The 551,638-nt window shown below is 41.4% G+C and overlaps 5 protein-coding genes, 2 long non-coding RNA genes and 1 pseudogene across 17 annotated transcripts; 5 read left to right on the top strand and 3 right to left on the bottom strand.

Annotated features, from left to right (window-relative positions):
* Positions 1-4,773: 4,773 nt before the first annotated feature.
* On the bottom strand, positions 4,774-16,715 carry LOC138383947 (uncharacterized). Its single transcript, XR_011233668.1, has 3 exons — positions 16,640-16,715; positions 7,234-7,304; positions 4,774-5,309 (listed from the first exon to the last, which is right to left on the bottom strand). It is a non-coding gene; the product is annotated as an uncharacterized lncRNA (long non-coding RNA).
* A 165-nt stretch (positions 16,716-16,880) lies between these two features.
* Positions 16,881-50,856, top strand: HIKESHI (heat shock protein nuclear import factor hikeshi). Of its 2 annotated transcripts, none has more exons than XM_069469101.1 (5): positions 16,881-17,119; positions 20,731-20,968; positions 44,052-44,203; positions 49,134-49,192; positions 50,506-50,856. In XM_069469101.1, exons 1-5 carry the CDS (start codon positions 17,090-17,092, stop codon positions 50,558-50,560), a joined length of 534 nt encoding a protein of 177 aa, XP_069325202.1. In that variant the 5' UTR covers positions 16,881-17,089; the 3' UTR covers positions 50,561-50,856. The 2 variants fall into 2 exon arrangements, with proteins under 2 accessions (XP_069325202.1, XP_069325201.1); XM_069469100.1 differs by having other exon boundaries at positions 49,074-49,192.
* Positions 50,857-78,604: 27,748 nt separating this feature from the next.
* On the top strand, positions 78,605-122,537 carry CCDC81 (coiled-coil domain containing 81). 2 transcript variants are annotated; one of them, XM_069469098.1, is made up of 15 exons: positions 78,605-78,961; positions 86,339-86,400; positions 87,788-87,941; positions 92,007-92,263; positions 94,549-94,628; positions 96,515-96,636; positions 98,712-98,835; positions 105,943-106,036; positions 106,468-106,614; positions 107,269-107,373; positions 109,632-109,804; positions 111,038-111,116; positions 111,350-111,570; positions 119,415-119,540; positions 121,973-122,537. In XM_069469098.1, the coding sequence occupies exons 1-15, from the start codon at positions 78,883-78,885 to the stop codon at positions 122,112-122,114; spliced, it is 1,965 nt and encodes a 654-aa protein (XP_069325199.1). In that variant the 5' UTR covers positions 78,605-78,882; the 3' UTR covers positions 122,115-122,537. The 2 variants fall into 2 exon arrangements, with proteins under 2 accessions (XP_069325199.1, XP_069325200.1); XM_069469099.1 differs by lacking the exon at positions 92,007-92,263 and having other exon boundaries at positions 78,883-78,961; positions 87,788-87,928; positions 121,973-122,114.
* Positions 122,538-132,555: 10,018 nt separating this feature from the next.
* On the top strand, positions 132,556-133,003 carry LOC138383943 (protein tyrosine phosphatase type IVA 1 pseudogene; annotated as a pseudogene).
* Positions 133,004-134,397: 1,394 nt separating this feature from the next.
* On the bottom strand, positions 134,398-335,206 carry ME3 (malic enzyme 3). Of its 7 annotated transcripts, XR_011233692.1 has the most exons (16): positions 334,916-335,206; positions 334,337-334,534; positions 250,552-250,685; positions 247,464-247,613; positions 205,069-205,144; positions 195,213-195,374; positions 188,177-188,280; positions 167,617-167,726; positions 149,258-149,355; positions 148,847-148,960; positions 147,080-147,185; positions 146,337-146,479; positions 145,580-145,753; positions 141,800-141,898; positions 139,900-140,412; positions 134,398-135,165 (listed from the first exon to the last, which is right to left on the bottom strand). XR_011233692.1 is itself a non-coding variant. In XM_069470955.1 (15 exons), the coding sequence occupies exons 2-15, from the start codon at positions 334,517-334,519 to the stop codon at positions 140,251-140,253; spliced, it is 1,815 nt and encodes a 604-aa protein (XP_069327056.1). In that variant the 5' UTR covers positions 334,520-334,534; positions 334,866-335,016; the 3' UTR covers positions 137,747-140,250. The 7 variants fall into 7 exon arrangements, 5 of the variants coding, with proteins under 5 accessions (XP_069327059.1, XP_069327056.1, XP_069327057.1 ...); XR_011233693.1 differs by lacking the exon at positions 134,398-135,165 and having other exon boundaries at positions 137,746-140,412; positions 146,163-146,479; positions 334,916-335,016; XM_069470955.1 differs by lacking the exon at positions 134,398-135,165 and having other exon boundaries at positions 137,747-140,412; positions 334,866-335,016.
* A 33,482-nt stretch (positions 335,207-368,688) lies between these two features.
* PRSS23 (serine protease 23) lies at positions 368,689-448,259 on the top strand. Of its 2 annotated transcripts, none has more exons than XM_069470952.1 (2): positions 368,689-368,736; positions 446,752-448,259. In XM_069470952.1, exon 2 carries the CDS (start codon positions 446,765-446,767, stop codon positions 447,917-447,919), a length of 1,155 nt encoding a protein of 384 aa, XP_069327053.1. In that variant the 5' UTR covers positions 368,689-368,736; positions 446,752-446,764; the 3' UTR covers positions 447,920-448,259. The 2 variants fall into 2 exon arrangements, with proteins under 2 accessions (XP_069327053.1, XP_069327052.1); XM_069470951.1 differs by lacking the exon at positions 368,689-368,736 and adding an exon at positions 438,854-438,911 and having other exon boundaries at positions 446,752-448,237.
* On the top strand, positions 438,802-531,444 carry LOC138385154 (uncharacterized). The gene is made up of 4 exons (XR_011233691.1): positions 438,802-438,915; positions 452,724-452,741; positions 459,769-459,970; positions 529,935-531,444. It is a non-coding gene; the product is annotated as an uncharacterized lncRNA (long non-coding RNA).
* FZD4 (frizzled class receptor 4) lies at positions 524,813-533,695 on the bottom strand. Of its 2 annotated transcripts, XM_069470948.1 has the most exons (3): positions 533,106-533,695; positions 529,927-531,189; positions 524,813-524,993 (listed from the first exon to the last, which is right to left on the bottom strand). In XM_069470948.1, exons 1-3 carry the CDS (start codon positions 533,388-533,390, stop codon positions 524,874-524,876), a joined length of 1,668 nt encoding a protein of 555 aa, XP_069327049.1. In that variant the 5' UTR covers positions 533,391-533,695; the 3' UTR covers positions 524,813-524,873. The 2 variants fall into 2 exon arrangements, with proteins under 2 accessions (XP_069327049.1, XP_069327051.1); XM_069470950.1 differs by having other exon boundaries at positions 524,927-531,189.
* Between the last annotated feature and the right edge of the window lie 17,943 nt (positions 533,696-551,638).

The raw sequence follows: 551,638 nt of genomic DNA, 5'->3' as shown, positions 1-551,638 counted from the left end.
AAAGCTAAAGTAAAATGAGGTGAGCCAGGGTAAAATACAAGACTGAATTTTGTCAAGTTTTTAAAAAGATTCATAAATCTTGTTTCTATATTTTTAAAATTTGGTTTTGATATATAGTATTTTACACTGCTCCTTTTTTTGAGCTGTTTCTGAAACAAGGTTTACTTTCCTGAAAATGGTACAATACTGAACCCTCAGTAAACAGATAAACTATCACCATTAACCATCATCGTCCGGTGGGTGCTTCAATTTTTTTTAATTAGAAATTTTAATAGGAACTTAAGCAGCAAACCTTTCTGGAAAGTAAATTTTCACTCACAAACATCATAAAAGATAATACTGTCGCATCCTTTTAGCAAAATGAGGTGGTCCATGTTCTTGATGGAAAATTCTGTGTGATGAAATCCTTCATGTTGCATGACCAACTGGATGAAAATATCATCTTTCCTTTTGGTGCTCAGAAGTATTGATTCTTGAGTTTGAGAAAATTCTAGGATATGGTCATCTGAAGACTCAGGCTGAGATGATCACTCGCATTATACAACCAATTACCATCATTAGAGTCTAGAGTGGTGCTGTCTTTATCTTCTGATTTGTCTAAAAACTGGGAAACATCCTATCAATTTTCTTCTCTTTGTCATGAGCAGAAAGTGAAAATTTTTGAATTCTCCGCTGTTCAATGAAAGCTAAAAGCAGACTACAAAGATGGTTTCTTCTCTCTTTTATCTTGGAAAATGAAATATTTTGGGCAGTGCAGTAAGAATGAAGAATGACAATTTGTTTCAGTATCATATCTAGATAATTCATTTTTTCCTTTTGTTATTTTAGTCTTTTTGAAATGTGGTTGGGAATAATCGATGAGTAATGATGAATTCTTGGTTTGATGAAATAGCAAAATATGTCCAGGTGTAAGGAAAATAAGATAATGTCCCATGAAGTATTTGGACTTGAAGGCCCATATGTATTGGAAGATAGAATGAATTTTGTTTATAAAAACAAAAATTTCCCTTTCTTTGAAGAACCTCTAAGAAAAATCATGACATAGCTTTACAAACAGAACTGCCCAGAAAGGAAACTGAAACAACTTGCAGGGGGTCCTGATGGACTTTCAAGGGTTAAAGCTAGTACAGATAATGAAAGGTCCAGGAGGGAGAACTCAGGCCAGTTGCCACATTCTTTATGCTCTCCTTCTGTCCTCTCCTTACCCTGAAATACTGAAGGAATTACATTTCCTGGTGGAAGCTGTCTAGAGGCCCACAGCCACCGTTATCTCATTAGCATATAAAAAGATATTCTTTGCCTTCTGGTGATTACAAGGGTCACCAGAAGATCTTGTGTCAGGAACCAGAAGCCAAGAACAAATATATATTCCTTTAAATTTTATTTTTATTTTAAATTGACAAATAATTGTATATATTCATTGGGTATAATGTGATGTTTTGCTACATATATACATTGTAGGATGAGCAAATCAGGCTAATATATCACTTTGTTCTTGATCTTAAGGAAAACGCTTTTGACTTTTCACTATTTTTTTTTTTTTTTTTTTTTTGAGACAGAGTCTCGCTCTGTTGCCCGGGCTAGAGTGCTGTGGCGTCAGCCTAGCTCACAGCAACCTCAAACTCCTGGGCTCAAGCAATCCTTCTGCCTCAGCCTCCCGAGAAGCTGGGACTACAGGCATGTGCACCATGCCCAGCTAATTTTTTTTTATATATATATATTTTTAGCTGTCCAGATCATTTATTGCTATTTTTAGTAGAGATGGGGTCTTGCTCTTGGTCAGGCTGGTCTCCAACTCCTGACCTCAAGTGATCCTCCCGCTTCAGCCTCCCAGAGTGCTAGGATTACAGGCGTGAGCCACTGCGCCCAGCCAACTTTTCACTATTGAGTATCATGTTAGCTGTGGGCTTGTCATATATGTCCTTTATTGTGTTGAGGAACATTCCTTCTGTACCTATTTTTTTAGAGTTTTATCATGAAAGGGTGTTGAATTTTGCCAAATGTTTTTTTCTTCAATTATCGCAATGCTCATATGGTTTTTGAGCTTCATTCTGTTAACATGGTGAATCAGATTTATTGATTTGTGTATGTTCACACATCCTTGCATCCCAGGGATAAATTCCACTTGATCATGGTGAATGATTCTTTTAATGCACAGCTGAATACAGTTTGCTAGTATTTTGTTGAGGATCTTTGTCTCTATATTCATCAGGAACACTGGCCTGTAGTTTTCTTCTAGTGTCCCTGTGTGGTAAGTTTTTCCTCTTTTTCTCTTAGTAAGTCTAGCTAAGGGTTTGTCAATTTTGTTTAGCTTTTCAAAAAACCAACTCTTGGTTTTGTTGCTTTTTTTCTATTTTCCTAGTCTCTATTTCATGTATTTCTGCTCTGATCTTTATTTCCTTCCTTCTATTAACTTTGGGTTTAGTTTGTTCTTTGTCTAGTTCCATAAGGTATAACGTTAGATTGTTTATTGGAGATGTTTCTTCTTTTTTTTTTTTTTTTTTTGAGACAGAGTCTCACTTTGTTGCCCAGGCTAGAGTGAGTGCCGTGGCGTCAGCCTAGCTCACAGCAACCTCAAACTCCTGGGCTCAAGCGATCCTCCTGCCTCAGCCTCCCGAGTAGCTGGGACTACAGGCATGCGCCACCATGCCCGGCTATTTTTTTTTTCTATATATATATTTTACTTGGCCAGATAATTTCTTTCTATTTTTAGTAGAGACGGGGTCTCGCTCTTGCTCAGGCTGGTCTCGAACTCCTGACCTTGAGCGATCCACCCGCCTTGGCCTCCCAGAGTGCTAGGATTACAGGCGTGAGCCACCGCGCCCGGCCTTTCTTCTTTTTTAATGCAGACATTTAATGCTATAAACTTCCTTCTATTAGGAAGTCTTGTGTTTCCATTTTCGGTTGTCTCAAGATTTTGTGTGTGTGTGTGTGTGTGTGTGTGTGTGTGTGGAGAGAGAGAGAGAGGAGATGGGGTCTTGCTATGTTACCCAGGCTAGAGGGCAGTGGCTAGTTAGTTGCTAACATTATGTCCTCAAATTACTGGGCTCAAGTAATGCTCCAGCCTCAGCCTCCCCACTAGCTGGGACTACAAGTGTGCACCACCATGCCTGGCTTTCAAGATATCTTTAATTTTCCTCTTAATTTCTTCTTTTAGCCAGTAGTTGTTCAACATGTTTCTTATAAAGTGTCACAGATAGTCTTAGGAAGGATAAAACCAACTTTGATATATTGGCTATTTATTATATTTCTGAAAAGACAAGACAGGGTCTTTTAACTGCATACTTGAAAGTTTCAAGCGTATGGAAGCATGAAGAAAGTAATGAATTCCGTGTACCAATAGTCAAGCTTCAACAATTATCAATACATAGCCAGTCTTGTTTGAGCCGCACATCTACTGGATTATTTTGAAGCACATCCCAGACAAGTCATTTTATCTGTAAATTTAGTCTATATTTCTAAGAGAGACTTTTAAAAATCATTAATAATACTATTCTCACACTTTAGAAAGTTTAATAATTTTAGAGCACATACGTAGTTTATATAGAAGTATAAAGAAAAAAGTAAAAAACACTTTAAATTTTACTACCCAGAAATAATAGCTTTTGGTGATGGGATGTATTTTGTATGCACAATTTTAAAGAATTGTGATTGTGCTGAGTATACTGTTAATATACTGCATTTTCAGATTGCTAATCATCAAACATTAGATTATGTTGCTTGCATATCTTTCCATAAATTTCCATGAATATACCATTACCTAATGCCTTACTGTTGGACATGTTCATTGCTTCCAGTTTTTGCTATTAAAAATAATATTTTGATTAACAGCCTGGTACACCAGTCTTTACCTCTCTGGTTATTTTCTCAGGCTCATTTGTCAGAATTAGTTACTGACTGAAAGGTATTTCTCTCTATTAAAGTTGCACCAAATTATACTTGCCTCACCAGCATATGATAGCACCCATTTGAATTTCATTATTAGTTCCTATGTATATCTGTAGGTTGGCACCAAAAAACTTTTTCTGTAAAGAGCTAGATAGTAAATATTTCAGGCTTTGTGTGCCATCCAGTCTCTGTCATAACTATTCAGCTCTGCTGCTGCATCAGGAAAGCAGAAATAGACAACATGTAAATGACTGGGTATGGCTTTGTACCAATAAAACTTTATAAAAAAAGGAAGTAGGCTAGATTCAGCCTACAATCCATAGTTTGATAACCCCTTCAGTGGATACTACTTATTAAAACAAAACTCTTAGGTCTCTAAAATTGCTGAAGATTTAGGTCAACCAAATAGTTTATGATCAAAGATCACGAGATAGACAATGAAACAAACTATTCATATGACTGAGAGTTGAAACAATAAACAATATGCTTAAACCACCAATTCAGATATTGGAATTATCAGCTAGAGAATATAAAACAGCCACCTTAAAATTGCAGCTCTCCCTCCTCCCTGTACTCTCCCTTCTCTTGCTTTTTATTTTTCATTTCAATTATCATGTACTTTACAGCATAACTGTGATGTAGGCTTTATGAGAATGGGTTCTGTTACATTTCACTGGTATAACCCCAGGACCTAGAACAGTGCTTTGCGCATCATAGGGGCTCAATAACTATTGGCTGAATGAATGAAACCCTTAAAGAAACAAAAGATACAATCCCCAAAATGAGCAAACAGAGAGTATGTAGACTGACCAGGTAGATTTGGGAAAGAAACAAATAGAATTTTTAGAAATGAAAAATGTATTTGTTGAAGTAAAAAACTCGATGGGTTAGAATAGACACAGCTGAATAGTATTAGTGAATTGGATGAGATCTTAAGAAATTACCCAGAATGTGGCACAAAGAATCAAGAAAACGGAGAATATGACAGCTTAGAAATACAGAGACTAAAGTGAAAAGGTCTAACATATTTAGTTGGAGATCGAGGGGGAAAAAAGAATGAATGAAGCACAGGCAATATTTGAAGAAATAATAATTAGCTGACTTGCTGCTGCGATACTCGAGTGCTTTGTGGGCATGTGTGATAGAGCGAGGAGAGTGGGTGGTTCTGGCTTCTTCCTTGCCATCATGTCTCCTCCCACTTTCATTGCAATCATGGCCACTGACGTGCCAGTCTGCTTCAGTCTCCACCAAGCCCAGAACTTCACCTGATCTGTATTATGTCCTGAGGAAAAGCAGCCTCCATGGTTTATTTCAAGCTGGTTGAGGATCCAGTTGATGTCATATCCCTGTTGTGGCCTTTTGTGGTGAGGCAAGGTGATCACCAGGACAGTAGTTTCTTCCAAAGCCTTCTACACCACAATCTGAAAGACAATAAATAAGATGTAGAAGTTCCTGGGTTTTGTTTTGGGACAATGAGAACCAAGAATGGCATCCCTACATTGTGGGTCTACCGAGGGCCTGACACTTGATCTAAACTCCCTCTTCTAGTCACTCTCATCAAGAGTATTCCGTTATAGGCCGGGCGCGGTGGCTCACGCCTGTAATCCTAGCACTCTGGGAGGCCGAGGCGGGTGGATCGCTGGAGGTCAGGAGTTCGAGACCAGCCTGAGCAAGAGCGAGACCCCGTCTCTACTAAAAATAGAAAGAAATTATATGGACAACTAAAATATATATATACAAAAAAAAAAATTAGCCGGGCATGGTGGCGCATGCCTGTAGTCCCAGCTACTCGGGAGGCTGAGGCAGTAGGATCACTTAAGCCCAGGAGTTTGAGGTTGCTGTGAGCTAGACTGATGCCACGGCACTCACTCTAGCCCGGGCAACAGAGTGAGACTCTGTCTCAAAAAAAAAAAAAAAAAAAAAAAAAAAAAAAGAGTATTCCGTTATAAAACAGCAACTCAAAGGACTGTTAAAAAAAAAAAAAAGTATTCCTTTAGCTTTATTTGGGCCTTTGTTAAAGAAAAAAAAAAGTATTCCAGTGCTGTGACAACCCACCAAGTTTTCCATGTAGTTGCACACCATGGAGCTCATTTCCTTCCTGGATTATGACCATACATTGGATTGTGAGGGCACTTTTGAAAGTGCACACCTAGCTTACCTGACCTCAAACCTAAAAGTAGATGAGACCCTGTTCATCAGGGTAGTTAAGAAGCCCCATGCTGTCAATGTCCATTCTGGCCAACAGCATGCTCTTTTCCCCCCAGGGAGCCAAAGTCATAATGACACATGCCAGAGCTTGGGTAACAGACACTGGATTCCTGGATTTCAGAACGAAGTCTTCCTGGAGCCCCCTGTACTTCATGGACCCCAAGCTTGTTGTCAAAGAAATGTGGAATGATTCAAGAGGAACAGAGGATCCTATTGGTTCTGTTTCTAGTCCTGAAGACAAAGTCACCTATATAATTTGCAAGGCTCAGTGGGAAATGAAAATGCAAGTCCCTTGTTTAAATAGCAGGAAAAAGATGAAGTTAAAGGTATTAACTATAAAGCTTTTTCCTTTATTCCACAATTTCCTTCTCAACTTGTCCTGATATTTCTAAATTTGTAATTTAATGCCATTCTACATAAAGTTAAAAATTTAAGTCTGGGCAACAGTGAGACTCCATCTCTACAAAAAATGAGAAAAATTAGCTGGGAATGGTGGCACATGTCTGTAGTCCTAGTTACTTGGGAGGCTGAGGCAGAAGGATCACTTGAGCCCAGGAGTTTGAGGTTGAGGTGAGCTATGATGACACTACTGCACTTCAGCCCGGGCAACAGAGTGAGACCTTGCCTTCAAAAAACAAATAAATAAATAAATAATTAGCATGAATTTTACCATTCATTTTCATATTGTGTAGTGACAGTTTTAAATGCAAACGTAAGAACCTTTAACTCTTATGTGAAATCATAGAACTTACACAACTGCTATTTTGTGGCTCACATGCGTGTGTTTTGTTCTTATCAGGGAAATGGAAATGCTGCACAAAAGTAATATTACTGTTTTATTTTATTTTATACCACACATACCAGCACTGTATGTTTGACTTACATTTAAGGATGAACTAAAAGGAAAAGGAACTACCAGTTGCCCCATCTTTCCCTTTTTTCTATGTCATTGTGTTCAGTGTAAATAGTGGCTAATACAAGAAAGCAACGTAATAAGAAAAGTTTCTTTGGTTTGTGTTTCTTAAAATACCATGTCTTCTTTCTTTGTTCAAACCAAGTTCTGGTTCAAACTGAAAGCATGGCCTCTTGAGACTGTCAGCACCCCTGACTACCCAGTAGTAGACGTAACATGTTTACCTTGCACTTGTTTTGAGCTTCATTGAATGCCACATTCTGTGCGTCCACTGGAATTCTTTGCTCAAGGGGAACTGTGAATGCTATATATTAATGGAGTGGCAGGGAACACGTCTTATACTCACATACATGCTGCCTGTCCCATTGGACTTCACTTACAAAACACAAGTTTAAAGATAAAATTACTAAGAATTTCAAGATGGGGACAGCAGAATATTAAACCAAGTGTGAGGCCGGACACGGTGGCTCATGCCTATAATCCCAGCACTTTGGGAGGCTGAAGCAGGAGGATTGCTTGAGGCCAGGAGTTTGAGATCAGCCTGGGCAACATGGTGAGACCCTGTCTCTACAAAAGTATTAATGATTAGCTGGGTGTGGTGGTATGTGCCTATAATCCCAGCTACTTGGGAGGCTGAGGCTGGAGGATTGCTTTAGCCCAGGAGTTGGAGGCTGCAGTGAGCTATGATTGTGCCACTGTACTCCAGCCTGGGTGACAGAGAAAGACCCTGTCTCTAAAAAAATAAATAATAAATAAAAAAATAAACAAACCAAGCACGGGGCCTTTCTGAGCTCAGTGCCCTGTACTACTACCCAGGTCATACACCCCTGAAGCTGAGAAAAACGGAGAAAAGACTAAGATATAACCTTGGGGATATCATCTCCCACAGAATATTGGAGAAGGGCTTGGTAGACATTCAATGATATTAAAGTTGTTTGGTTTGGTTTTTTTTTTTTTTTTTTTTTGAGACAGCGTCTCACTCTGTTGCCCGGGCTAGAGTGCCATGGCATCAGCCTTGCTCACAGCAACCTCAAACTCCTGGGCTCAAGCGATCCTCCTGCCTCAGCCTCCTGAGTAGCTGGGACTACAGGCAAGTGCCACCATGCCCGGCTAATTTTTTCTGTATATATTTTTAGTTGTCCATATAATTTCTTTCTAATTTTAGTAGAGACGGGGTCTCGCTCTTGCTCAGGCTGGTCTTGAACTCCTGATCTCGAGTGATCCACCCGCCTCGGCCTCCCAGAGTGCTAGGATTACAGGCGTGAGCCACCGCGCCCGGCCTACAGTTGTTTTTAAGAAATGCCTGAGAAAGGCAAAGGTCTAAAGAACTGATGGTCACCTTGTCCAGAAGTGCTTTAAAGAATTAAAATGCTCACTTCAGGCAAAGGAAATGGTCATTCTGCTTAATTGCATCTTCAGGCTTGGATGAGGTATCATTTAGGACAGTAAATTTTTTTTTTTTTTTTTTGAGACAGAGTCTCACTCTGTTGCCCGGGCTAGAGTGCCATGGCATCAGCCTGGCTCACAGCAACCTCAAACTTCTGGGCTCAAGCAATCCTTCTACCTCAGCCTCCTGAGTAGCTGGGACTACAGGCATGTGCCACCATGCCCAGCTAATTTTTTCTATATATTTTTAGTTGCCCAGCTAATTTCTTTATATTTTTAGTAGAGACGGGGTCTCGCTCTTGCTCAGGCTGGTCTTGAACTCCTGACCCCGAGCGATCTGCCTGCCTCGGCCTCCCAGAGTGCTAGGATTACAGGTGTGAGCCACCATGCCCGGCCTAGGACAGTAATTTTTGAACCTTTTTTTAATGCAACCCACAGTAAGAAACAGAGCATATGTAATATCCCAATCATACATACACATACATACCTGAAAACAAAAAGTTCCATGAAATGATATACTTATGATGCATTCTGAAATTTTCTATTTCATTTTTTTTGTAATGCTGGTTGTGACTCCCTAAATTAATTTCACAACCCACTAATGGATCTCAACCTGCAGCTTGAAACACAGTGATTTAGGTGAAATAAGTCTAAATGGCTTTTTACCAAGGGCACTGGGAGTGGGATCCACATTGTCAGAAATACAGACCCAAGTAAAAACTGCTACATGGGCCGGGCGCGGTGGCTCACGCCTGTAATCCTAGCACTCTGGGAGGCCGAGGTGGGCGGATCGTTTGAGCTCAGGAGTTCGAGACCAGCCTGAGCAAGAGCGAGACCCCATCTCTACTAAAAATAGAAAGAAATTATATGGACAGCTAAAAATATATATATAGAAAAAATTAGCCGGGCATGGTGGTGCATGCCTGTAGTCCCAGCTACTCGGGAGGCTGAGACAGGAGGATCGCTTGAGCTCAGGAGTTTGAGGTTGCTGTGAGTTAGGCTAACGCCACGGCACTCACTCTAGCCTGGGCAAGAGTGAGACTCTGTCTCAAAAAAAAAAAAAAAAAACAAAAAAAAACAAACTGCTACATGGTCTTTCTCTAACCAGAGACCATAGCTCCAACTCTGTAAAGTTTGTAATTTCCCCTGCTTTCAGTTATCACCTCTGGATTTCCCCTGCTGTGATTTGTAGAAAATGATGATCATTTTGGAATTGAGCTGGTATATTTCTACAAAGATTCTTGGTATTTTATGGTTATTTTCTGATTCAGAGCAAGACTTCAGGTGTATGAAAGCAGACTCATTTCACCTTTCTTGCTTTAGTTACCCCAGACTGATGTGGAATAAAAAATGTTGGGTGATTTCTGTTACATTTCTGTATAATGAATGAAGGAATGTGTGTGTTTAATTCTGAAACCATTAAATTTTGGGTTCTTAGAAAATCATTGCAAGAGGTGTATAGTACTGAATTGAGACCCTGTATTATATTGGCCATTATTTAATTTTTTATCATTTTTAATCATTATTTAAACTGTTAAAAGATTTGGTTTATCTTTCTAAGTCTGGTTGCAAGTTAAGGCTTAATAATCCTAGTTCAAAATAGCAACTATGTAAGAGTTCTGCATTGAGCATTCCCCTTAATCCCTGAATAAATCTGGCTGTAATACAGAGTTCATGACTCTTGAAGGTCAAAACTCTCAGTGAAGAGTCCTCCAAAATAGTATTTTCTTAACTTTGCCCTAAAATTTGTCTCCTAGTAGACAGGAGAGGATCATGTGTTCTTACATTTAATTGGTCAGGTGTGCAAAGTGTTGCATTACTTAGGCTCCTGTATAAATTCACATCATGCAGTGGTTCCCAAATGTGGAAAGAGTGAATGTACCAGAATCATTTACGGAGCATACAACAGATCCAAGCCCCAACTTGAGAGACCAGAATTAAGTATTTTAAAAAATCTCCTCCAGATTATTTTGATACACTGATTTTGAAATCATTGCTCCATTTTGAAACTACTATACTACTTCATTACAAATAAATTATCCTAATTAGAAAATCTTTTTTTTTTTGGTGTATTTCAATAATACACTCTCAAGTTTTTTGCTAAACTGCAATTTCATATGGCTGGGTACAACATAAAACAATCCAAAGTAGATCTAATTATATAAAGTTTATCTCAGCTCAACCCAGCACAACTTTCCACAGCCAACTTCAAACTCTCACTATTGCTGATTAGTGTCTCCCAAACTCACGTCCACATCTACTGGTGGGAGTGGTGGAGAATTTGTTAATAGCTCTGCTGCCTGTTGGGTTGCTGTTTAGCAGTTTCCATCCAGATTGGGTCCTGACTCAGCTTTCTGCCAGGACTCCTCTCTTTCTTTCTATGGCTGTGCCTTCTAGTCTTCTGGGCCATAACCAAGAGCAGGACATCCAGGAAGCCAACTGTGAACAGACTGGGACTTGGTAGGGCCCCTCACTGGCTGATGCCTCTGTCTCTTTCCTGCTGGTGGCCTTGCCAGCCTTAGATTAGAACTAGCTCCTGCCAAGCTGCCTCCCTAGTAGTAGAGACTTTCCAGGTGTTCATGCTGCTTCCTGCATGCACATTGTTGGGGCTCAGTTAATATTTGTTAAACAAATAAATGGGCTTAAAAGGGCTCTTGCCTTTTTGAGTTACTGCCTGTCTTCTACTTCCCTTAATAATATCCTGGTTGAACCTAGTCATTTTAGCATCGCACTGAAGTGCATGCACTTTTGTGGTTTTCTATGTTCTAAAATCAGTGCCAGACTAAGAGCTCTTGAAACAGGAGACTTTCCTTATTTTTTGAATTCCTAATGCTTAACATACTGTTTGGCTCGTAGTATGTATTCAAGGAAATGTTGAATGAATGAAAAATGAGCTAAGAAATCTTTGCTTAAGTGGATTCCTGATGAGTTTCAGGCATACAGAGGAGAATATAGAGAGGTGACGGCATGCTTGAACAGCACCCGGCCTATACCCTTATGTAAAGCTCTCCTGGGAAAAGAAAGGTAAGATTTGTGTCTTACTGGCCGCCCCAATATTCTCAGCCCTTAAGCACATATAGAGCCTCTTTTATACCTTCTTTAGCAGTGTTTTTCAAATTTTAGCATGCATTGGAATCACCTGGAGGCCTTGTTAAATCAGTTTGCTGTGTACCATCCCAGGGTGTCTGATTCACTAGGTTTGGCATGGGGTCAGAGAATTGGTCTGTTGAGGGTGCTGGCCCAGTGACCGCATTTTGAGAACTGCTGTAGTTTCAGTAGTGGTGGTAGCTATTAGTTGAGTACTGACCAGTTTACTCCTTACCACAAACTGTGGTAAGTTCCTTATATATGTTATTTCCATTACCATTCCACCAACCCTATGACATAGAAATTGCTATCCTTATTTTACAGATGAAATCTGAGGAATAGAGTTATTAAATAACTTGTCCAGTGTCTTAAGTGCAGGGCTGAGATTTGAACTAATTCCTAACACATAGTTTTAGGTGTTTTAAGTAAATACCTGACAATGTGCAGCCAGTAACTCCTTAGATAAATATGTAATTATATCTTCCTACAAACAACAACTAAATGTCAGCTCTATGAGAGCAAGGGTCTGGTCTCCCTTATTCTTTGCTTTATTTCTAGAGCCTAGAAAAAAGTTTACATAAAGTGCAGAACAAATAAATAATTGTTGAAAATTAATACCTAAAATAAGCAAAGAACCTTTCTGTGACTGAAGTAGGTACACGTTCACATATATAGACTGAGTGTGTGGAATTCTTGAGTTGGACTGATGGGTATTTATTTACTCCAGCTCAAGATCTCTGAATTGGCAGGACCTCTTTAAATATAAGATTATATTGGCCAGTGTCTCTCAAATCGTGGTTTCTGAACCAGCAGCATCTGCCTCACCTGAGAACTTTGCAAATAAAATACAGGCACAGCAGATTAAATTTGAATTTCAGATAAATAATGAATAATGAGATATTGGGGATATACATATACTAATCACACCATCGGTGTGATTCTGATGCACCTTAAAGTTTGAAAACCACTGCCCTAGGCAATGCCTTGTTTACCTACAGCATGGGTTAGCCAATCTGGCCAGCTGTCTGTTTTTGTTAATCAAATTTTTTGGAACCTAGTCACATCCACACCCATTCTTTTACTTTTTCTTTATTTACTTATTAAATTCTCTGCCCTTTTGGAGATTACATTGTAGTGATGGGGGGTTGCGTTATATTTTCAGGTATAATAAAGCCAACTAAAATTGACTTAATTAATAAGGAACACATTATCTTGCATAGCCAGAAGTACAGAGGTAGGGTAGGCTCCAGGGCTGGTTGGTTCAGCAGTTCTTTGTGTTACAAGGGCATGACAGGACAGAAACTTTATGGCACTGAAAGCCTAAAATGTTTATTATCTGGTCGTTTACAGATAACGTTTGCTTAACGCTCACCCAAGAGAACTTCCTTTGATAACAGAAGCATATTCTCAGCTATCTCTAACAGATGCTGAAAGCTGGGACAGGACAGACACTGAGGTTCAGAAAATGGAAAAGTTCCTTCTGAGCTCTCCTTGTATTGCTGCGGTTCTTGACTTCAAATGGGGAAGACAGAGAGGAAGGCAGCAAAGGAGAGGCTGAAGAGCAGAAAAAGAATTAATTCCCAGAACCCAGAACACCAGTTATGGGCACCCTCTGCTGGAGAGTTGGGAAAATTCTGTGACACAGAACATTTAGTTAACAAGTGTAGAGAAGGTCTATTGTATGCTGGGTTCTCTTCTTGAAAGGCTCACAATCAAGAGTAATTAGGCTCCCTAATTAGATCTTTATACTGTCTAATCAAGTGTTAACTGCAGAGGTATTTAATAAATGATTATTGACATAATATATTCACTCAGTAAGTAACTATTAAATGCTTACTAGGGGGCAGATGCTGGACTATGCACTGGAGATATAATGATAAACAAAATAGACACATTCCCTGCCTTCTTGGAGCTTATATTCTAGCAGAGATTATGCTAATTATAACATAACCTGTAAGTAACAACAAAGCCAACTAAAACTGAACAATAAAGAAATATATTATCTCACTTAACCATAAGTACAGAGGTAGGATAAGCTCTGGGGCTAGTTGGTTCAACAGCACAAGACATTAATAAAGATCTAACTTATTTTCATCTCATTGCTCTGCCTTCCTGCTTGTGCTGTTTTTTTTCTCAAGTTGTTCCCTTTGAGGTTTCAAGATGGTTGGCTGGTACAGTTCCAGGTGTCACCTTCAGATATGTCAAGGTACAGAGTAAAAAAGTGATTATCTCTTTGTGTGCCTTTCTTTTTTTGAGACAGAGACTCACTTTCTTGCCCGGGCTAGAGTGCTGTGGCGTCAGCCTAGCGCACAGCAACCTCAGCTCAAGCGATCCTCCTGCCTCAGCCTCCCAGGTAGCTAGTACTACAGGCATGTGCCACCATGCCTGGCTAATTTTTTCTGTTTTTAGTTGTTTGGCTAATTTCTTTTTATTTTTAGTAGAGATGGGGGGGGGTGTCTCACTCTTGCTCAGGCTGGTCTTGAACTCCTGAGCTCAAGCAATCCTCCCGCCTTGGCCTCCCAGAGTGCTAGGATTATAGGCACGAGCCACCATGCCCAGGCTCGTGTGTGCCTTTCTTAAGACCAAGAAACTTTTTCCAGAAGTTCCCAGCAAACTTCCTCTCAGGTTATGGCACTAATCCTAAACCAATCACTGCAAAGGGAATTGACACCAGAACAAAACTGGGGTTCTGTTAATAAGGAAGAAGGCAGGAAATGGATGTTAAATAGATAACTACAAGTATTTGCTATAGGGAAGGGACATTAATAAATAAAAAGTAATTTCATACTGTGAAGGAACTACAGAGAAATTAGCTTTTGCTGCTTAACAAAACACCCCAAAACTTAATAGCCTAACACAACAACATAACTCGTTATTCTATAACATTTGGCCTGAGCTCAGTTGGGCAGTTATTCTGGTTTTGACTGGGCTCGCTCATGTGTTTGTGGTCAGGTGCAAGTCAGCTAGGTAGCTTTGCTCATGGGGTTTCACTGGCTGTTGGCTGAGGAAATAGGGGCAGGTGTCTTTCATTACCTAGCAGGCTCTATTTGGCTTATTCTTCTAATAAATTGGTAAAGTTCCAAGAACTAGAGCAGATGCTTGCAAGTATTTTTGAGGCCTAAGCTTGGAACTGGCATGTCATTACTTCTGCTGAATTCTTTTGGTCAAATCAGGTAAGAAGGTCAGGAGGATGAAGAAATAGACTCCATCTCTTGATGGGAGAAGCCATAAAGTATAAAGTCTTATTGCAAGGACACGCACACAGGGGGAAGAAGAATTTGTGACATTTTTGCAATTTACCACAGGTGATAAGAGTAACAGGGAAAGCCACGTGGATCTGCCTTCAAGAGAGACTATCATTTGCAAAGTTTTAAATCAGCAATATGTCTCCTCTGAGCTGAAATTCTTAGGATGGTTGTTATTAATAATTTCATGACAGTGTTTTTTCCAGGCAGCAAAAGTTCAGAGTCTGTGATGCTGTGATTTAAAACAATAATATTAAAGAGACATATAATCATGGAGTATTTACTGCAGAGAATTTCAGAAATTATGTAATCCAGTTCCTCCATTTTAAAACATTTATAAAATTAAATTTTATTAATATGGACACATACTTTAAAAAGTCAAACAGAACAAAGATCTTTTAAACAAGAAACAGTTTTCTGCTCATGTTCCATTCCTCAGAAGCAACTTTTAATATTTTTAGCTGTCCCTTTTTGTATTTACCTCATAATTCTAATATGCATTTTGATTCATTGGTTTTGACATATACTGACTATAATAGAAGAGGATTTTTAGCTATTTACACCTCCTCTTCCTCTGCTCCCATTTTCTTCATGTAGTTAAATAACAATGTTTACTTAACCCACATTTGGAGTTTTTATTAAGATTATTGTGGTAGGCTGAATAATGGCCCCCCCTAATAGTTATGTCCTAATCCCTAATATTACCTTACATGGCAAAAGAGACTTTGCAGATATGGTTAAGGATTTTGAGACAGGGAGATTATTCTGGATTATGCCGGTGGGCCCTAAATACAATCACAAATATCTTTATAAGAGGGAAGCAGAGGGATGTTTGACATAGAGAAGAAGTGTCTGACATAAGATAGGTCTCAGAGTTTATGGAGCTGCAGTGGAGGCTAGAGGACTGTTCCAAACTCTGATCCTCCAGATATAACCTGAGGTTGGGAAGACAGACCTGCTTACGGCTGGTGGCCTAAGCTCAAATATTTCAAATTAGGCAGACTCTTTACCATCCTTCCAAGAGGAAGAAGAATTGAAGCTGTGAAAGGGAGAATGAGTGTTGGAGGCAATCAGTACCTGATGCCAGTTTTTTTGACTATTGTTTTGTATTTCCTATGAACATTTCTGCAAATGCATCTAGAAAAGAAGTAGACATTTTACAATAAAACTCCCACTAACTAAACACAGCTAGGCACTATTCTAAGTGCTTTATATATATATTAACTCATTTAATATTCATAGCAACTAGGAGATAGGCACAATTATTCTTATTTTGCAAATGGGGACACTGAAGCACAAAGGTATTATATAACTCTCCCACAGTTGCACCCCAAATTAGCGGGAGAATTCAGTGAAGCTGGAAAGAACTATAATAAAATTGTAAACAAGTACAAAACAATTGGTTAGAAATTACTACTTCTGAGATACTGCGTACCAGAAAGAACAGACTTAGATCAGGACTTGAATTCGGGCTCCAACATTCACGTCTGTGTAAGGATTGGCAGCTGGTCACTCTGAGCCTCAATTTCCTCGCCTATAAAATTGAGATTATCGGGCCAGGCGTGGTGGCTCACGCCTGTAATCCTAGCACTCTGGGAGGCCGAGGTGGGTGGATCGCTGGAGGTCAGGAGTTTGAGACCAGCCTGAGCAAGAGCGAGACCCCGTCTCTACTAAAAAAATAGAAAGAAATTATCTGGCCAACTAAAATATAGAGAGGAAAAAATTAGCCGGGGATGGTGGCGCATGCCTGTAGTCCCAGCTACTCGGGGGGCTGAGGCAGTAGGCTTGCTTAAGCCCAGGAGTTTGAGGTTGCTGTGAGCTAGGCTGATGCCACGGCACTCACGCTAGCCAGGGCAACAAAGCGACACTCTGTCTCAAAAAAAAAAAAAAAAATTGAGATTATAATACTTACCTTGTGGGTTTTTATATGGATCTGGCGAAGTGATGATTGTAAAAGCACACTGTTACTCTCTAAAGCGTAACACAAACGTTAGAGGCGTCACCCAGTGGTGTTCTTGGCAACTTGGGATCCTGACTATCAATCCTTTTCCCGGAAACCGGCGCAGAGCCCTCTGGGACTTGTAGTCTTGTACTGGAGCAGGCCCGGCTTTCTCCCTTAGTTGGGGAACCGGGTGTAAGCCCCGGAAGTACTCGTCGCCCGGGAGCGCGCTGGTTAGGAAGGGAGGGTCAGAGGCCGTAGGGGCAGAAGGCGTTCCAGCTGCTGGCCCAGTCGCTATGTAGTGAAGGGGCAGACGTTCTCCCGCAAGTTCTGGAAGATTCTTAGGCTCAACTAGGGTAGTAGCTCCAGGACTCCTAGTTGCAGGCTTCAGATTCCTGCCGGCTGAACGGAGCCGCCGCCGTCATGTTTGGCTGCCTGGTGGCGGGGAGGCTGGTGAGGATGGGGCCGGGTTACTGAGGGCGAAACCCTGGAGAGGGGAGGGCGTGCCGGTGCTAGGGATGCGGGGAAACCCACTCACTGTCTATATTTTGGTTGAATGTGTGAGGATTGAGTGTGGGACGCTGAGTTGCTTTTACTTGCCCAACTCTGTTCAGATTCATTTGAATAGTAGTCAGGAGATTAGCTGCTATTTGAGTGTGCATTTTGTGCTTGATACTGGGCTAGGTGCTATGCATGCCTTTTGTCAATTACTCGTCATTTTAGCCCGTGTAATGCTTATTTGGCACCTCGAACAATCCTCATAACTCGTGAAATGGTTATTTTAATTTCCATTTCGCAGTTGAGGAATTTAAGCTCAATCGGCAATGTAGATACTCGCCTAACCTCATAACGTGAGTTAGATAGAGATAAACCTGGGATGTAAATCTAGTCTGTAGCAAACTATTTGTCAAAGATTAAGGTGCTCAGGCAGTGCATATCTACTGGGTCTCTCTATAAAGACCCATAAAAATATGCGTATCGTAACTGGAAGTGGGCTGAAAGAAACTCCTGAAACTTATTTGTGAGCCATATCTTAGATGACCAGAGAAAGATGCTAGCAATGTATTTCCTTATTGGTCGGAAGAGATACATCTACTTTGTCAGATTATCAGCGCCTGGAATTATTTAGGAATAATTTGCAGGGCGAATCTTGTTTGCTTCCTTAGAAACCACCCACACATCCATTTTCAGACCTGACATCTTTCACCTGGAGTTCTTTTTCTTCTGTATTAAATGATGCAGCCCCTTTGTTGAATTTATTTTTTGTCCGTCAACTTTTTTGAGACCGAGTCTCGCTCTCGCCCTGGGTAGGGTGCAGTGCCGTCAGCCTAGCTCACAGCAACTTCAAACTCCTGGGCTCAAGTGATCCTCTTGCCTCAGCCTCCTGAGTAGCTGGGACTACAAGCACACGCCACTACCACCGCCTGGTTCCCATTTTTGTTAGAGACGGGGTCTTCCTCTTGCTCAGGTTGATCCCAAACTCCTGAGCTCAAGCAGTCCTCCCGCCTCAGCCTCCACAGTGCTAGGATTATAAGTATGAGCCACTACGTGCCTGGCCAGTCCATCAACTTTTGATAATGTGTTGTATTCTGTACACAGTTCTAAGAAACCACAAGGATAAATTGCAGACGGCTAACCTCAGAGTTTATTGGCTGTCTCTTTAATGACTGGGAGGTTCCTGTAGTGATGGTGGCAATGGGTAGTCCTGGTGAGATAATTTTGGATTGCCCCTGATCTTGATAAAGAAAATGAAAGGACCAACCTGGGATAAGTGTGAGTGTGGGACTCAGATGAATGCATGTTATTAATGAGTGACGTTAAAAGAGTATGTGTTTTGTAAAGTATAAAAAGAATCCATGTATCTCTCATGTTGTCTACTAATTTGGAAGGAAATTTAGTTGTAGCAGTACCTGTGTCTATTTACCCAACACTCCTAACCTCTGTAATAGATGTCCAATAGAGGTTCCTTACAGACGAGATTTATTGGGGGGTGTTTGGCTGTTTAATTCTGGGGTGTTAGAACACATTAATCAAAATGAAGGGCAAATAGACCTAGTGACATCTCAAAATTTAACTATATTACTCTGTTACCAGAAAAATCCACTTATCTAAAGTTAAGAAACCAGTTTTCATTTCTTGAATTTTTTTCTTAAAGAGGTATGTTTTTCCTTAAAGTCAAGGATTAGAGTGTCATAATACTGATTTACAGAATGGTGCTTGTGCAGAGTTAACACTTAAGAAATATTTATTTTGCCTACTAGTTATTTAAAGACTCATAAGTACCATAGTTTTCCATGCTTTTAAAGGTTACATACATGCTAGAGGCTGGTGGAATTGAATATAATACTAATAAAGGCCATTTGGTTTATGTTTATGTTCTTCCTTTGTTTCATTCTTTATACTTAAACTGGAGAGTTTTTAATTGGGTCATAAGACTTCTGAAGAAAGAAATCAGGACTTGACTTTAAAAACTCAGTTTTTGTATTTTGGGGTTTAATTTAGGGTAGTTGATACTACTTTATCACTAATACATAGATGAAATTATATAGCAGTATATTTTTCTTAAGCTTGTATTAATAGATGCGATATTATAGAGGGAAAAGGTTAGCATTTTAGTAACAACCAGGAAATATTAGGAACAAAATAATTTGCATTCTAGGCAATAAAAATGGTTTAATCTTCAAAAATAATAATAGTAACTCGGATTTGGTGTTTTGGTGAAGAGAGTGGCAATAGCAATTAAAAAACAAAACCAAAAACCCTTATATAAGATAAATTCTTGACAGCCTATCTACCTGAGTGCTCTCAGAATTAATATTTCTTTTTGCTAATGGATTTGAAATAGTGATTTTCAATTTTCTAACTGTAAAAGAATTTTTTCCATGAAAACAGATTTCTCAAACTTCAAAATAAGATCTCATGTTATAAATTGATGTTTAATTTTAGAACAGAAAATTATATTATGAAATGAATCAAGAAGAAACTTTTACAAGTTCTCACGTACAAAACTTAAGGTAGAATTTTTACATTTTTATGTGCAATTGATCTTCATTCTTCCCGGTAGCTGTGTTCCATAAAATCTCTGAACACCAAAGTAGTGGATATGGAATAATTTCCCCTAGCAAAACTGCACGTTAGGTTTCTGTGAGCCTCCTCTAGTAATAGCATTTTTGATCAGCTTACCAGCTTGTTTTTTGTGGTTCTGTTTAAAGGTAATTCAATATGTGTTGTTGATTCATTAACATTCAAATCATGGCCAACAACACTAGAAGTCATGCCTGAAGAAAAACTTACCAAACACACGTATTTTTCTCTGTAAGGCGTGTCATGGCCTTCTTGCACTTAGGAACACTAGTCAGCACTTGAGCTTGGTGATTTTAAACAGCAAATTTGCCAACAAAAAGCACAAAAATGCAAATAAACGTGGCATTAAATAGACTGAAAAGGATATTTGTTCATGGTATGAGGGCTGAAACAGGAAGGCGCAGCATAGCCTTGTCCCACCGCTGCTGGCAGTGTGAGTCAACTTGGGTTTTTTGCTGTTCTGCCCATGAGCATGTTTATGAATGACTGCAGAAGTGCAGCAAGCATTGATTTGGGGTTACAAATAAGTTAGTGAGGTTAATTCACAAATATGGCATGTGCAAATAAGGAGGATTGACTGTAATTACTCCTGGATTGCTTACCCATTTTAATTACCTGGGGTTCTTTACCTTTAAACTGGAAGATGAGAGCTTTGTGGTGGTGTGTTGAACAACCTTTCATTTTTACAACATTCTGAAGCTGTCCTTATGTCAGTAAAATCATTTCAGGGTTTCTATGAAATAATTAAGTTATATTTTTAAAAATTGCATTCATTAAATTATCATTGCAGTTTTCTCTATTAGAATTAACATTTTCTGGTATATGTGATAATTTTATAATTAGAGTATCAAGTTAACCCGTCATTATACTTGGTATAACACCTGTAATGGACTATGCTGGTAAGATAGCTTATAGCAATACTGTAATAGTTATAGAAACTCATCAAACTATTGAACTAAGACGAGTTTCTTATTTTCTAGGTGCAAACAGCTGCACAGCAAGTGGCAGAGGATAAATTTGTTTTTGACTTGCCTGATTATGAAAATATCAACCATGTTGTGGTTTTTATGCTGGGAACAATCCCATTTCCTGAGGGAATGGGAGGATCTGTCTACTTTTCCTATCCTGATTCAAATGGAATGCCAGTATGGCAACTCCTAGGATTTGTCACCAATGGGAAACCAAGTGCCATCTTCAAAATTTCAGGTCTTAAGTCTGGTAAGAATAATATATTAAAATAGTTTCATAATTAGACTTTTTTCTTTAATAGCATACATGGAATATGGCTTTTATTTACTTCCTATTTTTCTAGTTGCTCAAGTAATACATAACATTATTTTTTAAAAAGGAGACAATGTAGAAACATTTGAAAAATAGGAAGTGAAAGACTTCCCTGGCTCCTCCCTATCACCCTCTGGCCCTGGAGAGAACCACTCACCGTTGTTCTCCTTGTATGGTTTATACCTTTGTAGAGGGATTTTTCTGAATTAGTAGGTGTTTTAGTAAACAATGAGAGGACTCTTCCCAGTAATTTATAATGTGCACATCTATGTTTTAAATGAGAAGATAACTCAGGTGGACTTGTATTGGAAATAAAATGAGAGTGCTTCTTTTCTTTCGTTAAGATTTTTAAACTCAGTTGGGCGGGGTGGCTCATGCTTGTAATCTCAACTGTTAATACTTGGGAGGAGGATTGCTTCAGCCAGGAGTTCAAGGCTGCAGTGAGCTGTGATTGTGCCACTGTACTCTAGCCTGGGTGACAGAGCTAGATCCCATCTCTTAAGATTCAACTCTTAGATTTGATTGCCCTTCTTCCAGTGTTCTTCTTTTGGTTCTGTTGACATTGTGGGGACATAATCCTTGCTTTGATACTTTGAAGTGTTTTGTGAAGAAATGTGAGAGTGAAACTGGATTAAGTGCCTTTACCTCCATTGAATCTCTGGTTCCCTTGAAAATCTATATGAAGACAGACTTGAAAATTCTTAAAATACACATTCTCCTAGAAACTGTCTATGGAGTCCAAGGAAAAATTATATTTAGGCAACATGTAGATAACATTTATATATTTAACAAACGTTTGGGTATCTACTATGGGATTTAAAGAATGATTTAAGTTCTTCCCTGAGATAACTCATATTCTTATAAAACCAGTTCCGTAGACCAGTAGTTAGAAGGGTGAAAAGTAACAACAGATGTCTATACAAAGTTCTGAGGGGGAATAGAAAAGGTAGCAATTAACTCTTAAGTTGGTTGGATCAGTTTTCCTGCAGGAGGTGATTTTGGAGCCCTGGAGAAGACAAGTAGAAGTTTGTCAGGCCTATGAGAGACCTACTGGGCATTCTTTTCTAGGTGAAGGTAACATGGGTATAAGGTGAAACTTTGAAAGTATGGCATGCTCAGAATGGCACAAGGCAGGGTGTGTATGGGAAAGATAGCCATAGATCATGAAAAGTTTTATATATCATACTGACTCATTTGGAATTTAATAGGTCGGCAGTTTTTTTTTGTTTGTTTTTGAGACAGAGTCTCACTCTCTTGCCCGGGCTAGAGTGCCGAGGCGTCAGCCTAGCTCACAGCAACCTCAAACTCCTGGGCTCAAGCGATCCTCCTGCCTCAGCCTCCCGAGTAGCTGGGACTACAGGCATATGCCACCATGCCTGGCTAATTTTTTCTCTCTCTATATTTTAGTTGGCCAGATAATTTCTTTCTATTTTTTTAGTAGAGATGGGGTCTCACTCTTGCTCAGGCTGGTCTTCAACTCCTGACCTCGAGCGATCCACCGGCCTCGGCCTCCCAGAGTGCTAGGATTACAGGTGTGAGCCACTACGCCTGGCCTGTCAGCAATTTTTAATGTGCTGAAGTTGCAGACTCGTTTGATAGTCTTACAAGAAATATGTGTACCATAATGTAAATACTCAAATATTTGCATCCACTCTGAGGCTCATTTATGTACTCCTTCCCAAAAAGAACTGCTCCCGAAGGTGTAGAGAAGCCAGTAAACAATTTTGGGTAAAGGAATGATATTTTTATTGAAGTATCATTTCAGAATGAAATTTTTATTAAAAAAAATTTTTTTTTTGGCCTGAGGACTGTGTGAAGAAGGACCTAGAGCAGGCTAGTTGGTGAACTATTAACTGCTCTTACTTTATATAGTTGGAATTCTACAGGAAGAAAAGGGAGAGAGCAATATTTAAAGCTAAAAATTGTTGAGAATTGATGGTCAATACCAGTCTCCAGATTTAAGAAGCAGAATATGTCCCTGTAGTCCTTCTCTGTGGTGGGTTTCATGAGATAATTATCCCTACTCTCTAAGGCAACTCTTAAACTATGGTCTCTGGATCTGCAGCTTATTAGAAATGCACATTCCTGGCAGGACCCCAGACCTGATGAATTAGAAACTGGGTGTGGAGTCTAGCAGTCTGTATTTTGATATGTTTCTTAGGTGTTGCATGCTAAAATTTGAGAACCTCTGCCCTAGGACATCCACAGTACATAATGAATCAATGCTGCTTATACATGGTATAACATGGGTAATTGTGAACAATCTTTGGGAAAACAATAGTCGCTCTCAAGTCATTTTTTTCTTCTTTGTGGCTGAGCCAAAAAATAGACGATCTATAACTAGAAAAATATAAGTAGATAATTCAGTATATTTTAGTGAAATTACTGAACATTAAATATAAAGAGAAAGTAATAAAGCAACCAGAGAGAGAAAAGTCATTTATAGTTAAGCAGCAGTACTTGCTTTAACAAACTTATCAAGAGCATTAACGGAGGCCAAAAACCAATAGAATAATATTTTTAAAGTACCAAGGAAAAATAACTTTCAAAACTGTCATACTAAAGTGAAGAAGAAATGAATATATTTTCAGATGGAGATGTAGAATTTACTACTTACAGATTATTACTTACTGACAGAACTACTGGAGGTGCGGATCCCAGCGGTTTGGGAGGCTGAAGCAGGAGGGTCACTTGAGGCCAGGAGTTTGAGACCAGGCTGGTCAATGTAACGAAGCCCTATCTCTACAAAAAAATAAGAAATGTTAGCTGGGCGGGTGGTGTGCACTTGTAGTCTCAGCTACTTGGGAGGCTGAGGCAGGAGGATCACTTGAGCCCAAGAGTTGGAGGCTACAGAGCAAGCTACGATCATGCCATTGCACTCCAGCCTGGATGACAGCAAGACCCTGTCTCCAAAAAGCAAAACAGAACTGCTGGAGGTAGTTGTACTTGATAAGAGGAAATTGAAGCTAGAATGAAGAAAAGGATGCAAGACACAAAGTTAGCAAAGAAATTGGTAAAGATAGGCCGGGCGCGGTGGCTCACGCCTGTAATCCTAGCACTCTGGGAGGCCGAGGCGGGTGGATCGCTCAAGGTCAGGAGTTCGAGACCAGCCTGAGCAAGAGCGAGACCCCGTCTCTACTAAAAATAGAAAGAAATTATATGGACAACTAAATTATATATAGAAAAAATTAGCCGGGCATGGTGGCGCATGCCTGTAGTCCCAGCTACTCGGGAGGCTGAGGCAGTAGGATCGCTTAAGCCCAGGAGTTTGAGGTTGCTGTGAGCTAGGCTGACGCCACGGCACTCACTCTAGCCAGGGCAACAAAGCAAGACTCTGTCTCAAAAAAAAAAAAAAAAAAGAAATTGGTAAAGATATCTGGACAGCTTGATTGTATAAAATAGCACAATAAATAAACCCAAGAATTACGTACTGTTGGAGAAAACAATGTATAAGACAGGAGGGGTAGTGATCTAAGTTAAAGTTTCTGATGTCCCATTCTTTAGAAGGAGATTGGTAATATCGATTCCACCCTCAAGTAATCTTGTTAAAAATTTAAGAAAATTAAAAAAACAAGTACATCCTCCAAACCATTGGAATAGGTGGAGTAAGGTAGTAGAGAAAACAGTGAGTCCATTAGAATGCAAGAAAAGAGGAAAAAGGGAAAAAAAAAGGGAAAAGCAAAGAAAAGATGTAGTATATTAAAAACAAAATAAGATGGTAGATATAATTTTGACTTTATCAGTTATCAAAATAAATGTAAACAGACTATAACCTTACCAGAGAAAACATGGGGATTCCAGGGTGAGACTTTTTTTTTTTAGGCAGCAAACAAAATAATTATATTGCTGTTTTTGAATAATAAGTCTGAAACATTCTGACACAAGGAACCAAAAGAAAGCTGGCACAAGTATGTTAATTTTAAGAAAAATTGGACTGAGGCAAAAGCATTACCAAGGGTAAAGAGATTAATTCAACAGGAATGAAATAATTCGGTAGGCAGACTTAAGTATTTCTAGGAAAAGGTAAGTGTCATGAATTTGTGTGTATTTATAACATACTTTCAAAATATATAAAGTAAAAGTATTGATGTTTATAGATAAATGGGCAGCCTTACAATTAATATTTTAACACACTTCTTAATACATCAGACAGATACTAGTGAAGATATGGGAGACTTGAGTGAAAGAGTTAACAAATTTGGGCTCATGGACATTTATAGAACCCTGCAACTAATAATTAGATCACACACAGGAAATTTATGAAATTTGACCACATGCCAGGTCACAAAACAAGTTGCAGCAAATGGTAGATAATTGATATGTAGTCCACAATGTAGTGTTATTACAAATCAAAGGATAAATCATTGTCATGTTTGGAAATTAAAAAATATTTTACAGTAATTCATGGGTCATAGAAGAAATTATTATGGAAATTAAACTTCTGCAGACACCAAAAAACATTACATATCAAGCCTTTTTTTTGGCAAAATCATTATATAGCTAATTGATTTTTTTTCTTTTATTAATACATAATACTTTACATATTTATGGGGTATATGTTGAGTGTTTTATATGTATCAGTTGTGTACTGATCATTTCAGGGTATCACCTTCAGTGTTTATCATTTCTATTTCTTGGTAACATCTCAAGGCCTCTCTTCTAGCTATTTTGAAATATATAATATAGTCTTGCTGACTGTACTCACCCTAGTCTGCTATTGAACATTAGAACTTATTTCTTCTAACTGTAAGTTCGTATTTATTCACCAACTTCATTTTCTCCTTGCACCCTTCCTAGTTTCTGATATTTATTATTCTATTCTTTATCTCCACGTGATCAAGTTTTTAAACTCTTACATATGAATGAGAACATGCAGAATTTGTCTTTCTCTGCCTTGATTATTTCTCTTAACGTAATGTTGCTGCAAATGACATGACTGCATTTTTTTTATGGCCAAATAGTATTTCATTGTGTATATTATTTATATCACAATTTCTTTATCCATTCATCCATTGATGGGTGAATTAAATTGATGGATTGATTCCATATCTTTACTATCAAACCTTATTAATTGCAGGTAAGATAGTACTCAGGAGAGTAATTCATAGGCTTAAATGCACATATATGGAAAGGTTGAAATGATCTAAGTATTTAACATAAGCATATCAAAGGAAGTAGAAGAAAGAAAATGATAATGCTAAAAATAGAAATTAGAGACAGAAAACAAAGAAACAGAGAGAGGCTCAGTGAAACCAAAATCAGGCTCTTTGAAAAGACTAATGAAAAGATGAACCACTCAAAAAATGTATCATGGAAAAAGAAGGCACAAATAGTGTTATTAAAAATGTGAAAATGGAGCAGTAACTACGAATAGTTTTATGCCAGTAGATTTGAAATGACGAAGGAGCAGATGAAATTGGCTGTTTTATAGAACATACTAAACAAAACTAACTTAAGAATAAATTGAAATCTTGAATAGATTTATCAATAAAGAAATTAATATTAGTAATTAAAATATACCTCTCCCACATACAGCTCTCAGGTCCACATGGTTTTACAAAGTTCTATACTTTTAAGAAACAAATTGTTCATATTTTATATAAACTTTCAGAGTGTAAGAAGCAAAGTTACCCAGCTTATATTTTGAAGCCAAAATAACCTTCATACCAAAAAAGGCGAAGGACAATATGAGAGAGGAAATTTAGCTTATGCCAATTTTATTTATTTAGAATTTTAATATTGGCCAGATGCAGTAGCTTACTCCTGTAATTCTAGCACTCTGGAAGGCTGAGGCCAGAGGATTGCCTGAACTCAGGAGTTTGAGACCAGCCTGAGCAAAAGCAAGACCCTGTCTCTACTAAAAATAGAAAAATTAGCTGCTGTTGTGGTACGCACCCATAATCCCAGCTACTTGGGAGGCTGAGGTAAGAGGATCACTTGAACCAAGGAATTTGAGGTTGCTGTGAACTACGATGACACCGCTGCATCCTACCCAGCACGACAGAGTGAGGCTCTCTCTTAAAAAAAATAATTTTTGAAGCTCTGGCTTGGAGGGGTCGGCGGGGGGCGGGCGGGGGGGGAAGGGCAATATATGTAACCTAAACTTTTGTACCCCCACAATATGCTGAAATAATAATAAAAAAAAAGATAGCTAAATAATAATAATAATTTTAATATCCAAATAAAATAGAGTAAATTGAACAGATATCTTATTTTTAAATATTTTTCATTATAGAAAATTTAGGCATATATAGAAGCAGACCAAATGGAATATTGACTTCCTTTCTGCTCATCACCCAGCTTCAAAAATGACCAACTCATGGATAAATGTTAGTTTCATTCCCACTGAATTCTTCCTTTTCATGTTATTTGGAAGCAAATTCCAGAATCACAACATGTAATCTATAAATATATTAATATGTGTCCCTTAAAAGACAAAGAGTCCTGCTGGGTGTGGTAGCATGTGCCTATAGTCTGAGGCAGGAGAATGGCTTGAGGCCAGGAGTTCAAGGTTGTAGTGTGCTATGATTGCACTTGTGAATAGCTACTGCACTCCAGCCTGGGCAACATAGTGAGACCTTGTCTCTTAAAAAAATTAAAAAAAAACCAAAACCCCCAAAACACACAAAAAGACAGTCTTTTGTGTTTTTAAATGTAACTGTAATACTGTTTTCACACCTAAAAACAAAGAATAAGTCTTTAATATCTAACAGAATATCTGTGATCAGTGTTCAGATTTCTACTGGTCTCAAAAGGTTTGTTTATATAAAGTTTTTATTTATTTATTTATTTTTTTTTGAGGTGGACTCTTGCTCTGTCACCTGGCATCAGCCTGGCTCACAGCAATCTCAAACTCCTGGGCTCAAGCAATTCTCCTGCCTCAGCCTCCCAAGTAGCTGGGATTTACAGGCACATGCCACCATGCCCAGCTAATTTTTCTATTTTTAGTAGAGATGGTGGTCTCGCTTAGGCTGGTCTTGAACTTGTGACCTCAAGCAATCTTCCTGCCTCAGCCTCCCAGAGTGCTAGGATTACAGGCGTGAGCCTCTGTGCCCAGCCTATATAAAGTTTTTAAATAACTTTCAATCAACATCCACATCAGGTCCTTTGATGGCAGTTGGTTGATAGATCTCTCAGTTTATCTTTTATAAAATTGAAAGATTGAATATTTCCTCTCTATTTCTAAGAAATTAATTGGGTTTAGAGGTTTAATCGGATTTTGTTTGAGTTTATTTTTAGATTTTTTTTTTTAGCAAGATTATTATAGGTAGGGGTGTGTTCTTCCATCAGGAAGCATATATATGATTCTCTCTTTTGTGAAATTAGCAATTCATTAATTAAATAGGGGTTCAAAATGATGGTATTTGTCATTTCCTTTATTATCTGTAAAGAGAAACTTCCATATTTACTATTTGGTTATCCAGGGGTGGAGTCATCATACAAATGGCAGGATAAATGTTTGATTCTTTCTTTTTGTGTATGAATGTTCAAAAATGAGTTAATTCCCTAGCATCCTTCAAAGGTAATTAACAAGTTTTTTAAAAAAATAATTATGAAATCATGGATATATATGTAAGTGTGCATAGATATATTTGATTTATGTCTGATGTATTTTAAACGTTGATACACCATCAGAGTCCATTGGAAGACCCAATTTTAATTTTTCAGTTCTCTGATATTTTGTGGCTTTTGTTCTTTCTTAAGACATCTTCCAAAGAAGAAAGAAAATTTATTTTTTTAAAACAGATTTGAATAGCTTTATTGAGGTGTAACTGGCATAAAGTAAATTGCACATATTTAAAGTGTACAGTTTGATAAGTTTTGATGTATCTATAAATCTGTGAAACTCTCACCACAGTCAAGATAATGAATATACCTATCTCTTCCGCCACTGTAGGCAACTACTGGTCTACTTTCTGTCACTATAAAATTGTTTGCATTTTCTATAGTTTTATATAAATGAAATCATACAGGATTTCATTTATACTCTTTTTTTGCCTGGCTTCTTTTACTCAGAATAATTGTTTTTGGAGTTGTCCATGTTGTGGCATTTGTCAGTTCATTCCTTTTTATTGCTGGGTAGTATTCCATTGTTTGGATATACTGTAATTTGTTTAGCCATTTACCTGTTGGTGGACATTTGGGATTTTTTTTTTTTGACTCCTAAAAACTGCTATGAACTTTTGTATACACATCTTTGTATGGACAGAGGTTTTCATTTCTCTTGGGTAAATACCTAGGAGTAGAATGGCTGGGTCACATAGTACTTGGATGTTTTACTTCTTAAGAAATTGTCAAACTGTTTTCCAACATGGTGGTTCTGTTTTATATTTCATCTAGCAGTGTATCTAGTTCCTTAATGTCCTCACCAACACTTGGTATGGTCAGTTTTAGCCATTCTAATAGGTAGGTAGTGGTTTCCCATTGTGGTTTTAATTTGCATTTCCCTAAAGACTAATGATATTGAGCAATTTTTCATGTGCTTATTTGCTGTCTATATATCTTCCTTGGTTAATGTCTGTTCAGATCTTTTGCCTATATTTTTTATTGGGTTTTCTTACTATTGAGTTTTGAGAGTTCTATATATATTCTCGATACAAATTCTTTATGAGGTGTGATTCGAAAATATTTTTTTCTTAGTCTTTGGCTGGTCTTTTTTCTTTTCTTTTCTTTTTTTTTTTTTTTGAGACAAAGTCTCACTCTGTTGCCCAGGCTAGAGTGAGTGCCGTGGCGTTAGCCTAGCTCACAGCAACCTCAAACTCCTGAGCTCAAGCGATCCTCCTGTCTCAGCCTCCCGAGTATCTGGGACTACAGGCATGTGCCACCATGCCCAGCTAATTTTTTCTATATATACTTTTAGCTGTCCATATAATTTCTTTCTATTTTTAGTAGAGATGGGGTCTCGCTCTTGCTCAGGCTGTTCTCGAACTCCTGAGCTCAAACGATCGGCCCACCTCGGCCTCCCAGAGTGCTAGGATTACAGGCGTGAGCCACCGCGCCCGGCCTGGTCTTTTTCCTTAACAGTGTCTTTTGTAGAGCAGAAGTTTTTAATTTTCATGAAATTCAGTTTTTCAATTTGTTCTTTTCTGGATTATGCTTTTGATGTTGTGACGAAGAATTCTTTGCCTAAGCCAAGGTCACAAAGATTTTCTCCTAGAAGTTTTATGGTTTTAAATTTTACATTTATATCTGTGTCCAGTTTGAATTAAATTTTATATTAGTGCAAGGTATCTATCGAAATTCTTTTTTTTCTTGGCAAATGAATGTTCAATGGTTCAGAAAGCACCCTTTGTTGAAAAGACAAAGTAAAGTCATAAACACATTTTTGTGCATCCATCATCAAGCATGTTCACTTGATATTCATTTGGGAATTCTCAACTGCTTTCTTTTAAAGTAAAATATTAATATATACATATGCAAGTATTTATTGATTTAAAAAGGAAAGAAATGGGAATAGATACTTTGGTAGTTTTTTAACAATAAAACACTAGTTGGAAAACATGATGGAGAGATGAAGTGGATGCTGGTAAATATTTATAGTAATAAGCAATACAAGAGGAGAAGCAACTAATTTGGGGGAAGGGAGAGATGATGTTACTGGTTTGGATTTGAGAAGCTTGTGGGACATGATAGCAGTCCCTTAAATATGAAGTGGTAGGTTTTATTTGTATAGCAGTTGTCTAGTAGCCAGTTGTTAGTCTCTTTTACATAGCTGGAAAGTGTAGAATTTAGCAGACTTACTTTGTACCCAGATTATATTGCATTGATCAAGGTGAATATTAGAATATTGGTCACCATCCAGTAGACAAGGGCACATTAGTTGTTTTTGGAAACATACCAGTTACATTGTGAGTTTAATTGTTCCCACCTTACCCTCACTTCCCCATAGCTTTGCCAACATTCTGAGTTTGGAATGGGTCATAACATTCCTTTTTCCTTTATGGTCAACGCTATGTTCCCTGTAGGAGATGCTTTGGGAACAATGAGATGTACTTTATCCTGTCCTTTTTGCGCATTGCATTTGGCTGTCTTCTCTTTCCTCTTGTGACACATAAGAGGTTGGGGAGGCACTCTAGGATCATAAGAACCCAGACATTTCTTACTGTGATATTTCATCCAGTCTAGAGAAAATTCAGCAATCAAAAATAAGTTAATCTAATTACTATAATCAAAACTGTAATAGTTTCTCAAGTGAGGTACATTTTCTGTTGTGGAGTTAGATAAAACAGTCTAATACCCAACCCCAGAGTAGTACTTGATCCAGTATGGGAAATGGATTTTAATTATGATAATAAGGCTGGTTCTTTTATTCTCCCATTTTTCAAAAAGTAGTTTCTCATCATTTTCATTTGCATGGCTATCTATAGTTTTATCTACGAAAACGAATTTTCAAGGTAATGTTTGTTATGGTAAAGCAGGATGTTTTATTAGGGAAAAGTAAAGCAGCTTAAAATATCTAGAGGCTTAGTGCATATCAACATTAAACAAATGTTAAAATGCTGTTAAATCTTTTGTTACTAGTTCTTCACTAGTAGTTGTTTGGAAAAGCACTTTTTGAATATTTAATGTATTAGAATTCTTAATTTTAAAGATTAGACCTAGTATTCCTGGTAGGAAATTTTGTATTATTGAAATATTAAAATATGTAGACTTGTAATGGATTTATATTTTCAACCTTTGAGATGCCCTTTCAAGCCTATGGGTTTAAGTCTGATTATATTGGCCAAACCTGGCTACCTAGCACATCAGGGTGGGGAAGAAAGTTGCTGAAGTAACTTCAGGCACTTGTGATTGAGAATTTATTAACAAATCTAGTAGAATTTTATAGGAGCCAGGAGGGAGAGAGTTATTCAAGTGAAACAAATTTCATATTAAGAAATTTGGGCGGTGTTCACAGTTCGGTGCTAGATGATGTGAAAGGATTTCTTAACATCAGACAAAACAATTTTGGTTTTGGACAGTCAAGAGAACTCTATTGGTAGAATTGCATTGGTAGGGGATCTTGAAACCAATTACTGTGAGGTGTTTTGTGTTTTTTTTTTTTTTTTTTTTTGCTTGAGAGCTGATTCTTTGTGATTCTTGCATTCTGAAAAGTTGTTTTGTGATAAATATAACATGTTTACCCTGGTGCTGGAACAATCTTCAGGTAATGGTTAAAAAGCATGATAGGACTAAATTTGAAAATATAAAATGAAAGTTTTGACATTAAGAAACAAGAAACTTCTATTTCTTTCTTTTTTTTTTTTTTTTTTTTTTTTTTTTTAACATGGGATATAGAAATCCTGAAACCACAACAAATGGCACATGCTTAGGAGATAAGGTTAGGTAGTTGGAAAATTTGGAAAGTCTTAAATAAGTCCCTTACAATTTTGTCTTTAGATTCTGTTTTTGGTTTTCATAATGTGGAAGAGACATTTAACGAAAAACTTCATAAAAATTAGGAAAAACTGGGAGTTCTCTATAAAGAGATTATTTGCTTCATAGGAGGTTTACATAAACTCAAGTTAGTACATATAAGGGAATATTAACAAAATTAATTTTTTTTATGGAATTTGTGTTAAAAAAATGGGAAGCTGCAGGTACTATAGTATACATGATACAGGTCTTTTGCTATATTGTGACTCTTACGTTGTTTATTTACATTGTGAAAGCTTGAGAAATTATTTTAGGCACTTTCATTAAATAAATTACAGAAGACAAAAGTATCTGCTTATGTAGTTGAAACTTTGTTGTGTATCTTATTCCTCAAGTAATTATTGTACATCTACTTGATGCCTACTCTCAGGATCTTTAAGTGTGTGTGTGAATATTAAAATATCATCCCAAGACTATTCAGAGGAGACAGAATAGTGAGCTGTGTGATAAATGAGAATGTCTCTATGGAAAATTAAACTGGAGAATGATTTTGGAAGTATGGGTGGGATTTGGATGAGAGGGAAGTAGAAGGATGGGAATTGCATTTGGAGATGATCAGAGTCATAAAAGTAATATGCAGTCACCTTCAAGTGACAGTGAGGGGGAGGCTTTTAAGGGTGGTGTGATTGGTTCCTATTTAGGAGGAGTAAGAGGTAAGGTTTTAGAGATAAAGTGGAACTGCTGTATGGATGGCTATGCTATGTGGGGTTTAAATTTTTAATGGTAAGTGAGTGTTTGAGCAAGAGAATGGTGTTAAAATGATGCTTTACAGCCAGATACAATGGCGCATGCCTGTAGTCCCAGCTACTTGGAAGGCTGAGGTGGGAGGATTGCTTGAGCCCAGGAGTTCAAGACCAGCCTGGCCAACATCGTCGGACCCTGTGTCTTAAAAAAATAGAAACAAAAAAGATGTTTTAGGAAAATAATAATTGTTTGGGATGGCTAAGAGGATCTTATTGAGATTAGAGCCAGAGAAATCAGTTAGGCAGATTTTATAATGATTGAAGGATGAATGAAAGGGTAGCAGATACTGAATATCTGCAATATGCAATGCACTGTACTAGGCTTTTACCTATATATTTAATCTTTAACAACAACCTTTAGAGGTTGGGGTTATTAACTCCTGGTTTTCAAGAGGCTGAATTTCAGAGAGGTTAATTATTTTGCTTCAAGTCTGCTAACGGTTAGGTGGTGTGTGTAAATCTACCCCTTTCAAACAGTTGTACGTTATATGGCAATACCATACTTTATTTAGCTAATCACCTATTGATGGAAATTTGGGTTGTTTCCATTTTTTTGTTGTTTTACTAACAATGCTGCAATAAATATTCTTACACATATCTTTGTACGTATTTTCTAGCACTGTATTTCTGTAGAAGAAACTCCTAGAAGTGGAACTGCATTCCTGGATTAAAATGACCTTTAAAACAAATGGTATAGGAGGCCTGGGAGAAAGGGTACTGAAAGTGGATAATGGATCATGAGTGTCATGGCAGTTTTTAGAGAGTCGTAATAAAGGTACAGTGTGCTTGGTACTACATAAAAAACTAATAGAGCATATCCTTGCCAAGTATAATAACAGAGTAAGCCATGAAATATTAGAATGGGAGATCCTAAAATAATTTAATCTAATTCCTTAATTTTATTTTTGAGGTTTATGAAATCTAGAAAGTTTGAGTGTTCCTGAAATAGATCAAGGATTAGTATCTAGACAGTCAGATTTTTAGTTCACTATTCTTAGTGTAGTAGGTCTTTTCCTCTTCTAAAGTAAATTGAAGGAAAAAAACAACATTCAAATTTTTTTCCATTGTTTTATGTGTATACATAGTTCAAATATTTGTAATTGCTGTTTTCTGCCATTTTTACTTAATATTATTTTATAATGGGTTGTGAAATTTTGATGTATTTGAAAAGTGTTAAGTGTTTAGGTCTCTTTTTTTCCCCTTCACTCCTTTCCTGTTAACCAAGTAAAGTGAGGAACAGATACATTCTGATCTTTAAAAGAGGTGGTGTGGGAATAGACGATGAGATTTTTATGTTTATTTAAAAGTAAAAGGTGATATGAATTAAAAAGTTTTCAGAACACTGATCTAGAGGATATGATCCACCTACTTTTTTTCCTTCTCATTTTAAATTGATAATGTAGTAACACATTTTGTTTATGATCTATGGTTTGCCCATTTCTTGTTGGGCATTTTGGGTGTTTTTTCTAAATCTCTGAATGTATTTTGAATCCACTTGTTGATTGTTAGTATTATAGAAGTACATTTGATTTTTATATATTGACTTTGTATCCTGAAGGGTGAAGGAAAGGGTAATATATATTGAATATCTTGCTAAACTCCCTAATTAGTTCTAATAGCTTGCTAGGATTTTGTATGTAGATTATCATAATGTCTATGAAAAAGACTTTTTACTTCTTTCCAATTTTTATGCCATATATATATATACGTGTATATATATATATATATGTATGTATATATATATACACATGTGTATATATATTGCCTTATTATATTGTCCAGGCCTTCAAGCACCATGTTAAATAGAAGTAGTAAGGGTGCAGTGAGGTAAGAAAAATAAATAAATAAATAAAAGGCATAAAATGGTTTTCTCTTCCTCTGACTTTGTGTAAGATTGGTGAATTTATCTTTTTATCAATATGAAATGTCTATTATATCTGGTAATACTATTGTCTTGAAGTCTACTTTGTTTAAAATTTATGTAGTTTCTTCAGTTTTTTTATAGTGTTTGCATGCTATATTTTTTCTTTTAACATAAATATACTTTTAACATACTTTTACCTTTTATTTTTAACATAAATCTCTGTCTCTTGTAAATGGCATGTAGTTTGGTGCTGCTTTTTTTTTTTGACCTATTATCTCTGCCTTTTAAATGGAGTGTTTATTAATATTTAATGTTATTTATATGGTTAGGTTTAAATTTTTATCTTGCTGTTAATCTTCCTTTTTTCCCCTCTCTTTTTGGCATTCTTTTGGATTGAGTGCTTTTTAATCCATATGTGTTCTGCTTTTTAGCTGTATACCTTTGGCTTAGTTTTTTAGTGTTTTTCAGTAGGAATTACAGTATGCCTTGTTAACTTTTCATAGTGTTCCATGAATTCCTATTACAGAAATGAGCATTTGTATTTAACAGCTGTGAAACTGGATATGGTAGTTTTTATAGAATCTCATCTTCAGTTTTCCTTGCTTGTTAGTCTACTTAGTGAAGTTCTGAATATAGCGACAAAAATTTCAGGGCAGAACTCACATTTTGGTGATTTATTTTGAAGGTACTTATATTATCTTCATTGTCATCATCTTTGTACCAAATTTAACATTGCAGCTCTTGATAGCATGTGAGGGAGTCAGATAATGGGAAACCAAAAGCTCTGTTATAGATACTCTGAATATTTTCCCCAAAGTTTAGAATTTCCGCATCCTTCACAGTTGAAAAGAAAATTATTTGCTCACTTTTGTTTTGACATAATCTGGTCCAGAGGAGCATTTCATGATCAGATCCAGGTTGCCATGAGAATTTTCTCAATAGACTGCATCTTTAATTTTCTCCATGAAGTCTTTTGACTAGCTCTTACTTAGCCTGCATTTCTGATGTGTGTCCATCTCATTAACACAAAAAATACATGTAATACCTGTAATAGAATTAGAAATCACATATACCTAAGTATTTCTTTCTAGTTTTTTATTAGTACTGTCAAAGTGTTTTTTGAAATTTTTTTTTTTTAAAAAGGTTTTAGCAGAGTTCTGAAAGTGGTATCTAGCCTAACTAGTATCATTAAATTGTAAGGTAGATAAGAAAACTTGACAGTCCATTTAGCATTCAGGTAGAGGGTCAGCTGAATACTGGTTTCCAGTTATAACAACTTAAACAACTATTAAAACGTGTAACAATTATGAATAATGAGATGCCATCTACTGTTAACTTGAAGAAGTTTTGGTTCACAATATATCGGGAACATGAGTATGGTATCTTTTAAATTAAGGTTTAAAAACTTGATTCTGAATGGAAAGGGAAAGCAGTTTCTCATACCAAAACTAGTAACTGAAAAAATTGATACTGTGTATATTTATGTGTGTTTATATGCATTTGTCTGTCAAAGGTAAATATTTGTGGAGTTCATATACTATTTGAAGAGTTTGTTTGAGCCACATCCACATACTCTTTCATACACACAAGGTTCAATTTAAACCCTTCCTTTTCTCTGTAGGTTAACTATTTGTAAAGTGTTTTCAAGAGACAATGAGGAAATGGCTCAATGCCTCAGTCAGGGAGAATTCCAGTGACATCTACAGTGGAGAATTATATGGAGAATGGGAAACAGAAGAGGCCGAGATTGCAAGAGCAGGTGGGGGAGTAGGACATTAGGTCAGATATAATAAAAACACTTATGTAGAGCTTTACAAATATTTTTTATTGTGTCTATAGCACTTTAATATGCAATTGTACTTAATAGAAGAAGAAGAAATTGTTGCTCAAATCACCTGTGGCATAAGAAAGAGGGGATATATGTTTATGTGAACGAATAATATTGGTAGAGCTTTGTAGAATACTTTTGTTTTGAGAAAAGGCCAATGTTTTATGTTTTAGGCCTTCGGAGTAAATGAGGCCTTATGGTGGGGCTTTATTTTATTTTGACCAAGGCCTTACTGTGAGGTACTGTTAGTTTGGAATGAAAATGCGTAAGGGATTTAAGATAACTTTATTTTGAAAAAATTTTTAATTAGAGGAGAATTATAAGAATAGTACAGAGAATTCCTTACACTCTTTTTCCACATTCATAAATTTTTGCCATACTTTATTTATCATTCTCTGGAGAGAGAGAGAGAGAGAGAGAGAGAGACACACACACACACAAACACACACACACACACACACACACGCACACACACACATGGCACAGTCACTTAGCTTTTCTTTGTCTTTAATAGCAGTGGCATTACAAATGCCCATGACAAAGGGCTTAACACTGAAGAATAATTTTTAACAAGTGTTAAAATTACAGTTTTTAGAAACCATCATTTGAATTTTTTCTTTATAATTCTGCTCTTTTCCCTTTATGGCTTGTTGCCATATTTTAATCTCATTGCCTTCAGCTTTCTCTACGTAGGGCATCATAGTCTCTCATTTCATCCAACTCAGTTACCAGGAAGAAACATTTAAACTAATTCTAGTTTTCATTTTAAAATAGGGTTGAGCTTGTCAGAGAGATTAGAAAGAACAACAAAATCAAGATGCTACTATTAGTCTGTTCATACGAAGTGGAGCTAATGAGCCAGAACCGGAATTGCTTATTCTGACATTTCTTGACTTACTTTCTTGAATGGCTTCCTTGTAAGTAAGTAATGAATAAAAATCAATTAAGAGTTCATACCATAGAATTTGATATAAACAGGTAGGATAATGAACTGGAGTGAGCATCAACTTTGGAGCTTGATATACCTGTTTGGAATCTCAGTGATTCTCATTACTGGGTATGTAATTTTGACCAAGATACTTAACCTTAGAGGAGAATTTAGGTAGAATGGAGATAATAATACCCACAATACAAGTGTTTTTGTGAGCATCAGAGATAATATATGTAAAATGCATAATAGTGTCTGGCACACAGTTGGTGCTTAACAATTGGTAATTATGTTTTTATAAAATCATAGAACGTTAGCACTAGAAGGGATACTAGAAATTACCCAAATAAGGAAAGCAGTTCAGAACAGTTAAGTGACTTTTACTGCCCATGTAATTTTAGGCTTGTCAAGCTATCAATAGAAATGAAACAAGGAGGTTTCAGAAATATATATTTGATTTCTAAATTTTTATATTTGATACTAAAAATGCTTTTAAGCAGGCATAATTAAGCTGTTTTTATGTAACTTTGTAGCATATGTCATCATATTCAAATACCACTGCGTAGTGAATTACCGTAACTGTTTTCTTCAGTCCTCACTTTGCTGCTCTGCACACGTACAGCTTAACCAGTTCTTAATTTTTTAGTTTCCCTTTTGAGCACTTTTAATGATTAGAAGGATTTATATTTCATGAGTTTTATTCTTTTGTGGAGGTCTTCCAAAGAGAACATTTACTTGCATATTTTTTAATAGGATAAAACTCATTTTATCTTGAAATTACCATATGGGTTCACTGGACCATTTTATAAATTTCAGTTGCATTTGGGGGATATTAGTGGTCTTATTTTTTCTCTATCTTGAAATGTTATGTTATTTCATCCAAGAAATTATTTTGTCATTACTTGTCAATTATTCTCAACTGTGCTTTTGCACTAAAATAATGAAAAAAATGGAAGAATGATAGAACTGCCTAGAACAGAGATTGGCAAAGTTTTTTGTAAAGGATCAGATAGTAAATATTTTAGGCATTGCAGGCCACATGTGGTCTCAATGGCATGTATATATTTTTAAGTAATCCTTTAAAAATTTTAAACTTAACTCCCAGATCATACAAACTAGGTTGTGGGCTAGATTTGGCCTGTGAACCTTGGTTTGTCCTTGCATTAACTGATGATTTTCATATTGAATTGCTCAAAGGATTATGCCATATTTCAAGAAATATAAAAGGAGCCTGGAGAAACCATCTTTACAAGGAGGAGGGATACTTTGAGAAACAGTCTTAAAAAATTAGCTGTTGTGTTTACTATTAGAATGTTGTTGAGAACTTAATCTATCTAATGTATACTTTTTTTAAAGACCATCCATGTCAGATGTTTTGCTTGCTCTGCTGTTTTTACAGATATTTTATTTTTTGATAATGGCACTGAGTGTAACTGATCATGTTTTCCTCTTTTACTTTGGCTGTTACAGATTCAGATGCAAAATTAAATAATAATTGTAAATTTGTTTATTGTGTTCCAGTATTTCTTTGCACTATTTTATGGTTTGTAAACAAGGACCTTTGAACTTGTAGATTATAAACTACTGAGTCAAGCGCATTTTGAGAATAAGATTGACTAAAGGAATGATTTAATTGCACAATAGGTATCTCTGAAAATGTAAATTAAAGATTGTTGAAGACCTTTGCATCTTTTTTTTTTTTTAAGTTGCCCTTGTGGTACAGAGCTTTAAAATGAAGAAAAAGTCAGAATATTTTCTTCTTTCTTACAATGGATCTTAGCCAGTTTAACTTAGGGCCTCTGTCACCAAGAGCTTGTGTGTGACAAAGGATGCAAGTCCAAGATGACAAGACTTTTCTTCCTGAGCAAATCACTTCCCAGGTAGTTCAAACTAAGGCAATAGAAGATTGTATTGAATCTCTTTTCTTAGTTGGTATCACTGGTACTTGTTAGGCAGACAAACAGCAGTGTATTTTCTGGACTTAGCATAATTCTAGGTTTAATATAAACCAAATGGTAAAGTAAGGAACTCCAAAAATCCATCTCTCCGTAAAAGCAACAACAGCAAAAAACTGGCAAAAACTGTCACAACCAACTTTTTTAGAACTCTGGCGACTAAATAAAAGTTTGTAGCACCAAGAAGAATACTTAATCAAGAAACACCACTGAACCTCAGAACAGTGAGCTTTGTGGCATTTAACTCTCCCCTGCTTCTCCACCTCAGTGGTAGCCTTGAAAATACTGTCTCCATTGTTGATACTAGTAGTGGGAGTGGAATAGACCTCATTCACAAAGAATTGTAATTAATTTGTTTTGATCTGTCTGGTGGCTTTCTGGAAGACTGGCTCAAAAGGTTTGCCTTTTTCTCACCTAACTGGGAACTCTCCCAATGCAAAAGTGACCACCTTGAGGGTGTTTGCCAAAAATATTTACAGACATATGTATTAGTCAATGTGCCTGAGGCAAAGGACAACAGCTGGGGCAAAAAATAGACTAACCAAAAAGCTTGTGAGGAAAGGCTGGGAAATGAGGTGCTTTGGGGAATGAGGGCTTTGAAATTCTCTGACATATTCCTGGGAATGTAGAAGGGATGTGCATGCCCAGATAGGCATGCTCAGGAAAGACCTGAGGCGGCCCTAAGTGCTCTCTTCTTGCTGACTTTTAGGCTCAGCACAGGCAGGAAATGAAGGCTAAGGCAATTATAAACTGCCTGGCTAAGTATTCAGGGCTTGTCCCAGCACATAGAGCCCATCTTCAAAGACTGGGAGAATTTTTTGATTGCAGATGTTTGATGAAATTTTTTTCTAATCACGAGCTGACCACTAAACTATTGGAACAGAGACTTCAGTGGCCACACAAAGAAACAGACTTTGTAGAATTAGTTCAGTTCAGAATAGTCATTAAATAAGAAAACAACTATAACAAACAGTAACAACAAACCCTGAGAAGGGGGAAATACCAGATTTCTAGAGTTGCTACAATGTAATATTAAAAATGTCCATTTTTCTATATAAAATTATGAGGTATACAAAGAAACAAGAAAGTAAGGTCCTTACACAGAAGAAATTATTATAATTATAGCTTTTATAATTTCTATAATTTATAATATAATTTATAATTTCTGTAATTATAGTAATTATAGTTATTATAATAACAGAAACTGTCCCCAAAAAGCAGAAAGACTTTAAGCAAACTGTCTTTATTTTGCTCAAAGAGCTAAAGGAAATGAGGATGATGTGTCATCAAATGGAGAATATCAGTATAGAAATTAAAGAACTAAACAGAGATTCTAGAGTTGAAAAGTGTTAAACTGAAATGAAAGATTTACTAGAGGATTTCAATAGCAGATTTGAATAGACAGAAGAAAGAATCAGTGAACTTGAAGATAAGTTAATTGAACTATCCAGTTTGAAGAGCAGTGCCTTATAGACCTATGAGACACCAGCGTACACAGTGTAATGGGTATAACAGAAGGAAAGGAGAGTGAGAAGAGGTGGAAAGAATATTTGCTATGGGCTTAATGTTTGTGTCCCTCCTCCCCCAATTTATATGTTGAAATCTTAACCTCCAAGGTATTAGGAGATGGGTGGTGACTAGGTCATGGAGGTGGAATGAAAGGGATCCCTTGCCCTTCTACCAGGTGAGGACATAGCAAGAAGGTGCTATGAACCAGAAAACAGGCTGTCATCAGACACCAAATCTGCTGGTGTTTTGATCTTGGGCTTCCAGCCTCTAGAACTGTGAGAAATAAATTTCTATTGTTTATAAACCACCCCATTTATGGTATTTTGTTAGAGCAGCCTGTACAGACTAAGATAATGTTTGAAGAAATAATGCCTGGAAACTTCTCAAGTTTGATGAAAAACAGTAATCTACACACTTTAGAAGCTCAATGAACTCAGTAGGATAAACTGCACACCAAGTCATATCATAAAACTGTCAAAGACAGAATCTTAAAAACATCAAGAGAAATAACTCATCACTTAGAAGGATCCTTGATAAGATTAATAGCCGATTTCTCATTAGAGACTGTGAAGTTTAGAAGATAGTGAAATAACATTCAAAATTCTGAGAGAAACAAAGCTGTCAACCAAGAATTCAGTATCCAGCAAAACTATCTTTCAGGAGTGAAGGAGAAATGAAGACGTTCCCACATAAACAAAAACGGAGTCATTGCTGGCAGACCTGTCCTATAAGAAATGCTATAAAGGGATTCCTTCAGGCTGAATTATAGGACACTGGGTAACTACATTGGTAAATATAAAACTCAGTGTTTTAGTGTACATTTTGGTTGTTTTGCTCTTTTTTCTCTTCTGATTTAAAAGACAACTGGATAAAACAAAAATTATAATCTGTGTTGATGGGCACACTATGTATAATGATACAATTTGTGACAGTAACAACATAAGGGGAGGGGAAACTATAGAGGAGCAAAGTTTTTTGTATACTATTGAAATTAGGTATTAATCCAAGCTAGGTTTTATAAATTAAGATATTAATTATAATCTCCAGTGCAAGCACTAAGAAAATAACAAAAAATATGTAGTAAAAGAAATGACAAGGAAATTAAAAGGGTACACTAGCAAGTATCTATTTAACACAATTAAACTCTCTACTTAAAGGCAGAGATTGGCAGAATGTATTAAAAACATGACTCAACTATATCTTGTCTTAAGAAATTCACTTTATTTATTTATTTTTTGAGACAGGGTCTGTACTCTGGGCTAGAGTGCAGTGGAGGGCCCTTAGCTCACAGCAACCTCAAACTCCTGGGCTCAAGTGATCCTCCTGCCTCAGCCTCCCTAGTTGCTGGGACTACAGGTGTGCACTGCCATGGCCAGCTATTTTTTTGTAGAGGCAGGGTCTCACTTTTGCTCAGGCTGATCTCAAACTTCTGGCCTCAAGTGATCCTCCTGCCTCAGCCTCCCAAAGTGCTAAGATTATAGGTGAGCCACTGTACCTGGCCATTTTTTTTTTTTAATTTTGAAATTTTGTGTTTTGTTTTTATAGAGACAAGTTCTCACTCTGCCACCCAGGCTGTAGTTCAGTGTCACGATCATAGCTCACTGCAGCCTCAAACTCCTGGGTTCAAATGATCCTCCTGTCTAGCCTTCCAAGTAGTTGGGACTACAAGCATGCACCAGCACACCCAGCTAATTTTTCTTTTCTTTTCTTTTTTTTTTTTTTTGGTAGAGACAGGATTTTGCTATATTGCCCAGGCTGGTCTTGAATACCTGGCCTCAAGCAATACTCCTGCCTCAGTCTCTCAAAGTGCTGGAATTACAGGCATGAGCCATCATGCCCTGACAAAATAATTTTAAAATATTGAAAAAAACTGAAACTAGCCATGTTTAGTGAGAGGGGTATGTATGTGTGTGTTTAAATAATAGAAAAACACATTTATAAGTTTTTATTCATATGCTTGAAAATTTAAGAAGAGTTGTGATACTTGCAGTGAGTATTCTAGTTATTAGAAGTATGTGTTGTCCCAGATTTTTTGTTCATCAGTATTTGATTAAACATTCTATAGTCATATGAAAACAGCAAATAATCTAAAAATTGATTGTATGATTTTTTTTTTCTTCATTGGACTAGCCTTTATGATTATGTCTTATATGGATTAATAAACTTGGTTTATATTTCCCCAATATAAGTTAACTGGCACTTACACGTGGTTGCTCAGGTGTATATTTAATGATTCCATTTTATATAAAGGGGAAAAGTTAATAAATATTTTTCATGACTAAGCTGCAGATTTCTTTATTGCCTATTTGATAACAGTCAAGTATAGAGAGGGATGATCTGTGGCATTTAGTAAAACATGCCATGTTTATTGGTAATAATAACAATGTAAGAAGATCTTTCTTTAATGGAATAGTGAGAGAATATTAAAACTAGTTCTAAAAATGTTTAACAGTATCCTTTTAGAGTTAGCATTGGGAGTCGTTTATCTAATTAATTCTTATTTATTTTTCTCTGATTCTGTTACTGTTTCTAGCTTTAGTAGTTTTAAGATTTAGAAAAGTAACAGCTGTTTTTCTGGTGGGAAACTTTTAGTTCTCTTATTCTTTGTTCATATCCTAAAAATTAAGTAGCCTTTTACGTATATCTGAAAAGAAACAAACTTGCACGTAAGAAAACTTTTTAGCGTGTCTAAATTAGAGGTTCTTCACATATTTACAAAGGAATTTTTATGACTGCAAGTTAAATTTGAAATATGTGGCACATGTTCATTTCTTTCAGGAGAAGGAAGCCAACATCCTTTTGGAGCCATGAATATTGTCCGAACTCCATCTGTTGCTCAGATTGGAATTTCAGTGGAATTATTAGACAGCCTGGCTCAGCAGACTCCTGTAGGCAGTGCTGCTGTATCCTCAGTTGACTCATTCACTCAGGTAATACAATGCATATTTCATTGTTTTCTTCCTCCCCCCCACTTTATTAAGGTATACTTGACAAAATTGTATATATTTATGGTATAAATGTGATGTTTTGATATGTTTACATTGTGAAATGATTAAATCAAGCCAGTTAACATATCCATCACCTCATGTACTTATTTTTTTGTGGTGACCAACACTTAAGATCTAATCTCTTAGCAAATTTTTTTTTTTTTTTTTTTTTTGAGACAGAGTCTCACTCTGTTGCCCAGGCTAGAGTGCTGTGGCGTCAGCCTAGCTCACAGCAAGCTCAAACTCCTGGGCTCAAGCAATCCTTCTGCCTCAGCCTCCCGAGTAGCTGGGACTACAGGCATGCACCACCATGCCTAGCTAACTTTTTCTATGTATTTTTAGTTGTCCGGCTAATTTCTTTTTATTTTTAGTAGAGATGGGGTCTCGCTCTTACTCAGGCTGAGCAAATTTTGATTATACATTATTATTAACTGTAGTCACCATGTTGTACAACAAATTTCCAGAACCTATTCATCCTGTGAAACTGAAACTTTGTACTTTGACCAGCATCTCCTCATTTTCCTCTCCTCCACTCTCCAACCCCTGGCAACCACTATTCTGTTCTCTGCTTCTATGAGTTCAACTTTTTTAAGATTCTACATATAAGAAAGATCATGTGGTATTTGTCTTTCTATACTTGGCTTATTTCACTTACCCTAATTTTGAGAGGAAAAAACTGGCATAAGAGAGCAGGGAGAATTGCTAAAGCAGAATCCTTGAGTAGAAACTGGCAGCATATGTGGAGGTGTTCCCTTCAGATAGGATAATGGATGTATGGGTATGGATATAGGAGGTTGGTAGATGAACTTGTGCAGGCTCTCTCCGGATTTCTGCTCTTTGCTCAGTGAAATAGAAGGATCATCTGCTAAAATTGAGGGAAAAGGAGATACTAGAAAAGGGAAAAGGAGATACTAGAAAATTTAAAAGGACTATTAAACAAGTCCTCTAGGAGAGGAGGACGAGAGTGAATGGTCTAGGGAAACCTTATGGATTTGTTGGGCAGCACCAAAGGCACACTTTTGAAGGTTGTGGTCATGAATTTAAGGGCAGATTTGTCATATGATCTCTTGAAAATGGACTGAAATAAAAATGACAGAGTCTGGATCTCAAAATTTTTTCTTCAGTAATTTAAAAAATAAACTGCTGTGCTGAAAACAAACTGTAAAACAATACTTAACAGTATCCCATGTAGACAGCATTAGAAGTTTCTGGAAAATACACATCAAAGTGTTAAGTTATCCCTGGAGAAGGGTAGGAAGACTTTTTACTGTAACTAAATTATTTGAGCTTTTTAAGAAAGCACTTATATTTTTTATTAAATATTTTATTATGAAATATTTTAAATACACAAGACAGTACAGAGAATAATTTATACATTCCATAAACAGTTATTGTTTATCTCTTCTGTGCCAGGCATTTTCTAAGCACAAATAGATAGGAATAGGTAGACAAAACTCTCTTTATAGAGCTCTTTTTTATAGTAGGGTTTTTATACTAAGACTTCCAAGTTTCTTTCACCTAGATTTAACTGTTACATTTTGTCATATTTGCTACTAATTTGTTTTGAAAAAGAAATAAAATGCTACAGGTCACTGCTGCCTGCTTCTCTCTCTCCCTTTTACTTTCCATGTACTTTCCATGTACTCTTCTAACTTCATGTATTTTTTTCTATCCATATTTTAGTGCTTTAAAAAAATTCCTGTGTATCCACAAAATATGTGTAGTACTATTTGTGTATGTGTTTAAACATGTTTCTAATTTAATTGCTCTCAGTTACTCCTATTTAAATTTTTATTAAAGTAGCACATATCCTTGGTTTAAAACTCAAATAGTTTTATATGCAAAACAGCTGTGCTGTTATGTTATATTCTACTCCTACTGCTCAGAAGCTATCACTTTCAACCCTTTTTTTAACCTATTTTTTTCTAACGTTTATTACTTCCATTTATCAGAGAAACCTTGCTTGGTCTGTTTTTTTCTGTTACAGATGTTTTCCATTGACCTACCAATAGGAAACATGATGATTGTAGTTCTCTTATTCTCCTGCTCCCCAACATACATACTTTTCTCCCCACTTTCCCAATATAAATTTTTGTTAAATTAATACTCAAGAGTTTTCAGTATTACGACTAGGCAAATATTTTTCAGAACTGAGCCACGTGTAGTACAATCATTTCTTGTATAACTGTTTATTTTTCCTAGTTTCATTTTCCTCATTTTTTTCCTTTGTATAGAGTTCTGTGTTTCCATTTCTGATTTATGCCCAAACTCTTCAAGTGTAAATTCCCATTCAATATATTTAAATGTATCAGTTTCAAATTTGTCTTAGAAACATCCCTCTTGGAACCCTCCTTTCATTGTTGTTCTACTGTGGTCTGACTATTCTTTCACCATTACCATAGAAATTCTTTTTATTTCTCTTCTGTGTTCAATCCCTTGTTTTCTCGTTCTGTTATTTTTCCTTCTTGTTTGTTTATTCTTTTGTATGTTTTAAAAACAAATATAAATGGTATCATTCTGTATAACTTACTGTTCACTCAACAGCTTTTTATTTCTATACTGATAGATGTTTATATATTCTCATTAACATTTATCAGAATCTTAAAATTTTGCTAAACTGGCTGGTGGGTGAAAATTAGAATATTATTTTCATTTGTATTTCTTGATTACTAGTGATCGTGAGCATCTTTTCACGTTTTGGGCTGCATTTGTATTTCCTTTTATAGAAATTGACTGTTTATATATTTTGTCCAATTTTCTTTTGTATTGCTTTTTGCACTTTTTAATTTAGTCTTTTGGGAAGAGACCTTTAGGTGTTTTGATAATGATCCTTTGTTAAATATATTGCAAATTTTTCCTCCTAGTATGTTGCTTGTCTTTTAAATATTGCTTATGACGTCTTTGCATACAGACATATTTTTAAGTAGATAAGCTTATTAGTTGCTTCCTTTATGATTTGTGGAGTTTTCTTTTTTTAATATTTGAGAAATCTTTCCCTACCCTGATATGTAAAGGTGTTCTTCTATAGTTGTTAAAGCCTTAAAGCTTTATATTTTATTTTATTTTATTTATTTATTTGGAGACAGAGTCTTGCTCTTGTTGCCCTGGGTAGAGTGCAGTGGCGCTATCGTAGCTCACTGCAACCTCAAACTTCTGGGCTCAAGCGATCCTCCTCCTTCAGCTTCCCAAATAGCTGGGACTACAGGCACATGCCATGACGCCCAGCTAATTTTTCTATTTTTAGTAGAGATGGAGTCTCACTCTTGTTCAGGCTGGTATGAGAAGAGATTTAAATTCATTTTTCCCCTTATGGAAAACTAGTTGTCCTAGCCTCATTAATTGAATAGTTAGCCCCATTTTTTTTTTTACTCCTGAATAATAGTGTCTTTCTTATATACCATGTTGTCACATGTGCTTGGTTTTTTTTTTCTGTGCTCTCTCTTTTATTCCAATTAGTGTATTTGCCTGTTCCTTTGCCAATAAGTCTTAGTATCTGGTAGGGCAAGTTCCTCTTCCTACTTATCAAAATAGGTTTAGGTATTCTTCATAATAATTTTATTAGCTTGTTGAGTTCCATGAAACAGTATCAGCTTGTCGAGTTTCATGAAAAACCTTGTTGGAATTTTGGAAATAGCATTGGATTTATAGGTTTATTTGGGGGAGAACCGGCCACCTCTACCACTGTCTTCCCATCTGCGACATAGTATATCTTTCCATTGAATATGTATAGGTCTTTTTGTTTTCTGTTTCTCAATATTTATCGTATTTTATCATATTTTCCACAAATGTCCTATCAGCTTATCTTAGTATTTTTTTCTAGGTATTGGAAAGACTTTGTATTCTCAATTGAATCTTTTTAAAGTTACATTTAAAAATTTTTTTCATTGGTGTGAAGGGCTACTGTTGATTTTTTTCTAATATTGAGCTTTTAGTTAATGATCATACTGAACTCTGATATTAATTCAAGTACCCTAAAGTAGAGTTTCTTGGATTATATTACCTTCATATTGTTAAACAAACAAATTAAAAAACCTAATTAAGGTGATTTCTCTTGTGTAGAGAAGAGACATCAGGAGCCTTCATGGCTGGTTTGTATTTTTGAGTGAGTAGAAGGTAGTATTATCTCTAGAAGTATATTTACTTTCAGGTTTAGTACTTAAACCCATCTGATTCTCAGGAAATATGAATCAGTTTACTTTTAGCTTCTACCAAGAAGACTTGGAGTATTTTTAGTGAATTGACCATTTTAGGATCAATAAGAAACAACAGGTTAGGAAATAGAAGAAATAGAGTACTACTACTTTTCTTTTTAAAGATGGGAAGTAACCAGTTGTTTCTTTATCAATTTAAACTCATGTTTCTGGCAAGAAAAAGACTTCTTAGAGATAGTTACTATTTTATATGAGAAAATAGGTTGATGTTAGGAGAGTGGCATTTGAGGAAGGGAAGTTACTGGATACAGATGTGGAGATGAAAGAAATATTTTGAGGGAAAAAAAAATCCCCCCCCCTTTTTTTTTGGAGTGAATAACATGTTCTACAATGTCATTGTATGAGTCAAAAATTTTATGACTAAATTTTTTTTCTTATGTTTAGAAAGCCTGGATCTGTAATAAACATGTATATTTAGGGTATCAGGGTATGTTGCACCCTGAACATTAAAATAACATTTTGATGCTTAACTTTCAGCACTAGATTGTCTTAGAACTTACAGTTCTTAAAACCAATTTAATACAGGAACATTTTTAATTAAAAATACTGAAGTCTAAATGGAGTATTTAGTATAATCCATTAATCTATTATTAACTTTATAGTTTACACAAAAGATGTTGGACAACTTCTACAATTTTGCTTCATCATTTGCTGTGTCTCAGGCCCAGATGACACCAAGTCCCTCTGAAATGTTCATTCCAGCCAATGTGGTTCTGAAATGGTATGAGGTATTTTCTGTCTCTAATATTAAGACTTTCAGTAACTGAATATTTGTATTGCTTGTGACTGTATTCTTTCTTTGACATTTAAACATATACTTTTATTGTGGACATCAGCATACATTAATATTTACATGCCATTAAAGTGTGTATTAAAGAGTTCAGATCAGGAACGGTTTTTACTGTAAATATTCTGTTTATATAGTAGCCATTATGAATTTATAAAGACAGGAAAATATAATTGCCTGTGTTTTAGGAACCACTATTAAGGTTGTAAATTTTTGTATATTTTGACTTAGAAGTACCATATATGAGACTTGAAATATCAATCAAAACTTTTTTTCCTTAAGTTTAGCAAGTCTTGATCTGGGTAATAAGGGTGTACATTTGGGGTATCAGGGTATACTGCACCCTGAACATGAATGACTAATAAATCTTTTTGCCCAGCTTTCCCATGTTTCTGTTTTGTAGGTATTTCTTTACACTTTGAATATCCCAGTGGTGGGGGGATGCTTAGGAGGAGTTTTTTGAGAAGTGATACTGTGGGCCGGGCGCGGTGGCTCACGCCTGTAATCCTAGCACTCTGGGAGGCCGAGGTGGGCGGATCGTTTGAGCTCAGGAGTTCAAGACCAGCCTGAGCAGGAGCGAGACCCCATCTCTACTAAAAATAGAAAGAAATTATATGGACAGCTAAAAATATATATAGAAAAAATTAGCCGAGCATGGTGGTGCATGCCTGTAGTCCCAGCTACTCGGGAGGCTGAGACAGGAGGATCGCTTGAGCTCAGGAGTTTGAGGTTGCTGTGAGCTAGGCTGACGCCACGGCACTCACTCTAGCCTGGGCAACAGAGTGAGACTCTGTCTCAAAAAAAAAAAAAAAAAAAAAAAAAGTGATACTGTGGTGTATGTAGGAGAGCACTGAGATGTACTAGGTTTGAGCTGTGTCACAGTGTAGCTAGCTATGTGACCTTTAGCAAATTACTCTCATCTGCTCATCTATGAAATGAGGGAATGTGATTTGATATTTTTCCTTAGGTTCCTTCTATTAATAGCCCTCAAATTTGCAGAAGAGAACAATTAGTAAAATTTATTATGATTTGTGCTCTGATAAAAGTTAATCAAAACTGCTCTCATACTTAAACCTCTATACTTGCTATCTTTTTATAAGAATAATGAAATTTCTAGATTATCTTTTTAGCTTTTTTATCTTAGCTTTTTAGAAATGGCATGTAAAATTGTTTTGGTAAGTCATTTGGCAGATTATGAAAGATCCTATTTCAGTTGTGTTGTAAATAATATGTATTTTCTTTTCTAGGTATGAAAACTTTCAAAGACGACTAGCACAGAACCCTCTCTTTTGGAAAACATAATTTAAATAAAATAATTTTTAATGGATTCTGAAAGTTGTCATATTTTGAAGATAAATGACTCCATTTAAAAGCATGAAGTCAAAAGGATCATGAAACCTAAGTAAAAATTTCTTAGTGACTATGAGGCTTAATTAATATCTTTATAAAAAATTAAAAACATTGAAAAATGAAAATACATTTGTCATTAATGACTTTTTATCCCCTTAAGCTTACAATACCATTCAGAGGCAAAACATTTTGTTTGGGCTTTCATTTTTTACTTAAAAATAAAGCTTGTTCACAACAGTAGTATGCCAGTGCCCTTGCATATGTAACGTTATTAGAAATAACGTTTCAGTTATTTTTACAGCAGTTTGCTAAATTAGTTAACTTTAAATCAGCTATCTCAAAATTTGGGAAACTTTTGAAAAACATATCAAATATACATTTTTAGATAAGGAAAAATTATTTTCAAGGAGTATTAAGGAGTATTAAGATTACAAATTTTTTTTTTTTTTTTTTTAGACAAGAGTCTCACTCTATTGCCCTGGCTAGAGTGCCGTGGCATCAGCCTAGCTCACAGCAACCTCAAACTCCTGGGCTCAAGCAATCCTCCTGCCTCAGCCTCCCGAGTAGCTGGGACTACAGGCATGCGCCACCATGCCCAGCTAATTTTTTCTATATATTTTTAGTTGTCCAGCTAATTTCTTTCTATTTTTTTTTAGTACAGACAGGGTGTCACTCTTGCTCAGGCTGGTCTCAAACTCCTGAGCTCAAAGGATCCACCCGCCTCGGCCTCCCAAGTGCTAGGATTACAGGCGTGAGCCACTGCACCTGGCCTACAAGTGTTTTTAATTAGCACAGGTTGGCTGTCAGTTTTTATATCTGCAGCTTTATACATTGTTATTTAATAGCTATGATTAATAGTGATGAACTCTTATTTAATACTGGTAATGTTACTAGGCATTTATGTATTTAATATAGGATTCACATGCATATGAAGATAGAACCTTTGTGTCTTATTTAAAAGGGAACCCTTTGACTCATTTATACTGGCATAGCCCATTGGCCAAAGACTACCAGGATCTCACTTGTAATGAAAGCTAGGTTTGTTAGCTTGCTGCAGTAACAGTATGCACCAGAAACCATGAGGAATCTCCAAAGGAAGGGTACATATAGAAATTTGGGTCCTGGAGTTAGTTCTGGATTGTCTTGGCAGATATTGGTGAAAATTTGGAAACTAGGGAATTGCTGGAATAGTCAATGTCTTTAGAACACATGAATCTGTGCAAAGTTATTTGTTGGGTCAGTTTGTGGTCTTGAAACATGCATTTGGTTGAGCAGACAATATGTTTAAGCTTCAGTAGTTTCTTACATTGCCACAACTTATGCATTTTGCAAGTTGTATGTTTTTGCAAGTTCTCAGTTCTTTTCTGGTCTTTCTTCGGCCTGAGTTGAAGTTCAGACTGTTATCTTTTAGAGTTGTGATTAATCTAGATCTGTATTGCTATTTACTGGGTTATGATTGTGTATCAAGTTTCAATGGTAGTGATTAGGCTCAGGTCTTCTTGTTAGTGAACATTGTTGTATTAGTCCATTTTCTGTTGCTTATAACAGACTACCTGAAACTAGGTAATTTATAAAGATAAGAAATACATTTCTTACAATTATGGAGGCTGAGAAGCCCAAGGTTAAGGGGCCACATCTGGTAAGAACCTTCATACTGGCAGGAACTCTAAAAAGTCTCAAGAGTGCCAAGACAGCTCAAGGTATCACATTGTAGGGGCTGAGAGTGCTAGCATGCCAGCTCAGGTCTTTCTCTTCTTATAAAACCACCAATTCCCTGCCCATGAGAGCCCATTAATCCATGAATGGATTAATCCATTCATGTGGGTGGGGCCCACATGCTCCAATCACCTTTAAAGGCCTTAGCTTCCAATACCGCCACATTGGAGATTAAATTTCAACACAAGTTTTGGAGGAGACAAGTATTCAAACCATAGCAATTGTTGAATCATGTGACTTGATGGTTATACAACAGCATTTAATACTGTGAACAGAAAGCATCAGCCAATTGCAATACAATTACCAGAAGCAAAGTGATTATTCTTATACTAGAATTTGTACCCAGGACCTAGATTACCAAACCCAAGCTACAAAAACATGTTCTAACAAGTCCAGCTGGGTCTATTCTACAGAGGCGACTAGCCTCTTCCTTTAGCCTAACTAAAACCTGTTCCACCTACCCAGTGATTTTTATGGAGGTCCAACAGAAAGTACTAACACAAACTGCCTCTTGTTTTGGTAAGAGGAAATCAAAGCCTATGTGATTGTCCATGACAATGTAGGGTAGTGAATTTAAACTGGTTTATTGGGCTTCCAGAGCAGATGATGATAGTCAAATTTTGGACCACATTTTCTGGTTCTATTTTAGTATTCTTGCTGTTGGAATAGTATCTTGAACAGTATGCATAAAGAGAGTCAATTATCCCTTCTAGGAGCTGTCCTGAGGAGCTTCTACCTGCCTAGTTTTGGAAGACTGTGGTTGTCCTTTTTAGGGAAACATGGTACACTGGAGAGAAAAGGGTTTTAAATATCTGAAAATCTCTTAACAGTTGTTCTGTATATGCAGGATAGGTTTGCATATGCGAGGCAGATGAAAGCCTGCTGTTGGCATAAATAATCCCTAAGTGGGTTACAGAAAATATTGGGAATATAAATATCACAACAGGAGTGAACCAATAATTGTTTCTTTGAGGTGGGCATATTCTCAATGGAGTTAAATAGTTCCTGTGGAGATATCTGCAAAATCTTTGGAGAAAACTGATTAATGCAGTGAGGATATCTCCAGCTGACCTCCCCTGGTCAGCTTGGTTCTGCTGATAGTGCTGTAATGATTATAGCAGAAGTATTTTGTTGAATTGGAGTAAAGATCCAGTTTTTACAAGAGTGAAGATTGGGGTTAATGATATGAAGAAAGTTCATATCATTACATACCTGTGAGAGGAAACTGACCTCCCCAAGAGTTTTAAGGAGCAGTTATTTTTTTGCAGTGGAATCTGAAAGATTCAGAGAGTAGCTGTGGTCTGAGAAAGCTGCTCAAACAGCTTGCATTTCTTAAGGCGGCCAAAAAAGACAATAAAGATGAAGAATAAAACGATGAAGATATGTGAGAGCATATTGACAAACATTTAGGCAATTTCTAGGGAGTGCCTAACCATAAGGAGCAAAAGAGGGAAATGGATCAGAGGTATCAGAAAATTGATCTTGCCTGGTGCCTGAGGAAGAAGCTGTCTACCTTCTGTTGTCATTTGCTTGATTCGAGGGTCTTGATTAGTAGTTTTCCTCCAAAGCTGTTGCCTTTGGGAGGATTCTTAAGAATTGTTGGTTTAAATTAGTCTCCTGATGGAGTGTGTTCCAGCTATCTGGAGAAGATAGTTGTCATTTAATTGGGAAACATAAATCCAGTGATCATGATCTTGGAGCTTGCTGCCATGCTAGTTGTTATAGTGTTTGCTAAGCTAATTTTTCATTTAGGGCAGTTTTTCTCTGATATCTCTTCCAGAACACTTAATTTGCTGACAGTTGAGGAGTTACAGTTACAGACAACGATGTTTTTGCAGAATGGAGGAGAGTGGAATCCACTATTGAGGTACAACACAATTAATTTATAAGAACTTAGATAATTATTATATGAGGTACAACATCATATTATGGACAGTATAGACAGTGACAATTCTCTAGGTCTATAATTAATCTCATAAAGTGCATCTTTTGATAGACAGTTATGTCATGAACATATTTCCTTTTACCTGAAGTATATGGTCATTGCGACACTTTTATTAATAAATTTTACTTATGCATAATTTAACCTGAGAAGGCTGAGCTCTTGTCAAGTTTTTTTTCTTTTAGTTTGATTTAAAAAAAAAACAAAAAACTCTTACACTACCTTTGGATTAATTAAAATTTGGAGAAAGCCAAACAAACTTAATTTTTCCTATTATCTTTTCTTCCATAAGTTGAAGGAAATCCAAAGAGTTCAGGCATAAAAGACATCTTACCAGTCTTACTATGCCTGAATTTGGGAAAGGCTTATGTTCTACAATGCATATATAGCTAGCTAGAAGGGCCCTTATACATGTTTTCCTGCTTTGTTTGGTATGCTCTTTTTCCATTCTCTTTGCTCTGATAATTCTTCCTTAGGTCTCAACTTAGATTTCACTTTCCTTGAGAAGCTTTTCTGACTCTTCAAGACAGCATAGTTTTTTTATTTTTTCTCCTATAGTGTTCTATATCACTTTATCATATTGCATTGCTGTTGCCTGTTTATTTGTCTTTCTTTCTTGATAGACTGTAGACCTCTTGAGGTCAGGAACTCTCTTTTTAATTAATGGCAAATAGTAGATGCTCAATAGATATTTTTGAAAGATTGAGCAAGATATGAGGGCACTATGCTTTACAGAGAAGTAAGTGCTTTTCTGATTAAAATGGCTTTATATCTAGTGGCTTCTAACTCAAGGATTTTAAAAGAATCTACAAAAGAAGTTGAAGTATGAGAAGTGTTTGTGGTTTTGTTTTTCATAGGGAGTGATACTTTCCAAGACATTATCCCCAATTTTTTGAATATCAGCATAGCTCCATAAAATGCATAATGTGATGTTTTTCAAACCACATTTTATAAAACACTAGTTCTGCCAGATACTCTGAAAAAAGGCTTCCATGACCAAATCGTTTAAGAAACACAGCATAATTTTCCCACCTCTTAAAATTCTGGCTCTGCAAAATCCTCAATAACCTATTTAAACTTGTTAAATTGTTTTTCCAGCTTATTTTTTAAAACAATTTTAATTATTATGGGTACATAATATTTGTCTATATTTATGGGCTACATGTGATGTTTGATATAGGCATACAATGTGTAATCAAATCAGAGTAATTGGGTATCCATCACCTCAAGCATTTATCATTTCTTTGTGTTAGGAATATTCCAATGCCTTTAGTTATTTTTAAAGTATACAGTAACTTATTGTTGACTATAGTCACCCTGTTGTGCTATCAAATATTAGATCTTGTTCATTCTGTCTAACTGTATTTTTGTACCCATTTTCTAGTTTATTTGACTATAGAACTCCGTTTTAACTTCCTTTGGAAAATGCAGTGAAGTAAGAGAAACCTAATTGCCACTTCCAGACACTTATTAGGCCTAAATGTAGAAAAAAAAAATTATATACATGTTCTGGCTTAAACATTCATTGAAACAGTTTCATGATTGGCTATTTCTTTTTTTACATTTAGAGCCTATTTTGGGCTGGGTGCAGTGGCTCACGCCTGTAATCTTAGCACTCTGGGAGGCCGAGGCAGTAGGATCTCTTGAGGTCAGGAGTTTGAGACCAGCCTGAGCAAGAGTGAAACCCTGTCTCTAGCAAAAATAGAAAAAATTAGCCAGGCATGGTGGTGTGCGTCTGTAGTCCCAGCTACTCGGGAAGCTGAGGCAGGAGGATCACTTGAGCCCAGGAATTTGAGTTTATAGTGAGCTATGATGATACCACTACACTACCTAGAGTGACAGAGTGAGACTGTCTCAAAAAACAATACAAAAATATGTGATTAGAGCCTATGGTGAACTAATATGTATCAGATATCTGAGACATCATTAACTTCAGCTTTTTTTGGTATTTAATTGATTAAAACCTAGTATTGGCCAGGCGTGGTGGCTTACGCCTGTAATCCTAGCACTCTGGGAGGCCGAGGCGGGCAGATTGATTGAGTTCAGGAGTTTGAGACCAGCCTGAGCAAGAGCGAGACCCGTATCTACTAAAAATAGAAAGAAATTATATGGACAGCTAAAAATATATATAGAAAAAATTAGCTGGGCATGGTGGCACATGCCTGTAGTCCCAGCTACTCGCGGGAGGCTGAGACAGGAGGATCGCTTGAGCCTAGGAGTTTGAGGTTGCTGTGAGCTAGGCTGATGCCATGGCACTCTAGTCCAGGCAACAGAGTGAGATGCTGCCAAAAAAAAAAAAAAAAAACCCTAGTATTTTCTAGCCAAGAACAAGAGTTTTCTTAGATTCTCAATAGCACTAGCAATTGGCTTTATTTTCACAAAGAAACAAAGGTTTTTTAAAAACTGAGTTTTCTTTTCTTTTTTTTTTTTTTTTTTGCAAGATGCAGAGAGAACAATAAAGTTTCTATTATAGCACAGTGGTTAAGGTTATGGCCTCTAGAGTCAGATGACTTGTGTTCAAAACCTGGCCCTACCATATACTTACTAGTGTGACCGTAACAAGTTATTTCACTTCTTTGTGTCTTAGTTTCCTTGTTTTTAAAATGAAGTGACCACAGTATCTACCTTAGAAGCTTTTTATAAGTTATAAATTTACATAACATAGATGCAAAATTCTTTAACAAAATGTTAGCAAATCAAATCAACAATGTATAAAAAGAATTACCACAGCCAAGTGAGATTTATCTAAGGTATGTAAGGCATTTATGATAGAAACTCTCAGCAGTCTTGGAATACAGGAAAACTTCCTTAGCTTGATAAAGAAAATTTGAAAAAACCCTACAGTTAACATCAAACTAATGGTGAGAAACTTGAAGCTTTCCCACTAAGATCAGGAACAAGGCAAGGATGTTCCCTAACCACTGCTTTTCAACATTGTACTGGAAGTCCTAGCATATGTAATACGAAAAGGAAATAAAAGATATGCAGATTGGGAAGGAAAAAATAAAATTGTCTTTGTATGCAGGTGACATGATGGCTTATTTAGAAAATCTGAAAGAACTGGCAAAAAAACAAAACAAAACACCCTCTTGGAACTAATAAATGATTATAGTAAGGTTGTAGGATACAAGATTAATATGCAAAGGCAATTGCTTTTCTATGTACTAGTGATAAATAAGTGGAATTTGAAATTAAAAACACAGTGCCATTTATATTAGCACCCCCCAAAGTGAAATATTTAGGTATAAGTCTAACAAAATATGTACAAAATCTATATAAGGAAAACCACAAAACTCTAATGAAAGAAATCAAAAGAATTAAATAAAAGGGGGATATTCCATGTTCATGGATAGAAGACTCACGTCATCAAGATGTGAGTTCTCACAATGAGTGCATTGCGCACCGTTTGGGGAGTGGTAACACTTGAAGGTGCTGACTCGGGAAAGGGGGGGTGGGGAAAAAAATATGAAACTATTGTTTTTAACTTCCACTGTTCACTTAATAATTTATCATGAATATTTCCCATATTATTTCATATCATTGTACAAGAAATAATGTATACATTATGAGGACATACTGTATCTAACAAGATATACTGTTAGACTCTTTGATTCTGTAAAATTAAATAAAAAAAAAAAAAAAGATGTGAGTTCTTCCCATTTTGATCTATGGATTTTATGCAATCAAAATGCAATCAAAATCCCAGCAAGTTATTTTGTGTATATTAACAAACTGATTCATAAGGTATGTATAGGAAAAAGACCTAGACTAGCCACCACACTATAGAAGGAAAAGAACAAAGGTAGAGGATTGATACTAGCCAACTTCAAAATTTATCAAGCTACAGTAATCGAGACAGTGTGGTACTGGCAAAATAACGGACAAATAGATCCATGGAATAGAATAGGGAGTCCAGAAACAGACCCATATAAATATAGTCAATGGGTCTTTGACAAAGGAAAAAGGCAATACAATGGAGCAAAGGTAATCTTTTCAATGGTGCTGGAACAACTGAACATCGACATGCAAAAAAATGAATCTGGGTACAGACCTTACACCCTTCACAAAATTAAAGTGGATCACAGACCTAAACGTAGAATGCAAAATTATAAAACTCCTAGAAGATAACATAGGACAAAACCTGTATGACCTTGGGTACGGCAATAACTTTTTAGATACAACACCAAAGGCATGACCCAGGAAAGAAAGAATTGATAAGATGGGAGTCAAAAAGTACAAACTTCTGCTCTGCAAAAGACAATCTCAGGAGAATGAGAAGACAAGCCACAGCCTGGGAGAAAATATCTGCAAAAGGCAGATCTAATAAAGGACTGTTATCCAAAATATACAAAGAACTCTTAAAACTCAACAATAAAAAACCAAGCAACCCAATTAAAAATGAGCCAAAGACCTTAATATACACCTCATCAAAAAAGATGTACAGATGACAAGCATATGAAAAGGTGCTCCACAACATATATAATCAGGGAAATGCAAATTAAAATAACAGTGAGATACCACTACACACACCTATTAGAATTGCCAAAATCTGGAACACTGACATCAAATCCTGGTGAGGATGTGGAGCAATGGGAACTCTCACTAGTTGCTACTGGGAATGCAAAAATGGTACAACCACTTTGGAAGATAGTTTGACAGTTTCTCAGAAAACTAAACGTACTCTTATAATGGAATATTATTCTGCAATAAAAAGAAATGAGTCACAAAGCTGTAAAAAGACATGGCGGAAACTTAAATCCATATTATTAAATGAAAGAAGCCAATCTGAAAGTGTATGATTTCAAATACCATACGTGACATTCTGGCAAAGGCAAAACTATGGAGACAAAAGAATAGTGGGTGTCAGGGGTTGAGAGGAGAGAAGGACAAATAGGCAGAGAACAGGTTTGTTAGGTCAGTGAAACCACTCTGTGTGATACTATAATGATGGATACATGTCATTATACATTTGTCCAAACCCATCTATGTGTATGACACCAAGAGTGACCCCTAATGTAAACTATAGATCTTGGGTCATAATGATATGTCCATATAGGTTCATCAATTGTAACAAATGTACCATTCTGGTATGGGGTGTTGATGGTTGGGGAAGTTGTCCATGTGGGAAGGGAAAGGAGGTAAATGAGAACTTTGTACTTTCTGCTCAGTTTTGCTGTGAACCTACAACTGCTCTAAAGAATAAAGTATGTTTAAAAACAAAACACAAAAGGAAGACCTTTGTGATGAAAAGATTGAAAACTATTGGGCTATGTTATCAGGTTTTCAGCCATGTAAAGATAGGTTTGCATCCATCAACAGATGAATGGATAAACAATATGTGGTATATATGTGCAATGAAATTATTCAGCCTTAAAAACGAATTTCTGACACATGCTACAACATGTAAGATACACAGATAAAATTAAAAGAATGACTTTACTAAGTCGTTATGCTATATTTATGTTTTTCCTAGAGAACGTGAAAGGGCTCTGATTTTTTTATTGGCTTTTGCATTTCACAAAAATTCAAAAACCTTTTAGCATTTGAATTATGAAGTACAATTATGTGTATATTTAAAAGTAAAATAGCATTGTATAATTTTAAAATGTTATTTGTTTTATGCCTATGCTTTTGTTACTTTCTCAGATGGTTTGCTTATCTAATGATGTTTATCCTCCTTAATAATGACAAACCCAAGCACAACTATTTTGTCACAACTGATCAATCAAAACCGATCATTTTGTTAGAGCCTGACCTAGAGAATACATTACCAGTTTTAGTTCTGTTTTTTAATATCCTGTTTCCATAAAATTCATCAAATACCTAATTGAGCATTGAATTTCGGTCCTAATAAAAATTTGATACCCTCAAGCCTCAAATAACAAGAGCAGTCTGATAAAGCATTGAGCCGAGAACCAGTGACAGTGTGGGCATACTTTTGGGTATGCTCTACTTAGTTTCTAGTGTCAACCCTTTCATGGACAGGGTCTCTGTCTTTCCAAGAAAGAGACAGCCCGGAGAATCAGCCTTACAGTCTCTCCAGCTTATTGATAATTCTCATCTGTAGTGAGCCACAGTGGGGTTGGGGGGCAGTCGGCAGCCATGGAGTGGGGTTCTGCCTCCCTGTTCCAAACAAGTTCTTTTCTCTGTGTTTAATCTAGAGCTTTGTAGAACTTTTAGCTGTTCTTTACTAAAGAGTCATGAGAATGTTTCCAAGTCACTTGGAATTTATGGGCGGAGATGAGGCATTCAGCCTTAGGTTTAGTCTCTCCCCTGGCCTACACAAGAGGACAGCAGGACCTCACTGTCTTAGCCATCAGATGACAGGATATCTCAGAACTGATTCTCCATGTTTCCTTCTATTTTAGACAAGCCACCCTTCAGCCCATTGAATAAAGTTTCAGCCAGTAATTTCTTTTGTGTCTCATAAATTTTCTTTCCTAATCTACCCACTGGATGTCTATGTTTGTCCCTCCTGCTTTTTGCCTCTATTTGTCTCTGCAGGGAGGGAGGGTCTGTAAAACAAGGAAGGAGGCACAGGGGGAGTCCAGTGAGGGCTACCCAGCTGCAGCTGTTTTCCCCCTAAAATACCACAAATCAATGTGCCATTACTGGGATTAATTTTCATTCCAGGACTATGTGACCTACTCTACATTAGAAATGTCTAATCTTCCTATTGACATTTGTCTTTCTCTGGTTTTCATTTCAAAATACCCTCACATTAACTGCACATGGCTCAGCTTGAGCCACCTGGTTAACTAAAGCTGGGATTTAAATGTTTCCCTTTAATCCTCAAATTTATTCCATGATAATGGGTTGGGAGGGTGGATAGCTCCCTTTCATGCCATCACAGTAGTCTGATGTTTAATCATTTTATAAACTTGTAAAGCAGACAAGGCTGCAGATATTGACATGGGCTAACTTAAGTAGAAGGAAGTTATTGGAAGACTATTGGGAATCTCACAGAGTGATGGTGGCCAGGACAATCAGGCTTGGAAATGGGCAGGAATCAAGGGGGCTCTGGAGGATTGAGTGTTAGGAACCTCGGCAGTTTTCTTAAAGCAGGATAGTGAAGAGTGCGTGTTATCCCTGCATGAATATCTTCCAGATTTTTCCTGCTGTCCTTATGTCACTGGCTCAATAGTCTGAACCCCAGAAAGAGCATCTGACAAGCGAGCTTGGGTCATATGCCTGGGTCCGATCTGCTGAGTCAAGGAGGACAAGGATCTTTTTCCCTCAGCTTTAGTAATGGAACATAGTCGCCAGGAATTTCTGCCCCACCAAGATTACACACAATGTAGATCTGTGAATTCCGAAAGAAAATCTGGATGCTCTTAGGCCAGCCAAAACAAATGCCAACGAGAACTGTGTTTTCAATGGGCCAGTTGAAATGTAGGAGAAAGGATAGAGAAGTAAGGATGGGAGGAAATAGGGAGGAGGGTGCAAGAAAATGGGAGTAGGTAAAACGGCAGGAAATATTCACTCAAGAAAAATTATTCTTTGGCAATAGGTACATCTACATGTAAGTCAGCATGACCTTTTTCTCCAACATGATCTTAAAAGCTCTCTGAAAGCTCAGAGTATGGAAATCACATCTTGGTGACCGGGACATATAGTCCCCTTTTCGCCACCAGATGGTGCTTTAAGTACAACTAGTGTGACACGGATCCTGGGTAACTGCCCAAACACCTGCACGTTCACAAAGCTCTTTTGCTTAACTGTCATTCAAGAAATATTGAGGAAATGCAAACCCAGATGAAGGACACCTAACCCAGCTGTACAGACAGGCAGGGAAGTTTTCCTGACAGCTGAGGCTTGGACACAAGGACAGAACAGAGATTGGGAGGAGAATTACAATTAAAGGAAGAACCACCAGAAGCAGAGAGGGTTAAGAAAGCACAGTGCTTTTTAGAACCACAGATGGTAGACTGGGAATGGAGAGAGGGAGAGTATTTCAGGTGGAGGAAACAGGATGAACAAAGGTGTAAAAAATGTACGCATAGATTTAGATTAAACTATGGCTATAATTAGCTATATGTATATAACATAGCTAGAATGGCTATACTTTAATTGTTTAGCTTGTTATTGGGATTGTATCAATTCTCTATCCCGTGACCTGACCTTGGAAAAGTGGGCCGTCTGTTTAGGATAACTACTCAGATTCTCCAGCCACCTTTTTTTAAGCCCCTTCCATTCTAGGAATAACTACTCTGGTTCTATCCCTCAAAATTCCCACTGTGTGCTTTAGCCAATCCTTGTTCTCTAGCTTCCCCATTTTCTTGTCCCTTTTTGTGCTAGAGGTATTGGAACAGACTCATTGCATTTGTGAGATTCATCCACGGTCTCTGTGGTAGCAACTTTTTCATTTTCACAGTTGCATATTACTCCTTTGTATGACTGGGGCACAATTTACTTATCCATTCCACTGTTGAGGGGTATTTGAATTGTTTCCTTTGAATCTATTAGAATAATGCTGCTGAAAACATTCTCATAGTAAACTGTTAATGGATATATGTACTCATTTCTGATGTGTATATAACTAGAAGTAGATTGCTGGGGTCATGGGAAATGCATATGATTAATTTTAATAGATAATGCCAAGCAGATTTTCAAAGCGGCTGTTGCCATGGTGGTGGGCGGGAGGAACTGCTGGTACATGGTGTGCACCAAGACCAAGGATAGACCACCTGCAATGTGCAAGACAGTCCTACACAATAAAGACTGTTCCACATTTTCACCACTTATGAATATCTCATTAGACTTCTATGTAAGGCAAAACAACAAAAATCTGCTTTAGAGCCTAGAAAAAAATTAACTTTACATATAAATACAGGTTTTTACTCAATTTCAGTATCACTTAATTTTTTAGGAATTCAAAATCCAAGTAAATTGGGAAAGGTTTTTTTTTCAGGATTTAAGAAGAATTCTTTGCCATTTAGGAAAATTGTATCATCACCATAAATGAGGCCAGTAGTTAAGTAGCCAACACATCTGAACCAGGTTGCATTTGTAGCTGTTGTATTCATAGTGATTATTCCTAGTGTATAAGCTTGTGGTTACTTCTTTATGCCTTTCTGTATAGTCATGCCTGGACACATACATGGTGAAATTTTTTTTTTTTTTTATTTTATTTTTTTTTTCAATTTAGTTTTACAGAATCAAAGAGTCTAACAGTATATCTTGTTAGATACAGTATGTCCTCATAATGTATACATTATTTCTTGTACAATGATATGAAATAATATGGGAAATATTCATGATAAATTATTAAGTGAACAGTGCAAGTTAAAAACAATAGTTTCATATTTTTTTCCCCACCCCCCCTTTCCCGAGTCAGCACCTTCAAGTGTTACCACTCCCCAAACGGTGTGCAATGCACTCATTGTGTAGGCATACCCCCATCCCCTCCCCCACCCCCCACCTCAGTCTGATGTCCAATTGGTGTCATTCCCAGATTTGTATTTAGGTGATGATCAGGGAAACCAATTTTCTGGTGAGTACATGTGATGCTTGTTTTTCCATTCTTGGGATACTTCACTTAATATAATGGGTTCCAACTCTCTCCAGGAGAACCATAGAGATGTCGTATCTTCATCATTCCTTATAGCTGAGTAATATTCCATGGTATACATATACCACAGTTTACTAATCCAATCATGTATTGATGGGCATTTGGGTTGTTTCCACATCTTTGCTATTGTGAATTGTGCTGCTATAAACATTTGGGTACACGTGCCTTTGTTACAGAATGATCTTTTTTCCTTTGGGTATATGCCCAGTAATGGGATTGCTGGGTCAAATGGCAGGTCTACTTGAATCTGTTTAAGATACCTCCATAATGCTTTCCACAGGGGTTGCACTAGTTTGCAGTCCCACCAGCAGTGTATTAGTGTTCCTGTCTCTCCACACCCACGCCAACATGTGTTGTTTTGGGTTTTTTTGATAAAGGCCATTCTCACTGGGGTTAAGTGATATCTCATTGTGGTTTTGATTTGCATTTCCCTGATGATTAGAGATGTTGAACACTTTTTCATATGTTTGTTAGCCATTTTTATATCTTCTTTTGAAAAATTTCTATTCATGTCCTTTGCCCACTTTTTGATAGGGTTGCTTGATTTTTTCTTGCTGATTTTCCTGAGTTCTAAATAGATTCTTGTTATCAGTCCTTTATCTGATGTGTAGTATGCAAAAATTTTTTCCCATTCTGTAGGTGATCTGTTTATTCTCTGGACTGTTTCTTTGGCTGTGCAGAAGCTTTTTAGTTTAATCATGTCCCATTCATTTATTTTTGTTGCTGCTGTGATTGCCTTGGGGGTCTTCTTCATAAATTCTCTGCCTAGGCCAATGTCTGTAAGAGTCTTTCCTACATTTTCTTCTAGAATTCTGATTGTATCACGCCTAAGGTTTAAGTCTGTTATCCACCGTGATTTGATTTTTGTGAGAGGTGAAAGCTGTGGGTCCTGTTTCAGTCTTCTGCAAGTGGCTAACCAATTCTCCCAGCACCATTTGTTGAATAGGGATTCTTGTCCCCGGAGTATATTCTTTCCCGCTTTGTCAAAAATTAGGTGACTATATGAGGATGGTTCTATATTTGGATTTTCTGTTGTGTTCCACTGGTCTGTGTCCCTGCACTTGTGCCAATACCAGGCTGTTTTAAGAACCACGGCCTTGTAGTATAGTTTGAGGTCTGGCAAATTAATACCTCCCATTTTGTTTTTATTGCTTAAAATTGCTTTTGCTATACGGGGTCTTCTTTGATTCCATACAAAGTGTATAATTATTTTCTCTATGTCTGTAAAGAATGATGTTGGTAATTTAATAGGGATTGCATTGAATTTGTAGATCACTTTGGGTAGTATAGACATTTTAACAATGTTGATTCTTCCGATCCACGAGCATGGTATATTTTTCCATCTATTTGCAAGTTCTGCTATTTCTTTTCTCAGTGTTTCATAGTTTTCCTTATAGAGGTCCTTTACCTCTTTAGTTAGATATATACCTAGATATTTTATTTTCTTTGTTGCTATTTTGAAGGGTATTGAGTCTTTAATTTGGTTTTCCGATTGACTGTTATTGGCATATATAAATGCCTCTGATTTGTGTATATTAATTTTGTAGCCTGAGACTTTGCTGTATTCGTTAATCAATTCCAGGAGTCTCTTGGTTGAATCCTGGGGGTTTTCCAGATATAACATCATATCATCAGCAAAAAGTGAGAGTTTGATCTCTTCCTTCCCTATTTGGACTCCCTTGATTCTGCTCTCTTGCCTGATAGCTCTCGCAAGGACTTCCAATACTATGTTGAAAAGTAATGGAGACAATGGGCAGCCCTGTCTGGTTCCAGTTCTAAGTGGGAGTGCTTTCAGTTTTTCCCCATTCAGTATGATGTTGGCTGTGGGTTTGTCATATATGGCTTGTATCATTTTTAGGTAGGTTCCATCAATGCCTATTTTGTTAAGCGTTTTTATCATAAAAGGGTGTTGAATTTTGTCAAATGCTTTTTCTGCATCTAATGAGAGTATCATATGATTTTTGTTTTTGCTTCTATTTATGTGGTGAATTACATTTATAGATTTACGTATGTTGAACCACCCCTGCATCTCGGGGATGAAGCCCACTTGGTCGTGGTGGATTACTTTTTTGATAAGTACTTGGATTCGATTTGCTAGTATTTTATTGAAAATTTTTGCATCTATATTCATGAGGGAAATTGGTCTGTAGTTCTCTATTTTTGTTGTGTCCTTTCCAGGCTTTGGTATTAATGTTATATTGGCTTGGTAGAACGTGTTGGGGAGAACTCCATCCTTCTCAATATTGGAGAATAGTTTATGTAGGATGGGCACCAGTTCTTCTTTGTATGTATGGTAAAATTCAGGTGTGAACCCATCTGGACCAGGGCTTTTCTTTTTGGGAAGGTTTTTTATTGCTGTTTCGATTTCAGTTCTTGATATTGGTCTGTTCAGGTACTCTATTTCTTCCTGGTTGAGCCTGGGAAGACTATGTGTCTCTAAAAATTTGTCCATTTCCTCCACGTTCTCCAGTTTGTGTGCATAAAGATTTTTGTAGAATTCATAGATGATATCTTGTATCTCTGTAGCATCGGTTGTGATTTCTCCTTTCATGTTCCTAATGGAGGTTATTAGAGATTTTACTTTTGTGCTCTTGGTTAGTCTAGCCAGAGGTGTGTCTATTTTGTTTATCTTTTCAAAGAACCAACTTTTTGTTTTATTAATTTCCTTTATAGTTTCTTTGTTGTCCTTTTCATTTAGTTCTGATTTGATCTTAGTAATTTCTCGCCTTCTGCTGGGTTTGGGATCGTTCTGTTCTTCTTTCTCCAGCTCTTTGAGTCTATTCGTTAGGTTGTCTATTTGCATGTTTTCTGTCTTTTTGATATAGGCATTTATGGATATGAATTTTCCTCTCAGGACTGCTTTAGCTGCATCCCATAGATTTTGATAAGTTGTATCTCCATTGTCATTTAATTCAAAGAAATTTTTGATTTCCATCTTGATTTCTTCTTTTATAGAATAATTATTCAGGAGAAGGTTATTTAGCTTCCATGACTTTGAGTAAGAGTGAGGGTTTCTGTTTGTGATCATTGTTACTTTTATTCCGCTGTGATCTGAGAAGATGCATGGTATAATTTCTATTTTTTTGAATTTTTGAAGACATGATTTATGTCCTAGGACATGGTCAATCTTAGAGAATGTCCCGTGAGCTGATGAGAAGAATGTATATTCTGTGGACTTTGGGTAGAATGTCCTATAGATGTCAGCCATGCCCATTTGTTCTAGCATTCTATTTAGGTCCATTATGTCTTTGTTTATTTTCTGTTTAGAGGATCTGTCCTGTACTGTCAGTGGGGTGTTAAAGTCTCCAGCTATTACAGTATTATTATCTATCATCTGGTTCAGATCTAGTAGGGTTTGCTTTATGAATCTAGGTGCACCTAGGTTGGGTGCATATATATTGAGTATAGTCATGGCTTCTTGTTGAATTGTGCCCTTGACCAGTATGTAGTAGCCATTTTTGTCTTTTATTATTTTTGTTGGTTTGAAAGCTAAGTTATTGGAAATTAAGATTGCCACACCAGCTTTCTTTTCGTTACCGTTTGCTTGAAATACCGATTTCCATCCTTTTACTTTCAGTCTAAATGCATCTTTGCTCGTTAGGTGGGTTTCTTGGAGACAGCAGATACTTGGCTTGTGCTTTTTTATCCATTGGGACAGTCTATGTCTCTTGAGCGGGGAATTCAAGCCATTCACATTTATTGAGAAAACTGATAAGTGAGACGGTTTTTTGTTCAGCTTGTTGGGTAGAACTTCATTGCAATGTTTTCTCTCCTGAGCCATTGTGGTATCTGGAATTTGATCTTTAGCTCTTGAGTAGTTTTACATTCGTGGATCTTTCTTGTGCTGGTCCGTGTGTAACTCTCTTTTGAGTACTTCTTGCAGGGCTGGTCTTGTCTTGGTGAATTCCCTCAACCTTTGTTTATCTGAGATTGTCTTGATTTCTCCTTCGTATAGAAAACTTAGCTTAGCTGGGTACAAGATTCTAGGCTGGGCATTATTCTGTTTCAGAAGCGTGAAAATGGGGCCCCAACCTCTTCTTGCTTGTAAGGTTTCAGCTGAGAAATCTGGCGTAATTCTGATGGGTTTTCCTTTGTAAGTTACCTGTTTCTTTCTCCTTACAGCTCGGAGAAGGGACTCTTTAGTGGATATTTTGGTCAGCCTGATGACTACGTGGCGTGGTGTTTTCCTATTTGCTATGAATCTCCCAGGGGTCCTTTGAGCTTCTTGAATCTGTATGTCTAGAGTATTGGCAAGGCCTGGAAAATTTTCCTCGATTATGTCTTCAAATAGCTTGTCCAACCCTTGCTTATTGTCTTCTTCACCCTCAGGGATGCCAATAACTCTCAAGTTAGGTTTCTTCACATAATCCCACATTTCTTGAAGACTCAGATCATTTCTCTTACTTTTTTGATCTATCTCTGTGACTGACTTATTTAGTTGAAAGGAGTTATCTTCAATTTCTGAAATTCTTTCCTCTGTTTGATCTACCCTGCTTTTGAGACTTTCCACAGTGTTTTGTAGCTCTCTGAGTGAATTCTTCATTTCTAGGAGTTCAGTTTGGTTTTTCTTCAATATTTCAATTTCTTTAGTGAATTTTTCCTCCAAATCCTGAATTTTTTTTGCATTTTCCTTGTGTTGTCTGTCCATTGATTCTTGTATATTATTTAGCTTGTTTATGATCCATAATTGGAATTCTTCCTGTGACATGTTGGTGTTTTGAGTCTGGTTTGTGTCAAATGGTTGAGAGCCGGTATTTCTCTTTGGGGGTGAGCTTTCTGTTTGATTCTTTGTGCTTCCTGTGTTTTTTCGCTGGGCCCTTCCCATCTAGATTAATCGTTGGATCTTTACTTATAGATTTAGTCTGGTTAACAGCACTCTCTGTGCTCTATTCTTAGGCTGTGGAGTAGTCTAGGTATATTGCTTCCTTTGGCAAGAGGGGAAGACTGTTGTGAATTGTTTAGAAATTTTTCTATTTCAGTTGGGGGACTGCTTCTGATGGGTCCAATCCTAGAGGATTGGAGTGATCCAAGACTGCTTTGGTGAGTTAGGACACTGTGTTGTAGTCTTTCAGAGGGCAGGCAGGGTCCACACTAGTAGTGGGCCAAAATTCTCTTTGTTTGTTTGTTTCCCTTTGGTTCTTCCTCTATAGGGGTGGTTTCTGTCTCTATCTGCAGGAAAAATACTAGTTGTGGGGAGTGGATGGTGCCCTCGCTCGCTCAGCGCCCCATTTGCCGCAACTCCCACAGGCAAAAGTCTGCCTTGGCCCAATGTCCCCAGGGACCAGGCTCCACACTCTCGCTTCTGGAGAAGTAGTCAATGTTTAGACGTGGGTGGGGACCCTATATAAGGTCTGTGGACCAGGGGAGGGGGCCGTCCAGGGAGCCTCTTGGCACCCTATTGCTCCGCAGTGACTTGGCTGTGGGCCCCAAGATGGCTATTGCGCGCCCGCAGATCGCCGGCGTTGGGAGTGACTACTCAGGTTCCGGTATGTACCAGAGCCAGGGGCCTGGCCCGTTCCCAAGCTCAGCGTGGGTTCCCAGTTAGAAGGCAAAAAGAGAGAAGAAATAAGGAAAAAGAAAAAAGAAAAGAAAAGAAAAAAAGAAAAAAAAAAGAAGTGAAAAGAAAGAACAGAAGGAGAAGAAAAAGAAAGAGAAAAGAAAAGGAGAAGAGAAGAGGAAAAAAAGAAAAAAAATAAAAAATAAAAAAATAAAAATAAAAAAAAAAACCAAAAAAAAAAAAAAAAAAACAAAGACAAAAACAAAAACCAAACTAACAAATAACACAAAGAGACCTAACCCAGAAACAGCGAAAACACAAACACAAAAGAACAAAAACAGAGCTACACAGCACCACAGCGCATCGCTAAACGAAGGGATACACAATTCTGAAGTATACAGTTCAGCGGCTCAATGATCGTGTTTTTGCGCCTTAGCGCAGCTCCGCCCCTTCACGCCGGCTCCGTTGGTTCCGGAGCGGCAACTCAGTGTTTATTTTAAGTCTTAGCGCAGCTCCGCCCCTTCACGCCCGCTCCGTTGGTTCCAGAGCGGCAACTCAGTGTTTATTTTAAGTCTTAGCGCAGCTCCGCCCCTTCACGCCGAGTGCCACCGGCGGAGATGGCGCGGGCCCAGAGACCAGCGGGGGGCGCCGGGGAGAGAGAGCCGCTGGGCACCTTATGGCTCCCGAGCGGTTCCGACTTTGCTTTCAAGATGGCGCCCGCAGCGCTCCGGGGTCGGAGGGGGACCGGCTCCCCGGCAGGCAGAGACCAGGGACCGCCGCTGCTGGGGGGTTTGGCGGGCAAAGCCGCCGGGGGCCACCGGCTGAAGAACCACCGACAAAAGTAGCGCAGAGGTACAGCGCAATTCGCTGATCGGGGATTGATCGTGCCCCTCCCCCCTGGCACAGGTCCGTCCCTTCTCGCCAAGGACTGTCTCAGCCGAGACTTCCCAGGTTCCAAGCTATTCTCCCGAAAAAGCCTCCTGTCTGCAATGCCCTACGTCTCGCTCGGAGATTCTGCTCTGGCTTGCGAGGGGGTCTCCAAGCAATTGGGGGTGGAGGTCAGTGAGGAGCGCAAGCCGCTTTTCCTAAAGACTGCCCCCGCCCCACCTGGGGGCGGGCGCAGCCGCCTGCGCTCCGCTGGCTACTGTCTGTTCCGCACCTTCCGCAGAGTTCCGCGATCTTAATTTCTGTTCACCTCAGACCTCACTTGCTCTGTTTGTCCCACGCTGATTCTCCGTGGATTCACACCGCTGTTCCTGTGTGGGAGCGGTCCTCTAGCGTTGTGGCAGGTCCGGATCCACGGTTCCTCGCCGGAGCGCAGATCCAAGCAGTCACCGCCACTCCGCCATCTTCCTCCTCCTTTTTTTTTTTTTTTTTTTTTTTTTTTTTGAGACAGAGTCTCACTCTGTTGCCCAGGCTAGAGTGAGTGCCGTGGCGTCAGCCTAGCTCACAGCAACCTCAAACTCCTGGGCTCAAGCGATCCTCTTGTCTCAGCCTCCCGAGTAGCTGGGACTACAGGCATGCACCACCATGCCCGGCTAATTTTTTCTCTATATATTTTATTTTTAGCTGTCCATATAATTTCTTTTAATTTTTAGTAGAGATGGGGTCTCGCTCTTGCTCAGGCTGGTCTCGAACTCCTGAGCTCAAACCATCCGCCCACCTCGGCCTCCCAGAGTGCTAGGATTACAGGCGTGAGCCACCACGCCCGGCCTACATGGTGAAATTATATAGTGTTTTACTATACATTATTTACCTTTAATGTCTATTATATTGGAGTTATAACTTTACCTTCATTTTTAAATGGTGTAGGTAGATGAACTATATTGTCCATAAACCTCATTTCAAGATTATAAGGCATTACAAAATATTTTTTATAAAAAAGAATCATTGGGTCTAAATTGGACTGAGAAACTCTGTGCTAGAAAATGCCAAGCTCTATAATTCAGCTTCCTTCCCTCTATCTTGGCTACTAAGCAGCTCAGGACTGTTTTGAGCCTCTCTTAAACTAGTTTTTTAGGAAAATAATTTCCTTCTACTCTTCCTTTTACCACCTGACTTTTGTCCTCTATCTAGTCTGTTCATGTTGTTTGGTCCTGGAAGCACTTGTACTTGCGGAGTAGGCTGGGGAAATAGGCAGAGAATTTTGCTGAATGGATCAACAGCAAGCAGCGGGAAAATTCTTTTGTTTCCTTTTTCTCAGTGTTTGCTAAGACTTTATTCTTTAGATATACTTGTACATATATACAAAGGTAGAGCCAGGTCTCCATGGCATTGTCTGCAATAGGTTCAGAAGTTATGAAGGCTGAGAAGTCCAAGGTCAAGGGGCCCACATCTGGTGAGCATCTTCTTGCTGGTGGGGATTCTGCAGGGTTCTGAGGTAGTACAGGGCATCACACAGTGAGGGGGCTGAGTGTGTTTGGGAAAACTCTTTTCTGACTGTTGTCTTGATAGAAATTGCTAAGCCAGCTAATTTTTACTAGCAATAACAGCATTATTGTTCTATCCTAATAATGGAATTATAAAAATATATTAGTTTCTTACAATAGATTAGATTTTGAATTAAATATGGTGATGACACTTTTAATCTCTAGAAAAGCTGTCTTCAGTTCCAGAAGATGGTTATAAATCCTAATTATTCATAAATTATATATGGCGAAAGGAGGCTCTAAAAATAATGAAGACAAAAGACTTTTCTTCCAAGATCTTGTTTTCCTTTTGTCAAAGGTCTCTTAACAAAAGAAGCTGTGTAGGTTCATGTGACTCCATGTTTACTAGCAAATTCTAATAAAGTATAAACATTATATATCCTGAAAAGATATACTTTTCAGTTGATAATAAAGCTCAGGCAAATCATGCAATTCCACTGCTAAGAATGTGTTCTTTGGACATATTGGCATGATATATATGTAAGGATATATGTATGTGCAACATTGTTTGCAAAGCTGAAACTTAGAATTAACCTAAGATGATCATGATAAGGAACTGGTTAAATTGTAAATCCCTACATTGGAATACATTTTCAAGAGTTTGCTTAGAAGAAAGCTGTACATTTATGTGCTGATGTTGAAAAAGTTTCAAGATAAATTAAGTGAAAACCAGTTATAGAATAGTATTTATACATAATATGATCCTATTTGTTTCAAACATGTTCATATATATTTTTGTAAATATACAGGATATTTTAGGAAAGATACACAAAAAATATTAACAGTGGTATTTCTGGATCATGTAAAATTGTGTATGGAGGGGAGAAGTCCCAGTAACTTTTATTTTCGCTTTTCTCCTTTGTTTACTGTTTATCAAGAACATTAACTACTTTAATAATATTTAAGACAATTTACCAAAGAGAGTGACAGAAGTACAGGTAGAGTGGAAGGATTTATGCGAACACTGAAGGAAAAAAAACCAGGGTGAAGTTTTCTGAAGTATTTCTATGTGCATATACTTTTCTACAAGCTCCAACTTGCTTTGCAAAACCTATATTGAATATAGGCAGTCACTTTTACCCAAGCCCCAAGGTACACACTGTATTAAGTGGCTTATATTAAGGGGAACTGGAAACCTATTGAAAAAGAAAACATTTGTGACACTCATTACACAACAAAGAATAGAAATCTTCAATAAATAATTTAACCCACATCTATTGAGTACCTAATTTGTTCCAAGCACTCTGCTAGTTACTAAGAGGAATACAGACACTTACTAGAAAATTCCTACAGATGAGAAGTACACAATTCATTTTCATCATTTAACAAATATTTATTGTATAGGGTTCTAAAACCATGGTTGGGTTCCAAAGTCAAAGTGTAAATTGAAAATTGGATAGGGGGAAAACTACTCTAGAAATCCCTTCTTAGGAAGGCACCATGTTGGAGACCCATATATACCATCTCCCAGTTCATAGACCCAATGCAACCAGTCTTTCTCTTCAGCATTGGAACAGATTACTTTCTTCAGGTGAGATGTAATGAAGCAGTTGGCTAGTGTTTAGTAAAGCAGTCTTGTTTGAAAAATTCAACCACATAGTAGAATTGCACACAGTTCTATGTGATGCTTACACTGTGAGAAGCACTCATGAACTGAGACAGATTGAAAATATAGCAGATGTATATCTCCAATCTCTTGCTTACTACAGGACTTACGCAGAAGCAGACTTGTAGTGCCTTCATACTGTGTCAACTTATCTAAGATAGAACTACGTTTTCCAGAATTCCCTTCCCTATGTGATTCTAGGTAAGGGTTAGTCAAAAGAGAAATATCTGTGAGATTTGGAAGGCAGTAGTAAATCAGCACCCATTTTAATGAGGATCTGAAGCTCTGAAGATCATTGTAGGGTCAGGCACTTATCTGCTGGCTCACTGAATAGGCATGGGCCGGAATCCTGGCCTGCAACTCTGCAGCTCCCATCAGATCTCCTCATTCTGCATCTCTGAATCCTGGACCAGGTATACGTGCAGCAGTGTTGCCAAAGGCACCACCTTATCCTGCAGGTCACTCTTATCACTGAGATTTGATCCCAGGAGAGACAGAGGCAGGTTAAAATTTGTCCTCACAGGATCTAGTTTGTCCTTTTGGGTTCCAGATTGTTCGTATCAGTTCCAATCTTTCCTTACTCTCTCTCATTTCATGACCATCTTTTCTTCCAGACTGTTGGCCCTTACAACTCTTGCCCCAACACCAGACATAGATGACTTAACCATCTCACAACTATGTAAGGGCTAATACTGCCCATAATAAATTTCATATTTTCTATCACTCAGAGAGATTCTGTTTCTCTGACTGAACCCTAACTGACACAGAACTAGTGGTTAAAACTGAAGTATTTAAATTTAAATTATTCTCTTTCAGCTTTACTTAAACTTGAATCCATATAAATTAAATGCATGTGCACTGCAACTCTATTGTAAAGCTATGTTGCTTTAGTCTGTATTGTGTTGCTATAACCTGAGACTGGGTAATTTATAAAGAAAAGAGATTTACTTGGCTCACAGTTCTGGATGGCTGGAAGGTTCAAGATTGGCATCTGCATCTGGTGAGGGCCTCAGGCTGCTTCCATTCATGGTGAAAGGGGAAGGGGTGCCAGTGTGTGCAGAGATCACATGGTGAGGGAGGAAACAAAAGAGAGCGGGAAGAGGTGCCAGGCTCTTTGTAACAACTGGCTCTTAGGAGCTAATAGAGTAAGAACTCACCTTTGAGGGAAGGCATTAATCTATTCATGAGAGATCCACCCTCATGACCTAGATACCTTCCCATAAGTCCTACTTTCAACTTTAGGAATCAAATTTCAATATGAGGTTTGGAGGGATATCTAAACCATAGCATGTGTTAAGTGTCATCATGTTCTAGGTATAAAGACAGTGAAATGGAAGTCCAAGGGGAGGAAGATCACTTCTAACTGGAATGATTGGTCTGAATGCTAAACAAAGATTAGACTTTATTTGGAAGGTGTGGATAGTTCCTGAAGGCCTTTAATAAGAGGATGACCTAATCACCATTATATTTTTCAGTATTATATTAAAAAGAAGTTTGAATTTCACTACATGTTACAAATAATCCACATGTCAGATGGCAAGTAATCAGAGAAATTTCTAAGCGAGATGGGAGAAAGCTATCAAATAGCTAAAAGGATAAGTGCTGAACACTCTGATGGCTGGCCACAGAATGATTAATGTGGTTGAGTGACAGCTGTTTAGAAACTTTTGATGGATGAAACTGCAAAGATTTGGTTTTTTTCTTGCAACACAAATAAAAAAGGTAAATTAGCTAATGTGACAAATAAGATTATCTTGACACTAAGCTATGGAATGATCTCCCAAAGAAGAACTATAGGAAAACTCATAAGTCAAACTATTTAAAAATAGACCATTTCAAGTAAGAAGTAACACACTGTCACCATTCTGCCTGGACTCTCTGCAGGATAAAAGTCATGCAGTAGGACTTTTCCATGTTTAATAGATGTGGTCTCAATGAATAATAAATATGATAATGATACCCATGTATACAACATTATCTATTTATAAATAGAAGGGAAAGTTAATATTTAAGCTGTACTCATCTGACCTGCCCCTCTTACAAACATTTTGTATCTTTTTTCTATTTCACATAAGCTAAAGAAAGGAATCTGGCATTTAAAGATCTGAGTTCAAGCCTGGTATTAACATAAATAGGTTTGTATGACTGAACAAAATATTAATATTCCTGAGTCTTAATTTTTCATCAATAAAATGGGAATAATGATGCTAAATGCTAATAGAAGAAATTCTAGTATATTTTTAAAAATAATGGGAAAAGTAAAAATAAGAAAAAAGGCTCTTTGGCCTCCAGAAATTTTAAAATTGTAGTTACTTGTCCCATTTCACCATTAGATGAGGCTACTCTACATAGGCAAAACAAAATGTGCTTTCTATACACAAAGGACTACCTCGAATATTTTTTTGAATGGAGACTACTGATAAATAAACACATTCTGAAAAGAATTATAATTTAGGTAATTTCAGGCAATGTGTGATAACTTGGTCAGCCAACTCACTTCACACAATATACAAAAATTAACTTAAAATTGATCACAGACCTAAATCTAAATCTAAATTTAAAAGTAAAACCTATAAAATTTCTAGAATAAAACATGAGAAAAATCTTATGATATCAAGGTTAAGCAAATATTTGAGAAACAAAAAGCATGAATCATAAAAGTTTAAAAGTTTGATAAGTTAGACTTTATGAAAATTTAAAACTGTACTGCTCAGCTATAAAAAGGAATGAAATAATGTTTTTTTGCAGCAACTTGGGTGAAACTGGAGACCGTTATCCTAAGTGAAGTATCTCAGGAAGGGAAAATAAACGCTACATGTAGTCTCTGCTAACTGGGCGCTATTTCTAGAGATTAAAAATGTCATCATCATATTTAATTCAAAATCTAATCTATTGTAAGAAACTAATATGTTTTTATAATTTTATTATTAGGATAGAACAATAATGCTGTTATTGCCACTAAAAATTAGCTGGCTTAGCAATTGCTGTCAAGACAACAGTCAGGAAAGAGTTTGCCCAAACACACTCAGCCCCCTCACTGTGTGATGCCCTGTTCTACCTCAGGACCCTGCAGAATCCCCACCAGCAAGAAGACGCTCACCAGATGTGGGCCCCTTGACCTTGGACTTCTCAGCCTTCATAACTTCTGAACCTATTGCAGACAATGCCATGGAGACCTTGCTCTACTTTTGTATATATGTACAAGTATATCTAAAGGATAAAGTCTTAGCAAACACTGAGAAAAAGGAAACAAAAGAATTTTCCCACTGCTTGCTGTTGATCCATTCAGCAAAATTCTCTGCCTATTTCCCCAGCCTACTCTGCAAGTACAAGTGCTTCAAGACCAAACAACATCAACAGACTAGAGGACAAAAGTCAGGTGGTAAAAGGGAGAGTAGAAGGACATTATTTTCCTAAAAAACTAGTTTAAGAGAGGCTCAAAACTTAGTCCTAAGCTGCTTAGTAGCCAAGGTAGAGGGAAGGAAGCTGAATTATAGAGCTTGGCATTTTCCAGCACAGAGTTTCTCAGTCCTATTAGACCCAATGATTCTTTTTTATAAAAAATATTTTGTAATGCCTTATAATCTTGAAATGAGGTTTATGGACAATATAGTTCATCTACCTACACCATTTAAAAATGAAGGTAAAGTTATAACTCCAATACAATAGACATTAAAGGCAAATAATGTGTAGTAAAACACTATGTAATTTCACCATGTATGTGTCCAGGCATGACTATACAGAAAGGCATAAAGAAGTAACCACAAGCTTATACACGTAGGAAGAATCACTATGAATGCAACAGCTACAAATGCAACCTGGTTCAGATGTGTTGGCTACTTAACTACTGGCCTCATTTATGGTGATGATACAATTTTCCTAAATGGCAAAGAATTCTTAAATCCTGAAAAAAAAAAACCTTCCCCAATTTACTTGGATTTTGAATTCCTAAAAAATTAAGTGATACTGAAATTGAGTAAAAACCTGTACTTATATGTAAAGTTAATTTTTTTATAGGTTCTAAAGCAGATTTTTGTTGTTTTGCCTTACATAGAAGTCTAATGAGATATTCATAAGTGGTGAAAATGTGGAACAATCTTTATTGTGTAGGACTGTCTTGCACATTGCAGGTGGTCTATCCCTGGTTTTGGTGCACACCATGTACCAGCAGTTCCTCCCGCCCACCTCCATGGCAACAGCCACTTTGGAAATCTGCCTGGCAGATTGATCATATGCATTTCCCATGACCCCACCAATCTAATTCTAGTTATATATACATCAGAAATGAGTACATATATCCATCAAAAGTTTTCTATGAGAATGTTTTCAGTAAAATTATTCTAATAGACTCAAAGGAAACAATTCAAATGCCCTTCAACAATGGAATGGATAAGTAAATTGTGCCCCAGTCATACAAAGGAGTAATATGCAACTGTGAAAATGAAAAAGTTGCTACCACAGAGATCATGGATGAATCTCACAAATGCAATGTCAGAGACAGAGCCAGACACAAAAGAATACATGTTATTAATTTTTGATTCCAATAGTTCAAACACAGGCAAAAGTAATCTATTGTATTTGTTGAAATAATGAGGAAATGGAGAGCATTTCTGCGGTATTGACATCATTCTATTTCTTGACTTGGATGGGGTTACATAGGAGGGGAAAGTATGAACACAATTCTTCAGGATGAGAGTTGTGACGTGTACTGTATAGGGAAGGGGGAAAACGACCATAATTTTTGAAAAGTCAACCCTCCTCCTACCCAATTCTCCAGCCCCCCATTTCCTAGGAGGGGAGCTGAGGGAAAATCAAAACAAGAAACAAATTTCAGCTCAAACTCAAACCCTCAGGCAGATCCGGAGACTCAAATGTCCTTTACTCTGGGCAAAAAGCATTCCCAGATTTGTCCAAGGTGTTTACAAAAGCTACCACCCTAACCACCAAGTCTCTCTGATACTTGAGGTAAGAGGGAAAGAAAAAAAAAAAAACCCCAGTGTTTTTAAAAAAGTTACTTCCCAACCTTGCTGGCCCGGGAGCTCCCAAATCACCCGGGCAACCAGGGGCCACCCATCTTAAGGGGCGGGGCCGAATCCCCGTTTGACGCCTTAGCAACCAAGGGTGCCTTTGTGGCGTCCTAGCTACGCGCCGTGCTCTCCCCAGGCGGAGCCTACTCTTCGCCCACACCGCACTGGGTCTCTCACCGGTCCGGAGGGCGCGGATTTGCTCACTCTGACTCAGTGCCAAGACAGCTCTTGGGGTTCCCGCTGCGGGAGGGCCCGAGAGCCAGAGCAAGAGAGAGGGACGGCGAGAAAACATATTTAAATTTATTTAAGAAAGAAAAAAAAAAATAAAAAAACTCAAGATTTTTGTAATTTTTATTTTTAAGGCATATCCAAAGCTCTGGGGAGGAGCTGTAGGGTGGGAAAAATAATTTTTGTGCAAACTCCTTATAAGAAAAGAAGAAAAGAAACCCTTCGAGGACCTCGCACGGAGTTGACCGGGACCGGGAGATGCTGGACACTATAGTCCCTGCTCTGCAGGACCTGGACAGGCAGGTTCTGCCCACGCTGCCTTCGCTGAGCCAGGGAGGTAAGCGGCATGAGGTGGGGACCCTGGGGACGGAACTTTCACCTGCTTCCGGGGTGAGGCAGGAGACCTGGTTTCCCTATTGCCTGGCTCGGCCTGGCCTAGAGTGGCTAGGTTGTCTTGGCAACTAGCTGATAATCACATCAGGCCCATCCGGGATGCTAGAGACAATTTCTTTACCCGCTGCCTTAATGAGGGCAAGGGGCAACCTGAGGGTTTTGATTAAATGAGATAATGCATATAAAACTCAGCTCTGGGACTAGCACAAAGTAAGTGCTCAATAAATGCTGGTTAAAACTAAGCACTCCCTCCACCCGCACTGGGGCAGATATCAGCCTTTTTTGCCTCCCTAGAGAAAAGCTGTTGTAAATGGACCCTAAATGGCTTCTTTTCAGAGTTCATGCAAAGACACAGTTGCTTTTGTTGCCTTTGACATACTAGGGTTATATTAACAAAAGATGATCATAAAAAGGGTAAGCGTTTCGAAGGGGACCCTGCAACTTCTCAGAGAAAACTTATTAGGCTTGGTTAGTAGCAAGACACAATCTGTTTTTAGCATAGTTTCTTGGAAGAATCACCCCAAAGTGACATTGAGATCTGTTTGCAAGCCATAGGAGCCCTTTGGAAGAAAGATGCTACAGAAATGTAAACTATTATTATTATCAAGCCATTATAACTTAGAGATGTAGCCTAGGCCTTAACCAAATGATTTTTGGAGATCAAATAAATAGCAATGATGCTTTTTCTTTCTCTTCCCCTGCATCACTCCTATTTTTTCCTGTCAAAATAATTCTAAAAGAAGTATTAAAAAATGGTTTTATGGATTTAAAAATATTTGCCATATTTGTAAGTTTATACATATATCCATTCAAGTAATTTCAAAACCCTGCTAGGTGCCGAGCACTAGAGAACTGATGGTGAGCAAAAATCTTGAAATTTATAATCTAGTGGGGAGGATACACATTGATCAAATAATCACACAAATGTAAATTTACAATTGAGGTAAGTGCTACCAAGGAGGAGGTAAATGATACAATAAGAACTTTTTTAAAAAAACCTATTTTTTAGGAGCAGTTTTAGGTTCACAGCAAATTGAGAGGAAGGAACAGAGGATTTTCCACATACCCTCTACCCACATACATGCATAGCCTCTCCCATCATGAACATCCTACACCAGAGTGGTACATTTGCTACAACTGATGAACCTGCATTGACACATCATAATCACCCAAAGTCCATAGTTTACATTAGGGCTTTCTCTTGGTCTTGTACATTCTGTGGGTTTGGACAAATGTATAATGACGTATGTCCGTCATTATAGTGTCATATGGTATTTTCACTGCCCTCAAAATCCTCTGTGTTATGCCTATTCATCCCTGGCATCCCTTACCCCAACCCCTGGCAACCACTGATTTTTTTTACTATCTCCACAGTTTTGCCCTTTCCAGAATGTCACATAGTTGGAATTATACAGTATGTAGCCTTTTTGGATTGGCTTCTTTCACTTAGTAATAGGAATTTAAGTTTCCTTTATGTTTTTTCATTGCTTAATAGCTCATTTCTTTTTAGTGCTGAATAATATTATGACATTATCTAGATGTATCACAGTTTTTTTCATTCCATTCACCTATGGAAGGACATTTTGGTTTCTTCTAAGTTTTGTCAATTTTGAATAAAGCTGCTATAAACATCTGTGTGCAGGCTTTTTAAAAAATATTTTTGGATATAAGTTTTCAATTCATTTGGGTAAATACCAAGGAGCATGATTGCTAGATTATATGGTAAGAAGATACTTAGTTTTGAGAGAAACTGCCAGACTGTTTTCCAAAGGGGCTGTATCATGTTGCATTCCAAACAGCAATGAATGAGGGTTCTTGTTTCTTCACATCATCACCAGCATTTGGTGTTGTCAGTATTCTAGATTTTGGCCATTCCAATAGGCATGTGTATCAGTATCTCATTTTAATTTGCATTTTCCTGATAATATATGATGTGGAGTGCCTTTTCATATGCTTGTCGTCTGTATATCTTTTTTGATGAGGTGTCTGTTGAAGTCTTTGGCTCATTTTAAAATTAAGTTGTTTGTTTTCTTAGTGGTTAGTTTTAAAAGTCCTTTGTACATTTTTAATAGCAGTCCTTTATCAGTTAAGCATTTTGCAAATATTTTCTCTCAGTCTGGGGCTTGTCTTCTCATTCTCTTGACATCTTTTGCAGAGCAGAGTTTTAAATTTTAATGAATTTCAGCTTATCAATTATTTCTTTCATGGATCATGCTTTTGATATTGTATCTAAAAAGTCATTACCATACCCAAGGTCATCTAGGTTTTTTTTTCTCTCTCTTTTTTTTTTTTTTCCACCCCTTTCTTCTTGTCTCCTAGGTCATCTAGGTCTTATCCTATGTTATGTTCTAGGAGTTTTGTAGTTTTGTGTTTTATATTTAGGTCTATGATCCATTTTGAGTTAATTTTTGTGAAGCATGTAAAATCTGTGTCTAGATTCATGTTTTTGTATGTCGATGTTCAGTTGTTCTAGCAACATTTGTTTAAAAGACTATCTTTGTTCCATTGTATTGCCTTTGTTCCTCTGTCAAAGATCGGTTGACTATATTTATGTGGGTCTATTTCTGGGCTTTTTATTCTGTTCCACTGATTTATTTTTCTCTTCCTTTGCCTGTACCACACTGTCTTGATCACTGCGGCTTGATGGTAAGTCTTGAAGTTGGGTAGTGTCAGTCCCCTGACTTTGTTATTTTTCTCAATATTTTGTTGGCTGCTCTATATCTTCTGCCTCTCAATATAAACTTTGGGGTTAGTTTGTTGATATCCACAAAATAACTTACTGGGATTTTGATTGGAATTACATTGAATCTATAGATCGAGTTGGAAAGAACTGACATCTTGACAATGTTGAGTCTTCCTATTTATGAACATGCAACATCTATTTATTTAGCAGTTCTCTGATTTCTTTCATGAGAGTTTTGTAGTTTCCCTCATATAGATTTTGTACATATTTTGATCAACTCATAGCATAATATTTTACTTTTTGGGGTGCTAATATAAATGGCATTATGTTTTTGGTTTTGTTTTTGTTTAGAGATAGGATCATGCTCTGTCACCCAGGCTGGAGTGCAGTGGCGCAATCACAGCTCATTGCAGGCTTGAACTCCTGGGCTCAAGTGGTCCTCTTATCTCAGCCTCTTGAATAGCTGAGTCTACAGGACAGCCTAATATTTCTTATTTCTTGTATAGCTGCGGTCTCACTCTGTCGCCCAGGCTGGTCTCAAACTCCCGGCTTCAAGCAATCCTCCTGCCTCGGCCTTCTAAAGTGCTGATATTTATAGGGGTGAACTGCTGTGCCTGGCTGGTATTGTGTTTTTAATTTCAAATTCCACTTGTTCATTACCCGTATACAGGAAAGCAATGACTTTTGTATATTAACCTTGTATCCTGCAACTTTGCTATAATTGCTTATTAGTTCCAGGAGTTCTTTTTGGTCAGTTCTTTCAGATTTTCTTCATGGATGATGTTTCTTTATGTTCTTTGCAAAAAAAGAATTTTATTTCCTTTTTCCCAGTCTGTATACCTTTATTTCCTTTTTTTCCTCTCTTATTGCATGAGCTGGGACTTCCAGTATGATGGTGAAAAGGAGTGGTGAGAGGGACATCTTTGCCTTGTTCCTGATCTTAGTAGGAAAGCTTTAAGTTTCTTACAATTAAGTATGATGTTAGCTGTAGTTTTTTTTTTGTTGTTGTTGTTGAGACAGAGTCTCACTTTGTTGCCCAGGCTAGAGTGAGTGCCATGGCGTCAGCTTAGCTCACAGCAACCTCAGACTCCTCAGCTTAAGCGATCCTACTGCCTCAGCCTCCCGAGTAGCTGGGACTACAGGCATGCACCACTATGCCCAGCTAATTTTTTCTATATAGATTTTTAGTTGTCCATATAATGTCTTTCTATTTTTAGTAGAGACGGAGTCTCGCTCTTGCTCAGGCTGGTCTCGAACTCCTGACCTTGAGCGATCCACCCGCCTCGGCCTCCCAGAGTGCTAGGATTACAGGCGTGAGCCACCGCGCCTGGCCTAGCTGTAGTTTTTTGTATATTCTTTACCAAGTTGAGGAAGTTCTCCTCTATTTCTACTTTACTGAGAGTTTTTACATGAATGAGTGTTGGGTTTTGTCAAATGCTTTTTCTGCATCTATTGATGTGATCATGTGATTTTCTTTTTTATCCTTGTTGATGTGATGGATTACATTAATTGATTTTTGAATGCTGAACCAACCAACCTTGCATATCTGAAATAAATCCCACTTAGTCATGGTGTGTAATTCTTTTTATACATTGCTTGTTTTGATTTGCTAATATTTTGTTGAGGATTTTGCACCTATGTTCATGAGAGGTCTGTAGTTTTCTCATAATGTCTTTGTCTGGTTTTGTTACTAGGGTAATGTTGGCATCATAGCATGAGTTAGGAAGTATCTTCTCTGCTTCTATCCTCTGAAAGAGACGGTAGCAAATTGGTATAATTTCTTCCTTAAATGTTTGTTAGAATTCACCAGTGAACTCATTTTGGCTTGGTACTTTCTGTTTTGGAAGTATCAAGGCATTTAATTATTGATTCAATTTCTTTAATACATATAGGCCTTTTAAGATTGTCTATTCTTGTGTGAGTTTTGGCAAAATATGTCTTTCAAGGAATTGGTTCATTTCCTCTAGGTTATCAGATTTGTGGATTTCTGATATTAGTAATTTGTGTCTCTCTTTTTTCTTATTTAGTCTTATAAGAGGTTTATCAATTTCATCATCTTTTCAAAGTGCCTTCTTTTGTTTTTGTTGATCTTCTCTATTGATTTCCTGTTTTCATTGTCATTGATTTCTACTCTAATTCTTACTATTTCTGTTCTTCTACCTACATTGGATTTAATTTTCTTCTTTTTCTAGTTTCCTAAGTTGAAAACTTAGATTATTGATTTTAGATATTTTTTCTTTTCTAATATATGCATCCAATGCTATACATTTCCCTCTAAGAATTAATTGCTTTTGCTGCATTCCATAAGTTTTAGTAAGCTGTGTTTTCATTTTAATTTAGTTTAAAGCATTTTAAAATTTCTGTTGATATTGCTTCTTTGTCCCATTTGTTATTTAGAAACATATTGTTTAATCTTCATGTATTTTGGAATTTTCCACTTGTCTTTCTGTTATTCATTTCTAGTTTAATTCTGTTGTGATCTGACAGCAGGCACTGCATGATTTCTGTCCTTTCCTATTTGTTAAAATGTGTTTTATGGCCCTAAATGTGGTGTATCTTGGTGAATGTTACATGTGTATTCTGCTGTTGTTGGATGAAGTAGTCTGTAGATGTCAATTATATCCAGTTGATTGAGAGTGCTGTTGAGTTCAGCTATGTCTTTCCTGATTTTCTGTCTACTGGATCTGTTAATTTCTGGTAAGCAGTGGGGGTGGGTGGGTGGGGGAGTGGGGGGGCATGGGGGCTGTTGAAGCCTCCAAGTATAGTAATGGATTCATCTATCTCTCCTTGTTGTTCTATTAGTTTTTCCCTCCTCATGTCATTTGACATTCTGTTGTTAGGTACATATATACAAAGAATTGCTGTGTCTTCTTAGAGAATGGACCCTTTTATCATTATGTAGTGTCCTTCTTTATCCCTGGTAACTTTCCTTGATTAGAAATCTGCTCTGTCTAAAGTTAATATAACTACCCCTGCTTTCTTTTTTGATTTGTGTTAGCATGGTATATTTTCTCCATCCATTTACTTTTAATCTACATGTTTTTATATTTAAAGTGAGTTTCTTTCAGACAACATGTAGTTGAGGTTTTTTTCTTTTTGGTCCACTCTGACAATCTCCGTCTTTAATTGGTACATTTAGATGGTGTTCAAAGTGATTATTGATATAGGTGGATTAATGTCTGCCATATTTGTTACTTTTTAAAATATTTTATACTTTTTTTCTTTTTTTATCTTCCATTTTTTTTTTTGCCTTTTGTGATTTTAACTGAGAATTTTATGATTCTGTTTTCTCCTTTCTTAGCATATCAGTTATACTTCTTTCTTTTTTTTAAACTTTTTTAGCAGTTGCTTTAGACTTTGCAATATATATTTACAGCTAATCCAAGTCCACTTTCAAATAACATTATGCCACTTCTTGGGATTATCTTTTTTTTTTTTCTTTTTTTGAGACAGAGTCTCACTCTGTTGCCTGGGCTAGAGTGCCGTGGCATCAGCCTAGCTCACAGCAACCTCAAACCCCTCGGCTCAAGCAATCCTTCTGCCCCCGAGTAGCTGGGACTATAGGCATGTGCCACCATGCCCAGCTAATTTTTCTATATATATTGTTAGCTGTCCATATAATTTCTTTCTATTTTTAGTAGAGATAGGGTCTCACTCTTGCTCAGGCTGGTCTCGAATTCCTGAGCTCAAACAATCCTCCCACCTTGGCCTCCCAGAGTGCTAGGATTCCAGCCATGAGCCACCGCGCCCATCCTATATTTCTAAATATTAGTCATATCTAGAGCATCTGTTCTTATCGCACATTAGCACTTTAGTTATTGGCAGCTACCTATTTTACTACCACAGTTTTTTGGAACATAGTTCAGAACAAGCAAATAAACGTAGAAGGCTTCCCTTTAATTAGTCAAAGTTGAATAGTGCAAAGTTTAAGCATTAATTCAAAGTAAAGCTTCTTGGGCCCCTACTCCAAGGTATGTTTTTAAAAATTATTATTTTAGACATAATATTAGAATATTTATTATTTCCAGAATACAGCAGATAAGAAGCTGTGAATTAGGACTGGAGAGGGAGCCCACAGAGCACTAGCAGCAGAGAGAAGTAAAAACTAATAGCCTAACAGTGAAAAATTGAGAATAAAAAGTAGATTCAAGAATTTAGCAAAAATAGAAGTGTACAGACAGCGTACAGACATCAGCCTTTCATGCCCTTAGTGGTCCTTGGTCTTATGCCTGGGTTATAGAATGGAATAGAAATGAATGTTCACATTAATCAGATGGTACAGAGTAGACACTTGATAAATGGCTGTTGAATGGGTCATTAAGAAAAGGCGAGGTTATCCTTGGTTAACTCTATTTAGAGAACAGAGGGAAATGTGTGACAGAGTTCCCTTTATTGTAGAAAGGTTTTCTTCAAAAATTTGTTTTATTATTGTTTTGAAAAATCACCCATCTTTGAAACTTAAAGGGGTAACAGGAAAATTAACTTTTGAGAATGACCTTATTTTTTGTTAATTATAAATTAATTAGGAATTATTGTCATTTGATTCTCCATTTCATATTTACATTTTTATTTATTAGCACTAAGATACTATCACATGGGTGCTCACATAAATTATTTCTGGTTTCTTTTGAATTTCAGAAGTTGCTACTATCTGGGAGAACGTGTCAGAATTTGTGGAACGGCAGCTAACCCTGCACAAGGTAGGACTTATACTTTAATTTTAATGTACGAGTCCAAAGAGTCTTTCCTCCATGTCTGGTATAATTCTTCTGGAGGCAGAGCAGTAGACTTTAGAGCCACCCAGTTTAGCTTTCAGTCCTCTGATTTTACGATGCTCACACTTAGGACTTGTGGATAGCAGATTTAACAAATGTGGATTTTATTCTTAGGTGATGAAGTTGTAAGTTCTGCTGTTCAGTGATACAGAGCGTAGTGCTGATTGGCCTGAGTTAGTGTAAAGAAACTCAGTTAGTTCTGTCTGCCTGTGATCTGATAGTTCCTGGCATAGCTGTACAAGGATATCCTGCTGCTTGTCTTGCCTCCTTGCGGGGAATGGATGTTAACTGAAATTTACCAAGACAGGAACCAAACTCAACCTGCCAAAAATGAGAAACTTTGTCCAGCGCTGGAGTACTTTCTCCTGTCAAGTCTTAGGTTTAGACATCGTAGAACTGGATGGAGATTTTGGGAGGAGCTTTAGGGGAGCTGTGAGATTGTGAAACTTTTATGTCCTACTCAGCACTATGAGAACCCTTTGGTGGAATTCATTCTTCAAACTTATTTTGTTTGGCTTGGGAATTTGAATTAGTTATCATCACTTAAAATTTGGAGAGTTTATAGAAAGTTTTGGAATTTTTTTCCCTTCTCTTGAAAAGTCAGCAGATCTAATAATGCCAGTCTTCTACCCCTGCATGGTGACACTTGGCTGGAGCTCACAACGGGCCCTCCCCTGTAGATGGAGCATGCACTCTCCAGCCACTGCGCTCTCTGCTTGGCTACCTTCGTTTCCTTGCATTCTTTCTTGGCCCCTGTAGGCGTTTGAGTTTGTAACCCTTGATGTATGATATCTCCAGGGACACAGAACCCAATCTGAGAGCCAATGACATTGCTTCGGCCAACATCACTACATTGTAGCATATGCCTTGGATGCTAGGTTGTCTGATTTTAAGTGGCAGACATAAAATCGAAAAGAGGGAAAGAGAAAGCAAAGTTTCTCATGCCCTCTTAAGTTCCACTAATGGCAAGTGATTAAAATTTAAAACACAATTTAGGACAAAGTAATCTTAGATTAAAAGAAGCTATGGCATTTGTGCACATTTTCTTAGCCTTTTAATGATATGGAGATGAAGGATCTGATGTCTATAAATCATCATGGATCAATATATTACATTTTATACTAAGCTTGTTTGAAAACTTAGAATTATAAAATGTTATAGCTATAAGGAGTTGTAAAGATCATTGCACTTTTAAGGCCTAAACTTAATTCTCTTCTTGAGTTTTGGATAACAATACTAAGGATTATTTTTTCTTTGCCCCTTCAATGAATTCTTTTTGTTACTTTTTTTCTCCCCTTCTTTTTTCTTCTAGGGGGTTCATATTCCAGGATTTGGAACTTTCACTTTCACGAGACAAAAGATTGATGTGGGAAACAAGTTTATTCTAATCCAGAGGCCCGTGTTTATCATGACGGAGAAGTTAGTGCAGACCCATGGACTCAAACAAAACAAAGTATATACTCCTGGTAAATAATTTTAATATTTAAGATTTTCCCAAAGTTACCAGCCTGGGGATAGAAATGAAAGGGCAAAGATTGGCCAGCGCTGCTTTATTAGTTTCTGATTGGAGGGGCTCACTTTTACGTGGTACCCTTGGCAGAGGCCAAGGTGGGAAAATACAGAATCTTCCTGAAGGCCATTTTATTTACTAATTTTTTTTTTTTTTTTGATACAGAGTCACCCCCTGTTGCCGTGGGTAGAGTGCCATGGCGTCAGCCTAGCTGACAGCAACCTCAAACTCCTGGACTCAGGCGATCCTCCTGCCTCAGCCTCCCGAGTAGCTACCACCACACCTGGCTAATTTTTCTATTTTTAGTAGAGACGGGGTCTCACTCTTGCTCAGGCTGGTCTCAAACCCCTGAGCTCAAGTGAACTTCCTTAGCCTTAGCCTCCCAGTGTGCTAGGATTACAGGTGTGAGCCACTGCGCCCAGCCTCCTGCAGGCCATTTTAAACCCCAGTAACCTAAGTGGCAGGCACAAGAAGACCTGATGTGACATTAAAGGCAAATTGATGTAAGATCCACACCACAGACTTGTACAGACCTTTATCCATATTTCATATCCTAAGAAATTAAAAGTGGTTATAAAGAAGAGAAAGTTAATTAGGGTCCATGGTTGGAAGAACGACAGTATCAGCTGTGAAAAAGATAACTAAATGTTTTTCTAGCATATATAATCTAAATTATTAAAATTTAAAGGTTAGAAGTTGAATAATTCCATAAAGACTTAAGGCATACCTTATTACCTTTCTCGCACCCTAAAGCCAACCTTCTTTCCTTCCTTCTGCCAATATTTACTGAGGGTCAACTATGTGTTAGACCTTGTTCCAGGTGCTTGAGATATAGTGGCAAACAAAGCAGACATAATCCCTGCCACAGGATGCTTCCATCAGCTTTAGTGTGTGGGCTCCATAACACCTGTCTTGCGTACTTAGAGGCCTTTGGGCACTTCCTTCCTGATCCTGGCTGTGTTCCTTTTGACCTTCCTTATTTTCCCCTCTTGCATCAGACTCATACCTGGATAAAGACAGACAGTCTACCTCAATGGCAGCAGGTGAAAAAGTTGTAACTTTAAGATAACTTTCCTGAAAGTTAATTTGCAGAGTAACTTTCCATCAAAAAAATTATGTATTAGAAAAAAAAATTTTTTTTAGAATTCTTTCTGCTTATATTCAGTATGGTGGGTTTGATGAACTTTTAGCCATTTTTACCTAGAGTCTTATGAAAGAAGAAATTTCATCAAAAACCTATCAAAGGAAATGAAAATAAAGCCAACATTTTTGTGAAAACAGTTGTGCCTTAGAATTAGAGCTTATTTTTGCCGAACATGGTGGCTTGTGCCTGTAATCCCAGCTGTTTGGGAAGCTGAGGAGGGAGGATTGCTTGAGGCCAGAAGTTTGAGACCAGCCTGGGCAACATAGTGAGAACCTGTCTCTAAAAAGAAAAAAAAAATAGCTAGGCATGGTGGTGTACACCTGTAGTCCAGATACTTGGGAGCCTGAGGCAGGAGGATCACTGGAACCCAGGAGGTCAAGGCTGCAGTGAGCTATGACTGCACCACTGTACTCCAGCCTGGGTGACAGAGGTCAATCCTCTTTCTGGGAAAAAAAAAAAAAAAAAGAAGAATTTGACCTTACTTTTCATCTTAGAACTTGTAATATAGTACAAAAAAGTAGTTTAGATCTACAATTAATTTTTTTACAGGGTGAAGAAATTTCAGAATTAAACATACATGACTGAATTAGTTCGAAAGAATAATTCTGTCTACAGTTTAGCTTTGGGGTTGTGATTCTTCATCATTAATTAACTAGGTAACTAATCAAACATTATATAGTGGTCTTTAAAGATTAGTAAGACATTGAAGAACTCAGAGTCTAGCATAGACAATAAATATATAAGCAAAGGATGCAACATGATTAAGTGCTATAAAAGCAGCATTGATCTTAACTGGCTCAAATGCTGCGGGAGCCCTGAGGAGAGCATGCCTAACTGCTTGGGGAGGTTTAGGAAGATGACATGAAAAGGTCTTAAAGGATGATAGAGGACTCTGCCAGCAGAGAAGCTGTGGGAAGATATTTTGGGAACAGTATGAACAAGTCCCGAATATGAGAAAGAGTGAAGCCTGTTAAAGAAGTAATGGGTACTTTTGCATGGCCAAGGCGTATGATTTTGGAGGCAGGTGGAGGTAAGACAAAAATCGTAGGTAGGGGCCAATTGGGAGGGGACTTATATGGTGTGATAAGGACATTAGAACTCATCCTGTAGGCACGGAGGAGCCATTGAAAGTTATTGAGCAGGGAACCATCTGTCCTGGTCCAGTTTTTAGTTTAGGAAGATAGCTCTTTCAGTTATGGAAGTTTGGTAAAGTATAGTCAAAGCCTGAATGAAGGCAGTGGCAATGAGGAGGGAAATGAGGGATCTATTCATTGAGACATTTGAGATGTAGAATTGATAGGACTGGTTAAGTTGGGAGTGGTGGGTAGCAAGAGGAAGGAAGGTATTTAGGAAGACTCGGATTTCTTGTTTGAAGAACAACAGATGGAAGCTTGTGCCATTAACTGCCATAAGGAATAAAGGGGAAAGGCAGGTTGTGGTGGTGGATAAAATAATGAATTTGCTTTTGGACTTGCTGAATTTGAGATTCCTGGAGGGATGCTGAGGTAGGTGATTGCAGAGCTTAGAAGAGGGGTGGAGACTAGAGATCAAGATTTGGATAAGTTTACCCAGGAAAGGATATAAAGTAAGAAGAAGAGACAGACAAGGCCAGAATCCCATTTAAAAAAAACCAAAAAAACAATAAAACAAAAAACCACCTTAGTATCTTATAAAACATAGAAGAGGAGAGAAGCCAGCAAAGGAGACCAAGGAGGAGGAAAATTGGAGAACCAAGAGTGGTGTCAAGGATACAAAAGAAAAGGGAGGGTGTGGCCAACAGAAGTTAGAGGGAGGTCATAAGAGATTTGCAAAGTACCCATTGACTTGCCCGTCATGAGATGGTAGCGTCCTTACTGAGATGAGTGGGCTGAAAGACAGATTGCAGAGAGGCAGTGGGTAAATGGGAGGGGAGAATCTAGAGTCAGGCAAGATGGCTTTCTCTTTTAAGAAATTTATATTAAAAAAAAACAAATGAAGAGTGGTGGTATAGAATTACTGTTCAATTGTGCAGGAGACGGTGGGCTGATACAGCGAAACTCACATTTTGTAGAGCTGTTAATTTTCATCATTCAGCAGTATTGGACATTTGAAAGGTTATGTAATAATTCATGTTTGCTGAGTGATGATTAGAATATTCTCCTCTCTGTTCTGTTCCTCTATCAGCGGGTCTTGTTATTGTCTCTTTTTGCCCATATCATCTTGATCCTTTCTTATTCTTCCCCTATTTAACTTGTGGACCTTGCAAAGCTCCTACGTCTATTCTACTTGAATAGATCCTGGGCTTCCTTCAAGCTGGATATAATCTTATTCCTTTGCAATGTCACGTATGGGCTTGCTAGAGAGGAAAAGCTTTCTGTAAGTCATTCAGTCTGATACCCTCGTATAAGAGCCAATTTCATTCAAATAACTTCTAGTGAAGATGACTATCTTTTCAAAGCATTTAACATTTTTAGGTATTTATAATCATTTAAAATTGGTATGATAACTGGTGGAAATAGGCAAATATTGCTGCAGTGTATTCTGAAAGGTCGGGGGCTGAAAACTTTAGAAAATCTTCTGATGAAGAGAAGCAGTTGATTATTACTATGTCTCCTCGAGAAAACTGAAAGCTTATCTACACTGTTGTTTAGAAAACTCTTTGTTTTTATTTTGAGCATAAAACATATTTTTAGACAAAATTGTATTGATTAATATGTGTTAATAACCAGTTAATTATCTGCAGTAATAGTATTACATTGGGTGCAACCAAAGGTTTCACATAGACAATTCTATTTTGGGGTATTAAGTGAGAATCAGATAAATATTTATGTGTGTGATATGTACTTATTGTAATCAACACTTTCTTTCCCCCACCCCAACTGTCTTTTTCTCCTCTAGGTGATATCCCAGTTGTTCCACTTAATTTTGTCATAATATCCCTGGAAAGTCCATTTAACAGGGATGTAGTGGAAGGTTGTGTGAAGGAGACGTTGCTTTTTTTATCACGATCCATTTCCACCAAACAGAATGTGGAGTTTACATTCAAAGGAATCGGGGTCCTCATGATCAAAGACGGCAAAGTGAAGATGAGATTCTATAAGGACTTCCTTTGTGCCATGGATGGAAGTGGGGCTTTGGCAAAAGCCCTAGCAAATGTAAATTAATGTTTTCCTAAGAAAGCCCTCACCCAATCATAGCTCTGATCATCTATAGGTGTGTTGTCACTAAGAAAAACTAAGGTTGACATATTTTAAGTGCCAGTTACCCCAACGGCACAGAAGTGCTTCTTTATAGATGATTAACTCTTTGACAAAAAACATCAGAAGGGCAAGGGAACTTTAAGTTTTGAGTCAATGCCATCTGAAAAATACAAATGGTAATATTAATAGAAACTCTTATAATTCTGAACGTTTTTATAGTATCTTATAGTTTAAAAAGTTCTTCTGCATGTATTATTTCATTTGAATCTCAAAACATTACAAAATCATTATTATTATAATATCATCTCAATTTTATAAGTGAAAAAAGTTGGGGCTTGGAGAGGTTATGTAGGAAGCCTTAGGTCAGGGTATTAATAAATGGTAGAATTGGGATTCAAGGCTAGAATTCGTAATAACTCAGTTTTTGCTTGTTCTACTCTTTCATTTTAATGAAAATATACAACAAAATCTAATTCAAGTCATGGAATTGGATCTTTAGCTTTTAATTCGTCTTGCCATAGAAGAAATGTCATAATTGGCACTATTATTTTGTTAACTTTTAAGTAGCTGGGATGGACTTACACCAATTTTAACCATTAAGTAGCTGGTGTGACCTTTATGCTAAGTTGGTCATAGCAGAGTTTATGGAGGCAGTGAAATAGTTGATCAACGGGATTTATTGAATACTTAATGTGCCTTAGGTACACCTCCAGGAACTAACAAAGTTGACCTGAATGAATCAAATTACCATGGAATGTTATATAATCCTATATCTCATAGAGCAAAAGCCTGACTTTTAAATGAAAAGGCTATGAGTATCGTCTAATTTTGCCCGTATCTCCTTTCAGGAAGCTCTGGGATGGGGATCTAGGAGATGGAGTTGGGTACAGTGAGGCTCTTGGTGTTTTCTACACAATCTGGTGTCATTCAGGATTGATAGGAGGGATGCCAGCTCTGTGTGTGGAAAATGGAAACACACAGAGGAAAAACTCTTTTTTTCCCATGAAAACACAGGCAAGATTTGCAAATCCACAGACAAGGCCCAAGTGGCTAGCTCATCTCTAACGCTAAGGGATTCTGCTGAACTTTGTAGCTTCAATGTGTGTTTAAAAAAGAAGATGGCATTTTCTTTGACCTGCTGAACTCTAAAGCATAAATTTTAAGGAATATTTTCCAAGAGATCTAGTCCTGAGAGATACGCTATGAAAAAAGGGTTTGAAGGCCAAAACAGACTGAGAACTGCTGATTGTCTCAATTCCCTCATGGACAGAGGCACAAAGCACAGCAACATGTTCAAGGACCTGGGAAGTCTGGCTGTACAACAGCCAGTTTAACTGCCTGAGTGTATTTGATCATGGAATTCTAAGTTAATTCAATACTCATTAATAGCTCATTAACTCTATAAAACATATTTTGGGAGATTGTTGTAAAATGGTGGGAGTGATCGTTTTATTCTCAAATGTGCCATAACTTAAACCTGAGTGCTGTCCTGTAACGTAGTCCTCTTGGAAGCTCTGTGCTTATTTCAGTGATGCTGCTTCGGTTAGAAATATTTTAAAACTTCTTTTTGGGAATTCCCTCCAAAGCCTTTTGTAAGCTGTAGCATCCATCCAAAAATAATATCTAATATATTATTTTATACTAATAAGGTAATGATGTATAATTTATATAATAATTATGATAGCTATTTGTTCAGTGCTCACTATGTGCTAGCCACTTACACAGAATACCTCGTAGAAGTCCTGTGATTGGATCCTATTATTAACCCCACCAACCTAGTGTCCAGGGCCACATAGCTGTTAACAGTGTAGGGATTTGAATGTAAGCCCACCTGACTCCACATCCCTTCTCTTAACTGGGTAATTTTAGAGTCATTTGGGCCAAGAGTGAAATTAGCCAGCTTGCTCATTTTCCAGACAATTTTAGGAAGTCCGCTCTCCTCTTAAAGATGTCTAAAATAAGTTGTCAACTCTGAAGGCAATTTCCAAAGAGGAAATGATTCAAGAAAAGGCAGCACCAATGGTATTGCTGTGCCACTACCCACCCCACAGTGACTAGTTTGATGAAATGAGGTCATTGTTCATTGGATTTTAAGCTCTGGACTTTAAGCACTAAACAAAAACAACAATAAAATGTATCATGGTAGCTTTGCCTTTGAGATAGCTGTAGTTTCTGATTTGTCTGTGTCCTGGATCAAAGCCCAGGTGTAACCCTGCTCTGTCTCTGTTACTGTCCTCCAGAGGCCTGGCACTGTGGACTCCGTGTTATCCTGCGGAGAGGCCTCTGGAAAGCGGCCCGGCAGTGTGCTTGCATTTCCAAGGTGAGTGCTTTGCTCCACGGGCTCCTCCAGGCACCGGCTCTCCTTGCTGATCTGTTGATCTGACTGGGCAGTGTTTCTCAACCCTTTGTAGCTCCTGCTCCTTTGAGAAGTGAATTCCGTCTCTCCTCCTCCCTCCCCCTCTCTAAATACACCAGCAGAGAAGAGTTTATTGCATACACTTTTTGTAGTTAAGTGAAATAAAAATAGGCATTTAGAATATTTTTTTGTAAAACAACTCTTGGCTCCCTGGAAATTCTAATACCACCTTCCAACAACCTTAGTCCCTGTAATATTAAACGCGTCTTACCTGCTGGACTTCTCTCTCCTTTCCACTACTTCCTCTGCCTAGCTTCTTCCTCTTCCTGTAGTCCAGCCCACTTCCTGTCTGAGCTGTGATTTTTTACCTCTAAACAGGTTAAAAATATAAAGTTAGAATAAGGGAACAGCTTTACCCCATGAGCACAGTGGGGTGTTACTGGTGGCTGCATATTACTATTTCAAGTTTCACTACAATCATGTGACATATGTATTATAATTTTTTCCATTTTACAGAGATACAAAAGTATTTAAATTTTAATTCCCTTTTTTAAATGAGTGAAGAGCAACATGGTGAACTATTAAGACATTGAAATAGGAGTCAGGAGACTTGAGTTTTATTTCCAGCATGGCCAGCACTCACTCATTGTGTGCCCTTAATCCTGTTCATGATTTTAATTGCTGTTTCATTAACCACTGTGCATTTCAGGTAGAGGAAGTTTTGGGAATAACAACCAGTTTCCTAAAGTATTATTTTCTCATATTTTTTGAGGCTGTGACATCCTCTTGTGTTTGTCAGTTTAGAACAACCCCCTCCTGGAAGAGCTGTTTGATGCACACCTCAGAAGAAGCAGCATGAAGGGCGGAATAAGCCTGAGAGATTAGTTAGTCTGACTCCCTCATCTTGTGATGAAATGGCCACACAACTAATGAGTGGACAAGCTAGAAATAAAACCGTGGCTCTTGATTGTTCCAGCATTCTTTCCATTGCATCATGTTGCCTTATTCACCAAAAATAAATTAACAGATTCAAAGTAATTTTATTTTCATTGTTTTAGAAGGCAAATTTGTCTGTCCCCTTTGACATATTTTGGTTTAAGTACTCCAGGGGGTCAAAAATTGCGATGAGTCAAAGAACAGAGATGGAGGCTCCTGTCAGTTTTGGGAGCCTAGAAGTGCACATAAGGACTTAAATACCCCCCAAAATTGTTGGTGTTTTAGTCATGTGAATTTGATTCCTGAATTTACTGAAGATACTCCCACCTCTGCTCTCAACTCCAACCTAGTACCCCACATATGAGACCAAAGAAAACCTCCAACTACGCACACCAACTGAACCCCTCCACTCCCAAATTGAACCTTTGCAAGTCCTTCACTTTTGCCTGGGGAGAGGATGAGGAAGTAGGGTAGAGAAGGAGGGAGGAGAGGAATGGTCATATAGGGGCATGCTCTGTCTACCAGGCTATGAATCCTTGCCTTCAAGCTATTCAACAACTACCTTTCACTGTATCATGGCATCTGGTATCTGGTTACAGAACTAGAAAGGATATAGAAAAATTCAAACTGACACCAAAACCAAAAACTTAAATCAAGGCCTTCAAAGCAATTTCTCTATATACAAGCTGATTTTGAGCCTATAGCGTAGAAGGGGGAGGTCTTGGTCAGCTCCCAGATTGAGACTCAAAGAGAGTGAGCCCATAGTATGTACTCAGCACATCAAAGCACTCACCCCTTGAAGGAAGTGGGCTTATTTCAGAATCAGTGAGCTAGCTGGGTTGCTTCCAAGAATTGAGACTTTATGCAGTCATCTATTCTGGTCCAGTGCAGTGAACATCTTGGCTCGTTCCTAGGATTGAGCTCAAGGAGACGGAGAACAAACCACCTATGGAGACCATTGTAGAAGAAGATGGAGAGAACAGACCAAGGAAGTTCAAGTTAAAAGACAAGCCAGACAAAGCAGGTGGTGTCAGAGGTAGGCCAGTGGTTTCTGGGTATAATCTATCACTCTCTGCTGCTTATGAGCCCAGCCATGTTGCTTAGCAACTCATATTCTCAAAGTAAAGTTAGATTCATCGGTAATCACTGAATTCTCCCTAACAAATTATCTTCTGTTCCTAGAATGCTATATCTCATGTTAACTACCTTATGAGTCTTAGATCCTATGACTCTCAGGCTTTTAGAGTATCATCTCTTTGCTGGCTCCCCACTGCTTGCAGGTGTCGAAACTCAGATTCCTACAGGGTCTAGGCAGGTAACATAAATGCAGGAAGTGGGCTGCATATAAGATGATAGGGAGATATGTTAGTTTAAATAACATTTTTTTATGAAAAATAAAGAAGTGGCAGTTTGACATTTTTCATGTCTATAGAAGGTAGCTGGATTCTCATACCTATGTCTACAGTTAATGTGTTGTGCTACGTTGTTTTGGTTGAAGCGTATGAAGAAAATCCTAGGACCTTGAAGACAATTTGAAGAGGTCCTAGGGACCCCCAGGGCTTGCCAGATGACAGTTTGAGGATTGTTCCTCTAGCAGATTGTTGCTTTGTGGAAATGTGGCTCAAGTGGTATCAAATCTTCTGATTTTTTCAAAAGAAGCAGAGATCCTGACTTCAATGTGAGATCTATTGATTGCTAAATGTTGTCAACTTTTGTTGATATTGAAACAAAAAATGCTGATTGAGCCAAACAAAGCATATCAATGGGTAAACATTGGCTTGTGGGTATCAGTTTTTGATATGTGGCCTATAGGATTACATGTAAACTTTTAGCTTAATAGTCAAAGATACTTTGGTTTCTTTAGCCTCATCTCCCACTGTGCCCTATGTACATAGACCCCTTCTTCGGGCAAAATTGTCTATTCATGTTCTTCTAACATGCCTGCCCTTCTCCAGCTTCATCCTTTTGTCAACTCTTTTTCTCCAGCCTGACATGCCCTTCCTTTTCTGTCAATATATCTCAATCCTACACGCCTTTTAGCGTCCTTTTCACATATCACTTCTTCCATGAAAATTTCTCTTATCACTGGATTCTGAAATGGCTTCTCTCTTTTCTGAACATGTCAGACCCTTAAAGATTGCACCTTTGTTTGGGATTTAGACATTTTGCATCATTGTCCTAAGTTGCTATTTACACAATGTATATAAAGCACTTAACACTGTTGGCATGTAAGAAGATTTCCACAAATAGGAGTTCTCATTTTTTTTTGTTTGTATCTTATTTTTCTCTCAAACTACATCTATTGAAGGATCTTAAGGGCAAAGACTTACCTCTTTATATCCTCTAAATGCTTAGCACAGTGCTTTCTTTGCATATATACAGTAAAAACATTTTTTATACCACAATAGGATAAGGGACAATCATTTAAAGATGAGAGAGTATATCTTACTGATATATGATAAAAATTTCCTTTTGTAAGAACAAAAGACATTCTATAATAAAGATATCTGCACCTGAATGTTTATAGCAGCACAATTCACAATTGCAAAGATGTGGAAACAACCCAAATGCCCATGAATACATGAGTGGATTAATAAAATGTGGTATATATATACCATGGAGTACTACTCAGCTATAAGAAACAATGGGGATATAGCACCTCTTGTATTTTCCTGGAAAGAGTTGGAACCCATTCTACTAAGTGAAGTAGCCCAAGAATGGAAAAAGAAGCACCACATGTACTCACCATTAAATTGGTTTCACTGATCATCACCTAAGAGCACATTTAGGAATAACATTGATCGGGTGTTGGGCAGATGTGAGTTGGGGAGGGGATGGGTGTATACATAACATAATGAGTGTGATGCGCACTGTCTAGGGGATGGACATGCTTGAAGCTCTGACTCGGGGGGGTGGGGGGAGGCAAGGGCAATATACGTAACCTAAACTTTTGTACTCCCACAATATGCTGAAATAAGAATTAAAAAAAAAAAGAAAAAAAAATTCCTTTTGTAAAAATGATGAGAATTTATTTGTGTTAAGTACAAACTACCCAGTTAGTGGTTTGAAAGTTGAAAGGAAACTTGTTTCCGTTCGTTCTTTATTCTACAGAGATCTCATCACCCAAGAGACTTCAAGATAGACAAATTATCTCCCCTGCCAAAGTGACAAACAGCAACTTGCTGGACAAGTTTGAGCGAAGTGGGAATGGTGGGAAGACCAGGACCCCTGAAGGGTAATGCATTGACATTTTTTTCTGTTGTACTTTATATATTTTTGGGTCATTTCTTGATGCAGGGCATTAAAGTTATTGTTTGTTCATTCATTTATTCAGTGTTCTTGAGAACATTCACTGTGCTAGGTGTTGGGAATAATAGAGATGACCAAGGCTCATGATCTAATGGGAAAATCAGACATATGTAGAGGGATAAATTATGATTCAGTGGTATATATGTTATGACAGAGGCAGAAACCAAATTAGCACAGAGGAGGGAACATCCAACTTTCCCTATAGATTTGGGATAATCCACAAAATTTCCTTGTTTTCTGAGTGCTTGGATATTATGATGTGATAGTTTCATGTTTACATCAAACTGGAAAGTAGTTTTGCCAAACATGGCTGGCACTCCATTAGTTCTCAATAAACATTCCTTGAATAAATGAATGTAGTATAATTTATCATGGCCAGGTCTTCTTCTTGTGATGTTATGTCAAAAGATTTCTTTTTTTTTTTTTTTGAAACAGGGTCTCCCTCTGTCCCCTGGGCTAGCGTCCAGTGGTACCACCATAGCTCACTGCAGCCTCAAACTCCTGGGCTCAGCCTCCCTAGTAGCCGGGACTACAAGCATGTGCCACTATACCCAGCTAAAAAAGATTTCTATTTTATCCTTCTTTCTTTGAGTAGGAGACATTTTAAGACCTCAAATGAGTCATGTGTTTATTGAGCATCTAACTATGTACCTTGCATTGTGCTGTCAGCTTTCAATTTATTAATGTGTCACAATTTGTCAGCTATCATATGTGTAGCTTATATACTTTTTGGATTACTAAAGTCATATTCAAAACCCTAGGCATGTTGGTTTTTGATAATCTCACTGCTGTAAAAGATAATTGAGAACAAGGTATCTAGTACTTTGGAATTTAGTTCAATCCAACAAACAATTAGCACCACTGTGTACCAGGTACTATTCTAGGCACTGAGGATACAGAGCTAAAGGCATACAAACCTACTTTCATAAAACTTACAGTCTTTTTCTAAAATTTCAAAATATTAAGGGGGTACACATGTTTCTATTACATGGATAAACTTACAATTTTTTTTTTGTTTATTTTTTGATAAACTTATAGTCTTGTAGGGAGACTTGACACTAAAGAAGTAATGCATATGATGAAGACAACAAAAAAAGTACAGAGGCTGCCAAGAGGAGGGCGGAATTCATTGTTAGGGGTTGTTAGTGAAGGTTTCCTGTAGAAGTTGACCAAAAAATGTTTTTCGTGCTGATTGCTAAAATAGTGCATATTTATCACAGAAATTTTAAAAACATGACAAAAGCACGAGTTACAAAAAAATCACTAGTAACCTTATTACATAGAGGAAACTTTCTGTTAATATTATGGTACAATCCTTTACTTCAATGCATATACAATATATGTGTATTTATACTTGAAACATACATACATTTTAAATAAAATTGAGATCATATTATATGAACCTTTGTTACATTTAATGATAAGTGGTGAAAATTTCCCCATGGCTTTAAATATTCTAAAACATTAACAAATGATTGCATATTATATAAATGAAAGATTAAACATTTTGTTTAACCAGCCTTCTGTTGGATATTTAGATGCTTTCTAGTTTTTTAATATTATAAATAATGTGACAAATATAATTACACATAATTCTTTGCACACATCTGAATAGTCCATAGGATAAAAATTTAAAATTAAATTTCAGAGATAAGGGGTGATTCCGGTTTTCATGCTGTTGCTACACATTGCCAATTATCTTCTGGAAGGTTGTACTAAATTATCCTCCCAGTAGCAGTACCATGAGAGACTGCTGTTTTTTCTATAGCTTTGTACTTTAAGAGATCTTTCTGTCATAATTGGTGAAATGAGCTATTTCATTATTGTTTTAATTTGTGTATGTTTAATTTCTAGTAATTTTATAATTACTTTAAAATGTTTTCTAGCTATTTGTTGTTGTTCTTTTGAAATTTTTTTTTGTTTCAATTCTGTGTCCTTTTTCTACTGGGAGGTTTACTTTTTCTTAGAAACAGGTTGTGTGTCTTATAAAGAGAACTTTATGTATCATAGTTATGAATAGTTTTCTGATATATATGTTTTAAATATTTTTCCAATTCTTTTTTTCTTTTACATTTTGTTTCTGCATCATTTAGTCCACAGAAGTTTAAAATATATCCTGTCCTATTTATCAACCTGTCCAAGTCCCCAAACACCATGTTTGGGGATGTCAGTACATGATTACATTTTCATTTTGAAGGAGTAAAGAATGATTTAGAGGCATAGAATTAGTGCTGCAGGGGAAGAGGCATAATAAAATGAAAAGATTCGACACAATTTAAGAGATTAAGGCAGTAGTCTATGCCATTTGTTTCTGACAAATGACCCTAAGGCTCCTCAGAGGGCCTTGAGAGCCATCTCAGAGGGTGAGAGTGAGACCCCGTGGGTGGGACTCTGCGCTCTATCCCTTCACTTCCACTGGAGTGTGTGCGATTTTTTTCTGTTTTATGTATTGGGGTTTGAGTAAGATTTGTTTAAACTAAGGGGCGTAGGACTTTCATTGCTTAACAATTGAGTACAACTGGTCTGGGGAAAGATAATGTATGAAACTAAGATCAGATGGAGAGGAAGCTTTAGATTTGGCTGTTTAAGAGGTAGACTAAGCAGAGCTTGGTGATTAGTTAATTAAGGTGGGGGGTTGAGAAGAGGGAGGAGTCTAAGATGACCCCAGACTTTGGCTTAGGTAACGGGGTGGGAAAGTGGCACCATTAATCAAAATAGGGACTGCTGTGAGAAGTGCAGATTTGGCTGGTGCTGAAGGCATGTAGTGGTTAGTGAATCTCTGAAATTTTCACTCAAATTTAGAGCTTTTTTTTTTTAATACAAATGAATCCTTTTGGAGTATAGTATTCAGAAATGTGACATATTTCTCATAGCCTCCTCATGCCAGTTGCATCTGACAGGTTATTTAAATGAAATTATGAGGATCAATCAGTGGTCCCTCCTATCCCAGATTTTGAGGCTTAAAAGAAGTTATGAAAAAATAAAGGGTTCTTCTTTCAGCAATATGGTGGTCTATATCTTCCAAAGAGGTTGTACTGAAAGCCAATCTAGTCCACCATGTGTTTTTGCTTGCAAAGTATCTATGTCTGCTAGTTGTGTTAGGGAGAGTGTGGCTCTCAAAGCCTAAACATATTCACTCTCTGGCCCTTTACAGAAAAGATTTGCCAACCCCTGCTCTAAAGGATCCCATTTTCAACCCAGGCTCCTATGACTTCTGATTAAGTTGGGCCAAACACAAGGTCTGAGTCCAAAATTACAAGGACCATGTAGAAACAAGCAACATAATGAGGGACATCAGAAACAAAACATGGAAGATTGAGCTCCCAAGGATTTTGGATCTTGAACATTAAAAAATACAAAATATAAAATAAGGTGACTAAAATGTTCAAAGATAGAATGGAAAAAAAAGCATGAAACAAGTCATTACAAAAAATGACCAAGTCTTCAGAGCATTTGTATTTTGGAATTGCAAAGGAATTATAGTTTATAAGGGATCGTAGACCCATACACTACTTAATCCATTGGTTATTGAGAAAGACTTGTATCTTATTTTTTTCAGTTTCCAAATGAATATTTTTTTTGGCTACTTATTTTATGCTATGGTTCATTTAACGTCAGTTACTTGGAACTTTGTAATTTGTTGAGCCTTCCTTTGCAGCTTGAGTATTTGTACAGTAATTGTCTATGTATACTTGAAGAGACTGTGTACTATTTCTTGGATGCAAATTTGTGGATAGTTAGATATTAGCTAAGTCTTGTTAAATAAGTTACTGTGAGCTTTTAAATACTTACTATTTTTTTCTTTGAGAGAGATGCTAAAAATTTTTTACTGTGGTAATATATTTTTCAGGTTTTTAGTAATTATGTCAATTTTATGCTTGTTAAGCAATATATTGAATTCTACATACATCCATGATATAGTTCTTGGTAGATAGTTCTTTTATCATTATAAAATCTTCTCCTTTGTCCTTACTAAAAGTTTTTGCTTGAAATTCTGCTCTGTCTGATTAACTATCCAACATTTGGTTAGTATTTACTTGGAATATCCTTTTTATGACATTCTTTTTCATCTTTGTGTGTGTGTGTTTTATTGTTTTACGTGTGTCTCCTATAAACAACTTATATTAGAATTTTTTCCAATTCAATCTAAACTTAAATCCGCCCTTCCAGACCTTCTGCATTTTTGTTGTCTAGAGCTTTTGTTCCAATTTGCTTTTAAGTATATAAAATTTTTTTTGTATGATTTTCTGGTCAATGATCACTTAGATTTATCAACACATTTAACCACTTTCTTTGCTCACTATATCCTTGCCCTTCCTCTGGGTTCATTTTGCTTCGTACTAAAGTGTATCCTGTAATGGTTCTCTGTCTTTTCAACATGCTTATTAGTCTTTATATTGCTTAAAAAGAGTCATATTGTGAATCTTGAATGCTGGTTCTTGGTTCATAGTTATCTTCCCTTGGCATGATACTGCTCCATTTCCTTCTGCCAGTTGTCCTGATAAGAAGTCTGAGTCCAGCTGGTTGCCATTCTTTCTTGTAGCTTTTAAGAGTCTGTCTTCCTTCTTGATGTTCTGCATTTTTACTATTCTTACAAGTCATGACCTTCTGAAAAATTCATATCCATTATCTTCTAGAATATTGTTCTTTGCCATTCCCTTTATTCTATAAATTCAGCACTTCTATTAAATGTATATTTGAGCTTCTGAATCTGTTCTCTATTACTCAACTTATTTTTTTATATTTTCATTTTTATCTCTGTGCTGCTTTTGATGTGATACTATCAGTTCTATCTTCTAATGAATTGATGCTAGTATTAGGTGGATCAGTCTACTATTTATTTCCTTTATTGAGTTTTAAAACATATATATAAATATTTTATCTTTTATATGTCATATATTTTATTACTAAATAATATGTATTTTTTCATTTGGTTCTCTGTTTTATTATTTGCCTACTCTTGCTGGTTCCACCTTTATTTCTGAGAATTTTGAATGTGCTTGTTTAAAATTTTTTTTACCCCCCAGTTACTTCATTGTTTTTATTTCCTTGGGTGTGATATGCCTCATTTGTTGGGTCTGCTGACATAGGGACTCTTGGCTCTGGAGTATTTTAAATGCTTAGCAATGTTGCTTTGACAATTCATCTTCTGGAAAATGTTTTCCTGTGTGTGCTTCTCTCTGTTATGTGGTTTTCATGATATTCAGGTTGTATGGTCACAAACCCTCCTTTATATTAAAGTTCTTGCCCTCGGCCACCTGACAATGCTGGAACCATATTCATGCCTGGTGTGGGCTCAGCTCCTGATCTCTGACATGGGGCTGGAATCTGTGTGGAGTCAAGAGACTGGGACTGTTTCCTACACTTGACCAGAGGATTGTGACTAGAAACATCCTCCAGGCCAGTGACAGGGAGAGGAATCAAAAGCACTTGTATCCAGTCAGAAAATTCTGTCAATCCTGCCTTCAATATATATCCAAATTGCAGCCACTTCTTTTTTTTTTTCCAGAATATTACGGGGGTACAAATGCTTTGGTTACATAAACTGCCTTTGCACCACCCAAGTCAGAGCTACAAGCGTGCTCATCCCCTAGGCAGTGCACGCCGCACCTGTTAGGTGTGAGTTTACCCATCCTCTTCTCCTCCCTCCCACCTGCCTGAAACCTGATGAATGTTACTTCCATATGTGCACATAAGTTTTGATCCATTTGTACCAGTTTAGTGGTGAGTACATGTGGTGTTTGTCCATTCTTGTGATACTTCATTTAGAAGAATGGGCTCCAGCTCCATCCAGGATAATACAAGAGGTAGTTCACCATTTTTTTTATGGCTGAGTAGTACTCCATAGTATACATATACCACATTTTATTGATCCACTTGTGTATTGATGGTTACTTGGGTTGTTTCCACACCTTTGCAATTGTGAATTGTGCTGCTATAAAAATTCGAGTGCAGATGTCTTTTTTATAGAATGTCTTTTTTGCCTTTGGGTAAATACCCAGTAAGTGGGATTGCTGGATCAAATGGTAGTTCTACTTTAGAATGCAGTCACTTATTATCATCCCTACTTCTATCACCCTGATCCAAGCCATTATCTCTTTCTCTTGAGTTATTGGAATTGGAATGATTCCTGTCATTGTTCTTATTCAGTTTATTCTCAGCACTGCAGCCAAAATAATCCTTTTAAAATGTGAGTTAGGTGACCTCCTCCACTGCCCAAACTCCCAGTGGCTTCCCATACCCACTCAGGGTAAAAGCCAAAGTCCTTACCATGGCCTGCAAGATCCTGCCTGGTCTCCACCCTCTCTCCTACTTCTCACCACTAACTCAGCTCCCTCTACCACTCTTGAGCACAGGCATCTCCCTCCTCAAGGTCTTTGCACTCTTTTGCTCACCTGGAATGTCTTTTCCATCGGATATCTACATGATAGAGCCCTTATTTTCTCCAGGTATTAACTCAAATGTCACCTTCTTGGTGAGAACTTCTCTGGCCATTCTATTTACAATTTAACACTCCATTTCTGCAACATTGCATGCATGTATCATCATGGAGTATACTACAGAGTTTACTTTTATCTTGTCATTGACTGTCTATCCCCATCAGAATGTTAATTACATGAGGACAGGGATTTTGTGTGTGTGTGTGTGTGTGTGTGTGTGTGCGCGCGCGCGCGCGCGTGTGTATTGTTTTTCACTGCATCTCCTGTGCCTAGGACAGAGCACATGGTAAACACCCAATACATTCTCATGGAATGAATAAATTTCATCCCCATTTCACAGAATTGGTAGTTGACATTTTGCAAGATTACACAGTTCATCTTATATCAGTTAGCTTGTAAAAAACAAAGCTGCGGTTCAAACCCCGCTTTATCTGACACAAAGTACAGGTTCTTAACCTCTCTCTATGTAATTGTTCTGAAGTAAACCACTGAGATATTTTTCTTTACTTTGTATTTATACTTGCCTCAAAGTTATCGTTGCTCTACAGGTCAGACTGTCTTAAACATTAATGAAAGTTGCATTGTTTTTACAGCGTATCGTCTCCAGGTTGTCTGAAAAATGACAATGAAATGAAGCCCAGAACATCTCCAGCCCAGGCTTGCCAGGATCATAGTAGGGCAGGACAGGTACAGTGTCGTCAAACAAAAAAGCCCGGTCAGAATCTCATTTGTCCTTGTTTCTCAAAGAGAGTTCTGGGAATCTCTCTTTCTTAATTATAAAATAATATATGGGCGTGGCTCAAGTATTCAGAACCAAAAACTGGACCAGGATAAATTTATCTACTAGTTAAGATCTACTAGTTAACAGAAATAGGGTGGGGAAATCCTTTTCTAATTTTCAGTTGTTATAAACATTTCTTATCCAGTGAGAATTCAGTAAATCCTTTAGATTATTTGTGGGGTCCACTCTGCAAATCTCATTTTGCTAATTGTCACTAATACATCCTTTTATAAAGTGTGTTTCTTGATACTCTAGTCTTTGGAGAGCTTGTGATGGGAAGGTGAAGGCAAGAAAGTAAAATGTAAAAATTTATTTGTCCTGAAATTTTGGATTGTAGGAATTGTGCTATGTATGTTTGCAACGAGCACAGCGAAATTTCCCGTTGTACTACAGTGAGGAGAGGAGGAGGAGAGAGATAGAAGATGAGCGACTCATAATGCAGTATCAGATGTTGAAAGACCAGGAGGCCCTCCTCAAACACCAGGTAGTCCAACACCTCGGTTAAAGGGTGTTTGATATAGGACAGTAGAACATGACTATAAAATGCCATTGAAAATATTCCATCAAATGTCTGTCCTGTAACATATCTGATCGTGTATTTACTGCTGGACTAAACTTTAGGTTGTGTCCAAGTTTTCACTTATAATTAATAACACTGGGATGAATATCCATGTGTTGAATGTTTGCACACATCAGTGATTTTTTTCCCGCATAAGGACTAAATTTTAAAGATGGAATTTCTGGATTTTTATTGCTTTATTTTTAATTTCTGATAAAATATAACTCTGGTCAAGGCTTTTAGCCTATCTCAATCAAATAAAGACAGAATGGTACCTTTACATTCCTCTATCCAGATTTCTATGATTTCTAATACTACTACCCTTTCCTGCATTTGAGATAAAATCTTCTATTCCTTTTTAATATCCCTGCAGTGGTGCTGTCTAAAGCCCAAGAACAGGATATAAAAAACTTTCCCCAATCCACTTTTATAAATCTATGAAGACATCAGAAAGCACCATTGCCTCCAAAAGGCAGGTTTCTACCTTGGTTGGATTATTTAAGTGTAATAGAATTAAAAATTTTCAAGGATCTGTTACAACCTGTAATATAAAATTAAAAAAATTTTTCTTTGCAACAGATGAAAAGTCTGGCTACTAGAGAGCAGAATCAGAAAAATGCTGCCTATAATCTTGGAGTTGCTGAAGCTATGAGAAGCCATAAAAATGAGAAACCTGAATTTTATGTAAGAGTCTTTTAAAATTTTCTATTGCTAACACCTGCCCCATCTGTGAGTATGTGAATCCACTCCCTGTATTGCAGGTTGTGCCATTTTTTAAGTGGCAGAGTTGAAAACTGGGTGGTGGTGTTTGAAGCTTTCTTCTAGGGCAGGGGTTGTCCAGTGTTGGCCTCCACACCGTTCACATTCACAATATAGTATGGGGTCCCATTAGTCATCGCAGCTCTTGCTAATTATAGTAATTCTCAACCAGGACCTGGGATGGGTGATGGGAGCCAGTATACTGAAGTCCAGCCCCAGGATCTAAAGAGAGAACCAGCAGCATTGGCATCACCTGGGAGCTTGCTGGAAGTGCAGACTCTAGGGCCCCACCCCAGACCCTCCCTAATGGGCAGCCACACTGGAATAGGATCCCCAGGTGATTTGTATGTGTATCAAAGGTGGAGAAGCCCAGCTTCAGATGGTGGTGAGCCAGCTGTTGCATTGATTGATTTAATGGTTTCAATCATTGTGTGCCTATGTTTATTTCTGCCTGAATCTTTCTCTTTTCACACCACCATCTAGGTAGTCTGATACTCAGGACATAAATCTAATAAAATATATTTTCATTATTCATCACCAAACATTTATTTACTTATTTTATTGAACTCCTCTGTGCCGGGCACTGTGCTAGCAGCCAGGAGTACAAGGTCCCTCTTCTGAAGAGGTCTAGTGGGAGAGATAAAGAGACAAGAGTGTAGTATAACAAATGCCATAATAAATCTTTGAAAAGGGCACTATGTGAGCAAAGAGGAGAGTCACTTAGTCCAGACTGGAGATCTGGGAAAACTTCCTGGCGTACAGGAGTTAGGTAAAGAAGCCAGTGGAGGAAGAGCATTCCAGACAGCAGGCAGGGAGGGAGAGGGCATGCGGCTTTTGAGATTTAGGTAAGATCTTTCTCCTCACACACAAGCTCCAGATTATATTTGCTTTGTATTTCCTCTTTGGTACATCTATACAAAGTTAAATGTAAAAAAACCAAAACAGAACTTTTGATTCCCTCCTCAACCTTAGTCTTAGTCTTCTGATGATGTTAACCAGTGGTGTTAGTAAGTGGCATCACCAGCCAGCCACTTGCATAAACCCCATATCTAGGCATGATCCCAGTTACTCTTCCTCTGTCCCCCACATCCAACCATCTGCAAGTCAAATGGCTTTTACCTCCAGAATGTATCCAAAATCTGTTCACCTCTCTTCATCTTCAGTGTTGCCACTCTGGCCCAAGCCACATCATAAGGCTCAACCTCTGCAATTCCTCCCTTAGTAGACTCACTGCTTGCATTCTTGCTCTCCTGCAAACTATACCCCACACAGTAGCCAAAGTGATTTTTCAAAGTTGTTAACCAAAATATACTTTCTCTCCTTTAAAGCCTCTAATGGCCTCCCACTAAATTAAAATGAAATCTAAACCCCTCACCTGGACCTATCACACCTTACATGCTCTGGTGCCTCCCCCCACTTCCTGTTGGAGCTCACCAACTTCTATTAATACTTCCCCTTGCTCACTATGCCTCAGCCAAACACCTCCTCCCTGCTCATTGAATATGCCTAGCTTGTTTCCGTCTAGTGTCTTTGCACTTGCTGTTCCTTCTATATGGGACACAGGTCCCTCTGATAATTACAGTGGAGGTGATTCATCATCTCCATGGAAAAACCTTCCCTAATAACCAACTAATTTAGCCCTGTTCCCACCTAGTCACTTGCTATGATAAGGGCTTCATAGCACTTAGTGCTACTGTATATGATCTGATAGACTATTTACTTGTTCATTGTCTCCTGACCCAGAATGTAGGCTTGATAAGAGCGAGGATTTGTTCTTGGTCACTGTTGGATCACCATGTCTAGGATGGCCAGGGCCCCACAGTAGGCGTTAAGTTCTCTCTCTTTGCACCTCCTCTCTGTCCTTGCTCATGCTGCTGCACCCACCACTCGAGAGTTCCTTCTTCCTTCCATCTGGATGTTGTAAGTGCTAGCTCAGGACCTATTCCATGGAGTACTTTTTCATCTCTGTCTCAGAAATGAGGCTGTGGTCAGTTCAGCTCAGCTTCATCATTGAACACACTCATATTACTCTGTAGGTGACCTCAACACTAGCTGGTCAACGTGTTGAGCGCTGGGCAGATATTAACAATTAAGAAATACTTTCTGATTGATTTTAGTCTTCTGAATTATTAACTTTGTGTTTGGTATTCAACCATAAATGAATTGTTTCTCTTTTATTCTAGAAATCCTTTCTATTTGATAAACGGCCACTCAGTCCTGAGCTTATTGCTCTTAAGCAAGAGGAATATTCCCAAAGTCTCCTGAAACAAATGGATAACAGACGAGAAAAGGAAATAAAGCAAAGACAGAACAGAGAGTTGATGGACCGCCTAGAACAAGTGCAACTCACAGAGGAGTGAGTCCAGCTAGACATGCTCTGAAAAACGGATTCAGAATTTTCATGTGAAGTTAATTTCCACATAGGATTGAATCAGCACTGGTAGTTTTTATTAGCACCACTGTGACCAACTGAACAAACTTACCCAGTTAGCAGCCAGTACTGCACCATAACTTTTTATCAGAAAAATGAAGCTGTCATCATTATAATTATCATTATAGTAATGATTGCTAATCTGTAATTACTATAATGATAGAGTATTGTTTTGTATTGTTTTGCAATCACACCAATATTAGTAGATGGAGGAAGGGATTTGTCTTGAGTAGACATCATTCCCAGCTATTAGATGTTTAGGTGACCTCATGGCAAAGCTGAGGCTTTCTTATAAGTATGTAGGGCTGCCCCACAGAACTTGAGGGCAGGAATATACAGGGAACCCCTGTATTCAAAGAGTCTGGGACCAGGGACTACGAAGCCATGTAGCGTGGCTTCCTTCTGCTTACATCCATAGCTCCTTAGTTGACACCGTCTTTATTCCAGCCCTAACTTAAAGAATGTTAGTCTCAATTCCAAAGTTTTAGGAGTGAATCTGCTTGGTCCTGATTGTGTTGCCTGAGGCCTGGGATAGGGTCAGGACCATGGAGTTCATACATGCCTAAGGGGGCCGACATTTCTGCTACTGAGGTCAGGAGAGCAATTGTGGAAGCTACCGTAGTGTGACCAGAGACTCCTAAAAACAAGTAAGAAACTAGTTTCTATGGCTAAAAAAAGTATATTTTTATAAAATATATATGTTCTATTATACTAATTTGACAGTTCGTATAGGTTCTCTGGAGGTTGCATATAATAAAATCACAATTTATAAGAGGATAGATCACTTAAAAAGAAATCCAACAAAGAATCAGTTTACGGAATGAATGGTCACTTCCTGCTTTCTTATCTGGATTTTTAAAAGAACTGGTGGTGGGATGAGGTGGGTGGTGATGGTGGCGTCTGCCGTTTTAGTAATAGCGCATTAGGACAATATGGTTGGTCACTTGCTTATACCTGTGCTGTCTGTCCTGTGTTCAACACGTTGTTCACTAGCCTATGGATTTGAATTACTCTTTTCTTTCTTACAATGAAAGCTCTCAGAATGAAACAGGCTCCCATTCCTATTAATACTTATTAAACATGTTTTGATGATGTTAATCTGTGTTACTGATGAATCTGTAAAACTATGCTCCCCCTTCTCCTATTCTTAACTGCCAGACTTGCTGCACAAAGAGCCAAATATTTAAAAGATAAGATGGAAGAAACACAGTGTTACAAGAGAGCTTTGGATGCACAGGTAAAGAGATAATTGTTATTTTAAAAATTATACAGTGCTTTGATAGCATTCTAAGAATATAGATAAACAAGTTATGACAAGTTATGAATACGCTTATGTGTTTTGCACTTGGTGGTTTTTGAGCCCCTTGTTCCTTCCTGTAAGGTATCGGTATTTTACTACATTACAGAGTTGTACATAAAGTTTATTCCCTGGGAGAATTATAATCTGCATTATGTATGTCCCTATTTCAGATAAGAAACAGACCCCCCCAGCTGCCCATGTTTGAGCCAGACTCCTCCGAGCCCATCTTTGGTAAGAGTGCGGGTGAGCTGACGGTGGACAAGCGAAAGCGAGAACAGAATTATATGAAACACCAGCTGGAGACAGCTGCTGGCCACAAGAGGAAAGCCATCCTGCACCAGCTGGTGGAGCAGAGGCGGGATCTGCAGATGCTTAAGAGGACACAAAGAGAGTAAGGAGACCACCGATCTCCCTCCCTCCTCCTCTTCTCCTTCTCTGCTCACCTATCCCACCCTTTCTCTATCTCTCTCTGTCTTTCTCATACAATGGCAGAGAAGTGAGAGTGAGCTAACAATTGAGGAGTTACTTGTACAAGACATTGTTCTAAGCTCATTACGTGCTTCCTCTCATTTTATTCTCACAATTTATCCTATGAAAAAAGGTTATTAAATAAATTTTTAAAAACCTGCCTTCATCCCATTTCCTCCTCTATTATCACCCCATATTTTTCTTTCCCTTCACAGTACAACTTCTTAAAAGAGTTGCCCATACCTGCACTCTCCACTGGAGATATAATATGAACCACATACGTGGTGTCATACTCAAGTAGACCCAGACCTGAAACTTGGGCCCTTTCTCAACTGTCACTACTCCCATCCTTCAAAGAATCTGCATATAATAAGTTTTACTCATGATTTCTGGTGAGGGACTTGGTAAAGATGGTGGGGTAGGCAGAGGAGGGAGGACTTTATACCATACTGATGCAAACACCTTTAAATCCGAACATCAGGTGTTCAGTTTCTTAAAATGTATAGTTGATCACCCCACCAGTGGAGAATTTCTAAAGGTCCTGACTAACTCTCAGCCTTTCAGCATCTCCGTGGTTCCTGTCTAGTATTTCCATCTTCCATATCTTCTATTTTCACCTCCACCCCACATTGGCACAGAGAACTCCAGTTTCTTCTTTGTAGATGATCGGTAATTCTCAGATCTTTGATTAGCCCAAATCACCAAAGTGCTCAGGAGTTCCAATAAGGCTTCTGTTCAAAGGAATCCACTCTTTCTAGAAGGTGGTTGTATTTATAAAAAGAAAAAAGTTATTTTATTAAAATTTTATAAATGGTCAGTGGGATAGTGTATAGATCTGTCATGTTCTATACCAGGTAGGCCCAGACGTGAAAGTATCGGTAGAATAGTAGGTTGAAGACGGAGGATATTGGGATAAGGGTGGGGTTTTATTGTTGGCAGAGAGAGGTGAGAGTGGTTAAAAACATGATTTCTGGAGTCAAGTCAGAAGTGGGATAGTCTTGCATATTCTCAGGGCAATGTATACTTGTATGTCTATACTATTTGCTAAAATAGTGAAACATCTCCATACTTCTCGATAATAAATACTGTTACCCCAAGGCCTACAGGTATACCTCTGCTGCCCAGGCTGCCCCAGATCCTCCCTGGGACCCCTTATCCCACCTCTCCATTATCTTTCACCTAAAGGATGAATTCCTGGGGCTTCCAAGGCCACGGTCAGTGTCCTTTCTGATTGATTGGTATGGTTCTGCCATTTTACTAGTTGTGTGATATTGGGCAGCTTACATAGCTCTGAGGGCATTCGTTTCCTTAACAGTTATTAGGGATAATACTAGATCTACTTCCAGGTGGTTGAGGATTAAATGAATTAATCCTTGTAAATAGCTTAGCATAGTGCCTGGCTCAGAGTAAGTGCTCAGTTAAGGGTAGCTATTGCTATTGTAATAACGTTTTTCTAGTTGATAAGTTAGTATAATTATTCTCTGTTATATCAGTTTAAATAGCTGGGAGTGTTCTTATTTGTGGCCCTCCCTAGGTCTGACTTCTCTACAGATAATTATTTGCCCACTCTACTCATCTCAGGATATAAGTCCAAGTGACTGTAAACATTTTACCTAGTGTAGAAGGTGGTAAAAGATTTTTCAAGAGAAAAAAAAAAGTTTGCCAAAAGGGAACAGTAGACTCTTAATCTATGCAGGGTAATGAAGTGGTGGTGTGGCTGGTATGGGTCAACACCCAGGCAAGTACAGTGGGGTGAAGAGGCAGAGCTCCACCTTCAGTCATGTACATAGGTAACTAGAAATGGCTGTGGCATGAGATTATGCCCATGACTTTGAATCTACCTCCTGTGTCATGATTCTGAGACTCTGAAAATTTACTATAGTCTTCCCCTTAAGCATGCTATTTTATTTTCAACAGATTCTATGGTTTTGAAATCACAAGATATACTGCTTAAAGATTAAAAGATTATAATCTAATAATCCTGAAAGGTTCTGTAGGCATTTTGATAGTAAGGAAGAGAGGCAGTTGCAGCCTATGAAGATTTCTGAAAGCATAAACATGCCTGAGGGAAGGCATACCTTTTCTACTTTATTCTTTAAAAAATTATCCCTTTATTGAGGTATAATTGACATATAATAAACTGCAGTTGTTCAAGTTGATAAATTTTGACATATATAGGCACTCACCCATGAAACTATTATCACAATCAGGATAATGAACTTGAAAATGAACTCTTTGTAATTCTGCTCTCCACCCCTCCCCTGTTCCCTGTCCTCAAGAAACCACTGATCCAGTTCCATCCAAATTGCTACAAAAGACATTATTTTATTCCTTTTTATGGATGAGTAGTACTCCATGGTATACATATACCATATTTTATTAATCCACTCATATATTGATGGGCACTTGGGTTGATTCCACATCTTTGAGACTGTGAATTGTGCAGACTAAACATTCTAGTGCAAGTGTCTTTTTTATAAAATGACTTTTTTTACTTTGGGTAAATGCCCAATAGTGGGCTTGCTGGATCAAATGATAGGTCTACTTTTAGTTCTTTGAGGTATCTCCATACTGCTTTCCATAGAGATTGTATTAGTTTTCAGTCCCACCCACAGTGTATAAGTGTTCCCTATTGTAATGAGTCGGGGGAGGGGCTGAAGCTCCCATTCAGCCAGCTTGCACAAGGTAATTGGTTGCCATGGAACCAGGAGCTAGGCTGTCTCTCTCCGACTGCCACACTCCTGTCCAATATGGCGGTTCTCCAGTGTTGTGGGGCGGACGTGCTCACAGATTTCCGTTCCTCAGCATCCCACCACATTCTCCTATGGGGTACGTTCAGTAGGGCTTCCTCGCCACCTAAGTCCAGGTCCGAGACCTCTCCCCTGTGCCTCCCTGCACTGTTCTAGTGTACGGGGAGCGTTGGGACTGGCCTGCCTATCTAAGTCAGTGGCAGGTTGATCCCAAATTGTGGCGGGCTCTGCTCTTTGTGGCGAGCTCAGCCTGGGGTGTGCACCCACTGTAAAGAAGCAGCTGTTCATGAGCTTCTCAATTCAAGCTACTCTCATGGTTGCAATGGGTGGGGGAGGGGCTGCAGCTGCCATTTGGCCTCTTGTGGCACTCTCCCGTGGGGTGCCTCTTATGGATGCCCGAACTCCTGGGGCTTGCTGGTTCACCCACAATTCCTAATTAGCTGCCTTGGCTGGGCTCGTGGAGGGTAGAAAAGGCTTAAATATACTTTTTGTCCCACTGTTCACCAAAGGCACATAGGTTGGGGAGGGGAAACCCCCCTTACCCTTTTCCTGGGCTCCGAGTGTCTCTGGTTTCCTCCCTTCTGCTATCTTCTCCTTTCTATCCTCCTCTTTCTCAGCTTTGCAGTTTTTCTCTGTTGGGTTCCCAGTCATCTCTCTCATCTCTCTCTGTGATCCACACCTGAGCTGCGACTCTTCTGCGCTCTATGCAGTCCAATATCCTACATTCCAGCTAGGATGGTATGACAAGCGATGTCTCTAGTCAGCCATCTTGGCTGTACCTCTGAGTTGTTTTCTTATTGTTGAGTTTTGAAAGCTCTTTACATATTCGGTGTACAAGTCCTTTATCTGATATATTTGTAAAGTCTAAACATGCCTGAGGAGAAGATGTCTTTCCTATCAATTTTTTTTTAAATTATTCCCTTGGGAAAGCATTTGGCTTTTCTGTTTTATAGCAGTCGAACAGCTGTCACTTGTCCCATGGTGGCTCTGCCTTTCCTTGTATGCTGCCATAGATGGGTCTGGGACCCTAGCATTTGTTGCTGAGATTTTTCCAGCTTCCTCCTCTGCTTTTAGCCATTAGATTCTCTAGTTGATCTCCTAACCTTGAAATCAGGAAGGTTAAACTCTGTTACTTCCAAGTTGTATGACGTGGGCCAGATTACACATCAGATTACACTGAGCCTTCATTTCCTCATCTGATAAATGTGGATAATTACACCAGTCTTACTTATCCTTACTGTAAGAATTAAATGTGGTTATGTATGTGAGAGCATTTTTGGAAACTGCAAAATTCTGAACAGATATGAACTGTGATCTTTACTTAGTTATCTCCTTTGTTGGAGCTCTGGTTGTGCATCTTCATTTCTGTATTGGGCAGATCTGTGTTTCCTGTTTTTATTTATTTTTTTATTTATTTATTTTTTGAGACAGAGTCTCACTCTGTTTCTGGGCTAGAGTGTCGTTGGTGTCAGCCTAGCTCACAGCAACCTCAAACTCCTGGGCTCAAGCAATCCTCCTGCCTCAGCCTCTCGAGTAGCTGGGACTACAGGCATGTGCCACCATGCCCGGCTAATTTTTTCTATATGTTTTTAGTTGTCCAGCTAATTTCTTTCTATTTTTTAGTAGAGATGGGGTCTCGCTCTTCCTCAGGCTGCTCTCGAACTCCTGAGCTCAAGCAATCCTACTGCCTCGGCCTCCCAGAGTGCTACGGTTACAGGCGTGAGCCACTGCACCTGGCCAGTTTTTATATCCTTTATTGGTTATTCCATCCTCTCACTTCCCTTGTCCTTTTCAACTCCCTGGCCCTTCTCTGGTCCATCTCAAAATGGATCTGGATCTTAGGTCCTGCTGTGGGAAATAGAAGGCCACTTTCTTTTAGAGGGGATCATTTAGTCAATGTGATCTGAACAGACCTGCTGAGCTATTATACTTGTTTTACTCTTTTTTTTCTTTGAACTTTTATGCTTCTCTTTTTAAAAAACAATTCATGCTCATTGAATTAAGGTAATTGGTGGGGAGAGTTAAAAACAAAATAAATAATCTCTCCCATCAAGTAGCCAATCTTAAGGTTAATATATAGCCTTCTATGTTTTTTCTTATTCTTTCTAAAACATTTTTTACATTTTTGTCCCATTTAAACAATATACACGTATATATTTTTCCTTCCTCTTTTGTAAATGAAAATGAAGTCCATGAGATCTCACATATTACTCTGCAAACTAACTTTTCCTTAACCTAATAATGTCTCATTTTTTATATCCAAGTCAGTACATAAATGCCAGATTTATTCTTCAATAGCAGCATCATAGCTATAATACGGAGGTACTAAATTGAACTTTTGCACTGTTCATGAACATTCACTTTGTTTCCAGATATTTTGCTATTATAACAATTCTGTATTAAATAGTCTTAATATATATCTTTATACTTGTTCTTTTTTTTCCATCAGATTAATTCCTAAACTTAGGATTGCTAGGTCAAGCATATGGCACACTTCAAATATTACCAGGTACTGACAGTTAAATTTCTAAAAAGGTATAGATAGCACTTTGCTTCCCAGCAGTGCTGTGAGAATGCTAGCTTCCAACCTGCCCTATTCCCACCTCATTTTCTTATTTTTTGGGCATTTAAATTAAAATGACTTTTAAGCTGTCCTTTAAAAAATAATATAATAATGGCCAACAAGAATATGAAAAAATGCCTTAACATCATCACTAATCATTATGAAAATGCAAACAAAAATCATAGTGAGATACTATGTCACATCCATTAGGATGGCTACTATTAAAAAAATAACAGGTGTTGGTGAGAATGCAGAGAAGTAGAAATACTTGTGCACTGTTGGTGGGAGTGTAAAATGGTGCAACTGCCATGGAAAACTATGGTCATTATTCAAAACATTTAAAATAGAACTACCATATTGTGTTAGTCCATTTTGCACTGCTATAAAGGAATACCTGAGACTGGGTGATTTATAAAGAAAAGAGGTTTATTTGGCTCACAGTTCTGCAGGATGTACAAGAAGCATTGTGCCAGCGTCTGGTTCCGGTAAGAGATTCAGGGAGCTGCCAATCAAGGCAGAAGGCAAAGGGGAAGCAGATGTGTCACACGGTGAGAGAGTGAGCAAGAGAGGAAGTAGGTGGTGCCAGGATCATGTAAACAACTAGCTCCTGTGTGAACTAACTAAGTGAGAAGTCACTATCGTGAGAAGGGCACCAAGCCATTCACAATGGATTTGCCCCCATGATCCGGGCCCCATATCCAAAACTGGGGAGCAAAGTTCAACATGAGATTTGGAGGGGCCAAATAGCCAAACCGTATCAGATATGATCCAGTAATTGCTCTTCTGAATATGAATCCAAAAATCCAAAAGAATTGAAAGTAGGATATCAAAGAGATATCTGCACACTCATGTTCATAGCATCACTATTTACAATAGCCAAGAAGTAGAACCAACCCGAGTGTCCATCGACAGATGAATGGATCTCAGTGTGGGGGTGTGGACATGCTCACAGATCTCCATTCCTCAGCACCCTACCACACCCTCCCATGGTACATACGTACATATATATATATATATATATATATACACACACTGTACATGGAATTATTATTCAGTCTTAAAAAGGAAGAAAATTCTGACACATGCTATACATGGATGAATCTTGAGGACATTATGTTAAATGAAATATTGCAGTCACAAAAAGATAAATACTGTATGATTCCACTCATATGAAGTGTCTAGAGAAGTCAAATACATAGAAGCAAAAAGTAGAATGGTAGTTGCCAGAGGCTGGAGGCGGGAGAAATGGGAAGTTGTTTAATGTGTATAAGTTTACAAGGTAAAAGAGCTCTGGACGTTGGCTGGACAACAATGTGAATATACTTAACACCAAGTAACTGTACATTTAGACATGGTTAAGATTGGTAAATTTTGTTACATGTTTTTCTTTTATCACAATTAAAAAAAACTCTGAAAAGAAAAAAAGCTTATGAAAAAAATTAGATTTCATTCAATCATTGAGCTCCCATTATGTGATAGGTGTTGTCACTTTCTGTATATCATTTAATCTTTATAATAGCTATATAACAGCTGTTGAATCAATGCTTATTAGATGAAAAAGTGGCTATGCTGTTTTAGGAAAAAGTGAACCAGTACAGAGGACATTACTGATTTTTACTGGAGGATTCTGATACCCAGTGGCTATTGCTACCTGTAACAACACAAAGCCCTTCAGAGCAGGCTAACAATCACATTTTTGATGCTGCTTCTAGACTTTAATGAGAACTGATGGTAAAAGTTTCAGTTGGGCAAGAAATAAATAATTTGAACCAGGCTTAAGGTGATTCATAACAGTAGTGACAGTGTGTTTGGAGATCAGTGATCAATGAAACACAACACGGAATACTGAGACATTGTACTTAAAGAGAAATAATATATTGCAGTCACTTCTCTGATGACATGGTCTTCACCAAACAGTCCTACTTTTTTCCCTTGCCTCCTTCACAATGTTAGATAATCTTGTTCCCTATTTTCTTTTTTCTTGATTAGTCACTTTTTTTCCCTTTTCTGGACTTAATTTGTATGCCTATCTATTTTGTCTTGTAAAATGCTTGTAGCAACTTGTAGGTTGATTACTGACAGTTGAGAGGCTGGAATAAAAGGAAAAAAACATTCAGAATAGGAAATGCATTTGGGATTATTCTTCAGATGAGTTAAATTAGTCTCAAAGGAAATTAATGGCTTTGAATGCTGAAGTTGTTAATTGGAAAAAGGTTATAATCCTGCTAAATTAAACCAGGATTGAAGATGAAAGGTCCTAGAGCCATAACTGATTTGAGAGCTGCGAGTTTTACCATGCTTTTACAGTGATCATGCCTTTTAGTGTATTTCAAAGAGTAGTGAACAAAACCATAAGTTTTCTGTTTAATGTAACATAAAGGAACGGGGCTCCCAAGGTTGCTGCATGCCCTTCCAAGTATGATGAATGGAGTCAGACTGTCTTTTTCTCTTCAGGCACTTGGCAGACAGAGCTGCTGAGCTGGAGCGAGTGAACAGAATCAACCAAGGCTTACAGGAGGACTGGGAAAGGAGTGCTGCAATGAAGAAGCAGCGGGACATGGAGGAGAAGGCTTTTGAGCGGTAACGGCCAAAGTTCTTTGTTTGCAAAGAAAATCCCCTGTGTTTCTTGTATACTTTCCTCAAATCCTGGGATGCAGATAGGTTTCAAATGCCAACTGCAGTTGATTAGTAGTGGCTGCCTAGAGAACTTTGTGCAGAAAGCAATTCTGTGTTCAGTGGGAAATACTGCTGTGATTGATTAGAAATGCTTGTTATATGCTACGTATTTACCAACCTGCCCTAATCTTTGCCTCTGTTTAGGGTAGCTTTCTTTTCTTTATGTAGAGGATGGGGATTCTCTTTGGAAATAGTTATTTGGAAGTAGAGAGAGTGAATTTCTGATCTGAACACTTCCAAGCCTTAAAGAACGGTCATTTGAGAGCAGGGTCAATTGGTTGTGGGTAAGATGGGCAACTGGAAAAGTGAGATGCCCATTAGGGAACCAATCAAGAACATGTTTCTGAAACTTATTGTTATATCCCTGCCCCTTCTCCTCAGCTATGTGTTTATAATCTGGAGTCAGGGAATTTAGGTTTTAGTCCTGGCTTTGATAATTCATACTAACTTTGGAGAGGAAGCTAATCTTTTTGTCTTATTTTCTTATTTGTAAAATGGGAAAATAAACACTTGCATGACCAAGCTAACATGGGAGTTTCAGTGATTAAATAAAGAGATGGGAAAGTGTTACACTTTGCAAAAATTAAAATACTTTACAAATGTAAGGTGCGATTTCAAAGAATGTTAAAAGTTTGATTAATGAGGCAGGGTGAATGGGTCACGTCTGTAATCCTAGCACTTTAGAAGGCCAAGGCGGGAGGATCACTTGAGGCCAGGAGTTTGAGACAACTGAGCAAGAGTGAGACCCCATCTCTACAAAAATTTAGAAAAATTAGCTGGGAGTGGTGGGATGTTCCTTGTCGTAGCCATGGGGAAGGCTGAGGCAGGAGGATTGCTTGAGCCCAGGAGCTTGAGGTTGCAGTGAGCTATGATGACACCACTAAACTCTAGCCCAGATGACAGAGCAAGACCCTGTCTAAAAAAAAAAAAAAAAAATTTTTTTTTCATGAACGAGACCAAGTCTATACAATCAAATTATTAAAATCTGAATATACCAAAATAATAGGTTAAATTGCCAATTATCAACTAATTTTTATCATGGATAAAATTTGTTATAATGGATCTTGATTTGTAACTCTCCTTTTCCTTTTAGGTTTTCTTGTAAGGCAGCTCACCTGTCTTTCTAATGGGTAGAACCCATATTTTGTCACAATGAAAGTATGAGAGATGACATGGCAAATAGGTTCCAAAGGAGAAGTGGGATTATTTGGCCTAAAAAAGAGGAAAAGAAAGAGGAATTGGGGATTTCAAGCCATTTTCTCAGTATTGTGGGAAAGCAGGTAAAAGGTAGTGAGATTAATGCTGGGGAGATTTTAGTTGGATTTAGGAAGTGTGTTTGGCCAATATGGTGACAAAGGATAGAGGAGACCCAAGAAATAATCTTGAGTGGCAGGCTAACCAATCTGCTTCAGGGACGTGGTGGCCAGACCTATTGCCTGAGGACCTAGGGTAAGACTGGGCAGGGACTCAAACAGGTAACAGGTAGGAAGAAGGAATTATTTGGCAAAAAGCAAAAGCAAAAGCAAGGTCCACATGTATGCAGTTAGCACATGATACTCTGTCCCATTTCCAAGGCAAGCCAGGTAGGTCTTTCCCTGCTCACTTCCAAGGTTGTTTATTCTTTCTTTTTTAAAGACTGCTCTGGATACTTCTTTCTTCTTCTTCCTCCTTCTCCTCCTCCTTCAAAATTCCACCCATGTAAAAATTTTGATGGGGTAAGAGAGCACACCAGGGACTGTCTTGCATAACCAAGAAAAATTATCGAAGGGGAAAATCAGTCACTGCTGCTCCTTCATCTCTGCTTAAAGTCGCTTTTGCCTTCCTCTTAGTCTCCACTCCCTGTCCTGCCCTGAACTCTCCCGAGGCTTCTGGCCTCCTGGGACTTTTCATTGCGCATCTACTCTTAACTCCCTGCTGGTGTTAACTGTTCACCAGTAGCTTAATGGCCTGATTCCCCCTCAAACGCTGTCTCCCGGGAGCCAAACGAATAGACGTCGCCCACGCAGCAAAGCAGCCAACGCAGAGGCTTCAGAGCCACCGCTTGGGGCTGGGTGACCCTGGGCAAGTTCTGCGCTCTCTCTGGGCCCGGGTGGGTGTGGCTGGGGAGGCGCGCAGGGTCGGACTGCTGTGAAGGCACAAGGCCAGGCCTTTTACTTGGTGGAGAACGAAGAGACAGCGGAGGTTTGGAGGCAGGAGATGCCAGGATGGGGTGAGCTGCGGTCGCTGCGGGGTGAGCGCCTTGAGAGCAGGGACCTGGTGTTACTTTTCTTTTCCGAGTGGGGCCACCAGGGACGCCGGCACGCCTGCCATGACTGCTCTCACTCTCCTCTCCGCAGGGCCTCAGACAAGCTGTTCCTCCTGGACCAGTGCGAGCAGTACCGGCGCTGCAAGCAGTGCCAGAGACGCGCCTCCAACGTGGGCCAGAGCAACCTGTGGCCCCAGAACAAGTTCCTGCGTGGCTCCCGGCTGCTTGTGTAAAACTCAAAGTTTGCATCTGCGTTGCCTGGGGAATTTTTTTTTTTTTTTTAATCTTTTACATGTTTTGGGTGATTATGAAACTGCTTATTTGTACCTCAGAGGAAAAAAAATCATTGTTCGGGTTTCGTGCTTTCAGTAGATAGCTTTTTAACCCTTATTGAATTCAAGTCGGCAGGCCCCCCCCTCTTGCCTTTCTCCCTCCCTCATTTTCTCCCCCAGCTTGTCTCTGATGGCAATGAAGGTGTCTGAACGGTCCTGAGGACTAGAACCCCCTCCACAGGGGCTGGACACTGGACCCAGCTTCATTCTGGCTGCTGGGGTGCTGCTGACCCCGCCCTGCTACACCCTCTGATTTTGTGTACAAAACTCCATCTTTTTTTCATCTATAATGAATAGTGTCATAATAAATGTTTTCTAAGCACCTTACTGTGCATAACAGTACATTTTACCCCCCTTCCCCAACCCTAGACTTGTCCAGAGGCCTGTACGTGTGGACATCACAAAGGCAGATTAGGCTATTTACCACAGGAGGGTCAGAGCAATGCTTCCTGCATTTTCTAATTGACACACCTGGAACTTTATTGGGGCCCCAGGGGATACCGTTCCCTTGGTGACCTCCCGATCAACCATTCCATTGTCCAGCCATTTCTAACCCGCATCACATGTGTACTTTGGGAATAAGTGTGCATTGTGAGGGGAGTCTCCTTGGCTCCGTAGGTGCCATCTCCTCCCACTGCTTCACTTGCATCCATTCTTGAGCTGTTGAAGAGGACTTCCCTGCCACTTACGGGTGTTCTCAACCAAAAACTTTCTTCATTTATCTTCACCCTTTACCTCCTCTCCCTGCCCTATCTGACCACTTCAGATAAAACAAAGTAGAGTGAAGCCTAGATTTCTGAAATTCAAAAACTAGAAAGTCTTTTAGACTATTTGCTTTCTGCCTATCACACCTCTCCTTTAGAAAATGAACAAGGGTACACGTGGGGAGATGTTTGTGAATATGTAAGCATTTGTTTGCCCGACTAAAAATACAAAATAGGAATGTGTTGAGCCCTGAATAGTTATGGGGAAAACAGTCACTTAAGTGGGTATTGGACAAATTTTGTTGCTAATGTTGTGTTTTTCTATGGAAACGAGCATACCTGCTGATGATTGCAATTCTTTGGAACCTCTTCTCCAACCTTTCTACATTTCTGCCTCCTTCCATTTCCTCAGAAAATTACTCCATGGAGGGCCAATCTTCATCAAAAGCAATAGCCTTTCCCCAGGACTGTCTGACCTGCCTGAATCCACACCTGCTGCACCCTTGGACTATTTCTCTTTCTTTAATGTATAATACATTACTATAACAGTGTTGTATTAATATTTAAAAAATATAGACTTCCATGCTAAAGTAAAAAAGTTAGGTAATTTTGATATGTTCGAGTGAACAGATTTAACTTTGTCAGCTTTTTTTTTTAACTGGAGGACCTGAACTTAAAATTTACTATCATGGGTAGCAGTACTGACTCTAAAAATATTTTTAAAATTATATATTGATAAATTATAGTTATATATATTTTTGGTGTACAAAGTGATATGATTTTTGAATATAATGTGGAATGATTAAATCAAGCTAATTAACATATCCAGCTCCTCCAGTTTTGCTTTTTGGTTACGATGAGGCTTACGTAGAACATCTTACACTTAGTCTATTTCAAGCTGACAATAGCTTAACTTTGATTGCATACAGCTACTTTACACTTTTACTCCCCTCCCTCCACATTTTATGTTTTTGATATCTGAATTTACATCATTTTATAATATATGTCCCTTGATAATTTTAGCTATAGTTGTTATTAATAATTTTGTCATTTAGGCTTTATACTAAGGATAAAATTACTTCACACGCTGCCATGACAGTCCTAGAGTATTCTCAATATTGCTTTGTATTACTTATACCATTGGGTTTTGTGCTTTTATAAGTTTTATGTTATTAATTAGAGGACTTTTGTTTCAGTTTACATAACTTCCTTTAGCAATTTCTGTAAGGTAGGCCTAGTGGTGGTGAACTTCATTAGCTTTTGTTTTTCTGGGAAAGTTTTTATTTCTCTCTGATTCTTGGAAGTAGTTCATTACCTGAAAAAAATATATATTTCTCTCTGATTTCTGAAAGACAGATTTTCTGGGTATACTGTTCTTAGTTAGCATTGTTTTTCTTTAGCACTTTGAGTATATCATCCCATTCTTTTGTAGTCTGCAGGGCTTCTGCTGAGATGTTAGCTGATAGTCATATTGGGACTCTTTTGTATGTGATGTATTTCTAATCTTTTGCTGCCTTCAGAATATTTTCTTTGTCTTTAATTTTTGATAGTTTTATTATTCTGTGTCATGGTAAACTCTTTTTTGGGTTGAACTTGACTGGACACCTCTGTGCTTTCTATACCTGGATGTTGACTTCTTTCCTCAGATTAGGGAAGTCTTCATCCATTATTTCTTTAAATATGCTTCTGGCCCTTTTTCTGTTTCTTCTCCTTTTTGAATTCCTATTATGCATTGGTTAGGTCTCTTGATGGTGTCCCATAAGTCCCATAGGATTTCTTCTTTTTTCTTTTTGCCCCCCGATCAGGTAATTTCATATGTTCTGTTTCTGAGCTCACTGATTATTTCTTTAGCTTCATTGAGCCAGCTACTGAAGCTTTCTGTGCATTTTTCAGTTCAGTAATTGTCTTCTTCATCTCTAGGATTTCTATTTTTTTTATTATTTGTATTTCTTTGTCAAACTTCTCATTTTGTTTGTGTATTGTTTTCCAAATTTCATTTCATTTTTTATTCGTATATTCTTGAAGTTCACTGAACTTTCTAAAGAGGATTATTCTGAATTTCTTTTCTGTTATTTCATAAATCTCCCTTTCTTTAGAGTCCATTGTTGGAGCTTTGTTAGTTTCTTTTGGGGGTTTCACGATTTCCTGAGTCTTTGTGATCCCTGCATCCTTGCCTTGGCGTTTGTGCATTTGTGAAAAAAGCCACCTTTTAGGAATTTTACAGGTGTTCTTTGGTAGGAATAGACCTTCCCTGTTTAGTCAAGCCTATGATTCTGGGTGGGTCAGTTAGTAATGACTCTGGGTAGGCAGAGCTTGCTTTTAGTTTGTCTAGATGGTTGGGCTGCCTCCTTTGCTTTGAATTTGGAAGGCGCAGCTGGCTAGGCCCTTCTATCTGGCAAGACCACTAGCTGAGCTCTGCAATCAGGCTGAGATGCTGGATGGGCACTTCAATTGCCTTTGATCCATCTGGGCCACAGGGTGTATTTGATAGCCAGATGTCACCACTGTTTGAGTTTAGAAGTTGGACAGGGTTGCAGGAGGGCCCTGAGGTTAAGTGGATTGGGATGAATGGACCAACTCTATACTCAGTAGAACGGTACTGTTAAGATTTGTTTCTCCCTGGGTGGGATCTGGGGTGGGCTTTGAGACTGTAGAGAGTGCTGATTAAACTTCTGAGTGTGGCAAAACTAGTGCCTGTTTTTTTGTGGAAATTTGCTGCTTTGTGGAAATTTACTGTTGTAGCCCTTTCCCTTCCTGATTGAGGCCCCGGCATAGGGTCTGAGGGTGGGCCTGGAGGATGGCCATCTAGGAATTTGAGCTAGTTAGCACTTTCCACTTCTTCTGGACTGACCAGCTCAGTTTTGCAGGTGGGCTATGCGGTTAGCTGGTACCTCTGATTGAGTGCCACTGACGGCAGTTACACTAAGTTAACACCAAAATCTGTGCACTGTTCTCTGTGGGCTTCACCTCTTTGCTTTGTTTCTACCTGACCCCAGGTGGTCTAAACGTGTAGTTTCTCCTCATATTCCTCATTCCCTGTGAGGTGAGAATGGAGTGGGATTTCTTGGAATGCTAGGGAAGCTGGATCTCTGCTTCCTTGGTTCTCTTTTCCCACTGTAGGAACCGTGGGCCCTGGGGAATCCTGTCTGTGTGGTGCTGTGCCGATTTGAGGGAAGAGGAGGGGTGGCATGGTCAAAGCAAGACCATTTTCCTACCCTTTAATGTGGATTTTTATTCAATTCTATGGAACATTCAGGTGATTCAGGCTTATTCCCACACTTTGGAGTTTTCAACAGAGCATTTTTGTCTGTGCATAGTTGCTAGCTCATCTTTCTGTGCAGGGGTGGGAATGAAGCCTGGGACCTCCCATTCCACCAGCTTGTTGATGTCACTTTTCTCTGTACTGACTCTCTGTGTCAAGCACCAAGCTAATTTTTGGTGATCTGGAGATGAAGACCTCATCAGACTCTGCCTGCCTTCAGAGTGCTTACTGTCTAGTGCAGAGGTGAGATGTGACTAGAAAAATCTCTGTATAACAAGGTAAAGACCTAATAGCACTGTGCGTTTGTGGTAAGTTTAGCCTACCATGGAGAGGGAAAAGCTTTTGGAGGAGATGAGGCCTGAGCTGAATTTTAAGGTTAAGTAGAAAATAGCCAGGTGAAGAGTAGCAGGGTCGTGGCAACTGATGTCTGGACCACGTGCTCCAGTCTATCAAAATTAAGATGGAGTCATGGCTATGTAAGTTAGCTGGATAAGGCCTAATATGGCTTTTATCATTTATTTTAAGAATCAAACTTTATGATAGTCCTTCACCAAATAGCTGATTTCATACGATAAAGAATAGACTGTCATTTTCAGAGCAAGTCTTCATAATTTGGATCTTCTTCACTTATGCTACTATTATTAATCTTTCATTAGTCTATTATTAGTAGGCCCAGCTTACTTAGAATGTCTTTTTCTAAATCAATTTGAAATACTATCATGAAGTCTGTCATTCGCAGAGCTATGCCACTGTCAAACCAGTTCAATGTATCAAAGAATTCCCTAGTTCAGTGATTTTTAATGTTTTCAACAGTCATGGACTCTTGAGAATCTAATGAAAAATATGTACCTTTTTCCTAAAAATAGGTACATATTCCCATGCAACATTTTGCATGCAATTACAGGTTTCCTAGATCCTCTGGACCATAGGTTAAGCATACCTGCTGTAGATGGCTTTCCTTTACCGTTTTTATATGCTTAGGCTATCAAAAATGATAGAAGTGAATGATTTAATATGCTTGTGAAAATTCCCTTTCATTAGCACTCTGGGAAGCCGAGGCAGGAGGATCACTTGAGGCCAGGAGTTCAAGACCAGCCTGAGCAAGAATGAGACCCTGTCTCTACTAAAAATAGAAAGAAATTAGCTAGACAACTAAAAATAGAAAAAATTAGCTGGGCATGGTGGCGCATGCCTGTAGTCCCAGCTACTCAGAAAGCTGAGGCAGAAGGATCACTTGAGCCCAGGAGTTTGAGGTTGCTGTGAGCTAGGCTGACACCCTGGCACTCTAGCCCGGGCAACAGAGCGAGACTCTGTCCCCCCCCAAAAAAGAAAGAAATTCTCTTTCAGTTCTAGAGAACTATGTCTATTTTTGTCTTCCTCTGTTTGATTCTTCTTAAGACGGGTAAGACGAGAGTTAGAATGGCTACTAGAAAGCACAATATCCAGTGCTTTTCAAACTTTTTGATAAGACTCAGTAAAAGAAATAGATTTTATACTGCAATGCAGAACCCATGCCTATATATATGAGATAAAAGTTTTACACAGTTATATTTATCCTATCATCTGCAATGCATTCTAATATTTTCTATTTTATTTTATTTTATTAAAAAATTCTGGTTAGACTGAATAAAATTGATTTCACAATCCACTAACATAAATAGATAATTTCCAGTTTGAAAAACATAATTTTAATCTAATTCTTCCTTCCAGTGTTTTCTCATAGTACTGCTAGCCAGGTGCATCCTGTCTTAATTTATTATTTTTGTGGGTAGCAGAGGAAGAAGTGGGGCCTGTGCACAGGGCACCTTGAGGCTCCCAGCCCCCAGTTTCTATCACTGTTGTAACAAATTACCACAAACCCAGTTGCTTAAAGCAACAGAAATTTATTCTTTTACAGTTCTATAGGTCAGAAGTCTGGAGTCAGTTTTAGTGGGCTAAAGTCAAGGTGTCAGCAGGGCTGGTTTCTTCTGAAAGCTCTGAAGGGAGAATCCTTGTCTTTGCCTTTTCCAGCTTTTAGAGCCATTCTTTGTACTTGGCTCATGGCCCCTTCGTCCGTCTTCAAATTCAGCAGCATAGCATCGCCAGAACTCTCTCTGCCTCTGTCGACACGTTGCCTTCTCCTCTACTCCAAATTTCCTTCTGCCTCCCTTTTATGAGAGCACCTGTGATGACATTTAGGGCCCACCCAGATAATCCAAAATAATCTCCCCATCCGTAACTTAATCTCATCTGCAAAGTCCCTTTTGCCATAAATGCTAACAGGTTCCAGGGATTAGGATCTGGATATCTTTAGGACCATTATTCAGCCTACCACAGGATGAGTGGTATCTAATATTTAGCCCCCAATCTACTCATTAAACCCTGCATCAGAGATATGCAATAGACCTGAAGCTGGTGGCAATTTTTTCTTTGGGCCTTAGCTACATAGATGTACCTGTGTACTTTTTTTGCTTGTCTGGTTAGGTTTGGTTTTGCAGGATTAGGGAAGGATATGAAATGGAGAAGGAAGGACACTTAACAATTCAAACTTATTATACTTTCTTTATTGTTAGGTTTTGATACCAGGGTAATACTGACCTCATAAAATGAGTTGAGAAGTATTCTCAATTCTACTTTCTGGAAGAAATTGTGTAGAAATGGTGTTGTGTAGAATTTCTTCCTTAAATGTTTGGTAGAATTCACTAATGAAACCATTCATGCCTGGGTTTCCTTTGCTGGGAGGTTTTAAACTATAAATTCAATTTTTTGTGGTTCTTCTTTGTATGTTGCATAATTTTATATTTATATTCTGCACACTTTGAATATTATGTTGTGAAACTCTAAGTCCTGTTAATATCCTTGAGAAAATGTTGAATTTTTATTTGTTTTTGTTTTAGCAGGCAAAATCTTGAAGTTCAGACCTTTTATACTTTTCTGACCTTTTCCTGGTTCTGCTGGCCACTAGATTTTCCCTAATGTTCTTTTTCTGTTCCAAGATCCCATCCAGGATACTACATTGCATTTAGTTGTCATGTCTTTTTAGCCTCCTCTGGTCTGTATTCTAGGCCATATTCCTATCATTATTTGAATAATTCCTTCCTTTCTGTCATAATAGGATGTTCCAGGCTACTCGTGTACATTTCCTGCCCTACCTCTGGAATCAGCCAGTACTCCAAGGAGCCTTGGTTCCTTTTAACGGAGAATGGTATTTAAAAAACCATGATCTGGTCACTCGTTGAGCTGATTACTATTGGGTTCTCTCTGCTCTCTATAGATGAAGCTAGGGAACACACACGCACATCTGTTTCCATTACTATCTTTCTATATTGAAAATGATGAGTTCACACCAATACCACAATTCCAATCCCAAACACTAGAATTCATTTTACTTTTCACCTTTCCATATTTGTAATTCCTGTCTCTGACAAAGCTGATTCTCATTATCCTCAATGTATTACCGGATGAATCCTTATGCAACTTCTGTCCCCCATGTGTATACTCTCTCCATTCTGCTTGGGCTCTGACTGCCTGTACCAGGCTGTTACTACCACTCCCACTGTTGCTTAAATGCTCTTCGCACCTTCTTCCGTCTCTGATATTCTGTGCTGCTGCTTCTGCATCCCCAGGCAACTATCCTGCTGAGCTCCATCTAGTGGACTGAATTATTAAAGAAGAAATAAAAGGAAGGAAGGAAGAAGAATGGGAAGCCTGAAGAGATTAAGAAAGAGGAAGGAAGGAAGGAAGAGGAAACAAGGAACAAATAGGACTTTATTGCTGTGGACCATGCATAGGCCAGGAAACAAAGTCTAGATATTTTAAAAAATTCTAATAGCTATTCTAGAAGAAACTTGAGAACAAGGAATAATATCTTCAAAGGACTGAGAGAAATAAATGCCAATGTAGAATTGTGTACCCAGCAAAACTATTAGGAATGAAGGCAAAATAAAAAGATTTTAGGAATAAAGACAGAAAAAAAAAACCCAAAGAAAAAGCAAAATATAGTTTACCAACAATAAGGGAAATGCATTCAACAGTGAGAGAATGCATATTTTTAAGCACATATAAAACATTTATAAAAGTTGATCATATACTCAATATTAAAGGATTCTCCAAAAGATGCTTCTAGATAAGGGAAAATAACCTCAGAAAGAAGCATGGAGATGCAAGAAGGAATAATGACCAAAGAAATTGATAATCTGTTGGATAAATTTAAATATTGATTTTTATAAGCAATGTATAACTTGTGGCATTAAAAATTAAAACGCTTGACAACATTAATGGTTAAAGCATACTGAGTTCCTTCAAGAGGTAGGAAAAGATTCTAAGCCATATTTGACTTTTTCTAAAATACTTAAGCAGTAAACTGAAGTAGGCTGTATAATAGACCATAGGTAGAGTTGCTAGACCCAAAGCTAGAATTGCAGGATTAAAACCTCAGCCCAGACATTTACTAGCTGTGTTACCTTGGGCAAATTACTTAACCTTTCTGTGCCTAGGTTTTTAAAATGAAGACAGTGGAAATGATACTAGTATATAATTCACAGGGTTGTTGTATTACATTTACGTAAAGACAAAGAAGTATTAGCCACAATCCAACTTCCAAAACAGTAGAGGGAAAATATGAAGTAGGAATAAGGTAAAGCCTTAATCCAAAAGAAATCAAGAAAGGAGTAAAGAAAATTAGAGATATGGGCCAAATAGCACAAAATAAGAGGGCAAAATGCTTAAGTTTTTCAGCTAAAAAACAAAGTTTGTCAGGCTGGATTTGTAGCCACCCAGTCTTTTCTGGCTGTACTTTGTTGCTAACAGAATGTCCAGTTATTTTGCAGGTACAGAGCTAAAAAATTACAAGTTATACAGCCAGAGCATGTACAAAAATAAAACTTAGACCTCAAATAACACCCAGAATTAAAGTCTTTCCCCCTACCCTAAACTAAAAGATCAAGACATGGCTAGAACTTCAGTGCCAGAACACTTCCAGAAGCCAGGGGTCCAGTTGCCCAGGAATGTCCAGTAAGACCCCTCCCACGCCTCACCATACATGGTCCCATTTAAAGTCTTTCCTATCAAAACTTGCCCTGCCAGCTCTTCCGCCTACCAACCTGTCCTCCCTAACGTGTAACACTTGTCTCAAACCCCAGATCCGGGAGACAAATTTGACCTAGTCTCCTCCTGTCTCCGTGCTGGTTGACTCGCAATAAAGCTTTTCTTTTTTCAAAGCTTGGTGCTATGTTATTGGCTTCCCTGCGCACTGGTAAGCGAGCCCATTATTCGGTAACAGACATGGACCGGGGGTGGCCGGGGGGGGGGGGGGGGGCGGGGGGGGGGGAGGGAAGCCAGACAATGTGTTGTTCCCAAGAGACACAGTTAACACACACCATACTGGTATTAAAAGATATACCAGTCAGAGTCAATAGCTGGGAAATCTTCTTTCGCTACCTTCCTTTACTAGTCCTAGTCTACCCCCATGTTTCTCTCCAGCCTCTTTTCAGTCTTCATCCCGCTCCACCGCCGTGTCCGCCCTCAGCCCCTGCGCTTCCTGGGTGGAGGCAAAGTTGCTCGGGCAGCAAAGGTTCACGCCGTCTGCGGCGGGCATCGTGACGCCGGCGGGAGGCGGGGCCGACGGCCCTCACGCCCTCTCTCATTGGCTGTTGGTGTGCCCAGCCACGATTGGTGGGGAGTTCGCACATGGCGCCCGCTACAATATGAAGGGCTTGTGACGCAAGGGGGCCTGGCGCACGCGTATTGGCTCCCGTGAGGCGCTGTCGTGCGAGCCTCTGGTCCTCAGTAGAGCTTGGTATTCCGCCGTCGCCGCCGCTTCCCCACGACTACCACTGCCGCTCTGGCTCTGCAGCCGTCGCCGCCTCTGGCGCCGCGGGTCCGGCTGTATGATTACGCCACAGTCTTTCATGAGCAAATATACTCCTTTCTGTGGTGTTCTTGGTCACACATTTATGGAGTTTCTGAAGGGCCCTGTAGATTACTGCCAGACACAACACGACCTTCATGAGGACAAGTGAACTGTGGAAAGCCATAACTACTTCGCTCAGAAGCCCGCATAAGAGCGGGTAACCTGGACACAGAAGTGTTGAATTGAAATCATCAGAGCATTTCACAAGAGTTCTGACCTGGATGGGATAAACCTACTTGCACTTCCTTTCCATTGACTTAGTCTAGTCAATTGAAGAACTGCTGCTGCTTAGGAGGTTCATTTCATTTACTGTCACTCCCAACTTATTCAAAGCTCTGAGAATTTCAAGTGGAGTATATTGGAGTAGACTTCAGTTTCTTGACATCATTTCTGTATTCAAAAGTTTCTAATTTTTCCGTAACTATATATATATATATATATATATATATATATTATTTTTTTTTAAACTAAATTAACACGGCTCCAATGAACCGTCCAGCTCCTGTGGAAGTCACATACAGGAACATGAGATTTCTTATTACACACAGCCCAAGAACTTAAGAAATACGGAGTTACCACAATAGTGAGAGTATGTGAAGCAACCTATAATCCTGCTCTTTTGGAGAAAGAAGACATTCAGGTTCTGGAGTTTGTTGATGACTGGTTAAGTCTTGTAAACATTAAGTTTCGTGAAGAACCTGGCTGTTATATTGTTGTTCACTGTGTTGCAGGTCTTGGGAGAACTCCAGTGCTTGTTGCCCTAGCATTAATTGAAAGTGGAATGAAAAATGAAGATGCAGTACAGTTCATAAGACAAAAGCGATGTGGAGCTTTTAACAGCAAGCAACTTTTGTATTTGCAGAAATATCATTCAAAAATGCGGCTGTGCTTGAAAGACTCTAGTGGTCACAGAAACAACTGTTGCATTCAATAAAACTTGGCTGCCTGATGCTATTGCATCAGGAAGTGGAACTTGAGACAGGACTTAATTTATTACACATATTAGTCAACATATAGGTTCAGTTTATAAGTCTAATGAAGCTTCCATAAGAATATTGAAAAGCCACATGTTTGACAGAATTGCATCCTCTATGTTTGACTTACTGTTTAATTATTCCGATGCCAGAAACAATATATAAGAAATTTAGAAAGATTAGGTGCCAAGATACCCAGCACAACACTTGTATATTTTTAGTATCAGACAGAATTAAAATTCCAGGAAATATGACCTTATGTGGTCTATTTCTTAAGTCATTTCAGACATTGCAAGTAGGGCCTATATGGTTATTTGCCTTGCTTCTTTGTTTACCATCCCACATGTGTACCAGTATACATCAGGTTTGTGCAGCAGTTGATTTTGTTGGATTCCTACAAAGTCCTACAAAGTCTTACGATTATTTAATGTCTTTCTATAAATCTCATTTGTTAAGTACACTTCCATTTTGAAAAATCAGAAAAATCACAAAGTCTCCATTTTAAAAAATCAACCTCTGGTTGAAAATTCATGCAAAATCCACTTGCCCAGAAGCACATGTTGAACGTCTAAAGACAAAAAAGCCTTATAGTTAATGTTTACAGTTAGGATGCAACTTAAAGGGTAGAGCCCTGAAGACAGAATGGGAGGAGGCTGGGAAATGTTCCCAGTAAATTGTTGCTTTTGTCTTATGCAAGACACGTAGAATAGGCCCTTTAATTTAGTAACATTTTTAAAAAGGTTTAGATGCTTTGTCTTTGTAGCTAAAACAATTATTAATTATAAAATTTCCAAAATCTCATAATTGTTTCCTATACCTATTGAAAGTTTCTTATTCACTGTTATTTTTCTTCGAAGTGTGATACTTTTTTCTTGCCTTCCCAACCAAAGAAGGAGTGGGTTTCTACTAATGAATTGATCAGACATTTAATATTTTATGTGCTTCTTTGTGTAATATTTGGATACCTGGTAATTAGTTTTATTATGATAATTGATAAAAATGGTGATGTACATTAATGTTAGGACAACCATAAATTTATACCGTCTGGGAATATATGGTTATGGTTCTATGGGAGAAATGATTTGTCAATGTTCATCATTCACCAGTTACTACATGAGCTTAAACATCCGAATAAGTAATGAATTGCAAGAAAGAGATTTCTAAGATGGTATAGCTGTCTTACTATTAGTAAAAGTAGAAGCAAATGCATTAGTAGAGATAAAATCACTACTTAAAATTTGAAAAGTTTGAAATAACCAGAAAGTTAAAACAATTCTAAACTTTATGCATCTGATAACATTGGTCCATGGTATATGTAGCAAATATGGACAGAAGTACAAGGAAAATTGACAAGTTTACCATAGCAGTGGGAAATTTTACTGTCCTCCTTCAGAAACAGATCAAGTAGACCAAAAAATCAAGATTTTGGATACAGATTTGAACAAAACATTCAACAAACTTGATCCCATGAACAGGTAAGGGGCATTGCATCCACCCAACAGTGTGAGACTACATATTCTTTTTAAGAGTACATGAAATATTAAATTTCACCATAAACAACAACTTTTAGCAAAATTTAAACTATTAGCATAATACAAAACAACTTCTCTGACCACAATTCAATTAAGTTAGGAACAAAGTTAATATCCACACATTTGTAATTTTGAAAATCTGTCTAGAGACTTCCGCGTCTAGATAGGATATAGCACGTCATGGCAGCCTAACACTCTTCCTGCAACAACCAGAAAAATATGGAAAAATTACAAAGGTGATGTTTAAAATAAGTGAGAGCTGCGAAAGCAATAAGGTCTAAGTGAATAGGAATTCCAGAGAGGGAGAGCCCTCCTGAGGTAAGTGGCCATTTTCTTTTCTGGGGGCATTTACTGATTCTGGACATGGACTAAAAAAGATTAAGCTTGGTCCACGTAGAGGGTCTTTTCTAAAGGAAAGAAAAACCCAGCAAAGCTTTTGGTTGTCATGTGAGGCTGGTGCAACAGATCGGAAAATTAAGAAGCTTGGCCAGTTTCCTCAACCTGTTGCAACTTGGGTTCTCCAGAAAACAGACACTGAACCTGAGATTTGCTTTCAGAGAGTTACTGGGGAGTCTTCTCAGGAACAATACCTGTGAGGGAGTTCGGGAAGCATGATAGTGCATGAGAAATTGGTGACACATACAGTTGCGACAGTAGACTCGGTCTGTCTCATGGGGAGCTCTCAAGGTGAGATGACTATTTGAGCTGTCTCCAATTGAGGCAAAGGAGCGGGGCCTTTGGGCTTTTGAATTAACCAGTTATTGGATACAGGCTGCCCCAGGGGAAGATGGCATCACCTTGGGCGGGAGCATCCTCCTTCCATCAAGGGCAATTCCTAGAGAGGGATGCAGCTGTAAACCCTCTGCTGATCATGACAGCTGGGGGAATGAGTGTTTCAGACCTGAGGAGGGATCTGGGTGGTGCAACCATAGCATCCACTCTATTAAATTCCACTCACTGAATTTTGGGGCTATGTATGGGAGGTTGGGGAGGTAGAATGAAGACTTACTAGGCTATCTGAAATTTCCTTTAATCTCATAGTGCTTAGGAGACAAAGTTCTGCTAGTGAAAGAGGTTCACATATCTCCGTCTCCTCACCAACACTTATCTTTTTTATTACTGCCATTCTGGTGAGTTCAAAGTGGTATCCCACTGTGTTTTCAATTTTCATATTGACTGATAATGTGAAGCATCTTTTCATGTGCTTGTTAGTCATTCACATATCTTGAGTAAAATGTTGCTTTAAATATTTCGCTCATTTCTAAAATTGGGTTGTCATCTTCTTAAATTGTAAGAGTTCTTTCTATATTCTGGATCCAATGTCTTTGTCAGATATTTTATTTGCAAATATTTTCTCCCAGTCTGCTTGTCTTCCCCCACCCCCCTTGGTGTGTTTCACAGTGCCAAAGTTTTAAATTTTGATGAAGTATGGTTTATAATTTTTTCTTTATGAATCATGCTTTTAAAATTGAATCTTACAACTCTCCATCACAAAAATTTTCTACTGTATTTTCTTCTAGAAATTTTTATAGATTTATCATTTACATTTAAGTCTGTGATCCATTTTGAGTTTGGTGTGAGGTTTGGTGTGAGGTGTCTAAGTTCATTCTTTTTTGTATGAGGATATTCAATTGTCTCAGCACCATTTGCTCAAAAGACCATCTTTTACCCTATTGAATTACCATGGTAGCTTTGTTCAAAACATCAAGTTATCATAAATGTAAGGATTTATTTGTGAATTCTCAATTCTGCTTCATTTATTTATAAGACAACACAGTCTTGATCATTGTATCTTTACAGTAAGTATCTGAAATTGAATAGTATACTTTGTTCTTTAAAAAATTTTTGTTTTGGCTATTCAAAATCCTTTACATTTCCATATAAATTCAAGGATAAACCTGTTGATTTCTACCAAAAAAAAAAAAAAAAAGCCTACAAGGGTTTTGATAGGTATAGTGTTGACTGTATAGATCAATTTGAAGAGAATGGCAATCTTGACAATATCGGGTCTTTAAGTCTATGAGCATGGGATAGCTCTCCATTTATTTAGATCTTCTTTAATTTCTATCAGCAATGTTTTATAGTTTTCAACGTACAAGACTTATACTTCTAAAATTTATTTCTAAGTATTTTTTATTTGTAATGCTATTGTGAATAGAATTGTTTTCTTAATGTTATTTTTGGATTGCTGATAATATATAGAAATACTATTGATTTTATGTCTAGTGACTTTTTTAAACTCATTTATTAGTTGATAGGGAATGTATGTGTTCTTTAGCATTTTCTATCTTCAGGATTATGTCATCTATGAATAAAGGCAGTTTTACTCTTCCTTTCCAATCCTGACAATTATAATTTCTTTTTCTTGCTTTATTGTATTGGCTAGACCCTCCATGTTGACTATAAGTGGTGAAAATGCCCTCTTTGCCTTGATCCAGATCTTAGGGAGAAAGTATTTATTCTTTTACTGTTACGTATGATGTTAGCAGTTGGTTCTTTATAGATGTCGTTTATCAGATTGAGAATGTTCTTTTCCATTTCTATTTTGCATGGCATTTTATCATAAATAGGTGTTGGATTTTTTTCAAATGCTTTTTTTACACATCTATTGGCATGATCTTATGGTTTTTGTCCTTCATTCTATTAATATTTTATACTATATTGAATGTTAAAACAACTTTGCTTTCTTGGGGATAAATCCCACTTGTTAATTGTGTGTAATTCTCGTATTTATGTTGCTGGATTTGGTTTGCTTAATATGTTGTTTAGGATTTTTGCATCCATATTCATGAAGGATATTAGTCTTTACTTCTTTTATGATGTCATTATCTGGCTTTGATATAGTAATACCAGTATCACAGAATGATTTGGGAAGTGCTCTTTCCTCTGCTTTCTGAAAGAGTTTGTGAAGGATTATTATTATTTTTCTTTAAGTAGTTGATAGAATACACCCAACGAAACCATCTGGACATAGGCTTTTCTTGGGGGAAAGATTTTTAATTACTAATTCAATTTCTTTGCTTATTATAGATATATTGATTTCTGTGTTAATTTTTGCTTTGGATTTTGTTTGCTTTTTTTTTTTTCTAGTTTCTTAAAGAGGAAGTTAAGTTTATTGATCTGAGATCAATAAACTTTCTCTCTTGCTTTCTCTCTCTCTTTTCTTTCTTTTTTTCTTTCTTTCTTCCTGATGTAGGTATTTGCATTAGTCGGGGTACTGCAGAGAAACAGAGCCAATAAGGTCTCTCTGTCTCTGTCTCTGTCTCTTGCTATTTATTATAAGGAATTGGCTTGGCTTACATGACTATGTAAGGCTGGCAAGTCCTAAGATCTGCAGGGTGGGTTGGCAAGCTGGAGACTTAGGAGAGCTGATGGTGTAGTTCCAGTCAAAAGGCAGAAAAGTGCCAATATCCCAGTTATAAGGTTGTCAAATAAGGGAGAGTCAGCCTGTTTTTTCTGTTCAGGCCTTCAATTAATTGGATGAGGCCCACCTGCATTATGAAGGGCACTATGCTTCACTCAGTTTACTGATCTCAGTGTTAATCTCATCTAAAAACACACTCACAGAAACACCTAGAATCATGTTTGACCAAATATCTGGGCACTCTGTGGCCCAGGAAAGTTGACACCTAAAATTAACCATGACAGCATGGAAAGCTATAAAATTTTCCTCTAAGCACTGCTTTAGCTACATCTCATTAATTTTGATACGGTTTTAAAAATTCAATAGATAATCTTGTGATTCCTTCTTTTAATCTATGGATTATTTAGAAATGTACTGTTTAACTTCCAAGTATTTTGGAATTTCCCATTTTTTTCTATTTTTGATTTTTAATTTAATTATTAACTCTGGGGGAGGAAAGACTTCATAAAGGCAATTGCATTTCAATTCTAAGGATAAATGATGTCTCCAGGCAGAAAGCTGTTGGCAAACCAAAATTTAACTGGTAAAGGGCAGGGAAGAGAAGGGAAGGACTTTCCAGGTGGGGAGACCAAGCACAGGCTTGAAAGTGCACGTGCTTAGTGCCAGCAAGATGTTCAGTGTGGCTGGAGCAAAGGAAGTGTAATTTGTGTCTTCTTTCTTTTTGTCTTGGTCAGCAGAGCTAAATTTTGTTAATTTAGTTGATCTTTTCCAAGAACCTATTTTGCTTCACTGATTTTTCTCTACTATTGTTTGTCTTTTCTATTACATTGGTTATGGAGGAGGTGTAGTGGGGGTAAAGAAGAAGTTGTGGGACATGATGTAGAAAAGATAGTGTAAAAGGTTCCCCGGTGTTCACATTCCAGCTTCACTCTTCAAACCCTCTTCTGAATAGTTTCTCATTTTCTCTGAGCCCAAGGATCAGAGAGGAGGGATGTTTTCTCAGGATATTCTTGGCTGAGCACCAGTACCAAGGACACAGATGTTGGAAAAATAAGACTTGAGCAAGAGGTGACTGGTGGCTCTGTTAATTACTTTTCTAGGATCCTAAAAAGACTGTCACTGTGAGATGGTCATATAGAACCTATTCATTGTGGGCAGTGGGGACCCTGAGGTTGAGGTGGCAGCAGGAGTAGGGCCCTAAGCTTGATGTATTGTCTCCTGTATCACACAATTAAATTAGAGGCCAGAAGCTGTCATCCCAACAGGTCTTAGCATCTTAGCAGAGTCTCCGATTGCCGGGGGCTGCAAGCTCTTTCCCCACTCTCATTGGCTATGGTGTGGGCTCTGCTGGACTTGAGGGCAGTGAAGGCGAGCGCTGAACTTGGTCTACGAAACACTCAGGACAGACTGACGTCACCTCTATAAGAAAGCGGCTCTGGGTTGCTCAGTTACTTCAGAGAGTGAAGGATGGAAGGCAGAGTGTGTTCCAGAGCCAGGAAAATGAAATCACATCTCCCTTAGAACTCCCCACGGTGCTCTTCCCCTCACTGCCTCTCTTCCTCCTCACTCCTTGGCAGGCTGACGCTCCCCACCCACACTTCTCTGGTTTTCCTTTTAATAAAAACCAAAAAAGCATGTCCAATATTCAACAACCCATAGGGCAGTGACCATTCCTGACTAATTAGTAAGCTGCCTCCAGCCACTCAGCCTTCACACCCTGCTGAGTCTTGAAGGGTGTGTATTCTTCTGACAGGACTGAACTCCCCGATGGGTGGGCCACACTTTCTGGCTAGTGGCGACGCTCACATTCCTCCTCTCCCCATGACTCCCACCCATCCTTCACTCTCGGGACTCAGTGAAAACACTGCTCCCTTCAAGTCTTATGTTCTCATAGGAAGTGTCCTCTCCCTTCTCTGAGTGCCCTCGATTTTTATCTGCCCCTCCTTAATGGACTTACCACTTTCTCCCTTATTGCAACATGAATTGTGTCCAATTATCTCCACTAGACCCTAAGCTCTGTGAAGGTCGGATTCTAGAAAGGATTCTGTATTTCACACAAGACTGAGCCAATAGTTTCAATTAATGGATGAAGAAATGCTTGGGAAGGAACTCAGAGGAGGGTTATAGAAAAGTGAACTCCCAGGGCCTTCAGGGACAAGGCTGTCATTCACTGTATACCTTGGCATCTCCTCTCACATCAGAAAGTTCAAAGGAAAAAACACAGCAACAAGGATGGCCATTTTGGAACCCATTTATATTGTGGGTGTAACTTTGGGCTTCATCCAGCCCCATACCAGCCCCTGAGTCTGCATCAGACCGTCTGAACATTCATGGCTTCCTTGGGCCAAGTGTAGCTGTCCAGCGTAAAGGAGTCATAGTCTGGAGTGTAGACCAGGGATCTTACAAAAGCCTCCTTGTCCTTGGGCTCCGGGTAGTAGGAAGCCAGATTGTGTTTGTACGCGTAGTCAAGGACCTACGGAAAAACGTTCGGCTGAGGAACTGGATCTAAGGGGAAACCTGCCGAAAGGCCCTTGCTTGGGAGCCTGGGGAAGTGGCACACACCTTGAGGAGCAGGACTTGCTCCTCTCACAAGCGTGGCCCATGAAACCACTGGGTAGGAAGGATTTTAAGCCTTCTGCCTAGACAGGCTGCTGTAGCAAAGTGGAATAAATACCAGGCCAGGGTCAAGAGGCGTCAGCCTAAATTCTTCCTGCACCCAACTGCCTGTGGATCCTCAGAGGTGACATTGTCCTTGCTGAGCCTCAGTTTCCTCATCTGTAAAGTGGGGATAATGAGACCTTTCTCTAGGGTGGTGCGAAGATAAAATTAGATAACAGGCAAAAGAGTCTAGTACCTGATATTTTTTGCTCCCTTGAATATGATGTGAATTGGACAAACAGCCTGGACACTGTTCTCTGGGTATTAGATTCAGCTTCAGACGAGTGTGAATCTAAATATTCCAGAAAGGAAGGAACTGGACGGAGTGAAGTTGGGCCAAAAGCTGGGCTGTTAGTCTTGAAGCCTGATTCTGGATCCTGCACTGGACAACTCATAGGGAGTGCATGTTGATGTACAATGCATCTTCTGAAATTCTTTTGAAAACTTACTATAGGAAATGTAAAACATATACACTAATAGAAATAATACTATGATAAGCCCTCATGTACCCATTATCCAGCTTCAACAATTATCAATGTTGAGCCAGTCTTTATTGCACCATATTCTGATTCCTTGAAAACCTATCTTCTCTGTAGAATCTCATAGTCTGGAATATTACATGAACCTGATCATCCTATGGCCCAGCTATTCTGAGAGAAAGTGGAAAAATGAGATCTACTCTAGCCAGGCAGGCACTGCGTGTGGAGAGTTCTCTTTTAATCTTCTTCAAAATGCTGGTAGAGAGGAATTACCAGCCCTTTGGAAGAGGAGGAAACTGAGGCTCAGGGAAATGAAGTGATTAGGCCAAGGTTACACTGCTGCTGATCGGCAGAGCTGGGACCCCAAAGCCTGAGAATTTTCATGATGCTATGCAAGCTGACCTTTCTTATAAATTGGTGCTTATGATTCATTTTTAAAAAATTCCACCCACATTCTGGTCCACAAAACCATGGACTTTGATGACCTTTCTGCTTGGCCTTTGAGGGGAAATCCAGGAGCTTTCCCAGAACTGGCCTGGGTGGGATTTGCGGGTGGGGCTCAAGCTTTAGGTGGGCAGGAGTTTGTCACAAAGCCCCTGGGTTGCATGCAGTGCAGCCCAAGGATTTCTCCACTGCTGCCATCTCCTTAGCCCTCCTAAAGCCACAGACAGAGAAAGTGGTTGAGCCTCACTACCCATACTACAAGGGTAGGATGCCCCTTACTTTGACGGCAATTCTCAGAGACACGTCTCGGATGGTGCTGAGTGGTGGGTACAGTCTCCCCTGGGACAGATGCTGCTCGGAGACCTCCTGGGCAATTTGCTGGGAAGAAGGAGAGAACCAAGAGAAATAAGCTGAGTTTCTGCCTTCCCAGAACAAGCGCAACCCCAGAGACTCACCCTGCCCCCGCATAGCTGATCAAACGCTGCAGTTCCCGCTGTTGACTCTGCCACCCCATAGGCCCAGGAGAGCTTAATGCTTGGGGTTAAGCAAGGACACATCCTTTCTATACTAGACTAGGTGAGGCTTAAAACAACATGAGGGGCTCGAATTCTAAAGGAAAATCACTAAAACCAAGATGAATAAACTCATGGCCTGCAAAACGAAGGCTATGTAATCTCTTCTTGGCAGGTCCAGCTTGTTGCACAGGGATCCCTGGGTCCCTCACTTCCTGGGTCCCAATCTCCTCCCACATGCTTGGTACCTACCATCCACGGTGCCCATCTAGGCAATGTTATGTTTTGTGTTCAGGGCTCCTTGAGCTCTCCCTTCCAGCCCTGGTCCCAATCTGAGGAAGGCCTCTCCTCCAGTGAGTGAATGTGTCTCATGCCTTATCTGGATAAATGCCCTAAGCACATCATCCTGGGAGCAGAACCTCCCACAGCTTCCCTCCCAAGTTTAGAGTCTGCCCCTGAGGGTCAAGCCTTATCCTTTGCAAGCCTCGTCCTCCAGCCTCAGGTGCTGGTGCTCAGCCAGCCTTGCAGATCAGCCTCTTTAATGTGGTGGCTTTCAATCTACTCCTACCCAATCTTCTGGTGTCAAATTTAAATTTGGGAAACGTTACTGGTGCTCTCCGAGAACTGTGTGTCCCGGAAGTGACAAGGCAAAGGAGTTGGTCTCATCTCAGAGTTTGCAGACATCAGGGAAGTGGTCCTCCCTCTCTGCTGCCCTCTCTCCTTTCCATTCATTTGGTCAAACATTCACTGAGCTCTACGATATGCTTGGTTCTGCACTAGGGTGTTGAGGATCCATATGGTGAAGGGTTCTATGGAGAACCAGCCATCGTCTTTTCCCTTACAGAGACTGGTGTCACTGCACAACTAACAAATGATTATAACAATTATAACACAGCAGGTGAGTGTAATGAGAACGGACATATAGGCATAGAGGAAGGCAGGGCCCTGTCTGCCACGAACAGGAGAGGCTTCCCGAAGTGCCATAGGCTGATACCCAAAGGCAAAATATGAATTACTGGAAAAGGGGAGAGAGAGTAACACATGCAAATGCTTGGAGATGAGAGAGAGAAAGAGGGAGGGTGGACTTGAGATTGAAAATAGCACATTGGCAAGGTTGATGGTAGGGAGGGACTAAAAGTGAGGCTGGAGAGGGAAGGAGGGCCCGTGATAAAGTGCCTTGTCTGGAAACCATGGGAAGGAGTTTGGATGTCATCCTGTAAGCACCAAGGAGCCATACAAAGCTCTGAATTGAGGAGAGAAACCTGGCCTGCTGTGTGTTCTGCAGGATTGCTTTTCTTTGTGGAGGTACAGCAGATGGATTGATTAGAGAGAAGTAGGAGTTCCATGGCTAGATCTGCATCTAGGAAGCTTATCTTGTGAAGAGATACTTTATGACACGTGTGGTCACTTCTAAGATGTTGGGCACTGGTCATGCTCTACTGCAGCATGTAGTCAAGTTGCCTGGGGCCATCCTGACGCTGTCACACACAAGCCAAGTTACCTTAGGTCAGTGACCTAAACTCTCTGTGCCTCACTTTCCTTGTCTGTAACATAGGAATAAACACTACACCTATTTTACGGAGTTGTTAAGATAAAATGAGGTAGTGCATGTAAATCTTCTTAAAGGCTATATTAACATTCCATAGGAAAATCAAATTCAACTTAAATTATCTTGATTAAAAGCACTTTTTTCAGAAATATAACTTGTCAGGCCTTTGAAGACCAGACTATCAGCTCCTCTAGGAGAGGGGGCTTATCTTGTTCACAGCAGGTGCTTAATAAGTAGATCCAGGAGAAGTTGCTGTGTAATTGATGGATACTGTCTATGAAATGATGGAGTTGAACCGTCTCACAGCACTGGGGGGCGGTGGGTGTGAAGCTGTCTCATGGGATTACATAGGAAGGGGCTCTAGCAACTATGTTTCTGCACAACAGGGGAATTTGCTTCCAGGCTGACTTCAAGCAGGAAATGACTCTTCCCATCCAATGGGGGTTTCAAACAGCTCTTCCCATAGCCACAGGACAAGAACACCCATTATAGCAGCGAAAAGAAATCCAAACACAGAATACTCAGACAAGAGGAACAGAAAGCTGTGGCACAAAGTCAGAACTAGTGTGCGCAGGGCTGAGGGCCAGCTGAAAAGCCTTCAGGAGGTATTATTTGCACTGCCTTGCAGAGCCTGGGCTTAAAGACCAGACATAGTGAGAAGGGGCCTGGTGCATGAGGTAGTCGTTCCCTATGGGCCTCATAGAAGTGGATCCAGACAGGGCTGTGTGGAAGCCGTACCCGTGGCCCGTAGGTTTCAGGCTCTCACCAGTGCTGCGGTGAGGAGGAAATGCGGAAGGATGTTAGAAGTCACAGGAGAGCCTTTAGAGCTCATTGGGTATAAATACATTTAACATTTGTATATAGCTTTGATTAACTTCTCTCAACAGAGACATTTGTATGCCTTGGTTTCCTCAGAGTGACAATAAATGTCAAGAGCCTGGCACTTAGAAACCACTTGATGATGTCAGCCACTGTCACTGTTATAAATAACCATTATTATGAACATGGGCTGCCATTCTTAATGAATTCTTTCATGATTTTCATTGTGTCCAGTAAAGAACCCTTCTAGGAGCTTTACTAGTCAGATACTGGAACAGGTACATCTCTTTTTTTTTTTTTTTTTTTTTGAGACAGAGTCTCACTCTGTTGCCCAGGCTAGAGTGAGTGCCGTGGCGTCAGCCTAGCTCACAGCAACCTCAAACTCCTGGGCTCAAAGGATCCTCCTGTCTCAGCCTCCCGAGTAGCTGGGACTACAGGCATGCGCCACCATGCCTGGCTAATTTTTTTTTTTTGTATATATATTTTTTTTAGCTGTCCATATAATTTCTTTCTATTTTTAGTAGAGATGGGGTCTCGCTCTTGCTCAGGCTGGTCTCGAACTCCTGAGCTCAAACGATCCGCCCACCTTGGCCTCCCAGAGTGCTAGGATTACAGGCGTAAGCCACCGCGCCCGGCCTGGAACAGGTACATCTCTAACACCCCCATGTGGGTGCCCAAGATCTGGGTACTCAGAGTAGGTAAAACCAGGCATGCAACCCCACCCGCTACAGAAAGCTGTCCTGGTGGGGCTTACTACTGCCGGTTACCCCAGTGATTTGACCAAGGCCTGTGGCTTAAAAAAAATCTGTCACCTGTCATGATCCACAAGCCCCAGTTTCAGGCCTTGTTGGTATCTCCTTTGTCTTGGCATCTAGATGGCACTGCTGGGAGGCAGGGAGCAGCAGGAGGTATGTCCCCTCACTGCCAGAGCCTCCTGCCAACACCCCCTCCCACTGACTAGTCCCCATCCCCCTCCAAAGCCCAGCCCTGTGTATGATCGAAGAGGTCAAGCCTCAGGGTGATCTTGAGAGATGCCTGAGATTCAAGCACACTGCCAGGGTTGGGGGGCAGGTGGGTAGAAAAGACAAGAGAGGAAGAATCTTTAGAGATTGGGCAGGGGACCCAGTGTCAACCCACAGGTTCTATGGGAAGCATTTGAGGGAGCAGGGACAGTGATACCTCTGCCGTCAGGAGGAAGATCTCATCTGGGATGTGCCGGATCCCGCCGGCGATGACTCCCAGTGCCACCCCAGGAAACACATAAGCATTGTTTCCCTGTCCGGGAATGAACGTCTTGCCATCTTCCAGAGTTACGCTCTTAAAAGGACTTCCGCTTGCAAAAATCCCTCGGCCCTGGAGGCAGGAAGAAAACCACAGATGGAGCTTGGAGATTGGTTTGGGGAAGTAATGGTGGCCTGTTCTTATCTCCCAAATGTTGAACCTTTCTTCATCCTCTCCCAAATGCCCAGCATTGTGCTGAGAACATGGCAGGTACTTAAAGCACATTTATTCATTTGAACAGAAAGCTCAGCCTCCACCTGAGTTACCTGGTGGCCAAGAAACAGCTGAAAGGTGATGGGGTTCACAGTACCTTTTTACCTGTCACCTCCTGGGAAGGCCAGCCCAGGACATGACAGGTGTGGAAGTGGCCCAGAGTCTACAAGTGCCTCAGGGTCTGGGTTCTGGTCAGAGCTCTGTGTTATTTAGGAGGAACCCTAAACAGTATAGCATAATGGTAAGAGTTTGGGCTTTGGAGTCAGACCTGGGTTTGAGGGCCAGCTCTGCTCCTTATTAGCTCTGTGACCTTGGGCAAGTTACTTCATCTTTCTGAACCTCAGTTTGCTCATCAGTGATGTGGGGATTTTTTTCACCCTCATAGGGTTACTCGTTGTTACTATGTCCTCTCAGCCGGGGGAAGGAAGGACTCCCCGCTGACCTCGGTGACCCGGTAGCACTTCTCAGCCGTGCACTCGGCCTTGCTGGTGGGGTTGCTCAGGGCAAAGATGATAGGGCGCTCGTGGAAGGAGGCCATGTCCCTCAGAATCTGCTCCGTGAAGGCTCCTGCGATGGCGGCAACACCTACAGGGAAAAGGGGGGGTAGTGGGGATGCCTACTCTTTATAAACAACCGATTCCTCTCCTGGTGGTGGAGGGAGCCAGGCACACCATGAAAGACTCAATAGTCTTGGGAATGGCAGCTCCACAGGGATGGAGGGAGCCGAAGGGAAAAGGGTCTTCCTGCTTGAGCTGCCTGAGATTTTCTGTCCATCTCTAAAAGACCATTGATCCACTTCTGGTCCCTGCCAGTTAGGTGTACCTGTGAAGGCATTCCTAGGCATTGCCATTGAGAGTGGGCTGCACCCCCAGTACAGGGAGAGATGCCAGGGTCCCCACCTTGGGGGAGGAGTGCTCATCTCATCCTGGTTAGAGAGACCAACACTGTGCTTTTCCACTGCTCTGTATGATTCTGCATCACTAAGCCCTAACTCTGGGGCCTTAGTTCCATGGTTTTTATACATAGTCACTCAGTAAAAGTTTGTGGCATTGAATTGGACATGGGATGGGGGAAAGAGCTGTGTCTCCTTGGGTTACTTATGCCTCCTGGCTGAGCCTCAGTCTCTCCATCTGCAAATGAAGAGGGTTAGCAGGGCTGGACAGGGGGTCACCTCCCTCCTCCTACCTATGATGGCTGTGGGCTTCACCAGCCTCACCACCTCCTCCAGGGAGTTCACTTCAGGATGGTCTTGGGCAAACATCTCCTTCTCATGGTTCAGGTGGCTCCTCCCCTGTAGGAAAAGAAGGAACACAAAGCAGCTGTGGTGGTGAGGGCCCACTGGGCAGCGGGTATGGATGCATTTGAAAACTGAGAGCATTCCCCACTGAGCCCCATGCTTTGGTCTGAGCTGTCAGAAGCCTTGGGGCCTGTTCTCTTGATCAGATTTCCTGATAGAACCTAAAGTGGAACCTACGTGTTTTTAGGGGTATGTGTGTGTTTGTATATGTGTTTCTTTAACCTAAACCACATATGGAGAATCCACAAAGAATTTATTTGAACTGCTGGGGTCATGGCTTCCTGGGCCAGGACAGAAAGGCTCTCAGGAAATGCCCAGGACCCTTGACCCCAAGGTGTTCAGCACCCAGGCCCAGTTGAGGGATGAGGGCCAGAGCTGCCCTGGGTCAGGGAGTTAATCTGAACGTACATAAAAGAGCCATTAACTCCCTGTGAATAACATTAAGCTAAGCTCCAGGAAAGGCTTAGTATGGCTGGCTATGCCCAGCCAGCTCCAGATTCCTTCCATTTCTTTAAATAGAAGTTGGTGGGTGACAGGCTGGCATGAGTGTTGGTAAATAGGTACAGATGCTCCTAATCACTCCTTTGGGTTAGCTGACCTCATGAGAACCAGAGTGAAGATGTCAGCTCTGAGAGCCCTTGGGTAGGGGTGAGCTTGATGGGACGAGCAAAATGATATTGAAAGATGGGCGAGAGGGAAGAGTGGCAGCCTCTGGTAGCCTATACCTGGGACCAGATTATGCTCTGGAATGACGTGGGGTGGAAGGAGGAATCTCTAGGCCTACATTCCTTCTAGCAGTATGGAACAATATGAAGGTCAGTTTCTGTTGAGGGTCTCTGCTATTCTAGGTTGATGGCCCCAGGTATTTTCCCTGTTCCCATCTCTGCCATTGTTTTTTATCTCTCACTGACATTCTATGTTAATGGGATTCTTGGAGTTAAAGCATGGAGCTCTCAGTGAAGCCCTAAGGAAGAGGTCATCCAACTGTGTCCCTCACCACATGCTAGTCAGAAGCTGGACTGTTTCTCTCTCATTCATCCTTTCACTCATACCTCACACATTAATTATACACTTGTCATGGGCCAGGCATTGACATCAAGACTCTGTAGTCCAGTGGGGAGACAGACAAGTAGGGAGCAACTGACCTACAATGTGGTAAGTGCAATGTATGGGGTGTGGGGAGCCTATGTGAGCACAGATGCAGGATATGAGCTTCTTGGAGGAGGTAACACTTGAGCTTAATCAGGATATGAGGAGGAAACTGGGAAGCGATTGAGGATTAAGAGTTGGCATGGGGCAAAAGAGAGAAGGGTATTTAAAGCAGAAGAACAAAATGTGCACAGATGTGGAAGAGAGAGAGCATGTTACTTTTGGAGAACTATGATTTAATGTGGCTGGAGGTTAGTGCAAGGCAGGAAGGGGTGGGGGATAAGGCTGGAAGGGGCACACACACACTCTCACACACATATGCAAAACTTTTGCACAAGAGCAACTGAGGATACTTTGGGATGAGTCTTTTGCCTTGGAGTTTAGGCCATTGCCCTCCTTTTATTCTCTCTACTGTCTGAGCAGTTTGTCCCCTGGAGACCTCTTCCAGTCCAGTTCCTAGAAGGTGTAGGTGTCAAGAAACCTCCATGTCTCCAGCCTGACAGTACCTTGACAATGAGCCCCTTGGAGTCCACCATCCAGATCTTCCTCGTGGCCTCTGCCTTTGGTACACCTTCTTTCTCTAGGGCCATAACAAGGAGGTGGGCGATGCCCATGGCTGCCTGGGAGGTACCATAAGGCAGATGTTCAGACACAGGCAAACAGCGGCTCAGCACTTATCAGATGTCTCACCAAAATGATTCCCTCTTCTTCCCCCCACCCCTACAACACCCAGGAGGCCTAGTTAAATCCTTGCCTTGAGACACCCCAATGTGGGGGCTTAGGTAGCTGCAATGATGAAAACACTCCTGTGCTGCTCCCTTCTCTCAGAACCCCAAGACACCTCCCGTCTTTGACACACTTCTACTCATTCTTACTCTACCACTGGAACAACAGTAGAGACCCCTGATAGCACCTACCTCACCTGCACCTTGGAAAACAAACACATGATTAGAGAGCTTGTTCTTGGTGATTCGCAGAGCAGCCAGGATCCCTGCCACAGCCACAGAGGCTGTGCCTGCAACAGAGTGGACAGAAATCAACCTCTGGCCACTGGCCCCCAGCCCCCAAGAGAAAAGCCTTGGCAGACTTCTCCATGCCCAGGACCTATGGAGGAATAAGCAACGTTCCTTAGCCCTTATGCCCTATAGGCATGCAAGTTTTGGTGCAAATCCATGCTCTCTCACACAGATAACTATTTTTCTTTTGAGAAACAGCTCCTGGTCTGTCAGTTGGCCCTGTGAGAGAGGATCAGATAGTCAGGTGCTGCTACCACCATCATTCATAAATAAAAGGACAAGGATAAATGTAATATAATGGAAGCAAAAAAGAAGTGTTGATTTGTTTAAGGGATAAATGTATAAAAAGTTTTAAAAACACAACCTGACCAGGAGACATTAAATGATCATGTGGTCTGAGCTGCCCATCTGATCCACCAAGTCAGAAGGTTGTGCCTGGAAGCAGACCATCATCAGATGGCTTGAGTATGTCTGGAGGGACAAGTAAGTTGCATGGTGACTAGTCTGAGATGACTCAGACTAGTTTGAACACTGCTGCATGACTTCTTTTCCATTAATTCACATCTAAGTTCTCACTGGAAATTCCTTAAAGCCAGCTGACCAAGGAGAAAGAAACTTGGGCTTGGTTTAGAAATTGTTCTGAATGATATGCTGGCACCAACTAGAATTGCACAGTTGCAGCTTCACAGCTCCAGTAAAAGATAGCCCTAAAAAGTAATGGTGAAGGACAGTGGACGTGACTTCAAGTGGTAAATTTCATTGTTCACTTGGGTCCAGGTGATGGCTAGATCTACACTGATTCATGGACAGTTACTAATGGTTTAGCTAGATGGTCAGAGACTTGGAAAAAACAAAATAGTAAAATTGGTGTTGAGTAGATCTGGGAAAGGGGTACAGAGTGTGGAAGGGGTCTGGAATAGGTACAGAGTGTGATGATGTTTGTGCCCTATATAAAGATCACCAAGGGACATAATGAGAACAGGCTGTCAATAATCAGATAAAATGGCATGACCTGTGTATGTCAGATAGCATTTGTCTCCAGCCAGCCAAGGTTTGCTTAGTGTGCTTACATACAAAAATAGTTATGGTGGCAAGGATGGAAGCTATGCATGGACTTTCTCTCATCCAGGTTGACCTGTTACTGCTACTGCTAAATAACTAACCTGGCAATGGGGTACCATTCCCTGGGGAGACCATCCACCTGGTGGCAGGATGATTACATTGGACTCCTTCCATCATGGACAGGAAAGAGATCTGTCCTCACGGGAGTATATACATATTCTGGACATGGATTTCTATCCTTGACTATAAAGCTTCAGCCAACACCATCATCTGTGGATGCTTGGAATGCCTATTCATCATCCCGATACATTCCAGACAGCAAGGCTTCTAATGAAGGAATTCATTTCACAGTAAAAGAAGTGAAGCAATAGGCCCAGGCCCATGAAATTCACTGGTCTTAACATGTACTCAACCAATCAGGAGCAGCTGGCCTAACAGATCAGTACAGTGGCCTGTGGAAGACTTACTTAAGATTTGAGTTGAAGCAACCTCATACAGAGGTGATGAGCTTCTATCTAACAGGATGCAATATATGACTTGACTTAGCAAATAGTACATTGTGTCCTTTCTCCCACAGTCAGAATAATGGGTCTGGAAATCAACGGGTAGAAGTGTGAGTAGCTCCTCTCACCATTTCACCTAGTAACCCAGTTGCAGAATTTCTGCTTCCTGTCTCTTCCACTTTATACTCTTCTCGATTGGAGGTCTTAGTTCCCAAGAGAAAAATACTTTCATTGGGGTTCACAACATGATTCTATTGAATTGGGAGTTGAGACTGCTACCTGGCCAGCTGGGGCTCTTTTGCTACTGAATCAGTGGGCAAAGAAGAGGGTTACTTTTCTGGCTATGGCAATTCATTTAGATATCCAAGGGGACACCAGGGACAGGGAAGACTATTTCTGAAACCTAAGGGATCTTCTGGGGTGTGTCTTACTACTTCATGCTCAAGAGTAAATATTAATGAATACTATTGCAACTAAGGAGAGTCAGGACCATTGAGGATTCAGAGCCTTCAGAATGAAGGTTTGGGCCACCATACTGGGTAAAGAATCCTGGCTACGTGAGGTTCTGTCTGAGGACAAGAAAACATGGAATGAGAGGTTAAGGAAGAAAGCTATTAATATAAATATCAACTGTGGTCTCACAACTGGTTACAGAAACGAGGAATGTAGCAGCCATCCATATTTTCTTCCTTTATTATTTGACAATATATAATGGCATACATTAGCTAGTTTCTTCTCCCTTCTCCTTCTCATTGTGTCATATAAGTTTATTGGAGGTTAATTCTGCATTTTAGTCTTTAGGTAACATAATTTTCAAATGTGAACTGTGATTGATTTTTATGAGTAGTTAATCCTGTCCAGAGATGGAGAGTGTGACTATCTTCCAGCGGTGAATAAAAGGACTGTTGAGACTTTGCCTTTCCCCATTTTGGGGAGAAGGTGAGAATATCTTCATTTGTTGGAAAGATAGTTGCATTTTGCTAGGCATTTTGTTAGAGTTGTTTTTGTTATGTGGAAGTACACATGTGGAACAGTGTGTCTGAATGCTGAACAGCTAAAAGGGTGGACTGTGCTAATTATTGGGTAATTTTTTCTCAGCTTCAAATCCACCCTTCTTTACACTGCCTTTCAGCATCACCCTTGTCTTATAGGATTACTGGGTAAAATATAGAACACTTAGTAAAATCTGAATTTTAGATATGCAACATTTTTTTTAGGATAAGTATGTCCTATGCGATATTAGCATAAATATTCTAAAAAATTATTTGTTATTTATTCAACATTGAAATTTAACGGAGTGTCCTGCATTTTGGTTTTGCTAAATTTGGCAACCCCACAGCCTTGCTTCTTCAACTCCACAGTAGCAGTTTGTTCCTGAAGCAGCAGTTGAATGCAGTTTGCAGTTCGTCTATTACCTGGAGAACTAGCTTCATCGCATGCCCCTCAGTGACACCAACACCAGCCAGCTGCCACCTCCTCTTTCCTTTGTTCCCTCAGCCTCAGGTGTGGTAGCAGATCCTTAGTGTTTCTTTTGGCTTTTTAATTCCTTAATACATAATTAACAATTCTTTTTATTAAGTCTTCTCTGTTAAAGCAACTGGTATTCATTCTGGAATTCATAATAAAGTCACCACAATTACCAATGTTAAGCCTCCACAATGGCAAAAGAAAAAAAAGGAAATTAAAGTGGGACAATTTATGGCTTGTTAAATTTGCACAAACTAAAATATTGATGTTATCTAGGGTTGGTTAAGGAACAGTGAAAAATAAACAGATCCAGCATACTTTGCATTTTAAAAAGTGCTACAGTCTTTTTTGGAAAACTATTTCCCAGTATAGACCAAAGGCATAAAATGTTTTTGCCCTTTGACCTCATACTTCTACTTCTGGGAATCTAAGTACGGAAAAATCCAAAATGTGTATACTGGATATTTATGACAGTTTATTTACAATACAGAAAGACTGGAAAGAATCTAAACATCTACCAAGAGAGTAATGGTTAAGTAAATTATCTAGCGTAGATACTCAGTAGAATATTTTGCAGCCATTAAAAATGATCATTATGAAGATTATGTAGCAAAATGGAAAATGCTATGAAGTTAGTAACATCAGATATTGTTACAAGTGCTTTAAATGTCTTAATGTAAAGACATTTATTTATCTAATCGTCACTATTATCATTCTCATTTTCACAAGCTGTGAAAATGAGGTACAGAGCAATTTGCTGAATTGCCCAAGATCATATAACAGAGCTGGGATTCAAATCCAGGGAATCAGCCTCTAGGGGCTTGTATGCTTAACCACTAAACTACACTCCATTGAGTTGGTTGGAAGGAAGAGAACCATAAACAGTATACATATTGTGATTCTAATTGTAATGTAACACACACACAGAATCCAGAAGGAACTTCAAAATACTAATGGTTGCAGGGTAGGTGTGTGAGTTTCCCAGGTGGCTTGCTTTTTGCTACTCTGGGGTAGGCTTTCTTCTAGAAAATGGGTTGGATTTGTGCTTGGCTTAGGGGCTGAGATACGGGGCGCAGTAAACAGTTGGAGGCTAAGAAGTGCACATTCATCACTGCAGACATCAGAAGGCAGGACTCAAAGCAGGAACACACTTGCTAGAAGATTGGGTGCAGGCTCTCGCGTCTTCACATAGCTGTGCCTTGGAGAGACGGCTGAACTGTCAGCAGAGTCACAGAGGCAGGGCTGAGACTACGAGGACTTTCTGATATCCTTCTGCGGGTCCCCTAAGTGCTCAGTGTGCATTTACTGAGGGCCTATCAGGTGACCATACCAGGCATTTGGGAAGACTGATGAATCACACATGGTCTCTGCCATCAGGAAACTCCCAGTTTAACCAAGGCTGGGGCATAAAAACCATAACACAATCAGTAGTCAGAAGTCACTGGAAATTATTGCATTCATTTATTCACTGAGCATCAATTAAGAACCAGACTCTGGGGTACTGAGGACACCACTGGTAACAAAATAGACTAGGTTCATGCCTCTTCATAAGGAAAGAAGTTATTACATGATTACAAAGTATAACAACTGTTATAAAGAAGTTCATGACATGCCTTTTGTTAATTTATGTGCAGAAAAGTGTATTATCAGTATCAACGCACCCTTGCAGCTTCGTGCTTTCCTGTGTACTCTTATGTACTAGTAGTAGTATTCATTCTTCCCTAAACATGCCATGCATTTTTACACTTACATGCTTTTGTCCATGCTGTTCCCACTATCTTTTGATTTCCACTTTAGCTTGATCATTGACCCAAGGATCATTCAGCAGCAGGTTGTTTAATTTCTATGACTTTGTGTAGATTTGAGTGTTTCTGTTGGAATTGATTTCTGATTTTATTCCACTGTGGTTTGAGAAGATACATGGTATGATTTTGATATTTTTGAATTTGTTGAGACTCGTTTTATGACCTAAGATGTGATCAGTCTTGGAAAATGTCCCATATGCTAATGAGACGAATGTATATTCAGTAGTTTTGGGGGTAGAATGTTCCGTAAATATCTGTGGGGTCCATTTGTTCTAGAGTCTCATTTAAGTCCAGTCCTTCCTTATTCATTCTTTGCTTTGATGATCTGTCCAGTTTGGTCAGTGGGGTGTTTTTTTTTTTGAGACAGAGTCTCACTCTGTTGCCCAGGCTAGAGTGAGTGCTGTGGCGTCAGCCTAGCTCACAGCAACCTCAAACTCCTGAGCTCAAGGGATCCTCCTGTCTCAGCCTCCCGAGTAGCTGGGACTACAGGCATGTGCCACCATGCCCGGCTAATTTTTTCTATATATATTTTTTTTAGCTGTCCATATAATTTCTTTCTATTTTTAGTAGAGATGGGGTCTCGCTCTTGCTCAGGCTGGTCTCGAACTCCTGAGCTCCAACGATCCGCCCACCTCGGCCTCCCAGAGTGCTAGGATTACAGGCGTGAGCCACCGCGCCCGGCCGGTCAGTGGGGTGTTGAAGTCTCTGGGAATTAAGATGCTACCATTTATTTCTTTGCTTAGATTTAGTAGAATTTGCTTTATGAATTTGGGAACCTCTCTGTTTGGTGCATATATATTTAGGATTGTTATGTCTTCTTGTTGAATCACTTCCTTTGCTATTATATAATGACCATCTTTATCTTTTTTTTTTTTTTTTACCATTGTTAAAGTCTATTTTATGTGATATGAGAATGGCTACCTTTGCTTACTTTTGGTTTCCATTTGCATGGAATATTTTTTTTCCATCTCTTTATCGTGAGTATGTGTGAGCCCTTATGGTTTAGATGTGTTTCTTGGAGACAGTAAATAGTTGGGTTGTGTTATTTTCATCTATTCAGCTAGTCTATGTTTTTTAAGTGGATTATTCAGACTATTCATGTTCAGTGTTAGTATTAGTATGTGGGATGCTGTTCTGTTCATTATGTTGGATGATACCTTGTTTTGTTTTGCCTCTTGTGCTATTGTTTTACAAGAGCTGTGAGCTTTAACTTTTGAATGTTTTTACATTGGTGGGTATCTATTGTGCTGTTCCATGTATAATGTACTTTTGAGTATTTCCTGCAGGGCTGGTCTAGTAGTGACAAATCCCTTTAATGTTTGCTTATCTGGAAAAGTCTTTATTTCTCCATCATTTATGAAACTTAGTATTGCTACATACAAAATTCTTGGCTGGCTTTAGTTCTTTTAAGAAGACTGAAGATGAGGCCTCAGTCCCTTCTGGCTTATGAGGTCTCCATTGAGAAGTCTGCTGTTAGCCTGATGGGTTTTCCTTTGTAGGTCCGTTGTTGCTTTCATCTTCCAGCTTCTATAACTTTCTCCTTCATTTTGACTTTGGCCAGGGTGATGACTGCGTGTCTTGGAAATGTCCTATTTCCTAAGAATCTCCCTGGGGTTTGATGACCATCTTGTATCTCGGTATCTGAGTCTCTGGTGATAACAGGGAAGTTCTCCCCAATAATTCCCTCAAATAGGTTTTTCCATGCTTTTTGCTTTTTCTTCTTCTCCCTCTGGGATACCTATAAGTTGTATATTGGCTCATTTCACATAGCCCCATATTTCTCTGAGTGATTGTTCATTCTTCTTTGTTCCTTTTGCAGCATCATTTTTCTGACTGAATGGGTTAGTTCAAAAGCCTTATCTTCACACTCTGAGACTCTTTCTTCTGCTGGTCTGGCCTGTTGTTGAAGCTTTCTGCTGTATTTTGTAATTTCTTAAATGACTCTTTCATTTCTTTAAGCTCTGTTATATCCTTTCTTGTGTTGTCTATTTCTTTTGTGAGTTTTTCGTATTTTTCATTCATGTCCTGAAATATTTTTTTGGCTTCGTTGTGTTGGTTTTCAACTTTCTCTTCAATCCCATTTATCTTATTTGCCATCCATATTCTGAATTCCATTTCTGGCATTTTTTCCCCCTAGTCCATCTCTTTCTCCACATTTCTGACAATTTCCTTTTGGTTGGGGTCTACTGATGTGGATCTATTGTGATCCTTTGAGGGTGTGGACCTAGCTTGTTTTTGCATGTTGCCTGAATTCTTTTGCTGGTTTCTTCTCATCTGAAACCTCTTCTCTCAGCTCAGGGCTGACAGCTTTGAGGCACACCTGTTCTCCTTTCCTGGGAACTCTCCTACTTAGTGAGTAAAAGGAGAGGTCCGTAGATAGGGCTTTCATGTTCCTCTTTGGAGGACTGACCCAGTAGGAGAGGAGCAGACTCGCTGAGAGCCTATAAGGCAGCTGCTCACGTGCACTGTCCCATTCCCCTGTGGTTGTCACAGTCCGAGCTGGTGCTGGGAGGAATTTGTACAGAGTGGTGGGGTGGTCCCCCGGCTGCTGTTGGAAGCTCAGGCAGGAGGTTGGGCAAGTCCCTCTCCATGAAGGCAGGTGGTGTGACCTTAGCCAGAGCCTCGGTGTGGTCCTTGGCAGGCACCTGGGAGGGTTGCGGGACATTTGCAGGTACCTGGATGCATCTTGGGACTGCAGCCAGTGGTGGGGTGGGTTGTGGGACCTCAGCAGGTATCTGGACATGTCAGGACTGCAGCTAATGGCAGGTGAGGTTGCAGGACCTCGGCAGGCACCTGGGCGGGTCACGGGACCTTGGTGGGCACCTGGGTGCCTTGTGAGACCTTGGCAGGCACCAGGTTGCACTGTGAGACTGAAGCCAGCAGCGGGATGGATCGCAGAACCTTGGCGGGCACCTGTGCAGGGTGCCGGACCTTGGCAGGTGCCTACACAGGTTGAAGGGATTTTGCTGGTGCCTGGGCAGATCATGGGCTGCAGTGGCTGGGCCACCTGTGGCTGGCTGGGCGGGGAGTCACGTGGCTGGGGCTCTACCTCTGCCCAGGTCCGACTGTGGCTGCTGCTGTGGTGTTACTCCGGTGGTAGCAGCGGTGCTATTGAGATGGTGAGATGGTGTTGGCAGATGCTGAAGGCTGGTGGGTGCCTGCTCTGCTCGGATTCCTGGGAGGTGGCTGGTGAGGGAGATTGGGGGGGGGGCATGGCATCCAGTCACAGTGCACATGAGAGGCCTGCCCTTCCCTGCTCCCTCCCTGGCCTGGCAGGGGGAATGGGAAGGTGGCTGCAATGGAGCTGAGTCCTCTGCAGACCGGGTGCCCTGAGGGTGAGAGCACAGATCGGTGTCTGTCGCAGCGACCCGACCCGGGACCACAAGCTGCCAGAACCCCACTGTGCCCACTGTCCCGTGCAATGCTGCTGCACAGTCTCCAAGCAGTTCCCTGATCAGCTCAGAGGCCTGCTGTGGTGGAGAAGTCCCCTCACAGCTCGGGTTGCAGTGTCTGTGCAGGAGTGTGGAGCCGGGGTGATCTCTCCCCTGCCCCTTCCCCATGTGTGGACACTTCCCTCAGGTACCTCTGAACTTGCTAAGCGGATCACCCTGCCTCTCTCTGCCCCACTTTGGGTGTCTCCAGTTGCTTCTCTGATGATTCACAATGCTGTCTCTGAGATGGTCCATCCCCAGGTGCGTCTCTACCTGAGACCTTTAATCCTCTCCTTGTGAGCAGCGAGTACAGGCTGCTTCTAGTCCACCATCTTTGTCCCTCCCTCCACTGTCTATAAGACCTGTTTCATTTCGTGATTTATTCCCTAAGACTCAGCCCAAATAATCAGCAGGGCATTCCTTTTCCCCCCAGGCACCATTAACCACCCCTTTTCCCAAATCTACTTTTTATCTAACCTGAATGAAGCTGGATTGTAGCATGGTCAGGCCCAGCACTGTACTACATTCAAAAGAAACACTAAGGTGACATCCAAGAAAGCATCAAAAAGCAATTTAAATAATTATTTAAGTCACTTAAAGAAGTGGCGAGAACTGCATTGCACAACCCTCCCCCCAAACCCCCAAATCCTCTTTGTCCATATTTTCTCCAAAGTCCACTTCTTATGGCAGCAGCTCCCCATTTCTGCCTCCTCACATTTCAATGAAAGGATACAAGGGCAGCTGCCATTTATTGGCCTTGGCTGAGTGCTCTGTGTTTACCAGTATTTGCTCATTTATTCTCTGCCCTTAAAACCCACTTTCATTTTAGTTCTACTGAATCAGAATCCGTATTTCAGAAGTTCTCCAGATGACGTGTATGCCCATGTGAGTTTGAGACACACTGAACTAGATGGCTTCTCTGGGCGAGATGCTAGTTACCACTAGGTAGAGGGAGTTTTCTGCTTATCAGAGTCTATCTCAGGGCAGCCTTCTGCCTCCTGAAAGGAGGTGATGTGCACAGCACATGCCACCAGATGGCGCCGAAGGCATTCCATCACAGACATTCCCAAAGACACCACACTGGATGGGTCTTTTCCTTTCTGAGTGTCAAATGTTTTGGGGGGTTATTTCCAGGTTAGTTAACTGGGCTGACTCTCAGAAATTCAGCACTGGATGAGGATGGGAGCTATGACATTCAGCAATTGCACAGATGAGGAAACAGGCAGAGGGTGGCTTGGCCTGCTCAGTCGCCCAGTTGGAAGCAAAGCAAGGAAGCCTGAGGTGCTGCTTCTACCCTTCTAGGTCTGTGCAGCTCAGGCTGACTTTCCCGACTGCAGCTGAAGGCAGCAGGGGAGGCATTACGGGGTTTCCCTGGGGGACATCCGAGCGGGGTGGCAGTGGAGACAGAGGGACATGAAGTTAGGCAATGGATGCCAACATTCAGCCGTGGCTCTGGAAGGGATGAGGAACACACAACAGTGGGAAATCTGATGGGAAAGAGTCACACATTTCAATAAAAGGATACAAGGGCAGCTGCCATTCATTGATCACTCTTATTGTGGCCTAGGCTCAGTGCTATGTGCTTACTAGTAATTGCTCATTTAATCTTCCCAAAAACTCTATGAAGTAGGTACTAGTGTGCTCCCATTTTTTCCCCACAGAAGTGGAAAGTGAGGCTCAAAGAAAATAGAAACAATCAGGACAGAACTGAATCCTGCCATCAAATGTATAAGCCCTCTGCCTTCATGTCCACGTCCTTTGCCTCTCCTGTTACCACTGATGTGCTGTTCCCACTCCTGGTTACAACACCACTTGTGCATTGGATCCCATCCTTTTTGTCCGCTGAAGGAATGTTTCCTGTTAGTCCCTCCCCTGTTTCTTGCATATTCAATTTCTCTCTCTCTATTGATCATAGCTATCAGCACATAAATACATTATAAAGCTTTCATATTTACAAAGCTCTCCCTTGACCCTATATGGTTCCCACCCTATTTCATACTCCCCTTCATAGCAAACCATTCTAAAGAGCTGAATATAGTCACTGCCTCTGTTTCCTTTCTTCTCAGTCTCCATGAAACCCAGTCCAATCAAGTGACTGACCCACCTCTTGTCAAGGTCACCCAGCACCTCCACCTTGCCAAATTCGGTGGTCAATTCTAAGCCTTCCTCTTCCTTGACCTCTCTGTAGCATTTGATACTGTTGCCCATTCTTTTTTTTTTTTTTTGAGACAGAGTCTTGCTCTGTTGCCCAGGCTAGAGTGCTGTGGTGTCAGCCTAGCTCACAGCAACCTCAAACTCCTGGGCTCAAGCAATCCTTCTGCCTCAGCCTCCTGAGTAGCTGGGACTACAGGCATGCGCCACCATGCCTGGTTAATTTTTTCTATATATATTTCTAGTTGTCTATATAATTTCTTTCTATTTTTAGTAGAGACAGGGTCTCGCTCTTAGTCAGGCTGGTCTCGAACTTCTGAGCTCAAAAAATCCACCTGCCTCGGCCTCTCAGAGTGCTAGGATTACAGGTGTGAGCCACCGTCACCCATTCTTTCTTTTGGGAAACTCTTTCTGCACTTGGCTTCTGGAACCCCACACTCACTGAGTACTTCCCTGGCTACTTCTTCATGGCCTCTTTTCTGGGATCTTCCTTGGAGGCCATACTTAGAAGTGACATGACATGCTAACTAAAGACCAGAGCTCAAAAAGAAAAAGAACAGTTCTTAAGCCCAAAATTATAAAGTCTGGCAGTAAATTTATAATCTCCATCATTAACTTGCATTTTTCGGGGGCTCTTGGGCTATGTGCCAGGGATTTAAAATTGGAGAGGAAGGAAGCTACCAAGATTTTTGAAGGTAACTACCCTGAAAGCCCGTGGGTCCAGGGATGTGCTGGAACATGGCTTGTGCCCATAAATGCCACAGGCAGCTGAAAGTGTGACTCGTTGTTCCCATTCATGACAAAAGAAAACCAAATTTTCTTTTTTAGAGGGAGCTTTCCATAATTACATTTCCTGCAAACTTAGTGCTTGAGGTTATAAGTTCAGGAAATAGCACAAAGGACAAGCTGAAAATGTAGTTTCTGCTCTTAACAGTCACATTTGACAAAGTTAAAGGAGTTCTCTGCTGAACAATGGATTATTGGAGGAAAGAGAAAGAATTCATTGCTTTATCAGGTGAAGGAGGACTGCTGACCCAGGCGGCAAGAAGGACAGGGAGAGTTAGGCTCAGTCAGGGTCTGGCCAAGGTGGCCTTGGAGGCCTGGCAGGACTGGACAGCCTCTATGATAGGACCAGCCCTACCTCCATGATCCACGAGAATTACCTTCCCACAGCAGCTACTACCATTCATGTATTCCCATAGCAGTTACTGCCATTCATTTATTCATCAGCGTGTACTGAACTCCTGTTCTGGGCCTTCACTGGGCTAGGCCTTGAATATACAAAGATGAATAAAAAAGTCTTATTCTCAGGAGTTGCCAGTATAAATGTTTAGAAAATTCAGTTCCTTATTAGACACCAAGCAAAGGTCTTCTACACTACTTAGACACTATTTCTATGTCATAGGGAGTTTTCTAGAGCCCCTGGACTCTCTAGAGGGCAGTTCCTGGCCCATGGAGAAGGCAGGGTTAGGCCTATTCTGCCACAATGTGGAAGGAGCCAGGGGGAATAATTACCATGTTCTTGGCTTCTCTGGGGTGTTAGCTGTTGCGGCAGGCTGAAAGGGACATAGGTCTCAGAGGAGCCAGGATCAGATACAGGAGACTGATATGAATCTCAGGGCTGGGGACAGCACTGGAAGAGAAGAAAAGCCTCAGAACCCAGGACTTAGTGAAAAGGAAGGCTTTGGGAACTGGGCAGAGATGAGGTTAAAGAGACCAAGGGAGTTTCACTGTGGAGGAGAGACCAAGGAGAGACCTGGAACTGCTGCTCAGTGTGTGTGGTGGTGGGCAAGGGTGCCAGAGAGGACAGTAGACCCCTGACAGCCAAAAGTAACCATGGTGTCTTGTTAATAGGACAAACCAGCTGGACAAAGCCTTCAGAGCTGGGCTGTCCCCTCCTGCCTGTCCCCTATGTGGCATCTAGGCCAATGCAAAGTCCTCTGTCCCATGCCAATGAGGTTGTCATCTTCCATTGGCTGAGAGCCCCATCCATGGCCCTGGGGAACTTTGAAGCATTCTGCAAAGTGGGCAATCACTGTCCAATGTCACTCCTGGGTTCTCGGGAAGGGTGGGGTCATCTAGGCGCCTGTGGCTTGGCCCTGGATGCAGTGTCCTGGGTGAGGTGACACTTGAGCCTTTAAGGACAAACAGACACTAGCCAAGAGCAGGAAGGGAGTTCTAGGCAAAGGGACCAGCATATTCAAAGTCACAGGCATGGCAGAAAACTCACAGAACGGTGACTTATGCAATGGGCTGGAAGAACAGGGCATATGAGGGAAATGGAGATGGGGCCCTGCCTCTCTTCGCCTCAGGCTTCCCTGTTCCTGTGCTCACACTTGCCCCCCTCCTCACCCTCATCAAAACCTCTCTGTCTTGGATCTCGCCCCTTCTGTCCTTCCTTCTATACCTGTTTGTCGAGAGCCTGCTATGCACCAGAGATGTTAGTAACAGGTACCAGAAACTGACTATATTCCTGTTCCTGCCTATACATTACTACAATCCTACAACCACCTAGTGCCATGAACGAGCTGGAAATGCCTAACTATGAATTGACGTAGGCTCCAACCAACCAGAATAGACGCTGCCTAATAAAGGCACCCTGGCCACTCTGGCGATACTGGCTGATGAGCAGCTGTGGCTGTTAAAACTGCTATGTCCATTTCACAGAGGAGGAAAAGCAGGCTTTGAGAATTTAAGCCGCTTGGCCCAAGCCCCAAGCCCCAAGCCCCAAGCCCCAAGCAGGAAAGTGGGGTTCAGACCTAGACTTGTCTCAGTCCAACGTCTGACTGTTAAGCACTCTGGCTCACAATTAAAAGTGTGAAGGGTGACGATGGCCTGACATAGTGCACAGGTACCCTGACAGGCTGCCTGGCCCAGGAATGTGGCAGAACTGGGGTGAGGCAGGGCCAGGGAAGGCTGGTGGGGTGGAGGATGCCTTGGGCCGGTGAGCCAGCGGGGCTTTCCGTCTCCAGCCACCCTGTGTGGTCAGCTTGCACGTGGAGGCCAGGAACCTGCGGTCACTAGGCCGGCAGCATCCTGGCCCTGGCTCCTCGTGCGTGGCTCTCCTTCCTTCCCTAGGACAAAACTGGCCTGTGCCCCAGCTTGGCCATCCCCACTGCCTTTCCCCTTTCAGACCTCTCTTTCCTCCCGTAAGAGCAAAGATGCTTCTCTGCACCCAGCTGAAACAACAGAAGTCACCTGAGCCTCTGCCTCTTCCAAATTCCTGAAGAGGCTGCCAGCGATGAGTCAGTGCGTCGGCAGCTCCGCTTGCCAAGGACCAGCCCAGGCCTGGGCTGAAGCCGCATGTGAGTCTGAGCTGGGGCGGGAGGGAGCGGATCAGAAGCCCTGGGGAGCTCTTTTCCCATCAACTGCGGGGGCTCCAGAGGCCCAGCCCCGTGGCCAGCCCCGTGGGGTCAGTGGTTCTGAGGTGCGTGGCACAGGGGGACCAGCTGGGAGACAGTTCAGATAACCTGTCCCAGGCTCCTGCTCAGCACCAGACCATGGCCCTGCTCTCACAGAGCTTAGACTTCAGTTATATCTTTCCTTGTTCCACTGCGGACGTGAGGCTGGGCTGGGGCTCAGAGCAGGTAGCATAGCCCTAGTCTCATTTTCATGTGGGTTGCTTGGTTCCAGCCTCCGCCACATGTGGCTCCCAGGCAGATTCTGAGAATCTGTCCCCAGGCCCTGCTGGGTGGACTGTGCCAGTCCCCAGCTGGTTTTGGTTTCCGTTTACTATGATTCCTCACTGCTCGCTCCTCCCTCCCTCCCTCTCCCAGCCCTCTTCAATCCTGTGCATGGAGGTACTCCTCTCCTACTTTTGAGCACAGCTAGGTAGTTTTCTATTTCATTTCTCCTTACTTTGCATTTGGCAATACAAGGGCACAGTTCCAGCATGGGCTGAATCTTCCATGTTGGACCCTTAGACCTGGAATTCCTCGCCAGTCTTCCCATTGCCCTTGCAGCAATGAGAACACACATCACAGGCTTCTGCTCCCATCACTAACCAGCCGTGACCACAGGCGGGTCCCTTCCATTGCTCGGCCTCATTTTCAGGTCTGTGTGCTACAGGAGTCAGAAGAGGGGATGGGGACAAGGAGGACGAGAGGACGAGAGCAGCTGGATGCCAGGAAGCAGCGACACTCACACTCATGCAGCTCTGGAATTTAGTCCTTAATGAGAAGACCGTCTCCACCATCACACACACACACACACACACGTGCGCGCGCACGAGGGAGCAATAGGCAGTTTGATATCACTGAGACTGGGGAGAATTCCAAGTCAGAAATAACTAGCTTCTAGTCCCAACTTTGTGTCTGTCTGGTAGTGTGGCTGTGAGCAAGCTTTAACCCCTTAGACTTCAGTTTTCTTATTAGTGACATGCGACAGCTATGTCTGTCTTCCCACGAGGGGAGGAGGTTGCCAGGAACTTGTGAGATAGTGTGGATGAAAAGCACTTTTTCAACCTAAATTTCTGTGTGCATGCAAAATATTATTTGGCACAGTTTAGGTCCCCTGGGAAGCAGATTCTGAGACATGGAGTGTCAGGGATGTTTTTAGGAAGTACCGTTGTGGGAAGGAGGGGAAGGAAGCAGGATGGGTCCAGGGGAAAGCTGAGCTGCGACATAGGCCCCGAAGCCTCAGCCTCATGGGGAGCTCGGGCTGTCCTGCATTGGACTGAAATAGCTGGGCCTTTGTGTTCCCTCATCCCTGGGTGAGGATGGCCGCAGCAGGGCAGGACCGTGGGGGAGGTGGCTTTCTGTAGCTGAGGCTCTGCCTGACGCAGGCTCTGCCTGATGTGCGGACAGCCTTGCTGTCGGCTGGGGCAACAAGCCCTTCCTTGCAGGAGGATCTGGGCAGTGCATGTCCATGCCCACCTCTTCATTGTTGTTAATGACATGGTCACACCTAAATGCCAGGCTGCACGGATCAAAGTGCCACTGCCGTTCCAGCACTACCTGCCAGCTCTCCTCATGACTTCCAGATTGATGGCTTTAGACTTTAATTTCTGAGAAAAGAATGGGAAATTCCTCTTTTGTTTACTGTGGGACCCAGAAAACTATTCCACCTGGCTTTGCCTGGGAGCGAAATAGACTCTAGAAGCAGGACATAAAAACCAATGAATTTAAACAAATGAATTGATTTAATTGAAAACAAAAAGCTCCATGTGTATCCATGCAGTATACACATGTGAATATATGTATACATCTGACTATGAGCACACGGGGGTGTTCAGAGTAGACACAGCACATGAATGGGTGGCTGTGCTTGCAGAATGTGAGCCTGTGTGCGTAGATATCATTCATTCATTCTTTAAACATCTATTAAGCATCTACGATGTGCCAGGCACTGTGCCGGGAGCTGGGGAACGGGAATAGACAAGACGTGGCTCCTGCCTCTGGAAGGAAGCTTATCATCTCGTGGGGAGGCAGACGACACAGTACGGGCATTCGAGGTACAGGGTGGTAAGAGGACTAACAGCGGGGACACCTGGGTGGGTACCAAATCAGACCGGGGGAGCAGGGGCTGATGTGCGGCCTCCCCTGGGCAGGAGACCTGGAGCCGAGTCTTGAAGGGTGAGTAGGAATTGCTCCGGCAAAGACAATGGGAAAGGGTGAGCAGGACTTTCACATGCAGAGAGGAATGACCGGTAAGGAGGTCACAGGAGTAGAAGTGAAGGCAGGGTCAGAGGAGAAAAGAGATCGTGAAGTCTTACGTTTTCAGTGAAAGAGTGTGAACTTTCTCATGAGAGGGGGCGGCGTGGTGAGTCATATTTTCATCCAGCGGCACATTCTAGCAGCAGTATGGGCGGATGGGGGCTGGGGGACGGCAGGGCCCGGCTGTGTTCCTGTGAGTGTGTTTATGAGGATGTACACACACGTGGCTGTCTGTGTGTCTGTACAGCTGGAGACTGTGCACCAGGTGCGCCGGCTGCATGGACTTGATTTCCACTCCCACCCTCTGGCCTTGGGAACCCAGTGGGCTCAGGGGCCGGCTGTCCTGCTGCTGACTCATGTGTGAGTGGCATGCCAGGGGAGCTGGGCAGGGGCTGGCGCCAGGTGCTTCCTCCAGGGCCACACACACACCCCTGCCTGCCTGGGCTGACAGTGGGGGACTGGCAGCAGGGACAGAATGCTTTCCTCTCCTAGCCAGTCTTCCTGGATGGCACTGTCCTGCCCTGCCTGAGTCCTGGCTGGTGCGGTGACACTGGGCTAGCCCTGCCAATGCCTGTCCCAGGCCCGGGCATCAGGGCAAGGTGGAGACGGAGGGAAGACAGCTGATGGGGAGGAGCTGCCATGACCCAGCTTTCCCCTTCTGGGTGTCCTCTCTCTGGGCACCCACTCTTCAGACACTGAAGTCATATATTTTGAACTTAATTATCTAGCAATGTGCTGTAACTGTGATATCTTGCCTTTTAAAAATTTATGACACCCAATACAAAAAATCATCTACCACATTTCTTATACCCTGTAATGACCATGAGAGAAAAAAAGGCACTTGGTTTGCAATATGAGTATAAGACCTGGGAATGGTATGGTAAGTGGTCATGAACTTGGAATTTAGAGTTCAAACGCCTGGCTCAAATCCCAACTCTACACTTACTGGCTATGAAAGTTACTTACTCTCTGTGCCTCAGTTTCTTCATTTATAAAACAGAGATGCTAATATCTCATAAGATTAAATGTGTAAAGTGCTTGGAACAGTGCCTGATTTATCATAAGTATTGGGCTATAAACTTTAGCTATATTACCTGGGTTTGAGTACTCTTAAGTCTATCCCTAACTCACTTGATGAAAGATTATAATCTCTTTGTACTTCTAGAGAAAACATCTGGCAAGACAAGAAGTTGGCCAATCTTTATCTCCAAGGACAAACACCTGCCCCCCATCAACTTGTTCGTTCTATCTGACATAGATCTTTTGTTTTAAATGATTTTGCTTGGCAAACTTCATTTATTAAATAATAACCTACGTGGAGTCACCGAGGTTTCTTTTGGGCTTTACAAAATGCTAGGAATAGCTCACAATGTTCCTGCCTGTGAACTCCTGGATCAGCTGAGGTAATTTTTGAGAGGCCAGTCTTTCTACTCCACCTTCATAAACTAGCACCTCCACAGCTAGAAGCAAGTGCCTTCAGATATTTCTGGGCCATAGAATAGGTAACCACGTGGACCCTGAACAAGAAGATGCTTCATGTTGGCTTTTGAAGTGCTCTGTGTCCCTGGTGCCAGTGTCTGTCGGGGCAATCCTTCTGCATAGCACACATTCCAGCCAAATTCAGAGAAGGAATTGTCCTGACTCCCCAACAGGGACACACCAGGAAAATCCAAAAGCAAGTTCTTATGGCTGGGGAAGGCCATTTTTATGGTGATTGATGTTTTGGTCCAATGAGTTCTATGTGCTAGTACTTTCTATACATTAGCGCTTTAAATTTTCACAATACTCTTGCAAGGCAGTTATTACCTTCTTCATTGAATAGATAATAAAACTGTGGTCAGAGTAGTGATTTGTCCAAGTTCAACTAGCTAGTAAGTTACAACAATGTTCAGAATTTCTTACATATATTAAATCACATAATTCTTACCTACCTCTGCAGCAGTAATGGTCTCCATTTTATAGACCAGGATACTGAGGCTTAGCAAAGTTAAGGGACTTGTTCGAGGTCCCAGAACTAAGAATTAGCCAAGTGGGAGTTGACTACGAGTTTAATGTTCTTTCTTCAATAACTGCTGGCAGCAAACCAGCCATGAGGTGAGGCTCCTCCCCCACCCCTTAGACATCCTGGTGAGGTTTGAAAAAAGGTGTTAGTCTCCAGTGGCTTTGTCAGCTGGGGTGGAAACCTACCTTGGATGTCATCATTGAACATGCAGTACTTGTTGCGGTATTTGTTGAGCAGGCGGAAGGCGTTGGCATTGGCAAAGTCTTCAAACTGGATGAGGCAATTTATTCCAAACCTGTGTGGAGGGAGAGGAAAAAATGCACCTCCCCTTGAGGCAGACTCCTGGCAGATCCCAGCCTACACTGGGGAGGGGAGAAGTGCAGGCCAGGGGGTGGGAGGTGGCCTAGTTCCTTCACCTAGGTTTTTGCCACCTGGCTGGCTCCTGGACTCCTAGGCTTGGAGCCCTGCCTGCCCCATCGTGGACAAGGATGGGGAAGGGAGAGAGTAGGGCACTGGGCTTGTGGTTAGCCAAGCCAACATTATTGTAGCTAATGTGGGCTGGTGGCTCCCATGGGCTGCCATGGCAGACCCCAGGAGGGCCAGGATGGCTGAGATGGGACCTGCCTTCTCTGTAGCCTGTGGCCACCTGAGATCCCCAAAGAAGGCTCACGCCAAACCCAAGGACATGCAAAGAGCCCAGCTTCCCCACCACAAGTAACTGGGGACCCTCTGCAGCCTCCAAACATCTCCCCTGCTGGACCCTGAGGCCTGGAGTTCCTCCACTAGAGAACTCTCTGGGTCAGGCATTAGTCCTTGGTAAGATGTAAGAAAGGTTGGGAAGAGCCATTACATTAAGTCACTGTCATCTACTAACATCTTGGCGAAGGTGTTCTCCAACTTGCAGGTACAGAAGAATCAGTTAAAGAGCTTGTTTAAAAAGCAGGTCACCAGGCCCATCTCACAGGGAGTCTCAGTGAGGGTGGCACCGGGGTCAGGAATCCACATTTTAAACAAGCATCCCAGATGGTTCTGATTCTGACAGTCTAGAGACCTTCAAGAGGCACTGCCTTGGTGGGGGAAGACAATGCCCGTGAAGCTGCTTGCTGTGCCTTATTTAAAATCTATGCTAGCATTGTCTCCTAGATTTCAGGGTCTTCCTAAAAAGTGACTGGGTTTGCTAGAGTTTTATAACCCATTTTCCTTTTAACGATTGTCTGTAAGGAAGCTGAGAGTGAAGTTTTCTGCTCATTTGCAATAGGCCCCCCAGCCTAGGTCTTCTGCACGCAGATTTCCTCCTTATTCAATCCTTGCTATTTGATCCTGGTGTTTGATAGTTTTGTTGATGTCTCTTAGCCTTTTTGGAAGCAAGTGTGGTATGAATTATTAAAAATTACTTAACACATGGACAAAAAATCGGTTTCATCTGGGGACAATTCATGACTAACAGAATCTGAGGTCATGTTCATTGAGAAAAAATGTCCCGATTGATCTGTAAGGAGTGTCAGGGCACGTGATCGGGAGAAGTGGCCTGCCATTCCACGCTGGTACAAACTACAGGCTTGGGACCAGCTTGGGACCAGCTGTAGAAAGATTTATTACATTGTTAGACAAGGTGGCTGGGGCACCCACTTGGTGGGCTTCCTACGCTCTTGGGGCATCTTTCAACTTATTTATTTTTAATTTGTATGGATATCTAATAGTTGTACATATTTATGGGGTACATGTGATATTTTGATACAAGCAAACAATGTGTAATGATCAAATCTGGGTAATTGGGATGTCCGTACCCTCAAACGTTTATCATTTCTTCATGTTGAGGTTACTCCAAATCTCCTCTTCTAGGTATTTTGAAATATACAATAAATTATGATTAACTAAAGTTAACTATTGTGTGACTAAACACTAGATCTTGTTCCTTCTATCTAACTATATTTTTGTACCCATTAATTGGGGCATCTTTCTTTTCATTTTATTATTTTTTTAAAATTTCAAAATATTAAGGGGGTATAAATGTTTTTGTTACATAGATACTTTGTATAATGTTGAAGTCAGGGCTTTCAGGGGCATCTTTCTGATGAGGCCGGTGGCTATGAGGGAATGAGGAGCATTGAAATGGCCCAGAAAACATTTTTTCTAACCTCATAATTTTGTGTATGGCTTACCCCATCCAGCAGAAATGCTAACGGGTGGGCAAATATTTTCTCCTGCCATGGTCCTTCCAGAGCCTTAGCTGGTCAGAGCTGCTGGTGGGGGTCCTTGGAGATGGGATCGTGTCACAGGAGCAGAAATGCAGAGGCAGGGACTTGCCATAGTTGGGGCTAAGAGTGCTGGGTGTGGGTCGGGAGGCCTGTAGGCCTGACCTGGCTTCCCACACACAACCGAGTGACCTGTGCGTGTCACTTCACTGCTCAATTCTGTCTTGGTTTCTCAAGTGTCAATGGGCACAATAATATCTGCCTGGCCAACTCCTGTGGGCTGTTATGAGGGTTAAAAGCTGAGGGTGACTTTTTTTCCCCTCCAGAATAATTGACAAATAAAAATCGTATATATTTAAGCTGCACAATGTGGTGATTCGATATAGGTATACATTGTGAAATGATTACCGCAACCAAGCTAATTAACATATCCATCACCTCACATAGTTTCCACTTTGTTGTGTGTGTGGTAAGAAAACTTCAGATCTATTCTCAGCAAACTTCAAGTATATAACACAGTTTTATGAACTAAAGTCTGGGGGTGCTTTTTAGACTGTAAAGTGCTCAATGCAAGTGTCATTCTGGCCCAAATCTTATTCACAGTCATAGAGCAAGTGCTGATGGGGTTGCGGTCGGGGCTCACTGTGTCTGCTGACCACCATCCAGCTCTCTTTCCGTTGTACTGGGAATAGAAATGACAAATAAAACCTCCCATCACAAATATAATGCCATGCTCGCCAGGCCAAAATTGACTGTGAATTTTTGTTCAGGGTATGAATTTCAAGTATTTGGATTGGGAGTGGGGAACAGAATGTCTTTGGTTGCTGGTGACATTTTGCTATATATAATTCCTACAAGACTCCCAGTGTTGCTCCACAACTGGCCTGGAGCTAAAATACTGAAAAGGTCAGATAACAAAACAATGTAATGAACGTTCTCTGTCTCTGTTTCTGTCTCTGTCTCCCTCATACACACACAGACACACACAACCTTTAAGCAACACCACCACTCATCTGCTGAGGTAAAAATAAAGCAAGAATTATAAATAAGTACTTTTGTTCAGTGCCTGATACTATTTCATATTTAATTCAGTTTTATATAAGAAATCGTGCTCCCTTCCATGGAGCAATTTGACGGCATATAGAGTAAAACCTCGTTAATTCAGGTTACTTTAGTACTAACTTGGAATTGCATAAAAGGCTACGTGGATCACCCATCCAATAACTTGGACTCAGAATTCCTAAGACTCCTTGGATTTAAGGACCTCTGGAACCCCTATCCACCTTGGACACCCATCCCCATGGCTGCTCCCTGGACCTTTTATTACCAGAAACCACTCCTATTCTAGGGTTTCACACTGTCCCCTCAGTCTCTGACTGTAGTCTCTCCTTCCATGTCCCCTGACTTCCACTACACCTGCTCTCTGTCAGCATCGAGACCCCTGGGCCCTTCACCATGTCATCCAAGTCCCTCAGCCTCTCCATTATGGCTTTTCATGAAACTGGATCACTATCCAGTCTGAACCAAAGGTGGTTACTTCAGTGACTGTCTTAGTACCATCCATCATCCATCATCCAGCCAGCCAGCCAGCCAGCCATCCAGCCATCCATCTATCCATCACCCATCTATACACCATGCATCCCTCTGTCATCCATTCATCTATCCATCATCCATCCATCCATCTGAAAACATCTAGTGGGCACTTATGGTGAGCCAATACTGTAGCTCAATGTTTTAAGAAGAGGTGGATACATGAAGAAGTTGGTGGAAATTTAGTGTTTTAAGCTTGCAAAACCAAAATTTCAAAGTGGAAATTTAAATGGCTTAGTGAAAAACATGTTCTCATCCATGTACGTCCAAATATAGGTAATAGGCTTTCACCATAACACTTATTTAAATGTTAGTTATCAATTGCTTTTCATATTCCCTAAAATACTAACAACAATGGTAACCAAAATAGCTAGCCTTTATTGAGTGTTTATTACCTGCTGGGTAATAAATCATGCTGAACTCTTTATATATATTAACTCAATTAATCTTCACATGACCTTATTATACAGGTACTATTTCCAGAGAAGAAACCCTGAGCTACAGAAGTCAAGTTATTTATTCTATTGCTCTTGGTGAGTGGTGGAGCTGGAATTTGAATCTGGCTCTATCTGACTCTAGAATCTGCCTTACTTTAGTTTTAATAGCCATACAGATTTGCAGAAGATAAAGCTAAATATGTAATCAAGCTGGATTTCTTCCCCCATTGGGAAAGACAGTGCCATATGGTGAAGAAAACACTGAACAGAGAGATAGGAAAACTGTATTCTTTCTCTGTTTCTGACAAACACTAGGAGTCTTGGCTGAGTCCCCTTTGTCTCTCTGGGTCTCTGTTTCCTGGTCTGAGAGCGTTGGAGGAATAGCATAAGCTACTTAATGTATGGGGTTGAAGTTAATACACACCAGGAGCCTCACTCAGATAGTTCTACAAGTGCAAAGCCGGGAGGTCAGACCATGTGATAAGAAAATCTGGAGAGTCGGTGTCTTAGAGCCCTTTCTGTGTTTACACAAACCATATCAGCTGGGTGGGCAGGGCTGAAGAGCCACCCTCCAGGAGCACCCCCAGGGGCCCCGCTTAGGGCCCCCTACTCAGGGCTCTGGGCAGTTTCCTGATTTTAGTTCTGGCAGTGGCCTTGCTGTCCTCCTGTCCTGCCAGAAACCACCCTTACCCAGGAGGCTCCTGCTTATCTGTCCCTTTCTGCACTTTTGAATTCTTTACCCTGTAACCCTGGCAGCAGCTGAGGAACATCTGACGCTTCTCCAGTGGGGAATTTCTGCAATAGAGAGAAAGGCACCTCCCCAAGCCACACACAGAGCTGCACAGACTTCTCAACCCTGGGGACTCATCTAGGAAATGGCCTTGGAGCTGCCAGGGAAGGCCTTCCGAGGCTAGGGATCACTTAAAGACACAAGGCTGATGGGTGGATGTTTGATATTTTTCCCCCAGTGCTTAGGCAAGGGGAAGCCTGCAAATGGTGACCTGTGCCTAGGGGTCCCGATGAACTGTGTGCAATAGTATGACAAGACCTGGGCCATAATCAACAGAACCTGGCACCTGCCACCTGTGATACAGCCTCCCAAGGGCATGGAGGGTCCGAGGTGGCTGGCTGTTCTGCCATTCCCTCCATCAAGCTGACCAAATGCAGAGTGAAAGATGCTGGTAGAGCAGAACATTCCAGGGCTGCAGACCTGGTTTCTCTCTTCCATAGGTCAGGACCTGCCATTTTTTCAAACACCGGGGCCTGACCTCCTTCAGGCCTGAACAAACATGAGGGACCAGGGAGGAGCAGGTGAACTTGCTCAGCCTGTCTCTAAATAGAATGACTAAAAGCTACCACTCATATTTCCATGGGAGTCTACTGTGTTCCCTCAACAAAAAACACACACACAAGATTCCTACAGCAGAGTGTTCAGTGGGAATATCAGTTGTAACCCAAGGGAAAACTATTTTTTTTCCTTCCATGAACTAGAAATTATAGAATCATAAAAACTCTAGGTCTTTTTTTTCTATTTTACATATTCCATTAAACTCTAATCCCTTGAGATGCTCTTAGAAAGAGGTTCTGTGATTAAATAAGTTTGGAAAACTATATATTCTCTATAGCAAACATGATAAAGGCTCTGAAAAGTTCGGCATTAATTTAACCCAGTATTTTCTAAACTTACTTGACCAGAGACTTTACCTCGCTGCATCCTACCCTCCCTACCTATGGTGAGGCATATTTTGAGATACATGACTCTCTGCAGAAAGAACTTTGTACAGGCAGGGCTGAGTAGATTCAGGGCAAAGCCATCTCTTCTTGGGATTACTGCAATTGGTATAATCCTGCAATGACTGATCTCATCTCCTTTGAGTTTATTCATGATTCCCCAATCCATCCTCTATGTCTCTCAAAGCACAAGCAGGCCACTTATTTTCTGAAAATCCTAAAAGGGCATCTGCTGCTTTTGGGGTTATGTCCAATTCCTTAGGTGGTGTTCACTTTGACCACAACACACACCCATGTCAACACCTGCCACTCTAGACACATTTTGCTGCTTCCCAACCACTCTGGGCCCTTGCATAGTTCCATGTCTTTGCTCAAGCTACTGGTTCTCTCTGCCCAGAAGGCCCCTTTTTGCTCAGATCAACTTCTTCTTAAACTGTAAGGCCCAGCTCAAATGTCACCTCTTCTAAGAAGCTTTCCCTGACCCATCTCTTTCCCTACTCTTCGGATAGTGCTAATTCTTCTCTTCTCTGGGCTCCCATAATATTTTGGACATATCTATAACAACATATGCAACATTGTATCATAATTGTTTATTGACATCTGTTCTAATTCACTTAAAGAAATGTGTTGGGCAAGGTATCTTCTTTGTGCCAGGGGCTATACTAGGTATGATATAAAAATTTCATTCAACAAACATTTATGAGTGTCCACTATAAACAAGGCATTATACTACTGGTAAAATACAAAGATAAATATAAGGACCTCATTGTCAAACCAGGACACAAGAAAGTAAAAAAGCATTTGCAACACACTGTGGCAAGGGTAATAATAAAGGTATGTGCTGGGCACATGGGAAGCCTCAAGGAGGGCAGGCAGCTCTGCTGGGGGGAGAGGCGGTGAGGGCTTCATGGAGCAGGAGGCTCAGAGGCGGGGATTGAGGAAGAGCAGAGGTTTCCAGACACACCCTGAGTGAGTGGCGACAGGGGAGAGAAAAGGGCGTCTCTGGCAAAGGAGACAGCATGTGCATGTGGACTGAGAGAGTATGATGCCTTCCTGGAGCTGCGGGAAAATACACAGCTGGATCTTGGTAGAGGGGTGAGAATGGGGAGGAGGTGGGGAGAGACAAGGCTGGGGGGACTTCAGGGGCCACCCCTTTACATGTCTGTGTAAAGAGCCAAAATAGTCTGGAGGGCAATGGGGACCCACTACAGGGCTTTTAGGCAGGAAGGTGGCATGTGTTTTAGGAAGTTCATTCTGGTGGCAGAGTGGGTGATGGATGGACAGCTGGGAGGACATACGAGACATGGAGGCAGTGAGAGATCACGAAGTCCTGGTGTAAGGTACTGGGGACACCAAGGGAGAGAAGGTTTGGGTAAAAGATGTTAAGGAGGTAGAGAGAGGAGGAAAGGCAGAGTGTGGGGGAGTGGAGAGAGTTTTGAAATCAAGTATTGATTGAAATCACTTATTAAATATGTGACCTTAGGCAAGTTATATAAAACAAATTTCAGTCTTCACTGATAACAGAGTAGGATAATAATACCTCTCTTGCCATCTTGTTGTGAGAGATAAATGAGATAATGTGTATAAAAATCCTGGCACACTGTAGGCATTGAGTCCACAGAGGCAATGATCATTAAGGACAGGATTTAATAACAGCCAGACGTGGAGATGAAGGAGAAGGAGGAGTCCATGGTAGGGTCCTTTCCTCATCGAGGCTGAGGATAGGGAAAGATGAGAAAACTTACTAGGTAAGGCAGACTTGGCACATGTTGAGTCTGAGGTGCCACGGGATGTTCAAATGGATGTGTTCATGAAGCAGTAGGCTCTGCATGAGGTTCGGAAGAAAGGAACGTGAAGCTCAGGGCCCTGTGAGTAGCTGAAGACATGGGATTGGATGAGGCTCCTCAGGCAGCACGTGTATAGTGAGCAGAGAGCAGGACCAAAGACAGAACCCTGGGCTACACCTACAACCATGGAGCAGAGAGAGGTGGTGGAAGAGAGTCCAGCCAAGGAAAGTGAGCAGGAGACCCACCAAGATGGAAGGTGGCCAGCAGAGCAGCTGCCACAGGAGCCACGCAAGGGGCTGTGGTCAGGAGTGTCAAATGCTGCCGAGATGTCAAGTGAAAGAGGTACCACAACGTGTCTATTGGAGTCGGCATTTAGAAGATCACTGGTGACCTTTGCAGACTACTTTTGGTGGAGTGACAGGGAGGGAACCACACAGCATGGGGTTAACGTGTACATGGAAAGAAGGAAATGTCGGTGATTACAAATTTCAAGAAGCTTGGTTATGAAGTAGGTGACAGCCACTGGAGGATGCAGGACTGAAGGATGGATTTGCTTTTAAGATGGGAGATGTACATGTGAGATAAAGGAGCCAGGATGGAGGAGAGATGAGGTGATCTCATTACTCTGCCACAGACATGTATGAGTGAAGTGGGAGTGGGATGTCGGGGAAGGGGTTGGGAAGGGATTCAAAAGGGTAACAGGGAAGATATTCTGTGGGTGAAGAACTGGATGCCAGGATTGGAAAAAGAGGGAACACTGAGCCTGAAAAGGAGAAGGGCAGGTGGAATGAGGCATAATGATTGTCTTCAAACACAGGAATGGCTGTTCTGTGAGCAAAGAATTAAGCAGACTTATTTTGTGTAGCCTTGAGGGAAAAAGCAGAGCCAATAGGTGGAAGTCAGAAGGACACAGATTTTAGTGCCATATAAGGTAGAGATTCCAAACACTGATGGGAAAGAGGCTGCCAGTCACTGGAGTGAGTCTGTGGTCACCAGAGCTCCCCTTGGCACGGAAGTCATGGAAGGGATCCCAGCCCCGGGTATGAGGGTGGACCTCTGAGGCCCTTTCCTTCCCAGCTCCCAGGCTGGGAGATTCCATAGTGTGTCTAGACTGATGGGCTCCTCTGACTGGCATTCTGGCCTAAGGGGGAAAACCCCCATCAACTAGCAAGACAGTCATAGGAAGCAGCAACTTCTTAGCAAAAATTCCAGGATGATGTGACCATTGCTCAGTCATTGCTCTGGCGGCAAGTCCAGGACACACAGGAAACACTCAAGAACAGTTTGGCTTTCCTCCTGCATTTCCCTGTTTGTTTGAATTCCTGGGCAAGCACACAAATGGCGCCAGAAATCCCAGGGCTGGGAAGAGGATGGTGGCTGATCTGTTGACCTCTTGACCTCTCAAAGGTCAGTGGCCAGCACTGAGTTTTTCCTCTAGGGCATAATAACTGACTCCATAACCTCCTGTTCATCATATAGCCCATGTCCTTTTCTCAGCTACTAACCCACTGGTTAGCTTGGGGCTTCTGCATTTATGCCAGCTCATATTTGCCCATAGATTGTGCATATTGAGTTGTCATGAGACCATTGTGGATGTCCTCCATGAAGCTTCTATGATTCTGATCTCTCTATTCAGGTGTACTGCTGTAGTATTTGTACCATATAGTCTGTCGTGCAATCATATCTTGAACCTGCTCAGAGTTTAACTGACCCTCTTTTAGAGAATTGGCTAAATTCTACCTTGAATTATGACAGTTAATCTGGGGGTGAAAGATGGCAAAGTAGGAAAACTCAGTCTGTGTTTGTGGGCTTTTAGGACCCAAGTTGAGCCAAAGTTAGAGAGGGGAGGAGAGGGAAAACACCAGACCAAGTTAGGCAACGGACTGGATCAAAGCAGGCACCCAGGTTGACACAGATGAGCACCACTGGCCGGGAGCATCTTCCCAGCCGGGCTGGGGAAGCAGCGAGTCCTTGAAGGGAGGAACATTCTCTTATTTGCCATTGTATGGCATGACAGTGAAGAACGAGCTATAACTGACTACCTTTCACGTACCCTGCTCTGGACAAATCAATCCCAGACACCCATGCTGGAGAACCAAACATGCTAGTGCATCCCCTGTGCCCCGTGCTTGCCTAGGCTCAGTAAATACTTGTTAAGCATGAATGAATGAATGCTGGAGAACAGTCCCTCTCACAGGAGTGCTCAGTTGTACGTATCCCACATATCACCAGCTCCCCGTTGAGTGGAGCTACATGCTCCTCTTCTAGAGGCCACAGTGGCAACTATCTCTGAAGCACAATACCTGAGGCCTCTTCCTTTACCCTCAAGCATTCAAGTTAACAAGGATGAGCACCACTGGCCGGGAGTATCTTCCCAGCCGGGCTGGGGAAGCAGGCTGGCAGAGGGTCTGTAATCAAAGACCTCAGGTTTTGAAGTCACGTGGATTTGAGAGTCTAGTGGGGTGATTTTGGTGAATTACTTAAACTTTCTGAACCTCAGTTTCTTGATCTTTAAGGATTGCCATTATAATTAAATGCAAAGCACCCAGCACAATGTAGGTGCTCTACAAAATTCAGTTGCTAGCTCTTTCCTGGGAATAAGGCCATGACTTTTAAAATCCAACTAAATGCCCCAGGGCTATCAGCCTTGATCAACACTACAAGCAGGGCCATTAGTTAGGCACCTGTTAAATCTACATAAACCCAGCAGTTAGCATTTGAGCATAACTTTTTCCCTGGTAAATTATAAACTCCCTGGCAGCAAAACCTATTCTATGTTCAATAAATGTTGGTCCAAAGAATGAATAAATGGATGGATGAATACATGAATAAATAGAAAAAAAAAATAACTGAATGCTCCTGTCTTGAATTATTTTTGGCTTACTTTATGTGTCCTTATTACAATCCTAGGGAAAATTGAATTCTTCAGGACAGGTCTTTTTTTTTGTATTGGCCACATTTTGGGGCACAGAGAAGGTACATGATAAACACAGGCTAAACAGGAACTTGGAGGAAATTTCATGAATAATGTGAATGAGAGCAAGCAACTGGATACGTTTCCCTTAAGTTCTCACTGCTTTTCTCATTATCTGAGCTTGGGGAAATAATTTTTCTCTTTGGGTCTCAGTTTCCCCACCTATAAAGCGAGGAAGTTGGATCAAATGAGCGGGTTGTTTCTTGCTCACATATTCCAAGATTTTGAGATGAAAGTCTTAAGGTGGGTCAGGAGGAAAATGAGAATGGTGAGATACAGATTGAACCACAGAAAGAATTCCTAAAATTTAGTGTATATAAAAACACTGAGCAGTGACTGTCTCTGCTGAGAGAGACTGAGAATGTGAACACTCCCTTGAAACACTGCAATCAGGGCTTAGAGCTAACAGTAAAGCTTTCTACAATATTTTAAAATTAAAACAAATCCTCAAGCTTTCTTTGTAGTCTGGATGCCATATGCTTAGGGGGGTCTTCCTTTGCTTAAACTGCTTTAAAACCAACAGGAGAAGCTTGGAGCCATAGAGTCTTGGCTTTTCCCCTGCCGTGCGCTGAGACGGTTGTGGTTTGAGGTTTGTTGAGACACCTGCAAGGGCTTCCCAGCTCTGGTGGATGATGGGGCAGTGGGACAGGGGCCATTAAGTAGATAAGAAGGAAGAACCAGGAAGTGCCAGCTGGCCAGCCTGGACAGTGGTGAATTAAGAGGATGCTTCCTTCACTGTTGGAAGCTAGAGAGTTTTGAAAATGAAAGCTGATGGCTGGTCTCTTCACAGCCCCTCTTATGGTGAGGATGGGCGGGGTATTAACCCTACCCTTGAACAAGCTAGAGGGAAGACATGAGTAAGCTAAGCAGAATAGCTTTCTTAATTAAGACTTTCCTTCCATTTATCCTCCTTGTCTACTGTTTCAAGGTGTTTGGAGTATGTTGAACTTTCCTTTATTTCATGTAAGAAAATAGAAATAGAGAATATCCAATTTAGAGGGTTGGGTTCTGGAGTTAGATCTCCTGGATCCACAGCTTGGCTATAATGTTTACTAATTGTGTGACCTTGGGCAATTTCCCTAACCTCTTCTTCATGGAGGGTGCGGCCATTTGCAGTTCCCAGCTTTTGGCAGGACTCTCGGTTCCAGAGTCTTGTCTTGTACAGACCTCAACACTTGACCCTGCTGGGGTGTGGACCCATCTCCAGGCCCAAATGTTAAGGAAACAGCCACAAAATGTGAGGACATTCAAGCGTGGGGAAATACCAAGCATGAAGGCTCTGCGGCTGTAACAAAAGAGCGGCAGGAAGGCCAAGGCGACCGGAACTGAGGGAGCCAGGGAGAGGGTGGTGGGAGGAGGAGTCATCAAAGGCTTCCTTCCGGCTCTGAGAGCCAAGTACAAGGCTGCTGTATGTAGAGCCTCTTAATAGGTCAGTATTAAGTGGCTAGTCTCAGGGCAATTTAGTGACTTTGTTTAGCAAGCTTCTGTTTCTCATTTCTGTTACTGAGAAATGTGTCCCATCAAAAGATGTCTGGTTTTGCAAGGGAACAATTCTTTCAGAGTGGTGAGTGTATACGGCCCAAATAACACTCAGCTTGAAACAACTGCAGGAAATATAAGAAGACCTCACCTCCATGAATGCACAAACACCCCCTCCCGTGTACACAACACTGTACATGAGGAGAGGAGTTAAACTGAATAGGTGGGGAGGGGGTGTGAAGACCAAGCATTTACTCATTGCATATTCCAGAGATCTAAAATTGAGATGGATCACACTCAGAGCTGTTTCGATTTTTCCTTCTCAAGTTTAGCACTGGAGAAGACAGGGGAAATAATATTGGGATGGACAGGATAGATGGATGGGGGACTATGGAAAGCAGCAATGGATATATTAACAAATATATTAACTCAGGCATGAATGCATGAATGTGAGCACCACCAAAGCACTGTCTAAAGGGGAGTGGCTTTGGAAATTGCTTAAATTAATATATTATGTATTATAACATATATTATAATATTATACATACTATTATATTTAATATACTTATATATTATATATTATATATAATACATTATGTTATAATATATAAAATATATGTCTTGTAAAAATAGCAAACATTATTTGTTAACTATCATTCAGGTAAATATTAAGCATTTTATATGAAAAGACTCATTTATCCATCATAAGCACTCAAGTCTTAAAAATGCATTTTAGAGATGGGGAAACTGAGGCATAAATGAATTAAGTAATTTGTTCATGAATGTTATTAAGTAGCTTGTTAATAAGAAGTTCAAACTTAGGCAGTCTAGCTCTAGAATCTGTACCTTTAACAACTGCAGTTAGTCCCTTTTCTTAGGTGAGGTATTTACACTTTATAAACTTTAATTTCTTCATCTCTTAAAATGAAGCTAATAATAGTACCTACCTCATAAGGTTGTTGTGAGAAGTAGATGAATTAATAGTGCATGAAGTGCTCATATCAGTGTCTGTACATAGTAAGCAATTAAGTAAATAAGAGTTATTACGTTGTTATTGCTATTGATACATTGAGGGGAGTCAGAACCATATACACCAAATAAGATCCTTCTATCCCTTCATCTCCTTTGCCATAAACTGAAAGTTTCAGGTCTGGGCGTGATTTTGTTCCCATTCTCAATACTAGGTGGTAAAATCAGGCTGCTAAGAGAAAATGAAAAGGAAACAGCCAGCTGGTGTTATTGAATCCATCTAGCCATTGAATTTCTTCCAGCACATTTTGGCTTCAGTCCTGAGGCTGGACCTTAACTAGTGAACTGCAAAGCCCCTCAATTATTCAGTCTGCTTCGCCACAATGGAAGTGAATAGGTCCTAGAGGGTTGGGTGCTACTTTGCATTTTTATACAGTCTCCCAGGCTGTGATCCAGCCTGTGACCCAGGACAGATTCCTTGCAAGCACAGGAGTCTGTCTGTCACCAAGCAAACTCTGGCTCCTGTTCTGCTGGGAACATGTAGGAGCTGGACTGTCAACAATTAACCATGTGAGGCTGAGACCAGAAAAGAGTCCTGCCTCTTCACAGGCCAGGCTAGCCAGAATGAGATCCAAAGTTCCTTCCTCTGAGCTTCCTCAGATGTGGTCAAGGTTCATAGCCTTCAGTCCAGTCTAAGTGGTAGCTAGCCTGGTGAAGGCTTTTGACCTACCAACCAACCAACTGACCAACTCCCACTCTCACCATGTACTGTGGGCTTCTCATGAGTAAAGTCATGCTCCCTTAGGAACCACCAGTGTGGTGGAGACATTACAGAATCACAGGATCCGAGGTGAGAATGATCTGTAAAGGCCATCCACTGCAGACCATGACAATACTTGAACCCTTCTACAACACTCCAGGCACGTCTCTGCCCAATCTCTTCTCTGACTGTGAAAGATTAAAAACCAAAAAAAGCTTTATTATATTTATTTTTCTAAAGGTATGAGGGAGAATTTATTTAGCTCTGTGAGGCCTTACCTTCACAATATACACACCCTTGGCACAGGAAAATCCTATTAAAGTTTTAGAAGTTGCTTAATAAGGTAAATATTTGGTTTGATTTTATGAGGCTTGCTGACATTAAGTTTGAGAAAGTTAATGGTTACCAGGATTTGCATACATGATCACAATCAAAACAGTAAAAAAATACAGATGCCCAGGTCTCAAGCCAGGCCTACTATGGCTTATGACCTGGAGCCTATATTCTTGATAAGGTCCCCTGGTGATTCAGAAGCAAAGCCAGATTTGGGAACCATAGGTCAGTATTAGCATGCCTATTTTTATTTGATCCACTGCTTTGTTCCAGAGTGGATTGGGGATGGAGGTGGGGGTAGGGTGTACCCAAGGGATCATATTCCTGCATGTTTTTGTAACTCAGAAGCAGCAGCTGCAGTTTCATGTGCACAAAAATAGAGAGTCTTGGTTTAGTTCTTGAAGGTTCCTTTAGCCTCTGAGTTGCTACAGAGTTGTAGGAGTCAATAGCCAGTATGGGTGCTCACATAGTCATAGATGCTTGGGCCACAGGCTCCTCACAAATCCAAGATGGGTAAAGCACAGCCCACATTCCCTGCTTGGGGCAGGCATTGCTAATCAACCATGACGCTCTTCCCTGTCAAACCTGGAGAGGCCTTAGACTCCTAAGCAATCAGAGCTGGTACAAGGAATGAAACCTTTCACCCTTCTTGCCATTCTTACCAACAATACCCTAGTCTAATCCTCAATTTTATTGAGCACTTTGACTTGTAGTTATTCATAGGGCACAGTTCAGAAAATGGTGGTAAGTCATATTCTCTTCTTTTTCTCTGCTCTTTCCCTAGATAAACTCAATCGTTTCCTTGACATTAATACTATCTATGGGTTGGCAACTCCCAACTTTGCATTTCTACCCTAAAACTCTTCTTGAGCTCCAGACTTGCATAGAAACTCAGAGACTAAGAAGGTTTAGAGGATCAGGTTATCTAAACTCCAGTAGATAGTAATATATAAGAAATGTCTTTGACTGCAAAGCTATTTGACAACAGGACTATTTATTTCTCTGTGGATTGCCTGGCTCAGTGTCTGGTATTTAGCAGGTACTGGGTAAGAATGCCCATTGCTTTTATATGATACATTTCCCTGCTTATGTGCATAATTGTGTTATTCTTTTTCTCTGCCTTCCTGCATTTCCAGAGCACATCCCCCTATAATGCTGGCTGCCCCATTCCTTGTCCCTCCCACGGTGTATGGGATATGGTAGTCTATCACAATAGTGGCCCCCAATGCACCATGACTCCTGGTATTTACATCCTTGAGTTACCTCCTCCCTTGGGATCCAATAGTGACCTGTGATTTGCTTTAACCAGTATAATGTGGTGGAAGTTATACTGTGCCAACTCCAGTCTCATCCTTAAGTAGGCCTGGCAGCTTCCACTTCTGTGTTCTTGGGAGCCCTGGACTGCCATGTCAAAATTTTGGGTATCTCATTAAAAGAAGAGACTATATGGAGAGGTCATGTGAAGAGGGAGAGATCCTGAGTCTCTATGGAGAGAGAGAGGAACCCAGCCTTTCCAGTGTCCCAGCTTAGCTCCCTTTTGGCTAATCTGCCAGTTGAAAGCAGGCATACGCATAACCACTGGGAAAACCAGCAGAAGAACCACCCAGCTGAGCCTATTCCCAGTAATCTGCCAGCTGAAAGCAGCCATTTGTGTGACCACTGGCAAGATCATCAGAAGAACCACTCAGCTGAGTCAGCTCAGCTTGTAAGAATCAAGAGCAAAGAAAATGTTAAGCCACTAAAATTTGTGGGGGTTTATTACACAGCAATAGAAATGAGGGTGTGTAGGCCTTCATACAACAGATCAAGGGGGAGTGAACAGTCTTGGAATCTCACTCCTTGTTTCTAGCTTTAACTTTGGTGCTCTGTTTTGTACAAAGGCCTGACAAGTACCAATTCTTTTGTCCCCTGTCAATCTGATCAGGACATTTAGTTATTTTGTTAGTGTATATATTTGAACATAAATCTTTACAGGCACCCTCCAAATGTAAGGGCAAAAACAAGTGGAATAAGGAGCAGAGGGGAGCTGGAATGGGGGAGTCCCACTTAGGCTGAAGTGACACAGAGAATGCATGCTGGAGCACATGGGGTTGGCTCTGGAAGGGCAGGGGCTCACATCAACTTGGAAGGTAGCATTAAGGGGTGGGCCTGTGCAGGAACTGGCTGCAGAAATCAGAGGCCCAGGGCTGTCTAGGTTTCTCTGAAAACTAGAGCTTTCTGCAAAGAGCACTAATAGTGACACTGTGACTTCCACTATGGTGTGAACCTCAGGTATTGTGTGTGTGTGTGTGTGTGAGAGAGAGAGAGAGAGAGAGAGAGAGAAGAGAAGAGATAAAAAGACGGAGAGACTCAAAAAACAAGAAACTTTCCTGGAGCTAAAAAGTAGATGCCTTTTTTTCAGACAGAGTCTCACTCTGTTGCCCGGGCTAGAGTGCCGTGGCATCAGCCTAGCTCACAGCAACCTCAAACTTCTGGGCTCAAGCAATCCTTCTGCCTCAGCCTCCTGAGTAGTTGGGACTACAGGCATGCGCCACCATGCCCGACTATAGATGCCTTGTTTAAAAAGTAAGATTTCTTTATTTATTTTCCTTCTTTAGCAGTCTCATCTTACCAGCTAAAGAATCCCCATATTAGGGTGTGGGGAGCTAGAGAAAAAGGGGGTGGTTTCCTATCCTGACCTGCTTAGAGGCTGAAGCTGCTGCTGACATCAAACTTCTGTCCAACCCAGGCCAACTATGAGACAGAGCTAGGGCTCCAGGTGCAAACTTAAAACAGACCATTTCCATCCATTCTACTGTAACAGGAATGAAAAATGTAAGTGAGGACCATCAGGGACAACTTGTCACCAGGATGTGGTGTTCAGGTGCAATCTCTGAGTCCCACTGGAAGGCAGGGAGGGAGCAGGAAGAAAGAAATGGCCAGTCTTTGCCATGGGAACATCAGTTTTTTTTTGTTTTTTTATGTCTCAGCTTTGAGGAAGACACTCCCAGCTGTCTATTGCTGTGGTTCACAGACTTAAATGGAGGTTCCTTCTGTCCTAGTGGGTCCTCCTTAGTGGCCAAGCTCCAGGACAGGAACTGAGCCATGGTGAGTTTACTTCAGGCCAAAAAATCTTAAGGCACATCCTAATTAGTGGGTAGGGGCAAGAACCTGGAGCTTTTCATTAGCAGGATGTTTTGGACTGAGATGAGGATGCTGAAGGCAGGAGTCAACATTTCCCAAGGTTCTTTCTTAAAATACATTGTGTTTAACTTTGGAGCTCCTGACTCACCTCCAAGCTGGGCATTCCATCTAGGGCTACTATATTCCCAAGAGCAACCAGGGAGACCAGCTCATTCCCCATTTACAGTATCCACAGAAACATCTGCTTTAGCTTATTAGAAAGTCAAAACAACCAACCATCAATCCATCATCTTTTCTGTTTAAGGACGCATTCCTGATGGCTGACGCACACTCCTCCCCAAGGGTCCTCCCTGGACTGCGTGTGTGTGTCTGTGAAACTGTGAACTGATTTTGATGATAATTTGAAGAGCCTCTTACATCCTGGTTTATTTAACCTTCCCACACGAATAGCAAGACTTCTCTTTGGGGAATCATGGAATGACTACTGACTCATTTGATAAGCAGTGAGCCCTGGAAACAGGAAGCAAAAAAATGGGCTCTCAAAGCCAATTTCATTCCCTTCTCTTTTCATCCACAGGTGACTCAGCGTTGTAGAAAGCAGTCCGCACTCAGGGTCAGTAGACTTGGGTTCAGCCTGCAGTCCTGCCATGAGCTTTGTGACCTGAGACCAGTATCTTGGCCTCTCAGGGTCTCAGTTTTGTCTCACATAAAATGGGAGTAATAATACTCATCCTGGCCAGCCACACAGGGTTTTTATTAAGAAAAGGTCAGAATAGAATACTGGAGTGGGAAGGCATTTAAAGAGCATCTGATGCTTGAATTCCCTCCTATAATATTACTACCAATCAACCATGTCACCGATCCTGGAACTCTTTCTGTTACAAGCAACTCATTCCCACAGAGAGTCCAGTGCACTGTGGGATAGCGCTGATTTGTTTTGAGTTAAAAACTGCCTCCTTTGGCATTCCACCAATTGATTCTTCTCCATGTGGATATACTGAAACAAGTCCAATCTTTTTCTGAAAGAACAGCTTTCTGGTGTCTGAAGGGAGTGCCACATCTCTGATATGCACAGAGCAGTTTCTGAGTCTTCCCTCTCTCAGGCTTTCATTATCATGGTTATTGTTCACCAAAGGTGTTTTAGGTAATTTCTAACCCTCAGCATATCTTGTCTAGAAATGTGGTATTCAGATGGTCTGAAAGCGGGAAAATAAAGTGAGACATTCACCTCCCTTGTTCTAGATGTTATGCCTCTATTAATGCAGCTGACCCTTGAAATAGCTTCTTTGGTTACCACATCCCAATAGCAGCAGCTCCTCCAAAATCTCAGCTGCAAACACCTAACTTTCTGATTACCACCTCCATTGTTTCCAGCTCATTACACCCAGTACTCAACTCAATAATTCTTAAACCTCATCAAGACTTACCATCCATTGATCCTACCACCTGTTCACTGTCCCTTGCCCCTCCCCTCCACCGCACCCACAAGTCCCTTCTTACCCAGCATAGACCTCATGATAAAATTAAAACCATTCCTTTGGATACACTCTCAACTCCTTTCTCTTCCCCTTTCTCTCTTGCCTGGCAAAATTCCCAACCCTGATTACATCCTACTCTCTCTGCCTCTTCCTGCCCTACACCCAGACAGAGGAACCTGGCTAGAGAAAACAAGAAACAGCTTAACTGGCCTAAGTTAAATTCATGACCAGTAACCTCAAGGAGACTCAGAGAGCTGCCCATTGATCAGATTGTAGTTCCCTGGTCTGGACTTTCCCCCATTTTCCTACATTCTCCTAGATAACTAGGTCACACCACCTCCATTCTTTGCTTTTTTTAGAGACGAGGTCTCCCTCTCGCTATGTTGCCCAGGCTAGACTCAAACTCCTGGGCCACTGCCCCCAGCCCTCCTCCATTCTTAAACCTTCCCCATCCTCACTTGCCACTGATGATCTTGTCTTCCAGCAAGTGGGACCCTGCACAATCCCTCCACTGCCACCCACCTGCCCAATCTGTGCCCAGTGCTCTGCCTTCCCTCCTCCCAGTGGGTGAGTTTCTGAGCTCCTGAGACAATGCTCTCCAGGTGTAACCCCCTTGCTTACTCAAGAACTTTTGCCCCCATCCCACATTCCATCATTAATTTCCTGTCTTTTCCAGGATCATTCCCATCCCATATAACCACAATATTATTTTTCTTTCATCTTAAAAAACAAAACGAAACACAACAACAGTACAACACTCCTATCTCCAGAAAAGGAAACCAGATAAGGAGACTCAGAAGGGTTCAGTAACCTGCCCAAGGTCACACACCTGGAAAGTAGAGGGGTCAAAGGTCAGATACAGTTTGTCCTCTTCTAAAGCCCACCCAAATATGACTTTGTGGGCTGCAGAGGCCAGAGCAGCTCTCTCTCTAGCTTGCTACTCTGGTTCAAGTGTCTGAGCTCAGGCAAGGGAGAACTTTGCCAAGGATGGGCAGGCCAGCTCTGCCAAACCTGCACACTCTTGGGCCAGCAAGAAAGGCTGGGCTGGGCACAGTGGCTGGCACCAGCAACTCAGGAAGCTGAGGCGGGAAGATAGATAGCTTGAGCTCAGGAGTTTGAGGCTGCAGTGAACTATGATCACACAACTGCACTCCAGCCTGGGTGTGCTGGAATGAGACCATGTCTCCTATGAAAAAAAATAAAAAAGGCTAGAGGTTTCAAAGTGAGAAGGGAACCTACTTTGTCTCCAGTGGCCCATTGAGTTGCTGACACTCTGGCTTGACCAGCTTGCCTCTCAGACTAAACTGGGTGGGTGGGGGCTGTTACTAGCATGCCAGCCACTGCAGGGTGAGGGGGTGGCCACAAGGGCAGACAGTTGGGACCAGCGAGGAGGGCAGAAGCTGCTGATGTTGTGTACCCCCGTGAAGAGATGGTGCCTCATAAATCTTGCAGGCCCAGAGCCCATGTAGTCTGCCACAGTAGTTCATTAACACTTCATCATCCACATTCAAGGTGGAAAATGATGGCAAATGTGGCAAGCTGCCTTCCAAAGTCATTTGGTCAGAAAGGTACACATCTTTCTTCCACCATTTGCAACACCCCTACTTATGCTAAGAACTGCTAAGAACCCTAAACAGCTCAGGCCAAGGGGGTTGTCCTCCTGAGACAAGAGATACCTAACTACCTCCAGATCACAGAGGCTTCAGCCATCAGCCCTCTCTCCTTCCCTCCCCTCTTCACTCCCAAAGATTCTCCCAGAGAATGAGCCCATTTGGTCTCCAGCCCTCATCTACTGCCCCTTGTTTGTGTATCTCCTGAAACCAGTGTTGACTTCAGTCATGGTATCTCTTAAGAGTCCTCTTTCAAAAGGGCCTCACCGGCCCACTTACTTGTCTGTCACAGCCTGCATGAACTCGTCCAGCAAGTCATCGTACTCCTTCCCGCGCACACGCTGGTGTTTCAGGCCGATGTACAGAGGGTCCCTGAGCAGCTCCTGGAACAGACAGTACCCATTTACTCAGCCTGCTCCCAGAGTTCCTCCATTGTTTTTTTTCAACAGGTGTCTAGGTTCAAGGCCAGGTGCAGTGGCCAATGCCTGTAATCCTAGCACTCTGGGAGGCCAAGGTGGGAGGATTGCTTGAACTCAGGAATTCGAGACCAGCCTGAGCAAAAGCGAGACCCCATGACTATTAAAAATAGAAAGAAATTAGCTGGACAACTAAAAATATATAGAAAAAAAATTAGCCGGGCATGGTGGTGCATGCCTGTAGTCCCAGCTACTCAGGAGGCTGAGACAGGAGGATCGCTTGAGCCCAGGAGTTTGAGGTTGCTGTGAGCTAGGCTGATGCCATGGCACTCTAGCCCGGGCAACAGAGTGAGACTCTGTCTCAAAAATAAAAAACAAACAAACAACAAAAACTTTTAAAGGTCTTTATATTTTACTTTTATAATAAAATGTTCTATGCCTCAGGTACTTTAAAACTACCCACAAAAAAGTAGAAAAAACTTTCCATATGAAGATGACATTAAAAACTTGCTTCTTATGTTTGTGTAGAGCTTTCAAGTAATTCACTCATTTGATCCTTCTAATAGTCTGACTATTCTCATCTCTGTTTTACAGAAGTTGAAGTTCAAAGGTTTAAATAAACTGCTCAAGCTCACAGAGCCAGAAAATGGCAAAGCTGAGATTGAGCCTTGCTTTGACTGGATCTCATGACAGCACCCTCTTTGTCCTGTCACTTGACAGGGACGTCCTGTCACTTGTGGGCACTAGGGAGCCAGGGGCAGCTCCTCGCCCTTTGCCTGGTCCTCTGGAAGAGGTCACCAGTGGCTGGGCAGGTACAGGCTCTCGTCTTGCAGGCCATGCTAGGGAGCAGGGAAAGCTAGAATGGGATCGGGGGAAAGCTGTGTCCAGGCAGCCTGATCTTCTTTGGGAGGAGTGAAAATGGCTTCTCTGAGACAGCAGTGGGTGGAGCTCTCACGGCTGCCTTGGCACGGCATGGAACAAGAAGCCCACATTCTGCCCTGTGTCTCACCATCTGATTCGGATACAAGAATGCCTGCCAACAAGGTGGGAGCATATTCACTGTCCTGGAGCCCTTCCTTGCAGCCCTCCTCTATCCTGACTTCTTCACACGTGTTTAGAGCGGAAGTTTTCAGTATCTAGCATTGCCAGATAAAATACAGGACACCCAATGAAATTTAAATTTCAGATAGGCAATACTTTGTAAAACTTTTTTAGTGTAATTGTGACCCAAGTATTGCATGGAATGTACTTATGCTGAAAAGTTTATTTATCTGAAATTCAAGCAATAAATATAAACTATATTTATATAACAAAAAATATAGACTAGTGTCCTATATTTTTATTTGCTAAATCTGGTATCCCTATCAATAAAGGCAGAAGGGATCTCAAAGTTGGGAGGCAATGTGTTGTAGAGGAAAGGATGCTGCTGGGCCTGGTGGCTGTGGTCAGGAGGCTGCCCCTGAGTATCCTCCGTGTGGCCCAATGGGGCTCCAGGCTCTGGAATCAGAGGGACCTGGGTTTGCATTCAGGCTATGTCATTTAACTAGCTCTGTGACTCTGGGCAATGCATGTAACTTCTTTCAGCTCTCTTCTCTGTTAAATAGGGATAATAATGGTCTCTAGCACACAACACGAGCTCTTTGAGGACATGTGCTTCTAAGATATTCATGTGTTTTTCCACAGAGGTTAGTATAGTCAGGGCACACGGTAAGCCCTTAAAAGGTCTTCACTGATAAGAATTGCCTGAGTCTTGGGACTGGGCTAAGGAAATTCCAAATTAAGAACTAAGAACGTCTTAGAAATCGCTTGGTTCGGCCTCCTACAAATGAGTTTTTGAGGCTTGGAAAGGATAAATGAGCTGCCCAAGATCACAAGCCACACTGGTGTGAGCAACGGAGCAAACACTATGGTTTCTAGACCAGTGCGCTTCCTCGGTGGAGACCAGGCTTATTCACTTCCAGGCCCTGCTGCCCACTAGGGTGCCTGGCACCTAAATGTTAATAGAATGACTAGATCTTTCCCTTCTGTTATTTAGCTACTAATTTCCCTTTGGAATGAAATAAGTCAATGACTATAATTTTAGGTGAAGGCCTTTGTCCAAAGTGGGTGAACCAGAACTTTCTCTTCTCTGCCGCGGAGTTAGAGGGCTGAATGTGCTCTCTATGGCTGTTTGCCCAACTCTGCCTTCCTAAGGTTTTCTTGGAGACAGAATGTCATGGAAAACAAAATGGTTTCCTCCCCCTCACTGGCCCCATTAGTGAGCACTGGATTTAAGCCGGAAGACAGTTAAACAGCCTAGTCAAAAAAATATTTATCTTGTGTAGCAATAGGCATGCTAATGTCAACTCAGAGCATCTGGGGGTCTGGGAGGTCATGGGATTGGGTTCACGCTGTGGGCACAGCACCCTTCCCCCTCAGGGTGGCAGCCCTGCCTACCACTTATTCCTTGGGAAGATCTGCTAAGCCCAGGCGCAGGGTACAAGGATCCTAGGGAGGGCATCCTCAGAGATCACATGTGTATAGAGTGCGAGTGCTCTAATGGCACCACATGGTGAATGCTGAATATTTCTTAGTCATAGTGCAATACTCAAGCAAGGTAGAAGAAACCCTGCAACACCCAGCCCAGTGGCTGACCCTATGCCCCCTCAGCAACCCAGTAATACCCCCGAGGCAACGTTTACCAGGCTCACTGACCATCTGCTCCCAAGTTTGTCTCCCAAGCAGACATGCCTCCCCTTCCTCTGCCCATGAGTCAGTGCCAGCAGCTCACACAGCATCTCATTGTCAGGTGAGTTTGTACAGGCTCAAGACTTCTCTGCCAGGAGAAAACCTCCAAGGCTCAGGAGGGCCATTTGAAAGCTAAGCCCCCCAGGTGCCCACAGGACCTTGGCATAGAGTGCGGAGAGCACTGGGCTTGGAGTCAAGCCTTGGGGAAGCCATTTCTGCTATGGGCCTTTCTTCCCATGTAAGACAAGGGGTTGAGCGAGAGGAGGTTGAGGCCCCTTCTCACTTGTATAGTCTGGCTGCATGTGGATGAAACAAAGTACACAAAGCAGTTCACACGCAGCCGTGATGGAAGGCTGAGCAGGCGCTCTGCATGACGGGAAGAGGCTCCCTTCCTCTGCCCCCTTGGAACTTAATCATGGGATGGCCCTTCTTCATGGGTTCACCACCCCACATATTTATTTTTCCAAATCTCCTTGGTATTGGCAGGTAAGAGTGACTCAGAGTTTCAGGCCTATAGACAGCAGATGTTTTCCTTCAACAGGAAATCTGGAGGGGTGTTTTCTCTGACTGTGATTAAGCTCCTGTTGCCTCAGGAGTTTTCACAGAGACAGACACACAGATGGTCTAGTTATTCACACTAAAAACCCTCACAACAGCATCCTCCCTGCACTGACACGTGAGATAAAAGTTGCAAGGCTGAGTTTCCCTCTGCTATAGCTCTGGCTTGCTCTGAGCAAGAGATGTGCCCAAGAATTCTGGGGAGAAAATCTTGCACACTGATTCATTTTCAAAAAAGAACTGCAGTGCAAGAGATCACATAGTAAATCCATTTGCAAAGAAATAAATCAATGTCTTCCTAATGTTGGACACTTTATAACTTTGAATTTTTGTGTCCTGAGTTTCTTGAAGTGGGTTTGGAGGGGGCTCACCTTTCCCTGGAGGGGAGGACATCATTATGCTCTAACTCAATCTTGACTGTCCGCTGGATTTCACCTGCCTGAAACAACTGCTTTCTTAGTCCTCATTTCTCAGTCTATAATGCATACACCTGACCCCTTGGAGCAGTGTGCCACCACGAGTAAGGCAGCTCTGACACCTAGAGCTGTGGGACCTGAAGTAAGTAGCTGACATGTTTCAGTCTCAGTTTCTTCATCTGTAAAATGGGGAGAACAATATCTCATGCAGCTGTTTTCAGAAGAAAAAGAGAGAAAATACACGAAGGGCTAGAACTATGCCTGGCACATTACAGGTGCTCGATAAATGGCAGCTGGTGTTGTTCTTACTGGACTGGGTGAGAACTGCTTCCTCTCACCCTTATGGTGTGGGGAGGGCAGGTCAGGGCTCATTGCCTCCTCTCAGCTGGGGAATGCTCTGGTCCCTCCCTGACAAGAGGGAGCGGGCCCAGGGGAAATTCTCTCCCTTCCACACCCAGAAGGGAGAAGTGATTCCAGAGGCCGAAAGCCCCAGGAGGAGAAGCAGAAACTTAGAGTAGACACATGACCCATTAAGATGATCAATTAGGTAACAGTGTTGGATCACTGACAACTATTAATAGAATATTCTACCATTCCTGGCTCTCATTTGTCTCCCTTATGCTTAGCAGAGTGCCTGGCACCTACTAAACACTCAAAACCACTAAATAAGTAAAGAGAAAGTATTCACAAAATAATTTTAATTGAAAAAATTAGAACAAAATTGTACTATGATTATAAGGTAATAACTATATGTATATGCATAGATAAATATTGGAAGGGAACATAAATGTAGCACTGTGGGAGAAATGTCATTTCCTTTTCCTTGTAAAATTTTAAATAATGTTCTAAATTTATTTTAGTAATAAAAATTCTAAAAATGAAGAAATGATCTTTACTTATAAAACAACAGAATCCCAGGTAGGGGTGTAGTGTAGGGAGAGCAGCACAGATTTGGATTAGGATTCCAGCCCTGCCACGTCTAGTAGATCTTCTTGGGCAAATTAAACTCTCTGGGTCTCAGTTTGCTAAACTGTGAAAAAGGGAGGTAATAACAGATGCTTCACTCACAGGGTTACTGTAAGGCTTAAACCAGGTGGTCCGTGAAAAGAGGCTGGCCCATGGTCACTGCTAGTTTCCAGCCATCTTTTCTGGTGGGTTTGTTACAAGCTGGGGCCAGCCCTAAACTTCAGCAAATCATTGGTGGGAGCAGGACCTTCAAGGACAAAGGATGTTAATGCACCTGCTAGGCAGCCAACACCCTTTAGGGGATACGATGGCCTCAGACTCAATCTCAAGCTATTTCAGTTCTTGCCTAGGGCCACGTTTTAGGAGAGGGAGTCCAGCTGGAACACAGCAGGAGATGCTGGATGGGAAGAATAACTAAAACAAAGTTTGCTACGCTCATCCACGCCTGCAACAATGCATTTTTTGAGGCTGAAGGACAATTTAATAAACCCCAGACATCTGGCTGGAGAAAGGAGACCACTGTGCTGAATGAAAGCTGCAGTCTGGTCCTGATGAGCAGTTGCAAGGCTTGTACCCCCATCCAGCCTCTGGTCTCCTGGGCTGGTGAGGAGGCATATGGAGAGAAAGCACTTTTAGAGGTTGAAGGACACGAGGTAACCTTCTGGTTCAGTTCCTCATCATACTGAAAGGAGATCAAGTCTAAAGCTGTGCAGTGACTCACCTGGCTTGTTAGTGGTCGCAGAACCAGGGCCCCTGCTTCTCAATACAGAATTTCTCCCACTTCCCTTGCCCTCCCTCATCTTACCCCCACCCCCAGAATTTCCTGGCTTTTAAGCAAGATCTGCCCAGTGTTCCCTCATTAGATCATATCTGCGGGTGAAGAGTGGATAAGCCATCAATCCTTACTAGGAGCTACAGTGCTCATTCCTGTTTTGAAATGAAGACGTATGGTGTCTAGGGAAGAGGAAGGCCATGCAAAGAGTCTTGGCAAATTTTCTTGGGAGAGATCACTGCAGAATGCAAATAAGTATAACCTTTTGGACAACACAAAGAATCTAAAAAAATGACCATTCCTTTTGCCTCAATACTTCAATTTCTAGGAATTTATCCTAAGAAAAAACCCAGAGATGGGGGAAAAGACTGATTCTACAAAAAATGGGTATCTGACACAATTTTATTTGCAAAAAGACTAGAAACTAAGCATCCAACTGTGAGCGGTTTCTTAGGTAAATTATGATACACGAGGCAGCTATTAAAATGACATTGTAGACGAAGAATGATTATGCACTGGGAGAAAACTCATGACAGATATTAAATTTTTAAAAAGCAGGATAAAAAACTGTGTATGCAATATGAACCCAACTTTGGTTTTACAAGTGCTTTGGGGAAAATGGCATATGCCAATATGCAAACAATGATTAGCACTGGTTGTGTGACTGATATTTTATTTTATTCTTAACACTTCCCTGGATTTTCTCAGTTTTTAAAAGATGAACACGCATTGATCTTCAACTCAAAGTTAAGTGTCATTAAGAAGGAATTCTTGGGTATTTTTTCATGTTTTCTGACACAGAGACACAGAGCTTAGAAGCACAGATAGGCACAAACACTGTGCCCCATGGTGGTGCCCAGAGCAGATGAACTCTTGGCTGAGGCTTGAGCACCTTAAATCCCAAGCCACTTGGAATCCTGCTGTGGGTCTCACCCACAGCTTGGTGCAGTTTCTCTCCCTGGGTTTGCAGGATACTCATGTGCCTGATTCAGACATTTCCACCCTGGTGCTGGTGCTCTGAATTTTAATCCTTCCACTGAGGCAGCTTGCCTTGAAAATGCTAAAAATACGGCCCGGTGGTCACTCCCACCTCAATAGGCTGCCCCTTCACCAGTGGGTCAGAGAGTGTCCTCAAGGGGAATGGAAACTGTGCGGGGTCATGGAGGTTAGGGAGCAAGGGAGCCCCAGCTGGGGTCATGTGGGCACAGAGGGCTCATGGAGGCAGAGGAGCACTGGGCCCAGAAGGTGGGGGAGAAGAGAATGGGGTTGCGGGCATGGGCAATCAGGAAGGAGGAAGGTCCTCCACTTCACCCTGTGTAGGGGGTGTGCCCTGGTCAAGGGGACGCCAGGAAAGAAATGCCCATTGCTGTGTAGACATAAACACCCCCCACACAAGCTCCCCACCCCACCCCAGCTGCCACCTCCAGGCCTCAGAGCTCCTGGCCTGGGCAGCGTATTACCTCGTTGTTGGTGCCGACGTCCAGCAGGACGGGGAGGCACTGCTGCGGGTTCACCCCGCCGCACGCTGTGTACAGGGCCAGCTTGCCCACCGGGATGCCCATGCCGTAGCAGCCCAGGTCGCCCAAGCCCAGTATGCGCTCCCCGTCAGTCACCACCACGGCCTGGAAAACACAGCAGGGCGCCATCAATCAGGGACAGTGCCTCCTGTGACAAAGCGCTCATATTAGCAGCCCTACCACATCAGGCTTGACAACTGGATGCCCACTGACTTAGATGGGATGAAACAGCTTGTCTGGGATAGGGCCAAAGCACTCATTCACCTGCAGGTGGCTGGTTTGTTCTGGCAGGCTGGGAGGAACCCCGCTGAGGGGACATGACAGAAAGACACCTGCCCTGCATTCTGAGGTTCAGCTGGGGACTGCAGAAACAGTTGGAGGGAAACCACAACTAGTCACGTTCCCTCAAAGAAACTAAACAGAGATTCTCAGTCTGAGACTTGGGGAGGGGGGAAGAGGAGAAAAGGACATAATCAAAGAAGAAAATGGAAAACAAGTGTTCGTGCTGCTGCTCCAGCTCTGGGGTTTAGAGAGCAATGCAAATGCTCTCTGGCTTGCTCCTGGGTTATGATAAATCCAATTTGCGAAGAACAGAGCTCCTTGTGATGTCTCCTAGGATCCCTGTTACACGTAAAATAGGGAAGATTCTCAAGCTGTATTGGGATTACCTTTTGCATTTGTTAAAAAATCACTGAGGGCCCACTACATACCAGATACAGTGCTAGTTCAAGGCTTACCTGCTGTGAATGAATAGATGCTGATGAGGCTGATGGTGCTGACAGGAATTATTATATGATTGCAATGGATACTCATTTATTCATTTATTTAACACATATTTATGAAGCATTTACTTTGCATAAGATACTGTGGCAGATCTTGGGGGAAGAAGCTTCAATTTGCTCATCTATAAAAACAAGTATAGACCCAGCCCTTAAAGAACTAATGAGCCAAAAGAGAGAAGGAATGTGTATATTAATAATTACGACTTGGGAGGGAAGCTTGCGTGCAGCAGGACGGCACAAAGGGCGGCACAGACTAGGAAAGGGGAGAGCTACCCCCTGCAGGGTAACCCTTCATGGATAAAGGGACACACCCCCCACACCTTGGACAAGGGAGACTGTGGGTGTGGGTGGGAGAAAGGCGTCTGATGCAAAAGGAAGTTAAAATCTGTTGGGGGGATATAAGGTGTGCGTGGGGAACAAGGAGGTACAGGTTGCAGGAAAGAAAAGAATGGAAAGTCAGGCAGGAGTCAGACTGGGAAAGGCCTTGAATGTCAGGCCAAGGAGACACTGTCAGGGTAACAAAGAAGTTGTTTATAGGTCACCCCCACCTGCTCACCATCACTGGCTCCCTTCATCTCTACAAGAGTTGAATTTATAGGCCACCCATCCCTTCACTGCAACCTGGCTTTGGATCAGCTCTGAGCTATGAATGTTCTGATGGCCCCAAGCATGCTGTCCATGGGCACCATAAGGTTTAGTTTAATCTATGCAGGTGCAATGCTGGGCACTGGGGATAAAGAGATGAAGAGAAGAAGATCGTTCTTGACCTGGAAGAGTTTAAGATCCAGTACCCAAAGGGCCAATGGTGTCTTCTCATTTCTACTCTATTCTCTTCAGGAGTGAGAGCACACATGGGCTGGTGCTGTCTTTTGGTGTACATAGGTATAGAGATTCTTAAAAACACTCCTCTGCTTCCGGTAAGGGGTCTCTGGGGAGTGCAACTGACCCATGAAAGTCATGACATTCCCCTGTAGATTGGTCTACTGCCTCTGTGGAGAGTGCTCACAGCCTGCACCTCAACTGGTCCTCCTTGTGGCCCGGGCGGGCAGACGGGTCAGAGATTGCTACCCTTGTTTTACAGGTGAGCAAACTGAAGCTCAAGACCTTCATGTTCTCCACATATCTGTTAAGTATCAGCCACATGCCAGGCACTGGGCAGGATGTTTCCATATTAGTTATCTTAGAAAGATTAGATGACTTACCAAGGTCACCTTGCTTGTGTAGGTGGCAGAGCAGGGTTCCAGTCAGGCTTTGGGTTCCTAGTTCAGGGCTCCTTCTACTACCCCAACTGGCTGGGCTAAAGCACCCATGCCCTTGGCAAAGTCCTGGCCTGCTTTGGCACCACTCTCTCTGCAGCCTGCATCTGACCTCCTCTTGGTAGCTGTCCCATTGGAGACTGCCTGCTACTGCCCCCGGGTGCCCAAACTCTGGGCATTTCTCTAGCATCTCTCCTAATGAAAGCTTCCTTATTCTGGTTTCCATTCTCAGAATCCTTCTCTCTACTGAGGGGGCAGTGAGTGACATGCAGTTAAACGCAGAAAATCAGCTACTTCCGGTGTTATTTCTATAGTCCCAGGACGGTGACAGGGGCTCTGCAGTGCCACTCTTCCAGTGTCCACAGGCACTCTACTGCCTGCCCGACTCCTCTAGGAGAACGTCTCACCCACCTCCATCCAGCGTCCATTCTCAGTCCTACCCTGCTTGTGGCTGGGTCGTTGCATGTTTCACAACCAGACTGCTCGCCTCTCATCTTTGTTCCTTCCAATCTCTCCTGCCAGCCAATGTCAGATTCATTGTGTCAAAGCCCACTTTCATTATGCCATTCCCAGGCTCAAAGACCTTTAACGACTTAAAATTATCCATAGAATAGAGTCCAAAATGCTTAGCTCTTTAACGATCTGAACCCTGCAGACTTTCTTAAACTTATCTCCTGCTATATATCTGTCTGTACACAATTGTCTTCTCTGGTCAAACTGGCCTCCTCATTCCTCCCAGACATACTCTGGATTCACCTACCCTCTCTCTCTCTCAGCCACCATATACCTCTCTTCTGGAAGGTCCTTCTCCCCATTCTCCAGCAGTGCAAATCCTGCCCACTCCAATCTACTGAGATTTCTCTTTCCCCTGAACTGCTAGCACTTGTTATATCCACCACACACCTTCCCCTTCCTGTCTGCCTGCCTACCTTGCAGAAACATTTATTAAGTACCTACTGTGTGCCAAGACCCATGCAAGGTGCTACTTAAACATTTGATGGTGAAAGCATTTGAGTGGTTATTTAACATTTTTTAAAATGCACATTTTATGTCACCAAACAGCCTAGCAGTTAATGGCAGAGGCTCTGGAGTCCGACAACCAGTATCTGAATCTAGGCTCTTTTATAACGTGCCATGTGTGATCTTGGACAATAGATAACTTTTCTGAACTTCAATTTTCCACAAAATGGGTATAATAATAACACCCAGCTCATCATGTTGTTATAAAAATGAAATGAATAATACGTGTCTCGTTTTAACCTGATGCTTTGTATAAAGTGAGGGTGACAAGTAAGTGGTCACTGCTCTTATGATTGTAACAATGATTATTATTTAGGGCAAACACTTTATATTAGAGTTTTTAATTATTTCCTACCTCTCTAGTTCAGCATTAACACAGAAAGACCATGCAATAATTATCTGTCAAATGAATGAATGAAAGAGAGACTGAGGAGACCTTGGCAAATGCAATTTTTAAGAAAGTTTGGCCATGCAAAGCTTAACCACATTCTAACCTTAACATCCTCATCCATCCTAATGGCTCCTACTGTCGTCTCTAAGCACATGACACTTGTAGCTAACTGTCTTCTGGATATTCCCTCCTGGGTGTCCAGTAGTTCTCTCAACTTCCACAAGTCCGTCCTACGCCTTTTGAGCCTTTTCACTCTGCTGTCCTCCCCCCCACCGCCTGTTACCCTGTATCTCTCAAATTCAATACTCTCCAATCTGCTTTGACTTTTCTTGTCTTTGGTCAACCACAGACAACTGGTCACCAAGTTCTGCTGATTTTACCTGCTCCCTATTTTTGACATTTCTTCCACGATTGCTACTTCCTTGGGTCTGCCCATCCACCTCCCACTTGAGCCACTACAGTGGTGTCCTGACTGGTCCTCTACTCATGGATTTTCCCCATTCTATTTCATTTTTCCAAAGTATGTCCAGATGATCACTTTCTTGCCCCCAAATCTCCAGTGGCTCCTGATGCCTATAAAATAAAGCTCAAACATCTTTAGCATTTATGGCCTTCTGTGGACTGGGCCCAATCTGCCCTTTGAACTTACCCTTCATCCTCTCCATGCTCCAACCAAACTAAAATATTTCCAATTTTGTACAAGGTGTGTACTTTCGTGAATACATGCCATTTTGCTCCTTAAATTGCTTTTATCCTTGCAAGTTTCAAAGAACAGTTCAAAAGACAACTTCCCTCTATGAAGCTTCCCTTCTAAGCTATCTCTCCCTTCTCTGAATTCCCACAGCATTTCCCTCTCCTACAGCACCTATCACACCTTCCTTGAATTATAGTTATATACATTTCCTTGTCTTTCATAGTAGCTCTAAGCTCTTTGAGGCAAGTAATGGGTCACGTCATCTTTGATGCCTCCTCACTTAGCTTGGAGACTGCAATGTGATACTCACAAATGTTGGGCAATGTGATAGATCCAACAGAGAGCACAAAGTGTCAGACCTGGTATAGATTAACAAGTTCAGAGAGAAGATGCTGCACCCTATTTTTCATGACATCAATGGTGCTCATGCTGGGAGTCACTAGTTCAGTAGATAGAGGGCAAACGTGAGCACCTTTGGGTTTGAAAGCCCAGCATGATTTTCTGCAATGATAAGATCACATTTTCTTTGTTTGGAAGAATTTTATAACTCACAACTTCCTTGTCTAGGGGGATATTTGAGGGATAATGTGCCACATTCTCCCCTTGCCTGCCTACCTTGGACCACATTCTAACCTTGACACCCTAAGGCCCCTTCTGAATGATTGCCCACACCCCTTATCTTAGCTGGACCCACTGGGACTGACCCGAGACTGATTTGAAGATCATGATTCCTTGCTTGCTCTGGGGCTTCTATGGACTTGTAGCTGTGGTCATGGGCTGCCCACAGCATTGTGTGTACAACCCTCTCCTTCCTCTTCCTTTTGTTTCATCCCTTCTTCTCATCTTTCCTTTTATCCTCCTCCTTCTCCTCTTTTCTCTCTCTCCATAACATAAATAATGCACACTCCTTAGTTTCAAACCTTGGTTCCACTCCTCACTTGCGAAGAACCTAACCTCTCTGCTTCCTTGTCCATAAAATGGGGATAATAATAATCCTCACCTCTTACAGGGTTGTCAGGGGAATTTGATGAGTTAATCTACGTAAAGCACTTGGCATAAAACTGTGTGAGGTGGATACAGCAATGCGCTGCCCAGATCCTCCTTCAGGAAGGAAAGAGGTATTTCCCCAGCCATACCCTCAGCTACCAGCCCACTTGGGGAATTTCCATGACTGAAGAGAGCCGCTTTGGTCAAAGCCACGCCCCCTTCTAGGGGCAGCCCGCAATCACTGACCCATCAGTGTAGGGGTCTAAGGCCTGCTCCCTTGCCCCGCGTTGGGATGAGTCTGAAGGTCTGTGCCAGCTCCAGGGCCTGCTCACGGGCTCAGCCAAGTCTTCCTCGAGACCCCACTGCAGCCTAGCCTCTCCCTCTGCCTCCATCTGCTCCCTTTGCTCCCACGGGTGTTAACCCAAGAGCACTCCCTAATATGCTAATTTCCTTCCCAGAGACTGTTTCCTGGGAAATCTAGCCTGTAACAGTGAGCACAGAGTCTAACCTGGGTCTGACACCAGGTGGGCCTGTGCATGATAGGTAGGCACCTGGCACTGGCAATCTGCTCCAAGTTTCAACACCTAAGTGGCTGGTGCCCAGGGGCAGAGGATGATCCCTTGGCCCCACCACCCAGCCACCTCTCAGCACCCCCTCCCCTGAAGCTGTTGGGACTGGGGTGAGGGAGAGATTTAGGACCTTGGGAAAACCGTTGGGGAGGAGGGCTATTCTCAGCTGAGCCTTCCTCTCAGCTCCAGTCAATGGCCACTGTGGGAAAGAGTCAGAAAGGCAGTTCTCACTCCTCTTTGTGATTTACGCTGGACAGCTCAGGGCAGCCTGACCTAACCGCCCCGCCCCCGCCTTCCTGCTCGAGAAGGGCCCACAAAACTTCGTGGCCTCCCTACCCTTGGGCTTTGGCCCCATTTCCCTCTCAAGCCAACTGTTCTGACATCTCAGTTTATAGCTCTTTCTGGCTTGGGAACCGGGAACCATAGAAAGTCATTTTTTACCTTCTGAGCTGATGCAGGAGCTGAACCACCCCTCCTCTCCAGCCAAGCAGCCTGAAACATCAGGGGCCCAAGACACCTGTGCCTTGAAAAACTCTGCCTCCCTACTCTGCAGCTGGGGAGAGGCGACCCAGCAGCAGGGCTCTGGGTTGGGCACCAACTCTTATTTGTAGGTAACCCCAGGCAAGGCACTTAACCTCAACTTGCTCATCTGAGAAAAGATGCTCCTATCCATTCTTCAAGACCCAACTCATGGGTGTCTTAGAAGGTCCTTGCTCTACTCTGAGCACAGTGACTGTGAGAATCAAATGAAACAGTGAAGGTAAAGTCCAGAGTCAGCTCCAAAGTGCCAGGGTGGGGGTGATGAGCAGAGATTCTCCACCTAGGTAGGGAGATTTTCCTCCTTTCTTTTTAGGGCAACTGGAGAAAACACATTAGGAAACAAGAAAGACTGGGGCTTGGAACATTCTGAACCTTTGAAAAGGCACCCTGTGGGTGGGAGGAGGAGAACTTCCAGAAAAAGGCCAGTGAGTGTGGCAGGTAGGGGCTGGATAAGCCGGGGCAGTCCAGTCAGCCCTATGGACTTGCTCCCCTGCCAACGTTCAGAGCTCCTGGGTTTTCCAGAGAAGCCAGAAATACAAATGTTTAGACATGGATATATATTTTTAATGAAGTTTTCTGATTTTAAAATGTTTCCTCCAAACTCAAAATTTTCAAAAATCATCAAGGGCCAAATCAATTATTTCTAGGGGCCAAAGCATCTGACTACCCATTTGTGGCCTGTGATTCCCAGGTAGGGGAGCCCCCTCCATGGCTGCCCTTAGGCCCTGGACCACCGTGTGTGCTATAGCCGTCTCCTCTATCTCCATGACGACAATATCCATTCCATTGTACAGACTTTATCACAGTTTATATCTCACAATAAGAAAGCAAAGCTCAGAGAGGTTATCTGCACACACAGCAGGTAAGTGGAATTCAAGACCAGAACCTTGGTCTGGCTGATTGCAAAGTTGGGGCTGATTCCTCTACATAGTCACTGGGACTGACCTCCAGGTTTCTCCAAAGTGAGACAGAAATAAAGGGTGGAGGTGGCCCCAGGCATTCGCCTGTTCACTCTTGGATGCCACAGGGCAGATGGGCAGCCAGTCACCTGTCTGCTCCTCGTCCCCTGGGCTCCTCTCTTTGGCAGCACAGACCCAGTGTACTGCCATTTTTTTTCTGGGTCGGTTTCTCTAACTAGAGTGTAAACTTGAGCTTGGGCCCATATACCTTCTTTATCCCTGAACCCCCAGGGAACTGTTACAGAGTAGATGATTACTAAATGGTGGTTGAATGCAACAGAATTAGATGCCACTGGCCCACATCTGCTCATGTAACTTACCCTCTCCTTAGACGCTTTGGATGTCTCTGTTTATTTGAGGCCTGCTTGAGTTCCACCTCTTCCTGGTGACCCCAAACCCCTGTTCCCTTCCTCTAAAACCACAACAGTTGCTGTCTCCATCACTCTGGTAATTAGAACTCAGTACTTAGAAGGTTCTCAAAATATATTTATCCAAGTCAATGGATATTTAGCTCCTAAAGTTCTATTTTGAATTCATATCTTCGTTGCCCCATCATGATACGAAGCAATTTGGGGGCAGGGTCCCCGTTTTTCTCCTTTTGCATTCCTCACAGCAGGGATGTTGTATTAAGTTGTGCCCTGGCAAGAGAAGCAATTGAAACCCGAAATCCAGCCCATGAGCCCCTCCCCAAGCTCCTGTGCCAGCTAGGTTCCTTTTTTGCACTGATTACAGGGGATACCTTTTCAATATTCTTTCTAATTCCTTGTCATTTGCACAAAGGCACCGTATGTATTAGTGGAGACCCCATCTCTCTGCTCCTGGCACAGTGTCAGAACATGGAAGAGGCTCAGTGTGTCAGTTGCCTGAGTTCATTGGACTCAGCAAACATCCGTTGAGTGCCTACTATGTGCAAGGTTTTTCCATGGTTGAAATGTCCAGGAATGTGGAAAAGATTAGTTTGCAGGACATCAGCAGCATGTCCACTCAGGCTAGCCTATAGTTAACGCCCTATCGAGTCAGCTGGTTTCCTTCATGTCCTTGAGATTTTGTTATAGGTTCATCCTAGATGTACCCTGGAAACTTGCTTCTCTGGGACTGGGGCCAAAACCTGCAGGGTCAAGGCCTACACATAGCTGGAGTCTAAGCAGATAAGCAGGAAGGAGAAGCACACAGCAAAATGACACCCAGACAGCAGTGTATGAAATGAGCCAGCACCGAAGTCCAAGGGCCTTGGCTGTGGCTCAGGCCTGGATCCTCAGAGCCAAGGTCCTCCCCACCCCCGGCCGCCCTGCACTGCTGGTTCTAAATACTAACATTCCCTGAAGAGGGCCAGAAGTGGGTGGTACACAAAGGAAGGGAAGTAGGATGAAGCTGTATTTGGTGCCTGGTGGAGAAGGCTGGGGGAACTCAGGGAAGGAGGGAGGGAGGCCCTGGAGAGAAAACAGTGGTGGAGTGCCACAGCCTCCCACTGAGACAGGGCCCTGTAAGCACTGGCCTTAAGAGTTTCTTGTACTGTGCTTGGTCAGCTCCAGTCCTGGCCCAGCTCATGGGCCAAAAAATGCCTTCACCAAGTAGCCAGAGATGTTTTGCATTTTTGCTTCACTCATTTTGTTTCCAGAAGTGACAATGCTCTTAGATGCCAGGGCCTCTCCAACTCTTCCACAGAAGCCCCTATAGCAGGGGGAGATCTGGGCATTTGGCGGCCAGAGGCTAATAAATTTCTTCCAAGTTGCATGCTTTATTAATATATTTTAAAAAATAATTAATACATTTAATTATTATATTATATATTAATTATATTATAATAATTAATATATTTAAAAGTTAACACAACTATTGCATTCCATATTATATCCTATGACACAAAAATGTTTTCTCCCTAAATTTTTTGCATGAAATTGATACTCCAGGCAGAAGTGCTAGGTTTATTCTGTCACTCTGCATCTACTCCCTACTCCCCCACTGCTGTGTACACTCGGGGTACACATGCCCAGGTGGGAAGATGTTATTCACCATAAGCCTTTTCTCCTGGTGCAGAGTGTCCTCCTCCTGCAGCCTAGTCTCTCCGATGCCTAACTGCCCAAACTCTACCGCTCGGTTCAAGGCCCAGCTCCAGTGTCGCTTTTCCCATGAGGTCATCCCAGATTCCCCTCGGCCTAGAAGTCATCTCTGCCTCTCCGAACACTCTCAGCTCTTTCTCTCATTAATTTCCACCTTGTTAGTCTTTTGTGTCTCTGTCTTATTTTCCTCATGACATGTCAGCTCCTTAAGAAGAGAATCTATGCCGGATTTCTCCCTGTATCTACCATGGAAACTAGCACTGTTTATTTAGGAGGTACTTGGTACAGGCTGAATGTATCTTCATACATCTTCATATAATGACAGTAATACAGGACAATTTCACTGGTTGATGCAACCCTCTGCTCTGGGGTGCATTTGTACTTGGTTACAATAGGTCTATGGCTTGGGGCTGGAAACGGGGTCAGGGACAGTATGTTGCCTTCAGTGTCATAATGGCTCATTTTGTAGTAGGAAATGACTCATGCAGGCTGAAAGGATTCACCCGACAATGGAGCAACAGCAATGAGAATAGGATCATACCTTAATGTTGTCTTCTGGCCAAGAATTCAGCATTGTTGCTAAGTGGCCCTTGTCATGGATGGTGATGAAGAGCCCCCTAGGAGAAAGAAAACACGTACACACAGAGAAACCAGGCAGTCAGACTAGGAACAGAGCAAAGACCACAAGTACTATGTACTGCATCACTTATTTTGCCCATAGACCTAGGCAAGAGAGATCCCTGTCCAGAGCCCTACGAGTTTAGAGGGTCCTGCTCTGGCCTTCTCCAATTGTTCCTCTCCACAGAACAAAGAGTCCATGGGGCCGAGGGGTGTGCCCCCTGGAGCCTGTGCTCGTCAGAGTTTGCCTTCCTTCCTTTCTCTAGACCAGGTCCCCAGGATCCCACAATTCTCTGACTGGCCCCAAAGCTGCTTCCAGGGACTGTGTGGGACTCTTCTCCAGGTCCCTCTTCCCAAGCACAGACCACACTGCAGTGGCTGGACATTTAAGCCTGGGGCTGTGACTGGAACTTGGACATGTGGGTTGGGATGTCCAGATACATGTCCATGAGGTCCTTACAGTAGTGGGTGGAAGGGGGATGGAAAGAGGGGTGAGTGCCAATCATGAGAAACCCCTTAAATACATATATACACACATACGTATATGCACATATATGTATGTATATGTGTGTTGTCTGTCTATGTTTTTAAGGCAATGGAGGTTGGCCCAAAGCTGGCAGAAACTGGAGGGAATCTACCTTTGAAAGCAGAAATTAAATCTTTTGAGATTTGCAAGTTTGCAGCACCTTTTTGCCTGATAGTAGTCTAATCTGCAAGCAACTTAGGGCAGCAGAAAGCCAAAATCTTACTAGCTTGAAGTAACAGAGAATAGAATTGGGGTTGGAAGAGCCAGGAAGTAGAGAGGTGTGTGTGTGTGTGTGTGTGTGTGTGTGTGTGTGTGGAAATTCTAGAAGGGAAGGAGCCGCAGACGGATTGAACTCCCAAATCTGTGTATGAAATCTGCCCAAATCATTGGGTGAACATTAAACTAAGAACACATGGGGGACTGGCAAAAATACCCTACAGCTGGAAGCTCAGATTTCAGTTGCTGATGATTAGGAGACACAGAGTTTGGAATCTGAGTCCAGCAAAATTAACTCTCTCCTAGGAAAAATATTACTCATCTGAGAAATAAAACAGAATCCAGAGTCCATAGAATCCAGAGTACGTAGAAGTCCATTATAATATTCTTCCTCCTTTATATATGTTAGAAATTTTCCATAATAAAAAATTAAAACAATAATAAAAATACCACTGAACTCCAAATTGTTCTTGACCCCCACATTGTTTGCCAGGGCTGTGCCTTCTTTCTCCTTCTTTCCATTGTCAAGCTTCTTAAAAGCACTACCTATACTAGCTGCCTCCATTTTTTCATCTCCTTCTCATTCTTCAACCCACTGCAATATGTCTTTTCTCAATAACATACTACCAAAACTGTTCTTGCTAAGGCTACCAATGACCTTCACATCCCTAAATGCAATGGCCACTTACTTATCAGCCCCCATTTCCTTTGGCTTCTCAGTAGCATCTGGTACTTTTAATTCCCCGACCCCAACCTTTATCTTCTGAGACTCCACTTTCTTTGAGTTTTCCTCCTATGTCTCTAGCTGTTGCTTCTCAGTTTTTTCTGCTGGGTAACTAACCATTATGCATTAAAGCGCCTCAAAAATTTGTACTATCCCACTTTTCTTCTTCTTATTATTCTTTTTCTATGTGATCTCATCAATTTCCAAGGACTTTGGCCAATGACTCCCAAATACCTGTAAACCAGAGTTTCTGACCTGTTGACATTTTGGGTTGGGTAATTCTTTGCTGTGAGGGGTGGGGTTGTCTTGTGCATTGTAGGGTGTTTGGCAGCATCCCACTAGGTGCCACTAGCACCCCACACCTCATTGTGACAACCAAAAATATCTCCAGAAATTGGCAAATGTCCCCTGGGGGAACGAAATCACCCATGACTTTAGAGCCATTGCTCTAGACCTTTCTATGTAACTGCCTACCTGACATCTCCCTTTGCATGTTTCAAAGGCACTTCAAACTTAACATGTCCCAAAACAAAGTTATGATCTAACCTTCCACCATTATGACTCAAAGACAAGACAAAACAAAGACTCAAGACAAAATTGCTTCTTTTTCCTGCTCTCTTTCCCAGAGAGGATTACCCCCACATATCCACTTTAACAATCCCAACCCCCTGAAATCATCCTTGACACTTTTCTGTCTCCTTTTATACAACCCATTGCCAAGTCCTTCAATTCTACTTTCTAAACAGCTTCTGATTCATACACTTCTTTCATCAATAGCACTACACTATTGGTCCAGGCTTCCAATATCTATTGCCTAAAGTGCCACAATAACTTTGTAACATCCCTGCTTGTCCAATCCCCAATCTATTTTCTATATAGTAGCAAGAGTGATGCTCTTGAAATCAGAGTCTTACTGTTTTACCCCTTGTGCTAAAAACCCTTCAGTGTCTTCCCATGGCTCTTAGAATAAAGACTGAAGTTGTTGCAAATAGATGGAAAAATATACCATGCTCGTGGATCGGAAGAATCAACATTGTTAAAATGTCTATACTACCCAAAGTGATCTACAGATTCAATGTAATCCCTATTAAATTACCAACATCATTCTTTATAGACATAGAGAAAATAATTATACACTTTGTATGGAATCAAAGAAGACCCCGTATAGCAAAAGCAATTTTAAGCAACAAAAACAAAATGGGAGGTATTAATTTGCCAGACCTCAAACAATACTACAAGGCCGTGGTTCTTAAAACAGCCTGGTACTGGCACAAGTGCAGGGACACAGACCAGTGGAACACAACAGAAAATCCAAATATAGAACCATCCTCATATAGTCACCTAATTTTTGACAAAGCGGGAAAGAATATACTCTGGGGACAAGAATCCCTATTCAATAAATGGTGCTGGGAGAATTGGTTAGCCACTTGTAGAAGACTGAAACAGGACCCACAGCTTTCACCTCTCACAAAAATCAAATCACGGTGGATAACAGACTTAAACCTTAGGCGTGATACAATCAGAATTCTAGAAGAAAATGTAGGAAAGACTCTTACAGACATTGGCCTAGGCAAAGAATTTATGAAGAAGACCCCCAAGGCAATCACAGCAGCAACAAAAATAAATGAATGGGACATGATTAAATTAAAAAGCTTCTGCACAGCCAAAGAAACAGTCCAGAGAATAAACAGACCACCTACAGAATGGGAAAAAATTTTTGCATACTACACATCAGATAAAGGACTGATAACAAGAATCTATTTAGAACTCAGGAAAATCAGCAAGAAAAAATCAAGCAACCCTATCAAAAAGTGGGCAAATGACATGAATAGAAACTTCTCGAAAGAAGATATAAGAATGGCTAACAAACATATGAAAAAATGCTCAACATCCCTAATCATCAGAGAAATGCAAATCAAAACCACAATGAGATATCACTTAACTCCAATGAGAATGGCCTTTATCAACAAAACCCAAAACAACACATGTTGGCGTGGGTGTGGAGAGACAGGAACACTAATACACTGCTGGTGGGACTGCAAACTAGTGCAACCCCTGTGGAAAGCATTATGGAGGTATCTTAAACAGATTCAAGTAGACCTGCCATTTGACCCAGCAATCCCATTACTGGGCATATACCCAAAGGAAAAAAGGTCATTCTGTAACAAAGACACATGTACCCGAATGTTTATAGCAGCACAATTCACAATAGCAAAGATGTGGAAACAACCCAAATGCCCATCAATACATGATTGGATTAGTAAACTGTGGTATATGTATACCATGGAATATTACTCAGCTATAAGGAATGATGAAGATACGACATCTCTATGGTTCTCCTGGAGAGAGTTGGAACCCATTATATTAAGTGAAGTATCCCAAGAATGGAAAAACAAGCATCACATGTACTCACCAGAAAATTGGTTTCCCTGATCATCACCTAAATACACATCTGGGAACGACACCAATTGGATATCAGACTGAGGAGGGGGGCGGGGGAGGGGATGGGGGTATGCCTACACAATGAGTGCATTGCGCACTGTTTGGGGAGTGGTAACACTTGAAGGTGCTGACTCGGGAAGGGGGGTGGGGAGGGGAGGGATATATACCTCATGATGGGTGCAATGCACATGACCTGGGGAACAGACACGCCTGGAGCTCTGATTTGGGGGGAAAGGCGGTACAGGAGCAACATATGTAACCTGCAATTCTGTATCCCCCATAACAAGAAAAAAAAAAAGACTGAAGTTGTTAACATGGCCTACAGGGCGCCGTGCAGTCCGGCCCTTGTCGATTTCTTTACTTTACCGTGTGCTCCTCTCCTCCCACTGTCCAGTCTCGGCCGCACAGGCCCCTTTCCACTCCTCCATGTGCCACGCTCTTCCTCATGTTTTTCCTACCCCAGGGCACAAGCTGTTCCTTCTGCCTGATGCACCTCCTCCTCCTCCTCACTCTTTAGTTAGTTAATTCTACTCATTCTTTGATAATTTTGAAACCAAGAGCTAGCCTGATCAAGCCCACCACATTTAACCTGCTTTGCTTGCTTCTAATTGCTTACTTCTAGTTGACCTTAAAACCCACATAGCTAAAATTCACATAGCCAAACCATACATAACTAAACTCCCACTGGCTTCCTTACAGATAACATCTCTGACTGTGGGTCACCATAGTAACATTGCTTAAAGTTGTTTTTCAGGAACTTGGGGACAGCTCATATCCAGTTCAATCTGGTTAAGACCACCCACCCTCCAACTGGGCATGCATAGGTGCCTGAAGAGCGACCTTTTGACGTCAGAGAGCCAAAAACTCCACCCTCAGATCATTGTAATGGCACCATTTTCTGAACACGTGTCCTATCAAGAGCCAGATAGCTCGAGTAGATTATGCTTGCACAGAACCCCAATTACCTCACCTTTCCTACCCGCCAATCACCTTTCCCTACGTTTTAGACCACCTTGCTTCCTCTCCCATAAGTACTCCCAAGCCCTATTTTCAGGCAGGTGGATTTGAGATCTGTTCTCCTGCCTCCTCGCTTGGCTGCCTCATGAATAAATCCTTTCTTTTTTGCAAAAGCCACTGTCACAGTGATTGCCTTACTGTGCGCAGGCAGAACAAACCTGGTCAGTACCACTTTCAAGTTAAGGTAGAGGCGCCCTGTTATATGCTCTCAAAGTAGCCCATGCCTGTGTACACAAATAGCACAGTTATTTATGTGGCTATTGGGTCAATATCCACCTGCTCATTAGACTGTAAGCTTCATGAGGGCAAGGTCTGCATCTACTTTTATTGTTGCTGTTCAACATTGTATCTCCCAGACTTAGTCCATAATAGATGCTTAATATATAATTTTTGAATAAATGGAAAATGAATAAATGAATGATGATAATGAGGGATGAGGATGAAAAGTGTTGACTAAAGCTGAATGAGAGTTGGAGCAAAGGGGACTTCTGTGTGTGCTATATTGTATCAGGTTCAAGGGGATCATGTGGGCTGTGCTGTGCCCTGCGGCTCAGGGTGGGAAAATGAGCACATGGAAGAAGGTGGACGGGCCAGGGCAGAAGAAAACACCAGAGCTTAAGACTTGGGCATTGCAGGGCTTTATTCATCTCATTGAAGGAGGGTAGGGTAGGCATTGGAATTAACTTACTCATAGAGTTTGAGAGCAAGTTTCAGGTGAAGGGTACCAGAATATGGTGCTCCAAAATATGTCTCTTTGGCCTACGGACTATATTGAGAATCGGCAGCTGCAGGAAAAGCTCTAAAACAGAGAACAACTTTTCCTTTTGTAAAGGAAATTTACATTTTTAAAGGAAATTTTCATTTGTTGCGATGTCTCCTTCTCCCTTACCAAGAAGAGGAGGATTCTTAACTCTTATCAATGGAGAAGGCAAACAAAGGGGTAAAATCCATGTACTATTTTAGACCTTAGCAAAGCTCTGATGTGGTTAATTAAACGCAGGAAAAGTGTGATTACTGAAATTATCTCGTACATTAAAACAGGCCCTCTTTGTTGAAGATAAAGAGAGGAAAGAGAAACACTTAAAATCAACACTTTTACATTCAAACTTGAGGTCCTATAATTTCAAAGGATCCCTTTCCTCTTTTTTTTTACATGTATAATTTCCTACTCTGCAGAGATCACACTGCAAAAATAACACCTTTTGAAATGCATTAAGAGCTTTTAAGCACTTCTCAAAGTGCTTTCCATCTAATACCTAAATTTTAGTCATGAATGATCTCAAAAGCATTGCCATGGATAGAGATTTTGAGATGTCGAGTCCAAAGACCTCATTTTATAAATGAGGACATTGAAGTCCAGAGAGGTGAAGTGACTTGTCCAAATTCACACAGCTCCTAAGCAACCAGACCTACTCGAACCAGGATCCTGGTGCTCTTTTTGCTAACTCAGGCTGCCTGTTCTGTCAGGGATCTAGTTCCTGACAAACAGCTAGAGGTGTGGAGTGAAGTTAACCAAACAGAAATGCACATTGGGGGCACTAATGAAAGATTTTTCTTCGATGTATGTTGAGGAAGCAAAATGTGCAGAGTGAGAAATTATGATGATAAACAAATGGATTGCATGTCCCGGCAGAATCCTAGGGGCGAGGTCTCTTGCTCATCTGCCCATTTCCTGGCAGAACTGCATCTAGACAAGCTCAGAAAGCAGATACAATACTCCCAGGGATGCAAACCTCTTCTTCAATGACTTCAACAATTTATTTTTCAGGTTAAGCAACTTTTCACTCAGGGGACACTATTTTCTCCAGAAGTAACTGGTGGTGGGATTGGTTCTTATGTTTCCATGAGGTTCTGATTAACTGAGGAATGCAGACAGTCACCTCTCTGCATTCCTTCTTAGTGGCTTCAGGAAGAATATTTAGGTGCCTTGGGAGAGCTCCTATCTAGACCTGCTTAGTTTCATCCTGAGACCTCAGACCCTCAGGAGTCCCTGAGATTGGAATGGGGATTTTCAAGTGATTTCCAATAATACAAAGCACTGACAAGTCATGAGGCTTCAAGCAATTCAAGTGAAGTTTTAGAGAAACGTGAGAGGGAAGGTAGCATAGACCAGGGGTTAAATGTAGTGCTTTGCAACCACAGCGTCTGGGCTGCAAGCCTGGCTCTACCACTCACTAGCTGCAACAGCTATGAACGATTTGCTTTCCTCAAGCTTCAGTTCCCCACGTGCAAAATGGACGAAGTGACACCACCTGCTTCATAATAACGACTAAATAAGGCAATGCATATTTATTTAAAGAATGTGTTATAGTGTATGCTGGCACAAGCGAACATTCACCAAATGGTAGCTCTTCGTGTTGCTGATCGAGTGTGGTGGTTAAGAGCTCAGGCTCAGGAGTCAGATCACCTGTGTTCAATTGCTGGCAAAATGTTCAGTGAGGTACCTGTACCTGGCTCATAGTAAGTGTTTGATAAATGTGAATATCTAATTGTGAACTAGTATTTTAACTAGAATTATATTACTTCAACATGCATGTTTGTCAGGAGCCAGGATTGACAGTTATATGTGCCTTTTACTGGTGAAACAGGAAGGTAGTTATAAATAATACAGCAGGCAGAACATCTTCCATTACATGGGTCACTGAGTGGGGGAAAATAAAAGGTCTTTGGTGATGCGCAAGTGGGACGAAAGGTTTTCCATATTCCCTGCAAGAGTTAATATTCAATGAGAAAGAGCGAGAGCAGCCTGAAAGGAAAACAAGTCACAAAAGGGCAACATTCACTCATGTATTCAATCAGCATTTTTGAGTATCTCTGTTCCAGGGACACTTGCAGCCCCTTCATGTACATTATCACAATGCTCACGCAACACTGTCATTTGACAGAGGAGGTTAAGAGGTAGTGAAGGTGGAGGTGAGATTAGAACACAGGTCTCTTGGATCCCAAAAATGTGCCCCCTTTAGGTGTGAGATTTGGGGCAAGTCACTTCACCTCTCTGTGCCTTAGTCTTCTTATCAGTAAGATGGGGACAATGGCCTCTCCACTATGGAGTGATGAGACAAGGCAAGTTCACAAAATCTCTGCACACTACTGTAAAGCCCTGTAGACATATGACTCTTAATATTTGTCTAACCTTGTTCAATACGGTACGCCTGAGAGGGGGTGTTAAAGTGAGGCTCCCTGAGCACACGCTGCTCTGTGCGGATGATGGGGTAGTATTAATAATTCAGGTGCCATGGAGCTCTCCGTAGTCCACAGCTGGATCTCTTTCAATCTTCTCTCCCTGAGAAAGAGCCAAAACCCCTGGCAATGAATGAGGCCCTGTGAGGCACTGCCTTTGACAGCTGGTGTGTGTGGCCTATTTAAAGTGTGATGTTATTATTTTGCTCTGAGGCACAAAGGGAAGCAGGAAGGTGGGAAGCTCCAGGAAGCCTGGGGCCTGGCTCTGCAGAGGTGCAGAGACATTTCCAGCTTTTGAGTGAATTACAGGCTGCCCTGGGGATCCCCAGGCGCTAAACATCCTGCAGTGAGCTAATACAACCTGAGCACTCATCAAGGCTAATGACTCAGAGGAGTCGTGACTGCTCCTGGGGCTGCAAGGATGGGCATCTGGGAGAGAGGCACCCACGGGAATCTTGCTGTTAACAGCCACTAACTGGAATAGGACAAAAACAAAAATAACTTTAGCTACTGATTACTTCTCCCAAGTTTTTCCTGTTTACTTCAGGGAATCAATTTTGGACCTTCAGGGAAGGAGATATATATATATATATATATATATATATAGTGACCATGGCGAGCCACCAACCTATGGAATCTAGGGTTTCAATAAAGAGATGCCTTGGTTTACATAAAATACAGCATATGCTTGAGAAGTTGTAAGTAAATAAAATATCTATACCTGAAAGTATGTTGTACGTGTACTCGGGAGGCTGCTATTTCAAGGGAACCTGCCAGGAATTGCTCAGGAACACACTTCACTGTGCCCTCAGTTGTGACTTTCACATTTGGACTTTGCTACTTTAGTTTCTAGAAATAGAACACAGGCTCTCTTTTAGCTGCTGCTTGGTCATCAGGGCCCACCGACTGAAGCTGAGGAGTGGCCAGAGAAGTCGTATGGCTACCCCTGCATGGCCCTGTGGGGCAAGTGCACAGAGAGGGAAAGGAATGGCCATGCTTGACAAAAACGGTACTGAGAATTGAATCTGCTCTTTCAAAAATTTAATTCATTTGGCCCAAAAGGCATCTTTGTTATGGACTGTTCATCCTGCAAGAGGTTGAAACTCTTCTTTCTATCCACGTGTGGAAGCGATTAGTTTCTGTTCTTCAGATATATTCTGTTCTCTCTCTTGCAGGCCCAAGGCAGGGTGCACTTCTATGGTTTGCTGAAATGAAGCACAGCCTGGTGACATGCTTTTGCCAAGGCAATGTGAGCGGATACAACCTGACATTTCTGGGTAGAAATGCTTAAGGGCCAGTGTGTGATTCACCATCTTCTCTTTCTCTTTGCCATAACAACCTACGCAGTTCCAGAAAGGGCTACTTCCTTAGCCTGCATCCTGGAGTGAGGGTGACACAGAGCACAGCCCCCAGATGTGGGGACCGGACACACATGATGTAGAGGCACAGGAAAAACTTTGCTATAAGCATTGGAATTTTAGGATTCTTTTCTCCTCAGCATAACCTAGCCATGGTACACTTTGTTCAACAAAAATCTTTCAGAGGTGCCTTGCAATACGTAGAACACCACGTTGGAGCTCTGGTGAAAGCAGAGGTGAGCCCCTCATCCCTTTTTGAGGGACATCTCACTACTTTTCATCTCAGCAGCCATTGTTCCCTCAACAGACTTTTGGCAAAAGCAGCAAAGGGAAAAATTCCTTATTGGAAACAATGCTAAGGTGCTGGGAGTTAGTAATTGATATTTGGGAAATTATCTCTAATGCATATCTCCTCCCACTAGACTCATGTTCTAAGAGGGCAGGACAGCATTAGTCTTATCACTGCTGTAACCCCAGGGCCTAGTGTAGGGACAGGCACACAGCAGGTACCCCATGAGCAATACATGTGTTGGGTATGGTGAGTAGTTCAGAACACGGGTGCTGAAATGAGACCTACGTGGGCCTTTATTTTAGCAGTCATAAACTGCACATATGATAATACTTATTTCAAAGTGTTTCTGTGAAGATTAAATGAAATAATATATGTCAGGTACATGGCATAGTGTTTGGTATATGGTAAGTGCTCAAAAAACGGTAGCTGATATTGGTTATTTATGGTAGAGACTAACACATTCAAATATTTTATGGGTAAGAGAAAATTCCAAGTTATTCGAATTGTGTCTCCCAAAAAGATATGTTGAAATCCTAACTTTGGGTATCTATGATCTTATTTAGAAATAGGGTCTGTGCAGATGTAATCAAGTTAAGATGAGGTTATTAGGGTGGGCCCTAATCCAGTAGGACTAGTGTCCTTATAAGAAGAAGGGGAGACATAGACATACAGGGAGAAGACAGCCATGTGATCATGGAGGCAGAGATTTGAGTGACACATCTACAGGCAAAGAAATGCCAAAGATTGCCAGCAAATAACAGAAGCTAGAAGAGGCAGGGAAGGAGTGTCTCCTATAGGTTTTAGAGGGAACATGGCCCTGCTGGCAACTTGATTTCAGACTTTTAGCTTCTAGAACTGTAAGAAAATAAATTTCTGTGGTTTTAAGGCCCCCAGTTTGTGGTATTTTGCTACAGCAATTCTAGGAAGCTAATACACCAACTATCCAGTTTTTGTGTAGTAGCCATGAGTAGTAGTGATCCTAATTCCCTCCCTATACATTTCTTAAAACCAAAAGTCTGTTGAAATTTCACAAGGGCAAGTGTAGGTGAAGTTTCCTCCATCCAACAAAGGCCTGTAAATTACATCACTATCTCCAGTTTCCATCAGGAGCCAGAAAAATCCTCTTGAATTTTAGAATTCAGTTACATGAGAAAGAAAAACAAGATAATGTTCACTTAAGAGAATGTTATTTCTTGAGAAAAAGACTCTTAACCCTTATCTCAGCCTGCAGAGCAGTGACCTTTAGAAATTTCCTAAAATAGAATTGGGGGGAAAAAAAAACCCCAGTAACACTCACTCAAATAGACAATGTTCATTTAGGCTTCTTGGCACCAAGTCCAACAATAAAGGAGGACTTAATTAAAACAGGGTCAGTGACATCAGGCAAACCTCCATGGTCAGGCTCAGAAGGAGGGATATGCACTTTCAACTCTGTAACAAAGGCTCACTGTTGCCAACGAAACCACCATTCCACACATTTTTGGCAGGAAGGGAACCTGTTCTCTGAAAACCCGCAAGAGGCTATTTTTAAAGCCCAGTAGCAGTCTCCCGGAGTCGACAGTACAGCAGGAAAAAGTAGGTCTAAGAAGCCCAGGAAGCAAATCTGAGAAATCCTCGAGGGCTCTGCAGGCCAAACACCTGGTAAGGCAGAACCCCAGGAGACTGAAGTAAGGTAGTTGTCCATGCCCTGCAGGAACTTACAGATCACACCCTGCACTGCATTCTGTGAAATGGAGTACGGGATGCGGTGTCCATACATATATAAACATGTTAGTGGTAGGTCACTCATAATCCTTCTTTGGTGTTATATTCTATCTTGAAGAACATTCTGATTATTTTAATCCACTGAACAACCATAACTAATTTCCTGTACCTTGGAAAGCCCATCCTGTTTCCTTCTGAGGTAGAGGTTCCAAAGGGAGTGGGTATGTGCTCTGCCCCACCCAGTGGAGGCCCCCTTTCCTTCTGACCCTCCCAGATGACAAGTGGATGTCATATGTTCCTGTCTTTAGAGGGAGGTACAGAGGTGTGGACAATGGCATCTGTCCGTGTAACTCCATGAGTGGGACCTCCCTTGGTGTGTGCAGGGCTTCCTCTGTTTCCCACGTGAGGTTAACAATTGCTTTGGCCCTGCACTGACTTCATGCATTCGCTTTGTGCCAGGCATTGTGCTGAGCTCACGGAAACAAGTGTCTCTGATCCAGAGGAGTTTTCTAATGTAGTCAGACTGGAGGGTGGTGAATGAAACATTACAACAGGGTACAACAGAGACATTATTGGAGGACCAAGGAGAACCACAGGAAAAGTAGGCTGGGAATGGCTGACTCGCAGAGTGAGAGTGCGGCAGAGCTGGGCCGGGAGCCCCTCTCCTAGGCCCCTTTGGCCCTCCCCCTTTCTCTGTCTCCCTCTTGCTGCTGTAGGATGATTCTCCCCAAATGGACTTGAAGCATCCAAAGGGCAGAAACCATATCCTCCACTTCCATTGATTTCCCTGGGTCCTCTAGTACAGCCCTAAAACTTAGTATCTATTATTATTTGAGAAAGGAATTGCTGAATAGATGGTGGATTCCTTTCTCTCCTTCTCTGAATGTGGTAATGGAGTAGTTGAGACAATTGCAGTAGAAGTTTTTCCACTACTCTATCTAGCAATGTGAGTTTGAGAAGGTTTCCAGATCCCTCTGTGCCTGTTTCCCCAGCATGAAAATGAAGAAGGTAGATCAGATAACCTCTAAAACTCTATGATTCTATCACTATAATCTAGTAAGACTTGCAGTTATCTGTGGAACAGTTGCATGAACATAGATTTGGAGCTAGACAGACCTGGGTTCAAATCCCAGATCCAACTCTTATTCACTATGCAAACCTTGGCAAATTATTTAACTTCATTGAGTCTCAGTTGCTCATTACTAAAACAGAGCTGTAATCATTAAGTCCATCTCACTAAGCTGGTATAAGCATTATTAAATAGATAAAATAATACATGTATTATAGAATGTCAGTCATAAAGTAGCCTCTTGATAAATTTTCAGTTGGAATTTAAGAAATGTTTGTCAGAGGTATGAATGTCAGTTCCCCTCCAAGAAACACAGAATTTCATGCTATGGTTCATGGATACCCCTGTGTCTTGACACTATTATTATTTGCTTTCCTTTTTGCTCTCAAAAACTGATATGCAGATCCAGTTTACTAAATTCAAAACTACATTTATTAGGTACCTACTACACAAAGTCAAGCTTGTTCTTTTGGTAGCATTGTTTTGAATCCTTTCCCTGTGTAGTCATTACTTAAAATCCTAGTAACAACACAAAGCATCTGTGAAGTGGCTTACAGTTGGCCCTCTCTATCCACGGGTTCCACATCCATGGGTTCAATCTACTGCAGATTGAAAATATTTGGGTAAAAAATAACAATACAACAATAAAAATATAGTATAATAACTATTGACATAGCACTTACATTGTGTTAGGTATTGCAAGTAATCTAGAGATGATCTAAAGTATATGGTAGGATATGCATAGGTTATATGCAAATACTATGTCATTTTATATCAGGGACTTGAGCATCTGTGGATTTTGATATCCATGGGGGGGGGGTGACTGTATATCACCCACGGAGAGTCTCTGTGACTTGTTCTCTGTGACTTTTTGGTACTCTACAATGGACTCTTTGCCAAACTCTGCAGAGTTAATTTTGAACAAGAAGGATGGAGCCTTATAGGTGTCAGACCATCAAATCTCAGGGCCAGTCTTGGCTCCCTGAGGGCCTGATCTTTGGCCTCGGCAAGTCATGTTATTATTACCTTAGTTGCCATATGTAAAAAGTAGGGAAGAAAGAAAAAAAAAGAAGCCAACATCTATGTAGCTCCCATTGGGAACATTTTACAAATGTTACACAATTTGCTCACTTCCGCAAGTCTGGAAGGTAAATATTGTTGTTCCAATTTACACCTGAGATTAGTGAGGCTCAATGAGATTAAATAATACCACTGATATAAGAAGTAGCCAAAGTAGTAAGGGAGAACAGGTAAGAAACCAATATGCCTCCCTGTCTCTCTTGTTGAAGTTTTAGGAGATAAGACAGTCTCCTGTTAACCTAGAGAAAAACTGAAATAGGTTTCTAATTGTTTTTGCTCTTTTTTTTTCTTCCTGGATTTGCAAATATCAGATGTTGCTCTAGATTCTTTGTTGACTATGAGATATTTTTTTGGCAGGAAAAAATTGTTCAAGTCGAATTCCAAGGGCTGAGGGAATTTCTTCATCTGTTCTCCTTGAATAAGAAGAATCCCGATAAGGTGTGTGAATAGCTGAAGTAAGTGCAGTTTTCATTAAAAAGCTCATATAAGTACATGGAAAAAGCTGATGCAGAGTTCTCTGTATCTCCATCACATCATTAGCTGACTGAACACTTTATAATTAGGAGGGAAAAGAAAGGCCCCATAGATGGAAACTTCAGCTGAAATTGACACCTCTGTCTAAATAGAAAATCACTTTGGAATCTGAAAATTCTAATTCTGCAACTCACAGATGCTTCCAATTAGAACAGAGAAGGTTAATGTAGTTTCAGCTGTTATTTGAAATATTAAAATGTGTGAAGAAACTCAGAGAGAGTTGGTACAAAGGAGTTTCCTTTTCTACTGAAATATTTACTCCTCTAGAAATAATAATCACAGAGGCTTCAGGCCTCTTTTCCCTGAGAAGTCACACTTAATACTCTTCACTTTCTTTTATAGCCATGAACATGGCACAGACTGACACATGCCTCCATTTTATAAAACAAATACCTTCCTGATGTCTAGAAGGCCTCTAGTGAATCTGGGTCTTTGGGCACTAAGGTTTTTGGAACATGTCTCTATTCTAATACAAACTTCTGACATCCAAAGCAAATAATCATCAAACCTGAGATTCTGAAATTGCCATCCCCCTGACTCAGAGGCACTTTCTTGTTTACATGTATGGGCTTGTTTACATGTATATGCAAGATAGAGGGAGAAAAACATCCTATCTACTTGTTTTTACAAAGCAGGTTTGAGAAGTAGTCACACATTTTTTTCCCACTGAGTCATAAATCTCTACAGACTCAGTTTGAGAAATAGACTAGGAGCTGAGAACCCTACGGAGACACACCAAAACAATAGGCCCCTAAGCCAAGGACAAGCTGAAACTGTAAAAGCTTAAATCCATTTTATGCTAGGATTTATGAGGCAATTCTATGGTCAGACATCTGAGTGCTATCTTGAAGTAATTTGTAAGCGGAAGACCCTGCCCACTTTAATTTATCATATAAACATTTCTGGGGCTATCATCACATATTTAGTCATAAAAGCTGGAATTTAATAGGAGGGAACAGAATGCAGTCTTCAAAGAGGACAAAAGTTCACTGGGAAAACATATGTTTAAACCTCAGAGACCCTGATCACTGGAAGCAAATGTAAGAGACAGCTAAGTGCCTGAAACTAAATGTCTAGAAGGACCACTCATCAGATGCAATTATGCAAGGGGAGGGAGAGAACACATTTGACCTAATTTGTTGTTTTGATTAAGTTTAGCCTCCAAACTACAAATCCTTTTAAAGGAAGATATCTCAGAACACTCAAGATCAGGAATGTTCCAAGCCAAAAAAGTATTTGCTTTGAAATGACTAGGAAAAGATAGGTGCATCTCTGGTCAAGACTAAGTTCCGACTGGCCCATTTCAATTTGCAAAACATTGATGATATTGTGAAGCCTAAGAGCAGAGGTTCAGACAGATATAGAACCAAATACTTGGTCTTCTGGTTAGTAGCTGAGTGACCTTGACAAATGAGAATTGAAGTTTCCTAATATGTAAAATAGGAGTAAATAAAACATTTCTAATAAAGTATGTGACAATTAAGAGAAAATATGTGGAAAGCAGTGAGTACAATGCTTCGAAATCTGGGTTAAAAAAATTAATTCTTTGAAGAAAAGTTTCAAAGCATACAATTATAGAAAGCCATCAAACCACAAAGGAATACAGCAAGAGATGAAGGAAGAAACAAAGAATCTATAAAACAACCAGAAAACAACTAACAAAATGGCAGTATTAAGTCCTCACCCATCAATAATTACTTTGAATGTAAATGGATTAAATTCTCTAATCAAAAGGCATAGAGTGGCTGAATGGATTAAAAAAACAAGACTTAACTATATGCTGCTTACAAGAAACTCACATTACCTTTAAAACACGCATGGACTGAAAGTGAAGGGATAGAAAATGATATTACATACAAATGAAAACCAAAAGAGAGCAGGAGGTAGTTATATATATATCAGACAAAATAGCTTTTAAGTCAAACACAATAAAAAGGGGATAAAGAAGTATATTATGTAATGATAAAGGAGGCATTTTATCAAGAGGTTATAACTACTATAAATATATATTTACCCAACATTGGAGCACCTAAATATATGAAGCAAATACTAAAAGATCTGAAGGGAGATATAGACTGCAATACAGTAATAGTAGGGAACTTCAACATCCCGCCTTCAACAATAGACAGATCATCTGGACAGAAAATCAGTAAGAAAACATTGGATTTGAACTACACTTTTGACCAAATGGATCTAACAGACAAATAGAGAACATTCTATTCAACAGCAAAAGAAAATACATTCTTCTCAAATGCACATAGAACATTCCCCTGGATAGATCATGTGTTAGACTGCAAAACAAGTTTTAACAAATTTAAGAAGGTTGAAATCTTATCTTTGGAAAGTATTTTTTCTGACCACAATTATATGAAATTAGAAATCAATAACAGAAGAAATTTAGGAAAATTTACAATATGTGGAAATTAAGCAATATGCTGTGAACAACCATGGAGTCAAAAAAGAAATTAAATGGAAAATAAAAAAATACTTTAGACAAATGAAACTGGAAACACAACATATCATAATTTACTTGATGCAGTAAACGCAGTTCTAAGAGAAAAATTTATAGCAATAAACTCCTATGTTAATAAACAAAAAAGTTCACAAACAACCTAATGTTACACCTCAAGGAACTAGAAAAAGAAGAACAAACTAAGCCCAAAGTTAGCAGAAGGAAGGAAATAAAAATCAGAACAGAAATAAATGAAAGAGACTAGAAAAAACAATAGAAAAGATCAATGAAACTTAAGAGTTGGTTTTTTGAAAAGAAACAAAATTGACCAATCCTTTTCTAGACTAGGAAAAGATAAAGAAGATTCAAATAAATAAAATCAGAAATGAAAGAGAAGGCATTACAATTGATACCACAGAAATACAAAGGATCATAATAGACTACTGTGAACAGTAATACACCAATAAACTGGAAAAGCTAGAAGAAATGGATGAATTTCTAGAAACATATTACCTGCCAAGACTAAATCATGAAGAAATAGAAAATCTGAACAGAGCAATAACAAATAAGGCGTATCATCAATAAAGTCTCCCATCAAAGAAAAGCCCAGGACTGGATGGCTTCATTGCTGAATTGTACCAAACATTTAAAGAAGAGCTAATACCAATCCATCTCAAACTCTTCCAAAAAATGCAAAAGGAGGAAATACTCCCAAACTCATGTTATAAAGCCAGCATTATTCTGATATTAAAGCCAGATAAGGACACTACAAGGAAAGAAAATTACAGGCCAATATTCCTGATGAACAAAGATATAAAAATCTTCAACAAAATACAGTCATGTGTCACTTAACAATAGGAATACATTCTGAGAAATGCATTGTTAGGTGATTTCATTGTTGTATGAATATCACAACAAGTTTGTGTACTTATACAAATCTACATGGTATAGCCTACTACATTCCTAGTCTATGTAGTATAGCCTATTGCTCCCTAGGCTACAAACATGTACAGAATATTACTGTACTGAATACTGTAGGCAATTATAACACAATGGTATTTGTGTAGCTAAACATATTTAAATATAGAAAAGGCACAGTAAAAAATATGATATAAAAGATAAAAAATTGTACACTTCTACAGGCCACTTACCATGAATGGAGCTTGCAAGATTGAAAGTTGCTCTGGGTGAGTTAGTCAGTGAGTGGTAAGTGAATATGAAGACCTAGGACATTACTGTGCACTACTGTAGACTTTATAAACACTGTACATTTAGGCTGAACTAAAGTTATTTTAAATATTTCTTTCTTCAATCACAAATTAACTCTAGTTTACTATAACTTTCTTACTTTATAAACTTTTTAATTTTTTTCCCTTTGACTCTTTTTAATAATACTTAGCTTAGAACACATTGTACATCTGTGCAAAAATATTTTCTTTCTTTATATCCTTATTTTATAAGCTTAATTTTTGTTCACTTTTAACCATTTTTGTTAAAAACAAAGACACATACACATTAGCCCAGGCCTACACAGAGTCAGGATCATCAATATCACTGTCTTCCACCTCTGTATCTTGTCCCACTAGAAGGCCTTCAGGGGCAATAACACTGATGGAGCTGTCATCTCCCATAACAATTCCTTCTTCTGAAATACTTCTGAAGGAACTGCCTGAAGCTGTTTTACAGTTGCCTGTCATTTTTAATAAGTCAAAGTAGTACACACTAAAATAATGATATACAGTATAGTAAACACATAAACCAGCAATTTAGTCATTTATCGTTATCAAGTATTATGTGTTGTACATAACTGTATGTGCTATACTTTTATACCACTGGCAGCATATTAGGTTTGTTTATGCCAGCATCAGCACAAACCCATGAGTACTACAACATTACGATGGCTATGACATCACGAGGCAATAGGAATTTTTCAGCTCCATTATAATCTTATAGGACAACCATTGTATATGTGGTCCATCGTTGACCGAAACATTGTTATGTGGTACATGGCTGTAGTAGCAAACTTAATTCCACAGCACATTAAAAGGATCATTCACCATGATCAAGTGAGATTTATCCCTGGGATGCGAGGATGGTTCAACATTATGTGATTCACTATATTAACAGAATGAAGATAAAAACCCACATGATCATCTCAACAGATATAGAAAAAACATTTGAGAAAATTCAATTCTTTCATGATAAAAACTCTCAACAAATTAGGTATAGAAAGAATGTTCCTCAACACAATAAAGGCCGTATGCTAACATCATACCAAAGACCTATAGATAACATCGTACTCAAAGGTAAGATGCTGAAAGCTTTCCCTGTAAGATCAAAAATGAGACAAGGTTGCCCACTCTCACCACTTCTATTCAACATAGTACTGGGAGTCCTAGCCAGAGCAGTATGGCAATAAAAATACATAAAAGGCATCCACATAGGAAGGGAAGAAGTGAAACTGTCTCTCACTGCTGACATGATTTTCTACATAGCATACCCTAAAGACTCCACCAAAAAAAACTGTTAGATCTGATAAATGAATTCAGTAAAGTTGCAAAATATGAAATAAACTTACAAAATCAGTAGTGTTTCTATACACTGACAATAAACTGTCCAAAAATGAAATTAAGAAAATAATCCTATTTATAATAGTGTCAAAAAATACTTAATGAGTAAATTTAACCAAGAAAGTGCAATATATAAACTAAAGTAGCTTATTTGGAAAACAACTGCTATCACTCACTTAATTAATTAAGTGATTGACTTAATTAAACTCTGTTTTCGTTTTGTTTTTAAACTGGCCTAAGTAGAAAACAGGCTCTATTCTCCCTCAATTTTTTCATGAGGTGAGAATAGTTGAGTGTGCTCCAGCCTGGGTTTGCTCCCTGGTGCTTTGTGTTTCCCCAGGGTAGTGTTAATGAAAATATGGCCCATCTCTTACCTGTGTGGTCTATGAGCTTCCTGTAGGAGGGTAAGTTGTGGGTAGTTTTAAAATGGAGAATCTTGGGCCCTACTCCAGGCTCAATGAATCAGAATCTTGGGAAAGGGAGCTGGAGTCTGTAATTTTTCATAAGTGGACCCTTAGGAAAGTTTAAAACCATTAGCCTAGGTAGAGGTTTACTTTCAAACACTGCCCTCTGGGTTTATTAATTAAAATCATTTAATTACCTATTTATCTTAATTATTCTAGCTAGCACTTTTACCTGTATTTGTTCTACTTGAATTCAAACTTCCTATACCTTCTTTGTCTAGAAAGAGAGAATTTTCTCTGTGCTGGTTACCTATCCCCATTCCCAGCCCCAAACCATCCGAGGAGTTTCACTCTAGCTTCTAGAAAGAATGTTCCTCAACACAATAAAGGCCGTATGCTAACATCATACTAAAGACCTATAGATAACATCGTACTCAAAGGTAAGATGCTGAAAGCTTTCCCTGTAAGATCAAAAATGAGACACTCTAGCTTCATCTATTCTTCCAATCAGTAAAAAAGTTATCATGACAACTTCACATCTATGTCCCTCCACTTGGATGCACGTAAGAAGCGCTGATTGGCTCACCCCAGGTCCACCCTGCAGCAGGCAAGAGCAATCTATTGAACCTCATTTGTGATGAGAATTGGCCATAGTTATTAATCCACCAGAGCCAAGGATTCTGGAAGTGGATGTCATTCCACTGTAGCTATTGATTTCTTCCCACTTGATAGAACTGTATCTGGGGATAAAGTTAATTTGCAAATAATGTATAAAATCTATTCCTTAATCATCTAATAACATAGAAACTTCTTGCAACTACTTTTATCTTCCCATCCTAGCATTTAAATCCAGTTAAATTTCAGAAACATTTACTGAGTGCCAATTATGCCCCATGAAATTTTTCTTGCTTAAGATTCTTAAAGGAATCAAATCACTTTTTACATTAATGTTTAAAAAAAATTAGGATACACTACAAACAGTAATCAGTTTACAATCTTATAAGAAACACTTCATAAAAACAAAACACTTTCAAGTAATAAATTAAAAATGGAAAATAAAAGAAATTTAGGATACAAGGTATTTTAAACAAAGTTATAGAGTTACAGCTCTTTGTAAGTAAAGAGCCATTGATAATCGAAGCTCACTCCTCTAGGATTCTATTAGAAGTTATCAGGAAAATAAAACTCCAAATTTCTTCCACCTACCCACTGCTCCTCCCACCCCTACTTCCTTCTATCTAACAAGGACCATGAGGAAGGCCCCATGCTGGGTGCCAGACATAGGACAGTGAGCCAACAAATGTGGCTCCTGCCCATCAGACGTTTACAGTCCAGTAGCGGAAAGAGTCCTGGACGGAAAATAGCTAAACACTAGGTTTAGTTCTATCTCTTACTGTTTATACAGCTTTGGGGAGTCACTTAACCTCTTGAATTCTCCATTTCCACAGGTGCCTTGTCTGTTTCACAGGGCAGTTGGAAGGATTGTATTTGAATTCACCCTAAAACTCTGAGGCGCTATACAAATATAACTACTAGTGGTGAATTAGGTTTGATTCAAACAGTGGAGGGAACACCTATTTCTGTGCACAGTGGAGACAAGTATAGACTTCTGGAGCAGACAGAGGCAGGAGACCTGAGCTCCAGTCCTACCATTTCTACTGACTTGTGCCCCTGGTGGGCAGGGTGTCACTTGCCCTCTTGGCCTTGATTTGAGCTGATGATGATTCCACCTGTGTCTGCTGCAAGGGGAGGTGGATCTGCAAAAATGCAGAGCTCAAGGGTCTCTTAATTGTTTATCAATTTCATCTGTTCCCATGTAAGTCTTCCTGAAGAGATTTGACTCTCTGTTTTCAAAGGCCTCTTTGGAGGCAAATACCTCAGCCCATTTTGGAACTCAGCACAGAGAGTTGTCTGGGAGTGTTTGGGAATAGGCTACAGGGTGCACCCAGGTAACATCTGTGTTGGCTACAGTGCTCCATAAGCTGTGCAGGGTTTTTTTTAAAATGTGGAGGCATTAAATATTCCGATACCAACTCAAGGGGGCATCATGGGAGCAGGAGCCCCATGAAATCCTTGGCCTGTTCTTGCTATGAGCCTAAAAGGCTCTGCCTGTGCAGGTGTGAAGAACCTGCCCAAGATGCAGGCCCTGGCTTTTTTCCTGAGGCTCCTTAACCTGGCACCTTGATGTAGCACAGCAATTCACAGCCTCACTTCATCCCATCTCCCTGCAGGGGACTCTAGCTGTGGAACTGATGCACATGGACTCCTGCAGATACCTGTTGCTAATTTCATTCAGTCTAGGAATGTGTTTGCTTTGCTGTAGTTGTTTGGGGAAAAGGGCATATTTGTGGGAACACACATGATTCATAAATGCTGAGTTTTAACAATGTAGGACTAGAGGGATTTCAATATGGAAAGAAGGAGAGGCCTGGGAATAGGACAGATTCAGGTTTGAATCCTGCCACTTGCTCGTTGTATGGCCATAGGCAAGTCTCCATCTGCTCTGAGGACAATAATACACTCTCACTTCTTACAGCTGTTGTGTGATTGAAAGATAATAAAGGCAACTTGACTATCACAGTACTGGCCCCTCAATAAATGGAGTTGTTGTTATAATCCAGCTCACTGTTCCATTTCTGAGGCCCAAGCTGAACTTTCCACAGCTGTCAGTCCACCATGACACAGTTCTCAACCTGACAATTCTTTCTCTCACTTTCACCTTCACATCCGACTGTCTCCAGTACTGCAGATTCCTCTGTACCAGTGTCCTGGGTTTCCTCCCCTCGTTTCCACATCAGAAATCCATCAGGATCTTGTCATGCTTTAGTTAATACAATAGTTCCCCATAGGCTCCCTTCCTTAGTCCTCTAAGAATTATCCTCCTCCAGAAATGTTTTCATTACAGCCCTCCCCCACTCAAGAGTGTGTCACCATCCCTGACTAACCCAATCCAAACTCCTTGCGTTGCCTTATATCCAGCCTTGCCTTCCCCACCCTGGTCAGTGAAGTAGTCTCTCTGCACAGCCAGCCCTCTGTCCTGGAGATAGTTGTTCAATCACCTGAGAGCAGAGGATCATGAAATGAAGGATACGACAGGGAGCAGATAGGGGTGCACACCCTGGAGCTTGGGAGTAAACCGTGGCTCTACCATGTACACTTTTCAGGTTATTTTAACTCTCAGTGCCTCAGTTTCCTCTTCCTGAAAATGGACCTAATACTATTGCATACCACAAAGAGATGGGGTGGGGCCTGAATGAGTAAAGCACCTAGAAGAGTGCCTGGTGCATTAGAAGCTCCAAGTAAATAATGTCATATGACAGGGACTATCCAAGTATCCCATCAGGAAGGGGAACTTCTTTCAGCTGTAGGTAACAGAAAGCTTTGACTCAGCTGGCTGAAAAGAGATTTATTTCATATAGCAAGAAGTCCAGAGGCAAATGGCTCCAGGATTTGTTTATTGAGCGGCTCAACAATGTCCAAGACCCACCAAAGACCCAAGCTCTCCATGTTTCCACTTCCCATTCTGGGCAATACAGTCTTGGTCCTTGGGCTGTTTTCCTCAGGGCTATAGGATGAATATTGTGGTTTCAGGCATGGCAGACATAAAGACATCCAGGGAAGAAGAGGGGCATTCTTGTGATGCAAAAAACCTTTCCCAGAAGACTTCTCACAGATCACCCTCAACTCCCTTTCCCCAGGATTGGGTCACATAGCTGTACCTAAATCAATCCCTGGCAAGGGGACCAAACCACAGTGATTGCCAGAGATTAAGTAGGACCCACTGCTTGGTTCTGGGAAGGACCAAGACTCCTTCAAAGCACACGACCATTTGGAGGAAGAAGGATAACTGAAATAAATTGGGGTTGTTAAGGAGGAAGGGGCAAACAGCAGTGTCCCTTGCACCCCCAAGTCTGAGAATCTATGATTCTTGGCTTGTTCCAGCCACACACCTTGCCTATGTAGTTCCTCCTGCTTGGAAGCCATCTCAAAAATCTTTGCATGCCAGGAACTGTGCTGGGCCCTCTTCCCAGTGTGAATCAAAATCCTTCTCACGAGGTTTAGATCAGGAACCAACAATTCAATGGAGAGATTTATTGCCATAATGAATTGCCTCAATACTTACAAAGTAAACTAGACAATCTACCACACTTCACACATTGGCTTATGTTGGCTTAAAATTGTTCTTCTCAGTTGGATCATAAACCCTCCAAAATAGAGACCATGAATAAACTTCCTTATTCCATTTGGCTCTTCCATGCACTTACGGTGGACAACCGTAAAGATGGTGCTTACCCAATGTTCGTTGAGTCTAATCAGAAGACAGTCTTTAAGTGCTCCCTTTCTGGTAGGTGCTTGAAGACACCAAACTCAGCACCATCAGAGACACAGGAAAGAACACACGTGCCTTCTCCCGAAGGCTTATGATTCAGGAGACAAGATCATATAAATTGTGTGGAGCTGGGGAAGTCCATCGTCCACCACCCATGTTAACTTTGTGTCCTTTTAGTATCTCCACTTGCTCCCCTCCAGTAATGTTTTGGACAATGTTGATGACAACTCATTGGGTATCTCTTAAAAACCAGTTCATAAAGTTTTCAATGTTACCCCTCTATGGTACAGGGCAATTTAAAGGGAGTCCTGTAGGTACAAAGGACTAATACAAGGACATGAATCTAATAACGGATTTTAGGATGTGGGCAGCTGGTAGTGGTGTTCCTTTCTGGCAAAGCAGTGTTCCCTTTTCATCAAGAAAGTCTATACCAATAATCCTTTACTCTTCCTCTAGCCTGGAACCTTTTAAAACATTTGCACTGCTTGCAGCAGCTTGTCTTAAGAAGCCACTCTTTTTGGAGTAAATGTAGTGCGAGTAAACACAACCTTTCGTGCATTTTACAAGTTAATGGGAGATCAAGGTTATCTGAGGAAAGGTCTACTCAACTCCTGATTGTATGTACGTATTTCCTTCTCAGAGTAAGGAAATTCCCCACACCTATTCTTTTGATCACCATGGCTAGGATTGCCAGGGACAAAGGAGGAAAAGGACAGAGCCAGATAAAAAGAAACAAAAATCAGTTTGTTTAAATTGCCAGGGAAATCTGCCTTTGGCTAAAGGAAGTCAAACCCAGAACATCCTGTTCTAGTTAATAAAGTTCATCTGTCTCCAGCTTGAGTAAAGAAAATATAATCTTTGCATCTGTGTGGGGTTGCTCAAGCATTCCCACCTTAACTCCCACTGGAACTCAGGGATGGCTGAGGAGTGAGTGTCTTATGCTGTCCCCACAGAGCAAGCTGCTCCTTTTGGATGTTAAAGTCCCAGGCAGGTCACGTGCATTTAAGGACAAACTCACTGCTTTGAATGTAAATCTCAAAACTTCCTCTAACAGGACCCAGTTCTCCAGGCTGGAATCTTAGGACAGAGGAAAAAAAACAAAAAAACAAAAAAAACAAAAAAACTTCCTCTAAAAAAGAATAAGCCAATTCCCTTAGCGATTGAAATCCCTGTAATTCAGACACAAAAATAAATGTTCCTTCTCTCCTCTACCTCTCTGTTTCAAAGTGTTTCAGCAATGTGGGATCCAGATCCAATTTAACTTACTTCATGTGACATTTCTGTCAAATAACAGCTGAACAACCTCATGCTTTGGAAGGACTCCTCATGCCACCTTCCTTAGCTCTATGCCAGCATCAATTCCCAAGCCACAGCACCAAACAATCCATGACAGATCCTGGACTGCCCAGCTGGTCTGTCTGGGAAGGTGCCCATTTGTGAATCGCAGCTCTCAGCAAAAATGACACTTTTGCAGATAAGCCTGGAAGCTTTTGCTTGTCAGAAAATGAAAACTATGTGTTTTCATCCCTTTTGAATTTTCCTCCCTTAAATCCCAAAAACCTTGGAGGCAAATTTATAGCCACAGTGCTCTAATCTGCTCAAAAAAAAAATAGAGACTGTAAGGGCTGGAAGGAGCCCCTGATACCACCTAGTAAAATCCTCTGGTTTTACAGATGAGGAAAATGAGGCACAGAAAGGGGCAGGGATTTACAGAAGGTCACGCTGCTAGTTGTTGACAAGAACTATGACCAGAACTCGTATCTCATGACTCCCAGCTCTCTCTACTAATGTACATTGGGCCTGGAAGTATCTACCCTTCTGCTTTCTTCAGCTGGTCTCTCTGATTTAGTACTGAGCTACCTTTCACCATCCTCTAATCTAGTAGTTTTCAAAATGTGGTTCCTGGGCCAGCAGCATCAATATCACCTGGACCTTGCTGGTCATGTGAATTCTCTGGTCCCATCCCAGATTTGCTGAGTCTGTTTTAACAAGCCTGCCAGGTGATTTTAATGCACTCCAAATATTGGGATGCCCTACTTTAATCTGTTAGCAGAGCCAACCTACTAACACAGGCATCAGGACACAAAGCAGATCCATCTGATTTCATAGCTCTTCCTCAGTTTGGCTCTTCTAGTTAACCGAAGGCAGAGGTTCACTTAAGTTACCTCTGGAAAAAGTGGGTTTATGTAGACTTGTGAACACGAGTGGGAGTGGAATGCTGTCATGAACTGAGGCAGCTCTAGGAACCAATCACTCTCTCTGCCCATGTTTTCTCCTTTCTCTCCCATCTGCCTTTATCTCCTCTCTCCACAGACTTATTCCTTTACTCACTGCTCTTTTCTGTTCCATCATAGCTGGCATTTGCCATTGGCCTACCGTGATCTGACTCTAAAGGCCAAACCATAGCATCCTTTTTGCCTTAAATTGCCTTCCAAACTGGAAAATTCCTTCTATATAATTTCTTCCACGTCTCAGTTCAAATTCCTGAAAAGGACTCCAGCTTATCCAGCTCATCTTTTGAGCCAGGCCACACTGGTCACCAAATGATTGGTCTCCCTTGAGTCTGACATTTGCACCTGTCTAATCACTTCTTGACATCAGATGAGTGGGCAGCTGTTACCAATACAGGGTGGGTAATTACACAGAGAGTCAAGAGAATGAGCACAGCTTGGGAGAGGGGTGACTTCTGCGTAGTGATAGGAGCTTCAGGAGGAAACTGAGGGAGGGAGGACAGCAGATGTGGGACACCCCAACTCGCCGACCTTATGAATGAGATATGAAGGGGCGTGGCAGTTGGACTCAGCAGCTGGGCTTGCTGAAGGTTGAGTCAGAGATGAAAATTCTGTTAAGTTATGATGACCCTATTTTCAAATGTACTTCCAAGGCTGGCCTGGAAAATACAGGATGCAAGTTCTCAACTCCCTAAAAATCAGAGAAGATCCAAGCTGGAAGGAATTTCAGAGATCACCCAGCTCAGTGGTTCTCAGCCCTAGCTACACAGTAGAATCCCCGAAGAGCTTTTGAAAACTAAAGATGCCTGGGCTCCAGCTCAGGGATTCTGATTTAAAGCTCCCCAGATACTTTTAATGCACAGCCAGGACTGAGAATCACTGCTCTAACTTGACCCTCTTAATTTTACAGGTGGGGAAACTTAGGCTTGGCCCCATAATGTTACCATGGCTCGCTTAAGGTCTCATTTCTAACTTACTTATAGAGTTTGGGTTATTAGATCATAAACTGTTAGAGCTGGAAGAGATCACAGAGGCCATGTAATCTAACTCTACCACTTTTACTCATGACTAATGAGCTAAGTGACTTGCCTAAGGAGTCATAGCCAGGAAGGTGGTGGTAAGGGCTAGAACCCAGATCTCCTGACTTTTAATCCAATGCTCTTCCCATGACAGCCTCAGCTCGAGGACTAACAGGGCCAGATGGAGAAGGCTAACCAGACCCAGCTGCAGATCTTGTGCTTGCTCTACTCAAGGGAAGCTGTCCAGCAACACAGCTGAAACAGTTTGGCAGAGAAGTCTGGGTGGAATTGGATGAACGCAATCATGGCCAAAGGAACCAGTCAGTGCTTTGGTGTCCTGAGACTGGGGAGGAGGCTGGTTTGATGATGCTAATCCTTGCTTTCTGCTTGCCTCCCAGTTGTGCTGGGAGCATGTGTGTGTGTTCCCAGTCAGCTGACAGCTGGGTTGGAATCATATTGTGATGTGCTCAAAGACTGTACTCTGGGTGTGAGGGCTCTTCCCATTTGCTGAGACAAGGTTGTGTTTATTTTCCAGAGTGGCTTTGGTCAAGATGCTGGCACTCATTGGTCCCATGCATGGCTAGAAATGGGGTCCAGTGGATATTTAAGAAGCAGAGGCATGTGATTGGTGTCCCAGAAGTTCTTCTGTGTGTGGGTGGGTGGAGGTGGAGACGGTTGAAGATAAAAAGTTTCCAATGCAGTAAACTGAGGCTCATCAGACATATTGAACAGGGAGCAGGAAACTCCAAGGAGGTGAATGCGAACCTTAATCACACCCTTTTATGGCGATCAGGGTGAGGGCAAAGGAGAGATGAAAAAATAATACCCTTTTAAATTTATGAGGAGCTTCACAATTGATAAACATGTTCATATGCATTTAGCTCATCTGACCTTCACAATGATCCCACAGGATGGACAGTTCCTGTGATCCAAGCTTGGAGAAGTGGAGAAGCTGGGCTTCAAGGCCACATGGTTATTAACAGGGGAGCTAACTCACTACCTCCGGACTCCAGCCCCAGTGCTCTGTCCAACGTGGTATACGCCCCTCCCAGGTGTGTGTGCCTGTGTGTGCATGCACCCGTGTGTCCCTCCTGTGTGCTGACCCGTCTGGCAAGGGCGTTTATATGAAGCCAAGAATGTGCTTATCTCTGAGGCATCATGGTTACCAGGGCCACAAGAAGCTGGACTATGAATTCAAGAACAACACAGGGAATTAGCTCTGGGTCAGCTGCAATGTCTTAGAAAAGTTAGCCTTTGTTTTCACCTCAGTAAAATAAAAGCACCGTATGTGGTTGTTGCAGGGCTCAGATGTAATGTGCACAAAGTAGCTGGCCTAGGGTCCACATGAGCATTGCAAGCATTCAATAAACGGTGACTGACCATATCCTGTATACAGGTTACTGGCCTATGTGCAGAAACCCACCTGTTTGCAGATAAAAAAGATAGCAGCTTGGTGCAAGGCCCAGGGCTGCTGGCTTTGTCCAAATCTAAATATGTCTCCAGGTATTTTCCACAGAGCCTCCAACTACGCAGACTCAAGTGCCACTTCCTAGCCTCGCCTTTCTTACTCATCGCAGGCTGCCCTCTAACGCCTCACATATACTTGCTGCTGGACCTGAGAGTTCAGTGCAAGTACAGGCAATTTAAGGTCTCGGAGTGTGGTGGTATTTCAGAGGACTGGGATGCCCTCAGTAAGTTTACAGTTTATACTTTTCATAGCGCAACTGAGTTGGATGGCAAACCCCAGAGGGATGGGCCAGGCAGACCACAGCGCCTGAGTGCCTACAACGGCTGGACCCTGCACACATGGAATCTCACTGAGTCCTCACATGCAGCCATGTGAATAGGCCTTATTCCCTTTTGACACCCAAGGAGACTTAGGAGGTGCTAAATTAATTCTCAAAAGTCACTGGGAGCTGAGATTCAGGGGCAAGCCTGCCTGGCTTCAAAGTCCATGCTCCTTTCACTACCCACAACCAGCCCTCAGACAAAGACTTTCCTTGGGCCAAAGCTTTAGTCAGTCTCCTGAGTCCTTTCTAGCTAGGCCAGACCTTGAACTTCCCTGTCTGTCCTTGTAGAATCCAGTTTGAGCAAGAATCCTTCTAAGTCAGTTTAGTGAAAATCCCCCATCTTTGATATCTGACCACCCTTGATATCTCATGACCCTGGTCTGCCTTCAGCAATAATCCCATGTCAGATTAACCAGAAACCCCAATTCCTACTTCTTTGCTTTTTTTTTTTCTTTCCTCTTCTTTCTTTCTTTCTTTTTTTTTTTTTTGGTGACAGGGTCTTGCTCTGTCACCTGGGCTAGAGCGCAGTGGCATCATCACAACTCACTGCAACCTCAAACTCCTAAGCTCAAGCAATTCTCCTGCCTCAGTCTCCCTAGTAGCTGGAACTACAGGCATGCACCACCATGCCCGGCTAATTTTTCTATTTTTTCTGCAGAGACAGGGTCTTGCTCTTGCTCAGGCTGGTCTCGAACTCTTGTCCTCAAGCAATCCTCCTACCTCGGCCTCCCAAAATGCTAGGATTACAGCTGTGAGCCACCAAGCCCAGCCCAGAAATCCCTTATTCTTGGTGTTTCCTCTTAGTAATTTTCTACGCACTGACTCCCACCCTGATCCTTAATTATAAATCCCCACTTGTCCTTGCTGGAATCGGAGTTGAGACTACTCTCCCCCACTGCAAGACCCTGAGGCAGCGGTCCCTGTACCTATTACTATGTTCCCCTTCCCCAAATAAAATCTACTTTCATTTTTTTTTTTTTTTTAATGAGACAAGAGTCTCTCACTCTGTTACCCTGGGTGGAGTGCAATGAGGTCATCATAGCTCACTGCAACCTCAAACTCCTGGGCTTAAGTGATCCTCCTGCTTCAGCCTCCCAAGTAGCTGAGACTACAGGCACACACCATGATGCCCAGCTAATGTTTTCTATTTTTAGTATAGAAGGGGGTCTTGCTCTTGCTCAGGCTGGGCTTGAACTCCTGGCCTCAAGTGATCCTCCCACCTCAGGCTCCCAGAGTGCTAGGATTACAGGCGTGAGCCACAGTGCCTGGCCTATCTTCCCATCTTTAACAAGTGTCACAATTTTTTCTTTAACACCTCCATCACCCATACAAGTTGGACCCCACACTGAAGCTGGAAACTGTTAGGTCTTCACATGTGTGCCCATCGCTTGGAGCCAAAGAGGACGAGGAGTGTGAAGACAGGGCTGACCGAGAGGGAGGTGGCCTGGGGAAGGGAGAGGATGCACCGGTGCTGGACACTGTATTGGCTTCCTTCATGCACCCTTCCTCTGGGCTGAGTTCTGTCCTGGCCTCCACCAGCCATTCTTCTGCCTTTCACCTCTTCCAAGGCAGACACTAGTGACCCTCAGGGGCACTTCATCAAGCCAGGCCCATGGAGGCACCCACAGAGGATGTGCCAGAGGAGAGGCAGGAAGAGGAGTCCAGAACCTTCTGCTGTGTCTATCTGCCCAGGGACGCTCAGGTACCCCTGAGATGCTCTGGTATCTCCTTCCAGGTTGTGAGGAGATGCAGAGCCCCAGGCTTGTGGGAGGCTCAATTTTAGCGTCAGCTGGATCTAATTAGCCTTGGTGGGGGGGCCAGGACTTGTACAGAGGACTTCATTGTTCCTGGGAACCTGGCAGGAATGTTTATCATTTCAGAAACTGAGAAGGCACTGGCTCTCTCCCCTTGGCCTTGGGGCTATCCTCCCTTCAGATGCTAATCCATAAAGCCATTCCAAGCCAGGGGGATGGAGCTCAGGCCTGGGGTGGAGCCCAAACTCATTTCCCGCAGGAGCTAGGCAGGTGTGGAATCAACACCTGGAAAGCAGCCAGATGGAAACCTAGAGCAACAGCTCAGAATGTCATATGTCAAATAACTTAATTGGGTAATCACCTGAAGAAGGGTTCGTGCAAAACACATGCAGGAAGCCTGTACCAAGAGTGTGAGAGACTAATCCAAGAAGACGGTTCAGTCTGCCCCAGCCTGCCTCCGCCTCACCCAGCTGCAGGTCCCATGACCTGGCAGGATCAATTCCTCCCAGGCGAAGCTCTGGAACTGGTACTAGCAATCCCCACCCTAGGGCCCTGGGCAGGCATACATTCCTGGAGCTGCCATGGCAGCCCCTCCTGAAAGCCCACCAAATGTGCACAGTCCTAAACTATAAGTAGCAGTGTGGTGTAGGATTACCTGTTCACCATTTGGTTCAGACTGCATGGGTTGAGTCTTGGCTTTGCTGATTATAAACAGTGTAACTTCAGGTAAGTTTTCTGTGCCTCGGTTTTCCCATCTGCCAATGGGATGATAATAGTACTTAGCTCCTAAGGTGGCTGTAATAATTAAATGAGTTAATATATGTAGAGATTTTAAGATAGTACCTGGCCTATTAGTAAGTGGCTGTTAGGCTTTTCTTCTGGTGCCAGCCAGTTCATTTGTAGGTTCTCTGCCGAGACTCTCACGTGCCTGTTTTCCACACTATATGTTCCGCTTCTGCAGCATCCTCTCTACCCCAACCCCGGGCTAACCTGGTTCTCTGGGCTCAAGAGGTTGGCAGGGCCCTGTGTCCACCCACATGGAACCCCACTTTCCTGCCCTGTCCCTGGCTGTTACTGACCCCTTGGAGAACCACGAGTGGGACCCGGACCTGAGTCTGAAATAGCTCCCCATCAATCCACCCACTTTAGGTGCTATGAAGGAGACAAGGACTTCCTCTTTGTCAGGCAGAATCACTTGTCCATTCTACCCAGCCTCTCTACTCTGCTGTTTCACCCACCAACCCACCATGAGGTCCCAGAGGCCATACATTCCAGCCAAGGGGAGGGGGGTATGCTGGCATCACTGTAAACAAACACTTCCTGGCTCAATTCTTCATGGTGCAGCCCGAATGTCACCTCTCTGATGCAGTTTTCCTTGATTCCCAGACTGCTGACTTCACCAATTGCTCACTGTATGATCTTAAACAAGTTCCTTTCCTCTGGCCACCCCAGTTTCCTCATCTGTGAAATGAAGATACTATAACCAAGCTAATCTTACAGGACATTGAGAGGATTCATTATAAGCCAACGCATGTGAAGTCCTAGTGCCCCTCCTTTTCCCCTTCTCGCCAGCCACAGATGATGTGGAGATACCCAAGTCAGCTGACTAGCACGGTGTCTACAAAGCCTATAAAATCAGCCCTTCTCTGGGCTCAGTTTACCTCCGAAGCCCACTCCAGAACGCAGGGAAACCACTAGGACTGAATTTGGGTTAACGAACATTTACGGAGCAACTGGTAGGTGTCGGGCACCACATTAAACCCTGAGAGGTTACCCCAAGAACAAAATACAGTTCTGGACCTCAGGCAATTCACCAGCACAGTGAGGGGCCAGCAGGGATGGCACAGTACATAGTATACATATGCACTTTTAAATATTTACAAAGAAAATTGAATCATTGAACATGTAACCAACTAACACTTTCAACTGCAGAAGTGAACCAAACCCAATGTCACACAAACACACTCGATTTTGTTCTTCCAGAATCCACTGTTTGCTGAAGAGGTCCTTTAGCCTTTGAGGCATGGCTCACTCCCTCCCCTGGCATGGAGCTGAGGTCTGATGGAAATTTGCCTCCAGAGCCAAATGAATGAGAATGACTGTTCCCTCCTTCTTTACCTATGGAATTCCTCTCCGACATTTGAGGACCAGCCAAATGTCATCTCTTCTGTGAAGCATCCCTGCTGTGTCCAGGGAAAATAAAATTTCCTTTCCCTTGTTTCCTATAATTCTTTGTCTCTATTAAATCTCTTATTTCCTTTTAACTTTTATTATATTTAAGTTATGGTATCATTGCCTGGCCCCTCACTGTGATGGTTGAGAACTGTATTTTGTTCTTTGGGGGTAATCTCTCAGTGTTTAACATGGTGCCTGGCACCTACTAGTTGCTCTGTCAATGTTCGTTAACTCAGATTCAATCCCGGTGATTTCCCTGGGTTCTGGAGTGGGCTCTGGCGGCAAATTCGACTTTCACAAGTCTGTAGCATATGCAGGGTCTTGACCCTGACACTAGTTTACCTAGAAACAACTGAATCCAAAATCTAGTCCATAAGAACCTGTGGTGGGAGGGCTTCCCATGCCCTGGCAGTGGGAGGTGGGAGTGAGATGGCCTTGAATTTCCAAGCTGTCTCAGCTCCATGTCAGGGAGGTAGTGAGCTATGCCTTAGGGCTACAGGACCTCTTCAGGAAACAGTGGGTTCCGGAAGAGCAAAATCGTGTGTGTTTGTATAACATTGGGTTTAGTTCACCTCTGCAGGTAAAAGCGTTAGTTTGTTACATGTTCATTGACTCAATTTTCTTTGTAAATGTTTAAAAGTGTATATGTATACTATGACTCTACATCTATTATTCCTTTCTTCTTTCTACAATAGTTACTGAAGGAAAATAGACACATTTGTCTCCTTCCAATTTTATGCCAGCTACCTGATCCTTATTATCTCATTTAATCCTCACAATGATTATTTGAGGTAGTAGTATTATTACCTTCATTTCATCAATGTGGAAATTCAGGCTGACAGAGGATAAGAAATTTGCCCAGGGTCAAGGAGATTAAATTCCGGGCTGAGGGCAAAGACCCAGTTCTTCACAGTGAGTACACAACAGGACTTTCTCAACTGAGTGACAATGACTTGCCAAGCACTGGTCTAGAACACACACATGGGTCCGACATGTCTCCTGTCCCCTCAAGAAATTTGTATTCTAGTAGGGGAGACTGATACACAAATAACTGAAAACATAAAACAGGAAAAAGAAAACTATGGAGCAGAAGTATGTGTAATGGGCTGGGGGGAGGCCGAGAAAGGAATGATCATTTCTCCTGAGGGGATCGAGGAGGGCTCCACAGAGAAGCTGCCCCTTGGCGTGGGCCTTGAAGGCTAACCTGAATTGTGATGGGTGGAGAGTGAGAAAAGGAGAGAATGTGGAAGTTTAAGGCAGACAGGACCATATGTGCAAAAGCATGGAGAAGAGCACCCGGTGTACTTGGGCATGGAGAATAGATCAGTGTTGCTGGAACATTCGATTTTGGAGCTGGGCTGTGGCAGGCTGAGATCTGTTCTAAGTGTTGGACTTGATTCTTTAAGCCCTAGCGGGCTACTGAAGGCCTTGGAGGAAATACTTGAGCTGAGATTCTTTGTGCAGGAAGGACCTGGAAGGACCATTTCTGAGTAGGAACAGGGAGGTAAATGGGGTCCTGCATCCTTCGGAAATATACCATCAGCCCCCAGTGTCTCTGTCCTTGTTGGTTTCAGAGATGAGAAGAAAACGAGTATCTTTACTACTGAAAAAGGCAAGCTGAAGCCCAGAACTGCTACAGAGCTCCGGTGCAGTGGTCTCCCTGTAGGATTGCAAAAGCTCGGCTCTTCTGGGTGATGAGGACATGTCTGCTACAACAACAGCTGGACACACCGCCATAAAGATGAGGTTGGATGCGCTCTCCTTTGCCCATGGTGACAGTGGGACCCGAAAAGGCATCAGGAACACTCTGTAATCAGCTTGTAATGCTGAACCCAAATGCTGGCTTCAAAACTACAAGATTGTTTTTCCACATTAACAAAAGTTGCTCTAAATCCATGATTACATGTTCCCCATATAACACATGATTTACAAACACTGATTTATAAATTCTATATAAATGTAAATTACACATCTGTACACAGTATGTTGCTAAAGGAAACTAGAAATGTTTTACCCCAAAATATATTTCTTTGACATATTTTGAGATGGCTGCCATGAGTCTCACAGATAGAAGTAACACTGCAAAGCTGTCTTTTGGGGCGGGGGTGGGTGTTACATCTGTTGAGGATCTGGTCTGCATTAACACAGCCAGGTCTATCCTTCCCTGATCTAGAAAAGAATAACTGACAGTCTGACACCTTTAAAGGTCTGAAAAGAAACATTTACCATCTATGGTCTCTGAGGGCTGCTACCTGTAAGTTTTCATTTATGTAACATGACCACCTTTGCTAGCTACTCAAGCCTCTTCCTCTCTCCCTCCCCAAACCTGTTTTTCTGCTTTCAAGTCCCCATTCTTTAAAAACCTCTGTGCCACATTAAGGAGTTGAATCTTCATTCTGAGGATTCCCATGTATACATGCTAAAAATAAATTTGTAACTTCTTCCTCCTATTAATCAATCTGCCTGATGTCAGTGATTTTTCAATGAACTTTAGGGGGGCAAGAGCATTTGCTCCCTACAGTTTGGTACAGCAAGCAGGGTGACCAAAGCCATTCTGTTCTGGGAAGTTCCAGTGAAGAGAAACCAGGAACCTAACAAAGCTGGCATAAAGGGCAAGAATTTCTTACCAGCTAGGCTTTTGGCCTCTCTGTACAATCCGGTTGAGCAGATGGTAAAAATCACTGTTTGTCTATTGATTGATGGGAGAAAGAAGATTTATGTGACCAGTCTTGGTACAGTGACCCTGATGTACTTTTGGTACTTTGTCATATAAATAAATTCATATTGTTTAATCCTCTCCAAAACAGTGTTTTCTCTGTCTTTCTGTGTTGTCCTGTCATAAAGAGGGGTACCAGGTAAATGTTTCTTCTCATCTTGTTTTATGTCCTTAAAAGCTTGTCTTATGACCACCTGAGACCACCTTGGTCTCCACCATGGGGGGGGGGGGTGGAATGCAAATTTTCGGGCTGCGTGTTTAGTGGCCAGCATAAAAATGGCCGAGAACCCGAGATTTTTTGTTGTTTTTGTGAACACGGCAAGCTCTGGGGAGTGTTTGTCATAAAAAGTCCCATTCACAAGGGGCTTTTGTCATCTCTACCTTTACCTATTTCAGAGAGAAGGAGGAGATCTTTGGGATTGCTTCTTCTCTGAAGAAGCTATTGGATTAAGTTGCTTTAGAATAAGTACATCATTGAAAATTAATAGCCAAAAGATGGATCCTGGATCCTTTAAATTAGAAAGATGGATTTTAGAGATCTCTTATTCTAAACAACTGCCTTATTTGTATTAATAGAGGAATTGGATTAAAGAAAGGATACATAACTGTGTTGTGGATAGCCTTAAAAATTCTCTTGATAACATTAAAGAGCAAAATCTAACCTAAAAGAAAAAAAATCCTTTGTATGCTATCCCTGCAGGAGTAGCTGCTCCAGTTGGAATAATAATGAAAGTTAGTTCACTTTGTGGCCTACTGTTTAAAATCTTGTGCTTCCACACCAGCAACCCACATTCAATTCCCGGTCAGGGAATGAGTCTGTTTTGGTTTGATATTTGTGTAACTTTTGCCATTTATTGATTCTTTTCCCTTCTATGCACAGATTTTGATTTTCTGTATTCTGTGGGGACATACAGGGCTTTTAGACATTTGTATGTAAATCATCAGCTGAGAAGCTAAGAACCTAGAACATATAGCTGGACAGAAACGTGAGTGGTACTCCATTTGTGCCTAGCAAAACTTCCCTTTCTTTGAGCCATCTTTGGGGCAGTTCTAGATCTTGTAAAACCTGTTCTCCATCTCTCTGGAGGCACCTCTTGCTTCCTTGATTAAGCTATAACCTTATTGTTTTCACTTAGAAGGGTACTTTTAGTTAAAAAGTTCAAAAGCTAAACAAAACAAACAAACAAAAATCAGCCATTTGTCCCAGCTAAAAGCTGCTCCCACACTTACTTCCACTCCTTCCTACTCCTCCTTCCTCTTTGCCATCTTCAGTGCCACATGAAAAACCTAGAGGAATCCTCTAAGGACTCAGACCCCTTAAGGAACTCAGAAAAAAAGGAGCCACTCATTCCCTTTTGGGGGTCTTCTGTTTTCCTCATGGAGTCTAAAAAGTCATGGACGGATGCTTCTTAGGTATAAAACTCTGCTCTCTTTTGTGTTGCGTTAACTCTTTGGCTTTTGGGGATACCAGAAGTTACTTTGTAATGTGAGAAAATATGACCTTGGTGTGTGGTGTGGCAAGAATATTAATATTAGAGGCAGCTAAATGTGCTACAGGAGGCTTCTCCTTTCTTTGGGACTTAGATAAGAAAAGATATGGTTTAAACACTTAGAAAAATGTCTTTGTAAGGAAGCATATTATAAAAGCATTGCATGGCTCAGTCTCATGATGTCTCTCTCTCGGGGGGGCTCAGGATTCAATTCCTCCTATCTAAATAAAGTTGGTCTCTATATAAAGTCCTATGGTGAATTCCTGTGATTTCATGTTGCCTTGGCATTCATTTTGGTCTTCCTCTAGCACATCCAAACTCCTTCTTAAAGGGGCTTGGATTTTCTCTCTTTGTGCTTTAAGATGTTAATTGATACCCTGTTTCCTCTGAGACTCCACGAGGCCTTGGGCCATGTGTGAGACAAATGGAATTTTATTTGTTCTATTCTCAGTGACATGGTTTAAATTAAACTGTCCTTTTGGACTGATGAGTTTTGCCACTCTCATGGCTAAAGTTTTCAAATCAACGCTGTAGGAGCCTTGTATACATGTGTATGTCTTTATTTTATTTATTTATTTTTAATTTTTTTTATTTCAGCATATTACAGGGATACAAATATTTAGGTTACATATATTGCCTTTGCCCCACCCGAGTCAGAGCTTCAAGCGAGTCCATCCCCCAGACAGTGGGTACCACACCCATTAGGTGTGAATATACCCATCCCCACCTCCCCTCTCCCACCTGCCTGACACCAGATGAACGTTACTACTGTATGTGCACTTAAGTGTTGGTCAGTTAATACCAATTTGATGGTGAGTACATGTAGTGCTTGTTTTTCCATTCTTGTGATATTTCACTTAGTAGAATGGGCTCCAGCTCTACCCAGGATAATACGAGAGGTGCTAGATCTCTGTGGTTTTTTGTGGCTGAGTAGAACTCCAGTATGTCTTTATGTATGCATATGTGTACATTTGTGTGTATTGTCTATGGCACCATGTGTCAAATTGGCTTATAAGCAAGTACTCATAAATTGAAGAACTAGCCCAAATGCTTTTCAAGTTCATAGGACTTTAGTAATCTTTGATAAATAAAGATAGTTTTAATATTATTGGCAAAATAAAATAAAAACATCTTCAAGATTTAATTTAGACATTCTTTTTCTGAACATACTGGTTGGACAAATTTATACTATTAATATCTCAGTTAAATGGTATAAGGTCATAAAACTGTTGCTTCTGTGATATTTTTAATACTTGCTTAACTTGTCTATATACTTACGACTTTAAATTTGAGCCTTTAGTCTATGATGAGGCCTAGAAAAAAATACACTGGCCTGTCTTTCCTGGCTCAGCTGTGCTAATAAAGATGAGATACTCCAGACATTGTCTTTTGTCCTGGGCTCTATATATGACACATAATTTAAATTGCTTATCTCCTAGGTTTTTCACTAAAAAGTAGGGTTACTAAGACTTAACGTTGTAATCAATATATCTAATTAAAACTAATAGATATAAGAGAAACAATTCTATATGCAAACTATATATAAAAGTAAGATGTGTTTTTGATTTAAAAAAGGTTATCAGAAGACATAGAAATGTGGTTTTTGTTACATAGAAAATAATTTTGCCTAATTTAAAGGTTTTATAAATTGTTTTAAATTAAATAAATAAAAATGATAGCTAAAACAAAATGGATATAAAAGTTTTGGGGAAATGGTAAAAATTGTAAAACATTTATAGAAATCTTACTGTATGGTCAAATTCATTGGATTAAATAGATTTATTTATAAGGCTTCATTAAAATTATCTTTAACATTAATAATATATTAATGCAAAGGTAAAATTTGGTTTTCTCTTTTACATAAGATTTTCATGTAATATCAATAGAGATAGTAAAAGATGTTTGTTTACCTTTTGAGTAAACTTTAAAAAAAAGAGTGACGAGAGAAAGAGAGATAAATTTTTTGCTTTTTGAGTAGCTTGTCTTTCAGTTTGTCTTTATTATGTCTTATGACTGGGAAACCAGGTCTCCTGTCTATTAGAAAGTAAAGTTTTTGCTTTTAAAATCTTTGAATTATCACTTCAGCTAAATGAATGACTATTATTTTACAGTAATCTGTGATTTCGTTTTGTGACAACAAATATTTTAAACCTTTGATATTTGATAAACTTTCCAAAGTCAAAATTCTAAATTCAAGGTTTTTTGTTTTTTTTTTTTTATCTCAAACTAACTTTTGTTTAATATTAGAGTCACTGAAAGTCCAAGAGAGACACATCTGGCTTATTTGATGTGTTAAAACTATACAGGAAGCATTGTCAAATATGAAACGGTGTTTAACTTTCTTTGGGTTATATTTATATAAACATGTTATTAATATGTGTTCCAAAATTGTATGAGAGCCCTAAAATTCTGATATGTCTTGGTGTATGTTATCAGTAATTATGGTTATTATGTTAAATTGTTGTATGCCAAAGAAATAACCAAATTTCTTTGCCAATTATCTCTTTAACCATGGCCATTCTAAGACTTTTGTCATGCACAAACCACTATTATTTTACTCTGATTCTTCTCAAAGTGTTTTTTTTTTTTTTTTAACTGGCTATGGTCCAAAATGTGCTTCTTCAAGAAAAGTCATGGAAAGGACTGACAGGTTCATTTAAATACAAGTGAAACTGATAACTTTGGAGATCATACCATTTGAACTAGGAAAACTTCCAAGACTTTAACTAAAAAGCTGATGCATTCATGAAGATTGCTAACCCAATGTCGAGCAGAACAAAAATTAATTACATGGGACTGAACTAATTTTTTATGACTTTTTTTTAAAACATTGCTGATTATTTTAAAATTTTGTTCAAATTTTTCTTCCATGTTTCTAACTTGGACTCAATGAAATTGCCACTACTTTATCCTGAGGCCCTGCAAGCATACTTTGTGACATACAAACTCCAGGCAAGAAAAATCTGTCATATTTTTGTCTACTTTCACTTTAACTGAAGATATTTTGAGTTTAACATCTGATACCTTAGCTGCACACCCTCCAGACTCTAAGAAAATTAGTTTAAAAACTGTTCCAAATATTAACCTTTGTTTTTCTTCCATTTGAAAGCTATTCTGGGATGCCAGCTCCTGGAATGGAACACAGCTATTTAACTGATCTATTCATAGGACAAGAGACTGACTAAAGAAGATATGGGACAATATGTTTACATTATCTCTTTTTCTTTATATCTCATTTTTTTTTTATTCCTTGTCTGTATCTAACAACCTCTTACAACCTCTAACATAAATTTCTCCAAAACTATCAGCTTGGCTTCTAATATGTAAAACTTTTTAGTTTCAAAATGAGTATTTTAGAAATATTTTACCCCAAAATATATTTATTTGACACATTTTGAGGTGGCTGAAAGGATGGCCTTGCCAGCAAAATAACAGAAAAATTTATTAACTCATAGTTTCTCAGTAAGGGCTAAGATCAACCAGTTCTCTTGCTAACAGGTACCCTCAAAGTTTTGTCTTCACAACATCTGAAAATTGCTGAGCAGAAAGAAAATGCAAAATATTTCTCTTTACAGTTGCCAGAAACTGCTTTTTAGAATTTGCTTTTTACAGACTTGAAGAGTTCCTGAAAGGACAGCAGGGGTGTGAACTTCAGACCTCAGTTCCTGACCAAAACCATGTCGCAAGGGAAAGGCTGCTGACAAGATCTTTGATATCCTACAGCTGCTTCAGCCTGCCACTAAGAAAAAAGGAAGCAGATACAGAAGTTTCATACCCTGCTAATTAGTCCACAGCTGCTTCTGTTATCAACTGACAACAATCACTATTTTTTTCTTTCTCTTTATCCCCATGAAACAGCAACCCACTTGGCCCCTGTGCAGACACCTCCCTTCTCTTTCTTTGGGCACCACGCCATCTCTCTTCTCTCCTTTCTCCCTCTCTCTCCCTTCTCTCTATCTCTCTCTCCTTGTTAGAAAGTAAAATAAACTTTTTACTTTTACATATCCTAATCTCTGTGTGACAAATCTTTCTCCACCCATGTCATGAGCACCTAGTGAAATTTCCACTCTTACAGTGGCTGCTATGAGTCTCACAGATAGGAGTAACGCTGCAAAGATGTCTTTTGTGGATCGTAAATTTGCATCTGTAGAGAATCCGTATTAATAAAGCCAGGTCTATCCTTTCCTGATCTAGAAAAGATTAAGTGAGAGTCTAACACCTTTAAAGTTCTGAAAGGAAACATTTACCATCTATTCTCTCTGAGGGCTGCCACCTTCAAGGTTTCATTTACACAACAAGACCACCTTTGCTAGCTACTCAAGCCTCTTCCTCTCTCCCTCCCAAAACTTGTTTTTCTGCTTTCAAGACCCCATTCTTTAAAAACCCCTGTACCTCATTGAGAAGTTGAATCTTCATTCTGAGTGTTCCCATGTATACATGTTAAAAATAAATTTGTAAACTTTTTCCTCCTATTAATCAATCTGCCTCATGCCAGTGATTTTTCAGTAAACCTTAAGGGAGCAAGGGCCTTTGCTCCCAACATTGCATATTTACATATTCTAACATAGACTAGAACAATGTTCCATTATATACAATAAACCCAGGCAGCTCTTTTATCATTAGTGTTAGAACTATGCATTTATAATTATCAGGCACCTTCCACCAAGGACCCCCTTTAAAAATATATATTTTTTGAACTCATCATGAAAAAAATAAGTGATTTTTTTTAAAGAAAACTGCTCAAAATTCTTTGGCTCTGAAAGAAGGTGCAATGCCAAAATTTTGCCCAATAAAATGACATTTTAAGTAGAATATGAGTCAAGGCCAAAGGAAGGTACACTTGGTCTTTGAGTCAGCAAAAAAATTCAGGTTTTGGCATCCAACACTCCATTATTCATTGGCCTGAATTGTCAGGAGAGCTGTCAGCACTTTGGAGATGACCAGAGGAGGCCAGAAGGTGACAGGTAGATAATGAGAGAAAAACAATCTGAACTATCTCTCAGGCCATGTTGGGCATTTATTATTTGGAAGTAGAGGCCATTCCCATTCCATATCCCCTTGCTAGCTACTCTTTCAGCTCATTTCTCTGCTTATGGGGTCATTTTCCTGAACATGTATTTAACATCAAATGTCCCTTTGTTGGACCCAGTCAAGAGTTAGCCTCCAATCAGCATGGACAGCAGAAAGAACTTATTCCGCTGCATGAGACAGCCCCTCCCTGAGCCCTCACCCCACGTGGGCTCACCGGGGCCTGCGGAAGGTCAGGCCGTAGTGCTGACAGGCCAGCCCCACGGTTGGCGTGTACACGATGGGCATGAACTTCTCCACATCCGACGTCAGCACTCGGTAAAAGAGCTTCTCGTTCCGATCTTGAAGTGTCATGAGAATGATGTACCTTGGAAAGGGAGAGAAGCAGCCAGTTGATCACAGAGCCCCACATGTGGCAGCATGTAGGCCCTTGAGCCCCTGTGTAGAAAGGGCAGAGGCCTTGAACTCCCTGCTCCTGCTACAGGGGCACATTCATGGGCAAGTCACCCACCTGCCCTGAGCATGGGTTTCAACATCTATGAAATGTCCAGAAGAGGACCTGCTTTATGATGCTCATTGTTATACCTGGGTGGGTACCATCCTAAATATTTTACATGAACTCCTTTAAGACTTCCAGTGATTTGTGAGGTAGGTACCATAATTCTTGCTATTTTAGAGGCAAGGAGTCTAATGTTCAGAGAAATTAACTCACCCAAGGTCTCATGGCGGAGTAAGGATTTGAACCTACGTAGTCGATTCTGGAATCTGTGCTCTCAACCACTGTGCGAGAGAGTTCATTATGTTATCATATGCACATTAATGAATAACAATAGCATAGTAATACTTGGGGGTGGAGTAGAGTCAAGGAAAATACTGGGCATCTGGCCTTTCCTACCACCCAGGCTGCTTCCTGTCACAAGCAGAGTGCACAAGTGGCTGAGTGGCAAGTAATCTCAGGAGACATGTTCCAAAATCTGTCTTTTGCCTGTTCTCTGAAGCCTGAAATCATTACTCCAGGAAAAGAACGTTCCATTCATACTCCTAAAAATTCAGAAACCTCTGCTGAGAGGAAACCCAGAGGCTGAAATTCATAATAAGGTGTGACTGCTAATATCACAACTTCTCTGGATGACAGTTTGGGAGAGAGTACAGACACACTTGAGGCCCTGGCATAGGGTGGGATGAAAGAGATGCTGTTCTGTCGTGAAATGATCCCTGTGCTTGGTGTCAGGGTCCTGGGTTTGAATCCCAGCTCTCCTGTTTACTAGCTATGTGACTTTGGGGAAGTCTTGTGACCTCTTCTCCACCAAAGGTGCTGGTCCAGTACTAAAGGCTGTGTTCTGGAAGGTGTTTTCAGGGAGGATTTATTCTCAGGAATAGCTAGGATCTCAACTCATTGCCAGTGTAAGGACTCCCTTCCCTGGTAGTCATTTGTGTACATCTCTTCCCAATTCTACGTTCAGTTATGTCAGATTGATAACCTGGGATCAGCCATGATGGGATTATTTACACTATGGAAATTGGCAAATGCTATAAATTCTCTACCCCTCACTTCACACAGGGAACCAGTTATTAGACATTTTCCAGTGCACCACTGCCCTTACCCAAGAGAAGCTGGGAGCCTTCTTAGCATTTCCCCAAGCACCTGCTGAAATGAGGGACTCCTAGAATGAGTGGGTCAAAGTAGTCAACACAGCATCAGAAGCAAGCTCTCTAGAGCTCCCCCGAATGAGCACATCCTTCTGTCCCTGAGCCTAGAATGTCTTCCCAGGAATATAAGTGAGGCCCATCTAGCTGGAAAGAATTGAGGAAGGAAGGATTTTGGACTTTTAGAACTTAATATTTTCAGGAAAAGGGATTTCACTTTGGACTTCAATTCTTCTTTATAAATTTGACAAAAGAGGGAGGTTCAGATTGTTCAAAGTTAGGGCATGTCTCATATTGTCAGTTGAATTCGTTGTGTAATATCTGGTTTGCTCTTCAGGGTGGCTTGGCTAAATCCAATCTGAGTGGTATAAACAAGAGGGAGAGAATATTTAGCCTGGGCTACAGTGTGGCCTTGGAGCTAATGTGAGTAATAACCCTGTGAGTTTAGAACTGTAGGAGTAGGGGTAGGAGGATGGGCAGGGGCTTGCATGTTCACTACAACTCAGAAGCAATAAATGATATGGGGGAAGCATGGGAGGATGAGTGCAGGAGGGCCCTGACATGCTGCTGAGCTGTGCCTCTAGGGGGACAGCCAGCACCCTCAAGAACCCAAAGTCTTGGCTATTTAGCTCTATAGATATATAGGGGGAACACTGCTCTTCTTCCTGCATGTCTGCTAGAGCCTATAACAAGGAGACATATGTATGTATTCAACAAACTCTAACACAGTGCCTACTATGTGCTAGGCACTGTTCTAAGCACATCACAAATATGAATGCATTTAATTCTCATAATAATCCTATGAGTTAGGTGCCTTTGAAATACTCATTGTATATATGGGGAATGACTCAGAGAGGCTAAATAACTTTTGCCATTAAGTGGAAGAATGTGGATTTAAACTCAGTCTAGTACTAGAGTCTAGTGACAGCCACTAGGCTCTGCTGCCTTTTAGCTGTAACATAGCAGAGAAGTGAAAAGCACAGACTGTGGAGCCACTATCCGTGTTCAAATCCTGGCTGTGCCAATTCAAAGCCATGGGACCTGGGCTTCTTCGGTGAAGCTGCTACAGCAGATCCTGTGATCCCCCATTGGCTCTTTGTGTTTACATCTCCACTGGGGAGAATCCAGAGAGTGGGCAGGGTTATTAACTGCTGCCTATAACCTCCAACAAATGACATCTAGGTCCTTCCTAAGGTGTCCCTTGTTCATTTCCCTTCTCCCCTACCATGCTCTCATAATTGCAGGAACCTGGACCACATACCACTTCCTTAATACACTTGTCTCTACATCTTTGCTCCACCTCTCCCTTCTCCGTGAAATGCCCTCCCTGACCCCTATTGCTGTCTGCTGAAGTCTAATCAGTGCTTTGTGAGCCAACTCAGCCAGATCACTTCCCAGAGGACCTCTTAAATTCCACTGGTTAGAATTCAATTTCCCTTCCCAGTTCTCCCAGGACATGTCGACTGTGCCTCAGCCATAACAAGCCTTGTCTCTCAGGAAGACTACCCACTCCTTCAGAAGGCAGGGTTGGGTCTGGGATCTCTCTGAGCTCTCAGTCTTTCTTAGCTGGACAGTTTCCAGAAAAGCTGCTGTAGACCACAGTAAACAGACAGCTCAGCCCAAGGATAAGGTAGAGAGAATAGACTTTAGGCACTGACTTGTCCAGGTCACTCTGCTGTCGCTCGTAGTATCTCATGATCCGGAGGAGCTGGACATCCTGGCTCAGGAAGCAGGGGGGGATTAGGCCGTGAATTCCAAGCTGCAGCCTTTCTTCAAGTGTAAAGGCCATGCCCTGGGAAGAACAGGAAACATATACACACATAAGTGGATATGTAGGACACCAAGGAACAGAAGGGGTACCATTCGCAGACAGGCCAAAGTCAGTGTGACTCAGTACAAAGGGCCCTGGACTCAAATCCCACCTTTGCTGTCTTAAGCAGGAAGGTGATCTTGTGCCAATTACTTTGATGCTTCTGAGCTTCAGCTCCACATTGGAAAAACGGGAAAAATATCTATATCATCCATTTTTTTGTTTTGTTTTGTTTTTAAAAAATTTACTTTTAGAACAGTTTTAGTTTTATGGAAAAACTGACAAGATAGTAGGGAAAGTTCCTATATACCCCTTCATTCAGTTTTCCCAGTTATTAACATCTTACATTTAGAGTCAACGAACCAATAGTGATCCATTATTATTAACTAAAGCCTGCAGTTTATTGAGATTTCTGAATTAGTTTTTACCAATTTTTGTTTGTTTGTTTGAAGATCCCATCCAGGATCCCACATTACATTTAGTTATCATTGTCTCCTTAGGTTCCTCTTGGCTCTGACAGTTTCTCATATTTCCCTTGTTTTTGATAATCTTGGCAGTTCGAAGAATACTGGTCAGGTATTTTGTATAGTATCTCCTTATTAGAATTTGTCTGATGTTTTTCTCATGATTAGATTGTGGATATGGGGTTTTGGGAGGAAGATCACAGAGGTAAAGTGCCATTTCCATTACATCAGATCAAGGCTACACACAATGAACATGGTTATCATTGTTGATAGGGTCCTGGGTCACCTTGATCAAAGGGAGTGCTTGTCTGGTTTCTCCACTGTAAAGTTACTTCTGTTTTACGATTCTTCTGCCAGGGAAATCTGTCTCTTCACCATTTATTTGCTTATTTAATCATTTATTTATGTTGGAATGGACTCATAAGTATTTATTTTATACTTTGGGTTATAATCCAATACTGCTTTATTTATTTTATTGCTCAAATTGCTACAGCTTTGGCCATTGGGAGCTCTTTCAGTTGGCTCCTGTGTTCCTTTGACATATTCCAATAACATAGTGGGGTTTTTGGAGCAATTCTTTATCTTCTGGAACTACAAGATGATCCAGGTTCATCTTATACGATATATCGCCTGCCTTCATCCTAGAATCAACCATCTCTTCAAGGAACCCTGATTCCTTTTTTACAGTTTGGTGTTAGAAAGCAAGATCTGGGCACTACTTACTACCTGTGTTCTGTGCTACAGGGTTTCATTGTTTCTGGTCCCTCTCAGCTGACAGACAGAGCAAGGAAGTACACGTGTATATACTAAATTCTGTGTATAAATCCATATCTATAAATGTTTCTGTATTTAACCATATAAACCTATATTAAGCTAAACATAGTTCATACTAGTGTCTCCAACTCTAATCAATTACCATATGGGTCATTTTAGCCCCATCACTTTTCTTATCTATAAATTTCCACTCCAACAGTAAAAAACTTGGCTCCAGCCATCTGCCATTTATTTACTTAATTGCTTAATTTCAGTATACACATATAGCAGTATCAAAATTGTTAACCTGTACCACCATGGGAAACAACTTTATAAACTAGAGGACAGTGCTCATGTGCAGTTCTTTTTGTCTTTGGTCTTATAAACTCCACTCATTTCTAAAGTTACTTAAGTCAACACTTTTTCCCTCTACTCTCCTTGCTGAGATTGTTATAAAAATTTGTTGTATAGTTAGATTCTCTCATCATAGTCTGCATTCCTTCCTGGGATCCCCTAACCTATTAAATAATTTTTTAAAAATCTGGAAATAGTAAGGTTAATTCTCTGTGCTGGAAAGTTCTATAGGTTTTGACAAATGCATAATGCCATGTATCCACCATGACAATTTCCTTTATTTTATTTTATTTATTTGTTTTTTTTGAGACAGAGCCTCACTGTCACCCTTGGTAGAGTGTGGTGGTGTCATCATGACTCACTATAACCTCAAACTCCTGGGCTCAAGGGATCCCCCTGCCTCAGCCTCCTGAGTAGCTGAGACTACAGGTGCATGCCTCGATGCCTGGCTAATTTTTCTATTTTAGTAGAGATGAGGTCTCACTCTTGCTCAGGCTGGTCTTGAACTCCTGAGCTCAAGCAATCGTCCCACCTCAGCCTCCCAGAGTGCTAGGATTACAGGCAGGAGCCACTGTGCCTGGCCCATCCACCATTACAGTATCATACAAAATAGTTTCACTGCACTAAAAATTACATCAGCCTCACCTATTCATCCAGCTTTGCTCCCCCAAATCTCTGGCAACCACTGATCTTTTTTACTGTCTCTACAGTTTTACTGTTTCTACAATGTCATGCAATTGGAATCATGAAGTATGTAGCTTTTTCAGACTGTCTTCTTTCACTTAGACATATGCACTTAAGGTTCATTCATGTATTTTCATGGCTTGATAATTCATTTATTTATATCAATGAATAATATTCCATTGTATATTTGTACCATAGTTTGCTTCTCCATTTGCCTGTTGGTTTAATGGTTTTTCTCCATTTACTTTGGTTGCTTCCAGTTTTGGGTGATTATAAATGAAGTTACTATAAATATTCCTGTGCAAATTTTTGTGTGGACATAAGTTTTTAAATCAGTTGGTTAAATATATAGCAGAACAATTGCTGGACCATATAGTAAGACTATGTTTACCTTTATAAGAAACTGCCAAACTGTTTTCTAAAGTGGCTGTACCATTTTGCATTCCTACTAGCAGTGAATGAACTGCTAGTTCCTCTTGATTCACATCCTCTTCAGTATTTGGTATTGTTTATGGATTTTGATTCTTCTAATAGTGTATGGCGGTATATCATTATTGTTTTAATTTGCAATTCTCTATCGACATGATGTTGAGCATCTTTTCATACGCTTATTTTCCCTCTGTATGTCTTCTTTGCTGAAGTATCTGTTCAAATATTTTTCCCATTTTAAAATTTGTTTCTTTCATTATTGTTAAATTTTAAGAGTTCTTTTATCAACAGTTGCAATGCAATCACTATCAAAATTCTAATGGTCTTTTGTTGCAGAAATAGAAAAGCTGATTCTCAAATTCATATGGAATATCAAGTGTTCCTGAGCAGCCAAAATCATTTTTAAAAAGAAGATTTTGAAACTTACTACAAAGCTACAGTAATCAAAACAGTGTAATACTGGCATAAGAACAGACATATAGATCAATGGAATAGACTCAAGAGTTCAGAAATAAACTCATACATCTACGGCAAATTGACTTTTGACAAGTATTCCAAGTCTATTCAATGGGGAAAGAATAGTCTCTTCAAGAGATGGTCAAGTGACAATGAAATTTCTACATGCAAAAGAATGAAGTTGGACCCTTACCTCTCATTACATACAAATATTAACTCAAAATAAATCACGAACCTAAATGTAAAACAAAAACCATAAAACTATTAGAAGAAAACATAGGGGTAAATATTCATGATCTTAGATTCGGCAGTGGATTCTTAGATATGATACCAAAAGTACTAGCAACAAAAGAAAAATTATACAAATTGATCTTCATCAAAATGAAAAACTTTTGTGCATCAAAGGACATTATCAAGAATGTGAAAAGACAATCTACAGAGTGGGAAAAATATTTGGAAATCATATATGTGATAATGGTTTAATATCCAGAATAAAGAACTCCTACAATACAGCAAAAAGATATATAACTAATTAAAATATGGCAAAGGACTTAAACAGACATTTCTCTAAAGAAGAAAATAGAAATAGTCAATAGCATATGAAAAGATGCTCAACACCATTAGTCAGTAGGGAAATGCAAATCAAAACCACGAGACATAGTGTGTACCACTTCACACCCCCGAGAATGACAGTGATTTAAGCCCATCCCCGTCACACATACACACACAAACAAAACCTAGAACACAAGTGTTGGTGAAGATGTGGAGAAATTTAAACCTTTGTATATTGCTGATGGGCAGGTAAAATATTGCAGCCTGTTTAGAAAACAGTTTAGCGGCTCTCCAAAAAGCTAAACATAGAATTACCATATGACCCAGCAATTTCATTCTTAAATATAAACCCAAAGGAATTGAAAACAGGGACTTGAACAGATACTTGTACCCCAATGTTCACTGCAGCATTATTCACCATAGCCAAAAGGTGAAAATAACCCACGTGTCCATCAACGTAAAAATGGACAAGCAAAATGTATATACATACAATGAAAATTTACTCAGCTACAAAAAAGAATGACGTTCTGGTATGTGCTACTACATGGATGAACCTTGAAAATACTACGCTAGGTAAAATAAGCTAGACACAAAAGGACAAATATTGTATGATTCCACTTATATGAACTATCTAGCATAGGCAAATGCATAGAGACAGAAAGTAGATTAGAAGTTAGCAAGGGCTTAGGGCAGGAGGAGTAATGAGTTATTGTTCAATGGTTACAGAGTTTCTGTTTGGAGTGAGAAAAAGGCTTGAAAATGGATAGTCATGATGGTTGTATGACATTGTGAATGTACTTAATGCCATGTAACGGTACACTTAAAAATGGTTAAAATGGCAAATTTTATGTTATATCTACTTTACAACTTAAAGAAGTTACTAATGTAATATACCAAAAACTGTTGAATTATACAACTGTAAATTGGTGAATTTCATGGTATATGAATTATATCTCAATACAACTATTTTTTTAAAAGAGTTCTTTGCATGCTTTGGATACAAGCTCCTTATTGGATATGTGTTTTATAAACATTTCTCCTAGTCTGTGGCTTGTCTTTTCATTCTCTTGGCAGTGTCTTTCTCAGAACAGAATTTTCGAGTTGGAGCACTGGCAGAGAATTGGGGAATAAGTAGGATGTTATGAATCTGCTCCCTCACCTGGGTCACAGTTAAGCCCTATGGAGACAGCGTTTGCTGGTAGAAGTTGCAGGAACTGTTCTCATAAGAGACACTGTGAAGCTGGGGGCGGTGGCTCATGCCTGTAACCCTAGCACTCTGGGAGGCCGAGGTGGGAGGATTGCTTGAGCTCAGGAGTTCGAGACCAGCCTGAGCAAGAGTGAGACCTTGTCTCAACCAAAAACAGAATAAATTAGCTGGGCATGGTGGCGTGTGCCTGTAGTCCCAGCTACTTGGGAGGCTGAGGCAGGAGGATTGCTTGAGCCCAGGAGTTTGAGGTTGCTGTGAGCTAGGCTGATGCCATGGCACTCTAGCCCAGGCAACAGACTGAGACTGTCTAAAAAATAAAAAAATAAGAGACACTGTGAGATACGGGGATACAAGCTGCCCTATCTTCATTCCAAGAAGATACAGTACAACACATGGTGAGAAAGAGGGACCTTTTCTGTGTAGAACTCTGGGTGGCTGCCCTGGCACTGCTTAGAAGCCTCCGGAGACTTCCTCAGCATTGTCATGGAAGCCCCTGGCAAAGTGATAGTCCATAGTCCCTGAGTGGCAGACATCAACACAGAAGGGACCAGGATCCCCAGGGGGGATTGTGCAGGTCTGTTGATGTGACCCCTGTTGTACTCAAGGCTGATGATACCTGGGGCAACTCGGTTACACCCTCTATTTGTGATGAGTCTCAAATAATGGAAGATCCCTCCTAAAAGCGAAGAAGGCTGTGTGGAGGATGATAAGTGAGACCTCAGTTATGCTGTTGGCAGGCTAGCCGCCCCCCCCCCCCCATTCCCTAGGGGAGGGGAAGCTACAAAGGTAGGAAGCATCAGAGCTCCTCTCATTCCTCCACCAGCTATAAATAATCTCATCTACAACTATTATAAGCTCTTTGATAGGGAGCTACTAACCACAGGGAGATTCAAATCCATACACTGACCACCCACACCTTAGAGTTGTTGCTGTCATCGGCTCTAATGATATCCAATCTTGCTCGATGCTTTCCTTACAACCACATTGTGAGGGGGGTTTTACAACTTTCACTTTACAGATGAGAAGGCTAGGCAAGAGAGGTTACATGACGCCCCCGAAGTTGCACAGCTGTTGCTCGGTATTGTAGTGCTTCTCAAACCAGGATGCATCTCATAATTCACAAGTACATTTGGTGTGATAATTTTTTTCCTGATGATTTTCTATGACTAGTGGTAAGAGATAGAACCAAGGATTGATCATAGGTTGTATTCTTGCCACTACAGTATATATCCTCCCAAGACCTTGATGAGACTGACCTCAGAAAATGTGGGATGGGGACGGAGGGAGAATGGTGAGAGAGGAGTGGAAAAAAAGAGAAATAGAGGAAAAAAGTGAATAAAAGTTAGACTCCTTGGCTACTCCCAATTTCCTCTTTGGCTTTGTTTTGCACCTTGGGGATCTCTGAAACTATGAATAACTGGGCTCCTCTTGCATCTTTATAAAGTAATAAGAATTCAATTTATGAAAATCTGGAAGAATTGTTCCTCCTCCCAGAACTGCTGAAACTGTATGAAAGATCTGTCTTAAGATAGGCTCTACTCTGTTTGAAGTATGACTCACAGAGACTTCTCAAAGTAATCCATGCATAAAGTTCCAAAATTTTTCATCAAAACTCACAGTCATCAGTTCATAAATCCCCTGTGTTGGTCACTAGCTTTGTGAGCAGAGAGCAACACTGAGGTCCCAGATCTTTCTGCAGGAAACCCCCTCGCGCGGGAGACTGGGCACTTTCACCAAACAGCATTAGGCAGAAAGACTGTGATCGCCTCTCCTTGGCCTGGGGGATCCCAGAGAGGCCCAGGCATTTAATTATGACATCATCTTTGTTAATGACTGCTGTGGCTTTTGATAACAATCCACCTCCCTCTACAAGGCAAAGTTCTAAGTGTTTCTCTTGGCTGATTGCCACCAACTTCTTTTGTACTTGAGGGAAAAGTATGACTGTTTAGCAACTGGTAATTTCAGGGATTTTAAAAAATTACTTCTTGAAGCTTCTTTTCATCTTGAAGTTAATGTTAAGGCAACCTCAGATTTACAAGTTTGCAAAGCAGAAAGGCAGGCACTTTTGCTGCACCCTGACCTCCAAAGTAGGATGGGCACAAGATGATTCACTAGGGTTTGGGGGAAAAATATTAGAACTCACCAGTATATTTCTCTACAACAGAAATAAACTTTGCTAATCAGAACTCAGGCTCTTGTTGTATGTGTGTTAAAAATTTGTAAGCTATATCAGGAGTCCTAAGGTAAGAAGAGTAGGGATTGTACAACACGGAGGAGTTAACAATGAGGCTTTTATTCATTCTTATGACTTTGAGAAATTACAGTTTCTGTGTGCCTAGCAAATAGAGTTACAGATTATATTATCTAGTTTCAACAGAACCCTCAAAATAGGACAAATGGCTTTTGAAAACTGGCTGACTCATAGTTACATTTCAACTTCATATGCTAGTGGAATTCAGCTAGGACACACTGGCAGGGACCAGTTGCTACTAGTTTGAAATGTTTCAGTTTTTGCAGAGCCACTGCTCTGACCACCCCCCCAACCACATATGCCTGCCACTTGCTCCAGCTTCTTCCAGGGAACCTTTGGGCCTCCCTGAGATCCAGCAACCAATCGGTTAATGTCTGGCAAGGTAGAGTGCCTCAAGACCCTGCCCTAGCACTAAAAGCCTGTGGCGGTTTCAAGTGATCAGTGTCTATGCTGAATCAGTTTTAATCCTTTCGCTATCACCCCTGACTTTCCTATTTCATCATCTTCCCTGAATGATCCTCCCTGGCCCAGCCCCTGAACTCTACCTGTGGGCTCAGCCCCACCCAAGTTCCCAGGACAAAACTTCCTGGCATCAGAGGGAGGATATTTGAATAGATCCCACCATCAAATGATGGCAGGGCGCAAAGGCAGCAGCAAGCCCATGAGGTTGTGCCTCTGTCCCAGCTTCCTGCTGTTCAGAGGCTTCCCAGTGTCCTGTTCCTTATGGCTAAGCTTTTCTAAGAGTCAGTGTCCTTGTCCTGCTTGGTGACCTGCCTAGTGCCTCTGGACCCAGAACCCTGCTGTGTACTTGACAGTATCTTCTCATCCATTCAGCAAACCTCCATATCCTCCTTTGTGTCAGGCCTGCCATATTAGGCACTAGGGCACTCTAATTGGAACAGGTCCTGGTCACTGTCCTCATGAGTCTCCTAGACGAGACGTGTGGGTTAACGTACAATAGCAGTCCTGGGCCTCTGCCTTGGGTAGGCCACTTCTCCCACCTATAAAATGGAGTGCTGCCCATTTCATATGTCGTGGGATTAAATGAAATGATGCATGTAAAATGCTTAGCACAGCTACCGGCACATAGGAAGTGCTCAGGGAACACCAGCTGTTCTCCTTATTACTGTTAGTACATTGTTCATGGGGCAGGGTGGCACAAGAGAGTTCATGAGCAGATGCTAGAGATGAGCCTCGAAGGGTGGGGAGGAGCTAGTCTGGCAGAAGAGGCTGTAAGACAGGGGCTGAAGTGATACCACCACATCACACTGTAACTGCTTGTCCTTGGGCTTGGGCACAGCACCTGCCTCCACAGGCCTGTGCGTTCTCCCCACAGGCAAATGCATTCTGGCCGTCATGCTTTGACCCCCACCAGTGCCCTGCCCACCGTGCTCTGACACTGTCCCTCCTCCATCTTCCAAAGCACCTCCCTGAGGCCTTCCCGGCCTCCCCCGTTTCACACAGCTCCCCCTTCTCTCAGAGTCAGTGTGATACAGTTTCATGGATGCAATGAGTTATCTATTTGATTTGTTGAGCATTAATTACTAGATAATAGACTCAGAGTGGTGGGGAAGTAGACACTGCGAAAAAGTTAACACACGGCTATAGCACAATAACATTATCATCCATAATAGCAACAATTCCCTTTCCTTGAGCACCCATTAGGTTGGGTTGGGCACTGAGACAGTCGCTTTATCTTGTCATCTCATCTAATCTTCACAGAGATCCCAACAGCAGGGTATTATGATTACTATCCTCATTTTGTGGCTTAGGAAACTGAGGCCAGAGGGGTAACTTGCCCAAGGTCACATAGCAAACCAGTGGGAAAACCAGAAATAGAAGAACCCCAGGCCCAAATTTCTACAGAGTTCATACTCTTCCCTCTGAACTAATCAACAGCTCTGAGACTTGAAAGATCTAAAAAGTCGTTGACTTAGTTGGATTTATTTGACTAGGGATGTGACTATTCTGCTTTTATGTAAGGAGCTAGGTACCTTAGTGACTTCAGCTACTGCTGAGTGGTCCTCTGCAGTTGCCTCAGGCTGGTCAGCCCATCTGCACACAGGTATAGGTATGCCTGGACCTCTGAGCTTATGCACTTGGCCCACGGCACACACAGAGCCCTGGTTCCTCTGAACAGCATCATGACTGGAAGGGAGGATTAGCAGACACTGTGGAACAGCAAAGGTTTTCTGTTCCACACATCATTACGTCATGCCTTGAGCTGAGTGCTCACGCTATAACCAGCTTCCTCCATCAATCAACCGTAGCAGTCTAGAGAGTAGCATAGCTGGGGTAGAGCTGTGCGCAATTGGCTCTGAGACTGTACGATTAAAGCTGATGAGCTGTTAGGGGATCGGAAGGCATTTCCTCCTCCTTTTGCGTATTACTTCTTGATTCCATTTGTTTGGGATTTTTATGAGTTAGGGTGACATGGATTCTGCTTGGAGACAGGAAGTAGGATGATTGAAGCTGCTGTTCTGTCACTGAACCCCAGGTTTATGAGGGCCCCTGAGCACACTCCTGGGATGGATATATAGGGGTCTCGGAAACACAGCATAGGGAAGTCTCCGCAGACACAGACCTGAGAATGGCCTTCCTCCCAGACATATTTCTGTGATCAGGTGCAAAATTACAGATTCAGAAACACATTGTAAATTCCTAAGGAGAGTGGAGGACACACTGCTCATTACTGCCAGGCTTGGGCTCAAAGAGGGGGCTTTGGTGCCGTGGGCCGCACATGTGCGAAGGCTACCTGCGACCTTCATGTATGACATACACAGAAGTTCTTGCTCTGGCTGGGAGATACACTGCGATTTTCCTTTCCTCGGATTACAGCCAACGCAGAGGGTGCTGTACTTACACAGTTAGCGGGGGGAGGGAGAAGGGAACCAGAAGCCAAATATTCTACATTCAGTTCCTCCACTGGCTGTGGGATCCTGGGGAAATTACTTCACCTCTCTGAATCTGCTGCCTTCATTAGGTCGTTGTATCAAATGGGAACACGGATGTTGCAATCTCTTTGTAAGTTCAAAAATTTGGTTAAAAAGTTTTTAAAAGTCTGTGGCTACTGTGGTTTCACACTCTTTAGGGTAAGGACTATAAGCAATTTAGCGATTGCACTTTACGGTATTTATTTCCTTTCTTGTCTCTTTTTCCTGCAAGACAATAAGTTTCTCTTGAGGGCAGCGACTATGTCTAAATGCACTGTGTGTCCTTTCTGCCTAGCACAGTAACTAGTACAGGGTAAGCATTCAATAAGTATGTGCATAAGTGGACTCACTCACTCGTTCCTTCAACAAAAAGCTTAATGTCTTCTGTGTGCTAGGTGCTATTTTAGATCCTGAGGAATCAGCAGTGAAAAGACATAGAAGGTTCCAGCTCTCTACAGGCTCCAGGCGAACCATTCCCATAGCAAGCTAGCGGCAGCCTGCCCCTCACTATACAGCAACACATTAGTCTCTCAGTGCTGCGACGGGGGGAGGGGGGGGAATGTTCTATTCTGCTCTGCCCGATGGCCATCGAGCACTTGAAATGTGGCCAGTACAACTGAGAAATGAATTTTTAATTTCCTTTAATTTTGATTAACTTAAATATAAAGATCCACATACTGTATTGGACAGCACGGATCTTCCCCACATTGGGGATCAGCCCCACCCTGGCCTGGGGGAGAGCATAGGAACTGAGGACTCAAACCCTGGCTTTGGGTCCCGGCTTTTGCTGAGTGGTGGAGACACCTTGATCTACCTTGATGCAGACGGTGATGGTTTGCTGTGTGGAGCAGGCTGGGGAGAGCTGGGTAAACAGGAGTTCGAGATGAGCCGAATGGCAGGGAAGGCTGGGAGCTTGGCAGGGAAGAGCCCCAAGGTGTGACCGCACCTGGGTGGCAGCAGGCTGGAGAGACTCTAAGGAGTCCGGGAGCCTCACCCTGGCCAGCCCCGCTCCCCAGAGAAGGAAAGTGTAATGGGTGAAGGCTACGGGGAAACATCAGAAGAGGCAGCACAACTTTCACAATGAGTAATTTAAAAGTCATGGATGAGGGAACAACTTAATACAGAATGACTGAATGCAAAATAGATGTTAATAAAACCTTCTGGGCAGGAATTACTGTGAGAGATGGAACAAAAAGAGAATCTTTCTTCCCAGGAGCCCCTTTGTGGGTATGTTCTGCAAATACTGGAAACAACTGGAGCATCTCACGACAGAGTTTTGTTGGAGTTTGTGGCTTCTGGTCAACACCAACACTGGTAGGAAAATTCTGAAATAGTCTACAGCCTGGCCTATGAAGGCTCTTATTTGAGTGTGGCCCTGGGTAGAACAGCTAAGGAGAAAATATAAAAAGTCGATAGAAATCTATAAAACACCTGCTGGAGAAGCTTTCTTAATAAGCCTCTGAGCTTCAAAGGAGGTACCATTTTGAAAAGGCATTCACACGAAGGTATCTGGAGGTTCCAAGGATGTTCACCCCATTTTCTGTGAAAACCTGGCAGCACACAACCCTGACAGGGTACTCGGCCTAGGCAGGGCCCTACTGGTTCTCGAGGAGGCAAGGTCGGGGTGCGCACGGGGCCTGTGCTTTCAGTGTGTGGGAAGCACATCACTCTTTGCCCTGGAAACGTGTCTCAAGGTCTTTACACAGCTTCTTCTAAAAATTTCAAAACATGCTTTTAATAGCTGTTGTGTCAACATATTAAACAGTCACTGGAAAGAAGATGCTCTGAAGGAATGTGCTCTGGGGTGAATGTCCCCTGCTTGCTGTCACCCCCACACCCAGGTAAGCTTCTGGTCCCAAGTCTCTAGGATAGACCACTGTGGCAAAGATATGGAGGTTCCACTTAAGCTCATTTTTCTTACCCTTTAATCACACTATACAAGTGAGTTACTTATTTCTCCAGGCCTTGGTTTTAACCTTCTGGGAAATGGGGATAATACGTGCTTCATTTACTTCATAGGGATGCAGATGACTCAGCAAAGATAAAGTGCAAGGAAGTGAGTTGGAACAGAAAAATTAAAGTTATTAGCAATGATAGGAGTAACTAATGCTGTTTCACTGGCCCCTTTCTCCAAGGTAAGAATAGACCTGGGACTGCTTGGCAATTACTTCTGAGTGGCTTTTGGTGCTTTTTAGAGGAGACTTTTAGAGGAGACAGAGATCAAGTGGTCCAAGACCTCCTGTGCTCTTCCCCGGGCCGTGTGCAGCGCCTCATGCCCCTGCGAAGCCTGGTGCATGCCTGTACCAGGCTCCAGCATACTGCCTTGCAACTAGCTGAGTCTGCCTTCCCTGAAGAAAGGAACTGACTCAGTCTTATTCATTGCTGCATCCCCAGCAAAATGCTAGTGCAAAATAGGCACGTCATGACACGCATTAAATGAATGAACAAATGAATGACAGTATATGATTCCCCCCTTATTGAGAAAGCTGGGGTAGAGGGCAGTTAGTGGTTCACAAAGTGGTGTGTGAAAATGGTGATGAAGAGCTGGGCTTTGGAATCAGGCAGTTCTGGATCTAAAAGTCTGTAACTTACCAGCATTGTGACATTGGGCACATTCTGTAACTCCTTGAGCAGCAGTTTGCTCATAGACAAAACTGGAATAATAATCCCTGCCTCAAATGCTGATTTAAGGGTTTATGTGCAATAAGATATGTGACGTATACAGCACTCGGTAAGCATTTGACAAGTGGCAGCTAACGTCATTATTTGTTCCTTAAAAATAAAGGAAGGGATGTGATTAGTTCTCTGTGAGAAGCCTGGAGGAAAGTGGTGGGGAAGGCAGATGACCAAGGCTTTCTGGAGGAGGTGACAGGAGGTGACCAGAGAGAGGAGGCTCAAGAGAATTTGCCCCCCAAATCTCAATGATAGCAACCTGCCCTGCAGCCTCCTCTCCCCCTCAATGCACTCAGACCCTGGAGGCCAGAGGAGGCCAAGGGGGTGGGGAAGAGGGAGTGAGGCCCATCCTCAGTACCCAGCCTCTCCTGTCTGTTCTGCTTCCATGCACCCTTCCCTCCCAGGGTCTTCTGTGCTGAAATCTCAGAGGAGGGCTCAGGAGAACCACCCCTTCCATGTTGCCACCTGCCTGAGCAAGTGCAGGGCAGATCAGCTCTGCAGCACTGACTTAGTTGTGTGGTCCCACCTCCTTCTTTATGTGGCCTTCCTGGGGACACTGGTGAGAAGCTGTCTTCCCTCCCTGGCTTGCTGTACTACTGTCAGGTGCCCCTCAATGTGGGCTCACCCTGAAGTCCCCCCTTGGCTGCCTTTCTTAACTGTGCACCTTTTAATGCAGAGCTCATTAACTCTCATTTGCTTCTGCCTGGTAGACCAAGGGTCCCAGCCTGGCAGACAGACCGTCAGAAGCACTTGAAAGCATCCCCAGAGACTGGTGGTTAGTCTGGGAGATCAGAGAACATATATCTTTTTAAACTCCCTTAGGTGATTTGATACTATTCGGATTTGGGAACTGCTGGGCTGGGTCTTTTTTTTTTTTTTTTTTAATCTGAATTTTAAACTCATTATGCCCAGAACCCAATTCCGTTATCTTTCCCTTCAAATCGGCAGCCAAATCCTCCAATTCCTGTCATGGTAGACCCAAGACTAGGAACTTCTCATTCTACCACTGTTTGGGGTAGCATCACAGCCTCCCCTGCTCCCATTCTAAAGCCTGTTTTAACCTTCAGTGGACACATCTGTGCTTCAGGACACAAGCAAAAGACTCAATACTCGTGGAGAAACAAGGTTGCTCAGGCAGCTCTGGATCCATTGTAATTCAGGTTATTGCCAAAAAGATTGCACAGCTAGGGAATCAGAAAAGCCATGCTGAGGAGGGCCCTGGGGCCAACTCCACACACCTGCTGGATCCTCATAGGGCACTATGGAATCAGAATGAGGAAGGCTTAGATTTCTGGAGGCTTGGGCTGCTCTCCTGAACAGTCTTCCTCTCCTGGAAGAGAGGAAGGCCTGCAACCTGTTTATTCTTTCACTTGTGCATTCAACAAATGTCAGGTGCCTCCTCTGTGCTGGGTACTTTGCAAGATGCCAGGGCTGCCACTGCTTTCCCCAGACAGCTTCTAAAACCTCACTCAGTGCAGTGTGGATATTAACAAGGCTGTGCCTCCTGCAGCATATTAATCAAAATGAATTTCTCATTGCTGAGAAAGTGAAAAGAATCCTAATTTTTAAAAAGTGAACTAATTTGTATACTCTACATTATTTACTCAAGTGTTTGTTAAAAATAAAATTCATTACACAAGTGGCTATATGCCTTGCCCAATATGTTTGCCAATGATAAAAATACTTTGCATATTTTTACTGCTTTATTGTTTCTAAAGTGCTCTCATATGGTTTATGTCATTTGATCTCAGACAGGGCTGGTGTTATTATACCCATTTATAGAAGAGGAAATTGAGGCTTAGATGGGTCAATGACATGTCAAGGGCATGTGGCTAATAAATGCCATGCAAAAGCATGTGAGAATAATGGCTATTTCAATTGCTTTGCCATCTGAAGACTAGTTTAGGCAAAGTTGTTGGATACGGACCAGCACGGAAGAAAAATGGAAGAATCTGCTTCTGAAATACTTGGCGTCTTTAGGATTTTGTCCTCACTGAGCAAGGGAACAGAGGTGGATAGTTGGAAAGATTATGAATCACTCTCTTGGCAGAATTCCCTGTGGCAGTCTGAATGCTTCATGACCTTCTCTTCCCAAGAGGCTATTATTTCAAATTTAAATAATATTGTTCTTGGCATCCTGATGGCCCCCAAACTCAGCTGAACCTCAACAGGGTAACGACAGAGGAAGGTTATGGGCAGGGGAGCAGCTGAGAACAGGGAAGCAGCTTCCTTCCTCCAGTAACACAACAGCACTTTGATGGGCCCAGCTTGGGAGGACTGGGTCAAAAAGTGAACTATGGCCAGAAGGAATAAAACAAACAGACACGCTTTGGGAGGGTCTCAGGATAGGCATTGTATCTGCATGCCTGGTGCGTGCGGAGGAGTGGGCGGGGGTGCCAGAACTGGACGTGAGATGACCAAGGTCAATGTCATCTGACAGGGCAATTGTCCAGCAGATGGCTGTTAACCTGTTTCAGCCCTGAAGTTAATCAAATCCTCATTCTCCTGGGCCTCTACCTCAGCTCTGCCACCTGACCAGGTGAACCGGGAAGGAAGTCATTTTGCCCTGGAGAAAGTTGACCATTGGGGTGCACAGGAGATCAGAGTGATCAGCCTCCCTCTCTGTCTTGACCCCAGGAGGTAGGACTTCTGAAGTCGACAGCCAATTTTGGACCGAATTTATAATAACTGTTTACACTTAACTGCTTTGTTAGGAGATCTGCAAAGCAGCTGTATTTTCTATGATAGTGGTTCCCAAACTTTGCTACTCATTAGGATCACTGCCCTAGAAGGCGGGCTATGAAAGTATCATCCCCATTTTGCAGACAGGAAATCTGAGGCTAAGAGAGTTCAATGGTTTGACTAAAATCGTGGCCCTAGCAAGTTGCAGAAATGAGGCTTGAATTTTGAGTTCCATTTCAACCTGTTGGCTTATTAATTTATTTACACTGTCATTCACTTAATAAGTATAGTTTGAGTACCAGCCATGTACCAGGCACCAGGTTTACTATGAGAGGCCATATATATATGGCCCCTGCCTCCAGAGTTTCAGTTGAGTGATCTATTCATTCGAACCAGTGTCCTTTACATCCCTTCATATTTCAGAATTCACTTGGAATTATGCAGGCTGGTTTAGTGCCTGGCAGGCCCAGATGCTCAGCAGAATGGCACAGCAGTGTTTTTGCTGGGGTTTGCATGTGCAGGTCCAGATTTGCCCGTGATAGGCATCGGGCCACCGAGGAGGGAGGTCAGGTCTAGAAGGTGGTGTTCCTGGATTTGAATGGTGACTCTCCCCTGACCAGCTATGTGATCATGGACAACTTTCTTAACTTCTCTGATCCTCAGTTTCCTCAATTATCAACCAACGATAGTAATATCCAACCTCTCTAAGTGTGGTGTGCCTACCTAGTGGCAATCTGTAAACACAGCTGTGGCCAACTGGCCCCTCAGCAAGTGCAGAGCACTGCCAAGAACGCATGGACTCAATAACCTTGTGCTCTTGAGAGGCACAGCAGCCTAGGGGTGTCCTTAGAGCTTCTGGTCCTGTTTATTCTTCTCTCTGTCATCTCTATTCTCAATTCATTCTATTCATTTTCCTTAGCACTCCCAGTTGGGGTACCATTTATTTGGAATTTAAGGATAGGTGCTCAATAAATTTTAACTGATGATAGTGACCTGATGTAGATCTAAAATTAAAGAGAGAAACTCAAAGGGGACTGGGCTGAAAGTTAAAAGTTCAACTACTGGGAATGCTTTTTGAATGGCATTTCCACTTTTTATTAGATTTATATTAAAAGGAAGGGAAAGGACAATGTGGAACTGAAACCTTGTGAGTTTTACTTCTTACCAGTGCTTTGCTGATATAACCAACATTGAGTTGTTTTCTTTATTCCCTCCTGAGATAGACTCTAATCCTTGCACTTAATGAAGCTGAGAGTCCTTTTAAAAAATTCTCATTTCATAAACATGATTAGCCCTGGGATCTATATGTTTAGGAGCTATACATACCCAGTCGAATTGCTCTTTTCTGTTCTTGATTTCTGGAAGGGTCACTGGAATTCCTGCAAGTGTGGCTCGGCTGTCCTGGATTGACATTGTCTACTCTGGAGCAAGCGATGTTGACATTCACAGACTACTGCAGACCTCCCTTCAAATATCTCAAAATAAATGTCTCCACGCCTGGGGCTATATTTAGTGTCATTTACCTGCCAGGCTCTTCTGAAATCTATATCCTGTGATAAGTTAAGTCAATATTTAAAGTCTCCTTTAAATTACCTACTAATAGCTTGTTCTACTTTAATGCTGATTGACTAAATACATCACTGAATGATTGATTGGGTCCTTATTGAATAGTCTGGAAATTTTAATTTGCTTTTATAGATGAATACTCAGTTTGTGGATTAGTCTCTATTTTATAACTTAATAAAGGTATTAACACTATTACTTAAGTCTTACTATGGGACAGACTTGTGGTAGGTGTAGAATGAACCAATGCGGTATTTCAATCTTTTCCTTCCACAATATCCCTGTGAGACAGAAAACCCACCCAAGATTATCCAGTTCATAAGTTGTAGTGCTGGAATGTGAACCCAGGTCGTGTGTGCTGCTGAAGCTCATACTTATAATTACTATTTTGCCCAGATTTTTAAGCATTGTTTCTTGGTTGGCTTTGAATGTTTTACAACAACCTTTGTCAGTCACATCAGAGATGGGGTTTGGTCAATCTACCAAAGTGGGTGTTTTCTGGTTGGCCTTATCCCACCATATACCTCAGCTTTTTACCTTTGATTCCTTCTCTAGAGGAAAAGGGAGACACATGCAGCAGCAGCACTTAAATGTTCTCTTCCCAAAGGTGGGGGAATGACAAGATCTGGGAATTGAAATGAAATATTCTCTCCAGGAGAATAAAATATGGTAGTGTTTGTCAAACTCAATCAAACTCTGGCTGTGAAATAGTAGGGAGTAGATAACATTTTAAAAAATGATATAGGCTTGAGTAGAAAATACCAGGTTGCATCACATTTAGTAAGGGGAAATACTGTTTTGCATATACACATGCATATGCAATATCGATGTGTATTGGCTTGTGATATACAGTGAACTTTTAACTACAGGTTGTGGTCTAAACATTTTGAGAAATACTGTAGCACAGGACAATAATTATGAGCGATGGATCAGACTGCCAAAGTTTGAATCTCAACTCTGACCATTACTAGATGCATGGCTTGGATACATTGTTTAACTTTTCAAGCTTTAGGTTTCTCCTCTCAGAAACAGAGGTGGTAACAGTACCCACTTCATCATGTATGTAAAGTGTACAACAGAGTGCCTGCTGCTTAGTAAGTGCTCACTAAATTAATGTCAGCCACTGTATTTTAAATGAAGCAGTTTGGGCAAAAAGTTGGTGGCAAGCAAGAGCAATGCTTTGCATTATGTCACTAGGATCATTTTAATTCCAGATGCATGCATCCGTCTGCTTCCTGGGCATCCGCACTTACGTGTCTCACACCATATGCCCCAAACCAAACTCCTCTCCCATGCCAAACCTCCCTCCTGCATTCCCTACTCAACGATGGTACCACCAGCTACCTAGTAACCCAGTAAAAACTCAAGAGTCATCTTGGATTCCTCACATCTCAACCCATATATGCAGTCATCACTAAAGCCAGTTGATTTCCTACCTCCTGACGAGTTCTAACTTCCTCCTCTCTTATCCATTCTCCTTAGCATTCCTCTTCTCTTCAATATCGACAGCATGCCTGGTCTGCTAATAAACTCCTAGGCCTGCAACTGCTGGACTCTAGTCTTAACTCCCACTGTCCTGCCACTGAAATATACCTTTTAGAACTTCTGCCACACTGACATTTTCCAAAAACCAAATCTGATAATTTCATTTCCTAACATCTTTAGCAAAGCCTGCAAGGCTCTTCCTGAGCGTCATTTTTGGCTTCATCACCTGCCACCCTCCATGGGTAGCCTTTAATATAGCAAACTATTAACACTTTACCATTCCCAGAAGAAGCAGGCATTTTCATGCCTCCATGTGTGTGTACGTGCTAGTTCCTCTGTTGGGAATGCTCTTCTGTGCCTGTCTTCTAATTACTATAGTGGATTAAGGATGAAGAGGACATTGTCTCAAACTTACATTTAAGAACACTGATTCTCAAATTCAGTGTGCATCAGAAACAACTTGGTTGCTGGTTTAAAATTCAAGTCCTCAGCCCCTACCTGTAAATGTTGATTTCAACAAGGCCGGGGCTTTTCACCTGCTCCCCTGGCGATTGTGAGAAACTGTACTCATAAGGGAAGATAAAAGTTTTCCACAGACTCTAATAATCCTCAACATACAAATTCAGGAGTAAAGGTGTCTATCTTGTCCTTGGGAAATATCTCAATAGGGATTCAATCAGGAAAATTTCCTAAGGGGAGAGGAGTAGATGGTGCTGACTTATTAGTAAAGATAGGTCTTTTTTAATGAACAGCAATGACAAGAAGGAAAAATACTGCTATTCAATATAATTATTAATGTTTTTGCCTTAAAATATGAAAACTGCATACTGCACAAGCACAATGATGGCACCGATCTGACACTGTTGTAGCAAGATCTCTAGTTGAAAACCCCAGTGAGAGCCTTCCACTGGGTAAGTTTACAGCAGAGAGAAAACCAGTTGCCGCTCCTAAAGGGAAGACAGAAGCCCAGTTGTTTCCACTGAGTCTGAAACAAAGGGCTTTCTCTGTTATTTTCCATAGTAAGAAAAAAAGAGAGAGACAACAGAAGCTTCAAGTTAAGTATTTGGGCGTTAGTGGCCGTTAAACTTTGATGGGAAACCAAGATCAGAGGCTGGCTTTTTGTAGGGAACAAATCTCTGAAGCATTTTTATGGCTTCAAGTTAATGCAAACCAGATAACTCAAGGCTTTCAGATAAGGATCTTAGAAGGGGCTCCTGGCTGCTTGCTGTCTCTTTTGAGCTGTCCACCATCCGGCCCACCCTGCTTACTCAACCTAACCGGGGAATGACAAGTCATTCATTCATTCAATGAGTGAGACATGCACGACGCTAGGTACAGGGGAAAGAGAGATGAGAAAGCCCAAATCTCACATTCTGCTAGGGGGGATTGACACAGAAGATATAAGATGAAATGACTGGTCATTCATTCAAGCAAGGTTATCAAACAAAGTGATGCCACGCATTCCACAAAAACTTGTTGAGTACCTACTTTGTATAATGTATTATGTAAGGTAGTAGGGATATAGCTGGAAAAACAGAGGTTTACATTCTAATAAGGAAGACAATGATTAGGAAAATAATTACCCAAATAATTACTTCATTAGAGGAAATACTACAAAGCAAGTGCAGAGGATGCTATGAAAGCATATAAAGAGTTCCATGCGCCCTGATATAGTTTTCTTTGGGGGGAGGTGGTATGTGATTAGAAGAGGCTTCCCCGAGGAAGCAACATTTAAAATGAGATATGAAAGATAAATAAAGAGTTAACTATCTTCAACAATTGTTTTGGGAAAACTGGATATCCACATGAAAAAGACTGAAATTGGACCCTCATCTTATACCATACACAGAAGTGGACTAAAGGCTTAAAATATAAAACTCGTAGAAGAAAACATAGGGGAGACACTTCATGACATTAGTCTTGGCAATAATTTCATGAATGCAACATCACAAGTACAGGCAACAAAAGCAAAAATAGACAAGTGGGGCTATATGAAACTAAAAAGCTTCTATACAGCAAAGAAAACAAATGAACAGAATGAAAAGGCAACCTGGAGAGAAAATGTTTACAAACCTTATATCTGATAAGGAGTTAATTTCCAAAATATATAAGAAACTCCTACAACTCAAAAGCAAAAAAACTCTAATAACCTGAATAAAAAATGGGCTAAGCACCTGAATAGACACTTCTCCAAAGAAGACATACAAATAGCCAACAAGTATATGAAAAGACACTCAACATCACTAATCATCAGGGATATGCAAATTAAAGCCACAATGTGGTATCACCTCACACCTGTTATGATGGCTATTACCAAAAAAACAAATAATAACAAGTAATGGTGAGGGTGTGGTAAAACTGGAACCCTTGTGCACTGTTGGTAGGAATGTAAAATGGTGCAGCCACTATGGAAAATAGCATGGAGATTCTCTGAAAATTAAAAATAGAACTACCATATGGTTCATCAATGTCACTTCTGGGTATTTATCCCAAAGAATTAAAATAAAGATCTCAAGGCGATATTAGCATTTCCACGTTCGTTGCGGCACTATTCACAATAGCCAAGACGTGGAAACAATCTAAATGTCGTGTGACGGATGAATGGATTAAAAAACAAGTGGTAAAGCAAAGACTAGAATGGTGGTTGCCAGGGGCTGGGGTAGGGGGAAATGGGGAGTTGTTAATCAACAAGTATAAAATTTCTGTTATGCAAAATGAAGAAGTTATAGCGATCTGCTATATAACATTGTGCCTATAGTTAACAACAGTGCATTATACACTTAAACATCTGTGAAGAAGGTAGAGCAATTGTTAAATATTTTTACCACAATTAAAAAAATGGCAATAAAAGCTAATAAAATATCTTTAAATATGACCCAAAAAAGAGTTAATTAGGCCAAGTGGTGGGGAGGTAGGAGCAAAAAGTTTAGGTTATTGATAGGAAGAATGGGAATGATGGGTTGGATTAGGTTTGTGGATGGGAGCAACGCCTGGAAGAAGTGAATGGACAGGACTAAAGGGCTGTAGGACTGGAGACTGTGGTGGGTTCAGAGGGCGTGGCTGACCAAGCAACATCTCTGGTCATGGTGTGTTGTTAAAATCACTGATTTCCAACATAGAGGAATTTCACATGATGCCAAGGTCCAGGGTGGGACTCTGGGAGGAGCTGAGGAAAAGTATTCCAGTTAGGCAAGGCCAGGGTGTTGGAGGAGACAGCACATCGATGCTGAAGTCATCCAGGATGACGGCAGGATTGGGTGGGGAAGGTCTATAAACTGAGGCCAAAGTCCTCGAGAAATGAATGAAAGGTAGTAAATGCCAGGGATGAAAAGGACAGGTCAGTATCTTTAAATGGTGCAGCTCTTTAAATAGGAGCAGAGAAGCAGGTTTTGTTGTGGTGGTAATTGTTTGTTTAAGTAAGAGGGTGGGGGAGGACAGTTCTGAACGTGGCCTCAGGGAATGCAAGGATATCTCCCTGTGTCCTGACTTGGAGGGCTGAGGAGTGCGAAAAGATAAACATCCTCTATGTGAGAGGGGTTAGGATGAAGCAGTCAACTCAGGGTGAGGGTAGGTTTTAGTTGATGAATGGAATTGGAGAGAACTTTCTGGAAAGGATTGAAAATACCCTGAGGAGGGTTGTTCCTGAGAGCTGAATGGAACGAGGTGGAGAATGGAAGCCAGGTGGGGCAAGGATGTGCAGCCTGAACGTCTGACAGAGAAATAGATGCCAATCAGGGAGGAGCTGGGAGTGTGGAGAAGGGGGCTAACTGCTTGGGCTTACAAAGGAGGTGGAAAGGCAGGTTTTGTAAATGAGGTCTTATCTGAGCTGAGATCCAGCAGAAGTTCTCTGATGGGCACAGGAGGGGGAAGCGGCCCAGGTGGAAGGATCAGCATGCACAGAGAGGCCCAGGTGGAAGGATCAGCATGCACAGAGAGCGGGGCCCAGCAGGCAGCCAGTGGGGCTTTCTCCAGTGCAGCTGCTCTGCAGTGTCCCAGAGGGCCAGTGGTGGAGGACAGGAAAACCCAGGCCATGAAGGGCTTTGGTGTCCAGCTGAGGAGCCTTGTGGTTTAGGGAGCTTCCGTAGGCTTTTAAGCAGAGCTGAACCATGATGATCTCTGTTCCAGATGGGCAGGTCTCTTTGCTCTTCTCACTGCCCCTGCCATGCTGTGGCTCACACTGTCCCTGGGGTGTCCGACCCTCTGGGTCAATCCTACTCACCCCCAGGCCTAACTCTAATCTTAGCCCTTGGAATAAAGCTCTTCATGACTACCGCAGCCCACACCTTCCCTTATCCCCAAAATGTTTTTATTCTTACAGTCAGAATCACACCTCAAAAGACCAGCCACCAGTCACGGTTTGTGTTGGCAATCATCCTCCTCACCTAGCCAGAGAGAGACCTGGTAGGACATAAAATTACCATAATTATGGGAGCGTAAGCTGTCTCTCTCATTTAGAAAGAAGACAGAACACAAGCTGATTTGTTCCTAGAACACTGGAAAGAATGATTTCCTTCTCTTTTCTCTTTTACTGTCAAAAAAAAAAAAAAAAATGAGTGTTTTTAGGCTCAAGTATAAGCAAGGGTTCTGTTTGAAAGCCCTGGGTTAACACTGATTCAGTTAATGTCTGGCTGTGTGGCCTGAGGCAAGTTACTTAACCTTTTAAAATCTCATTTTTTAACCTGTAAAATGGGCTAATCATACTAATTCCACAAGGTCATTAGAAGGTCACATCAGATCATCCGTGTACTCATTCAACATATTGCAGTGTGTGCCTAACTCTGTGCCAGGCATTGTGCTGGGAGCCGGGCTATGCATGCACAAGATAGGTACATTCCTGCCCTCCTGGAGCTTACAGATCAGAGGGAGAGAGACAACAGTATCCCAACTCATTGCCAGTCTACTAAGCTAGGGAGCCAGGCACCAAGCACAATGGCCGGTTCACAATGCACCCTTAACGCACATTAGTTCCCGTCCTTTCTTACATTCCTTCAGATGAAGTAACATAACAAGTGCTGCTTGCTAACACACCTTCATTACTTATTTCAGAAATTTTCAGGGGCTCTCACACTGTAAGTGGGGACTTTCTCAGGCCCACACAAATACAGATGGTGCGCTGAGGAAACCACGGCACGGTGACTAAATTTATGTCCTACCACAGCTCCTAAGTCAAAGGAGACCCAGTAGAAAACTATAGCAGCAAGCCACATATTTCAACCCCCAAACCTTTGGCTCACTAGAGCAGAAGGAGCAAACACATCAAGCTTCAGGGTGAGCCATTGTCCCAGGACTGGGGCCTTGTGGAGGCAAAAACAGCAGGCTGGAGTGGAGCCTTGGAATGCGGTGGCCCGGCCGGTGCAGAGGCCTGACCCTCTCTGCAGCCCATCCATCCACCTAACGTGAAGGGCGGGGGAGGGCCCTCCCCCTTATTAATGGGCTCAATTCATTTCCAGTGAAAGAAAGCCTGGGTTTCCCTAAGGTTTACTCATGAGTGACAACATTATTTAAAGATTTCTGGGCACAATGCCCTTCCTAACTCCCCAGTGGCCTGAGACAAAAGAACTGGGCTGAGGCGCTGGCCCTGCTCATTGTGAGGTGGCAGCTGTGTGTCCCCAGTGCTGGAGAGGGATTCCTCCCCCTGCCCTCCCTCACCCCCCAGAGCCGGCTCTGTGCACCAGCACTGCTGGGGATAACAGCTCGCTGGGATGCCCTTCATAGAAAAGCTTCCTCTTTTATTCCTTGAGCAGTGGCAGCGGAGGGGATAAATCTCACTGGCTTGGGAATTCAGGCAACCTTGTCTGGAGCACTGACAGGAGAATCAACTGCCCTCTCCTTTCCTGGTAACCTTGCTGTCACTTGCACAGCCTTGGAGCTCTATAAATATTTGTTGGACTTACTGCAAGTGTTTGTTTACAAGTCTGTTTCCCCATTTAGACTCTTGAGTTTCCTTATGGCAGTTACTATGTACTATTTATTTTTTACCTTAGTGCCTGGCTTGTAGTAGGAGCTGGAGAGGGGGAGAGAGAGAGAGGGAGAGAGAGAGATAGAATGAATATGAAGGAATGCATTTCAGTCTCCAAGGTTGGACAAAGTGATTAGGAGATGCCAATCTGGACTTTAAGATCTAGTGGGTCCTCAGAGATGTCAAGTGGGGAGTGGGGAAAGGCATGTCCTAGGAACAGAGGCTTATGTTACTCCCCACACTGTGGTTTAACACAGCTTTTATGAGATCATCTTAGACATTGGGCTCCCTTATTTGAGAGTTTGTTTGAATAAAAGGTTCTGTGACCAAGATAACTGAAAAAATTATTGAGCTACATTTTTTATCCTTAGGTCTCTTCCAGCTTTAATGTTTTCTGTGATAGGCAAGTACTTGTATAGCTTCTGCTTTTGCCCACCACTGGAAAACGTTTCTGCATCTTAGTCTCAGAAGGCTGCATGAGGACAGACACAAATAAGGGACTTGACCTGTCAAATACGCACAGCGTGTTCTACTTGGGCCAGATCTCCAATAGCCACGCCACTGCCCGGCACTCATGTGTCCTGGTTCTTCTTAAGTGTGCACTGTCCCACTTCACAGGGGCAGGGTGTGGGGACTTTTGAGGTGAGCAGTGTTTTTAGCTCCACCTCCAGCTCTGTTTTCTCACATCTGATTTTAACATAACGTACACTGCTCTTTCTCTCTCTCCCCCTGACTGTCCCAAACCGCGGAGGTAACTTGGCCCATGGAAGACTGAAGTGCTTCTGCAGATGGGCCAGTCACGGACACTATCGAAGGGAAGTTTGTGACCCAAGTTTGAAAAGACATCAACAGACAACCCAGCAACCCCACAGCATGCATCATCAGCAAGGCTGCAGAGAGACCCCCGGGGCTTCATCCACTTAGTTATCACAGCACCTCTCCGCTGAGCACCTGCTCTGTGGGGCTCTGTGGGGTGCTGGAGACACAGACAGGAGTTAGAGAAAGTGCTTTTGTTAAGGAGCTCACATCCTAGTGAGGGGGACAAAGTTAAGAAAATGATACAATTCAAGACGATAAGCACAGACACAGAAATGCATCAAGTGTTGTGGGATTACAGAGAAGGCAGACCTTAATTCTCCTTGAGGGCCGGAGGGAGCAGTGAGGAAGGCTTCACAGAAAAGTGCCATTTGAATTAGGCCTTAACTTTGGACAGTGCTTCAAGCCTGGAGGCAGGAGAAGGAAAACAGGGCAGGTGTGGAGGCACCAGGAAGCACCTCAGGGAAGAAATTTGGGGTGCTAGACCATCTGGGAGGCAGGGCTGACGGGGTGATGCGTCAGGCAGCCAGGCTGGGGGAGTAGGTTGACCACACTGAAATGGGCCCTGCACGCTTAGCTAATTATATTATCTGGAGGCAGAGGGGAGCCCCTGAAGGCTTTAGAGCATGGCTTCCTGTGCCATGCTAAGGTACAGCTAATTACCCTGCAGGCAGTGGGGGAGGCAACCGAACAGGCAAGGACTGGTCCGATTTTCCCTGTGACGTGCCCCCTGTCAGCTGTGTGGAGGACGGGGAGGAGTGGAGGCTCGGGGCTGAGGCAGTGATGAAGCTGTTGCCAGGGCCCACGGGAAAGAAGATGCTCTATATCAGGGTAGGTGGAGGGGACCCAGGGGAGGAGAAGGGGTAAAGTGAAGGCACCTTTCAGAGGGAGAGAAAGCAGGACATGATTCCCCCTGTGTGTTGGGCAATGGGGGGAGGGCAGAAGACATGCAGGCCTTGGATGTTTTAAAGCCTGAGAAACTGGAGCTCGTCCCCATTTCTGTTTCTCACCACTGCATTGGCATCTGTGCTGGGGTCCTAAGGGTCCCTAAGGCTCGTTTCCTTTCCTGGGGGTCAGATTAGCTGCCCCAGGAGTTGCTGACAACAGTCCCATGGTTTGGAATGTAGACACATCTCTCACCCCCAGTACCTTAGAACATGACAGTATTTGGAGACAGGGCCCTTAAAGAGGCAAGTAAGTTAAAATGCAGTTGTTAGGATGGACCCTAATCCAATCTGACCAGTGTCCTTATAAGAAGAGGAGAATAGGACACAGACAACACAGACAGAGGGATGCCCAAGTGCGGACACAGCGAGAAGGTGGCCATCAGCAAGTGAAGGTGAGAGGCCTCAGGAGAAACCAAATCTGCCAGTACTTTACTCAGACATCTAGACTCCAGAATTGTAAGAAAATGAATTTCCGTTGTTTAAGCCACCCAGTCTGCGGTATTTTGTCATGACAGCCCGAGCAGACTAATACACTCCTTAGGAATAAAACCTCACCCAGGGTCCAAGCCTGACTGGTCCAGGAGCTATAAGGAGCCACCTGGGAACTAGGACCATGTTCCCTGTTTTTATTTCTCCAGCTAGTCCAGTGTCTCCACTGGTCTATTCCTTCACTGCAGTCATGGGCACTGTGACAGCAATGGGCAGGTGAGTCAGGGAAATCCAGTTGCTTGGACAAGCATGTCACTGGGTTATTACCTCCAGTCTGCTGCCTTTCTCTAAAGAGCCAGTCAACTGGTTCACACAGCTCACAATAGCTCAGCCCCCACCACTAGCTCAAAGCCTGTTTCTTAGCCTTTGGGGAGGGAAAATATTCCATTTAAACTGGAATGACTATTGAGCTTTGTTGACAAAATACCACTTGGAAGAATAATATAAATGGAATCCATCTTCATGGATGTAAAGACTTTCAGAGAGGTCAAGGGGCACCCCACAAAACCCGCTTTCCTTTGGCTGTGGTGACCTCATTGCTACATCCAAGGAGACAGAAGTGTGAAGCCTGTGGGGTTAATTAGGCAAACAGACAGAGTTGTTTGCAATCTCACTGAACCAATGGGCAGATAAGGTTTTCATAGACAATTGCTGGATGTGACTAGGTCAGGCTCCAGATCTGAGATAAGCCTTTTATCTAAGGGTTGCTACTTCAACCAGCAACAAAAGGGTCATTTTACCCAATTCCCATCCAGATTTGGAGACCAAATTTTCCTTGTTTCTGACTAGCAATAACAGAAAAAAAATTAAAACAATGCAGTCTGGAATATTCCAGGATGCCCCCAAATTCAGTAAGATCTGGGAAACATACTGCCTAGTCACTCTTCTGAATAGGGGGACAGTCAGTGGGACAGAGCACAGACCTCCAGAGTCACACAGAACTGCATTTGAATCCTGGCTCCATTGATTACTAGTATGTGAGTTTGGGCCAGTTATTTAACCTTCCTTTGGCCTCAGCTCCCTTATCTATAAAGCTGGCGTAACATGGACCCCCTCCGTACAGGGTTAAGAGGATTCAGTGTGACTGTGTATGAACAGAGAACAAAGAAGCTGCGTGGATGTGACGGTGGGCTTGACTCACTGTCAAGAAAATGACTCACTTCTGTACACAAGTGTTACAGTTCACTGTGACCCTGACAAACTAGTGATTTCTCCACCTTCCTTCACTCACACAGTAAAAGTTAGTGAACACCTGCAATATACCAGGTATGAGATCACTGTATGATACAGAACAGACAGGCTCCTCCCTCCAGGAACTGACGTTGTCATTCCCAATCTGTTGGGAATTTTAACACCCATCACAAAAGGATCTCATGATACTCTGGATACCTTCTGAAAAGGTGTCACATGCTACAATAGTAGTAAGAGCAACAACAGCTATCACTTCTCACTTTGGTTTTATGCTTAATATTTTGCAAAACAACACTTTCACATATATCATAAGAGCCCTGAGAAGGCTTTGGAACCTCACCATACAGCCAAGAAGTTGCAGAACTAGATCACAAAAAGCCTGGTCTCCATCTTCCTAAAGTTCAATAGGGATTTTGTAACATATTTTTCCCTAAGTTTAAAAGTAATACATGCTTATTGTAGACAGAAAAGTTGAGAAAAAAATACATAAAAATCACACTTTACTCCCATCCCCTAGAGATAACCATTGTATCATTTTGGTCTATTTTCTTTCAGTCTTTTTTTTTATGCTTAAAAAAATAAAACTTCATTTAAACAAAGTTGAGATTGTATATATAAAATTTCATACTCTTCTTTTTCCCACTTAATATGATTAGCAATTTTTCACATACTAAAAATGCAGACTAAAACATTATTTAAAAACTGAAAAATGCTCCAACCAATTATCTAATAATTCCCGTTTTATATATTAAAATCATTTCTAAGCTTCCACTATTATAAATTATGCTGTGATGAGCACACATCTTTGCCTTTCTGATTTTTCTTTAGATTGAACTACTATAAGTATACTTAAGAGATTGATGACTCTTTCATTCATTCACTCAACAAATATTTTATAAGAACCCACTAGATGCTGGACACCATTCTAAATTAACAATACGGTAATAAGCAAAAAAAGTGAAAAACAGACAAAATATCCCTGCCTTCATGAAGCTTAATATTCTAGGGAGATATAAATAATTTTAAGTCTCCTTAAGCATATTGTCAAATCACTTTCAGAAAGGCTGAAGTAAATTACAACTTCATCATCAGTACATATTAATAAGTAGCTGTCTTATTGCACTTTCACCAATACTGAGTATTATGATTTAATTTTTTTGCCAATTTTATAACATTTAATGGCAATGTCACGTTCCTCAAAGATTTCTCTCCTTCCCTCCCTACCCCCATGTATTCACCCACTCACAAAACACAAGTAAATTAAAGAGACATTTAAGTTCTCATCCAAAGTTTGTTCTCCCAATTGCACGTTTCAAAGGATTTTTCCCCCTCCAGTGAGAAAACAATACCAGCACCAAAGCAGGAATGGCAACAGTGGAATCACCTCCTATGCTTTGCAAGGTAGCCTTTGAAGGTTATCAGGAAATGATAATGGCAAATCCATGCCCTGCTAGGGCCTGATATGTCTGGAAGATAAGTCAGTTATGCGCTTCTCTAGCCAAATGTCAGGCTTCCTTGGGGGATGAGTCAGGACAAGCCAGGTGTGGACTCTGTGGATGGTGGGGGCTGTTTGAGGTCAGGATCAAATGAGGCTGTTTCACGAAGGCACTTGGTAAGCTGAAAAGCACTGAGCAGTAGAAGGGGGCTTTGCTCTGTTTCATGGAAGGCTTGGGAGTTTCTTGAGGATTTTGACAAGGGCTTCTAAAGAGAGAAAGAAGATAAATATATGTATGGGGATATATAAAAATAAGTAAATAAAATATTAACAAATAAAATAAGTAAAAATGTGTGTAATATTTTTGGAGTCTTTTTCACGTGTTAGAAAATTTTGGAAATACTCTACTTATATTTTAGTAAGTAAATATACGGTGCTTATTTTGCATCAGGCACTGTATTAAGCACTTTTGACTTATGTAGTCATAACTGGACTACACTATACTAGCACTCTTCTCCATCTGACAGATGGAGAGAATGAAACATAGAGAGTGAAGTACTTAGAAAACCAGGATCTGATCCTAAATTAGTCTGCCTTTAGAGTCTGTGCTATTAAACACCATTTTATAAGAAGGAAACTGATGATCAGATCAAGGAAGTAATTGCCCTGGCTCAGAAGGCCAGGTAAGGAGGGATTTACTGAGTGTGTTCTGTGAAGCAGGCACTGTGCTGGCCCAGGGTCCCAAAGCCCACGAGTGGCAGGGCTGGGAGATGGGATCTGGCTCAGGATCTGTCTGACTCCAGGCTCTCACTCCTTCTACGACATCCTGCTCAAGGGAAAATGTTTCCTTATTTGGGTCGATGTGTAAGAAGCAGAGTTGGCACCGGGCGCAGTGCTCTTGGAACAAAATCCACAGCTAGACGAACAGAAGCTCTCGGGTGTGCTGTACTTTGGGAGGGTGGGTGTGCTAGAAGACACCTCTGGGTAGGCCCTTCATGACACCTTCTAGGTCCCAGACACTCTAATATGGTCCAGGTGGTTCAGAAGTTACCTTTTGGGTTCAGATGCCTCCACGCAATAAACAACAGTCTTTCAAGAATTCCAAGAAGTGTTCTCACAATCCCAGGCTTTGGCATTAGAATCTGTTGAACCTTCAGTTATTAAAAATTCTTTTATATTTTTCCCTTGACAACTCACACTGTACTTCAGACTGCTTTGATAGCTCCCTTAATGGTTGCCTTCATATTTCAGAACCTATAAAATTACATATTTGAAGGGATTATTCATTTTTTTTCCAATGGAAAACACACGTCCCCGTAATGCTTTAATAATGATAACCACATGGATTGAGGGGTCCTTGACAAGGGGTTTCTTTAGCTAATTTGAGAACATACTGAATTTCAGTCTCTTTTGACTAGTGCAAAAATGGGCAGAATGTAAAGTGCCCTATAAATTTCCTACTTGTGCAATTTTAATACTTTCATCATGGTCAGATGAAATATATTTAAAGTTAACTCTCCCCTTCCTCTGTTTTGAAAGTACAGGTTTCAGGCTTTATTCAGTAAAATCCAGGAAAATGTTTAACCAGAAGTACTGGATACTCCTAAGTAGTTTCCACTCAACATTCTGCGGAAAAATACTTCCCAGTCAGTGCTCATGCCCTGGCCTCCCTCTCCCTTACTCTCAAGGGAGCCCTTGAGACTTCAGGAAGCTCTGACCTACATGTAGAATCACAAGGCAACAGGGCCGGAAAAGACCTTAACAATCATCTGGTCTACTTCTTTCATGTTATAGATAAAGAAACTTAAAATTCAGAGAGGCTCAGCAACTTGGCCGAGGTGATGTAAGTAAGAAGAGACAAAGTTCAGACTTGAACCTCATTCTGTATGCAATGTCCATTCCTTATGTCACTTTGCCTCTCTTCTGCTTCCCTTTTCTGTACTTTCCCCCTTTTTTCTTTATGTTTTTCATTTTACTTGTCAGAGCCAGGCCTTGGATGGCGACAGGATGGGCCAAACCAGAGTGGACCAGGTTATGGAGAACAGCCAAATTCAGCAAGGGAAAACAGGTAATAGAAGGAAACTTCTGGCAATAGGCAGCCATAAAAATTCTGGCCACCAAGTACAACAAAAGGCAGTGGCCCAGGTTAGACAGGCAGTATGTGCAGAGCAGGGAGTTTGACATCAGGTCATGGAAGTGCAGTAAGGAGATTAGTTAAGCAGCAGGTGTCAGGGACCCAGACTCATGAGCTATACATTTCGGTGGCAGGACTCCAGTTCATAAGGACTGAGGTAGAGTGCCAAGGCAGGGATGTGGCCACGGGGCCCAGGGGAACTGGAATCAAAATCTGGAGCTCAGTTCCAAGGAACAAGTCTACAACGTCAGGGCAGAACCAGCAGTGAGCTTCTGGCCTAGAGTTCCTTACATTATCCTAGAACAGTGCGGTAGAAACAGTTAGCAGCTTAACAAATAGCCCATGTACTTGCACGTATCTCCTAGCCTCCCTGGTTGCTAGATTGGGGCTCTCTGTCTATTTCTGGTCAAAGGACTGTGAGGGGAAGCAGAGACCATGACAGCCACATATGTTGTTGTTGGGGAGGGAGGGAGGGACACCAGAAGTCTTCAAGAGCAGGCCTGTTGTCAGCTCCTTGTCCTCCCAACCCCAACTCTGTAAGGCATATTTTCTGGAACATGTGTAGCCTTAGACACAGCATGACTTTTTACCTGAGGACTTAAAGGGAAATGCCTTGGAGCAAGAAAATAAACCTTGCTACACACGGGTTGTCTCCTAGAAGAAAAAAAGAACAAAGAAGCTCCCCCCCTATAAAAAACCAATGCCCCTTTTATAACTGCTTGTTTTCTTGAGAAACAATTGAAAACTGGATAAAATTAGGGAATTTATAAATTATATACAGTAAACATATATAAACATATAAAAACAGGATATAAATATAAATAGATTTACATCTATAACTCGTTTAATCTCAAATGAATGAGGCAGATACTATTACTATTTTCATTATCAGGAAACTGAGGCACAGAAAGTGTGAATAATTTGGAAGACAGCTGACACGGTAGTTTCAGTAGACAAACCTCTAGGTTAGAAATTACATCTTAATAGATAATTAAGAAAATTATTTATTTATTTATATTTTGCGACAGGGCCTCGCTCTGTCACATGGGCTAGAGTGCAGTGGTGCAATCATAGCTCACGCAACCTCAAACTCCTGCGCTCCTGAGTAGTTGGGACTACAAGCACTTGCCACCACACCTGGCTAGTTTTTCTATTTTTTGTATAGATGGGGTCTCATTATGTTGTTCAGGCTGGTCTTGGACTTCTGGCTCAAGTGATCCTCCTGACTTGGCCTCCCAAAGTATTAGGATTATAGGTGTGAGCCACTGTAACTAGCCAGTTAAGAAAGTTATTATTGAATATTTATATACCAAGTAACCATAAGTTGAATCAATCCAATGTATCTCATATATTTTAATTTAAAATTAACCATTTAAAGTGAACAATTCAGTAACATTTAGTGTATCCACAATGTTGTACAATCACCACCTCTATCTAGTTCCAAAACATTTTCATTACCCCAAAAAGAAACTCTCTACCCATTAAGCTATTTCTCCTATTCCCTAAGCCCTAAGCAACTCTCAGCCCTGAATAACCACTAATTCACTTTCCTATAAATGGAATTGTACAATATACGACCTTTGTGTCTGGCTTCTTTCACTTAACACAGTGTATCTGAGGTTTGTTTCAGTAGTTCATTCCTTTTTATGGCTGATTAATACTCCTTTGTATGTAGGTCCTGCAAATTGTTAATCCATTCATATGTCGATGGCAGGGCCCCAGGACCAACTGTGCCAACATGGTTTATAGTCTGCACCACCCTTTTACCCCTGGGAGCATCTGCACAGGCTGTTGCACAAAAGTTCCAAGGGTGAATATGCTTCTGAGTCATGGGGCCTATAGCTGAGAACCTGTGACCAGGTATTGGCCCTGGGAAGCATTTAAAGGTGTGATGTATAGAAAATTATTCTCGCTTTAGAAAACTTTGGGAGGGGGCTCAGCTTTGCCACCAATAACTGTGTGACTCTCGACCAACCTCTCTGGGTCTTAGCTACCCCATCTAGTAATTCAGGTGAATTAAGAGTCCCTTCCAGCCCAGACAATCTACGATATGGCATTTTCCACAAATATTTTCTATTGCATTACATTGAAATCAGTGGTCCTTAAAACAGTTGTTAATCATATTTTAGGCTCTATTTAACTATTTTATTTTAAATCTTTGTAATAACCTTTAAAAATAGATTTATTAAAAAACCATGCCCATTTTACAGATGCAATGGACAAGTAACTGCTCTGAGTCATACAGCCAGAAGGGGAGGAACCAGGGCTCAAACCCAGACAGCCTGACTCCAAAGACCACAGCTTTTTCACTTCAAGTCTCTGCCTCCAGGACTCCTTAAATGATTTTTCTGTTCCCTGATTTTGCCTCTCCTGCTTCCCCACCCAGTCCCATGGGCCTCCCACAACTGCCCAGAAAAAAACTTGACTATTTCTCCACTCCACCCATTTTCTAAGAGCTTCCAGAACCCACATGTACCTCATCCAGTGAAGGATCTGGGAGTCCACTCCATGCTGCAGAGAGAAGATTCTCACTCCTTCCCTGGTATACTTTGGATACCTGACCCTCCAGGCCTCATGTTGAAATTTGATCCCAACGTTGAAGGTGGGGCCTAATTGGGAGGTGTTTGGGTCATGGAGGTGGATCACTTATATAGTTCCAAAGAGCCTGGTACCTCCTCCTTCCTGTCTCTCTCTCTGCCCCCCACTCGCTGCGCCCCACCTCCCTTACCATATGATCTCTACACATGCCTACTCCCATTTGCTTTCTGCCATGAGTGGAAACAGTCTGAGGCTATCACCAGAAGCAGATGTTGGCGCCATGTTTCTTGTACAGCCTGCAGAACCATAAGCCAAAAAGCCTATTTTCTTTATAAATTACCCAGCCTCAGATATTCCTTTATAGCAACACAATTGGACTAAGACAAAGCTACTTGAGCTCATTTGAGAGTAATAACAACAATGTCATGTGACCCTTACATAGCAATGATCAATTTACCCATTGCTCTCTATTATCTTATAGACAGCAAGTTCATAAATTAGGTGAGGATTAATTTTACAGATGAGGAGGCTGAGGCTCAGAGGGAAATTTGGGGAATTTTGGGAAATATCTCAGGAACATGCCTTTGCGAACAGCAAAGAGGTGGGGTAGTCTCTAGCTCTTATAGCCACATGCTCAAATGCCACTCAGAAACTGGCACTGACCCTAGAGAATCAATCAGTGGCCTTAGTCTAGTGACGTTATTTTCAGGGCCTTTGTGATGCTCTTGCATTCCACTGCACAGGCATCCCCCTCTGCCCTCTTGACAGGCCCCAATATATCCCTGACAACCCCAGTGACTGATGTTCACCAGATGCTCCTCGGGCCTCATGTTCCCACATGGGTATGATGGAAAAATCCTCTATTCCACAATGGGAAGTGGCCGATGGTCACGGTGCTGATGGCTCTCCCGGTACAGAAAAGTGGAGGAATTTCAGGGGAGGGATGTTCCGCCTTTGGTTGGTTGCCTGGTTTTGATTTGGAGGTCATTTGTCTGGAAAATCTGACTTCGGATTAATTGATGCTTACCCTTCCTGTTTTAATCATCCCCACCTCTATTTCTAATCCATGTGTCACCAGGAGAAACGTAAATATATGAGGTTGCTGTTTTCAGCAAATTCACTCAGCAATCAATGCCAAACTGGGCTTTGCCTGAAAACCAGTCTGGCACCAAGAACAAGAGAAGGAGATAGGGTTACATTTCTTGTAAACCAACAGCTTGATTTTCATTTTGGCACATTGAGGGTTTTGTTGTTGGAGGTGTTACTGTTGTTGTTCTGGACTGAAGGACAGGCTTATTTTCATAGCTGGGTTTATTATTAAATGCAGCATTGCTTCTTGAAACAACTTGCTGAATAAATTCTATTAACTTAACACATTCACAGCCATTAAGAAATCTAGCCATCTGTTCTCCCTTCAGAGTGATCTTTCTAAATTGCAAATGTGATTGTGCTACTCCTTATTTGGGGTATTCTGGCCATAAATTACTTCTCAGACTTATTGTCAGAGCTGAACTTTCTCTAAATCCTCTCATCCCTCAATGCTCTCAGATCTGTGAAATTTTCCCTAATCGCATCCTTCCTCCCTCTTCTTACTCTATAGGTTTTGGTCATTCCCTCCTCTCTGATTCATAGTACCATATACATACCAATGAGTTAAGAGACAGTTTTTTCACTAGAGAGGAAAAATATACAAATAGAGCCAAGCCAATATCATCAGAAAAAAAGGCAAAGTAGGAGACTGAGTCCTTCTCATAAGAGATTTGGAGAATCTTAAAGTTGGAGGGGATCTAAGAGGGTACTTCCCACTCCCTTCTGCAGCATCCTTGATAGATGTTTTTTTCAGCTTCCAATTGAGTATGTCCAGAGATAGGAAAGTCAGTGTTTTCTTTAAGAAAGATTTTCTTTACATTGAGCAAAAATTGATTTCAAAATAAACTCTACTTCTATGTCCTTGGTTTGACTCTGGAGCCATGCAGAATAAGTCTACTCCCCATTCTATAGGATGGCCCTTCAGATATTTAAGGAGGGGTCTTATTTACCTTACATCCTTCAGAAAGAGAATGGGGTCCCAGAATCATTCCCTCTGGCATGCTAGGAAGAGGATCATGCCATGACTCTCCCTGTAAGCTAAATGTACCTATCAGGTATATCCCATGTGGTTGGCACCAGGCTGTTGTTTTGGGGAAAGTAAATATATTTTATTCCAGAACTGATTAATTTAAGCATAAGCAGTATACTCCTTAAATATAAGGTTACAGTGAAAAAAACAAAAAACAACAACAAAAACCCCCAGATGGTAATTCTTAGAGAGACAGGGAAGGTTCCAAACATTTTTCAATAGATCTAGCAGATTAAAGTTCAGCTGCAGCTCATTATTTGTGAAATGTTATGCCTGTTTCTTGCAGAGGAACAGAGAGGCAGCCAAGAGATAAGGCCTATGTATCTTGGAGTCCACGCACGATTTTTAATTTAGGAAACATTCCTAGGAGGGGCCACTGTGGGGAGCTGGAGACCACTCTGCAGTGAAGCCCAATTCTGCTAAAACAAAATATGCATGAGATGGAAGCAATCTGAGCAAAATCAATTTGGAAAATGGTCCTGGAATTTTTCTTTGAGGATCCACTACAGTAGTGATGTTTAGGTATGGTTTAAATGCAGTTTTACTCCAAGTCAGAGCAATGGACCTAAATACCTCCTAAGCTCCCCCTAGAGGTTAAAGTGTGAAGCTGCCAGCAGAGCTCGTGGTCTTAGAAGCCTGCCACAGGGTCCAGAGGGAAGTGAAGACAAACACAAGGAGTTATAGGTTCTATTGGTTAATTTGAGCAAAATCTGTTGGTTGAAAACATGAAAAATAAAATAAAACTTTACTGTTTTCTAAATAAAACAAGGCCTAGATCAAATACCATGTGAATATACATTCATATAGGAGAGGTAGTAACTGGAAATATTCTAAAATTTCATATTAGATAATTTGATGATAACTGATTATAATATTAGATAATTTAAGAAAACTGATAATTCATGGTGCAATGAAGAAAGGAAAAATTCCATAATGACTTCCTGGACATGCTGACTTCTAAAAAGACACAATCAACACGATCATCATTTTAGCCACCAATTATTGAGCACTTATGTGTCAGGCACTGTGTAAATACTTCACTTGCAGTTTCTCATGTATTCTTCATGAGCTCCCTTTTAGATATATACTAGAATTAGCACCATTTTACAGACCAGGAAGCAAGCACTTCGAGAAGTTAAATCCTTCGAACAAGGTCAACTGGTAATATATGGTGATGCTGGGATTTTAACTTCGGTTTGTGCTCTTAAACACAATAAAATAGAGCTTTCTCATCAGAGGAAACTGGACTCAGCAAGGTTAATGAGTAGTTCCAGGCACCAAACTAGTTAAGTCGTATCATAATGTGTGGTTTGACTGAAAATCTATATACAATTCCTGGTCCATCATGAATATTCAATGAAAACCAGGTTCCTTACCCTTTGAAATGGCCATAGTTCTGACTACACATGTCCTTAGTGTGTCTTCCAGAACATAAAGACGCCTGGGAGATAGCCCATGCCGTTTAATCTTTGTGTCCTATCACCTAGACCTGTACTGGGTCCTGAATGAATATTTGGTAAATGAATCAATGAAAGATTGAGTTAGGCCTGTCTTCAAGGAGCTTACAATATGCTAGGAATGACAAGATTATGTGCTCATACATATACACACAAACTCCACTATGATACTAGTCAGAAGTGAGTTAAAATATACTGAAGAATATATATCAGCAATTCCACACTCTTCATTTAAGCTAGAAAAACTTGCTCATGTAGCAAAAATCGGGAACAACATAAATGTTCATCCACACAGGCATGGGGAAGGGCATTTCAGTTTACTGATGTGATAGAATGCTCTATAGTGAGTAAAATAAATGGTCTAAAACTAAATATATAATATGGATAACTCTAGAAACACAATAAACACAAAATAATGACAATATTAGCTATCAACTTATTTAACACATTATGTGCCAGGCATTATTTTATGTGCTTTGCATTTATTAACTCATTCAGCCCTCACAGCAACCCTTCGAGGGTTCACCAAACCCATCCTAGAAATGAGGAAGTTGAAGAAGTTTACCTATATTTGATATAATGGCTAAAATGTTTAAACATATGCAAAAAGACTACAATTTAAGAATGCTTCCATTTGCAGTAAAAGCATAAAAACATGCATGTGAATCATTAAACACCAAATTTATGATACTTATTATATTTGGTGTGGTGTGGCAGAAGAAGTGAATAGAGGAGGTAAAAAATGTATGTATGTATGTATGTATTAAATTAAATTAATTAATTAATTTATTGTTTTGAGACAGGTTCTCTGCCAAGGCTGGAGTGCAGTGGCCTCATCATACCTCCCTGCAACCTCAAACTCCTGGGTTCAAGTGATCCTCCTGCCTCAGCCTCTGGAGTAGCTGGGACTACAGGCACGCATACCATGTCCAGGTAATTTTTCTACTTTTTTTGTAGAAATTGCGTCTTGCTCTTGCTCAGGCTAGTCTCAAACTCCTGGCCTCTAGCAATCCTCCTGCCTCAGCCTCCCAAAGTGCTAGGATTACAGGCATAAGCTACCATGGCCAGCTAAATATGTATTTATAATGTTTTATTTCATAAGCTGGATAATTGGTGCATAGATATTCTTCATGTTTTCTTTTACTTTTTAATATGTCCGAAAATATTTCATAATAAAGAAAGTGATTTATAAGCAGAAACTAAATACCTTGAGGATTTAAAGGAAAGAACCATTACTCCTGATATTTCACAGAGAAAGGAGCATTTAAATTGAGCCTAAACATTATGTGTGGGATAATGTGGAAAATCTAACAAATGTGGAAATCATCACATACGCCAAGGGAGTGATGTTGTGCACAAAGGTGGAAGGTGCAACAGGGCTCAGATTGTTAGGGGATTCCACTTTCCTTTCCAAGACCCACAGGAGGCCCAACCTGAGGGACTTAGACCTTGGCCTCGGTGGCTACAAAGCTGGGAAACTGGGAGACACAAGCCTGGTGGTCCAGGTGGCTGTGAACACATGGATCTGCTGGCAGCCCGTGGTTCTCTTTCAGACTGTAGGTGGGAGGGCGTTCTTGTGGGCTACTCAAATGCAGATTGCTGGGATGGGGGGTTCTGTGTTCACAAGTGTGAATAATGACTGACAGAGTGTTTGCTTTTGAGTTTTGGAAGAAATGCTGAGGATTTGCTGAGGACTCAAGACACAGTGACTAGCTGACAATAAATAGGTAATAATTGTTTTACTAAATAAAACAGAACCAACTGTTGGACAGAAAGGCCAGGCACAGTGGAAAACCAAAGATAGCCCAGTTTTCAGGCAGCTGTGGCATTTGGGGTCTGGACAGCCCCAGACTCCAGATACTGCCTCAAGCCAAGCTGTCTTCCCAGACACTGTCCTAATCTTGGGCCTCAACCTCATATAAGTAAGATATCTGAATATTATTCAGCCCTACAAAAAGAAGGAAATCTAACGTGGATGAACCTGGAAGACATTAGGCTAAGTGAAATAAGCCAGACACAGAAAGACAAATACTGCACTATCTCAATCATATGTGGAATCTGAACAAGTCAAACTCGTAACAGAACAGAATGGTGGTTGCCAGGGGCGGGAGGGTGTGGGGAAAATGGGGAGATGGTCAAAAGGTACAAACTTTCAGTTATAAGATGAGTAAGTTCTTGAGATCTAATGTACAGTATATTGACTATAGTTAATAAGTATTGTATACTTGAAATTTACTAGGAAAGTAGATCTGAAGTGTTCTCACCACAAAAGAAGTGGGGAGGGTAACTATGTGAGGTGATGGATATGTTAATTAGCTTGATTGTGGTCATCATTTCACAATGTATACAGACATCAAACCATCACATCGGGCACCTTAAATATATGCAATTTCTATTTGTCAATCATTTCTCAATAAGGCTGGGGAGAAAAAAAGAAAAGAAGTAAGTATCTCGTTAGCGCTTCATTCAAAGGAAGGCTTTGCTTCATCATGCAATGGGAAGACCTAGAAGTTAAGTCTGAAGACAGGGCTTTGATTGTTGACTGTTCTCTTTTAGTCCTATATGTGTGATCTTTGACAACTCACTTGGCCTCTCTAAACCTCAGTTTCCTCATCTATAAAATGGCGTCTATAATGGCAACCATCTCAGAGAGGTGCTGTGAGGAGCAAAAACACACCAATGTCTACCATTTATTGGGTATTCACTATGTGCCTAGAGCCATGCTCAGCACTTGGAAGCAGAATATCACATAGTCTTCCCAGCACCTCTAATATAGAACTGGAGAAGGGAGAGCCTAAGTGATTTGCTCCAGTCACTTACTGCCCCAGCTAATAAATTGTGGAGCTGGGATTCCAACCCAGATCTGCCTGACTCCAAAGACTATTATAGCACTGGAGGCTGTGAAGTGCTTTACAAATGTTTCATTACTCATGTAAAAATTATAAACTCATCTCAACTAGTTAGAAAATCCACTTTTAAATTGACCTAATTTGGAATTAACTTAAACCCAAAATACACAGGCTCTTATGCCCTTGCTGTGAGTCTAGGACCCCCTTTTGCTTCATATGAGCATCCTGGGGACCTGCTTTCCTTTCTGTTGGGGCCCTCAGTGGGCCAAATGGACACTAAGGCTTCCTCAAAGCCTTAGTCCTTCTCTGGAGGACCTAGGTCTCCCAGTTCCCAGGGTGGTACTCTTACCTTGGACCTTAGCTCCTTGTCTTTTCAGCATCTTGGCAACTGTCACCAACCAGGTGCCTAAGGATTTTTTGGTAGTTTCCCAAAGCTAAGTCCTCAAAAGCCAAATATTCACTTCATTTGCCAAACACTTCCCTGAGCTCAGTGCTCTGGAAATCAAGCTTTTCAATAGCTTCTCTGTATCCTACTAGCATATAAATAGGTCAAGTTGCTTCTCTGATACTGGTATTATTCTAAATATTGTATTAAATATCAAGGGTTTGGCACTCCTGGTTCTATACCACTTAACACTTCAAATAAATTAATGAGCTCCTTCTTTATAAAAGTGTCTAAAATATTAAATCATGTTACATATGGCCACAAAAGGACTTTTAGAATTTTGGGCTATAAGAATATGCCATTCTGGCAGAATCAAATAGATACATTTAGGTAAATATTTATACATATAAATATATATATATATAATCCAGCATAATAAACCAAGAGCTATAACCTTCAGCTGGAGGTCCTTTTGGGAGATGCTTTTCTGACTTTAAGAAATCAAAACAGGAATTTATGAACTATTCTTCCACACGAATAAATGTTTTGTGAGTTGCTGGCCAAATGCACCCTACCCATATTTTTCAAGGCCACAGTTTGAGAAGCTATAGCCTCTGGATAATTGGAATTATGGCATTTTAGAGTTAGAGGTTACTTGAGAAATCATTTAGTACAGGATTCTCAAATTCCTGGTGAATAAATAAGAATTAACTGCTCAGTCACAAGTGACCATATTTTATATCATGCATTGACTACCTACTACATGCCAGCAACTGTTCTAAGCACTTTACACATATTAACTCATTTTGTCCTCCCACAAATCTCATAAGGTATAATACATACTGTTACTGTGTCCATTTTATAGATGAAGAAACAGAGGCACAGAGAGTTAAGTAACGTGCCCAAGGTTCAAATCCCGGTAGTGGCACTCCTTAACCATGTCTTTATACTGTCTCTTCATTGAAGTGGAAATAGAGACCTTGAGATGGGATGACCCATTCAAGACCACAGAGCTAGTAAGAGTCCCCCTCGGTCTAAGTCTGCACCTTACCTTGCCTTTGGAGAGCTATTGAGGTGCATGTATGTGGGGGTGTTGGTGGTAATGAGAGAGGAGTAGTTGTGGAGCAGCTCCTTCCTCTTCTCAACTCCCCATACTCAGAGAATATTACCATCGTGAGGGTGCAATGGCTTGGGGATTGGGGGAGAGGGACAGAATGAAGTCTAATTCATGTGTCCTTCTCTCAAGAGTTGTCTTGTGTAACCACCTCGTAAAGTCACAAAATACTCTTGCAGTGGTTTAAGAGCATACACCTTTGAAAAGATTAAAAAACAACAACAAAAGAAAACATAAATATCCTAAATGCATGGACTGTACGGAAAAGTAGAGAGGGAAGTAAAACTTACAATCTCACCACTACCCAAGGATAATCACTATTGACATTTTGGTATATTTTCTTCTAGTCACTAGTTGTGACTGTAAAAAAAAAAAAGCAATGTTATATCCTGCTTTTTCTACTAAATATTGTCTACATTATGACCCACATTTTGTAAATATCTTTTTACAAGGTTGTATAACATGCCATTATGAGGGTATGCCATTATGAGGGTATGCCATAATTTACTTGTTAGGCATTTATGCTATTTTTAAATGTTTTATTATTATAACCATAAAGAATTTTTTTATGAATAAAGCTTTTGTGATATTTAGGCTTACTTCTCTTGGAAAGATTTTCAACATGAAGATACCAGAACTCCTCTTCACCGGAAACACCACTTTACTAGGCACTTTTCAGTGCTGGCATTAATTCTCAAGCTGTTAATTGTCAATATGGAAATAAACAAGTCATTGTGGGATTTTAAATTATATTATCCTCTTAAATGAACTATTTTTTTCTCAAATCATACCAGAGCCATAGTTCATTCTTTTAGAGCGGCAAATAGGATGGCAAATGGAAATATAATGCCTTGCCCACTAATACAGGCATGGCAGAAGTGACACAGCATCAGAAAGTGGTTAAGAACAAGGATTCCACCTCTGTGATATTCTTTCAGAACACCCATAACCCCAGTCTAATCATGAGGAAACATCAGACAAACCCAGTTGGGGGACATTCTACAAGATACCTGGCAAGTACTTCTCAAAACTGTCAAGGTTACGAAAAATAAGGAAAGACTGAGACACTGACACAGACCAGAGGAGAAAGGGAGACATGACAATGAAATGCAATGTAGGACCCTGGACTGGATCCTGGAATCAAAAAGGAGCATTAGTGGCAGATCTGGTGAAATACAAAGTCTGGAGTTTAGTTCATAGCAATGTACCCAATATCAGCTGCTTAGTTTTGACAACTGTACCATGGACATGATAACAACGTGGGGACACTGGGTGAGGGGTATACATGAACACTTGCACTGTCTTTGCAATTTTTCTGTACATCTAAAATATTCCAAAATAAAAGTTTACTTTGATGAAAAAGATGAAGAACTGGGATCTAGAGCCAGTCTGATGTGGTTTTGAGTCTGCATCTGGCATTTACTACAGCTGAATGGCCTTGGACAAATTATTTCTTTGTGCTTCAGTTCATCTATTATATACGAAGAAAATTACCTACTCCAGGGGGTTGTAGGTTTTAGCTATAGTTATGCAGATAAAGCACTTAGCATTATTCCTGGCACAAGGTGAGCACTCAACAAATGTAAGCCATATGCTTATTTTATTTAGCTTGAGGGTTCTTCTTTCCAATTCTCAGCTTCCGCTAAGGTAACTAAGAACTTTATAAAATAAAAACGCATAGCTATGTAAAAAGTGGAAAATTAAATAGCCTCATTAAAATTTTGAATTCAGTATAAAGGATACAAACTGATACATGTATCTCGAAATGGTAACTGATGTGGGCTTTTGGGTCATTGCTCTTGTTTTCTATGTAGTTATTGGGTCATTTCCTAAGGGTAGATGTAGTAAGAAGATGCAAGATTTTGAAGAAACTACATTCTAGCATTGATTGCCCAAAATAACCAACTTACAAATGCCCATTGTAAGACATGGGAATTCTTTCATTTGAACTGCTTAGAAAAATAATCTTGTAGAGAATTAAAATGGTCTGTGCTTGGCCTCCACCCAAAGGCAAATTATTTTAGTATGAAAGTCTAAGGAAAATAATTTAACCACAAGCTATGTAAGTAGGGAAGGAAAAATAACCAAAGGATAAAGAAAAATACTCTCTGTTTCATATATAAAATTCTTTCTTGGGTGTTAAACTGCAGCACGGATGTGAAACCTGATCTATAAGTTAGGGTCTAAATGACAAAGGAAAAATAAATAATCCAAAATCTAAAAAGCATTCTGAGATGAGATTAAACTGCAGTCGAAGACTATAAATGGCCATGGCTAAAACCCATTATTGAATAATGGACCTGGAGTCTACCACCTGACTTCAAATCTACTTACAAAATGTAGGATCATAAATTACCTAACATAAATCACCTAGCTTCAGTTTCCTTATTCCAAAAATTGTGGTAGTACCTACATCACAAGATTCTTATAGAGCTAATACAAAGATTAAATGAGATAATACATGTGAAAAACACCTTGCACAGAGTTCAGATATAGGAAGCAATAAAGAAATATCAGCTAAATCTAAGCCTGAACATATATAGCATGAGCTGGTCACATATATGACCCTGTTTCTAATGTTAAAAAATTGACAATCTTGGTGAAAATATTATTCATATGAGAAATTATAGAATAATACAGAAACTACATAATAAAGTATTAAATTGGGGGTTAAAAATATGGTACTAGGCTGGGCACGGTGGCTCACACCTGTAATCCCAGCACTTTGGGATGTGGGGGCGGGAGGATAGCTTGAGGCCAGGAATTTAAGACTAGCCTGGGCAATTAGCGAGACCCCATCTCTACACAAAAATTAAAGTAAAAAAAATTAGCCTGGCATGGTAGCGTGTGCCTGTAGTCCCAGCTCCTAGGGAGGCTGAGGCAGGAGTACTGATGCAGCCTGGGAGTTCAAGGTTGCAGTGAGCTATGATTGCACCAACTGTACTCCAGCCTGGGCAACAGAACAAGACTCTGTGTCTAAAAAAAAAGAAAACATGACACTGATTAACTTCAGTTTCCTTTTGGCTGCCAAATCTGACCCTATTTGTCAACGTGATGCCTTTTGGAAGTGGAGAGAAGGAAGGTTAAACATCATATATTAATTAGGGTAGCAAATTCATCCCTTGAGTGTGAGCCTGATTAGCTGATTAATGTTCTTCCAACTATGGGATTCACAATAATTCACAGTATCAAATCATTTACCCAAGAAATAAGCTTTTACATATAAGTAAATTTTCCAGTGTAACTAATCTTACCTCTTAAGTGCTAAAATTCCAATATTTTTGAGCAAAAATTTAAAATAAGATTATTTATGTTATCTGTTTCACACTCCAAACTACAAACACATGTTTTATTTTCCCTTAAATCTCTAGCACTCAGCACAGTTCCTGGCATGTACTAGATGTTCAATAAACATTTTATCAAACTGAAGTGTATGACACATAATCCTACCTTCTTAAACAGAGTTAATGAATGTGATCCAACCTTACCTTAATGACTACAATCATCACTCTGAACTCAATAACTAGATATCATTCATGTGAGAAAAGTTCTCTGGGGCAATTTGCCTTTGTAAAATGATCTCAGACGTGATCTTTTCATTTTTCCAGCTTGTTTTTTAAGTTTTCTCCTCTTCTCTTGTTGAAAAGGCGTCAGTGATTGCTGCTAGCTGTTGTAACATTGCTTCCTTTTGGGGTCTACTCTTTTCCTAATATCTTGTATACGAGGAACCCAGAAAATCAATTTGTTAGGATGATATCTAAAAATAAGAAGCAACAGGCTTAATGCAAGCAATTGTGGAGCTGGTATCTAAACTCAGATCTTTGGTTTGCAACTGCAGTCCTTTTTCACCACGCCATACAGTCACAGACAGAATGTGGAGCACATGTAAGGGACAAACATTCAAGGAAGTTTATCACATGATTCATTTGCACATTGATTCTGCTGCTTTTAAAGGGGTTACCTTTATTTCTTCAAGAAGATATAGGCACCTCCCCCAGGAGACCCCACTTTGAGAAGTTAATTTCAGCTACTTGGGTACCTTGATATGATACATCTTTTTCTGATTGATTTTTTAAAAAAATTCAGACATTTCACTAATTCAACTAATCTCTCTGCCCTCCAGGGCCTCAGTCCAATTTCCTGAGGTTTTAAATAATGGGCTCCATCTGACCTAGGGCCAATTGTTTTGGTGCATTTTCCCATCAGAGAGTGAGGTTTCTCATGCCTGTGATTGGTTAAATAACACAACATGGTCCAAGCTCTTGACCAGACTCCTCCAAAGTGAGGTCTGGGTTTGGATCCAGGGGACAGTTGATGTTGAGGGAACTCTTCCAGGCCTCACAGAGAAGTGTCCAGACCAGAATGTTTCTGTTTTGAGTCCAAATCAGAAAATCAAAACCCACCTATTCCTGCCATCTCCAAATTTCTCCATAATTGCTTTGGGAAAATTGTTTGCCTACTTGAAATATTTATTTCCCATCCTGACACAATGTTCTTTGGGGTTAATAAGAGGAGAAAAGTCACCATTTTTAGCAATTTCAACCCAGGTCTAAGGCCAATGGAAAGAAAACATTGCTTTTATTGGCACAAAATTCATGGGACTTAAGAACAATTAAGGTCAACTGAATCATATTTTTTAAATTTTTTTCGCCTTAGTCTCGGCTAATTTGTTAGCATGATTCTCATAGTTCTTAAACAAAAATGCAGAACCCTGAATTATTTACAATGGGCCTGATTACTCAATTTCTCTTGAGTAATCAACAGGCCAGGACTGGTTTCATCACTTCAGACAGTTTTTATTTAGTTTTTTTATTTGTTTTTCTAAAGTACTTTTAAATCAGGGCACCTAGCTTCCTTCCTTCCTTCCTTTCTTCCTCCTTCCCTCCTTCCCTCTCTCCTTTCCTTCCATAGTAAATTCCCAAATTTTAAACTTGTTTTTATGAATAGGGCTGTATTCAAATTCAAGCTGACTTAAAACATAAGTTTAAGGTAAAGATAGTCAACCTCTTAGCAGAATTTAGTAATGAAGATTTAGAGGGTTTTCAGGAGAAGTAATATTCAAATCATAATTACAATCTAGATTGAAATAATACGAGGAGGGAATGCCTGCATGAGACTTGACATAAATCAGAATATAAAAATATTTGTTAAATGCACTTCTATATAAATGAAAATGAATCCTTTAGAGCAGAAAATGAAATACCTTTTATCCTTTAAGAGATCTATGTATTTTTAGAGCTTACAGGAGCTTTATGGATCATCTCGTTCAGAGATAACAAGAAAGTTTCAACTTCAAGCAATTGTTAGTGGATGCTGGGGTGCTGTGTTAAGTACTGTATTGGAAAGCCACATCAGGGCTCAGCAAGGAGTGTCATGATTGATTAATGATGTCTGCCACGGTCAGGGGAGGATGTGGGGCTTGCAGGACTTGTGGAAGGAAATGTGTGGATGGACGTGTTCCAGATACCTTTCACTGATCCAGTCTAACCTACAACATTGACAGAAGAGAAATCTTAGGACTGGCAGAAATTAAGTGTCTGACAACGGTCACACAGATAGTTTGTGACAGAGCTGGAATTAAAGCTCAGCAGTTTGGGTTCTCACTTTACACCCTCCCTCAATGGGAGTTATTTAAATATGTATTACACACTTGCATGCCATAGTAGATAGATTAATGAAGATGCTGCCATATGCAGTGATATCTACAGGGGTCATAGGGGTACATTAAAAAAAAAAGCTGTTTTCTGCTCACCCAGTGCTCTTTTGGGATGAGAATACCTAATAGTGTCTGTTAAAACATTTGGGTTTTCTGGTAGATCTGATAGATTTCTGATTCATTTAACAGTGGGGCGTCAGTAACTGCAGGGTTTTTTTTTTTTTTTTTAAAGCTTTTACTTATTTATTTTAAAGACAGGGTCTCACTCTGTCACCCCAGCTGGAGTGCAGCGGCATGATCATAGCTCTCTGAAACCTTGAACTCCTAGGCTCAAGTGATCATCCCACTTCAGCCTCTCTATAGCTGGGACCGCAGGCGAGTGCCACCACCGCACCCAGCTAATTTTTAAAAATTTTTGTAAAGATGCCTCTCACTATGTTGCCCAGGCTGGTCTCAAGCAATTCTCCCACCTTGGCCTCCCAAAGTGCTAGGATTACAGGCATGAGACATCATGCCTGGCCAGCAACTGCATTTTTATCAAGAGTTCAAAAGGTCTGTGGACCACAATTTAAAAAATTCTGAGATGGTATTTCTTTACTTCCTGACAGTTCTATTCTATGGTTTTCCTACTTCACACTGTGCTTCATACCGCCTCTTCTGTCTACTAGTCTCTTTCTGCTCTGTCCATATTTTTTTGATATTTTCTTGTCTCTCCTCTCACTTTTTGGTGAGTTTCTCTGTTCCTGGATCTGGCTCCCATCATCAGCTGATGAGAGAGTTCTTCTTATTTATTTGGTGAATCGATCCATCAGGGATGTTTTCCTAGCTACGTCTTCAGAGCTTTTCAGTTATTCCTAGTCACTCTCCTAGTCACTTGACTTCTATACTGTTAAGAGCATGGACCCTGAAGCTAGACTAGTTGGATTCAAACCCTGCCTCCACCTCTTACTGACAGAGTGACCTTGAGTAAATGACTTCACCTCTCTGCGCCTCAGTTACCACATCTGTAAAATGGAAATAATAATAATATCTATCTGTGATGGTTAATTTTATGTCAACTTGACTGAGTTAGAGGATACCCAGACAGTTGGTAAAACATTATTTTTGGGTGTGTCTGTGAGGGTGTGTCCGGAAGAGATCAGCATTTGAATCAGTAGAGTCAGGAAGATCTACCCTCACCAGTATGGGCAGGCTCATCCAGTCCATTGAGGGTCCTCCTGAATAGAACAAAAAAGCAGAGGGAGAGCGAATTCTCTCTCTCTTTTTGAGCTGGACATACATCTTCTCCTGCCCCCAGATATCAGAGCTCCTGGTTCTCAGGCCTTCAGACTCTGGGACTTACAGCACGGCTTCCCTGGTTCTCAGGCCTTTGAATTCAGACTGAATTATACCACAGGATTTCCTGGTTCTCCAGCCGGCAGACTGCATATCATAGGACTTTTTGGCTTCCATAATTACATGAGCCAGTTCTCATAATAAATCTCCTCTTTTATATCTGTATATATCCTATTTGGTTTGTTTTTCTGGAGAACTTGACTAATACACTACCCCCATGGCATTGTTGTGAGGATTAATTTAAATGAGTTAACAAAAGTAAAGCGCTTAGAATAAAGTGCTGATACATTAAAGTGTTATGTAAGTCTTTGCTATTATTATTTTTGGTTTTGTACTGTTTGAGGCTACCAGACAGTCAAGAGTCAAATAACCAAGGCATTGTTAAAGAAATAGCATTGTTATAGAAACAACTGCTTACTCCATGGTTTGATCAATCAGTCATTTCACAGGTACCTCTCAGGGCCCTCCCAGTTCAACAGCAAGCAGTAATCAAGTGCTCTCTGTGTGGCCAGGTGTGTTGTGGAACACACCTTTCCCCTCTGGAGGTTATAGATGCCTTTTTCTTAACACAGTAGACATCTTTTGGAGTATCTGCCCAGCTCAAAATCACCACCACCACCACCCCCGCCCACACATATGTCCCCTCATGCTCTAGCAGTCTCCATGTACAGGGTGACCCTTTCCCTCCAGCTGCTGACTGGACCAGGAGTGACCACATAACTCAAGCTGAACCAATCCAAATCTGGGGACCAAGAGACAGATGAGTTTGTATCTCTTTGAGGCTAGAAGTTTAATACAAACTCAGGAGCCGTGGGGCAGCCATGTTTCCTACAATGAGAAACTGAGAAGTAGACGTTTGGCTTATCGGCCATGAGACAGAAGCTAGAGGAGTCTTCCCAGCCCTTAGTTCCAGGATTCCCCTGGCCTGTCTGAATTCCACTAACCGGGTCTGTCAGATACCCCTGTAACCTTCTGTTCTCTATTTTACATAATCTAGATAAGCCTGATTTTTGTTAACTCACAGAGATTTAGCATTTACTTTTACTAGTGTGGCTGTGAAATTTGTGGCCTCTCTGACAAGTCCCTCCAAGCCAACAAACACAGAATCAAGTATAAATAATCCGCTTACCATATAAATACAGCTTTGAGACCACTCTACTATTCTCCTCACTCCCAATGCCCAGTTCAACCTGATTATTGCTCTAGGCCACACCTCAGAGTTTCTGGAGCTGCGACTGTTCATAGGAACATCTGAGATAGTCACAGAAAACCGCGTAAGGTTGATTTCATTGGTTTTATAATAGCCCATGTAGAAAACTTAGCCGGTTACACTGAGTGATTAAATTATATTAATTGGTTAAAAAGTAAACCGAATGAATGTTTGTGAAATATATCACTCTTCTTCCTTTCTCTGTTATTTCCCTTTGATTCCTCTGACCCTCTACTCTGGCATCAGATAGTGGGAGAGAAAGAACATGGGTTCCTCTGAGGACCAGATCACAGCATCTCATGCACTGTTGTCAGGATGTTGGTTTTACTCTGAGAGGAACAGTATTGCAAAAGGCACAGGGAAAAGAGAAAATGCAGCACGTAGAGCCCTGCAGGTATTTGGACTATGTAGTCGAGAGATGAGACCAGAGAGGTAGACAGAAGGCAGAAGGTGACATGCTGAGGGCCAAGAATGTTATCCTGAAGTGATGAAACACCATTTAATTATGTTCAAATTGCTAGAAGAAACACTTATTTTTTTCAGTATTTTAAAGAAAATATTTTTCTTTAGCATGCTCATTACAAGAAATCCAAATACTTAAACAGTATATGGAATTAAAAAGTACAAGAATCCCCATCGCCATTACCAAACTCCTTGCCAGACATTAACAAGTCTTGTTAACATAGTTAACAAGGCATGTCTGAGAAAGCTTTGTTAGAAGATTCAGCTCCCTGGGTTTGGTGACCATATTTACAGGATACAGTGAATTTTTTCAAGCATCATGATCAGAGAATGGGAAACTATAGCTGATCACACATTTCAGATAAGTCAAAGACCACAAGGGATATCATTTGTTCAAAATACAGGGAATAGTGATGTACTGACAGTACCTTATCATTATCAGGAACCCCACTGGCTGGCAAAGCACTTGCCTGACAACTCATGACTGGGCAGAATATGGGCTCTGGGCCAAACAGTTCTGGGATTGAACCCCAGTTCTAACAGGTGACAGGTGGCTTAACCTTTCTGTGACTCAGATTCCTTTTCCGTTTATTCAACTATTTAACAAATGTTTATCAAGAGCCTACTATGTGCCAGACCTTGTGCCAGGCATGGGAGATCCAATGGTCAGCAGAAAGAGATTCAGTCCCTGCCCTCATGAAGCCAGTCCAATGAGGGAGACAGAAGTTGAGTCAGGATTCACAAATGTAAAACTGATACTGAGAGGCAGTGTAGTGTAGTGTTAAGAACACAGACCCTGAAACAAGACCGTCTGCGTTCAAGGTCTGGTTCTTCTACTTTCTAACTCAGTGTAATCTTGGGTAAGGTATTTCACTTCTCTGTGCCTCAGTTTCATCATCCATTAAATGGGGATAATAAGTATCTATGTCCACAGGATTTTTGTGAGGATTAAATCTTGAAAACTGCTTAGAACTGTGCTGGCACTGGCCCATAGTGCTATGTGTTTGTTATTATTTCCATTAATTGTATTAAATGATATGGAGAAAAGATACATACTGAAATAAAGATATGGTAGAGGGCACTGACCACATCAGGAAATTTGAGGATGTTCATATACAGTTCTTGTGCCATTTATTTTTTTTATTTTATTTATTTTTATTTATTTATTACAGGATATTATGGGGGTACAAACATTTTGGTTACATGTTATGACTTTGCCACACCTAAACCATGATTTGGGGTGTGCCTTTTCCCCCCTACAACACTCACTGCATCCATTAGTTGTGAGTTTACCCGCCCCCCAACCCTCTAATCCCTGGAGAATATTACTACCATGTTGTCCCTGCTCCAAACCTACTCCTTTATCATCTGTGTTGTGATGTTGGGGCCAGGACCCTGTAAACTACACTGTTACTCTGCAAACTGACTTTACGTTTGGCTTTGCTAGGAAGGTGCAATAGAGTGAGACTAAAAGCCTGGAAGAGACAGAAGGAACTAGCTCCTTTCTGTCTACTTCCTGAGTGATCTCTGTGGCTTCCTGTCCCCATCAGTGGCACCTAGGGACTTCTTCACCTGGGCAGCAGCAGTTCCTTCCTGTGGCAACAGGACAGTACAGTGCACAGTTTTCCTACTATTTGTAAAACCAGCCTCATCACATCCCACCTCAGCGTCAACAACACCAGCTGGTGCCCCCTCCTCTGAGGTCCAGGTCTCAGACTCCTTGGCCCCTTCTCTAAGTTCCTACATTTTAATAATTCCAGCTTCTGTTCCTGCAGACCTAGAGGTGGTAGCTGCTTCCTACAGTTGCTACCCCTGTGATATCTTAGAGTAGAGGTTGTCAAACTTTTTTCTTCAAAGGGCTGGATAGTAAATATTTCAAACTTTGTGGGCCATATGTGATCTGTGCTGCATTTTTTTGCAACAACCTTTATAAATGTAGAAACCATTTTAGCTCATTAATCCTACAAAACAGGCCATGAACTGAATTTGGCCCATGGGCCATAGTTTGCAAACTCCAGCTTAGAGTTTTCTTCTCTCTTTCTATTACCTAGTTAACAACTTTGCACTTATTTAATCATTTGCTATGTTGTATCCCCTCTGTTTCAGATAACTGGTGTGGTTTCTGTTTCCTGCTTAGACTCTGACTGGGACACTTGCCTTGGGATCTGAAGGAAGAGTTGGAAGTAAGTAGGTAAAGGATGATTGGGGGATTTGGGGTGGGGAGTGGGCAAAGGGTGCTCCAGAGGAGGGAAGTAGGTGTGTAAATTCTCTGCAGTGGGAGGCAGCAAAGCTCACTCGAGAGCTGCTGTGGTCAGAGCAGCCAGAACCACAGGCAGTATGGGGTCAGCACACGCAAGACCTTGGAGGCGATGTTAAAGATTTAGTTTTCTATTCTAAAAGCTCTGGAACGCCAAGAAGAGCTTTAAGCATGTGAGTTATGGGCTCATATTTGTATTTTGAAAATATCTTCATGGGTAAAATAGAGTGAGACAATGATTAAATGATCTAATATTTACAACACAACTTGTATAAATCTAATAGATGCTCAAGAAATCTCAATTTCCCACTTTTATCACCTTTCTGTATCATGGCTATAAGGACTGTTGCTAGATTTCTGACAAAATTGCAACTGAATTTGTTTTCCCTTTGTGGTTTTGGACTTTGGAAGGATGACTTTTTTAAACAGTGAAAGTCTCTCTACCCATATGCATACAAATATTAAGCGTATTATTTCTTTATTCTTGCCTTGCCCAAGACCACAAATATAATTTTTCAATCAGACACACAGTGAAATTACCAAGGTTCTGAGAATCATGTACACAGCCATTTGGCAGGCACATTCTTGGCAGCTTTTCTGCTGACTTGTGAAGTCTGCCCCCCTCTCCTTACTCTGAAGGATTTAGTATCAACCTCAAAATCGCAACCCTCAGGACCCAGTGAATATCCTTAAGGCTGCTCTGCCAAGGCCATTCTCACTAGCGATTCACTGTGCAGCAGAAGCCTGTGTACCTGCACCAAAGAAAAAGCACAGGACAGCTATGGACTCCCAAGGAAAGGGTGGCTTCAGTTACACTGTTCATTTAAGCACATTCCCAATTTCAGACATGAAAGCAGAATGGCTTCTGGAATGAATTAGCATGAAAATATCACCCTTCCCAGGGACATCCATGCCTCCAGCTAAAGCTGCCCACCCCACCCTCCGTGTTCAGTCACCATGTGGCAGGCCCTGTGCCAGGCAGCCCGAGAGACTGCGAAGAATAACGATAGGTCCTCCCCTCCAGTGCAGATGGTTTAATGAGGAAGATGGTAGACATCTTTTGGGTGCTGCCATCTCAAACACTGAGGGAGCTTATAAGCCACCAGGAAAGCTAAGATTTAAGTACACAAAATAATTGCAAGCTAGAATATAAGAAAGAGTCAACCCTTTCTTTAGCTCCACGATGATTAACAGTCGGTATGGCAGGTTGGTTCCCAGTCTCAGCTGAGCTCTATTGTCTAACTGTGTCTCCAGCCTCCTCCCAATACTGGTGGGGCCACTGGAGCCTCTTCTGGGTCCAGCAGATGTTTGAGCAGCTCCAGCCCCACATTCTCAGACACTCTTTCTGTCTTTCCTAAGCAGTGGTTCCCAATTTTGGCTGCATAGTTGTGTTACTTGGGGAGATTCAAAAAATTCTATGCCCAGGCCATAACCCAGGCCAATTTAATCAGAATCTTTGGAGGTGGAAACTGTCATTAGTATTTTTTAAAATTCCTCAAATGATTGTGAAGTGCAGAATCAATGTAGTACAGTGGGTCTGCCCCTGACCCTTGTAGGCTATTTGATAATAGGCCTATTTCTTGATCCAGATATCAGTCTTACCTGGAAGTTCTTGATAATGTTTCTGTTTTGGTCACCTGCCAAGGAACCCAGCTCCTTTTTAGGCAAATGGGTTAGGTAACCAAATCAGGAAATGGAAATGCAGATTTTGGATTCACACAGACCAGAGTTTCAATCCCCCTACTGTGTGGGCCTTGACTCAATCATGGGGCCTCTGAGCCTCAGTTTGACAGTTCTGCTTACAGAAAAGGATCTGTAAGGATAAAGGGGAAAACTTCACGTGGAGAGAAGACTCTAGATCTAGTATTTTCCATTGGGGAATAAAGGACGAAAAAAATCAAAGATAAAGGAGGTGACTGTGGTCAGCATCTGCTTATCCCCAAGCATGGAGCAAGGCCGCTCTTCTTCCTCACTGTCCTACAGTAACAATCCAGTTAAACAGGCTCTGCGGAGAGAGACCTGGGAGCCACATGCCTGCCCCTTGTTCCAGAGAGAGCTGCCTGGTGATGCAATTCAGTGGGCCTGACTGATGACTTGTCTTTTGAGGAAAGAAAACCCAGGCCTGGAAACTGGAGCCCTGCTATCTTTCTCACCGGGTCATGAGAACGTCTAGCATCTCAAGTTCATTTCCCTGAACTTGTATTCCTTTGTCATAACATTCAGAGCAGCTGGGCTATTCCCAGAGGCATGGCTTTGTCTGTGGGGCTTCAAAACACATTTCGAGAGATATAGGGCTTGTACTCATTTATTTGTTTTCTTAAAGAAGGCCTTAAGAAAAAAACAGAACAGTTTTTAAAAGTTGAGGAACAATCTCTTCAGCTGAAGAAAGAAGGTTGACTAAATGTCAAACTTTGGACATGGGTAAGGACACAACATATACTCTTATGAGGAACTGGTATACTTACACTGGTTGGTTACAACTTCTCTCATCACTTGGAAACTTAGGCACTATATAAAGATAAAATCACTTAAAGTTTTCTTTTTTGATAGAAAAAAAATCAGCATCTACAGTGTCCTCCAATATTAAAGTCAATTCTTACTATCTTGGATATCCTCCGTGCCTCGGTGCTCCAGTGTTTGTTTCCAGAGGTCAGGAGTGGCCCTCCAGACATAGGCCGGGGGTTTCTGAGGCTTTGAGCAAAGCAATTGTTCTTACCTAATGAGGCGACTTACAGAACTTAGCCTGCCGGCTGGGCTTACCACCCACCCTCTGCTGCCAGGCACCTCCCTGGACAGCTCTGATGAGTGAGAAATTATGACTGAAGTTGGATGTGAATAACAGTCTAAATTGGAATGGTTGAGGCTTAGTTCTGATACATCTGCACCATGACAATGAGGCAGTGTGAAGCATACAGAAGAGGAAACTGAGTCTGAATAACGTCTACATGAGCACTTGTTTCAGAACTCCAGAACCCGAGGAATCCTGGAGGTTCTGCAAACAATGACTTCCTCGCCACCAACAATAAAGATCTAAATCCCCTGATGAACCTCTCATTGCTTTGATCTGTTTTACATATAGGATTTCCCAAAAGAAATCTTTCAAAGAATAGAGTTCAAGGCCATGCTTAATAGCATATGAACAAAAGGCTTGAGTTACTGCTGTTATCAATAAAGGAAAAAAGAGCAATAGCAGAAGTATGAATTTCTGATCACAGAGCCCCAAATGGCAACACTTGCTTGAAGGCTTTTGCAAATGCAACTGGACTTGGCAGGCTCCCACCCAGTGAACTCTCCGCTGGCCTGAGCTGGACACTTCAGTGGGGTGTGGTCTCCAGAGACTCTCTTATGTCCCTCATAAAGTTATGGATTGTGCTGTCTCTGGGTTTTTTACGAAACAGATCACTGGGAATGTGTTCTTGGCCTTTTCTTTGCTACAGAGACAGAGTTTAAACAGCGCCTCAGTACTTTACACACAAGCTTCCAAGCCCAAAAGCAATGTTATAATTTTAGGTGAAAACCAAACCTCCTGCAGTGTTTGCCTCAAACAAGTCCAGATGCCAAGAGAAATCAACAGGATGAAGCATATTTGATCAAATCAGGCCTGTGGCCTGGAGAAAACACACGCGTTGGCATCTTCTCGGAATACCAGCCTCCAACATTTCTCCTTAGGAATTGTTGTTATTCTTTGAATAATCATGCTAATAAGTGTAAGTAGTATGTTAGAGACCTGAGGCAGGAGTTTGTCAGTAAGAGGGAGGCACTGCAGGCTTGCAAGGGTGCCACAGTTGACCAGGAGCCCCTGAGGGGGACTGGTCTGGGACCACCCAGGACCCAGAAATGAGCAGGGCAATGGGCGGCAGGTGGTTAGAAGGTATTCATGGAAACTTCACTTTCAATAAAGGTGGCAGGGATGGCAGGAAGGGCATGCATGGGAGAGATGCTGGGGTGGAAGGGCTGACCAAGTCACAGATAAGCCCAGGTCTGGGGCCTGAGGCCTTGGAAACAGGAGGTTGGAGTAACAGCTAGATTGGGAGACGGATGTTGCGTTGAACAAAATGCTTAACAAGCAGTCAAACAATGGTGGTCCTACAGCTTGGCTGGGGAAGATGAAGCCATTTGCTGAAGGTCAGACAGCCAGTAAATGACAGAGGTTGGATTCAAACACAGGATTTCCAGTTCCAAAGCCTGGCATTCTCAATCCCTGTGCTCTCCTGCCTCTCCCCCTTCTCTGCACATCAGTGTCTTGGTGGGATGCAGCTCATTAGGAGGGATAGAGAAATTAGAGACCTAAGTCAGGGTTTTCCAAAGCTCAGTCGACCTATAAAACTGCCTTTAACTTGTAGGCAATGAAAAAATGTGAAAGGACTAGAGTGACGCTTGTGACAGGGAAACTGGACAATGTTGGGTTTTGGTGGTTCCCAAATCCAAATGAATATCAGAATCTTCTTGATGAACTTAAAAAAATTTTTCCAGCTCCTTCCTAGACCTACTAAATCAGACTGTCTTGTTTACAAAGCTCCTCAGGTAATCCTGATCTACCTGGAACTCCTGGCATAATAAAGACAATCTGAGAGAAAGTCTTAAAAATAACAGATAATAATAGGCACTGCACATTGGATGCTACAGCCAGGCGCTGTTCTGAGAGGTGGCTATAAATTATTTCATTTAGTCTTTCTTGCAGAAGATTGCAGTTGAAGAAACCAAGGCTCACAGAGGCTAAGTACCTTGTCCATGGCCGCAGCCACAGCTCAGGCCTGCCCAACTCCAAGGCCTGGTGCTGTGGACTGGATGCCTCGAAAAGTGATGTGTTTGAGAGATGCTGGGAGCAAGAGTGCCCAGCCTGAGCGGAGGGCCTTTTCTGGGACAGCAGTTTCCCCAGGCCTCACAGTTTGCTGAGAGTAAACAGAGGGGCTAAGGTGAAACCAGGTTGCGAGTGGTGCTGGGGGAGCAGGCTCTGCTACACTGTGTGTCTGGGACTTGCTTCCCTGTGCCTGCTTCTGCAAAATGAGGAGCTGCCCCATATCCCCCCATCCCTAAGGCTCCTTCCAGTTCCACCTGCACCAATTCTCTAGGCACGTGCTGAAGAGCCGGCCAAATCTGTGACAACCTGCTCACCCACTCCCAAGGAGGATCCCGAGGAGGTCACAGGGGCAGAACTGCCCTCCAGGGGCCTGGGTGGGCCCAGGTGATGTGAGTGAGTGGTGAAGGCAGGTGGTTTCCTTCAGGGTAACGCAGGGTGTTGTGCAGCCACACGAATCCCTCTTGGGCACTGCTCCCCCATGGACGCCCAGGCCCGGGGGCAGGGCTACGTTGACAGGAAACACACGGCGAGGAAGGGCTTCCAGAGTCCGCATCCCTCAACTCCGTCATTGGTGAGTCAGTCACCACAGCTGCAGGGCAGCACTTAGTCACTCTCCACTGGGCACCACACAAGCCCCAGCGCCAAGGACACGGAGTTAGGATGCAGAGGGTTCCCACAGTAAAATGCTGCGGGTCTCTGATATGCATTTCAGTAATGCCCGCTGAGTCACCATCCAGCGTTGCGTGGCCTGCCTGAGGGTTTGGTTTCTTATTCACTGGCCACAGAGACTCCTCTCTGCAAACTCTAGGGCCACTTTATACGAGTTAGCTTGTTGACACACAAGAGATGTGACCAAGGACACAAGCACAGTAACAGATTGATACTTAGCCACCTCCATTTGCCAGGCACTGTCCTGATAGCTTCGTGTGTATTAACTTACTTAATCCTCATAACATCCACAGGAAGAGTGCTATCATTAACCCCACTATATAGATTAGGAAACTGAACACAACGTGCTTACATAATTTTCCCAAGGTACCGCAGTTCGGAAAGGCAAAGCCAGAATTTGAACCAAGGTAATGCTGATTCTAGAGCCCCTGCTGTTAAATGTCACGTTCCACTGTCTGCATTAAAATAACGAGAAAGTAAGGGCATGGAGGAGAAATACAAAGAGAAATGAAAAGGGGCCAGAACAGGACATTGAAGGATGTTGAGACTTGATTGCTACAGGAGGGGAAGTAGTGAGAGACAGAAAGGTACTTGCACAGGTGTCCGGGCTGCAAATCTAGGTTGATCTCAAACCCAAATGCATGCTCTTGTACAGCCAGAGGGCAACAGAGGATGGTGCTGGAGGGGCCCAGAGACGAAAAGGGCGTGCCCATCAGATGCAGTCATGAAGGGATTCATAGACAGGAGCATCTACCATGGGCCTTAGGGCTTTCTAGGCACAAATGAGGATGGGGAAGTTATAATGGTGATGCTGTGAAGTTACATGTCCACCATCCGGATGGGGAACCTGGGCTCAGAACAGTTAAGTGACTGGCCCACCTTCAGTGGCAGAGCTGATTCTGCCACTCTGGTGACTTTGGAGTCTACATGGGAGGAGAGAAAAGGAACCTGAATTTCCTTCTTATACTTATTCCTTTTTGACCTTGGTATGTTCCATTAATTCAGTCCCCAAATCCCTCCCAAAATACACCTCTCTCCTTCTATTCCAACAAACAGCCATCCTGGGCATGAGGAAAGGATGAGAAAGAAAAAAAAGGAAGATGAAGAGAAGAGGGAAGAAAGAGGTGGGAAACCCAAGAGAAGAGTTCAAGGAAGTCTCTACTTGGTCAATCAGAAGTGGGGGCCCTGATTTAAATCCCCCTCCCAAATGAACCAGGGTGTATGGGGGCCAGTGCCCGGGGTACATGCCTCTCCATGTGAGCCAGGTCTGTTTTCTCCTTACTCTTAACTCCCAGCAGCCTGAGCTCCAAGGCACCAAGGCTCCAAACCTGCATCCTGACATCCCGATCATGAGGAACATCACTATTAGTGAGCTAATGGGCAGCATGCCCCTGGGACAGCCTCTGACACCCTAGACGTCCCAGTTTTCTTAGCTCACAATCAGATCATGAGATTGTCTTACCTATCACTCAACTTACATGTCTCTCAGCAAAGCTGTGGACTTTGATTCAAAATAAATTATCATGCCTCCCCAAAAAAATTATCCAAAAAACAAAGACTGACTGGTAGCCATCTAGTTCATTACCTGGGGCATTGTCTACGGTGCCTGAAGCCTCAAGTTAGAGACAGGATCACATTCACATGCTGTAAAATGGCTCTGGGTTTTTGTTTGTTTTTTGTTTTATTCTGAAAAAAAAAAAAGTGGAGAAATAGATAGCAGCTGGTTTGTCCATTGTCTTCTCTCTGGGAAACCTTGCTGTAGGTTCCTTTGAACACTAGCCTTGGCTTTACTCTTAAGACAAACTGAAACTGTGATTGATGATAAGAAACAATAAAAGTTAATTTAGACAGAATTCTCTATTTTTATTGACTTGTTATCATGAGACTAAAAAAAACAAAACCTCTCCAGTAGTGATTCTTGACGGGTGAGATTGTATCTTTGCTCTATCCTGGATGTCAGCAGGCACTGTTAAAAAATTAAGAACGTTCCATGGGCTTGAAGCATGAGAGCTCTACAAGTAAACTTAACACAGCTCCAAAACTGAGAGGCCTTGATGACTGGGTCCTACACCCATCTTCTGTTTACAGCCTTCCTCCTCTTCCACCTCTTCATTAACATCATGAAGGCGAATATTGCCAGGTTGAGGGCTGCTATGTACTGAATGTTTGTCTCCTCAAAATCCGTATGTTGAAGTCCTAACCCCCATGATGGTATTTGGAAGTGAAGTCATTAGGGATAATTAGGTTAAGAGGAGGTCACGAAGGCCAGGCCCTCATGATGGGATTAGTGCCCTTATAAGAAGAAGAAGAGACACCAGAACTCTCTCCCCTCCCTTCACATACACTGAGGAAAGGCCATGTGAAGACGCAGTGAGAGGCGGCCATCTGCAAGCCAGGAAGAGGGTCTTCCCCAGAACTGACTATGGTGGCACCCTGATTTTGGACTTTTAGCCTCCAGAATTTTGAGAAATAAGCCACCCAGTCTATGGTATTCTGGCAGCCTGCTATGGTTTGAATGTGCCCCCCCCAAATTTCATGTATTGGAAACTTAATCCCCTTTATAACGGCATTAAGGGGTAAGACCTTTAACAGGTGATCAGAGTCCTCAAGAATGGATTAATGTTTTTATCAAGGGAGTAGGTTAGATATCGCAGGAGTGAGTTGCTGATAAATTATGAGTTCAGCCCAATTTCCTGTCTCTGTCTTGCATGCTTGCTAGCCCTTCTGCCACGTTACGATGCAGCACAAAGATTGTCACCAGATGCCAGAGCTACGCTCTTGGACTTCCCAGCCGCCAGCACTGTAAGAAATAATTTTTTTTCTTTATGAATTACCCAGTCTGTAGCATTCTGTTATAGCAGCAGAAAATGGATGAAAACACAGCCTGAGCTAACTAAGATGAGGGCTTTCTAGGTTATAGGGAACCTGTATCATTTCCCAGAACAACTCAGTGAAGTTGTTATACTCACCTAGCAGATGAGGAAACAGACGTATGGAGGTTAGGACAATCTGGTTAAATGGCAGAACCAGGATTGGAGCCCTGGTCTTTTGGCTTGGTTTTTTTCCCTCCCTGGTTCTTTTGGGGCTGCTGCCTTGTTTAACCCAGTCCTTCATGTCTCAGGAAGGCTTGGGCTAATGGTTTGGTAGAGATGGCGGAGACCACTTAACAGCCTAAAAGCGTCATAGAAAGGAAACCTGGGCCCCTGTGGAAGCTTGAAGCTTCTGAGGGGTTGAAGAAACAGGAGTAGTTCAGTGTAGTGGTCAAGAGCATTGGGGCAGGGCGAGGGATGTCTAGCCTGAGACTTTCTGGGATAAATCCCCTGTAAGATCTTAGGGATGCCTATTATAGTCTCTGTGCCTCAGTTTTATTAAACTATAAAATGTGACTATGGCATTTGCCCCTTCAGGCTTCTATAAAGTCTAAAATGAGATGATGTCTGTGAACTGCTTTTAGGACACTACCTGGCATACAGTAGACACTCATAAAGAGAGGTATTGAGGTCATGGCCTGAGCTGAGAAGCAGTGGCTGGGCATTGCCCCACCACTGCAGCCAATTCTGGTTCAGGAGAAGCATCTTCTAGCTGAAATTCCAGAGTGACAACAGTCCCAAACCCAGACACACATGTCAACCTGCAGAGCATTGCACAGCCATCATTGCTTACTTACTCCCCTAAGGATCCTGTGTGGTTTGAGATGGGGAGAGTGAGACCCAGAGAGGACAACGCAGTCAAGCAGAACACGTACAAGTTTTGGGATCAGAGCTGCATTTGGATGCTGGCTTTTCTGCTTGTTGTGTGTTTGATCTTGGGCAAGTTACTTAACTTCTCAAATCCTCGGCTTCTTCATTCTAAAAAAATTTGATAAATGACTACCTAAAAGGGTGTTATGGGGATTAAATGAAAAAGATATATGAAGGTATCCCTGAAAATATTTCTGTTTTTTCTTAAGTGCTTTGCTTGTAGTTACACAGCAGCTGGTAAGTGGTGGAGTGGAATCTAAAATCTAGATTTTAGGATGCCGTGAGGTCACAGGAATGGATTTCCAGAAAAAGTGAGAAGCCAAAGATCTGGACAAGGGTGTGTCAAGGATTTGGTGTTTGCCTACCATCATTCTTGGATCTATATCAGGAGTAAAAGAAGCATAAAATGGTGTAAAAAATGAGTAAATCAGTAACAGTGCCTGTATCCAGAATTTTCAATGGATTTCAAGACTAACCGTGCTGGGTCTCATGCATAACTAATATCTGTACGTGTACATTTAGTGAGTCCTCATTAATTCATACAATTAACAAATATCATGAAGCATCTGCTATGTGTGAAGCACCAAGCCTTGGGGCTACAGAAACTGATAGAACAGCCACTGTCCTTGGGGGATGCTATTACAGTGCCTAAGGTAAAAAGAAAAGAAAAAAAAATCATCAGAGGAATGTGATAAGGGCCATGGCAGTGGAATGAACACAGAGACACAAGGGGAAAAGCCCATATTTGGTCTGAAGCTGTCAAGGAAGATTTCCAGCGAAAGTGATGTGAGAGCTGTCAGAGCTAAGAGAAGCAAAGGAATAGCAAGCACAAAAACATGGAAGGAGAAAGAGCCTGTGTGCACTTGGGAGCGCCAAGTTGAGGGTAGCTGGGCACAGGTCACAGACTGGGGAGTGGAGATGATGAGTCTGCACTGAGTCTCCGCGTGAGAAGGGTCTTGCATATTGTGCCAAGGAGTGTGAACTCTGTATTACAGGTGGGAGGAAGCTACAGAAAGCTTTTTAAGAAGGGGAGTTCACATTTTAAAATTTTCCTCTGTAAAGGTTGAAGTAGAAGTTGGACTGAAGGTAGAAGAAATTGGAGATAAGAAAATCAATACAGAGGCCACAGAAATGTCCAGATGAGATCCTGAATTATGCACACACAAATAAATAGTCACTGATGATAACAGGGCCTGGGTTTGAGATATAGAAATAATATGTATATGAATTTCTGTGCAAATATATGAATACAGGTGTGTGTGCACACACACACAGAAAAGCTGGTGCTGTCTTTGCTATGACACCCCGGCATGGATCCCACCTGGCTCCTAGCTCCCCACAGGAGCCCCCCAGGCCTGGCTCTCCCTCCCCTAGCACTGCCTTAGATATGCTGTACCCTCTTACTTCTCTGCTGCGGTAAACCTAAATGGCTTTTTATTTCCAGACTAACTTCAAACCCAGAGTTTGAGGTGATTAAATACTGCCTGTGAGGTTGTGGTACTGCAAACTTCCTCCCAAATGATGTAAGTACAGGGAGCGCAGCGTGCCTGGACACACACACACAGCACAGCCAGGGCCATGCAGCACGAGAGCAGCACAGCTGCGTTCGTTTCTGCAATCAGACCTTTAAATTAACACAGCAATTACAGCTACCAAGGGAAAGGGAAATCAGCATTTACTATTGATTTTTATAAACAAATGCAAAAAAAAAAAAAAAAAAAACAAAAAAAACCCAGAAAGATCACAACCCAGAGCACACACTTAAATAAATAAGTAGTACTTAATGTGCCTTTGTTAAAATAAAAGCTCTTACTCAAAAAACAAGTATGAAACTCTTATGGAGTGTAGGATGAGGGTGGATGACATCATATCTTTCGAGTTCCTGGAACTCTTACTAATATGATGTCAATGTTAGTGAAAGGGTAAGAGGGCTAACTAGCACTTGCTGGGGGAGAATATGTCTCAGATACTGTGTTACGCAAGCACTTTATATAGGTATATTATCTCTTTTAATCCTCAGAACAACTTTAGGAGGTTGGAATTGTAAGTGGCTAGATCAAGATGCAAACCCATGTCCCTTGAGTCCCTAAGCCCGAGCTCCTTCCATCGCATCCCCTGCTTATCTCCTTATTGAAATGTGAACCACTGTACTTCCCAAACTGGCTGGAAAGCCCTTCCAAAAGTGAGCATTATAGTGCCCATTCCGTATCTCTAGAGAATGTTAGATTGGAAGGAACCTTAGAATTGATCAACTCTAATCTTCTAGAAAGAGAAGACAAGTGCCCAGTCACACGGCTGAGAAGTAGGGCCACTCACACTGTAATTAATGTCTTCTCTCTCCCTGGCCAATGTATATCTTGCTACATCAGGCTGAGGTCTTCTTCTGTCTCAAGAGTTAATGGTTCCCCCCAAAAAAGTTTGCTGTTATTGTTTTTGCTCTAATTGTGAGATTTCCATTCCTGCCTAAGTCTGAAAAAGAAGCTGGGGAAGTAATGCGTTTTCCTTCAGCAGATTTATTCAATGAAAATGCATGAACTGAATCTCCCTAATGTACATAATCTGCTTCCACAAGATCCTATGAGAGAATGAATAAGAAGTGATTAAATCACAGCAAAATGGTTTTATTTACAACTAGTGCTCAGTTTCTTGAAACACAAACCTCCCACCCAAATATTTATCCCAAGGATAAACATCTCCCCCACATGTTGCCATAACTAGTTCCTGCTAGCACAAAAGCATACATTGGAGCATTCACATCCAGGATATAAATGGTGCCTTCCAAAACAAGGGCTCAGAGGGCACCTTCGTGTGGGTGCCTGTCCTAGAATCCTGAACCTGAACTTTCTATTGGGTCTGAATTCAAAGTTAATTCTCTCTCAAATGAAAAAAGTTTATAAACTCAGTTATGTTGATCTCAGTGATGTCTTGAACAGAAATCCCTTCTATTTTCTATAAACTGAGATGCTAAGGGAAGAAAAATGAACCTCCACAGGAAAGCAGAAAACTTCAAGGTGAAATAAACCTGAATATCCTGTCATATTAGCTATAAACGTAGTTTTTCTCTAAGGATGATGTGATTAAAAGATGGGAAGATCACTGGGACACAGTCCCCCAACTATGTTTGGTGTCAGTGGGTGACTGGAGGCAGGGTGAGGTGGTGGGAGAGAACTGAGTGAGTGGGGCTGATGGGCATCAGAACCCACCTCTGAGCATTTGATATCAGCAGCTACTGCTGGGCGGAGAGAGTAGTTGTGAGGCCAGAATTGACCTTTGGCCTCAAGGCCAAACCTTAGCCACCTACAGGTTTCTGCCCCAGTTCCTACTATTCTTCTACTGGTAAGAAGAGGGTACAATCAAATGATAACCGTTTGACAAGTACTTGATATAGGAAGAAGAGATAACAAAAATAAGACTGCATGACAGTTTTTTGGTGCTTAAGCCCAATTCTTGCAAAGTAATCTTCTGGTACATTGGATCCTGTAGCAGGAAAATTCAAGCTTGGTGGAGATCCACAGAACATGTTAGCTTCTAGCACAAAAAGCCACCACAGTACAGAAAGCAAGCAAGCATGGGGTTTCCCAAAGCTAGAAGGCCTCTGGGTCTTTTTTCTGTGAATCTCAATGGCCTTGAAGTTCTTCTAGCTACAGCTATGTAGGACCACTGCCATGGTCTCTGGAGGTGAGTGGTTGTAACCACAGTGTTTGGGCAACAACAGTTTCAGCACATGACTAACATGTGCTCAAAACATCACTTGAAACCACAAGTCCTCACACTGTCTGGGCAGGCCACGGCCACCCAGCCTGGTTCGGTTTTCTTAAGGAGCTGCCTTCTCTCTTTAAGAGGCGTCAAGATGCACTCAGCAGTCACTCATTCCAATCCTGTACTATTTCACCTTGCCTATTGCAGATCTCCATCCTCATTCTTTCCTCTTCACCTCTCTTCCTATCTGCCATGTTATACCTTCAGTTACGTTCTCCACCATGATACACAACCCAATACTTCTTGGCCTCTATACCACTGGCCCACCTCTCCAATCAGATCCTCTTCTCTCCTTCTTGGTTCTATGTTTCCACCATTGATATACCAGGATATGTACCTCCCTCTCAGCCAAGCCCCCAAGATCTCACCTCTACGATGTTGCCCTTTCCTCATCTCCTCAAAGAGACAGATGGGGAAGAAGGTGTTTCCAACTTCCCAGAGGCCAACATCATGTTCAACAACTGGGGAGCCAGTTAAATGCACATAACCTGTTCTCCATTTCACTGGGTTCAGGGAAGGCACATGAGAGTGATCTCAAAAACATGAACGCATAATATATATTTAAATTAAATATAGTTTTTATTAACCCTTATGCAATTCTCTGGGCTGAATACCATGTCCCCTTACCAACTAGGAAAGGAGAAAGTAGGAGAAAAGTCTTTTTCTAACTTCCTTGGAAAGGAAAATAAGAAGACAACAGCAAAATTAACAAAATAACTCAAGACAGAAATGGAATTATAACACAAAAATCAAAGAAAAGTACCACAGAAAAGGTTATTTGACCAAAGATGCTAATGTAGCACTTCTATGTGGGCTTATGGGAACTGCACTTCAGAGGCAAAGCCAATGAAACAAATGCTTCCCTATGGAAAATAGGGACATAAGAGTCCCTCAGATCTATAAACCATCAGCTAAATGGATGCAAATGTGTTTACAGCCTTCCTTCTTTGAAGCTACAATATTATGAAATGTTTATAGTGTTAGACCCCATTATAAAAATTTTCCCTTTTGAAGAGGAAGTGAATTAAAGATAACCACTATAGTTATACTATACAGAATAAGTTATACAAGATCAAAGACTTGGAAAAATCATGGTGTAAAACCAAAAATCTTTTACAATTGTGCAAGAACTATAACTTACTAGCCTCCCCCAAATTTTTCATTCTGAAAAACTTATTTTCTTCTTTGGATTTTATATGCTGTCTATAGCATCATGGCTAGAGTCATACTATGTGACAGATGACCTTGCCCAGATGATACAAAAAAATGCATGAAAAATAGGAGTTGACTTATAATGATATTCTTATTCCTAATTCTATTAAAACTTCACTTCTTTTTAAAAATCTTTAAGCAGCTTTTTACTTAGACAAGTGGCTGATACCGGTCAAACTGGCCAAGAAAATCATTCCTGAAAGCTTCTGATTTTCTATTTTTATTCTCCAGGAATCATGGTTCATAAAGACAAACTAGGACTTGGCAAAGAGAAAAGCAAGCTAAAATTCAATCCAATGGAGAAAGTGACAACACTTTGCCCATAGAGGGCCAAGTCTGTGAAAGGTTCATTTTGCATGAACTCCAAATCCTTTTTTCTATTCCACCCAAGTCTTCTCAAAATACAGAGGAAGGAAGAGGAAGGAAATTTTCATCTAGAAAATATACTTTCCAAACTATGAACATTATTTCGATTTTTAATGTGAAGAATTATTGTTTTTCCTTTGGTCTGAGAAAAAGAAGGAAGTCTCTTGAGCTCTTACAGGTGTTAAGATAGAGTCTAACCCATGTTTTTGTGATGTCTTTATGATACCAGTTACTGCATGGGAGGCTGGGCAGTGTCCCCATAATAACAAAATACTAGCTAACACAACCATGTACTCAGCAAGCTGGCACCTTCCTTCCACTTTGGAAGACGAAATTATAACCAGAGTGTTGCTTTGTGAGAACAGAACCAGAACAAGAATGGTTATTTAGACAAAGGTCAATGACACCAATACTTAACAGTAAAATGCTTAAAATAAAAAGGGCCCAACTCTGTAATTCCTCACATTTTCACTAGTCCCAAAGTACTCTCTCAGGAATTTCATGTTTGAAAAATCTTGCATGTATTAATAGCTAATTCATTTTCCAATGTTTACAACATACATAACTGCCAACAGAACTTTTGATACTGGTGTGAGATAACCAGTATTAATAGTTTTATCCTATTCACTGATATAAAAGGCAAAGATAAAGGAATGTGATATCTTGGTGAAGCTGTGCAAATTTATGATGGATAAATAAAAAGTTTCCACTAGGGTTTTTTTAAATATTGATAATAACTCATGGACTATTATGGATATTATGGAGCTCAAGGAATTCTGGGAAGGATCAGTCTTCTTCCTGCTTCCTTCAGCCTCTCGCATCTGTGTTTGCACCATTCGTCACGTTGGGTCCTCCTCATCTCCCTCATGGGGACTGAATTCCTTCTTAACTAGTCTCCCTGACTCTGTTCTTGTCTCCCACCTGGGGCCGGATGGTCTGTGAAAAGCTTGAAAGTGACACACAGTGTCACTTTCCGGTGTGCCCTTTCACCTTCAGGATTCAGGCCAAACTCTGCACCCAGGCAAAGAGTAACCCAAGTCCCCGCCCCACGTCCTGCCCCCCAGCCCCATCCTTCCACACATTCTGTCCTCCATTCAGAACCACCCACAGTTCCTCCGAAACCACATAGTTTGGCTGTATCTGCTTGGAACATCTTTCTTCCATCTTCTCTGCGCAGGGAATCCCTACATATTTTTTAGGTGTTAGCCCTGATACACCAAGAAAAAAATAGTCACCTCAGGAAAGAGGTCAGAGCAACTTTCCCTTTTTATTTTATACAACATATTATTTATGTAATTTAACATAAAGATCAAAGGTCACCTACTTTACAAAACCATCTTACCTTTCTTTGTCCCCGTCAATGTAAACACTACTTGGATAAATTAATAACATACTTTTAATATAATATAACACCTATCATACTGCTTTACATTTATGAGCTTGTAAGTCTGTCTCTTCTCTGTACTTTGAGTTCCTTGAGAGCAAGGACCATGAACCCAGCATGGTGCCTGGAACACAGTAGGTGCTCAATAAGTGTTTGTTGAATGAATCAGTGAATGGTCTCAGGGAATCTGGAATTGAGGTTTGCTGCTGCCCCTTACTATATGGGAGACCATGGACAACTCAGTCCTCTGGGCCCCAGTGTCCTCCCCTATGAAACAAGGGTGATAACTCCTGCCCCACAAGGTTTTGGGGGGAACAGATGAGATGAGCAATCAGGAAGCACTTCCTAAAGGCAAAACACAAATATTCTATTTCCATTTTATTATGAGGATGCTGAGGCAGGATGGAAAGCAACCGTAGTAAGCAGTGGTGGTAACTGTGTGGGGAGGAGCACGAGGAGGGAAATACAGACCAAGTCCTGGTGAATCCCAAGAAGAACACAGGGGACAATCCTGGCCCTTCTACTTCCTTTTTTTGTTTTTCCTTTTTAAAAATTTTAATAGATTTAGGGGATACAAGTTGAATTCCATTATGTGTACATACTGTACAGTGGTAAAGCCTGGGCTTTTAGTGTACACATCACCTGAGTGATGTACGTTGTACCCCATAGGTAATTTTCATCCCTCACCCTCTCTGTTCTACCTTCCAACCCAATTTCCCATGCGATCACTCTGTTGCTCCCCTGACTCCCCATCCCAGCCCCCATCTCCTGCTCTGATGACGGCAGGAGCCTCTGACTGCCCTTCTGCCTCCATTCTCGCCCTCCTCCAGTCTGTTCACACAGCAGCCAGACATCTTTTATTAATGTAAATCAGATCAAACCACTTCCTTGCTTAGAACTATTTAACAGTGTCCTGTTTTAACCCAGCCCACACCACAGACTCCCAGGCTCTGTCCATTTGACCCGAGTTCTCTCCACCCTGGTTTTATGCACTTTCCCCAACTCAGCACACTCCCATTGGACTGCCTGTCGTCAGCTCCCAGAACCCCCACGCCAATTAATTGTTGCCTCTAGACCCTACACAAACTGTTCCTTCTTCCCCAACACTCTCACTTCAGTTTCTCCTCTGGCCGGCTCCTCTTTCCTTAGGTCTCTTCTCAAATATCACCTCCTTAAGTCTTCTCTTACCATCTGAAGTAGATCCCCTGTGATTCTCTCACACCATACCCTATTTATTTCTTTCCTACCACCAACAACCATCTTTACATAATTTTATTTGTTTACTTATTTATTATCTTTCTCACTAGATTGTATACTCAGCAAGAAGGATCATAACTGTCACATTTATGATGTTGTTCCTGATAGCTAACAGTGCCTGGTAGATAGTAGGTGCACAATAAACACTGGATGGATAGATGGGGAGCCAGGGAACGAAGTAAAGAAGAGATGTGCTCCAGGGCAGGAAGCAGGACACCGTTAGAGGAAAAGGTCTTCATAGGTTGGCAGCCCTGGGCAGCTCAGGGGTATGAAGACCCTACGGATATGCCTTGTATAGCAGCCTATAAAGGAGAAGAGGCCATGGATACAGGAGATGAGAGAGCTATAGGAAAGGTTACCTTCTTCACAATTTTTTCTCTGCTTGGAAATAATACATAATTTAATATAATATAAAAATATGTAATTATATAATATAATAATTATATATAAAGTGCCTATAAGAGTACCTAGCATGGTATACATTATATAAGTGTTTGTTATAATTATTTCTAATGTGATTGTCCACGTGATTGTGAGCCCTGGAGGAGGAAGCTGACTGTCGAGTGCACTGGTAGAAGGTGGCAGAACACTGAATGGCTCAGTCAACAAGAGAGCAGCTGAGGATGCTGGGACCCTCCAGCCCTTCAGCTGAGGCCGGTTACTGCAGGCAGGACCACCCCTCTGCCCGGCAGGCCCTCCCTCCTGGCACCACCTGGCACCCATGCCATCATCTCCCACAGGCACGGCCGGGCAGCTCCAGAGGCTCCTCAGACATGAGGAGAAGCTGCTGCCAGCTCTTAGAGTGTGAGAACGGGGGAAATCTTTCAGCTCTGACAGGCGGATTTCAAAGCCTGTTTCTAAAAATGGCTGTTAATCGGTTTTCCTCCACACCAACTATCTCTACTCTTGTTTCATCAACAGCAACTGCATTGCTATTCACAGTTCTTACGACCTCAAGTGATTTTACCAGTCAAAACAAATACCTAGGGACTAGAAGAGACCAAAAATAAAATAACAGAGATAAGAAAGGAGAGTATGACATAAGGGGTGAGCTTTCTGTCAAACAGTCTGAGGACTGTCTTCAAGATCATGTTACTACAAAGAAAAATAGAAAACCGGAAAGGAAGACGGGAGTCAGGAACATGTCCATTCATCAGAAATGGACATGCAGGAGTGGCTGCGAGAGCTACCTCAGCAGGTGTTTGGGTTTGCAACATGCGACAATGTTTAATATTAAAGCATTTCCTCTGCCTTTCTATGGAGACTCAAAAGCACTTGTGCCTAAGCTGACTGAGGCTGATTCAAGGCCCTATTTCAGGATGGCAGGCAAAGTGCTACCTTTCAAAAGCAGCGAGTGTAAGAGACAGATGCCACCCAAGGAGGCTGGAGTTCCCCTCCACCACTTACTTCTTGAGCAGGACATCAACCCCTCTGGGTCTCTGAAACCTTATCTGTAAAATGGTGGTATAATGCTAGGATATTATCTGCCCAGAGACAAAGACCTGGACAAGATGACCTCTTCGTTTTGGGGAATGCTTATCCTGAGTTCTAACAGAGGAGAGATGTTCATTTAAAATATGTGTATGCCAGTATTTATTAATTACCCATGGCACAGTGTATGGAGATGATTTTAAAACTTCCTGCCCAATCTGACTGCTAGCTAGGTGAAGTTGACCCAGCAATGCCTTTAGCTGGATTTGAAGCAACATGTTAGCTTTTATGCTAACCCACCATAACAGACATTCTTTTAAATTGCTATCCTACTATCAGAATCTCATGAGACTGGGAGTGTTATAGTGATGAACAGGTAGGTAAGTAGGTAGGTAGGTATGTAGGTAGATTAGACAGATAGATACACAGATACATAGATAGATTCAGATAAATTTGGATTTTTCTTTTTAGAATTAGTTTTAAAAACCTTGATTAGAATGTGCCAAAACACTGGAACAAAATTATGAGATTCCTGATGATGGCCACTATCTTCAGCACCAGCTTCAACTTCCAGAAGTGCCAGCTCTTTAAATGGCACTTGCATTTCTGTTGCTAGAGACACTTTTATTTACAGTTCATTCAGACAAGTAAGTGTCTAAATTGCCTAGGCTTAAGCTCCATCCAGTATTGAAAAATTATCACTAAAGTCTCCACCCAGTCTGCCTCTTCCCTGACTCACTCTTCTTCCATCAAGTCTCTGCCAAAATGAGACGGAGCTCATGCCCGGGGAGAATGAATTTGATCCTTCAGTCTTCCCATCTCCTTCCAGACTGGGTCCTCACAGGGGCATAAACCAGCTCTAAACCCTACCGTGTCTGTGATTTCTGCAACCCACACTGGGCTTCATGCTGTGTTAGGAATGGTGCAGAAGCTTTAGAGATGCAGATTAGTGGAGAATTAATTGAACATTTATAATCTGCTTTATATACATTGTTTCATTTAATCATGTTCGCAATCTGTCAAGTGGGTATATTTTATTATCATCACCTTTCCCAGATGAGGAAACTGAGGCTCAAAGAAATGAATCAGCTTTCTCGAGATCCACATCTAGTGAATGGATGGATTGGAATCTTGGGCTTTTCTGACTCTGAACCCCCAGATTTTAGCCAGTGTGTTCTGCTGCCCAATACCTGGTCACAGGCTATGCCCTTTGGAGGTCACACACAATTGATTTTAGCTGACTACTTTCTTTTACCCCCCAAATCCTTTAACCTGTGGCATGTTACAACAGGTCTAAGTTTAATGTCTTTAAAACAGCCCAAGGATGAGAATAAATAATCTGATCACAAAGATGCTGTTCTTTAGATGAAGTGCACCTGGCACAGCATCAGAGTAGAAAATTCTCTTAAAGAAATATATATCTGAAATTTATATGGCCAGAAACAAAGATTTCTTTTGGCTTTCAGAATTCTCCAACCCCTATGGAGAGATCCCAAAATAATTTACATTGTCAGATCAAGCTTTGCACCATCTTTTCAGAAGAGATGACAGATGGGATTGGTGTATTACCAGTCTTCACCATAGCGGTTTCTGATCTGTCAAGAAGGGAATGCGGAAGTGATTCACGTAACTCAGTTTTGTTGAGGTTATCCTGTGAGGAAGCTATTGTGTGCTGACCACGCAATGCCCAAGGCAGTCTCCTGGATCTGAAGGTGACACAAGTGATGGAGACAGATACATGCACTAATAAATGTACACTGGGGCCAAATGTGGAAAACAGCTATGACTACCTACAAATGTTAAATGTAAAGGAATGTAGAGGCTGAATAAGTCACGTCCATGTGGCATTATTGAGGAAGGCAGTGTAGCAGGAGTGACCCTGGAGATGTTGAGCCCTGACGTATGCTGAAGATTTTGATAAGTTGACCCAATGTGGACGGTGCCCCTTGGCGTTGTGCAACACAAAAGCAAGAAGAAAAAAAAGAGCACGTCAAAGTACTGGAGCTACATCATCAACTCTATGTATAGAATTAGAGACTTTATTATATTATTTAGTTCTCTGAAAATGAGGCCTCTTAGAGGTGAAAGACTATTGCTCAATTTCTGTACATTCAACCACAAAAGTAATAGGTGGCAATCTCAGAGAGAATGACATTCTTTCTCATAGTCTGGCCTAAACAGCTTCCCCTCAGCCACCTTCATCTACTAAGTCCGACCTTTCCATTGGTGTCAGCTCTAGTAACACCCTATTGGAAGCCTTTCTGCACCTCTCTTCCAGGCTTCTAGGGCACTGGTATGAATGCTCCTTTCATTATACCTACCTGCTGAATTGACACTGCCGCCTTACTAACTGGTCCTCACCTGCACCCCTCATCACTGTAAGTGCCTCAAAGGCAGAAGGAGTATTGTGTTCACCATGGCATCTCCACTGCCTAAAATAGAATAGGAACTCAGCAAATGTCTATCAAATAAATTAAATAAATAAATAAATCTGGGGAGAAATACACATATTTAGAGAGTGAGAAGAAAGCATTCAGTAATCTTTAAAGTTCCCTCCAATTTCAAGATTCTATGATTCTAAAAGAGCCAGTAGAAGTGATAAAAGCCAGTCCGAGGACCACAGCAGGGAGCAGAAAACTAGTTAGTTCCCCGGAAAGGCCACAGCACATCAGGCTTCAAGCACTAGTCCCAAGTAGCAGGGAACCTGCACACTGGGAGTGGTAGTACAGCACAGGGGCCGAGGGCATGGAACCTAAAACCCGATGGCCCAGGTTCAAGACCCGGTTCTGCCACTATGAGTTGCATGACCTTGGGCAAGTTAGCTAACCTCCTTGTGCCTCAGTTTCTCCTCTGTAATATAATGATAATAACAATGTCTACCTCAAAAGGTTATGGTATTGTATTAAATGAGATCATGTGTATAAACTGCTTAGAACAATTCCTGGCACACTGTATGTCTCAAAAAATGTTAGCTGTTATAATCATTACTCACACTCCCACCATAGCACTACCAAAGAAAATTCAATATAATAGGAATCTGCAGTGTAATCCTCAACACCTCTTTCAGAACCAGAGGAAGAGGGAATGGAGAATGTCTGTTGTGACTACAGACTTAGCTCCACTGTGCACTTGGCAGCCCCTCTCTTGTTGGGGAAGTCACTGGACAGCCCCTGACACTTCAAAGAGACGCCAATAGGGACTCCCTCCTTCTGTTTTCTAAAAGAGCAAAGCAAAACAAAACAAAGGAGTCAAGAGAGCCTGCCTTCTCCAGAATTCTCCAACATAGGGGAGTACATTTCAGGACCAATTATAGTGTGGGCTTCGTGTAGCTCACTGCCAAACAGCAACACAGAATCAAGACAAACTGCTTTTAAAAATGTAATAATCTCAGGTTGCTAATCATTCAACTGTATCCCCTGTAGTCTCTCTCGTTTTCAATAACCACTTTAAAAGCAAATGCAGCTTTGATTCTCTCTTATTCAAAAGCTAATGATCTTTCCACCAGAAATCCCTCTCCTCAAATAACCAGGTACATTTTACTCTTTACTGTGTCCTTCTGGTAGGAACTATGTTTTAACCAGGCTGCCCAGCAACCCTCTGGGTACAAAATGAATGCATGCTTTTAACCACTGACCTTGGCACCCCCAACTGTAGGGTATCCGTCAGATTTTCACCACGCCATCATAGAGCATCTTTTGTGCTCTGCATCAGAGAAGCAGTCAGACACCACCCCAAAGGATTTCCCAATGTACTTTCTACACATCAAAGTGAAGGTTTTTTAAGCTGACTGTAATCCACGTCTTTGCAAACAAAAGTGCTGCACATTTGTGATCCTTTTGCAATGGCCATGGAAATTAAAAGCCCTTTTTTCCCCTCGCTGTAAGACTAGCATTTGGAAAGAAGATGGTAGATGATAAAAGAAGCCATCGGTAGAAATGACAAAAATGCAAAGTAAAACAAAGCCATAAACTCTAGAGCCTACAAAGGCCAAAGACAAACAAGAGAAACTGGAAACAAAGGGAATAGAGATGAGCCTGAAAAAGTGTCTAGAGAAACTCCATGAATAGGGCCCAGACTTAGCCTGACTTAAGATGCCAGTTGGGCTGTATCTGAGTGAGATAAGACAGATTTCTGTATGGATCTGCCCTCCAGCACTGCTGTTTACATGCTCCAGATATTGCTGTTTTACAACTGTTTTCAGAACAGGCAGCAGATTCCTGTGTTAACATTTCAATATTACATGAATCTAAACATATTGACTCTAGACGATAACTAATTATAAAAGCTTGAAAATAGACCACTTCAGAGAGATTTCTACCCATATATTACAGGTGGGTCAACTTCCAGAAGTTGATCTGAATGTTATTTACTTGGCTCTAGAAACTCAACTCCTAACAGAAACTGTAACCTACCACTGAAAAGAAAATAGAACATTCAAGAAAATTATATGAAGAGGAATTAAATCTCCCATAAACTTATTGCCCTAACATAATTATTTTTACACATTTACTTTCAAGCCTTTTTAAAAAGTTAGGTCTTTTTACAGTAACACCCATGGGCATAGATTCCACTTAGTATTTTGCATTTTGACTTAAGCATTCATTAGCATGAGCCAATGTTTCTGAAGTCTTTATAATGATTGCACAAAGGCTTAACGCATAATATACTTTCTTTGGAGAACCATTCAATTATTCATAACAACATGTCTATGAGAAAACCCTTTCTGGGTATCAACTTCAGGTTCCAGGTGCAGCAAATCTCCCTCCTGTGCTCCTGGCACCCCATTCCATAGACCCCTGGGAGACGAGGCTTTCCCTGAATGATTTCCTTTGTCTTCATCAGGGGTCTTGCAGGACAGGGGAATCGCCGGCATTCAGAGCAGGAACGGAGGCTCCAAGGACTCAAAGTTAAGGATGGGAGTTCCAGGAAGTTGCACATGCTGACAGAAGCTGGGGTCTCCTACCTCTGCCCCACTCCCTAGATATTCCCATAGGCCCCAAGAATTGTCCCTGTTCAACTTCGGTTCTAAGGCACCACCTGTGTCTTCTGAATAGGAGCTCCTTCCTCTCTGGGCTCTGCTTAATGCTGGTAAAACTGGAAACAAACAGAGTAAAAATCTCTGTACTGTGCTGTTCTCCTCCGGCACTTCCCTCTATTGTGGGCCCCTGGGCACACAAAGGGCTGACGTGAGAGTTATCCATACTCTACATGGGCACATCAATACCGTAGATGGGGACAGTGGGGGACGAAGCACCAGAGTGAAAGAAGGGGGCTTGGTAAAAGGGGAGGAGGGCAAAGGGACAGGATAACAGGAGAGAGTCTCGGCAGACATCTCACACGAGATCAGGCGCCTTCAGGGTGTTATGGCCGTAGACAGTAAACGTCTCTGAACAACTCACTCTTTCATTGCTTACTGAGCACCAACTAAATACCTGGGACACATGGATGAACAAATAAACAAAAAAATTTCCACCTAAATGGAGCTTAAATCAAAGTGGAGGAAAACAAACAATAGACAATAGACATAATAAGCAAGCAAATCAGATAGTTTGTGGGGAAGTGTTAAATACTATGCGGGAAAAGTAGATCTTGTTGGGGGAGTAAGAAGGTGGAAAGGACTGTTTGCGACTTCCTATAGGGTAGTCAGAGTAGGTCTCACTGACAAAGTGAGATGCAGTGAAGAACAGATGGAGTTAGCCTTGTGGCTGTTGAGGAGGCGTGTTCCAGGAAGAGGGACCAGCCAGTGCAAAGACTCCAGGTAAGAGCACTCCTGACTATCTGAGCAGAGGTGAGGAGGCCAGTGTGGTCGGGGCAGTGAGTGAAGCAAGAGTAGCAAGAAATAAGTCACATCACACAGGCATCGTAAAGACTTGGACTCTATAAGGTTTTGAGCAAAGGCTGACATGAAGAAATTTAGTTTTAAAAAGATCACTCTGGTCACTGCATTGAGAATAAATGAGAGAAGCAAAGGGGCAACAAGGAGACCAGCTAGGAGGCTGCTGCAGTCGTCCAGCAGAGAGAGGCTGGTGGCTTGAATGAGGGTGGGGCTCATGGTGAGCAGAGGTTGGATTCTGGATTTAGTCTGCACTCAGAGCAACAGGATTTTCTGGTGGATTAGATATGGGGTTTGAAAGAAAGAGAGTGGACAAGGACATGTCCAAGGTCTTGGACTCTCAAGGTGTGGTTAACAGACCCAGAGGAATGCATTGAAAAAGACTGGAAATTGGGAGATCAATGCACAGTCTATACATGAGAGGATGAAGGTGTGAACAAGGTGGTGGTTGGGGGGGAATGTACAGAAACAGATGGATTTTAAAAGGTTGAGGCAAAATTGACAGATAAAAGAATGAAGGCTTCATATCAGCATTTTGTGGCAGCATCCCCAATATCCATTCTCCTTTTCTTTAATGATGTAGAATTTTTAGCTGCATCCATGGGTGCCCGGCCAAAGATCACATTTTCCAGGTTCTCTTGCAGCTAGATGTGGCATATGACCAAGTCCTGGACAATTGGATGTGAATGGAAGTGATATTTACAACTTCCAAATTGTGCTTTTAAAAGGCATTTCCCTTTCCCACTGGCTTCTGTATGGAATTGATGACAGAGGGGAGAGCGGCCATCTTGGACCCTGCAATGTAAAGTGCACATTGGAAGGCAGCGCAAAAAAGTCAAACCACACACAAACTTATGATTGCCTGCTCAGATTTGTTCATGAGAGAAATACATTTCTATCTCATTTAAGCTTCTATATTTGGAGTTTGTTTGTTGCTACTGTCTAACCTTGAGCAACTAATAAAAATCCTTTCAGCTATTCCAAGAACAAAGCCCCAATGCCAATACTTACCAGACTCATAGGCAGGAAGAGTATTTAACAAGGATGGATTTAATTCCAACATGCCTCTGCTCGTTTGTTCCCAAAATATTCAAACAGTATTTGAGCTTCAATGCCCTGAGTCACTGACTGCACAAAAGGCTCAAATCTGGAGTAAATTGCTGCTTATGGAACTAATGTTTACTTACTAATCCATTGCTTCTCTTTCAATCAGGAGGCCCAATTTTCTATTCGTATCTGAAGCAGAGGTCTCAGGAAGACATATTATGTAATCTGCCTTTGGGGCAGAAAACAGTATCACCAATAAACTCGTAATTCTTCATACAACCGAGCCATCATCTGATTGATTAATGCACCAAGTCTGTGATGACAGACTCCCCTCACCCAGAGGAGACAAGATCAAGTTCTAAGCTGGCACCAAACAAAAACATATACTTTATTCAAAGGCAAATTCTAGCTGTGCCGGAGTCTAATAAATCACCACTGAATACAGAAGGGATTCAGCTGAAACCTCTGCAGCCTCAGATGTGCAGCCAGCACTGCAGCACTGGCCACCCAGCCTTTACAGGTCCATTAATCAAGTCTACATGGGAAGGCTGTCACCTCTGATGCCCTGCAGTGCCTGAGGCACCACTGCATGAAATGTGCTGATCCACAATCACCGTGGACTAAGCACTCTATTTATTCATTCCTTCCCTGAACATCAAGCTCAAGAAATGACAAAACTGCAGAGAAGCAGACGAAAGATCAGTGGAATTTTATGTATGGCAAAAATCACTGTTGGCACGGGGGTTAAAGTGGGGAGGCTGGTGCACTCTGGAAAATAACACACCCCCTTCAGTGAAATGCCCTGAAGTCTGGGAAAATGAGGGTCAAGTAGGTATATTTCTTCCAAAAGGGACATAAACATTTAACTAGACAACAAGAGCATTGGGCTGTGAAGTAGTGACATTAAGATTAATAAAGTTGAAAGGAAAGGGATCATGACATGATTGAAATAATTTAAAGAGCAAATATTTATTTATCATCTCAAGTCAGACAGAAAGAATGCCATGTGACAAGTCCGTCCTCAAGGTGCTCAGGATCTAGTGTGGATGACAAGCCAACCAGCCATTATAACAGCATGCTCAGTGCCAGAAGGAAACAGAGTGATAAAACAAATGGGAGGGAACTCAAATCTAGTTTGGGAAGTTTCCACACAGATTGCCTCACTTGAATTTCACAATCCTGAGTCAATTATTAAATTTTTATTTTGCAGTAATTATTATTTATTCGGCACTTTAGTTTAAAACATGATTCCTAATTTGGTGATTCATTTGGTTGTCAGAATAACCAAATGAGGTAGGAATGGTGGGTCTGTCATAATATCCATCAACATGTTGCTACACTTACAGAATGGGGATGACATCTGCCTATGAAGGCAGCCCTGTGAAATGGGCTGATCGTTGCCTATTTAATGTAAGTAAAACACGGCTGCTGTAATCAAAGATTTACCCAGTTGCCACAATCTATGTGGACAATGGAAGAGGTCATTACATAAATTTTAGAAGAAAGGCAGAATATTAGTTTTAAAAAAAGAAATAGAAGTTGATGTATTGGTGAATTTCCATCATTTAGAAAATCTAGACTCCTGGAGGGAGCTTGGAATTATCTAATACCAATTCTGTCATCATCAGCAATATGCCTAAATCAATCAAAGCAGATGTGCATTGTCATTGCTATGCAGTGGACTGAAATTCAGGAGGCAGACTGCCTCCACCCACTCCACCTCCTGCTACAACCAATGGGCTGATAGTTGCCTATTTAATGACTCAGGATTGTGAAATTCAATTAATCTCAGTAGAGCTGCTTGGTTTCTTGGCTTGTCTTTTCTTCTGAAAATGAGGATGGTGGATAACAATGATTTTCAAAAATTTTTTGTTACTATAATCCACAGTAAAATTAGGCATTTTACATGATGATCTGGAAAAATACCTATCTTTATTAATTTCAATGTATTTGCTATTTTTCTATTCTCCATCCTAATCTCCATTTCTTTAAAAAAAATTACCGGTAGATCCACTAAATTAATTTCATGCCCCATAGTTTGTGACCTATAATCCAAACAATTCAAGTCTAGATCATCTCTAGGGGCTTTTCCAACCCCAATTCTGAGAATCATCCATGCGATCACCTAATATTCACACCTGGGGCTATGTCCTACGGGCCTCCCAGCAATTGTATAACATGGGCAGAGGAGCTTACGAGATTGACCACAGAGCACACCGCCAGGGCATGACGGAGCTGGGACTAGAACCCAGTGATTGCACAATAGCAGCCATGCTTGCCCTGTTCAGTAGCTCTTATTCTCTCAGAGAATTCTACCTCCTGATCAACCTCTGCCCTCCAGCTTCCACTTAAATGCTCCTCCTGATCTGTCAAAAGTGGGATGCAGGCCGGGCGCGGTGGCTCACGCCTGTAATCCTAGCACTCTGGGAGGCCGAGGCGGGTGGATTGCTCAAGGTCAGGAGTTCGAGACCAGCCTGAGCGAGACCCCGTCTCTACTAAAAATGGAAAGACATTATATGGACAACTAAAAATCTATATAGAAAAAATTAGCCGGGCATAGTGGCGCATGCCTGTAGTCCCAGCTACTCGGGAGGCTGAGGCAGTAGGATCGCTTAAGCCGAGGAGTCTGAGGTTGCTGTGAGCTAAGCTGACGCCACGGCACTCACTCTAGCCTGGGCAACAAAGTGAGACTCTGTCTCAACAAAAAAAAAAAAAAAAAAAAAAAAAAGTGGGATGCAAATCTAGTGAACACATTCCAAAAACTTAATGGTAATTTTTATGTTCATGCCCTCACTAGATCCTTCAGGAACTATCTCGTGCCAACCACAGGTACCTGAAACTCAGTCCCTGGCCTGGAAGAGCTCTCATTCTAGCAGAAAAAGGTCCACTCACAGATCTGCTCACTAAGCACAGCACCGAAGACTCTTTCAAAGCTGCCCTTCCCTTTTGTTTCCTCAGTGATAACCTCATTGTTCTGTGTAACCTCACCACAATCCTCCCATCCGGTTGATTGAAATCATCGAACATCAAGCCTTCCCTGGAGATTCTCTGGGGCCTGGAGGTCAGCAGGACAGCTAGAGGGTGGCACTCCAGTGGGAAGGGAAAGGCACCCACAGCACCCCCCAGGCAGCACTGCTACCTCCGTTGCTTCCCCTCTGTCTCCAAAGGTCAGCGAATAGGGCATGCCAACAGGCTCTGTCAGCATCCCTCTACATACCCTCCTCACTGCAGACCAGCATCAACTGACTTCAGGGATGTACAAAAATGTTTAACATCATGAAAATGTCAGGTCCCCTAGATTTATGAATAACATCCCATTTATATTACTTGGGAGGAAAGAACTTACATCAGGGACAAAGGACAAGGGCAAGAATGCTTTCAGGGGACCAAATCTAGAGTTAAAAAAAAAAAGGCTTTTAAGCTCTTCTTTTATTTCCTTAAGTATTCACAAAGCACTAAGTGCTGATTGCTAATATGCCAGTACTTCTAAGGCAATTATTTTCAAAATGATTGGGGCCTGCAATGGGAATTCATTGTTTTGCTTTTCAGCATCAATCCCTCCTCTCTCTGAAGACAACATCCAGATTTACTGTGGAGAAACCACATCCCCTTTATTCTAAGCCAGTTGGTGTGGGTGGCCCTATCTTAAACCCTGTCTTTAATTCCAACCATAGGCTCTGGCAGGCTTAACTTACAGGTGATTGCTTTGGGAATGGGAAGGAAATCCAATCAGAGTCAATAAGACAGAAGGATTCACTTTCTGAAGCTTCAGGGAAAGTGTCCTTTCTGTTCCACGGGAGCTATCAGAAGAAAGTATCTCTAGTCTCAGATGGTGTGGTGTGAGAACAGTAGGTGGGGACCGTGGCAGTACTGAGGTGAAGGACTCCACTGGATGAAGCCTGAAGATGAAGCTGACATTGCAGAGGGAAAGCAGAGAGCCAGAGAGAATCTGTACCTTTAGGAATGTCATCTGGATTTCTGGGTCAAGCCTCGCCTGCAACCCTTCTTCTAGATTCTTTAGTTAAAGGAGCCCTTTGTTTGCTTTAGCCAGTTTTCATTTTCTAACATTTACTACCAAATTAATTCAGACTGATACAAAAGCCTTAAGTGCTTTGGAAAGGGGTAGTGTACAAAGAATTTAAAGTCTCTTTTGGAAGAGCAGGAGGTGAATGTGACAGACAGAGGTTGAGAGAAAGATTTTTTTCCATAGCTGCTTCTATTAATTCTGTAGGAAATAATCACAATATTTACTATTAATTGTCCCTACTCAAAAACACCTTTTCCACACAGATTGCCTCACTTGAATTTCACAATCCTGAGTCAAAGCAATTATTAAAATTTTTATTTTGCAGTAATTGTTATTTATTCAGCACTTTAGTTTTAGCATATGATTTCAAATTTGGAGATTCTTGATTGTCACAACAAGCAAATGATGTAGGAAGGGTGGGCCTATCATAATATACATTTTAGAGAAAGTTGAGCCTCAGAGAAGTTAAATGAGATGTCCAAGTTAATTTGAGGCCATGGGAAAAGACAGGCCTCAAATCTAGGTCTCTTGTTTCTCTCATCCAATCCTCTGAACCAAAATACTTAACTCAATTCCCACAAACAAATGTGTGTGCTCTTAGGTTAATACACAGAGGCTGAACTTGACCAAAGCAGTGGAGATCTGGATTCCAGTGGCAGAGCAGGAACTCACAAGCTGGTGACCTTGGGCAAGTTTCCTTTGTCTTGTTTTTTGTAAAAGGAGAGGTTTTGACTAGGATCTCTGATGCCCCTTCAAGCTCAAATTTCTATAATTCTAGACCTTCCTGTCCCTGCTCTAAAATTAATCCTTTTCCCGGAATAATAATCATAACCTTAGCTGACATTTATTCTCTCACCAGGTACCGTGCTAAGAAGTCTACCTCCACTTACTTTTTAAGTCTCACAACATTCCGAAGACAAGTATATCTCTCTCACGGATAAGGAAACTTGGATTCGCAGAGGTTAAATGAACTGCTCAAGACCAACAGAATCAATAAGCATCCAGGGGAGATTTGACCCCAGTTCAGACTGGCCACGAGGACTGTAACCTGGCCTATATTATTATTACAGAAGAAATTAGGCTCCCTGCGTTACTGGTCACCCCTCTCCATGCAGAAGGGGCAGAGTGGGGATGGCCCCTAGAAAGCAAAAACAGAAAACCGCTGGAAGGGCGCCCGGGTGGATCCTTCCCAGGCTCTGGGGGCGGGGCACACTTGGCCGCCAGCCACAAGCTCGCAACTCCGGCCATCCTACCCTCCGGACCGTTACCTTGTTGAGATGCGGGTTCCTCGTGACATCGTATCCGCGTTTCTTCAGGGGCACAGGGTGCGCGGGGCCGGGCTTGGAATGGCAGGCTCGGGCGGGCGCGGAGGGCGCCCAGCGCGGGAGGGCGCCACGGGCCCGGCCTGGGAGTAGAGCCAGCCGCGGGCCTGAGCCCAGCGCGGCGCCCATGGTCCTTGCGCAGACCTGGCACAGGGGAGAGAGCAAGGTCAGGGGCACCTTCCAGCCAGCCAGAACCCACACGCGCAGCAGGGCACGGGGCCCGAGCCGGGGGGACGGGGGACGCGTCCTCGAGGAGGAGATGGCCGGGTCTCCCGAAGGGTTAAAGGCGCCAGTCCCCGCCCCTCCTCAGCGGCCACCTGCTCAGCTCTCTGCTTGCGGTGTGCCAGGCCTCGCCAAGCGCCAGGCAAAGCGAAAGAAAGCCCAGGAAGCAGATCTGGTGCGGGTGGCAGCCCTCGCCATCCCCACCCCCATCCCCGCGAAGAAGAGGTGACAGCGTCGCGAGGGGTCCCCGCACCCTCAGTCCCGCTTGGTGGCTTGCTTCGGTCCCCTCCTTCCCCGGCCCACCTGCGCTGCCCTGGAGCCAATGTGGATGCGGTCCCGCTGCGGAGCGGGAGGGGCGAGGCGTGCGGTGTGTGGGTCCTCTCCCGCCAATGGCTGGACCGCGCCCGCCGCCGCCGCCGCGAGCTCGCGGGCTGGTGCGTCCCTGAGGGAGCAGCCCCGAAACCTTTGTTCTCAGTGCCGGGCTTCCCCTGAGGACGCGCGGGGGGCGCCTCGTAGCCGCGTGCACGTGGCTGTCCCCAGTGGTAAGGTGAAGCTCAGAATGCCCCTCTGGGACTCTCCATCTTGAGGAGACTGAGCGCTCAGAGGGGTTGGCGTTCAGGGACCGGCATACCCTCCCATTCTGCCAACATTTGGGGAAGGCCCGGCTTCAGGAACCCGAGTAGAAATCCTCAGGTATCCAGTGCTCTGTGTTGCTTCGTCAGCCTTGTGTGGCTATACAAATTTTCATAAATTAATTAAAATAGGATAAAATTTAAAATCCAGTTCCTCAGTCACACTAGCCACATTTTGAGTGTTCAAGAGTCGCTTATACAAAACATTTCTATCTTCACAGGAACTTCTACTGGACACCATAGATATACAGTCCACAGTTACGGGCTCTTGGGGACCCCATGGAGCCTGCCATGGATTATTGGGGCCAGGCAGGGATCTTTGGGTCCATCTAGTTTGGAACTTAATTTTATATTTTCTCCACACAGTTGTTAGGAGATTCCCCTTAAAGCAAACATTTCATTGTGTGTGGAATAAAATGCAAATGCTTTTTGGGGCCTGTAGTTTCTCTCAAAGCCTGACTTCTGCCAACTCCTCAAGCTTATCCTACTCCACTCTGCCCTTCTCACTGAGCTCCAGCCCTACTTGCTCCTAAGTTTCTCCACCCCACTCAGTTCCCTCCCAGGCAGGGCCTTCACGCTTGCTATTGCCTCTCCTTGGAACGTTCATACTCCAGCTTTCCAAACACTGCCTTGTTCCCGTCTCTCAGGTCCCCACCAAGTTGTTAACTCAAAGGCCTTTCCATTCTATATCAACCTACACTAGGGACTATGTAGTGAAGGGGGTTTTCCTTTCATAGATCTTAGTCAGTAGTCCTTGTTTTTCTGAGTGTTTATTAGTGTTTCCCCTTGGAACGTAAAGGTCATAAGGACAGGCTCTTTGCCTGTAAACCTGTGTAACCCCACTGCCTAGCTCAGTGCCTGGTATGCAGTTGCACAATAAATAGTTGTTAGGTGAATAAAGGGAAGTGACAGCTACTGTCATAAGGATTGTATTATAAATCCTCAGACTGACTGCCAGACAGAGGGCACAGCCCTCTGCTGACTCCCCTTCAAAGCTCACCCCACAAGCATGTTAGCTCTATTCTAAGTACCAAACAGACTTCACGGTACACAATGTGCCCAGGGCTGCTCCTGCCTGGGTTCAGGGTCCCCTCATGTCCTCAGGAATGATTGTCTCCTCCTTCAGTCTCTCCCCTCTCTTGTCTAATCTCCAATTTGCAATTTGAATGAGCTACACAAAATAGTGCTTTGTAAAACAGAATCAAATTTACCTTGTGAGGAGATAGGGATGGGGGCAAAAATACAGCTTTCCAGCCCCATCCATGGAGATTCTCATTCAGTAGGGTTTAAAGGCCTAAAGTCAGGTTTACTCTTGGAATGTATATACATAAGCCTATAAATGAAATTCTTTTTCTTAAACCAGTCTGAGTCAGATTTTTTATTGTCCGCAGCCAACAGTATTAACTAATTCCTTTCAACAGTGTTTTTATATGTATATATCTTCCCACCAGTCTACAGACATCTTGAGGGAAGAGATCATTTGTGTGTGTTTCCATCTTTGGTACCTAGCATATAACAAACAATAAGAAACTGTTGAGTGAGTTTGCCCTTGCTCAATTCAGTGAACTTTCCCTCACCTGGAGAACATTTTATAGGTAATTTCAGTCATTTGAAACTCAGCTAGAAATAAGGATATAAACAACAAAGCTTTCCAAAGAAACAAATATAATTTTTTAGCATCAATTCACTAAAGCTTATACAGTTCACATAGAAGAGTCTCATACGTCCTTGCTTGTGGCCTATGCTCTTCTAACCCAACCATAATTCTAACAGTATTGTTTTTCTTTTGTGTGTGTTTGTTCTTTGGCCACAGGAGAGGAAAGGTGCTAAAGGCAGAAGGTGGTAGCAAGAGGAGGTGGCTTCTCAGCTCTACAGAGTTTTCCAAGGACCCAGGTTTTTTTTCTTGCTGTTGGGCTCTTCTCTAAGCATTGCCAACCTCTACGCAGAAGCATGAATACCACATCAGCATCCCAGCGTGTGGAAAGGCGGAAAGAAGAAATGGAGGGAAAGCCACTCTCTTTTAGGTGAGTGACACATTACACTTCTACTCACATTCTGTTGGTGAAAACTAAGTCACACAGTCACATCAAGCTACCAGGAAGGCTGGACAATATAGTTCCTAGTGAGAAAGACATGTATGTGCTCTACTAAAGCTCAATGGGGGAGTCTATTACTGAAAGGAAGGGGGAGAGAATGGCTCCTAGGGACTGGTAACTAGAAGTCTAAATCTAATACTCATTTTATATTAAAGTGCTTGGCATGTAGTGGGTGCTCAGAAACTGTTATTATTGGCATATGTGGTTTCCATTTCTGCTTTCACAGCAACTTCCTAACTTTTAGAGCTGAACATAGGATTTCAGAGACCAGGTTCACAACTGTGGAAACATTCCAGAACTTCTTCCAACTCCATATAACTCTGACTTCCTTAGCCAGCCAGTGTTGTGATCTGGTCCAGCACTAGATAAAACTAATGGGTCTCCATAATTTATCTTGGCTCTCTCACTTCACATCCCAATTACTGATTTCTGCCATGGTTGTAACATTGCTTCTTGGGGTGGCAGGGAAGAAATTCCATTCCATCCCCCGCTCCAGCCAAAGGTTCCATAATCCAGGTGCACTTTGTACCTTTGCTTTTCCATTGTGATTACAGAGATTTTAATATCTACCTACTGCCCTACTAGATTATGAGTGTCTTAAGGACTGGAACTACCATTTACAATTCTTTGGATCTCCAGTGCCTGGAGCAGTGCCTGGCACTGAGAATGTGCTCAATTTGTTGAATTAAATAAATTGTATGAATCAAATTTTTGTATAATCTTCCAAGGAGTGGAATTAATTAAAACCAAATCTGGTGCATTTTTAAAAGGGCATTAAAATAGCTTCAAGTTAGATTTTTAACCGTCAGCTATCTTGAAGCAAGATCACTTGTCTTCTGAAAGCAGATTTTAATGACCTTACATATGGACTTTTAAAAGGAGGTGAATTAAAAATCCATTATTTTTCAGTTAATTACATTGCTTTACGAAGTTATTCATAATAGTCTACATGACATTTTATGTTCATGATTTCCCCCAAAGAACTCTTTAATTCATATTGCTGCTAGTAATATTTGTAAATACTTCAAGTGTATTACTTTTCTACACCAAAGGAGAATAGTGAGGAACATTTATTTCCTCCTAGCCTGCATACTCACCACTTGGCTTATGTGTCCTGCACTCTGGGTCTTTGCTCCAGCAGTTTCCTCTGCTTCCAGCATCTGCCAGTTGAAGCCCAGTCCGTCCTTCACAATTGCGCTCAAACCTTCTCCTTCAGCAAGCCTTCCCACATTCCCCAGCCAGCAGCTTGCCCCCCCTCTGTCACACTCCCCAAACTTTGCTATTTGTACCTTTCCTATTGCACTTTTTAAAGCCGTCTCTCCATGAAGTGATTTATTTATTAATATGTGTCTATCTTCTCTGAGCCTCCAAGGGGTTCACAGAGGTAAACAGCTTTGGATTCAGACACTCTGAACTCCACCAGGGACCAGCTTGTGTGACCTTGAGCATTTAAGGTGACCTCTTTAAACCTCATGATCCTCATGAACAAAACTGGGATCCTAACATTACTGTCCACATTGGTTTTTGGTGGATTCATTTATTTATTTAAAATGCATTATAATGCACTTACCACGTCAGGCACTGTTCTAAGCACTTTATGAATACTAACTCATTTAACCTCCTACTTTTTCTATGAAATACTGAGCTGGTTACTAAGCTATTTTTCTCACCTCCAGATCTGCCTTTCTGTACTCTGGCTCATGGCTGGATCTTGGACCGTACTAACCAGTTCTCCTATTGCCCCAGATTTCCTGTGTCAGATTTCTGGCAATAGGGGGCACTAGAGGAAGACCAAGGGCTGGAGAGGGGAGATTTCCTCCTTTCTGTTTGTTTGCTCTTGGTTCCTTGCAGTATCTACCCACCCCCCCAGACACACACACCCCCCCCCAACAACAGCCCTTCACCCGGCATCAGCCTTTGATCCCAGCCTCCAGCACCCTTCCAAGCCCTGGAACGAGGTGCCCCAGGCCCCCACAGCCTTAGCAGTGGGTCTCTTTCTGTACATGTCCAGCTTTTGATGGTCCCAGCCTCTTCCCTTCATTTCTCCAGCCTTAGAGATAGTACCTACTTCTGGTTACCACCTGTGGTGGTGGCTTGAGTGTTCCATTCCTTCTCATTCAGCCCTCTAGCTCCTATGAAACCTGTTCTTTATATTAAATTCTCTTTGTTGAGATATACCTCGCGTGGTTCTGCCTTCTCAAGTGGACCTGCCTATTATGGGTTGGTACAATTATTATCCCCATTTTACAAATGAGGAAACAAAACCCGGATAAGTTAAATAATTCACCTGAAGTGGGCCTGGATTTAAACCCAGGGTGCCATGGTGGTCCAGGACACAGAGGGTCACATTTGTGAAGTGCTCCCCCAGGCCTGCTGCATGGGAGTGGACAGCAGCCCCCTGGTCTCCAGTCATCATCCTCGTCACCCTTATCATCACTCTTCAAGCTTGCATCCCACATGCCACCTAATGCAGGGTGTATGCGATAAATGCCCATTGAATTGAGTTTAATTACGTAACTAAAGGAGACAGGGTAGCATAGAAGTGGCTTGAGTTAGAAAGGGACGTGGAGAAGGTAGTGGGACCATGAAGCCTCTGCATCCTATCCCTCGGCCCTCCTTCCTTTGGAGTTGTTACCAGGGCAACTGATTCTCCCTCTCTTCTTATTCCTGTCCCCACCTCCCTGCCACCCTTCTCCTGTCCCATTATATTTTGGCTTCCTGACTTTCATTTTTCTATTTATTAAATGGAAATAAACAGTTATCTGACATTCTGAAAGTATGGCAAGGAGAAATAAAACAGCAATTTTGGTGGGTAGCAAAAGAAAACATTATTCTGTTATTTTTCTGTTGTATTGAATTCTATTTCTCTGTTCTTCTGTTGCATTGCCATAATTTTTAGTGCTTAATTTTAATAGGAAATGAGTATCTTTTACATAACCGTATTTCTAATAGGGGCAGCCCACCAGGCTCCGTTATCCCATTATCACAAAAACACTTTGAAATCTTTGTTTATAAACTCATTCAGCCTTCCATTCAAGGAGTTGTTGCACCAAACCTAATTGCTTCCAGATAGGATACAATATATTTCATTTCTCATCAGACTCCCTGCCTCATTCTCATTTAGTCCTGAAGCTAATTCTCAATAGGCCTGCTTCCATTCCTAGCCTGGCCTCCGGGCCAGCTCTTATTTTCATGGCCGGTTTAGGCACAAACAATTTATAATCCATTTCATACATGCCCCAACTTCCACCCGGCAGGAGGAGTTCCAAGAAAAAAATGTTGTCTTTGATCAGAGTGGCCAGGGAGAGAACTAATAACCGGTACTTTTTGTGTCTTTTCTAGGCCTCCGGATTTCCCAGAGGTTGTTTAAAAAATCTATTTTCTGCCCCTCTTGAAACACCCTATTCAAGCACTCAGCCCTCTGACGGCCGCTGCGCCATTTCTTCATTATGCTCTGAGCCCCTCGGCCTCCTCCCATCTCACACAAAAGTTAGACAAAAAGGCAACTGTTAGAAAAAGGCAAGACTCGGAAACAGAAATCCGTGGCAGCAGCTGCTGAGCTAAGCAGCTGATAAGGGGGAACAAATTTGTGCCCTTAGTGTTTGTTTGGAGGTCAGGGCGGTGGCCCAGCGGGACGGGGGAGGGCTCTTTGTCCGCGGTGCGATTTGCCCATCTGGCCCATTCAGCATCCTTTGGTCCAGCTGACCCCTGCCACCAGCTGCTTGGCTGGCTCCTTCACGGGCTCCGAGCTTGTTAAACTGTAATGAGCATATCCTCGAGTTTCCTAATTGACTTTGCAACAGTCCCGACACACTTCCATAATGGGGAAAAAATAGCTTTTCCTGTTGACATTCTTATTTCTTAGTGGAACAAAAAACATCAGCCATCTGGAGGAATCCTAAGGCTCTCACTAGAGTGTAGGTTGCTTTCGATGTTTTTTTAAAGCATGTTTTCTATATGTATAATTGGGGAGATGACAGGCTAGTCCTAGTGAACTTGGGGTCTCTTCAGCTCTTTATCAAGTCAATTGGTTTTTGTTTTCCCTTCTCACAAGATTTGGCCACTCGACCCCTCCCCTCTCAGCTCACATTCAGCTTCCAAACCCTTGGCCTGATTCACTGAGAGTTCCCCCAAAGAGATGTAATTTGTTTCCTTTGTGTGTTCACAGGTTTTGAGCTTGAGCTTGTGTAGTTTATTATTGTAGTGGATGTTATCTGTGTCGTCAGGCAACCCTCAGAGCAGACATTCACTCTGCTGTGAAACCGAAGGAGGATTGTGACCAAAAGGCTGAGGTTTTTCCCTCCAGGTCGTACCAATTGTTCACCACAGGCCCCTCTATTATCAAGAATATTTGCGCTTCTAACAGCGGGTGGATTTAGTTCTCCTTAGCTTGAACTTTGGGCTATATCTAAAACACTGGCTTACAATGGGTAAGAGTGGAACCTGATTAGGTAGCACACAGGTGATACGGACTGGGGAGATACCTTTTTGTTTTACAGGCATCATAATTTGCTTCATGCCTTATTTCTTAATTTATTTTTATCTTTTACAGGCTTGATGTTGCTGTTTTTGAAGTAGGTTTTGAGACTTGAGCTCCATCAGCATGTTGTTTAACACTTCAATTTGCACAGGGATACTGAGGTTGTCATTTAAGGTTGTTGTCTCAGATTTTTGCCAATATAAATTTCAAGTTCTTTGTATAGTAGCTAAGAGCTTTCTTTTTGGAGTCAGATACATGTGGGTTTGTATCTCTGCTCTGCTACTCACTAGCTGTGTGATCCTGGGGAATTTACTTGATCTCTCTGAAGCTCAGTGTTCTTATCTACAAAATGAAGATGATAATTATAATATTTAGTTCATAGGGTCATTGTGAGGATTAACTACCTGGCACATAGTAAATCTTCCACAAATATTAAGTATCATTATTGCAATACTTCCTCTGTATTCCCACAGAACAATTCTGGGCATGTAATAATTGCTGAATAAACATTGATTAAATTGCACTTAACTGAGTTTTCAAAGGCCCAGCTTTCAAAGGCTCAATGTGAAATATTGGTATATCTCCAAGGCAGGTAATGCCCAGAGGTAGAGGCTGAATGTTCATTGAGTTCAGTTGCATTTCAATGGTGGTAGAACACACACACAGACACACACACACACACACACACACAGATTATTTTAGATACTATGTCAGGTTCTATTAAAATGGGACTCATGTGAATGTCCCCTGGGCCCCACCTATCTTGTGTTGCAGGTAAGCTCACTTGTACCACTGGACTTTAGTTTGCTAGATCTACCTCCCCCACCTATCAAATATCAGGACCTCAGCTCACCCCGACTTTGTGCCTATCTGGGAGTTCACCTAGCAGAGAGGCAGGTTTTATATATTATCTGAGCTACAGCTGTGGCTCCTCTGCTCCTCTTCTGCTCACTGGGGCTGTGGCCACCTCTTTCAGCCCACAGCATGGCTGAAACGCAGCTCAGATTCGCATTTGTGGCACTGACCACTGTAACTTCTGAAGCCTTCTGGGTAGCTGCTTTCTTAGCCATGCTGCTTGAAACTCTTTGCTGTTTCCACCTGTCTCTGCATTTCTGTGGCTTCTCACTTTTCCTCTCCTGCTGTGGCAGGGAAAAGTAGAGATGAAGGTCTAGGACTCCTTGCAACATGGTTCCTGCAGACTTACCACCCCTCAGAAGAGGGCATGTCCCTAGCAGAATGGCGTGGGCCTCTGTGGATTCAGTTTTTATATATATCACTCTTATCAGAGCACACAAATGGCCCTGGGGGAAGACCAGCCCAAAGTGGATTCCAGCACAACCTCATATCACACTCTGAACCTCACTTCCTATAGTGCCTACTTCTGATTCTAGGCTATCCTGCAAACATTCTTCATTTACTGTGGTTTTTCTGGAGGAAAGAGATACTCTGCCTCTGTATTTGAGCTTCAGGAGGCCCACCAGGTTTCATAGACACAGATGTCAGTCAATTGTACCTTGGCTCGAGGTCCTCTTCATGGGAATCCAAGGCCCCATGTAAATCAGCAATGTGCCCAGATGGCTACTTACATGTTCCTGAGTACCCTGTCACTTTTAAGAAGTTTGTCTGCCTACGGCATATAGAGGACCTCTGGAGGAAGCTGTGTAATTCAAAAGATACGAATCCAAATCCAAGTTCTTACCTAGCTGAGATACCCTGCCACATAGCTTTAAAAACATTAGCTTTAACAAAATGTGTGTGACAGAGATGAGGGGAGGAATGGCATTTCTTCACGAATCAGAAGTATTGAAGTTGAGCTTTCTAAAACTCCTGGTAATTATAGAGTACATGAAATTACATGATTCTAAAGTTGGAAGGGATCTAGGTTTTAGAATAAATCAATGGTAGTGCCAAGAATAGAAACTTTGCTCCCTGGAAAGTTTTCTGGATGCAAGGAGATGCAGCAAGCCTGCAGTGGTGAGCTACCTAAAGAGATGGAGAAAACCTCCTTTGAGGAAGAAAACCATTCCTTATGATTAAAAAAAGGATGATAACACTTGGCAGCCATGCTTTCCCCCTCTTATTTCTCAGTTTTTATCAAGCCTCATGTGACAAAAAGACACATTCTCCTTCCTAAGAAGAAAACGACAGAGTGAATTGATAAATAAATCCAGATGCCAGGCACTGGAGCTATCATAAAGAAAAAGTTCACGGCAATTAGAAGACTCTAAGTTAAGGACTTTTGATCTAATCACAAGTCCAGACAAGCTCTAACCAAGCCAAACCAAGACGACGAAAATCCTGGACAAAATAAGAAGTGATTAATAATAGATGAGAATTGGTAGAAAAGCTATCAAATTGGAACATTATGTTTGCGTTTTTAAAATCTTGCTTATTGTTCTATATAACGTATGACAGGATGTTGAATGGAATTTTTCTTTCTCAGGGTTTCAGTTAAAGCCCTAAGCTAAGGTGGCTAGATGGTACCTTCTATTCTATAAAGAAACTTAGGAGCCACCAGACATCACCTCCAGTGCTCAAAGGGGTGGCCAAAGGGATCCCCCAGCTCTCACCCCCACCACCCCATGAGCAGAAGGCTAGAGCCCACAGCTGAGGTGAATTGGTGGACAAAGAACTGAGCTTCCCAGGGGACCAACATGTGGAGATGAGGGCCACTGTAAGAGGGCAGACTAGTGTTTGAGTTTCTGGCTTGAGACTTAGTGAGTTGCCCAATGTGGTGGGGCCATGAGGGTGGACCACTCTGAGGCATGAGAGAGGCTGAGTAGCGGTCCTGGGAGGTGGAGGATCCTTAAGGCCAAGGCCGACTGGAGAAGTCAGTGATTGTGGGAGGAAAGAGAGCAGCTGCCTGGTGGGGCCACCTCCCACCCTTCATAGTAGCTGAGGTGGGTGGACACTCTTGAAGGCCAGAGGACACCACAGAAAGTAGCTGCACCTGAGTCATTTGAGGGTCTGGCACCCATGAAGGGGCCTGTTCCAGGGAGAAGACTGTAGTAGCAGTAAGGGGCTGTGGGGTTTATCTCCCAGCCTGGGACTGAGCAGAAGGTAACAGGAGGTCAGCCAGGGAGCTCTTCACCACGTCAGGCCCCTCCAAAGCCTTCCAAGAAAACCTGCTGTTGCATCGGTGACACAGCCAGCTTTGGGACACTCGCCCATGGAGGGCATAGGCAGCCATGAGGGAACTTAAAACAGCATAATCTAAATAAAAATCCTTTTTGCCCCTTGTATTTAATATTAATTTCCTATGGTAGCTGTAGCAAATTACTATAAACTTGGTGGCTTCCAACATCAGAAATTTGTTCTCTCACAGTTCTGGAAGCCAGAAGGTCAAAGTGAGGGTGTCAGGAGGGCTGCTCTCCCTGAAAAGAGCAGGGGAAGATCTATTCCTTGCCTTTTCCGGCTTCTGATGATGCCAGGTGTTCCTTGGCCTGTGGCTGCCTCACTCCAATCAGTCTCCGTGGTCACACTGCCTCTTCCCCTTCTCTGTGGGTCTCTTCAGTGTGTTTGTTGTAATGACAAGTCATTGGATTTAGGACCCACCTGGATAACCCAGGACAATTTCAATTCAAGATCTTTAACTTAATTATATCTGCAAATATCCTTTTTTCCAGATACATTCACAATCACCTGCCCTGGGGATTACAACATGGACATATCTTTTGGAAGGTTACAATTCAACCCACTACATTCCTTGTCCCCCTTTCCTCCTCCAACCAGGTAGGGACCAGAATCAGCAGGGTGAAGGGAAGAGGAAGGAAGCCACAGACTTTGCCCCACCACCCAGAGAGTCCCCACTCCATGTGGAATCAGTCCAAGAATGGGAGAAGAATCTCTGGAATGAATGTGAGTTTGAAACTTTACATTGTACCTCACTAAACTTTCATGACCTCAAAGTAGTTTTGAAGTTTTGAGATCTGTCTGGGAGTTTCTACAGGGTCATGAAGGTGAGACCTCCCAAGCATGACTGAAGGCAGTGCTGGGAAGGGATAAGACAGGCATTTCCTGTTGTGTTCCACTGAGTTCAGCATGGTCAATAAACTGGTTACACTAATATTATTTAATAGTCTATGCTTTTCTAATATAAGAAATCTGGTTTTTTTTTTTTTTTTTTTTAATAAGAAAAGCACGATTTAGAGGGGAAGCGTGATAATGTCTGTTCTCAGTGAACAGTATGTGAAGATAGGACAAGCTATTTGGGACAAATACCCATGGAGATCTAAACCATAAGACTATATGAATTGTCAATCACTGAAACAAGAAGAGTGGGAACAAGCAGTTTTTTTAATAGCAGATGTTCTTGTCCACCTGCCTGTCTACCAATTCCAGATACAGCCTGATAAGAAAGTACAACGGGACTATTACCTACTGCAATCAATCAAAATTCTAGTAATGCAGCCTCATATCACTTCAGATTTGTAAGAGCTCTGTCACACTGCTGGCTGCACTAAATTGTTACTAATGGAAACCTGAAGGTCAGATGAATGGCTAAAGAGGCAGCTCTCTACTTGAACAATTGATTTTGTTGAGATTACAGAAAATTTTGAACCTAAATACTTCGGTTCTTTCACAGCAACTGCGATTTGTCCATTTCAGCTCATGTTTTCAGCTTGTTGCAATCTTTATAATGTTGACTTTGTTGTCCAGTGTGTTAGTTCTTGCTCATAGTTTTGCATCATACACACATTTGGTAAACTGTCCTTCTGGGACTGTATTAACAGGGACTTTGGGAACAGGACAGGCTCAAAGGCAGAGCTTTATGGTGAGCCAGTGGAGGCCACTGATGGAGAGTTGAATCAGCTAAAATATCAAGACATAGAAGCCCTCATTTAGTAACGTCTGCAGTATTGGACTTCTTAGGGAAATAGGAATACTAACTAAATAGCTAGCATGAAAGTCAGTAAGAAAAAAATTATATTCTGCATTCTGCCCAATCTCTTCTTTCCCTTCTACCCCCAATAGTAGTTATAGATCTACAAAGTAAGGATTCATCTTCATTTTAATGACTTTCAATCATTGCAAGGCAAAAATAAAAGAATGGATTAATCTGTTTTCAACAAGACATGAAACTCCCCAAATATCCATTTAACCCTGAGTTAACTAGAAAAATCATTTGTCCAGATACCCCTATTCTCTAATTTTTGATATAACTAACCTATTCTCCTTTTATTTGTCCTAAATGATAGTTTGAGGATATGGAGGAAAGGGGGTAGAGGGTAGAGAGAATTTAGTAAAAGGAACAACTGATAGGAGAAGTGGGTAATACCTGAAGTTCAGAGGGGAAGCAACTCTGAGCACAAGCATCTGGTTGTAGTCCATGGACCAGATACCATCCCTCTGAGTGAGAATTTCAGCCAAAACAAAAAGTGCTAACTATCATAATTAGATGACACACCTGAACTAGACAGCCAGAATTCTATAACTACCTGTCTAACTCTCCCTGTAGAGGTGTCACTCCAACAGGCTTGGATCATCTATTAATCATTAGGAAGAAAGTGAATGCTGTTTTCTAATTTGGAGGTGTTGGGGTTTAATTCCATTAATACTCTATCATGATACCAGGGCTTTAAGGATTACTGAGTACAGGAAACATAGTTTTGGATTAAGTTTTCCTATGCATATGTCTCATGCTTGGATCACATTCAATAGTCCATGAAATCACTATTGTTACTGGTAGACCATTATGCAAACATATGAAACCCCTGTATACCTCTGCCCTGGATGTCCTGACAGTGCCTGGGATCCTGGACCATATGGCCTCTTCTAGGCAATCAGGGTTCCTTGGGGGAGCCCAAAGCTGATTTGATCACAACCCTGCATGGCTCGTAGGGTCAGACATGGTGAGTCCCAACATGCAAAATCACCCAAATGGTAAAATTGGTAAAGCAGAAAAGATGAACATATAATATGTCTTAACTCTAAAACCTTGGTTTCCACAATAGAAGGTAATGCAGATTTTCTATGCTGAAAAATCATGGACAAAAATGATCTTCTTTAAGAGATTACAAGAATTACTTGGTGTTTAGGATATTATAAAAACTTAGGAAGAAAGACTAAAACAAATCTTAACATTGAACATATTTAATTCAAGTTTATCTAACATAATGGGATTACAGGTTGTTTATTTATTGGAGCAAATAAAAACAGAAGTGCTTTGGAGACAGAGTGTTTAATAGCCAACATATATATATGTGTGTGTGTGTGTGTGTGTGTGTGTGCATGTGTGTATAAAATATATGTATAAATAAATGTATAAATAAATGGTATTTAAGCAAGTTATATTGTATTCCTTTTTATTGGTTTTTTTTTTTTTTGTAGGTATAGCGTTTACAATTGGTACCCAAAGTATTAGCTGCCTTAGAAATAGGCAGAAGATACAGAACAAGAAATATAATACAGGTTGAGTATCCCTTATCTGAAAAGGTTGTGCCAGAAGTATTTCAGATTATAGATTTTTTTCATATTTTAAATTTTTTGCAATATATTCACCAGGTGAGGATCCCAAATCTGAAAACCTGAAATCCAAAATGCTTCAGTGAGCATTTCCTTTCAGCGTTATGTCAGTCCTTTACAAGTTTTTAATTTTGGAGCATTTCAGATTTCAAATTTTTGGATTTGGGATTCTCAACCTGTATACTCCTTTGCTTGTTTTGGTATTAACAATTTCATAGTTTTCTTTCAAGATGTCTACAATTTAGATTCATCAAGAAAGGTATGTTGAAAATTAATTTCATGGAGTTTTATTGTCTGAGGCAGGAACACTGGGAATACATCGATGTTGGCCTTTTCCTACTCTGAAACTGAGGATTTGCTACTCTGGGTTCCCCCAGAAGTGCTGTCACCTTGCTCTTGCTTTTGTTCAAGTAGTTACCTTCTCCTGGAGCACCCATTACTCACTGATGTCTAAATCATGAATATTCTTTAAGGCCTAGTTCATATGCCACCTCACCCTCCGAGCTTCGTTTAATACATCTTTTTCCATCTCAGAACTCCCATATCACTCAAGGTCTCAGTCTGTGCTTCAGTTGAATGAGTTCCCAAATCTTGACAGACACAGCCCCAAATGCTTCTCCCTTCTATGAATTCCATGTTTTACAGACGTGTGTTACCCAAGTCAACAGCATTTGTTAGGAAAAAGTTCATCCATTCAATCAGTGCTTTTTGTTTGGGCAGTTACTGTGTAACTACCAACAATGTCATTTTTATTTAGTATTATGAATTGCATAATCACACGAGTCACTGTCATGGACGTGGCACTAATTATAATAATGAGGGAAACATTAAGTCAGCAGTTAGTGGACTAACTCCAACTGTTGTGCTGTACTTCTGTCCAGGGTCATGCCTGTTCTGGGCATGTTCCTTTGGAGTACTGAAACCACCAAATGACTGTCTGTAAAAATTATGTCACCCACTGATTGTATCCTAGAAATTTCAATAATGTCATCAACAAGCAATCAAAGCTACTGATGAGCATGTGCTAAGCAATGTTAACACAAAGTTGGTATTATTTTGGCCTAAAGGAACTTGACCTTTTATTTTGGCTGGGGTGACAAGCTTTCAGTTTCTGTAAAGCAGAAATAGCCTTTGAACCTACAGCTTTACTCTCTAAAACCTCTAAGGTTCTGGCAAGGCCAAGGTGAGAATGAAAGACTTCTATTCTAAACCTCCCTGATTCTTTTTACCAAATCTTTTTTTTTTTTTTAATTCCAGAATATTACAGGGGTACAAACATTTTGCTTTTGTACAGTTTGAGCCAAAGTTATAAGTGTGTCCATCATGCAGCTAGTGTGCATTTTACCTGTTATGTGTGAATTTACCCATCCACTCCTCTCCCCATTTGATTTCTGTTAAATTTTACTACCATATGTGCACATGAGTGTTGATCTATAAATTTCAATTTAGTAATGATTACATATGATTTTTGTTCTTCCATTCTTGTGATACTTCACTTAAAAGGATGGTCTCCAATTCCATCCAGGTTGTTACAAAAGGTGCTAGTTTACCATTTCCTTTTATGGCTGAGTCATACTCCATGATATACATATACCACATTTTATTGATCCACTCATGTATTGATGGGCACTTGGGTTGTTTCTACATCTTTGCAAATGTGAATTGTGCTGCTATAAACATTCAAGTGCAAGTGTATTTTTAATAAAATGTCTTTTTTTCCTTTGGGTAAATACCCAGTAGGGGAATTGCTGGATCAAATGGTAGATCTCCTTTTAGTTCTTTGAGGTATCTCCATATTACTTTCCATAGAGGTTGTACTAGTTTGCAGTCCCACCAACAGTGTATCAGTGTTCCTTTCTCTCTGCATCTGTACCAGCATCTGTTGTTTGGGGACTTTATGATAAAACCTATTTTCACTGGAGTTAGAGGATATCATTGTGGTTTTGATTTGCATTTTCCTGATGATAAGAGACGTTAAGCATGTTTCATATGCTTATTGGCCATTAGTCTATCTTCTTTTGAAAAGCTTCTGTTCATATCATTTGCCCACTTTTTAATGGGGTTCTTTGATGTTTTCTTGCTGATTCGCTTGAGTTCTTTGTAGATTCTGGTTATTAGCCCTTTATCAGATGTATAGTTTGTAAATATTTTCTGCCATTCTGTAGGCTGTTTGCTCTGCTGATTATTTCCTTTGCTGTGTAGAAGCTTTTTAATTCCATTAAGTCCCATTTATTTATTTTTGTTGTTTCTATAATTGCCTTTGGGGTCTTAGTCATAAATTCTTTGCCTAGGCAGATGTCTAGAAGAGTTTTTCCTACATTTTCTTCTAAAATTTTTATGGTTTCATGTCTTACATTTAAGTCTTTTATCCATCTTGAAGTAATTTTTGTAAGTAGTGAGTGATAGGGGTCCTGTTTTATTCTTCTGTATGTGGCTATCCAATTTTCCCACCACCATTTATTGAATAGGGCTTTTTTTCCTCAGCGTATGTTCTTGTCTGCTTTGCTGAAGATTAGTTGGTTGTAGGTAGATGGTTTTATATCTGGGCTCTCTGTTCTGTTCCATTGGTCTATGTCTCTATTTTTGTACCAATACCATGCTGTTTTGGTCACTACAGCCTTGTAGTATAGTTTGAAGTCTGGTAATGTGATGCCTCCAGATTTGTTATTTTTGCTTAAGATGGCTTTGGATATTCAGTCTCTTTTTTGGTTCCAAATGAAGCATAGAATTATTTTTTCTAGACCTGTGAAATATGATGTTGAAATATTGATGAGGATTGTTGACTTCTATTTCTGACTATAACAGTACATCCAATCAAACCTCCTGATGAGAAACAACTGAAAAATTTAGATAAATGTAAAAAGAAATAAAAACCTGTTTGAAGCATCTGAGAGCTAAAAGGGAGCCAGGATTAAGATCCCAGAGAGAAGGGAAGTACCCTGAGGTGAGCAATATTCTACCCTGTGTTTCCTGTGAAGCATTTACCCATTGAGAAGCAGTGGAGTGTGGAAAAGCTGAGAGAAAACAAGCAGAAAGCAGCAACTGAGCAGAGCATTGACAGTCACATGCAGATAGTATTCAAAAGTTTAGGGTTACCAAATGCTATGGACTGAATGTGTACTCCCAAAATTCATATGTTCAAACTCTAACTCCCAATATGATGGTATTAGGAGGTGGAGCCTTTGGGAGGTGGTGAGGTCATGAAGGTGGAGCACTCATGATGGGACTAGTGCCCTCATAAGAAAAGACAGGAGAAGGCTCGCTCCTCTCTCTTTTTCTTCACCATGTGAGGATACAATGAGAAGGTGGCCTTTGTGAGGGAGAGAGCCCTCACCCAACCAAATCATACTGGCACCCTGATCTCAGACTTCTATCCTCCAGAACTGGGAGAAATCATTGATTGTTGTTTAAGCTTCCCAGTCTATGGCATTTTTGTTACAGCAGCCTGAGCTGACTAAGACACCAAGGTATGCAGAACTTGAAAGACTGAGAACCTTGAGGGAAGGAAAGTGCAGAGCAGTGAGACTATAAAGTGTTTGTCAAGTCCTAAATGGCCCCAAACAGAAAGCTGTCCATAGAGGGCTGAGATGCCTAGATGAGCTTTTCCAAGTGTCTCAACACTTGGAAGACAAAAATTAGAGTTCAGGTCCTGCTAAGGAGAAGGAACACTAGTAGACATTCTAGGCTCTCAGTTGGAGACCCAAATGGCTGTATGTTAGACATAAGTGAACTAGAAACAGGGCAGGCCTTTTTTAAAAAGATGAAGTTGGGAATTCCTGGTCTTTATGACTTTCTTCTAGATCATTAGCCCAGAATTTTATATCTTTTCTTTTGTGGTCAAAATTCGCTTTGAAAGTGTTCTTCCAAGTCCATTGTTTAGACTTGATAGATAAGAACCACATTATCTTGATTCTATTTTAATTTATGCTGTAATAATCTTACTCTTTGGATAGCCAGTGTCAAAATTGAGTCTGTACAGAGGAAGGACACTAGGTTTAAATTGATTAATTTAAATTAATTAAAAATTTACTTTCACAAAAACATAAATCTGTATGTGCTAGATTAGATGATAAGACCCACTATGCAAAGCTGTTGGAAGACTAGAGATAGTGAATGAAAAGTGCCCAACTCAGTGCCTGGCACAGAGTAGGACTGCAATAAATTATTAGTCATATAATTCCCTCTTTAATGTTTGTTTTTATGAAACTAAAGCAATGTTCCTTCCAAACTCAGCCAAGTGAATGTGTGAAAGGTAGAACACCAAAGTTGAGTCTGTAAGTTTCCCTTTAACAGTTACTATTTGACATTTTGGATAGTCTATATGAGCAATGTTTTCCGAAACCAGACCTTTGAAGTTACAATGTGTTGAATACAGTAAAGATTTGGTAAAAATAAATAAATAAATAAAATACCTAGGAATATATTTAACCAAGGAGGTGAAAGACCTCTCCAGGGAGGACTACAAAAGACTGAGGAAGGAAATCACAGAGGATGTAAACAAATGGAAAAATATATCATGCTCATGGATCAGCAGAATCAACATTGTTAATATATCTATACTGCCCAAAGTGATTTATAGATTCAATGAAATCCCCATTCAAATACAAACGTCATTTTTTTGCAGATCTAGAAAATATAATTCTATGCTTTGTATGGAACCAGAAAAGAACACTGTATAGCCAAAGCAACCTTAAGCAAAAAGAACAAATTGGTAGGCATTGCTTTACCAGACTTCGAGCTATACTACAAAGCTATAGTAACAAAAACAGCATTCTACTGGCACAAGAACAGAGATCTAGACCAATGGAACAGAACAAAGAACCCAGTTATAAAACTATCATATTGCCATCTGATCTTTGACAAAACAGACAAAAACATACACTGGGGAAAAGAATCTCTTATTCAATAAATGGTGCTGGGAAAATTGGACAACTACATGTAGAAGACTGAAACAGGATCCACACCTCTCACCATGCACAAAAATCAATTCATGATATATAGTAGACTTAAACCTAGAGCATGAAACTATAAGAATTCTAGAAGAAGAGGTCAGAAAAACTGTTGTAGATATTGGCCTAGGCAAAGAATTTATGAAGAAGATCCCACAGGCAATCACAGCAACAACAAAAATAAATAAATGGGACCTGATTAAATTAAAAAGCTTCTTTACAGCCATGGAAACCATCCATAGAGCAAACAGACAATGTACAGAATGGGACAGGCTCACCCAACTCAGCTCTGCCTAGCCTCACTCCCCAACCTGCCCCCACTGAGGTGGAGACTAAGGACACACCCGGAAGTCCCAGGGCCCCACCAATCACCTGAAGCACTGGAGTGCCTCTCCAGAGGAAAAAGAGCTGGTTACAGGACCAGAAAATAACACTGCACTGCTCCTCTCAGCAAGCGCCACCTACTGACAGGGAGGTCATTCTGCACACTCTTTCACTGCATCTACTGACTCATCATAAAGGGTGTGGTTGAAGCTCACCCACAAACACCACCTACTGGCTCAGGGACTAAACAGGGCGTCTCATTATCCAAATGAAAATCTAAAGGTAAGAAGTAACAGCTGATCCAGATGGGAAGGAATCAGTGAAAGAACTCTGGAAGTATGAAGAATCAAATGGAAAGCACACCCCCAAAGGGGAACACCAGCTCTCTAGCAATGGACGTCAACCAAATTCAGAACACTAAAATGACAAAAGAAGAATTTCTAACATAGACTGTAAGAAAACTCAATGATATGCAAGAAAAAATGGATAACCAACACAAAGAAATCAGAACTTGGAAGAAAAATTCACTAAAGAAATTGAAATATTAAAGAAAAATCAAATTGAAATACTGGAAATGAAGAATTTGTGCAAGGAATTACAAAACTCCGTGGAAAGCCTCAAGAACAGGGGAGAGCAAGCAGAAGAAAGAATCTTGGGGATTGAAGATAACACCTTTCGATTAAATAAGTCAGTCACAGAGATAGAGCAGAGAAATAAGAGAAAAGAGCAAAGCCTACAAGAAATGTGGGATTATGTTAAGAGGCCTAACGTGAGAATCATAGGCATCCCTGAGGGTGAAGAAGAAAATACACAAGAGTTGGATAAGCTATTTGAGGATATAATAGAGGAAAATTTCCCCGGGCCTTGCTAAAAATCTAGATATCTAGGTACAAGGAGCTCAAAGGAACCCTGGGAGATTCATCCCAAAAAGGAAGACACTGCAACGCACAGTCGTCAGACTGACCAAAAGGCCAAGGAGGACCTCCTATGAGCTGTAAGGCTAAAGAATAAGGTAACCTACAAAAGAAAATGCATCAGAATAATGGCAGACTTCTCAACTGAGACCTTACAAACAAGAAGAGACTGGGGCCCCATTCTCACTCTTCTCAAACAGACTAACACCGAGCCTAGAATCTTGTACCCTGCAAAACTAAGTTTTGTATACGAAGGAGAAATAAAGACCTTTTCAGACAAGCAAAGACTGAGGGAATTCATGAAGACAAGACCTGCCCTCCAGGAAGTACTCAAAACAGTATTACACACAGATCAGCACAATAAACACTCACGAATATAAAATCATCCAAAAGCTAAAGATCAAAGGCCAGATACCACATTAGCTCAAGTGAGAAAACAAAGCAACAAAGTTCAACTCAACAGGATGAACAGAAATCTGCCCCACTTATCAATTCTCTCAATAAATGTGAATGGTTTGAACTGCCCACTAAAGAGACATAGGCTGACCGAATGGATAAATATACACAAGCCAAGTATCTACTGTCTTCAGGAAACACATCTAACCCACAAGGATGCATTCAGACTCAAGGTGAAGGAACGGAAAACAATATTTCAAGCAAACAGAAGTCAAAAGAAAGCTGGCGTCGCAGTTCTGATTTCAGATAACTTAGTCTTCAAATCAACAAAAGTAATGAAATACAAAGAGGGTCACTATATAATGCCAAAAGGTACAATTCAACAAGAAGATATAACATTTCTAAATATTTATGCACCTAACTCAGGTGCACTTAGATTCAAAAAGTAAATCCTACTTGATCTAAACAAAATGATAAACAGCAACACCATAATAGCCAGAAACTTCAGCAGCCCTCTGACAGAACAGGACAGACTCCAAACAGAAAATAAAGAAATAACGGACTTAAGCAGAACGCTAGAACAAATGGACCTGACTGACATTTACAGAATGTTCTACTCAGAAACCACTGAATATACGTTTGTCTCATCAGCTCATGGGACATTCTCTAAGATTGACCATATCCTAGGCCACAAAGAGCTTGAGCCATCCTCTGAAGTGAGGTATCACAAGAATGGAAGAATAGGCACCACATGTACTTGTCATCAAATTGGCACTAACTGATCAACATTAAGATGCTCACATGGTAGTAATATTCTTTAGGGATTGGGTAAACTCACAACTAATGGATTCAGTGAGCATTGTAGCAGGGAAGGGCATGCCTCAAATTATGGATTGGGTGTGGCAAAGTCATAACATGTAACCAAAATGTTTGTACCCCCATAATATCCTGAAATAAAAACACACACACAAAAAAATAGAAGTTATACCATGCATTTTCTTAGACTACAATGGAATAAAATTAGAAATCAACTCCAACAGAAACTCTCATCTCTACACAAAGTCATGGAAACTAAACAACCTTCTGCTAAATGATTGCTTCATTAGGGAGGAAATCAAGATGGAAATCAAAAGATTCTTTAAATGATAAAGGAGACACAAGTTATCAAAATCTGTGGGACACAGCTAAAGCACTCCTGAGAGGAAAATTTATATCCATAAATGCCCACCTCCAAAAGACAGAAAGATCACAAATAAACAATCTAATAAATCATCTCAAAGAACTGGAAAAGAATGAGCAAACCGACCCCAAACCTAGAAGAAGAAAAGAAATAACAAAGATCAGAGTAGAACTAAACGAATTTGATAATAAAAAAACTATATGGAAGATTAGTAACAAAAAGTAGGTTGTTTGAAAAAATAAATAAAATTGACATGCCTCTGACTAGATTAATGAGAAGCAGAAGAAAAAAGAACTATAATAAGCTCCATCAGGAATGAAAAAGGAGAAATTACAACGGATGCCATGGAAATACAAAATACCATCTATGAATGCTATAAAAACTTCTATGCACATACACTGGAAAATGTGGAGGAAATGGACAAATTCTTAGACACACACTGCCTCCCTAGGCTCAATCAGGAAGAAATAGAATTCCTGAACAGACCAATATCAAGTACCAAAATTGAAACAGCAATGAAAAACCTTCTCAGAAGGAAAAGTCCTGGACCAGCTGGTTTCACACTTGAATTTTACCAGACCTACAAAGAAGAATTGGTGCCTATCCTGCAGAAATTATTACACAACGTTGAGAAGGAAGAAATCCTCCCCAATACATTTTATGAAGCCAACATCACCCTGATACCAAAACCAGGAAAGGATGCAACAAAAAAAGAAAACCACAGACCAATATCCCTTATGAATATAGATGCAAAAATTCTCAACAAAATCCTAGCAAACCAAATTCAGGCACTTATCAAAAAAATAATCCATCACGACCAAGTGGGCTTCATCCCAGAGATGCAGGGGTGGTTCAACATATGCAAATCTGTAAATGTAATTCACCACATAAATAGAAGCAAGCACAAAGACTATATGATCCTTTCAATAGATGCAAAAAAAGTATTCAACAAAATTCAAAACTCCTTTATGATAAAGTTGCTTAACAAAATAGGCACAGATGGGACTTACCTAAAAATGATACAAGACACCTAGAGAGTAAAATAGAGCTGGCACTTGGTTTGCCCTCACTAAGAGTGAATTCACCCAGCTTTTTCTAATGTTAATGTTTTATATAATCATTGTACATTTGTCAAAACTAAGAAACTAACTGAGTCCAGTATTATTAACTAACCTACAGACTGTATTCACATTTCACTAATCTTTCCAATAGTATATCCTTTTTCTGTTTCAGGAGTCCTTCCAGGGTACACATTGTATTAGTCATTGTGTCTCTTGAGTTTTCTCTAATTTGTAACAGTTTCTCAGCCCTTCTTTGTTTTTCAATGATATTGGCAGTTTTCAAGAATATTCAGGTATTTTGTATAATGTCCTTCAATTTGGGTATGTCTAATATTTTTCTCTTGATTATAGGTCTTTGGAGATAATAACACAGAGTTAAGTGCTCTCTCATCCAGTCATATCAGGGGTATATGATAACATGACTCACCACTGATGGTGTTAATCTTTTTTTTTTTTTTTTTTTTTTTTTTTTTTTGAGACAGAGTCTCACTCTGTTGCCCAGGCTAGAGTGAGTGCCGTGGCGTCAGCCTAGCTCACAGCAACCTCAAACTCCTGAGCTCAAGGGATCCTCCTGTCTCAGCCTCCCGAGTAGCTGGGACTACAGGCATGCGCCACCATGCCCGGCTAATTTTTTCTATATATATTTTTAGCTGTCCATATAATTTCTTTCTATTTTTAGTAGACATGGGGTCTCGCTCTTGCTCAGGCTGGTCTCGAACTCCTGAGTGCAAACGATCCGCCCACCTCGGCCTCCCAGAGTGCTAGGATTACAGGCGTGAGCCACCGCACCCGGCCTAATGGTGTTAATCTTGATCATGTGGTTAAGGTGGTGCCTGCCATGTTTCTCTGTTGTAAAGTTACTATTTTCCCCTTTCCATAATCTATTCTTTGGAGGCGAGTCACTAAGTGCAGCTCATTGTCAAGGGGAGAGGAATTAAGCTCCATGCCCTTGAGAGGGAAATAGCTACATACATTATTTGTAATTCTGTAATCCCCTTATCCCCCATTTACATATTCATTTTAAATAGTGACATTTGTGTCACTGACTTGATGGGGGCCTTTGTGGCAGAGATCATTGGCAAGTGTGTAGGATGAGTGAGACTAATAGCTCTTGTTCCTTTGGGACTGGAATAGCAATAAAGGCATTTGCTTGGCTGTTGCCTCCTTGTTAGTCTTTGGAAAGTGAACTTTAGAGTTGTCCTTCTCAAAGAAGAGAAGCATAGTGGATGCTTCCTGGGAGGAATATGTTTTCCACACTGATACTCCATGGTGAATATGAAAATGCTGCAGAGATAACTCAGACATATCTGTGAACAAGGCTTTGGTATCTTTGGAGAATCTTGCCTTTGGTTTTCCTTAAAAGACCTCATATTGTAATAGATGGTACTGAAGGAAAGCTAGACTATCTACAGTGTTAGCCAAATAGGGTTCAGCATAGGGTTTAGTGTAGTTCTGCCTCTAACTCTGTTCTGCTTGCATGGAAGATCAGAGTGATAAACATAGCTTTAAAGACTGCTTCTGGGCAGGAACTTCCAACTAAGTCATAGGCTGGAAGCCTGAGAATGAATTGTTTTTATAAGACCTTCATCTGCTTGACCCATTGTACATTAAATCATATGAGTTAGCAATAACAGTTTCCTTTTGTAAAATAGGAGTATTTGCACTTCCATAAATTCTTATTTAAAAGCTCAGATGTGGAATTTGGCAAGCCAGTAAATCTATATTAGAGTTCAAGGCCCTAATGTTTTTATTGTTTATGGGTAACAATCTTAGGTTTTCAGGACTGTAGCATGAGAAATGCAGTTACATAAAATTGAAATCCAAAAACCTTCATATCAGAACTTACCTATTTATCCAACTTTATCTCTTGAGCTTGCAGCCTCTGATAAATGGAATGATGTATTGGTAGTTTATATACTTCCATTGATCCATAATTTATTGAATATCCTCTTTGTGCCAGGCACTATGCTATACTTTATATACATTATCTCATTTAATCTTCAAAATAATCCTTTGAGTTAGGTGGCATTATCTCCATTTTACAAATGAGGAAACTGAGGCTCCAAGAGGTAAGATATTTGTTAGCAGAGATATCTCTCTCTCTCTCTCTCTCTCTCTTTTGCCAGGAACTGAGCCCACATCTATAGGAGCTGGCCTCTAGAAGCAATTTTTGGACAGAACCTTGCCTCCCTTGTCATTATTGATTGGGACCAGTGCTGAACATGTCACCCAATCTGAGCCAATCAGATCTTTCCTACTAGAAATTTGAAATTGGAATTCCAAGACTACAAGTCCCTGTTTGTGGCTGGAACACATAGACTTGACAGGTTTGGGGAGACAGATTCCAATAATGTGGTTGGAGAAGCATAAGAGGCAAAGAAAATGAGAATGAAGCTGCTGCAAAAGTAGAAGCAGAGGGGAGAGGCAATCTTGGCAGCCTTCCAGCTCTTAATTTCTGGCCCATCTTGAGCTCTGGCTGTATTTCTACCCCTGAGTTCCATAAGATACCCCTATATCCTTATAATAAATGGTTGATTTAAGCACAAACTAGCTCAAGATTGTCTCTATTACTTGCAATTAAGGAGTCTTAATTAATACAGCTATTAATAATATATGACAGAATTTGAACCCAGGTGTAATTCCAGGCTATGTTTGTAGCCACTATACTCTATTGCCTCTCTAGACAAAGAATTGCTTAAATCATGGACAGTATATTAATTCTGGGTGAAGATATGAGAATTATGCTATTGATCCCTTATCGTTAATTTATTTCAATGTTAAAGGAAGGATTTCACCAGTTTATACACCCATTCATATACAGATTTAACGAAGCAACACAACTGAACAAATTTTGATGGTGAGCTCACTGGCTCGACAGGAACTCTGCTGCATCAACAGCCTACTCTCATTGTTATCATTATTGCACTCAGCAAGCTAGGCTATACGGGACCATATACCCTGGAAGAGCTCCATATATTTTGCAAATCACATGTCTGGTTTTAGGCCACTGACATGTAGTGAGTTCTGGGACTGTGGCAGATATTGGATATTCACCAAACCTGTTTCTCTTCCTCCTGGGCACAGAGTTTTATTATATTTCCCAGGCACCCTTCAAGTTAGTGTGGCCATGAGACCAGATTCTAGCCAGTGGAATGTCAGCAGGAAGATCTGAGCCACTTGCAGACCTGGCCGAAATAAACACCCAGTTCCCATCCTCTGTACTCTTTTCTCTGAGTCAACAATCTTGGAAGCCACATAATAAAGATGGAGGTGCTCCCTGGTGGAAGGAGCCTAGGTACTTTAATTACTTAGAACCAACCACTAAGTGGGAGCATCCATTTAAGTGCGCAACAAGCACATTTCAATTTTGTTAAGCTATTAATACTTTGGAGTATATGTGGTACAGCAGTTAGTATTACCTTAACAGGGATTATCTCTTCAGTTTATGACTAATTAGCACACATCACAAGACAGAACTTTATTAATGAATAAATCTTATAAACAGAGAAAGTTCGTCAGTACTAACAGGTCATGTTTAGAATCTTTCCTTTTAACTCTTGACTATATGCCAGGTCTGCCATGGAAATAGGATGACTCTGGTGGTTTAACATCCTGAGAATTTGAAGTTATGAAAGAGACCAGTGTTTCCAGGCCTTAATTGATGAATCACATTTCCAGCTATCAGCATGGCAAGGAAAAATTATTTCTTAGTTTCTAGCAGACATTGTTACCATAGAAGAGAAACTCCCCCATGCCAGGATTAGTTGTTTTTGCAAGGATGTGTTTTCTTCAAAGGCTTCACTTCAGAGTTCAGGCCATAAATAGGTAAGCGGAGATAGCTAAATCTGATCAGTACCCAACAAACCCTCAGATGGGGAGAACAGAGCAATTCTGTGGCTAATGCATTTTATATAGACTAACATTCCAGATAGTTTAGGCCACATATGGGTTATTTTTGTTGCTGTTATTATTGTTATTAATTTATATTTTACACATTGAAGACTGATGAGCTCAATTGCAGTAGGCCATCAGTCTAGCAAGGAACACCCCTTTCTTTTCTGTCTATTGTTTCCTTAATTCAGAGTCACAATATACCTGAGTTGTTGCCTGAATTGCACCAACTCACTGGGAATGCACAGCTCCCTGCTTTACTCCATCCTGATATCCTTGGTCTGATTAGGAAACTCCAAACAAAATTGGGGAGAAACGGTCAGTCACATACATTGGAATACATTATCTCAGGTGGCATTAGATAGCCAAGACTGAATTAGACCTAGAATGAGAGTCTAGTTGACCTGCTACAGGAGTGAGCAGAGATCTGGGCTAAAAACCTGGAATCACAGTTCAAGAGCCATTGCTCCAACGTAGCTGATTAGACCTGACAATTCTAAGCTGAGACTAAAGAATAAAAATCCAGGAATGTATGCACGAAGACTTCAGGGATTCAGGCACTCAGTCACAGGGAGCTGTGGACGCAGGGAAGTGGACTGGAAGCCTGTCACTGGGGCTGAGCCTCCTCTGCTTCCCCAGCACATTTTATGTACCCCTAGTTTTTATCTGAAGGTGCTGATTGTTGATGTTTCCTTCTGGAGACCGTGAGCTCTGTGAGGGCATGGACCCCTTCATGAAAATTAATTTTAAAATATGTTGATGCCTGGTACAAAACAACTCAGTGGAGAAGGAGTCTTTTCAACAAATGGTACTGGGAAAATTGAACATCCCTAAGGGAAAAAAAAAAAAAGAAAGAAAGAAAGAAAGAAGAAAGAATTCACATCTTTCACACTATTTTCTATATTACAATTTGGTACTTTTTTATGTGCTGCTATTATTTCTAACAGCCTGTTCCAAATAATCAACATTTGCTGATATTCATACATATTAGATTGTCAGACTCTTGTTCATTAATTGATTGTGTGTGTGTGTGTGCGCGCGCGCGTGTGTGTATAAATCTTTCTAGCTAACTAGATTGGAACCCTCTTGTGAGAAGAAGTATTTTGTTTTTGTTTTTAAATTTTTTACACAGAGATTTTGGCATGGCACTCTCTATAAAAACAGGCATACACATTTAAGCTGAACCACATCTTAGGACAGGGGTGGGAAACCTTTTCATGTTGGAAGGCTTCATTAATTTAGCTATAATCAAATAAGGCCACAATAAGGAAACTTCAATTAGATATATTTTAAAATATACATTATTTTGTAAAAATCTAACTACTATGTGCTTAACAATTTCAAAAAATGAAAATTATTTGTTAATTGTAAAGTTAACTAATCTCTTAGTGACTTTGCTGTGTCTGCTTTTTGTTGGAAAGCATTTGAATATTTGATTGCAGCTTGCAGGTCTGCAGTTTCAGTTGATCCTCTAGATGGGTATCAGTCATTTGTGATCTTATGGGCATCTTGATTTGGGTTAGGTAGGAGAATGTAAATTTGCAACAATAAGTGGTTGAAAAGCAAGAAAGAATTTTTCAGGCATGTTGCTAAACGTGTGGGTATTCTACTGCATTTTTCCATATTTCAATTGGCTCTTTCTTAACATCAAACAATAACTTTAATGTCATCTACTGAGAGCTCAATCAATTCCACCTGTAGTTCTTTAGGTGCCTTGGTGATATCAGCTATGTGAGGCTGAAATGCTAATTAGAGTGTGATGTCATGATTCTCAAAGACAGTGAAACTTTCATTGTGTTCTCCAATTAATAGGTCTATAACAACTGTGTATTCTTCAAATGATTCACTTATATCATCCTGCTCATCAATGACCTTTGCTAACTGGGGAAAATGTTCATCCAAAATATCCTTTTGAAGAAGTGTTTTGAAAAAAGATAGCGTTTTCTGAAATGCTTTAATTTTTTGCCACATATAATATATAGATTTAGTTTTACCTTGCAAAAAAATATTCAAGTCATTTTGATTTGACATGATATCACACAAAAATGCTGCATTTCTATAGAAATCTTCTTTCAATAACTCACATTGCTGATTCTATTCTTCATAAAATTTAACTGTCTGTTCTTGTAGAGATAAAATTTTGGCTAACACCTGTCCCTGCGATAGCCAACAAACATTAGCATGATAAGGCAAATCCACACTGAATATCTCATCCTTCAACTTTAACATGTTATGAAACTAAGGATGCTGTATTGCATTTGCGTGAAAATAGTTAGCAATACTTATAACATTTTGCAGAGTGTCACTTAAAATAGTAGTTTTAGCACAGAGATTTTGCTGATAGAATATACAATGATAAGAAATGAGAGCATCTGGATCTGTTAATACTTCTTTTATCTGTTCAATAAACCCTTCATGTTTTCCTGTCATGGAAGGTGAACCATCTGTACACTCACTAAATTTACCAAATTCAGTCCAACTTCATGACATTTATCTTGAAAGTTGTTGAAGATATCTATTCCCGAGAGTGCCCAAAGCGAATAACTCTTTGTAGCAAAGAAAATCTTCTGTCATGATCCAAATGAAGTATAAAATCTGCACCAAGTCAGTGGTATTAGTTGATTCATCCAAAGTGATCAAATAATATACACTTTCCTTTTGAAGTATTGCATGAAGTTGTTCTGTTAAGTTGAAGGCTAATTCATGCTACTGATCAGTTATGGTTCTCCTTGAAAGAGGCAGTTGTTTGTACTTTGAAAGGTTATCTGAGTCTAAGCATCCTACAACTTCAACAATACATTCTGTCACAATTTCTATATTGTTGGATGGCTTCCCTTTTTTCCCCGAGTGTATAGGCTACTTTATAAGTTGCTTCAGTGGCACTATTTCCAGGTCTTATTGCTGCTTGAAAGAATTGTCTTTGCTTTTGCTTTTCATCTTTTAATTTCTGCAATACAACCTTTTGTGCCTCTCCCTCTAATTTAAAATATTTGTCGTCCTTATGAGTGTTATAATACTGAGGAACATTGAATTTCTTTAGTGTTAATACTGCAGTATCACAAAGCAGGCAAATCATCTTACCTTTAGCACAACCAAGATAATATTGCAATTCCCAATCCTCATTAAAAAATCTTTTTTCTTCCTTCAGCATTCTCTTGGTCTTCTCTGATATGATAGGCTGTTGATCAGACAGAATTAAAAAATACTGTTGAGCTGTGCAACTATTCACAAATTCTACTTCAAAGAGAAACACAGTACACCACTGTCAAATGTTCATAACAGACTGGCGTACTCGACCCCCATAAACTCTCACCAACCAGCCTGGTTTGGTAGTGGCACCAGTCAGGAGGGGGAAGTTAGAACTAAATCATGAGTGTAGCAGACATCAGTTTAGCCTTTCTGGCTCACTAGTGTTCTAATTGTGCTGGTCAATCTGGGAGGATTATTTCATTGAAACTTATTGTATTCTTTGGTATTTTAAATAAGTTCATTTTAAAAATAAAATAAAAGTATAAAACATATTAATAAAAATAAAAGGATTTATTCTGTAAAATTTGGATTCTGTCAAAAGTTCACACTGAAGGAATTAGAAGGCCACATGTGGCCTTAAGGTCCCAGGTTCCCCACCCCTACCTTAGGAGATAAAGTTCTCCCCCATGCTCTTACTCATTTTACAAATGATAAAACCAAGGCCCAGAGCCAGAAATACCATTATTGCTCACTCTTTTATATAAAGTTTTCATGTGTACGTTCATTCCAAATCATGGATCACTAAGGCCTTCCTATCAGAGAATATTAGACCTAGAAGGTGTCTTCAAGGCCAGGCTACACAGATAGTTGATGCCAGAGCCAGGAAAAGACATGTCTTCCAACTCCCAGTCTGGTACTTCTTCTGTGACCGGAGGCTCTTTCTGTGGGTGGTTCTATTAATAGTCACTGCTGACTGATTGATTGTGGATCTCTTTACAATGGGTGACAATTATTTCTGGCAAGATATCCTGCTGCCCCTAATAGGAAAGTTGTAATGCAGCCCAAGGCCACTTGTTGACTTACCTGTTCAAATTGTTTTTACTAGTGATGGAAATTTTCAGAGGGATATTTGCAGGTTTAATGGGCCTGTCCTGTTCTCTTTGCTTTTAAATCCCAGGCAGGTTTCAGCAGCAATCATTCCTGGGATTATTGGCTTCCGGAACTCTGGCCTGGCACATTCTGAACTCCATGTATGTGCATGTCCGTGGCCTCCTGTCAGGTGGCAAATAGGGCTCCCCTGCTGTAGGTACAAAGACCAAAGACTCCTTAAATTTACATTTACCAGTGTGCCATATTCCAAGCACCCATCATGACGCTTCCCTGAAGGGTTTTTCCCCAGGTTTTAATGGTGAAAGAAAAGTGAGGCTAAGTACTTATAGGATTTAGAATGTACCAAACTTTCACTGGTGCTCAGATGCTTTTATACAAATCAATTTTCCATTTGCCTGGGGCCTAAAGCTGTTCCTTCCTGGATCAAGCTCTCTACTACAGCACTTAGAGTGAAAGATCAGTTCAATTAAAATAAAAAATTAAACATCAAAAGGGTGCTCTGTGTGTGTATGTGTGTGTGTGTGTGTGTGTGTGTGTTATGAACAGTGAATTAACTTACTGAGGATAATCCAAAGCAACTCTATATTGACTAATGTGTGTGAAATTTATATTAGCAAACTAATCAGGTGTGAACAGTTTAATTGGACAAGTTAATCAAGAAAGACACAATCTCAAATTGAAGTTATGCTTAGCTCGCAAATGAATGTGGTGTTTTTCTTTGCGCTGGTGTCTAAGACAAAAGAAATGAGTTTCAAATGTAAACCTTCTTCCCAATTCTCTCCCAACTCCTCCACGAAAGGATTCTTGCTTGCTAGATCAGCTTCTGGTAGAGGTGGGAGGGGAACTGGGGTAATGACAGGATGGGTAAGAGAAAGAAACCAGAGAGATTTAATTGATCTACATAACATAGAATTAAGACAGAGAGAAGAGAGGCAATATTAGAGCTTAAATAGACTGAATTGGGGAAAATTTTGGAGAACTTGGAGTTGGGGCAGAAAAACACTTTAGAGCAGATACCATGTACATGCTAGAAGTGCATAGGATGGAAAACAAGCATGTCAAATCATTTTCGTTTTTCATTACTTCCCATTTAGTGCTTTCTAAGAGACTTCAGTAAAAATCTAGATTTCTCCCCAATTATTTTGGATGCAAGACTAAACTTTCAATGTGAAACCATGGAAAGACAGAGTCAGTAGATAGTTAAGACATGGTGTACATACTGAATGCTACACAGCAGGCATTTTTCAACATTAGCTGTCATGTATACACCCATATGCTTTCATGTACACACACATTGTTTAGCCTGATCAGTTATCTAAAGATAATGTTTGGATATTCAAGGGGAATTGACAAGTGAGAATGAATGTGTTGGAGCAAGAACATTCTCTCTACTGGTAGAAAAAAAAAAATCAAAATACCACCTCTACACAAAGTCTCAGCAAACAAAAGACAGAATTCTTGTATAGTATCAAGAGTGTAGATAGTATATTTATTTATGACAACAGGATAGACTTAGAGAACCTCAGAGAAATAAAAATGGCATCACAAACATGGACCTTGTAACTCATTTCATGCTCTTTTGAGAACAAGGAGAGCAACACTACATTTACATATAATTCCTATAATAAAGAATCTCTCTATTTCATGTATTTGATTAGTTATGAGTCTAGAAAGTTCTACAGCAGTGATCTTAATCATTGGTTGGGTCAAGAACATCTTTGAGGGGCTGGGTGCAGTGGCTCATGCCTGTAATCCTAGCACTCTAGGAGGCTGAGGAGGGTGGATCATTTGAGCTCAGGAGTTCGAGACCAGCCTGAGCAAGAGTGAGACCCCATCTCTACTAAAAATAGAAATAAATTATATGGACAGCTAAATATAGAGAAAAGTTAGCTGGGCATGGTGGCACATGCCTGTAGTCCCAGCTACTCGGGAGGCTGAGGCAGGAGGATCACTTGAGCCCAGGAGTTTGAGGTTGCTGTGAGCTAGGCTGACGCCATGGTACTCTAGCCCGGGCAACAGGTGAGACCCTGTCTCATCAAAAATAAATAAAGAAAGAAAGAACATCTTTGAGATTTAGATGGAAGCTATGGGCCCAGCCTAGAAAAAAGCAAGTACATAACAAACATTTATTGCTTGCAATTTTACAGGTTAATGGATCCTCCTAGAGTGTGGATAAAAACTCCTACATCTTTCTAGAACACCAAAAGCCTGCAACAAAGATGTCCTTATCTTGTCATGAGACATAAGCTGGCAAAGCCATGAAATTCTTCTTTTCTTATAACCATATTATTATACACAAGACAGAAGAGAACTGCTCACTCAATTCTCACAAATGTTACTGTGACATGTAAAATAAGGGTATAATATACTGATAGTATAATACATTGATACAGTATATTAATCAGTGATATAGTATATTGAGCCAAATAAAAACTTCTTAGCACTCTAAGTAAATGTACAACTGTCCTCTAGCTTTGAGATCAATAGCCCAGGCCTTTCAGTAAGCAGCAACTTACAGTAAAGGGGTAGGGGCAGAGAAGCTGGTATTTACTCGACTGGGAGAAATCATGTCCCTGTAGCAGTAATAGAAATAGTTATAAGAGGGAAAAGAAAAGTTTGAATACAAGAACAAAGTCAAGACTTCTTAGCACTCTAAGTAATTGGAAAAATACATAAATAAACAAAACATGCAGTCCTTCACCACCATACACATGAAAAGGAAGTAGGCCAAAAATCATGAAATAACTGTTGTGCATCTTTAGAGCTACAGTTCATTATTTCACTGAAGCTTTTAAGCGCGTATCTCTTAGTTGCATTGCCTTAGGGAACATGTAAACAAACTCTAGGGTTATGGATCAAACTACAAATCAGCAGCAGGATTAGATTTTTCCAACTGAATTTAACACAGAAGTTTTTTCAATGGAAAATTTTTTAAGTCTTCATGAAGTTGAAATGTATAGTCTTCTTTTCAGAATGTCTTTCTTGAGTTCAATTGTGGAGTCATGACTGTAACTTGTTGTGTTATCTATTGGCTCTACCACCAGAAAATATTTGTCATAGGATTTAAATGGAATACTGTATATAAAGCTTTTAGCACAGAATCTGGCATATAGAAAGAGCTTAATAAATAGCTATGTTAGGAGGCTCACCTTACATAGCAGGGCCCTTCTTTGCAGCAGATGCAGCTACCACTGCAGAGGATTTTTGGTGGTCTGGCTGCTCAGAACAGCCCCTGCTTCATGGCTGAAGCAAAGAAATCACTGAATTTCAGTGCTTGACTTATTCATACTTCTTGGTGTCTGGTCATAGCAGGAAGCACACAAAATGGTAGCAATGTCCTGTAGCTCCCCATCCCTGGTTGAGAGAACAGGTTTATATATCCCCTTAATATCACCTGCTGTGTGTTTTCACATGACTAATTTCACATTAAGTCCCTTCCAAGCAAGAGATGGACTCCAAGCACAGGGAGTCTGTCTGGACACTGTCATCAGACTCACCTGTTGTTGCTCCCCTTCCTTTTCCTTTCAGAGGGGGCGCAGTGGATGGGAGTTGGCAAGTATGTAGGCTTGAGCATGCCAGCTCTGAAGGCCCGTGGACTGAAGTACTTATTCCCAACTGCAAGTGCTGGCCCTCACCGATCTACTCTGGTGCAGCAGGTAAGCTAATTGTCATCATTGTTGTCATTATCATCATCCTCTGAAAGTTGTAGAATGTATTTTCCTTTTTGAAATCCTCTAACATATTATCCCTGACCCACCTCATCTTCCACTGCTACCTTCCTCATGCCTTCAATTCAGCCAAATTAAACATCGTCTATCCTCTCAAATTGCAGTTCAAGCCTCCACTTCTTTCCTGACTCCAGACTGCCTACTTAATAACTCCACCTGGATGGAGAATATATGATCTTAAATTCGTCATGTCCGAAATGAAACTCCTGATTTGTCTTTAGTGTTGTATAAGGTTCAGCTTATTTTCCGGAAAAGTGAAGCATCTGTTCTGCTTTACTCATGTCCTGTGCAGGTCGGCAAGTTCAGCCTTAGAAACGTAGTGTGAGTCTCGTTCAATGTGAGAACTTTCCCCAGTTGGAGCAGTGTGGACTGGTCTCTATTCTGTGTCACTTATCTGGAATGCACTTCCTTCACTGCATAGCCAAATCTGGATTATTCATTATGGCCCAGTTTTGATGTCATGATGTCATTCAGTGATTCCTCAAATAGTTATTTCAGTGCCTATTCTGCTCCAAGGGCTGTGTGAGAAGCTGGGACTGTACCTGTGAATCAGATAAGCAAGGTCCTGGCCCTCAGAAACTATGTACAGACAGCCCCCAATTTATGATGGTTAGACTTACGATTTTTTGACTTTATGATAGCACAAAAGTGACATGCATTCAGTAGAAACTGTACTTCAAATGTTGATCTTTTCTTGAGATGGCAATATGCGGTAGGATACTCCCTTGTGATGCTGGGCAGCGGCAGAGAGCTGCAGCTCCCAGCCAGCCACGTGACATGAGAGTAAACAGCTGACACTCCACACTGCAAGTACTGTAGTCAGTAAATTACAGGAGATAGTCAACACTTTATTATAGAATAAGCTTTGTGTTAGATGCTTTTGCCTAACTGTAGGCTAATGTAAGTGTTCTGAGCACATTTAAGATAGGCTGGGCTAAGCTATGATGTTCAGTCAGTTAGGTACATTGAATGCGTTTTCAACTTTGATGATATTTCAGCTTATGACGGGTTTATCAGGACATAACTCCAATGTAAGTCAAGGAGCATCTGTACACTAAGGTAGGGAGATTTTTATAATAAATAGTAAACTAATGAATGAAATAAGCTAATACATAAAATTATCCCAGATCATTAAAAGCAATAAATTTCTATGTTAAAGGACTTCCCACAGTTATCCTTGACCCATGTCAGGGGTTTCATTTTTGAGTATATGATCCCACCGTGTTACTCCTGGCCTCTGGTCACTCTTGATTTGCCTTTCGTATTTTCCATGGTTGAATTCCTCCAACCCTTTACATCTAATCACAGGCAGGTCAGGCAAGGCCTCTCTGACCTCACCCCCATTATACCCTCCCACGGCACCCTGTATTTTTCCTTCACAGCATTTTGCCAACTTGAAGTCACTTAATTTGTTATTGTCTACATAATAATTTGTTTAAGGCCTGTCACCAGTGCTAGTCTCTAACCTTAGTGAAGATAGGGATTGTGTTCATAACTGTATCCCCTGGGCCAAGTAAAGTACCCGAGGCAAAGTAAATGCCCAGTAAATACAGGGTAACTGACTGACTAATTGACTTAAGTTTTCATGTCACAAAATAGTGAAGAGAGCTGGTGGCACTGACCATCGCAAAAATATACTTCTGTTCTGTAGATCACGTGTAAACTCTGAGTGATCTTTCATTTAGTCTTTCATCAACTCCTAAAATCCAATGACTTAGAAGACCAGGCACACACATAGGCTTCCAACAAGTAAGGTTTGTAGGGTGTCTGTGCCTGGATACCGCAATCTTGTCACTATCAAATTTTTGGCTACTTCTTTCAAATTCTCTTTTTAAAAGAGTACTGTCTCTGTCTTCTCCTGTGTTTACAAGAGTGCCCGTCATCTGCTGTAATTAGTTCCAAGGCTTTGGGGATTTTTTATTTTTGGAATTCATCCAACCCAGCAGAACACAAAGAACAAATTTATACTCCTCCGCCTTGGGAAAAACTGTGAAATGGAAAAACTTCATTGTTGATGCTGCCTCCCGAGCCCACCCTGCCAGCTGTCTCTCTTTTCGGGGCTCCCCCTCCACCCTGGGATCACCTTCTCCACTCCCACCCTCAGATGACCAGCTCCCTCATTCTGAGCCTTGCCTGTCTCTTCCTCCACAGCCCCTATTTTAGTGCCTCCTCTAGAGCTCTCTACTTCAGAGAGCTCCAACCCCCAAAGTTGTCCATGGCCACTAAGTGCCAAGATGTTGCCCATGTCAGAATGGTAAGTTTGCAATTCTCTGAGGCCTCTCAGACGGGCAGAATTTAACCCAAATAACTGATTCCATTGGTAGGGGTGGCAGGTTTCTAGGATAAAGGAGAGATATGGGGACAGTTAGAACCCTGCAGGAGTCAGGACGGAATAGGGGAAACATTTCAGAGGCATCGGAACCTGACTGACTTGCAGTGGTGGGAACCCTAGTGTAATGATGCTTGGAGCAGATAAATTTTCTTTTCTCTTTTTTTTGAGATAGGGTCTTACTCTCTTGCCCTGGGTAGAGTACAGTGGTGTCATTGTACCTCACTGCAACCTCAAACTCCTGGGCTCAAATGATCTTCCTGCCTCAGCTTCCCAAGTAGCTGGGACTACAGGTGCTTGTCGACTCCCGGCTAGTTTTTTCTATTTTTAGTAGAGACGGGGTCTCACTCTTGCTCAGACTGGTCTTGAACTCCTGAGTTGAAGCAATCCTCCTGCCTCAGCCTCCCAGAGTGCTAGGATTACAGGCGTGAGCCACCACGCCCAGCCAGATAACTTTTTTTAACGCTCTCCTGTATATAAAAAAATTATTAATATTTGTAGTAAATAGCTTTAAGTTAGCCCATCTTTGTTATTTATTCCATAGTAAACATTTATCCGCATGGAATTGAATTCAGAGAACTCCTTAGAGTTTCCTAGTGGTTCAGAATCATTTGAGCACACTTTGGATATGGTTCATGTTTTCAGCCCCTGTGGAAGTACATATTCCCTCGTGGAGACAATAGATTCAGAGTAAACAGTGATATCATAGTTATTGAAAAGACAAAGGAACAGCACTTGAGCCACTTCAGCTCTGACACCCTGCGGGTTCCTTTGGAATGTTTATCTGCTGACCGTATAAAACAGGAAAACACAGTGGCTGGAGTGATCATTTAAAAACCGTGCCCAGCTGATGTGACCCAGGGGCCCCTCTCTGGTTTACAACGTGCATCGGAAGCCACTGTGGCTTTCACATATATTGTTAAAACTCAACAGTAACCACGCAGCAATTGTTTAGAAATTCTTAGACCAATGAAAGATATTTGGGGGTGGAGTATTTCTACCACCAGCATTGCTTGGAATTCTCTAGGCTTGACAACAATGAAATGCAGATGAACGTTTATTCAGTTTTATTATAGTTTTTTAATTCTCTACTGACTGTGCACCTTTCCTTGCTGGTACTCAGGGCAGATTACACCATGGTTGCCCTGGGTGTTCACTGCAGGTAAGTTCAGATCCACACTGTGTCATTTTCTGTGTGATCTTGAACAAATTTATATATATATATTTATTTTTAAAGTTAATGTCTGTCATTATTGAGTGCTTACAATGTGCTGAGAGCACGTTAATGGCTTTGCAGACACTGCCTCATTCAATACTCACAACAACCCTATTAGGTGGGTACTTTCATTCTCTCTAGTTTGCAGATGAGGAAACTGGGACTCAGAGAAATTAAACAATTTGCTGGATGTTTCCTCAATGAGAAAGGTGCAGGCCTGAGACTTGAATTTAGGATGACTGGACTTCAAATCATAGGCATTCAATCTAGCCTCTTCACGCGTCACTTCTGTCATCCGTGAATGGGGATAGTAATACGTAGCTCACACATACTTCTCCGTACCTGGCCCCTGCCTTTCTCACAGCTTCATTTCCAGATTGCCCCCATCTCCACTTGGCCCTCTCCTACTCACTTTTGAAGGCTCAGCCCAGACATTGTTCCCGGCAGCATTTCTCTACCCCTTCCCTTGCCAGTACCCAAGCCTGGGCTACGCAGCCCCCTACCCTGTACTCCCACAGTTCCCTGCACATGACTCCAGTCCAGCACTTCCATGCCCAGTGGAAATGGCCTATGTGTCTGTCCCCACAGCCACCCTGCATGTTTCTGGAGAGACTTTGTCTTCATCATCTTTATGTCACTAACACCTAGCACTGTGCCTGGAACATAGAGGAAGCTCAAGAAATGTTTCAGAACAATTTAGAAAAACTGGAACTCAGAGCTGGCAGGACACCTGCAGGCCAACTGGCTCACACACCCATCATATGCTTGGCTCCCTCTGCAGTGTGTTGCGCCCCTGTTCCTGGAGACTCATTACCTCTCAAGACAGACCAATGAACAGGTAGAATTATGAGACAGGGCTCTGTAGATTGATGATCTTCATCTTGTCACTTTGTACCCTATAGAATTAGCCTTTTTTGTACTATTGATCATTCATCTGAAGGGCATTTTCCAGTCTTGCCAACAAATGTATTTGACCAGTCCATAAAGGACGTCATTTTCTATTTTAGTAAATAAAAAACCAAGAGGATTAAGGATCATCTCTCTTAACAACCAGCTGGCTATATTCAAGATTTTAGTACCAATTAATCAATAACCACTTAAGGAGCCACCTGCGTATTATGACAAGTATGAGTTTGGGTGTGGGAGAAGATCATGAGGGTAGTGTATGTGTATGAACAGGAGGAGGGTTTCCTTCTAACATACAGAGCCCCGACTAGAGGCGGTCTTTACCTAAGGAAGGGCCTTTAACAGTTGGTACCTACCACAAAGTTCCTTTGGGCAAAGTGTCCCTGAGTTTTCATTAGTTCAGAGCAAGCTACTCTCAGCATTGCCTGTGGACTTTGGCAGTTAGGAGTTAATTTGACATTTGTCTTTTGTTTTTAACACACTTGGGATGAATGACACCATTTGAGATATTTTCATCTTAGATGCCACACAGTGAGATGGCCAGACAACCCCCTCCACAAACGGCTGTCACAGCCTCATTTGTAAGCTAGGTTAAAAATCAGTACAGCAAGAGTTTGAAGGAAGCAGGTCTGGTCCCAGGTTCCTCCCCATATATCCCCAGAGAACCAGATGTTCAGGCTGATAACCTTTGGGTGTGATCAGCAGCCCTTCTCCGGCCCATTCCTCTTTCTTCTTCTCATTGTCATGTTTGCTTTGCTGTGTTTGCCCATAGAGCTGTGTGTATTCAGCAAACTTTCTAGCCTGTGTACACCTGTATTTGCCCTGCTCTGTTTCATGCTGAAGGACTATTTACATTCTAGCCCTTAGCACTTGGGACTAGAAATGGATATGAGCCCTGGGCCTCTGGGATGCAGAAGCTGGTATTTTCTATGGTCAGAAAATACAGCAATTCTTATAGTTCAGAGCCAGAATGAGAACATCTCCTGGATTTGCGATGTTGTCCTCTCCTAGTGGGCAGCCAGGAACCCTAAGACACTGACATAAAATACTTTTCTTCAAAGTAACCATAAGGAATGGGCCTCACCAATCCCAAAGCAAAGAGCCCATCAGGGCTAATATAACTTCTTCCATCACCACACAAGAGCGACTCCTGGTTCTGCCACTTACTGTGATTCCCTGGAAAGTTCCTTCATCTCTCTGTGCTTCAGTTTTTCCATCTCTAAAACGGGGCTAATAATACTTGCTTTTTGGGTTGCTGTGATTAAAAAATAAACCAATAAAGATAAAGCACGTAGCTGAGCAGCTGGCACATAGTAGATACTGAACTAAGTATGATCATTGTTATTAATATATTTATATTGGCTATGATACTTCTAATTTAAAATTTCTCCTTAGCACTAAAGATATTTTCCTCTTTCTTTCTGTTATTCTTCTTCTATCGCAGTGATCGGTTGGCTATTTAGAATATAAAAGCTTCTTTGTTGTCCTGTAAAAAATCTTGCTGTTATAAGTTTGAATATGCAATAGTACTGTTAGACAAAAATCTTCCTATAGCAAATTGCCGACAACATCTTTATATTGCCATATATAGAGAATGCAAACTCATACACAATATGAAGGGTAATAGTTTTAAAATTCTGATTTCTTCCCTTTTGTTTCAAAGGATTTATGTTCTTTCCAGAGGCCAGCATTGCATTTAGATTCAGCAATATTGATTCTGACGTTTCTATTTCAGAGAGGGGTATGTGCAGTTACTTCACCTCAATAAGCCTCAGCTTCTTCATCTGTGAAATGGATATCTGAGTTTCTACTGATAGGGGTGTGGTGAAGTTTTTTTTTATAATAAGACAAATGAAGTGTTTATTGAGTGTCTGGCATGTGGTATGCTTTAAGTCAGTGTTAGCTACAATCATTACTAATAAAATTTTCACTTTGACTGATCTACTCAACTCACTTTTCCTTTTTCGTAGACTAAGGGTAGTCCATTACCTTTGAATTTTGCATGCATTTGACTAGTGACGTATGAGAAAAGTTGTCTCACTCCATGTTGGGTGAGATCCATATGTATATAGTATCCCACCTGAGGGCATTCTCTAGCCTGAGCAACACTCAGAGGACAAAGCTCCAGCAGAAAAGCACAATCTTATTGGCCTTAAAAATCAGATGACAGAGTTCAGAGCTTACAGAGTAGCATGAAATTGAGGTCTGAAATTTTGGAAAGGAAGGAACCACAGAAAGGGATCCTCAAATTTGCAAATAAAATCCCCTCAAATCCTTGGCTCTCTCCTGATCCTGTGAGTGTTTAGGGAAAAACACCAAGTTGTCCAGGGAGGATATAAGAGCTGGAAAGCCAAAAAAGCTAAACAGAGTTTTCAGCAACTGCTTACCACAGGGAAGACAGATTTTGGAGTTTGAGTCCCACAAAGTCAGAAAGGCATGGAAAAAATTTTGGGCTTTCCATCAGAATCTCAGAAAGCCAATGATTTGGAATACAGATCACATGCTAGGAGTAAGGGAATTGACCTAGGATTAAGTGCATTGCCAAAATGGACATGCTGAACAAAGACCAAAACCCAAACTCCAAAATGCAAAGGTGAACTACTAGTAATTTAACTTTTTGCTAGAACAAAACACTCTTCAAAAAGAGATAATAAAACCCAGAACTTCTACAACATATTATACATAATGACCAGTGTACATGAAAACTTAGACATGTAAAAACAAAACAAAACAGGGAAATGTGACCCATAGTAAATTAAAGAATCAATAAATACAAACCAACCCTAAGATGATTCAGATGTTGGAATGAGTAGACAAGGACTTTAAAGAAGTCTTTATAAATGCATTCAAGGAACTTAAAATAAAATATGATCATAATGAATAAATAGAAGAGCAGCAGAGAAGTGAACACTTAAAAAAAAAAAAGGAACCAAATGAAAGTTCTATAATTACAAAGAGGAATATCTCACATTTTAAAGTTCACAGGGTGATCTTAGCAGTTGAATAGTTAGTAAAGTTTTAGATAGATCAATAGAAAAATTGAATCTGAAGAGCAGAGAAAAAAACAGATGGAATAAAAATAAACAGAGTCTTAGTGAGGCATGAAACAATACCAGATAGAAAATTATTTACAAACACATTGGCAGAAGGATGCCCAGGATAGGCAAATTCATATAGAGAGAAGGTAGGTTACTGGCTACCTATAGCTAGAGTGTGGAAAAGGAAAATGGGAAGTGACTGCTAATGGGTAAATCACCTCTTTTTGTGGTAATGAAATGCTGTAAAATTAAAGTGTGATGTACAAATCTGTGAATAGGCTAAAAACTATTGAATTGTGCATTTTAAATATGTGAATTTTATGGTATGTGAATTAAATCTCTCTATAATGCTATAAAAAATACTGGCTGAGAGTTTTTCAAATTGTGTCAGCCACAGATCCAAAAGGCTTAGCCAACCTCAAGCAGGATAAATACAGAGGAAAGTACTGCTAAAAATAAAAGATAGAGAGAAAACTCTAAAATGACAAAAGAGAGAAAGAAAGGGAAAACACACTATATACAGGAGACCAGTAATATGAATATGAGTTGATTCAGATCAGAAACAGTGAAGGTCAGAAGACAATAGAATGGCTAAAAAGAAAGCTGAATTTTACAGAATGCAGATGGTCCCTGACTTACAGTGGTTTGACTTAGGGGTTTTCAACTGTACGATGGTGCAAAAGCAATATGCTTTCAGTGGGAACCAAACTTTAAGTATCTACACAATCATTCTGTTTTTCACTTTCAGTACAGTATTTGATAAATTGTATGAGATGTTCAACAAATTATTATAAAATAGGCTTTATGGTAGATAATTTTGCCTGTCTGTAGGTTAATGTAAGTGTTTTGAGCACACTTAAGATAGGCGAGGCTAAACTGTGATGTTAGGCTAAATGCATTCAACACATTTTTGACTTATGACATTTTCCAATTGCAACGGGTTTATCAGGATGTAACTCCATCATAAAGTGAGAAGCATCTGTACTATATTCAGTGAAAATGTCTTGCAAAAATGAAAGTAAAATAAAGACATTTTCAGACAAATGAAAGTCAAGGTAATTAGTCACACCTGACTTGCACTACAAGAACTACTAAAGGAAATTCTTCAAATTGAAAGAAAATGATGTCAGACAGAAATTTAGATCTACAGAAAGGAATAGAGCACAGAAATGACAAACAAATGGTTTAATAAAAATATTGGTTTTCTTTTGCTTAAACTCTTTAAAACCTATTTGAAAGTTTAAGAAGAAATAATACAATATATTATGGAATTTAAAGTATACGGAGACATAGAATACCTGGTAACAATAGCACAAGGATGAGAAGGGATATAAACACAATTACAGTATTGTAAGTTTCTAATATGTGAAGTGAGATGATATTAATTCAAGTTAGACAGTAATAAATTAAGGCTATATATTTTGATCCCTAGAGCAATCATTAAAAAAACACAAAAAGGTATAGGTGAAATCCAATAAAAGGAATAGAATGAAATACTAAAAAACATAGAATTAATGCAAAATAAAAATAGAGAAAGGGAAACCTAGGAAAGGAAAGACAGATAGGAACATTATGGGTTTAAACCAAAACCATAGCAGTAATTACATGAAATGTAAATGGATTCGATTATCAAAATAAAAGGAAGAGATTGCCAGCTTAAACAAAAGCAAGGCCCAACTACATACAGTTTATAAGAAACTCACTTTAAATATAAAGACTCAGATGAAAAGTGAAAATGGAAAAAAAGATATACTATGCAAACACTAATCATAAGATATCTGGTGTGGCTATAGTAATATCAGACAAAGTAGGTACCTAGACAAGGAATAACATCAGCAATAAAGGGGGCATTTAGTAAGGATGAGAGGATTTTACCTAATAACAGATTTTCAAACTACGTCTGTTAAAACTGATGGAACTAAAAGATAAATGGACAAATCCAAAATCATAGATAGAAATTTTAACATTTGATTATGAGTATTTGATAAAATAAGTAGACAAATCTATCTAAATCTAACAATTAATTGCAGAGTATACACTCTTTTCAATAATATAGGAAATTCAACAAAATAGACTATGTTCTGAGCTATAAAATAAGTCTCAATAAATTTCAAAAAACTAAAATTATACTGAGTATGTCATCTGACCACAATGAAATAAACAGAATAAAACAACAATTAAAAAAAACTAGTAAACATCTCCAATTATTTGGAAATAAGTTAACAAACTTTTATATAGCTTATGATTCAAAGAAGAAATCACATGGAAAATTTGGAAATATTTCAAATTGAATGATAATAAAAACACAACATATCCAAATTTATGGGTGCCATTAAATCTGTACTTAAGGAGAAATTTACAGTTTAAACACTTTTTTGTGAGAAAGAAAGAAATAAAAGGGAGAAAGGGAAGAAGGAAGTAAGGGAGAGAAAAAAGGAGAAAGGAAGGAAGGGGGGGAGGGAGGAAATCAATGATGTTTCCACTTTAATTAGCTGACAAAAGAGCAAATTAAACCCAAAGTGGAAGAAAGGAAATAATAAATATGAGTAGAAATAAAATAGAAAAAAGCCAAAATTTGATTCTATGAAAAGACTGATAAAATTGATCAACTTTTAGCTAGACTGGTAAAAAAAAGTAGGGGAGGAGTGAGGGAATACACAAATTACCAATACAAGGAATGAAAAAAAGGATATATACAGATCCTATAGTTACTAAAGGAGTACTGCAGAATCTTTATGCCATTTAATTCAATAATAGATGAAATGGAAAAATTCCTTGGAAAGCACAACTTACCAAAATGTACTGAAAGGATAGAAAATTTTTATTAGCCCTATACCTGTCAAAGAAATTTAATTCATAATTACAAACCTTATACAAAGAAAATTTCAGATCCAAATTGCTTTACTGGTGAGTTCTATCAAACATTTAAAGGGAAATAATATTAATCTTACATATTCGCTTTTGGAAATTAGAGACAGAGGCACTTTCCAATTTGTTTTAAGAGGGCAGATGGCCTTGATATCAAAAAGACAGTTACATTTTTAAAAAATCTAAAAATCAATATCCCTGCTCTTACCACTTCTTTTCAATATTTAGAAGGAATTATCCAGTGCCATAAGGCAAGAAAAAGGAATAAAAGCCATTGATATTGGAAAGAACAAAGTAGAACTGTCTTTATTCACAGACAACATGACTTCTCACATAGAAAATCCCAGGAGTCGTGCCCTCCTATTGTGCCTGGTGGTGCCTTGGGCACAGGGATAACCTATGACCACATCACACATAGCACCTGTGCTTTCAAAACTCACAGTCAGGTAGCAGAGGGGCAGTTAGGACAGAATGTGATGGATGCCATGGAGGAGGACGAACAACAGGCCATGGACGTGAAAGATCAATGGCCAAGGGCAAGAAGAAGAACCAGCTTTGAATATAGGTGAACCTTAATTAAAATTTGTGAAAAGTGTTAAATATACTTTCATTTCTTAAAACAAACAATACTGCGAATATGTGGGTACAGCATTTAGATTATTTTCCTATTACTGAGCTTAAAGAGAATTGAGAGTATGGGATAAGGTCAGATAAAATGGCTGCTTTTTATGTACCTCCTATTGTGATTTTCTGTGTTACACCTCTTACCCCTCCCTGCCTAAGTGTTAATTGATGTCAAAGGTCAAGTAGGAAAACGAGACACTATACTCCTACAGCCTGGAGGTTTAATAGTTTGCACAGAAAATAACAGGAATCTGTCTCTGTCCAAGGCAGGGTCCTTTTTTTTTTTTTTTTTTTCCCCAGAATATTATGGGGGTACAAATGTTTTGGTTACATAAATTGCTTTTGTACCATTTGAGTCAAAGTTATAAGTGTACCCCTCCCCAGATAGTGTGCATTGTACCTGCTAGATGTGAATTTACCCATTTCCTCCTCCCCCCCGCCACCTGCTTGATTTCTGATAAATGTTATTTCCATATGTGCACATAAGTGTAGATTGATTAGTTCCAATTTAACGGTGAGTACATGTGGTGTTTGTTTTTCCATTCTTGTGATACTTCACTTAGAAGAATGGTCTCCAGTTCCCTCCATGTTAATACAAGAGGTATTAGTTCACATTTTTTTTCATGGCTGAGGAGTACTCCATGGTATACATATACTACATTTTATTAAACCACTTAAGTATTGATGACACTTGAAAGTCCTAACCAGACCAATCAGACAAGAGAAGGAAATCACGATTATCCCAACAGGGCAGAAGAAATCAAACTATTGCTTTTTGCTGACCATATGATCTTATACCTTAAAAACCCCAAAGACTCTGCCAAGAGACTACTGGAATTGATAAAGAAATTCAGCAAGGTCTCAGGTTACACAAATCAATGTGCACAGATTAGTAGCATTCATATATGCCAACAACAAACTGAGAACCAAATCAAAGACTCAATAACTTTCACAACAGCAACAAAGAAAATAAAATACCTAGGAATATATTTAACTAAGGAGGTGAAAGACTTCTACAGGGAGAATTACAAAACACTAAGGAAGGAAATAGCAAAGGACATAAACAGATGGAAAACCACACCATGCTCATGGATAGGCAGAATCAACATTGTTAAAATGTGTATACTACCCAAAGGGATCTACAGAGTCAATGCAATCCCTATTAAAATACTGGGTCCTTTTTAATCTCAATTCCCAAGCACTGGAAATCATTCTTTCCATTACACTTTTCCCTTCCTTGACTACCAAGGAGGAAGCATGGCACAGAGCACTGGCTGAGCAGGAAAATACAGCCCAGCCAGCTCTCAAGGCAGAGTGTGTGAGAGAAGCTAATCTTCAAATGAAAGAAGACCCAGCTGGCAGTCAGCATGGTGCAGTGTTGGAGGCAAGAAGGAGCATCTCAGACTGGCAAGAGGCAAGGATGGGCACTCCCCACACAGAGGAGGAGCAGCCAGCCATGGACAACTCTAGAAGAGAAACCTGAACACATCAGAACTCAAACTAGCTGGCAATGAATTGGTTTTCACCAGATACTAAGTGATAAGGAGGTAAAATTGTCTCTTAAAACCTGATATATTCCATCCTAAGTGGTCTATTTAAGGATTTCTTAGTGAGCTCTATGGTAAAATACATCTAGTTCTCTTAACGCCCCCCCCCCAAAAAACTCTAAGGAATCTGAGATAAGTTACTAGAAATAATAAATGAATTTAGCAAGAACACAGGTTACAAAGTCAATATGCAAAAATCAAATATATTTCTATATACTAGCGACAAACAATTGAAAGATAAAACTTAAACATTTTACAATTTATATTTATAATAGCATCAAAAATACAAAATATTTGTGAATAAATGGAAATTTAATGTAAACTATATATAATAATACTGATACACTGAAAGCTACAAATTATTGAAGAGAGAAACAAAAGCAGACCCAAATACCAGAAAAGACATACAATGTTTATGCATTTGGATAAAATTTGAAAAATCAGTTTTCTTACAGATGAAAACAGTTAAGATATAGAGCTTTTAAATGACTTAACTAAGTCACCCAACTAAGTGAGGACAGGATTAGGAACGTCAGAGTAGAGGTTTAAGGGAAGCAGGGAGAGTTTGGATAGTCCTCGTGAGAAAGCAGAGACACAGGAAAGCATCACAGAGTGATACTGAGGCCCAGCTGAAGTCAGAGGCTGTAAATTTGTCATAGCACTGCACAGCTCGGTCAAGGGATTTTCTCCCGTGGCTGTCAGAGGGCCAAGTGGAGAGCAGAGAAGATTGAACATAGGGTTAAGCTGAAGTTCAGGGTTTGTAAAGATGAGCTGTTCACTCTGGGGGGATAGGTCTGATCTGGAGGAGGAGGAGGAGTGGAAGAACTTGTGCTCCTGATAGGCTGAAGAGAAGGCATGGAGGAGGACGGGAACACCAAAGGGAGAACTGTTATGATCAGAGCTTGATCTAATAGAGAATTCATTATTCTATCCACTGTACTTCCTAAAGCAATATGTTTGATGAGGGTTGAAATTTCAAAGTGTTTTATGTATAACTCTATTTATCTGAAAAACATAATAAGAACAATCCTTTCTTTAATCAGTCTAGTTCGTAGGTATTTTTGCAACGTATGTAAATGGACCCAACTCAGAAGTGTGATGGGCAGAGCTAAGAACACAGGACCTAAAGTTATGCTATCCAGAGCTGTATTCTTGAGTAAGTACTTACCCTCTCTTTGTGTCTCAGTTCTCTCATTTGTATTAATAAAATGCAGTTAATAGTAGTCCTTGCCTCTAGGGGTTGTGAAGTTCAGATGAGTTAACACCATTAATGATACCAGGACTACAATGCATTTAACTTAGGTGCTAAAGCCTCCTTACTAGGTCAATATTTCAACAAACCACTGAGGAGAAAGTGAGGGAGATAAACACAGAATCTGCGATATCAAAATGTCTTCCTAGAGCTAGACAAGCTGGTTTCTATAGAGAAACAAGACTCTTAAAAATATGCCTGTGCATCTTTTACCTTCATACTTCCATGTTAAAGTTGAAATTGCTTGGTGCAAATGTAACAGACATTGTAGTTAAGCTCCCACGTTTCTTGTAACCCCCATGTTCTTTCTAATAGACTTGGCATGAGATTAGCTAGAATCTGACTGACATGTGTGAGGCTTGGGAACACAGGATTCCCCAATATATAAAAACTCTTAGATCAGTGCCAGGCATATGGGTAGTTCTTAATACACGCCTGCTATTATTATTCTTATGTGAGTTATAAATGATCCCTTGCCAGCAATGAGAGATTGTTTATACAAAAAGGAAAGAAGGTCATTTTGGTTTCTTTATTCAGCATACTTTATTATTGAATACTATTGCATATTGAAGATATAGAAATGAAAAAGACAGCATTTGTCCTCAAGGAGTTTTCACTTAGCTGAACAATAGACACATGGGATTAGTATATATGAAATGATGGACATATTTCTTCCATGTTTTCAGAAATGGAAGGCAGGGAGTAAGAGAGCAATGGGTGAGAGGCTGATGTGAAAATTAGTAGAAGACCCCTACTCTTGCCCCCCGACTTGTGGTGAGGGTAGAGGGACCCAGAAAGGAAAACCCTGGGGTGGGGAATCCATGGTCACAGACTGCATTCTTTTCCTAGGACTGGCTCTATGGCAGGAATAAATTGTACGCATGCATTGAATCTATTTTGGTCACACTCAGGGCAGTAATATATGGGGAGTTGGCTAGCTTTCCTAACTTACCTGACTTTGTTTAAGGATCGTTGTTTAGAGAGGACTTGCCAACCAAGGGAGCCATGCTCCATCCACTGTGGGAGTTGATCCATCCCTGAACTGTGAACATGGCACCAGTTGACAAAGGACTCTGCCAGTCCACTGCCTGTGTTTTCCAAACAATGCCTAGGTATTTGGTCCATGTCATAGGTGGGTAACTTAGTGGGTTTTCAGAATTTTACTACTCACCTTGAATGGCATAGAGCAGGGCAGGCTGCTCAGCTGAGGTGTCGAGACAAAGAAGAAGATTGTAGCCTGTGCAAGTCACCAAAAGTATTAAAATTTATTAGAAATAATAGGTAAATGACGTTTACAAGTTATTTTCTTTAAAATATATTAAATGGGTACAAAGTTTTAGGTTTGCAATATGAAGAGTTCTGGAGTGGATGGTGGGGATGGTTGCACAAGAATGTGAATGTGCTTAATACTACTAAACTGGGCACTTAAGATGGTAAATTTTATGTCCTATGTGTTTTACCACAATTTAATATATGTAATAGTATATTTAAGTCTCTGATCATAATAACATCACTGTCACATGATTGTTTACGGATAGGCTTTCTTGAGTCAAAAGAGAGGGTTCATAGTCAGCTTGCGAGGAATTGTGTGTAACCCTGGACATAGTCAGGGAGCGGAGGGGGGAAAGGTCAGACCTTTTCCTCATCCATCACGAGGGGCGCGGCCAGCATTCCTATAACAAAAGACAGGTCAACAAGAGGAAAGCATGACAAATTTAGTTAATTAAAGTTTTGTGGGATACAGGAAACTTCAGAAATGAAGACTCAGACACCCAGGGAAAACCGTATGTTTTTATGTTTAGTTTCCATAAGGAAGGGACAGCTGTGTGGAAATGCCATTGGGCAAGAAGAGTATGATCTAATGGTAATAAACTGAGGAGGAATCCAGCAAGGCCTGTTTGTTCAGATTCTCCTCTGTCTCTCTGTGTAGTGTTCCTTTCTCTGGGTATGGGGCACGCCTGTCCCATGAGGGTCTTCAGGGGAGAAGGGAGGTCAGAGAGTGACATTTTTAGGTTTTATGGCTTGCTTTGGGGAAGAAGAATTCTAGTTTCTATGACCTTCTTTGGGGGAGAAATGAGGAAAGAAGATAGGAGGGCAGGAGAAGGTCAGAGAGAACTCTTTGCTTCTAAGGTCCTTTCAAAGTACCCGCAAGACAAAGCTCCATGCTTTGGGGTATCATGTTCTGAGCCCCAATAGGAGGGTGTCACACATTGAGTACCATTTATTGTAGGCTGCGAATAAATAGCTGTGACCTTGGGGAAGTCATTTGACCCATTTGATCCCTAATTTTTTGTTTATTTGTAAAAAAAAGTACACACCTTGTAGGATAATCTGAAAGCTAACAGTATGTGACTTAACTGAACATAGTGTGTGGTAAGGCACTTAGATGTTAGTTTTCTTCCTTCTGGAAGTATCACTGAAAGAGGTGAACAAGATGATTTAAATTTACAGCAGAACCACTAAAGGAAGAAATCATATTGTGAATACTTAAAACTTGGAGTAACCCAAATGTACCCAGTGCCACCAACCTGAGGGAATGAAAAAGTTCTCATTAATACTCAAATTTTGCAAGCTCACAGCCCCATCTGCAGGATCTCAACTCTTCCTCAGAGATCCTCTCAGCTATTTGGTGGAGTCCCTATGTCTCACCAGTACTCAGAAATAAGTCCAAACTCATCCCACTGCCTCAGCCTCCCTGCTAATGTCACCTGCCCCAAGGCACCAGAATGTCTCCACCGCGGCCAATGCCTTCCCTGACCCCCTGAGTCTCTGCCTGTCTCTCCCTCTGCAAATCCCAACTTTCTGGTCTGTTGATATCTGCCTGTGCCACAGTCACATGTGGTGGGTTATACAGACATGGAAGAGAGCCTTCACACCAGGGCTTTGTCACCCCTTGTCCATCCTCTGAATGATGTGAAAGCTTGTAGCACATGGAAACAACTTCTGCCAGGGCCAGATACAACAACAGATCCTGGGTTAAACCTTCTCCTGCATTGCCATTACCCTGCCTCCATCCATCCATCCATCCTCCCATCCACTGCAAACCACATCCTGGGCCCCGGCCATCAACACACAAAACTTCCTTCTCTCCCATTTGTTTATGTTCCCTTAGCCCTTGTAAATCCTTTGCAACTCAAAATGTTCTTAATATTGAACTCAAGTATCAGGTATCTTACTACATGCTTTATATATGTTATCTCTCATAACTTTACAACAACCCTTTGAGGTAGGTATTTAATACTACCCTTTATCTCTCTCATTGGACAGCTGAGGAAACAGGCACATAGATATTAAGCTTAAGGCCACATTGGTTATTAATGACAAAACTAGGATTTGAACCTGGATTTCATGCCTTAATCTCTATATAACCCTGCTGCTCTAAGCGGAAAAAAAAGCTATTATATTGTAGGATAACTACATTTTTTTACTCTCCCCTAAGCTATGAATTCATTTGATATAATCTGGTCCTATTGTTTCAATAGATGTTTATTAAGCACTTCTCAGCGTCAGATTTTCTCTTGTACACTCCCTATAAGGCAGGACCCCTCCCTTTCTTAGGCTTCTGTGTGGCCCTAGCTCCGTCAGTTCCTGGAAACTGTAATATCTTTGACTGATGCACAACAAAATGACTAAGCACATACAATGCCAACTAAAATTCCTAGACAATGAAGGAAATCAAATAGAAGTGAAGATACTAAGCAAATCAGTAAATCACTATTTCCCCTCAAACATTCCTTCCCTGCTAGTCTTTGCAGGTCTTCTCCTTCTTAATAAGGATTAGTCCTGTTTTCTTTGGTGGGAGAGAGAATCATGCTTCTTATATATCAATTCTTTGGATGCCAAGTTGGTCATTTAAACTCCTACAAGCACCAACAGCATGGTCTGTCTTCAAGGTGAATCACCGCCTTTCATCCAGAACTCGAGTTGATTAACACGTGTGGGAACATGCCTGACACCCAGAGCAAAGCAACTTACTCCTCCTGCACAGAAGAGGGATCTCAGAGAATTCCCTCGTGGCTCTGGAGGTTTCTAGAAGTTCACAGCCCTCACAGGCCCCAAAAGGAAGGACAATGCTTGTTCTTCTGAGGACTCACAACCATCCCAAATAAGAGACTTGCATCCCAAGGTCCCTGTAAACTCTTGAAACACAAGAAACGTGCTCTACTTGATCACTTGCATGGATCCAGGGTTCCAAAAACTTTGGTTCCCAACAGGGTTGAATAAAATTGATAGGAAATAATATGTCATAAGGATACCTAGATGGGCTGCATCCTGTGAAATATGCTAAAAAAGAAAAAAAAAAAAAACCCAATGTCTTCACAGCCCAGATACACATGAAGAACCCAAATGTATCCGTCTCTCCCACAGATGAAGCTCTGGTTAGAAATAGATTTACCAGGAAGCTAATAAAATGGAAGCTTCAGGACCCTTCACTTATATTGGCTCCTTCCAAGGCTTTGCCTCTATTTTTCAATTTGTAACTTTGTATTCATTTTCTTAACAATTCCCTCTCCCCACAGTTTTATAATCATCAAGCTTTACAGAACTTGGATCTGTCCCAGCTCTGGGCAGAATTTTTCTACACAGAAAATCAACGTTGGTGGTTCAATCTCCAGATGATGCAGGAGTGGATGATTTAACTCCAAACCTTCGTCGTGCATATTTACGCTTTTTGGTGCTTCTAACACTGATTTCAGGAACCATGCACCAGTGCCCTCAAAGGTGAAGAACCCCAAGCAGGAGGGCTGTTTCTCACACTGTAGGGTCAGCTGAAGGATGAATTTCCTGTAATTGCCTCAGTATAGGGACTTTCCTGAGCTCTCTTTGTCATCACCTAGTACCCCAAAGTCATCCCAGACATATTAGAGAAGAACCATGGAGGTAGAAAAGAATTCTGTACCTACTTTTCACTCTTCCTAGAATTCCCTCCATTTATGTAAAATTCCTACTATTCATCCTTTAAGAACCAGCTCCTGTACCTTGGGTATAGGGGCAGGAACGTGTGATACCTTTCCTCACCCATCATACGGGTCACAGCCAACGCTCCTATAGCAAAAGACAGGTTAATAAGAGAAAAGGATAACAAATTTATTTAATCAAAGTTTTACATGACATGAGAACCTTCAAAAATGAAGGCTCAAAGACCCAGGGAAGGCCAGGCGCAGTGGCTCACGCCTGTAATCCTAGTACTCTGGGAGGCAAAGGTGGGCAGATCGCTCCACCTTTGAGGTCAGGAGTTCGAGACCAGCCTGAGCAAGAGCGAGACCCCGTCTCTACTAAAAATAGAAAGAAATGATCTGGCAGCTAAAAAAATATATAGAAAAAAATTAGCTGGGCATGGTGGCACATGCCTGTAGTCCCAGCTACTCGGGAGGCTGAGGCAGGAGGATTGCTTGAGCCCAGGAGTTTGAGGTTGCTGTGAGCTAGGCTGATGCCATGGCACTCTAGCCCGGGCAACAGGGGACTCTGTCTCAAAAAAAAAAAAAAAAAGCACCCCAGGGAAAACTATCAATTTTTATGCTTAAGTTCGATGAAGAATGAATAGCTGTGTAGAAATGTGATTGGACAAAAGGGTATGATCTAACGGAAATAGACCTTGGGTTGGGGGGCGGGGCAGGGGGGTGGGGCACGACCCCAGTAAGGCCTGTCTGTTCAGATTCTTCTTGGCCTTTTTGTGTAGCATTACTTCCTCCATGGTACTGAGCAGGACATTTCTGAGATGAGGGTCTTCAAGAAAGAAAGAAGAGAGTGATCTTTCTAAGTTTTATAGCTTGCTTTGGAGGAGAGGAGTTCTAGTTTCTATGAACCACCCGAGAAAAGGAATTGTGGTTTCTGGTTCTATGACTTACTTTGGGGGAGAAAGAGAAGTAAGAGACAGGAGGGCAGGGAAAGTTCAGACAGACTTTGCTTCTGAGGCCTTTCAGTCTCCTTTAGTTCAAAATATTCAGCTTGCCAAAGTGCCGTATGTTGAGGTATCATATTCTGAGCCTTAGCAAGGGAAAAAGGACCCCTTTTGTTCATCTTTCTATCATCAGTACCTACCATTTTTATGGGATCTTGATGAATTTTGACCACATACGTGAACAAATAAATTATTTGATGAAATGTGAGATGAAGTATTAGGAGAGGAGAATGAACTGGATGTGAGTAGAGAAGAAAAGCAGTAAAAAGCCAGGACATGTAAACAGCATTCTGAGCTGTGTAAACAAAATCTAAAAATTATTTTTAAATCACTCCATTTCATCTAAATTATAGCAATAAATATGTGAAACAGAGAGAACACAAAAAATTTGGAATGGGACACCTGTTTTGATGTCTGTAATCCACCCATTATTAACACAGACCTAGGACCATACTAACATTTCTGAGCTTCTGGATCCAGGAGTAACACTTGTCAGTAGGATTATGGTGACAATAAAATAGGATGATAGAAGAGAAAATGTACTGAGTAGACTCTATTACTGTAGATAAATGTTACACTACTTATTGTTCTGGGTGGGACAGATATAGAAATTCTGCCCTCCAGGAATATGTTCTTGAACTTTCAAAACACACATACAGATTACAGCTATCAAAACTCACTCACAGGATCTTGAACAGAAACTTCCTTTTCTGTTACTATTCGATACAAAGCTAAAATGGCTAAATATATACTGTGAAAATTGCTTTCTTTTAACAAAAGATCATATCCTTCCTTCAGCTTTGCAAATTTTTAAATAAAATCTTACTGAACTAAAAAAAAAAACTCACTCACACACATACTCACAATGGTCATAATGTTTACAGAATAGTGTAAGACAATGTGACATAAAATGTGGTGCTATAATTCTCTGGGGGATATTTTAATGCTTCTAGAAGCAATGTGGCAGAGAGAAAAGTATGATGGGTTTGAATTTTAATTCCTTATTTCCCATTAACAGGGTTGACGTTATAATTCCAACCCTGCCACTGACTGGCTATATGACCTTAAATAAGTCATTTAAACTCTTCCAGTTTCCAATGGGGACAATTCTACCTCTCCATAAGGTTACTGCAAGAATTTGTGAGTGCTGTAAGTGACTAATAAATAAATAGATAAATAAAGACCTCAAATCAATAACCTAAAAAAAGAAAGACATCAAGTCAAGAACAAACTAAATCCAAAGCAGGCAGAAGGAAGGAAATAATAGAGATCAGAGTAGAAACAAATTAAATAGAGAATAGAAAACTATTAGAGAAAATTAACAGAGCCTACATTTTTTTTCTTTGGAATGATCAACAAAATTGACAGGCCTTTAACTAGACCAACGGAGAGAGAGAGAGGACTTAAATTACTACAATCAGCAAAAAAAGAGGGAATATGATTACCAACTTTATAGAAATAAAAGGAATTATAAAGGAATACTATGAACAATTGTATGTAAACAAATTAAACAACCTAGATGAAATGGACAAATTCTCAGAAAGATGCAGATTACCAAAACTGACTCAAGAAGAAATAAAAAACCTGAATAGACCTGTAATAAGTAAAGACATTGAATTATTAGTAACCAAACACTTCCCTCAAAGACCAAAACTGATAGATTCATTGGTGCCAGAACTTTTTTCAAGAAGAATTAACACTAACCCTTGACAAACTCTTTCAAAAAAAATAGAGATACTTCCCAACTCATTTTGAGGACAGTATTATCCTGATACCCAAACCAGCAAAGATATCACAAGAAAAGAAAATTACAGATATCTCTTATGAATATACATGCAAGAATCTTCAATGAAATATTAGCAAACCAAATCTAACAACACATAAAGAGAATCATATACTGTGATGAATTGGGACTTACCCCAGGAATGCAAGTTTGATTCAACATATAAAAATTAAACATCTTAATATACTATTTTAATAGAATAAAGTTCTGAAACCACATGATCATTTCAACAGATGCAGAAAATGCATTAAACAAAATCCAACATCCTACCATGAAAAAAACATTCAACAAACTGGGAATAGAAAGTAATTTCCCCAACCTGATGAAGGGCATCTATGAAAAACCCACAGCTATCATTATGCTTAATGGTGAAAGATTTAAAACTTTCCCTCTAAAATCAGGAACAAGACAAGAATGTCCATTCTTGCTACTTCTATTCAACATTGTATTGGAAGTTCTAGCCATAAGAATTAGGCAAGAAAAACAAATAAAAGGCACCCAGATTGGGAGAAAAGAAGTAAAACTGTCTTCATCTTAGATGAAATGAACTTGTATATAGAAAATCGTAAGGAGTCTACAAACAAACAAACACGCAAACAAACAAAAAACTATTAGAGCCAATAAACAAGTAAAGCAAGATTTCAGGATGCAAAATAAGCACACCCAAATCAATTATATTTTTATATACTAACAATGAATGATCTTAAAATTAAATTAAGAAAACAATTCCATTTATAATAGTATCAAAAAGAATAAAATACTTAGGAATAAATGAAACCAAAAAAAGTGCAAGAAATGTATATTGAAAATTATAAAACATTATTGAAAGAATTTAAATATCTAAATAAATGGAAAGACATCCCATGTTTATGGATTGGAAGATTTAATATCAGATGGCAATAATTCCCAAAGGACCTACAGAGTCAATGCAATGCTAATAAAATTCTAGCTGCTTTTTAGTATTTTTTTAATAGAATTTGACAAGCTGATCTTAATATTCAAATGGAAATGCAAGGATCCAGAAAAGGAATAGCAATCTTGAAAAAGAAAAACAAAATCAAAGGACTCACACCTTTTGATTTCAAAACTTGCTATAAAAAAAACTTACTACATCAATCAAAACAGAGTGATACTGGCATGAGGATAGACATATAGATCAATAGAATAGAATTAGGAGCCCAGAAATACACCCTAGTCAATTGATTTTCAAAAAGAGTGCCAACATATTCCATAGAGATATGTCATTTCAGCAAATGGTGCTGAGACAACTGGATATCCACATGCAAAATAAACTTGGACTCCTTCATACCATATACAAAAATTCACTCAAAATGGTTTAAAGGCCGAAATGTAAGAGCTAAAACTTTGAAACTCTTAGAATAAAACATAGGTATAAATCTTTGTGACCTTGAATTAAGCAATGGCTTCTTAGATATGATACCAAAAACACAAACAACAAAAGAAAAAAAATAGATAAAATTTATTTTATTAATTTAAAGCTTTGTGTTTCATAGAACACTATCAAGATAGTAAGAAGGTACACACAAAATGGAAAAAAATATTTGCAAATCGTATATCTGGTAAAGGACTAATAAAGAACGATTACAATTCAACAATTAAAAGACAAATAACCCAAATAAAAATGGGCAAAGGATTTGTATTTACATTTCTCCAAAGAAGATATACATACATCATTTCTACTCACATTTCATCATGAGACCTTGTCTACACACCACACCTAAAGCTAGAGGCCTGGGAGACATAGTCTCTGCCTGAGAAGCCACAACTCTATACAGCGGAGGGAGGAACACAGATTTTTGGTGGATATTTAGCCAGGTCTTCCTCAGTAGCAATTGTTAAACATGTCACACTGCTATCATCCAAAGCAGAGAATATGTAATCCTTTAAGAAAATACTCAACCTCTGGTAAGGCTCACCTTTGGCCTCTGAGTATCCATGCTGTTATTCCATCCTTGAAGCCTGGAATTCCTCTCATCCAAGGCACTTGGTATGGTGGTGACACTTGGGTTTCCTTTTATCCCATATGGAATACATAAACTCAGAGCAAGAAAAATATGTGCTTTTTTTTTTCATTTGTACATAAGGCATTTCCTCTCTTGGCATCTCTGAAGCTAACAAATGAGATTTTTTTTCCCTCCCTAAATACTCTTCATGCTTCATGAGCTATTATGAAAAAGAAATGACATGCTCTGAATCCATCTGATGTAGGCACATACATATTGAATGGTTTGTCATTAATTATACTTTTTGATTTGTGGTAATCCTTGTGATCACAGTATTTCCCTTTCATGCTAGAAAGAAAGGCTTGCGGGAGAGCGGGGAAGCAAGGCAAAAACTCTCAGCCCAGTTTGGTTACATTGGGATTAGTTAGCTATGCGATGATGCCAGTAACAAAAGAGTGACCCAAATCCCTAAGCAGCCAAGTGCTCAGAAAGTTATTTTATTTTCGTGGTAAGGTGATCTCAAACACATTTGATTCTTACCCTCCAGAAGATATAAATCTGATTCTCTAAAGTCAACAAAAAAAATAATTATTATAGTTGCAAAGCTTTTTGCAGCTTTGCAAATAGCTTACAGATCCTTTGTCACAGTGTGGCAAGTTATATAGCTTCATTCATTCATTTAATGTATATTTAGTGAGCACCTACTATGTGCAAGGCACTATCTTAGGCATTGGGTTTCTATCTCCCTGTTACTTAATGAGAAAACTGAGTCTCAGAGATGTAAAGTAGCTTGCCCAAGGTCACAGTCAGTGGAATTAGAACCTACTTTTCTTAAACATGGTTCTCTTAAATCAATACTAGATTATAATAGCAACCGTTGATTATTTACATGTGCCAGGCAAAGTGATAGGAACTTTATTTGCTGTATCTTATCTAATCTTCTCATCAACCATGTAAATAGTTATTGTTTCCATCATTTTACACAAGAAGAAACCAAAGCTCAGAGAACTCAGGAGCCTTGCCCAAAATCACAATCCCTCTAAGTGGTAAAGTGGAATCTATCTAGGTCTACCTGTCTATTAATAGAACCCTGCTTTGCCTGTGCTTTGCCACTACTGCTCTCCCTCCCTGCTGATTGGCTGTGCCCATGACCTTGCCCCTGTGGCTGCGCTGACAGGATAAGGATTGACACCTGCCACAAGGGCAGCTTTTTCAAGGCCAGAGCTCCGTGTAGCACATCACCCAGAGCGAGGCACACTTCAGGGCATGGCCCCTACCGGGGGTATCAGCTGTTGCCACAGTCCTTGCTCATTCAAGACGGGTCATTGACCGCTGCCTGATTCTGTTGGGTTCCAGAATCACTTGACGGCTGTACCTGCCCCCTGCCCTGAAAACCAAGAGGGGTCACTGCTTCATCTCTCCCTCATTTTTTCTTCCAGCTTTAATTTTTGAAAACGAGTCTTTGGTTCAATTCTCCCTGGCCAGGACCAGCACTAAAATGTTTAAGGTCCCATGCAAGATTAAAATGTAGAGTTTCTTGTTCAAAAATTGTTAAGAATTTCAAGATGGCAACAATAAAACACTGAACGAAACATAGGGTTCTTTTGAGTGTGGGACCCTATGTGACTAAACAAGTCACATGCCCGTGGAGCCAGCCCAGGCCATGCCACCGTTTTTACTGAAATTTTGGGAATGACTCAGACTTTTATGACAGATTCTTTCTCTGTTTTTCCATCACACTTCCCTGCTCTAGTCTGGAACAGGCCGGCCTCCGCTATGGCTCTGCTAGGACTTGGCCTCCATATGTTGACCCTTCCCTCATATGTAACTCTTTCTCCAAGTTCCCAAGTCCCCAGTAGCCTACTCCCCCCAGACCAGTCTGCACACCCCGGCATTCTCACAGACATCTCACACATCCGGCTTTCCAGGCAGCGACCTTGCCGTGTGTACAGATAGGGGACTGACAGGGAGAGAGAGAGGACTGTGTATGTTTGGCAAAATAGTTGTTTATAACAATTTCTGGCATCAGGAGTAATTTTTGCTTTTTATTAAATATATCTCTGCATTCCGTAGCTGGCTTTCAACTTGGCCTGAGCTTCTTGAGGGAAATTTTGGGATTTTTGCCAAACAATAACACAGAACTTCATATTTTTATATTTATGTTATAAAAGCCAGCAGTGTCATCATAGACAACTTCCTTCCTTTGTTGGAGCAATTTTCAAAAACACAGATCACAGCATTATTCAGTACAGTAACCCACACCCTCCACCCTTTTAGTGATATTGACAACAGCAGGGCAGGGTATGCAAGTCATAACCACATGGAAAACATTGCTTCCAGTGCATCCTGTTGTGAAATCCTCGAGCATTGGGTTACAGCACTGACAACAAGGGAAAAATTAAGAAACACGAAAGAAAAAAAAAGATTCCTAATAGAGAAAGATGAAAAAGAGAGAAATTCAAAAGGCTGTAGGGCAGGATATGCTCTGAATGCCCAAGACTCTGGTTCTCTTAAATCAATACTACTCAATAAGAGCAATCATTTATTGGGTATTTGCCATGTACAAGGCATGGGTTGATTAGATATGTATTTGTCTGGCCTTCTGAAAACCTTGGAAGTAGGTATTATTTCCCACATTTTACAGTTGCGGAACATAAGGCTCAGAGAAGTAGGGAGCCATGTCCAAAGTCACGGGTCCTGCAAGTGGCAAAGCTGGAATCTGTATAGCTGGAATCTCCATAGTCTGTACTTCTCCCACGCCCTGCTGATGGCTGCCCCTTGTGGCTACGGCAATTGAATAAGGGTTGGCCATCTGACACAAGGGCAGCTCATCCACAGAGTGGCCAGCAGACTGTGACTTGTGTGGGCAGATTTGAAAATGTGGTCTGGGCCAATTTGGTTCCTTTCTTATGATTTTAGAATCTGGAAAAATCACAGCCAATTAGCTATGGAGCTTGAGTCAAAGGTTAATGGGGTGAACTAAATGCAAGGGAGGCCATTCTGGCCACGTGCAGACTAAAGTGAGGAGAACTGTCAGGTTTTAGTCTGAAATGTCGTTCTTAGTGCTCATGGCTGAGGAATGACCAGACACACCAAAGTAAGGCAAGCTCAAAAATGAAGGTTATTGAGGAGAGAAAGAGAGGATTACAGGGCAAGAGCAAGATATAGGTTTACAGAGCATGATACGTATACCACAGATGACGACCGGACCCATTGTCACAGCAAAGGGAGAGCAAAAGGCAGGGGCCAAAAAAGGACCCACTGTGGTCTGTGTCTTGTTTTATAGTGTCTGGATTGGAACCTCTCTAGTTGCTCAGATGTCACCATGGAACCACTTTGGACAGGTGGGAGTCACATGACCTGAGCCTTACTTTGCATGCAGGTTGTTCTAGGTCACCTTCTGGACTCTATGGCACCTATGCTTCTTGGCCCGCTAGAGTGTCCTCTGCATCCTTTTGCAGGTGGCGTACTGAGTTATGATTGGCAGATTCCTACGGTGCTCCCCCCTCCCCCAGGTACAGCAGTAGTTCAGGGCAGATACCCACTTTCATCCCTGGGAGACCTAGAATCCCTCACTATCTACCTAACAGAACCACAGGCAGCAGAGGGCGCAGACAGAGTAGATGCACAGAAAGAAGGACAGATGTCAAAAGAAAGTGCGTGTAAACATTAGAGAGACACAGATAGACACCAAGGGACAGAGACATGGACACAGAGCCCGAGAGAATGGAGCCTCCAGCTAGCCACCTCAGTTCCTGACAGAGTCCTGATTTTAGGCCCGTGGCCACACCACGGCGCCTATCCTTGGCTTCCTGTCCAGGTCTCTGTAGCCTCACAACAATCCTTTCCACCTGAGCTCATGTGAGTGGGCCTCTGTTACAACCCCCAAAATTCTGATGCCAATAGCCTGATGCCAAAGCCCTCTTACTCTCTGACTACACGTCCCTCTTCATTTGTGAAACAATAATGACGACATCCACTGTGTGTCCCAATTCAGTCAACAAGCCAAAGCTTCCGTAGTCCAAGTTCCTTGTCTCTGTTGCTTTGGTTAACCTGCCACTGCCACCATCCCTGAGTAGAGAGTGCATCTCCAGGCCCCCAGGCTATCCCTACCCATCCCACCCATTCCTCCTATGATGCATCTCCAGGCCTCCCACCTCCATGGCTATGGCAGCCACCTTCTCAGGTCACTGGCCTGGAGCTCAAGGGACACCAAGGAGTGGGTCAGCCCTGAACTTTTCCTCCACTCTCATTCCTGTACGTCCTGAAACGACTCCCCTCCTGTAACACCCAAATGTGGGTTTGTAGAGGCCAGGAATTAATCTGGACATATAATAAATAAAAACAGAGGCAATTTAGTCAAGAGATAAGACATGAGCAGACCCTGGCTTCTTATTTAGGTTCTCTTCCTAACTGGTTGTGCTACCTTGGGCAAGCCAGCTGACATCTAAGTCTTGGATTTATCTATAAGTGACAGGGAGGGTGAATGACATGAGTTGACGCCCCTTCCAGCTCTGACATTCTCAGATCCAAATTTAAATACCATTCTCTTTCATTGGCATCTAGAAAAGCGGACCCTAGATCCTTTCTGAAATTTGTTCTTTAATCATCACACCTGTTCTAGCTGCAGATATCAAAAAAGCACCTATAGCAGTGCTGACTGGATGTGGAAAAGGAACTAAATTAGCAGAGAACATATAGAAACATACTAACTGAAGGTTCAAGAAAAAGGGAGGGGGCCTCATGTCTAAAAGAAGACTTATCTCACCAACAGCCCCAGGAACGAGCGTGTGGGCAACTGTGTGAACAACAGAGGTGCAAGGGCATGCGCTTTGCTGAATTAGCAAATTTCTAAGCATGTATCCCAGCAGGCTGGGCTTGCAGGCTTTATTTAGGTAACACTCCCATTGAGTTTCAGCTCCCAGTGCCCCATCTGACTCAGAGCTTCAGAATCTTGGCCTGCGGTGCGATGAGTCATGGTGATGAAATTTCAAGAGAAAGGACATTCTTAAAATTAGCTTTGAGACAGCAACTGGCTGTGCTTTTGCTCTGTAAGCGCCTTTTCCAGGTTATTTTAGTTGGTCTCCCTTTCAAGAGGACCTGGGACAGTTGGGAATGGAGGCCCTGGAATGGGCCTCTGGTTCGCCTGCCCTAGGGCCCTCAGATTTCCGTAACTCCAGGGCCTCTCTGCACTTGCTCTTTTCAAGGAAACAAGCCAAGAACTGGGACTGGGGCCTTGACCCTCAGGCCTGGTCTGACCTTTGCTCTTCCGCCTGTGATCTCGCTGTGGTTCTAAGAGGATGGAGTGCTCAGCGGAGCCCAAGGCTAGAGCTGGACTGGGCTGGGAGGACCACCCTGGGTAGAATTGCTCCATGGAACAAAGATGGAGTGTGAGGGTCTCCTCTTACCCAATCTAATTCTTCTGACTGCACAGGCCCACTTTGTGCCTTTTGACCAAGCCTCCTCCCAGGGCAGGAAATCAAAGCTGACACTGACTTTACAGTCTGAATATTTCTATCAGAAATGAGATGTAGATGAACAATTTCTCCACTGTTCCCCATACAACAGAGGGTTCTGTTGAAATTGGGCGGCGTGGCTCAGTTCCCATCTTTTATTTTCCCTGTGGAAAGCTCGTTCTCCTCAATGTCTCCATCCCTCCTCAGCGATGTGCTGCCTATTGAGTGTAACTGGGATTTCCCTCAACAAATCCAAGTGTGCAAAGAGCTGCCCAGGTCTTCGGAAATGTGACGAGAGCTACAAGTAGGAAGAATGGGCCCAGCCCAGCTGGAGAGATTCAAGAACCCCCAGAAGGTCTAACTACAGCTTCCTTTTTCCAAGTTCTTCCTGTTAACATGCATACATTCATTTAGTCATTTATTTAACAAGAATTGATTGTGTACCAACCATATGCCATCACTGAGCTGGGTACAGGGAATATCAACATAAATAAAGGTCCAGCTGCTGCCACAAGGACCTCATCTTTTACTATGGGAATGCTGGTAACAATCAGGTGTAATGAAGATGGCGTGCCGTCGTAGAAGCCTATACAAGGTATGAGATACAGAAAGAAGGAGGGAAGGTAGAAATGTGGTCAGGCTTTAAGAGAAAAGTGAAGATGTTTATTAGTAATTAAGAAAACAAACAAAGAAAAAACAGGCCAAACCTTTTCTAGTTTGTGTAACCAGTGTGTTAAACAAGCATGACTCACGGCATAGTAGACTGTTGACTCCTCCTGTCATGGTTCTCCCCATCTCACCTGCTCTCTGATGTTTCAGATTCATCATGGTCAAAGCCATGGGCAGGAGGAGAGTTAAGGGTAGGACAGCTTTGACCTGAGCCTGGCCTTTGGCCAACGTAAGCATCCCCTGGGTGGGCCAGAGCAGGACTCTTTTCATGGGGCCATGCCATGCATTCTTCCAAGGTCCCCTTGTGGGACCTCTGCTCTACAGTTGCCTCAACTCTGACAGATATGTCTCTATTCTTGGAGCCGCTTGAGGTATTGAGGAGCAGCACATCTCCAGTCTTCCTGCCAAAACCCCCTCACTCTTCCAGCAGGCACTTTCAGACAAGATTTAAGATGACCCAACCACAGGATGGGTCTCTTTCTGGTGTGGCCCACATCTAGTGCCCAGGAAATGACTGCATCCCTTACCCTGAAAAACTCTGGGAGCGCAGTCCAAACCCACCCAGCGCATCTCCTGCTTCCCAAACCGAGATAGCAAGTCAGCCCTCTCTCATCCTCCACCTAGTGTGGGCCAGAGCCAGGTCCCAGTCCCTGTCTGCTCTCCCAGGCACGACTCCGGCACCAGTTCTCTGTGCTCTCTGCTGCAAGGAATTTCTTTTCATGTTCTCCTGCAGCACCTGCGTCCCTCGCCTGAGGGAAAGAGCAGTACCAGCTCTCTCCAAAGGCATCTCTTCTCTATCCTCTCCCCAGCCTGGTCCCTTTGAGCCTTTTCTCTAGTCCTGATTTGGCTGACAGCCAAGACTGAAGGTGCATGAACCATTTTCCTTGAAAATCTGCATGTTGGGGTACGCTGTCATACTCATTTTTGAATCCTGATATTGATCATATTTGGGGTCTCAGGTGGACTAATGGCAAGATGAATCTCATTTCAAACATCTTATGTGGCACTGTGATAACAACCTGCACCGCGATTGGGGTCTCCAGGATGCTCGACTGAGCTATGTCCTCCTGGCAAGCAAGCAGAGATGGGGGCCTCTCGGAGACCCACCCATTCCCCAAATCTAGTCTGCAGTCCTCATCGGCTAAACTTCTGAGCTCCTTGCTCACATCTCAGGTGAATTTTTCTCCAGAGTTTACCTGGAGGACTGTGGAGCTCGGCTTGGGACCCGGATTGAGAACAGGAATCTGTCCCAGTTTTCTCAGTGTAGCTGAGAAAGGACAGGTATGAAAGTGAATGTATGCTTTTTCCCTGAGAGGATTTCTTCATCTACATGGTATTGTCCCACCCTGACAGCCCATTGCCGCAGAGGGCCACCCACAGAGTGGAGGATCTACATTTAGCATCCATACAGCCTTGTGACAAATGAAGGCTGACCCCCTTGGTAAGGCCACGTCGAATTCCTTGTTCTTGGCCCACCTACAAGCACCTCTGACAGGTTAAAAGATGATCTTACAAGCCACAAAAGACAAGTGTAGCCCCCGATTCCCTGCTTTCCATCACGTCCTCAGCCTTATGACACCTCCATATAAAGCCATCCCAACAGTCGAACTCTGAGCCTTGCGTAGGATGTGAAAACTGAGTCACAGGTTGGTGACTCACTGGCTCAAGACCACACAATGATTCAGGCAAAGAAGGCCTGGGGACAAACTTTTAAATCTGAGTTCTCCAGACTGCCTCTAGAGAACCACCCTTGAAAGAGAGAAGGCTCCAGGGCAAAAGGGCAGGGAGACTTGTCGGGACACCAAACTCCTTGCCAGGGAACAATGACGTACCTTGGCTTTTTGCACTGCTCACTGAGAGCTTAGAGTTTTGTGCAAGAGATTCTAATGTTGTTTTGTAATCTCTTCCCCCACTTACTGATAACAAATTCATCAATCACCTGGGATGCCCCTAGTGACTCATCACTGTTCATTGTCCTCCAGCAACTGCTTGTGCTTCGGTGTTTATGAAACCCTGATGCAGAAACGCTGCCAGGAGACAGCAGAGGTGCCACAGAGAGTGGTTAAAGGCACAGGCTTGGTTATTACACAAACCTGGGTTTAAAACCTGGTGTCACATTTGATGGGATCTTGGACAAGTCACTGGCTTCATTTTTTCCATTATTAAAATAGAAATAATAGTGCACTTGAGGGGTTTCATGGAGGAATAAATAAGACACTGTTTATAAATAGCCTGGAATGCAGGATGTGCTCTGTAAAAATTGAATAAATATATTATTCATTAAGGATTTTTTTTCCACAGATGATTATTCTTCTGCACAATTTTGCTAATTATTTACAAAGTTAAGTAATTATTTTTTAGAGTATAGAAAAATTAAGTTTATGCCAATATACAAAAATATCAAACAGGAGCAGGGATCTAATGCACCCACAGCACACAGGCTCCTTGAGAGAAAGGCCACATTTAGTCCATTTTGCATCTTCAGGCCTGACACAAAGTACTCAGTAAATGGCTATAAATAAGCCAAAGGCTGAATGGTGCATATTTTTACACTAAACAGTTTTGGACTTTGTGTCATGCCTATTTCTTCCCATTCATTCATGAAGAAACTGTGTGCACAGCTCTGCACCAGACATTATGTGAGACGCAACTTAGCCATCCACACAAAACAGTATAAAAACAAGCACACTCTAGGCATGGAGAGCAGTCAAGGCCACAAAGTGACGCCCAGGGTGAGGATGGTCCTGACAGACATTTCTGAGGCATAATTAGCGTCTCAGTCTGTTTGGGCTGCTCTAACAAAAATTCCAGGGATTGGGTGGCTTATAAACAACAGAGGTTTATTTCTCACCGTTATAGAGGCTGAGAAGTCCAAGATCCAGGTGCCAGCAGATTCGGTGCCTGGCGAGGGCATGCATTCTCATAGAGGACACCTTCTCGCTGCGTCTCACAGGTAGAAGAAGCAAATGAGCTCCCTTAAGCCTCTTGTACAGAGGCATTAATCCCATTCATGAGGGTTCTGCCCTGTGACCCAGTCATCTCCCAAGGGTCCCGCCTCCCAACACCATCATATTGTGATTAGGTTGCAACCTGTGAGTCTGGGGGGGACACAGACATTCGGACCATAGCAATCAAGAGCTGGGGCTTGAGAGCGTTGGCCGGGTCTACCAACAGGCAAGACAAAATAGGGCCTCAGGAAGCAGGAGAAACTCTGGTGAAGGCCAAGGAGCAGAAAATGCTGAACAGAAGTCAATGAGGAGATGGGCCTGGCCAGCCTGGGCTGGGGAGTTTGTGAGAGATGAGGATGAACCATAAAAACCTTGGAGAAAGAACATTTTCCCCCTGCTGGAGACAGTTCCTTGCTCACATGCTGAGGGACCTGTGGCTTCATCCGCTCCACCCTTCCCGGGAGGGAGCAGTTTGCTTTGCCTTTCCCGGAGAGGGACAAGACACGGGTTAGAGGAGGCTCTATTGATCACATGTTTTCTGACTTTGGTCCAATCGCTTCCCCTTGCTGAGCTTGAATTCCCTCACTCGTAAGTAAAATAAGTGGGTTGACCTGAGCTGAAGTTCTACACTTCGTCATGCAGATGAGTCGCTGGGAGAGTGGACCTAAAATGCAGACCCCTGGCTCCATTGCTAGATAGGAGTCCTAGACCTGGGGTGTATTTTTAAGCACCCTTCTCCCCCAGCTCTCCACTGCAGGTAATTCTAGGAAACAGGATTCTACAGCAAAGTTTCACAGACTTTTTGAATATGAGGATGTCCTTTTTGCATCAAAAAATTTCTGAAGCTACCTCTAAATAAATGTAGCTGGATTTTTATGTTGGTTGATTGAGAAAATACTTAACTAAAAATTATCATGAATGCAGTAACATTTTCAGATGCATTTGTAGTTTATTAATCTCAATAGGGGCACATATGTTTAAAAAATAGTATTCTATGTTTGTATGTGGCGGAGGGTGTACAATTTGTTCATAATCTAGGCGATGTTGGACATCCTCTGCATTAGAGCATTATGATCCACAGACTTCTGGGTATGTATTAAATAGCTCACAAGTTGGAAACCACTGACCTAAGCTATCTATAAGTTCCCACCTTAAACTAATAACCTGTGATTCTAATCAGAGGCCTCATGGCAAGTTTGCTAAGCACTGGTTCTTTTGCCGGTGTTTGAAATCTAATAAGGAATTCTGGCTGAGCAAGAACTGCTACTTTAGGTAATCCTCGCCAAAAACACACAAAAAAGTGGCACTGCTGCTTTTCCCATATATTCACTTTTATTTACTGATTTACAAGAGGGCTAAAGAGTCAACTAAGAGAGAGAGGAAAAAAAGAGTACTTGAATCCTGCTTACCAGTGGGGTTTAAATATTATACAATACAGAGGGGCTGTCAGTTAAGAGCCAGTTTTGCCAAAAGGAACTATGAATTCTACTGTAATGGAATCATCCGTCAGAGAAACAGGGTCCAGTAAGCAGCCAGGCCCAGCACAGGCTGGGGCTGAAGGGGAGCCGTGTTTCCAGGTCCACTCTGTAAGCTGATATTGGACCACAGCCTGTCCCAGTCACGATGCACAGCTGGAAAGGGAGTAGGAACTTCAATAGGTCTTTTACTAAACACGTTAGTTCTATGTGGCTGAAGTTCTACGTGGGGGACACACAAGGAACTCTCCCTCCCTCCCCCTCTCTCTCTTCATTAGTGTGAAGGAAGTCTCAGGAAGCAGCTACGTGTTTGGCAAGAAACCACCAGCACTAGTTCTTGGACACGTGTAAGCATCCCTGGGGCTTCTCAGAAATGCTTGGGATGGGTTTCTGTCAAAGACTGGTCTTCCTACATTCAAGCAGGCGGAGGCTCAGTGCCCTTGAGATTCGGGTGCTAGAGTAAATGTGATTGCCTTTGCTACGCCTGGGATGTTCAGATTGTAGAAATGTAAGGTCGGGAACAATGTTCATCAAATAGTTGTTCATAGGCTGTTGCTTTGTTCTTTAGGTTTCTTTTGGTTTAATATTTGTTCACTATAGTAGTACCTGGTCTCAAAAACAAAAGCCTGGTTCTCACCCCAGGCACTGAGGTACCCACAGCTGCCATCTCTTTATGTCACCCAATCTTAGAGTGGTATTGTGCAGTATACACACAAGGCAACCTTCCCTTCATAGAGTCCCAGCCCTCTTCAGATGGCTTCTGGTTTCCCAGGGAATGGCTGGTGTTTAGCTTCGGAGTTGCAGGAGAGTCCCTGAGGATGGACTGAGCCACTGGGCTCAGACATTCTCTCTGTCAATCTGCCAACTGGGATCCACGCAAGCTTTTGGTAAAGGCAGCTGCAAAATATGTGGTGCGACTGCACAGAGTATTCCTAAACTTCTGCCACAGAGGTGTCAGAGAAGCAGTATGGAATTGTTGAAATAATGCAGGTTTTGGAACCAGAAAGATGTGGCTTTGGATCCCAGTTCTGTCACTGACCAGCTGTGCAGCCTTGCACAAGTCACTTAACCTCTCTAAGCCAAACTTTCATCATCTGCAAAGTGGACTTGATAACTTCACCTCTTAGGGTTGTTATGAAGATTAGCAATAATGTATGAAGGTCCTTGGCACTGTCGTTGCTCAGGCAGTGTAGTGGTATTCGCATACCAGAGAGGGAAGTTTATTTCAGAGCATGCATCATGGAACTGCATTTGTACTCCTTTATTTCCAGTGTGCCAGACACTATCCTGGACTCTTGATTTGAAAGATACCTGAAACTCCCCTTCCCCCTCCACACCAGGAGCTCAGGCTAGCAACTGTTCAGTTTCCCTCTCAGTGGCACAGACCCCGTTGACCTCTTCCTGCCTCTGGGGGGGGCGGGGGTCCCCATTCTGGATACCTCTGACCTGGGTTGTGCTGGGAATGAAAGTAAGACGGCCACAGGATGAAAACAACAGACTGGTGCCGGGCTGGAAAGCTGTCAACAGGAATGTGAAAACAAGCTCTTGGTTGAATAGTTGTGGCAAGTATTTGTGGAACATTCCTCCTCTGTTCTTAGGGGGAGGAGGAGGAGCTCTCACCCCAGATTGTGGGGGTGGAAAAAATCTGCTCTTCATTAGGGGGACACTGTGTGCAGAGGGACCAGCTCTTCCAGGTGGCCCAGTGGCCACAGCCTGGGTGCTAACTGGCTGAGGCCAGCTCTTCCCAGCACTCGGAACCAGGCTCCAGGGCACTGGACGGGGCTGCTAATTGTCAACAGAAACTTTCAGGTCTTTCGACCCTTCTATTCCAGTCAAAGGCATGTTTCTCATTATATTCCTCATAAGCAGACAAGGCATAATCCTCCTCACCATAGCCACCATTTATTGAACACCTATTCACCAGACATTGGGCTAACAAGCCCCACATCTCTAACCAATCATCTCTGTGTTCTCCTAATCTTTACCCCACTTCTTTTGCCTGATATCTTGCCTGATCATTCATTAAGAAAATAGATCCCATCAGGCAAGTGCCTTTAACTCATTGCAGCAGTCAGGGTCCAACAAGGAAAACAGAACTGTCTTTAAGATTTTAAAACAGAGAGAATTCCATACCAGAGAATGGCTAAAGAAAAGATGGGAGGTCAAAGGAGAGGTGAAGAGGCAGCCCAGAAGATGCTGGCACCCTGGGCAGAAGGGAGAAAGGGGGAGGTGGTGTTCCTCGAGCCACGGTGCTGGGCTCACTTGCAGAAACCAGACCACATGCCTGCAGGAAGCTGGCCCCGCGGGGGAGAGGCAGCGGCTGCTGGAGATTTCACCAGAAGAAGGGAGGGGGAGGAATACTCTGCTGCTCCCCTCCTCCCACCCCACAATCTTCCACCTACAATCGCCCACCAGTGCCTCCCACTGACCACACCGCGATGGAAGGCAGCTGGACCAGGAGCTGGGAGGTGCAGCCTGCAGCCCAGAACATACCGAGTCAAGCAGGAAAAGGGCATGAAATATCTCCAAGGGCCAGTACCCAGGGACAGGAAAATTCACATTACTTCTTTAGCGCACATACAAACAATCCCATTCTCAGGTAGCAATTTTTGTTATCCCATTTTTCTGACGAGGAAACTAAGGTTTAGAAAGGTTGAAAAAAATGCCCACAGGTCCTTAAAACTGAGATATTTTGGCATCCTACCTACGGAGATTTAAACTCTCAAATCTTTTTTTCTCTCCTGATAGGAGAACTTTATTGAAAGTTAGCCAGATCTGTCTTTAAAGTAAATCAAAGGCTTTTAATTTCATTTTTAAAAACCACAATTAATGAGAAGCACATTAATTGCAAAGAACCAACAGCCAAAGAAAACAAGCCTGTGGCCCGCCGGATCACGACAGCCGGTCAGCCTTGGAGAATGAGGCAGGGCCTCCAGGGACGGTGCCATGGCTTGGTAGTGTGGATAGAGCACCACCGGGGTTAGGTGAAGGCTGTGTCTGGTCAAGGCTGCCTGAGGTCTCGCCAAGCCATGTGAGCATTTTTGCCAGTGTCCCTGCCTGGAAGCATTGCTCGAGAGTTTCCAGAGCTGCGTCAGTAGTCAGTGAGGGAGCATGGCTATCCCATGCCATGAGCTTCCTCCTGAAAGCCCTCTCTGACCCCCAAGTCAGATCATTTGATGTCCCTCATCACTATGCATTCAGCATTCTGTGCCTGCCTCCATCATGGGCTTGATGTATTGCTTTGTAATTGTGTTTTCTCATTTATCTGCCCCAGTGGATTGCAAGCTCCAAAGACCCTGCGTGTTCTCTGTCCTTAGCACAGCATAGAACACATGATAGGTACACAATAGAAATTTGAAGAATGAATGAGTGAAGGGACAGATAGGAACCCAGGATGTACTTAACAGCATGACGTAGTGGAAAGAATGTGCAGTCGGGTGTCCATCGGACCTAGAATTTATACTCACAAGATGTGTAATCTCAATCACTTAAGGTCTAAGGTTCAGTTTTCTCCTCTATAAAATGGGCATCATATTACCTTCCTTAAAGGGTTGCGGTAGCTATTCAAAGAAATAGCATTGCTTAATGACTGTCATTTCCTTTCTGCCTTATATTTTGAAAGGAAACTACTCTGTTCTTCCTTAAAATATTTTGGGTCACCATCAGGATTAAATGTTGGGTAGATGGGCCATGATTTTGAAGCAGGATGATGATATGAACTAAGAATAAGTACAGAAAGTAGAAATCACTTTGGGTAATTCAAGAAGAAAGGGATTTAATGCAGGGAATTAGGGAAATACAAAATTGTTGAAAGGGCTGGAAGAGTGGATGTCAAGGGCACTGGGTCCACCATGGCTGCCAGCCCATGCCAGGAGGCTGCTGCTGCTGCCATCACACATATTGCCGCCAACTGCCTCTTAAACGTTGGTCTCTGTAACCTTGTGTGTTAGTTTTATATTGTTGCATGACAATTCTACCACAAACTTAGTGGCTGAAAACAATACATATTTATTATCTCACAGCATCTATGGGTCAGGAGTCTGGGCACAGCTTAGATGAATGCTCTGATTCAGGATCTCATGGAGCTGCAATCGAGGTGTTGATGAGCGTGGCAATCTCAGCTGAATCTCAACTGGGGAAGGATCTGCTTCTAGGCTCCCATGGCTGCTGGTAGTATTCAGTTCCTCGCAAGCTGTCAAGTAAGCGCCTGTTTCCTGCTGTCTATTATCCGGAGAACACCCTCAGTCCCTTGCCACATGACCACTTGCTTCCTCAAAGCCATCAGGGGAGAGAGCATCTCCTGCAAAACAGATGTTATAATCTGTTACAACATAATCGTATACACACAATTCCATCCTTTTTTTATGTTCTAATGATTAGAAGCAAGTCCCAGGTCCTAACCACACTGCATGGGGAGAGGAGGATCATGGGTAAGGTGGAATTGATGTTGAGGGAGTTGATTCAAAATATGAACACCAGTGTCATTTATTTATCACAGGATACTGAATATCTGTTCTAGTGGCCAATCTTATTAATATGATGGTGCAACGTGTATTGAAAACTTACTGTATGAGTCAATGTTGAAGAACGGTTAAGAGCATGGGCTTATAGTTATATTGCCTGGGCTGAATTCTGATTCTGGCTTAAAGTCCTCATCTATAATGTGGGCATGGTAATAGGACCTACGTCATAAAGTGCCTGGCATACAGTCAGCACTCAGTAAAGGCTAGGCACCATCATTATGAGAGGCCAAGCAATTTCCCAAGTGTTTTGCATTCATTATCTCATTTGACCTTCAAAAAAGCCTGATGAAGTAGCTATTGTTATTATCCCCATCTTACAGATGAGGAAACTGAGTCTCAGGGAAGTTATATAACTTCCCGAAGGTTAGCAAAGCCAGTTATTGGCAGAGTTCTCATGGCTCTTGGTCATTAGGCTTAAATTGCCTTCTCTTTATCCTTGAAGATAGATTTTATTTTATGCAAATGGCCACAGTTATTTTTGTTCATCATAATAATCCCTTAAAATTATGTAGAGCTTTACAGTTTACAAAGTGCTTTCTCACTTGAGCCTTCTGATAGGTACGTGTTGCATTGTTTGAGAATATTCAGTTATGCTATAGAAGAAGAGAATACAAAGTTGACAGATGGAATTCATAAAACATGTTAGAAACTATGGCATGTGTGTATTTAACATTGGAAGAGATAGAGGGATCAAGAGACAGCTAATATTCATGAGGCACTAAATATTCATGAGGCACCTGTGCTCCAAATATAAATGGTATATAAATATGCATGAGATATGTAAGGCACTAAATATACATGAACAATCAATATTCATGATGCCTTAATTCAGCCATAAATTGACAACATCCTTTCTAGCTCTATGTCCTCTGCCCAAGAAACACAAATGAAATCCATGGCTTCTCAACAGGCTAATTGAAAAGCCACGGCTATTGTTCAGTGTACTTGTCCCTGTGTCTCTCCAGCAGGGCAAGCATATGTTCCTGGCTAGGGAACTTTCCATCTGTGGGCCTCTTTGCTCAAACCTCAACTCTGGTTCTGTAATCAAACCATCAGTGTGGAAGGCTGATGTGGCAGAGAGAAAGATGGGACATATGAACACAGCCTATCCCAGGTCTCAGGTAGTGTGGTCTTTTCATCCTGATCACACCCTATCTCAGAATGCTAATATGCCCTGTGTCTTTCCCCTTGCTTCTTGCTGTGTGCTTTCATTTTATGTTTGATTTTATAACCCCTGCGATTCAACCATTTTAATTTGGCTAGTGAGTCTTTCTGTTCTATGACCTTGGTAGGAAGTACAGCTTGACCTTGGAGGCTACCATTGCATCAAGGTAATTTCCTATTTGACAAATGATGGGAGGTAAGTAAGGATCATGATCCCCTCTTTAAAGATAAGGACAGTAAAATATATAAAGAGTATGTGACTTGTTCAAGGTCACATAGCTATTAAGTGGATTAATTGGGATTTACACACAGGTTTCTCCAACTCCAAGCCTAGGTTTTGTTTTGTTTTGTTCCTAAACAAGATCCTTATGCCAAAAAAATCAGGGAGTATTGTAAAATAATGAATTGGATGTTCCATGTAGGGCTCTAAAGGAAGACTCCAAGGCCGTTCTGAGCAGTGGTATACAGACAGAACAAGACATCACTGGCAAAGGCCTCGTTTTGGTGGAGCCACACTCCTTGGCATGTCCATGCTAGGCATGTCCTTAAAAAAGGGCCCCCTTATTTCAGATTACAGTCACCCTTCATCTGTTCCTCATTGGTTCTGTAAACACAAGCTCCTTATGGGCAAGGCCCACAGCCAACAGACACGTTGAGGCTGTGACACTGTTAGGAATTAAGTCCAGAAAAAGGGGAGGCTTGAGCCGGAAAGGGTTCAGTTGTCTTCACTTCCTTCCCAAAGCTGGATTCCTTGCCAGACAATATCAGCCTCGGAGATTTGGCCTGTGTGTTTGCTCTGGCTCTTTTAACTGTTGACTTTTGGATCAACTCTAGGTTGGCTTGGGTATGAAAATTGCTTTTCCAAAATCAATATTAATAGTAAACCTGAATATGCAGTTTTTGGTCTTCTTTCCATTCTCTTCCTTGCTACCTTTGAAATCATGTGCAAATAAATGTGGCCAAGGTCTTTTAGAGAAGAAAGTTTCTCTAGTGAGGGCAGGACCAAGACCTTCATTTTATCTGTGTCAATTCACAAGCTCTTGTGGGAAACAACAATCTTCTCAGATGAGGAAATGGGTAAGCCTCAATGGAATTTTGCAATAATTTTCAGAAATCACTGGGCCCTCAAAATGTGTAATTTTTCTGTAGATTTGCACAGACTTTGCTCTTGTTTCCATTTCATCCTATGTATCTTACCTCTTTCAATAACTCACCAAATCACTAGACTAGAAAAACATCACAATAATTATAATTTGTTGTGGAGAACAAATAGTTATTCACATGGAAGATAGATAACAACACAATCCTGTATTTGTTTTTTTTTTTTAATATTGTTTTTGTCCACATGTGTTTGTGTGTGTGTAGGCACACATATAAACAACATGGAAAAGTCCTTCTCCTAAGGCTCCAATATTAAAAGACAGCAGACCACAGCATCAGAACTTCAGCAGATAATCGTACCTAGCTAGAGTTAACACTGTGGATTTGTTCAGTTCCCATCTCTACATGTATCATGCTCTGTAAGTTTGGGCAAATTATTTGGCAACAAGCTTCACTTTCTTCACTTATTTCATTAATGAGGATTAACATGGATTCATGCTAAATATATTTATCAAGAGACTTCTATGTACCAAGCAGTCTGGTGGAATACATAGGTGAACCAAGCAAATGAGATCTTTACCCTCATGGATCTTCCAATCTAGAGTGATATAAAGATAAATGAAGAGACGATTCATTCATTTAGTGTGATAAGTGCCACTGGGGGCATTCAGGATGCTAAGGAGACACTTAGGAGAGATGCCTAACTTGGACTTGGATGAAGGGGTAGTCAAAGATTTTTTGGAAAAAAAAAATGGTAGCTCATTTGAATTCTGAAGCAGTAGTATTTAGTCAAGAAAGAGGAGAAGGATGGCATATGTAAAGATCTAGAGGTAAGAGACAAAAATAAAATAACGTAGAATCCTCAGGATAATGCCTAGAACATAGTTGGTATTCAATAAATGGCAGCAGCCTTTAGAACTATCATAATGTCCTAAGCCTCAAGAGGTATTAGATTTATCTCTGTGGCCTCAGCATCAAAGCAGTTACTGGCACATAGTAGACGTTCCCTAAGTGTTGAAAAGTGAATGATTGAATAAATGAGTGAATAAGTGAATGAATGAATACTTATTAGTTATTTCTGTCTGTTCCTAGGGACCCGTCCATTCCAGAAGCCACATTCTTACTCAGGCTTTACCTAGAATTGTCTGGTTCCCAACACTGTATAGAGAGTAATGCTGCAGTCTGGTTCTAACTTCAGACTTGGAAGATTTCCATGGGTTCAGCTGGAATCACACGGCCTCCCTTCCCTCTAGCCCAAGAGTGGCCACACTCTTCTCTCCTCACAACACTGATGCTACTAATGAGATCCACATATTAATAGCTGATTTTTGTTTGTAAGTCTGTCTGAATGGCATTTATTTGTCATCCCACAGAGTTTGGCAACTTGTAATATTGTAAAACAAACAAACAAACAAACAAAAACAACATGGCAACATGGCTGTGGCTGCCTTATCTTCTGGAGCCATGTCTGTCTGTGGCTCATGGACCAATGGAGCAACTTAGCAGATCATTAAAAGATCATTAAAAGAAGATCATTAAAAACCCAAGAACCAGTTATAGGGAAGTCTGGGGCTAATACTAATGTTAAGGACTAACATGTATTGATTACATTCTATTTGCTGGATGCTATGGTTTGAATATTTGTTCCCTCCAAAACTCATGTCGAAATTTAATCCCCAATGTGGCAGTATTGAGAAGTAGGGCCTTTAAAAGATAATTGGATCATGAGGGTTCTGCCCCCATGAATAAATTAATCCATTCATGGATTAATAGATTAATGGGTTAATGTGTTCTCATGGGTGGGGAACTGGTGGAAAGGAAGACAGATCCGAGCCAGCACACTCAGCCCCGTCACCATGTGATGCCCTGTGTCACCTCAGAACTCTGCAGAATCCCCACCAGCAAGAAGGCCCTCACCAGCTGCGCCCCCTTGACCTTCCATCCTCCATAACTGTAGGAAATAAATACTTTTATAAATTACCCAGTTTCAAGTATTCTGTTATAAGCAACAGAAAAGGGACTAAGCACCAGGCATTGTGCTAAGTGCTATATATGCATCACCTCATTTAATCTTCACAGGGACCCTTGGAAATAGATACTGATATCACCCATATTTCACAGGTGAGAAAACTGAATCTTGGAGAGTCATGTGATTTGCCAACGTCACCCTTTTAGTCAGGGATAGGTGGGATCAAACCCAATTAGTGCAATAGCAAATCTGGTACTCTTAACCTCTTTCTTCACCACAGTGCCATAAGCAAAAAAAGATATGGGGCGGGGGTGGTCAGCATACTGCCACACCTGGGAACATCCCACAAAATCAGGGCCATGCTAACAAAATCTATGCCAAACTTTGTTTTTGCTGACTTTGAAAGCTTATTAGAACACTAAATACACATTTATTCAGAAATTGGAGAAAAGATAAACAGATTGAAGTAGAGCTAGCCACTCAACCAATCCCAATAACAGAATCTTTTTTGTTTGTTTTCTATTTTGAACCACATCATCTCAGTGCCACCTCAGTGGCATGTAGTGTGGCATCAACTCCATCAGTTTACTCTTTCTTAATTTTCAGTAAGCCAGTTGTCCCTGTGACAACAGGGACAGTCCCTCACAGCAGAGACTGAATTGGAGTTGTTTCTGCCTCTGGAATTATAATGCGGTCCCTTTGTAATTTTTTCTTATTTTGCAGAACTTCTTCTTTTTCTTTCCAAATCTTAATGCCCAGATGCTTAAAAAAAACTGTACAAACTGCAAGAAAATCTTTTCTCTCGACATCTCCCTTCAAACCTCTAAATGTGATTGGCCTGAAGACCCATCACTGCACTTGTCCTGGTCTTGGTCCCTTAGAAGTGAGGCCTGAATATATTCCCTCAAGACTCATCTCGAATGGGAATGATTTCTACCATATATTGAGGGCCTAATCAATTTGCATGGAGCAGGCTGAACTGAATTAGCTCAGTCGGAACTGCCAAGGTCCAGCAGGAGCCCCTGCCAGAGTCCCAAGCCGTGGTGCAGCCAGGCACACCCTGTTTCTCTCCGCTGTATTCACTCTCCCTTCCTGAGCTGCTCAGTGTCACCAGAAAAGGTCATGCAACCGCTATGATTAGCATGACTACAAATTCCTGTTATCTAATCTCAGCTGGGCCCCCAGCGCCACTCCAAAATCCTTATTGATCCTGGTTGAGTCCCTATCACATTCCCCAGAGCACATTTTCCAAGTGTTCTCATTTTGTTAAGCCCCCAACCCACTCCAGCCTCCTTGCTCACATCTCTTTCTTTGCTTAGAAGACTGGGGTTGCTGACTTCCTTCCCTCTCATTAAAAACTCTTCATTTCTTCCCAGCCTTTCCTCCCTTCTCTCCCCATCTGAGGGAGGCCCATCCCCCAGGATTTACGAGGCACTTTCCCCCAGCCCAATCCCAGTCCTAGAGACCCCACTCCTTGTCTCTGCCCCTTGTTCTCAAACCTTCTCCTTCTTCAACATCTCCAAGGCCCATCACCTCAGTTTGTAAACAGGTTCCAGTGTTCCCCATGTAAATATTAATAAATACATGAATAAATTAACTTTTTTTCCCAAGTGCTTTCTGGTCAAAACATCATCCCACCCTTCCCTTTAATGGCTGCTGCTTAGTCTTCTTCACCTCTTGGACTTTACAGTTTTGAATAATCTAAGTAATCTGTGTTCATGGGAGAAAAGTTAGAAGCTGCCTATAAGCAAAAGAAAAAAATCATAACCCCTCAGAAATAACTCATCCTGGAGTATATCTTCCTAAGGTATTCAGTGCATATATGTACATTAAAAAGTTAAACAGATTTTAAAATAAATATAAAGTGACATTCTACATTGTGTGCTCTAACTGCTTTTCTTAATTCACAGTGTACTCAGCATCTTTGCATTGGGCCCTGCTGGATAAGGCAAGATAATCTCCCATCTCCAGATTCTTAATCACATTTGCAAAGACCCTTTTGCCATGTAAGGTAACATACTCCCAGGCTCCAGGGATGAGTACAAAGACATCTCTGGAGGAGGGTGACATTATTCTACCTATCACAAGTAAGCATTAGCCTAGGGAAGAGGTAGGGAGCAGAGTGGCAGGTGAGTGGATTCCAGGCACAGGGAACAGCAGAGCTGTGACAAGTCCTTAGTCTCTCCCACCCCCAAACCTTCCATGCCATAAATATAGATCTATACTATCTTTAAAAAAAATAAGTTTGTAGTTATTATTATTCATCCTCTTTCCTTTTGGAAGAGGCCGTTCCCCCACAGCATGTGATTCTGTAAGGTCTGTTAGGGACACCACATGTGATCAGGCTGACCAATCACAGTGCCCCAACCCCTGGGCAAGTGACCCAAACAAAGCCAATCTGACTCTTGGGGGAGGAGCCGGACCTGGATACTGACACAAGGAAGTTTTGTTCCTTGTTGAGACTGTGAGCTCTAGAATGCTGGAATCACTAAGGGCTATCTTTCCTACCACTGAGAGAGATCCTGTCTAAAAAGAAAACCACCCCAGAGTAGAGGAAAGTTGAGAAACATGGGGGGCAGTGGGGGAAGAAGAGATCAGAGGACATGATCTGAGCATTTATTCCAGCCTGCCTAAAGCTAAGTAACTTCTGGACTCTTCAGTTGCATTAGCCAATAAATTCCTTTTTTCTTTCTTTGCTTGGACTAGTTTGATTCAGGTTTCTGTTACTTAAAATAAAGAGTTCTTACTAATATAATATTATTGCATAATATGGATGCATTAAAATAAAATTAACCAAATTCCCTAATATTGAGCCTTTAGACTGTTTTCAACTTGTACTATTTAAACAATACCATAGTAAACATCCTTGTATATATACCCCTTCACATATGACTGATAAGAATACATTTGAAGACATACATTTAGAATACATTCAAAGAAACCCAACAATTTAACCTTCTGCAATCTGGCTGCAACCCCACAGCTCTGCTTAAACTACTCTCTGCTAGGGCACCAACCATCTCCTAATTGCCTGTTCCAATAATTCTTTTCTCCATCCTCATCCTATTCACCCTTTTCCCATTCCTCCCACCTACAAAAATCCCCTTAGTCTTCAATGACTCTTTCCTTTAGCTCCTTTTTCTACTTCCAGGATTCAACTTGGGTACCACTTCTGCAGAACTAGTAGGACTACTGTGTTGAGATAGGTTCTAGAAACCACACAAAGTACAGCTCAGCAGGAGCATGTGTGATCAATAAGCAGTGTTTCCCAATGCGCGGATGCAAGCAGGGGGATGTGAGGGAGGAGTGGTAAAGATTGTAGCAAGAGAGCCAGAGATTTGCCATTACTATAAACAGAGGTTCTTAACCTGGAGGGTGTAGATTAGGAGATCCCCTTGGAGGTTTTAAAGTGACCCAGGGGCTTCATGAATGCCCTGGAGCTGTATGCAAATATGTATGTGATTGTGCATTTTTCTGGGAAGAAAAAAACATCATAGCTTTATATCACATTCTTAAAGGGATCTGGTATCCCAAAAAAGATTAAGAGCCACTTCTCTGGACAGTCTCCTAACTTATGTTTTCCTCAAGTGGCCTTGTGGAGCTTATGGTTTGGAGAAAGAGAAAGTCAAGTGACCCAGTAATGACCAACCAACCTGACACATGCAATGACATCATGAAGATGTAGGAAGTCCCTGCGAGATTCTTCAGGGAGAGACACAGGGTGCCCATACACTGCCTTTGGGCTGGCCTGGCATGACTTAGCTGAGTGGGGAGGGAGGGCCGGCCAAGTTGAAAGGAGATACAGCTGTTCTCCATGATGTGCGGTTCGTCTTTAACCCTGTTCTCTCAACCCTCTCCTGTGCAGCCGTCCCTCAGCTTCGCTCAAAACCGCTCCTAGCTCTCCAGTATCCAGGAAGCCAGCACAGCGCACTACCAGAGGCCTCCCTCCTGCTCTGCCCCAAAGCACAGGAGTCTGTGACATCTGGGCGTTTGTGCATGCGGGAAAGAGTGCTCAGGCCATCACATTTCCCTTTCAATGCCATCTGCTTCTGCCCTTGCTGTGTATCATAGGCCTCATTAAGGCCTCATCCAGATCTCCTTATCTCAGTGACTATCAGTGTTTTAAATTCCTTGCTTTTTTTCCCTCCTAAGTTTAATTGGAAGTATTTCCTGTCAACATTTCTTCTGTCCTCTCTGGTGACTGTAACTCCAGCCATTATGTTATCTTCAGTGAATATTATTAATAAGGAGGAATATCTCATGTTCCAAGATCACTAGTGGAGATGTTAAATGGAAAAAGATTGAACCTTAGGCTCCCTCACATCCTCTTCAGACCACCCAGAATCCAGCCGAGAAACTGGATTTCTATTTATTCAATGGTCATAGTTCTGTGCCTTGACAGACTACATTGGAGCGCTTCCAAGAATATAATTTCTTGAGACCAATTCAATGTCTCATTAAAATTTTCATCTGCCTCCTGTTACCCATGAAAGTTTCTAACCTGTGCTTTCCAAATACCATTCAATCTTCCACAGACCATCTATAGTTTAGATATTTTTCTCCCTACATGATTACATGGAACATTGCTGCACGCACAAAAGGCTCACACATCTCACACTGGCATTCAAGGCCCTGTAGTTTGACGTCCTTTCCCTCTAGAAGTTATGTGCATTTCATTCTTTAACCCTCTACAGGGACATGCACTCTAGACTCAGATCACCTGAGATCAAAATCTGATTCTTACACTTCCTAACTATGCTACTTTAGGCAAGCTAATTAACATCTCAGGGTCTCAGTTTCCTTTGCCATAGAGTAACTGACAGAATTAAATTGTATAGAATTATTAAGGAATTTCAACGAGATAACATGTGGAAAGCATTTAGCAAAGTGCCTGCCCCATAGTAAGTGCTTTTGGTAGGCAGAGTCCCTCCCGCAAAGATGTCCGTGCCCTAATCACTGGAATAGCTCAAATGTAATTAAGGCTAACGACCTTCAAATGGGGAGATTATCCTGGATTATCTGAGTGAGCCAAATCTAATCATGAGTCCTTAAACACAGAAAACTTTCTCCGGTTAGAGACAGAAGAAATGCGGCAGAAGGAGAAATCAGATTTTAAACATGAGAAAGGTTCACCATTTTGCTCTGCAGCATGGAGTGGGCCATGGATGAGGGCTGCAGATAGGCCACTACGGGTAAGGGCAGCCCCAGCCAACAGCCAGCACAGAAGCAGAGACCTCAGTCTTACAACTGTAAGGAACTGGTTTGGCCAACAATCTGAATAAGCTTAGAAGTTAGTTCTTCCTCAGAGCTGCCAGTGAGGAAAGCAGCCCTACTGACACCTTGATTTTTGACCCATGTTAGACTTCTGTCCTATAGAAACTGGAAGATAATAAATTCGTGTTGTTTTAGCTGCTAACTGGTGGTAATTTGTGATGGTAGCAACAGAAAACTAACGCATGGCTCTGTAATATTGGCTATTATTTGCCAGCCATGCTGGCCTACCTATGATTCCCCAATTCACCTGTATTCTTCTTCTAGTCTTAAAGAAGTCCCTTTCCTCAAGCAACTACCTTCAAAGCCTTGTTCAAATCCACCTCCTCCATGCTGTCTTTCATGATCCTTCTATGAGAACCAGTCAGCCGTGAGCTTCTGGAGAATGATATTATACACTTTATTCCTTCCAAAGTCTGCTTTCTGTTAGAGCTACTCACTACCCGTCCTCTTCCCAACTCCATAGAAAGACTCTGTGTCATACTCATCTATATTTTGCCCTTCCTATTTAGCACAAACTCCTTTCTCAGGTAGTTGGGGGAGGAGGGAAAAGGAAAACTAACACTCATTTAGAGTTTTCTCTGTGTCAGGCCCTGTGCATATAAATTATTTTATTAAACTCTTGTAAGAACCCTATAAGGTAGATGGGTATATACTTTCTTCATAAGTGTCTCAGTGAGACCAACTTGCCCAATGTCCAACAGCCTCTACGAGGAAAAGGTGTGATCTGACTGCTGGTGAATCAGGTCTGCCTGATTCTAAATTTGTTGTTCTTTCCACTGTATTATGGTATTTCTTATAAATGTCACCTTTGCATTCATCATGATGAACATTCATACAGCCCGTTAGAGAGAGCAGCTCATGCTCACGGCAACCCTCTGAGGAAGGTTTTATTATCCTATTTTTAAAGTGCATGCAGTCCCTGAGAGACACAATTAGGATTTGAGCTCAAGATTTCTGACTGCAAAAACACTTAAGTGTTCTTGCCACCATTTCACAGCTAGTTCCAATCGATGTTGGCCAATTAAATGTTGTGCAGCATCAGGCTTGTGCACAGGCTCCCTCTCTTTCCCCAGATTACTGGAAGGCAGTATTTCTAGCATCTGAGTCAGATTTCGGTTGTTTCTCTGTCTTGACTATACGTGCCACACCTCTCAGTGCTGGGTCAGCTGCAAATTACATCTGTGTCACGCTGACTTCTTCTTCTAGATTACACACCCAGATAGGGAATGAGACAGACTCTGACACCAGCTTCCAAAGCCTCTACGGCCCCACCACAGCTAAACCAGTTCAAATTCTCCTTTGTTTAAGGATTTTGGGTCAATTTTTAATCAGTATGACTGTTTAAAAAATTGTGGTAAAATATACTTAACATAAAATTTACCATTTTAACCATTTTTAAGTGTAAAGTTCAGTAGTATTAAGTACATCTGCATTGTTGTGCAATCATCACCACTATGCATCTCTGAAACGGTTTCAGCTTAGCCAGTTGGAAACTCCACACATATTAAACAATAATTCCCTATCTCCCCTCTTCCTAGCCCCCGGCAACCACCACTCTACTGTCTGCCTTTATGAATTTGACTACTTCAGGTATCTCATATAAGTTAAATCATACAATATTTGTCCTTTTGTGACTGGCTTATTTCACCTGGCATAATGTATACAAGGTTCATTCATGTGGTTTTGGTGGCATATGTCAGAATTTCATTCCTTTTTAAGGCTGAATATTTCAATGTATGTATATACCATGTTTTGTTTATCCATTCATCAGTCAATGGACACTTGAATTGCTCCCACCTTTTGGCTATTGTGAATAGTGCTGCCATGAATACTGGTGTACAAATATCTCTTTGAGTCCCTCCTTTCAATTCTTTTGGACATATGCCCAAAAGGGGAATTGCTAGATCATATGGTAATTTTCTACCTACCTAGAGACAAACTGCCATACTGTTTTCCACAGTGGCTGCAACATTTTACATTCCCATGAACAGTGCACAAGAGTTCTAATTTTTCCACATCCTTGCCAGCACATTATTTTCTATTTTTCTGATAAGAGCTAGCCTAATGGGTGTGAAGTGGTATTTCATTGTCTTTTTGATTTACACTTCTAATGATCAGTGATGTTGAGCATCTTTTCATGTACTTCCTAACCATTTGCATATCTTCTTTGCAGAAATTCTATGTAAGTCCTTTAATCAGTTGGTTTTTGTTGTTATCAATGTGACTTTTTATAAGTACACCTTTATTTACTTTTTAATTTCAAAAATAACACATCAATTGGTGAAAAAGAAATTTAAAAGCACATATAATTCTACCACTCAGAAAACCAAAGGAAGTTGCTTTTAAATTAAAATGTTCCTAGAAGTAGCTTAAGGATTCTATATCTAATACTATAAAATGAATATATTAAGTGCATAATAATGTCCTTGTTTATTTAGGGACCTACTCTTTTACAAACAATCTTTTTGGTTTGATACATTTTCTTTGACAAAAGAAAACCCTTATTGCATTTTACTTGTTTCTTATTAAAGTCTCTAGTGTGACTTGTTACCTTCACAGTTGTTTCATTAGGTTTATTACCAGATGAAATAGGATCCACATTCCTCCTTGAATATAAATCAGTTTCCTAATTCTGTCCTCTAGAACTGTCTTCATTTTTCTTTAGTTTACACAAGTTAATGCAAATACCCACTTCTAATACTCCTGAGAACATACATCTCGCTCTGTTGATTCGTCCAAGTTCTCATTTGCTAAGTGTTCCCCAGCCTGCTGTCCATCAAGAGTTACAACAGTGTTTCATTACCTCCTAATTCTTCATACTACTAGACCCTGGCTTCCTTGTGAGCAGAAGCAAAGATTAATAATAATGTGCAATGGTATTTTCCTTTATTTAGCCTACTATCCCTTCCTTTGTATAGTTGGACTTAATGCATTTTCTGTTTTTAAAATTATATATAACATTTTCTTAAAGCCCTCAACTTCATGCTGTTGACTCCCTCAACTTTCAGTAATTCCTTTCCATATTTCAGGATGCCTCAATTTAAATTACTAAATTTTCTCATGTTTCTCCTTTTAATAAAGTGAAGGCATTGCTTATTCTATGCTAACTTCCCAGATATGATCCTGATTTAATTACCTGAAAAGGTAATTAATCAAAACTAATCAAATTTTATTGTAAAGGCTGTGCCTCACTGTTTAGTCACAACAGTCAATTGAATAGACCAATTGATACTTATTAATCTATCTTGGTGAATTATTTATCACTTATTAAAGTATTCCATGAATATATACTATATACTTAAAAATAACAACAAAAACAACATTTTCTGAGTGTTTGCTATGTGCTGGGCATTATCCCAAGGACTTGACATAAATTAATTTATTCCAAACACAACAAATTTGTGATAACTTCATTGTCTTCACTTTATGGATGAGGACACTGAGATATAGAAATATGAAGTATACTGCCTAAGGTCACACAGCCACAATTGGTACTGGACAGGCTGGACGTTATGTTAGATGTTGGCTCGTGGGACATGTCAATGGCTGCCTAGGAATATACATGAATGTTCAAGTAAGCATTCTTTCAAGAATTAACTAGAGAATGTGTTCATTTATTCAAAAAGCACTTATTAAGCATTGACTCTGTGCCTCCATTATGATATCACGGAGAAGAGATTTAGGAAACCAGTAGTAACTACAGTTGAGGGAATTTAAATCTAGCTGAGGAGACCTAAGATATAGATATGACACAACCAAATAGCAATAGAATCAACATTCAAGTAAAAAATTGTATGAAACAGCTCACCTGTGATACCAAAAATCACAAATGGGAAAATAATTGTAGGATCCATTTTGTGAAGGTAGCACAATGAACTCACATGAGAGCATGAGTAAATTAAAGAAGAAAAGGAAATCTTCATACTGTGAATTCATTTAATCAACTCAAAAACTATTTCTCAAGCACCTACCATGTGTCAGACACTGTTCTTGCTACTAATTATTAAAGGATTGTTAAACCATGGAAAGCGTTATTGAGAGAAATTATGAAATTATATTCTCTTCAAAACCTTTTTTTAAAAAAGATAATCTGTACTTAGTTATGCACAGAGGCAGGGAGATAAGCCGGGTGAGAACAACTGAAATTAGTAATACCAGGGTGACCTCAAAGAGGGACCTGCCATAGCCTTCCCTATTGCTGTCCCATTGAGGTATGAAGGTAGGAGTCATTAAGTCATCTCAGGCACTCACAGAAGCTCAAGGCTGTGCTGTGTGCTTTCCATTATCCAACCCAGTCCCTTATCCCTCACTTTGCTCCCAAACTCTTTTCTAGAGCCCTCTGGAACTGATCTGTGATCAGCAAACTCCCTATATCCTCATTGCTCTGACCACTCCTCCTCCTGGCCTTGTTGAAACGTGGCTGTTCCACATGGCCACAGCTCCCCCTACAACCTCTCAAGGCTGTGTTCTCTCTCACACCAAGTGTATCTCAGGGCTAGGAGGTGGGGTGAGTATCCTTTCCCTCACCCCCATTTTACATCTATCACTAAACCTTATCAATTCTCTGGCATCTGCACTCTCCTCTCCATCACTAATCTAAGTCACTATCATCTCTCCCCTGGACCTAATAGTCATCAAACAGGTCTCACAGCTTCTTATCATATCACCCATAATCCATCGTCCTCACCACAGCCTGAGTGATCTCTTAAAACCTTACATCTGCGGAGGCGGGGGGATCGTTTGAACTCAGGAGTTTGAGGTTGCAGTGAGCTATTATGATGATGTCACTGCATTCAGCTGGGATTCTGTCTCAAGAAGAAAAAAAAAACACAGAAACAAACAAACAAAAACTCTTACATCAGACTGTGAGCTTCTTGAGAGCAGGGACCTTATTTCCCTTGGTTATCCCTGGGTCTTCAGCACCCAAAACAATGCTTGGCGGAAAGCAGGTACTCGATCAGCATCTGTTAAATAATAAATGGGTAAATAAATGAGTTTTAAAATATTATGTGCTATGTTCTTTGTTTTTTTTTTTTTTTTTTTTTGAGACAGAGTCTCACTCTGTTGCCCAGGCTAGAGTGAGTGCCGTGGCATCAGCCTAGCTCACAGCAACCTCAAACTCCTGAGCTCAAGGGATCCTCCTGTCTCAGCCTCCCGAGTAGCTGGGACTACAGGCATGCACCACCATGCCCGGCTAATTTTTTCTATATATATTTTTAGCTGTCCATATAATTTCTTTCTATTTTTAGTAGAGATGGGGTCTCGCTCTTGCTCAGGCTGGTCTCGAACTCCTGAGCTCAAACGATCCGCCCACCTCGGCCTCCCAGAGTGTGCTATGTTCTTTGAATGCATTATCTCATTTAATCACCATAACAATCTTATAAGGTATTATTACTATTATTTTATCTCCATATGAAAGATGAGGACACAGAGGTTCAGAAGAATTAACTGCTCAGATTCTCATAGCTGATAGAGTATTGTATTAGTCAGCTTGGGCTGCCATAACAAAATACCATAGGCTGTGTGACCCGAACAACAAAAGTTTGTCTTTTCACAGTTCTGGAAGCTGAAAGGCCAAGATCAAGGTTCCAGCCAATCTAGTTTCTGGTGAGAGTTCTCTTCCTGGCTGATACATGGCCTCCTTCTCACTCTGCCCTCTCCTTTCCTGTGTGTGTGCACACAGAGAGAGATTGAGAGAGAGTTCAACCTTAATTACTTCTTCCAAATACAGCTGCCCTGGGGGTTAGTGTTTCAACATATGAATAGGGTAGGGGGACACAAATATTCAGTCCATAACACCCACAGAACCAAGATTCAAACTCAGACTTGCCCAACTGCAAATCTCATGCTCTTAATTGCTGAATTACAAAGCCATCTTGCCTCTGGGTCCCCATCTCTGCCCCTGTCTTGAACTCCTATATGCCAGGCTTCATACTAATCCATGGCCAGTGGGTGCTTGTCTGGTTCTGTCATGGCACACACTCTCCTTGGAGTTGAGAGCTAATGGTGCAAGGCGCGGCTTCACTCTTCACTACCTTTGTGACCTGGACCCAACAACTTAACAACCCTGGATGTGCCTCTGATTCCCTATCAGTGAAACATGGACAGTAACAGAAGGTATTTCTAGGAACTTCTTTCAGGTGGTGAGGGAGAGAAGAAAACAGGCTTTGGGCAAGTCCACTGAATGCTTTGGGGCAAAAACACCCCATGATTCCAATGTCTTGTTGTTACTAATATTTCCCTGAGTAACATTAACAGCTGTGTGGATAAGGGTACGAGCAAGCCGCCTCAACCCCAGCATGGTGATACAGCCTATGGCAAAGGCTGTGATCAATATTTTCTGCTTCTTCCTCATTTGAATCATCATGTGTTTGCTCTGCTTAACATAACTTTTTATTTGTTTTGTATTTTGCTCATTTGCTCTATATACAGGCTAGGAAGGGTTACCTGAGGGGGATCACTCCAGTAGGTGGCCTCAGGATCCGACTGAGATGGGTGTCACCCTGTCTAGAAGTTCCCAGGAAAGTAATTTATCCATTTGAGATTAATGGAATCTGAAGGTAGCTAAATAATAATAATAGCTAATACTTGTACAGGCATTGTTCTAAGCATTACATAGACATTAATGCCCTTAATCTCCATACTAACCACACCTAGAAGTAGATGGTCCTCTTAGGCAGGCACTGTAACATTCGTTCCCATAGCCAGTAAGCAGCAGAGCTGGGAGTTGAACCAAGGGACTTTGGCTGTAGAACCCGTGCTCTGAACCATGAAAGCACAAGGCTTCTCCTGACACCTGTTGTTCCTCCCAGCCTGTCCTGTAGTCACAAGTGCTGAGAAATGGAGCCATCCCAGAGAACAGGGGAAGGATGCTCAGGGTTTTGTGGGAGGGAGGGAGTCAGGGGGCACCATTCTGGGCACAGAAGCAGGAGCCAGAAGTCCGTAGGATCTGCAGTCACCACCTAAGAGCATTGGGGTTGGTCCCTTTCCCAGGGTCCCCAGACCACCCAGGGCTTTCCCCCTCTCATGGCTCTAACCAGCCTGCATTGTAACTACTAGCTCAGTTATCTCCTCCAGGGCCAGTGAGTTCCTCCCCAGCAGGGCGGTGTTTAGCTCAGCTCAGTGGTCTCTCCACAGACGGTGGAATAGTGGGAGGGCAAGGACCTGGGCCATCACCTGAACTATTGTGGTCCTGGGCCCTAAAACAATGCACCGACAGCATAGGTGCTCGTGAATCAGTAGAAGAAATAGGCCAGGAAACACAATAAGCACTTGTATAAAGGTTGTTTTTTTTTTTTTTTTTTAAATATTTCTATTTTCTTTACCTTTTGTATGTTTCCACTTGGCACAAAGGTCCTCAAACTTGAATCACCTGAGGAGTTTGGTAAGAAAGCATATTCTCCTGCCCCAAATCTCTGAGATTCTGAATCAGATGGTTAATGTGGTTTTTACAAACATTTTACTGGAATATATTAATAATATACAACCAGAAAAGGACACATATCATTAAGTATACACTTTACTGAATCTTCACAAACTGAATATACCTGTGTACCCAGCACTTAGATTAAGAAACATAATATTATTAGAACAGCTTTGGGAGGTTTAGCCAAATAATCCTGTTAATTCTCATGCAGGTCCCCTGAACACTGAGACACTGCAGGAATGATTAGCAGTAAAACTCTCAAAGTGGAAACTGCTCCTGTGTGCATTTTTGAGGATAACAAGAACAAGAGAACTAGGGAGAGTAGTTCCTTGGCCACTGGGAACCCCAGGGACAGAGTGGGTGGCATTGGTCTTGGGGTAGGGCATGCAGAAGGCTGAGTCACCAACTGGCTTTTTGGATACACAAGAAGCAGAGCGCATAAACTCCCAACACCTGAAAAGGCGTCCTGATGACTGACTCTAGGGGAGAAAAGTCCGTGGATGCCAGGTGCAGGACTTCAGGTTATTAAGCCACTAAAGCAAATAACAGAGCAGCCTCGTGGGTCTCAGTCATTGAGTCACCTGTTTAAAAAGGATGTGGACCCCCTCCTATAGGTTCAGTCTGAACCACACGGCATCAAGGCCGTCAGAGAGTCATGCTTGCTCGCGCGCGCTCTCTCTCTCTCTCTCTTTCTCTCTCCTTCTCTCTCCTTCTCTCTCCTTCTCTCTCCTTCTCTCTCCCTCCCTCCCTCCCTCCCTCTCTCTCTCCTACCCTGCCTTGGAATATTCTTTTTCCATGCTCAATTTAAGGTCTTTCAGTGTGGGTTAGACTCACTTTGATTCTTGAAACACCTTTGCCTTTTTCTCCTACTTGTATTTTCTTCAAATTTTGATTCCTGACGTTCGGACTAAATGACAAAACTAGAAGGTAGAACCTGACCTTCTATAAAAACTAAAACATTGGGTGGTGGGGAAAAAAGACAAAACAGTTAGCCTGATTATCTCTTAGTCAGCAGATTCTCAAAGCGCTGAAATCAACCTGAGTGTCCCAAGCTGCACCTACGTTTTCCTTCTTGCATTAAAACTCCTTCAGAGCCTAGCTTTTTAACAAGTACAGACATGGGAAAGGGGGAGTCGCTTTGGCAGTGGATCTTAAACAGTTTCTCTAGTTTTCTAATGTCAAATCACTAACAATCCCTCCAACTTTTAATTTTTTTTTTTTTTTTGAGTGTTGTATATTCACCAGAGGGTTAGAAATTTTTTTGTTTACTGGGTTTGGCTCCTGAATTCTTTCCCCAGAATTTCTTTTTACCGTGGGAAAAGAATTGAAGGCATTTCAAAATAAGTTTGGAAAGGAGTTGCCTGGGCCCTGTAAAGATTTAAAAAACAAGCATCACATGTACTCACCAGAAAATTGGTTTCCTTGATCATCACCTAAATACAAATCTGGAAACGACACCAATTGGACATCAGACTGAGGTGGGGGGTGGGGGAGGGGATGGGGGTATGCCTACACAATGAGTGCATTGCGCACTGTTTGGGGAGTGGTAACACTTGAAGGTGCTGACTCGGGAAAGGGGGTGGGGAAAAAAATATGAAACTATTGTTTTTAACTTGCACTGTTCACTTAATAATTTATCATGAATATTTCCCATATTATTTCATATCATTGTACAAGAAATAATGTATACATTATGAGGACATACTGTATCTAACAAGATATACTGTTAGACTCTTTGATTCTGTAAAATTAAATAAAAAAAAAACAAAACAAAAAAAAACAAGATTTAAGATGAATAAGATGAGTAAACTTATTGCATAATTTCTGTCTCTCAGCCAGTCAGTAACCAAATGACAGTCTCCATCTGGGGGTCCTATGGAGAGCTCAAGTATAGTTCACTTCCATAAAAGTAACACAAAGGAAGCTTTTCCCATTCTACTGATTTATTCATTCATTCATTCAACAGATTGTTATTGAGCACGTACTATGTGTTGGGCACTATGGTGGGTGCAGATCTCAAAACGCAAGCTCCCTTCCCTGTCCTCTCCTTTTTCTCTCTTGGTAGGGGCACTCAAATAAATGGAGGGAATACAGATCTCTACAATCGTCTTTCCCTCCCACTTGTCCCCAGTTTTCTCAGTGCCTAGTTAGGAGGTTGCATTATTGAGGAAAAAGTGACTCCCTCCCGACATAGGTCTTCTATCAGTGTTATTGCTTACGTCTGTGCTGTTTTTCTATCTGTGCTTTTTCTATGAGACTAATGAAGGTGAAGAGACTCCCCAGGCTTTGCAAATCTAGCTGACATACTGCAGCAAGCCCACAGCCTCGAGCCAACTCTTGATTACAGGACATGTTGATTGTATCTGGAAAACCAGCTCTGGCTAGACCAGGACACTCGTCTGTGTTGCAGAATCAAAAACCACGTGTTCCGCTCAGATTGTCTTTTCTAATTTTCGAACTTTTGATCTCATTCCAAATTACATGTTATAGCAGTTTGCATCAGCAAGATGATGGTCATTCTGGAAAATTCTGTCATATGTTTTAAAATGTTCACACAGCAGTGTGGTTTTCGGTAACAACTTGATTCAGGCTGCCTTTGTGCCTTTAACACTTTTTAAATTGACATTCGGTCCCTCACAAAACAGATCTCAAATTTAAAAGTCTTATAATGAGACTCAACATTTTTCCTAACGCAGCTCAGGTGTGTGTACCCGGCCTTAAAACACAGGGGCAAGATATTTACTTCACAAAATGATTGATTCACCTTACAGAATGATTATTTTCTTTGCCAAAGGAATTTTCATGATATTCACTGAAAGACATAAGCTTTCCTAGTATACTTAAACACTATGTAAAATTTTAATTTAAATACACTGTTTAGACATCACAAGTACTGTGTAAAACAGAAAACTTCCCAGATCAGGCAGATGGTCCATATTATTTTTAGAGTCATTACCCAATTTCAAATGGAATCCAAATGATTTGTTAACATCTGGTTGGCATTCAGTGCCCTACTAGATTGTTCTGAAGCTACGTTGCTTCAAGACTTAGGTTACTATTAACTGTTCCTTTGTCCTGCCCTCTCGGAGAGCCCCTACCCATTTCCCAGACTTGAAATCTTTCTAGCATTTACGGAGGTTTGTACTGCCCAATTTGAATAATTCCCTAAAAATGGTTTTAGTTTTATTCATTTTATGATCTTATCTATGTACCAGGCCCTCCAGAAAATTGCGTAAAAGTTTGCCACAGTTGATGAAATGGAATGAAAAGAAGCCATCCCTGTTCTGAATCATTGTCTTTCAGTTAGCAAGATTTCGTCAACACGAGATCTGATTTTAGTCAAAGGGCAGTGTTTCATAGTGGCCTATAGTTAGGCTGTCTTCATGGGCAAGTTATGAAAATAATAACTGGAAATAAAGGACCAGATATGAGTCTAAGCCAATCAGCAGTGATCCCTTGTCACCAGAAGGATTACTCCAGGAATGTGGAGGTGAGCCTTTCTGGACAATGGGAATCGGGTCCAGGATGTTTGTAGGAACTGAGGGGAAGACGAACTCTCCCTTCCACTGGATTTAATCCTCAGAAAATATGTTAGTAGCTTCTGGGGGTTGCCCTAAAGTGAAATTAGCACAGAAGAAAAACTGAGTAGTAGAGAAGTCCAAGTCCTGACGACATTATTTGAACCCTGGGGTCTTATTAGTTCTGAGGCTAGATCTATTTTCAGCACTTTTCAGTTAATAGGTAAATTCACTTCTTTATTTAGGCAAGTTTGGGTGACCTTTTTATCACTCCCTAATGAAAGGCTCCTAACTCCTCCCTTCCTCAGCAGATTTTTTTACATCAATTACCAAGACCTCTGGTTTCTCCCTCCAGAATATCTCAAATTCATCTTGTCATCTCCATCTCGGTGCCCATAATCTAGTTCAGGTTCTCGTGAACCCTTGCATGAATGTGAAAACTCTCAGTTTGTCTCTCAGCCTCCACTTTCTCCCCTCTGTTTACCTCCCCAGAAGCTGCCCGATTAATCCTCATAAAGCACAGATACAATGAAGGCACTCACTACACTGCCCCAAAACGTTCAGTGACCTCTCATTGCCAACTAAATAAAATTCAGATTTCTTAGTCTGACACTCCAGCTCCTCTATAAACTAGCTGCAGTCTCTGTCTTTCCAATTTTTATTTTCTGCTGTATCTCTCATGCAATTCATACCCATGGATTATGCATTCTCATTTAGCACTCGAGTTCTTGGAGCAAGTTGGATATAGAGCCCAGGTGAACTTGCTCTTCCCACGTCCAAATCTTCCAACTCCCAGCTCATATGACACCCTGTCTATGAAGCCTTCCCTAACCCCTTAGTTGGAAACCATGTATCCAACCTCTGAACTCTTACAGCCCTTCATCTCTTCACTCCTAATGACTTTACCTATTACTTCTTCTTATCTTGCTACATTTTATCGTAGCTACTTGTTGATATGTTTTATCTAGTCTGCTCTCTAGAACTTTTTGCGACTAGATAGCCACTGCCTTCCAGCAGGGTCTGTTTCAGATTCACTCCATCCCCTCCCCCCATGGTAATATTCCATATATGTTTATTGAATTGGGATAAATGAAGGGATGAGGAAAGGTGTGTGACAGATTCTTAGGAAACTTGCTTTTTCATGAATGTTAAAAAATAACTTACAAATAGCATATCCTATTGACCTATCTTAAGTTATACAATAAATAAACTTCCTATTGAAGTTCACAAGGATGCTTGAAAATTGGCTTTCTTAAATACTAAATTTCACACTTTCCCCCCATTCTGCACTATAAATTTGCCAGCATAAAAGTAAAATTTAAGTAAATCTTTGGCAAAACTCTTACAAATTCTAAATTATCATCTTGATGAGATCAAGTACCACATATGAGTGTAATTGCAAAAGTAGCTCATGACCAACAGTTCTCTTTGAGTCATGTAATAGAAGCAATAGCATGCATTTAAGTAGTGTTACAGTTTACAAAATGTTTCTACAGACATTACTTCATTCCTGTTTCACAACAACCTGGTGAGATCAGTAGGGTAGGAATCGTCAGTCCTGTTTTACCAATAAGGAAAAGGTAACGTCTAAGAGAGGATAAGCAACTAGCAAGTTTCCATAACTAAGTGACGAACAACCTAGGACTAAAACCCAAGATTTCTGACGTCTAGTCCAGAGCTCTTCCAATTATTCCACACTACTTACCTTAGATCATGTGAGGTAACTTTATTCCCTTGCTAGTAACTGATTTAGCAAAAGACTTATTATGACCACTGAATTCCAACCATTGCACTATGAGGAGAGGTCTGGGGAGTGGTATAATTGTCTTACTCCTAAGAGCCATAAGAAGAGAAGCCCCTTTTTATTTCTCTTAGATATAATAATTATAGATGGTGTTTGCTTGTTAATTCTCTCCCCATCGTGCAACAAGCCTGAGGGCAGAGCCAACACAGAAAAGCGAGGGGCTAAGAGAAGCAGAGATGGAGCCTTAAGTGCCCCCCACTTTGGAGCCACCCTGACCTTGAACTTCTTGAAATGTGAGGTAATCCATCTCCCCGTTATTGTTTAAGCCAGAGTGAGTTTGGGTTTCTCATTACTTACATGTGAAAACATCTTATAACAGAAACAACATGGGAAACTTTATGATATATGAATTCGGGGTACAGACCCAGGTTTCAATCCTCTCTCCAACACTTCAAACTGGGAATGTTACTTAATGTTTAGAGCCCTAGGTTCTTGACAGAAAAAAAAAATGCATATGAGTTGCTACTGCTCAGGGTTGTTTGGTCAAATGCATTAAGTAGTGGGAAGTGTCCGGTACATGGTAAATTACAAATAGCCATTATTATTACAATGGACTCCAACAATATCAATGCCATAAGTACTCTTTAAAAAATACTTTTTAAACTATAACTTTACACAAAACAATTTTGTTGGCTGACTCATCATTTTTCCTGTAGTCAGGCAGGTATTAGAGTAAATGCAGGGGTTGATTGCTATCAAGCTTAGATCAAGAATACCCAATCTCTGGGTGAACCTCATTTCCCTGAAGCTTGGAGATCATTGGGCAGGGCTGGGCAGGGGATGAAAGAGTTGATGATAAAATTACATATTGGAGTTGGGGTTGGGGGGCTGCTACTGAGACTGGAATTTGCCTTGAAGTCAGCAATCAACCCTTCAAAGCTAGGCTAACAAATCAAAGGCTTGTCATTTATTTGTTTTTAATTTTCCCACAGGAAAGTTTTTAAGGATTTAATAGTTCAATTTTATTGTACTGTGGGGAGGGGGGGTGGGGGAGAGAGGGAGAGATCACCATCTCTCGTCCTGAAAGAGAAAATAGGTTAGATAATCTGATTTTATGAACATGCTATTTATACAACTGTGAGGTCATTGTAGTTCAGGTAGTTTAGACTTCTTGGGTCTTCCTGGATTGGAGCCAAGAGTCATTTTAACATTAAAACAAAATGTCATGTCATCTTGGAATGGTGTCACATTGCTAGGAAAAGCCCACTCTTTTTGGCAGCACAATCCTCGAACCATCCTGTTCCCTATTCCTCCCCTGTTTGATGGAGTGGACTCACTGTTTGGAGAGCATGTCCTTGTTCTGACTGTACACAGTTGCCCAAACGGGGCCTCCGCCAGCCTTGAGTCAAGGGACAAAATATCTGTGAGCTCCCGGAAAAGCCAGAGGAACCAAGATTGGCCCACTAGCAGAGCATGAAGCTTGTGGGTGTAGCGACAGCAGAGCTGTTTGTTAATGGTTTGGGCTTATGCCTTGATTTCCCAAGGGCAGAGACAATAATGTGAGCAGCTACTTACAGATCCCCCAGGATCTAGGGGCTAAGTGTTCCTCTCGCTAATTTTAGTCTGCCGGAAACCCGGATAAAAAAGTCACTCCTCCTTGAATGAGGTCCCTACCTGCAGCTGCTGGTGTCAGTACTATTAATAGAATCTCCTCCCAGTGTGACCTTCCTTGCCTCTGTCAGGGTAACAGGCTCCCCAAAGCTGGCACCCTGAGAACTCGCCCCTCCTCCAGGAGCACAGGCACAGAACTGCCGTGGTCTAACACAAACTTGCCTTCGTGTGGTAAGTCCCACCTCACTCCCCCCAGTTCCCAGGAGACGCTTTCTCTCGAATCAGCACAGCACAGAAGGGCCTCTCCTGTATCAGGCAGCAGAGCGAGCCCTCCTGCGTTCTGCAGGGCTTTGAAGTGAAAAGAACACAGGTGATTATTCTTGTGGTTTCCCTAATCTGTGTACTGAGGGCAGCAGGAGCCAGGTGACCTTGTGCTTGAAATAAAACAGGTAACTCTTCTGAAAGAGGAGGAAGCAATTGCTTCTACAGATACAAATCCTACTTTACGCCCCGCCCCCCCCCCACCGGCCCCCTTTCGCTGGCTTTCAGAACATGACAAATTGCTGCCACTTCTAGTGATGGCTGTGGGGGGCTCATCACAGCTGGCTTGTGTTTCAGCAACTCTCACCTCCACAGAGACAGGAAAACCTAGAGGCCTCAGGCCGTGTCTAAGAAGCGCTGGAACAATCTGCTGGAAATCAAAAATAAGTCTCCCATTGGACTCAGTGTTGTCTGTTTTCAAGGTCAGATGGGCTGATGATGGCAATCGAAACAGCCAAACTAGCTGTTGCCTAAATGGCTCCCTGTCACATGCCCAGTGACACCCATTCATGGCCCTGCTACTCGTAGGGCTTGTACTGGACATGTAAAGGCTACAAAATGAGCAATATACAGTATCTTCCTCAACTAGCTTTTACACTAGTACCTATCTGTGGGGTTGTTGGTGTAATAATGATGAGTAGCTAAAATAATTTGAGAGTCGGGCACTGTACATATTAACATTTTGATGCATTTTCTAATTTAATCGCTATAACTCACTGCAATGCAACCCTGTGAGGAGAGTCCTGCTCACTATCCCTATTTTGCAGAGGAGGAAATAGGCTCTCCCAGTGTGCTGGTTATTCTGTCTCCTCTATGCCATCAGTTTCTCCACTCTTCACTGCCCTGCTCTGTGCACAGGAGGCTGATACTTACAGACAGCACAACCTGGCTCCCTTGTCAGCTGACTTTGGGAGGCCTAAGGAGATCAGAGGGTGGAAGGAGAAAAGGTCAGGGTGTTTCTTTCTCACTCCCTCCCTCCTTGGGGAGCAATTTCTCGCAGCAGCTGCATCTCTCCCTGCACTACTCAGCAATTGCCAGTAGGCTTCCCTCCTGGGTGCTCCTGCTCGCTGGGCTCTCCTATGGCATTTCCTCCCCACTCCTGCCCTGAGAGTAGTGAGGGCTTCCCACTGTCGCTAGACCCTGGGTGCTTGTTTGTTTGGCTTATTTGTTCCCTCACCTCTGTCCTCACTACCATAAGTAACACTTCATTAAAGTCTCTTATTTTGAACCAGTCTACGGCAAATTGTCGTTCTGCCAAGGCTGCTATACCCAGCCAAAAAAAAGTGCAGCCCAGAGACACAAACTCAGAGTATTCAATAGCAGGGGAGAGGAAACATAAACTGACATAAGAGAAGAAAAATTATAAGAGCCATGAGAAAGTCATAGAGAGTGTGAGGGGAAATCAAAGGCCAACAACAGTCATTTATAGAGGGTGTGACAATGTGTTGGGCCTTTAAAAAATGGGTAGAATGTAGACAAGTGGAGAAGAGAAGAGTTTCAAACAGGGACCAGGACAGTGAGGCACAAAGGCACAACTCACATCTCGGGAACGAAAGTGGTTCAGTCCCAGAAGTGGAGGAAGCTTATGGATGGTGTTTCTCAAACTGCATTCTTCAGAACTCTACTGTTCTATGAAATATTACTACTATATTGAAAAAAAATTCCAAGACCAAATAAGATTAAGATAAATGATATTAACTAGATTTCTTTACTCTGGACTTCTCAGAGCATTTGAAATGCTAATATGCACATTTAACTACCTTTTTTTCACAGGCAATTTATTAACATCTTTTAGAAGCATGGGAGAGACTAGAATTTGGGAAACACATCTTGTCCAATAAGATTCTATAATCCTGCGGGACTCCCTGGTAGAGCAATGCAGACACTCTGCAACGGCCAAAGTCAGAGCATACTCCAAAGTGTTCTGCAGAAAGCCAGTCAGAATGTCACAAGTCACGGACAAATGGCACCTAGAATGCCATCATGTAGCCATAGAATGAGTAGTGAAATAATTAGCAAGCCAAATAGAAATTGAATTTTTTAGCTTGACATGAGCTACAAGAAATAATGGTAGAGACATTAAATAGAAGTTCAGATTTACATTGTGGAAACTATTAGAGCCCCAAGCGGTAAAATTTCACGTATGATGTGTCCTGCTCCTGGTGGCTGGCAAGCCAAATTATTTCAGATCTGATGTTTTAAACTAATCAGAATTTTATTTATTAATTCGTTCAATCATTTATTAAAGTTAAATGAGCCTTTACTAGGAGCCATGTTCTCTGCTAGACTACAGTGGAAAACTGTAAAGACTATAAAGCAACCAAGACAGACATTCCTGCTGGTAAGGAGCCCTGGACCACTTGAGTTTGAACATGTAAATATATGTAATTACAACATGAGATGCAATTTCAATACAATTCTCTGAAAACAGACAATAAACTTACATATCCAGCACTGAGAGTTTTGTAAGCCTTCAGAGAACAGTTGATATTTGAGCTTGAAGGATGCATAGAATTTACCAGAAGGAAAAGTAGAAACCTCATGAAAGACACAAATTTGAATATCCAGACCCACATTTAACCACATAAAAGCTTTTACTCCTTGTAAGAAAGAAAAAAGAATCCAATATTTATGGATAAATATAAACATAAATTGAAAACAAAAGAATTTTCCAAAAATGCTTTGAAAAGTTATAAAGATCTGAGAGAAAATTTTATAATACAGAATCTTCATTTTCTGTTTTGTTCTTGATCATGAGATCCCGTATGCAAGTTAGAGTACATCAGAGAAGCCCAGTGCTGGCCTCTGGAGACATTTTGAATTTGACCAGAGAAAATGAGAAACAGTTATTTCAAAATGTTTCTAATTTTTTAGTTTAAAATAGCGCCCAAGGTATACAGGAAATTGCTAGTGCCAAAGCCTGTTTTTCTTCCTGATAATTTTAGATTGGTATATTCTAAGTAGGATTAGAGTAAAGCTTTTCCTTGCTGTGTAGCTTTTTTTCTTAGAGTACTATCTCCACCAATGTGACAATTTAACTCTATAATGTGATAACTCTTTTATGTTAGGCTTTTATATATTACACCTTCACGTGTTTATATTCAGAGTGTGCTGACTTACCTATATTTCCAAACACTTAAAATGAGTAATCTATACTTAACAAAAACAGGAATTTTTAGAACGTTTTAAATGTGATATAAATATATTTGTTTTACTAAGTACTGTGGAGATTTTTATTTTTTTAGTGCTTCATCTTGTTAGATTTGTTTTTTATTATGGGAGTTTGTTGTGATAAGATTTTAAATCCAGCATTATAAGAAGAAAACGCAACCTGGTTTTATCCTTAAGACACTGACAAAATAGCTAGGCCTTACAATATTAGTGGTACAATAGATGTTTGTTGAATGAACTGATGGTGCCATAGAGGAGAATGGAAAAGGAGACAAAAAATACAACCTTGGCTCCTATTTGAATCTGTAATTTTCCCTAAATTCAATACTAAAACTCTCTTGCCTATACACCAGATTGAAGATTTGGGGGGTTGAACAAAAGTCATGAGATTCATTTTTTCTGAGGAAGCCTGGATTACACTTTTTAGCATTGATAACATAACAATTTGATTCATTTATTCATTCCACAATTTTCTAAAATGTATTGAACACTCACAGTAGTAATAGCAGCAGCAGTAGTTAATAATAGGTAATGCCAATTTAGAATTTATTTTGTGCTAAGCCCTGCGCTATGTGCTTTGTACTGATTATCTCACTGAATCATTACCACAGCCCTAAATTAGACCCATTGTACAGATGAGAAAAGTGAGGCACAGAAAGTTACATAACTCACCCACAGTTACCCAACAAGTAAATGAAATGAGTTCTAAATTGATTCCAAGTCAGACGGACTCCAAAATTCCACATTCTTTACTACTCCAGGATCCTGTGGGAGGCCCAAAGGAAAAAAACAGTGTGGATCATCTTCACATAAGGATTGAAGTGTCATAAACCCAAGACTGTAAGAGCAGGCCATGTAGGCACTCTCCTTACAGATGAGAAATCGAGACCAGCGAGTGTGGTGATTTGTCCAAGGTCACACAGCACTGTCATGAGACAAGCATGGAACGCCCACCCTCACCCACCCACCCACGTGTGACTCTCATTCCAATTCTTTTCACTTCCTTCATGGAGCCAGACAAAAACCCAATTCCCGAGTAAACTACTAGATCCATATTAGACTTTGTTATTTTCACCAAAGAAATGAGAAACCATAGAGAAATTATTTTTAAGTATGCAAATTTATCCCCTTAGAAATAATGCTTTTTGATAACTTTCAAACTGACTTGTTGAAACTGCATATGGGTCTTGGTCTCATGAAAAATAAGCACTAAGATTGAGTTTAACGGTTTAGAAGTTGGCATTGGGTCTCTCACCTCCCTGCCACCCTAACTTTCCAATTATCATTCAATCCCATCTCATTTCCTGCTTTGAGGCCATTTAACCTGTCATAACTAAGTTGTTGTGCAACTGGAACAAAAGCAAGGTAGAATCAAAAGGATGTTTAGAGCTGGAGCAACATCGGTAACTGATTCAACCCTCTTACTGTCAGCATGAGAAAAGGCAGGTCTGGGAAGAAATACAACACAATGGAACCTGGCTAAAGAATGAAATAGACTGGGCAGAAGTCACAGCTGTGTAACTTGGTACTTTTGTATGGCACCGGCTGTTCTATTTCAACACTTTGAACCTCAGTCTCCTCATCTGCAGAAGGAAAAAACACATAGTCCCTCTTTTTCTGTTTGTCTTGACTATTACATGCAATAAAATATATTCCGCAGTACCTGGCACAAAATATGCACTCAATAAACATAGCTGGAATTACTACAGTTTAGTCCTGGGTCTGCTCCCTTAACTCAGGAATTGATCTTATTTATACAGTGAGTATTTTTCTTCTTGTCTATGTTACAGAGTAACTTTGTGAACCCAGTGAGATAACGTACGTTAAAACCTGTCCAGATCTTCATCCTTTGAGCTTCAGCTCAAATTCTACTGTCTCAGGGAAGCCTTCAGCACCTGCCAGAGTGGGAATTAATGATTCCCTCTTCCATACTTGCTAGTTTATTTCTGTACCCTGATCCAGCCTATATCTCAATTTCTCCTATATTTGATTTTATTTTGTTTATATCTGTTGCATAAACTCCTTGAGGTGAGGGCATTTGCTTTCTCTCCCACAGCCCCAGCAACTTTATACAGAGTGGGCAGTCAGTAGATGTGTGGGCCTTGCCCTGAATGCATTTTTAACAGCTCAATTGCTGTACACATAAAAGTATTTGAGAGTTACGATTATGGAGTTGAACTGAGTTCTTAAGAAGCAGTGAAGATTTTGGTTTTTTTGTTCTTTTCCGAGGAGTGGGTGAGATAGGGCAAGTACAAAAAGAAAAGCAAACATTTAGGCTCATCAAGTCTCAGCTTGAGGACACCTGCTAGTTACACAAGATATTTCTCTTAGAGGTCAAAGTACTCTACAACTTTATCATTGGTGTTGTCCTTACGGCAATAGAGATGACAACCTAAGGGCCAGGTAGTGGCCTCTCATGTTACTATTGACAGTTCCAGCAAACAACAAAAGCAAGTGGTACATGTTCAAGCCCGGAGCTCCTGCTTGCTAGCTGTTTGGGTAGTGGGCATTAGTCCCTGAGACTGCCTGAGGGAGGGCCTTTCTGTGCTCTTGGACTTTTCAATGCCTCAGTTTTTCTCTCTGAATGATAACAATAATCATCTTCTTCTCCATGACTCTACCTTGAAACATTGCAACTACTAGGAAAACTTAGCAATGAATGTCAAAGCAGGTTGAGAGCACTGGAGGACTGCACTCCAAAGCAGAGCTCAGGCCCGTTCTTTTTGCGTGATAAATATAACAACAACTAACGTTCATTAAGGGCGTACTCCATGTAAAGAACTGTTCTAAACCCTCTGTGTATTAACTCATTCAATTCTTAAAACAACCCTATGAGGTAGTCGTGATTTTACAGAGGAGGAAACTGAAGCATGCAGAAAGGTTAAGCCAAAAGCCACACAGCTAGTAAGTGGCAGGCCCTAGAATGGTACCCACACAGTCAGATGCCACTGGCCACTCTTAATTATATTGTTGTGTTGTCTTCCTATGGCCATCTCTTTAATTTTGTGCCTAGCACAATGCTTTGCATGTAATAAGTGCTCAATAGATAACTGTTGAATTGGAGTAAATGTAATAAAACTTGAGCATGGTTGAGAAGTCTCTCCCTCCTTCTCCCTTCTTCCCCCTCCTTCCAACTCCACATCTAGCTCCTCTTGACTTTTAATGATGTTTATCCAATTGGGAGCTACAGACTCCTTAGAGAGTTTTAATTTTTTCATTTTTATAATAAAGAATAAAATGAGATCATTTCATATCACTTCCTTCACATCTGCCTATACTTAAAGCTGGTTCACAGAAGGTGCTCAATACATGGTAATCTATATTAACACCAACGCATTTGGGAAAGAACGGGAAGGCCCTAGCTGCACCAGGTCCTTAAATGGCAAGGTCGCCAGCATGGCCAGGAAAAGACCCCTAGATGTGGACCGCTTCCAGTAACTCGGGAAAGCAGGCCCACGGGGTGAGGAGGTGGCTCCACCAGCTGGTGCCCCATGAAGAACTGAGGCCGGTGGGCTCCCCACCCAGCCCGCCATTCAGAAGCCGCCAACCCCCTGCCGTGCTCCGGGCCCCACGCACAGCACTGGGTGCTGTAGGGGATGGACAACATTGATGTTCCTACCACGGGAATGCAGGCTTCTGTTCCTTGGAGGCACCTGAGATAGTGGCTTAAGCAGGAACGAGCTCGGTCATCACCTTATGCCACTCAAAATGTTCGTGGGGTGGGGAGCGCACAGGTTTTGAGCCAACTCCTCCAATTTGCCCAGGGCCTCCCCATGCCCTGCGTCCTCGGTTCTAGGCTGGTTGTGGGTGGGGGTGGCTTTTGCAGGGGGCACCTCGTCTTTGCGAGCCGGCAGCGTACTGCAGGCAGCAAAGGCCCTTGAGAGGGTGCAGGCGCGCGGGTCCCAGGCAGGCGGGTCCACCAGAGCTGGCGCTGGCTGGCGCGGAGAGATCGGGACAGGCGAGAGCTGCCCGCCGCCAGGACCCACCTGCGCGCGGCCGCTCGGCTACAGGTCCTCCCGCCTGTCCGTCCCTGCTCGGGCCGGAGGCGGGCGGCGAGGGGAGGGGGCGCGGGCCGGGTGCGCTGGGGCGGGCGGCGGCCGCGCGGCTTCCCCGAGGCCGGAGGCGGGGCGCGCGGGCCTGGGGAGGCGCGGGGGGCGGACCCGCCCGCTGCCGGCGCTGCTCGCCGGCTCGCTCGCACTCGGTCGCGCCGCAGGGCAGGCATGGGAGCCGCGCGCGCCCTCCCGGAGCCCACACCTGTCTGAGCGGCACAGCGAGCCGCGGCCCGGGCGGGCTGCTCGGCGCGGGTGAGTGCGGGCGCGGGCCGGGGGCGTCCGCCCGGGCGCCGGGGGAGCGAGGCGCCGGGTGGAGCGGGACAAAGGGCCGGGTGTGCGCGGGGTGGGGTGACTGCGGACTGCTGGAGGCACCGGAGACCTCGCTGGGGGCTGGGGGCCTGAAGGAGCTCGAGGGAGCTGGAGGGAGACGCTGGGGCTGCAGGACGTTTGGGTTCACGCAGTGTCGCCCATGAAACGGATGGGGAAAGAAGGTTTAGAAACTGCTCTGGAGTGCAAGGTGCCGGTGGGAGTGGAGAAGGAGCCGGCTGTGCGCAAACTCTCCTCCGCCCGGGGCGATGGCAACACCTCACCTACTCCACACACCACCACTTATTTTACCTGATCAGGTTCTGACCATTAATTTTTAACCCTGGGCACGTGACGAACACACCTTAGCAATCAAGAAAAGTGCCGAAGTGTAGCGAGCACAGGTTGGAGAGCAGGACCTTTTCTCTGGAACCTTGATTGATGATCGTGTGCTTCCCGTGGAGTGCTAACCTAGAAACTACTGTCTGAACTGCAACAGTTGTTGGAGGCAAATATTTCTTCAGCCAGTAGACATCATGAGTTAACTTTTAAATAAAAGTTTAAAAGTTTCAAAAGGAGAGGGAGAAGACTTATTTAGATCAAAGAACACCACCCCTCTCCTCCCTTCCCTTCCCCTCCCCTCCCCTCCCCTCCCCTCCAGAATGCAAATTAGGTTGGCTTTACAGCACCTCATGAGAAACCAGCTGATAAAATCCTGTTTGTTTTTATTGCCTATTGGGCGACACCCGTGAGTATTCAGAAATAGCCCTTGGCTGGTGGGGAAAGCTCCTGGTTGTTCAGTATATATCAGGATTGGAACAGGGCTGGCTTCTCTCAGTGCCTGAAACTAAACTTGAGGGCTCCCTGTTTGCTCCTTAGGAATAGGTAGGCCAATGCCAGAATCCTCTTCATATGGCCTTGTGGGAAAGAATTGAATTTATAGACGAAGTCGGCTGTGGCCAAAAGCCCTATGCCAGATTAATATCAGGATATTTACACGTTGTTTCAAGATCCTACTCGTGCATGACAGCATTTACAACAGGCCTTGTAACTGTCTCTCAAGAAGTCTGTTAGGAGCAGATTGGAGGCAGAGTGGGGAGAAGGAACTTAGAAAATGCCCCAGAAGCCACTACGTTTACGTGTGAAAGTGTTTGTGATCGCATGCATGCCATCTGCATGCAAATAAATTGTTTCACTTGTACTTTTCCTAATTAAATAAAGCCAAGAGGTAACTTGTCATGCTTTCCTGTGCCTGAACTGGGAAGCATTTTTCCAAGGTAACTAATATGGATCTCATTTTTGTAACACTGACAATTTATTCAGGTAGATGGTGAATGTGGGTGCATTTTTCTGTCTGTAGCATAAGTGCCAAAGTGCCCATTAGGGTGTCTGAGAACACTGTTGGCCTCAGGCTGCAGAAGTTAATAGTCTCAGGTTCTCCTGCACCTCTCTTCTCATAGATCCCTTAGGAGTTAATCCACCAGGCATTATTCATGCCTAACTCCCACTGACTCCAGGGAACCTTTTCTCATGGTCTTACCATTGACAGTTTTATGTACTCTGTTCTTGTTCTGCAGCCAGCTTTGTTGCAGGCTACCAAAAGTAATTCATTTTGCCTAAAATCTGATAGAGAAGAAGTTAAACTTCATTTGACCACAAGATTGTGTTTAGGGTTGCTGGACTTGTAAGTGCCCTGCAGTTTTCTGTACAAGATTGTAATTCTTAAACCATTATGTGATTGGGTCTCTTTTGCTTCAACAGGTTTTGTGACTCAGGAAAATGAGAGCAAGCCTGGCCTTCAGAATAGCCATAGAACTTTGTTCATTTTTAGGCATGTCTTTCAGAATTGGTATGATTTCACATCCCTGGTCACAGATTCTGTGGAAGACCCTTTGTCATCCTTCCAAATAGTGTCCAAAACTTACATATTTGCAAACTTTCCTGCTGTTTCTTTCTGTCATTACTGCTTATAGCAGTCACAGGAATTCATACATCGTACAATAGAGAATGTTTGTCCTAAGGATTAGCTTTTTCCCTCCCATCACTTGTTTGATGTAGGAGTTAAATCATTCTCTCAAACACTGGCCCTCTGGAGGAGACATGTGTTGTTGCAGTCTTGAAGACTAAGGTGCAGAATAAGAGATAGCAGTGGCAGTGCCCAGTTTCCAAAGAGATTATTGTTGTTTGCACATCTGATAATGTGCAAAATCCCTTCACCAAGAGCTTATGAAATGGCAGCATCCTCATAAAGTATAAGTATTTTTAGATAGTGGACAGCAGATCGGTGGCTCATATTAAGTCATGATGGAGGATAGAATGTGTAACCCTCTTATGAATCAGATACCCACAACTGGAAAAGGAACACAGTTTCTGTATTACTAAGCACGGTGAAAAAAAAATTTGCTTACCTTAATTTTCCATTCTGCTCTGCCATTTAGGTGATGTGATGCTTGAAAATACTTAGTTGGAAACTTTAAAAGATAACTTATGTATATGAGGAATCTTTATCCAACAAAAGCTTATTCCTAGAAATGAAATGTTACAGACCTAAATTTTCTTCATCCAGATTTAGATATAATGAGGATAAGATTTAGAAATCTTCATGCCTTTTTTAAGGTATGAGTTTTCCAGGCAGCTCCACAAGGATAAGATGATTCATTTGTAGAGGTGAGAGAATTTAAAATTATATAGCCTATTAGTTACCTTTCCCGTTGTGGGATTACGAATGTTCATTATCAGGTGAGTTGAGAAATTAATGCAAGTCACCTACCTAATTTTAAAGCATCACAGTTGTCATTGGGGTTGTGTTATTTAATGGGGATGAGTCAGGGTAGGCTGTGAAAGCCTCAGAGAAGACCCTTAATGGACAGGAGGGTTGTTTCCCTCTCACACTTTTCTTTGGGACCTGTCCCAAGAGCATTTCCACCCAGCTATCCCTCTGCTTAGTTCTTTTTTATTTTTTCTTAAATTCAGAATATTACGGGCGTATGAACATTTAGGTGACATATATTTGCCTTTGCACCACCCGAGTCAGAGCTACAAGCATGCCCATCCCCCAGATGGTGTGCACTGCCCCCATTAGGTGTGAATATACCCATCCTTTCCTCCACTCTCCCACCTGACACGTGATGAATGTTACTTCCATGTGTGCACATAAGTATTCATCAATTAGTACCTATTTGATGGTGAGTATACGTGGTGCTTGTTTTTCTATTCTTGTGATACTTAAGAGAATGGGCTCTAGCTCCATCCAGAATAATATAAGAGGTGCTAGATCACCATTGTTTTTTGTGGCTGAGTAGAACTCCATGGTATACATATTCCACATTTTATTAATCCACTCATGTATTGATGGGCAATTGGGTTGTTTCCACATCTTTGCAATTGTGAATTGTGCTGCTATAAACATTCGAGTGCAGATGTCTTTATTATAGAATGTCTTTTTTTCCTTTGGGTAGATGCCTAGTAGTGGAACTGCTGGATCAAATGGTAGTTCTACTTTTAGTTCTTTGAGGTATCTCCGTATTACTTTAGCCACCCTGTGCTGGAGTCCTTTCTTTTCTTTGCAGGCTGATCAGGGAAATCTTATCTGCCAGATAGGTAAGAGATTAGCATGATAAATTTCCCTTTTCCTTTTGCCGCATACCTTTACCTTCCGTAATACCATGAGTAAACACTCCTGAACAATAAATGACATTGTAGACACTATAAGCACCATGATCCCTGACCTAGACTTTTGTGATCCTGGAAAATTATAAAATTAGGGAATCCCAGACCTGAAAAGACCAGAGCTGAAAAGACCAATTAAAGAGATCATCTGGTTGAGGTTGCCATTCAGAACAATTTCTAAACCACCCTAATAAACATTTCGTAAAGAAGTGAACAACTTTAGGAAGCTTGTAACTTTTTAATACAGATAGATGTCTCTTTAAAGTCATTTGAGGACCTGAGAACACACAGCTATGTCTCTCAATTTCTGATCAGGTATTTAAAACCTAATCAAGTTGGAGTAATTTGAACTGCATTAGGTTCTAAAAGTCTGCATTGGTTTCTAAATCTGAATTAATGGGTTTTTTTTTTTTAAATGCAGTTTTGTAACTTTCAGATTTATATAGAAGCTTTAAGCAAGATCTATAATGCTGTCAGAATAAGGTCTTATCAATGCAAGTTAATAGAGTTTAATAATATAGGGAACTTGTAAGCAGTGTTTCAAACTGATATAAATTAGTGCTTTTGAAGTATTGGGAAAGTTTATTCTAAGAGGTTAAAGTTTCACTCTGCCCTGTTGGTTGGCTTCTCCTTCACTTCTGGTTAAAAGACCAGAATTTAAATTGTTAGCACTCTGAATTTAGTGATATTCTATCATATGGTAGACGCTTCAAGCATTCTCTAACAGCATTCTGTGATGTGTAAGTGATCCATAAGGTTCTTAAGACATAGTCATTCATCATTTTGCCAAAGAATACATTTAATCATCCACATTTGAGAGGCCGGAGTGAGGCTGTGGCTAGTGAGCCTAGTTGACTGCCCAGCACTCAAACCCCGAGAAAAGATCGTTTCTATTTCTCCACACCTAGTAACTCTCATGAACTGGTTTCTGAAAACATTGTTTCTTTTAGAGTTAAGGTAGGCTGTGGAAAGCCTCAGGGAAGTTCCACAGACTAAGACAAAAGAGATATGCCATGGTAGCACTTGTGAAATGGGGCATGCTTCAAGACCTTAGAAAGTATTTTTTTTTTAAGTAAACAGGAGTTGATTATACAGGCAGAGCACCTGAAAAATTGAAACTAGAGTTAATTTTGCCTGAGAGTTGGTTTAATTCAAGACAAGGTTCCTAGATGGATTTTTGAAAGTGTATTTGCACTCATTTCGGACGTTTTCCTGTCATTCTCTTCCCTGACACCCTTGCCAATGAACTATTTCAATTTTTAGATAAACGTAAAAAGCTAGAGACAGATGCCACTAGAACAATTTTGGTGCAATTGATATTCAAGCTCTGTACTTCCAGAGTCCAAATAACATTTCAGATTTGGGATTTGAAGATCCATGCTTACTCTAGAAGGTAATGTGAGAATATCATAACTGACATATTCTTCATGCACATTGAAAATATTATCTGCAACTGATGATAATACATAGTAAAATACTACCTCATCTCCTACTCTCTCTCCCCCAAGAGTCATATTTTTAAAACAGAAACACTTGGCAGGTTGGACCTCAGGATTCTGTGTTTTCTTTCTTAAGATAAGCTGAAGTAAAACTTGGCTTAACATGTGTGCTGCTCAGTGTAAGCCACATTAACATTCTCCACGTTAATCAAAGGGAGGAGAAGATGGTGTGTGGGGGCCCACGACACAGCCATGTGGGTGATGCATGATTCCTCCTAGTACGTGTCACACTTGGCAGGGATTCTGGTGTGAGTGGGGCATTTAGTCACCTAGACAGCAACTTACTTAAAACGCTGTTCAAGCCCTACATAACCCCAAGGGCTGAGTCCCTAGCCAGTAGATGGGAATAATCAGACAGAGCCATGCCCCACAGATCTCCTAAAGGGTTGTTGTCACCACACCCATCCCATTGCCAAGTTCTCCACTGGGGAGGAGGACTCTGTTGTCATTATAGCATTCCCTTACTAGTTCACTTAGAACCTTTGGTCTTGGCAATACCCCCAACAAGCACATACGGACACATGTGTGTGCACATATATGTGCACCCCATGACTTTAAGGATTTAAAGAAATGTGTTTCTTCCCCATAAAAGTACCCAGGAACCCTTCCTATTTGGAAAGATGGAGAGAAGCAGAGTTTCAGGGAATCAGGAAGTCCCAAGGAACTGGCTTTCCAGGACCTCATTCCTTTCTTTTCTCATCCGTATTCTCCACGACAGAAGTGGAATCCAAGAGAAAGAGTCGAGCACAAAGTTCCCAGAGGTGGTTGGGGAATGCACATACTTTAGAAATACAGTGTGTGGATATTGGGAATGAGGATTGGCATGTTCAGCTAAACTACATCAGATCATTGGGATTTTCTAGTTTTTATGTAAAAGAAAGCAAAAGGCACCCACAGTTGCCAGTAGACATATGCCCTCAAAGAGGAAGAAGGTGAAAATCCTGAGACAGTTTCTTCCTGACTCCTGCTGTGTTCCACTGGCTTCTTGAGACCTCCCTCTCCTCGTTCTTATTTTGGGGTGCTGGGTTGTGAATGAATGACCCTACTGGCTGAGTCAACTTCTTTTGAAGATTCAGAACCAGTCAGAGCCAACTGATGCTTAAACATGTATGAAAGCACTTTCAATCTTCCTTGTTGTTGTTTTTCTTGTAGGATGATTGATCGAGGTCTTTAAACATAACTTTCAGTATAAGATCCAAGCTCCTTTGTTTGGTACACATAGTCCTTCATCATCCAGCTCTTGCCTGGTGCCTTGGCTACTCCTCTGCTCCACCCTTGCTGAGCTAAGTAGAATTCCTGAGATGACTCACCCTGTTGCACATCTCTGTGCCCTTGCACAGACTGTTGTTCCCTCTCTCTAAGTGTCTCTTTCCCTCTGTCTTGTGTCATTGAACTTCTTTTCAACTTCAGCAACCATCTCAAGCATCAGGTGATGCCTGGAAAATTTTCAGGGCAACTTGCTCATAGAAGGTAAATTTAAATTACACAGCTTACTGAGTGACCAAGGCATCCAGAAGGGACAACTTCACACTGTCATACTTACGAGGACTCCTATTGCCTCTAAATGGTGAGTGCACTCAGAAGAAGGTCTATTTCTCAAGCATCACCTCCCCTGACCTTACTCCCCACAACTGACCTCATGCCCTTTCTCTGAGCTGCCACATCATCCGTGTACATCTGTCACTAGCAGTCAGCAGACACCATTCATTCACTCTTCCTTTCAAGCATTCATTTAATAAATCTTTGTTGAGTGCTAGAATAGGCCCAAATTCAAGCCACAGAGACTAGCCGGGAACACAGATACAAACTCCTGAAAAAGTAACCAACAGTAATGGTCATAATGTTACAGCTGATAGAATATTAGAGCTTTAGATATTGCCAAAGATCTTGTTAGCGTACAACATAATCCAAAGGAAGAAGGGATATTTTGTTAGAGGCCTGGCTACTCTGGAAATAAATATATAATAGTAAAGGTTGTTCTAAATTCAAAGCAAAAAAAACCATAAAAAAAGTCTCATACCCTCTTCTAAATGTGTCATCATTTATAAGTAATAGGAGTCCTAGTAAGTGACACTGGGAAGCTGTCCCTCTCGATGCTTTGGTCACTCCCTATGCTATGTAGTTAAATTTACCTTTTTAAATGAGCAAAGTTGCCCTGAAAAATTTCCTAGTACATGTTTATTATAAGAATGAGAGGGAGGAAGGAAAGAAAGGCAGGAGGACCTGGTAGGTAGGAGAGGATGAGGTTTAAAATCAAGCACAAAAAAGGCTCAAAATTAGACGGAAACTGGGGCAGGCCAGCGATTCCTCTGGGGACTGATGACTATACGCATGCTGCTCTGCAGCGTGCCATCCGTGCCATCGTCGGGGGCATCTTAAAGGTAGAAGGGAATGAACGCGCAGTTTCATTTTGGCACCCAGCCACAGGCCCATTCCCAAGGTCAAGCCCTTGCTCTGTAAGTGAGACCATTATCTAAGGATTCCTCGCCACACCCTGATTCCTGAGGAGGGTTCACAGACTTGGAAACAATGACAGGCATGCTACCAGACCCCGTCCACCTGCAGTAAATGAGCCTTCAGCCCTTGCCCTCCTGACCTGCCTGTCTTTGTTTCTGCAGAGTGGTGCTCAGCATGGCGGGGATTCCAGGGCTCCTCTTCCTCCTCCTCCTCCTCCTGCTCTGCGCTGTGGGGCGTGTGAGCCCTTCCGGTGCCCCCTGGAAACCCACTTGGCCTGCTTACCGCCTCCCTGTCGTCTTGCCCCAGTCTACCCTCAACTTAGCCAAGCCAGACTTCGGGGCGGAAGCCAAATTGGAAGTGTCCTCCTCATGCGGCCCCCAGTGTCATAAGGGAACTCCACTGCCCACTTACGAAGAGGCCAAGCAATACCTGTCTTACGAAACGCTCTATTCCAACGGCAGCCGCACCGAGACGCGGGTGGGCATTTACATCCTCAGCAACAGCGCAGGTGGGGCCCACGGCCGAGACTCGGAGACTTCAGGAAAGTCTCGGAGGAAGCGGCAGATCTATGGCTATGACAGCAGGTTCAGCATTTTTGGGAAGGACTTCCTGCTCAACTACCCTTTCTCAACATCGGTGAAGTTATCCACAGGCTGCACCGGCACCCTGGTGGCGGAGAAGCACGTCCTCACAGCTGCCCACTGCATACACGACGGGAAAACCTACGTGAAAGGAACCCAGAAACTCCGAGTGGGCTTCCTGAAGCCCAAGTTCAAAGACGGTGGTCGAGGGGCCAATGACTCGAGCTCAGCCATCCCCGAGAAGATGAAATTTCAGTGGATCCGGGTGAAACGCACCCACGTGCCCAAGGGTTGGATCAAGGGCAATGCCAATGACATTGGCATGGATTATGACTATGCCCTCCTGGAACTCAAAAAGCCCCACAAGAGAAAGTTCATGAAGATTGGGGTGAGCCCTCCTGCTAAACAGCTGCCCGGGGGCAGAATCCACTTCTCTGGGTATGACAATGATCGGCCGGGCAATTTAGTGTACCGTTTCTGCGACGTCAAAGACGAGACCTATGACCTGCTCTACCAGCAGTGTGACGCCCAGCCCGGGGCCAGTGGGTCAGGGGTCTACGTGAGGATGTGGAAGAGACAGCAGCAGAAGTGGGAGCGAAAAATTATTGGCATCTTTTCAGGGCACCAGTGGGTGGACATGAATGGCTCCCCACAGGATTTTAATGTGGCTGTCAGGATCACCCCTCTCAAATATGCCCAGATTTGCTATTGGATTAAAGGAAACTACCTGGATTGTAGGGAGGGGTGACACAGTGTTCCTTTGTGTCAGCACTTAATGGTCTTCATGTACTTATTTTAGGAAAGGCCAAATTTTATCGTTGGCATGCACAGGTGTGTGTATGTATGTAATGTGTCATATGATATCTTTCACCTAATTTCTTGAAATTGCAAGATGACTGGCTTTATTATTTGAAAACTGGTTTGTGTATCATATCATATCGTTTAAGCAGTTTGAAGGAGTACTCTTGTATAGAACTTTAAAACATACTCATGTTTGGGGTAACGGGAAATATTTGGCAATTAAGTTAATCTTTCACCTTTTTGAAAACTGATTTTTATTTCATCTGAAGTTTCAAAAGTTTATATTAAATATGTGGCATACATGAGATATGAACTCTTATGTGTGTGTGTATGTGTGTATTTTCTCCTGAGATTCATCTTGTTTTGTTGTATTTTTTCCAATGCCTAATCCTTAATGTTTCCAGATGGTAGTGTTCCCACCACATAACTCTTAGGAACTTTCACAGCACTTCTTAGACAGTCTAAGATTTGGAGGCATTTGCACAGTAGTCCTTGAACAATAAAATAATCTGTTGACCATACTCATACACATATTACACCATACCTTACAGTAAGCCAGTATCCCAACCTGCTTTTAGTTTTGCAAGTAGTTTCTCTGCCAAAAATGGTTGCTCTACTTTGCAAGAAGTCTTTGCATATGGCACTGCCAACTTTGCAGTCACACCAGAATAGTCAAGATTATGTATCCCAATCCTCCCATTTAACAGGATTTCACTCACATTTCTAGAACTAGCTATTTTTCAAAAGATAATAATCAGGACCTAATTAGAACAGGCTGTATTACTTCCCAGCTAACAGTTGTGGTCACACTAAAAACAATCATAGCATTTTACCCCCTGAGTATAGCACATCTCATGTTTTATCATTTGGATGGAGTAATTTAAAATGAATTAAATTCCAGAGAACAATGGACGCATTGCTCGGCAGATGTTACAGCAGAATAACCACTTGTTTGGAGCCTGGCACAGTCATGCAGCCTAATCAAAAATCATTCTGCATAGTTTTCAACATGCTTTCAGGAAGCTGTGTACTTGTTCAATTTGGAAACTTTTCTCCCTCGCTTATTTTATAGTAAAAATACTTGGAAGTTGCTTAAAGGGCCACTTTTTTGCTGGAATGCTATAGACTGCAGATATATATATAATCAGATATAATGGTAAAAATAATTGGGAGAATGCAAAATGGATTAGAATCATGCACTCCAATACAGGCTTTTATGAATATTTTATCAATATGATAATCATAGCATATAAAGGAAAGACTTTGGTATGTTCTGTGTTTTTAGTTTGTTGCCCTCAGACTAGGCACTTCTTTCTAAATGTTTCAGGGGAGATACAAACAAATGGACTATAAGGCAGGTGTTTGCTGCGGCTTGCACCCCAGGTGATTTCAACCTGCGTTGTGGCAATTTGTAAGGACATTCAAAGAGAGCACTGTCACTGAAACATTCTCTGGGTGCCTTTTTGCTTGTGTCTCTTGAGCTTTTCAGAAGGATGATTCTGATGAGGCACTCAAGAAATGCTTTCTTCAAATCATGTAAGAAATACTACACATAGCAAGGAGATGCAGGGGTGTCAGGAATCTTCTGAGTTCCAGTACAATTTGCTTTGTAATCTAACGGGAATCTAGCCTGAGGAAGAAGAGAGTTCTCCATTTCTATGTCTGGTATTTGGGGATTTTGTTTGTTTTTGCTTTAGCTAGGTAAAAAAAAAAAAAAAAAAGTTCACTGAATACCTAGACCAAAACTGATTTTTTTAAAAAATAGATGCTCTTTTTATGAAGCACCTTGATTTCTTAATTTCAATTTTTGCCAAGTTAGACAATGACACAAAGTCAATATCAATGTTTAGTTCATAAGTAGATGTAATTTACTAGAGAATGGTATCCATGTGCTGTATATAGCTTAACTCATAGAATCGTGAGAGAAAATTGTAGAGTAATTCCGGACATCTTTTCAGTGGTAATAAAAGAAAGCATCGTATTAAACTATCACAGTAGTTGAAAGAAAAAATTTAAAATAATTGTATTATTAATTCCTGTTTTACATGTATTAGTTATATACATTGTAAGCACATTTGCCTAGCAAGGCTAGTAGAACCACATTTCCCAAAATGTTATTCCTAAACACCCATCCCTCCAGATTTCCTACCGTAGATAAAAAGGATGCTATCATAAAGCAGGAGGAAGATGCCCCTGAATACTTTTTTTATCAGAGGTTCACATGCCTTTTTGCACATTAAAAGCTCTGAGAAGTCCTATAGTAAAGGAACATGTTAATGTTTTAAAATTTGTATTTCAATAAACATCTTTGCTCGTGGAACCCTTGTTTTCTCATATGCCTCCAAACAATCCAGTGTTCCAATACATACATTTTGGGAGTTGCTCTAACAGCCTTTTGGTCAAGATTACAATGCAGAAAGAATGATAAGGCCCGAGTAGCGTCAGGCATCGGTGCCTTCTGGGTTTAACCAGACTCTGACCTACGATTTGGAAATGTTCGAAGCATGAAATGGGAAAGACTAAACGTGAAAACCACTTGTTGCTGAGGATCAGAAGGTTGTGGCAGAATTTGGAAGTCATTTTTTTTTTTTTACATACACTTTCTTCAGAATTTTGAATTTTAGAAAGGAGCTTGTGTAAAAAAATAGCGCTAAAGAGGTAAAGAAATATAAGCTAGTAAATGGCAGAGTAGTATGTATATTATTTCTTTACTTTTAAAAAGAATTAGGAGATCATGATCCTAATTCCCTGTTCTCTGTGTGGCTCAGTTTATCTGCTCAGTGGGAGAGAAGCCCCCAGTGATACCTGGGCCACATATTCAAGGTGGCAATATTTCCCTAACAATCCCTGCAGGATCTGTCACTCAGAACTTGTTGAGGATGACTAAGCCTGCCCTGCAATGACGACTCTCCAGTCTACGGTCTGCTAACTGAAGGGTAAGTGACAGCTTTCCAGGGCAACCAGAGGAATCGTGACAGCCAGCGGTCCTCAGCACTTCCTCACGGGTGGCTGGTGAGAGCCTTGGCCAGGGAGGCTAATGGACAGTCTCTGCACTGGGCTGGGTTTCCGCCTTGCTTTGTCTGGGTTTTACTGCTGTTCATGTCTGCCTCTTCTCTTTGTTCTCATGAACCAGCTCAAAGAGGCCTTGACATTGCCTCTGTCGACCGATTTCTATGAGTGCTTGGTAGGGCAGCCATTTCACTTCTCATTCGGAATGGGATTCTTCTGGGACAGACTGAAAGGGAATGCTATAGACAATGAGGCTGGGACAGCTGGCATAAACCATGTACATCCTGGGCAAGCAAGCGTGTTTGGTCACCTTAGTTGTCGAACCCTTCAGAGCACTGTATTGAATGCAGACTAGAGCCATCCTTGCCAGCCTAGGGCAAAGGGGGATGCAGCTCCCTACATCTCTCATCTCTGGGCTTTCTTTGTGATTCCTGCAATGCCTTTTTCACCTGCAGCAGCATTCTGAGGGCATTTAAAAATCATTTTGATGGGGTGAGTCATAGCATATAGGTGGTAAACAGGGGCCGTGTCTGGCAAATGAACACGCATCTGTTTTTAGTCTGGGGTCTCCCAGAGGAGGAAATAAACCAGTCTCCTCCAGCACAAGATTAAACAGGGCTGAGAGCTGGAGCAGCAGCCTGGGGTGACAATATGATGGCCTTGGAGTTGGGCAGACTGATTCCATAGTTGCCTAGTTCCTTTTTGGCAAATAAATCTCAATGCCGTTTAATTTAAAACATAAACCCTCCTATCTGATTTAAAGATGCTCTCTCTTCTGGGCTGCAGCTCCTCCAGTGGACTGGAATGGAGTAGAGGAAGAGGGAAAGGGCAAACGTCTTTACCTGACTCACTGTCACTGTGTCCTCAGTGATTGCTACTGCTCAGATAACACCAGCTCTTCCACCCTCCTTAGCCCTTACCTTTGGTGATGTAACCCTCTGCCTCCTGTTTTTTGGGCACCCTTACCTAGCAAACAGCCCTTTCAAGTAAAGAACCAGCAAGAGACCTCAAGCCTAGTCATCCTCTTCCATATTTGCCTAACCCATTAGAAACTCACAGGCTTGCTACCTGACTGTGAGCAGCTCACTGAAAATCGGGGGGGAATATGTTACATGCAGGCTGAGAAAACTGAAATGCAAGGACCTCCGTCAGGATCAAATTTATTCTGGCCAGATCAGAGTGAACAAGGAAGCATCAGGAGAGGGGTTCAAAAATACAGCTTCTGGCCAGCTCATGTAGGAATTAAAAATTCTGGCAAGGGCTTTGGAAATCATTCTACTTGCCAGAGGATGCAAATGAAGGACTTTAAGTAGGGGACTTGGTGGGGTCTAATCAGGACCAACTTATCCGTGAGTACAGCAGGCACAATGCCCTGGACCCACAGTGATTTTAGGGGTCTACAAAAATGTTTTAATTTCTCTTAAAATCAGAAGTCTAATAAAGTGTTTTCATATATGATAATATATTCATCTTTATAACAATGGACTCATAAAATAGAATTTTAAATATTATTTAATGGAGGAAGAGGCCTATGAAGGTAAAGTGCCTAGGGCCCAAAAAGCCACGATGCAGCCCTGAAACTGACTCATATTTCACCGTATCTCTTTGGATGCTAAATAGAGAATGGATTTTAGATGATGGACATGGGAAAACAGTAATCCAGGTAAGAAATGGAGGTAACTTTGAGGAAGTAGAGAATCTCGAATAATGATCATATTCGGAATAGAGTATGTATCTGAAAGTGGCTCCAACATGAATAGGTTGTGGCACAAAGAAGAGTCCCAGCTTTGGGACCCGACCATCTGGGTAGACTCCAGGTGCCATTTGCTGAGATGGGAAAGAGGATTAGGTTTGGGATGGGGAGAAGAAAACCAAGAATTCTTGTGTTGGTTATGCGAGGTTTACAAGGTCTGATAGACACCCAATGGCAGTGTCAAATAAGCAGTAGGATCTCCAATTGTGAAGCTCAACAGAAAGATCTTGAATTTGCATATACACGATATTTAAAGCCACAGAGCGAGGGGAGAGAACGAGGCTTGAGAAGAGGGCTGAGGACAGAGTCCTGGTCTACCAATATTTAGAGGTTGGGTTCAGCAGAGGAAGAGGAGGAGGAAGCGGCAATGAGGGAAGCTGGTAAGAAGTAGCCAGTGAGGTCAGAGGACAACCAGAAAAACATGGCCTCACAGAAGGCAGGATCAAAAAGTTGGAAGCTGAGTTGAGGAAGGGAGGGACAAAGGGCAGGACAAGATCAGGTTGTGTTTTAGAACGTCCTTCTGGCTATGGTGGGCAAGACGAGGTCGAGGGCAGGAGACCAGGGGGAGTCTGTGTAGTCCTCCAAGCCCCAGCTCCTTCTATGACAGCAGAACCTGGCCTCATGTACCTCTGTGTCCCCACCACACAAGTGCAGGGAGGGCCCCACGTACCAGGTGTGCTTAACGTGCCTGTGTGTGAGTGACGGATCAGCTGAACCATCCTGGGGAGACTTGGGACAGTTCTGCCCCCAGGAAGTGCAAGAACCCAGGGCCAAACTCTCCCCGGGGGTGGGGGGGGAGGCAGGCTTCAACAGGGTCATGAAAACACGGGCTCAGGGAGGCCCACTGCCGTCCCCTGCCGCCCTGTCTGCCATTTTCAGAGAGGATGACTCTTCAGTGTGGTGGGTGTGTGTGTGTGTGTGTGTGTGTACACAAAGTGTGTAAAAATACCGAATGCTCTCTCAGTCTTGATTTATCACTGCCCCTTGTCTTCAGGCTATTAAAAGGACTAAGGCACTCTCTTCCATAAAGAGCAAGGACAGTTCTGAGAAGCATCAAGTTCCAATCCAATGAAGCAAGACTGAAGTGTTTGCCTTGGAGAAAATGAGGAGAGTCTCAGGAAGTGAAATAAATAGAGCAAGGGGCTAGACTCGGAGAAGCGGCCGTGGGAACAGCAGCTCAGCCTTGCTGTCAAACGAGCTGTCTTCTCAGGAAGGCTCTCCTTGGCCATCTTCTCTGAAAGTCCAACCCTTCCCAGCCCCTGCCTGGGACAGTTCTTATTCCCCTTCCCGGTTTTATTGTCTCTGTTTAGCGCTTTTCACTATCGCACATACTCTCCATTATATTTATTTGTGTGTCTTTCTCTGCCCCTAGAACATAATTTCATGAGGGCAGGGGATTTTGTCTGTCATAGCCCCAAACTTAGAACAGTGCCTGGCATGTAGGTCCTCAATAAATAATGCTTCTCAAATGAATGATTGAATGAATGATCCCAAAAGGTTTATATAACATATAACACCATGACTAGAGATTACTTGAGCTTGGATATTCCTTGGGTCCAAACATCCTCCAGATTAAAACTCTTGTGATATCTTGTATGTATTCTATTCTATTCTGACATTGCTGTTGTTATTTATGTGTCTCTCCTGCTAGACCATGAGCCTTGTATTGTGAGAGCAAGGGCTGAATTCTAGTCTTCTCTGTCTTCCATGGTCTGTCCCATGGTCTAGCACAGCAAAGACAGGGTGGGAAAATGAGTGGATGTCTGTCCTGACTTAGCCTGTGGCCCAGCACCTCCTTCCTTGCCCACATCTCACATGGAATCAGGCAGCGAGTTGCTTACAGGTCTGTGCTATCCATCGCCTGCTCTCCCGCTCCTCGGCCACTGCCCTGGCTCTGCCTGGTTCTCTCTGCTTTACACTACGACAGCGGACTCCAAACTGCATCCTGAGCTTCCCAGCAAGCCCACAGCTGCCCAAGACATGTTGGAAAGCAAAGACCTGATCGGGCCCCTCCCCTGTGTTTCCTATTGACTAGACGCAGGTTACTAGAGGACGAAGTTTAGTTTTCTTAGCCTTGAATCCACCACCCGCCCAATATAGTGTTCAGGTTTATCCTCCACTGCTCCCAGAGTCACACACCCTGGTGCCCTGCTTGGCTGTATTGAACACGTCTGTGTTTTCAAGCTCCTATCATCGCCTGAGCTCTTCTACCCTCCATCTAGGTTGCCCTTCCCCCATCTTTCAATTATTCAATCATTCGATTATTCATTCAGCAAATGTCTTCAAGCCCATCTCGGTGCCAGTCACTGTGCTCACGCTGGGGCTGCAGTGATGCTGGAGACACGACCTTGTGCTCAGGGTGTTCCTGTATCTTCTTGTCTTGGGGTCACTGTAGTCGTGACTCTTGCTCTACCTCCCAGAGTGAAGAGGTTCAGTAACTACCCTTTCCACAAAAATACTTTGGCATCGGTGAAATGGAATTGCAACTTTGTAAATTGAACTAGTTTAATGTTTCCCATACATTTTAATAAATCTTTGAGCTTCTGTCCTGCCGGATTAGTATAATATATTTCCTTTCTTGGATTTATTAATGCTTGCTCTATGTCCGGTTCTTTGATGGAAAATGCCATGTTTGGTAAACCAATGTAACCCAGAATGACTAATATTCTCCAAGGATAAGCCATTCAAGGACAGAAGGACATTGTCCTTTAAAAGTGATATGTTTTACTACTCCAGGATAATCTCCAGACCAGCTGAGCACAGAGTTAGACAATCCCATAGAAATGTCATTTTGTTTTTCTGTCTTCATACAGAAGATGTATTTGTTGGTTGAGTATAACATAGTATCAGGAAAAATTCATTTAATTCCTTCATTAGATTTGTATTGTCAGCTACTTTATGCCTAATTAGATTCTTCATTAATGAGCTGTCCTGCATTTTCTTCATTCCATTCATCTGTGGCCTCAAAAATGGTAAAATGCTATGAAGATTCATCTGGACAAAAATTTGACTTGAAAACACAATTATTTATAAAGGCCAACTTGTGTGACAGAATAAAACATAATGCTCCATACTTGAGTCTGTAAATCTGGACATTAATATTTGTGATCAGATTTCTTTTCAGTCCATATTTTTTTCAAATAGTCCATTTTTGCTTGAAAATAAAAAGTTCTTTCTTAGCCCAAAGAACCTGATTTTTTAATTACCTTTTAACTGTGAGCTTCTGTTTCCATAGATGTTTTCTATTTCGTTTATACTATGTCTTAGATCATGTTTTTCTTGAGTCTGGAACTCTACAGCCTCTTTATACAGTGTTTCTTTTAGATGCCATTTTTAAAAACTTCTTTTGAAAGGTTATCCATCTGTCCAGAGAGTCAAGTTAATGATTAGGCTATTTTTAAACTCTTTACATGGCTAAAGTTGGAAAAAATGAAAAACAAAGCAAGAAATTCTGTGAATGCAGATAAAACTTTTCTAAATGACTGACTGGCATTTTTGTGACAAAACTCTATCCTTTTATTGAAATGCCCTGTATTTCTGGCTCACTGATTGTCACTATATTCTAGAAGTGAGACAAAGACGTCTGTCTGGTGGACCTGAACACCAATTAGAGTGTCTTTTGTAGAGGCTATCACTATTCAACTCTCCTGTTTGCCACTGACCAGGTGACTTTTATAGCCAATGAAAACCCAACCAAGAATCCTGCAGTTTCTTCATGAATTTGTTCTTGTAATGAATTTACCTTATGTTGAGACTAGTGTCAAGTCATTCATTCCTGAAACCTACAAGCATGTAATGAGTACCTGATATGTGCCAGACACTTTTATGAGTGCTTTACATATATTAATTCACTTACTTGTCCCCACAAACCTATGAAGTAGGCATTGATTTTATCTTCATTTCAGCAATGGGCTAATTGAGGCAAGGGAACTTGCCAAAAACACTCAGCTAGAATTGGAATTCATATCTTAGCAGTCTGTCTCTGGATTCATGCTCTTACTGTACTAACAGCAAGGTGCCATGGGACTACTGAGAACGGGGCAACCAACCATGTCTCTGGTCAGGCAGACAGAAGCATCAGCGAAGGCAATACAGAGCGAGGGATGTTTGATCCTTGATGAGAATGTTTAATCCTTGATTTAGTCCTCTTAGCAACTGGCTGAGTTACCTGGAAAGAAGATGCACCAGAAAAAATATATGCACATATCTGCAAAGCCGTATTACATACCTAAGAACGTTATATCATCAGTTGAATACAAATCATGCATGATTCTATTCATTTATATATGCTAACCAAATATTCTCAGATTTCCTTTACACTCTGTCACATCATATACATCATTGATTAAAATCTATTTTAAATGGCCAATATTCAGAAGTTTTTCAAGTGCCTTGAGGAAGGGATCTAAATTAAGATACACTGTTGTTCTAACTCTGTTGTTTTTCATAACTTGATTCTTATCAGTTCTCACTTAATAAATATTTCTGACCATTTAGCAAGATTGTTCCCAAGTCAAAAAATAACCTGAAAAAAACAAATCAGAAGTTTGAAATATTGCCTTGTTCTGTAGATTTAGACTAGATGATCTCAGATTTCTTCAAGCGTTGGAAAATATTCTTTTAAAAAATCTCCCCAGGGCAACTTTTCTTTGCCACCTGGACTGACTTTTGCTCTTTCTTGGATCGCCCCCTAGTGGTATACTTAACTTATGGCTATTTCTCAGATGCTAACGGGCAACTCCTGGTTGCTTCCAGTGTTTTTTTACGTTGTATCCTTTCCATACCTTCTCCCATTTGCACAGAGGGACATCCAGAGACAGCATCTTTGAATGAAAGTGAGCAATGTGCACAGTGCCCCAGACACTTAGTGGCCATCAATACATGCTATTGATGATAGTGCTGCAATCCTTGTATTCAAGTTTGTGCTCTTGCTTTTCCTCTTTGTACTGTTTTTCACTTGCCCACACTTCACTTTCTTCCCTTTGTCAGCATCCTACTGGAGTGGTGCCAGGTAATCTGGTGATGTGACAATGACTTATAGCCAATGCTGCGCCTTGAACTTGCCGAGTGGGCATGCTGAATGCTGCCGGGCAGGAGTCCCAGCTCCCACCCATGTGAACAAGTCAGCACTCCAGAGGCCTCAGTCAGTCCCAGACTTCTTGGCTCCTTCTGAGTAGCTCGGGCTGTGACTTGCTGGCCCAGACACTTGAGCATCACCCAAATAGCACAAGAAACCATTGAGGTTCAGCAGAAACCCAGGGAGAGGCCCAGCCAGTGTCATGGACCTGATTCTCTGCAGAACACTGGGTCCTGGGGCCCTGCACCAATTAGACCAGAACCAAGAAACTCGGTGCAACACACATTATGAATCCAAAACCTTCCTTAATAAGCAAAAAGCCAATCATTGGCTCAATTCAATAAGTAAGAGTACCAATACATTTTTTAAAAGTAAAATGATTTTACTAAAGAATTTAAAGGCCAGGCGAGGTGGCTCACGCCTGTAATCCTAGCACTCTAGGAGGCCGAGGCGGGTGGATTGCTCAAGGTCAGGAGTTCGAGACCAGCCTGAGCAAGAGCAAGACCCCATCTCTACTAAAAATAGAAAGAAATTATCTGGACAACTAAAAGATATATATAGAAAAAATTAGCTGGGCATGGTGGCGCATGCCTGTAGTCCCAGCTACCTGGGAGGCTGAGGCAGGAGGCTCGCCTAAGCCCAGGAGTTTGAGGTTGCTATGAGCTAGGGTGATGCCACGGCACTCACTCTAGCCCGTGCAACAGAGTGAGACTCTGTCTCAGAAAAAAAAAAAAAAAAAAGGATTTAAAAAGAACACTTGCTTTTATCTGAATTTTAAAAGAACGATTGATATCAGAGATGAAATGAAGATGAATTTAGAACAGAAGATTCTTCTTTACATGCAAAATAACTTCTATAAAATGGGACTGGTAATTTCTTTCTGACAAGCTTGTAAGAATTAGAGACAGTGAATGTAAAGGGACCAGTGAATTATCAAAGACATTGTAGGGGCTCATTCAATTATTCATTCATTCAGCAAATATTTATTGAGCACCTCTTATCTGCAAGGCACCCAGTAAGGTAGAACTGAAAAGACGTGTGCTCTTGTGAAGTTTGTGTGGTAATTTCCCATCCTGCACCCCAAAGAGATAATGTAGGGGAGAGATGCCCACCATCTTGTAGGGACTTGGGGTGTCGCATAGGAGAGGGAATGTCACTTTCTACGTGGCTGTAGAAAGCAGAACTAGAACCAATAGATGGGCTTTCAAGGGCAGCTGTTTTCATTCAGTAAAAGGAAGACGCTGGTTACAATCAGCCCTGTCCAGGAATGGGATGGGGCTGCCTCTGGGAACAGCGGGGCGTGGGCTGAGGGATGTTCTGTTAGTGGAAGCATTTTGTAGGGAATGTAGGACCTAGTATCAAGGATACCCGCAATGTGGGCAAGGAGGGACTACTCGAAATCCATGTTTCCTCCAGCCTCGTAATTCCAAGATTCTGGAATTAAGATGGAAAAGTAAGATCACTGGCCAGAGCCCATGCTGAGACTGGATCGGTGAATGAGAGAGTTCGCATGCAGGATCCTTGCTGGCTCCAGATGGACTGGAGCCGTGGATGCCTGGCATCTTCTGCCTCCAGGAATCAAGCACCAGACCTGTCCAGCCTGAGGGTGGGGGAGACCCCAGCAGGAGATGGGAGCAAGTTATTTTCCCTAAAGGAGTGAGGAGGCTATGTCTGGAGACCAGACACAAACATGGAGGCAGAGGGCCATGATTATACATACAATTTGTTCAGTCCTTATTTGTTTTACTTTAGTATTTCTAATCTGTGAAAACACCGTGAAAAATAGGTATGGTTAATTCCATCTTACAGATGAGGGAAGTGAGGGTCAGAGAAGTTAACTCATTAGCCTAAGGCTAGGCAACTAACGTCATGTGGTGAAGTCAGGATTTGAACTCATGGTCTCTGTGCTGCCTCTACTCCTGATACCTCCCCAAAGTAGGGTAAGCAATGGGCTGAGACTGCACACCTGCGTCCCACCCCTGCCCTGGACCTCATTCTCCCCAGCTGTGAAGTGGGAGGGGCGGGCTCAACAATTTCTAATTCAATGCAACCACCACTTCCTGAATACTTACTAGGCTCCAGGACTGGCTAGAAGCAGAGAGACCAGGAGAGAGAAGACAGTCATCTGCTCTCATGGAGCTCACAGAAGAGTAAAGGAGGTAAGTTCATAAACAGATCGGTGCAAAGCAGTGTGCTTAGTGACGCTCAAATCTCTTCATGCCTCCACACTCTGTGATTCATTTTAAGGGAGCAAAGCAAGCTCACATGGGTTTCATCAAGAATTGAGAGCAAGAGGCTTTGGGGAGGAGAAGTTGAAGCTAAAAGAGGGCCCTGCCCTGGAGAAGGGAGGGGAAATTGAGAACAGTGGGGCGGGGCCTTTGAGCTCTGAAACTGTGAAGGAACCCACTCTTTCCTTTAGAGTCCCTAAGCCCACAAAGCCCAAGGAAGAATGGCCCAGGACTGTGTTTGGCTATCTGACCCCGTTTTAGGGGTACCTAGATTATCTACTTCACTGTGATTTAAATCTCACCTTTTTCTACCATGTCTCTGCTCCCACATCCTGCATTGAATCCTAGCCCACAGTGGGTGCTAGGTACAGGCACTGGACTGAGACAGAGACCGGGTGCCAGGCCTGCCAGGGTGTTGATCTGATTGGATGTGGTTCCCTGACCCTCTCTGACTAAGTATTGCTAGCCCAATAAACCCATCTTCCTGAGCTGCAGGGTGGGGCGGTGGGAAGCCATCACTTTCTTCTGTAGGCATGAGCAAATAGGGCTGCTGAGACTACATTTAAATGCCTACATCAAGAGAGAAACTCTGTGAACAGATTGGCATAACCAACAAGTTTCCAAAACAGGAGAAAGTGTGAGCCTCTCTTCAGTCTCCATCAACTGTGGCCCAAATTCTTCTGGGGAGTAACAGTTCCATGACATCATTGAATCTGGAATCTAAATATTTGCTTTAGGAGATTATGAAGGGCTGTTAAATCATAAACGATGTCCTGATTTTATACTCCCAAGTACAGGTCATTTATTGTGTTTATTAAAATAGAGGAGGATCTTAAGTCTCTGTCACTCTTTATTCCTTAAAATGTTCCTTTCAGCCTTTACTTTCTTTGTATCTATCATTCTTCTTAATCCGTTGTCTGAATTTTATAGAACACTTCACAGTTAAATATCTCTGGTGCTCCCCTCCCATAATGATCCTGGCCATCACCTTCGTAATTATATTTTCTTACAATTATGTGTTGCTCTTCACAGTTCATAAAGCACATTCATGATCTTATGAATCCCCCCAAACTCCATGAGGCCAATAAAGCAGTTATTACACACATTTTACAGGTGAGAAAACTGCAGGCTAAAGAAGTTAAATCATTTGCTCCAGGATGCTAAGCTCAGAATTGAGCTTGGAAGTGACCCCAACGCCCCCAGTGCTGAACCCTGTGTTTTAGCCACTATCCTGCATTAACAGGTTCCCACGTTTGGGCTGTGACAGACCTTACTACTCAGCACTTGGATTTTTCTTTCATAAAACTTTTTAAAATTTCAACCAAAAAATGGTATGATTTATAAAGCAAAGCATGTATAGCAAAGGCAAGTTGCATGTTTGGATATTAAATAAACTATTTATGGTGCAAAGTGCCCCTTCCCCAAATTCTCCAAGGTAGGTTAACATCACTAGTCATTATTCAGAAGTATGCAGCAGGTGCTCAATAAATATTCTGTTGGGCAGTAGGTGGCTGGGTGGGTAGATTCAGGACTAGCCACATCTGGGCCCTGGAGGTACAGCAGTGGACAGGACAGGCAGGTGACTTGCTCCATGTCAGTGACAGTCAAGTGGGAGAGTCACACGAGCAGTCTCAGTCATGTCTGATGAGTGTAATGATGTTAAAAGAAGTGTCAGCTCCAGGGGCACAGAGCAATGGAACCTAATCCAGTTTAGGGATCAGGGGGGACCTCCTTGAGGAAATACTGTTTACTCTGAGACCTGAAGGCTGAGTAGGCTTTGTCCAGAGGAAGGAGGTGGTGGGGCAGTTGGCGGGGGTGGGGGTGGGGGTTAAGCAGAGAGAGGAGCATAAATAGCAAAACAAGAAGCTGCAAGGTGAGGAGAATGCTGTGTGTTTAAGGAATGCAGAGATTTCACTGTAAGTGCAGAGTAGCAGGTGGGTGGCAGTCTGCCAGGTGTGCTGGGTGCAGGCAGGGCCTCGCAGACCACGGTAACGAGCCGGGACTATATACCGAAGCGGCTGAAGCAGGGGACTGACTTGATCCTGGTTGTGTTTGGGGAGTATCACTGTAGAGAGCAGATCAGAGAGGGGCTGGGAAATCACTAGATCAAATCGTAGATTGCCTTTCATAAATGCAGGGGCTTTGGAATGAGCAGATCCTGGGCAGAAGGAGCAGCATGCACCCCGGCCTGGGGGTCTTCAGAAATGGGGAGCTGTTCACAGTGCACCAGTGCAGGTGCAGGGAGGAGCAGTGGAGTTTGAGGCTGGAAAGGTCAACTGGGTGACATTGTGGTAGGTCCTGAATGCCAAGTGAGACGTGTATAGGCTTGAGTCTATAGAAAGCAGGAAGTCATGGAAGCTGTTTGACCAAGGAAGTAGCATGATCTCGTCGAAGGATGATAAAAATCCATCAAACATGATCATAGCTTTCCCTTGCATGTTACAGTCCACCAAACGCTTGACCTCATATAAGCCACAATATACCCAACGTTGTTAATAGTTTTATAACTATTAACAATAGCTATTGTTAAGCGTGTAATATTTGTCTGGCACGGAGCTAGGTAGGGACTCTACATATGTTATCTCATGCAATTCTCACATCCTTTCTTTTCTTTATCCCAGTTTTAAATGAGAAAACAGAGAGATGTTAAGTGAGTGACTCATCCAGGGACACACAGATAATAATAACAGAGAGGACTCAAACTGGGTCAGGTGTTCTGTCCATTTGGCCCATAGCATGGTGCCTGAGGCCCCCAACCCTTTGAGGGGACTACATAAACATTTGAACCCTGTGAAGCAACAACAAATACAAAATGCAATGCCTCTAAAATACTGTAGGGAATTTGCAAAAATGAAGAGAGTTAAACTCTAAATATCTATAAGATATATCAACTTTATTAAGTCAACTTTATTGTTTGTTATTTATTGAGATTTCCACTACGTTTGAAAACAATTTGAGGTTAGATTTTCTCATATCACAAGATTTCCAGAGAATGCACAAGGATTTCCCAGAAATTACAAGCAATACTAAATATGTAACTTATAACAAATAATATCAAAAGCATAATCATAAAAATATTTTTTAAAATTTTCATTTTAATATCCTTGATACCAGCTAAAAAGGGAGAGTGCCTGGGTTCTGTGATGGTTAAAACAGCCCCTGGCTGGGGAACCAGCCTAACTGTGGGCTTCTCATTTTAGAGAACAACTTGGCTGTTACCATTCTGTTAAGATATTTATAGGATGGTCTTTAAGCTCAGATAAAGGGAGGGAGAGAGGAAGGAGGAGAAGGAAAGAAGGAAGAAAGGAAATGAGGGAGGGAGGGAAGGAGGAAGAAAGAAAGAAATTTTTTTAAAGTTAATTTTGATATGGCTGTGGTCCACAGTGGCAGCACATAGCTCTGCCAAGTAGAAAGAAGTGAGCTTCTAAGATATGAATTTGTTCCCAAGTAGTTATGGAAAATACACAATTTACTTTTCTTAGCTCTTGTACACGATGCCCTGGGCATTCAGACACCATATAGGCACGGGCATTCATCCAGCACATAAATAACACCCCGTCTGCAACGCCAGGGAAGGTTGTGCGCAGGATTGCTTATTTAGCTGAGTTCTTTCTCCGTGACTGCGAGCAGGGAAGCAGGGCTGTAGTGGAAAGAGCAGTGGGATTGGTCTTCAGCTCTGTGTGACCTCCAGATTAAAGGAGACCAGAGAAGTGACAACTCAAGGTCACCCATAATCCTGCAGCAGATCCTCATGTGGGGAGACAATAGTCCTAATGGACACAAGGCAAACTGGTAAATTTGAATATGGACTGTAACTTCTAGTATCGTAGCAATGTTAATTACTTATTTTGGTAGAGAATATCCTTGTTTCTAGGAAAAGAGCTCTGAGGTATTCAAGGGTAAGGAGACCTATTTGTTGCTATAGCGATGGCAATAATAATAACAGTTTTTATAAGAAATTGCACATCTTTTTGCTGGAGGCTGGGGACATGGTGAATGCTTCCCTTTGTGTCCAGGGACTCCACACTTCCTGTGCCCCTGAAGCCTACCATACCCACAATTGCCAGAGAGAAAAGACTCGTCACATTCTCTTAATAATTCCTGTCCTGGTACGACTTGCTAGTAAAGAGTGGGTGGGGATGTTCCAGACTTTGAGGGGTGGTGGCCAGAAATTCTCACATTCAGGGCAGTAAAAGTAGGTCGCTTGGCCCTACCACGCCAGGATTGGCCCTACTAAGCCAGGATTTGTCATTGGCAGGGACTTTCCTGGGAGAAGGGAGGCAGAACAGGCCATTTTAGGGAACATCTTTTGTAAGGAGACAACGATCTCAGAGCCATGAGCACTTGAGGTGAAAAATCCTTGTTAACTCACGTAAGGCGACTACCATTTAGCATCACCTGTGGTCAGGCATTGCGTTAAGCACTTCACACACTGGTTAAATCTTTACAACTCCCATTTTACAGAGGAGGAGACCGGGGCTCGGAGCTCTTAAGCCACTCACCCAAGTTCACACAGCCAGGAGGTAGCAAAACAGCGTCCTAGTCCTAACTCAGCTGTCGGACTCCTATGTCTAACTCATACCTCTAGCTATTTTCTATGCAGTGAAAGGCAAGACACAGTCAGATGTGTATTTGAGAACTAGCTTTTAAGTACCATGGCAGGGATCCAGGAAGACTTTGGAAGAAAAACAGAGCTGAGATTTCTCTGGCAAATTTGAAGACAGTCTAGAACTGAAACTAGCAAACTGAGTCCACAGCAATTGTCTCCATTAGGGAGAAAATCAACCCCAAACACTGGCTGAGACTCCTGTATGGTCACCGCTTGGACAACTTTCAAACTAAGAGTGTAAACAAGAGCTCGGGTGAGTCACTTTGCTGTGAAAAACAACGAGTGCATTGTCAAAAGCATGAGGGCTCACTCTCCTACACGCCCGTCCTCCAAGAGCCAGTGGGTTCTCCCATCTGCGGATTCCCAGCCGAAGGGCCAAGGATGTCGGCCAGGAGAAAGCAGTCATGCTGCACGGCCAGCACCTAACTCAGCCATCCACCTGCTTATTAATATATTCAGTACCAGATAATGACCTAGATGCCGACGTGGAATATAGCAACACTTAAAATGGGGCCTCTGGGTGTGTTTAAGGGGGTGGTTATGACAGAACCACTAAGTAAGGGTCAGATTTAATCTGTGACACAGTGATAATAACGGCTACACTTTAGGAAGAGCGCACTATTGCCAAGCATTTTGCTAAGCCATATATGTATACACATCCTCTCTGTAATACTCTAAGTTAGATACTATTATCTAACTTATAATTTATAATTTGCAGCTCCTAATTTATAAATGTGGAATTTGAAGCTTGGTGACTGAACCCAAGTTATTTGTCCAAGATCATGTAACTGCTAAACAACAAAACTAAGATTTAAAAGCAGGTCTTTTTCATTCCAAAGCCCGTGGCCCAGCACTCAGCATATGAGGTCTGAGAGGTGGTGCAGAGAGCAGTTGAGAGCGTGAATTCTTGAGGAAAACTGTGTTTGAATGCCAGCTGTGCCACTTTCTGGTCGTTGTGATCTTGAGCAAATAACCAACCTCCCTGTGCCTCAGTTTCCTTGTCTACAAAATGAAGACAATAGCGATGTCTGCCCCATAAGCTTGATATAAGGTTAAAATGAGTTAATAAGCATAAGATGTTTAAAAGTCCTACATAAGTGTTTTTTATGCATAGAGAACATATAATCTTAACAGAAGACTTCAAAGCTAAGCAGGGTAGGGAACAGAGCTAAAAGGGAAATTAGAACCTGTAGAACAGGACAGGCATCAGGAAATGGGACATAGACCACAAGCACTGGGCAGTTCAACTTCAGAGTACAAAGGGCAAGATAAGTAGGGATAAGAGATTTCAGCTAAGACTAGTTTTGAAGCAATGAATTATATTAAATTTGTTAGAGAATACGTGCAAGTATTTTTTTTCATTTTTTCCAGCTTTCTGGATATGTTCAAAAAGAGCTCATTTGGAAGAAGGAACCCCATTTGGCTGAACAAAATGAAGTCACTATGTTCCATATGCAAAGTTTCTTCCTGGATGTGTTCCCCATGATGGGTTAACTGGGAATAAACTTGCATCTCCACCACAAACAACTAGAAAACTGGACACAGTTTTAAAACTCAAATATTCCAAGACATTGGATAATAGGCAACACAGGAATGTGATGCTAGAAAAGGAAAACAGGTGAGGTGAGCACTGCCGTCAGCCTGGAGGTACTTTCCAGACCATGGTACTGAATGGTGGAACCAAAACAGAGCATGGCCATCTTGCTGAGTTGAAAAGACAGAGGTCATAGGTAGCCAAGAAAGTGCCCTTGAGCACTATCTGGCTGCAAGTCATCCCTGCCATGGCATTCCTTGCAGCCTGCCACATCTGCACTCCTGGAGGAGTGGCAGGGTGGGGCCGGGGAGTTGGCTCTCTGGATCTAGCCAGCTCTGAGAGCTCTGGGGAGGCAGCTTCCATAGAGGGAAACAAAGCACTTTGGAGTCAGCACACTTGGGTTGGAATCTTGCTCTGTTACTTTCCAACTCTGAGACTCTGGATGAGTTTTTTAATTGCTCTCTGAAATTCATCTGGAGTGAAAAACAGATATAATGTCAGCTACTGCAAATGATTATTGTGAGGAGAAAAGTAGGTAGACAAACATATCAAATTTGACAGAGCACTGCTTGGAACATAGTAACATTCAATAAATAGCAGAAATTACTGTACAGGGGATTAAAACACCATGATGGGATCAGATATTCCAGAAAGCAGCAGCCATACTATGTGGAGGTCAATGAAGCCATTCCCTACTTCACATTTCATCCATAGCTTCCTTCCTTCATCCAGTATCAACTGGACACCTACTAACTGCGAGGCACTATATTAGGAGCAGGAGATACAGCTGTGAATGAGACAGACTGAAACTGCCTTTGTTTGAGTTGCTCAGACCCTAATGAGAGAGGCAACAACCACTGAAATCCACCAAGGCAAATGTGCTAGAATGGAAGAGAAGGCATTGTCTTTATGGGCACCAAGGAGAAAGGGCTTGATTGTTTGGGGAAATGGGAAGAGGAAAGAAGCTCAGAGAAGTGAATGACCTGTCCAAGGTCACACAGCTGGACTAACTTTTGCAACCTCTCTCAAAGGTGGGGTTTCAGCTGCCTCGTCACACATCACAGCACCGCAGTGCGCAGCACCCGTGGATGCCAGCTGCCTCAGGAGCTGCGGCCCAGGAATCTCCCAGACGTTCACTCAGCACCTCCCAGATCGGTCACTGTGAAATAAGTCCTGTGTCTCACACCAGATTTAGGGGCAAGGGCTACATGTCTTCCATCTTTGTGGTCCCTCAGAGACCTAAGCAGGGTTTGGAACATAGTAAGTCTTCAATAAACATTGAATACTGCATTAATGAATGAATGGTGTTTAAAGAGGTTCACTGACTGAGCAAAGGAAAAAAATGAACAACCAAAAAGTGAAAGACCTTGCATGGCCTGGAATCCTGCTACCAGAGTTCGTTTTCTCTCTCTCTCTCTCTCCCCACTCCTCCCCAGTGCCCCAGAGCAGGATTAAAAAATAGGAAGAGCAAAAGATTCAAATGGGTTTTTCCAAATTGCTTTCACAGATCATGACGTTGCTCCATCTGACCAGCAGAGGGCGCGCTTGGATGGAACTAGCATCCCAGCCCGGCTGGCCAGAGTCGTCATCACCTGCTCTTTGGTTCTACAGACATGATGAATTTTTGATAAAAGAGGGGTGGAGGGAAACTACCGGAGATAAAAGTCTTCTCCAAATTATTCCACCTGTGTCAACATCACCTATCCTATTTTTTTGGAGGGTTGACAATAATGTAGTTACTCTTCAATACGCGAATAATGGAAGGAGGTGTTTGAATCAAGTTTGTTTTCTTGTGTGCAGTGTCTGAAACCTGAAACCTAAGAAGTGACATAGCTACCGAGCTGGTGCCAAGGAAAGAAGCTGTGATTATATGCTCAATTTTAGAAATTGAAACTGGAAGGGACTTTAAAAATCATTCTTTTATTGAGAACTAGAAAAATTGCCACTGTCCAGGAGTTAAACATCTAGGTAATGTCAAAACTGAGACCAAATCCTTCATCAGCATTTCTTCTGTATAAATAGAGTCGTGTCTTTAGGCAGAGGATTAAACTGAGGTCAAAAACAGGTGTGGAGAAATACAGTATTATTTTTCCTGTAACTGTTATCCCCACCATCTGCCTGATGGCAGAAAGTTTGATTCAGTAAATGTTAGGTAAATTCAGTCAAAGTTAGTGATTACCCAATCAGTTCAGATTGAAGTTTTCAAATTCAGGATTTCTAGCTGCCCCTTTCCCCAGGGTTGCATATAGGTTACGAGGGATCTGTGATAATGCTACAGTATTTGTGGCAGGAGGATCTAGTCCTTGACGGTTGTTCTCTATTCCTCACGGGTATTCCCTGAGGGGGACAAGCTTACTTAGGTGGTGTTGTCCTTCCAAGTGGGCATCAGGCGAGCTGATGGTGGCCTACTGGCCTGCTCTTATTTTGTGGTCCAGGCTGCTGTCTGGCTGTATTCCCTCACCGTGACTGTGACAGCCCTCCTGACCTCTTAGTTCTTTCAGCTCTGGAGGGAAAGGGGGTGCAGGGAGTTTTGAGCGCTCCTCCATATCACTCTGGGACCCCGGAAAACTGTGGGCATCGGACTCAGGTCTCTCCCTAATGTCCATCTTGGCCCATCTGACAATCTCTACTCCACCACATGTTCTTGCGGCAGAAGGCACATATACAGGGCTGCTTTCTTCAAGAATTCCAAGTGGAAAGTAGAATATAAGTTACTATATATCAAAGGTGAGAATTCCATCATGTCTAAGATAAGGGATGTAGATAGAAACGGGTCTTTACACTGTGTTTGGCTCCCTGGCTCCCTCATATTCTCTTCCCTCCCATCAGCCCAAAAGTAGCTTTAATCTCCTCTCTTTGGGCAGGGATGAGTTAGGACAGGCACAGGGCTGTGGCTTTTAAGTAAGAAGTCAGGAAAAGCCTCCCTTAGATGGTGACATATACTTTTTGCCAAATTGGGAAAATTTGGGGCCATTATATTTTCAAAAATGTTTTTCAGTTTCTTTCTCCTATTCTTGAGAGACTCTGATTACACATACATTTTCGATCTTTCTCCCTGCCCCCCTTTCTATTTTTAGTAGAGATGAGGTCTTGCTGTTGCTCAGGCTGGTCTTGAACTCCTGAGCTCAAGAGATCCTTCTGCCTCAGCCTCCCAGAGTGCTAGGCATGAGCCACTATACCCAGAATGCCTCAATCTTTCTTTTATCTGTGCTTCAGTTTTTATAGTTTCTTTTGACATGTCTTCAAGTTAATTGCTCCTTTCCTCTGCAGTGCCCAATCTTCTCTTAAACCCACCCAGTGAGTTTTCCATTTCAGATCTTGTATTGTTCAGTTCTAGAATTTCCATTTGGTTTTTATGGTTTTAATTTCTGTGCTAAAATTCCTCATCTCTTTAATCATTATGTCCTTTAAATCCTTAACCATATTTATTATAGTTGTTTTAAAGTCTTTGTCTGCTAATTCCAGTATCCATGTCATCTCTGAGAAAGTATTTCTATTGACAGTTTTTCTTCCTTGATTATTAATCACATTTTACAGCTTTTTCCATATCTAGTAATATTTTATTATATGTTGGACATTGTAACAGCTAAATTGTAGATTCTAGATTATGTTATTTCCCTTTAAAGAGTGTGGAGTTTTATTTCAGCAGGGTGTCAAGTTACTAGCAGATCATCTTGATGCTGCTAAGGCTTGGTTTCACACTTTTTTAGAATGGGTCTGGAGTTGCCCTTACTTCAGGGCATGATTCTTAATCCTAAAACATGAACCTGTGATGTCTCAAATAAATTCTCTGTGTTTTCCATGAGATTCCTTCACTCTGAATGGTTGGAACTCCAACATCCCCAAGCACTGTGTGATCTCTGGAATCTTTGCTCAGCTCTCAGCCCCCAGGAATTCTTCTCTACCAGGCCTTGTGGAGTCAAACCCTGCACTCATGCAGCTTAATATTCAGTCAAAGGCCCAGGAGGTGATCTACGAATACTTCTGAAGCTCCTTTCCTACACAGCATCCTCCTCCTCAGTACACTGTCCCGCAAACTCCAGCCACCTCAGTAGCCCCAAACTCCAATATCTGTTTCTTTTAATCATCAAGACTTCTGTACTGGCCGGGAGTGGTGGCTCACGCCTGTAGTCCTGGCACTCTGGGAGGCCAAGGCAGGAGGATTGTTTGAGCTCAGGAGTTCAAGACCAGCCTGAGCGAGAATGAGACCCTGTCTCTACTAAAAATAGAAAAAAATTAGCTGGGCATCGGGGGTGTCTGCCTATAGTTCCAGCCACTCGGGAGGCTGAGGCAGGAGGATCGCTTGAGCCCAGGAGTTTGAGGTTGTGAGGTTGCTGTGAGCTAGGCTGACGCCACGGCACTCTAGCCCAGGCAACAGAGTGAGACTCTGTCTCAAAACAAAAAAAAAAACTTCTGTTCTCTGGCCGCATCTTCCCAACTCATTTTGTGAGTTTCTCCTCTGTTAAGCCTCACAGTACTGTGATTTCTAACGCCTAATGCCTGAGAACAGTTGCCTCATATATTTTGTTCAGTTTTATTGTCACTGATAGTGGGAGGAGAATTCTGATACTCATTACTCTACAATGCCAGGTATAGAAAGTCGGGAAGTAACATTTATGCTGTGATTTTTAAGATGACAAGAAGCCAACCATGCAGAAAGCCACGAGAATAGCATGTTCAGGCAGAAGGGTCACCATGTGCCCAGGCCAAAGAGCTAAACTTGCTGTATTTCTCTGCAGAGAACACATATGTATATGTGTGACTATATCTGTGTGCACACGTAGGTTGGTAAACACCTACATGACTAAAGCTATATGGAATGGTGTCATAGTAAAAGGATGGGCTCTGGAGTCAAATGGCCCAGGGGCAAATCCCACCTCTTCAAATTAACAGGAAAGGACCTTCTGCAATTACTTAACTCACAGTTTCAACCCCCTCTTCTGTAAAGTGAGGATGATTATATACATCTGGCAGAACCCCTGTGGCAATTAATTGTAATAATATACATAAAGCATCTAGCAAGATAACAGCATAAATCCTATATAATGTGTTATTATTTGCTCTTCCATAAATTTTTAAATAATGTTCAAAGAGGGGACTATAATGTATAGTATACTGGGCCATGTGTAAAATACAGAATATATTTTCCAAATATAAACACCATTTTTCTGAGTCATTTAAAGTTCTTGAATATCATGTGATTTAACAAAGAAAAGTTTCACATCCGTCCCACACTTACCACATTGCTGACTCTGTCATTCTCTCACTGGTGTTATTTAGAAACATGTCTGTACTCGGTGCCCACTCCTCCATCCTCAGATCAGACTGGTAAGCTCCCTGGAGTGCAGAGAAGAGTTTTATTTATATGAATCTCTCTTACAGACAGTGGCACAGCACCTAGCTCATAGTAGGATCATTCAAATATGACTAAATTTTTTAATGAAGTACAAAGACATAATTTTTCACACAAGGAAACAAAAATTGGAGCTATGCACATACCGTACCAAAGCAATCTATTATAAAGTGAAAATTCAATTATCCCATTGCTGGCTCCACTTAATACTGAACAGCCAGCTAGGAGCAGCAGAAAGACATGACTAAACAGAGACCTGATTTCAAATCTAACTCCCCCCTGTTTACTAAGTGAATGACCTTGAGTAAGTTGCTTAATATCCTGAGTTTTAGTTTTCTTATCTGCAACAAAGAAATAATAACAACCTCCCGGGGTCTGTTGTAAAGATTATAAAGAAATATTGCACCTAAAGACCACCGCAGGGCCTCCACGGCACATTGCAGGAACTCAGTTCCCACCATTCAACTAATCCAATCAACCATTAACTGTGAATTTTTATGTACACCAGTAAGTTTGGCTGACATTCCACAGTAGTTCAGGGGCTATAGTGGACACCGGCCTGTGATGTTGTCTATCCCGCCCTCTCTGTTCTTTTGAAAACTGTTCTTCCCCCAACTGCAACCATGTGATTTGCACAGGAAATCCCATATTCTTAAAGATTCTATGCCTGGCCATAGTTGATTCATCCAGAAGTGGACACCTAACCAAGCAAGGCCAATCAGACCCTTTCCCTCAATTTTTAAAACTAAGAGGAAGTAAATAAACTTCTCACTGAAGCGGAAAGTTGCAAGATGTGAAACGTGAGAGTTTTGACAACCCTGTTTCCGTGTCAAATGGAGGAAGCCAGTCTGCCGAGAGAAAAGATGAACTGATGGGCTGAGAGAAGCACACAGGAGCCATGGAGAAAAGGATGCATGGGAGTATTTGAGTTCCTGGTACTCAGTTGCATCATAGCTCTTCCTGTGATTTGGTTACTCAGACCTCTTGTCATTCATGTGAGATTTCCATGGTTATTCTGAGTCCTATGAAAAGTAAGTTCTGAGATGGGATTAGGAGTGCAAGACATTGATTAGTAAAAATGTCTGCAAGGGAAAATGTGGGAGGAAGCGGAAGGAGGCTGAGACAGCCATCAGGCCAAGATGAGGGTCTAACCTCTGTGAAGAGAAGAATGAGGAGGAAGAGTTGGATGGAAGAGTGTTGGAGTACAATGCAGTTTAAAGGAAGTTCAGCAAGTCAAGCAGAATCCTCGAGCCAAAGTCACCCATCAAAGTCCTGTGTCTCCCAAGAACAGCCCACCATAGAATCCTGCTACATCCAGTCACTGGCTGGGAGCCCCTGTGTAGAGTTGCCAGATTACATGTAGAACACCCAGTTAAATCTGAATTTAAATTTCAAATAAACAATGAGTAATTTTTTAGTATAAATGGGTCCCAAATATTTCATGGGCATCCAGTGTTTTTATTTGCTAAATCTGGCACCCCTAAGCTGTGGGGAGCTTAGACCAGTGTGAATGCAGTAAGAGGTTTGAGTGCAGCAACTGGAACCATTTGTCAGTCGCCCAGTCTCACGATCAGTGATCGGGGCGGCACATCCTTGTGGCTGCCCCAGTGCTCCTTCCAGTAGGTTGACCTTTATTCCTAAGCTAGTTTGAGTTTTGCTTTTATCACTTGCAACCCAAAGAGTTCTGACTGATTGTTACAGTTATCTATTCATATGCAACAAACCATCCCCAACTTTGTGGTATAAAACAAAAACCATTTAATTATGCTTGTGGATTCTGTGAGTCATGAATTGTGACAGATTATAGAGGGCGTGGCTTGTCTCTGCTCCATAACATCTGAGGCCTCATCTGGGGTGCAAATGGCGAAGGATGTCACAAGTTGCTGAGGGACTGAGTCATCTGGAGGCTTCTTCACTCATATGAAGGTGCCTGGGCGGGGCTCAGCTGAGACTGTCAACCAGAGTGCCTACATACGTCTGCTGCACGCGGCTTGGAATTCCTCACAGCATGGCTGCCTCGGGGTAGCTGGGCCTTTTCCGTGGTGGCTTAGGACCCCAAGCATGACTGTTGCAGTAACTAAGGCAGAAACTGCATGGCTTTTTACGACTTCACCTCAGAAGTCACACAGCTTCACCTATGCTGTATCCTACCATCACCAGCCAGCCTCATTCAGGGAGAGGGGATCTAGACCTCAATTTTTGATGTGGAAGAATTTATAGGCATGTTTTCAAAGTGCCACACTAATTATTTGATGAAGTTCAGCACATCATTTTCTTTTTTACTTTTTTTTTAAGACTAGATAAGTGCAGCAGTAAGAAGAGTAGAACAAGGAGTGGAACCTGTAACTGAATGTGAACAATCGACTAAGATAACTCACTACCTTCCAACCAGCCTTGGCACGTTATTTTTTAAATCTCCTCTTGCCTCTTAATGTCTGTCAAAGACCCCTCTGGAAGGAACTGTGGCTCTTTCACAAAGTGAGAAATCAAGTGCTCACTGAATCCATGGCGTAAAGTGCTTTCCTAACGTCTATGCAGAATATCCCTGGGAACACTGATAAGACCTTTAAACTTTCTGCACACTTTCTTGACTAAACCTTTGATTAAAAATTTAAGCAACTGCATAACATCAGAACAAGCTTATTTTCTGTATAGACAGAGACCTCCAACCCTATCAATTATTCTCTGTCATTGGCGTAAAGCTGCAGACAGAGGCTGCAACAGCTGTGAGGATGTACAAAAGGGAAACAAGAACAGCCCTTTTTATCTTCCGAGATCTTGGGCAGATCAACTATCCTTCTCCTGATCCACTTTCTAAAGATGTTTGACAACCTGGATAGCAGAAATAAAGAAGTTGACTGAAAAGTATTTCTTCACTGTATGATGTGTGCAAGACTCTGTAATTAAAAATATAAAATAAAACACGATGGGCTCCTTTGTAAGGCAAACATGGATTTAAAGTTTACTTTTTTTTCATTTTTATCTAGGTAGACTTGCACAAGTCACTCCACCTCTCTGAGCCTTTGTTTCCTCACTGAGCAATGGAAATAATAACCCTACCTGAGAGAGCTAGTGTGAGAATTAGAATAATAACTATAAAATAAAGCAGCCAGAACACTGTATAGTGGCTGCTGGGATATAAAAGGAAACTTTGGAATAAACCATCATCATATGCTTACCATGTACCAAACAGTACACTAGAAACTGCAGGGGACACAGTGATGATCAAAGCATAGTTCTTGTCACCAAAAATAGCAGAGCCAATTAAGTGAGTACCCTATCCGCCATAAAGGAATCAGACAGTCCTGGGCTGAGTTCCAAGGAAGGTGCTTATTAGCTTTCTCTGGCTGGTCAGCATGTGCCTCAGTTTCCTCATCTGTTATCATGGGAAGCATAATCACCCTGCCTATCTCACGGGTTTATTTTGAATATCACCTAAGTAGTGTTAAAGTGCTTTGTAAATATTACAATATTAAAGGGATAGTCCTACCTCACTGATCAAAATGCAGCCCATGGACCATCAGAATTGGCATCACTGGGAGCTGGTTAGACATGCAGATCCTCAGGCCCCACCCGAGACCCACTCAATTAGAATTTATAGTTTAACAAGACTATCAGTGATTCCTATGAGCGTTAATGTTTGAAAAGCAGTGATCTATGTAACAGTACAACATTGTGATGGAAAAAAAAAAAAAGCAATTTAAGATCCATTACAAAGCAACCTATGGACCCACGAAAAATGATCTAATAAAAATTAAAAGCCTAATTTCTAAGGATACCAATTTGAAAGTAAAATGGGCTCCTAAATGGGACAGTTATGGACACATTCCCAGAGTTATGGATTTGGAATACATGCTTCAGTCTTATCGCTCCAACATCAACCCAGTAAAGAGTCTCCATTATGAGAATGAGTTGTAGAACGTCTTTTCTGCTGCATGGCTGAGCCCTGGCCAAACAGGTCATTTTAGCCACTTCAGTGAGCAGGGCAGCTCGAGGTGCGCTGGGCTCACTGTGACAATTGCCATCAAGCCCAGATGGGCGATGTGCAGTAGAGAAGTCTGGCTCTGATCGAGCCTTGTTCACTCCTCTATTATGACCTCATCCATGTACTCTATTATCTATGTTCCAGTCTGTCTCTTTCACTGCACTATGAGCTCCCTGGGGTCAAGGAGGATGTCTCTGTCTTCTCCATAATTCCTAAATTCTCAGCACAGTGCCACTGGGAAACCGATGGGAAGACTAGTGGGAGGCTAAAGGAAAGGTCTGTGTTCTAGTCAGATCCTGGGTGGGCCTTTCTCTTCTTACACAGTTCCAGTTCTTCTGATCCCCGTCTGTGTTCCTGTCTCAAAATTTTTTATTCTTTACCTGTGCAAAGGCTTTGGATTTATTTTAAACACAGAATTTTTATAAACATATTTCTATGGAGGTTTCTCTGTGCTTTAAGTACCCTCTGAAAAATTCTGGCTTCATATGTTGCTTCAGTAAGTTGTTAAGTCAAGAAAAACCAAACCAACTGTAGATATTTCAGCAAGAATGGGTAAAACTATACAGTTTAGATTATAAAATTGCTGGAAGATTGGAGGAGGATAAAAGGGGAAGGTGGTGTTATCTAGAAGAGTAACTGCAAGAAAACACTACCGCCCCTAGTGACTAATGATGCTGAGCATCTTTTCATGTGTTTATTTGTCATCTGCAGATCTTTGAAGAATGTCTATTCAAATCCTTTACCATTTTTCCATTGGATTATTTGTCTTCATATTGCTGAGTTGTAAGAGTTCTTCATATATTCTGGATTCTGTGTGTTCTGAATTCTCCATATATTCTTGATTCTGGATATGGATTCACATCACATATATGATTTGAAAATATTTTCTGCCATTCTACAGGGTGCCTTTTCACTTTCTTGATAGTGCCTTTTGAAGCACAGAAGTTTTTAGTATCAGTGAAGTCTACTTTATCTGCTATTTCCTTTTTTTGCTTGTATTTCAGTGTTATATTTAAAAAGCCATTGTCTAATCTGAGAGCACAAAGATTTAAGTCCCTGTTTTCTTCTAAGACTTTTACAGTATTAGCTCTTACACTTATGTCTTTGATCTATTTTGAATTAATTTTTATATACAGTGGGAGTTAGGGGAAGTATTCAACTTCATTTTTTGCATGTGAATATCTAGTTGTCCCAGCATCATTTGTTGAAAAGACTATCCTTTGCCCCTATTGAATTTTCTCAGCACCCTTGTCAAAAATCAATTTAGCATAAATGTAACAGTCTCAATTCTATTCCATCCATCTGTATGTCTATCCTTATGCCAGTACCATACAGTCCTGATTACTGTAACTTTGTATTGCTTTGAAATCAGGAAGTGTGAGTCCTCCAACTTTGTTCTTTTTCAAAATTGTTTTGGCTAGTCAGGGTCCCTTGCAATTCCATTTGAATTTTAGGATCAGCTCTTTCATTTCTGCAAAAGAGAAAAAAGGCAGCTAGGATTTTGATATTTATTGCATTGAATCTGTCAATAATTTTGTGGAGTATGAGTACGTTGACAATAGTAAGGTTTCCAATTCATGAATACTGGATGTCTTCCCATTTATTTAGGTCTCTATTTCTTTCAATAATGATTTTTAATGTTTGATGTATAGGTTTGTACCTCTTTTTTATATTATTGTAAATGGAAGTTTTTCCTTAATTTCATTTTCAGATTGTTCATTGGTGATACATTTAATTTTTATATATCATTCCTATATTTTGAAAACTTGCTCAATTTATTTACTAGCTGTAGCAATTTTGGGGGGGGTCCTTCAGATTTTCTACATAAAAGATGATGTCACCCATAAATAGAGCTATTAATAGTTTTACTTCTTCCTTTCCAATCTAGATGACTTTTATTTCTTTTTTTCTTGCACAATAGAACACAGTAGTGGAGGTTCAACAGAATGAAGGATGTGGCAAGATCAGACATCCTTGCTGATGTGAGGGGCAAGCTTTTAGTCATTCACCTATTAAGTATGGTGTTAGCTGGGAGTTTTTCATAGATATCCTTTTATCTGACTGAGAAAGTTCTCTCTATTTCTACTTTGTTGAGTGTTTTTGCCATGAAAAGGCGTTGGAGTTTGTCAAATGCTTTTTCTGCACCTATTGAGATGATCAGGTGGGGTTTTCCTCTTTATTCTATTACATGGTATATTACATTCATTAATTTTCATATGTCAAAACAAACTTGCATTCCTGAGATAAATCTCATTTAGGCAAGGTGTGTAATCCTTTTTATATGTGGCTGGATTTTAGTTTGCTAGTATTTTGTTGAGCATTTTGCATCTATGTTCATATGAGATATTGGTCTATAGTTTTCTTATGATGTCTTTGCCTGATTGATATATCAGGGTAATACTGATCTCAAAGAATGAGTTGGGAAGTGTTCCCTTTTCTTCTATTTTTTGGAAGAATTTATGAAAAATTGGTGTTAATTCTTCTTTACACGTTTGTTAGAATTCATCAGTAAAATCATCTGGTCTTGAACTTTTCTTTGTGGGAAGTTTTTAAATTAGTAATTCAATCTCTTTGTTTGTTATAGGTCTCTACAGATTTTGTATTTCTTCTTGAGTCATATTCAGTAGTTTATGTCTTTCTAGGAATTTGTCCATTTCATCTGAGTTATCTGATTTGTTGGCATACAATCATTCACAGCATTCCTTTATAAGCCTTTTTATTTTTATAAGGCCAGTAGTAATGTCCCTCTTTCAATACTGACGTTAGTAATTTGAGTCTTCTTTATTTGTGGTCAGTCTATCTAAATATTTGTCAATTTGGTTGACCATTTCAAAGAACCAGCTTTTGGTTTCATTGATTTTTCTCTATTGTTTTTCTATTTTCTATTTCATTTTTCTCTGTTCTAATCTTTATTATTTACTTCTGCTCAGTTTGGGTTTAGTTTGCTCTTCTTTTTCTAGTTTCTTAAAGTCGAAGTTTAGGTTATTAATTTCAGATCTTACCTACTTTTTTAGTATAGGTGTTTATGGCTACACTAAGCATTGCTTTAGTGTATCCTATGCATTTGGGTATGTTGTGTTTTCATTTTCATCCATCTCAAAGTGTTTTCTAATTTCTCTTATGATTTTTTTTTCTTTAACCCATTATATTAGTTACTTAGGAAGGTATTGTTTAATTTCCACATACTTATGAATTTCAATCTTTAGTATGCTTCCCAAGCACCTCAAATTTAGCAGTCCAAAATCAAACTAACTCACCTTGCATCTCATCCTATATTCATTAGCTTTGTGATATGCATCATTGTTTACCCAACTTCCCAAGACAGAAACCCTGGAGATGTCCCATACTATTTATTTCTCTCTTATGGCTATAGCCAATAAATCATCTAGTCTCATTGAGAGTGAGAGAGGGAATTTTTAAAGACTAGACTGTTTTTTAAGAGAAAGAATGGACACATGTTTGCTTTTCTCCAGAGTATGGGGAGAGTGCTCCACGTGGAATAATCACTGCATTGTCTTTAATAGATCATGGGCACTTGGTGTTTTCCATATTTCAACAACTGGGGGTAAATCCTCTTGGAGAATTACTCTAAATTGGAGCACTTCACCCTTTGAAAGGCTTGTCATGGGACAAAATAAATGGTTCTTTGAATTCACATGTCATAAAATCCCAGCCGGAGCAACATGTGCATGGGGAAGGCCGCCTGCATTCGGTGGAGTTATGTCCAAGGAAACAGATGTTGTGCTGTATTCTGAGAGATTTTTGGTCATTCCTGAGAGACTGTTGAGAGATTTTTGAGATCATTTCTGAGCCACGTGCCTCAAGACTTAAAGGAGAGCTTCATCTGTATGTCCCAGTGGCAGGCACTCCTGTCTAGACCATACGAATCCTATCCTCAGGCTCCAACACAGAGGCTTTTGAAACTGAGAAGGTAGCTTCACGCTGACGGCATAGTTACCAACCAGATGCTTCAAAGCTGGAGGATCGACCTGAATTGCTTCAGAAGGGTTTTCTAGTTCCCAGTACTGCTTAATAACAGGAGGTTTGCACTTGAGAAACATTTGCTGCCAAGATGAAGTAATGTCTTTTTGCAGTTACTGTCTCATTGTTTTTAATGAACGTTGATGTGATGCACCAATGCACTTTATACGTGCACCTGGTAACTCGTAGTGGGGCTAAGCCTGGTCCTAATCCTTGGGAAGGGAAGTTTTAAGAAATTAAAAGGAAGTAGAAATGAATCTTTCTGCCCATCTCTGCTAATCTTTCTGCCCACCTCTGACAAGTCTTTTAGTTACTCAGAGTTGGTGTGGAGAGTGGGCACTCCTGGAGCCTCGTGCCTTTCTGTGCAGGAGTGCTGGGCGTCGGCAGACAGGCACAGCAGCTCCTCCCTTGCCATTCAGATCAGGGACCTCCGAGACCCAGAGATTGGGCAGTTTGGGCCTTGTCTTAGTCCCTTCCTGCTGCTGTAACAGAATATCTGAGACTGGGTCATTTATAAAGAACAGAAATTTATTTCACACAGTTCTAAAGGCTGGAAACCCAAGATCAAGGCACCTGCAGGTTCGGTGTCTGGTGAGGGCCTGGTCTCTGCTTCCAAGATGGTGCCCTGTTGCTGCATCCTCCAGAGGGGACAAACGCTGTGTCCTCACATGGCAGAAGGGAAGGAAGGGGTCAAAAAAGGGGGCTGAACTCACTCCCTCAAGTCCTTTTATAAGGTTGCCGATACCATTCATGAGGCAGAGCCTTCATGGCCTGATCACCTCCTAAAGGCCCCATCCCTTGATACCGTCGCCCTGAGGATTAAGTTTCAACATGGATTTTGGAGGAACACAAACATTCTAACCACAGCCGGCCTCTGTGGCCTGGAACTCTGGGGGACCAGGCTGAACAGGCAGACAGCTTCACTGTCACTCTGAGACTGCTCTGTCAGACACGGCAGATCCTGGACGTGATCCTCCAGTGACAGAGATCTCCCTGCCCCCTGGGTGTCTCTTTGACATGCAGTGGTTCTGCTGCTTAGAATCATCTGGAGAGCTTTCTAAAAATGCCGATGCCAGGCGTCCTACCCCAAATGCCCAAATGTAATTGGTCTGGTGTGGGGTCTGGGAAATCCTCCATTGTTTCAAAGCTCCGTAGATGAGTCTACTGTGCAGCTAGTGCTGAGAAGCATTGCCCTGGAGTCTCCTACTTCCGCATAAAGCAAAGTCTTCATCCAGCTTTATGCCAGAACAAGAGTTTCTATCAGTTATTGATACCACCCATGAAAAAATATTATTAATAATAATTTCTTAAATTATACCAGCTAGCAATTTACAGTTCACCCTCTGCAAAAAGCCCTTCCATTCAGGGAGGTAAACTAACCAGGAGTAAGCAGGTAGTGTGTAGCAGGGCTTGGTCTAAAACCCCTAGGTTTTCTAATTATTTAAGCTGAATTCCTCCCACTGTTCAACCTTGCTCCTCAATTACCAAGGCTGTTTTCAGTTATCAGACTGTTTGAGCCTGTGAGACATTTACAGCTGGGCTTCCATCACCAGACTGAAGTGGAACATTCAGGTAATTATCTGAGTAATTCAAACAATGGCAGTTTGTTCTTCCTGAATTACCTGGATAATTACCTCACGCCTAATAAGATGGAAAGAAGCCAGAGCCACATTCTGAAGGTTTTATGGCCTCCTCAACAGCACATTCTTATTTAGAGGTCTTGATTTGAAGAAATCAGCTGCTGAAGTTTGCATCTTCCTCGTTTGCCACAGGACACCCTAGTCGTCATCTGGGGAGGATGACAGTGTGTCGGTTTGTAGTCGTCCAGCTCCTGTGGCTGCTGAAAGAGCCTCCAGGCTGAGGAACATGGGACAGGGCAGTCCTGGATTCCTGGGCTGTTCTCTGTATCTTTGGGAGTCGTTACCTCAGCTAATGAAGTGACAAAGAGGAAGGCTTTTGGATGTTTGATTTTTGTTTCTGCTTTTCTTTTTGTGTGCTTTCCATGTTTCTTTCTTAAACTAAGTCACCGGACATTTTGCACTACTTCCTATTTTCCTGTGCTGGACTTACCTGGGCTTTCCAGAACTGGAGAATCGAAAGCCAACGAAAGGGACAGGAACTTCCTTGTCCTGCTTCTAACACTGTTGCCCTGTTAAAATAACCAAATGTCTCACAGACAGAGGAGTCTGTCCTCTTTCCTAAAGAGAATTTCTCCTCTTGGGCACTTGGCCATATCCCTGGAGCCTTATTTCTTTAGCCACTCCCCCTCTTTCCCTGCTTTTCAATCTTTGCTGTCCACTGGCTCCTTCCCTTCTGCCTACAGATAGGATTAAGTCTTCTCTATCCATGTGAGTAGAAAGCAAGGAATTGAATGGGATTGGATAGGGGCAGACCATGGCCAAGAGTTGATGGAATGACAATGTTAGGAGATGGAAAGAAGAAAATAGAAGCCAGAAAATGGAGCCAGCTCAGACACGCCCAGATCAATGCAGTAATATGAAAGCCAAGGGAGATGAGCGTTCCAAAGAAATATGATGTAGTGGAATAACATGAATTTGGAATTAAATCCTGGCTCTTTCATTTTCAGGCTGTATGATAATCTTTAAAAAGCAGTATTATTAAAACCTACCTCCTAAAAGGTTATAAGATTGAAATGATTTATTCCATGTAATGGCATTTATATTAATTGTATACTAATTAATTCTTACTATTATTATTGCCAAAAAGGGAACTATGGCCAGCTATGTTAAATGCTTCCCAGGAATCAGAGTGGCTCTCTAAACTTCTGCAACCTCTTCTTGTAATAAGAAAAACATTTCACATAGTGATCCCCTTAGATTATGTCCACTTTGAACCTTGGAATTGGAATGTAGCCTTATTTGGAAATAGGGTCTTTACAGATATAATTTAGGTAAAGATCCAGATGAGATCATACTGGGTTAGGGTGGGACCTCAATCCAATGGCAGTATCCTTATAAGAGGCAAAAAAGGACTCAGGGAAAAGAAGACAACGTGAAGATGGAAACAGACATCAGAGTTATGCTAACACAAGCCAGGGAATGCCAGGAGCCACCAGAAACTAGAAGAGTCTAAAAAGAATTCTCTCCTAGAGCTTTTAAAAAAACCCTCACCCTGCCACACCTTATTTCAGACTTCTGCCCTCCAGAACTATGAGAGAATAAATTTTCTGAGGTTCTAAGCCACCCAGTTTGTGGTAATTTGTTATGGCAGCTCTGGGAAACTAATACATATGTGTATCTGAATCCAAAGCTTCACAAATGGTACTTCCTATGTGTGATACTCTTTGATATTTTCTATTAATGTTGGCTATGACCCACTAAATTGATTTCTGACCCACTTATGGGTTGTGACCCACAGTTGGGAGGAACACTGTTCTACTTTATTTCTCAATTAGGGTGAATAATGACTGAGAAAATATCTTTGGATTTGGTGATTAAGAGCCAATGCTGACCCTCATGGAAATAATTAAAGTAGGATGGCAGGAGCTATCTAGTTAAGAGAAATTTGATCATTATAACAAAGACCCAAAATAGCCCTAGCTTAAACAACATAAAAGTATGTTCTTCTTGTTAAAGAAAAATTTTCAAATAAGAGGTAAATCTTGACTCTCATACAAATATAAAATGAACACATATCAAAGATTTTAACTCATTAACTAATGAAGGAACCAGTAAGATGTCACTACCAGTTCAAAGGAGAATTCAAAGTATCCACTTATATAGCTCAATCAGGGATGCTGAAATTAATTGACAAATAGATGTAAAACTGGCCTTTACATGGGACAGGGAGAGGAAGGGAAAAAAAGAGCAATTGGTCCTTTGCTGGGCAGAATTTGTTTGCACATGGGAAAGAAATAATCATTTGCACTGCTCTCAGTTATCTACAACTTACAGAGTTGTAAAACAGTTCAACAACAGCGGATGGTAGAGATAACCTAATGGGTAAGCTACTCAGGACACTCACAAATCCTTTTGTGGCCCATTTCAAAATCGTTGACAATTTTTTCTGACACTCTCCTACATAATCATTGAGGAAAGAAATACAGATTTCCCACCACATAACAGAAACACTGTACTAGCCTGCAGTGCTCAGCGAAATCGTTACAAAGCAGACCAGGCAAGTACCAAGGTAACTACTGAGTCCAGGAAAGGTGCCCAGCACTTTCTTGCTTGGAAACACCCAGCACAAACTGGCCCTGACTGCTTTAGAGCTACGTTGGCTGTCCTATAGTGCCCTTTAGCTAATCGTAATACTAAAATCCCTGCCTAGTGGAAAATTGTAATATCATTAACATAATATGGATTGCATGCCAGTGTATGTTGATGGCATAGCACCTACATGATTTGTTTCACTGTGAACAAGCAAAAATACAATGTGAAAACTTTACATGACTCATTAAAAAGAAATTTAAAGCAACACCACAGGGTAGGCAGATGCAGATTTTGCTAGCAATGAGCTCCTGTGAAGGAAATTCCTGTGGTGCTCAGGACCAAGCACCCTAGTAAGTAACCTCCAATAAATGCATCTAACTCGCCAAACTGGACTTGTCAGAGTCATTCTTAGGTCTCTGGGTTCCCTCTCAGTTTGAGGAGCAGTTTTTCTGTACTGTCCTGGGATTTTCCCAAAACAATCATGTGAGAGTAAGTATTCTAGAACTACTATGGCAGCTTCCACTTCATTCTATCTTTTTGCTCCCCCATCCCTAGGATGACACTTTCATCTGCATGGCTCACCAATGCCTCAACCACATTCCTACCAACAGGAAGTGGGGGGAGGGAGAAAGGATACCCCTTCCCTGTAAGACTGTAACAGAAGTTGAATACATCACTTCTGATCATATTCCACTAGCCAGAATTTATCATATGTCCATACCTTCCTGCACAGGAGGCTGCAAATGCAGGCTTTGTTCCATGTGACCAGCTAAAAATTGAGGGTTCTCTTCCTAAAGAGAGAGAAAACAGATATTAGAGGACAATTAGAAGTCTTAACCAAGTGACTTAAGCCAGGATCATGAGTTTAAGGATAGGTAAATAGAAAAGAAATGAAGGCCGAGCATATTGATTACTCTTTTGAGGTGTTTGTCAATGAAGAGAAGGAGAGGTAGACTAGGAAGAAGAAGGGAAAGTCAGACCGAAGAAAGGACTTGCCTTTACTGAACGTCTTCTTTAACTCCAAGCTCACAGTATAAATGTCACCTCCTCCATGCAGCCTTGCCTAATCACTATAGCTAAAATCCCTGTCTCCCCTAAACTCTCATATCCCTTGATGTATGCTCCTCTTCCTCATCACTGACTATTTGTGTACATGTCTTATGTCTTTTGTAGGCTCCAGGTGTCTCAATCTTTTTAACACTCACAGCTTTGGTCCTTCACTGTCCTGCCCAAAGCTGGCATTTTACACATTTATCACCTTCCTCCCCACTGGGCTCTCTTCAGTACAAAGCAAAAGAAAGGACCCAGTATTTTTCCTCCCCTTTCAACAGCATAAAAGGTTAAGAGTACTCTTTGATAGTGTTAAGGTGTGAGACTTCAGAGCCTGAGTTTGAGGATCATAGCTTTAAGGCCTATTGCATTTTGATATGCAGTAACATGTAAGAATTTATCAAAGAATAAAATGTCTGTTATGGGTAGAACAGTCTAGCCTATTAGAAAGTGAGAGATAATTTGAAAATCCACAGACCAGGGTACAAATCCTGGTCCTGCTACTTACTAGCATATGTGACCTTGGTTGAGTCACTTAAGTTCTCTGGGCTTCTGCTTTCTTCTCCATTATATGGGGATAATAAATCCACCTTGCAGGGTTATTGTGACATAAAGTCTATTGTATATTCAGTGTCTATGATAAACTCAATGGCATTCATTATTATTATAACATTAAACTGAGAGTATGTAGATTTTTGACTGCATTCATCTTTTTAACCAGATGTTTGATACTGTTATGTAGTCACAGCTATAGTTAGCAGAAGGTGAGTCATATTTACGTCAAGTATGGCCTATATACAAAGATGAATTAACAAATGCCTCTGATCCATCCTTCAATCATTTCTGAGAAATTATCAGGAAGTATAATAATATACACACAACTAACACAACTGTTCATTTTTCTGTGAAGAGGGTAAGGTGGGGATTAGTTTATGGGAGTCGGTACAGCGTTGAAAATCTGCCTTTGTTTCTTATTTACTGTGAAAGAGGGATATTTTTAGACTCCTTAAAACTTTAAGTAATTTCAGAGACCCCAATTAAAACTACCCATTCAAATTGTACAAAAAAAAAAAAACCCTATCTCTTTTCCAATTGTAATTATAGGGAAGACATTTCAGGATGTATATATGTGATGTCATTTTAATAATTTTGTTGAGCTTTAAGGTATGGTATCGAATACTGCCTATTCCTTCCAGTTGGGGAGGGGGAAATTGAATAAATGGGGAAGGCAGAGTGGATTGACTTGTTCAGCCTTCCCATTCTTTAATAAGTCATTGACCTTTGTCAAAGAAAACACATATACACACAAGGACTCCCATTTACCTTATTTCCAAATTTAAATTATAGTACCCAGTCATTCATCTTTGTCACAATCCACCAAACAGTTTTGCAAGAACATGTTTCATAAATAAGCTCTCCTTTCAGCATCAGCCGAGAAGGTTAAGGTTTAGATCCTGTGTGATAGAAACCCTTTTTGTAATTCTCCCCCAAACATCTGTTAAGTCGCTCATCATTAACATCTGTCACCCATTTCTAGGTTCAACCCAGACAAAGTTATGTTTTTCTAACAAACTCCATTTCAAATTGTTACCAAGTGATTCCTGCTCAGAGTAATCTTACACAAGGATTGAGAAGATGTCTTATTGGATCAAATTCGTCTTCCACTAATGCAGCCTCTACCCTGCAGCCTTGGCAAAAGCCCAAGGGCTCAGAGGAAGGTTAAGTTCCTAGTAACATGCTAACACTTTCCTGCCTTGAATTGTTACATTGAAAGCTTTTAATTCTCTTTAACCTTTCAGGGTTAGCAAAACATTATCCTATACATTCTATACATGTGTATATCTTTAATTTAGCCCATCATTTACCCTATTCCAGCCCCAGTGGGGTTGCTTTGCAAACTAACTGAAATAAGAACATATGAAATGTTTTCTGATGTTTGGCCCAATTATTTGCATAAGGTAGACAGAAATATCGGTTCATTTGGAAAGCCAGCACAGTGGTTAACAATATGCAGAGAGACCTGAATGGAGACCTTGGAAATGCCACCTCTAAGTCAGACAACCTTGTATACTTTAGTTAATGACCCTGGGCCCTCATCTATGTAAGGGGAAAAATGGTGCCTCAGTATTAAAAGAGTCAAAAGGGATATTGTGTGTAAGATGCCTGGCATATAATAAACAACTCAGTTAGCGGTGGTTCTTGTTATCATCACCATCGTCATCAACATCAAAGAAGAAAAATTGATCCTCTTGTATTATCCTGGATAGAGCTGGAGCCCATTCTACTAAGTGAAGTATCCCAAGAATGGAAAACAAGCACCACATGTACTCACCATCAAATTGGTTTTAACTGATCAACACTTAAGTGCACATATAGTAATAATATTCATTGGGTGTCGGGCAGATGGGGGGGAAGGGGATGGGTATATTCACACCTAATGGGTGTGGTGTGCACCATCTGGGGGATGGACTCGCTTGAAGCTCTGACTTGGGTGGGGCAAGGGCAATATATGTAACCTAAACATTTGTACCCCCGTAATATGCTGAAATAAAAAAAAAAAAAAAATTTAAAGGAGAATAGGCCGGGCGCGATGGCTCACGCCTGTAATCCTAGCACTCTGAGAGGCCGAGGTGGGCGGATCGTTTGAGCTCAGAAGTTCGAGACCAGCCTGAGCAAGAGCGAGACCCCATCTCTACTAAAAATAGAAAGAAATTATATGGACAGCTAAAAATATATATAGAAAAAAAATTAGCCGGGCATGGTGGTGCATGCCTGTAGTCCCAGCTACTCGGGAGGCTGAGACAGGAGGATCGCTTGAGCTCAGGAGTTTGAGGTTGCTGTGAGCTAGGCTAACGCCACGGCACTCACTCTAGCCTGGGCAACAGAGTGAGACTCTGTCTCAAAAAAAAAAAAAAAAAAAAAAAAAAATGGAGAATAAAAAGACCAGAATGGCTTTACCTTGCTCTTTTGCTCTCAGTATGTCCTTTTCCTCATTTCTGTTTAACCAACATTTATTGAAAGTCTCTTGTGGCTCCGAAATGTGCTAAATAGCAACATGAATGAGGGAAATTCCTTGTCTTCAAGAAGCTCTCCTTAGAGAAGATAGATAGATCTAGACTCTACTTCAAATCAGATGATAACAAGTGCTAAAAATGTATGTCTTCCCTACAGATTACTCAAAGATGTTTTAGCACCACATCTCTGTTTTTCTTATTAGAAGTCTTTAATTGGGTATACTCTTACACAGTAAGTTAGGAATTTCAACCCTAGGGCAGATCTTTTATTTCAATGAGAACCTAATGGTTATAATTTAGGTCAATGTTTATAATGTCAATAGTGCAATGAGGAGGAGGAGAAGGGTTTTCACCTTTATTTCCGTGGACATTAAAAGAAATAATAATGAAAAAGGCCCCCAAACTGAACCAGATGGGACAGCTGAATTATTCTAACTTATTTATATCCTTCGAGATATACAAAGTATATATAAAGCATAAAATATAGTATAAAAACTATTTCAGAGGGCTGCCATGACTCATTAGAGCTTATTTGATATATAAGGGTGCTAAATATTAATATTTTTATTGGGGATCAGAGTGCCAGGGACTTCGTTTTCCATCGAATGTTGTCAATAGGAAAAGAGTCCCTTTGAGAATTGTATCGTGACCATAGCTATGAGTCCCTTTCCTCAATGTCTGAGGAAAGAGCAAATGGAGCTCAACATCTTTCAGAGTTACATCCCTCTGCTGTCATTCTTCCATGGGTCCCTGTCCTGTGGGACATGTGTTTTGTGTGGGGGAGATGAGTGTGTCACATTGAAGATGTGACATATGTACTGAGACCACAGAAGGATTCTGAGTTCATCATTGATTATGAACTCAGAGGGGGATGAGGAGGGCAGAGGCTTTCCAGGCAAAGGGAGCTGCATGGGGGAGGGGGTCTCCTGATAGCAGGTCTGTGGAAGGGGAATACAGAATAGGAGTCAGGAATGGGGTGACTGGGACCGGGAGGAATGGGTCAGAAGCAGCCATAGTTTGTGTTTACTGGAACAGCTTTCTAAGAACAGATGAGCTCCAAGGCCCATTCTAGAGACCTCTCAAAGGTGCTCAGTGACAGCTTTTGCGCTATGTAATGCCACATGTCTTCATGGAAGCTTCACCATTTGCAAATTGCTTTATCACCCAATGATATGTTACTATCCTTCTTTAACAGATTGAAAAGTGAGACTTACCAACAATTTGTCTTTGGGTACCATCACTTAACTTCTCTGAACCTTCATTTCCTGGCCTCTACATGGAGAAAATAATGCCCACTCTCTGAGTGCCCAAGAGCATTTATGTGTATTGTCTGGTAGTCATAGACGCTTGTCTATGTTAATTTCTTTGTGGCCCAGAGGTATTGGACTAGGCAGTGATTAGAAATCAAACCCAGGTATTCTGACCATTAGATCAAACAGGTTCCAGGCATCATTCTAGTTCCAGGACCACCCAGCAGACAAAGCACACGGGGTAAATCCCAGCTGACCAGTCACCACATTCATAGCGTGATATTGAGAGGTATTTGTCCCTCATCTCCTTCAACAAACCCTGGCCTCATCAGCATGCATTCCTGCGCTGATCCCTTTCCAACCCCCACAGCCTACCTTTGGAGAGCTGGGAGGGGACAATCAAGCTAACTCTAAAAATTCAAGAAAAAAATACTACCCCAGGGCAGGCTCAACCAAGAAATAAATTGGGAAGATAAACTAATGACAAGTGACACTAAAAACGGTGGATTTTTCAAGATGTTTTTATTTGTCTTTAAAAAAAATGCAAAAAAAGGCAAATCAGATAACCAAAGAATGCATGGTTGGTGAGGGAAGAAAGTAGGAAATTGAGTTAGAAAGGAAAAGGGCTGACTAAACACTACTTTGAAAATAGAGATGTTTTTAAATCAATGGGCCCTAAGGGCATGTTTCCTGAGATACTTAATAGTCAAATGTGTTCCTTTCTCTGACAGTCACCTGAACACTGGACCCTCAGTTCTTTAAGTTGTTGAGAGCTTTAAAACTTGATTTATTGTTTCCTCTTTAATGCTTTCCTCTCCTGCAATCACAAACACTTTGTATTTAATTTCAAGGTCTGTAAGTCACATTCTGCCTCCTGGGCAGGAGGAGGAGGTGGTTTCATGGGCCCGGGATATGCCCAGCCTCTGTGCCCGCCTTGACATAGACAAGTTGCCCAGGGTGCAATGTAGGTAAGCAATGTACATACAATGACCCAGGCTACGTACTGTTTTTCTTAAATGCATATCTGATCCATTCTATGCAAAGAAATCAGAGATATTTTTAATATAAGCAGATCAGGCTATTTCTCTGTTTACCACCTGTCCATGACTTCTCAGTGTGCCGCAGACCTCGGGCGCCTGCACCGGGTGGCACCTGCCAGCAGCAGCAGCCCCAGGGGTACGAGGCCCCCGCGCTGCACCCGGGTGGGCTCCAGGCCCTGCCGAGAGAAAGGAGCGGGCACCTGCAGGCCTGGAGGCTGGCTCAGCCTGCACGTGGGGGGTCAGGGGTTGGCGAGGGCGGCTGGGTCGTGACCCCAGGGCTCAGCCCTGCAGTGGCTCACCAACTGGGAAAGATTTGGTTGTGCCTAGAAGTTTGCTGCAAGTCCCCAAACTCTGAACTGCTTCTACTTAATCCCCCTTCCTCGAACTCTGCATTTCACAGAGGGAGAGCTGAGGTCCAGCGAAAACACTGTTGCCCAAAATGGCACTGCTGGTTAGGGACAGAGTGAGGACTAAATCTGAGGGCCTCTGTCATCAGCACTCATAACTATAAAAACAATGTCTATTTAGGGAGAACTTGCTATGTACCAGGCCCTGTGAACATTTCACTTACATTTCATTTATTTTTCTCAGCCCACACCAGAGATTAGCATTTATATTTCTAGAAGAAACGAAGACATAGAGAGGTCAAGCCATACCCAAAGAGGACCAGGCGAAAAGTGATAAGGCCGGGTTTCCATGCCCTCTGCCCTGTGATAGGTTCCCACGGATGCCAAAGAATTCCCTGTCAGATATCTCCCTGGCTTTTACAAATTTTGTATATACTTTAAGATGCCTAAAAGGAATGGACTGGATCTTTATTCATATTTGTGTTCACCTGGGGCCATCACAAAATCGCTGGCCCACACTGGGCTCAATCAACGACTGGATTTTTTGGTTTTTGGTTGCTTTTTTTTTTTTTTGCCATTCACATACAATGTTGTGAACAAAAACATCTTACATCTTGTAATGTGTACATGTACGTGTATATTTTTGTATTCTATATAATTTTGTTGTATGGATTGATAGATAATTTCGTACACATGCCTACGCAAAGAAACAGCTCCCTACAGTATCCTCAAGGCATAGCATTGTACCTGGCACATTCTAAGTGTACAATAAGCGTTTGTTGAATAAATTAATGACTGAAAAAACAAAGAAAATGTTAACAGTGGTATTAGGGCAATTGTCATTTTTTATACTTTTCTATAAGGAACATGTATTTTCTTATTGTGCTAAGAACACTTAACATGGAATTTACCCTCTCAACAAATCTTTAAGTGCACAATACAGTATTGTTAGCTGTAGGTACAATGTTGTAGAGGCAGATCTCCAGAACTAGTTTCAGCATAACTGAAACTGGAGACCTGGTCGAACAGCAACTGCCCATTTCCTCCTATCCCCCAACCCCTGGCAACCACCATTCTGCTCCTGCTTCAATGAGTTTGACTATTTCAGATATTTCATGTGAGTGGCATCATGCAGTATTTGTCCTTCTGTGACTGGCTTATTTCACTTCGCATAATGTCCTGAAAGTTCATTCATGTTGTCACATATGGCAGGATTTCCTTCTTTTTTAAAGCTGAAAACTATTCCATTGTGTGCATATAACACATTTGCTTTATCTACTCATCTGTCAACGGACATTTAGGTTGTTTCCACATCTTGGCTATTTTTGAATAACGCTGCAATGGAACCTGGGAGTGCAAATATCTCTTCAAGATGCTGATTTCAATTCTTTTTAATAAATACCCAGAAGTGGGATTCCTGGATGAAATAGTAGTACTAGTTTTAATTTTTTGAGGGAACTCCATACTGTTTTCCATAGCAGCTGTACCATTTTACATTCCCACCAACAATGTACAAGGGGGAACATGTATTTTTAATAATCAAAATATGTACATATCTATAATTTTGTTGGCCTTTTGGAAAATAATATGTCAAAATTAACATGAACTCAGCTGGATGTGGTGGCTCATGTCTGCCATCCCAGCTACTTGGGAGGCTGAGGCAGGAGGATTGCTTAAGGCCAGGAAGGAGTTCAAGACCAGCCTGGGCAACATAGAGAGAACACATCTCTAAAAAAAAAAAAAAATAGAAAAGAAGAAAAAGAAAAGGAAAAAGAAAGTAACCAGGAGTTCATGAAGATGTTCATAGTCTTGAGCCAGTTTACTCCTATAGATTGATCCCAGGAAGGAACTGGAAGAACCAAGAAATGCCCTCCGGCTACCCCAGAAGCACACTGCTTCCCTGGGACTCCCTGGTGGACAAGAGGAAGGCAGCTGGCTAAGTGAAGCTTTTCAACACTATGGAATATTGTGCAGCTACTCAAGAATCATAATTACAGAAACTTTGCAGTCTGTATGATTTGTAGAAAAATGGAAAAAGTTTATGATGTAATGTTAACTGAAAAATATCAGAAGTGAAAGATGTGTAAGGGTGGTGAGGTTTAGGTAATTCAATATTTTTTCCATTTTCAAAGATTACAATAGTTTTTATCCTTGCTCATCAGAATGTGGCCCACTGAAGCAGCGGCACTGGCAGCCAGCCTCACTCTGGAGCTTGTTAGAAATCAAAATGTTTAGCCCCACCCCAGATCTACCAAATTAGAATTTGCATTTTAACAAGATTCCCAAGTGATCCATATGCATATTATGGCTTATATTATCTTTTTAAGAAAAAAAGATGTTTCTTGAATGAGTTTCATCATTTTGGTCTTTACAAAACCCTGTGAGTTCTTAGCACAGGGGTTATTATCCCCATTCTACAGATGAGATTGGAGTTAAGCGACTTCACCAGAGACATGCACCATTTAACGTCAGCTCTTAAGCCTAAGTCTCTTGATTCTGAGGCCACAACTAAATCCAGGCTAACCACAGCCTCCTGGCCTTGTATTTATGTGCCAGGCCTTCCTACACATGGCCTGAGGCGGACCATCCACTGTTACCTTCCTTAGGGCTCAGTAAATAGTGTGGACAGTAGTCAACAGGGGCCCCGATTGCAGGAAGAAGACAGGCTGAGGGTCCTGGGGACATTCCTCTCCCATAAATCCCTGATGGAACTCCCCTGAGCCCCAATCCAGGAAGCTGAGGCTTAGTGCTTGTGAGCCCCCTTGAAGTCATGGAGACGGGAGTAAGCCGGGAAGAGGGTCACCGTACATCAGTTTGAAGCCTGGCTCTCGTCTAGTTTAACCCCATCCATTTTTAGAAGGAGAACTAGACCCAGAGAGGGAAGTGAATTGACCCAAGCAAAAAAGCTAGTTAGAGTCAGAGCCGGGAGGAGAGGTTGGGATGGAGGGCAATGTGGATGTTGAAATTCAGCGTGGTGTAGTGGAGAGCACCTTCAAAGGCACTGGCAGTGGAGAAACCCTCCCCCTCTTTGCCAGGTAGGGAAGGAAAAGGGATGTCCAGAGCGCTCGCTGCAGAATCGAGTAGGTCTGCGGTCTCCTCCCTTAATGCCGTGACGCTCTGTCATTCATATTCCCCCTTCTGATCACAAGTTACCCACACTGAGAAATGTTTGCTCCCCCATCCTGTGTGCTGTGCATCCTCAAACACTTTTACCCTCCTCAACCACTGACAAAGCAGAATAAGAGTCATTTATAAGGTGAGTTTAAAGAAATAAAATTAGCACGTTAGTTAAATTCTGCTAAAATGGCACAATTTTATTTTATACCCACAATATGCCAGGCACCGTGCTACTCATAAATGCTCTTTTCAACATAGGAATTGGAGACAGGCTTTTTGAGGAAAAGAAAATTCCACATCCAGCTAAAATTATTTTTTAAAAATATTCAACTCTTTTAGTCTCCATGTTGATACAACCCACAGGAAATAAAGGATCATTAAAATACACAATGACTTACAGACAAATGGAGAAATGGAACAGTAATTAGTATTTCTTGAGCTCAGATTGCTCCTGTGAGATGTGCAGAAGTTGCATGATGGGGAAAGGTTTTACAGAACACTATTTCATCGGGAGATAATAGCAGTATCTCATTAGGCTAAAGGGTGATGATAGACAACGGAATCGATTTTCATTACAGCTCTTCTCTGGCCGTAGTAATACCTTGTGCCTTCTCCAAATGACAAAGAAGTAAATTCATACTCTATCTAAATAACCCCAAAACACTGAGCCATTCAAGATTATAAAAAATCAGTCAAAAATGTTTGGCCCCATAGAGAGACTCAGCCACAAAACTTAGATTGAACCTATTAATATACAGAATATATATTAGCATTTTACAGGTAAAAAATAATGTATACTTAATTAAAAATAAGGAGTCTAAGTGCAAAATATTTATATCTTTAACATTTGCTCCTTGAAGGTAATTTCAGAAATGTCTAGAATAAGCTAAAATTTTTTCAATACAAAAACACTTCCTGTAAGTGCCCACTTTTAACATTCTAAATATTCTTTCTCTTGCTCTACTTTGTCCAGCAACACTGACTTTCATTTTCTTTCATTTATTTCATTTTCTTGGGTTTTATATTATACATTGATTTGTTTATTTTCCTCTTGTGTGATTCTTCTATTAGAGTGAGAGCAAAAAAAAAATTTTAATGCTGTGTTTTCAGTACTAAAGATTGTCCCTGGCACAAAATAGATGCTCAATGAATAATTATTGAATGATAAATTTTACCTTTGCTTTCCTACATCTTCTAAATGTCCTGTATATTATTACTTTTGTAATAAGAAATAAAAATAAGTTATTTTTAGAAGTAATAGAATCCAAAAGTGACCAATATAGATCATTATATAATGACTTCTGAAGAGCAAAGTATGCCTTATTTGTCCTCATGTTCTCAGGGCCTGTTCCCCAGTAGGTGACTAAGCAAGTTTCAAGATCAGACAAATAAATTAATTAGTGAATGATTGAATTATCACAAACGGGGGGGGGGGGGGGGGTGGCGCGGGGGAATGGAGAGTATTTTATACATAATTAGCTTATAAGAAATCCCATCTCTTTCCATCACATCATTTTCAAACTTGTCTTTTTGCAGTTTCAAAATCATTGCATTGAACCAAGAATACATCCTTGATTCAATACTGCTTACATCCCTGATTTGAAAAAAAATTAGATCTTAAAGTGTTTTTGTATATGCAGCCCCATAGAGGTCAGAGCAAGAAGATGGGTATTTTTTTTTAATTTCTATTTCTCTGATGAAATCTATTTCTTAGTTCATTATAAGCATACTTTCTTTATGTCCTTTAGCATAGTTATAATAGCTGCTTTAAAATTCTTGCCAGCTAATTCCAATCTCAAAGTTTATCTTTATTAATAGCCTTTTCTCTTAAGTACGAGTCATGTTTCTCTCTTTCTTTATAGCAATTTTGAATTGTATATTGGACATTGCGAGTGATATGTTGTAAGGACTCTATGTTCTGTTATATTCATCCACAAAGAGTTATTTTTGTTTTAGCCAGCAATTAACATAGCTAAATTCACTCTCCATCCCTCACCTAAAGCAGGCACCAGCTGAAATCTCTGTTTAGTTCTTTTGGGCTTAGCTAGGCTGCCTGGAGTCTGTCTCACACATGAATAGTTCATAGCCCAGCCAGAGACTCAGGCAGAGTTTTCTACATAAAATTTTGGGCTCCCTCTCAGTTGCTTTCTCCTTTCTTGGATCTCCTGCCTTGACCTCAATTGACAGCTACTATGGTTACTCTGAATGCTTTCCTCTTGTTCTTCTGTCCTGCACAACTGTATGCTTCTGGGCCAGTGCAGTGGCTCAAGCCTATGATACCAACACTTTCGGAGGCTGAAGCGGGAAGATTGCTTGAGGACAGGAGTTTGAGAGCAGCCTAGGCAACGTATAATAGCAAGACCCCATCTCTACAAAAAAATTAAAAATGAGCCAGGTGTGGTAGCATGGCCTGCAGTCCCAGCTACTGGGGAGGCTGATGCAGGAGGTTCACTTGAGCATGGGAGTTGCAGGTTGCAGTGAACTAGGGTGACACCCTGTCTCAAAAAAAAAGAAAAAAACAAAACAAAAAAACTAAAACATAATCCAAAACAAACACAAACACAAACAAAAAAAGACTGCAGGTCGGGCACGGTGGCTCATGCCTGTAATCCTAGCACTCTAGGAGGCCAAGGCAGGAGGATTGCTTGAGCTTAGGAGTTTAAGACCAGCCTGAGCAAGAGCGAGACCCCGTTTCTACTAAAAATAGAAAAATTAGCGGGCATCATGCCACACACCTATAATCCCAGATACCCGGGAGGCTGAGGCAGGAGGATTATTTGAGCCCAGGAGTTTGAGGTTGCAGTGCGCTATCATGATGCCACTGCACTCTACCTGGAATGACAGAGGAGACTCTGTTTCAAAAAATGATAAGATAAAATAAAATAAAATATTACATGCTTCTATCTGCCTTTTAGCTGCCCTGCTTAGCACTGACTGGGGTCTGTTCTCAGGCGAAAAATCTATTAAAAATGCAAAACCACCAATGATATTTCTTTAGTCCACGTGTTGACTCTTGTCCACCTTCTGTCTGCTCTTTGGTCCTCTCTGGTGCCTTTGGGTAACTGATATTTATTGTTGTTTTTTTTTAAATAGTTTATAAGTTTTATTTGTGGAAGTGTTTGTCTTATAGGAACTATTCTGCCATAACAGAAGTGGAACCTCAGATCTCCATGTTTTCGAAGTTATTCTACACGTGTGTTGCAGATGGATTGGAAATGAGACTATGGATAGAGGGACCAGGCAGGATAAATGGTAGCAGCCCAGGGAAAAGGTGATGACAGTTCACATAGCAGCAGCAATTAGGTGAAAAAAAAAAATTGTATTTGAGAGCTCCAGACTCTTAAATACTAACTCTTTAGTAAAATGGCTAGAAATTGAGTCTGGACTAAAATGTCAAGAGCTTTTGGATAAGATGTAGGCTGTGGTGAGAGGTGAGGCAGTGATCTCGGGTGCCATTTTCCCAGGAGAGAGTGGGAAGTGTGAGAAGGGAAGTGGACCAAGCGTTGAACCCTGGGGAAGAGGCAGAGAGTGACAGGACAGCAAGGTGGCTAAGAAGAGTCAGAGAAGCAGGAAAGTGGCTGTGGCAACACTGAGAGTAGAGAGTTACAAAAGGAGCATTGTTGGTTAATAACACCAAATGCCTGAAATTAATCGGGTAAGCTGAGGTCCAAAAAGCTCCCACTGGATTTGCAACTGGAAAGTCATGGGTGATCTTTCTGGGAACAGTTTCCATGGAGGGTGGAGAAGCAAAATTGGAGAGGGTTAAAAAGTGAATGGAAGGTGAGGAAGTGCAGACCATTCTGTATACAGAGAGGCCTTCAAAGGATCTCACTTGATTTCTCTTGTTCTTTTTCCACATGCAAGTTTCATAATCATGCACCACATAACTTTAGAAAAATATAATTAGATTAAGCCATTTTGGGTCCCATTTTTATGTGAATATTTTTTAAAAAAGTGCCTGTTATTGTTTCAAAAGAATACAGATGGAAACAATTGGCAAAAAGATTATAATGTGCCAGAAATTTTTAATAGTGTATATCAATCACACCTCAAAAAATTTCATAATTTTGTTAATTCACACTTCAGTTGGTTAGAATCCCGGGCTTCCAGTTGCCAGCTATGTGGCTCTGGGCTTAATCTTCCTGAGTCCCAGTTTCCCAGCAGAGATGATAATAACAGTAACAACAATAGCAGTTAAGCATTTATATAATGTTCACTATTTCCCAGGCACTATTGTGAGTGCTTTACATATAATAAGTAATTTAATGCTTCTGACAACTCTATAATAGTTAGGTAGTTACTGTTATTATCCCCACTTAAGATGAGAAAACTGCGGTACAGAGAAGTTAGGATACTTGCCTAAGCTCACAGAGCTAAAAGTGGCAAAGCTAGGATTTGAGCACACAAAAGATGTATTCATTAAATGACAACTGACATTGTTATTATTACAATTGATTCACTCACATCAAATATTTATTGAGTGCATATTCCAAAGCAGGCATTGTACAAGGACCTGCATATATGGTGGAGAATAAAAATCTGGTCCTTGCTCTAAATGATTCTAAACTAATTAGGGAGACAAGCAATTAAAGGATGAATAAGCAAATATTTAACTGCTGCTTAGCATAAGTGCTATTAAGAAAATGAATAAGACACAGTAATAAAGAATAGTGGGTGGTGGGGAAGGCCTCTCTAAGAAGGTAGACATATTATATAAACTGACACGTGGCAGATAAAAAGGATCCAGTCATAAGGAGCATTAGGGGAAGAGTGAACCAGGCAGAAGGGTCTGCATTGTGAAGTCTCCAAACACGTAAGACCAGGAGGCCACTTTGGCAAGGAGAAGTGTGAGACAGGTGCAGGTTGGAGAGTGGACAGGTGGCCGGATCACTCAAGGGCCTGCAGGCCATAGTAAGGAGTTTGCATTTTACTGAAAACGTTATGGAAAGTCCTTGAAAGTTTTGAAGCAGGGAATTGGCATGGTTCAGGTTATATTTTTAAAAGATCACTCTGCCTATATGTGGAGAATATATCAGGGAAAAAGCAGGAGTTGGAGAGAGGAGATCACATAGGAGGCTGTTGAAGTACTGTAGTTCGAATAAGAGGTGATGGTATCTTGAACTGGGGTGGTAGCCGGGTAATGGGGAACCCCAGGGCAGAAAGCAAGAGGCACTCAACTGCAGGCTGAAGGTGCACCAGGGGAAACTGGTAGAATTAAGTAACTAAGCAACACAGGGATGGCTAGAATAAGAGGTGAGACTGAGATGATTTGAAGAGTTGTGCAAGAAATGCCTAATCAATTTTCTCTCAAAGAAAATTCATATCTAGAAATTCTCTAGCAGACTTCCTTTAAATCTCACTGACCACCCCTTGCTGAGGGAGTATCCAGTAGTGGAGCCTGAGATTGTTATGACAGGCTCAGACCAACCCTGGCTCAACCCCTGGTCTGGGCATGTTGCCCTTGAACGAAATCAAGGTTCTGTGAACTAAGGAGGAGGCAGGAATGACTCCTGGCTGGTCAGCCAACAACGCCTGCCACAGACAGGTTAGGGAGGAAAACATCGAGAATTCTGATTTGGATGTGTTAAGTTTCGAAACATCTGAGTGGGGGCGTCAATTAGTTCCAAGTCTGGAATTCAAAAGAGAGTTTTAAGCCTCATGTATTTTTTTTAAAGTTTAATATCCTGTTTAAAATGTGCTGAGTAGCTGAAAGCATCTCAGATTTGAAATTTTTTGAGAATATAAATGGGAATTCAAATGGGGCACAAATAACCACGAGGGCTTTAGTGAGTGTATCAGGATTCAGTTTTACAACGTGGAGACGTGATTAACCTCACAGCCTGCCTATCTGAGGACAGCTGGGAACGAAGGAGGAAGGGAGCACATGTCACAGCAGTTGGGAAGCATCAATCGCATCAGCCCAGCTGCCTGGGAACTTTAAAACAGACACTGTTTCACTGGAAAGGCCTGAATCTTATTCAGGGACCAGGGGATGCATGGGAACAGGAAGGGAGTGAGACCAGGATTAAGGTTTTGGGGCAAAGAAGAGCACAAGAAAACTCCGTCATCAAAGATAATGATGCTCTGGAAAGACAGAAAACTCAAGGAGGGCTAGAGAAAGCCAAGCACTCCAGGGTGTGGCAATGGGCAGTGTTGGAGTTAGAGACCTGGGTTTAAAACCTGGCTTTGACCTTGGGACGGTTTCTTATCTTCTTTGAATCCCAGTTCCTTCATCACTGATAGAACAGTAGTAATGTCTATTTTGGAGGTTTATGATGAGGAAATGAGAGAATGTAAGCCAGTGATGTCACTCAATAAGGCAAAAATGTCTACTTAGAGTTGTAAAAATATAACAACCAAAAGACAGGAGAAAATTTAAATGTCCAACAATAGATTGGCCAACTAAATCACAGAGCAGCTGCATAATCAAATGTTATGTTTATAATTATGTTTTCAAGAATAAAATTAATAGAGAAATATTTACCATATAAAGTTATATGAACAGAACAGAATAAAAATGTATGTAAATAGGATTTTTAAAAAGAAAGTATATACATCAAAATGTTAACAGTGGCTATTGTTTGCACTGAAAGATTATAGGTGATTTTGGTTCCTTTTTACAAAGTGAAAACAACAAATTTTTGTAGTTTTCTGAATTTTCATGATGAGAACAAATTGCTTTTACAAGAACATGGAAATTTAATTGGAGATAATAAACAGTGGATGTGTTAATGTCAGTGCTTGTTACCCTTATTAGTGTATCATTCTCATTTGCTGTTCCCCAGATCCACCTCTGGCTTAGCCCCTGGGAAAATGGCAACGATCCAGTGGAAACCAAAACTGTGTACCTAAAGGAATTAAAAGGACTTTTCTTCATTTACTTTGGGTGGTTTTGTCTGGCTGGGTGTGCCCCATTCTGACAGGAAGTGTGTGTCACTAGAAAAGAATTTAATTCTTTGCAGCAAAAAGATGGTCAGTGGAGAGAGAAACACTGATGCGTGTTTCTCACAGATTCTGCTTCATTGTGTCGGACCAGCTCTCCTTGCTAGCTGGAACCACTTGGGGAGGAGGTACCTCCACTCAGGGACCACCCTGCTGCAACAGAGCAGGAATGTGTTGGGGAGTCCCAGGGCACTGAGAGACTGGTTTCATTTGACCCCTGGCCTGTAAACCTGGCTTTACTTCTTGAAAGAGCCACCATCCCTCTCTGTGCCTCCGTTTCTCAACGATAAAACCTATGTATCTGCCACCCCCACTTCAAGGGCAGGGACTGAGTTTTATACCATTCCGTATCCACAGGGCCTAGCCCAGCACCTAGGCTCAATTAATGTCTGTTGACTAAAATGACACAGTTGTTATAAGTGGCTTTTTAAATGTGCTATCCAGCGTTAGCAATGAAATTTGTGAGCATGGCCCTCTGGGGTGTATTTGTACATAATGTTTTATTTCTGAGGGAAAAAATATCTAAGGTAAATATAAGGAAATGTTAAGATCTGATAAATCTGAACAGCAGATATCTGAATGGATCCACATATTATCCATATTAATCTCTTTGATTCTTGGTTTCCTCATCTGCAAAATAATATCTGCCTCACTGAGTTATTTTGTGCCTTGAACAAGAACTGTTATGTAAAATGCTTACCACATTTGTGTCCTCACTAAAATTTTAATTTTCTTTCAGCAAGAGGAGTAAAAGATAGTTCTCATTAGTTGATCTTTTCATTCTAATGCTAAAACTGGACTATTTGATTTGAAGGATCTGCCCTCAGTTATCCCAGCTGTCACCCCATAATGGCTGTATTCCATAGTGACACAGATTCTTCAGTGGAGAATAGATTGGGCCCCATCAGGACAGATGATAACATTGATCTCAGCCAATATCCCACCCACTGTTGGAAGCCTTCTACAGTGATGCACAAAAGTGTAATTGACTGCCTGTTCATTTACCAAACACCATGTGCTAGGCATTATACCAGAGACTGGAAATTAAGAAATGAGAAGACATAATCCCTGACCACAAAGAATTCATTGTCATGTAGAAGAGACAGAGGCACAAACAAATTATTACAATATAATGCAGTAAATACCACATTATTAGCCCAAGGGAGGAAGTAAAACACCCACCCACCCTTACCAATGAAATGTAGCTATTTCATTTTAGTATATGAGGCCTATAACTCTCATGTACCTTTGAAGTTTAGAAAACAATAAGAAGATACTGTTTGCTGAAAATAAAAAGGCATCACCTTCAAAAAGGATCATCTCATCTATGTAGAAAATACAATAAAGCTATTATGTGGGTATATAGAGAAATGAATGTAAATACAGAGATAAAGGTTGGGAAGGAAACACACTGTTGTCAAAGTGTTTATTTGGAGGGAGGAGAAGGTAATAGGAGTGTGGTGAGAAGGATGTTTCCTTGTTTCCCATATTTTTCTGTATTCCTTGAAGATTTTAAATCAAGTATAGTCATATAATGCCTATGTTATTATGAAATTGCATTATTATTAATATATATGTACAGAAAATGGAAGGAAAGGGAAGAATCTTCCCCTAGATATCCACATGGTTTGCTTCCTTGTCTACTTTAGATCTTTGTTCAAACGTCACTTTCTGAATATCCTGCTTTAAAATTGCTACCTCATCATTAAAATTCCCATTTCCTTCTCTGGTTCATTTATCGTCATAGCACTTATCACAGTCTGACATCCTACGTATTTTCTTTTTTAAAAAATGTATTGTCTGTCTCCCCCAGCTAGAATGTGGGCCCCGTGAGAGCCCAGATTGGTGTGTGCTGACTTCACAGCTCTAACCCCAGCGCCGAGGACACGTGGCAGGTGCCCCATGGGTCCCGGCCTGAACCTGTGCAGCAGTGTGTTAACAGCAATTATTTCTGAATGGAGAAATTACAGATGCCTTTTCTTCTTTCTGATACTTGCTATCTGAATTTTCATAATGAATACATATTAATTTTATTACCTAATAATAAAGCTCTTTAATTTAAAAGAAAGGTAACCTGGGAGATGAGAAAAGGAGACTTCATTAGAAGCCACAATGGGAGGAATAAGGGCCCAGCAGGAGTCTGGCCAAAAAGCATGGGGGGATCCTCACAGATACCTGGTGGGACAAAGACAAAGTCCTTCCCTTGTGACTCCTCTGCTGTCTCGTAGTTCCCAGACGCTAGGATAAATGCCTGGCCTGAGGGTCACTGGCTCACAAAGGGTCTTCTGCCCCATGGCTCCCCACCCCCACACGGCGGGGCCCAGAAACTCACCTGCATCCTTCCATCCAGCAAACGTTTTTATCTGGTTGCTCCTTAGGTTTCAGTCAATTCTTTGCTGAGCAACTCAGCTTCTTGTTTTCCATGGGAACGAGACTCTTTTTTAAGTTGAAGCCATAAAAAGGATGAAATCCTCTACCTGATACTTTTCTATTCAAGTATTCAAACCACCCCACAGGTGGGGGGAGGGGCGCTGTGGGCCACACTCTCCCATTGTGGGCAATGGCATCTAAACCCAACAGTTTGAATAAGCCACATGTGAAAGTGAACGGTGAGCTTTTTTCATTCTTTTTCTCTTTCTCCATTTTTTTTTTTTTCTCCTGTTTCTAATTGAAAGCCACTGTCTCGAGTGTATGATACAGAGACAGCTTTATCCTCCCCTCAAAGTGCCGCTTTTGGAGCAATGGAGAAGGGGGCCACGCTGGTCTGAAAGTGAAAGGACTTGGATACTCATAATTGTCTCGCCACTAACTTGCTACAAGATCTTTGTCAAATCGTGTTACCTCTCCATGCCTCAGTTTCTTCGTTTGCAAAATAAAGGTCTTTAAAGTGTTCGTAAAGTCCCTGCCCAAATGAGCTTTTATTTAACTGAGGATCAACACTGACCCCTGGTGGTTCTCCTGAGCCATGTCTTTGTTTTGTCCGGCCCACGCCGAAGAGAGCCGACTATCCCCTTGGCCCGCTCCCCTCCCGCGACCACCCACCCCATCAGCTTCACTCAGCACTGCCCGAACCTGTCTCCCCCCGGATTCAGAAAGGTGCTTCCACCCTTTGTTCGCAAGCTGCCTCCCAGCCTCAATGTGGCGGATGTTACTACAATCAAGGTAAAAGGAAACCCTGCGAACGCCAGCGTGCTGGCCTGCGTTTCCGTGGTGAAGTGTGGGGTTTGATGTGAATGCGAGGATTTCAGCCCCTGGTGCTCTTGGGGCTGGCAGTGCAGTCCTAGAGAGGGACGTGGACAACAGCTAAAGGAGCAGGACTAGAGATTCTATTGTTTAGGGCCCCCTCCTAATTTGTAAAATTATCAGATTCCAAATTGTTCTATGCCTCAGTTTTCCCTTTCATAAAACAAGGGACAGCTGCCAGTAGCACTGCCTCCAAACTCATAGTTCATTTATTCATTCACTTACCTATTTGTTCATCAAATATTTAACGAGAGTCTTCCCAGTGCCACATTCCAAACACCTACCTGTGCCCGCAGGACAAACTGGAGACGACACGGTCTCTGCTCTCCAAGACTCTGTCCTTGTCTAATGGAAAAGAAAGACACAAAAAGCTTCCTTTACCATGCAATAAGGAAAGCCTTAAGGTAGACAGTGTGACGCAGAATGGCGTGGGACCTGGGGACAGACACCTAAGTAGGCCTGGGAAAAATGTTTGACAGAGGATGGACAGGACAATTAAATACAGATCTTACTGAATGGGTAGGAGTTTGCCAGAGGAGGCTCACCAGGAACAGAGAATAGGGTGAGGATAGGCACATAAACATGATCTAGATGCCTGTCATAAAAGGAAAAACTAAAACTCTGCTGACTCAATCCCCTGCCCTCCCAGATATCACCCCATTTCTATGCTTCCCATTGTGGCCAAACTTCTCAAAAAATCAAAATTCATGCTCTGTCTTCACTTCCTCACTTTCTATTCAAACTTCAACCCACCCTGTCTTAGCTGCTACCCCTCAGTGACTAGCCGGGGCAGGGAAACCAATGCCACCATGATATCATACCCAAATGACCCTGTGTGGTGGTGGTGGTGGTCATCGCCGTTGTCCCCTGGTGTTACTTTCCCTCTCACAGGCATTTGCCACAGTGAGAAACTCTTGCCTTCTCGAGACACGTTTCTCTCTTAGCTTCAATGACGCCCACTCTCCTGTCTGTGCTCCCAGTTCACTGTCTGCTCCTTCCTGGTCTCCCTTCTCAGCTCCTCCTGCTCCACCCAATATTAGTTGTCAATATTCCTTGTGCTCAGTCTTGGGCCTTCTTTTCTTCTTTCTACTTAGGAAATCTCATTCATTCCCTTGAATGTCATGTTTCAGCTCCTAAATTTATATATCCAAACATGACTTCTAAAATCCAGGCTTCTCAACCATTGAGGGCTCAGCTTAAATGCTGCCTGAAGGTTGGGTGGTCTTCCCGGACACTTTTCTTCTTATCTGCCTCCTGCCAGACTGACAGCCCTATGTGGGTAGATCCATCTATACTTTCTTCAAACTTGTATGTTTAATGATTAGAACAGTTCCTAGGATACCCGAAAATTATTTGTTGACTAAATTTCTGAATGAAATATAAGTAAACAAATTACTGTTTTTCAAATAGAATAAATCTGTGACTTTGATCTTTTAAAAAATTCTTCAGTCATCCAGTTCAAGTTCGGCCAGGCAATCTTCACCAGGTGTCATATGCTCAATATTTCAGGACGTGATCTAATTTTTAATTGTTTCTTGATGCAAAGTATCACTCTTTTCTAGTGACTGGTTCTCCTCCCCGCATTGTCTACTCTCCCCCAATGGGAAATTTCCCCATGAAATCTCACTGATGGTCTTGATTAGAACATTTCATTCTCCTTGGTTATTCCAGGTTCACAAAATTCTTTATCTGTGGCCCTCATGACAGTTGATATTTTTTTCAGGAAATACTACAGTCGCAGCAGGCCATGTTCCAGCTTAGTGGGTATTCACATTGCAGATGCTTTCTACCAACACACACAATAACCAAGTGTCCTGGAGCAGAAGCTGGAAACACAGTGGTGCAGGCCGTGGAAAAGGGAAAGCCACCCCTGGCCCAGCCCTTTGGCACCCTGGCAAGGGGAAGCCGTGGGCAGCACATTCAGCTCAGAGAAACAAGGTACACCCTCTTAGAGGTAAACTCGAGGCTGAGATCCATTTCAACTTGAGGCTCTCAAGGCACAGAACAGCTCCCAGCCACTGAGAGGGACCAAGAAATGGAATAGCCTCATCTTTCCTTTGTAGCAAGAGCCTTCAGGCAGGAGGACCACTGTTCACCTGGAATGGAAAGTTGTTATTATTAAAATAAATCTCCAGGCATATTATTCAAGAAATTCTGGGAATGTTTATAAATAGGTAAAAATAGTAATGACCAAGGAACGTTCCTTTCCCCCACATCTCCTTGGGGCAACATTGACCGAGTCAAGCCTGCCTGGTTCCTGAGGGTGGGTCCCAGCTCCACCTCTGATAAACTGGATGAGCCTTGGACAATTGCTTAACCCCTCCGAGCCTTTATTTCCTCCTCTTTAAAATGGGCAAAATAATCTCCTCACATAGTCACTATGAGGATTAAATCAGACAATACCTGCCAAGTGCAGCTGGCAATACCTGGGACACAGTAGGAACTGAGCAAAAATAAATACTTTTCTATCCCTTGATATCTGAACAGAAGAAAATGCCCTGGAGACATAGACATTTTCCCTGGAGAATTTTCTTCTCAACTTGTTCAACTGAATATATAGATGAGTAACCCAGCAGCCTCGATGGGGAGGGACTGCCAGCATTGAATTATGGCTTGTGGTTTCCAGAGCTGTCCACCTATTCTCTTGGTGTGTTTGTTCACCTTCATATCCCTGCAGCTAACAGAGTGCCTGGCATATAACAGGGGCGCAAAATGTTTGCTGGCTTGCAGTGAGCTAGAACAGCACTATAGCTCCTAGCCTCGTCTGACTATCAAAACTTGAAACGCAGCTAGTCTGAATTGATTGTGCTGTGAGTGCAAAACACACACCAGACTTTGAGGATTTAGTACCCACAAGAACAGAATTTAAAATATTTCATTAATAATGTTTATAATCATTACATGTTAAAAGGATAATATATCACATATATTGAGTTCCATAAAATATCTTACTAAAGTTAATTTCACCTGCTTCCCTCCTACTTTTTTAATGTGATTACTAGAAAATTTTAAATGACATGTAGGGCTTATACATTATATTTCTAATGGACAGAGCAGAACTGGACTACAGACTGACTGGCTGAAAGTCATTGAATAACTATATTCCGGATTTTTCTCTCTGGGCCTCCTCTCTTGTAAAATAGACACAAGCTCTACAAGGCACGTTCCAGCTCCAGCATTCTATGATCTTCTGAATTTAGGCTACAGTTTCTTAAGTAAGAATACTGATTAAGTTGCTAGTATGGACCAAACACTTTTATGTACATTATCATTGAGTCTGTACAATAAACATAAGAGGGAAGAATGACTCTCCTCATTTTATAAATGAAAAAGAGAAGATCCACAGAATTTAGGAGACTTGGCTAAGGTCACCTGGCTTAGTAAGTGGCAGAGCAGGACTGGCATCTTTGGCCCTCTTCTCTGGCTCTTTGTAAGAATCTCCAACAGAAAACACAATTTAAGAGTCAGTGTGGGTGTTTTGGCTCAGTTATCCCCGGATGTATTTCCTTTAGAAGAATCCTATATCATCAGAATCGCTGTAAAAAGGTATGCAAGAGGCTCCTTGAAGACTGGAGAGGAAGCCCGGGTGCCTGTCAGGTTTGGTAGATCATTGACACCCAGCAGTCAAGTGGTGGGAGGCTTCTAAGGAGAGAAGATGGAGAGCCGGAAAAGCAGGGGCTGCTGGTGGTTAATTGTTCACCAGCTTCAGAGGACACGGCTGGGAGGAGAGTAGGGGGAGTGAAACATTGACCAGTTCTGATTTAGATGCAGGAATGTGTCAGGGAGGCACAGAAAGGTCGAGAGAGCAGTCGGCACCTGAGACAGCTCCCATGGGCAAAATTCCTCTCCCAGAGGCTGGGAAAGGAAAAGGGAATGTGCTCAAAGGGGAGGAAGGGGCCTCTGGCCTCAGAGTACACTTATTTTGCCAGCTCCCACCGCCATTTCTAGGGCCTGCTGGACAAAAAAAAAAATAATAAAAATTAAAAAATAGTGAAGTGAGGTCATGTTTGACTTTTTCAACCCACTAAACTCTACTAAATTTTGGAGAGCTGGGACCAAAAAGTGAGGTGTAGGAAAAACAGATATGAATTAAATAAGATAACTGGCCCTGCCTGGGAGCCAAACTGGAAAATGCAAACTGAGCTTGAAGGCTCTTGGACCTGGGTTCAAGTCTTGGCTCCACCTAGCCATGTAATCCCAGGCGATTTAATTACTCTCTGAGTCTCGATTTACTCAACTGGAAAGGAAAGTAATAAAACTTATCTTTAAGAGTTGTTATAATGATTACATGATAATGAGAAAGCTCCTGACTCCTAGTGCAATCAATGTTGAGTTGAAGAGTAGAAAAGACAATACTATTGTATAAAATCATCCAAGGGCTCCCCCCAGCCCCTAAGGAGAGGTTCACACTTCCTTCCCTCTGCGATCTGGCCCAGCTCATCTTCATGGCTTCCTCCCACTCCTTGCCTCCCCAGTCCTACCCTACTCTTGTCAGTGTCTGATCTGTGACACTTTTAGAATCAACATCCTGGATGCTGAGACTCAGTGTTTCATTCCTTAGCATTTTTTGAAGTCTTTAATTCACCCAGGGGAGGTGACCCTTCAAAGGCCCTTCTCTAGCACAATCCCCCAAACTACCTGGTCCTTTCCTGGGGTTGGCCCAGTGGGACTGTGCTTGAGCGCCATAGACGCCACTTGACAAGGAGCACATTGCATTTCTCTTAAAACACAAAACAAAAGTTGCTGGCTGGCTGCCCGGTTTCTGTTATGCAGACCCAGATTAAATTTCTCTCGGGCTAGTTTACAGAGAGAGCCCCTGGATGCTGGACTGAAAAGTAATCTACATTTTCTCTTGGCAAGGAATTACCCAAGTGACAACTGCCTTGAAAAATAACTGTTTAACTGGAGCGTGTGTGTTTGTGTGCACACACGTATATGTCCTGGTCTGATCAGAGTGATAAGCTACTTCTCATTGGTTGACAAGCTTCAGAAGTAGAAAATCAAGAGCCAAGGAAAAGGGTTTACAAATATGCCAACCTTAGTAGTAATGAGGTTGCCATCAGTAAATTTTAAATTTGCTTCCGACCTCCCTGGCAATCAAGAAAAAAGTGGAACCATAATCAGGCATGTAGCTCTCGTTACCAGAAAGGAAAGTCCTCCTGGCCTTTTTTGGGGTATGGAGAACATCGCAATAATAACTATCATTTACTGAGCACTCACTATGTGCCAGGCGCACACTTAGTGCTTACAACAACCACTCAAATTAAGTTTTTCTTTTACGGCTGAGACAATTAGACTTGCAGAGACGATGACTTTTGTAAGATTTCCCAGCTAGTAGCAGTTGGAACCTGAGTTACCATCCAAGTATGTCTGGCTCCAGCTACTAACACACAGGGTCTTTCTAGCCTGTGAAAGACATGTCTTCAGCAATGTTTTCTTTGCACATATACTACTTTTTATGGCTGTTTGACCTCTGAGTAGAAATTTCAAAACTTTGGGGTTTGTTTGGTGTCATATTCAAACTATAAAGGAATTGAGTGATTGAGGCTCAGAGCTTTCTCCCTCCCCTCTCTCATCAAAAAATAAAAAATAAAACTAAATATATATTGAGGCCACTGTGCTAACTGCCCTACATTCATTTCTTTATTTAAACCTCACCAAAAAATGTGGGACTTAGAGTCTTAATAAAGAGTTGTTGGTTACCAGTAGCAAGACCCCCATAAAGAGTTTCAATAAAGGGGACCCCATAATTAGAAGGGATGTGGTATATTGGAGAGAACTCAAGGACAAGGAGTGTGGCTGGGCTTCATGAGAGAGACGAGAAGCAGAAGCTGGGAAGTCAGAGCCCAGACACCTGGAGCTGCTTCTCTGGAGTATTGCCTTCTGACCCCACTTCTCTGTACATCTCTATGTTAGGGTGACCCTCCTTGTTCTCAAGTACAGGGACCTCGATTAGGATTGCACTCCTGGATTGTGATTGATGAATTTGGGAAAAGGACCAGGCACTCACAGCTCAGCCTTTCCCTCCGCTGTCTCCTTTGGAAGCCCTCAGAAAGCCAATGATCTCCCTCCCTCCATCAATAGGGGCAGCCTCCAGCTAGTCAGGGTTGCCTGTGCAACGTCTGTCTCACGTGGGCTCAGCATTGCCACACGGAAGAGTTTGTCTATGAAAAGCTGATGCGTTGCGCTTCCCCTGCCATGATCTGGTCCATCCCTTAATTGGCTCAGGAGCGAGGCAAGGAGAGGGGAGGCTACTCGCCGGGCCCCCTCAGACTCCAGATCCAATAGGGCTACCCAGTCACAGTCTCACCCCACTTCCCAGACCGAGAGCTAACAGAGCCTCTGGATTCTGTTCCCAAATTTGTCTGAGATTCTGATGTGATCTAACATGGGTCAGTTCACCCTGGGTCCAGTCAGCTCTGCTAGGGGCCTGGAGTCACAGGGTACAAACAGAAGGAGGAGAGTTGTTAGAGAAAAAGAACTGGACACTGAGCAGATACCTCAAGGTTTCTGTTATAGGTAGGCATTGTCATTGCCTTTTCCCCAGTGGAGAAATTGCATCTTAGGGAGAAGACAGTCTCACAGCTCGTATCAGAGCTGAAATTCACACTCAGGTCCGATTGACACTAAAGCTATGTTCTTAACACAGTTAGGAGTGGGTGTTCTCCAGTTGGCACTGAATAGATAGATACCTGGTACCATGTAAATTATTTCAACAATGAAACCTATAGCAAGGCAGAGCTAAAATTTTACCTTCCTGTTTTTAGTGACATCTCCTTTTCCTTTCTCCTTCTGGACTGCCCAAGAAATGTGGGCCTACAGAGACTAATAGAAAAAGTATACTGTACTTAGTGCCAGAAAGTCTTCACTTACAAACTCTGTGTCCTTAAATCACACAGATTTAACCTTAAGTTGTATTAACATCGTTCAGTTTTTTTCATCCATTTAATCAATATACATTTATATATATTAGTACATAATACATATGCTTAATCTATAATACATAAGACATACATAGCATATAATACATCATATGTATTAATATATAATACTTATGTTTTATTATTATATCAATAGATATATTTTATATCTACCACATAGCAGGCATAGTGCTAAGAAATTAAAAATACAACAAATTCCACCAGATGCTCATCTTCTAATGTGAGAAATGCAAACTAAAACCAACCACATTTTTCTGCTCTCAGATTGTCAAATGTCCAAACTTTCTGCCACACATATGGGTGAGGCCAAGAAGAAACTGGTGTACTTATACATTGCAGGTAGGAATATAAAGTGACGCAACCCCTTGGAAGGCAATGTGCCAAAATTTATTAAAATACAAATTCATATAGAATTTGTGCCAACACTTTGGTTTTTAGAAAATTATCCTTCAAATGTTCTCATACTCATAAGTAACATATACGTGATTGTTATCATTGCAGCATTGTTTATAATAGGAAAAGATTAAAAACAACTGGCCATCAGTATGGGCTTAGATCATCCATAGAGTGGAACACTAAGGCTCAGTGACAAAGAATGAGGAAGCTCTCTAAGCTCTGAAATGGAAAATTGCCAAGATATATCAGTGAGTGAAAAAAGCAAGGTACAGAACAGTGTGTAGAACAACGTATATATGTGTAAAAATTACATATATTAATATTAGCAATACTAACAATAGTATAGTAATACTCAGAGTATTAGTAATCATATTATTTATATGCTAATATAACAATATGATAGTAATAGTAGTAGCAATAATATAATGTGTGTATATATGTTTGTATGTATGTATATGTGTGTGTGTATAAAATCTTGTATAGGCGTTACAAAATATCTGGAAAGGAAAAAAGCTAATATCAAGAGGTTCATTTTTTTTTTCATGTGGGGTGTGAAACAGGGATGGGGGAATAAAACTTTTGACAGAACATCTTTTGAGAATTTTTGAACCGTAGGAATGTTTAACCTATTCAAAATTTGAAACAAATATTAATACATGTAATTTTCAAAATGACAGCAGTACAATGAATATTAGGAAGGAGAAGCCCAGGATCCTACAAAAACAGGCAACAGGGGATCTAACTTATTCTGCAGAGCCTGGAAGATGTCCTTCACTTTTAAATTGAGACTGGAAGAATAAATAGGCAAACAAAGGGGCAAGTGGGGGAAGAAGGAAAAGGGACCCCATGTACAAAAGCTCTGAGCAGGGAAAGAGCTTCCCACTGAAGGAAAAGAAACACATCCAGTGTGGCTGGAATGCAGGGAGATGCAGGGAGCAGTAGCTGAAGACAAAGTGAAGGGCCAAATGGTGCAGGCTTGATAAAAATGTCTGGATGTTTGCCTGAGGGCAGTGGGAAGCCATTGAAGGGGTATTGCAGAAAAGTGATGGGACCAAGGTTATGTTTTAAATAGACTGCTCTGGAGCCTACCAGGAGAAATGACTGGAGAAAGCAAGAGTGGATGTTGACAACTCATATATCTGACAAACCACTTTGGAGAACTGTGTGGCGGTTTATTATAAAGTTAAACATACACCTACCCTATGACCTAGCAATTTCATTCTTAGGTATTTATCCAAGTTAAATGAAAACATATGTTCACAAAAATATTTGTATAAGAATTTTTATAGCAGCTATAGTCATAGAGGCAAAAAAATATGCTGAAAAGAACAAATTTCTATCACAAGATGAACTGATTAGCAATGGTGGTATATTTATACAATGGAATGCAACTCGGTAATAAAATGGAAGGAATGCCTGATACACACAACATGGATGATTCTAAAGTCCATGAAAAATAGGCACAGATATGTATATGCTGTATGATTCCATTGACGTGAAATGAAATCTATGCACGGAAAAAATAATCTATAGTAATAAAAATCAGAAAGTAGTTTCCTGGGGAAAAGGACATTGACTAGAAAGAAAAATGAAGGAATGTTCTAGGGTGACGGAAATGTTTTATATCTTATTGTACCTGACAGTTACACAGTGTATACAATCGTCAAAACTCATCAAAGTGAACTGGACTTGTGCTTTGCATTGTCTGTTAAGTATACTTCAATTTAAAAAAACAGATAGGACTTTGAGGTGATAGGAGGGGACTGAAATAATGCAGGAGACAGGTGATGGGAGCCTGGTGGCCTCTCAGTGGGGAACAAATAAAATAATGTGTATAAGAGGTACAAAGCTCCATGCAAACCATAAAGCTCTACACAAACTGTGAAGCCCTGTGCAAAAGTGAAGACTTAGTCTAACTTAACCCATATCAAATTTTGGAGGTGATGAGGACCTCCAAAATTGCCCCTGAGGCAGTCCTGTTTGTTTGTAATGAAGGGTTTGGGGGTGATTAATCATGATCTTCTTGTTGGTTTGTCACAGTTTGGCAGGAAATGGGTCCAATGACTGCTAAGATTCATCAGAATACTTGACCTTGGGGCAAAAGGGGGGAAGGGGCAGGAGCTGCCTTTGCCTGGGGTAGTTTTCTACTGAAAATTGGGCTTTCCCAAACAAAAAGTGCATTCAGCTGCTGAGCTTGAGTCTTGAATTTATTTTTTTTTTTGAATAATTAGGGTTTGAATGATACAGCAAAAAGGAAGCAGACTGTCAGTTCCTGAGGCAGGGACCATAATGATCAGTGACATGGCCACCCAGCATTCCCGAGAGTTTGCTGGAGCTGAGAGTGTGTGGGAAATGCACGTGGGCTGCTTGCAAGGCTCTGCCTCTGAGTGCAGACAGGTTTGGAAAAACAGCTGTGTAGAAATCAGTCACAAGCCATCCGAATAGCTGATCACTCACCATTTAACTGAACACAATTTTTTCCTCGCCTTTTTCCCCATGTTACTAAATCTCTAATTATTTGCTGGAATTTAATGTTGATTTTGTTTCTTCAGTACCACTTTGAAAGAGCAGACACAGCTGGATCCTCCTTACCCACACCAACAGACGCTAAACGCCCTGGCACTGCGCTCGGGCGTTTTGTCCGTGGAGACATCCTTGCGTGAGGCAGGCAGGGCCTTAGATTCTGTGACCTCCTTGAAGAGCCTCTTCTGAGCTGCAGTGGACATTTGTTGTATTTTTATTATGTAGTGTCTGTCATCCAGTCTCTCCCACTTTCTAATGGTTGATCTCTCTTGTGGCTTCTCTTGATGTGAGGGAGGACACATCTTCGACATGCAAAGTGTCCAGGCTCTCACACACACACACACACACACACACACACACACCCCTGGCCCAAGCACAATCTGAGGACCAGCAACTGACTTGGGCTCAGCTCACCAGGTGGTCTTCCCTTGAACTGTGACTCCCAGGGGAGCAATACAAGAACAGGGAGGTGGCGGGTGGTGATCCATGGAGACAGCTGAAAGTCATCTTTGCAAAAGCAGCCTCCCCGGCATGCTGCCCAAACCACTCCTGCCAAGGCACAGCAATTGCTGTGCTACCTTTGGCCTGGGCCTCTGACTCTCCCTTAATTTCTACCCATTTCTGAGCTTAATTCTCTCTCCTCTTCCATAACTCTCCAAGAAATTCCCTTCTATTTAAGTTCTCTAGTGTCTGTTTTCATTGCTGACATCCAGCACAGTATACGATCATAAGACAGTGATTTCATTTCCTGTCTGAAGCCTTCACAGAAATGCTCTCAAACAGTATTTCAGACACTGGAAGATGAGGCTTTACTTGGTGGCAATGGGAAGACACCTGAATGAGTGGGAGTGGGAATAGGGCAAGAGGATTAGAAAAGAGAAGAGCAGGCGCTGGGTATTTCACATCTGCTATATTCCAGTACTGAGCATACTGCAATGAGCAGCACAGGCAGATGCCGGGAGCCAGCTGAGCACTTGCCCAGCTGCCCTGTGGTCACAAGTAGGGAGGGAGGTGCTTCCATACCCCAGGTGGAAAGAGTGAGGTTTAGGGAGGCTGAGAAACTTGCCCCAGGTCACACAGCCCATGACTGGCGGGACTGGAATCGGAACCAGATCTCATTCCTAACTAGATCTGCCCTTTCCGCAACAATAAATGTGTTGAACAAAGGCAGGTAAACCATGTGCCTTTTTTTCTTTTTATATTTTGATTTCAGCGCTATAGGCATGATCTGGAACGAGTCCACCTGAGCCTAATGATGTAACGAGATCATTGGATTATGTATGTATTTATTTATTTTAAAAACACAAGGTAGAAAACTTTGCTGAGTCCATGAAAAGGAACGCTGGAGGCGTGTCTAAGCCTGTTTTGATTTAAGTGGACTAGATCCAGCTTGAGTGTAAATTCGAGACTGTGTTTGCTTGTGTCACACTCCATTTTTCAAATCACTTGCATATGTCCCGTTTCATTTGTTTCCCCCACTTGTGGATGGGAAAACTGAGGCCTGGGGCTTGAAATAACATGCAGATGCTCGCACGGCAAATTATCGTCAGAGCCAAGACGTAGACCCATGTCCTTTCACTGTACCCTGCTGCTTCCTTCAGAGCAGCCTCATTGTTATTATTGCACCAACCAAGCTCAACAAGGTGACTTGGACTGATTGATTCTGATGATTTGATTTAGCTCCTGAGATCATTCAGGTAAATATTAGTCCCACGTCTCTTTCCAAATATATGATCTCTCTCCATGTCTTTGATTTTTTTCCTTAATTTTTTTCTGCATTCCACCTCGCCTCCCTCTTCATCCCTCCCTCCTCTCCTTCTCTGTTAATCTCCCCTCCTTCTCTTCTTTCCTCCCATCCTCTTGTCCTCTCACCCGAAAAAACATTTGTCTGTAAACATTTGTCTGTCTTACGTAGGGCCAGTATCATGTGACCGGGTGGCTGAAATGAGAAGTGTCTTTTAAGCTCCTGGAAGCAGAATATTTTCTTATGGATTTTTTATTGTTTGGATTGTTTTGCCAGACTAATGAAAAAAGACTCTGAGGTCCCCTTATCTCAGGCCAACCAGAGGATGCCTTCGAGTTTTTGTGTTTTTTTTTTTCCAAGCTGGTTCCTTACAAATGCATCCAGAAGGTCACTCCCAGGTCCCCAAGATAGTGGTGGGTAATCAATCACATCCAAGACATCAACATCACAGCAGATAATCTCATGAATGGGAGGACTTGGGGCAGGAGAAAGGGAATCTGAAACTGTAGCAGGATTGTGTGCTCAGCAGAGGTGATCTGATGGATTGCTTTTTCCAGAAGTTCGCTGGGACGGCCACAAGTATATTCTAGCTCCAGTGACTGTTTTCCCTTCTAGTTTTTGACTTGAAACAAATAAATATACACATATAAAAGGCTTAAACATTTTCTATATAGTCTGATGACTGCAATTCAGCAAGCAATAAAGGCTGTGTTTAATAGCTCCAAGGGCTAGGTCCACATGGGGGCCCCACGAAATAACTAACCCCTTCAAAACAAATGGGGAGGGGGGACTCTTGTCCTAGCTTTGACAAGGGCAAGTTTTGTAAGCTTGATTAAGTCACCTAACTTCTCTTGGCCTCAGCTTTCTCAACTATAAAATAATAAACTAGCTTATTCTTTCAACAAATACTTACTAAGCATCTACTTTATGTCAGGCCTTGTGCTAGGAGCTGAAAATGCTTTTTAAACAATAGACATAGTACCTGGTCTCAGGGGGTCTCAAAGTTTAATGGGGGAAAAGATGGGTCATAAGAAAAAACAATGTTTTTTAAGTGTTATAAAGGCACTATGTACAAAGAGCAGTGGAAGGACAGAGGTGAAAACAAAGCCTAGAAGCTTATCTTTAGGATTCTTCCCAACCCTAAAGAAAGTCCCTCTGTATGGCTTTGCCATTTGTTCATTTTGTTTTGATCTGCTTTCACACTAATGTCCATGTTTCATTCTTTCTTTTTTCATAATTAATTCTTATTTTTGTATTCTTTCTTGACTGTTTTCAAATCATTGTTGTCATTATCAACCATTAACAATTACTAAATCACATGCTGTATAATTGCCCCAACAACTATAAAAGTTAGATATTATAATCAGCATCATCACCATTTTTTATATAAGAACACTGAAGTCCAGAGAGGTTAAGTAACTTACCCAAGCTCACACAGCTGGGAAGGTACAGACTGGGGATTGAACCCCCAACTGTCAACTCCAAATAAAGCTCCTGCTCTTTCCACTACACGGTGCTTCTTCAGGTATATGCAGCCACTCATGGCCAGAAACATAATTTGCAGGACTGGGTATAAAATAAAAATATGGGCCTTTTGTTCAAATATTTAGAATTTCAAGTCAACAGCAGAGCATTAAACAAAGCACAAGAGCTTTCTAAACACAAGCCCCTGAATGACTGCCCAGGCCATACACCCATGAAGCCGATGCTGCCAGCCACAATTCACTTTGCAAATGGTATCTCCCACTCAAGAGGAAAAGCATCATAGCAATTTTCAGGCTCAGATCACAGTGGCAGAATTTTTCAGTGATCATGCTGCATGTGCAGGATTTCCAGTATTACCCAGCAGGTTCAGTGTGGACCACGGGGTAGAACTTGGGGGCTCTGTGTGGTAGGTTTCCCAGAGTAGCCCTGGTGCCTAACCTACGGAATATTAATATCATCTATGATAATGTAAATTTCTTTCTTTAATGTGGGGAAAGATACATAAACTTGAGCTGACAAGAGTTCTGACCACACGCTTATCCTTATATTTAGAACTTGAGGGGGACATTAATGCAGCACAAATGGGAAACATCCAAAAGCCTCTTAAGATGCAAGTCTCTTTTTAAATTGCAGACCAGGACCCGTAGGTGTGCTCTAAGAATGGTGGGAGAAAAAGCAACAAGGGCTTTGCATTTCCTGAGGCATGCAAGGTGTTAACTCCTATTGGCTCAGTAGAGAGTGATCAAAGATCACCGTTTTGGTCAGTGATTCTTGATCAGCAGTATTTAATCTTTTGAGATCATAAACCCTGTCTATGAAAGATATGGACCAACTGTCCAGAAAAAAGACACATGTGTGCATACAATATTTTTGCATACAATTGTAGACGCTCTGCCGTGACTCCAGAAATTTTTTTTTTTTGCAGATTTGTGATGTCCGTTTAGTATTAATATAAAGGTTCACTTAATTATACCTGAGTCTTACTTTGATTGTGACCCCAGAATTTTTAAAACCCTGTTGTAAATCATGGCTTTCCTAATTATAGAATCCTAAAATGTTAGAACCAGACAGAAACTTAAGAGATTATTTTTGTGAAACCACCTTATTCCTCAGAGGGGTGAGAGCTTAGGGTATTTGGGATAATAAATGGCTCTGCACATTTTCAAAGACCTTAGTTCCCTCTTGTCAACTCCACTCTTGAACTAGTAGCCCTATTCCTAATTTGCTCCTATCAAAACACTGTAACCAAATAGAATAATCTAATGCCCTAAATGGCTGGTGCCAGGACATCAGCGAACATCTGTGGAGCACTGGACAAGCCAGCAGGTTAGGTGCAAGAATAGTTCTTGTCCTTGAGAAGCTCACAGACATTGTGGGAGAAACATGCAGAAACAATATGATGTAACATGACACGTGTAGTCATAGGTGTTTGAACTAGGTTCAGAGGTGACCTACAGGAGGGCACTGTCAGCTCTGCTTGGTCGGATCACGTGAGGCTCCCAGAAGAGGAAACACTCACACGGGGACATGAAGAATGAGCAGAAAGGACGTGGAAGGAAGGAGTTCCCTGGCTGAGGAGTCCAGCACACACAGTGGTTGAGAAGGCTGAAACCGCTTCAGCACAGGAGGAACTGGAAGTGGTTGGGATTGGCTGTAGCACGCTAGCCATCCGTCTTGGATGGCCTTCTGCTGGCAGGGGTGGGGGAGGGTGGAGACAGCCTCTCTCAGATCCCTATCACCTCCCTCTTCAAAAATTAGCCACTGGCAACACTAGAAGGCTCCTGTAAAACATTCAGAAGTGGCAAGCAGTCAGCCTATAATATACCTGTAAGATGTCAACGACATATTCACCAGAAAAGGACCACTCTTCTCCACTAAGAGATGCCTAAATGGGAGGAGACCCTCTCAAAAATACAGGGAAATTTCTCTCGTGATATACTAGTATGTTTCCTCTGCAGAGCTTCACATTTTTCATTCATTCTTAAAATTGAGCCAGTTTAGCTTTAGGATGTGAGCTGGCTCTCAGGAAACATTAATCAAGAGAAGAAAACGTTGCCAGAAATATATAAAGGAAAGGTTTCCATGTCACTACTTCTCGGGATTCCTAGGCATTGGAATTTTTAAGACGTTCCTGTAAGTAGTGTGTTTTCTCCCAAGCAAATGCATAAACAAAAAATCCTAATTACAGGGACCCTGCATTAAGTCAATATGCTGTCCTAAAGCTGTTCTGCCTGTATTCACCACTAGGTGTCACAAGAACCCTGTTTTAAAAGAGACAAAGCCTCAAAAATGCTGACCTTAAGAGAATAATTTTCCCATAGTGTTCAGATTTCTCAATAAAAAAATATTTTTAACAAGAGTAAAAATTGCAAATGTTTAGAACTTATCTCCTGAATAGCTACATAAGGATTATAATTCCTCAGACTAACTGCAAATACAATGGGTCCTATAGAATCACAACAAATAGATTTTTGTTGAAATATCCATGGTAAATATACATCTTACAGGAAATTCCATTGCGTTTACACTATTTATTTAATAGAAATAATCTCTAGTGATTATTTGCATTTATTTCTGAAGGAGGATGTTTTTCCTTCCTCAGAGTAAGTTCAGGAAATGGGTGAAATGTTCAGGAAGTTAGCTAAATGCTGATGTAAATCCAAAAGGAAGGTCTGTTGTTTAAAAAAAAAGAAAAAAAAAATGGAGGGGGGGGCCACCAAAAAAAGCTAGGAAGTGATTCTCTCGTTCACTTATGGAAAATGTTATACAGAATTTCTGATTTAAAAGGAAGAGGATTAGGGAAAACGTGTGGGCCCTTGATATCTTTTTCTGTGGATCTGGTGAGGCAATGCAGACTTTTACCACCAACAGTAGTCAGCAAAGAAAAGTGTGTCATGAAATAAAATCTAGATGGGAGACATGACTGGGATTAAATCTGTCCTAAATTAAGCCTTTACAATGGGATTTGTTTCAGTTAATCTAGGAAGTAAGTCATGATAGGAAACTGAGTCCTGAAGAGCTGGTAGGGCCCCTTGGCACCACATAAACAACTAAACACTACCCTCTCCTGCCAAGGACCCTGTCCCTTCCACTGACAAACGGTGTCATGCTGACCCGCACACTGTAAGGGGGAGTCTCGGTGCAGGGAAACTCAAGATCTCCAGGGGTACTCGGTCAGTGTTGCAATCCGCTGTGGCCTTCAGCGTTATTTATCTGTAGCTTGCAATGCAGGGAGTGTGCTATATCAGGTGTACAAAGCAAACAGAAACTCCTTGCCTCTGAAACACTGGCATATTAGAAAGAAAAGATTCGGCTCATTGAACAGAGCCCCAGAGGATACAATTTATTGTGGTTTCTCTGAAAAATCAACCCCTCCTTTCCATCTCGCTGCTACCAACTTTATTCAGGCCTTCACCATTTCTCATTCAAACTGGTCTGCCTGCCTCCTGCCTGCCTTCTTTCCCAGCCACAGTCCACAGGGCAGCCAGAGCAAGCTGTGTAAAAACACCAACAGGGACGGGAGCCTTCCTTGCTTTCAAACTTTTGCTGACTCCCCTGTGCCGGGCTCAGGAGAAAATACGACCTCCAAGGCCTTTCATAACTTGGCCTCAGACCACCTTCCCTCCCACTCCAAGAATCTCAGGCTCCGGTTACACTCAACCACTCACCACCCCGCGCCTCCCTCCAGGCAGCTCTCAGCCAAGTTTATTCACACGTTTAGCCCTTACAGTCTGGATAAATGAGGACTGACCATGTCCTGTACTTCGTTTAACTTCTACAGAGCAATCTCTTTGGATTTATAGAATTATGACATAACAGTAGCAAGAGAAGAAGTTTCAGAGGACACAAGGCAGACATACTACATAAATGACCTACTGGGTGCAAATATTATAAATTAACTCATGTGCCTAGAATGGATGAGCAGATGGAGGCAGTTTGCTGAATCTGATGATCAGATACCTCTGATGGCACATAATGAGTAAGTTTTCATTTTTATTTTTTACATATTGAATTCAGAGGGTGGTTTTGATGCACGGACTAAGTCTTAAAAGAGTCATGGGCTTTGGGATCCACACTTCACATTTTCTATTCTGCCCTGTACCTTCTCTACATATTTACGTGAGGCAGATGTGTCACCTTCTGGGGATCAAATGGTGAGATGACAACAGTTTAGGAACTGCATTGCACTGGGGACTCAGAAGCTGTCCTGTTCAAGCTAAACCATCAAGGCCTTGGAACTTAGGAAGAAATTACACAGTAAGTGTGGTAAGACTGGTAGCATTGATCCTTGGAGGGGAGGACAGAGAGAGCCACGTGGTGTGCTGCCACGAACTTCTAGAGGGAAAGGTTTTGTCTTATTCATCTCAGTGTCCCCTGTAGTGCCTTCCAGGACAGTGGCTGGCACATGATGGACCCTTATTCAGCTATTCAACAAATATTTACTAAGTGGTAGAAGATTTGTTTTTCCAGGTTTAGAGTGTTAAGCTTGTTAGTAACAGCTGAATTCTTTCTCTGTTTTGTCATCTGCACTTTTGGACTTTAATATGGACTTCGTCTTTCATGTTTTTTTTAAAAATCACTCCCTCTCTCCTTTCCCCAGCCCACTGCAGCGTTCTACATACAGCGGGCTTTCAGCAAATATTTCTTGGGGGAGGGGGAGAAAAAAGGGGAAGAGAGACAACTTACAATAGGCAACACAGTGGGGGTGGAGATCATCCTATAACTCATCTTTAAGGCTGGAGAATTTTCTCTGAGGCCAGTGCCCCAGCATCTTTCCAGAAAGTCCTGCCAACATGATGGCTCTTGCCACCTTTGGTTTCCTTCCTATGCAGGTCATGTTTTTCACTGAAGCCCTAATTTTCTCCACCTAACAAGGTAAAACGCCCTCCCTCATTCCCTCCTTTTCTCCTTCCTTCCTTCCTCCCACCCTTTCTTCCTTCCACAAGTATTCCTGAAACGTATGCTCTGTGCCAGGCAGTGTGCCAGGCTCTGAGGGTACACAGATGGGCCACTTTAGGCACTCAGTGTCTTGCCCAGGGAGCTCAGTCTAGTGGGGAAAGGGACACATGCAAAGACCATTGCAAACAGTGCAACGAAGGCTCCCAGAATTGAATGCACAGAGGCTTAAACTTACCTATAGTTAGAAGGAAAGGGAGGCAGGAAGCGGCAAGCAGGAGCGTCAGGGATGTCTTCCCAGGAGACAAGACACAAGACTTCAATAGTGAAGAAAGGACAGAGCCTCATGGGATAAAGATGGAAAGGACATTCCAGGCAAAGGGAAACAATGTGTAAGCAAAGGCAAGGGGTGAGAGGAAGATGATGAAACTAGGACAGGGTTTTCTATGTGACTTATCAATTCCATCTCATTGCTTTATACTCTACCCATTTACCTCATAACAAGTGAAATGATGCAATCCTTAAGTATTGTAGGAAATTTAGATAGCCAATCATTTCATCTCTTAAAGAAAAAGGCATTCATAACATGGGCTATCCATGAGATTAAGCACGTTCTTGGGTGAAAACAGGATTGAGCCCTTACAAGAAACCATGTGGAAGGCTGATGAGAATCAGGCATTTGATGGGAAATGTAATACATTTGATTTTCTATTCTCTCTCCCTGGGAATTTGAGACGTTGGAATCCTTTGCCACAAGGGCAGATGAATCTATGGGCTCTCTTAGCTTAAGGATGAAATAGACTGAAGGAAAAAAAACAGAGTAAACCTAGGAATTTCACGTGGGGCCAAGGTCCATTTTGAAAGCTTTGTGGACTCAACTTTTGCAGGTCCAATGCATTTGTAAAACTGAGATCCTCCCAGTCCTACCAAACCAGCTTGCATCGTGATGGAAAACTGAGAAGAGGATACAGCCCTTCTCCCAGTGTAGTTTATTTCTGTCCACAGAACCTCTGAAAACAGGAGGCCAAGACTGACCTCTTTAGTCAAGAGTCAGCTCAACTTTAAAATTATGATTGCATGTGAAAGCTAAAATGGGAAAGAGAAAAAGTCAGTTCTCAGGACAGAAATGCTAAAAACCCTTGGGTCACATTCCAGTTAGGGTCCTGGCCCTTTGGGGGTGGGTGGCCAAGAGACCAACCAAGGCCAGTTCAAACCAGTTAAGTGTCAGGGGCCATGGGGTTTACTTTAGAGGTGTTCAGTTTACAGACAAAGAAATTTACTATAGTGATTATGCTACATAATCCTTAAAAAATAGATTCTCAATGCCAGGTCTCATTATTGAGAGAGGCGCCTGCCAAAGAATCTACCCACTCCCAGTGAACTATTTGCAGTAAAGAAATCAGAGGGATGGAATATTAGTTTCCTAGAGCTGCCATAACAAATTATCATAAACTGGGTGGCTTAAGACGACAGAAATTTATTCTCACACAGTTCTGAAGGCTAGAAATCCAAAATCAAGGCTGGTTCCTTCTGGAGGCCCCACGGAAGAATCTTCCATGTCTCTGACCTAGCTTTGAGTGGTTGCCAGCAATCCTTGGTGTTTCCTCCTTGGCCTGCAGCTGCATAACTCTTCCCTGTCTCTGCCTTCACACGGAGCATTCTCTCTGTGTCCAAATTTCCCTTTTCTTATAAGGGTAAGAGTTATTGGGTTGGGGCCCACCCTAATCTAGTATGACCTCATCTTAACTTGATTACATCTGCAAAGACCCTATTTCCTAATAAAGTCAAATTCACAGGTATCTGGGGTTAAGATCTCAACATATCTTTGGGGAAGACACAGTTGTAACCCCAGGTGTGTACAATTAAAACAAAACGAAAACCCTGAGCTAGACATGAGGAGTCCTGGCTGTCCAACCCCCTGCCTCCCCGCTGGGTTACCCCTGCCCTAAGTCTTGGCTTCTCCTCTCTAAAGTAAGGCAATGCCTGCCCTACTTACTTCAGAAATGTCATGAGAATAAAATGAAATCATGTAAATGAAAGTATTTTTCTATTCAGAAAGTGTTTCTACAAGTGCAAGGGATGATTATGATTTCATTCCAGATTGTGTTGACTTTTCCTTAACTTCATAACTGCTTAATGAGTAGGTAATGGAATGAGAAACACAGCCTGTCTTGCAGGGAAGAGAATTTAAATTACATGCTTCTCTTCATTTAGGGTTCGAGATAAAAGTACAATAGCAATCACAGATAAGGACAGTAGTATTGCAGATGCTTGTTCAATGGGCTTTTTTACTCACACCGAAACAGGGTGGCATTCAAGTGAAGCTAAAGGGTGGCGAGAAATTTAACAGCAAACCAAGAGTCCTGATGCTCTCATCTGGGACATCAGCAGACATCTCCTATGGCAGTGGCTTTGCTTCCCTGTCTGTGTGGTCCATAATATTACTGGCTCCCATGACAATGTCCTGATAATGGCTTTGAATTTGCTTTGTCTGATGACTTTTGTGGATATGGAAACACAGACCACCCAACTTATAAAATTAGCTTAGAAGACATTTTCCTGACTGATGTGACATACTCCCATGTCTATTACACAAAACAGAAATGTTGTAAAGACAGAAAAAAATTAAAAAACGAAAAAAAAAAAAAAAAGGCCCCCTTTCCATTCCCCTTTTTAGGAGGCCTAAAGCTCTAGAAGGGGTGGGAAAACTTTTTCAGGCCACCAGATTAAGTCAATGGGATTTGGAAGGCAAAGATGGCCACACATATTGGAAATGCCAGAGGTGTGATTGGGATAACAGCTTGAGAACCATAGTTATGTCCAAAGCATCATGTGACCCACTTGAGTGCTACTGATGACCACAGTAGTGATAAATTCTGTTGACCTTGGACTGTGGGGGTTTGCTGACCCAGGAGAAATCCCACAGGGGGAAAATAGCACCAGCAAAAAAAGAAACAAAGAGGCTCTCAGAAAGCAGTCCTCAATCTGCCTTGCAAACTGAATCCTCTATTTCTCACTACTGGGCATGTATGCTTCCCAGGGACTGTCGTACATTTTCAGGAACATGCCAAATCACACACCAGTTAACAAACAAAACTTTATTTTCCTTTAATACAAAAATTAAATAGCAAGGTTTTTTTTTTTTTTTCTGTACAGTGATAAATTAGAAATTTACAGTACAGACATCGATGCAGACATACTTTTGTACATCCTTAAAAGCAGGGTCCATTTTCTTTGAAGTTCAGCAATTCATTCAGGGCATGTGTAGCAGGAGTTTGCCTGGTACCTCTATGTCGAACATCTGAAAGTCCCCCAAGTTGGCTTCGAGGTTCCTGCAAGGGGGTGGGGGTGGCATGAGGATACAAGAAAAGGCCACAGAACCACAGCCTGACTGCGGCACAGAGCGGGGGGAGTCACATTTTACCTTTTTGCAGATCATGCCTGATAGTTTCCACTTTTCCTACAAAGAGCTCAAGGGGCCTTCATCCTTAGACCTTCTAAAGCCTCACAACATTCCCTGTGAGGTAGAAAAAATTCAAAACCACCTACGTGCCCCACTGGGAGAAACCTAGAGGCAGCTTACCCCTCCCAAATCCCACAACCAAGTTGGGGCCCGAGCCCATTAACGGGATTTGAAAACTTTCACAACTTGGGAGAGAAGATGGACCCAACCTTCGTGGGGCAGACCTGCTCTTGCCCCTCTTTTCAAAAGCCTTCTGGAGTGACAGTGGTCATGTACTGAATATTGCAGGAGAGCAAGGAGGTACAAAAGCTTTGAGGACATGGCTCACGTAGGACCCCCAAACAGGCCCTCTACAAATCGCCTGGGTGAACCCTGGGAATTTGCTGATGTGAAGGAGGAGGAAATGAGGGGGATCAGAAATGGAAGCGGCTACTATCAGGGCAACTGAGCTTACAAAGGGGAAGAGGCATGTCAGGCGGACCTGGGGTTCACTTGCCTCCCGGTACTGTGAAGTGTGCCGTTACTGCACGTGTGCATGGCGAGGGGCAGCAGCACAAAGCTCTGTCCAGGCTACAGTGAAACAAAATCCATTATTTAAGTCTCTATTATCTGATCCTTGGTAGGAGCAAAATGCTCTCTGAGAAGTTTCCAAGATCTGTGATCTAGCCCTGGAGGAAAAATGATAACCCAGGTCCTTTGCCAGACATAATAGAAACCCAGACGGGGACTCTAAACTCAAATACAATAAAAGAACAAAAGAACTTGTCCACTCAAAGTGATTGGGGGAATAGCAGCCCTCTCCGATGCCATTACAGAATGAAATACAGGATGGAGACTGATTTTTAAGAGGTTCCTTCCAAAGTCTGTGCTCTCTGATTCTTTTCCTTAACTGTGGCTGTGGTCACCTCATCAGACGTCGAAAATTGCACCATTCTGGTGAAATCCCTTTGAACTGAGTCTTGCCCCTCCAGGACTGAGGCTACTGAGCTAGTCTTTTTGTTCGTAGGTCCCACCTTGGTTCCCCACACAGTAAGCACTTAAGTCAGTGCCTGGGAGGCTGAGGGAAGCCAGAGAGTACAGAACTGCAGGTGCTGGGGAGAATCCCAGTTCAGAATCTAGATACACAAGGTTCCCAGAGTCTGAGTTTGGGGAGTGCAGGTGAGGTTACGACCTAGGAAAGGAAAGTCAGAGAGCACCTTGGGAAAATAAAAAGTGTCACTCCTTCTCTGGTGTCAGGCCCCAGTAAGCTGCCAGCTCAGAAACAGCCTCAGAGATCAGGAAATAGGTCTCCATAAAGGAAAAAGGATATGAATCAACCAAGTAGCTCAACCAGATGGTTCTGGTCAGTTCCACCCTGCCTCATGTTCCTCTGCCCTGAGGTTTGGCCCCTATGAAGCAGGAGAAAGGAGTCTTCCAGAGACGAGGTGGGACAGAGGTGCCACTGGCTGCTGTTTAATAAAATCTTTGGAGGCCAAGAGATTTTTGTAAGAAGCTACAATCCTACCCACTCATTCTAGATTTCAGAGAAAGATAAACATTAACCTTTTCCCTAGCTAGACGCTGTCCTCAAATATACCTACACAAGTCACACGAACACCCTATGCCCTGAATTGCCAGCTCCCAAAGCCACAGATGTGGGAGCTCATGTCCTTGCAACCTATCCTCAGAGTCTTCACAGGGAACTTCTACGGAGATTGTCATGAACCAGAGCTGATGCTTTCTGTCAAAAACCCCTGTAATTGATTTGGAAGGAGTCCTGGCAGGGATGAGAGATGTGTTACAGGTAGGGAGACCCAGAAGGAGGTTTATGGGATGGAGAAAGTGAAACATAAGGGAATTCCAGAGGCCCCTGCTCCTTCACAAAACCAATAGCAAAGTTCAGCAGCCCCAAGTGCTTCCCTACCCTAGATCAGTTAGAAGAACAGAAATTGTCTCCCATGACATCCTTTAAGGCACCTAACACAGGGCTTTACACACAATTGGCACTCAATAAATGTGCTGATAATGGATTTTTTTTTTTTTTTTTTAACAAACACCAATTTAAGAAGTGATGGAGTGGCTTGAAGGTCACTAGTAACTGACTCCTCAGCCACCAAGTCCCTTTCCTGAAACTATAAACACTCTCCATTGTCTGGAATGTGAAAGGAAAGGCCTATGACCGGTTGGCATTGCTAAGGCTACTAATCCAGTCTGCACTGACTGGCCATTTCTGATCAAATATACTTTCCCCTGTGAAGGCCAGAGATTTGTGGAATAGACATGTCAAAACCAGAAAGGTTGTCAGGGTACTAGCTCCAGAACTCAGAACTTGGGTGTCCAGTTCCCCCCAAGTGCTCTTTTATTGTTACTATTTAATCATTGACAACTACTGAGCACCTACTGCATGTCTGGCCCTTCGCTAGGTGCTGTCTTGGTCACACCACTAATGCATTACAAAGAAAACTGCTTCACAAACCCCTATGCTCTAACAGCAAGGCCAGTTTCGCCCCTGCATGGTTCTCCTTCCCTTTCCTGGGCCAGAGTCTCAGCACAACTCCCAAGACACCAGAGCGGAGCGTGAGTAAGGGCAGGCTCTGCCCTTGGGTGCACGCTCCAGGGCCCTGGACAGTTATGGGAACTATCTGCAAGCAGCACAGGGAGTTCACATTTTGCATTTCGTAGGCAACGTACTCTCAGATGGAGTTAAACTGGCCCTTCCGGGGATCAATTCTCATGCTCCTGGCGCCCTGACCCAGAGTCCAGCCAAGGTACTCAGACTGGCACACAGCAGCAGGGGCCACCCTGCCCACTTAGCTTCAGTCTCAAAAGGCCTAAGACTTTCCCTTCCAAAACACACAACAGATCGTATAGGCACCTCGATCTCAGACAGCTTAAGAACCACACAAAAACAAAGAGGAAAGAAAGAAGGAAAATGTCAAACCAAAAAAGAAAGAAAGAAGACATGCTTATTTCCAGAATTGGACCACCTATTTGGAATTTTGAGTCCCTGGAAATGATGTTTCTACACAAAGAAGTGTGATAAAAAAAAAAAAAGTTTTCCTACCTATTAAAAAAAGACATGAATTAATAAACAAATGAGTCATTACAAAGCAGTTGCTAAAGCAAAGACAGGTATGAGTTACAAGGAGAGCAACCTGTAACACAGTCAACAATTTGTCCCAGAGATCTCCTGATTAGAAGGCCTAGGGTGGATTAAGAGAAAGGCCAGTTACAATTTTAAAAGAACTGCAACTTTTGAGAGGCTGCTAGGGGGTACCCCCTTGTGAGGAACGTAAAACATAAATTTTAAAAGCTTTGGATACCTTCACAAAAGGCAATTAAGACCTATGTTGTTAGAGTTTGCAGTTCATTTCATATGGTCTACACTTTTTTCCCTGCTAACCAATCAAGTTCCCGGCTGGCATTCTGGAGATTCATTAAGCACCATATAAATACTCCAGGCCACACTGCCTCCAAAGAAATCTTATAAGGGAGTCTTTGCCAATTACTAGGAAACAATTATGCACCAAATAGTTGGATTAGCCGTCCTTAGTTCCCTTCACAAAATTAAAAAAGTCTCCATTGTAGTAAGTAGACCAGACTCTGATAACATTCTTATGCTAAAAAAAAAAAAAAAGGCACTATCATTCTGAGAATGCAAGTTGACCATAGTTTTAAAGTCAGTTGAGTATACTATGTCATGGTCCAAGAATGTGCTTTTAATTGTAATTGACACACACAAATTACACAGTTAATCTGTGTGAATGCAAAGTTGCCAAGAAACTTAACATTTCAGCTCTTCCAGACTGGCGTCTGCATAGATGCAATCACACAAGTAAAATATATTAAGTCCCCACTGCTCAATGCAATAGGTCTCTGGGGTCGGTAAGGTAAGTCAACTTAGTAAATCTCATTTTCCTCTGAATTAAGTGATTGTCAGAAAGTGAATCACCCTTCCTTTTCCCCTCATTAGGCATGCTGCCGTGCAAAAATTCCTATAAAAATACCTTTTTTAGTCATTAATGTAAAATGAAGAAAACAGCAGCAGCCTAGAAGAGAGGTTGAAATTTAAGAGAGGAAGAGAGAGAAGAAAAATCCACTGGATACCGTATGCGTGTTAGTACAGTACTTTTGTTTGTTCAAACAATTCTGTTTTATGACAAAGGCACTGAAAGATTCTGACACCACCTCTTGGGAGTGCAATCCACAAAGTTCTAAACAGCAGACAGTGCACCACAGAAGATGTTTATGTTAGATCAGCCAAACTATAAAACTCTTGTAACACTTCTCTGAACCCAGTGTTTCCAGTGTTTATAGATCGCTTTGCTATCTGAAAGACCCAGTTAGTATTTAAAACTTTAAAGGGTTAAAAAAGTTAATCTTTCTCCCTGCAAGTTACCAACTCACAGCTCAAATCCCACCCTGCAGGGAAAAACAGCATCGCCCTGGACTTCCTGGAATCTAGGCAGGACCTCCACGCTCCAAGCTGCGACCTGCTAAAGTGATCAACGTTTTGATTTTTCACAGCTTTGAAAGCCTCTAACTGGCTTTTCCATTTTGGATCATTCCAAAGTCTGCAGCAGAATCATTGGTTTTATGATGCTGGTATAGGGGGCAGTGGGTTGATGGGGGTCACTTAAGTGTTGCTAGTTTGTTCAAACTGAGATTCACTGCATAAAACTTTAGTAGCATTTCCACCGAAATGCTGGCATTCCCCCCCACCTTCAAAATGAGGAAAGTGTGGAGGCAGGCTAGCCTTATACCACAGTCTCATTGCCTTTCCCAGGCTTCACCCAACCATTCCCTCTTTTCTCTCTCTTTACCTTCCCAGAATTCACCAATCTGTTGGAACACTTCTGCCATGTGTGAAGAGTTTTGGCAGACCAAATCCACATGCCTGAAGTGATGCCCACCAACAAAGACATAAAAATTTTCAACATTTCAACTGCCATATTGGAGTCGTCTGCAGAATAGCGGAAGAGTGCCCAGTTGGAGATTTCATAGAAGTAACAGGCAATAACACAGGTTGCAGGAACCGTGTATAGTACTGAGAAAACCCCAATCTTGACCATCAGCCTTTCCAACTTGTCTGTTTTTGTCCCATCCTTTTGAAGATTTGACCGAATTTTGAACAAGGCCACCAAACCTGCAGCAATGAACAAAGTTCCGATCACCAAATAAGTAAAGAGGGGAGCCACCACAAAGCCAGTGAGGGCATCAAGATTTTGGTTCCCAACATAGCACAGGCCAGTCAGTTCATCTGCATCCACTAGTCTCATAATCAAGATGACAATGGTTTTCACTGCAGGGATGGCCCAGGCTGCAATGTGGAAATAAGAGCTGTGCATTTCAATGGCTTCATGACCCCATTTGAGTCCCGCTGCCAAAAACCAAGTGAGTGTCAGAATAACCCACCAAATGGAGCTGGCCATTCCAAAAAAGTACATCAGCAAGAAAATTATTGCACATCCTGTGTTCTTAAGTCCTTCTTGGATGAGAACGGGTTCTGCTGCCTCTTCAAAATCGCAGGATATCCTTTCCCGGCCTACAGTCAGCCTGACAATATAAGCAATGCTATAAATATTATAGCACATACTGAGAAATATTATGGGGCGTTCAGGGTAGGAAAACCTAGAAGAATCGATCAGGAAGGTCAGTACTGTGAAGGCGGTGGAGATGAAGCACAGGCTGGCCCACACAGCCATCCAGATATCTGTGAACTCCTTGGCTGAGCGGCTGTACAAGCCAGCATCATAGCCACACTTGAGAACACAGTTCAGGCTCCTTTTCACCCAGATGTACTGATCAGAATTGGTTCCCACAGAGTGACACTCTTCCCCAGCCTGGATGGGGGTTTTGTGAGGTAAGGGCACCTCTTCATCACCTGGCCCTTCCATGCACATGTGGTTGTGATCGTTCTGCGGTGGGAATTTGCTGCAATTCAGGCTCTCCGGCCAAGCAAATCCAAATTCCTTCAGGACAGGTTCACAGCGTCTCTTGACTGAAAGACACATGCCGCCACATGGGCCAATGGGGATGTTGATCTTCTCTGTGCACATTGGCACATAAACCGAACAAAGGAAGAACTGGAAAAGTAATGAAATGAACAAAGAAAACAATGACTTGGAAGTTTGACCAAATGCTTGCACAAAGCTAAGTTGAATGCTTCCAGACAATGTATACATCTACTTTTAAACCAGCCTATAGGGAGTCTGTCAGTTTACTCTGACCTCAAACAAGGGTGCCTAATAATCCATCATGTATACACTTTTCTTAGTTTGGCTCTAGTAATCCTTTCCAGAGGAACAAACAAATATATATAAAACATCTGAAAAACTGCACACTTAAGGAAATAAACCTAAAATAACTGATTTTTTAATAAATGTAAAAAATGTAGATCCTGTTAATATTCTCTCATTTCTCTATGTTAGCCCTTAATTTTTTAATCAGACCCATATTGAAATAGAAAATGTCCCAACTGAGATACTGTTAGACCCAAGGAAGGGAGGCAGATTGAGGTCTCTGGTCACCAGGGGTTTGTTTGGCCAGGTTTCCTTAATGAATAATAATGAAGCACAATAGGAAAATGTAAATGTTAAGTCCCTGAAACTGCAATACCAGCAAGGGAGAGTCCAGTTGCTGTCCTCAATTCCTCCAGCATTGATAAACAGTCTGCTTGGCTCCTTACAGATGTTGTCTATGAAGTGTAGGGTTACAAGTAACTATTTTCCAGCATGTAAAGGGATCCAGTCTTGTCCTTCAAAACAGCTTGGCTGCTTCCCCAGGATACATGTAATTAAAAATATATATCCCTGCAAAAGCTGTTTCTCCAACAAAATTGCCACTGATGTCAGGATATGTGCTGTTTCCAAACTGAGAGCTAGAGGATCATTTCTTAGGCTTTTATAACCTAGTTCCAATGTACGGAAACTTCCAAAGGGATATTTCACCAGCAATAGGTCTAATCCCAACCATCTTTCCAAAACCACAGTCTAACTTTTAAAATGACCTGTGTAAGAACATGCACCTAGTAAGTAAGCTATATGTCTGTTTCTTATCTCTCAGAAGTTACAGCCAGAACCACAGATTCCTGAAACTTAGCCTGGACAACTAACCTCTATTTTTTTCCCCACAACTTCTCTCTTCTCAAATTTTCTAAAAATCACTCAGCCTCACCAACCAAAACACAACCAATGTTAACACTTTTTAACTTTTCCTTTCAGTCCTTTCCCCCCAATGAATTGGTGGTTATTTTTGTGTTTGTTTTTCCAAGATAACAATCACCCTGCACATGCAAATTCTTTCTTCACTTATTATTGTGGCATATTTTCTAAATCATTACATAAGCTTTACATTTTTTAATGACTGAAAAAAAAAATTTCTTCCAATATTCCAACTACCCTCCTGGAGCTTTTTCTCGCTCTCCAAGCATTAAGCCTGCCTTCAATACTGAGCCAACCTAACCGTTCCTTCATGCATGACCTCTAAAACCGCGAGGAGGGGACATTCAGAAGAAAACGGTGCAACGGTGTTTCATTTAATAACCCACTGCAAAAATACGGGGGAGAAAGAAGGTTGGTGAGGGACCGGGAAAAGAGAAGTCCCGTCTCCTTATCTCCCCTTCCAAGGCTTAGCTACAGCTGGCTGCCCTATCCGGGACTCGCCCACCGAGCAGCAGCCGAATCCTTGGCAAAGATAACTTTCAGCTCCACTGGGGTTAGGGGCTTGGCCAGACATGGGTGGGCAGGGGAGAAAAACGGAAGGGCGGGGTGTAAGAGTGGGTTCTTTCCCAGGCCAGATGACTTACACAACGTTTTGGCTTCCAGTCCCTGAGAAAGGACAGAAAAGTGGGGGTGGGGATGGAAATCACTTTTCCAGGAGAGTTGCACCCTTCAGGCAAGGAAGCGGACAAGGGGTTCGACTTGGCACGGACTCCGCGAAGTTAGTCTGTAGCGTCCCTCCCCAAGGGGGTCCCGCCAGGGGTGGGGGTGGGGGCGCCCACCTGCAGCTGGCTGGAGCAGCCGTACTGGATGAGCGGTGTGAAAGTTGTCAGCTGCAGCTCGGCGTCTGTCTGCAGCTCGTGCCCCACCAGGTTGGGCATCTTGGTCACGTTGTAGCCCAGGTTCTGGCACATGGAGATACGGATGGGGTCGCAGCGCCGCTCCTCCTCGTCCCCGAAGCCCCGCGCCGGCCCCAGGAGTAGCAGCAACTGCAGGAGCAACCGCAGACTGAGCCCAACGCCCCCGGGCGCCCCCGGGACGCTCGGCCCTGCGCCCCGCCAGGCCATGGCCAGAGTATGGGGCAGCAGCAGCGGCGGCGGGGGGGGCTCCTCCAGGAGACACCCCCAGGTTGCACGGGGAAGCCGGCTGCCCGTGCTGCTTCCAGCTCCGGGGAACGAGTGTGATAAGGCGCCAAGGGCGACGAGGGGGCAGCGGCCGGCTCTCCGGCAGCTGCGCGCGACTGTGTGGGATACTAGACGCCCCAGGCCGAGGCTGAGGGACAGACTGCGAGGGTCATGGCTGCAGGCGACGAGCCCACAACCCGGCGCCGGCCGCGTCCGCTCAGCGTCTCCGCGAAACCCGCCAGCACCCTGCGCCCAGCCGCTCTCACCGCCCGAGCCCTGCGCGGCGCTGGAGGCTCGCTGTGCGGCGGCGGGGCGGGACGGACAGCGCGCCTCTCCAATGGCCGGGTGCCGTGGGCAGCGGGGGGCGGGGCTGCGGGGCGGGGCCGCCTCCCGCTGGAAGGGTCAAGCCCCCGCCCTCCGGCCCCCCTTCTCCGTCCGTCCCACCCTCCCTCCCCGGAGCGCCGCGCCCCGCCCCGCCCCGCCCGGCTTCCCGGCGCACACTTTCCTCCCACCCGGATCCAGGCGCGCTGGGGGCCAGGCGGGGATGGAGCCTAGTTGCTCCGGCTGGGGCTACGTGCCCCTTCCTCTCCCAGGTGAGAAGTGCTGTCCCATCAATCTGCCCCCTTTCCTTTCCGTGTCTTTCCAGCTGTCACCTAGGCCCGTGGCAGGTTTCGCTCCCCATCAGGCAGAGAAACGTACACAAAGAGCACGGGATTTGGATTTACGGATTGTGGCTTTAAATCCCGGCTGTGTGACCTTGAGCAAATTGCCCAGCCTCTCGGCGTCAGTTTCCTCCTCCGTCAAGTGACTTGGGAGGATTAGAGATAAAGCGTAAAACGCTCAGCGCCGTGCCTGGCACAGTGCGAGTTCGCAGCTATTTTCACTCCTAACTTGCTAGGGTTGGAGCCCGGCCCCTCTCCCCGCCCCCAGACTCGCCCGACCTGCGCCCGGGAGCTGCCTAACTCCTGCAGCCAGTGGGGGAGGCGCCCCGGAGCAGACGACCCGCCGACGGTCTCGCGCTCCGATTTCCTCACCGTATGAAATGAAATTCCACAGGGGGATTCGAAAGGAAATGAGACCGGGACGCTCCGTGCTTCTCGGCCCGCCGCCCTTCCTGTCTCGGGGACACGGTTTCTAAATAAGGTTGGGAGGGTGAAAGGGTGGGAGGGGAGAGGATTGACCTGTGCACTAAGGGCGAGGACCGCGCTCCACCACCAGGACTCCCCTCCCCCAGCCTTCCGGGCACCCCTCCCCTGCAGCCTGTACCCCTTTCTTCCTTAGTCTGCTTCTGCGTTGGGTTCTGGGGATCTGGAGCTCATGCCAACTGAGTTTCAATCCAACTTTCGTGTCTCTCATTCCCAGCCCCCCGGGGGCTTTGTGCTGGTCCACCCTCTCTCTGCTTTCCAGTCGCCCAGTGAAACTCTCAAGCAGGTGGATTCCTCCTTGCTCGACTGTGGTCAAGCTCCTGCGCCTCGCTGAGCCTCAGACTGGCCATCTGTGAAATCGAGAAGTTCGTGTCTGCTTCACACAGTTGTTCTAAGTTAAATGAGATAATGCCTGTAAATCATGCAGCACAGTGTCTCGCGCATAGTAAGTACTGAATAACTTGGTTATTGTGTTTGGGGATTTTTTTTTTTTTTTCTGGAACAGCTAGGGGAGGCCAATTATGGTACAACCCCCTGCTTTCCAGCCCGGTGTTAAAGACATCTCCAGCAGCCCAGATCTGACAGTCTGGATAAAGGGCTTTCTGGCCTCTTCCTGAGATCCTTTTGTCCACACCTGCCACTGTTTTCCCAGGGCTGTTTTTATGCATGTTTGTATCCTCTCATTTCAGCCAATTATCTGGCACATGGCAGAGGCTAGATACAAGTTGGAAGGATATCTGTACCACTCATGTGGTGCTCATAGTCTGTCTTGTATTTTTAGTCTTCTTTACTTATATTGGCAGCTAGATTTGGCTGAGGGCAAAAATGGAATCAACTTTTTTTGGTATTTGGCTCTGTGCCTAGAACTGTGTTGGACTTATAGAAGCTGCATTGTCTCCAGTGATCATCATAACATCCCAGTGAAGGAGACCATATTAGCTCCTTAAAGAGATTGGGAAACTGAGGCTAGAACCAGAGTAATAGTTGGAAAATGACACCACCAACCAAACCAGGGCCCAGTTAAGGCCCTTCAAAGATGGAAAGCGGGGTTATTTCCTCGGAAAAAGGTCCCAGGTGGAAGTCGATGTACTCAGCAGCAGTAGGGTTGAATCTTCATGTGTTGAGGGATGCATGAGATCCATTGGCCTGCAGAGATGAGTACATAATCATGAATAGATCAAATGAATAGATGATCCCTAGCCTCTAGGACCTCACAGGAGGAAATAAAGAATAAATAAACAACAATAACTCAGTGTGGTAGGTGCACAGATAGAGAATTTTGAGTAAATTGAAAGTAGAGGTGGCTGAGTTTGGAGGACTACTCAAAGGGGGACGACCTGCAGAATTCTGAGCTACTCAAGGAGTTAGCGTGCAACTGGCACTTCTCCTAGGGTGGAGTGGGGGAGAGGGCAAGCTTTGTGCTGAACATTTACCTATGTGATTATTAAATAATGAACCCTTCGAAGTTCCTCACACAGCGCCTGGCACAGAGAGGGACATCATTGGTGCTGGGTGAAGGAATACTATTATCAGATCGATAACAAACCATTCATATAGAACTCTTGCTCTATGCCAGACACTGTGTTACGTGCCTTACATTCATTATTTTACTTATTTCTCACAACACTTTGAGAAAGCTGTTGCTGTGAGAGGCCAAGCAGTTTGCTCAAGATCACATAGTAAGTGTTGGAGAGGGACCTGTGCATCTCTGCCTAAACGCTGCAAGCACGGTACTGCTCTTCCACAGGAAACTGCTTAACACCTGACCTAATCTGTAGTTAAAGATGACTCTTTTGTGATCTGGATCTCTTATTCCTAAACCTGGCATCTCTGCCTCAGCTTGCTTGAAGCAACTGCCTTCTTTGAGAACACACGAAGAAGCCCCTTGCCTGTCAGAAGCTTTTCCTGTCAACAGCTTTTCTTTCTAGTCATGGAACTCATCACAGGTATTTTCCAAAAAAGAAAGCCAGGGGAATCACATTTCAGTCTGAATGAGGAAGAAAACAAAGACCACGACTTAGAGCTGTGTGTGAATGGCCTGGAGCCCCTCAGCCTCCCTCTCATGGAGTGGTTTACACAGTCTACAATCTGCCCCTGGAGACAGGCACGGCATGTTTGTCTTTGTTACAGAAAACACTTCCCTGAGGGAGTTCCAGGCAAAGGGATATCCACCCTGCGACATGCACAACAGTTCTGGGAGGAAAAGATAGGGACTAGTGAATAGGACCTTCAGTTAAACTAAAGCGCAGGCCATGGGCCTCTAGTGGCTCTGGCTTGAATGCCTGGGCAGTTTCCCTGGTCCCCCTCTGAGCAGTAAAGATGCAGCTACTTCGGAGCTGCAACAAACATGACTTCAGCAGGCTGTTGGGCAGTTGGAGGGCTCTCCATTTGTATCTAATGAGAGGCTACATTCTAATTAACTCCTGTGATGTGTTAATTTTTCAACCTGACATTTTCTGCTCTAATAGATTCTTGTAATGGTTCCTAAATTAAAGGCTGCATTGGAAGACTAGCGTTTAGGTTAAAATCCACCACCTAAGGGGGTGGGAGCCATAAACATCCTTTCCCTCCTAAGGAAAACCTCTCATTTGCAGTTCTCTGCTAACCCAATTAAGTGTTGAAGTAGTCACCCCAGAGCCTGCTTTTTATTTCCTGAGAAACAATCCAACTAATCCATATTCAGTAGCTTCCAAGAAAAGTCTTATTCCAGCCACTCATGAAGAAATCAGCTTCTTTGAATCTAGACAGAACATTTAGAACTCACAAAGAGCTGTCTTGATAGAAAATGCAAGAAAGTGGTTCATTATTACCCTGGTTGGTTTTTGAGGGAAAAATTCACTGGGACTAAAACCCCGTAAGTAGTGGGAATTTACTGTGGAACAACAGAAGCATAGGGAGAAGCCATGCCACATACCATCAGTTTATAAATAGTCTGAGTGCTACATCTTCCTCTGCACCCAAACTAGGAAGCAAACAAAGACGTGTCTACTGGGTAAGGTGGAAGGGATCTTCCTCCAAGTTGAGGAATCAGAGGCCCCAAAAGATTAAGCAATAGCTATTAAGTGACAGAGCCAAACTCCCTTTTTAGTCTGTTGCACCACTGGCCAGCAGAGAAGAAACATCACCACAGAGCTCGTGCATGTCAAGAAATCAAAGCCCTGTTGCTCCACCCACCTATAAATTTAGCAAGCACAAGATGGTGCATCAGACATTGTTATTTATTGGTGGTGATTGTTTATTGTAAAGATAGGCAACAAGAACCTCTGCAGGAGGCAAAAAATAATGCAAAACACTTTGTACCTCTACAGCCTCTTTTCATTTCGGCATTTATCAGTGAAGCCATTAGCAAATGTTTAGTGATGGCTTATCGTGGACATGTCACTGAGATGGGTACTGGGGGGTGATATGCAGACATGTAAAAGGTGGTTCTTGCCTTCAAGGAGTGTACAGTCACATTGGGCATTGAGGGAGATTGAGACATGAGACCAAGAGTGAAATGAGTTTGTTTATGGTTGTGTGCTTTTACTTGGGCTTCCTTAGCCTCAGTCTCTCCTGGTCATGGTACATAGGTTCTGTGTTATAAGGGTTTTGTTTTGTTTTTGTCTCTTTCATTGTCCTCTAAGGTCAAAGGCTGTATCTTGTTCACTCTGGTGCCCCTGAACAGCATAGAACAATATTACCTGACCCATGGAAGGTGCTCAGTCATTATCTGTTGAATAAATAAATGAGTGGTTCAGGCTATAAGTGACCTGATTCTTCAGAAGAAGAGAACCTTCATTATGGGTTAGGTATAGGAAACCACAAAAATACAACCCAACTGGTTCCAGAATGATGATCAAGTTCAGGTTATAAACCACTCTTATAAGTCAGACATAGTTCACAGCTTTCAGCTTTCTTCTAAAATCAGATGTTTTGCCAATTATTTATCTTCTTTTTTTTATTTTATTGTGCCTATTATTAAACCTTTGGTAGAAAAATACCGTGATCAAAATCATTTACTTCAGAGTCAAACGTATTTCTCTATTTCTTGAATCAGCCCAAGACATCTTCTTATCACTGTTTATTGTCTAGTCAATCACTTGCCTCCTTATTGTCAGCTGAAGCTGTTAGGAATCATATATGCCACAAGAAAAGTGGTAAGAGCAAGGCTCTCAAGCCAAGGCATTGTAAGTCAGGGGATTAGCTGTAATTGGTAAATCTGTAGAAAAATTGAAATGTGAGCTTAGCTGCAAAGGGTGAATAAATTCCCAAGAGACCTGGGAAGCATGGAAAGGAAGTCACTTGTAATAATATTTTCATAGACGGTACTCTCATCAGTCGATACAGATGAGAAATGAATATGAATAAAAATGATGCTAAATAACCAAAGGGTAAACTAGCCACATGTTGTATATAAGCATGAATAAGACTAGATAAAGTCCCAGGTGGTGGTTTTAAAACATGGCCTCAAATCCTTCAATGCTTCTCCCATCAAAGGGCAGAGTTTATGCTCCCTGCCCTTGAATGTGGGAGAGCTGTGACTTCTTCAATCAATACAGTATGCTGTAAGTGACACTAGGTGACTTCCAAAGCTACATCAAAAAAGGCCATGCAGTTTCTACCTTGTTTGCTCAAAAATTCACTTTGGACCTCTGAGCAACCTTGTAAGAAGTTCAACTGACTTAAGACTGCTGTGCAGGAGAGGCTACATGCAGGCTCTTTGTTGATAATCCCATATGAGCCTGCCCTTCAGCTATCCCAAGCCAAGTGCCCAATATGTGAGTGAAGAAGCCATCTTGAAAGTGAATTCTCTGACTAAAGCTGTTCTTGCCCCCAACTATTTGAGTCATTCAATGTAGACATTGTGTAGCATAGAAGAACCATCCTTGCTGTGCCCTTTCCAAATTCCTAACACACAAAATCCATGATGGTTATGGTTTTGTGCTTAAAGATTTAGGTTGGTTTGTTGTTCAGCAACATATAACCAGAACAGAATTAAGTCATGAGATATCAAAGGAGAGTGTGACTCAGCTAGAAAAAGAATGCATGAATATCACACAAAGATGGATAAAGGGACTTTATATTCTTTCTTGGGTAGAGGGATGGCATGTTTTCAGTTGCATGAGGGGTAGTTGTATCATATGAAGGGAAAGTCTGATTTTGCTATTGTCTTTATTTAGAGATTATGTATGGTTAAAAGAAGTATATATGCTTATCAGGCATATAAGTAGACTCTCATAGCTTTGTACTGTGTTAATTTAGCTAAAATGGAACTACCTTTCCCAGAATTCTTTTCCTACATGGTTTCAGATTAGAGTTGGCTACAAGAGAAATTGGCACAAGATTGGAGAGGTGGAAGTAAAACAGCATTTTAATGCTCTGAAAGTCAGTGTTGGGTGCCAGGCACCATGGTTGCTCATGCACATTGTCACTGATCTGCTGGCTCCTCTGTTGGCATGGCACAATGCCTGAATGTGCAGCTCTTCCAACTCCTGACAATCCCCTCTTTCATCTTCTCTGAGTCCTAGGCCAGGTGCATGAGTAGATCTGTGGCTATGGGCTCTAGCTTCTGCAGGTAACCTGCATCATCAAGTTTAGAGGTGATTAAAGACAGACATGGGATCCAGTTTGTCCCTGTGGTTTCCCAAACTTCATATCCAGCTTTCCTTCTTTTCTTAAATACCTTTCTTAAAAAGTTTTGTTTTATTTTTAAATTGACAAATAATAATTGTATATATTTATGGGATACAATGTTATGTTTTAATACGTGTGTACATTGTGGAATGATCAAATCAGGCTAATTAGCATATCTATCACTTCAAATATTTATAATTTCTCTGTAGTGAGAACATTTAAAATCCTTTCTTTTAGTGATTTTGAAATATATAATACATTGTTATTAACTATAGTCACCATGCTGTGCAATAGAACACCAGAACTTACTCCTCCTATCAAATTGAAACTTTTTTATGGGATATGTTAGTCAGGGTCTGATCAGAGAAGCAGAGTCACTATGAGTGAAGTAAAATAAAGAATTTATTACAGGGATTAGACCTTACAAAACTGTAGAAGCCAGTGAAGTACCCTATGAAAGGTGTTGCCTCTGTGTCTGGTATTAGGTGTGAAGTCACTATAGATCAGCCAGGCCTGCAATCAGGAAGGAAAGCTGACATATAAAGATGCACATAAATTGGAAGTGAAGGGATGGAAAAGGATATTCCATGTAAATGGAAACCAAAATAAGAGCAGGAGTAGCTACACTTGTATCAGAGAAAATACATTTTAATTCAAAAACTGAGAAAATAGATGAAGAAGGTCATTATATAATGAACAATGGATCAATTCAGAAAGAGGATATAACAATAGTAAATATATATACACCCAACACCAGAGCACATAAATATATAAAGCAAATATTAATAGATATGAAGGGAGAGATAATTTTGCCACACAAGAATAATAGGGGACTTCAACACCCCATTTTTGGCAATGAATCATCCAGGCAGAAAATCAACAAAGAAACATCAAAGTTAAAATATACTCTAGACCAAATGCACCTAACACATTTACAGAACATTTCATCCAACTCCTGCAGAATGCACATTCTTTTCATCAGCACATGGAACATTCTCCAGGATAGATCATATGTTAGGCCACAAAACAAGTCTAAACAAATTCAAAAAAGTTGATACCATATCAAGTATCTTTTCTGACTACAATGGAATAAAACTAGAAATCAATAACCAGAGGGACTTTGGGAATTACACAAATACATGGAAATTAAACAACAGGCTCCTGAATGATCATTGGGCCAAGGAAGAAATTAAGAAGGAAATTAAAAAATTTCTTGAAAGAAATGAAAATGAAAATAAAATATACCAGAACCTATGGGATACAGTAAAAGTGGTACTAAGAAGGAATTTTGTGGCAATAAATGCCTACACAAAAAAAATAAAAAGACTCCAAGTAAACAGACTAATTATGTACCTCAAGGAACTAAAAAAGCAAGAACAAATCAAACCTAAAATTAGTAGAAGGAATTAAATAATAAACATCAGAGCAGAAATAAGTAAATTGACACTAAAAAAAAATACAAAAGATCAACAAAATTGAAAGTTTGTTTTTTGAAAAGACAAATAAAACCAACAAACCTTTAGGTAGACTAAGAAAAAGAACACCCAAATAAAATAAAATCAGAGATGGAAAAGGAAACATTACAACTGATATCACAGAATTACAAAGGATCATTAGAGACTACTGTGAACAACTATACTTCAAGAAATTGGAAAACCTAGAAGAAACGGATAAATTCATGAACACATACAACCTCCCAGGATTGAACCATGATGAAATAGAACACTTGAACAGACCAATAATGAGCGAGGAGATTGAAGCAGTAATAAAAAAAAGTCTTCCATCAAAAAAAAAAAGAAAAGAAAAAGATAAAAAGCCCAGTATCTGATGGCTTCACTGCTGAATTCTATCAAACACTTAGAGAAGAACTAATATCAACTCTACTGAAACTATTTCAAATAACTGAAGAGGAGGGATACTTCCAAACTCATTCTATAAGGCCAGCATTACCCTAATACCAAAACCAGACAAAGACACAACAAAAAGAAAACTACAGGCCCATGTCCCTAATGAACATAGATGCAAAAATTCTCAATAAAATATTAGCAAGCCAAATTTAACAATGAATTAATTTGACTTGGGGGGACAGGTGGTACATGGGCAACGTATGTAACCTGAAATTCTGTATCCCCCATAATAATAAGATGAAATAAAAAAAATTAAAAATAATCTTAAAATAATTATGATAAAAAAAAAACCAATGAATTAAAAAGATCATTCACCATAATCAAGTGGGATTTATTCCAGGGATGGAAGAATGGCTCAACATACACAAATCAATAAATGTGACACATCACATAACAGAATCAAGGACAAAAACCATATGATCATTTCAGTAGATGCTAAAAAAGCACTCAATAAAATTCAACATCCCTTCATGATGAAAGCCCTCAAAAAATTGGGTCTAGAAGGAACATAACTAGACACAATAAAGGCCATATGTGGCAAGCCCATGGCCAATATCATACTGAATGAGGGAAAATTGAAAGGCTTTCCACTAAGATTTGGAACAAGACAAAGATTCCCATTTTCACTACTTCTGTTCAACATAGTACTCTAAGTCCTGGCCAGAGAAGTTAGGCAAGAGAAAGAAGAAAAGGGCATCTAAATTGGAAAGGAAGAAGTCAAATTAGCCTTGTTTGCAGATGACATGATCTTATATTTAGAAAAACCTAAAGGTCCCACCAAAAAACTCTTAGAAATTATTTTTAAAAATTCAGTGAAGTTGCAGGATACAAAATCGACATGCAAAAATCAGTTGCATTTATATACATCAACAGTAAATAATATGAAAAGAAATCAAGAAAACAATCCCATTTATAATAGCTACAAAGAATATAAAATACCTAGAAATCAATTTAACCAAAGAAGTGAAAGATCTCTACAAGGAAAACTATAAAACACTGATGAAAGAAATTGAAGAGGACACACACACCAAAAAGGAAGATATCCTATGCTCATGGACTGGAAGAATTAATATTGTTTAAATATATATATTACCCAAAGTGATCTACAGATTCAGTACAATCCCTATCAAAATATCAATGACATTCTTCACAGAAATAGAAAAAAAATCCTAAAATTCATGTGGAATCACAAAAGACCTCCAAAAGCTAAAGCAATCCTGAACAAAAAGAACAAAGCTGGAGGTGTCACACTACCTGATTTCATATTATACTACAAAGCTATAGAAACCAAGACAGCATGATAGTGGCACCAAAATAGACACATAGACCAATGGAACAGGATAGAGAACCCAGAAATAAATCCATGCACTTATGGCCAACTTATTTTCAACAAAGTTTCTAAGAACATATATCAGGAAAGTGCAACCTTTTCAATAAATGGTGCTGGGAAAACTGAATATATGCATCAGAATGAAACTATATCTCCATCTTTAGCTATATACAAAAATAAAATAAAAATGGATTAAAGGCTTAAATATAAGACTTAAAACTATGAAACTACTAGAAGAAAATTTTGGGAAAATGCTCTAGGACATAGGTCTGGTCAAAGATTTTTGGGATAAGACCTCAAAAACACCAGTAAAAGCAAAAACTAAATAAGTAGGATGACATCAAGTTAAAAAAGGTTCTGCACAGCAAAGGAAACAACAAAGTAAAAAGACAACTTACAGAATGGGAGAAAATATTTGCAAACTATCCATTTGACAAGGGATTAACAACCAGAATATATAAGGAACTCAGAGAACTCAATAGCAAAATAATGATCATAATAATCCCATTTAAAAATGGACAAATTATCTGAACAGACATTTCTCAAAAGCAGACATACAAGCTGGGCATGGTGGCTCATGCCTGTAATCCTAGCACTCTGGGAAGTTGAGGTGGGAGGATCACTTGAGGTCAGGAGTTCAAGACCAGCTTGAGCAAGAGCCAGACCCCATCCCTACTAAAAATAGAAAAATTAGTCAGATATGGTGGCATGTACCTGTAGTTCCAGCTACTCAAGAGACTGAGGCAGGAGGATAGCTTGAGCCCAGGAGTTTGAGGTTGCAGTGAGCTTTGATGATGCCACTGCACTCTAGCCAGGGTGACAGAGCAAGACTCTGTCTCAAAAAAAAAAAAAAAAAAAAAAAAAAAAAAAAAAAGACATACAAATGGACAGGTATATGAAAAAAATGCTCAGCATCACTAATCACCAGGGAAATGCAAATCAAAACCATAATGAGATAGCATCTCACCCCAGTTAGAATGGCTCTTATTAAAAAGAAAAAAAGAAACTGGTGAGAATGCAGAAAAGGGAAACATTGGTGGGAATGTAAAGTAGTACAGCCATTATGGAAAACAGTATGGAGGTTCCTCAAAAAACTAAAAACAGAATGACCACATGATCCAGCAGTCTTGCTGCTGGGTATGTATCCAAAAGAAAGAAAATCAGTATATCAAAGAGATAGCTGCACTCTCATGTTTATTGAAGTGCTCTTTACGATAGTCAAGATATGAAATCAACCTAAGTGTCCATCAATAGATGAATGGATAAAGAAAATGTGACATATATGCATCATGGAATATTATTCAGGCATCAAAAATAATTAAGTGCTGTCATTTGCAGCAACATGGATGGAGCTGGAGGTCATTATGTTAAGTGAAATAAGTGAGGCACAGAAAGACAAATCTCACATGTTCTTACTCATATGTGGGAACTAAAAAAGTGAATCTCATGGAGGTAGAGAGTAGAATTGTGGTTAGTAGAGGCTAGGAAGGGAAGGGGGGAGGATGAGGAAAAGTTGATTAGTGGGTACAGAAAGACGGTTAAAATGAATAAGTTCTAGTATTTTGTAGTATAGTAGGGAAATTATATTAATTGTTAATAATAATTTATTGAATATTTCAAAATAGCTAGAAGGAATGTAATGTTCTCAAGACAAAGCAAAGATAAATGTTTAGAGTGATGGATATTCCAATTACCCTGATTTGATCATTATACATTGTATATATGTATCAAACTATCACGTGTGCCCCCAAAATATGTACAACTATGATATAGCAATTAAAAAATACAAAGAAAGAAAGAGAGAGAAAGAAAGAAAGAAGAAGGAAGGAAGAAAAAGAGGAAGAAGAAGGAAAAGAAGGAGGAGGAGAAGGAAGAAGAAGGAAGAGGAGGAAGGGGAAGAGGAGAAGTAGAAGAAAAGAAGGAGGAGGTGGAGGAGGAGGGAAGGAGAAGAAGAAGAAAAAGAAAAAGAAAAAGAAAGAAGAATTGGCTGAAACTTTGTACCCAACTGGGTACCCAACCAGATAACCAATCAAGTACAAAGTTTCAGCCAGACTTCCTTCTTGATACTTTGTACCTAACTGGATTTCAACCAGGTACCCAAGTGGGTACAAAGTTTCAGCCAGATTTCCTTCTTGACTGTAGGCCTGGCCAGTCTGTAGTGACTTCAGGCTCAACACCAAACACGTAGGCAACACCTTGCATAGAGTACTTTACTAGCTTCCACAGTTTTATAAGGTCTAATCCCTGTAATAAATTCTTTATTCTACCTTATTTATAATGACTCTGTTTTTCTACTTGGATCCTGACCGATATATCTCATAAAAATGATTAGTAGCATCTTAGCACTGGAAGCTACCTTGGAGTGCATATTGTCCACTCCTCAACGGAGGCCCTAAATGTGATTTATGCAAGTGGGACATAAATAATGAGTGTTTGAATCCATTTGTTAATCTGCACCTTAGGTCTATGACCTAAGTATTTTCCAGATTTTTCTTTGACCTATGGAATTGCAACTGGCTTGCTATATATCAGATCCTATTATCTATAGCAAGCACCTAATTGAGCCCCTCTGTCAGGTACTGTGCTAAGTACCCAACTATGCTAAGTTTTACATATATGATCTCATTTAATACACATGATTTCCAGATTATATCCTAAATTTGAACTACTTCTCTCCATTTTCACCAGCACAAACTGTCCAGCCTTCATCAACTCTCACTTGGATAACTGTCTCCTAACTGTCCTCCCTGCTTCCCCATCACTCACTGACAATCTATTATCTACACAGTAAGAGGGATCTTTTAAAACCAGCTCCATAGATCGTGTTCCTCTACTGCTTAAAACTCATCAGTGGTTTCCCATTGCTGGTGGAACAAAATTTATCAGGCCTATGAGATCTGGCCCCATCTCCCCTTCCCCTTCAGTCATACTCTCTGCCCTCCTCACTACACTCCAGTCACCTTGAGCTCTCCTGTCTTCCCAAAGCATGCCAAACTAGTGCCTGCCATAAGGTCTTTGCTATCCCCTCTGCCTAGAATGCCTCCCCTAGATCTTCCCATGTCTATTCCTTCCTGACAAATATTTCCTCTGAGAGGTCTTCTCAGAACATTCATGTTGCATCCTTCCCTTCAATCACTCACTCCTTAGCCACATTTTATTTCCTTCAAAGTATGTATTGATGTATATCACTGTCTTAGGTATTTAGCTGCTTACTTGTTAATTTTCTGTCTCTCCTAATCAGAACATAAACTCCATGAGGGCAGGGTCTTGACCGTCTTATTCTCTAGTATATCCTTGGTGCCTACCAGGTGCTCAGTAAATATTTGTTAAATGAATAAACCCATATGGTACCTACTGTTATTCTCTCCATGTTACAGACGAGAAAACAGAGTATCTGAGAGATTAAAAAACTAGCCTGAGGTCCCACAATAAATGGCAGAGTTGATATTCTAACACAGGTCTGTCTGACTCTACAGCTGTACTTTTAATCATTATGCATACAGCTTAGACAGCTTGATTGCCTCCACAGGTTTCCTCTGCAAAATTTATCATAGGATATTAGAACTGCAAGGAACCTTTGATAATCAGCTAGTTCCTTGCTTAGTCATTATTGTAAAGTTAATCAGTTGACAACTATTTATTGAATCTTTATAGTATGTACTGCTAAGTTAACTGAAATCCCTCCCCAAAGCAGGGTAGACATTAAGGATCACCCACTCGTCACATCCTGGAAATTTCCAGATGCCTGCATTTTTATCTGATTTTCCTTCAATAGCCCTTAATTTTTTCAAGAATTTGATGGAATTGTAGGCCTCCCTGCTTTAGTTTTTCTCTAATATCCCTTTTGCCTTCAAGAATCCAAACCTGCGGTTTCATTTTTATTCTATTCTAAAACAAGAAGGGTTGCATTTTAAGAAAACAATTTGCACACACATGCAAAGAAACAGTAGAAGCTGATAAAATTAATTAGATTATTGGGGACCGAGAAGGAATCTTCCAGATTATATGCTACTCCACTTGACAGATAAAAAATCTGAGACCCAATGAGTGGAAACGGCTTATCTAATTCAGGGTTAGAACTAGATATCCCTTACTCTGTCTCCAGAACTCTTACCACCACATCGCTCTGTCTTCTGTCTCCTTTCTCCAGAAACCATGATTTCTGTGGAAACCAGGTTATGGAGTAAATATTAGTAACAACAAACCTATCAATCAGACCTGAGGCTTCAGACTGCACACACTGGGAACTAGGTTATAGATCTCTCTATATAACCAGGCCCTTTCCTGTTCTCAATAACACTGCCACCCATTATCACTCACTCACTGATAATGAATAGCCATGTCCTGCCTACCTGCCCTTCAGAGTGGCCAATTACTCCTCTACCTCTGCCGTCTCATTTCTCCTTCCTCCTTGTCAAAACATTGTGTTGGGAAAGACATCGTGTTGCATGACTTTCTCATTTCTGCCTCTGTGATCTATTTAAGTTTCCCTTGAGGAGCAAACTGAGGTTGTCAGAATTACAGCGTCTACACGAGGCTGAAATGGTAGACGTTTTGTGGCTCAGAGGATGTCAGAAGTGGAAGATACCTTAGAGACCAAGGAGTCTACCTCTTTTCCCCACTTTGTAGATAAATGTAGACACCAAAAGAAAGGGAAATGTTAGTTGACTGTCCATGTTGATATTGCTAGCTAGATGCAGAGCAGGGCTAGAGAACCCAGGCCTGCTGACTTAGTAGTCCAATATTTACTGTATCACACTGAAGCCTTAGCATGTAGAACACAAGGGACACATGGAAGGAGCGTGGTAATCTGAGGGTGAAATAAATAAATAAATAAATAATCTCTTTGACGTTCCCAACAGAGCCCTAAATAACCAGCATCCTTTTCCTTCCTGGGTTCAAAACAAGTTGAATAAATAAGTTGAAATATTACCTTTAGTAATGAGAGAGGCTAGACTGGTCAGTAGATGCTCTAGTTCCAGTGCAAAAAAATAGCTTCCCTTTATTCACTAACTAGTATATGCCAGATGTTGACACTATTTCTAAACCTCCTCCAACCACTGGGTAGGTAAATATTATGATCCCTGTTTTGTAGATGATGAATATGAGTTAGTAAGTTCAAGAAGCAGGATTCAAACCTAGACCTGACTAGACTCAAAGCTCCCGTCTTCTTACTTGGCACTGCTGCTTCTGAGGAACCAGCTGGAACTTCTACAACCAAAGCCCAATTAAACTGACCAAAAATTCTTATGCAATTTCCAAAGTTGTCTTTTGACAGAGTTTTCCCCCCCACCATCCTCCCCCCAATTTCTCCTTTGGCACAAACCATAAGGCCTGGCTCCTCCAGCAGATGTAGAAATGTGTAAAGCCTCAAGTCCTCCGATTCCAAATTATTTCTCATTGCCCCTGGGAGCACTAGGTCTAATGCCAGCATGGATGTACTATTTTGGAACTAAATGCATTTCTCAGAAAACTCAGGCAGAATGCCATTTCAAGGATTTATTCTATATCATTGCCCCTCGGTGCAGTATCACTGCTACTGTTCTTCAATCTGGGCCTTGCTCTCCTATGGAGAAGAGTTGCCTTGTTCAGTATTTGCCTCCCAAGCATATTGGGAAAACCACATTCACAAAACCCAAAGGGATATGTTACTTTAATGGCTTTCATCATTGCAAGGATACACTTTTCCATGGGATAGTTCTTATCTTAGTTTGGATTCCTTAGAAACAGAGCCTGAGATGGGGATTTGTACTCAAATGATTTACTAAGTGTTTTTAAGCCAAAGGGGAAAGAGACAAACAGGATAGGACAGGGAAGACAAGCATGTGGCCTCTACTGACATCTAGCTTCAGCCTGACCTCACCGGGAGCACTGAATCACAGATGAGGGTGGCTGGCCTTTTGTACTCCCCGTGACAGTAAGTCCTGAATCACTGGCTGAGGAGGTCAGGTTTTTCAGTACTTGTGCATGTAGCTTCCTGGTCAAGGTGGATCCCATTAATTAGCTCAAGGTTTCTTCCCGTTAGCCAAGGGCAGTTCTCCAGAGAAGGGAGTAACAGTGAGTTGTATTAGCCAATTCCCCCTGTGGCTGGGGGTAACTGCCTGGGTGCATTGGCTGTAAAGGGAATCTGAACAGGGCACCTACAGCAGGCTGAATCGTATGACACAGAAATCATTTGAATCTGAGTATTGGTTCATTAATATCACAGTTCCCAGAGACTATGCCTCAGTATGTATTCCTTTCTATGCATTTAATTGGTGAGTAAACCAAGGCAAAAATCACATTGCAAGATAGTCCTACAATTCCAAGTAGCTGTGACTAAAGGTAATGTTCTAGTAATATCACCCTATTTCAACATTCAGCCAGCCTTCTGAATTACACAATTTTGAATGTTACAGCATGAGTCCCTTTTATATTCATTTTTATGACCAACAATACTGCACATAGTCCAATCTCACCATATAACCAATAGGTGGCACCAGAAACACCCATACTAATTTATACAGTATGTATATATGTGCTAAAATGTCAATCACTCTCTACTTTTTCATGTTCAGAAGGGATCACAACATAGAATCCAAACCAAAACTTGGTAACTTGCAGTTTCCCATTTGCTATTTGACCTCTTCCTTGTAGGGTTTTGTGAGTGTGAAAAAAATAGGGTGATAGGGCCAGTGAATTCAGAAAGAAAACATCTATTCATTAGCAAAAGGAAGGAAAAAAGACTGGAGCCCTGCATCCTTTTCCTTCAAGGTCTCTTGAGTGTATAAATGCTGAAGATTATTAGGAAATATTTGAATAACAGGATAAAAAAGTCAAGGATACTGCCTCCAAAACATGAACTTTATTCCCCACTGAAAACAAACTTGGATGGCAACCAAGTATTAAAGTTCAAGTATTGCCCTGGCCGATATCTGACCACAGGGTTCCACTCCGGGAAAGGTGTCTGAGTCCAGCATTCACCATTTTCAAGTTTGTTTCTTTTGAAGTTTGTACTTTATTGTTGGTGAAGGGAAGTAAAGGGGCGGAGGGTGCACTACATCTTCTAATTTTTTCCCAGCGATCCAGCATTGTGCTCTTTCCCTACATCAGACTATTCCAAGGAGCAGAATGACTTAGAGGAAAAAGCACTGACCTGAGAATTGGGCCACAGTGTTTACCTTCCAAGCATGTTGCGAAGTAACTAAGTAAACTTAATATTTACTGAGTATTTTTTGTAATCATTATTTGATCCTCCAACCCTATTAAAAACAGGGACACTTAGTCTCAGAAAGACCATTTAGCTAGCCAGGATCCCACTTTGGTTCATCTGACCCCAAGACCAAGGTTAAATCTAGATGTGCCGTGAGCTTGCCATGCAAATTGGACAACTCATTTCACCTTGCTGGGCTTCAGTTTCATCTACAACATAGGAGGCTGGACTGCTTGGCCCCAATGTGACTTCCAGCTAGAAATCTCCAGATTCTGAATAGTACGTGTAAAGTGTAGTGTCTTGTGTACTGATTGGGGCTGGAGGTGTGGTTTGGCACCATAGTCAGTAGGAAGGGAGGGTAAAGCTCACTTTGATAGCGTTCCAAAGTGGAAGGTGACACGGCTATTATACAATGTGTTAAACAGTCTGGTTCTTGTATTTTGGGGCAAACGCAAATACCAGGTCCTGATTAGCCTTTCCTATACCTGTCATCAGCTTATTATACTGTAAACATGGTGCCTCTGGGAGCTTTCTTTTCCAAATGAAATGATCCTAAGGTTTGGAATTTCTGTTAACATGGCATACTCTTCTGCCAGGCATGCCGCAAATTATTTTCACTGCCCTTCTCTGAACCTTTGCTATTTTTGCTCTGCCTTTTTGATGACAGGGCTGATTAAAGAGAGATTTTTTTTTTCCTTTTAAATTTTTACTTACAAGATAGAGGTAAATAGAGGTAACAGGACTCTTCAAGGGTACATATGGATTCCTTGCTCGTATACACTTCCATAATGTGAACAGGAAAAGTCAGAAAAGAGGAAGAAAGTAAACTGACCTTAACTGACTGCCTACAATGTGTCAGGCTCTCTGTTAGGTGCGTTTGATATCTTACCTCCCTTCATTCCCCTGGGTGGGAGGCAGAGCTGTGTAATGGTTACAGGCCCAGGCCTGGCTTCCCAACAGGCCCTGGTGCGGCCTCACTGTGTGACCCTGGGCACCCTGTGTAA

This window comes from Eulemur rufifrons, chromosome 6 (genome assembly GCF_041146395.1).
Source record: "Eulemur rufifrons isolate Redbay chromosome 6, OSU_ERuf_1, whole genome shotgun sequence".
NCBI lineage: Eukaryota > Metazoa > Chordata > Mammalia > Primates > Lemuridae > Eulemur > Eulemur rufifrons.
Note: the sequence above shows the minus strand (reverse complement) of the source record. Positions and strands in the feature narration are given on the sequence as shown.

Bases quoted from the DNA above. Each gene is read 5' to 3' on its own strand.
- HIKESHI (XM_069469100.1), top strand. From the start codon at position 17,090: ATGTTTGGCTGCCTGGTGGCGGGGAGGCTG. The intron at 20,969-44,051 runs GTAAGAATAATA...CATTTCTTTCAG, and splicing joins AATTTCAGGTCTTAAGTCTG to GAGAAGGAAGCCAACATCCT. The intron at 49,193-50,505 runs GTATGAGGTATT...TTTCTTTTCTAG, and splicing joins GCCAATGTGGTTCTGAAATG to GTATGAAAACTTTCAAAGAC.
- CCDC81 (XM_069469098.1), top strand. From the start codon at position 78,883: ATGCTGGACACTATAGTCCCTGCTCTGCAGGACCTGGACAGGCAGGTT. The intron at 92,264-94,548 runs GTAAATTAATGT...ACTGTCCTCCAG, and splicing joins TGGCAAAAGCCCTAGCAAAT to AGGCCTGGCACTGTGGACTC. The intron at 106,037-106,467 runs GTACAGTGTCGT...TTTGGATTGTAG, and splicing joins ATCATAGTAGGGCAGGACAG to GAATTGTGCTATGTATGTTT.
- ME3 (XM_069470954.1), bottom strand. The intron at 250,686-334,336 runs GTAACGGTCCGG...TGTTCTTCCCAG, and splicing joins GGAACCCGCATCTCAACAAG to GGCATGGCCTTTACACTTGA. The intron at 145,754-146,336 runs GTCAGCGGGGAG...TCCTGCCTCCAG, and splicing joins AGTGCTACCGGGTCACCGAG to GGCCGAGGGATTTTTGCAAG.
- FZD4 (XM_069470948.1), bottom strand. From the start codon at position 533,390: ATGGCCTGGCGGGGCGCAGGGCCGAGCGTCCCGGGGGCGCCCGGGGGC. The intron at 531,190-533,105 runs GTGGGCGCCCCC...TTACTTTTCCAG, and splicing joins GCTGCTCCAGCCAGCTGCAG to TTCTTCCTTTGTTCGGTTTA. The intron at 524,994-529,926 runs GTAAAGAGAGAG...ACCCCCTTGCAG, and splicing joins GATTGGTGAATTCTGGGAAG to GAACCTCGAAGCCAACTTGG.
- PRSS23 (XM_069470952.1), top strand. From the start codon at position 446,765: ATGGCGGGGATTCCAGGGCTCCTCTTCCTCCTCCTCCTCCTCCTGCTC.